The sequence below is a fragment of the Periplaneta americana genome, chromosome 10 (genome assembly GCF_040183065.1).
Source record: "Periplaneta americana isolate PAMFEO1 chromosome 10, P.americana_PAMFEO1_priV1, whole genome shotgun sequence".
In the NCBI taxonomy this organism is placed as follows: domain Eukaryota; kingdom Metazoa; phylum Arthropoda; class Insecta; order Blattodea; family Blattidae; genus Periplaneta; species Periplaneta americana.
In genome coordinates this window covers 139,996,115-140,572,830 of record NC_091126.1, presented here as the reverse complement: position 1 = coordinate 140,572,830, position 576,716 = coordinate 139,996,115, and the positions used below count along the sequence as shown (strand labels likewise).

Genomic DNA, 576,716 nt, shown 5'->3' with positions numbered 1-576,716 from the left:
TCGATTCGCCTCCCCTTTTTAGTTGCAAAGATGGCTCCTAAGCCATTGTACTGCCCGATATTTACCGATGCTCCGTCGTACGTTTGCGCTATTAATTTCGTGCTACAGTTAAATTCTTCTAAATGATCAAATACAACTTCAGATATTCTTTCGGCTGTCCTGTCATCTGAAAGTCCTGTTAAATCTTATATGTTTTATATTATATCATTTTAAATTATTTATTATTTCGTTTGTTCCATTCTTTTAAAATGACCAATGAACTGAATTTAAGAAGGCTACAAGGGTACTTGAAAATTCTTATTGTAGTCTCTGAGAGAATCTCCATCACTCAGAAAGAATGGTCGTAGTATTAGGATAGGCGGTCATATCCTCAAACACTGTTAAACTCAAGCCATACCCCTTCCACCGCACTCTCCCCTGTCCACTAACTCACTGCTAGAAAAAACCGTTTGCTGAAAGATATTTGAATGATTCAATGATTCCTCGGAAATTATTTCTGAGCTGTGCAGTGGCGACAACTCACGACAGAAAATGAAAGCTTAAAGGAAATTATTACGTCGGTACGCAATGAAAATCAAAATCTGTAATTAAAATGTTTTCTATCCTCAGAGGCACGAAATTAAACTGTAGGATCATCCTCATATCCTTAATGGCTTCGCCACTGAATAGAACTGAGTTACAATTCAGCTCACTAACAAATTCTAAACCAGACGCACATTGATAACAATTTTAACATAGAATTGAGTAACACGTCAACTATCAAACTCTGATGCCCGTGTGCACCATTCTTGATTAAAATTTGACCATGGTTAAGTCGGCACTTGACCATCTTCAACGCCAATTTGCGGAGTATCAATCTCGATCAAAGTTAAACAAGCGAGTTGATGATGATCAACTTTGATCACGGGTGTGGGACCGATTGTCTTGAATTGAACATGGTCAAGCCAAGAAAACCAAAATGGCGGCACGATTTGACGTACTTGATGGAATTGAAGATGAAATTATGTATCTTGAACACGCAAATCACTGCGGAAATAACAGAGTTGGTGTTATTGTAGAAAGAGTAAGTTTGTAGATGAATAATAAAAATGTTTTTTTTTTCTCAAAATAGACTAATGTTTTATGTTTCTGCTTTGGAAGATCGGGACTTTACTTGAGGACAAAATATTATGTAGGCTTAATTGTCCAATTTTGTTAACATAATGATAAAGTAGTTATTCTATCCCGGTAATAATATAGTAAAACTAAATGACCATTTTGTAGAATGCGAGATTATCACTTATTAGCCGTTTGAAACTATTAGGACCTACATGACGTTTTGGACAATTATGCTATTTACGCTTGAATTAAGAGAAATTATACGGATACCTTCCTTTCCCTCTTACTGTAAAATTCCAACCTTGTGAACACAAAATAAATGGATACATTTCAGAACAAGGATACTTTCCTTTCCCTCTTACTCCAAAATTCCAACCTTGTGCACACAAAATAAATTGGCACTAGAAACTTACTTTTCGTATGCATGATGATGTGTATTCGACATACACAGACGAATTGTTTTTTTTTATTTTAAAATAATTGTTAGCGAGGTATCCGTATACTGAAATTTTCCCAAATAAATTATTGGCACAGAAATGTGTCTTTTCGTAAGCAAGATGATGAGCATTCGACAAACACATACAAATCTGCTCTTTTTAGTAGCCTATTTCAAGATAATTGTCAGTGAGGTATCCGTATACTGAAATTTTCCCAATTATTATCAATAATATGAAATAACCGCTGTATAAATTACGTTACAAATTATGTGGAATTATGTAAACACGTATAACTCATGTTGAATTGTCAGGTTAAATCCAACCAGGTAGCCTTCTTTTCTCTTAGAGAACTTCCGTCATTACTTTTATTCTCTAATATGGATGCTGAATTGCTGACGAGTTCTAAAAGAATTGCCACTTCGAACTGTGAGAAGTTCGGTGCTCTTTTCTTTTTTTCTTCCATGATTATTGAAACTTGTTATTTGAAAACTGCGAGGATGTTTGAAACAGTCCGACAAACAAAAACGAAGCGATAATTGACAGAGTGCGTTCGTTCGCTGTTTTATACGCGGTAACCTAGCGCTCAGATGACCCTTCTCAAGCGAGCGTACCGTCAGCTGACGATACTGAGTTGATCGAGGGAAAATGTCGGTGCACCGCATCTGTAACTTGATCATTGTCAAGAATTAGCCATGTTTCCGTGATTGCTGATAATCGGGCTAGATGATCGAGAATGGTGCACACGGCCATGACTGACGTGTTTCAGCGTCTCTCGGTGTCTGTGTTACTCAGCGATTACGCCTGAACTCTCACAGTAAGGAGCCGAGCTCTGACGGCCCCGAACGCTACTAACCGCTACAAATAAAAGGACATTTTTACCATAACGTTATTCAACTATAAGACCAAGTTTTTATTTTATTCCTTTCTTCTCGAAGTCTGGCCCGGGATCTGTTAAAAGAGAAAGATGATTGCTGAGTGTCGGTGGAATAATGATGATGAGAAACAGAACCACGAAAAGAACCCCTCACCATCCGCCTTTACCATCACATATTCCATCTTGATCTAAACGGGAATCAAACACGATGGGAAGCAATCGCAGTTTCTGCCCTGGTTGCACTTTTCCGCAGCCACCACTTTCATTCTTTCTGAGCAGCGCTTCGTTTAAACCACTCCGAAATCAAGACAAACACTGATTCATTTGTATTCAGTCCAGCGAGGAGTGGCAATTGCTCTGCCACTAAGCACAAGATCAATATTGTCACTCATTTCTCGTGCATGCCCTCTTCTTTCACGATTGGAATTATTACGCTCTGTATATTCCAAATTCTTGTGGCAACCGGTCTGCAACCGTGGCAAGTGAATAATGTTGTTGCTGTTAATGTTGTACAGGGACATCATTTTATTTTTACTTCAATTTTTATTGTACCTGAGTTTGTGAATGTACTTCACTCCCACCCCTTCTACTAATGAAGTTCAACCGTCCTCCACACAGATCCAAGACCGCATATACAGTCATAGTAGCCTTACGGTCATGGTAAACAGTACGTTCCAAAAATATGTTCGCGTTTTCCAGTGACGAAAGAGCTTTCAATATTGAATCATTTTCGCACAGGTATTGTCGTCCAATTGCCTACGTCGTATCCCGGTTTCCCCCCACCAGCTTTTATTCGCCAACTAGTGGCTGGGCTGTCGTCTTAGCTCTTTTGTGAGAACATTAATTTCTGTTAGGAATTGGACGTTTACGTAATATTATACAACTGTTTAAAATAACTTAAATAAAAGGGCCTCGTTAAGTAATTAACTGTCCCTTTCTACGATCCTACGACATAACCACTTGGATGGACAGTAGATAGTATGTCTGAGTAATTTTATCTTTTCGGATCCGGCAGAAATGAAGATTGAATTTACAGTACGTAAGGTACTCTTTTATAGAATAGGTACAGAATTATTTCAACATGAGTTACTAGTTACGAAGGACGAAACTGGTAATTGGGATTAGATCTATAGTGCGATAATATGCACATTAGAACTGAAGCCTGTATCGAAATGAATGACCACCATTTTCAAAAAAGTGTTTAAATATCCATATTATGATTATTTTTCAATTGAACTTCATTCTCTATATTGTACGCTAATGTGCTGTAGACAGTATAATATGCACTGCATAATGAATACGTCCACATGGACAGCTCAGTTCGTGAGTAAAAACACTCATTGTTAATACTATACTGTCTTTTGATTAAACAAAAACCTAATGAAAATGATCAATCTCAAAAGCGCGATATTTCCTAGTTTACGTAAATGGATGAACTACTTTTCTTCCCTCCTATACCCGGCAAAGTGATTTGTTTGTATATTACGCCAGTATCATCGAACTCCAGTCGTGGAAGGAGGTAGCAAACGGTGTTGATCCAAAGGTATAGCCAGGTTAATATTAAAAATGTTAGTAAAAATAAAATGATGTGCCTGTATTTTTAAACTTGATAGTGACTCAGCTAAAGCATTTTCAACATGAATTCAGTGTCCAGTTTGCCGTTAAATCTCTTCAGTTTCTATTCTGCGGAAGAGAAGTTTAAAATTAAAACTTTAGGACGATCCGTTCCAGCGCTTTAACATAGATCAGGCTATAAAAAGTACCGTGAGACAAGAGAGGCTTTCGGCATTAGCAATGATTTAAGGGGGGGAAAAATAATTTGTATCATGAACATTTCCAATTTCAACCTAGAAAATTAATCGATAAATATGCTCATGGCAAACGAAATATGATAGCAACGTTTAAGTGGTTGGTTGTTGTATGAATTCAAGTAGTCGTATGTCACTGCTTAATGATTATCATCTTAACATAACCACAAAACAAAGAACTTTAACATTTGAAGAAATTTGTAACCTGTATAAGAAAATAAATACAGCATTCGCTTCACAAGCCACAACTAATATCTCGATACTAGTATCTCGAATGTAATACATATAATATGACATTGAAACTTTATTTATTCTTTCAATAATTACATGTTCCGAGTTGCATCGACTCACTGCCGCTAAGGAGCAAAGATATGTTGCGGAATGCATCGGCACACTTCCGCTATGGAGCAAGATGCGCTTGGAGTATTACATAAATTATTAAGAACATTTTTTCCGAATATATGCCCACTTAAACTTTACACGTTCTTTTCTTTTCAAATAGTGCTTTAGTGCTTCCAAGGAAAAATTGTAATATATGTATAGTATTATTTGGTATTTCCATTGTTTCTGCGACTGTAATAACAACTGATCTCGCACATAGTTATGTTTTATTCGCTGGGGAGAAAGTGCTAAGTCATATCTTATACTGTTGTCTTTGATTCAATAAAGGATAATTAAAATTTGTTAAACCTGTTGATTACCGAACACATTTGACTCTTTTTTTTTTTCGGAATTTTGTGTTCATTTAACTCTGTTGACATTTATTTATTTATTTATTTATTTATTTATTTATTTATTTATTTATTTACTTGCTTGTTTGTTTGTTTGTTTGTTTGTTTACAAAACCGTTGTAAGTATATTAGGGGAGAGTCGGGTAGTATCGGACATCGGGTAATATCGGATAGTGAGTTTCTTTCATCTACCACACGATGATAGTACCTGATTTACATGGTTACGTTTCTGTGATGTCGCATAGAGAAACGTAACCATGTCATTCAGGTACTACTATATGGTGGTAGATGAAAGAAACGCACTGTCCGATATTACCCGATGTCCGATACTACCCGACTCTCCCCTAATGACATAGAAACATTTTAATAATACCAGGTGAAATATTCTACTTCTTTTATTTGAACCAAAATACAATACAAAATCTGAGAAAATTCATTCTTTATATTGTGAACCAAGATTACACAATTAATTTATTAAAATTAATCCAGAACGAAGTAACTTAAATAAAATTTTCATTAAGATAATTAAATATTATATTTCTTTAAATTTAAACTGTCCGATTTTTAACTTTTTCCATATTAATATTATTTTTATTATTATTATTATTATTATTATTATTATTATTATTATTAATTATTAATGTTTTTATTAGTTGTGTTCATCATTAATTGTCATTATTGAGTGTAATTAATTACCACTGCCACCGGATATATACCCATTTGCAGTGTGAATAAATACACACACATACATATAGATACTTTTTATTTTCTTTTATCAACACATTTTTTCTCTCAATTTCTACTAAAAATTTGTATTATATAACTTAACTTCCGGCATTATATTACGTAACTTGAACTGTTCCAAGCACGAGCATTTGCTCTTTTGGGTGCAAACTATATAGTTTGTTGTCCTATGTAATTTGTTCTTTCAATAATTGTTTAATAATTTAATTTTCTCATACTTTTGACTTATTTTTTTCTATTGAGATTAATCTATGTTTCATAGTTTGAAGGCCGATTTAAGAATGTAAAATTTAAAGGTAAGTTAATTGCAATCACTTATAAATTATATCACGGATCATCATGATGGGAAGGCAGAGGAGCTTACCAGTTGGCCACGGGTGAACTTGTGAGCAAATAATTAATTAGCTCCTAGTTAATTATGTCTTAATTTATTTTCCTCAAAGCCAAAAATATTAAAAATTGAGGACCATTTCGCACAGACTTAATGACTCCCTTGAATAAAAGTTAAATTTCAGTTACTATTCTAATATTACTAATAAAGTTCTCTAAATATATTAACCCTATAAATGAACTGTGTTGCCTTGAATGGTGAATTCCATGTTGATTCTATGGCAGTTGCATGCCATGTTTGTTTTGCGTGAAGTTAATTTCCAAGAACCTAAATTCGGACAAAGCTAAGTTAAAGGTCAACAACTAACATACTTTAATTTCCTATTCAGTTCGTATTTTTCTGGTGTGTTTCTTTGTTCCACTAACCTCGAAATAGTTTCAGTCTGGAAATGTACTCAATTTGATGAGACCTTCGTCTCTAATATACGGCTATTATTTATATTAATATTCATGTAGAGCTCGTGATGGTTGACATGGATGAAAATAGTCTTTCAAAAACCGATAAACTTCAGTTGATTCAGAATGAGAGGGATACCGTTGTGTCCATAAACATTGTCTTATGCAGAATTACTGCGCGCTTCTCCGTATGTCTGTCTGTCTGTCTCTCTATACCTCCAGTATATCAAAGCTGAGTACGACCAAATGCGTAATATACCTAATGGCGGAGCTAAAATTTTCGCACCCCGTGACATAATTATAAAATGCGCCGCAAAACGAGAAGAAAAAATATGGAAGTAGACCTACATTTTGCAAAATGATTTTGATTAACTTCAGAATATGCTATTAGTAGGTAATACTTAAGACACAAATTGAGAGTAGGCTGGCGGGAACGTGAAAACATTACCTGCTTTCCACGTGCACTCAAATGTTGTTAGAGTAATAATAATAATAATAATAATAATAATAATAATAATAATAAAATGTAAATGTTCAATAGAAAAGTTCATTATAATATACCGTTACGAATCGCAACAGTGGCACAGTTCCAGAGCGCTGAGCTTATAAGCCAGGTATAGTGAGGATCATGTAAGAGCAGTTCCTAAAAGACTAATTTGACAGTCTCTTCAGTGTTGCCAACTAATACTAGATATCACCAAAAGGGGGGTAAAATCACAATGTCATGTACTATAATAATAATAATAATAATAATAATAATAATAATAATAATAATAATAATAATAATAATAATAATAATAATGTATTAACAATAACGATGTCTTGTTTATTCACCACATCTCATCTTTATGTTGGGGAGGTGTTCTCTAAATGGTTCAATAATTTGTGAAACATTATAGTTTCCTTCTGGACCCCTCGCACATTATATTAGTAGTTAGTAGATTAGTGTGTGATCTAATATTAAAATGTATTTTGTCTGACAACATGAAATTCATTGTTTTGATTAAACAGTTTACGATTCACGAGACCTAACATAAAAATGTATTTTGTATGATCACGTGAACTGATTAGTATGAATTCTGAAAACGAATGCCACTTTGAAATGTATGCTTAAGAATACTTACTCCATTATTGTAATAAAAGTCTAAACACGAAAGAAATTAATTAAGATGCGAAATGGTATTTCTATCGATTACCCAAGGGTATGGATCACACGAAATATGTTATATTTATTTACACTTAGCCTTGAATCGTAACCATAACACAAAGCAACATATAAAATAACTATCATGTATTGATATTAATAGTGATATTAATTAATTATTAGTATATTCAAATTTCATTAGTTTCCAGTAATGGGCTCAGAAATCTAGAACAATTTGAATTTTCAGAATTTAAACTACCGTCAACTTGTGTCACTGCTGCCAACATAAGAGTTATAAAATCACTACCAGTTGTAGTATTTCTCAGTACCGAAATTGGAAACGAATTTGGCGAAAGAAAATTCAGCCTGAAAACTAGAAAATCACCATAATCCACTAGCTTATGTAGTAATGGGGGAAAATGGTTAGGTTTCACCCCTACGGTATTAAGTAAGCTGACCCGGACTATAGCACGGGCATGGTCGACCGTGGCACGGGTTCAAATCCCGGTCTATTCACCCTGAAATTCTAACTTGCATTGAGCAAGGCCGTGGTCCAGGCAACACAGGAATTTTTCCATGAATTCAGGTTCCCCTGCGACATTCCAACAATTCTCCATCCTAATTATTCATTCATTACGAGTACCGGTAGTCATTAAATTTTTCAGAAACAATGGTTTTGAGAACATTTTACTTTCGAAAACTAAATTCCCTGGAAATGACTTTGCTGTATAAAACATCCTTCCCTGTGACAGCGATTTCAAAGAAATTCTGTTCTTTCGCAGTCATTGAATGGTGTATAATTTTATTATTAGGACACAATAATAATTTTTATCGTATTCTTTCATCGTCTCACTATCATTCCTACAGACTGCGCTCCAGCTCGTTGCTGCTCTCATTACCAGCATCTATTGGTCTGCCTCTGCCATCTAGTTAGAACTGAATGCACTGTGCGAAATGTTCTGTGGTTCAGATTCATATCCAGCCAGTGTCGCCAATTCAGCGGTTTTCCCGCTACATTTGGCGATTTCCAGTGCTAGTTTAGCGGGTAAAATTTATGAAATGTATACTGTTGATATAGGGATTTAGCAGTTTTTCTAACACTCACAGCAGTAAAATAATCTTATTTCACACTGACAATGTAGCAATTTAGCGGTTTCTGCACTGTTTCGTAGCGGATTTTTAAGAATCGAGTTAGCAACACTGTTTCCAGCAATGTATGAAAAACAAAGGATACCAAAACATATTTTAATATAATAGTACAGCAGTAACTTATAGCCTATTTGAATTGCTGTTCGTGATTAATGACACTATTATGTTCTGAAAAAGAGGAATTGTCAGAGCTTATATGAAGCCGAAACAATAACAATACAACAAAGTCGCCGTCAGATCCACCTGGAAGTCTATTAATCAAACTTGTACCAGTATAAAAGTTGTACAACGTAGCCTATGGTTCAAGGTTGAGTCGTACACGTGTTCGTACAGCTATTTTCAAATTTCCTGAGTATTTAAAAACTAAGACCGGAAAAACTCCTATATAAATTTCCACATTTACTGATATGCAGTGGCTATAAAGGGATATAGGTATGCATTATTCGTAGCACCAATAGAAACTTGCACATGCTAGATTAGAAATCAACAAAATAATCAAATAGACTATATTTTACACAAAAAGAAAATTGCCACACACCTGCGACCTGAAAGCAAGAAACTCGGCGGTGTGGCAGTGTCTGTTTTTAATATAATGTAAAGTAATCTGCCCCATCGGCAAAAGATACGTGCCTTGCTATAAGTAATTAATCATATTAAACCTGGAAATATCAATTAAGTGGTAATATTATGGTTTGCAGTTGCTTTGAAAAATCCCAGTCCTTATTACTGAAAATCATGTTCACGTTACATTTTAATGGATTGGTTATTTGAAACGGCGGTACTGCTTGCAATATTTGACTTTATTACTAAAACAACACGACTTTTATTTTTACCTGCTTCTTGGTATATTTAGTTTACTATACAAACAACACAGTGTTTAATAACGAGCAAATATAATACCCTACTATATGTGGATTCAAATTTATGACAATTATATTGATGCCAGTATTTATTCAGACTTTTCTTTTATAAAATGTGTGTAATTCTAATTATTCACTGGGATTTTAACCAATTTTATTTTCTAACGGACTAATTATTTTTATTTTCTGTGTTCATACTTAAGGAATGTATATTTTTCATTGTACTCTTCCTAACACCTTACTTATGGCTTTTAAAGAATCCGGAGGTTCATTGCGGCCCTCACATAAGCCCTCCCGCTATCCCGAGCAAGATTAGTCTAGTCTCTACAATCATATCCCACGTCCCTCAAATCCATTGTAATATTATCCTTCCATCTACGTCTCGGCCTCCCCACAGGTCTTTTTCCCTCCGGCCTCCCGACTACTGTTAAATGTATTGAAATTTCAAAATATAGTTATGTAAAACACAGTAGATATAGAAAAAGACATATTAATCATGATTTAGGTTTTTTTGTTCTTAAGGTCCAATTTAGGTTTTTTTTAGGTCCAACAGAATTTACATATATGACTCTTACGACCATGCTTCGGAAAATATCTAAGAAATTGTGAGTTTATAAGGAAGGAAAAAATAGGTAAAACCCTATAAATCCGATCCCTAATTTTATTATTATGTTTAATTGGCAAAGAATACGATTATTTTCTTCATTGAACGACTATTTGCAAATGTTGGTATAATACTTCTCACTCAGCTGCAGTAATGTGGCAACCCTGACACTGTTTGTCTCTGGTTGCAAAAATGGCGTCGAGAATTTGTATGAAAGTGCAGCCGCTTCTTAAATCATCTAATTGTTTGCCACAGTTCGGTATAATATCCCGAAAGGTATGTTATTAGTTATTTTCCTATTAAAGGGACATATCAGAAGAAGGGTAGTGGTTTTCATATCTTTTGTGAAATAATAAGACCTATTTTGTCTCCTCTGATTACTGTGGCGTAGTTAGCAGAAGAAGTGTAAGTAAAATATAAATAATTACCGTTCCCCTAAAATGACAGAAATGTTGAAACGTCTGTAGTGATCCGCGGTAAAGTGTACTTCAACCGTTTTACTACATAATTGGTTTACGATAATATATTAATTTGTACTCCATTTATGTTGTATTTTTGGTCCAGGGAAAATGTAAGGCAAATGATCACAGTTTGTTACTGAACTGTTTCGTCGTTAATTTAGGTTAGGTTAGATTATATTATGATAAATTTGCAATTTTTTTTATCTGAAAACCAAAATGAATTGTAAAATAGATTATATTACCCTAGGAATGTTAAGTTGATCGTTATTACAAATTGAAGTTGTTTGTATATAAAGTTTTTTTTTGTTTTTGTGAATTTTTTTGTACCGTACTTTGAATTTACTTGCGAAAATACGGAGTTTCCAGATTTTTCTCTTGAACTTTTCCGTAATTTTAACGCTTTCTGCTCATTTTTCTAAGTGTTTAAATTTTTGGTGCAAAAATAGGGGGTTTTGGAATGTTTTTTTTTCTTTTGGAAAAAAACCAGAACCACTACCTATAGAGATGAAAATACTCGTCTTGTTATTTGCAGATTTACAGTAGGCCCTACTACCATGGATCACTGTAGCTTAGCCGAGATGTCATATTCCGTTTATCAGTCCAACAAGCTGAAATAAACATCACACAAATTAATTCGAAAATAATTAGTGTCTTAATTATTGTTGTCAGAGCCCTGATTTTGCATAATGTATGGAAAATTACTGAAGACCACTTTGTTAATAATATATGCAATAATAAGCAAATATTTTGTTAAATGCTGAATTCAGTAGTTTTTAATTAAAAACTAGTTAAATTATTCTTTTTTCTATCAGGACATTGATTATAACTGAACTCTAGTACTAGTATTGCAAAATTTTGTTTGCGTAAGAAGTTTAAAAAATCATCTTGTAAGACATCATAACATATTCACATTAAGTTTTCCTTTTTTAGTTTACTTTTATATTAGAAGCTGTTTCATTTTACGTGTTAATGAAAAACAATCCTCTATGTTTTATATTTTCGATGGTAGATATTAAACATTTAGGGATTATTTTGTAGTGTATGGGATAATTCCTTCCCTCTTTTTTATTATTATTTAGATATTTGTTTACTTTAGCGGCACTATGTAGGATTTTAAGTTAAGAAACAAACATTGCTTTTATGGACCTTGCCTAGTACACTGTAGAAACTCTGTGGTAGGTGAGAGTTTCTATTCCAACTGGTCTTTTCATGGAATAGCCTCACATCCTCATTGCATTTTTCTTCATCTCTATAATTATGGCCAGGTTTGGGAAGACAGTAGTGAAATCTGTGATTAACCTTGTCTTATACCTCAGGTTCATGTCACTCAAGTATCCCCTCATCTAACCCATTCTAACCTTGTGGCATTCCTCGGACTTACGCCATCTAGCTATCCCCTCATCTAATCTAACCTAACATTCAACTCGCAATATTTATGGAAATACATGCCAGCGAGAGTATAGCAATGAGCAACACTATCCCTGGAATCAGATGCTACCACAACCATTCTTTTCTAACAGATGTGTGAGATACACAGTTTTGCAAGCTAATTAAAAAAGATGTAATTCGTTTTTTTTTATGTTTAATTCTCACCTCGTCACCTTGCTGTCTTTCTTAGATTTATGTGAATTTTCATCATTATTGCACTGAAGATTTTCTTTTTATGGTCGTTGTTTGCGCCATAACAGTTGTAACAAAAATGGCATCCATCTCAACACATTTTATATTAGCTTAAAAATCTGTTAATCTTTTTGAATAGTTAGGCCCTATATCTTTAATTATTTTCTGATACTCAAAGGATGATATTAACTGTTGTTCACTACTGTGGAGTAATGGTTAGTACGTCTGACCGTGAAACTAGCGGGACTGGGTTCAAATCCTGACTGGGACAAGTTATCTGATTGAGGGTTTTTCCGAGGTTTTCTTTCAACCAATGAAGAACAAATGTCGGGTAACTTATGGTGCTTGACCCTGGACTCCTCTCACTATTAGCATTATCACAATCTCATGCAGATCCTAGACAACTATAGCAGTTGATAAAGCATTGTAAAATAACCAACTAAAAAGAAAACCATAACTACCTGTGTTGATGAGTTCCATAATTACCTGATTAAAAAAAAATGTTATTTTCTGTAACGGATGTGACAGTTATAAAGAAACACATAGGCTATTTTTTTATTTTATTTCAGACAGAAAATTAATGCTTCACAAATATTGTCTGAATACATTAAGTCAGGTGTGGGCAGAAAAAAATTTGCGCTGAATCCATGGTGAACACAACCCAGATAACATTCAGTTCTTTAATTCCAAAACTGAAGTCCTGACTGTTTCTTATGTGCAGTGATGGATTAGTATTATATTGAACATCTGAGAGAGTAGAACGATAATTTCTCGCTCTACTACACTGGTGAGCAAAATTAAAGCAACGAACATATAAGGTACAGAAAAACAGATACAACTCATTCGAAGTAAATTAATATAGGCAATGTAACATTGCACACTAGCGAACTGTCATTTATTACATACAATGGGAACTATCATTTATTACATACAAACAGAAGTTTACTGTGGTTTGTTGAATTGGTATGTGAATTTCCCATGCGCAAACATAAATAATATAAAACAGAAATAGGAAAATTAATAGTCTCTTGATCTGAACCTTTGGTTATACGTTCAAAATGTGCAGTAATGTCTGTAACAGCTATACACAGCTGTGCCGAAAAATATTCATCTGATAAGAGAGGTTCTTGCTTTCGATTTAGCAGCATTCATTCTAGAAAAGAATTGTTCACAAACGTATGTGGAGCTAAATATTTCTGTAAGAGGGGCAGCAAAATCTCTCATATGCTTATATTTCACTTTACACAATTGTGCAAATAAATTCCCACCCACTAAATCTTTGCACTTGATTTTCATCACTAAGTCTGTTTGTAGTTCAAAAAGTTCACATTGCGAGTTAATTCTTGCACTGGTTACATCTACAGAAAAAGGGTTGACAAACACCACAAGATCATTTTTTAGTAGGTTATTTTACAACGCTTTATCAACAGCTTAGGTTATTTAGCATCTGAATGGGATGAAGATGATAATGCCGGTGAAATGAGTCCGGGGTCCAACACCGAAAGTTACCCAGCATTTGCTCATATTGGGTTGAGGGAAAACCCCGGAAAAAACCTCAACCAGGTAACTTGCCCCGACCAGGAATCGAACCCGGGCCACCTGGTTTCACGGCTAGACGCGCTAACCGTTATTCCACAGGTGTGGACCCGCAAGATCATTTTCCATGTCCCTGAAATCACAGAATCTGCTACTGAATTAATTTTAAATTTAATTTTTTTTTCTATTTTTAGAACAATATAATTATTTGTATAATAATACAGAACATGCAATACAGAATAATACATCAGACTACAGAATATAATTACAACAATAGAAATAGAAATAAAATAATACATCAATATAAAAAATAGGATACAATATTATTAATAAATTTTGAGGGCCGAATGAGCAGTGCTCGTGTTTGGTCACAGTTCAGATACATATCATTAATAGACTATAAGAGGAATACTGTATATAAATAAAATAAAATAGGAACTAAAAGTAAAATTACAGCTACAATGAAATTATATATTATGTTTTTAACATAGAGAAGAATAATAGGACAATTTATGAAAAAAATTTATAATACCTTATTACAAACTAGGCATTTTACACTCTCATCATCTTTTTTACAATAAAATAACTCTTCCATTCCACCAGAAATCTCCGTTTCTTGGAAGTGGAAGGTTTAGATACAGTAGTGCGTTTTTTTTTTTAAAGCAAGATGTAAAGCGCTGCAGTAAGACCATTCTTTTATTACATTTGCTTCAATCAAAACACTGCTTTACGAGTTTGCTGCAAGATCCATCATGGCAGAATGCGTATTTTGGCCTTACCCAACGTTTATTATCGTTAAAATCTCCTAATAATAATAATTCCATGTCATTATCATGGAAGTCGAAACTATTTAACATGTTCAGTTCTTTTAATGTTAAATTTATTACTGCAGTAATAGAAGTCGATATTAATTGTCCACCATTTTGCAGTCAGTTGACCTAATTGCGTTTTTTTTCGACCCTCATTTTGCTGCAGGAAAGGCATGAAGCGTTTTACTGAAGCGCTTTAAAAAAACGCACGGCAGTTATTGCTCCACCACTGCTGCCGCTTGCTTGTACACACGGGAGGGAGGTATGCTCTGTGGATAGTATATCTAAACCGCTTGAAGGTCATGAATCATAGGGATTCACGAATTCTTCTTTGCCCAGCGATGCATTAAGCTATGAAATATTCAGACTTTTACTACACACCTTATTTTCACACCAGGGTAAAAAACTATACAGTATTTTTTTTTGTGTGAGATATCTGTTATAAAAGAATGGCTGACGACTAATTTGTGCTAAATACAGTAAACCCGTGGTGCCGTTAAAGTAAATAATTACTATTAGTCTATTTACATTTATTATAAATTCTTAGTTTTTGTGATGTCTGGGGTTTGACTTCCAAGACAAACCATCATGACTATATTTTTATATAATTTTCTCTAAGAAATAGATAGTAGTCTTACATTAAACCAAATAGTTACGAGTTGAACAAAGTTTCCTAAGACATTGCATTATTGGAGGCGATTCATCATACCGTCTTTTCTAGACATTCTTTTCAGGTAATGTTTGTGATGCCGAATATTCGCCAAGAAAATGCTTGTTATACGAGATATTTTCAAACCATTTCTTATCCAAATTTAACCTTCATAAGTGTAACTAATACTTCAATTTTCAGCATTTCAGTTGTTAATATAAGTTAAATATACTATTGCAGTTGCTGTAGGCCTCGTATTAATGTTGGCTGCTATTGTTTCAGAACTCAAATTATTAACACTACATTTTGACGTGAAGAGAGGATTTTCTTTCGAAGATGTCAAATTTTGTGTCGCTGTTGCATGTACTGTATTACGTACCATTAGGGTGAATGAAAGTATATTTTTGTGTTGTTCAAGTAATGTAGTAAGTAGTAGTTCGTTTGTGGTTAATATGAATGCCTGAACTTTGGGAGTAAGACTGTTGTAGGAAATGTGTACTTACGTGTATGTGAGTGTTCATTGTTGTGTTACTTGCAGAGAGACAAAATCTGATGTCTAGATAATATTCATTAAAATGTATAATCAGAGGTTCTCAAAACTTTTTACTCTAGATTTACTTTCCAGAATAAAAAATATTACAATATTCGTAGAGATATTCTTAAGCAATATATGAAGAGTGAAAATGGCAAAAGTTCTAAGTGCCATTCAGAAAATTTCACAGAAGACATTAAAAACTTCTCAATTTCTGAACTTGATGTCTTATGTTCAAAATAGACACATATTTGTACAGGATACATACAGGGTTGTTTCTGATCTCTAACGAATTTGAATGACATGTGCGTCAGAGTCACAAGGCAGCTGAACTGTGGTGCAATGTGACAGACCAGTAGTGAGTGATATAGTCAGAGCCGGTTGAGGTGGGTTCCTCCAAGTGGTGACCGGGGGGTGCAATGGTGGCTCTCGTGCTCTTCTTTTCGGCCATTTTTCGTCCTATCACCAACCACTCCTCTTCGTTCTCTCTTCTTTTTCATCACTATTTCTCTCCGCCGGCCGCCATTGCATGCAGAACGCCCACCACTTCATCACAGCCATTTTCACCTCTCCATCCCCGCTGTTTTTGTTCTTGCCACGTCCGCCACCATGACGGCATTTGTTAACAATGCCTGATGAGGCTTTATTCTTCTTCCCCTTCTAATTCTTATATCTATTATTAGGTTAAGTTTCTTAGGTTTATAACTCCCGTCTCACCAGCGGGGATCTTTCCTATCTCCGTGGTCCTGTCCCACGGTTTCGAGCGCGACTTCCGACTTGTGTGGCCCGACAGGGCGCCCAGCAACGAAGCAATAGTGGACCCTTCATACTGCCCCTATATGCAAGTCTAGGTGCAGAGCCCGGACCAGTAGTCATGTACACTCACGTGGAGCCCCAATGGGGGCCCGGAGCGACTTAAACGTCCCGGTGACCGATTCTGCTCGCCGGGGCGGATATATCGCTCCGACGTGTTACCGCTGACATATGGGTGTCGCAGTGTAATCAACCACAAGTCCCCTGAAGCTGCGTGCGGTCTCGGATTGCTCCGGCTTTGGGAGGGTCGGTCGGAGTTAGCCGCAGTAGTCTGGCATTTGTATTCAGTGTAGAGTGGGGAGCAACGGGCGGTTATTCCCGTGGTAGGGGCATAAAACTGCGACACGCCTCTGGTGTAAGACTTGCCATTAGGTGTGTAATGACCAGTTTGAAGGGTAACTTGCGTGAAGTGGGTTGCTTGGGATCGGGCTGTGGGGGGGTCCCCACGGCCGGCACAGACCGAGAAGACTTTTTTGGTGTCTTTTTCTTCCGCCCCCCCGGTGGCAGGCTGACGCCGACGGTTCCGTAGGGGGGGCCAGTTTCAAAATGGCTTCTACGCGCTCTTCTTCTCCTCCTTCAGAAAAAACTAATAAGAAACATAAGACAGGAGAAAGTACGACTGGTGGTCATATGACGAAAATTGCTATGGAATTGGACCCTGAGAAAGTTACTGTAAAAGTGCCGCCTCTAAAGTTTATCAGTATCACATTGGACGGAACGGAAAAAACTATGAAAGACATTAGTCCATTCTACGTGAGACGTGCGCTCGATGGACTCGTTGGAAAGGTCAGAAATGCAACTCGACTCCGCAACGGTAGTCTCCTCGTTGAGACTGCATCTGCAAAACAGAGTGAGACGCTGTTGAAAGCAAAGTTGCTGGGGTCATACCCCATCAGAGTTGAACGACACTCCTCGCTTAACACCACGCGAGGAGTTGTGCATACAAATTCTCTAGATGGTCTATCAGATGAAGAGATCCAATTAGAGCTGGCGGAACAGTCCGTGTCCAAGGCTTACCGTTTAATACGGGGAAGCGGGACGGACGGGCTGAACCCCTGAGCACAGTCTTTCTGACCTTTGAAACGTCTCTCTTGCCAGAATATATCTTTGTTGGGTACGAGCGTGTCCCTGTGCGTGCGTATGTGCCGAACCCAATGCGGTGCTTTAGGTGCCAACGGTTCGGACATACGCAAAAACGTTGCACAAACAATATCATCTGTGCAAAGTGCGGCGGTGCAGACCATGGGGATTCCCCATGTACTGGCGCCGAGCACTGTGTGAATTGTCCTGGGGACCATGCTTCAAATTCTAAAAACTGCCCAAAGTGTATGCCGGAAAAGACGATTCAAGAGCTTCGAGTCCGGGAAAATATTAGCTTCTTTGAGGCACGTAAGCGTATTTTAGATAAAGAAAAGAAGGCAACTGAAAAGTCCTATGCGTCTGTACTGCAGAGAGCAACAGAGGGAATCGATGCCACCACACAAACGCCACCTCTTACAAACATACCTGGGAAGCGAATTGAGATCGCAACCCAGACATATGTAGACGCCGCTACTCAGACTGCTGAGTCAGACGACACTTGTGGACTAGACATCAGGCCTTACGTCCCTAAGAAAATTATTGCTATGACAGCAGAGAAGGATTGTAGGCCTAGTAGAACACCAGAACGTCGCACTCCTAGTTCGGGTGGCAGGTCGAGATCACGTTCTCGATCACGTCCTCGATCAAGATCGCGATCAGGAGTGCGACGAACTGCAAGTGAGTCGCCGGAGTCGAAGACAAAGCAGTCGCAGGCAAAAGCATCTTCCCATAGAAAGGAAAAGAAGAGAAGATCCCCTGTTCAGCCACCAACATGATATAGCTCCTCTTGATGACTGATATTGTACAGTGGAATGTGAACGGTGTACGCAGCAGATATACAGAACTACAGCAATTGATCTATCATGAAAACCCTGCTATTTTATGTCTCCAGGAGACACACCTTCGGCCCGAAAACTCCCTAAGTATCTCGGGATACTACGTTCACCGGTACGATCACCTTGCCGGTATTCGTGCCAACGGAGGTTGTGCTCTCCTATTCCGCCAAAGTATCTTTTCCTCTGTTATCAACATCAACAGCCCACATCAATGCATAGCCGCTCAAGTCACTCTACCTTCCATCCAATTCTCAATAGTCTCTGTATATATACCCCCAGACACACCTTTCACAGTGCATGACATTGAAGACATTTTCTCGCAGGTACCTGCTCCATATCTGGTAGTGGGGGATTTTAATGCATCCCACCACTCATGGGGCTCAAATTCCGATGATGACAGAGGAAATAAAATAGCAGAGGTATGTACCCGTCTAAATCTTGTTACCCTGAATTCAGGGGAAGCAACACATCTCTCCTTAGCTTACGGTACATACTCCATGATAGATATCTCCATTTGTAGCCCAGTTTTGTCCACGCATTTCGAATGGTCTGTGATTCACGACCTACATGGTAGTGACCACTATCCCATTCGAATGCGTATGTCCGCTTTACGTCCGGCGGAATCTCGATCTCCAAACTGGGTTCTTAAAAAGGCGGACTGGGTCGGATTTTCGGAGTCCATATCATTCGATGATAACGGACATGAAAATGTGGACTCCGTAGTAGACCATTTCTCAAATGTGGTTATAAAGTCAGCGGAATTATCTATCCCCCGGTCGTCCTGCAGGCCTAAACGCTTCTCTGTCCCCTGGTGGACGGATGCCTGCAGAGATGCAATCCGTGACCGCAAACGTGCTTTACGCCAATTTGAGCGCCATCCGACCCAAGAATATTTTGTCCAGTTTAAACGTCTTCGAGCCAAAGCTCGTCGCATTGTGTGCGATGCTAAGAAGACGTCCTGGACAAATTACGTCAGTTCATTGAAACACAACGTCCCAGCTAACACCATATGGGACAAAGTCCGTCGAATAATGGGGAAACGTAGTTCTGTAATTCCGGGCCTTCTAAACAATGGAGTAACGACCACCAGTCCAATAGACATTGCTGAAATATTTGCTACCACATTTTCACAATTAAGCAGCTCAAATAATTATGACCCGGAATTTCTGAAAATCAAAGATACTGCAGAAAAACGAAACCTAAATTTTCAATCTGACAACACTGAAGACTACAATGCACCGTTCACATCCGAGGAGCTGGAGGCGGCACTAGATACATCCCCTGACACCTCCCCTGGCCCTGATAACATCCATAACCGCATGCTTCGTCATCTTCCACCAGCTGGAAAATCCTTTCTTCTGTCTATGTACAATAGAATCTGGACTGAGGGTGTATTTCCATCTGCTTGGCGTGCTGCCATTGTAATTCCAGTCCAGAAACCGGGAAAGGACCCTTCTTTACCTGGCAATTACAGGCCAATCTGTCTCACCAGCTGTGTGTGCAAGGTTATGGAAAAGATGATAAGCAAACGCCTGATGTGGGTACTCGAATCAGGAAACCGATTATCTAACATCCAATGTGGTTTTCGCAAGCGCAGATCCGCCGCAGACCATCTTGTTCGGCTGGAGACCGCCATTAGAGATGCTTTCCTCAAGAAAGAACATCTTGTGGCGGTCTTCTTTGATCTAGAAAAGGCTTACGATACCACGTGGCGTTATGGAATTCTGCAAACCCTGCATGACTGGGGACTTCGTGGCAGTCTGCCAACGTTTATTGCGAAGTTCATGGCAGAGCGGTATTTCCGAGTTCTAGTAGGCACCACACTTTCTAACGAACATCTCCAAGAAAATGGCGTTCCGCAGGGGTCTGTATTAAGTGTTCTTTTCTGCATTGCGATCAATGGCATTGCCCACTGTGTAGGTAACCGAGTATCTTCTCTCTTGTACGTTGATGACTTCAGTCTATATTACAGTTCCCGATACCTCCCATCTATCGGTCGACAGTTGCAACTGGTCATCAATGTGCTATCGGAGTGGTCTCTTCGCAATGGCTTTAAATTCTCCACTCAAAAGACGCAGTGTGTCCACTTCTACAACCAACGTGGACTCCATCCACATCCTGAACTGCGTCTTAATGGAGTGGAGTTGCAATATACAGACACTGCGAGGTTTTTGGGCCTTATCTTTGATTATAAATTAACGTGGGAGGCGCATATCCGTGATTTGAGAAGGCGTTGTGAAAAATCTTTAAACATTTTACGCCTTTTGTCAGGGGTTCGCTGGTGTGCAGACCGCATAGTGCTTTTACGTCTATATCGTGCTCTTATCCGTTCAAAGCTGGATTATGGCTGTTTTATCTATGGCTCAGCAAATAAATCTAAGCTACGTTTCTTAGACACTATCCATCATCATGGGATACGACTCGCTACAGGTGCCTTCCGAACGAGTCGGATAGCGAGCCTGTATTGTGAAGCGGGGGAACCATCCCTGTATCGACGACGTAATGTCCTGTTGTGCTCATATGCGGTTAAACTCCGCTCGCAGCCTGAGCACAATTCTTTCGACTCTTTCCATCATTCGTCTCTTTACGGCTGATACAGTGAAAATCCACGGAGACCTCGTCCAGCAGGTGTGCGATTCCGTGAACTTCTCTCTGAGCTCGACGTCGATCTACCATCCGTTCGCACACTAGAATACACCACCACTCCACCGTGGATTATGCGACGCCCCATGTTTGATGTAAGCCTGAGCCAAAGTTTTAAGAATTTTACACCAGCTTTTGTTTATAGACTTCGTTTTAGTGAACTGTTATCCCGATATCCAAATTATTCTTTAGTTTATACTGACGGATCCCGAGTAAATGATTGTGTTGGTTGCTCCTTCGTTGCAAATGGACAGATATTTAAATATAAACTGAGCGAATATACCAGTGTTTTTACTGCAGAATTATATGCTTTTTACAGTTTTTTATTGTTTTTAATTCGAGAACCTGGGGGCAGATATCTAATCTGCTCCGACTCTTTAAGTGCCATTCAGTCTTTGCAGTCTCTCTATTCAGAGGATCCCCTTGTGTTAAGAACTCAGCAGCTGTTCCACACACTCCTAAGCTCTGATTGCGAGATTGGAGTAGTGTGGATTTCTGGCCATGTCGGAATTCGTGGGAATGAGGCCGCAGATGCTGCAGCCAAAGATGGTGCCACGAATGGCACTCTGGTATATTGGCGCGAGAGGTGGCAAGACTTACAAAATTATTTGAAATGTAGAATATGGTGGCAATGGGAAGGAGAATGGTCTGCACAAGAGGAAAACAAATTACGAAGAATAAAGAATACTGTTCGAGTTTGGGATTCGTCCACAAGAGCGTCACGACACGAAGAAGTTTTACTCACCCGGTTGAGGATTGGCCACTGTTATCTGACACATGGCCATCTGCTACGTGGCGAGCTTCAGCCGGAGTGTGATCTATGCCATGTTCCACTTACGGTGGAACATTTTTTATTACATTGTAGAAAATATGACCGTGTCCGTCGGCAATATGGAATTCGGCCGACTCTTCGTGACGCTCTTGGAAATGATTTTAATTGTTCAAATGCAGTCCTGAGATTTTTTATCGAGTACTGGACTTGACAGGGTAATTTAGTTTCTGACCCGTTTTAATTATCCTCCGGACCCTTTACATCCGGAGATTACACTTGTTATTTAGTATATAAGTTTTTTAACAAACTTGACATTCGGACATTTTACATCCGAGTATTTTAGAAATACGCCAGATAACTTATTTATGGTAGCATTTGTATTCTTATTTTTTCTCTTTTTAAATACTAGTTAAGGTCAGATTTTTATAATGTTTTATGCATCACCCTGTTGAAACTGCATTTGTATACCTCGTTTTAATCGTGACAGCGGTTTTTTTAGTTCTTTAAGCATTCTGATTATTGTATAGTCTCTGTTCTGTAAAGAATTTTAGATAAGGGCGCAAATAGCCATAGATGCTGACGCACCCTTTTTAAACCCCACTAACTAACTAACTAACTAACTAACTAACTATAGTCAGAGTGCACGGCGACTCACAGCAGAAATTCCCAAGAAAATCGGGTCTTTTTGGGAGGGGTACATAACACTTTCCGATGCCAAGTACAGTTAAGTGAAAATAAAAGAAGCCTGCAATAAACGAGGTTTCATCATTTCCAAGAAAGGCATCTTCTGTGTACTTAATAAGATTGGTAAAGCTTGAATGAAATTAATTTGTATCATCTCATGGGGTCCGGCGACTTGTGACAGGGGGTGGATTTGCTTGCTTTTTCCACTCTGGAATTAATCCCATCCGAGCTTTGCCAGTCTTATTAGGTACACACAAGGTGCCTTTCTTGGAAATAACGAAATCACGTTTTTGCAGGCTCCTATGATTTTCATGTAACTGTACTTGGCATCGGAAAGAGTTGTTATGTACCCCTCCCAAAAAAGGTTCGATTTTCTTGGGCATTGCTACTGTGATACACTGCGCACTCTGATTATGAAATCACTAACTGCTGGTCTGTCACTTCTCGCCGCTATTCAGCTGTCGGTGTGATTCCTGACGCACATTACATCATTAAAATTCGTTATCAGAGATTGGAAACAATCCTGTATTAATATGAGACTTAAACCACTTTCTTGATAATTGCAATGTAGTATAGAATATAAAAAAATCAAACTTATAGAAAGTTCTAAGTACTTTGTCCATCTCACTCATACTGTTCCAAGTGCCATTATTTATAGATAGGTAGAACAACATGTATGCCACAAAGGGATGGTAATATAAGGTCATGTAGACTAAAAAAACGAAATGTCTTATTTTAGATTCAGAATTACTGTTCTGATACTCAGTTTCTACAAGTTCTTAATAAAAAAACCTGTGCATAGTCTGCATCATGTTTTTTCAGATCTGCTATTTTAGCAACCAGTAGCATAGGTTGTGGGAGTCCACATCTGTGGAGTAACAGTTAGCGTGTCTGGCCGCGAAACCAAGTGGCCCGGGTTCGATTCCTGGTCAGGGAAAGTTACCTGGTTGAGGTTTTTTTCGGGGTTTTCCCTCAACCCAATATGAGCAAATGCTGGGTAACTATCGATATTGGACCCCAGACTCATTTCACCAGCATTATCACCTTCAGCTCATTCAGATGCTAAATAACCTAAGATGTTGAAAAAATCGTAAAACAACCTACCAAAAAAAAAAAAGCTTGTAGAAGTACGTGCAGAAAAGTAGGACATTTTCCTTTCCTCATACATAATGTTCATCACCTTCCACTCCTCTAGGTTACTCTGAGTTTTCTTAAGAAGCTTTCCTGGTAACTCTTTAGTTAAACGAATCATACTTAATTTTGAAATTTCACATTTTGATGTCATTATGACAGAATCTGCATCATATTTTAGGTCGAAGAAATCATCAGATTCCATCTCCATGATCTTGAAAAGGTTCAGATGTCGAGCAGTTTCCACAAAGTGATGCAAATCTTTTGGAATGTATGTCTTGCAGACCCTCTTTCTCTTCTCAATAATACCAAAATAACGGTCACAGCTTCTTAAGCTGGAAGTTGCAGGAGCTGTGATCAGCTGAGGTAGTACAAGTTAAAGATAACACATCTGGAGATGGCACATGGAACATAGCAAAGGAATCCAAAGTTAGAACATTCATTATCTTGCAGTGAATGTTTTAACTACGAGTAAAGGCCATAGGTTCATGAAACTTGGACAGGTTGTTTGTGATGACACAAGGAACACGAATAAAAAAACATGCAATACACAAAATGGCACTAGAACCTTTGCCATTTCCATTCTTCACATATACTGCATTTAATCTGTTACTGATAACATTGACCATGAAAACATAATACAGTAGAACCTGTATTATCCGTGGTAATGAAGGGGTGAGCTGAATGGTTAATCGAAAAAATCGGATAATCCGTACCATAGAAGAATTAAGTGTTGAATAATGCAGATTCGAAATTTTCTCCGTGGCCATGTGGTTTAACACATTAGGTAGTGGATCAGACGTTTTAAGTATAATAGCTCTGTTGGAAAGGGTGAGTGAAGAAAGAATAATGCTGAAACTGATCAGGAAGAGCAAAAGGAATTGGCTGGGTCACTGACTGAGAAAAAACTGCCTACTAAAGGATTCACTCGAAGGAATGGTGAACGGGAGACGATTTCGGGGCAGAAGAAGACGGCATTAAGATATATGGATCATATGCGAAGACTAAGAGGAAGGCAGAAAATAGGAAAGACTGGAGAATGCTGGGTTTGCAGTGACAGAACACTATGAATGAATGAATGAATGAATGTCAATGACTAATTTCTAAGGGTCAAGGAAACTTCCTGTGATGGATTTCTGTGGAAAGATAGGAAAACTATAGGTCTCATGTTATAGATTTAATTAATTTATACACTTTATCCTTGTTTTTTATTAAATATTGCACAGTTGTAACTCCAATCTCGTATTCCGATGTGAGATGAACCACAGTTCCTCTTTTCTAAAACCACTCAATTATATGCACTTATCTTCGATACTTTCTTAGCACAACATATTGTATTATTTTGGCACTTCTGGAAGACGTTTTGCAGAGAAATTAAACAGGTCACTCGAACAGTAGATCATAATGTGTAAGGACAAAGGCTTGTATTATAATATCACTCTCTATAAAAAAAATACGTACTAACGTATTGTGCAGTACTCAATATTTTTTCTGCAACAAAAAAGGAGAGAATGACAGATGGATAATCCAACAATCGGTTAATAGGGTGACGGATAATCGGGGTTCTACTGTAACGCAAATACAAAACATAGTTTCTCTCTTACAAAAATAAAACTCGTAATTACCAGTAAACATACTGGAATGAAATTGTGATGAAGTTTTATTCGTGACTAACTTTTGAATAGCCTATGTTTAGGGAATCTCAGAATTGCCAGGTTTTTCCGAGCGAAATCTGGGTGAGATATGAGAAGTGAACTTAGATTATCAAGATTTTACCAATGATTTCTATTCACTATCTGCAAAGCACAGTACAGTCAGCACTATATTCATTTTTTTCTTTCTTTTATTAACCCGAATATATTTTAACCATTCACTATAAAATTTACTTTGCAACTTTTCTTTTTGGTGGGTACTTGGCTATTTGTCCTTCACTCATATGAAACTAGCTGTGTAGATAAATTTACCAATAGAGCCATTGCCCCATGTGTGTCATAGGAGGCTGGTCTACGCTAATACACTCGCGATGAGATGGCAATGGAGATCTGTTGAGATGCCACAGGGGAGCAGAGCTCCTGGAGAAAACCCCTATGTTACCTGAACCATGGGGTTGCCCAACACATTATAAATCGGGAGTATACCGGGGATTGAACCCGACTCCACGAGATTATAACTTACTCTAGTCACTACACCATGTTGACAGTAATGTGTCTGTCATTAGTGTAGTCCACACCTGTGGAGTAACGGACAGCGCGTCTGGCTGCGAAACCAGGTGGCCCGGGTTCGAATCCTGGTCGGGGCAAGTTACCTGGTTGAGGTTTTTTCCGGGGTTTTCCCTCAACCCAATACGAGCAAATGCTAGGTAACTTTCGGTGCTGGACCCCGGACTCATTTCACCGGCATTATCACCTTCATTTCATTCAGATGCTAAATAACCTAGATGTTGACACAGCGCTGTAAAATAACCCAATAAAATAAAAATAAAGTCATTAGTGTAAAATAAGATATCAAAAATGCTATCATTTTGCCAATGAATGCACTCAAAATATACCCAGTTTACTAAATGCAAGATCTGCAACTGAGTACTGAAAAGCTGAGTAATGAACATTGTGATAGAACTTGGGGAAGAATCATCTTGCGAATAGAGTTTCCTTATCACCATCAGCTGAGTTACTCTTTTACAATGTTGCCATTTGAGTGAATGCAAAAAACAAATATTGGAGAATTGTAATGCGGGGTAATTTGTTTAAATGTGCTGTAATATCTGTAAAATCGGGATTTTTACCATTCCTGGTTGACTTTAATCGGGATTTGGGATTCCACCAGGCAAATCGGGATGTCTGGCAACCCTGGTCATTTACCAAAAATATTTTTTATGAGTACAACATGCTTCTCATGAAAATATTTCATGCTCTCTCTAGCAGCCTCACTACACAATTTGAGAACCTTTGGAAGTCTTTGTTTATAAATATTTTATATGGTATTCCTGAAACAGAATGGAAATTATGGTAGCTCAGGTGTGGTGCATGTGATGAATTGTGTTTATTAGTTTTACTTATAAAAACTAGAAAAGATGTTATTTTCATGTAGGAAGTAAATGTGCGTTTGTTTTTCTGTATGATTGTGTTATTTCATATTTAGAAAGGTTAGCATGATATGCCTGTTCAAAAGTGAAGTCTTCAATTGAGAGCCGCAGAAAATGGATTATTATCATTGTTGTTGTTGTTGAGAATAATTTCATGTTGTAGTCACATTGTTAGCAGTAGAAAGATAGGGAAACTTGCCTGTGTTTTACTAACGTTTATTTGAAGAGTGTAGAGATGGGATTACAGATTTTGGGCCCAGTAAATTTTTCGAATTTCCATAACGGTAAAAAGAAATTTATTAAACGTTGTTACAAGTATTTGCGTTTAATATCGTACTTTTTTTTTTTTTTGTGATTAATAAGGAATGTTGTCTTGATTTGACTTTCATAACTTTGCATAGTCCTTTTACATAATTTTCATTAGAAGAACTAAAAATAACTCCGAATCCACACCCACTTTTAATTATTTATGCTAGTAAAAATGGTTGCATAATTTTCAAGTTACTTGACATTTTACGAATAAATTATTGAAGGAACTATTACACGTAAGAAAAATTGATAGATTTCTTGTGTTGCAAGTTGTGTATTGAGAAAAATGGTTCCTGCAAAAAATAGATTTCTTATTTTGGAAGTAGGCCTATTATGTTGAGAGAAATTTCACTGCAGACACTTTGTTTTTAGACTTCATGTTTTCCTTATACATTTGAGTGATTGGCAAATAGTCTAAAATCACTTGGATTCACTTTGCGCCTAATCTACAGGGATTAAAGAGACAGAAACTTATATAGGTGTGAGATTTTTGTATTTTGCAATATATAGATTGAAAGATATCATTGGAGCTATTACATTATTAGCTCTATGATCAGGGAATGCAAGGGAAGGAAAATTTATCAGTTGAATTCGTTACCAAGAAACTGTTTAGGACTTGATGTCAAATACAGGATGAATAGATTGTAGAGAAAGAGCATCACAATGACCCTCTTCTCGGTCAAGTCACTTAGACTGTGTTCATGCAGAGAGCATGCTGTCGATGATTCGACACATCACAAATTATGTATATAAAATGTTATTGAAATAGGCAGATTTAAGTCACTGATATTCAGGAAGGAAATGCTGAAACTGCCTGTCTCTTTTTTTCAAATGAAGCATGAGCATTGTACAGTAGTGGCAAAAAAAACTGGACCGACCCTTGTAGCTTATTTCAGAGCCTTGTTCACTCCAGAGCATGATAGACTGGTAACTAAGACTTTCGTGGTTCGAATCCTGCCTGGGAAGGAAACTTTTTTTTTTTAGTAGAAAAGTTTTCCGGGCTATGAGGCCGTGGTCTGTTGGTTGTGAGACCAAACGTTTCGTTCACTGCTGCGGTGAACATCTTCAGTGGTGTCTATTGCTGGTGCGGCTGGTTCTACTGCGTGTGCTGATTACAGTCTGCGCTGGCTGCATCGTTGTATATATAGTGCGGGAGGGGGGGGGGCTTGCTGTTGTCGCCTCGGTCCGCGCTCGAATGTGCTTCGCGGGCGGGTTTGCTGTTTTCCACGCGCTCCGCATCCGAGGTTGTGTTGTTTAATTGTGCTACGCGGGCGGGTTTGATGTTGGTTTTCCTTAATGCCGGATACCAGGCCTTGTTAACCTTGAGGCCTTCTTCTTTTCGATTGAAATTGTTCTTATGTTTATATATTTCAATCGCCTCTCGGTGTAGCCTCGCGTAGAAATATATAAACATAAGAACAATTTCAATCGAAAAGAAGAAGGCCTCAAGGTTAACAAGGCCTGGTATCCGGCATTAAGGAAAACCAACATCAAACCCACCCGCGTAGCACAATTAAACAACACAACCTTGGACGCGGAGCGCGTGGAAAACAGCAAACCCGCCCGCGAAACACATTCGAGCGCAGACCGAGGCGACAACAGCAAGCCCCCCCCCCCTCCCGCACTATATATACAACGATGCAGTCAGCGCAGACTGTAATCGGCACACGCAGTAGAACCAGCCGCACCAGCAATAGACACCACTGAAGATGTTCACCGCAGCAGTGAATGAAACGTTTGGTCTCACAACCAACAGACCACGGCCTCATAGCCCGGAAAACTTTTCTACTATTGACGCCGGCCGTGAAAGCCTACACTCCAATATTTTTTTTTTTTTTTTTTGTTCCTTATTCAAATTTATTCCCAATACTTTTCGATTGCTGGTAAAATTCATATTCTAGGAGTAATAAGTTAATTAAGTAGTAAAATATCAGTGCAATCGAAAAGTATTGGGAATAAATTTGAATAAGGAACAAAAAAAAAGTTTCCTTCCAAGCCAGGATTCGAACCACGAAAGTCTTAGTTACCAGTCTATCGTGCTCTGGAGTGAACAGGGCTCTGAAATCAGCTACAGGGGTCGATCCGGTTTTTTTTTTTTTTTTTTTTTTTTTTGCCACTAATGTAGAAACTGAATTGTAACTACATGTATATTTGTCGGTTTTTCACTGAATGGTTATCATTGCATGTTCGGTGTACATAATTATACGAGGATGCTTTCTCCTATGGAAATGTTTCAGGTTTGGTGAGATATACTAGCACGTTTGGTATACATAATTATACAAGGATTCTTTCTCCTATGGAAATGTTTCAGGTTTGGTGAGATATACTAGCCTACATTTTACACTGTATTACAAAAAATAGCACATCACTCGCATAGCTGAGTCGGCTAAAGTGCTTGTCTGGTGATCCGGAGTTGCTCTCGGGCGCGGGTTCGATCCCCACTTGGGCTGATTACCTGGTTTGGTTTTTCCCTAGGTTTTCCCCAACTATAAGGCGAATGTCAGGTAATCTGAGTTGAATCCTCGGCCTCATCTCGCTATCGCCAATACCATCAATGCTAAATAACCTAATACGAGGGCTATTCAGAAATCAACTTCCGATTGTGGATTGCTAGATCATTGCAGAAAGATAGCACTTGCGCATTAGCCACAAGTAAAGATGTAATAATGCTCCCATGCATCGCTCACTCATTTCCGTTCAGTAGTCTGTGAGAAACAGCTGCTGATAATGGACGCGATTATTACTCATCCCGCCATTTGAGGTCCGTTCGGTTATTTGATTTCTTCACGCTGAAGGCGATAACACTGCTGAGATTATAGTGAAAATAAGTTCCTTATCGTTTTCAACTTACAGTTTTTATATTCATTTTTTTTTCTGTTAATAATTTAATTGTTAAAAAGGAAGCATACGGAAATCTAGAAATAATCACCGTCGATTGTGTCGTGTTTATGGCAACATTATGAGTGTTAATGCTCTACGGGACTGGTGCAGAAAATTTAAGAATGGGCGTGAAAATGTGCACAATGAGGAAGGTCAAGGACGACATTCAATTGTGACTGATGAACTTGTTCAACAAATTGTACAAACTGTGTGTGAAAGACGTCGTTTCACAATTTCTGAACTCTCTGAAAATTTCCCACAAATTTCAATGACAAGTCTCTATGAAATTGTTACTGCAAAGTTAAGTTTTCACAAATTTTGTGCTCAATGGGGGCCGAAAAATCTCACTGACTAAAGCTCAGAGAATGACCTCAGCCTTAATGTTCCTTCAGCATTACCACAATGATTGTGATCAGTTTCTGGAGAGATTTGTGACAGGAGATGAGACATGGGTACAATTCGTGAATTCTGAGACTAAAGAACAGTCAAAGCAGCACACTTAATCCCCGAACAAGCCAAAAAAATTCAAATAAACATTCTCGAACCGAAAGGTGATGGCTACAGTTTTTTGGGATCACAAGGGAGTATTGTTGACAAGCAATCATTATAAATTAGGGCAAATTGCAAGAGATCCTGGGATGTATGAAAGTTGACAACCCTCGCATGGTGTACTTTGCCCTTTTCTAGCCCACTTAAAAGTCACATTCTGTCAGAATACACAGACACTACACTCTTCTATGTTTATAATTACTTAAAGCAACATGTAGCTTTGTTGATAGTATGGCTTACCAGGAGCTGGAAGGCAGGAATTTGATATTACAATCTGTGCAGTCTTGCTTTACATAAGAGTGGTGAGATTTCCTCTGTTATGCTGTACAGTGTGACTACTTCCAGTTTTGCATGTTGAAATGTGTGGTGGTTCTGTTTGCGAGTCAGACTTTGATGTATAGTTAAGGTAAAATTAATAATTACTTTTTTACTTCTAGGCAGCAACCCTATCAGATTTTGATATTCAACATAAAACTCCACTGGCTAAACGTGTTGTGAGTATGATCTTGCAATTGCTCTCAAAAGTGGATGGCCTATGTAACACTCTTCTCATGACTTAACAATAGAGTTTTGCGTGAAATTTAACTTCGAACCTCAATATAACAAGTGAACCTTATTTAACACAATGCACACAGAATATGTGTTTGTTTCAACACATGTTCTGCTTTATTTTTCATATTACATTAAGATTTCCAGGTTTTCCTTATATTTTGTGCTAATACATTGGATTTTATCTTAACATTTTTTAGTTAGTCTTTAATGGAGCATGCATAATTCCTTAGTGTAGTTGTGAATAATTGTAATGTACAGTAGTCGTGGAAGTGTAGCACCATCTCTTCAGTCCTTCAGAGACAGTGTTTAAATTCCCAAGAAATGTTTTGTCACATAAATCATCCCTTTATCAGTAACCTAATTTATCTTTTGTGATATTTCATGCCAAATGAATTCATGGTATATTGTAGATAACACATTATTTGCACATGCATGCTCTGCTATCCCAACAATTATTAACGATTTTCTTATATCAATTGTTTATAAGTAGTGTATATAAACTTGTGATATAAAACAGCATTGAAATTGTAATACATAATATAAGAAATTGATAGAAGAACAAGAAATATTTTTGTCTACAATTATTACTACGTGTGGTTATATAAGTACAGTTGAGATTATAACAACATTTTGAACGTCATATAGAAATATTTGTATTTACATATATATGAAATTAGTTTCTAATATGTAAAAAAAATTAACAGTGAGTTATTGCTACTCTCCCAGTAGTTAACAGTTCTAGTAATTTTGGGTTTAATTTGTATAGCACTTGTAGAGTGGAGCAATTTTGTAAATAACTACATAAAGAAATCCAATTTTTTGGCCAGCAGGCTGAGAAATTAATGTAGAACATGATGCTGTACTGCACCCGAAATTAGGTAAAATTTAATAACTTACAATTTTACACATTTCGAAATGACATTTTTATTTCCTCCGTCTGTATAGTTTTTAATCACATCAGTATAAATTTATACAGTAAAAGCCTGATATAACACCGTTTTTGGGAACGTATTTGACACATTATAATTCTCTGCAGTATATCAGATAATGGCAATTATAGAGTGACCAAAGATGGTACAGGAGGATTAGATGGTATACCTTAGATTAATTTACTCTAAGTGAGGATTTTTAATGGGATTCCATATGCTAGTTCTATAAGGTGCACTACTAGAGCATCAGCTTCCCACGATGGTAATTCAGGTTCGAATACCAGGAGGTTCAGTGGAATCTGTTGTGGACGAAGACAGTGCTTGCTGGTAGGTTTTTGCTGGATAGTCCCACTTTTCATACTGGCATTCCATAATTCCTCCAATAATCATTGAGTCATCATCTATGATGCACTGAAAGCAATATGTACAGTGGCACAAAGAACTACAGCTTTGACATGTGGCTCATAGATGAGGATGCTGGGATGGATAACACAGTCATTGGTAAAAAAATTCAAATGCTACATTGTGTAAACTTTTGAGTATGATACAAAAAAATTCTTACTGAAGAAACAAAATGCTGAATAAAATTGATGTTTACTGATAAATGATGACTTGGAAATAATATTCTCTGCTGTTACCATAACAGGCCTAAGGGTTAATAGGCCTGTAGTAAAATGCCAATATGACTAGTTTCTAGGGTCGTGTTTCAAAGCTCAAGTCCATACTACACACTAGTGACTAGCAACTAGGTGGCTTGTAAACTACACACTAGGGAGCTTTGGAAATGTATGCTTGAAACATGGCCTTCTTCATAGATTATTTTTCTAAAAACCATGACGACACAGTGCAGCACTAAATTAAGAAGGCAATGTCCTAATGCAGTTTCATTACGAATTATGTGAAAAAGATAAGGAATTAATATATTATAATAATGTTTAAAACATTGTACAGAAGGTACTAACAATGCCAGTGTTCAAAGTTAACGTGTTATTCTACATTATATTTACATTATTTCACTTCCAAAGCATTTTCAGATTTAATAACCCCAATTTCTGATGAGGTATCCATGTTTGTTTAGTGAACAAGTCAGCAATCAAGCAAGCATTTTCGTTTACTAACTACTATGGACTTGATTGCTATGCACTATGTAGCTTTGGATCATAACTTCCGACGTCACATCCGGCTATTTAGTCAACAATCCAATCTAATTCACTTCAACTGAAAATGTAGCTTTGAGACACGGCCTAGGTACCTGTGAAATTTCCTCATATCTAAGTACGCTTGTTTTGACATCTACATACGATGTAAATTCTGCATATATTGCATGTAGGTCTGCAAAATATCTTTATGTAAAAGAAGTTCAACTTATATTGCATTTTAAAGGCAAAAGCTTATTAAACAAAGGCATACGAAAAGGACAAAATTCAAATTTTAAGAAGCACTTTGCAGGACAAGAGGTGCCGTGTTGTTTGGGAAGCCATGTTGTGAGATTAGTCAGCTGTGACTGGAGGCGCCATGTTGCGAGATTAGTGACCTGTGGTTGGTAGAAGGAAACTAAATGGGGAAAACAAGGGAACAATTGCATGAAAAAACTAACACAGAATTCAAAGTGCTCTCCATCATAGTAGTGATTACATTAGCCAAATATTTAATGACCACGTGGTCACTATGCAATTGCATTATTATTATTATTATTATTATTATTATTATTATTATTATTATTATTATTATTATTATTATTATAAAATATGTCTCTACTTGCTAACAAATTCTATCCTATATTTAAAATAATTTTTCGTTAAAAAGGTACTTTTTTTTTGGTAAGGAAGTGAATTATTTTTATTTCGTTATACTGATTTTTATTCGTAAAAACGGAATTTGTTGAATTGAAATATTTTTAAATTTTGTTAGAAAAAGGTAGAGGACAGAAAATAATTTCGTTATGCTGAATATTTCGTCATATTGGCGTTCATTATAACGACGTTTTACTATATTTGAAAGTATGATTTTTTTTTTTCCATCACATTCTGAATTCGCATTAAATCTGTTGAAACTCTGTTGGGCTTTTACTGTATTAACAGTGATGTGGGAAATGTAATGCTTCAACATAGCCTTTTTTAAGTTATTTCATTTAAAAATATATACAATGTAGTTAAATGTATAAATTACAGGAAGTATTGTATCACGTATTAATTTCATAAATAGGCTAAAACCATTCATACAAAGTGAGAATTTTTTCTGAGACTTTAATCTGTTTTCTTTTTTTCAAGTCAGGATTTGAATTTGTGTGTATACACTGACAAGTATAATTAATGGATCCAATTCTCTTATGTGGTCGTTCTTGTCTCCATATTTGTAGTTTCTGTTAGTAATATTACCTTTCTGTAAGTAGTAATTTTATTCTCAAAAGAGATTGGAGAATACGAGCTTTTTCAGTTACTAGATGGGAACGCAATGGCAGTAGTTGTATCAGAAACTGCTTTTGTATTGGTTTGATATATTATGGATTTAACTGCATGGGTCATAGTGTATAAAATGTCTTCAGTTTTTCAGTTTTAGTTTCAAAATTTGACATAATGCAGTTAGTTTTTTTTTTTATATCTCTTATATCTCTGGTAGAGGGGCAGAGAAGGCCTGACGGCCTTATCTCTACCAGGTTAAATAAATAAATATTACTACTAATACTACTATATTTGATGTTCTAGAATGTTTAATTTTATCCTCTATTCATAGATGTTATACAATGTAAAATATACGAGAGTGATAACATTAACAGCTTGTGTGTTGGTATAGGCTGCAATCCCAAAAGCTCAGTATGGAGGTCGCCACACTGTTACCATGCTACCTGGAAGCGGAATTGGTCCAGAACTCATGAACTATGTGAAGGAAGTATTCAGGTATGTACATAACATGATGGCAGACATACTTGCATGTGGATGATGCTTTCTAAAGAGGTTAGTTTCTTTGTATTAAGAAATATCCTTTTTTTTTAATTAGGTAAGGCAGTGTAATAATGTTGCAGTTTCTTTACGAGATGTAGACTAGCATATGTGAACCCTAGTTTCAGAACTCCCCCTAGACCATTTTTTTTTCACAATTAAATTATACGCACCAATAGATTACAAAAAATGAGTTATATTGTTTTATATGTCTTTTAGTTCAAGGCACTAAATTTCATGCAATTGTCTTGATAAAAATTACTGTTACGTTGAAAATCCCCCTCTATCCACCACCAGTTACTTTTAAAATCCTCATACATTAACCAATGAGAACGTCGAGATTTAGTGGAAAAACGAGATGGTCGTTCATTGTTAACAGTGTCAGTAATTCTTAACATCTTCTCTTAACCTGCCACATTCATGATGGTGCAGTACAAGGAGGAAATAATAATCGATGGTGTTTGGGTAAAGGGAGATCAAGTTATAGAATGAGTTTTGAGATAAATGGAAATTAAACTTCGGACTCTTTTTCTACATAAATAAAACACATCAAATGCCAATATTCTTTTGTTTTTTTTGCACACTCACTTCTAGAATTTAACTTGTGTATTCACTGGGGAACAAAACTCCATTTGCACAAAAAATGATTTGACTACCTTTACCCAACACCATCAATATGTAAGGTCAATTTGAACATTTTTCTGAAGGTTTTGCTCATTAGAGACTTACTCAAGGGATAAAAGAGAAATATTCGAGTGTAGGCTTTCACAGCTGGTGTCAATAGGAGAAAAGTTTTCTGGGCTATCAGGCCGTGGTCCGTTGATTGTGTGACCAAACGTCACCAGCACGCACATTAGAATCAGCCGCACCAGTACTCTACACCACTGAAGATGTTCACCGCAGCAGTAAACGAAACATTTGGTCTCACAACCAACAGACCGCAGTCTGATAGCCCAGAAAACTTTTCTCCTATAAAAGATAAATGTTGCATTTGTTTTACATAATCTAGGCAAAGTTCAAAGCAGGAAATGTTTCCATATTTGCTACTGTTATGGTGACCAACATTAATTTAAAAATAAGTGACGAAATTTCTTTTGTTGCTAAAGCAATCCCAGGAAGAAGATGGAAAGGAATGAGGCAGTCGGAAACTTGGAAAAGATTTCATGAAAAGCAACAAAGTGAAGTTATTTTGGTGATTTGAGAGCGTACATTAAATCGTAATTTTTGTCATTCTTTCCATAACTAGCATTTTGTTCTAAGTTGTCTCGATAAAATGCAGACTTATTCAAAATCTGGCTCATATTATGCCAGGGAATTATTATTAAAGAGAAGCAGACATTCTTTATACAGTAGCTCTTTATTAAAAAAAGTGTTTGAGCCATTTTTTTTTATTTGTTCTGGAGGCCTGGCTCGGGACCTCATGGAGTGTGGGTCATTGTGAAGTATTGGTGAAATGATGATAATGGTGAAAGAAATTGGAGAACACTGAGAAAAACACCTCTTGCCCACTTTGTCCACCAAACATTCCTTCATAACTCAGACGGGGATCGAACCCTGGCTGCCATAGTATAAGGCACAGTGGCTAACCACACGATCACGGCAATTTTGAACTGATTTTGCTATATGTAGAAGTGCACACATCAACTTTCAAGATAAAATGGTGTAAAATTATTTTGGTAAATATGGTGAGAAAAATATAGGAGTGGATCGTAAGAAGAAAGACAGTATTAAAAGAAAATGTGCCAAAAATGATCAGATAGAAGAGAAGGGAGTTTTGTTTTTATTAATCTACCAGTTTGTGATTAGCTGTTCATTGTCAGGCAGGTGCATTGTAATTTTTTTACTCTTTAAACTTAAAAAATGGCAGTTAAATGATTATATAAGTAGGCCACTGTTTACTGATATTTCAAACTCGTATTTAGTTATTTTATTTTGTAATTTAGAATTATTTCATATCATTTCATTTATTATTGGCTATATTAGTAATAGTAATCAGGGTCCACACCTGAGGAGTAATGGTTAGCACGTCTGGCCGTGAAACTAGGTGGCCTGGGTTCGATTCCTGGTTGGGGTAAGTTACCTGGTTGCAGTTTTTTCCGGGGGTTTTCCTCAAGCCAATATGAGCAAATGCTGAGTAACTTTCGGTGCTGGACGCCAGACTCATTTCACCTGCATTATCACCTTCATCTCATTCAGAAGCTAATAACCTAAGATGTTGATAATGCATTGTAAAATAACCTACTAAAAAATAGTAATCTGTGTGCTAGGTTTCTGAGGACCAAAATCCAAGAAGTTTATTACTAATTACAATTTATAGGTAAAATAAAGCAATTAACACAATAGTAATCTTCATTTGAAATAATAAATACCACATTTCATATCATTTTGGTATAGTGTCTAGGAAGGAGAACATTTAGAAAAAGTGGAACCTTCATATCACCATATCTCAAAATGGAGATTTTGAACTTACTTCCTTCCGGCTTCTGAGATAGACTAAGTCCTCTGGCAATAACAATGCGTCAGAAAGAGGTGTAACAATTGGCACAAACTACTTTTCAGTTGTATTTGCTCTAAGGTGGGAAGATGACATATAACTTTACTTATAATCTTTAAAATTTGATGAAATGCAATTGGCAGGGTCCTTGAACCTCTCAGTGTTTGTTTCTGTGACTGTATTTTGGGTATGCAGTGCATGTATTTTTTTTTTGTATTGCACTGTGTAAATATAATAATTGTAATAATTATATTAACCATTATTATAATTATAATATCCAATTATTTTGCAGGTATGCAGGTGTTCCTGTGGATTTTGAAGAAGTTCAGATGGATCCAAAGAGCGAGACCAATGTAGATTTGGAATATGCGATTACATCCATCCAGAGAAATGGTGTTGCAATTAAAGGTTAGTATGTCTGTTTTAAAGGTTAATATGTCTGTTATTCATTGAAATTCTTTTTACATAACTTCATTTATTTCTGAATGGATAAAAAACAATTCTGCATGTCATTAGCAGTAAAAGAATTAAACCTTTCCAAACACCACAAAGTAGCTTGATATGCTTTCTATGGGAAATGGTTATTGATGTTAGAAGTCTACTTGCATGGTCTTGTGAGAGACTGCCACATCTGTCATGGAACATCTCAGGCATTTATTTTTAATATAGTGATAATTCTCAATAAATGACATGCAAGAAGATTTCAGTATATTTGTTCAAACTATGGAATGTCAAAAAAGAACATTTGGATGAATTTCATTTGAAAAAATAGAATAGTCGTCATTAGAATGTTGAAAATCCACATCAAATATTTGAATTGGGGTGTGTATTGCGATCAGTATACACAGGATTATTGGCCCACATTTTTTAGGATACAGCATGATAAACTCTGAAAGATGTGTAAATTCAATAACGATTCTATTTTTTTCCTAAACTAACACAGGAAGAAAAAAAATAACGCAAATAACACATATTTCATACAGAACAATGCTACTGCATGTCCAAACTTTCAGTGACTTCAATTTGTGAAGTCTTTGGTGATCAAATAGTGAGTCATGCTGTGTAGCCTCCAAGATCACCAGATTTGAATTCTTTTGATTTTTATGTCTGGGGAAAGCTTGAAGATGCAGTGATAACAATAATCCCCATACCTGAACGTAAAATGTCAGAAGAGAAATTCGTAACTTGCGTGAGGAGCTACGTAGAGTTTCTATGAATATACTGTATTCCAAAGATGTGGACATGCTTAGTAACAGATGATCGTTATTTTGTGAATGTATGTACACTTTTCTATGTTCAGTGTAAATGCAAGGTAAAATTAACCTTGATGGCACTAACACTGTAATGGGAAAAGGCCATGAAACTTGCTGAGGTCAGGAACATTGCCAGACTTTTCACTAGTAACGAAAGTAACTAATTTAAGCAGTTGGTAACGAAGGTAACGAAATGTAATAAATTTAAAAGACTAGAATGTTCATGATGTCATCCAGTCTGCTCTAAAATAGCTGAAAGTTAAAATATATAAAATAGTTATATTACTAGTTCTGTATGGTTGTGAAACTTGGACACTCACTTTGAGAGGGGAACAGAGGTTAAGGGTATTCGAGAATAAGGTGCTTAGGAAAATATTTGGGGCTAAGCAGGATGAAGTTGTAGGAGAATGGAGAAAGTTACGCAGTACAGAACTGCACTGATTGTATTCTTCACCTAACATCATTTGGAATATTAAATCCAGACGTTTTAGATGGGCAGGGCATGTAGCATGTATGGGTGAATCCATAAATGCATATAGAGTGTTAGTTGGAAGGCCAGAGGGAAAAAGATCTTTGGGGAGGCTGAGACATCTGGGAGGATAATATTAAAATGGATTTAACTGGGATATGATGCTAGGAATTGGATCAGTCTTGCTCAGGATAGGGACCAATGGCGGGCTTATGTGATGGCAGTGAACCTCCGGTTTTGTAAAGGCCATTTGTAAGTAAGTAAGAATGTTCGAGGGTAACGAAATTACTCATATTACTCTGCTTCTCTTGACTTGCTGCCGCTGCCTGATCTGTGATGATCAGTAGTCAGTGATTACATATATGCGAGTTGAATACAGTCTAGAAAGCTGGGGGAGAAGTTGGGTCCATGTCCTTTGAAGATCAGAGAACTTAAGTAACAAGTCTGATGACAAATTGTCAAATGACTGAAATGTGATTGTTCTTTCATTGTACTTATGAGTAGTTATTAAATTGTGGTAACTAGAAAGTAACCAATTTTTGTTTCACATTTTCGGTAGACACCCTGCATTGCAAAACATCCAGCGTGTATGTCACAAATACAGAGGTACCAACTATTATGGATTTTATGTCATTACTGATTTATATAATACCACTACAGCATGAAGCAAAGCTATTGCAGAAAACAATTTGAATTTTTTCTTTCTCAAATTTTGATATGTCTCACAACTGCTTGAGAGCTTTTGATAATTTTGTGATTAAGATGTTAAAGCAAATGATATAGTGATGAGAACTTGGTACTTGATTTCTTTGTACACTGTCAAGAAAAAAAAAAAACAAAACAAAAAACATTTGAATAAATTTGAAATATCAAAACATAATACAAATTATAACATTACTGTGTGCTTCTATGGACTGTTCATGGTAGACAAGTGTTAATTCATGTTTTGGGAAGATAAATATACACATTGGGTAATTTGCGACACCCTCTTTGCCACTTCTTGTCCCTCAACCTATATTTATTTCTGTGCCATTAAAATTTACAACCATATTATACACACGCAGCTAAAACAAAGTTACAACACTCTTGTTTTCTTTTTTGTGTTTTATGGAATCCTTTGATATTGAACTCTGTTTTAAACAACATGTAAGAGAGTTAAGATGCCGTTAAGCCCAGAGAACACCGCTAGAGCAGTCATCTTGGAAAAGGTTACATTATGGGCTCAGGTGTTGCATACATGGCCCCGTAGCTCTTGAAGAGTACCTGGAGCATGTTGACGGACATTCCTTCCTAAAATGTCCCACAGATGATCAATTGGATTAAGATCAAAACTGCGTGACAGTCATTGCATGAGTTGGATCCCTATTTCATTGAGGTACTAGAGGACATATCGCGCCACATGAGGACGTGTGTTGTCCTGCATGAGCACGAAATTGTCACCAATAAATGATGCAAAGGAAAGAACATGTTTCCCAAGAATTTATTCAATGTAGCGATGGGCAGTAAGGGACTCACCCTCCACAAAACAAGGTTTGTTCATGCAGTCAAACTTATGTCTGTCCACACCATCAATGAACCACCATGAAATGCTGTCCTTGATGAAAAGTTGCATGGAGAATACCTTTTTCCAGTCCTCCTCCACACTCTTTCTCTTCCATCTTGGGATCTGAGACACAATCAGGACTCATTTGAGGACAAAACTGTTCCCAACTGTTTGTCAGCCCATTCCTGATGTTCCCTTGCAAACTGTAAGCGAGCTTGACGATGTTGTCTTGTAAGTTCTGGGCCAGGAGCAGGTCATCTGGAGATCAGGCCAGCGTCATGTAACCTCCTTCACAGTCCACTCACTGACATTCACACCTCGCACTTGGTCTAGTCGATTTCTGGCTTCAACCACAATGGTGTGGCAATTATGCAGCACTTGAAGGCGCAAGAACTGGTCATCTATAGCAAGAAGTTGACCTTTTCCTACCATTCCCGGTCTTCGAGAATATGAACGAAGTTCCTTGTACCTTTGCACTGTACATGAAACGTCAGCGGAGTTGTATGCAACACCTGAGCCACATAACGTAAACTGTGGTCATCCTTTACCAACACAACTGCTCTAGTGGCATTCATGGGCTTTAACGGCATCTTAACTCTCTTAAATGCTGTTTTAAACTGAGTTCAATATCACAGAATTCCATTATAGGCAAAAAAAGGAAAACTATAGTGTTGTAACTTTGTTTTAGCTGCTTGTGTTTAGGGTTGTAAATTTTAATGGCATAGCAATAAATATACAGTATGGGACAGGAAGTGGCGAAAAGGGTGTCACAAACGACCCAATGGGTACACTTTCCTTCCCAAAACATGAATTAACACTTGTCTAACACAGACAGGTCCCTAGAGGCACACAAAATTGTTATAATTTGTATTATGGTTTGATATTTCAAATTTATTCAAGTGTTGCGTTTTTTTTTTTTTGCTCGGCAGTGTATTTGTATGTCCAATGTCCACACTTTTGTTGGATTCATGTGTTAAATTATGAGGAGTGGTTATAATTGAGAGACTGAAGTTTAATACACACTGAGGGATTTCCAGAACTGAGATTACTGACAACCTATTAAAATCTGAGAAATTATTACCAAACAAAATAACAGTTGAGACTTTCCCCTTCAGTTATGTCAAATTCCCATTCCTCTATTTACAGCAGTTATTTTATGGCATTGTAGGAAACATCGAGACTGGAAGCATGAGCCGAGGAGTGCAGTCAAGGAATGTTGCCCTTCGCAATGAGCTGGACCTTTACATAAACGTGCTGCACTGCAAATCTTACCCTGGGGTGCATGCGAGGCACAAGGACATCGACATCATCATTGTCAGGCAGAACACAGAAGGAGAGTACGCCATGTTGGAGCATGAGGTTTGTGCTTCTAGGTCTCTCTATTTTCACTGACAAGTGGTGCATCTTAAAGGTACGGTCATACGTCACTACTTCTGCAGTGCTGTAGTACAAAATATTATGTGACTCTCATACTGTGATATGTGAATGACAGTGTAACCTGGAAAGTAGAAACGTTTGAACAGGATTCTCAGGGTTACAGCCACAGCATTTCTGATAATGACTTTGTTGAAATTTTTTTGGAGCAGTTGCGAGCAGTATTGCCACACAAATATGCCAATAATACTTTATATTCTTTATTATATTTTAGGATGAAAATAAACGGATTGTGGCATTTGTTGCTAAGTAGAGACGAGAATTTCATGCAATATAAAATTCCAAAATATGCATGCATTCATGCAGTATCAAACTATGAAACATGCACAATCAAGCGAAAAATACATTAAAATATGCACTGTCTTTTTTGTTTCAAATTTCTTATTTCATTTTACTTTTTTTGCACAGTTGACAACAACATTTTTAAATTGATTTGGGTGCAAACTTAAATGAACATATTTGTAACACTGTCAGGTCAAATTCTTAATTGAAGTTTTCGCCACAAATAACCTAATTCACTGAACAAAAGAATCCATAGTCCGGGCTTGCATTTATGCATTTATGACCCTGTCCAATTTATTTTAAAGAAGTTTTGTAATGTTTTGCAAAGAACAACTGTCGTAGAAAATATTCGGAAACAGAATAGCAGTGCTTATCTCTTTACTGTAACAATCGCAAAATACAACATCCCCATATGATCTAATAAAATCTTTTCCTATAATCCACTGTGCAAAGCAAAGAGTATGCTTTTGGAACATTTAATTGGAGGTATATTAGAACCACATTAACACACGCAAACAGAATAAACAAACACATTAACTACTTACGAGGTTCACATACTAGACAGTTTAGCGAATGATTCCAATTTTAGAAGAATCTAAATTGCTACTCTTACTGGAAAAGGAAAAAGAGAGTATTTACAACCTCCCTGAAAGAGAGTGCTTTTGACCTAAATTATATGTCGGCAGTTTCCATGAACCCTCTATATTTCCTCTCTACTATTATCAAAATGTCCAACGTAATAAATCCATTTATGACACACAGTCTGTAGAGGGTCGTTGGTAAAGTGTTGTAAAAGTGAACTTCTGTTCAGGGAAAAGTCTTCTAACATTGTATTGTGAAAATCTTAACATTTTATTTAATTTTTCTGTTATTTAGTTTTTTTTTTTTTTTTTCCTTTTTCAATCCTGATTCATGAGGCTAAAATAAGGGACATAAAAATCGAGAAACTATGGTGTCCACAGAACATTAAAACGTGCATTTATACTGAATATTTTATATATATATATATATATATATATATATATATATTATATGCATGATTAAGCTAATAATTGCTTAAATATGCATTATGCATATTTTTATCCCAAAAAAGGCCAAAACTTGCAAATACGCACAGAAAAAGTACACATATTTGGAACCGGAAAGTAATGAAATGGATAAGTACTAAGTTTGAGCTATGTCTTATGTTGCTATAAAAACATGCATTTGCATGGAATTCTCGTCTCTACTGATAAGCTTTCAGTTCTGTCTTTGTCTGAGCATTTGGAATATCTGTCTTTTTGCTATATTTCTCTCACAAATCATCACTGTTCTAATACAGCATTTCGACAGACATAAACCGCCACCATTTTCAATAGCTCTGAGATTCTTATATTAATCTATTGCACATGTTAGTTCAGTATTGATATAGTCTCAATGAAGTGCTTGATATTGCGGTAGACGAACATGTTACTAATTTCAGATTTTAGAGTATTAAAAATACCAGAAGCTGTTTTTCCAACCTTATGCCATGCTATCATTGGCACATAGTTTTCATAATCTCTTAGAAGATCAAGCTGAATATCAGTTTCTAGTATTAGAAATAAGACAGTAGAACATTTCTCATGGAGCATGGGTAGGCCTATATTTTTGCAGCTGGAATAAAGTTTCTCAGGACTCCACACAATTTGAGGGACAGTGGTGACACAGGACCTACATTTTATATCGATGAAATGTGAGTCAATCAAAATCATATTAAAAAATATATTGGGCAAGTTCCTACAGGTAGAGAACAACTTAAAATTTCCTATTGCAAAGGAAGCAATCTTACTATTTGGATTGGCTCAAGATTTTTCTGGTACAACAACGAAATTAATGCAACATATTTCACAGACTGGTTTGTACACAGATTCATGTATAATTTAGAGGAAGCTTCCATTATCGTAATGGATAATGTAAGCTATTACTCTATAGCAGAGCTGGGCAGTATTTGAAATATATATTTTAAATACATTTGTATTTTGTAATTTGTAAGGATTTTCGAAAGTATTTTGTATTTTAATACATAAAACTGATGTATTTTGTATTTCAAAGACTCCAGATACTTTCTTCTTCTTCTTCTTCTTCTTCTTCTTGTCCTTCAAGTTTTGGATTTGAATTTGAAAAATGAACTTTTGTCTTATTTGCGTACCCATTTCAGATGTGCCTAGCCATACACTTACTTTTCTTGCCACAACTGATTTCCTTAATGCCATAAATCTCCAACAGCATCAAGGATCCATCACCCAACACTTGCTAAATTTTCAGCATTATGGAATGTATTTAGGAGACTCAAATCCTCAGAAATTATATCAGACATCTTGAAATATTCATTAAAATTTCCTTGCCCAACTCGATGGAATTCTCTTTATGACTCAATCTCTCAAATATTGCAATTCAAACATGATATAAACAGTACTGTATATGTGAAAAACTGGGATTGCCAACCTTCAAAGATGTTGAGTTTCAGTCCTTGAAGAATATTGTGCAGTTCTGAAACCCACTGTCATAGCCCTTGATTTAATGCAAAATGAGAAGACGTGCTATTACTGCCAACTTTTGCCCACATTAATTTCCCTCAAAAACAGATTACATATTCTGTTATCTAGTAATCTACGCCATCTATTCCAAGTAACTCTAATCCTAATAAGTTCGCTTTCATCAAGATTTAAAGTGATGTTTGATCTGACCCCAAAAGCAAATTGAGCTATTTTGGCAGCTTGCTTCCACCCATCATTCAAGATGGGATGGCTACCTGACACTACCTCACCAAATGATGAGAAGAGGATACAGAATATGTGTCTGAAATCAGCTGAGCAGTTCACTACTACACCTTTGGTCAGTTCAGATGATGAAAACAATTTTTGTGTTTTCAACTCAAGTACAACAGAATTTGAAAAGCAAAAAGAAAAGAACTTGTCTACTGCAGAGTATGAGCTCATAAAATTATTCAATGGCAAAGGGACAACCCTGTGCACTCTAGAGAATTACCCAACAGCGAAACAAATTTTATAAAGTATAATACAACTTTGTGTTCCTCTGTGCCTGTAGAAAGACTGTTCTGTTTTGCAGGATTTATTCATTCACAAGCAAGGGGATCCTTATCTGATAATCTTCTTGAGAAACTGTTTTTTTTTTAAAGGGAGCAGTAATTATTCAGATGTAGCATAATTTCATTGCTGGCTGGGAAAAGGAAGAAGGTTCAGTTACAATGTTTATATAAAACTTCAAGATAAAAATACTTACTTTTAATGTTAATATAATATTTTAGATTTTCAGTAATATTCTTATTTCTTTAGGTCTATATATTGTATTGAGTATTTGAAATACAAATGTATTTTGAGTATTTGAAATACAAATGTATTTTGGTTAATTTTTTAAAAGTATTTTGTATTTGAAATACTTGGATGTCAGTATTTTGCCCAAGTGCCAAACACATTCACAAAAATAGAAGAAATAAGGAATTCATTGTGTGTGCGCTGTGTCTGAATTGGTTGCTTGTGAAATGTTTTGAGACATGGCACTGACTATAATAATTCTGTTGTTGCCAAATATATAAAGTTATATCACACCATTTAATGTTACTAAATTGAACAATTGTTCTCTGGTTTTTAGAGTGTGAATGGTGTAGTGGAAAGCATGAAAGTGGTAACATCAGAGAATTCAGAACGTGTAGCTCGGTATGCTTTTGAGTATGCTAAGAAACATGGACGCAAGAAGGTGACAACCATTCACAAAGCCAATATCATGTAAGTAATTCAATTTATTGCATTAATAATTTTTTGAGCTTAGTTTCTTTTTAGTAGGGGAACTTTCAGTTAATTGGTGTAAAAGTATGGAGTTCGCCACAATTTTTCTTTTGAACAGGTGTAATAAATATGTCTTAATTTAAGTTAAATGTTAATAGGTACGAGATAGATGAGTTATGATGCTACAGATATTTGATATAAAATATTATGTGATAATATTCACTTAAAATATGATTATGATCAAGTACCAGTTATGTAATTTCCCATGTGTAGCTGCTTGATCTGAGGCGCCGTACTTTGAACTAGTATTACATAGAGATGTGAAATTATAGCATAATTGTTTTTTTAGCAAGAATGTTTTTAAAAATAGCATTTGTTGGGATTATTTATTTGAAAAAAATAAGAGTTTGTTAGTTTACCTGTTTTGCTATTTTATGTACTTTGAGAGGGGTATAAGTCACTCATTGTCTCATGGAATCAAATGAATGCGTGTGCCATAGCTCAGAGTAACAACTTTATGGTGAGGATAAGTGAGCTAGCTAGCTGAAAGTGGAAGCATAGTCTCAGTCCACGTTCTTCTTCACCTTACACTCAAGTAGGTTTCACAAGATAACGAACAGCCTATAAATGAAAATAAGATGTATAAATGGTAGTGGACATACCTGATCAGTGTTGCTATGTTCAGTAAATCAACTATGGTTTCAATTATTTTTTTTAATATATGGAAGTTGGCTCGAAGTCCTTTGGTTCTAGAGATATTTTTCCCAAAGATATCTTCTGCCAGTTAAAGCATCACAGTATCATATAATGTGATGAGCTATTTGTCTCCTTCCTGTATAATCTACAGTCGAGGTTGCCCTCAAATAGATCCGTTCAATTATGTTGCCTAAAAAGACAAAAAACAAGAACCATGAAACAGCACTATTTAAGTTATTTAATAGAGCAGAAATCTGAAAATGGATAAATATGTCCCATAGGAGATATTGCCGGAACGACTGTATGCCAAACTCCACAAAATGAAAATAAAATAAAGGTCCTGGCCTAGTTCTGAAGAACGAAACAAAATCTGAAAAAGTTATTCAAAAAGTGAAAAAAAGGAGCAAAAAGTAGGTTTCTTATTTTTATCTGCTGTATTTTCATGTCTTTATCAATAGAATTGAACCCTAGCACTTGATCCATTTCATTCAATTTATGAACAACTCTTGTCTTATGAGGCTTTAGTTCCAACAATTTTGTTGCTTTACAAGCTGATGTCTTGGATACACCTGCCTATTGAACTAACTTAACGGATTCCTGGGAAGATATGGCCTATATTATTTCTTCAAATAGAATGTCTAGTTAGTATGATTGTCATACAACTCCACTCACCACATCGCCTCTTCACCACTTACAGGACGATTATTATGTATGCTATAACTAGGGATTGAAAGTTAAGACACTAAAAAATGGTGTTTTAGCCTCCTAAAAAGGCACTAAAAATTGTATTCCAGGCATCTAAAAGGCACTAAAAATAAAAATTTAGAGAAAATTACCCATTGAAAATTTATTCCACACACAATAATTAATTTGGGCTATTTTCTTACACGATGTTTTAATTAAATGTAAGTATTTGCTTTTTTGTTCATTATGTATAGGCCTACAGAGCAAATTAACATAACACTGCATGACCACTTAAAAATTAGGCAAGTGGTATTTGTCCTACAGAATGCTTAATTTAGTGTGCACTTATTCATCTTCATGTTCATAATTTGAATGACAGTACACAACAAGCAACTTTTCAAGATTAAAACACTCGCTCTTGTGACGTCTATTGGACAAAATCTGTTTATATGCCGAAAAGGATCTTTGAACATGCACTAACGTGACTGGAACGTGCTTATACAGTACCATCCTGGCTACATTAAACCCCTCAGGAAGCTCACCACTGGTCCCACTTAGAACTTTATACCCAGAATTAATGGTTTCATATCCAGGATTTCTTTAAATAATACTTTTTAGCTTCTCATATATTTGAACAGCATACTTGCCTGGAGCTACACACAATCTGTTCTTTGCATTCAAAAACAGGGACTTGTATTCACAAAATGATAGACTGCTGGATTCCAGTTGTTGAATGGTATCTGCTACAAAAGTGAAATGCACATCGATGTATGCTAAGTCTTCTTTAAGTCCTTTTTCTTGAAACACACACTGAGCTCCTTTGATTGACAGAGAATCATTCTCTGAAAATTCTTTAACAATTAGTGCTATTTGTTGAAAGTTATTCGCGTAGTATTTCACTGCTCTGAACATGTCCCCCACCTCGTAACAATAGGCTCAGGTGTTAGGGGAGTGTCAGGTAACTTTTCTCTAAATACAAAGATAATCCTAGACTGTGTGCTTCAAGCAGATACGTCGTCTATGTTATGCAGGAGAAGGGTAGATAATAAAGTAAACTGTTATCTGAACTTGAGGCTGTGACTGGTCGGTGTGAATGATGGGACTAGTTAGGTAGAGGGTCTTAAGAATTCCATCACAATAGGGTGTCCGAAATTAACTATAGGATGACTATACAGAAAAGGGAAAAAAGAACAAATAAAAACAAAAAAGGCACAAACTGTAAAAAAGTAAAATATAGCCAATATAAAACTTCACCACAACATTTGATTTTTCGTGATTCATGTACATAAATTAACAACCTTAAAATACGTACATTCAAACAAAATATGCATTTTCCTAAACTTCCGATTCCTAGCTATAATGGATCAGCATGCTGAAATGGCATTTTCTACATATTTTATTGTTAATTAATTCTGTGTTCTTGGCAATAAAAGCAATTAACTCTTTTGCTCTCCAATGTAGGAGAGTGGTGTATCAAAAAGTATATAACTGTTTTAATGTAAGCACCATATTTTTTATGTTCTGGCTGTTATACACCTACATGCAACCCCCAAACTGTTCAGAGGACACACCTGGTTATTGGGTAGTGGGTCCATATGAACTTGCTGGGAGGATTGTCAGACAATTCCTATGACGATATCCCCTCTTCACCACTTAGGGGACACTTATGCATTTCATGGCAGATCAACCTGCTGAAATGGCAATTCCTCCATTTTTTGTGGAACAATTATACCATTGTTATTTGGTCCTCAGAGCCTCATTTGTTAAAAACAGATTGCATCATGGACAGGTGAGATGTGATTTGAGTAGGAGAGGTTATGGAATGCCCTTCACTACTTCTTACAACCCTTATACAAAATAATACAAAATAAATAACACTATAACGTCTATTTTATCTGCCAAGACTAAAAAAAGTTCACATCAGAAAAGTTTTCACCTTATTCATTTTCTGTCTTGCACAAGTTTTATTGTACTTGTTTTTGGTATGTCTGACTACAGATTAATTTCACGTCCATTGAGAAGTTTGGATCAGTGTTGATTCATTGCTGCAATAAATGTGATTGTGCATTGGAACATCTGCAGATTTATTGATTTAACTAAACCACAAAATATGTACTAGTGAAACAGTATTCCATTTTATAGCATATTTGAACCTAAAAGTTTCCATTGTTTTCAGGAAACTGTCTGATGGCCTGTTCTTGGAAACTTCACGCAAGATTGCTAAAGATTATCCAGATATTGAGCACAATGACATGATCATCGACAACTGCTGCATGCAGCTGGTATCAAAGCCACATCAGTTCGACGTAATGATCATGACCAATCTGTATGGCACCATTGTATCAAATGTTGTGTGCGGTCTTGTGGGTGGAGCTGGACTATTGTCTGGCAAGAACTATGGAGATCACGTGAGTTAATCAGTATACAGGGTGGAAGTGAAATAGCTTGCAGATTTGCAGAGCGAATAGCTCCTGTTATATGTAACAAAAAACTATAATATCATATTGGTGGAAAGTTCATAGTGACAGTGTTGTGACATCGAGTGCGAACATTCAAGGGAGGAGATTATTTTCGCCATTTCTTAGCTTTATCTCGACCTATATAAAATGAATCAGAATTATCTTTCTCGTTCACATCAATCTCACCATCTGTTTCCTGATCACTTTTGTGCTGACTTTAACTAATATGATCATTTTCGCCTTCAATTTCTGATCCAGAATCATTTAGATCAGGTTTGTTCAGAATCCCATCGAGAAGACTGGTAGTTCTCCCATTATATTTCTCATAAGATATATCTCTAGAAAATTATGTTAACGGAAAGGTTATAAGAAGTCATATAACTAAAGTTCATCATTCTTTTAAGAAACCAACAATATTAAAATCTTACCTTCAAAAAGTCAAGTTGTTACAACAGTGGTCCAATGGAGTTTCAGACACCCTAACTGAGTTTAAACGTGCACTGCTAACAACCCATCGCTGTAAAAAAACAGCTTGTTACGAAACCTAACAATAAGCCTCGGAATGGGACTGATTCTCCGGCACGACCACGCATTGTATTCTTCACCTGATATAATTAGGAACATTAAATCCAGACATTTGAGATGGGCAGGGCATGTAGCACGTATGGGCGAATCCAGAAATGCATATAGAGTGTTAGTTGGGAGGCCAGAGGAGAAGAGACCTTTGGGTAGGCCGAGACGTAGATGGGAAGATAATATTAAAATGAATTTGAGGGAGGTGGGATATGATGATAGAGACTGGATTAATCTTGCTCAGGATAGGGACCAATGGCGGGCTTATGTGAGGGCGGCAATGAACCTCCAGGTTCCTTAAAAGGCAGTAAGTAAGTACTACTAACAAGCTTCCAAAGCAAACTGAATCAGGACACAACAATCGCAAGTAGAAGCTTAACTTGAAAGGTATCCAGAACACTAAGTTTGTAACTTGTGCCATCGCTTGGAAAATCGTAAAAAACATATTCTACCGGGTGTGTCAAACCCCACTGGATCACTGATGGGACTTAGATTCAAATTCCAATAGAAAAATTGCTAATGTCTGCACTAACTCGTCAGTATTTTCATTGAAAAGAGAATACTCAAGCACCTTTGTTAACTTTCGAAAATGAGAAGTATTAAGGCTGGTTCACAATAAACCGGAAACGAGAATCGGAACGAAAACAAAAATGGTAAAATTGTTAAAATGTGCACATTTAAATGTGAGCATTCACAATTAACGAAAGCTCCCCGGAGCCCGGGATTGGGAACGGAGAGTTGGCCAAGTTTCAACTTTGGCGTTCACGTTCCCGATCACAACCCACTAGATTCATTCTATTGCCATCTAAAAGCTATTTTGTCGTCGTATATTTTGTAGCAAGAAGACCGTGACATAACCTATGCATTATTTTGTTCTGTGCTGTGTATCATGGAGCAAGTTTTATTTGATGAGATTCTAATATTGAGTGTTGAGGAAAATCCTCACGTTTACGATAAGCGGCGCACCTCGTATAAAGATGAGAAAATGAAGGAGAATACGTGGCTTTCAATAACTGCATCTTTGAACACCGATCGGAAGCAAATCATATTTTATTACTGTATTGGTTGTAATTACACACTACATATTCACGCTTCAATTCAATAACTACTGTTGTATTCATTTTTGTTCTATTACAAACGTTTCTTCTCTAATTATTTTACGTTATGGTAGACTTAAAATAGGTTGTGATAATAAAGATGCATGATAGTATTGTATCTAATGAAATGTTTCAGTTGAAATTTCTAAGTTGGTTAACCTGTGTTTATGTTGGCTGCCTTGTACTCATGAGAGAACGCCATAGGTCAATTATACACAAATAACATTAGAATGCGTAATATCGACTTTACATATCGTTATTGACATACATATCGATATGCATAGTCGTCTGTGTTCTCAGTTTATTGTGAATCAAAAATTTTCATATTCGCGTCCTCTGCTTCTCGTTTTCATTCTGGTTCTTGTTTCCAGTTTATTGTGAACCAGCCTTAACTTGTGCCATCGCTTGGAAAATCGTAAAAACATTTTCTACCGGGTGTGGCAAACCCCACTGGACCACTGACAGGACTTAGATTTAAATTCCAATAGAAAAATTGCTAATGTCTGCACTAACTCGTCAGTATTTTCAGTGAAAAGAGAATACTCAAGCACCTTTGTTAACTTTCGAAAATGAGAAGTATTAATCTTGAACATATATAGTTTTTGTTTTAATGCTATAATTTTGTAATGTGTTTTACTAATTATCATCACTTTACCCTAAAGGGATATAGCCAAGCCATTTAAATGATCTATTACATCTGTCTATTAGTTACTGTAATCCACCACAGTCATCACTCTCTTACAGCCCCCACACAAATCACCATGTCTGTTCATGTTCTCAGTCGAACTTGGAGTGCTCTTACATTACACATTTTTAAGGGAGTCTGGAAAGATCCTCTCTTACCAATGTTAAAAATGCATATATATAATTTTCTTTTTCTCGGAGACTGTTAGGATTATAATCTTGAAAAAAGTATGAGTTGTATAATGTACCTTTCTGGTTGCTTTAACAGAGGGACATTTAAAAATATTAATTATTTAAAAAAATTAATTTTTAAGTGGAAATTTTACAACATTTTTCAATGCTTGTAAGACCCTAACTTGTTCTAAATACAAAGAATAAAAAAAATTCCCATGTTAAAATATGCTAAAGGCCTCAATAATTCTAACCTGTAAATTTGAACCAATTCAGACAAATAGATCCTGAGAAAAAGAAAATTTTATATGAAAAATCTACAACTTAAGGGAAACGGACTTCAAAATTTGTCAATGCATTCCAGCACCATATGATGGGTTGTCAGCATCCCCCTCATCTTCATCTTGAAGTTCTTTTTTTGCTGCCCTTCTATGTTTTCTTGCTCTTGATTCAGTGTCTCTTACAGATTTTTCTGAAGCTCTCATACATTGGCTAGTTGGAAATCATTGCCTTAGGGTAGTGATTGGCAGGATTAGTGCTCTGTGATGTCATCCCTCAGAGCCTTCGTGCTCTCTTTTAAGAACATTGACATTCAGAGCTCTTGAGTGCCGAAGAATAGCTTATAAGCTTGAATTGAACTCTATAGTGACGTTCTATACAACTGATTTCGTGCATATGATATGTATATTATACATTCCCAATAGTACTGATAGCATGGTAAATTAAAATATTAATTAGATTCTTCAAAATTATTACCTATTGACAGTAGAACTCCTATGGACACCAAATGAAATTACTGTAGCAAATTCAAAGCAAAGAAACATTTAACAATTTTTTCTTGAAAAAATTGTTCCGGAGCCGGGTATCGATCCCAGGACCCTTTGCTTAGCGCGCGAACGCTCTACCGACTGAACTACCCCAGGAACTATAAACGACACCGTCACAATTTTTCCTTTTATATCCACACAACTCAAATGAGCTGACAAGACGCCAGAACTCGACTATGAGTGCACACAATACTGTGTTACTTAATTTGTGGCTTTCTGTTAACTTACCTCCAGTAACGAATGTATTATACAAATCTGGCTTTCAGGTAGTTGAGTTCTGGTGTCTTGTCAGCTCATTTGAGTTGTGTGGTTATAAAAGGAAAAATAGTGACTGTGTCGTGTATAGTTCCTGGGGTAGCTCAGTCGGTAGAGCGTTCGCGCTCTAAGCGAAGGGTCCCGGGATCGATACCCGGCTCCGGAACAATTTTTCCTTGAAATTATTCAAACCTGCTTTACAGGGAGCTACTACCTGAAAGCCAGATTTGTATAAACATTTAACAGTTTGTCTTTCAGTTGTATTACACCCACCAATCATCTCACTCACATTTGTCGTAATCATTGGAGCGCAAATAGCCATAGAAGCTGACACGCCCTTTAAACCCCATTAACAACAACATAATCATTGGCATGACATTCTGAATAATGATGCTTTCAGTGTAACTATTTTTGCATGCTCGAGTATCTTAAAACAAATTAAATAATTTGTCATTGCCCCCATACTCCATAAATATAAAATGTTTCCAAACCGATAATAATGTTTATATGTAATGATCTTTCACTAGTACTTTCTCTGCCAAATCGTTTACACCGACTTCAATATAATATACAGGGTGGAAGGTAACCTTTTACAATCCTTCACACACATAACAGATCATGTCATTTGGGAATGTTTTATCAAATATTTTTTCATACAACCAATAGTTTTTTTAATATTTCGAGAAAACGAATGTTGCAACATTGTACACAGTAGCAGTGTTTACTTCGCGAGATCATTTCATCCCAGCATACTGAATGTCGCTCCAATCATCTACTTGGCAGGGGTTTTGAGAGGATGTACACACATACTGTTTTGTAAACAAAAACATCTGTTGAGAATACAGACAAATCAAAATTTATGTAATCGTAACATGTTAATTCCATGAACTATGTTATTCATTATCTATGATGAAATGTTCGTTATTGTATCGTTTCAGCACTAAATTTAGTACGAACAAACACGTAGTTTCTGTTACATTTTAAGGCAGTTTCATCAATAATACAGTAGAATGAAAAATTATGCATAAAACAAAATTAATCCTTTAAATATAATATTATTTTACATTGAAGATCACACAGTTGATGTCACTCCAACTCAATTACATACAATATTTGGAAGAAATAAACAACTTTGAAACTAAATGAAAATGATACACATTAATGTGAGATACACTGTTAAATTTTGTACACCATTCTCCACAGTGTCTTTTAAAGTTATTGTTCAAAGTGTCCACCAGTTGCGTGTCTACACTCCTGATCCAGTTATCTGTCACAGTATAAGTGAGCAGCTGCAGCAGCATTGTGACCAGTTTCGCCATAAATTAATAACATGTCCAGATACTCACTATTAGAAAACTGTGGCATCTCATTGTGTTCCAACTGCTTCGAACTGCATGTAGCCTGCAACTAATGACGAAGTGAATGTAAGCGTATCACCTGCTCTGTACACCTAGCTTGGCCACATGGTTTGCGTATGTAAGAAATAGTGTTGCCAGTTTGTCACAGCCCTGTACCCATGCAATGTGTACACGATTGTTAACGCGATTTATTTGAAATCTGTGTTATTTTCCATGCAAATACTACTGTAACATGGCCATACATGACCTATTCTATCATCCTACGTGAGATGAAAATCCAATTTTGAGTAGTTTCATGAAAAACTTAATCATAATTTCAAGTTACAAAAGACCATTTTTTTTCGAAAACAGTTCTTCTGGGAACAAAAATATATTATTAGTCTTTCTTGTTTGTTATAATTCGAGGTATCATATCCCAGAAAGATTGTAAAATGTTACCTTCCACCCTGTATAGACAAATTACCATGTATAAATAAAATCAGAACTTGATTTTCCCGAACTACCTATTTATACAATTCTGTATACCGGAGGTAACCGGCACTATGTCACAAATATTGAATTTTACAGGAGAGCTAAATGAAAGTGCTCTTTATCTCGATACCATATGGCACATAGTACCATTTCCAACAGGCTAAATCACTTATTGTTACGCATAGGAGTTGTGTGCTTTGTACCACTGAAAAGAAGGCGAAAAATAAAACAAGAATATTGTGACTTTTAATTCAAAACAATAATGTTACTTTTATTTACAACAATAATGGCTTTCTATTTCTGAATTTAAACACTCCCGTCAACAATGGGTATTCCACTCCACACAGCAACATAGTATTCGTTATTGCACTCCACAGACGACAATGACAATTCTCTTGGATTATTGAGAACAACAATGTACTCCTAATCTCAACTAATGTTCACAAAGCACTATTTACAAAACAAAACTCTCAGTTCTCAGTTCGTTCGTCTTGGCTAGTTCTTCTAGCTCATTCACTCAAGTTCACAATGTATCGAACCCAAGACTTCCAGAGACAGTCCACTGAACTTCGAACTCAAGACTTTCAGATAAAGTTCACTACACGCCGAACCCAAGACTCCTGGATGCGTTGCTTCTGCCTGGGGGCTGCTACAGTTACTCAAGTTCACTCACGTGTCAAACCCAAGTCTCGAAGGCTGGCTTCCTTGTTCGCTCACGGCTGCTTCACAAAAAACTGACCTACTCGAAGGCTGCTCGCTTTTTATGTGTTAAGTCACACGTTCTCGTACCTTCGATCTTCGAGAACAATCTGTTTCTACAACAATCATTCGCTTGGCTTGCGAACTTTCTGGGCCTTCCCATCACTCAGACTCCATAAGTTCCCATTACATCCATCCCCTCTAATCCGTGCGGGCCGCAGTCCTCTTTCCCTTCGCCGCGCTCAGCGTCTGCCGACTTATGTCTCCCCTCTCTGCCGCCTCCCTTCTGTGCGCGCCCTCCCTTCTGCCAGACGTGTGCTCGACTCCCGAGGCAGCGAGAACATTCCAGCATGGTTGCCACAATATGCAGACACTTCAGTTTCGTAAAAAATGAAGATAGTGCCCTTTACCTCCGATGTACAGAATTGTGCTAGCTTGCTGCTGCGTGATTGTTGTGCTCCTCTTCAGGTGCTCATCTATCCTGATCTTGCTCTGACATCACAAAATATGTGCAACTTGCTGACCACTGCCTTAGGGCATTACAGATAACACATATTAGGCACCAATCCATTTCACATTGCCAGCTTGCTTTATTCACAGTTAGGGGGAGCTCAATACTACTCTCTTTCCAGCTAAAGATTGAAGTAAATGTAAATAAATGCACGTGGCATGATGGTTCCTGATTGGCTATTGAACGCACAACGCCTCCAAGCTCATGCTTGTTATCTTCTTCATCACATTAAAATAGTTCCTTTTAAAATAATAAAATGTATAATATACATAGAATATGGGTAAATTAAACATGCTTATAAGAACACTTTGTTACGATTTAAACAATATGTTTATATTAGTAGTTTCAGGCATTGCATGCACGTGTATTATGGTAACACGCATGCGTAATAGGCAGGCAGTTCCTCCCAAGGTGACCTGCAGCTTCACAGAGCACATCAGCACAGCTGTTAACACAGTGCGAGATTCAGTGTTGCCAACCTCAAATTTCTGTAGAATTAAAGAAATTCTCCAAAGAATAACATTTATTTAATTGAACTAGTGGATTTACTCGTGTTATATATGTAATATTTGTCTAGCTTACAGTTGTTTCAGTGCTTCACGCACCATCATCAGAGCCTACTCAGAGCCATGAGATGATGGTGTTGAGATTCATTGTTGCCAACCTCAAATTTCTGTAGAATTAAAGAAATTCTCCAAAGAATAACATTTATTTAATTGATGAACTAGTGGATTTACTCGTGTTAAATATGTAATATTTGTCCGGCTTACAGCTGTTTCAGTGCTTCACGCACCATCATCAGAGCCTACTCAGAGCCATCAGATGATGGTGTGTGAAGCACTGAAACAGCTGTAAGCCGGACAAATATTACATATTTGACACGAGTAAGTCCACTAGTTCATCAATTAAATATATTCAAGTGTTAAAAGTGGTGTACACAAGATTGAAAATGGAATAACATTTAATCACGAATCTAGAGAAAAAGAAAATCCACTATTCCCTGTAGAGAAGTAATGAACTCTCCGATACCAATGCTCATATATCTAACTAATGAAAATTCTTCGATATCCCTGTATCCCTATGTTATTGAATCACCATGTATGTCAGCACAAAATTCGTCTCTCGTCTGCTTCTAGCGCGTGTGCATTCCGAGAACAATCATGTGAGAGATGCATGCCTTGATCACGTGGAAGATGCCTTTGTGAATCCCTGACTTTGTCTTTCTCACACCGAGGTCGAGGCCAATGTCTCAGTTGCAACAGTTTGTTCGTGGCAGATCTCAGTGATTTTTGCATTGTACATTATTGTATTGTATTGTTAAAGCAGTCAGTACACAAAGCGTGTGTTATAGTGATGTGGTTGTGTCAGATATGGAGGAGATAGAGCCGCTGTCAAGTTCCGATTAATCTATAAGAGTTCACACACTGATGCAAGTAGAATCTAATTATTATATTAATAACATTTTAACTTTATTAAAATCATGTAACTCTTGTTATTAATTCTCTTTGAGCATTTTACGGGTAAGTTTAATGATTGTGTTGAAATATTGTCTGCAATATATCAGATGATGGCTGCCCTGCATGCTCACCTGCTGAAAATAATGTGCCCTGGTGGCTGCTTTGGTAACTAGCTTGCGATTGCGGAGTAATACATTTCGGTTTTGTTTGTCTACTTCAATCTTTAGTTGGAAATAGTTTAGTAGTGTTGCCACTAATTTTTGAATGACTCTAATAGAACTTACAACATTTATTGTACTATAACTTGATAAAGCAGTCAAATTGCAGTGATTAACAGTGCTTATAATGCATGGTTTTGTTTGCAGTATGCAATCTTCGAGCCAGGCACTCGTAATACCGGAACAGCCATTGCAGGGAAGAATATTGCTAACCCCATCGCCATGCTGAATGCATCTGTTGACATGTTGGAGCACTTGGGTCATCGCTACCATGCCAACTTGATTGATAAGGCGATACACAGAACTGTGAGTGAAGATCGTATACACACACCAGGTAAGTACTTTACAAACACAACATCATGTAAATGGAAGCTACAATTTGATTAAAAAAATAAGTAGAGTATATACAATTTTGCTGATGCTTGTTTTATTGGTTATGTGCATGCTCATATGGTTAAACAGCTGTTTCATTACATGAAAAATGACTATACCCGACTTTTATATAATCTAATCTTATATCCTCATAAATGTGTACTTTGATGTAAATCCTCAAATCATAATAGAATATAAAGAAACATCGTCTTCGTACTATAGTACAGAGACATTATTTTGACGTGAACCAAGAAAATGGCGAGTTACTGCGGCCTGCTCCCTGCGCAGTCTGCGTTGTGTGGGCTCTTAGAGGTGCTGTGTAGTAGATCCTCAGTCACCATATGGCATTCGTTGTAGTCACAAGTCGTTTTACAAAAACAAAGTTTTGATTCAAGTATACAAAGTTAGTGTATAAAGTTCAGTGATTATTGTGTATTTAGATAATGTCTATCAACAAATTCGCATTGTGTGAATGTGTGTATGTCATCGGCATGCAAGCAAAACTCACCAAGTCCAATTTTGGTGATTTTGAGTTATTTATACCACTATATGGTATTTTTTCTGCTCTATCGATTGATGAAATCCATTAAGTCCTCAAATAATAAATAAATGTGCTACCGAGGAATTCTCATTTGTACTAAGTCACAAATCACAAAATGTTTGACAAGAAAAATCCATTATTGGACTTAGTTGTAAGCTCCTGTATATTATGCAAATCTGGCTTTCAGGTAGAAGCTCCCTGTGAAACAGGCTTGAATAATTTCAAGGGAAAAATTGTTTGGGGGCCGGGTATCGATCCCAGGAACCTTCACTTGGTGCACGAATGCTCTACCGACTGAGCTACTCCAGGAACTATACACGACACAGTCACAATTCTTCCCTTCATATCCACACAACCCAAATGGGCTGACAAGACGCCAGAAACCTGACTTTGAGTGCACACAATACTGTGTGACTTAAATTGTGGCTTTCTGTTAACGTACCTCCAGTAACAAATATATTATGCAAACCTGGCTTTCAGGTAGAAGCTCCGTGTGAAGCAGTCTTGAATAATTTCAAGGGAAAAATTGTTCCGGAAAATTCCTGTATGATGCACTGGAACTATGCAAACAATCTGTAGTAGGTTCTCGAATATAGATTACTACACCGTAAAAAAAACTGTTCATAAACAGAAAAGGGCAAAAATGCAACAAAAAGTTGAACATTTCCTAACAAAATGTCCAATAGATACAGATGACAGAATTCATTTCCGCATTTATTTGGAAAATTTGTATGATATTTATGCAACTTCTGTTTCAAGCTACAAATATTCCTGAATTAATTAATCAAAATTAAATAAAAGATTTGACAACTTAAATCTCTGTTTGCATGTGAATAACGAAAATGTTAATATGTATAAATTTTCGTATGTCTGATAGATGTATGGAAAGCAAATTTATCAGGAAAAAGCTTATCGTTTTCCTTGTGTGCAGTCACTCTTTCGTCTTCTTGAATGGACTGAAAGTAGATTTTAATAAAAACGATTTAATGATTTTTAAAAACATGGACATTGATTTTCAATTGTATGCAAATCCATTTGCTATGGCTATAATGAAGGTGATGCCATATCTACAAGCAGAAGTCTCAGATCTATTAAACTACAGTAGAGCATTGATTATCCGAAACAGTTGGGGATGGGGGGTATCCGGATTACTGATTTTTCGGATAACCGATCATTTACGAGAACAAATATACTGGTGTCACAGGAGCAGTATGAAATAAACAAACAATGATATTAAACACGAAACTGTACATGCAGTATATATTTTGTATCACACGTCTTACAAATAACACAGAAAACTGACGAGCCTAGTTTGACAAGTTCAAAAATAGCATTGAAGTAGGCCTACAGTTTAGGAAAAGAAGACCAAACTTTTCTTTTTTTGCTTCATAGCTGAGACTCGTTTTTTTGCCGCTAAATCTCGCAAACAGCGCTAGTGAAACTTCTACACGACATGTGCACAAATTCAAATTTGTCGACTGGAACACTTTCGGTTAACCGATGTTTCGGTTGATCGGTTTTCGGATGATCAATGCTCTACTGTAAACTTATGTGAAAAATCAGTGTAGAGAGCTGGCAGGAGTAGACATTTTCAAAATTCATAAAAAATCGAAATGACCCATTCTTAGGTCATTTGTAGCCAGTATCACAGCTGTTTTTCTGCATAATATACATACATTTGAACAATTCCCCCCCCCCCCCCCGAAATTAAAGTTCTAAATTCAAAAAGAATTTCGCGTCTTGCAGACAAACATCTCATTGCTCAGTTAAAATTGGCTACATGCTACGTGCAGCTTGGCTTCTGATTTTAACGAGTTAATTACACATTCATCGTAATGTTTAAATTATGTATGAAATTAAGAAAGGAATAAAATTAAAGAAAACGAAAAAGAAATGAACAGATATACACTGACACGAACTTAATTGAACTTCTTCTTAGTTTGAGTATGTTGACTGTCCGTCTCTGCGCACTGAAAGCTTGCAATAGTGAAGATGTTCCCCTCTTTCTCCTCTTATACCTCCCTCCTCCTACTTTCCCATTTGCTATGTTTTGTGGATTGTATTTTGTATGACGTTATCTTTGCCAACCACTTGTCTACTGTATGGGGAAATTCCTATAAAAATATTTCAGCAAGTGTGATAAAATTAAGTACATTCAAAATATCATTTGAAAACACACCTTGATTCCACGGACCATAGGTTGGGAACAGCTGGTGTAAAATATTTTAAAAAGTTGTACTGTAGGCCTATATAGAATTACAAATTAAATTACAGTAGTACCTGTATACAAAATACGTAACACTGAAAATAATTCTTCTTTGAATTTTATTTACTGTACTTATTTTTTCTTATAGCGACATTTGTTCATTGTGACATTTTTAGTCCTTTCTATGATGCAATAACCAAGTTCAACTGTATATGTATTATCATTTTACAGATTTGGGAGGACAGGCAACAAGCATTGACGTGGTGCAAAACATCGTGAAATACCTTCAAGAGACTACCAAATCTTCCAACTGGTAATTCAACAGCACAATGTTATTCCCCTAATTTTTCTTGCTTCGAACTTTTCATTTCGTATATATGCAGAAAAACTGATTCAATTTATTCGGATCGAGTTTTTAGTTTTGCTATATTGTGTGTTGAAAGTAGTTGAATTCTCGACTATTAATATGCATGTGTATATAAGTATTACAGCGAGGTTACCAAGATGCATAAAGGAGCTTATGTCAAGAGTAATGCAACATACAGCGAACTTTCCATTTAATTTGCCTGTGTAGGATACTTCACAGGCTAGGCAATGAAATGAAATGAGACAGTTCATTGTTGAAAAACATTACTTTGAAATTGAATCTCAAGAAACTGAAGATTATCTTCAGTCTTTGTGTAAGTGTAACAAGCAGCTATCAGAGCAGCTAATGAAAAATTATAAATTTCAGAATTCCATAGTTACGTAGTACCGAGTATAAAATTATACAGAGTGTTTCAGGAGGAGTAGTAAATATTTTAGGGGGTGATAGTATGAACTGTTCTGAGTAAAAAAAAGTTCGTATAAACACGTGTTCAATTTTTATTGGGTACAGAGATACAGTTGTTAGAATGGAACTCAAGAAGATGTTAAGCAAAGGCAAATGATTATGTTCAATGTACTTTCGTTTCGTGTGTTGCTACTCTGGTTGCTATGGGCTTATTTATCGATTGTCATTTTTTTGTTTTGAAGGTCAAGTTGTGAAGTTGTGCTTTAGTTTACATAATTGATACATTATCTAAACCTAACATTGCCCGGAAGGTGGATCGGCAGATATAGCAAATACTGTAGAGAGCTAATACCGGAAAGCAACGCGATTAACATGGTGTCGGGCGGCGACACGAGAACACTAGCGCTGTCTAGCGGCTTGGTTTGAACAATGCTTCCAATATGTATTGCTTCAAATAACGTACGAAGCTCTCTACTGTATTTGATTACGTACATATCTAGGAGGGGTTGGAAGGAATTGTGGTAGGCCTATTACTATATAGGCCTACCACAATTCCTTCCAACCCCTCCTAGATATTACATGAGAGCTAAAGAAATCAGTACAGAACGGTCAGATTTACATTCTCGTTAATTTAATTGTCATAACTATTGAACGAACATTATGATGCTAATAATAATATTATAAGATGTTTTAAAAGAGATATCACATTGGTGAAAAACATCATTAAAGCTACAGTATAGCTACTGCAAATACTTTTTAATTGTCCCATTAACTCTCTATTCTCCAGGTTACTGATGCATTACTATTTTAGCCTTTCTGTTCTTTTTTCCAGTCACTGTTCTACAACTTACTCTGTCACATTCATTTTTTACAAAACAATTGATCATTACGTTAAGGAACTTATTAACGAAAACATGTTTATAATCTTTACATACTGAATTAGTTTGATCTATTTGTTTAAAAGTAAGGGCCATTAACTTGGTTTTTACACCTTGTCTGCTTGATGAAAGAATTTTTCTAAAGTGCGTGTGAAATGTTGATCGAATAATTTTAGATAAAGAAACTAATAACTTGTGGGAATTAGAAAATTAGCACTGTCATACTTTTTATTTGCAATATGCTGATAAATGCCTGTCAAGTTTTCAGATTTGAAACTAGCTAGTTCCAGTTTGAAAATCTCATGTGGTATTCTGCTACAAGCCCACCCTGTCACATATGTTAATGCATTATCTGGAATCATACATTGATCATGATTGTCCTCTTCAAGTTCAGCGATTTCTACAAAACTGTTTTCTGTTGCTGGATAATCACTGCAGATTCTAAATGAACTTTCTTCAATCTCCTTCTTCGTAACTAAAAAATCACTAACTTCAATTTCACAGTTGCCTTTCTCTGAAGGTGTTAAGAGCTGGCAGCTCATAATTCCTCTGACGGCAGACTTGAATTTACAGCTGTCAGGGATAATGTTATAACTACCCTTAGAACGCACGACAGAGAAAATATTTTCAATACAGTCTTGTGTTATACGTCTTGTAAGCAGGAACCGAAAGTTAAAATTTTGTTCCAGATCTCTCCACAAGTGACGTAGAGCTATTATATTTTGTATCCAACCCTTAAAGCAAGGTGGGTTTGTCTTTTTTTCGCTCAGAATTTTTAATTTTGAAAACAGACTTTCCAGTTTTTGTAGAGTCGTTCAATGACAAGAAGTAGTTTGTAAAGCCCTGCGTGAGGATTTAGCATCGTTCATGGTCGATGAATTAAAACAGTCAAATCCACGATCCACTAGCTCTATAAACTCTGTTGTTTGAAGAGCTTCTTCAGGTTGTGACTGAAACGACACATGAGTTTTTATGGCCTTGCTGACTGAATGACTTAGCACCTGTGCAGCCAGACAAACCCTCATGGGCGAGAAAGGTGGAAGTTCTATATGTTTTTGTCTCAAATTTGGGCATAATCGTGGATTCATATCTTTATCCTTATTATACAGTTCAACAACATGTTGCCACTTGTATACTTCATCTTTGTACGAAAGGTCGTGCCGCTTAAAGTTGTTTCGTACTGACTTTAGGAGATGTGGTGTGTCATGCAAGAAGTACACAATTTCTCCATCTATTTCAATAAATGGTTTATCAACCTCGCATCCCAATAAATTCCTCATTCTAATATTACTGGCTGGCTGGCTGGTCACTAACGACTACTTTAGGAAACTAGCCACATATTTACTAACCTCGCGGATGGCTTCGGAAAGAAGATCTTTTAGAACATCACCGGGCGTGGAATTATTAGGTAGGAAATATCCTATTATCTGCTTGTAGTTGGTTTGCAAGCCCCTAATCATAAATACTAAAGCCTGATTTGTGGGTTTCAATTCTCCACTTTCTGTTTGATTTTGACTCTCGTACGGTCCAAATTCTACAAAGCCATCGAATAAATCTGATTTTGCATCATACGAGAAACTTTGTTTCAAAGATATCTCGTCAAGTACAATGGAAACAACTCTCTGAGCTGGTGTCAGACTTCTCGATTTTATCTTAAGCAGTTGCATTATTGCCCATTGAAACCTGGACCCACACCCAATTGTTGCAGCCAATTACGTAAGGAGCGAATAGTCGCCAGACAGAAAGTCTTCCTCAAGTATCGATATGCATTTGGTGAATAATAATGCAATGCCAGTGCGAAATTTTTTTCATACTCGCTGTATCGCCTTCCCATAGGTTTTCTTTTTCTTAGCTTCAACTGAGATTTAAGAAATGAATCTTCTACCAGCGATTGATCACATTCTAAAGATGAATGAGATTTTTTCAATTTTTGTACGTCAGCTCTTAGGGTTTGAATGAGTTTCCTTTGTCTTGACATAATTTTCTGCGCATTCCTTAGTTTGTTAGTAAGAAATTGTATTTTTTTCTCAGACGAATTTTTTTCTCATTTTGGAGTTCTAACATTCTCCAAGTTATCTGTAACAAGATAAATTTTGTGCTTTATAAGGCTTACAATATTATATTTCGAAACATTTTATATTGTAATCATATTTGCTAGTAAATAACAATTACGATATTAGGGCCAGGAATATAAAAATACAACAATCAGGGCTTACTTAAAAGTTTGTGACTTTGTAGAATGCATAGGTTATATTAGAACAGGTAGTACTGTATCTTACTTTTGTCACAGTCTATGTAGACTGTGCTTCTTTCTCGCTGCAGGCAACACAAGAAATGTTTCGATCTCCTCTCGCACGGCTGACCCTCTCGTCAACTTATTCAAACCTTTCCGCTTGGAGCGCTGTTAGTCGATGTCGCACATATGACAGCCAGCTTTCCGGTATTAGTATCTACAGTATTTGGTATAGTCACGTTTCTTGGCCACCAAGATCCCCGGACCTTACCCCTTTAGATTTTTGCCTGTGGGGATGGTTGAAAGGCGAAGTCTACAAAGAAAAAGTAAACACGAGCTGATTTAATTGTTCGGATTATGAATAATACTGCCCTCATAAAAGAATGCCAAGATAACCTCAGAAAAGCTACATGTGGTGTTGTCAAGAGAATTCGAAAGTGCAATGAAGTCGGTGGTGGAATTTATGAAAATCAGCTTTGAACATAATCATTTGCCTTTGGTTAACACTTTCTTGGGTTATATTATAACAGCTGTATCTCTGTACCCAATAAAAATTGGACACATGTTTATACAAACACTCTGTAAATTATGTGGCAATTAAGTTATTTGATGTATTGCATCACAATATTTCTTTCATTAATGTTGCTGGTTTCTAGAGCTTTTCAGGGGCTGTTACATGCTGCATTAATTTCTTCTGATTTCTTAAAAAACACAGTTTGTGCTCTGAAATCTTTACAATCTATATACATGTTACTGTACAACAGTGATAAGCTTAAAATTCTATTTCCACAACAGCTCATTTTCTGGGTTCATTTCGAATGAAATGTGGATAATGTAGAATTTGATTTTATTTAGTTTCCTGCATTGTTAGTGTTTAAGTTTTTTCTTCGCATCCTGTCTCTCTTTCTCTCCAGATTTTAAATTTATCTTACTTTTACTGATACTTAGATTATTTCTATCTCTGGTGCTGAATTTTACCAATAGCATTTCGGGCTCCAAAAAATCCATTTGAACATATGTGAAATCATTCACATGAGTGGTCGGCCTTGGTAGCATACTCAGTATAGCCCTGGCCTTCTGTGCTCGAGGTTGCTGGTTCTATCTCAGCCCAGGTCGATGGCATTTAAGTGTGCTTAAATGCGACAGGACCATGTCAGTAGACAGGACATGTAAAAGAATTCCTGCAGGACAAAATTCTGGCACACCAGCGACGCTGATATAAACTCGACAGTTGCGAGCATCATTAAATAAACCATAATTTTTTTTTCACATGAGTGAATATAAAGTATATGTCTAGGAATATGGTTGCCACAGAAAATTGGTTGTAGTTCCGGTAACAAAAGTTATATCTAGACATCCCTCAGTAGTATTATTTACTTCAATTACATTACAAATATTAATTGCTTTTCTTATTAATAATACTGCGACTGAGATGGCTTTGTATATGTAAGCTATCTTAAGGTTCTTTAGTTAAAAAACCTTGCACCTGACAGCCATGTTACTATATAAAATGTCTGCAAATAAAAGCAACTACAGTAGAACTTGGTTATAGCGACCTCGTTTTGTGCGACACCTTGCTTATAACGTCAAATATTCTGTGGTCCCAACTAATTCCCCATAAGACATATGCTTTCCTACCTTGCTTAATACGACAAACGCATATGGGTCTACCTTGCATATAACGTAATTTTCAACCTCAGTTTGGAATAAGATTTTCTAAGAACCAAAGTATCTTAAGAAATATTTTGTTGAAATCTGACCCTGATAAATTCTTTACAGTCTCCTTCTGCCATAGACTTCTGGAATGCAGGCGGATTCCCCACCCCATTGTAACCTGCCCGAATTCATGCGGCATTAGACCAGTTTCGACAGGAAGTTTTCACTAAGTGCACGCATTTTAACGCGTATGTCCACTAAAAGAAGTGAGTGACGCTATAGAAGTCATTATAATAATTATGAACATGTTCTATGAAGCTAGGGAAGGGAGCAGTGAAATTGCAACTGAAATTATGAATGTAATTTAGCCCTTGAAAGTGTGTATTGGATAAGTAGAAGACAACAGAGTAAAATGACTGATTACTTCACTTCTAAGTAAAGTAGTTTGGTGAGTACTGAACAAACAGTTTTAATACAGAATACTGTATTTATAATTGTAGGCCTACGTGTATTTTATTATGTTCATTGTAGGCTTAAAAGTCAATACATAAATCTAAAATAAGTCTAATTAAGTTTGTTGTTTTTCATTTTCCACCTCACTAGATTGATAATGTGAATCTCGGTTACTATGACACTCGTTTATAACATAATTTTTAAGGTCCCTTGGTTGTCGTTATAACCAAGTTCTACTGTATAACTAAAAAATTCATTAACACATTTGTGGAGACATCTGTGGATGATGAGAGATATCAATCAATTACAACCATTGAAACCAGAGGCAGTTTTTGACCTCATTCACTAGAGACTCCTGTCTTCAGCTGTCTTTTGATGACCTCGTACTAAGTGGAGATTACTGTGCAATTGGTCCTTTCATCGGAGTAGAGAGATAGTTGCAAGTGCTGATAAATCGACATTTAACTTTCTGGAAACTCCATAAAAATGTGACTTACCATTCTGCTCCAGCACCACTTTCAGTATAGAGAGAGCTGTTAGTATTCATTGGAGCTAGTCTTGTATTAGAAATTTTGTAGTCTTTATGTAGAAAAGACGTCCTTACACTGTATAACTTTTCTGAAAGTCTGTGCCATTTTCTTCAGTGCAGTGACATGTTATATAATGGTTGTGTTCATTCCTATGTTCCTTCTGTGCAGTGACATTCACTTCAAATACCGTACTCTGGCAGCTGTAGATAGTAGTAGCAATTAGGCCTATTTCGTGATATTTCTGATTGACAGGATTGTTGATATTCATTTCATTGTCTAGCCAATGGCTTTGAAGCTTTATATTCTGATGCATGTAATAATGTAGCAAAACAAAACTTTCATTCTGTTAGTTCTCCCAAATCATCGAATTAAATGGAAATGTACAAAGAATATGCATTTATTACACATTTTTGTCAAGCATTAAATGTTTGCAAGAATGTAGTTTCAGTTTCAAGTGTAGACAAGTGATGTTTCACTTTGCTGTAACTTCTAAAACTCCTTGGAGTGACACTCAGCTTTCTATTGGATTGATATTTACTTGCATAATTGACGCCACTGCATAATGTACGCACTTGAGTTTTTCCTGGTTAAAGTAAGGAAAAGAAAAATCCACATAATATACATATCCCGTTTCCCACAGATGTTGTATGTAATATAAAGTCATATTGTTACATTTGTTTAAAAATTTTAAAACAGCTACGATTTAATATATTGATTGCTTATTTTTTAAATTACATTATCATGATTGGTTCTTTTTAACAGAGAAAACATACTTTTCGAATATTACAGTATTGTTGCATCATTGTTTCTTGGATTGTTGACTGTCACAGTCGATATTATTTGTGTCCCAGGTGTGTATTACTTTTTTTACATAGAAGAAAGATAACTAAATATTCAAGTTATATAGTAAGTGATTAAATTTGCAGAAGTTCATAAAAATAGAGCCACTGTTCGAGAGTTTAAAGTTTTGGGATGTAATGTGCATAACTAGCAAAAACAAAGACAAGCATGTTTTCAGTATTATTCGAATGTCTAAACCAGCTCAGATTACAATGTAGAATGTCTGGTAGCTATGAATTTTTTTTCCAAAATTTATTATTATTTTTTTTTTTTTGCATAAATATAGTATTTACCCGAATATAAACCACAACCTCAATTTTTAGGTTAATTTTACTTACATAGGCCTGCATTTATTGCTTGAACACTCATACAGAATTGAAGGGTTGGCAGGAAGAATGATGAAGTTCCATAAAATGAAATTTTTTAGTTAGAGATGCCGTCTATTGGATTACGTTGAGAACTAATAGAGACTTACATGGTTATTACAAAATCTACAGGTGCAATAAAAAAATTAAAAGTAATGACATTACGCATACGAATTAAAGCAGCGTGTTTTAAAGTTTAAAATTCATTTTTCTCTAAAGTTTGTTATTTGGAACCTCATCGTTCTTCCTGCTAACCCTTCAATTTTAAGTTGCAGGCATTTATCATCTGTCTTAATTTAGTGAAAATAGTGCAGTTTATATGCAGATATTATGTACACACTCTAGCTTTTTGTTCCAAACATTAAGGAAAATACAGTGTCTATTATACAAGTGAATACAATTCTGTCTGGGTTCTTTCCCTATAGTAAAGTCAGTTGGTGTGTAATGTGAATGAATACATTGCTTCCTCGTCATGTCGAGGTTATGAAGGAACTGAACTTGTCTCCCTGCCCCTATATCCCTTCATGTCGAGTACATGAACTTTGCTGTTACTTTGACATCTCACTTCATGTTATCTTGGTAACCTGATCAGTATTTGTACCAGTATTGAGATCTGGCATGTTTTCAACTTTGTAACATTTTAAGCTGCTTGTATGCATGTCTTGAGATCACTCTTTTCCAGATTTTATTCTCTTTTATCTGAAGTACAATATGTACTCTTTTTTTCCTGCAATGTCTTTTTCTTACTTTCTCATTATATGAATTATAAAGGGGAATTATTGTGATGCTTAAAATGTTTTTCAGCATCTTTGATACAACTTATGGGTGATTTTCAGCATGCCATATGTCTGTCCATTTCTGTACAGTGATTTCTTCGAAATAAATGGATTTTGTTCATGTATACTGTATACAAATCACTTTGATTGGGGATGTTGCACATGAAGTGGTGCTTTTTCTTTACGACCTGTGTGTGACTTTCTGACATAAGATCATGCAATAATTGAAACGTCTCCAAAGTAGTTTCTGTATAATGCTTTTCAGTACAGAATTAGAGAGAGTCTTTATCAGAAAAAATTGAAAAAGAATGGCGATTTTCTTAATCAGCAATAACATTTTTTTTATTTAATTTTTTTTGGCCTGTGACTAACTTACATAAGATCATAAAATAATTGAAACGTCTCTGAAGTAGTTTTTGTAGAGATATTATTATTATTTGCATAAATATAGCTCCAATCTAAATCAATTTGAAAACAATTTTATAGCTTAAAAATCTACGTAAATTAATTTGTACAATTAATGTAACAATTTCCATTATGGAAATAGGGGAAAATAAATAGACTATGGTTTATTTAGAACAGTTACTTTCCTTCAGATTAATAAGGGTGGTCGCAAAGGAAAATGTGTTATATTAATGAAATATTTTAAGAGTAGACTGTAAGGCACTTAGATTATAGATTTAGTCGACTTAAAAAAGATGGTAGAGTTTTTTTGTAAGACTGAGACATGGTGCTGTTTTAGGTTTTCTGACTGTACATCAGTTACAAATTTTATATGAAGATCGAGGATAGCCGAATGGAAAGTAATCTAGGTTTCTGTGCTTGAAGTGCTGGGTTTAAGTTCCCAGACATTACTTTTTTACTTTTTTGTTTATATTTTTTTTCTGTTAAATTGTTTCAGATATGTATTATATCAATAATATGTTCAAATTTCACTTTTCTCTAATGTACCGATCTAGTCCGGTAGGTAGGTGTTTGCAGGAAATGTGTATGATTGAAATAAAAGAGTTTAAGTACAAAAATTTAAACATGGTACTTCACATGTACCAGTCTAGTTCATTCATGACTTTCCTGTCCCATAATTTAGCATAAAACCTATGATTGATAGTTCAGAAATCTGTCAGCAGCACTCTTTCTGATCAGTAAGTGTTTTACAAAAAAAAGAAATGGTTGACCATATTGACATTTTTGGGGTTACAAAAAGTTCCCCCCCCCCCCCCCAGAAAACTAAGGTGTATCATCCTTGGATAAATGGTTTCATTTATGAATATGTTTTGTCTACTACTGTAGTCTAAGGAAATAAATTATTAATGGGAATGACATTGGTACTATGATAAAGGGGCTGTATTGTTGCAAAACTATGTCCAAAACTAAGGTCATCATCCTTGCATAAATGGTTTCATTTAAGAATATGTTTTGTCTACTACTGTAGTCTAAGAAAATAAATGATTAATAGGAATGGCATTGGTACCATGATAAAGGGCCTGTATTGTTGCAAAACCAGTGAAACATATAATGAGAAAGTATGTGTCATCATCTTGATACTGAATGTTAATGTATCACCAGTTTGCTCTTGTAGTGAACAGCCTTATCATGTTAACTGGAAAATGATTACCATGTTGACTCCTTATTTATATTTATTATGGAAGGTAAAATTATAAGAACTGTAAATATGTGTTGAATATAGTGCATAAAATGAGAGACAATTTGACTTCATAATGAAACACATGCCCCTGATGTAAGCACTGCAATAATAATAGCAGCAAGAAGACCCAGATTTTAATGACATATCTTTTATTTGGTGTTGTACAACCAGTGTTAATTTTATGATAAATTTTTGTGTTGATACACAGACTGCAAAAATTGCATAATTAATTAATAGGTGTAATAGGTGATATCCCGCGCCATGGCATTGCAGTATAAGGCATCCTGCCTAGGACTCGCGATACGGAATGTGCGCTGGTTCGAGTCCTCATGGGGGAAGAAATTTTCTCATTAAATTTCGACCAGTGTATGGGACCGGTGCCCACCCAGCATCGTGATGCACTTGGGGAGCTGCAATAGGTAGCGAAATCCGGTTGCAAATGCCAGCTATAACGGCTGGGGGGATCATCGTGCTAATCACACGATACCTCATTCTGGTTGGATGATTGTCCACCTCTGCTTCGGCATGTGGACGTGAGGCCAGCAGCCGGCTGGTCGGTCTAGGCCCTTCATGGGTTGTAGCACCACGCATTATTATAATAGGTGATATTTCAATAATTGTTTCAAAATTATAAATCTTTCAGTTTTTAGTCATTGTCCCCTCCCAGTTTTTCAAATGTTGTTATAGATACTTCACTTCTCTCTTGTATGGAGGAGGGACAAGAAGGCTTGCACTGCACCCTGAGGTTTATTGTGCTTACCACGCCTATTCCGTGAATGATTGGGTAGCCGAATGGTTGCACTCTTTAGATACTTTACTCACTCACTTACAAATGGCTTTTAAGGAAGCCACAGGTTCATTGCCGCCCTCACATAAGCCCTCCATCGGTCCCTATCCTGTGCAAGATTAATCCACTCTCTATCATCATATCCCACCTCCCTCAAACCCATTTTAATATTATCCTCCCATCTATGTCTCGGCCTCCCCAAAGGTCTTTTTTCCTCCAGTCTCCCAACTAACACACTATATGCATTTCTGGATTTGGCCATATGTGCTACATGTCCTGCCCATCTCAAACGTCTGGACTTAATGTTCCTAATTATGTCAGGTGAAGAATACAATGCGTGCAGTTCTGTGTTGTGTAACTTTCTCCAATCTCCTGTAACTTCATCCCTCTTAGCCCCAAATATTTTCCTAAGAAACTTTTCTCAAACACCCTTAATCTCTGTTCCTCTCTCAAAGTGAGAGTCCAAGTTTCACAACCATACAGAACAACCGGTAATATAACTGTTTTATAAATTCTAACTTTCAGATTTTTTGACAGCAGACTAGATGAAAAAACTTCTCAACCGAATAATAACAGACATTTCCCATATTTATTCTCAATTTAATTTCCTCCTGAGTGTCATTTATGTTCGTTACTGTTGCTCCAAGATATTTCAATTTTTTCACCTCTTCGAAGGATAAATCTCCAATTTTTATGTTTCCATTTTGTAAAATATTCTGGTCACGAAACATAATCATATACTTCGTCTTTTTGGGATTTACTTCCAAACCTATTACTTTGCTTGCTTCAAGTAAAATTTCCGTGTTTTCCCTAATCGTTTGTGGATTTTCTCCTAACATATTCACGTCATCCGCATAGACAAGAAGTTGATGTAACCCCAAAGTAATGCCATCATTGCCATAAAGTGAGATAATCTGATATGGAAATAAGCTGATGATTGTGTACTTTGTTTGGCAATGTATAATAGTGTTCTGTTTTTCATTTTTCTCTACTTTACTTTTTTCTATTGGTTTTAGATCATTTGTAATTTCTAATGGTCGTTTTGTAGATAATATTTTGGGAAATTCTATGCCATCAAATTTTCGGTCCTGATAATCTATATACTGTATAATGAAAGAAAAATTTGTTATGTAAATGCAGTCTGATTTTTGCTTGACAGAAAATTGCACTGTCCTTTCAACTCTGACTCGACTTCAATTATTATTCAGTTTAAAAGTCATGTATCATAATTATGTCCTCTTTTTTTTTTTTTTCTTTCATAATATGAAATTGCAGCAAAGTAGGATATAATAGGATTAATAGTATTTTATGTTGTGACATTACTCAATTATTGATTGCAGAAATAAACATGACCTCCTAACTTTCAGGAGACAAGCTACATTTTTCTCTTTTATGCACTATATTGAAGTGACTGATTTTTGAGGTCTTCATAATTTGGTGATATGGAATTACACATCATCAGCACTATGTACTGCTGGGTGAACAATTTATCTCCTGCTTGGAAAGTGATAACTTAGGCTATCAGTGAGCATGTGACCACAAGCTGGTTATGTAGACAGCACAGTATGGATTATTCAACAAATCACACAAACTATTAAACATAACATAGGCTACTACTATATTAAGCAGTTAAAATATAATGTACTTATTAAAAATAAGAAAGAAGATTCTGAAATTGTCTGCCTTCTTCCAAACACTTCTGGCACCTCTTTCAGGCATGATACATCACTCACTTTTGTTTCATTTTGAGAAAATGGAGACAGTATCTACGCGAATGCTATTTTTCAGTTCTTCCAGAGTATGTAGATTATTTTTTACATATTTTTACGCTTTAAAAATCTCCAGATATTAAAATCAGTGGGTATAGGTTGAGAATAATAATAATAATAATAAATACATACATACAGTTCACACCTGTGGAGTAGTGGCTAGCGCGTCTGGCCACAAAATCAGGTGGCCCGGGTTCGATTCCCAGTCAGGGCAAGTTACCTGGTTGAGGTTTTTCCCGGGGTTTTCTCTCAACCCAAAATGAGCAAATGCTGGATAACTTTCGGTGCTGGACCCTGGACTCATTTCGCTGTCAATATCACTTTCATCTCATTCAGAAGCGCAAATAACCTAAGATGTTGATAAAGTGTCGTAAAATAACCTATTAAAATAAAATATATATACACACAGTGTATTCTGCCCAAGGGCAGGTCTTTCACTGCAAACCCAGTATTCTATAATCTTTCTTATTTTCTGCCTTTTTGTCTCCACATATCCATATATCTTAATGTCGTCTATCATCTGATATCTTCTTCTGCCCCAAACTCTTCTCCCATTCACCATTCCTTCCAGTGCATCCTTCAGTAGGCAATTTCTTCTCAGCCACTGACCCAACCAATTCCTTTTTCTTTTCCTGATCAGTTTCAGTGGCATTCTTTCTTCACCCACTCTTTCCAGCACAGCTTCATTTCTTATTTTGTCTGTCCATTTCACACGCTCCATTCTTCTCCATATCCACATTTCAAATGCTTGTAGTCGTAATGTCCATGTTTCTGACCCATATAATGCCACACTCCACACAAAGCACTTCATTAGTCTCTTCCTTAGTTCTTTTTGTATAGGTCCGCAGAAGGTGCTCCTTTTTCTAATAAAAGCTTCCTTTGCCATTGCTATCCTCGTTTTGACTTCCTGGCAGCAGCTCATGTTATTGCTTATAATACATCCCAGTTAATATTAATAACGTATGATATAATTTTATATATATATATATATATATATATATTTCGTCACAGCATTTTTTAGATGTAATGGTGGACCTCACATTTTCACGTATATGGTGCCATCATTAACAATTATTACAAAAAACACTTCTTTGCAGTACACTTTTTTTAAAACTACCCTATTCCCACTAGCTATCTCCACTTTTATTGCTCAGTCTATCGCCTATTTAATACTTATCCTACCTTTCTTTTGCTATTCATTATTTTTTCACTAGTTCACCTATATCTTACTGTTTATATCAGTTCACTTCTATCTCCGATTTGTTATTCAGTTCGTTATTTGCTATAACAACTATTTCGACCATCAAATAATTCCTATTCATACCTTCGTTACTCTGATGCCTTGATACTAATATAATTCAGTAGCACTAAACAGTTTCTACTACTCTTATCTTGATCCTTTACTAATTCACTAATATTAATCACTCATTACTCTAAAAATACTATTCGCTAGTCATTTTCTTTTCGTAGTAAAACAGGTCAATAATAATATTAATGATAATAATAACAATAATAACAACAATATTCACGGCTTTGGAGTAGTGGTTAGCATGTCTGACAACGAAACCAGTGAGCCTGGGATCAAATCCTGGTTGGAAGAAGTTGGCCAATTAAGGTTTTCTCTCAACCCAATATGAGCAAATGCTGGGTAACTTTTGGCACTGGACCCTGGATTCATTTCGCCATCACTTTCATCTTCAATCATTCTGCCTACATCCTATCATACAGGGCGATCATAATGTGACCTAATGGGTGCCCCAAAAGTAGGCAGCAGCGCAAATGGATACATGTCAGTATGCGCGACATAATATAATAATAATATAATTATATCCTCGAACACAATATGAGGTTCGTGCATAGAATAGTCAATAGTCTGTGCTGTCACAGACTCCTGCTGGAAAAAAACAGAAGTATGCTGCCTTGTCATTAACTCACCGAGAAAAGGGGACAAAATCATTTTCGATATACCTTTGAGTATGAACAATTTAAAAAACTGGGGCCTGCCATACCCTCTATTGTCTCGTCTCTTGATCAATGAACGTGTTTGGGTTTGTCAGAGCTTCCAAATAACTGTTGCTTTAGTTATTTGCCAACCCATGGAGATGAAACCAAGCCTCATCCAAAAACAGAAGGGGATTAGAGCCAATTTCTCAGTCATGCACTCTATTTAAAACCCAACAGAATCACTTTGTAGTATTTCTTGCACCACTCTAAATTTGTATGGTTTTCAGTAGTCATGTAGCATTTTCCACAAAACTGTAAGATACACCCATTTCCTGTGAAATGTGCCAAGCAATTTTTAATGGAATTTTCCAAGCCATGTCCATGTCATCCAGTGTTCCCCTGAAATTTATTCACATTGAAAGATTTGGAACATTGACACCTGGGAATATTTTTTGCTAATACTTTAGCTTCACAGAACGAATTTGGTAACAATTGAAGGGTGCTCTGCAATAACAAGGTATGTGTAAGAAGTGGGTGTTTGGCAGTAAGTAAAAGTAACATTGTTTTCATTAAAGAAAGGGCTTTGCAAATCTGCGTTTTTAATGAGTGTTATTGATAGTTTATTTGTATAACTTTCATGTATTCATCAAAATCTCGTTATTAAATTTGTTATTTTGATACATTAATTGTGGTGACTATACCAAGATATGTGTGCATACTTATTATTGCAGAGTACCGCTCATTTATCAAATATAGAAACTCACTGTGCAGTACTATATTTGCATACTTTCACATGAGCATAAAGCTGCTCTGTATTATCATATTGCCCTCAACATTTGTTCTGATCTTGTCTCCCACTCACTCTAATGTGATGTGATCTGGGCCAAGACTGTGACGTATGCTACAGAATCACTTGCTAATAGCAATTTTGCTACTTTCTGGCCAGAAGTTGATTTGCTCACCCAGTAGAATAGTGTATCGGTCCTATTGATATATGGTAGAGGAATGTAATCCTAATATGAATCAGGATTATGGCTTCCTGTTCCTTTATATCAGCTTTCATTAGTAGTGCCTCTCAAATTTCTTATATTTCTGGAAGGTAATTTGTACAAAATAGTTTTTAAGGCTATTAAGTTTAACATTGCGTTAAACCACAACTGAAATATCAGTAAACAGTCTGTGTTTGATGAAATAAAACATTCATAGAGACTGTAAATTTACAAATTTTAATCTAGTTGCAATAAATATTATAACTACATATATCTCGAAACGCAAACATGTATACTGTACAAAAATACAGATAAGTATGTGCGTTAGAGAATTTAGAAGCATATTCAAGCTGCTCCATCAGATGTGACTGCACTCATTTTAAGATCGTAATGTTCAAGCTGTGAAATGAGGTAATTGAGAAAATTTATGAGAGAAGAGTTGGAAGGGGAACTCTTTTGAAGATGCATTTTATAACAAAGCACATGCAGAATAAATTAATATGGCCAATCTAAATGGATATGGTATGAGAGAGATTCGTAATTTAAATTCATGCATTATATTTTATGACATGGATCTATATTTGTATATTACAGCGAAGTTCTCAACAAACTCCACTAGTAGCACTGGCCTTCTGTGCTCGAGGTTGCGGGTTCAATCCCAGCCCAGGTCGATGGCATTTAGGTGTGCTTAAATGCGACAGGCTCATGTCAGTTGATTTACTGGCATGTAAAAACTCCTGCAGGACAAAATTCTGGCACACTGGCGACGCTGATATAACCTCTGCAGTTGCGAGCGTCGTTAAGTAATTTAAGTTTTTAAAAACTCCACAAGTTGCTGCCTCCCTTATGGCCACTATATTTTGTAACAATGGCACAGCTGACAATCAATTTCAATCGGTGCTATGCCCTGTGCATTCAAAAGCTTTATCACTGACCGCACTTCACATGTGGCAGGAGCTGGAATAGGAAGATCCATTTTCAACCAATGCAACGAAGCTACTGAGAGCACTCGGGAAGTTCTGCTAGCGCATGCACCATGTCAGGACATTACTCTATCACGTACACGCTTCACGCAACATATGGTTTGCTAGCTGTGGGACAAGTGGGAAAGTTACTTTATGGATGTGCCTCGTATCATTTTCACCGAGATTGGTTGAGAACTTGTGACCCAGCCAAGTCATTAGTAACAAATCGATAGCTGATTTATTTCAGAACAATTGTAGCCAGTCCATTCAATTTCCTTAGAAACACATATTACAAATTGCAGTAAAATCGCATTTGCAATGCATTTGCTGACCAACTCCCTCTAGTGTCAAGGACTTGAAATGTATAGAGCTTTGCATTTTGGCATCCATTAAGTTTTCATGGCGAGCATAGAAGAACTTTCCTGTATCATACTTCATACTAATACTGATGATATTACCTATGATGACAGTGTAATCTGCAACTGACAGAACAGAATTGCGCAGACACATCTGGTGTTACAAATGAGATAATCTCACTGTATTGAAAATCTGATCTGTGACTTGTCGCTAATTGAGGGTTTTGCTGGAAGAAGAGGATATGTATACCAATGATAGACTGACCTATGTGCTCTTTTTCCGGCAAAACTCTCAAATGTACATTGTAGCTTGAGTTTGCTTCCATAACTTGGTTTACTGAAAAAATTAAGTAATTTGAATTGCCTGTAGTGTTGCTGTGATTGTCACGAGGTATGATTGTAACATTCAGAACACTACAAGGACTAGTCTGCTTGTGTTTCAGAATATATGCATTCTTTGAAGCACTGTAAACTAATTATGAAGAGTTATATTTTTTTTTTTATTATTTAGTGAAGAGAATGATAATTAATATGTTGTAATAAAGCACTTTTTGTATTTTTTGTGCTGTTACCTCTAGCTTAATATTTTTTAGTTCTTTCCCCCTAGCAAGTCCTTTCATCAAAGCCGTTTTTGTGTTGGCATGTTGTTATTGATATTCAGTTTGTGCTTAAATGAGTTTTTGCCTTCCTGCGTTGCAAGCAGTAATAATGTGGAATAGCAGTTTAACCTTGTTAATCAGAAGAGTTGACCAGATGTAATGAATATTTACAACTTTGTGGTCTGTTGCTGTATAGCATTTCTTTTTCCCTTAAAACAGTAACTTAAGCTCAAAATGGCGGTAAATTTTTCAGTCCAGCATTGGGTAGTTAACTAGCCATATTGACCCAAAAATTCATCTCCAGGAATAATGCATAGAAGTTAATCTGTAGTCTATCATAGGGATTGGATCTATGTTAAATCAGTGCTGCTGCTATCTGTTACAATTGAGACGTCACCCGAATAAGGGCATACAGAGCAAAATGTAGTTCTAGTATAAACTGATTTTAGTGTTTGTCAGCTGTGAGGTTCATCACAGTTGTGTCCAAAAAGTTTTTCTTCACTGTTAAATTATACTTTTTCGACACAACTATGATGAATCTGACAGCCGACAACATTGAAATTGGTTTATATCAGAACTACATTTTGCTCTCTACGCCCTTATTTGGGTGACGTCCTCAATTATTATTATTAATGCCCAGAAGTTCATGCATTTGCATACTTTTACCTGGAATGTATAACTGTATGCTTATATATTTTACGAATGATCAATTTTCGAATTATTTATTAAATGTCCATCAAAGAGTTCAGTTATTTACATCAATATTAGGTAATATTCCACTTCCTCCTCCACTAGTGTTAACCCAATGGGTAACATGACATAAATGTTGTGGGAAAATGTGTCTCTATAAATTTTTTTATTATACTCTGCATCTCCATGTATTGTGGGTCCCTATCACCACGGCATGGCATGTCCTCAGGTTGCGGATCAAGGAGACTGCCTCCAGATATGGAGGGTAGCTGTGAATATATTGAATAAGCAGTTGCGGACAGCCGATGAGGGGTGGTTCTCCAGCTTGGGAGTTGGGTGAAGGGCTAACAACCCATCACCGTAAAAAACAGCTTGTTACGAATCCTTCAAATAAGCCTCGGAATGGGACTGATTCTCTGGCACGACCACAGCAAAGGAATAAGGTTTTGAGATTTGGTACTTGGAATGTTACAAGTCTATATAGAACAGGAGGGGTAACATTAGTAGCAAAAGAACTAGCTAGATATAGAATAGACTTTGTGGGAGTACAGGAGGTTAGGTTAGATGGGAATGGCATAACACAAATAGGAGATTATTTGTTGTATTATGGGGAAGGAAACGATAATCACCAATTAGGAACAGGATTCTTTATTCATAAAAGAATAAAATCAGCAGTAAAAAAGGTCGAATTTATCAGTGATAGGTTATCGTATTTAGTACTTAAGGGTAGATGGTGCGATATCGTAGTTATAAACGCTCATATCCCTACAGAAGAGATGTAGCACATATGGGCGAATCCAGAAATGCATATAGAGTGTTAGTTGGGAGGCCGGAGGGAAAAAGACCTTTAGGGAGACCGAGACGTAGGTGGGAGGTTTATAATTAAAATGGATTTGAGGGAGGTGGGATATGATGATAGAGAATGGATTAATCTTGCTCAGGATAGGGACCAATGGCGGGCTTTATGTGAGGGCGGCAATGAACCTCCGGGTTCCTTAAAAGCCAGTAAGTAAGTATACTCTGCATCTATAAGCAGTTAAAGGGGGTGATAAATGTGTTGGACTCAAGTAAATGCTGCGTCTGTTGAGACAGCTCAAAGTTTATTAGCAAACAATGAGTTGGAAGTGAATCTTATATTTATATCTGCTCATTTTTGCAGTTTACCACACAAGCAATCATGTCACTGAAAACTGTTGGCTCTCCCTTACATATGTCACTAGCTGTTTTTTAAGCAACAAAATCTAATTTGAGTTTTGTTCCTGGCAGTGTAAGGCAAAAAGTAAAGGAAAAAGTGACTAACATTATTTTAAAAACCTTGATCCCAACAGTTGTGTGATATTCGAGTCATTCTTGAATGAAAATCCTTCATTGCACTAAAGATTTATCTTTGTCAGAAGAATACAGCATTTAAATACTTCTCAATAACCTAGTGAGACGTGAAAAAAGTTACAAAAGCATCTTCAGTTTCTCAAATTAAAACCTCATTCACGTGTTGGTCATGAACTGCAACTGATGGCTGATTTTAAATGCTGGAACCACCTCTGCTTCAACCTTTAAGGAATAAATTAAATTCATACTTATTAACAGTCATACCAATACAAGACATTAAATTTCTCTTCATTTATTAATGCAGGTTTATTCACATGTTTTGCACATTTAAGGGCATATTTTCATGCATATTTAGCAGTTTTTAGGCCATGAACTTCCAGGTCTTAATAATTACAGATATAAACTTGTACTGTATTAGCTTGCCCTCAGTTGTTTAGTAGTTACTGTTCTACCTTCGGACCCAAGAATCATGCCTTGAAACCCAGAAGAGAGTGAAGGTTCTTTAATTGTAAGTACGACTTCACAAGAGAAGTAGAACTAGGAGATACGCAGTTCTCTATATAGATTTATGACAAAATTAATAGACAACTCAGTGATTGATATGAGATTACATAGGCCTCTTGTGGACAAGAATAGGGTGACCAGATGTCCTATTTTGTCCGCACATGTCCTCCTTTTCAGACCTTTGTCCGGGGTTTGGGCAGATTTTTTAAAATTCAAGAAATGTCTTCGTTTTCGTAACTTGTATGTCTGATATTTTGAAATTATCTGATTTGATGCCTTTTTCAAGTAATTTTCCTATAGGTGGCAGGAGCATCGACAGAATATACTCTTTGCCAACAATCATAACAGTTGCATACAAAGTAATATAAAATTCGCATTTTGTGCAATCTTTTTATGCATTTTGATAATAATTATAGTTTCCATGGGTTTCATATGTAGTTAACTGTAAAATCATTTTACATTATTAAGTTTTATCATAAGTATATTGTAATAAAATAGATATTGACATAATTTTAAGTATAATTCAGGCCTAAGCCTAAATCCAAATAGGGTAGATATTTTCTGTCCTCTTTAATAATTATAGTTCCCTTGACTTTCATATGTAGCTAATTGTAAAAGCATTATTACAGTGAAACCTGTTCAAGACGGAAGTGACATGGTCCTAATTTTTTTTCCTTTGTGGACAGGTTTCTGTATTATTCAGGTCTTATATTAAAATGGTATATTTTATCATTTGTATACATGAAAAACAAAATGGCATTCCAGAAACTGCAAACTTTAATAACTTTAATAATTATAGTTCCCTTGACTTTCATATGTAGCTAATTGTAAAAGCATTATTACAGTGAAACCTGTTCAAGACGGAAGTGACATGGTGCTAATTTTTTTTTCCTTTGTGGACAGGTTTCTGTATTATTCAGGTCTTATATTAAAATGGAATATTTTATCATTTGTATACATGAAAAACAAAATGGCATTCCGGAAACTGCAAGAAGTACAAAATATTCCATTTAACACTACTCACTTTAAATCAGCTTTCTGTCGCTTATTCCGTTTGTGAATCATCTTGATTAAAATCTCATTTCCTATACATATGTTATCGTAACTCACTCATTAGTCATTAAACACTACTAAAGTTTACTAATCTCATTCAATTTAATATCTAACACTATACTATAATACTGTACTGTATATCACTGCACATTATTAACTAATTGGACTACGAGCCATCCATTAGAAGCCTTGAATTCTGGTTTATCTAATTTCTTTGCCAGTTCAATGGCTTGCTTTGCAGAATAGATCCAGAAATTGGCATGTTCTTTGAAAGGTCAACAGTTAATTTATTTCCACATAAACAGTTGTTTTTTGGTTTCTTTTACAGTATGTCACCAATATTGGCCGCAAGCCACTCACTCGTTATGATTTTTATCTTTAAAGTGTCACACCTGAGGTTTCCATAACTGAACTTCAACATTATTTCATATACACTTTGTTTCTAATTTTCCTTTAACTCCATAACTTTTACTTTATCACTTAATGTTAATGCCATATTTTACGCAACTTTTTTTTTTTTACTAGGAAATCACTACACTTACGCTCTGTCTAGCTACGACAGTTTACGGGTGTGAAGCATTGAAAATCTTTGAAGGGACTGGTCTGCCTAGTCAACAGGGTAATAAAATTTATGACCGACAGGCCAACACACCCTCGTACCCTCTAAAATTTTGCAAAGAAAACTTGTTTTTATCATAGTGACCTACATATTTCGTATATTCCTTGAAATTACATGCTGTTTCAAAATATAGTTACAAAATATAGTGTGTGCAAAATATTATTTCCGTTTTGAACAGTAGCAGGCAGTTTCCGTTTCCACGTTGGGCAGTTTCCGTTTTATTCAGGGAAAATTACACATAATACATACGAATTTCGCCAGGACCAATAAATTGTTCCAAAATAGACAGGATTCCGGATTATTCAGGTTCCGGTTTGAACGGGTTTCACTGTATTAAGTTTTATCATAATTATTTTTGTAATATTAACATACTTTTAAGTATGATATAAGCCTAAATCTGTACTGAAAATATTTTGTAAGAAAATATATATTGACGTAATTTATAGTATAACATAGACCTAAACCTAAATCTAAGTACATATTTTCTGCCCTCATTTTTCGAACAATGTCCTCCTTTTTGAAGCTTTGTGTCCTCTTTTCTATTGATGTGAATCTGGTCACTCTAGACAAGAAGGAAATATATGGTAGAAAAGTCGGATGATGTAATAATCCTAGCGTTCAAAGAACTTAAATAGGAGACGATCTCTATAAATGTTTCAGATTCTTACACTCGTCCTGTCAGGAAGAACATCCTAAAAATTAATGTTTGGGTTATTCTGAGTTCTAGCCTATGCAGTTTATCCTGTTAGTGTCTAAAAGTTAATGTTGTATTGTGCAAGGACTGTTGTTTCATATATCGTTATCGTAATCATTGCATCTTTCGGCTGTCTCATTGCTTCTGATTAGCATGGTTGCACTGCATTCAATCAAAATTGATACACATAAGAATTTAATTTTTAAAATATTTTTATAATTACAGTAGAACTTCGATTATCTAACCCTAAATTAACTCTTTTGCAGATTATTCAGCTTACACTGCTCTTTTCTACTATGTGAATCATGCCTACCATGAACAGTGTAACTTAGCTGAATGCTGAATTCGTAACTTTTGTTCATTTCTGTGTCTAGTTTAAATAAATACAGTCACTCCCTTTGGATTATCATTAAAGTTTCAGTTCGCACTTCCTTGCCCGAATATTTTTGTTAGTAATTGGCAAACTTCCAAGGAACTTTGAGTGAACTCATATCGAAAGCTGCCTTGAAATTTTACTGACAGAAAGGATGTCTTGTAAGTATGCCACACACAAAAATCAGCTGCGAGTTTCAACTGCAAGATCCTGAGATTGAAGCTGCAATGTTGCCTGATAAGCAGGCATGCAGCAGCAATTGAATCGCTTATTTCAGAAACCAATCAAGCGCCAAGTTAGCCAATTATGGGGGGGGGGGGGGGAGGGGAGAAACACTCTAACATTAGACTAAATGGTTTGGTAGTGGTTTTGATATTTTTGCTGAAAGTAGTACATACATCAATACTTTTTATCTAAGGAAAATTTTTTTGTGTGTTTTAACTTAGCTGTAAAAAAATACGAGAAAGTTTTTCACTTAACAGGTTTCTGCAATAAACGAGTGGTGCAAACATATTTTTATGGCATAATTCTCGAATTGTTTAGGATTTTGTTATAAAACTCATATTTTTTAAAGGAAATTTGTAATGTCTTTAGGGGTAGTATTTTCAAGCAATAATTTACAAATTCTCCCTAATCTGTTATGTGAAATACCATGAATTTTCATAAACACATTCTTGCAAACGTGTTTCAGTACACCACCAATTCTTAAATTATAATTGTAAGAATGAGATCTTTTAAAAGTGCCTTCATGAACATTTTCATTGCCAACTCTTCCTCTGTACCTTGTTTTTTTTATGTATACGCGTAACTTCAGTAACCTCAACCAAAGTCTGAATATAGGTAGGCCTATCTTGAGAGTTTTTATTTTCAAGAGAATGAAAATACCTTCATGTTTCATTTATCATTTCTTCATTAATGTTTAAATCACATTTCGCATTGCACTTGCAAGTGAGAATGTCGGGCTTGGTTTTCTGAGGTACTTCCCTGCCAAAATAAGAAACATAGCCTTCTCCTTTTACCCTTGCATTTCGAATAGTATTGCGTTTATAAGCACTTTTGTTTACCACTCCTCTTTTTCTTTTAGGTATAGGTTCGTCTTCTGAACTTCGAGACATTTCACTATGATATAGGTCTATTGTTACTATTAAAAAACCACTACACTAATCACAAAACACTCTTTCAATCAGTTTGTCACAAAACTATGAACTCAAAATGTATCCGAAGTTTACTGCAGAAACCAACCAAGTGCTGTCACTTGACTGGTTTCTGACCTAAACACGAAATTCAACATAATGCCTGACCATTACAGGAGGACTGCATTTGACAGTTTTCAGCACTGAAATATACATATATCCTCATAGAACATTGTGCCACCTTTAACTCATTTTTTCTTGTTTTGACGTTTGACTGGTTTCTGAAATAAGCGATTCAAGTGGCATGCTGTGACAGTGATGGCTGGTGACCAAATTATTCAGCGGGGCACAACTTAAAACACTAATATTGTATTAATTGAACCCATAAGTTCCTCACTACACGAACATAGGCTTGCCACACTGAATAATTGCTGAAAATTTCAATAGCAAAATGTAAATATAAAGAATGCAATATACACTAACCTTTCTATTTATAGATGAAGTCCATTCTTCGATCCTTAGTTTGAACAAATATTTCGATAACTCGCTGGTTGAAGTTAGGAATCAAACACACCATTTTACTCTTAATTGAAAGCATTGCTAATGCTGTCAGTCTTTCTTGGTGCGAACTCTGTTGTCGAAATCTAATTGCCTTCCAATTAGTTCACTAACTTTATTCATATTGAAATGATCAAATACACAAGCACTCAACAAACACTAGTATAACTAACTTCACACTTCAAATAAAAAAGAAGAGAATTTTTAATAACACTCAGAATTTTATTATTGTCGCTACAAATACAAACACAGGAACCGATAACATGTCTTTCGTACGGTTATCAATGTTGCCAACACTCTTAATAAAAAAAAAGCAGCCTACCATAATTTTGAATATAGCTAAACTTCTATATGAACATTGTTAAACGGTTTAATTTTAATAGCTAAATTAATCGGAAAACATAGTAAAGCATTACCTCTTATATGAAATACAGCAATTATAGTAACTAATCTAAAAAAAAACTAGATCTAACTACAGAATAGCTAAGCTGGCAACTCAGTTGGTTCTTCGAGCCATGACAGTGTTACCATCATACTTCTATACGTAACGCCTTCCTCATCCGCGTTCTACATTTTAAAACCATTTGCGCATGTGCACAGGATGGCCACGCAAATCACTGAGCCCTGGCAAATGCTTCCCCTCTCATCTTCTCGATCCCCGCATCCATCACCTCACACCGCTCTCTTGCACTTGAAACTCTGAGTAGTTGTGCACATGTGCAAAGGATGGACACTACAACTACGGTGCCCGAGACATGTTTCCACGATTTCACTCGCTCGATGTAACGGTAGCTGAAGGCATTCACATTTCACAGTATGTTTATACCTGAATGGAAGCTCTTAAATCATTAAGTTTTGAGTGGATAATTTTAATCAAAAATTGCTTTATTTATTTATTTAATTTTTTTTGTGGGAAAATAAAATGAATGGGAGGGCACGTGCCCATGTGCCCCTTAACGCGAGCCGCCACTATGCTGTGATACTCTTGGACATCCATATAGGGATGCAAAAACCCAGCGATTAAACTCCATGATTTTCTTTTAGTGTTTAATAGAGATTTCTATCTTGATATCGGAAAACTGCAGTTTGACCTCCTAGCTAATTTTTATTGTATATGCTATCTGTAAGGTGAAATAAGGTGTAGATTCTGTCAGCGAAATTTCAAGGTAGTTTTTGACATGAGCTCACTGATAATTCCCTTCTTAGAATGGATACGAGAAGGAAATTGTCTATGATAAAGTGCATAAAAAGTAGACCAATTGTATTGCGTCTTCATTTGGCTCAGATTTAAGTCCATTAAAATTGACAGTATGGATTACCTGTTTTCTTTGATTAACCTTTCACTATGTCCCCTTTAAAATGGATAATCGAGGCTGTACTGTAATGTATACAGGAGGGGTTTGGTTTACTATAGTTCCTTGTATATGTTTTTTATTTTTCTGGTTCTTTGGCTTCTTATTTTGTTGGAAAAGTATGCAAACTAAAGCAGAAAATAAGCTATGCTTCTGAAGCAATAGAACCAGAATGAAACCTCTGATAACTCTATTTTCTTTAGTAGGCCTCCTACTATAATTTGTTCAATACACCCATTTCTCTTTATTTCTGTTTTTCTCAATTTCTTACACTGTTTCTTTTCTTTTCAGATTTCCATCATTATGTATTATTACTTCATAATTAGTTACCTACTCTCTTGAGGGAACTGCTGTGGTTGTTTCGCGCTAGTCTTGCTTAGATACTCGAACTGTTGAACTCTGTACTGTAGAGTTCTTGGTGTAGTATTTGTGGTGGTGGTGAATGTCCTCATATTTTGTGCTGCAGTGCTGTTAAACCTGTTTTGATAATTGCAATTGTACATATACTGTGTCAATTGTCGAAAAGTATTGTATTATAGAATATTATTTTTGTGCTTTTTTGTTGCTTTATGTATATAACTAGAAGGGAAATTTTTGCCATAATGCACGAATGCTTGAATTCGTAATTTTCTTTATATACGTACTTTCAGCTTCCTAAAATACTGACATCTTATTTGCTGTTATGTTCCAAAATAGCGGTGCGTTCTTCAGACTTATTTATGACAAGAGACACTAGTTAATTATGGGGCTTGCAAGTGATTACAGGGTGCTTAACTTTGTCTGAAATTTTTGCATACACTTATTTATTCTTAGTGTACCGTATAAATCTATTTAATATCTTTAACAATTGCATCCACATTTGTCCTGTCACATGTTCATGCATCATTCGTTTTTTTTTTTTCTTTTGTAATTGCAGCTGTGAACTGTAACATAGTTTTGTACTTGTCTTTACTTGTGAACTATTTACCAAACAGGTTAACAGAAGAAATGCCACATTGTTCAATTAAGGCCTGAAGGTGCTTAAATAGTAAAAGTTTGTATCATGATTACATTTTTAGAAATTACATAATTGAAAGTTCTTATTTTTTCATTGGTGCTAAACTATATAATAAATACATAATCCGTGACAAACATAAAATCCCAAGTTTGAGTGACAAAAAATGTCTTATGTTCTAAAGTGTATAGAAATTGGGGAATCACAAGTGATTAGGCGGAATAATAATACAAGTTAAATGGAAAGTGAAAGATTTAATGTCAATTGTGCATTGTTTTCAGCACTGCTGCCTCAGTTACATTCTTCATACCTGTAGTTCTTTCACTCATATTCTCGGAAAGGAAATAATAATAATCACTGATATTTATGCTTAAATAGTAATAAAGTGACTGGATTCGTAGGATAAGGAAGTTCTAGAGTTCTTTGCAAGATGTTCTCTGTGAAATCTAACAATTTGAAGGTTGAATTTACTTTAATCATTGTCGCAGAAAGAGAGTTTTACTGGTAGCTGTATCATTTCAAACATAGATCGACTTCTAAAACACATTTTTCAGATGACAACCGTTCAAAGAAAGCTCCTTTTAGAGAACAAGTGAGCATTGCTTTATATCTTGATAAAATTCTTCTGTTTAAACATAACACCTGTATGTCTTGCAGTCTTTATTAATTTTAATCATTTAAATATTATTGGTAATGAACTTAATGTGTTCTGAAATTAAATTCATCTCGCTAAATTCTTATTCACAAGAAAATATGGGCGTTTTTACACAATTATAATTATTTTCTCTACACGCGGATCTTGTTTACTATTGTGTTCTCTAAATTATTTCACTTTAGAGCATTAGTGAGGACTGTTACTGATAGGGTTGCCAACCCTCCCATATTTCCCAGAATCTCCCATATTTGCCCCTAATTTTTAACAGTCTCCCGGCTCCCATATTAATCTTCTCTTTGAGCATTTTTCTCCCTTATTTTTGCATAATGTAAAAATGTTTATCCAAAACATTTGATTTTGCCATGAAAGATGATTGTATTATGGATATTGTTGTTCAAGAAATGCATTAAAATGTGCAATCTTCATAGAAAGTAATGCTTGCCAGAAATGGGTTTTAGTTCTCATCTATTTAAAATCAAACCGTGTTAATGTCATAAATTTGGAATGCATACCAAGTAGTAATACTCATAATGCTCATACAAAGAGGGTGTTTCATCTCATGAACAATAATCGGATAGATGTTCGAAACATGAGTACGACACATTTAATCAAATCAGAGCTAAAAACTGCAGCCAACTTCAACTATTACACAAGACAAAATCTGTCTCGAAATACTTTTAATTTAAGCCTAGCTCCAAAAGTGTAAAGTTGTTCTTAGTAATGAACCGAATAATTTGTTTATTTTATATTATGTGAAATTTTGTCGATTCCTTAGTCTCCCATATTTTCTTAAAAAAAAAAAAAGTTGGCAACCCTAGTTACTGATAAACTGCTTTTCTACTAGCAATAATGTTGTCTGGATTTAAAAAGCATAGGCATAAAACATTGCATTCTACTCCAGTGAATTTGATTGTATGGAGGAGAACATGCAGCTATGATTTGTGAGTTTTTTGTGCTACCAATTTGTTCCCATCTGAGAAGAAAAAGCTTTCTAGTGTAGAAAAACTTGGTAATGTTGTTTTAACACAAATTGCAGAATCTTTCTAATATTTACACAAATTCTTACGATTCAGTTTGATCCAAGTCTTTGTCTTAATTCGTTTTTATTGTGTAAAAGCCTGTGAAATAATTATTTGTTCTCACTGTTTAACAGATATCATGCAAAACTGTATTAATGATGTTAGAAGTGTCTTAAGGGTAACAAAAGCATAGTTATTTTGTCAGAAAACAGAACGTGATTACATATTTTTAAGCTAAATTCGAGACGGGTATCAGAGGCCAATTGGCCCCACTGCCTCCAAAGAAAAAGTTCTTAAAAGTTAAATGTCAAAATGTTGAAAATATGCATTAAGTGACACATATCTACAATAATGATGCAATATCACTCTGCTTTCCCATAGTGCAATGTTTGAAATAAGAGAAATTTTTCTCCATTTTCTGCAAATGTTGTAAATAGAATAAAAGAAGGTAAATATGTACTTAAAGAACTTTATAATAATAATAATAATAATAATAATAATAATAATAAATGTTGTAAATAGAGAATGAAAGGTAAATATGTACTTAAAGAACTTTATTATTATAATAATAATAATAATAATAATAATAATAATAATGGTTTATTTATCCTGGCAGAGTTGAGGACATACGGCCTTCTGTAACACTCAACCAGGAGTAAAACTGCGATACAAAAAAACTTTAAATTTACAAAATACAGCACACAAAAAAACTGAAGTAGATAATCATAATACAAGGTAAACAATCAGTAGAAATGAGACATAATATCATCATCATCATCATCATCATCATCATCATCATCATCATCATGAACAGGTTAGTTTTAGGTCAAAATGGCCTGTGACGGTGAACCTAGTGAAGATGGTCTTCGTCTTTCCACCGATGTTTTGGTCGTCCTTGATCTCAATGTCCTGTTGAAGCGTACTGGAATGCTAATTTTGGGAGTCTAGTTTTTTCCATTCCCAGCAGATGCTGTTTCCATTCTTGTTGGTATCTTGTTATCTCCTCGGTTAAATTGAGTACTCCAAGTTTTTCTCTGATGGCACTATTCCTTTGGTGGTATAATCTAGTGACTCCCAACAATGATGGCAAGAAACGCATTTGGGCTACTTCAAGTTTATGAGATTTTCTATTATTTAAAATCCAAATTTCACTTCCGTATTTGAGAGCAGATTTTGATGTAATGTTATGTAATCTTAATTTAGTGTCTGTCATCATCTGTTTACTAAAATGTCTTTGTATTATACCTTTCAATTTATTATATTTTTGTAATTTAATATCAATATCACTCTTATGTTCTGCAAATACACGTCCTAAATATGAAAAGTCAGACACTTGTTCTGTAATTTTGCCATCAATTTCAATTTTCACACGTTGTATATTTTTTCCACACATTGCCATTGTTTTGGATTTTGATGCAGAGATTTTCATATCATATTTGCTAGCGATTTTAAATAGTTGGTACGCTGCTATTTGTAGGTTGTCTTCAGAATCTGATAGTAACACTTGATCATCGGCATACAATATAATTTGGACTACTTTATTCTTTGTTATCGGAATTCCACTGTTTACTGTTTGTTTCCATTTTTGAACGATTCTATTAAGATATATATTGAATAGAAGTGGAGATAATCCACACTCTTGTCGAACACCTTTGGTTGTGTTTATAGGCTCTATTATTTGTCCATCTGGTAATATAATTTGGATTTTAGAGTTCTGATATAAACTTTGTATAGCTCTATTACATGTGGTTGTACATGTTCTGTCTGTAATATATAACATATAGAAAGAAGGGAAAATGCATAATAAAACGTGAACAGTAAGTCAAAATAAATTAGACATACAAAGTATAAAAATATGAGATAATAATAATAATAATAATAATAAAAATAGTTAAGTACAAAGTGTACAATGAACACAATATTTATTAGGTACACACAGGAAGGAAAATTATGATTTTAAGTAGCATAAGTTATCACATGATAGACATACCATTATCGGAAAATATGATGAAACAAAAACAGATAAAATAAAATAAATATCACTAGAATAAAAAAAAAAATTAACGAGTACGTGGAAACATGCAATATAACACTTGTCTTCATATTTTTCTCTTTATTATAATTCCACTAAATCTGAACTCTGTGAATGAGCAAATGCTGGTTTAAGGGTCGTAAAAAACAGAAGATTAAGAAGAAAGCCATTTTGGAACATGCCAGCACCTTAAAAGTACAATGTAGTTAGGCCTCCTCTCTGAGTGACAAATGTTTGATGGCTATTTCTTCACAGGCCTGGCTCCAGGTTGATGTCACAGTCTGGAGGTAAGGACGTGCGGCCTTAGAACATTCAGATCACTTCTCTTGTATTCTTATTTATGAACATTTAAAGAGCTTCAAGATTTTAAACTTCACAGTTACAATTTAATTATCTTAATATGCGAAAATGAGGAAATTTAATGAAAACTTCTGTCCTTGCTCTGGGATTTAACGCTTCCATATAAAATTTAGTGCGAATTGGTGTGTTGAATATTGTGATTTATCTGGCATTCGTACACAACTGCTTCAAGAATGCGTTCAGATTCATGTGGAGCTGCAGTACTGCTGCTGGACACATGTGAGTATCTGCCAAGTACTTGGACAAGTTTCAGAAGGTATTGACCTATGCATAAAGATTCGCAGAAAGATTATATATCACAAGTCTTCATTATCATTTCTGCTTTTAGTCTATTTCAATAGCAATTTATTACTTCTTGTGGTTGTTGCCAGGTTTTAAATATTATAGTGAAGTAATTTACCCATAAATCATTGCATTACTGTTTAAATATCTCCTCTTAATATTTCATTATGGGAAGGACCATTAATTCAATTGCTGGTAATGACCAGTCTGGTTCGTTTCACATAGATTTCTTCATCCTAGATTGCCTACCAGTTTCTTATGCTTGCTGTTGGATCTGAGGTTTACGAATTCAAACCTTGACAAGGGCAATGGCTTTTAATGGGGAAGGTATATCTCCCACTAGTATTATTAGCTCACTATTTTTCCTCAGAATTTATGTCATTTGGAAATAAAAATTGGCATGCTTGATTTACACTACCTGAACATCACTAAGCAATTGTAATATTTTTAAAACCTAATGGCTATTTTTTTTTTTCAATTAAATTTGTGGAGTATTAAATTTTGCTCAGCCAGAGAGCGTTTACCTGATAACTCAAAAGGTACTTAAGATATTTTAATTAAATTTTACATGTGAAAAACATTATGTATCTAAAATCTTTATTGTAGAATGTGTAGTTCATTTAAGAAAACAATATTGATTTCATATTACTGTGTATTTCCACAGATATGACGACAGTTTAATCATAAAAATGCCCACAAAACCAGGAGTTGCCTTATATGGCAGATAAAAGAAGACCTTAAAACTCTGCACTGAAACCATTATAAAATACGACTTGTGTATTTAAAATCCTGTGAAATCATCATCACATTTGTCATCCGAGGCAGAGAGTGAATGTGGCGAGTCAGTTTCAACTTCATCAGTATTCCATAACAAATCATCCTCTGTGCCATCCTATTGTTATAAATTCCCAATTTTTAAAAATAATTTTATAATTGTTTTCATTTTCACCTTTTCCCATGATGGTTGATACAGTGCGTTCATAGCTCCGGACCACTAAAACATTCAAATTTGAAAATTGTACTTTCAATAATTGTTCCTTTTAAAATTATTCATGTTTATTTTTTTTTCATCATCCACAATTAAAAATTTTCTTGTTTATTTCATCATCCCTAATTAAAACTTTTCTAACACTTGTTTATATTATTTAGGTTATGTTATAATAGTCCAGCCGAGCTACGAATGCACTGTATAGTTTGGGGGTCGTCTTAAAGGCCAGATATAAGCAAAAGCCATAATATTGTACTCGAAATGTATGCCTCTCATGTCTGAAGGTCGTTTTATCTGTGGAAATGTATATCAATTTTTTTTTTTATAAATATACTATACATTCTACATTACAGATTTTAGAGTATGTTGTTCATATAAGAGAACTATAAAGGCATGCAGAGTTTCATTAACCTATCTTATCATGTAAATGCTCTCCAGCTGAACGAAGTAATTCACAAATTTTCATAATTCAAATCAAAATCTATTAAGTTTTCAAGAACATTAAAATTGAATAATTTCGAGGGAAAAATTGTTCCGGGGCCGGGTATCGAACCCGGGACCTTTGGTTAAACGTACCAATGCTCTCCCAACTGAGCTACCTGGGAACTCTACCCAACACCAATCCAATTTTTCCCTCTATATCCACAGATCTCAAAGTGGGCTGACAACCATCAAGCAACCAACATTGAGTGCACACTAACTCTGTGTGACTTAAATTGTGGTTTTCTGTTACATACAGTGACGTGTATTATGCAAATCAAGCTTTCAGGTATAACTCCCTGTAAAGTTAATTTGAATAATTTCGAGGGAAAAATTGTTCCGGGGCCGGGTATCGAACCCGGGACCTTTGGTTAAACGTACCAATGCTCTCCCAACTGAGCTACCTGGGAACTCTACCCGACACTGATCCAATTTTTCCCTCATTAAAATTACTTAGTGAGGTGCAGATAGTGAAGCATGCCTTTGTATTTTTGAAGGACATACAGATTCTGAGAAAAAAAAATTAAAATACTAGTGAAATTATAACTAGCGATAGATGTACTGTACCTCTCCTCTTAAATGGTGGTAAAATCCTTAGCATTGCTTCTGGGAATGAAGTAAAACTCTTGGTTTTGTGTCTTATATTTATGGCATCTGAAAGAACCTTTTTCTTAACATAGCGTTCCAGGCAAAATTAATCAGCCATTTTCAAGCCCACATTGAGTTTTGATGCTGAATAATCTCTTCGGTTGAAAGTGTAATTCAATAAAATACCATTACTACAAAATTCACGCTGGTGAATATTACTCTGTAACATATTTGTCTCATCTGAATTTATACATGACATCATCACTCATCTTTGGAACATTGTTCAGTGTTTCTTAAACCCTGTACTGTTGATTACAAAAGACCAAGCATTTTCATATGTTCAGCCCTTAAAATATTACTGTTATTTATTCTCTCTTCAACTCTAACTGGCCTGACAGCGTTGAGGTTAGGCTCGGCAATGAAATGGGTAATATTAATGCCGGAAGTAAAAGATGTTGGCTGATTCAGATTCAGTTTCTGACAATCATATTGGTAGGTTTTTTATGTTGGCATCAGCAACCACCATTCATACAAAATGTTCCTTTACATTATGTACAGAATTTCTGTATCACTCTTTTCATTTCTGAAACCTGTCCATTACGTACATATCAATTTTTTTAAATGACTATGGCTTTAAAAACATGATAAATATATTAATGCCATATGAGAACAATTTTCATTGTAGTCATATTATTATTTCTAATTCACTCCCCCATTTTTCATCGTCTGTCAGAGTTGGGCACATTAATGTGTGTCCATTGAAGAAGGTGAATGGAAATACAGTAGAGAGAGTCAGAATTTGACTAATTTCACTTTGACTTGAGTTTGTAAATGCATTTGACACCAAGTAACATATGGCAGTGTGTTAAAGCTGATAAAAGTTTTCAATATATTGCCTGCAATTTCACAGAATTGTGGCAAATGGAATAAGTATATTCAGGAAGAAGTCTTCTCAAATGATACCTGAATGTATACATATATAACATCTTTGTCTTTTTTTATATGTATTAAATTTCATAATCATCTATATTGGATTAAACTACTATTGTATTCTTAATATAAAGCCCTTGTTCTATTAATGCAAATGAAATTTAAGTGTATTTCATAAAAGTATTACAAAAATTGGAGCTGTACCAGCTTGGTGCAACTGGCTTTGGACTGGAAGAACATAGCTTTGATTCCACGCATTGAAAGAAAGACGTTCTTTAATCATGACAAGATTCTTTCAAATCAGTATGAGATCATTTATATGAGGGGCAGGGGTTGGTAATGTTGATAGTGTTTACACAATTTGGAGTACCCTAAACGTGACACCATGTGAGTTGCTACTGCAGCACTCCACATACCTGCGTGGTGGGTACAGAAACTTATTTAACGAAAAGGATGTTCCTTTAACATTATGTGGTACCTAAGAGGTTACGTCCATTTTCGGTTTTTTCCTCTTCTAAATTTTCTAGAACTCCTTCAGTGGAGCAGCGTAATCCGGAGTGAGACTAGTGGCCAACAAGCTTGGAGCTCACATATTTAGTTTCTTACAGCCCCAAACCCCTTGCAAGGACGCGTTTTGCGTACCTTTTAAATTTGTCCTCCAAATTCTCCTTTTTCTATTCTATTCTTTAACATTAACTGAATTACAACGTAATGCTTTCATCATATGCCTTTGATGCTTGGGTCTTTAGATTTACAGATCAGATTAAATATTTACAAGTAAATTAATTTCCTGGTTGTATAGTGAGTATGTTGCAAGGCTACTGCTTAAAACAAAGAATATGCCCTGTCCCTGTCAGAGGAAAATAACTGGAATTGAACCTGTATCCACTAGCCAGAAGCACTATTACTTTAGTCACAGAGTGAAGGACAAGTGTACAGTTTACTTTGCAATACATTAATTTGTTTATCATTAGTAATTTTTTTAATAAAGGATCCTTCAGTATTCTGTTGGAAAATGAAAATGAAGCTTATATCAGTGATTTATTTGAATTTTTGATGCTTGAAACAAAGGCATTATATTAAGAAATGCAATAGTAGTAATGTTGTTTCCTAATTGAAACTTGTCTGCTTTCAGGAACTTGTACTCTGGATATGAATGGAAGCCCAAGAAGAAGTGGTACTGAAACAGTATAACAGTATTATTGCAATAATCTTCAGATCAGGGAGATGCTTCATGGTCTAGCTGTGATCAGTATTAATTAGCTTGTGGAAAGGAATAAACATCGCCATTTACCTGTTCTCTGTGGCAAGATACTTAAGAGTAATACATTGTTTAATCCTCATTCTTTTTTGTATGGAACCAAAAGTATGTTAATTCCTTTCCATATACAGAATCCATTACAATATGATAAGTAATTATGTTGCTACATTAAATGTATTTTGCTATTTAACATTCAGAATCTCTTTGTCTAACGTGAGGGGTTGCCTTAGTTTTGTATGTTCTAAGTGAACAGAAATGGGAAGCACATATTGAGATTAGATAAGTACAAAGAGTTCCTTAAGTTACATAAACAGTATTCTTGTGTTGTAGTCAATGGAAATACCGGTAGTCAGAAATCAAAATGTTCGTAAGATAGTTTCTTGTTCCTGTTGAATTTATACAAAGTTTGAGTTCCTTTCATTTGAAATAAAAGTGATATTTATACTGATTGATGTCTTCCATTCTCTGGACCATTCCTGGGACTACCTCCAAAAAATGTTATAACAAATACAAATAAAAGGAATAATGTTGTATTATTCACTTCAATTATATTGTATAGTATTATTCAGAAGGCAGGACACTTAAAATTGCTGAAAATGTGTTAAATTAAGGTATGCACACATAAAAACATCACTTCATACACAAAGAAATGGGGATTTAGTGACTTGAATCTTTCTTTTAAGTCCGGAAGATTCCACTAGATGGCATATGGAAAACAGGGCCACTAGAAGGTGATATTGGTACCACCAAAATTTGCAACAATCGCTGGTTTTTTTTAACAGTTTTCTTTTTTAGGTTAGGATTCGAAAGTGGTAAAAGGATTCGAGTGTCGAATATCCCATCCCGTGTAAAACTCTTCTGGTACTAGGAACACGTTGTTAATGGTATAGACATGGATAAAAGGAACTAGTGCATTTGTTCTTTAAGGGGTTAGATACAGCTTACAGCAGTAAAATTTTTGGAAATATTCAACATTTTTGCCTCCATTATTGTATCTTGTACAATCATGAAAATTGGTGTGTGTCAAACACTGTCCTTCTGCTATATGAAAAAAAATTTTTACGATTCAAAAAAATTACTTGTGTGTTTTTTTTGTTTGTTTGTTTGTTTTTTTTTTTTTCAAAATTCAAATTGTGTAGTGATGAAGCATTTCCCTCATAACTCATAAACTTGTTTACTTTTTCATGTTCTCTCTCTTTTATTTTATTGCTGAAACTCATGTTTACAATATCATGCTCTTTCAGCTACATTCCTTAATAAATAATATTTTTTTTTATTTTGTGCTAGAAGAAAATACTGATATTTGACCATTTTGTAAAATGAATTTATTTTTTATCAGACAATCTATCAAAGATAGAAAGTGAGCTTGCATCATATTGTAGATATGACACGCATTAATACACACAAGAAATTTCATCACAGAATGTTGGATAGTCTTTGAGTTATGTGTGAAATGCTTCATCACTGCACAGTGAAATGAATTTTGAAAAAGAAAAAAAAAAAAATGTAAATAATTTTTTTAAATCGTAAAAATATTTTTGTGCGAGATCGTGTGTATTTGCTTGGTTTCCACACAAAACAAACCCACGGTAAGTCTAAAATTCCACATTCAGTATTCCCAACCGAACACACAACAATTTCCCTCTTCTTACCACTTAAGTGACATATTCATTTTACTGCTTTAGGCTTTTAACATATTATTTTTAGAGACGTTCAATATAGTAATAATTATAATTTGGAAACTTACCACTGCAATTTCACCTAAATTGCACTGTTAATTATTGTTTTTAAATATTTGCAAAAATTAAGTAAACTCTACAACTCCACTAAAGTTACTGCATTTCGTGATGCATGTAACATTAAGGAAGCCGTTTGTTTTAAGTTCGCATTTATAGACTGGGGGAAAAAAAAGACAGACGTATATCATGGCCTGCTGGAGTATAGTAAACACAGACAACATTTTAAAGCAACAATGTTGAAGATAGATATTTTTGTTTTCCAAAATTGCCGTCATTGAACAGAAACAAAGATGGAGATTTCATTGCAACTAATTAGAAATTCCTCTTTAGGTATGTAATAAACGATCTTCGCACAAAATAATGTACGATACACGAGCGGTATGTTTTCTTTCAATTCTCGGAAATTAAAAAAGCTCAACTACGTTTCGCTTTTTCAAACTTTTCCTCAAACATGAAAACTTCAACATACTGCTCTTGTAACGCATATTACTATTTTCATATAGCAGAAGGACAATGTTTTACACATACTAATTTTCGTTATTGTACAAGATACAGTAATGGAGGAAAAAATGTTGAATATTTCCAAAATTTTACTGCTGTAAACTGCACCTAACCCCTCAAGTAAGATTACCTGGTTTATGGCAGTAACATAAATTACTAGTTGATGAATGCACTTCTATTGAATCGAACATGATGCTTCTCAATGGAGACTTTTTATTGACTCAAACTAAAGAAGCCTCAGTGGTGTGTTGCTGCTGTACATTATATTCTTTTAATGCCGTCACATTTTGAAGTTGTGTTTATAGTCAATCCCCTTCCCACTGTTGTGCTAGTAAGTTGTATATAACAGATACACAGATAGCCATTCCTATGAGCAGTGACATGCTGCTGTACCTCTGAAATGTTGGCATACATCACAAAAAAGTTCTAATTGTGTAGCTACTACTATAGCATATAGCATAAATACCACTGAAAACCAGAATACACAATAGAGGTGAGTCTAAGTTGCACATGCACAGTAGGGGTGTGGTGGAAGAAGTAGTTTCATTGTCAGTAAAAGTAAGGAGTGAGACGACATTAATGGAATGCAATAACAAGAGGAACATTCATGGATCTATTCTTGTGTCCCACTCAGTTCATCTAAACAAGTGTTTCTCAACCATTATGCTCTGGCATCAATTATACTGGGCCATGAGATATTCTCCTGGAATTTGTCATTTTAATTTTCTAAACATTTTTCACGCATAAATATTTTATAGCAGAAATATTCTTAGGAGAAAAATATTTCGTGATTGTGTCGAAAAGCATAGATTCTAAATTCTAAAATCTAACTAAATAACATCTTTGTAGCATATGTCAGTGACCAAGCCACTTATTCTTTAATTATCGGGAATTTTTCAATTAATATTAGAGGAGAAAAATTCGTTCCGGCACCGGGAATTGAACCCAGATCCTTTTTTCTATATTCCAAGTGCTCTCACCATTGAGCTATGCCAAAGTTCAATCCACAGCACTGGATCGAACTCCTCTCCGCCAGTGTTTTTCCCTTTGTGACCTGACTCCAAGTTAGGGCATGTATGTTGACATTTTATATTAAGTCAACTGCCATTATACAAGGAGCGCACTCAGTTGAGTGACTTGGTGGCCAGGATTGTACAGTAATATGCACAGTAATCTGTACAGTAATGTGCACTGTTGCTCAAAGAATCTACGTAAAGATTTTTTTTGTCCTACAGGATACATCTGTTATGGTAACAATTAATATTAAAGGAGAAAAATTTTCTCCGGTGCCAGGGATCGAACCCGGGTCCTTGGTTCTATGTACCAAGTGCTCTCACCATTGAGCTACGCTGAACTTCAATCCACAGCACCAGATCAAACTCCTCTCCTCCAGTGTTTTTCCCTTTGTGGCCTGACTCCAAGTTAGGGCATGTATGTTGACATTTTATATTAAGTCAACTGCCATTATACAAGGAGCGCACTCAGTTGAGTGACTTGGTGGCCGGGATTCCACAGTAATATACACTATTGCTCGAAGAATCTACGTAAAGATTATTATCTTTTGGTCCTACGGAATATATCTGTTATGGTAACAATTAATAATAATAGCATAGCTCAATTGTGAGAGCGCTTGGTACGTAGAACTAAAGACCCGCGTTCGATCCCCGGTGCCAGAACGAATTTTTCTCATCTAATATTAATTGTTACCATAACAGATGTATTCTGTAGGACCAAAAATAATCTTTACGGGAATTTTTCAGACTTAGAAATATTTCAACATTAGGGAAAGGATGACCAGTCATAAAAATAGCCAGCAAGTCAATTACAACAATGGGCGGCGAATCCTCTGTTCTCAAAACTGAACGAAATATCTGAGACGTATTTTTTAAACTTAAATTGAAGATTAAGGCAGTCTCTATCCAGTTCTCAATACTGAATTGTCACCGCAAATACATCTCTTCACAAGTTTGTATTGCAGTGTGTAAGTGCTTATTTCAAAACCCGAGTGTCATGATTTTTTTTAAAGTAATACATATACAAATTTAAATATTAATATGAATAAAAGACAAGGAACTTTGCTTAATTTTGGTATTAGGAAATTTTGTACTGAAGGTGTTTGTGATGCCACAACTAGTGATGCATCCATCTCAAGTCCACAGAGTTATCTCCAGGATAAGCAAAAGGAGGGAAAACTACTGGCACACAGAAGAAAAGGTCTGCATTCGCTATTAAGTACATGGACACTTAAAATTTGATTTCATACATGCCATGACATTGACAAATTACCACGACCTCAATGTGTTATTTGTGCTGCTGTTCTGGGAAATTAAGCCATCACGACTTTTTCGACATATCAACACAAAACATATCGATTTAGTCACCAAACCCATTGAATTATTCATGCGTAAAGGAGATTTGTTTAAAAAAAGAAAAGAAAATTATTTCCAAAATTTTAAACACTGATACTTCACTTCTGATGGCATCTTATTTAATATTATTAGAGATAATCAAATGTAAAAAAACGTATTCCATAGACGAAGAACTAGTGCTTAGAATTCAGAGATTCATACATTTTTAAACATAAAATTACATACATACTTACAAATGGCTTTCAAGGAACCTGGAGGTTCATTCCCGCCATCGGTCCCTGTCCTGAGCAAGATTAATACAGTCCCTAGCATCATTTCCCACTTCCCTCAAATCAATTTTTATATTATCCTCTTCGGCCTCCCCAAAGGTCTTTTTCCCTCCGCCCTCCCAACTAACACTCTAGATGCATTTCTGGATTCGCCCATATATGCTAAATGCCTTGCCCATCTCAAACTTCTGAATTTAACGTTCCTAATTATGTCAGGTGAAGAATACAATAATGCATGCAGTTCTGCATTGTGTAACTTTCTCCATTCTCCTGTAACTTCATCTCTCTTAGCCCCAAATATTTTCCTAACAACCTTATTCTCAAACACCCTTAATCTCTGTTCCTTTTTCAAAATCAGAGTCCAAGTCTCTCAACCATACAGAACAACCGGTGATATAACTGTTTTATAAATACTAATTTTCAGATTTTTTGACAGCAGACTAGATGACAAAAGCTTCTCAACCGAATAATAACACGCATTTCCCATATTTATTCTTCATTTAATTTGATCGCAAGTGTCATTTATATTTGTTACTGTTGCTCCAAGATATTTGAATTTTTTCACCTCTTCGAAGGATAAATCTCCAATTTTTGTGTTTCCATTTCATACAATATTCTGGTCACGAGACATAATCATATACTTTGTCTTTTCAGGATTTACTTCCAAACCTGTCTCTTTACTTGCTTCAAGAAAATTACCGTATTTTCCTTAATAGCTGTGGATTTTCTCCTAACATATTCACGTCATCTGCATATACAAAATTATAATTGCATATAAAAGCATATGTGTAGTGTTCGCTGATATGTTGAGATTATTCTGATGCTTTTCTCGATCACTTCAGTTAATTAAATTATAAAGTCTTAAGATTACGTCATTCTTAATTATTAATATGTTAGCTAAATGTATGAAATTTACAATTCATGTTTTCATTTTCAAATAAGTCAGTTATTAAATATAATAACTAATGTTAAAATGTTCAATCTTACGAATTATCAGTTTAATATTAACATTTGTTAATACATGTTAAATATAAATAATGTATAAACTATCAGGGGCTGAGGCAAGATGGCCCACCTGTCAGCTTGAGCTGATTTCGAAGGGCTTGGGGCCCCGGGCCACTGGGACTCATTAGACTAATCAGCGAAATGAGACCTGACTTTGTCAGAGGCTGAAACAGGATGGCCCACCTGTCAGCGTCTGATGTCACCAAGGCCACCTGTCGGGCTTGGAGTCATTGCATAATATAAGGTGCACAATGGGTTAAAGCTTCCCTCAGTTTACGGACTCGTTGCGGATCCAGCCCTTGTGAAGTCAAGCCAAGGGTTAATATGGAAGCCGCCTATTCCTTCTGATTTTATTATTACCTATTTATTTTATTCATTTACTTATTTTATTTAATTATATATATTTTATTTGTTTGTTTACTAGCTCACTCCCTCACTCATTTGTTTATTTCTTTCTCTTTATTTATTTATTTATTTATTTCCCTTTCTTTCTTTCTTTCTTTCTTTCTTTCCTTCCTTCCTTCCTTCCTTCCTTCCTTCCTTCCTTCCTAAGTGCAAAGACAAAAGCAGTTGCGGTTTCTGGCTTGCTTGCATGTTTGTGCAACCACAACTTTCTTACTTGGTTATTTAACGACGCTGTATCAGCTACTAGGTTATTTAGCGTCGATGGGATTGGTGATAGCGAAATGGTATTTGGCGAGGTGAGGCCAAGGATTCGCCATAGATTACCTGACATTCGCCTTACGGTTGGGGAAACCTCGAAAAAAACCAACAGGTAATCAGCCCAAGCGGGAATCGAACCCGCGCCCGAGCGCAACTCTGGATCAGCAGGCAAGCACCTTAGCTGATTGACAAGCAAACATTCTGATGGAGGCAGATAAAAAAAGTTGAATTTTTTTCTTGCACCATGTTAATAATGTCAAATGAAGTGCTTATACAAATTTTGGGCACTCTACGGCAATTACGAGGTCGTTAAAAAATAAATTCGCCAGCGGCCGTCAACAGAAAGAAAACACAATTTCATTGGACAAATTTATTGGAACAGACACAGTAATTGTTGAGCTATTTTTTAACATATTCCTCACCGGAATTGAGACATTTGTCATCGTGGGATCGACATAGAGGTGCAGACGGCTGTTAAACGCTGGTTCCGATCCCAGGTGGCTGACTTCTACGACACAAGGATACAAATATTGATCCCACGGTATGACAAATGTCTCCATTCCGGTGGGGGATATAATGGAAATAACGCAAAAATTGCTGTATCTGTTTCAATAAATCTTACCATGCAATTGTGCTTTTTTTCTGTAAACGGGACCAGGGAAAATCACTTTCTGGACAGCCTCGTAATTGTGGTCGAGTGGCCAAAATTTATATAAGCCCTTCTTTTGACATTATTAACATGGTGGAAGGAAAATATTTCACTTTTTTATCTGCCCCCATCAGAATATTTGCTTGTGAGCTGCGCCGGCGAATACCACTACTTTTACCTCCACCTTTATTATATCTCTTTAATTTAATCGAGATTGAATTGCGACTCCTCCCAGTTGCATTTAAGTTAATTATTTCTGAGCAGCGATTCGTTTAAAGCTCTGCGTTAGAGCGACACAACTCATTTGCATTTAGTCTAGCGAGATGTGGTAATTGCTCTACCATCCTTCAGATGATCTTGTGCGCTCGCATCAAGCGTATACAGGGTGTAACAAGGCCTCATCAACAAACTTTGAGAAATGATAGGTTACAAAGACAGGATCATTTTTTGTTACGGGACATATGCTCAATGACACGTTCTTAAGAAGCTATACATCCGAAAATTCAAATCTCTGGTAAATATTTTAGTACAAACGAAATTTAATTTTTCATGAATGTTCTGACAATTTCCAATAGTTGGTATTTTTATTTCCTGTACCTCATTATATTTTTGACATCTTTGCGGCATTGATTGGATCGTAAGACGAGCTGAAGACGCACTACACAGAACAAACCTCCGTAGGCCTACGTAGTGCATTGTCACAGGCATAATAATAACGGACTGAAGGTGCACTATACAGACAAAGAACACACTACAACAATGTAAGAGAGATGATACGGACTTGAAACGCACACTTGTACAACATTCGCGATGCGGAATGCGCTTGTAGAAACGACTCAACTCACGACCTACGTGTCATCGAGCATATGTTTCGTAATAAAAAGTGACCACCTATGTTGTTGTTTAATCAACTGTCCGAAGACAGATTTGAACCTCATAAGTGACACCAATAAGGATCACTTATGAGGTAACTAAGCCAGGAGATAATGGGGTAGGGTGGCTAGTTCTTTTCCCTCTCCATTGCATACATCGCTGACTACTTACATATTACATTAATCAGAGTAGATGTATTACATAGTCTAATTTGTCAACGTTTGTAGGTGAGGTTCTGTTACACCCTGTGTATTCCACAAGCAGAGGCTATAGTCCGGTCGTCCAACGTTCCAAATTATGTTCCCCAGAAATCTGAAGGAGAAAGTTCGTAAGATTTCGCATATGTCGCATCGTACACTAAGGGAGATATTAGATACGAATCGACCACTCAAGAATACATTTAATTTCAGGAAACAATAATGAGACGAAGTTATTTTTCTGAAAAACACATATTTCGTTAGAAGTTTATTGAATATGAAAATAAGAAATTGTGGGCCTAATGATGCAGCGAGAATGAATTAACTGGAAGAACTCAGTAATTTATTTTATCGTTTAAAAGTTACAAAAAAAAAAAAAAAAAAAAAAAAAAAAAAAAAAAGAAAGAAAGTAAAAGAGAGAAAGAAGAAGGAGCTTTCGATTACTGTTGATTGAATCAAGGTACTTTTGAATACGGTATTTTCAAAATAACAGTAGCCCTTCAATAAAAATATATCCAATTTTCGTGAAACTATTTCACCAGAAGAACGCCTAAGGTATGTTATAAAATAGCCTTATTCTTGATGTCCCACACACAATTTTTTTTTCATTAGTAATAAAAATTATTATTTTCTGAGCATTCATTCTGACATAATTATGTTCCGCTCTATAATATTCTACCTCTGAATTATCTTCTGGCCTAGTTGCCTCATGAATGATGCGTTGTTGATATTACTTGTGAGGTCCATACCTGTCTTCGGACAGTTGATTTAACAACAACTATAATACTCTTCAGAATAACTTACAATCCCTTTGGAATCGGAAAGTTCGTACACCAGATGTTTTCATACGAAGGCGCATGAATTACTTCGGATGCAGTGTACGACCTTTATACGTATATACCTCTGACTTTCATGAAATCATTCCTAGCTATTAGCACAGTCTAGTACATAGTCATGAAGCTCAATACGTAGAGAATATGCATACAATAACAGTTGAACTTTAGTTGCTAGCCATTAGGATCGCACAGTCTATTGTTCCTAGTACTCTCAGTTGCTAACCGCTTGGAGCATTGTATCGCGGGAAATGCAAAAAATCACCCTAAGCTTCGTGACTATGTACTAGACTGTGTTATTAGTTCGAATCCTGACGAATGTAATGCGGGAGGAATCTCAGCCAATGGGCGACTAACCTTAAACTGTGAACGTCGTTTGTTGTCGGCTTGCAACTTCTGTGGGTGTATGAATTGAGTGTTTTTATTACTGTTAGTGTTGTGTATTTAAACTCGACAGTGACTCAATGGTTTCAACATGAATTCAGTGACCAGTTTACTGCTAAAATCCATCAGTTTGTATTCGGCGGAAACTAAACTTCAGGACAACTCACTCCAGCTCTAAGTATACAGAGACTGCAAAAAAAAAAAAAAAATACCGTGGGACAAGAGAGACTTTCGACATAGCAGCAGTGCAATGGAAGAAGTTTTTCGTGAACATTTCCAATTTCAGGTAGGAGTAAATGTTTTCAAGGAATATATTAAATATGTGTACAGTATTATTTGATGGGTAGTTTTAATTGTTAATATAAATTTAATAACTGCTGAGCCTATAATGTATAGTACGGTAGTCAGAAGTAACGTTTCATTCGTGGTTGCATTGTGAAAGTGTACCACCTTCCTCATATTTTGTTATCTGTTCCTTTCTGTCGGGTTAAATCTATGTTGCATGATTTGTAGGCCCTTTGGAAAGTAAGTTACAATTTATAGATATGAGTTAACCTCAACCAGCTGTAAATTATACCGCGAACCGTCACTAGACAAAAGATTAATTCCAAATGACAATTTACACGCGACAGATATAATCTATCTAATATTTAGATGCTATTAATTAAAACCCTAATAATACCTCTTGGTAGAATAGGATTCAATTTAAAAACTGACAGATGAATTTTATCCCTACTTGTATTTTAATGTTATATTCCTTCAATAAATTTACTCGCCTGTGATATAACATATTATAATCATAGATTGAAGTTAGCTTCACTTTCTTGCAAACAAAGACCTTGTCACTAATTTAAAACTATTGATACTAGCCTGTTACAGTACTATTCATTTTTTATGAAAGGTAGTTACATATGTAGGTAAGTAGTTGCGTAGGTAAAAGTTTTCCCTTTGGACAAAACCCTGCGGCGGCTGAGTGGTCAGACCTTTAGTCTCTTACGCAGGCGGTCCGGGTTTGAGTCCCGGTCAGACCTGAAAATTCATAGTGACACTTGTGGCAGACAGGATCGCAATTGGAGTTTGGTGAAGGTTACTTATGTTCCGGCCACTATAGGAACTTGCTAAAATACCTTGGAAATACCTTGGATTTATAGTAGGCCTATTACTGGAAATTGATGTGAATACTGGGAGAGCTGTATGCCCACCCAACCCATCGTAAATACGTACATAAATGTTGAAATTGGTTATTGCGCCATATTCGCAGTGACAAAAGTGTGCAATATTTCTTCAGTGGTCGGTCAATACTCTACTCTGTTCTGGGTGGGGTTTTTCTCGGGTTCTCTCGTTTCACCATATTAGGCAACTATATCATTCCGTCAAAATTTTTCCATTTCATCATTCCATAGCATTCCCTCAACGCCGGCTGGCGACGCACGAAGGGGGCTGGCCTAGGGACGAGGGGGGGTTACCTGTTCGAAACCTGGATGCGCAGCGAATACTGTACTCAGCCGATGCAAGTTTGGCAATGCGCCTAGCTTGAGGGTTATCGCAATAGATCGTGAAAGGTCGCAGTGCTGGGTCATAATGCCTCTCTCCTGAAATTCAATTTCCCTTTAGGCGTTACGGAGGCACATGTAGGCCTAGGTGGAGTTCCAAACTTTTGTGATCTCGTCACTAGAAAGAGGTAGGGTAGTCAGTGCTAAGCTTCAATGGCTGCTTTACCTCCGGAAAGGATCAAGTACTCAATTTGATGGGAGGCTGAGTGGAATCGTGGACCATTTTGGAAGTCTAACAACAAGAAATTTCCCGTCACCACTCGGGATGTCCAGTCCGTAACCAGTTGCTCTACCAACAGACCTACTCGGTCGTCATTTTTCATAAAAGTTACAATAAATATTGTTTACGAATACAGTTTTAACATTGTAACAATCTCTGGTCCTGATAGGAACCTCAATGTATAATCTCATACTTGTACACTTTACCCACGAAATGAATAATTATGCATATATATAAATACAATTTTTTGTGTACAAGTCAATTATATGAAATTTAAATTATTTGGTTTCAAAAAGATTTGAATTGTAGCAAAATTCTCTTTCCCTTGTTACTAGTCCGCATGCTGCAAGCAACTGCAAAAATTATTGGTATTTCTTTTACAATTGCGTTACCACGTTAAGGTACAAATGTAATTACTGTACATAGTTGGCTTCTAGTGAAGTCATATGTACCGTAAATGAAAGAAAAATTGAGTACCAACCCTATATTTGGCACCGAAATAAGGATAGAAATTTGCTGTGAAATTTTTGGTCGGCGGAGAGTTGTGGGAAGGGGGGATCGCTCCGTCGAGGTGGAAGGGGTAGGCGGTAAGAGGGGTAGCACATACATCTCATTTCCGTCCGTTTTCTTACTGATCACATAGAAAGGGCGAGTTTTCGTAAAGTCGAATCAGTGACAGGTTAGGTTAGGTTAGTTTAGGTTAGGTTAGGTTAGGTTAGGTTAGGCTTTCGGTATGCGTTGCATACTGTATAGGCCTACTCACAATTGACTAAAAGTGTCACTACCACACCCAAACCCCTCTCTCCCACGCTATCCCGTAGTCTTTGCTAAGGGTCCTTGCTAACCGCCTTCCTTTGATAATGATATTGTATAGGTTTACCCATTACTTGTATGATAGCAGGTTTATTAATTTATGAAGTCTCATTTCTTGGTTCTCGATAGCACATGCACTTCCCATCCTAGCGGTCCGTGGTTTGATTCCCGGAATGAGCAATGGAAGAAATTTATCTTCCGTTCACGGGACTGAGTGTTTGTCAGTTATGTGTCGTCCTGTGTTGTGTTGTCTCAGCGGTGGCCTTGTTCTGTGTTGACCACACGAACAGGAAGTCCCGCGATATGTGATAATTGTTGGTCAAATGATACATTTGTATATTTTTCCATACAACATATCGGATTCTAAGTCTGCAAGAAAAGTGAGGTAAAACATGACAACGGAAAAAATCCCACAACCACCGACGTAGCTCAGTCGGCTAAGGCGCTTGCCTGCCGATCCGGAGTTGCGCTTGGGCGCGGATTCGATTCCCGCTTGGGCTGATTACCTGGTTGGGTTTTTTCCGAGGTTTTCCCCAACCGTAAGGCAAATGTTAGGTAAACCATGGCGAATTCTCGGACTCATTTCGCCAAATATCATCTTGCTGTCACCAATTCCATCGACGCTATATAATCTCGTAGTTGATACAGCGTCATTAAATAACCAAGTAAAAAATATCCCAAAAAATACGTCAAAGGTAGGCGTCATAAAGACGTATGGGGCGTGTAGGTAGATACTCATTCTTTCATGACCATGGCATTAGCACGAGTCGGTGTGGTCTGCGCCACGCTCCGGTCGTCTTTTACCTCCAAGGAGGACTCGGTACCAATTTTGACAGGATCCTGTTTAGACCCCAGCGCTCATCTGGTAGTTTCTGTAATCAACAAGAGAAATTCCTCCATCACCTGGTAATTATTATTCTTTCGTTGAAAACAGCGTATATTTTCCATCCACTTCATAAATTCGAACGCTGTTAAGCTTTAGAGTTGTTTAAACCAGACGTGCTCACGGTGGACAGGGATAGGGCGTGCCCTGGGCGAGGTGGGTATGTATTGGGCAGACGAGGAGTTCAGTGGCGGCCACTCAGTCGCTAATCTGCTAGTTAAAGGGTTCTTAAGCTGGGGTTCATGGACCACTTGGAGGTCCTTGGATGGGCTTCAGGGGGTCCGTGATAGTCACATAAAGATTAACATGTTGTATATTCAATATATTATTTAAACGTAAAAAGCAGAAGCGTATCTAAAATTGTTTTTCACTTTTTTTACATTTTTCTAGAGAGGTGTCTATAGCTTTCACCAGATTTTCGAAGGGTTCCGTGTCTCAAAAAAGTTTAAGAACCACTGTCCTAGGGGGATTGACAAGAATATTTTATCGTTTTATTTCAATATTATGTCTTTTAAAATTAGAGAGTTATATTTATAATAGCAATATACGTATTTATATTATCTACACAACGAAGTGCTATTGTGATTTTACTTATGTACTTTGTTTTCTGTGTTTTGCAATAAGCAGGGAAATGTCTCAAACAATAATTTACTTTCCCAAAAACAACTGAGGCGCTGACATGGGAAAGGTAGTAACTGCCAAAAACAAAATTTTTCAGGGGAAGCAAAAAACAAATTTATGAACACTTTCTCACTTACATTATTACAGAAACTGCTTTAAATGAAAGGCATACACTCATGTTTGTGTTTCATATGAAATTTGAAAAGTCTGGCACAGATTTATCTGTGAAATCCTATTTTATGAAAATACAACATTGAAATCACTCCTAAGCCAAACTGAGAATTAACGTTATTTATACATTATGCACAAATTTTTCGGTAAAATGTATGATACTTTTCATCGAGGAAGTCTAACATAGATAACAAGTCTCTCTTTTTGGCATCAGGGACGACTGGTCTTCTTTAAAGGTGTTGCAAGCACTGCAAGTTAGTGATTGACGTTAATGACTGTCCTTTCTTAAAAACCCTGTGCTCTGTCCACATTTCAAGGTCATTAAATGACTGTCTTGTTTTTATTAGAGGAAAATCAGCTCTTCAGAGTCTAATCCAGTTGAGGGTGCTGATTTTGATAGGAGTTGTATTCAAAAACTTGTCACATCCTGCAGAAAAGTCGAAGAAATCCTCATCCTTCATCATTATTACATTATTAGGCCTTACCTCTTCTGGAACCATGGTCTTGCATCTTTTTTTTTCTTTTCTCTATGATGCCAAATTCCCTATCACATGGCATGTAGGAATGTTCTGAAACCAGGAATTTCAAGTCCACTGAATCAAAATGTTTCTTGGCAATAATGTAAATCAGGACCATTAGAATCATCCGATTTTTATTCTGCCCTGCACAGTTATCAGCCCATATTTGTCTAGACACACTCTGATGTTGTAAAAGGAGTTACTACCTTCTCCGCGCCATCAGCTGTGCACATACAACTTACAACATCTAGTGACTACTTTTCCAACTTCGTTTCATTACATACGGACATACTACTTCTCTGTGCCATTGGCATGGCCATTTACTACCTTCTCAATGAAAAACCTAAAAATTCGAATTTTTGGCAGTTACGACCTTTCCCATGTCAATGCCTCAACTTACCTCATTGACGACGAATTGATTTAAAATTTCTATTAGTTGCATTCGCTCATCTCCAACAGTATTGTTATACGAGGTTCACTTTGAAATAATCCACAACATTTAATTAAAGATTACAGTTTTATTCTACAGCTTTGCTATTTTCACAGAATGTAGATACATCCTTTCGGAACAAAATGTCACTTCTTCACATAATCCCCATCCCTTTCAACTGCCTTACGCCACCTTGGAACGAGGACCTGTAGTGTATTCCTGCACGGTAAAAGTCTGGACCAACACGTCTGAGCCACTCTTTAGCAGCGTACACGAGGGAGTCGTCATCTTAAAACCTCGTTCTGCGAAGGGATTCTTCAGTTTACCGAAGAGATGGTAATCGCATGGTGCTAGATCAGGACTGTAAGGCGCATGTTTCAGTATTGTCCATCCAAGTTTTCTGATCTGGTCTGTGGTCTTGTGGCTGACATGTGGCCGTGCGTTTTCGTGCAATAGCAGAACACCCTGCTTCTCCCGATGTGGTCGAACACGACTGAATCGAGCGTGAAGTTTCTTGAGTGTTGCCACATACGCGTCAGAATTAATGGTGCCGTGTGGCATGATGTCCACAAGCAAGAATCCTTTTGAATCTAAAAGCACAGAAGCCATAACTTTTCCTGCCGAAGGCACAGTTTTGAATTTATTTTTCTTTGGTGAATTTGCATGATGTCACGCCATTGTCAGCCTCTTTGTGTCCGGTTCAAAATGGTGGAGCCATATTTCATCCCCTGTCACAGTTCTTGCGAGAAAGTCATCTCCACCATTCTCATACTGGTCCAAAAGTTCGCTGAACACTGTTTTTCGGGTTCTTTTGTGGGCTTCTGTCAACATCCTCGGAACCCACTTGGTATAAACCATTTTTAACCCCAACTGTTTCAATATACTGCACACACTTGCTTCCCCTATTCCAAATTGGAGTAACAATTCTTTCACTGTTACGCGTTTGTCAGCCACAACCATGTCGTTAACGCGCTGTACATTGTCAGGACTTCGTGCAGTGCAGTGTGTGCCGCTGCGAGGTGTATCCCGTATATTGGCGCTCCCTCTTTCACCAGATAATCTGCTTGCCCACCAACTAACCGTACTGCGAACGACAGCTACAACTCCATACACCTTTTTTTCAAACTCTTGTGAATGTTTCTCACTGTCTCATTCTCACAGCACAGGAACTCTACAACAGTACGTTGCTTCTGACGAATGTCAAGTACAGCTGCCATCTTGAATGAGTGCTATCATGGCGCCACTCAAGGAAACGACTTAAATTAAATTTGAATACAAGCGGGAAGGATGTATTTATGACCTCCATAAATTGCAAAGGTGTAGAATAAAAAATAAATTTAAAAAATGTACATTACTTTTGGAGTGACCCTCGTATGTTTGAATTAGCCTCAACAGATGCATGTATAAATTGGGATACTTTTATGTTAAGGGTACAATTCGCACATTTTTCTGTAGTAGTACAATTTTTTTTTAACTTGAGGGAGTAATTGCCCTACTTTCACCACTATAAGTGACATCTTTGGCATGGATGTTTGATCGCTTCCTGTATGTTGTCCTGTATTGTATTTAAATGGGGCCTGGAGTCGTGTTGACCCCACGCTAAGGGAGTCCTACCATATGTCGATGTAATATGTCTTAGGTCAAATTAAGTATGAAAATCTCGACACCGGGCAGTAGAAGGAAACAGACTACAAACAAAATAAATATAATATATTATAAATTATGACGTCAGGATGGTGATTAATAATTATGCATTATAATGCATACGAAGGTTATAAAAGCTGTGAAAAGAAAATTTGTACAACGGATTCGGTCTCGTTTCGTGTTAAATGTTAAAGAAGTTAATGTTGTACAATTTCAAAGTTAAGAATCCTGTCTAATGGTTTACAGAACGCTGAGGAATTCCGCTTTCCCACCAATCAATTCCAAGCATATACCTTGCTACTTAAGCAATTGTTTGGCCAAAATAGCGTTACATGACCTAGAGTATTAGATATCGCCAATTAAGTCACTGTGGGTTTGAGTGACAAGTCGTTGTGGGAGTGCTGCTGCTACTCCTGCCAGATGTGCGGGACAGCGGCTGGTAAAAGAGCCGCCAGCAAGACAGTTAAGGGATTAACATTCCATATACGTGTGGGCATCGTCAAGGGCACCATGTAGCAAGTGTTGTGATAAAGAAGCCGCTATATATACGCGTTTAAGCAGACTTCCCCAAGATGGGACTCATCTCAGCCGACAAGTTTTGATAGATAAATATGACAGAGACATCAGTCGAATGTGTAGTTTCAGAAAGCATTTGTCGGAAGTTCCATTTAAGCTAATGATCATCAGTGATGAATTCAGGGGGTGGCTCAGGGGAGAAATTTCCCCTCGGATTCGAGGATGGTCCCCCGAAGATTTTAGAAATGTTTTAACTAAGGAATATAATTTATACAATATTATATTTCAATTTGATATAGCTTTTCAGTAGCTAAAATAAATCTGTTACGTAGATTTTCATGTTTACTTTAAGGTTGGTGGCCTGCCGGCCGAGCTTGATTGGTTGAAATTTAAACCGTCCGAATTTTCAGTCTTGATCGTTACAATTAAGAATTCAGGTGTGCTTTCTTTCTATTTCTGTAGTTTTCAGTGTTAATTTTATGTAGCAAATGAAATAACTTTGTTTAATAAAATATATAGACTATTTCCCTATTACACCATATACATACTTATGATTTTTAAGGAACCCGGAAGTTCGTTGCCGCCCTCACATAAGCCCGCCATCGATTCCTATCCTGAGCAAGATTAATCCAGTCTCTACAATCATATCCCACCTCCCTCAAATCCATTTTAATATTATTCTTACGTCTCGGCCTCTTCAAAGGTCTTTTTCTCTCCAGCCTCCCAACTAACATTCTATATGCATTTCTGGATTCGCCCATACGTGCTACATGCCCTGCCATCTCAAACGCCTGGATTTAATATTCCTAATTATATCGGGTGAAGAATAAAATATGTGCAGTTCTACGTTGTGTAACTTTCTCCATTCTCCTGTAACTTCATCCCTCTTAGCCCCAAATATTTTCCTAAGCACCTTATTCTTAAACACCCTTAATCTCTGTTCCTCTCTCAAAATGAGAGTCCAAGTTTCACAACCATACAGAACAACCGGTAATATATTACATATTACACTATTACGTATGTTAAACCATATGTACAGCAAATATAATTTTTAGTGTACGTTGGAAAAAGAGGAGACATTGTTTCCTTTTCTTAAAAAGAAAAGACATATTGAGAAATCAATGGAAATTGCATCCGCTGCATTTAATGAAGATAGTTATCAATTAATTGGCTTTAAGTAAACATGAAAACTTTTAACGGTCATTTCATGTCATGAACATAACAGTTGGACGCGAAATCAAATATAAAAAGATAGGAAACTGAATGTGATTGGTTGTATTTCGATCATACTCGGAATGATGCATTTTATAAACTGTGTGAAACGCATTTAAAAATGCCCTCGAAGCTCTCCAGAAAACAAGTGGGGTATTCATATCAGTGCACTTTTAAAACTTTAGAAAAGTTACTGAAAGACACATTCGTCTAATTTAATCAGCGAATAACTGTAGTTGAAGGACTACTAAATTTAACAGTTTACGTAAAAGGATATTCAACACTGTTTTTATGGGACAATTTCACACAGAATAATAGTTCAAAATGTTTAAATGTTATGTTTTATTTAACGTCGCTCGCAACTGCCGAGGTTAGATCATTGTCGCCCGTGTGCCGGAATTTTGTCCCGCAGGAGTTCTTTTACTTGCCAGTAAATCTACTGACTTGAACCTGTCGCATTTAAACACACTTAAATGCCATCGCCCTGGCTCGGGATCGAACCTGCAACCTCGGGCATAGAAGGCCAGCGCTATACCAACTACGCCAACCAGGCCAATAATAGTTCATATTCACCATGTTTTACGTAGACTAACTATATTAACATTTTTAGGTTAATAGCTATATTAAAATTAGTAATAATATGTATTTGGAACAAATTTGAACAGAATGAAAGCTCTGTTTCTTTAATGAATTCCACTCTTCTATGTTCCCTTTCACATAGACTGCCTTTGGTGTTAGGTATAATCTGAATTATTGTTCCTTTTGGTGTCGTTGCCAACTCTCCCCTACCTTCTTTGCAATGTTTTAAACATTATTTTAATACAGAGCTACTACAGTAGTATCATTCGTTTTCAAACTGCTATATTCTCCAAAGTATTACTCGTATAACAATGAGTGATACATCAAAAGAATCGGAAACGCACCTGGTTTGCATTATATACACCAGTTGGCAGCACGAGTGTAGTGCCTGCACAAAATGGTGACAGAACAAGAAAAGAGTTTTTATGTGTTGAAATATGCGAGATGTATGTCTGTTATAACAGTACAACGCGCATTCAGACGAGAATATGAACACGAACCGTCATGTAAACAGAGCATTTTGTGGTGGTATAGGCAATTCAAGGGCGTGCTGGTGCAGATGACCAAGCTCTGTTCCCTTGGCCCTCCAGGTCACCAGACCTAACGCCATGTGACTTCTACCTTTGGAGGTACATTAAGGAGCGCGTTTACGTACCTCCACTGCCACAAACACTGGTACAGCTGAGGGAGCGCATCAATAATGCAGTAATGGTCATTTACAGGACAACGCTATACAACGTGTGGAACGAACTAAACTACCGCCCGGACGTATGTCATGTCACCCGAGGGGCACACATAGAACATTTGTAGAGTGTGGGAATAAATGGTTGCGTGTACGGTTCTTTTGATCTATCACTCATTGTTGTACGAGTAATACTTTGGAAAATATAGCAGTTTGAAAACGAATGATTATTTTGTAATAGCACTGTATATTAGGCCCTTATCTTTTCCACGTAACTCGTAATGAAACTGCATTAGGACACTGCCTTCTTAATTCAGTGCTGCACTGTGATGTCATGGTTTTTAGAAAAATAGTCTATGAAGAAGGCTGTGTTTCAAGCATACATGTCCAAAGCTCCCTAGTGTGTAGTTCACAAGTCACCTAGTTGCTAGTCACTAGTGTCTAGTATGGACTTGAGCTTTGAGACAGCTTTACACTCACGCCCACTGAAGCTGAAATTTCGCATATTTTGCCGCTCGAAGATTATAAAATTCTATTTAGATCTTCAGTTCATTATTACTATTATTATTATTATTATTATTATTATTATTATTATTATTATTATTATTGTCATCATCATCATCATCATCATCATCATTTGTCAATCGGGTTTTGCTGTCGCTGAATTTTGTGGTCGTTCCGACAGCTGCCGACAGATTACAGAGATTAGATTAGATTTTTATTAGTATTAGTTTTTTTTTATAATTACAGTATATTAATGGCATAGTAAATTTAAGGAAAATATGGAATTTTTAACTTATGTAGTCCAGGCATATTTTTTTACAGTCAGTTGGATGACGAATTTGTGGATTACCAAATTTTAAAACAAAGTGATATTCTTGAGAATTGTATGGGGAAGTGCTAAATCTAAGACGAGGTGAAGACAAGAAGTAAGTCAATATTACCGAATGGATGTATTTTAAGCATTCTTCTCCCTGATGAAAATAGTAAATTGAGAATTAAGGTATAAAGAACCCCATTCACGTAAAGATTTACCTAGAGCAGGCCTGCAGAACTGTAGCTCTTGAGAGCGACTGCTTTCCTCCCCTTTCTTACCCCACCCACCTTTTATACCTGTGCGGTCACGGCGTTCTAGTTACGCTCGGCTACATCAACATTCATTCTCGGGGCTGAAGTCGATCATCCCCAATAGAAGTGGAGTGAGGCTGACGTCATAGTTCCCCTACTTTGCGAGTTCTGCAGGCCTGACCTAGAGGTAACAGTGGCGGCGCCAGAACTTTCAAATTTGGGAGAGGGGGGGTTGGGGTAGTAGTGGTGGTGGTGGTGGAGGTAGTTCCTTTCACTCCCTGGTGGAGCATAGGGCATCAATGAGAGATCTCCATCGGACACGATTGGCAGCGATAGTCTTAACCTCATTCCACACTCTTCCAGTGCTCTCAACCTCTTCTCTCACAGATCTCCTCCAGGTACATCTTGGGCGTCCCACTGTTCGGGCTCCTTGGGGATTCCACTCTAATGCTTGTCTTTCAATAGCCTCCCTCGGTTTCCTTAACGAATGTCCTATCCACCTCCACTTGCGCCTTCTAATTTGTAGTTCAATTGGATCTTCATCTGCCAGTCTTCATATATTTTTATTACTTATTATTATTGGCCAAAAATGTTCAAAATTCTTCGCAGGCATCTATTGACAGAGGTTTGCAATTTTACATTGATGGCTTTATTTGAGAACCAAGTCTGATCCATAAAGAAGAACAGCTTTGACATTACTTCTAAAATTTTTTAATTTTGTGTTTCTGGAGGGGGTTGGGGTGGGCGCACCAAAACATAGGGGGACAGCGTGAAAAAATACGAATTACCTACAAATAAATATTCGCACGAAGACATGACCGATAGAGTCCCATTTGGAACAAGTGTCACAGCAGTGTATTATCATAACAACACAAATGCTGCGCGAATACGGATGGGAAGTTTTACCTCATGCTCCCTACAGTCCTGACATGAGTCCACCAGACTTTGACTTGTTCCCAAAGTTAAAAGAATCTTTGCGTGGACGTCGTTTTGCTTCTTCTGCCATCGTTATCCGAACCATTCGACAGATAAACAGAAGTGATGCCTTGGATGAAATATTAAAGCTTCCCAGACGTTGGGATTCAGTCATTCAGAACTAGGGAGATTGAAGGATTGTAAAGCGATACAATAAAAAAATAAACGTGTAAGTAAAAAGAAAATTGTGTGCATTATTTATAAAATCATCGACGTATTTAACTCGCATATCAAAGCAAGCTATTTCAGTTATTGTGCAAAAAATATGTGACGCTTTGTACGGGAACCTCAGAGAATCAGTAAGGTTAAGAAAACGCTCATTTAATTAATAAAACCTACCTTAGGTTTACAATAATATAGGCTAATTACATGCATCTGAAATTGGCGCATATAAGCTTACATCTACGAGTACAACATTTATGTCGATAAATTCGAAATGCGTGTTTCATCCATATTTCTGCATATGCGCAGTGACAAATGTTAATAAACACAAAAATAGTTAATGACAAATTTCATTCACGAAAGTTAATGAAATTTTGCTGACCAACACAGCAAAAATGTTCATCAAGAGTGTGTATTAGCCACGTGTATAACGCTACTGTTTCTATTAACATGGCGGCTTAAACATGCGCAGAACTGTTTCAATTTTGGACAGAACACCAGCGCTCCATGTGAGTCTAGGTAATATTATATAACGTCTTTGGAGAGCACTTTTAACTTACCAGAATGTGTTCAATCAGTTAAAAGTGACTAGAAATTTAATGTTGAATATAAATTTACTGCCGTACATATATTCACTATGAATTTGTTTCTTCATTCATGAACTCAGACTTAAAGATACCTTAATTATTAATTTTTGACGTGAATACGTCTTTAAAATCAAACCGATATATGGTGTACAAGGACGGAAACGGCGATGTAACGTTTGCAGGGTGATAAATTCCGACACCATAACTACGTGACTAATAACACGATTGAAATAAATGTGGTTTCGTTTGATTGGGTATACTACTACGATGAGAGCATGAACTTGGTGGGAATCCACGGCGACTAGCGGCCATTTTGGGCGTGAGCGAAAATTTCCGGACAGTTGTAGGCTACATCTCACCACTTCGAAGTGTGCTAGTGCCCTGATTTTGATGCCAAACGAATAATCTCGTCGAGATCATTCGATATGTATTCACGTAAACCCACGGCTCCCGACATAGCCACACCTCGATTTTTTTATATTATACAAACCTCTTGCAATTTAAATTTCTGTTTTGTTGGGATTTGCCTCAATTTCTTTTATAAGTCTACAGTGACTTTATCTTCTAGCGAAGAGCTCTTCTTTACTGCCATATGTTATCCTTTATATTCCCTTTATCCCGCTGCTGACCTTGAGGATTGGGAGACATTAAAATATATTCAAAATAATAAGACAAGTTTAGTTATGTGAAGTTAAAGTGAAACTTTATTACGTATCGAAAATAACAAAAATGCGTACAATTCAAAGTCGATTTCTTTAAATTTTCTACTTACGAAATTAAATTACGTACAAATCAATTACGTACAATTCAGAATTGATTTATGTGTAACTAAAAAATTATCAGAATCTGTGTGTAATTATGTACAAAACAAGAACTACGCATAACTTGGTCATGTAATATAGTAATTCAGGTTCCACTGTATTTTCCATAGATTTGCTAATAGTTATACAAAAACTGAACTGAATTATAAAATAAAATTATTGTACTTCGCTAATGGCTATATCACAAATGAATGGATATATGCGGGAAAATACTCCGCTTTTGAGTAATGTTAGCATGTCCGACCGTGTAACGAGCGGCCCCGGGTTCAAATCCTGGTTGATGTTTTCCAGGGTTTTTCCCGAACCCATTAGAACAAATGCTGGGTCATTTTCGGTGCTAGACCCAAGACTCATTTCGCTGGCATTATCACCCTCATTTGACTCAGACGCTAGATAACCATCGCAGTTGATAAAGCGTCGTAAAATAAACCAATTTTAATATTACATATACGGGAAGATTATTGTCACCCTCATTTTGCATTTATATCACTCTTTCTGATTAGGGTTGGGACTTCACGCTTAAAAATGTTATTTAGATTACATTAAAATACGCGTAAATAATGCGTAATTAACGTAATAAATGTAAAATACGTAACAAACCTCCAAGAACTTTTATTTCTAGTCTTCTTTTCTTCAATTTGTGATGAAAATTTACCGTTTGAACTGCCAACAAACCTAGCATATAACTCGAGTCTATCAATTAATGTTTAAAAAAATGGAGACCTTACAAAGATTTTGCAATTCATACCGAATGAAGTGAATGGTTTCTACACAGAACTGTACACATGGCCTACGACCAACAAAGACAGTAATGCCAGTGGAAGCGAAGATTGAAAAAATAAGTTTATTAATGTTCTGACATACAAAAAGTATATTCAGCCATACTTCCCAACTCTTTGATGATTAATCATTTACCACATAAAATTTGGAAAATTATTGCATTTAATGAGTTATTATGTTCATATCATAACATTTACTTTAAACTGTTATAGGCCTACTATAAAAAGCCTTTATCACTAGAATCGTTTATTTTTAAAACCCCACAAGTAATAAAAAAAAACTTTCGAGAAATCAATAAAAACAGTTTAGTCTAATTTTATTTTAATTGTCAAAATGTATTTAACAAGTTATATTAGTTGCTAATGTTAGCTTTATTTACTATTAGTTGTGTTTTATAATACATATGAAGTCCCCAAAAAATAAATTAGGATGCTATGGTTTTTTTTTTCCAACAAACGAAAGTAAGCAAAGCATTGCTATTTTTCTAAGCATTAGAGTGAATGAAAGTAAGTATGAACAAATGTTATAATCTGTGTAAAAAGTACAGTATAAAATCGGGAAAAAAAAATATATTTTTCTTTCTGCTGGAACATACATTTGTCTTATCAGGACTTAAAAGGAATGAAGTAATTGATGTTTAGATTGTCAAAATCAATAAATGTTAGTTTTTTACTCCGTGTATAAAACAATTTTCTACATTACGTATTTTACATGTTAATTACACGTAAAATACGTACAGGTAATTTACTCGCCCAACCCTGTTTCTGAGTAGTGGCCTCATTCATCATGAGGACACTTTACAGTTTTGTAGTTGTGAATATTATAAAGACAGGTGATGAGAAGCAATCTTCACTTCGTAAGAAAAGGCGAAAATCGAGCCAAAATTTTGAATTCATGAGGGGAAATAGCTATCATAGTGATTCGTAACCTCTATCCCAGGGCGCCCAAACTATGGCCCTTGGACTACATCCGGTCCGCCATAGCTTTTTATATGGCCTGCCTTTGTTCTTGTAAAAACTGAAAGTTACATATTATATTACTTTTCAGTTTAAGGTTTCATTTCATGAACACGACTGTTTTAGCGTGTCTCGATAGTGAAACCTTGTCTGGCTACGCACTGGACGATTAGCTATAATTAGCAGGGCGCGAATTGAATATTTTCTCCAAGGGAGACATTAAAATATTCATTACAGATAAAAAATACTGTCCATAATAATTTGCAGTGTTAGCCGACTCGCAGTATTGTCACTCTCAACTTAAATTAAAGAAGAAATGAAAATAATTGAAGGGTTCAGAGCCATAGTGGGCCAAGCGCCATTTATTAAAAACGGAGAAAGCAAGAGTTAAAAGTTAAGTGAATAGTGAATACTATAGTTTAATGAAGATTGACTTATCATTTAATTTGAACGTGTATACTTCATCTTGCTATATGTTTCCATTGAATTATGGTGATAACTTCATTTTAACTCTTGTTTTCTACGGTTTTAGTAAATGGCGCTTCGCCCACTATGGTTCTGAACCCTTGAATTGTTATCTACTGTATTAATAGACTAATAATTAAAAGTTATGCAGCTGAAAGAGATAAATGTCCCTGGCAGAGAAAAATTAGTGCATTTTAAGCAGGGGACATCAGATTCTCCAGGGGTGGACGGTCCCTGGCACTCCTCGTCAATTCTCACCATACATATTAGCGAATATGGTAATGTAATTTACCACGAAGAAGTAAGGTGGTTGAACTGCGGTCACACATTGACAAAGAATTTCCTTTAACCCTTTGATGCACGCATTTAGGAAAGAAATAAAAAATTCTGTTTGCAATGAAATTAAACTTTTATTTCTCTAAGAGAAGTGGTTGACATTTTAAAATTTTGAAAAACTTCCATTTTTGACACAGAAAATGGGTGGTTTCAAGGTAAAACCATTATGCAATACTCCAGAACACAATGACTTCAGACTTATTGTGAGTGATACAAAAGAAAACACTTTCTGGTCTCATTAAGGCAAAGTGCCACTTCACATGTGTTGCAGGTCCATTTACTCCTGTGTGGTTGAACTTCAGTGCTACAATAAGCACAGCGTCCTGAAGATCCACGTACTGGCATATGTGTCATCTTGTCGAATCTTTTCTTATATGGGTCCGTTGACTTCAAGTGGTGGCCAGGTTTTAGTACTGTCTTTCTCCCTCTAAGTTTTGGAATATTAGCTGCGACCAAACCATCTACAACAGCCAACCTGACATTCTTCAGAGTCAGTTCTCCACCTTACCTCTCAACGAATACACCAGGAAGGCATTAGTCACAGTGACATCAACAAAATTCCAAAAAATGCTGTGCCACAATTTTCTGCACTTTCTATCAAACTCGTAGGACTTCAACATATCAGCTTTGTCAACATAACCCGTATGTTTGTTGTAGTCCTTCACGAGTTGTGCACAAGCAATTTCAGTGGTTGTTTTATTTCCTTGAAATGGTGGCGACAATAGATGGATCGTGCTAATTAGAAAGGAAAAAATGGACCTTGTATCCTTCCACTTGAGCCAGGACACTCCAGCATATGACGTAGGCCTACTGCTATCACTCTCACCACGTTTCATGTCGCGGTCTCTTCTTTCGTCGTCTGGTAAACCAATACGTCCATGTCTATCTGTACCACATGCATAGTTATTTTGCTGCCTTAGAGAGATCATCAGATTCAAACTTGTGAAAAAGTTGTCAAAAAACATTCTGTGATTGTCAACAACGATCTCTTCCTTGTAGCTATGAAGAATAAGCTGAACCAAAAATGGAACATTTTGTTGGATATGGTAAGCATAACTACTCTGTTTGCATGGTGGTTACGTTTTGAAACCACCACATTATTTCTGTATTGACATCACATGTGTCGAAGAAATTACAATCTTGTTACTGAAATATTTTCTAAAAGTCCTAAAGACAAATAATACTACATAAAAACTTACCTAATTGTGAAATTTAACATACAACTGAAATAAAAATACGGAGCGAGTCTTTCACATCCCAACTATACACAACAACATCGGCCATCTTAGTGAATTGGCTGGACAGCACAAATATAGGGAAAATAAAATTCTTCTAAAGTTACTAGGGATCAGTGAACGCAGCACAGTACTTTTGAAATGAAACCACCATGTAAGTAGGCAGGAAATTCAAATTAAAAAGGTGGTTACGTACTTTAACCACTGCGCTTCAAAGGGTTAAGAGAGGACATGTGAGTTCGATCCCGGCCCAGGTCGATGGCATTTAAGCGTCCTTAAATGCGACAGGTTCATGACAGTAGATTTACTGACATATAAAAGAACTCCTGCTGGACAAAATTCCGGCACACTGGCGACGCTGATATAACCTCGGCAGTTGCGAGCGTTGAATAAATCATAATTTAAAACGAAGAGAGGACATCCGCAAATTTCTTGAAGAAAATGTTCGCCTGTGTGAATTTTTATGTGACCTCGATTGGTTATCATTTCTTGTTGATTTAACAAAACATTGCAATAATTTAAACACCCTATCATAAGGCAAAGATAATCTAATCAGTGATGCTTACAATGCAGTGGAGTGAAATAATTTCAGTTAAATTATTCGAGGAACAAATTATTTTTGCGAAAAATTGTGGAATTTTTCTTACAGCGAATGACACAGAAAGCCAATACAGTATCCTGAAACATTTTAGTGGAAATTATTGAAGGCATTGAAAAACAGTTTGTTAAAAAATTTCTATATTTTGTAAAAATGGTTTTTGAAATTTGTTTTCATTTCCATTTTCCAGTGTTTTGTTGATAGTGCACCAGAACAATTGCAAATGAAACTTTTCTAAATTGAGGGGCTCAGTGCAAGAACGGGATTTTATAGGATGTGCCCTTTTTAGTAAAACGTTTTATTGTATTCTCTGATCTGTTATGCATATGATCACCAAGTTGTAGTTCAATACTGTGATCATAGAGGTCAGGAGTGACCGAAATGTAAAGGCGTGCATAGGTAACATCATTACGGTTTGAATTTTCAACATCAATTTTGTCAAAACTTGCATTTGAGAGAAGTACCTTTCGTGCACCCAACCCCTCAATTGCTTTTCTACGAGGCTTTATCAACTATATTTATCTAGCATCTGTGCGAGATGAAGGTAATAATGCCAGCGAAATGAGCTCAGGGCCCAGCGCCGAAATGTACCTAGCATTTGCTCTTATTGGGTTAAGAGAAATCCCCGGAAGAAACCTCACTCAGGCACTTTGTCCAAAATAGGGTTTGAATGTGTGTGCTTTCGTGCGTGCGTGTGTTTTTTGCTTTGTGTAAATGTGTGAGTGTGTGCATTTCCAAAAAGGAAAAATCAAAAATAAAAATTGAGATGAGCTTGAGCGACGAACTTATTCAAGACTTTATTTATTTATTTATTTATTTATTTATTTATTTATTTATATATTCATTCATTCTTTCATTCATTCATTCATTCATTCATTCTTTCTTTCTTTCTTTCTTTCTTTCTTTCTTTCTTTCTTTCTTTCTTTCTTTCTTTCTTTCGCTTTGCTTTGCTTTCATTTATTTAATGTCCCCCTGCAGAAAATGCTCTACCCTGTGAGTATAGGTCATTTTTCAGACGCAGCCTCTGTTTTGTTGACCATTGTGACAAGCAACATTCATGTCGTCAGAACACAACTATCGTGTAACTCAATCTCTGCTTTGTTAGGATAGGTGAAAGTTGCACACAGTCTCTACCTCGCTATGAGAACAGGTGACTGTGTCGGCCGCAATATCCACCCCGTTATACAGGTACAGTGAATTTTGAGCACTCGGTAGCGCCGGATCCGCTCCCAATGAGGCAGGCGCGCTGTAACTCATCCATCTTCATGAGCAGATGATTGTCCTCCCCACCTCCCCCCCGCGCCCCTCTCGCCGCCCACGCCTCCTGCCCTTGCCCGCATAAGAATTCGTGTTCTGTTCGTCACGCCGGACGGCCACTGTAGTGGTGACCCAATGAACACACAGTCGCCCCACACTGCGATGGAGTCGTCCCGGTGGCCCAGAATAAGCAGATGACGAGCGAACGGTAAGGTCACTCTGAAAACGCACAACTCGCTAATTGCATGAGAGTCTGTGCACAAAACGCTCGTGAAGTGGTCGTTTCTTTGTTTAAAAATAGACCTAATGAAGTTCATTGTAGTGAGGCAGCGAATCTTTAGAGTCTGTGTTTAACATTTTAATTTAACGATGTTTTCAACTGCTGAAGTTATTGAGTGTCGGTGGTTGTGAGATGATTATGAATGGGCAAATCGTTTGGGACAGTAAGGTTTTGCATTATGGTATTGTCCCGGCATTTGCCTGCAGAGACTAAATAAACCACAAACATTTACTTACGTTTATTTCATAAAGTAGAACGAAAAAACACATAGTGCTTGAAGTGTAAACTGTTGAACCAATTAAATAAGAGTTCTTAATCACAAAGCTTAGGCTACTACTTTGGGAAATATATACATTATTTCTATGTTACGAAGTGTTTTACATCTTTCTAGTAACTGTGAAACCTGCTTAAGAGTTTAAGACTAAATATTGATGTGTCTTGTACCAGTGGCGAAAAAGTCGCACGGGATAAATATAATGCTATAAAAGAAAATAGTGCTGATAAAGTGACCACAATATTATACCAGATTCCGTTATTTCGACGTACAAGATTCATTTTTCAGTTACATCGGTTGTAATTAGTAGGGCTGGGATTTTTGTGTACTACCATATGGCAAAATGTAAATGTGAAATATGTGGTTAAATATGTAAATTTATAAAATATATTATCAAATCTTCGATCTTGCTTCATTATAAAAAATTATATGTATACACTTCAATATTTTCTGTGATCATTGTTTACCGCTTTTCAGAGTACAACATGCCATGAAACTCGATACACACTCACACCAGACACGGGAGAAGAAAAGTACTTTAAAAATTGAAAATAACCTCAAAATTGTAACACACCGCTCTAGAGACACGATGTGATCACTGCGAAAGCAACCTTACACTTTTAGAAAAAATCTTTGAGTATATATTGACCATGTCTATAGTTTATTGCACTTTCTCTTTAACTGTAATATTCACCCAAGTTATGTTTAATAATTCAAGAAATATGTAATTAGTATACAAACAAAGTAGAAAATTTCAGTATAATGAAACTTTTCTTAATATAGGGGATAAACCTGCTAAGTCACATTTTACTGTTTTTACAGGAAAGCAAGTTAAAAGTTTCAAGGTCCATTACATTCTATTGTCTCTGAGGTATCATTCTTCAAATATTTCTGGCTTAATCAAGTTTTTACTTTGCACAATTAAACCACAGAAATCTCTACTGCCTGAGGTATTACATGGCATCCAAAACAAAAAATTGATAATTTTGGACTTAACAGGTTTTTCCCCTGGACCCTTCATTTATTATTTACAGTAGGAAAATATTAGTATATAAATACTGAATAGAAATGATAGAAAGTAGTAGGAAAATTGTAGTAAATAGTATCAAATAGTACTACAGCAAGGACTAAAGTAGAGTAGAATGTAGATGAGGTTTAAAGGTTAAAGGGTATGAGTATAAAAGTTGAGATGGTAGTACGACTTAAAGTAGGGAAATAATAAGAGAAGAGGATATAAAAGTAATAGCAAGTAAAGCGATAGGTTTGGTAGTAAATCCTGAAAAGACAATTGGACAATTATCCTTCGAAGAGCTGGAAAACTTTAAATATCTTGGAGCAACAGCAACAAATATAAATGACACTCGGGATGAAATTAAACGCAGAAAAAATATGGGAAATGTCTGTTATTATTCGGATGGGAAGCTTTTGTCATCTAGTCTGCTGTCAAAACATCTGAAATTAGAATTTATAAAGCAGTTATATTACCGGTTGTTCTGTATGGTTGTGAGACTTGGACTCTCACTTTGAGAGAAGAACAGAGATTAAGGGTGTTTGAGAAAAAATTTGGGGCTAAGAGGGCTGAAGTTACAGGAGAATGGAGAAAGTTACACAACGCAGAACTGCACGCATTGTATTCTTCACCTGACATAATTAGGAACATTAAATCCAGACGTTTGAGATGGGCAGGGCATGTAGTACGTATGAGCGAATCCAGAAATGCATATAGAGTGTTAATTGGAAGGCCGGAGGGAAAAAGGCCTTTGGGGAGGCCGAGACGTAGATAGGAGGATAATATTCAAATGGATTTGAGGAAGGTGGGCTATGATGATAGAGACTGGATTAATCTAGCGCAGGATAGGGACTGATGGCGGACTTATGTGAGGGCGGCATCTCCGGATCGGCAGGCAAGTGCCTCAGCCAATTGAGCTAAACCGGTGGCTATCAGTGGTGCCTTAAAATCGACCAATGTCGTTGCCTGTCGAGCGAGGTAACGAAGATGGAATATAAGGTATAATATATGAATGCATTTATATATAAACAAGATATATAAAGACAAGATCGTAACTGGTATCACTGAGAAACGAAATAGTTTCGAAATGCACGAAACATGCAGGGTGAACCATAATTAATGTCATTAATTTCAAAGCGTTATTCTTCGAGATATTTCAAACAAAAGGTTTAATAAAATTTTGCTTCTTTTTCGAGAAAAAAATATTTTATATGAAACATTTCATTGAGTATTTTCGGAAAGCTACAGAATTAATTCCCAATATTGACAAAATTTAGGAAAGCAGTGTATTATGATAACAAATGATTGAAAGAATTTTAGTTTTGTCCTTTAAATGTGCAGAAAATTGGTCTGAACCTATGTAACATTTCATTCCGAAAGGAATTTGAAAATGTTACATTTGTTCGGATCAAATTTCTGCACTTTTAAGACTAGAACGACCGCGGGACTTTTTTTTATCCCATTCCAAAATTTAAACACGTCTCTCTCTTCTAATTATTTTAGAGGGATGTTGGGGGTTTTTGACTTTTAATATTTTTTGGTGTATTCCATTTTGAAATAAAGTTGTCCCTCTCGAACTCATAGTTTCTGAAAAAATGTTAGAAATACGATCGACGGGACATTTTTATCCCACATAGAAATTAAGCGCTTTGGTCTTTATACATTATTAGACTTCGTTGAATTGCCACACGCAGCATGCTATCAGGTTGCTGATGTACGGTAGTATAGAGGAGGTGAGCGACCGCCCGGTCTCGTAGTATAAGCAGTTCATGTTAAGAGTTGTGACCGGTCCAAATAGATAGAGCAGCTACAGCTAATGTATACCTATGTAAGCACTTTTGCATTACTGTGGTTGGAATAGTCAAAGCTTAACATTTGTTCAGTGCAAACAAGAATTATGCAGAACATTACAGTAAAATAATGGAGGTAATTGATGCATTGGATAGCATAGACAGTTCCGCAGTTGCAGCTGTAAAATCATTGCCTTCTGAATATTGGAAGATATTGTGTTCACTGACTCTAATTTTAAAATCGTGTGCAAAAGCATCGCCCTGTTAGAATCGTCTAAACTACAACTCTCAGAAGCCCTTACTATAGTGGATAAAGTATCACAAACCGTTATCCAAAATAACAATTCACTAATTTCAGAAAAACTGAAATGTAAGTTGAGAAGCATTATTGCTAAAAATTCTGCTTATTCACAACTTCGTATTATAAATGATGTGGTATCAGGTCATGACAAGACGTCTGAAGTTGGTGTACTAAAAAGTAGTGACTTTCCGTTCTTCAAATATGCACGTATTACATCGTGTGATGTTGAACGTACATTTCCCAATATAAAAAGTGTTTAAGTGACCATCGGAGGAGATTACTTTGCAGTCGCTCAAAATTTACGTAACTCTTCACTGCAATGCAAGGTCCGTGGACGGTCTTTCGCTGCGACAGCGACCGACCGTCCACGGACCTTGACTGCAATGCACATATTCAAGGATGATGTGAGTATCTTACATTAAATTTTAAGAGTAAATATATCTCACTATAAAATAATTGTGTATTTACATATTTAGACATTTCCTACTTCAATGATCATTCATTATATTTCTTGAATGCAGGATACAGGTTTTATTGTAACCGCAGTATACTGCTCAGTGTTTACATCAGAGGCATATTCCATCCTTTGCACGCCCCTTTCTCATACAGTCTATACCGCGTGCGCAGTAAACCTTGCAATTCTCGTGGCAATTCCACGAAGTCTATACATCATTATCGGACTTCAGTTTTGTCGAGTACTCATTGAACATGATTGTTGAGTTGTATGTAAAGAATATGACCGTAACATAGCAAAGCGTGTCGTGTCGTGTCATGGAGCTGTGTTCAGAGACAGCGAAGGAGTCGTTTTGGCACGTCGCGGGAGTCTTGTAACAATCAATTTAGAGTAAAAACCAAGCGTTTACAATGAGCTTCAGCAGAAGACGTTGTAGCCTTATAACAAAGAAGCAAATTCACTGTCGGGACAAAGTGAGAAGTAATCTCCACTAATATTGTAACAGCTTGAAGGTGCAGATAGCAGAATGTTTTTCGGGACAATACTGATACTTCTTCATAAGAAAAAATGCGTGTTATCACTGTACTTGTCTCATGTGCTTAGAAGACCTCGATGCATTTTTGGGTATTCTGTATGTAAGCAGTGCCATCGAATTCAAAGAAATAGAAGTGAATCTTATCTGGTCAGGAAAATGGGGTATTCCAAACTGCAATCGGTTGAAAGTAATCACGAGGTTTTTTAGATTTGATTTGAGGTCAACTTGCTCGGAACAATCGAAAGAAGATACAGTGAATGTAAAAAGTATTCGCACTATAGGTAATAAAAATATATACAGTAGCAATAATAAATGTGCTTCAAATACTATACTCTCAACTTTTTAGACATGAACTCAAGTTACGTACAAGTATACACATTCTTTGTTATTTGTTTACATATAAGCACAAAATTAATTGCACAGTTCTCAAAATAAACCATTTCATTTGATTAAAATACAATGATACCAAACAAAAATAGGAACAAAAATTATTCGCACACTGGTCATACTTTAATAATAATAATAATAATAATAATAATAATAATAATAATAATAATAATACTTACTTACTTACTTACTTACAAATGGCTTTTAAGGAACCCGAAGGTTCATTGCCGCCCTCACATAAGCCCGCCAGCGGTCCCTATCCTGTGCAAGATTAATCCAGTCTCTATCATCATACCCCACCTCCCTCAAATCCATTTTAATATTATCCTCCCATCTACGTCTCGGCCTCCCTAAAAGTCTTTTTCCCTCCGGTCTCCCAACTAACACCCTATATGCATTTCTGGATTCGCCCATACGTGCTACATGCCCTGCCCATCTCAAACGTCTGGATTTAATGTTCCTACTTATGTCAGGTGAAGAATACAATGCGAAGGGCTAACAACCCATCACCGTAAAAAACAGCTTGTTACGTATCCCTATAATAAGCCTCGGAATAATAATAATAATAATAATAATAATAATAATAATAATAATAATTTATTTTAACTGGCAGAGTTAAGGCCATTCGGCCTTCTCTTCCACTCAACCAGTATGATAGAAAATTACTACATTGCTATGAATATAACATAATACAGTACAATACAAAGCAACACAATACTACAACACAATACAATATAATACGTAATTAATATAATACAATGACAATTCTTTTTATCTTCATGACAACAATACAATAATTATGTAATAATAATAATAATAATAATAATAATAATAATAATAATAGTCATACCTAAATTAAATTAAATTATTAAACTCGATCACAATTATAACTTCAATTTGACTGCGCCCGTAAGAAATCGTTTAGCCTTTTCTTGAAAGTAGTTATTGTCTGGCAGCCCCTAATCTTCTGAGGTAGAGAATTCCATTCACGGGGGACTGAGACAGTAAAAGAGGATGAATAGTGGGATGTTCTATGGGCTGGAATTGCTAGGGTTTGGCTCTCCTGTGACCTGGTGTTTAGATTGTGATCGGAGGATAAGTAGTTAAACCGGGAACGAAGATAATTTGGAGTAGAAGTATGGACAACTCGAAACAGAAGAGACAGCGAATGAAGTGTTCTACGGCTATTAAGTTGCAGCCAGGATAAAGATTTTAACGAGGGTGTAATATGGTCAAATTTGTGAGAATTGCTGATGAATCTGACATACACATTCTGCACACGCTGTAACTTGTTCGAAAGTTCAGTTGTCAAGTCTGTATTACGTCACAATAGTCAAACAGTGGTAGTACGAAGGTTTGCACTAGAGTCTGTTTTAATTCTGGCGGGAGGAAGTTTCTGAATGGGTTAAAAGAATGCATGGTATAGCACACTCTCTTGGATATTTCCTTCATTTCTTGGATATTTTCTTTAGGAGTTCCTTTTCAGTTTCAATATTTGGTAGGGTAGCCCTTGCATTTTACAATAGCCTCTAACCTTCTGGCCATAGAATTAACTAAATTTGAAGTAATACTTGCTAGAATGTTGTTCCACTCTTCTATGATTGCAGACTTTAGAGACTCTTTGCTGGTAATATGCTTGGTTCTAAGTCTTTCTAAATAATGCCAAAGGTGATAGATTGATGTCTGATGACTGGGGAGGTATCTGAAGGTATGAAGGGATGTTATAGAGAATCCAAGTCGAGTATTGTGGGCCGTATGTTTGGGTCGTTGTCTTGCCTGAATATGAAATTGTCTCTGAAGCCCAAATTTTTGGCACTAGGCACCAGTAGCGGCCGGTGATCGAAATCCTCGGTGAGGCCAGATGCAACTAGTTTGTGCTTCCGATAGGAAATGTTTGTTTATGATATTAATTATTATTGTTGTTATATTATTAATATCATTATTACTGTATTATTATTAGTATTATTATTAGTCTATTATTATTACTATTAATGAAAAATAATAATTTCACTCACCAAATAAGCTGTTATGCTGTGAGTTTCAGTGATTGTTTCAGTGTGATGAAGCAACCCATGTTATGTGTTGAAAATCCCCTTTCTTTCTTTTCTTTTTATTTTTTCCCCTTGACAGCAAGGTCAATAGAGAAGTTTATTTTGCACCATATTACCACTTAACCATTTATGTTGCCCATACCAGGAAGCCAGAGAAATTCGCGTTTTAAGATTATTTGTCAGAAAAATTGTCAGCGATGTCGTAGGTATCTCGATAGACTCTCTCTTTATTTAAAACTTCCATTCTTTCAATATTATTTCTTCTCGAAGAACGACACTCTAACAATGAATTAACTACACCAGCATTATTTCTCGCATTTGTTTCTGTTTATATTTTCCCGAAATACATAACATTGGCCCAGATTCACTACTGTACCACGAAGTACAACAGTACAAACCCTCGCTTAAGTCATAAACTAAGACATAAGGGAAGAGAATAGTGTGGATCTCTGCCTGCCAAAGAGCTGGAATTTTTGTTATTTATGGCCTATTTAGGAAGAAAAGTCGCCATTGCTGTTCCCACCCCACTCTACCCTTGAGGCCGGCCCATGGATGGGAGGAGTGAAACCTGACCAGGTCACGAGGCCAGACGAATTGTGCCTCAGCTACAACGTTTTAAGCGCAAGCTCAAAGCCCGCGAAAATACAGGAAATGCAGAAACCAGACCCGGCACGAGCGATCCTGGCCTCAGGAGCAAATTTTACTACAAAACAGGTCTATATACATCACAAAGTTTTCAAATGCTTCTACAGCGATATATGCTTGATTCAAATAATTAATACATTATATAAAAACACAAAATTTGATTTCAGTTAAGCTAAGTGACTGAGTCCCGGCCTCACTTGCCTCAGTCAATCAGCCGCCACTGCTAGGCACTACATGACCCTTCATAATATTGATGTAGCATTGGTGATCCATATTGCCCTCTATAAAAGCAAACGACCCCACTCCTGCTGAACTCCTGCACCGCCATAATAGTATTCCACCTTCACCGTGTTTCACTTTGAGACCAAGATTTTTTTTCTCCATACAAAACTTCTCCAATTAGACTGAAATACAGGGTATTTCCGAGGTGATGTTACAAACTTTCAGGGATGATGGGAAAGGGCACATGTATCAATTTGAGATATGGAACCATGGTCCGGAAATGACTGAGTCGAAAGTTATAAGCAAAAATTGTTGTGTGGAAATGGAATTGTAATTTGGCACCACGTGCCCTCCTTCCCTTAACTTTTGGAACAGTCGTGGAAAAATGGTATGGGCCGAATGTCTCTTACGTGGGTACTTAGGGCGATACAATCCGTGAGCTTGTATACTGTTCCCATTGGCTCATCCGTATTCGAAAATCAGGTCTGCTTATTCCGCTCTCGTGTACTCCTCCATTTCACTAGGACTGATCGACTGGACACTGCAACTTGTACAGTCGAACAGTCCTAGTAGAATACTCATTGCTTCCATAAAAATAGCAGTTTCTGGCCCAAGACACATCTGATTAGGCCCCGGGAAAAGTATTGCTATCAGCTTAGAATGCAACATAGCATACCTCCTTTGAGAGGGATGGGGTAAATAACGATAGACAGCGTGACGCTGTCAGTAGTATAGTTTGATTCATGAGAAATGAAGTAATACATGAAAGTCTCATTATTTGTGCGTCCTTTTGACTAGTTTCCAGTGATTAGCTATGAAGCTTACAAAGTGCAATTCTAATTTATTCTCATTAAGAGATCTAAATATTTCATTGCACTTGACATACTGGTAATAATATTATTTACATATTGAAGCGCTGCAATGAACTACAAATATCATTTTCAAATTTCTGAAAGAAAATCCCTTTCTGTTATCTGACAGCAATGTTCTATACGTAGAAAATGTACGCTCCACATCTGCAGATACAACCGGAGCATATTAAAAATATTTCATATCACTACAGCTTATATTAACACTACTAGAAGAACATTTATTTGACAGAACATCAGAAATTTTACTAAGGGCCTGGTATCCATCATTTGCGTCCAACATTGTTTTCATCTTTGGAGATACACGTTTCCCAACATCATTTTCAAGGCGATTCAAGTTACTAATATTTGTTACCAAGTGTATTTGAGTCAAGAGTTCTGCACCAGATTCTTCTAAAGCTTCAATAGCAGCTGGCAAAAACGCAAAAGTTGACGTAATATACTTTAGATCATGTTCAATGTCTGTATTATTAAAGAGTTCTTGAGAAACCTTGATTGCTGCGGCATCACTTGAAGGAAATGACTGAATCACGTTCTTTACAGATTCAAAATTGTCATACAAAACAGTTCATTACCATGGATGGAAAACACATTTTCTCCATATTGAGGAACATATTTCCTTAGTGCTTCTAGCTTGCGTATTTTTGGTCTAGGTATCCTGAAGACACGTGTCGACTGCATTTGACTGCGTTGTACTAAGCTACCCCGGCACAACTCCTACCTGCACAGTGATGCGTGCAAGAGTCCTCTGTTCATAAATATTAGCTATACTACATCGCGCGTTTCCCTGTAAGCAATACTTTCCCCGGGGTCTACCGATTACGAACGGGACATTTTTGTCTCGGCGGCCGTATTAGGGTGTTCGCAGAGTCCGGTCTTCCTAGAGTTAAAAGACAAAAATGAAATCCAATCATTTATTATAATACCATGCTCTCTTAAATTGACAGCATGTTGGGAAATAAATCAATGGCTTTCTCAAAACACGCTATGAAATTTTTTATATAAAAGTGTTTATCTCGAAAAGAAAGCAAAAACGAGCAAAACTGTATTAACTTTATTGTTTGTAGTATTTAAAAGAATAACCCCCTGAAATTAATGACCAGGGCAAGGCATGGGGAGCTGTAATAAATATATTGCGACTTGGTATAGATACAGCGCATAGCGCTGGATGCAGGTATTGCACGAGAATTAATGCAGTCTGCCCATCGCAACTGGCAGATACTGAAAGTGTTCAGAACAACACTTTTGTTACTTCACATAAGTTATACAAATCAAGAAACTATATTCTGGACTGAAATACAAGGAATATGTTAATCCTTCTGCGAATTATTATAGTACACAACAAATACTTAATTACAAATGGCTTTTAAGGAACCCGCAGGTTCATTGCCGCCCTCACATAAGCCCGCCATCAGTCCCTATCCTGTTCAAGATTAATCCACTCTCTATTATCATATCCCACCTCCCTCAAATTAATTTTAATATTATCTTACCATCTACGTCTCGGCCTCCCCAAAGGTCTTTTTCCATCCGGCTTCCCAACTAACACTCTATATGCATTTCTGGATTCGCGCATACATGCTACATACCCTGCCCATCTCAAACGTCTGGATTTAATGTTCCTAGTTACGCCAGGTGAAGAACAATGCGTGCAGTTCTGCGTTGTATTACTTTCTCCATTCTCCTGTAACTTCATCCCTCTTATACCCAAATATTTTTCTAAGAACCTTATTCTCAAACACCCTTAATATCTGTCCCTCTCTCAAAGTGAGAGTCTAAGTTTCACAACCATACAGAACACCCGCTAATATGACTGTTTTATAAATTCTAACTTTCGGATTTTTTGACAGCAGACTAGATGACAAAAGCTTCTCAGCCGAATAATAACAGGCATTTCCCATATTTGTTCTGCGTTTAATTTCCTCCCAAGTGTCATTTATATTTGTTACTGTTGCTCCAAGATATTTTAATTTTTCCACCTCTTCGAAGGATAAATCTCCAATTTTTATGTTTCCATTTGTTGTTTCGTCTATAGATATCCATACTCTCTCATTTTCTAGTTCATTTCTGATTTCTTCTATAGTTTTGTCGTAATTTTTTTTTACGCAATGTTGATTCGTCTGGAATCTGTCGACCTGTGTATTTCTGTAAGAATGTACGGAGTGTGTTATTTTGTAATTTGAAGAGTGGAATGTTGGAGAAAATAAATGCATTGCATAAATATGTTAAAGTCATGCACTGTATTACATGAACCACTGTGCTCTTGCTGTAAATATTGAACTCTTGTTTTTTTTCACGTCCTTTTCTATGTTTATCCGAGTGAATATGACGATCACCATGGAAATTCTTACAGCCTAAAATTTCGATATTGCAAAGTTTGCAGAACAGTTTATTATTCGCAATAGCAAACACATTGTCACCATAATTTGAAACACATGCTTTCACTTTATTATATGTATTTAGTTTATGTTTCGGCATTGTAATGTACAACGTCTCGTAATATAACTGTGCTAATTGGGAAACTTCAAACCTGTGTAACAGAAAAAAAACTAAATTACAAAAGTAGTAAGAAATAATGATATATTGAATGATAAATTTATTCCACGTACCTTTAATAATCTTTGTATAATATAGAAATGATACAGGGACATCATTTTATTTTTACTTCAATTTTTATTGTACTGAGTTTTTGAATGTACTTCACTCCCACCCCTTCTACTAATGAAGTTCAATCGTCCTCCACACAGATCCAAGACCGCATATACAGTCATAGTAGCCTTACGGTCATAGTAAACAGTACGTTCCAAAAATATGTTCGCATTTTCCAGTGACGAAAGAGCTTTCAATATTGCATCATTTTTCATTTGCCTACGTCGAATCCCGGTTTCGTCCACCTGCTTCTATTCGCTTCTCTGTAAATGCTAGTGGCTGGGCTGTCTTAGCTCTTTTCTGAGAACATTAATTTCTGTTAGGAATTGGACGTCTACGCAATATTATACCCATACAATTCTTTAAAATAACTTAAATAAAAGGGCCTCGTTAAGTAATTAACTGTCACGTGATTTCCTCCCTTTCCACGATGCTGCGACGTAACCACTTGGACGGACAGTAGATAGCATGTCTGAGTAATTTTATCTTTTCGGATCGGGCAGAAGTGAAGATTGAATTTACAGTACGTAAGGTATTCTTTTATATAATAGATACAGAATTATTTCAACACGAGTTACTGATACGAAGTACGAACCTGGTAATTGGAATTACGTACAATAGTCTATAGTGCGATAATATGCACATTAGAAGTGAAGCCTGTATCGAAATAAACGGCCACACATTTTCAAAAATGTGTTTAAATATCCATATTATGATTATTTTTCATGTAACTTCATTCTCTATAGTGTAGACCTACGCTAATATGCTGTAGACAGTATAATATACACTGCATAATGAATACGTCCGCATGGAAAGCTCAGTTCGTGAGTAAAAACACTCATTGTTAACACTGTACTGTATTTTAATTAAACAAAATCCTAATGAAAATTATCAGACTCAAAATCGCGTTATTTCCTGGTTTACGTAAATGGATGAACTACTTTTCTTCCCTCTATACCTAGTAAAGTGATTTGTTTGTATATTACGCCAGTATCATCGAACTCCAGTCGTGGAAGGGGGTAGCAAACAGTGTTTCCGGTTCTTAATCGTTGATCCAAAGGTATAGCCAGGTTAATATTAGCAATGTTAGTAAAAATAAAATGATGTCTCTGTATAATCGTAATGTATTTAACGTGAAAGTAAAATAAATAACTTGTATGTTGCTATTTCCTTCACACAACTGTACGCTTCAGAGTTTGGTTACTAAGTAAGGGTGGCCTCTGTGTACAAAGTACAGGGACATCATTTTATTTTTACTAACATTGCTAATATTAACCTGTCTATACCTTTAGAGAACCGGAAACACCGCTTGCTCCCCCCTCCAAGACTGGAGTTCGATGATACTGGCGTAAAACACAAATCACTCTACTAGGTATAGGATGGAAGAAAAGTAGTTCATCCATTTACGTAAACTAGGAAATATCGCGATTTTGAGTTTGATAATTTTCATTAGGTTTTTCTTTAATCAAAGTACAGTACTTTATTAAGAATAAGTGTTTTTACTCACGAAGTGAGTTATCCATGCGAACGTATTCATTATCCAGTGTATATTATACTGTCTACAGCACATTAGCGTACAATATAGAGAATGAAGTTAAATTGAAAACTAATCATAATATGAATATTTAAACATAATTTTGAAAATGGTGGCCGTTCATTTCGATACAGGCTTCAGTCTTTTTGTGCATATTATCGCACTATAGACTATTGCATCTAATTTCAATTGCCAGTTTCGTCCTTCGTACTAGTAACTCATGTTGAAATAATTCTGTACCTACTCTACGTACTGTGAATTCAATCTTCACTTCTGCCCGACCCGAAAATATAAAATTACTCAGACATGCTATCTACTGTCCGTCCAAGTGGTTATCCCGCAGGATTGTAGAAAGGGAGGAAATCACGTGACAGTTAATTACTTAACCAGGCCCTTTTATTTAATTTAAATTAAACAGCTGTATAATATTACGTAAACGTCCACTTCCTAAGAGAAATTAATGTTTTCAGAAAAGAGCTAAGACAGCCCAGCTTTTACAGAGGGGCGAGCAGAAGCAGGTGGGGGAAATCAGGTTGCGACATAGGCAAACGGACAGTACCTGTGCGAAAATATGATTCAATATTGAAAGCTCTTTCGTCACTGGAAAACGCAAACATATTTCTGGAACATACTATACCCAGTAACTCAGTACTGCTTACTATCTGCGGTCTTGGTTCTGTGTGGAGTTGGAACTTCCTTAGTAGAAGGGGTGGGAGTGAAGTACATTCAAAAACTCAGGTACAATAAAAATTGAAGTAAAAATAAAATGATGTCCCTGTACATGCTATCCACTCGCGGAACCTGTACATGCCCTGCGACGGATCAAAACATTGGCTGTGTACATGCCAATTTCAGCGTTAAGAGTTCTCTGTGCCTTCCCTATTAATGACGTTACTTACGGTTCGCTCTGTATAATGTGAAAGTATGTGCCGCTGTGCAATTATCATTTTCCCAGTACAGTTGCTTATTGAGCGTTACTGTGATGTTGTTGTATTTGGAAATTTTAAATAATGAAGATATAAGCTACTGCTAGAGATTTAGCCACACGCCGCGCTCGTTTGGAGGAAGGATAATGATTAGAAATGTTTCTGAGCATCCAAAAAAACAACATAATAACCTAATGAATCTTATCCCGGGAGGAAATAACAGTCGTTTCCTGTTAAATATTTGTCATAGTCTCATAAATCCCAAATAAAATCCATACTTCGAAAAATGTAATGAAGAAGTCGTTCTTTCTTTCTTTCTTTCTTTCTTTCTTTCTTTCTTTTCTTCTTTATTTCCTTCTTTCTTTGCTTATTTTCTTCTTTCTTTCTTTCTTTCTTTCTTTCTTTGAAATCTCATGTCTTTGGTGTAGTTAGTATCATTTGGTAAGAATCCCTTGAGGCGAAGACGAAAAAACTTTCTCATGTTATTTTCGTAGTTGTAGATAAATTTTGTTCAGACAATAATAATTTTTTGCCTTATTTCCCATTATTTTAATTCTGTTAAGCGGGTGACCAGATGATACTTGCTAACTCTGAGAATGATCTTCAAAGGGTCTTCCAGCTATTATGTGATGATTAGAGCCAGAATATTTAGGCATTTATTTTAGTTAAAATAGGCAGGCATATATGCACTAAAAATAGTAAATGTGGGCAGTGAAATAGCCATTTATTTTTCATGAAAACAGACAAAAAATAGACAAATACTTAATAAACTATCCCATACGGTAATCACTTTCCTTGGTTACATGTCACAACAAGATGCTTTTTTAAGTTGTCAACTGTCATAGTGAGCCGCCTGTCAGAGAGAATGTTTTTCATGGTGGAAAAAGATCTTTCTACTTCTACTGAAGTGATTGGAGCAAACTTAAAACAACTTACTTCAGAAGGACTGTCTCTACTTTCTTTCAGAGATCGGGAAAAACCGTCTGTGTATTGTCTAAAAAAAGAGGTGTGAGAAGGGATTAGAGACTTTAAAGTACGCGTGATTTGTGCGTACAAGCGACAACAGTAACGGGACCTGGAGACTTGCTTTTAATACTTCCCTCATCCCCTTTCTTTCGCTGGTAAACCTCGAAGTGACCTGAGCACTGAGGTTTATACTGTTCAAACATTTTTGTTAAGTGACATAAGAGATGGAATCGGTAGGAAGAAAAGTTTACGACTTCTTGGAAACATATGTTTTGCTGGAGAATAAGATTCTCAGCAAATATTTTGTATGAGGTGAGAATATATTTTTAATTTGTACAACCGTTCTTTTTTGTTTTTTTTTATATAATTTATGTGCGGTTTATTTTATATGCATTAAAAATATGTAAAATGTGCAATAATGACGTAAAAAGGCTAAAAAAAGGCATTTAACCTTAAAATAGGCAACGGGAGCTAAAATAGGCAAAAAAGGCAAAATAAAAATTGGACCTATCGTTCCCAAATGTGTCGAAACGTGTTTATCTCTAATAGGTCTTTCATACATACACTCAGTTTAAAAAAGGCAGTTTGTCTAACGTCTGGGCTCTAGTGATGATATTTCAACTTACAGTTTAGAAATTTCAACAAAAGAGACTAAAGTAATGGCATTTGTTGTAAAATATTCTAAAAGATAAAAAAAATAATGTTAAGAGATAAGATTATAGAATAAATAAATTATTTTATTTACTTGGGTTGAGATATTACTAGGCTCCGTATTCCAGCTACCTATCAACTGGATTGAAGTTGCCTGAATCGAACTATATGTGACGTCACAACGCAGATATAGGTACGTTCGTATACAAAATAGTTACGCATCCTCTGCCCTCTTCCTCTAGATCTAGAAAATCAAAATCGGGACGCAATCATAGTGAGTAGTCTTATCGATCACTGCTCTTACTAGTCGTATTATTGAAATAACTACATCTTTGTGGCTGATTGAAGGTTCATTGCAGAGGTAAAATGCCATAGATAAGACACTCAAGCGTGTAGTATTGTAGGGCATAGTTGAGGATATTTGAGCTAATATTTTCACTGCCAATAATATAGAAAACATTACATATAAATTCTGTAAAATAAACGTAAATGTGACAAAAACAGTACACTGAAAGACACTGCAATACCACAAGGCACAGAAAATGTGTTGTACAGAATCCAAATGAACCAGTACCATCAAAATCTGAAAATTATGAAGAATATTAACTCGACATTTAGCATGGATAAGCTTATGTGTAGCATACTATGATGCTCAGTGCCAACATCCCAATTACTAAATTAAATAATCTACATTTTAGTTAATTTCTAGAAAAGTGCATAGAAAATTAGTGGGTTTTCAGTGATGAGCGACATGCAATATCCTAATGAAACACGAAAAAATATCAGACAATAGGAATATCTTGTACTACATCATGCACCAATAACGTCATGTTCTATTGAAAGAATTTCTTGCAATATAAAATCGTTTCAAATGACATCCGCATACGTTCAAGTTCTATAACATACGAATGCAAGTTATTATTCGCTGTAAAGATCACGAGGAAAATGAACATCACGGCTCAAGCATGTGTTTACTAATATAGCTTCAGAATATCGGGAGTTGACTGTACTCCACGAACACGCAGCGAAGACGTGTTTGTTTATATCCTTATCGTTGCAGTACCTGTGTTCGGCGTACTATATACCTAATGTGTCTTTAAATTAAATTTTTAGGTAGCTGGAATACGGAGCCTAGATATTACAGTAGTGGCAAAAAAACCGGACCGACCCTTGTAGCTGATTTCAGAGCCTTGTTCACTCCAGAGCACGATAGACTGGTAACTAAGATTTTCGTGGTTCGAATCCTGCATGGGAAGGAAACTTTTTTTGTTCCTTATTCAAATTTATTCCCAATACTTTTCGATTGCTGGTAAAATTCATGTTCTGGGAATAATAAGTTAATTAAGTAGTAAAATATCGCTGCAATCGAAAAGTATTGGGAATAAATTTTGAATAAGTTTCCTTCCCAGGCAGGATTCGAACCACGACAGTCTTATTTACCAGTCTGTCGTGCTCTGGAGTGAACAAGGCTCTGAAATCAGCTACAAGGGTCGGTCCGATTTTTTTTGTGGCTACTGTACTTATGAAAAGGATGAAGATTTACAGAAAAAATTAAACAGATTTACTCAGATGTGCGGAACAATAACGGACTTTGACAAGAAAAGCACGAAAAGACACACAAATTAAGTTTTATAAGATCACGGCAGTGCCAATGCTGACTTACGGGTTAGAGAATGGGCATTAAGTAGATGAGGAAGGAGAAACATAGAGTTGACAAATGAGATTTATAAGAGCTTTAGTAGTCAGTAATCTCGCAATAAGGGAAGAATTAAACATTTTTAATTTAGAAGAATTGATTTGTGACAGAAAGAAAAATGGGAAGATAATATTTCACGAATGGGTCCAGAACGATTGACAAAGCACGTGATGTTGTGCAGCTGTCAAAAAAAAAAAAAAAGTGGCCGCACTCGTGAACAGCGAATACTTTCAAAGTCCACTTCGGGTCGCGGCGATGTTACACGATGCATGTGCTTGTACAAGCAGTTCCGGAACTATGAAAGTGTTCCATATCTGCTCCTCGCAGACCAGCGGTAGAGTGCTTGTTTAATGATTCAAAGGTTCTGGGTTCGCGCCTTCTTCAAGTTTTCATTTTATTTTTTAATCGTTCTTTAGCGATGTAAATGATATTCAAATTATCATTTATATCCAGTCATCGTTCTTGATGGATATCACGTTATTTATATTTTGTTATCGTTCTTTAGAGATATGAATAAAATTCAAGTCATCATTTGTATTCTGTTATCGTTTTTATAACGATATGAATAATAATTATTACTATTGTAGCTACAGTATCTCCAATGGGGGTTAGCCCTATTTTACATATGTATGTTAAAGCTATAGTTTTATACACAAAAAAGATAAGCATAAAGAGAAATGGAAAAGGAAATTAAATTAGCTTACGCGATGTAAACAAAACACAAACAATCCGTAAATTAGGCATTGCGATTGAAAAACAAATATCAGTTATCAATTTGAAACATACAAAAATATTAACAACACACATACGTAACACTTCTATAACACAAATATGCAGCTTTCCGTACCATACATAATAAATTAATACACAATAGTCACACAAACACAATCAAACTATAATTACGACATTGCGACGACATCAAGCATCCCATAACTGACTCACATACATAACAAATCAAGCATCCGTTGCAACACATACACTTCAACATAGTAACCACACTTTTAAAAGTTACAAATTTGGCTCCAAGAAGAATAAATAGGACACTGTTACTAATTACTATTCTTCTACAATTTCTTAAATACATCTGTAATAAATCTGTGAAATTCCGATATGAATAATATTCACGTTTTTTATATTGTTATCGTTCTTTAGCGATATAAATAATATTCAAGTTATCATTTATATTGTTTTCCTTCATTAGCATTATAAAATAATATTCAAGTTATCATTTATATTGTTATTGTTCTTTCGCAATATAAATAATCTGCATTTTATGTAGGTAATTATTATAACACAAACATCTTTCTTTGTAAAATAGGTTATTTTATTTAGATAATTAAATACGTATTATATAATATCTTATATTAATTAAACAAACCGATATTTATCATTTGTATTGTGTTATCGTTCTTTCGTGATACTGTATAAATAATATTCAAGTTATTTATATTGTAATCGTTCTTTAGCGATATAAATGACATAAATTTAATATTAGGTTTGGAAGAATCCAGTTGCATAATACTGCTATTAGTTTTTTTTTTTGTATTATTGCATTATACTACCTTGAACCACAATAAAATGAAAAGGAGTAACGAGGAATTGAACCTCTGACGTTGACATCTAAATTCCGACGTTCGTCCGCTGAGCTACGAGGGCAAAAGTGTGGAAACATTTTCGGAAAAATTGGCCCAATCACACTCTAAGATTTTCTGATGATTCGTAGAAGCTAGTCCAGGATGCGGGGGGCAAAGGCTAATTGAGAGTTCCCGATCTCTGATAGGGTCAAACATCCTGATAGAATTAATATTTAACCCTTGCCGTGACTTTCGGTGAAGTCCGGAGGGCCCAATTAGTCAAATCCACTCTCCTCATCTCCACGCTTGGGCCCCCTGGAATTTAATAAGATGCGAAAGAGATAATGGTGTGCGGAAAGCAACGGGATGTTACCGCATTTAGGCCTATCCTTTCCCAAGAAAAACTGCAAACATGAACAAAGGAAGCTTTAAATAGAAGAAGAAGGATCTTCTGCGGACCTCTGGAAAAATAACTAAGGAAGAGACTAGTGAAGTGCTTTGTGTGGAGTGTGGCATTGTATGGGGAAGGAACATGGACATTACGACGAAATGAAGAGAAACGAATTGAAGCATTTGAAATGTGGATGTGGAGAAGAACGGTGCGTGTGAAGTGGACAGATAGAATAAGAAATAAAATTGTGTTTGAAAAAGTGAGTGAAGAAAGAATGATGCTGAAACTGATTAGAAAGATAAAAAGTAACTGGTTGGGTCACTGGTTGAAAAGAATAATAGACGACATTAGGATATGTGGATCATATGCGGAGACTAAGAGGAAGGCAGAAAATAGGAAAGATTGGAGATTGCTGAGTTTGCAATGAAAGACCTGCCCATGGACAGAACACTTATGTATGTGGGTATGTTCAGAATGCCTGGAATATCGTGTCTAAAAACAGTCGCTATTTGCAAAGACTAGTCAATTCCATGCCCACTCGACTGCAAGATGATCGAGATAAGAGGAAGATAGACTAAATATTGAATTGTGGCTTTTTGTTTTGTTTTTTGAACGCTTAATTGTTTGAATGTTTTAAGGCCGACGCCAGTAAATTTGTTTTGTTTATGCCACGAAAGATATGTTTATTGAGAATAAAATCTTTTTTCTTTCCATTTGCAGCCACAATATCATAATGATAGTCATGGCATAATATATTAATGAACCTGATGTTAATTACTAAAATAATCGTAAAAGAGAAAGGAGCCATTATATATAGTTTGTCTCTCTCAAAAACAGAACAAAAAAGAACATAAAAAGCACGTGGTTGTAGTCGAACGCAGGACCTCATGAATAAGAGGCCTGAACGCTACCATTATGCTATCGATAACACACAGAATACTTCAATTATAACTGTAGATATCAGGCAACGTGGTCCAACAACATGTAACATCGCCTGTCTCCGAATTGTAGCGAAGATACCCGAAGGGAACTTTGTTTCAGGAGAACGGCCACTTTTTCTTTTGACAGCTGTACAGGCCATATGGGAAGCTGATGTGGGGCGTCCTAGAAGAAGATGGATGTTTAATCTTGTGTGATCGAAACGGACCTCTGGTTCACCTTGTTGTGGATGATTTAGATAGCATTTTCTAAATTATAACAAAAATTTTCTTTTCTATAACATTGATCTGAAATAAATGTTTCTTTGGAGGTTCATAAAAATTTCAATTTTAATTTACTGAAATATATAGTAATTGCACCCCTATCCTCATTCGTTCGCCTGTTTCGTCACATATCTGTCCGAAGCTATAAGTTGTAGAGACCAACACAAATCAAAGAAATTTTGCCGAAATACGAAAAATTTTTGGCACAATATGGAAATAATAAATAAATATTTCAGTGCTGAAATAAATTCGTTCCTAAACCATCTGGGCCAGGTTTACATCACTATTTGCAAAATAAGCTTCAGTGATTAATACTTATGTCTATATTTAATGTAGTTCCAAAGCAAATACAATAAATCTGCAAAATTAAACATTTTGTCAGCACCACCATATCCTCTCCCGAATGAAAGAACGAGTAACTCAATTTGTGACACTGAAGAGAAGGGAAAAAGTTATTACATCACTTACAATACAACACAAGTAACTTTTCTACATTTTCTGGCAAAAGATTACACTTTCTGTCAGTTAATATCAGAGTTGGGCGAGTAAATTACCTGTAGAAAAATGTTTTATACGAGGAGTAATAAAATTACATTTATTGATTTCGACAATCTAAACATCAATTACTTCATTCCTTTTAAGTCCTGATAAAAATATCTGTTGTAGCAGAATTTTATTTTGTGATTTTATACTGTAGTTTTTACATATATTATAAAATTTCTTCATATTTACTTTCATTCACTCGAATACTTAGAAAAAATAACAATACTTTGCTTACTTTCAGTTTGTTTGTTGGAAAAACCCTATAACATTCTAACTAATTTTTTGGGGGACTTTTTATATATATTATAAAATACAACTAATAGTAAATAAACCTAACATTCAGCAATTAATAACACTTGTTAAATACATTTTGACAACAGAAATAAAATTAATTGAACTAAACAGTTTTTATTGATCTCCCGAAAATTTTGTTTTTGTTACTTGTGGGATTCTAGTGATAAATTACTTTTTATAGTATAACAGTTTAAGGTAAATATTATGATTCAAAATAATAACTCATTAAATGTAATAATTTTCCAAATTTTATGTAGTAAATGACTAATCATAAAAAGTCGGGAAACATGGCTGAATAGAGTTTCTGTATATCAGAACATTGATAAACTTATTTTTTCAATCTTCGCTTCCACTGGCATTACTATCTTTGTTGGTCGTAGGCCATGTGCACAGTTCTGTGTAGAATCCGTTTACTTCATTCAATATGAATTGCAAAATTAGTTAGTGGGATTTAAAAAGGGAACGTCAGCTAATATCGCTATTTGCGCCTTTATGTATTGCAAAATTTTTTAAGATGCCGAAAAGACAGAGTATATGATATGTCTCGTAACCAGAATATTGTACGAAATGGAAACATAAAAATTGGAGATTTATCCGACGAACAGGTGGAAAAATTCAAATGTCTCGGAGCAACAGTAACAAATATGAATGACACTCAGGAGGAAATTAAACGCAGAAGAAATATGGGAAATGCCTGTTATTATTCGGTTGAGAAGTTTTTGTCATCTAGTTTGTCAAAAAATCAGAAAGTTACAATTTATAAAAACAGTTATATTACCGGTTGTTCTGTATGGTTGTGAAACTTGGACTCTCTCATTGAGAGAAGAACAGAGATTAAGGGTGTTTGAGAATAAGGTTCTTAGGAAAATATTTGGGGCTATAAGGGATGAAGTTACAGGAGAATGGAGAGTTACACAACGCAGAACTGCACGCATTGTTTACTTCACCTGACTATAATTAGGAACATTAAATCCAGACGTTTGAGATGGGTAGGGCATGTAACACGTATGGGCGAATCCAGAAATGCATATAGAGTGTTAGTTTGGAGACCTTTGGAAAAAGACCTTTGGGGAGGCCGAGACGTAGATGGATAGATAATATTAAAATGAATTTGAGGGAGGTGGGATATGATGATAGAGAGTGGATTAATCTTGCACAGGATAGGGACCGATGGCGGGCGTATGTGAGGGCGGCAATGAACCTGCGGGTTCCTGCAGAGCCGCTTGTAAGTAAGTAATGAGAGGGAGGTGGTGTACGATCATCCTCTCCTCCTCTACTACTTCTTATAGTGGCTGTTATTCGCCAGGTGGATGGTACATTGGAAGATTAGATGTGCGCAGTGGAACAATTTTAGAAGTAAATAGTGTGAATTTGTATAACAGATATAATTAACAATAATAGATAACAATATACATGAATGATAAATGAAATAACATATAAGTATGAAATAAAATGAATGTGAATATAACAAGTTAATCTGAATAAGTACCAAAGCAGTGACTAAATCGTGGAGAGTTCAACTACACTGGGCAAACATACTTATAGGTCGTAATAGAATCTAATACGCCCATCTCTCAATAATCAATTACTGACCCATTAATCATTTAGTCATTAAAACATTCCCTCAATATATATATGTATATCCAACTAGATATAAACCTCAACATGAACGCCCAGTTAGTACACTAACTCATAACACATGGCCCATTCAATCATATATAACAAAACATCTGATTAACCAAGCTCAACGTACACATAAACTCAGTATAACACAAAGAATTTACCCAGTACGAACCGTCACATGACTGATCACTATATAAATTATCAATTCCACATACGTCTCACATAAGCTGTGCAGATAGCACTAACAACAATCTCTGTACTTTACGATAAAACAATGCCCAAGAGAGAGAGAGAGAGATACGATATGTAATAAGTAACCGACCATAATTTCAAATACCAATAATCATTTGAATAGCAACGGAAAGTCAATGCACTCGATTCCTGAATACCGGCGTGGAAACCAATAATAACCAAAATGGAGTATGAAGTACTAGAATAGGAAAATGAGGCCCATACTATTCTAGTTCATTACAGCGTCAAACACGACGTAAACCAAGAGATCGTGATCACTACGCTATTACCCAAACTGTCTTGGAACATCAAAACCTCACATATCAAATTATATTTCCTCACGTAATCGCCTAACATCAAACCTCACATATCAAATTATACTTCATCACGTAATCCCCTAATAAAATACAACCTCATATACCACAATACATCACTTCACGTAATCGCAATTACTTAACCCAAGACGTATCATCAGCGAGTGATTTCCATACAAAATTCCAACCTCAATATCTCAAAGACATACAACCAAAAATGAGAATATCACAACCCAAATTTGCCTACTCCAATGATTACACATCTGATACAACTTAATGCCGCGCTAAATCCCAAAATATATTCATTTCAAACAAGGTTCCATATATCCGTAAATACTCAAGTGAAATATAATGAGACATACTATTCTCGAACAATCTACCAGGATGAACTTAAGTTACCAAAGTAGAATACAGTACGAGCTCCATGTCCCGAGTGCACGTCGATTGCCTTAATGAAACTGTCGATACGGGCTCCGACACCTGAGTGATGTTACCCCTACGGCGTCCGGCTCCAGAGTGTTGTTATCGCTACAGCCTCCAGCTCCTGAATGTTGTTATCGCTACGGCCTCCAGCTCCTGAGTAAAGTAACATATGACTGCACGTACCCAAGTAAACTCGCTTTCCCTCTCTTCTCGTCTGACGTAATCAACCGGCCCATAGGATAATTTGGATAAGAAAATGAAGGGATTGATAGCGCTATCTATAATATGACGTCTGAGAGCACTCTATCGGACGAAGTGACGCACTAGATGAACAGCTACGATGTCGGCCACGGCTCAGTAAGTAAGTAAGTAAGTCTCCATTTTTTTAACATTAATTGATACCTTCGAGTTATAAGCTAGGTTTGTTGACAATTCAAACTGTAAATTTTCATCACAAAGAAAGACTAAAAATAACAGTTTCTTGGAGGTTTTTTTTACGTACTTTACATTTATTACGTTAATTAGACATTATTTACGCGTATTTTATCGTAATGTAAATGACCTTTTTACGCGTAAAGTCTCAACCCTGGTTAATGTTGTTTTATACATTGAAAAACCCGTGAAGTTGCAAAAAGAGGAGAAATTAAGTAGAAAGAAAAATGTATGGTTGAAACCCGTTAGAACATTGGTTTACACGTGCATAAGTGGACACTGAAAAGACTTTCACTGGATTCAAAAGAATAAGCAAAGGTGGAATAGGAACCATTTACTCTGTTTTGGCTTCTCGAATACATTGATGCTACGAGTTCAATGACTGTAAAGGAAAATTTGGACATTTCATTGCCCTTTGTGTCGGCCTAGGTAGCGTAGTCGGTAGAGCGCTGGCCTTCTGTGCTCGAGGTTGCGGGTTCGATCCCGGCCGAGGTCCAAGGCATTTAAGTGTGTTTAAATGCAACAGGCTGATGTCAGTAGATTTACTGGCATGTAAAAGAACTCCTGCGGGACAAAATTCCGGCACACCGACGACGCTGATATAACCTCTGCAGTTGCGAGCGTCGTTAAATAAGCCATTATTTATTTATTTATTTATTTATTTATTTATTTATTTATTTATTTATTTATTTTTGCGTGCAAACCTGTGGAGTAGCGTCTAGTCGCGAAACCGGGTGGCCCGGGTTCGATTCCCGGTCGGAGCAAGTTACCTGGTTGAGGTTTTTCTGGAGTTTTTCCTCAACCCAATATGAGCAAATGCTGGGTAACTTTCGGTGTTGGACCCCGGACTCATTTCACCGCCATTATCACCTTCATCTCATTCAGACGCTAAATAACCGAAGATGTTGATAAAGCGTCGTAAGATAACCTACTAATTTTTTTCCCCTTTGGAATACCGGAACATTGGTGGAATGTGTGGCTCGGGTTTTCCAAGTGTTTCCTGGAAAACATCTCTACTGTCTCCTTATAAAATCTGATTTAGTGGCAGTCCTATAAATATTAACAAAGATGGAAAACATCTTGCAAATTATGAAAAAAATATGAACATTTTTACCAAGAAAACTAAAAGATATGAAAAATGACGTTAATTGCATTCTTCCCATCATGAATCGTGAAGATACTTGTTTCCATACCGCTAGCAGGAATTTTTAGAATATGAAATTTCATATTTTACCTGTCAGTGTGTGTCGAGAACGTAGGCAACATGCATCACGCTTTTGACGTGAGCACACTTTGCACAGGCAAAATTAATCGTACGCCGCGCGTTGTACACCACAACACGCCGGATCAGTCTTGAGTCGGCAGCCATTGCGTTTGTGTCCAAATAACAGTCGGTCTTGTTGACAATTTTAAATCACTTAACTTGTTGCTCACAAGAAAGAGATACATCAGTGAAGTTGTCTTAAATTCGTCTGATTTCATTTAAGGAGATGGAGTCACTTTAGATGGTAAGCATCGAACATCTTACTGAAACCTATGCACTATTTAGCCATGTACGTTCCATTTTTAAAGAAGCTGACCATATTTCCTGAGGTTTATTTCTTGTTTTTGACTCGTTACTAGTAAATACCGAAATGGTGCTTCGGAATGTAACATAACCGTTTCTTTCCCTACAAGCTTCTCTGTCGTAAATTCATAATGATGGAATTAGAATCTGGCTGGGCGGAAGAGAAAGCCTACCGGCTTTAGTTCTGTCAGATTAAGGGTATATGTACGTGAAAAACCAGAAGTATTTTCAGAAAATGCAGGCTCTAAACTTCTAAAATTTTGTAAGGAAATGAACTCACAATTGGACAAAAATTACAAAATACCACAACAAGGCTTAATAGAACTTAGATATCTGATAAGAGTATAAAAACGGTTACTAATAATATTTTCTAGAATTCACTTTTTACTTTGAATCAAATTTTCGAATATTTGAAAAGTTTCACACATATTATTTCATAACTCCACAACCATTAGAGACAGAATTCTGAAATTTTGTACACTGATTTAACATGCATTTGTGCAAAAGGTAGACTACAATAATGCCCATTTCTTTGAAATATAAAAATTAGGTCACAAAACGTTATGTAAATTTTAATATATTTTGTATAGGACAAATAAAAAAATTAATTGTATTAAAATAAACAACTCTACATGTCTGAGAGTAGTCTAATTTTCAGAAATAAGTGTTTATTACATGCAGGAAAAATACTAAAGATGCCAGAGAGACCACAACAATGTTATGGTTACCAACTGATGAAACTGCAGAATTTTTTTTGTTTTTTTTTTTCATAATTTGATAAAACTGGTTTGAAAAAAAATGTATTTAGTAGGTTATTTTACGACGCTTTGTCAACATCTTAGGGTAATTAGCGTCTGAATGAGATGAAGGTGATAATGCTGGTGAAATGAATCCGGGGTCCAGCACCGAAAGTTACTCACCATTTGCTCATATTGGGTTGAGGGAAAACTCCGGAAAAAAACCTCAACCAGGTAACTTGCCTCAACCGGGAATCGAACCCGGGCCACCTGGTTTCGCGGCCAGACGTGCTAACCGTTACTCCACAGGTGTGGACGGTTTGAAAAAAATTATTTGTAACCTTTTTTTATACTTTTACCAGATATTTAAGTTCTAATAAGTCTTGTTGTGGTACCTTGTAAGTTTTGTCCAATTGTGAGTACATTTTCTTATAAAATTTTAGAAATTTAGAGCCTGCACTTTCTGATAATATTTGTGGTCGTTCACGTAGACTACATATACCCTTAAATAAATAAATAAATTATTATTATTAATTATTATGAATTATTTATTGTTTACGGTGAATGTAAGAAAAACCTTAACGCTCGCAACATTTTCTGACCCCATACTTTTTACATACGTTTGTAAGTTGGCAGAACGTAATTCTCTTCATTCAGTATTCTAGATGTGCTTCTATTACACTCTCTAAATTAGTTCGAATATGTATTTGTTTTTTTAGATATTCAATTGTAATTGAATTTCGAATATTTGGACCTGGGGTCACAAAAGACCGCAGCTAGGTTGTGCGCTACTTCTCATTTTATTTCGTTGTGTTCATCTGAAGTTATTCAATTTATTCATTCATTCATTCATTCATTCATTCATTCATTTATTTTATTCCATAGATCTTACATGAGCAATGAAGCTTTAAGATGTGGAACATGTCAACATTTTACAATATTACAATTACAATTTTTACAAATTTTTATAGTTTTACAATTTAGTAATTTTCTACAATTTTTACAATTTTGTACAATTTTTTTACATTTTTTTACATTTTTTTACATTTTTTTACATTTTGGCGAGATGTAGTGAGATGAGATGAGGTCCGAGGATTCGCCAAAATATTACCCGGCATTTGCCTTTTCGGTGGGGGAAACCTCGGAAAAACCCAACCAGGTAATCAAATCAAAGGGGTTGATGTCAAGGACTCGCCATAGACCATCCGGCTTCAGTCCCACGGCTGGGGAAAACCTCCGAAGAAACCAAAGTCCAAAGGGGGGTCCAACCCAAGCCCGAATGCAGCTCCGGATCAGCAGCCCAGCGAGTCTGTCGACTGACCAACATCGATGGCTCTACTAAAAGTATACAATACATAGCCAATCAGGTTATTAAATTTACAAACGCAAACGATCATTCATAAGTTGAGCTGTATTATAATACAAAACAATTTAATTAAATTTAAGGCATAAACAATTCAACCAGTTGTGATATACAGAAATTGATAATACATATCATGCAAACTACTTCAAATTACAAACAAACAATTTATCAGTAGAGCTATATAGATTACTATTCAATTTAAAGCATATACAATTCATCGGCCAAATCTATACAAATATATACAATACAAAGTAGCATACTTTCATTAAGCTATACAAATTTGTGCAATTAATATCAAGTAGATTAATTCAATTTATAATCACAAACAATTCATCAGTTGAGCTATACATATTACCATTCAATTTACAGTAGGTCTGTATACAATTCATCAGTAGAGCTACACTGACTAGTAATCATTTAAGAACATATACAATTCATCAGCCAAACTATACAAACATATACAATCAAATTAGTTCAATTTACAAACTTATTTTCGTTAAGCTATACAATTCATATGAAGTAGATTAATTCAATTTATAAGCTTAAACAATTCATCAGTTGACCTATACAGTATACTATTCAATTTACAGTACATACAATTCATCAGTTATGCTAAACAAAAAATACAATACATAGTAAACAGATTAAGTCAATATAAAAACATATTTTAGTTGAGCTATATAAAATTGTACATGTCATTTAAGTAGAATAATTCAATTCACAAGCATAAACAATTCATCAATTGTGTAGAAGGTATGAGTATGTAGAAATTTGGTTAATTCTTTTCTGAACCTTTTCTCGCTGTTCTTCAAATCTTTAAGATAATTAGGCAGTGCATTGAAGACTGTTATACATGAATAGCGAACTCCTTTTTTAAAACAGCTTAGACTAACAGAGGGTAAATGCTGTTATGGCTGTACTAGCTCCAGGTGTCGCTACAATATGCAGCTGGTAGGGTAAAGTTACCTAATTCTGTGATACCTCTGATTCCGTGATAGGAGTATCACGGAATTAGGCAACTTTACTTACTTACTTACTTACTTACTTACTTACTTACTTACTTACTGGCTTTTAAGGAACCCGGAGGTTCATTGCTGCCCTCACATAAGCCCGCCATTGGTCCCTATCCTGAGCAAAATTAATCCATTCTCTATCATCATATCCCACCTCCCGCAAATCCATTTTAATATTATCCTCCCATCTACATCTCGGCCTCCCTAAAGGTCTTTTTCCCTCCGGCCTCCCAACTAACACTCTACTGGGTGTTCACTTCAAAGTGTGTCATGACGTCACTGTTGATGAGTCAGCGATTTGAAGCGAGTTTCAGCTTTTGTGTCAGAGAAGTTGCCTATTAATCAAGGCGTTCAATCTGAACTTGAGAAAGTGTACGGTATAACTTGAACATCGTAGCAACAGATGGCGGTCTGTACGGTCTGTGTGCTACCATAACCTCTTTCGAACTGTATTTTGCGCGGTCAAGTCGTACGCAAGGTATTTGTTATCATCGGTTGCGTACGGCAACATTCCACAATACAAATCAAATGCTCCGTGTCCATGTTGACCGTCGAAGTTAATGTCAACAAATACGTACCGGTAAGTAATCGTCTTAACCCTCTCCCCATATCCCGACTGTAAGAAAAAACTCACCTCAGTACATGTTTCGAAACAGTTCACATTCCTGCCACTACCGGCGTTACCGTACGTATCGGTAAGTACTCTTCTGTATGAACGCCGTACTTGCTAGGCAACTTCTCTGGCAGATAATACACCTCTGCGGAAGTGTAGGAAGATTGAATTCTCTAGGGTCATCGACTAGCCACGTGACGGCATGCAGCGAGCCATGACACACTTTGAACTGAACACCCAGTATATGCATTCCTGGATTCGCCCATACGTGCTACATTCCCTCCCCATCTCAAACGTCTGGATTTAATGTTACTAGTTATGTCAGGTGAAGAATACAATGCGTGCAGTTCTGTGTTGTGTAACTTTCTCCATTCTCCTGTAACTTCATCCCTCTTAGCCCCAAATATTTTCCTAAGCACTTCATTCTCAAATACCCTTAATCTCTGTTCCTCTCTCAAAGTGAGAGTCCAAGTTTCACAACCATACAGAACGACCGGTAATATAACTGTTTTATAAATTCTAATTTTCAGATTTTTCGACAGCAGACTTGATGATAAAAGTTTCTCAACCGAATAATAACAGGCATTTCCCATATTTATTCTGTGTTTAATTTCCTCCCGAGTATCATTTATATTTGTTACTGTTGCTCCCAGATATTTGAACTTCTCCACCTCTTCAAAAGATAAATTTCCAATTTTTATATTTCCATTTCGTACAATATTCTGGTCACGAGACATAATCATATAGGCCTACTTTGTCTTTTCGGGATTTACTTCCAAACCTATCTCTTTACTTGCTTCCAGTAAAATTTCCGTGTTTTCCCTAATCGTTTCTGGATTTTCTCCTAACATATTCACGTCATCCGCATAGACAAGCAGCTGATATACCCCGTTCAATTCCAAACCCTCTCTGTTATATTAGGCAACTTTACCTTACTTAAATCCATTGTTGTAACGAACGCTGCTTTAATAACTTTCTGTACTGGATACAGTTTCAGACGAGCAAATGCTGGGTAACTTTCTATGTTGGACCCCGGACCCATTTCACTGTTATTATCACCTTCATCTCATTCAGACGCTAAATAACCTGAGATGTTGATAAACCGCCGTAAAATAACCTACAAAAATAAATAAAATAAAAAATACAGTTTCAGTCATAATGGATACCTGATTGTATTCGATAAAATATAAAAGCAACACGACATTAATATAAATATAATATAATTATAATAAATTATATAACAGTCATATGGCATATGTGTATATATAAAATAATAAGAAGACAACAGAAATTTAATTAAAAATAAAAAAAAATGTCCAGGGCCACAAAAGACCCCAGGTAGGTTGTACGTAATTTTAGACCTGATATGTTACGAGGTTTAATCGAACACCGAACCTTCCGAATACTGAGAACGTTGTCACTTAGCTAGTCCGTTGATTGATAAGCATATACACATTCCATTAATTTATTTCTTTGCTCTTATATTTATATTCGACTAGTCTTCGCCATTTAAATTGCAAGTCTTACTTTAATCACAGATTTGTATCAAAATCGCAAACCAATTGCCAAAATACACTTCATTATTTGCTACAGAGGGTGAAAAGTGTTCAGTGACAATCCTTTTAAGGCACGAATTCATAGCATAATATGAATTGGAAACTCCTCTACTATTTTGTTCTTTCTGCTTAGATTTCAGAGAAATAATTAATTTACATGACTATTCTAACTTACAGGATGAATTTGCGATATTGGCCAATAACGTTTCAGAACCGCCTTAAAATTAACCAATCACATTTGTGTTTGTTGGTAAGACGCTTTGTAAGGAAGCGTCTTATATGATAAGATGCCTCGTACAATACTTCAGTGTAAATAAAAAATCAAGAAATTCCAACAAAATTTAACTCTGAAAATTTCGTTTTCGATAACTGTAACTTCAAATAATAAATAAATGTCTGTAGAAACCTTTCATGTTTTTATTCTGTGAATGTAAAATTTCAACTCCTCTTACCTTCGAGGTTAAGTATTGTTGTTTAGTATTTCCCCTCTGAGTAGTTGGCAATAGTATTTAGTAGTGTTCTGAAATTTAATCGATTAATCGAACAATTTCTGTTGTAAGATTAATCGATCAAAATATTTAATCGAATAATCGAGTCGATTAAAATTAATCGGTTCTAGTTGATATTAATTATTATTTTGTTAATACAAACTCATATTAAAAATTCCGATAATATTTCTCTCTCGGAAATTGCTTACTTATTAGGGGAAGGTTGCCTATATCGTACCACTTTTCAGTTTTTCTTCAGTTATTTAGAAACGGGAAGGAATTTTAATTGCATATACTGTTAGACATTGAGACAGTACCTTGGGACACAAAATATATATATTTTTTTCACAATTTTTAAATAATTGTAAATTGTTTTAAAAGACATTATTTAAAACTTTTGCAAATGGTACGATTTATGCGCCTAGTTTCCTAAATCGTAGGCTACCTATAGGTTGCTTAAATCGTACCCATTTATAAAAGACATAATTTTCACAATAAGAACTTCATAAAAAAATAACATATTTCATTACATTATTATCATTTAATATGGAATTTTATTAATACAAATGAGAAACAGAGATGTTTTAAGATATAAAGATTTTTGTAATATATAAATCTTAAATATTATCAAGATCTAGTAAAACGAAAACACGAAGGATCACTTAAGATTCAATCTTATTTAACACATATGAAAGATACCTACTTGTCAGATTCTGTCGTTACACGTCACATACAACATGAGAACGTTTTCTTGAGCCGTAGAAACTCCTTCACATGTCTCATGCACCCATTGATAGCACAGAGAGCAAGGAATCATAATGACAGCTTCTTCACAGATAAAATAAAACCAGTCCTCTTCTTTTTCATGAACATCAATAATTTTATATGCCTTTTTCTTTCTTTTTGATAGGTGATTTGTTGTTTCCCCCCCCCCTTGAAGTTCTTCCTTTCGATTACTTCTGCTGCAATTGATTCTTACAGGGACTTTAAGTTAGCACAACAGCTTACTGAACACTTTTTCTCGTTCTCGTTTGAACTGAAAACTTTGGTTTAGGGAGAAACCCGTTTCGTCAACGTTAAATTTGTACAATCAGTTAACGGATCCATTTGCAGGACGATCCAGACCTCTCTTTACCTTGCCCATCAAATCTCGCTTGAAAATCGATTTTGAGATTTCGTACTTACGGCAATATTCATTCAATCCCACTGCTCCGGATCGAAATTCATCCAGTGCCTTAAGTACAGCACTTGGTTCCGATTTTACGTATTCTTGTTTGATCATTACCTATTCTGAAATTTTAAAATATTATGCACCTAACGTTACTTGTTCACGTTGCCAAAATCGTACTGGTACGATATGAGCAACTTTTTAAAGGTACGATTTAGGAAACTAGTACTCCAAACAAACTATTCAGATTATAACCTAAACAAAACTGTTACAGTGATTATTTTTACCGTTTAAATAATGCAATCTAATATACTAGGTGTAATAAAACACATTCATTAAACCAACTCAATGTTTTAATAAAAGCTTACAAAAGAGTAAGAATATCTTATATGAGATATCAGAACTTACTATTAAACACGATTTAATACAGCTGTTGTCTTGGGTGAAAGGCGGGAAACTGAATGAGTATCAGTTTCTATTTTTATTTCATGTAAAATTCCTCAGATGGTTCCTGCATGCAATACTTTCCTCAATATTAATATTGGTACGATTTCGGTGCCGGTACGATATAGGCTACTTTCCCCTACTGTTATTTTCTAACTGTAAACCAGGTAGCGTAGGAGAAATCTTTGCACAAACACTTCAGGAAGAGATAGAGATATGAGGACAGTGACCTAGTCTACCTCTATTCAAAGTTGAAACACAATGCGAAATCCTTATTAAGTTTTATGGTTTCCCAAGAAAATTTCCACCTTGTCAGCTCATCTTCTTAGCATATGAAATACATACTTTTCTGGGATTCGTCCCACTCATCCCTTATAAAATAGCCATGTCTACACTGTGTGCAAGTGAGAGCGCAACTACCTTCTTCTCTTTCTAAAATCTGGTAATTCGATTACAATAGGAGCCAGTCTTCTGTTTCGACTGCTGTAGTTTTGCAGTTGCAGTTTCTGTACTGAGTTTGTATATGAAGGTTGTGTGTTTAGTTTGATAAAGAAAAAAAATCAGTTTCTGTGGTTTGTGAAAAGTGTAAACTCCATTATGTCATATAAGAATTTGAGAGGTAAACTCGGTGAAACGTTTGGATTTAAATTGAACGATCGTGGAGAAGTGTTTGACAGAATAAAAGTTTTTTTGTGTTAAGTGATGCAGGAAACATTGTTACTAAACGTAGAGCGACATTTAATTCAGAGCATGTGAATGCACTCACATGTTTAAAATCATGGATGAAGCAGTATTAACTAGGTGAGTCTTCATACCTTTTGTTATTTATGTTCGTCTCAAAAATTTCCGGAGAAATTGACACAATAAATTATAAGCCTCATAATAAATATGTTAGTAAGCAATTAAAATAGTTGTTTTGTACTATAATAATACAATCAGACATACAACATTTAATACTTATACTTATCACTGAACACAAGTTAAATTTAACAATAATTGTGTATTACAGTTTATTAAAACATTTTTTTCAAGTCGATCAAAACTCGATTAATCGATTAAATTCAAATAGTTAATCGATTAAATATTTTGATCTATCAACAGCACTAGTATTTAGTATGCAGTGATAGGTAGCAATTTGTTTTTGAAGTTCATTACAAGGAAACATAGACTAACAATGTCTTATTGCCGTGTTTTGTAATAATTATTATTATTGACGTAAGTAATTCGGTTTTGCAACTTATTTAATTTTATTCGTTGAATAATCTTATTAAATTGCACTCATGGTTTCATTTTATTAGCATAATTTCACTCGCCCTATGAATCAGCACTCGTGCAATTACTACAGATGATTATTTATCCCACTATCTTCTAAACATATTTCGAAATACACATTCTGTAAACGTTTTCACGTTAGAGTTCTCAGTTCCAACAAACACCTTCACTTGCCATTTAATTCGTGTATTCACATAGTGAATATGCATACATGCTTTTTGTTTATGGATTTTATGATGGCAATGCATTGGCGGCTGTTGAATACAGACGATGAGCTACGTTTTCCCAATCCAAGAGTTCCATCTAGCTGTATGTTTCCCCTTGTTTACCGGATGTTTGCCTGAAACTGGCAAGCTACGAAGTGTTTCATTGAGGTCTGAAAGAGAATCCTTACCGGTACCTGATATGAATTTGCAATACATGGAATCCGTAAGAAGAGCAACCTTAGTAATTTGTCTTGTGTAATTATTTTATTTTTTTTACTGAGTTATGCTTGATTAAGAAATAAACTTCTTTAAACACAATATGCAGTATTTTTTATTCATTTATCGTATCGCAATGTCCTAAAACGTAGACATACGTCTATAAAGCTTCTCTCCATTTAAAAGTTCGCCCAACAAAAACTTTCCAACCGTTGCATTTCGGACATACAGTGAATAACAGAATTATTCGGACACTTAATATTCCAAATGTTTATGTGTATGTTACTAAACGTGTTTGCAAAAACGCAGAAATTATGCTCGCGGTTACGTCAAATAAACCAATTTGCATAAAATGAACATAAAAAGAGCTTGCTAATGAAAAGGTATGTTAATATATTTATATAAAAATAAACAAATATACAATTTACTGCGTAACAGAAATATTCAGACAGTCCTGTTGGTCCTACTCTATACACCCCTGTTGATCACTTACATTACACAGTAGGTGGAGGTACCGAGTTTCAGTAATTTGCGAGAGTACTTAGTCTTACTTGTGCTGTCGTTTCAGCAAGACGGAACAGAAAATGGGGCGTAAAGATAAGCAAACAACATTTAATCAGAGGCAGTTAGTGATATTCCATCACGAAAAGGGAAACCCATTCGAAAAATTGCAGATTTACTTCAGATGACGAGAAGTACAGTGTCTGACATAATTCTCAGATATAAAAACGAGGACAGAATAGAGCTGAGAAAGCAAACAGGTCGCCGAAAAGTCCCCACAGACAGAGAAGAATCTCTTATTATCAGACAGATTAAAAAGAATCCTCGTATAAGTGCCCCGAAGTTAGCTTCTGAAATTGAATCGGCTACGGGTAAAAAAAAATGCATGCCCAAACAATTAAGAGGGCAATACATAAACGGGGCTATAACGGAAGAATAGCACGAAAAAAGCCTTATGTTTGTGAAAGGAACAGCCGTAAACGACTTCAGTTTGCTAAGGAATATGAAAATAAAGGCGAAGATAGGAGGGAAAAGGTCTTTTTTCTGATGAGGGCAAATTCAATGTTTTTGGCAGCGATGGTAGACAAATGGTCTGGAGAAAGCCTAAGGAGGAAATGAAAACCAAGAATTTGCGAGCTACTGTTAAACACAGTAGAGGAAATGTGATGATATGGGGGTGCATGCCAGCTTCTGGGGTTGCTGAATTGGTGTTCATCGAGGATATCACGAAGAAGGAAGACTATCTACACCTCCTGCAACATAATTTAGTGAAAAGTGCAGAAAAGCTTGGAATTGAAAAGGAATTTATGTTTTACCAGAACAACGATCCCAAGCATAACTCCTATATTGTACAAAAATTTCTGCTCTACAAATGCCCTAAAGTGCTTCATCCTCCTCCACAATCGCCGGATTTGAACCCTATTGAACATTTATGGGAAGAACTTGACAGGAGGGTTGGATCAAGGCCTATTTCTTCTAAATAAGAGCTAAAAGCAAGACTTCAAGAACAATGGGTGAAAATTCCTATAGACATAACAAAAATTTAGTACATAGCATTCCACGCCGACTGAAAGGGCTTATTAAACAGAAGAGTGGTCCTACAATGTACTAATAATGAGCTGGAATAGTATTCTTTGTTTTCAAAAAGTGTCCGAATATTTTTTTAGTATTAGAAATCAAATGTTTTCCTTTATGTTTTAATAATTAGAAGAACATTAAGTTAATTGGAATTGTTGTGTTGAAAATGTTTGTATGAAATGGGGTACTTTTAGGGAAAAAATAAGAAAAGCTTATTTTTATATATTTATATGTAAATATATGTCATTGAATTGTTAGTTCACGGATGTCCGAATATTTTTGTTATTCACTGTAGGTATATCAGTTGAAATCGATGTAGATGAACCCAAACTACATCATCCTCAAGTATTTTGCATTCCTCCTGAGACTCTCTGTATACAGAGTGTGAAAAATAAAAGTATCCAATATTTTAGGAAGTGCTAGTATGCATCAAAACAAGAAAAAAAATTAAATAATTATGGGTCCTACAACACATACTTTCTGAGATCTGAACACTTGTTCATAGGAGGTGCTAAAACTTGATGTGTTCTGCTATCAAGTGACATTAAAACCAATTATGTAAGTCTTCTCAATAAATTGTCGTAAGCTTTCAAATTAGTAAAGTCGTTGAATCAACCTGTACAACACAGAATACGCTGAGTTCTGGATAAGGAGCAATTATGCACAATCTTTGAAAATGAACTGATAGTTTAAACTAAAGCCACCGAAATTTGAGTTTTGAGAGTTTCATAAACAACTAAAGGACGAAGTCAAGTGCATGTGGACGAAACAGTGTATTCAATTCGAACAAACATCAATACTCGGATCATTATCTCTCTTCCAATTGCAAACTTCCAGCTACCTTCGAATGGTTATTTTGACAAAGGAAAACATTTCTGCAAATAAAGTACAATATAATAATTTTTAAAAGGAAATTGTCACCTAGCAGCGATTTCAAAGGAAGAAAACTATTAAGGATGAATTTTTGCGTAATTGTAGGCCTACTAACGGTATTATTATTTTTAGCTTCCTTAAATAAGAAGACAAGAAAATTAGTTTACAATAATGACCTGTCAATCATAGCTTAAGAGTTCACCTTACCAAATGATACGTAGATTTCTGGTTAGCGGACATTTCGTCCAACAGTTTTCGACCAATGGTACATTTCGTCCAGACTCACTTTGTCCATGTCACTTTGTCCCCACTATTTCGGTCAAGAAATTTGTCCAATTGTACATTTCGTTCAGACCATTTCAGCCAAGAATTTTCGTCCACACATTATTAGGCCTATATTGGTCACCTTATTATATAATATAATGTAATAAATAAGTCATGTAATATAACAAAAATGTTGACAAAATATGACTAATGTTCATCATCTGATTCAGGGTCATGCTCAGCTGGATTAATAACATCTCTGTAACCAAATCCACTTAGGCGTTCCTCCACACGATCGTGCTCTTTGTAATCTTGGTAATTGCGTACCATTTGTTCAATGCGTCCCTGATTTTGAAAGTACAGGGTGATCCGTTTGGGTATGGATATAAGAAAAACACCGTAAAACATTTACTACTGAATTTTATTTGTTGAAACTTTGTGCATACAATACTGAAAGATGGGAGATTCCTCAGAGCTCAATATGATCCCCATTGCGCACTCTGCACAACTCATAACGGTGATGAAATTTAGGCCATGTCCGTTGTAATATAAGAGGGATGATTTGTTGAAAAGCTTGAGTAATTTTTACTTTCAGATCATCAATATTCCTGGGTTTCTGTGAATAGACAATGTCTCTAACAAAACCCTACACGAAGAAGTCAGGAGGGTTTAGATCTGGAGAGGTTAGCCAAGAGGTAGCTGCTTCACGTACTAGCTTTCGCCTGCGACATCCTGCATGTGTTTTTTTAACATAGAACCTGTTTCTACAAATGTTCGATACCACAATATTATGGAATCTTATTTAGGTACATTACGCACACCATACTCACGTCGAAATTCCCTTTGAACTCTTTTAACACTCTCAAATTTAGCATACCAAAGAACACATTGTGCCCGCTGTTGATTTTTAGTAGCCATTCTAATCATCTACGATTTTCATTTGCTCTTTCAGATTATGCGTTGTTGATTGTCATATATGGAAACTCTCATATTTTAATCATAATATAACCACAGTCTATATATGCAGTCACGAAGCTCAATACGTAGTAAATATGCATCCATAGATAGTTGCTAACCACCAGGATCGCCAATATCGCCTCATCACAGACAATGCAAAATAGTACCGGCACAGTCTATTGTTCCTAGCACCCTCTCAACTCAAGCTTCGTGACTGTATATACTAGACTGTGATATAACCAGCAAGAAATTTTCCTAATATCATAATTGCTTTATAATAATAAATTTATAGTATCCATACCCAGACTGTACTTTTTATTAGGAGGTGGACGCACCTGCATGTAGCCTCCAAGAAGTTGAACAATTGTTTGTTCATTAATGTGCTGTTCATCCTTTAATACTTCAATGAAATTTCATACCGACGGGTGAGTGAAAGTGGTAACAAATTGAATGTAACAGAAGCATTGGCTTTCCTTTACTCGTGTAGATAATTTCTGCCATTTCCCAAAGTGTTCAAATGAACTTAAATTTAGAAAATATACAATATGAAAGAGTAACGTTACTAGACGCCACATTCAACAAAGTAGAAAAATGGAATAATACCGTTACTAGGCAACTAGAAACGTCTCGTTGGACGATATGTGCTATGGACGAAGCTTGTTGGACGAAAAGTCCTGTAAGGAGATTTTATGTTACACAGACTTCACAAGGCAGTTATGTTTCCTTCAACACACCATAAATCGGTTCTACTGGGTGTTCAGTTCAAAATGTGTCATGGCTCGCTGTATGCCGTCATGTGGCTAGCTGATGAGCCTAGAGAATTCAATCTTCCTACACTTCCGCAGAGGTGTATAACCTAAGAGGCAGAGAAGTTGCCTAGCAAGTACGGCGTTCATTCTGAAGAGTACGTACCGATACGTACGGTAACGCCGGTAGTGGCAGGAATGTGAACTGTTTGGAAATACGTACTGTCGGGATATGGGGAGAGGGTTAAGACGATTACTTACGTATTTGTTGACATTAACTTCGACGGTCAACATGGATACGGAGCATTTGATTTGTATTGTGGAATGTTACCGTACGCAACCGATGATAACAAATACCCTGCGTACGACTTGCCGGCGCAAAACACAGTTCGAAAGAGGTTATGGTAGCACACAGACCGTACAGACCGCCATCTGTTGCTACGACGTTCAAGTTATACCGTACACGTTCTCAAGTTCAGATTGAAGAACGCCTTAAATAATAGGAAACTTCTCTAACATATAAGCTGAAACTCGCTTCAAATCGGTGACCCAACAACAGTGACGTCATGACACACTTTGAAATGAACACCCAGTATTAATCGATTAAAACACGTTCGATCGGTTAATAGGGTTTTAAAATTAATTAGTTAATTGGTTTGATTAATTCATTAAACCAACAGCTCTAATACTATCCAGATATGTGAAAATTAAGTTTTCCCACTTCTACAATTTCAACAGTACGAATACCGCTACAATTCTTTGAGGTAGAATGAACGACGTCCATTGCACTCTTTGTTTCGTACAGTAAGTATCAGTCTATGAAAAGATCATGAAGGCCTGATGTAGGAGTCACTTGAGTGAAGCCATTTGCGGCGCTCTGAGTGCAATTTCCATTAGAAACCTCTCGGACTCACTTCTCGCGTTGTCGTCCACTTTCGAGCCGTCTGCCGCCCCGTGACCTCACATCTCGTTTGACTCCGATTAACCGCTGTCAATAAATAACCTAATAATCAGATGAATTGGCGCTCTGGCTGGCTCGTCGTCGAGTTTGGCATCATGGGAGCCTTTTCGAGTGACGTACTCGCACAGTCGGACGACCGTGACGATCGTTCTGTCTTAAGAAAGTAATAATGTTGGGCAGAATCGAATGCTTTCAAGAATCGAATACTCTGTACTCGAAATTGTGAATCGAAAATTTCATTCGGTTACGAGAACTCCACGAATACTCGAGTAAACAATTTCATATCTGCATTCGAATGTATGATGCACTGAAATACCAGTATCACGGCTGTATTTAACATTTTTGCCGCCCTGAGCCATTAAAAATGCTGCCCCCTGAACATAAATAACGATCTACGAAAATTTAATTGAAACAAAGGCAAATAATTGAATAATAAAATAATTATTCAAATGGCGGTACTAAATAACAGGACAGTACCTCCAGCGATCAACATCCTGCTTTTTGCTGGATCTGAAATTTTACATATTTTCATCCGTTGGCTGGTGAAATAGTCTTTCATTGTTTCGTTTATTGCCCAGAATACTGCATTATCTTTAGTGTTACTTATTTAATTTCCACACTCATCGCTGTCATTACTTTCACTACGTGGAGACCAACTCTGGACATAAGAGGGTAAGTGCAGGAATACAGAAACCCCTGCTCATGTTCTTTTCACTCACACCGCCTTGTAAACAAACGCAGAGTAAGGCTATGTACATGTCCACCGCTGTGGAGTAGCGGTCAGCGCGTCTGGCCGTGAAACGAGCGGGCCCGGCTTCGAAACCTGGTTGGGACAAGTTACCTGGTTGGGGATTTTTTTCCGGAGTTTTCCCTCGACGAATTGAAGCAGAATTGCTGTGTAACTTTCGGCGTTGAACCTCGGACTCTAGATCGAGAAAGCAAGACTAACAGCGCCCTCAAAGCCGAAAATTCCCACGACAATGTTGTATACGTCACGTCTTTGAAGTAAAGAGTGCTCGCGAGTGTTTCAAGATTCCGAGAGTTGATCCCGAAGTCCCGAAAGTCAAGAAACCTTGAATCGCCACAGTTGTTTATAGCTGACTGAACTTTTATCTACTTTGACAACTGTCATATATGTATAAGCAATCAAGTAACCTATTTGAAACATCATCTCTACCTCTCAGTGTATAATAATCCGTTCCCCAATCTTTATTTAATTACTAGGCCCTTATTAAAGGCAAGGAATATTATTTTTGTATTTTGAGAACAAGTGTACAATCTCAAGTAAAAAAATATATATTAATTTATGTTTTATGTTTCTTAGAAATGAAAATTTATTTGAGAATTGTTTTTTTTTTCTATTTATAAAACCATAGGAAATATCATATAATAGAACCATAACATTTTGATAACTAAGCTACTGTTCTGTTTTGTCTCATTTAAACATTTATAATGCTATTTATTTCAATAATGTATGTTACTCAAAGTTACGAAATCTTTCCACGCCGACCAAATGCTGTTTCGAGAATGATGAGCGAGACTGGAAGCGCACGAGAGTTACGAGACGAGACTCGAAAGAGAAATGCAACGAACACAGCGAGCGAGAGCGGCAGTTACTTTTGTTCTTCTCTATCGGACTCATTTCGCCATCATTAATTCACATATCATCATCCATACCATAGCCCGGGTTCAGTTCACGATGCAGCATGCTGTACTTGTACAAGAGCGAGGCTGTTCGGCTACCCGATCATTCACAGAATATGAGTGGTAAACACAAAAAGCCTCAGGCTGAAGTGTAAGCCTTCGGATCCCCCCTCCGTACAAGATAAGAAGAAGAAGAAGAAGAAGAAGAAGAAGAAGAAAAGGGCTCTGTGCATCAGTGGTGCATTTTAGGCGAACAGCGAGAGCCGAAAATTAGAAAAAGTATGATACAATCCGTCACTAACCTTCTTGTCCGCTAGTACTGCTCCAAAACATAACTGTCTGAGCCCGGGGAAGCTGGAGTGAGGTGTTAAGAGGTGATCTGGAATGACTCAATCGAGCTAATAGCACCCAGACCTGATGGAGGCTTACCGATATTGCCATTAATTTAACTTTCACTATCGCAATTTTAATTTTAATTTGTTGTAATAAATTTCGTATCACATAACATTGAAGATGTACTCGCATCGGTTTCATTTTTAGCGACCTAGTAAACATGCACAACTTTTGTGTCGCATACCTAAGCAATTTCTATTCCTTTTCTAATCTAAGTTTTGTCTGTTTTCTATCTTCAGCCCCACTTATACCTAAACTTTTCGCTTCCTAATTTAATAACTAATAACTTGATATTTGTAACCTAGCAGTCATAGCCGCCCGTATTCAAACATATCATAACTTGTGTATTAATTCATTCCAATTTCCAAAATTAATAATATTTATTTTTACATCAATGGAAAAAAAACATATGTTTGGAACTACTGGAAATTATCATATTTAATTAATAATGGAATGGTTTTAAAATTATTGAAAAGAATACGATATCAACAAAAGAAAAAGAAAAATACTAAGTGAATTTAAAGTCGAATAACGATTTTCTTTCTAAGCGAACGGACTATTTGAATTTCAAATATTTGATCAATAAAATCGTAATACAGTGCGATCGAAAAGTCCCTCCGCAGCTCTATTAGTTTTAGTAACCCTTGAATACAACCCTGTAGAAAGTTGACACTCCTCCATTCATTCCTGTTTGACCACCTCACACTCCCAGTTCATCATATGCTTCGTGGCCAGTGCTGCCACTTGCATTCTCTACCAAATACACTTGAATTCTCTGCCTAGTGGATTCTCGGCTACACAAGCACTGCGGAGAGACTTCTCGATCGCACTGTATTTGCATGCAAAAGGTATTGTTTTGCTTTGAAAGAACATGAGCTGTCTTATAACAATTAAGCAACTTACAAGCTTTAATCTTCAATGCACGTGCGGTAGTCTTGATGGTATATTATAATCAGATAACCACACTTTCCGTTATGAATTTGTTAATTGTTCCATTTTTTATGTATATAAATGTAAAGTCTACACCTGTGGAGTAACGGCTAGCGCGTCTGGGCGCGAAACCAGGTGACCGGGTTCGGTTCCAGGTCGGGACAAGTTACCTGGTTGAGGTTTTTTCCGGTGTTTTCCCTCAACCCAATATGAGCAAATGCTGAGTAACTATCGGTGCTGGATCCCGGACTCATTTCATCGGCATTATCACCTTCATCTCATTCAGCCGCTAAATAACCCAAGGTGTTGATAAAGCGTCGTAAAATAACGTACTTAAACAAATGTAAAACGCTTGTGCAATATGCTCGCGTGTATTAAATTTCCTCAAATTTACACAGTTTCAATACGGTAAAAAATAATGCTAGCCCCAAAAGATTTCTGCCCCAATCATAGCCCATGTTGAACCATATGTAAATACGATCCTGATCAGAACAATGAAATCGTTGCGACCTCTGAAATTACTTCGTTACAGTAAAATTCCTTTATATCGACATATGTTATTTTTCTAAAGGAAAATGCATGCTTGTTCACTTACCTAGACTCATACTTTTAAATTCCGCATATGTTGCATGTATTTTTGTAAAATATCATTAAATAAAATAAAAAGCTGAATTTACATTGCATTTGAAAAGAAAAAGGTTAAAGAATGACATAGAAAAACATATATAAAATTCAAGTTTTATAAAATACTTTGTAGGACAACAGAAACCATGTTGTGAGATGTGATTGAAGACGCCATGTTGCGAGATTGGTGAGCTATGCTTATAAGAAGGAAACTATATCGGGAGAACAGATGACCAGTTCATGAAACTAACAGAACTCAGAGACGACATAGTATACCTACTACATCTATTCATAGTGTTCTGGCCAAGGATAGGTCTTTCACTGCAAACTCAGTATTTTGCAATCTTTCCTATTTTCCATCTTCCTCTTAGTCACCGCATATGAGCCACATAATCTTAATGTTGTCTGTCATCTGATTTCATCTGTCCCCAAATTTTTCTTCCGTTCACCATTCCTTCCAGTGCATCCTTGAGTAATCAGTTTATTTTTACCCCGTCATCCAATCAATTCCTTTTTCTCTTCCTAATCAATTTTAGCGTTGTTCTGTCTTCATCTACTCTTTCTAGCACAGTTTCGTTTCTTATTCTGTCTGTCCATTTCATACTCTCCATTCTTCTACAGACCCATATTTCAATTAATGTTGCTAATCGTTTCCATTCAACTGCCACAGACAATGTCACACTCCACACAAACCTCTATACTAGTATCTTCCTTAGTTCTTTTCTAAGAGGTCCGCAGAAGATGCTCATTTCCTTATTAAAAGCTTCCTTTGTCATTGCTGTCGTTCTTTTGACTTCCTGGTAGCAGCTCATGTTACTACTTACAGTACACTTCAAGTATTTGAAGTTATTCAGTTGTTCTATTGTCTCATTTAGGACTCGAACATTTATCTTCTTTATTTTTTTCCGATAGCCATGGTTTTCGACTTGGTTGCAATTATCTTCAACCCATACTGCTCACAGCTGTCATTTAGCTCCAGCAGCATATTCACCAGTATTATCTGCTCTTTTGCTAACAAAGCTATATAATCAGCAAATATTATGCACCTTATTCTTCTTCCTCCTATTATCACCTCTCCCATGTCCTGAAAACAGTTCTTCACTAAATTCTTCAAGTAGATGTTGAATAGAGTCGGTGATAAAGGGCATTCTTGTACTCCTCGCCCTATTCGACTTCCCTCCGATATTCCTTCTCCTATCCTGAATTTGACTCGTTGTTTCATAAAAGTATTACTGAACAGCCTGCTTCCTTTCCAACCCACACAAGTTTTCTTCAGGATCCACATAAGTTTATTCCAATCCACTCTGCCAAAATCCTTTTCCAAGTCCACATACACTTTATTCTTTTCCAGGTACCTTTTACTAAATGTTCGCAACAGTCTATTTGCATTTATCTTATCTTTTCCCTTCCTGAAGCCAAATTCCTGTTTTTCCACCTCTCCTTTCATCTTAGAATATAAAAGTTGTTTCAGTATTTACATTAGTGTCGTGCAATGTTCGAATATGAGACAGGTAACCAAGACATCACAAATTTCGTCTATTTCCATATGAAAAACTAATAGTAAGATCTGTGCTAAAATACTTAAGCGGTTAAAACATGAATAGATGAGAGTGGAGGGCAGCGAATGAAGGTGCAACAAACACGACAGGCTTCCTCCTGCAAAGCAAACTTCGACGAATATCGAACTTCGTCATGCTCGACAAAATTGAACCGAACATACCGCCTATATTTTACGACACTAATTCACATACTACATTAGCTACATATTTAAAGACCACTTGGCCACTATGCAGTTGCAGTATTTTTGTAATACAAAATATGTCTCCATTTGCTAACGAATTGTACCATAATTTATAATATTTTTCGGCAAGGGGGCGAATTTTTTTGTTTCGTTATTGGTCTCATGATTTTTTATTTAAACCTAAATATTTTAACATTAAATTGTATGGGAATAAGATAGTGACAGAAAATAATTTCGTAATATTGAATATTTCGTTATAGCCTACTGGCGCTTGTTATAACGACACTTTACTGCACTCGAATATAATATGTCGATGTCCTATTGTGTGGCCTACTTTATCAAGGATCTATTTTTATTCACGTGATGCTGTTCTGAATTACTAATGCTATTATTTAATTGCACTAATTAAAATTAAGCTTACCAAATTTTCACCAATACAGAACGTACTACAGTATCCGCCGTTGTGACCATGTGAATATCAAGTGCGCTTCCCGACCAAGCGGCTCGACGTTCAATTATCAGAATGGAAATCGGACGGAGTAGGCCTAACATTGGTGCCTAATGTAGTGAAATTCGAGAACCCTTAGAAAATCACACATGCGAACTTTTCCGGCACAATTGTGGCAATGAATTTCAACGATAAATTTCCGGAAATAGAGGTGGAATTACACGATAATACAGTATACAGAATTGTTTCCGATCTCATACAACGAATTTGAATGACGTCATGTGCGTCAGGAGTCACACGACAGCTGAACTGTGGCGCGAGGTGACAGACCAGTAGTGAGTGATCTCATAGTCAGAGTGCACAGCTACTCACAGCAGAAATTCCCAAGAAAATCGAGCCTACTTGGGAGAGATACATTACGACCCTTTCCAATGACAAGTACAGTTAAATTAAAATAAAATAAGCCTGCAATAAACGAGGTTTCGTTATTTCCAAGAAAGGCATCTTCTGTGTACTGTACTTAATAAGATTGGTAAAGCTCGAATGGAATTAATTTGTATCATCTCGTGGGGTGCGGCGACTTGTGACGGGGGGGGGGTGGATTTGCTTGCTTTTTCCACTCTGGAATTAATGCCATCCGAGATTTGACAGTCTTAGTAGCTACACACAAGATGCCTTTCTTGGAAATAACATGTTTTCCAGGCCCCTATGATTTTCAAGTAACTGTACTTGACATCGGAAAGAGTTGTTATGTATCCCTCCCAAAAAGGCTCGATTTTCCTGGGCATTGCTTCTGTGATACACCGTGCACTCTGATTATGAAATCACTCACTACTGGTCTGTCACCTCTCGCCGCAATTCAGCTGTAGGTGTGATTCCTGACGCATATGACGTCATTTAAATTCGTTATCAGAGATCGGAAACAACCCTGTATATCAGGAAGAATGTCATTGTATGATTTAAAACATGCATATCTTCCTCTTTTTTAGGTTGATTATTAACGACGCTGTATCGACTACTAGGTTATTTAGCGTTGATGGGATTGGGGACAGCGAGATGAGGCCGAGGATTCGCCATAGAATACCTTACATTTGTCTTACGGTTGGGAAAACCTCGGAAAATCCCCAACCAAGTAATCAGACCAAGTGGGAGTCGAACCAGCGCCCGAGAGCAACTTGACATTGGCAGTCAGGCAAGCGCCTTAGCCGACCGAGCCACGCCGTTGGCCTCATGTGTTCCTCTTAGCTGATGATGATGATTGTGCACAGGAGTAGTGCAATTCGTTGACTTCAGTCAAATTAATCTTTAAATTGATATGAGGAATTTAAATAATTGCTAATGAAAAGAGAGAACAGAAACTTTCTTGAGATTATTAATGCAAATACAAGCCGTACCAGAAGTTAACATTGTATTAATCGTAGGCACACACGCTCGCAACAATTTGCTTAACACATGTTTTCACTTGGCATATTGCCCGCATCATGGCGATGGGCGATTTCAAATTTGTACAGCACACCATCACCAGGTTTGAAACTCATGACACCAATAAGGCATCACTCATGAAGCAACTAAGCCAGGAAATAATGGGGTAGTATGGCCATTTCCTTTCCTCTTTCACTGCATACATCGTTGACTAGTGATATATTTTACTAATCAGACTTGAGATGTACACAAACAATTATTTTTCCTCTGACACATATCGTCAAGTGAGATGTAATATCTGATAATCGATGTACATGTCAGCCAGAACCTCAATATGAGGTAAATGCATTGTAAGTCCGGCTCCTTGGTCTCGAGCGTGCTAGACTCCCGATCAAGGTGACCCGGGTTCGATTCCCGTTCGTGAATTTAAGTCATGGTTTTTCTGAACCGACGCATGCGACGCGCGAGGTGCGAGGCCCGCATCGCACAAATCCGTACTAAACGAGAGATAGAGAGTGGTTTCTATAACTGCGAGATGCGAGGTCTGCGCACCTCGCAGCATAGAAACCACTCACTATCTCTCGTGTAGTCCAGATTTGTGCGAGGCGGGCCTCGCACGTCGCATGCGTCGGTTCAGAAAAACCAAGGCTGTAAGGGGAATTTAATTCGGAACTCTTCACGGGGACTGGTTGTCTGTCCATTGTCCAAGTGTGTGTGGTGTCTCGCATTGGCCCCCGTGTACCCTGACCTAGTAAACAGGGGAGTCCTGCAGTGTATGTGTTGAATACCGTAGAGTTGTGGGTCTAGGTACAATAAGCCTCAGGCTGCGGTGTCGAAATTAGAGCAACCAAACTAATGCACTGTAAAGGTGTTAATTATTTACACCTGAATTAAACAAATAATGAATGACCACATTTTTAGTAATTAAATTGTATCAGCCAAGGTATCAAGCATTACAAATGAACAGATAAAGTAATAAGGACCTTAGGTACATATTTTTGGAAAGTACAAGAAAAGGGAACGAAGGAAATAAGAAATATAAAACAAAATCTAAGTAGACCTAACTATGTACTGTATGTAGAAAATTTCATGTTGATAAGGGAATTACAGTTAGGCCTAAATCGCTATCATTCAGCTTTTTAATTCACTGCAACAGAATAATGAAAAACAATCAAGTCAGACAAATATAGGTATAGACCACAAGCAAGCCTTTCTGGGTCCAGCCTTCGAAAAGCCAAGTCAATGTGATCACAAGACGTGCGTGCAGTATAAACTGACAGGCGTTTGATAGTACGAGTATATATAACCCCAGACCGTAAAATACATGACACATTTATGGGAAAGCTACCAACGCAGAGGAAAAGTAAATAGACGTTATTCGATATGCATTTTGCTTAAGGGGAGAAAGTAATGAAATTGATTTTTCTTCTAATTAATGCACAATTTTCATTTGTTGTATGTAGAAATATAATTGCTGCAACAATTTAAATTCTAAATTAGTTTTAGGGTAAAACGATTTGGGCCCAAATTTTGAAAAAAAAAAAATACCATACCAGGAAATAATTCACTAAAGTGCATATATATCTCAGTCATTTTTTATGATAAAACTCAAAATTTCTACGACACTTTACTTTAAAAGCACGTTCTTTAAAATGTCCTGAGCACAATTTTGGTATTGGTTTTCAAAATTTTAAGATAAACAATTACATCTTAAGAATGAATTTTAGACGTTCTTTTATAAGATATGGAGGCTTAATTTTCGACTGGAACAAAATAACAAATTTATACTCCAGACAAAAGTTTCCCAATAACCTAATATGTATACCTAATAGCATGGATGTAGCGTTAATATTTCCGAAGATAAATAAATTTTTGTATGGAATAAAGCAAAAGAAGTTGAAGTTATAGAAAATTACAATCAAAGTTTAGCGTAATTTAAGAATTCTGTGCAGCAGAGCTTTAAAAATATCGTCACAGCACCTGAGAGGCCAAAAATGCGTATCCAATTTTATATACATAAAAAGTATTTTGAAGTGAAGAAAAATAAAGTTACGGAAAATTGCACTAAAAGTCTGGTGTCATTTAGAAATCCTGTGCAACAGAACTTTAAAAATGGCGCCACAGCGGCTGACATGGCCAAAAAGGCGTATCAGATTTTATGTGATATGTTTTTCACAGCCGCCCTCGGTAGCGTAGTTGGTATAGGACTGGCCTTCTATGCTCGAGGTAGCGGGTTCGATCCCGGCCGTGGTCGTTGGCATTTGAGTGTGTTTAAATGCGACAGGCAATCGTCAGTAGATTTACTGGCAAGTAAAAGAACTCCTGCGTGACAAAATTTCGGCACACCGGCGACGCTGCTATAACCTCTGCAGTTGCGAGCGTCGTTAAATAAACCATAATTTCTTTCTGTTTTTTCATATTTCAAAGAATACTTTCTTTAAATTCACTGTTTTTTCACCATATTGCACCACCTTCTACCCTCAAACAAATTTTAAAATCTTTGCAGGTATGTATGATCAGATATTTACGATTGAACTCCAGTGGAACTGTCGTAGTTTCGAAACCTGCCTACTACATAGCATCCGTTGCTTATAATACGATGTCACACTTCGGGGTGACACCAGGTCGAAGTTTTCACACCTCGTGTTGTGTAGTTCACGTATACAAAAATCGAAAATATAAATCTCAGGAAGATTGCGGAAAAAGCTTGATAAACGTTGTCATAAAATATGGACACTTTGGTTCAAGGTCGTGCGTGGCACAGCAACCACTTCGCTCTTGGGGTGGTTGTGCGTTGGACCCTAGGCCTAGGTCTGTCTACTAGAGCGTATCGAAAAAAAAATCCGAAATTCGAAACGTAAGGGTGTACAAAAGTTGTCTTGTAGTCTCTACTATAAGCAGTAAAATAAAATTTGTCTCTGATTATATTTTTCACCGCGCCGCAGGAAGTCTAAAGACTGTCATATAAAGTAAAATTTTTATTTTTATTTTCATAATTCTTCGGTGCATGCTCAATGGGGCTTAAGTCACTTCTTTTTTTACAACTTCTGGTTTCTGAAAAGCTATTAAAAAGAAAAAACTTGAAGTTTTCATTTGTTATTACGGACTTGTGTCTGGGTGGAATAGCTACAAGTCGCAATATAGTAAAATGGTCAATTTGCCTTAAGCCTTATTTCCTAATATTTTGTCGGTATTAACGGCTTATGTCAACATATGCCCTTAGTATCATCCCTATATGACGTACTGGAAGAATTTTATGTTGACCACTTCAGATTTTTATGCCTCTGTACTTAAATTAACAGGTGCCAACACTGTATAAATATGAAAGAATAGCATTAATGAGTTACTGAAAGTGCTGTTAAATACTCTATAGTAGAAAGAAAATTGTTCTTCTTGTACAAAAGAAAGTTCACATTGATAAAAGGTAAAGGTACCTAGGGTTACATGTCATGAAGGCACATGGGGTGCATGGAGGTAGAGCTCCATACTTTCTTGACCACGGCACTAGAAGGAGGTGGTGTGGTCGGCACCACGCTCCGACCGCGCTCACATTGATAAAGGCAGGTAAATGTTTTTAATAGGAGTATTTTCTTTAGGTATTTCTATTTTTAACATAAAATAGGCAAAATGACTCGCTCTATAGATTAGAATCAAATTAAAATCATGATTTTAGTGACTGATATTCATTTACTATATACAATTGGTTCCGTAGTGATTATTTTTTGTTTACTGCAATAAACTTTTCTTCGAATTTTACGTCTCACAAAATAATAATAACAATACATGCATGAAGGATGTTGAATGCACTGAACTCCTACAACACTTTCTCGTTAATGCTATTCTTTCATATTCTAGACTTTAACAACAGGGAAATATAAATCTTACAAGCTTCCTCATTAATAGAGTGTTGGCACCTGTTAGTTTAAATCTTACAAGCTTCCTCATTAATAGAGTGTTGGCACCTGTTAGTTTAATTCTTACAAGCTTCCTCATTAATAGAGTCTTGGCATTTGTTACTTTAAATCTTACAAGCTTCCTCATTAATAGAGTGTTGGCACCTGTTAGTTTAAATCTTATAAGCTTTCTCATTAATAGTGTTGGCAACTGTTAGTTTAATTCTTACAAGCTTCCTCATTAATAGAGTCTTGGCATTTGTTACTTTAAATCTTACAAGCTTCCTCATTAATAGAGTGTTGGCAACTGTTAGTTTAATTCTTACAAGCTTCCTCGTTAATAGAGTCTTGGCATTTGTTACTTTAAATCTTACAAGCTTCCTCATTAATAGAGTGTTGGCACCTGTTAGTATAAATCTTACAAGCTTCCTCATTAATAGAGTGTTGGCACTTGTTAGTTTAAATCTTACAAGCTTCCTCATTAATAGAGTGTTGGCAAATGTTAGTTTAATTCTTACAAGCTTTCTCATTAATAGAGTCTTGGCATTTGTTACTTTAAATCTTACAAGCTTCCTCATTAATAGAGTGTTGGCACCTGCTAGTTTAAATCTTACGAGCTTCCTCATTAATAGAGTGTTGGCACCTATTAGTTTAAATCTTACGAGCTTCCTCATTAATAGAGTGTTGGCACCTGTTAGTTTAAATCTTACAAGCTTCCTCATTAATAGAGTGTTGGCACCTATTAGTTTAAATCTTACAAGCTTCCTCATTAATAGTGTTGGCACCTGTTAGTTTAAATCTTACGAGCTTTCTCATTAATAGAGTGTTGGCACCTGTCAGTTTAAATCTTACAAGCTTCCTCATTAATAGAGTGTTGGCACCTGTTAGTTTAAATCTTACAAGCTTTCTCATTAATAGAACGTTGGAACCTGTTAGTTTAAGTACAGAGAGCGTAAAATTCTTAAGTGGTCGGCATAATATTTCTTCAGTACACCATATTATAGTGATGATACCAAGGACATATGTCGATATCAGCCGTTAATACCGACAAAATGTTAGAAAATAAGACTGAAAGCAAATTGATCATTTTACTATATTATGACTTTTATTCCACCGAGACACAAGTACGTAATACCGAATGAAAACTTAAGTTTTTCTATTTTATAGATTTTCAGAAAATGAAAGTTTTAAAAACGACCATGCACCGAAGAATGATGAAAATAAAAAATAACGCTAATCTTTCGACCTGCGGCTTGGTTAAATGTGCTTCCACAGTAGGAGGTCCAAATTTTTTGCGCGAAAAGTTGACGCCATAATGCAACTTTTGCGAATCCTTACTTTTTATTTCGAAAAAAAAATTCTGGCCTTTTTCGATATTCCCTACTGTCTATATTCCCTTTTTCTACGTGGGTGCTAGCGGCCTCATTATTTCTTTTCATACTGAAGTTTCGTTGCGTTGCAAAGCAGTGGTTGTTAATATTCAGTCTTCCCTCTTTGTGAAATTTCACAATACCCTAGAGAGTAGATTAGCATCTACATCTGCAGCATCTCTGCCAGGAAACCCGAGTTCGATTCCCGACCAGGTCGTGATAGAATTTATGGAGGACAAAGCAGACTTTGCAGAGTTCTTCTCGAGGTACTCTCGTTTCCCTCCTTCATTCCATTACAAAGTTGACTTCTTCATTTCATTTATCATCTTCAATAGTAAAAATTGGCTAGGAGTAGTAGGCCTACGGGTTTCCGATGGTGTTATAAGAAGGGCTTCGGGCTCTGGGTCTTATCAGGTTACTCGTGTGCGAATGGTAACTGGCTCTATCAGGGACTGAGGCAGGATAGGTCACTTGCCTGCATCGAAATCACTAATGCCACTCAGACCACCTGTCGAACTTGGACAATCATCGCATATATACAGGGTGTTTCAAAAATACGGAGCATAATTTCAGGTATGTATTTCCCACATGTAGACAATCAAAATAGTTCATTACAACATGTGTCCGGAAATGCTTCATTTCCAAGTTATGGCCTTCACAACATTGAAATTCACCGGGACGTTTTTCTTTCCGCAGGTCGTTGTCATTACAGAAGATGTTCAAAATGTCCATCTCCTGCTTGAATACAGACCTCACATCGATGTCTCATTGACCTGCGAACACGATCCCAAACTCCAGGAGTATTGCGCATGTCCTCAAAACATGCCACAGTTCGATTCCGAAGGGATTCCAAATCAGGCACCGGAGACGAATAAACCAATGATTTTAAATGGCCCCACAAGTAGAAATCGAGAGGGTTCAGATCAGGTGAGCGTGGAGGCCAAGCAATTGGGCCACCTCTACCTATCCATCGATCAGGAAACCTTCGATCCAAGTACCGGCGAGCCGTACGACTGAAGTGTGCAGGAGCGCCATCATGCAAGAAGTGAATGTGTTGACGATTGATCAGTGGAGTGTCTTCTAAAACATGAGGTAGGCCTATGGTTTTTCCAGGAAGTTTGTGTACGCCTGTCCCGTAAGTCTGTTTACAAGTACATGGGGTCCAACTAATCGATCACCAATGATACCGGCCCACATGTTGAGGGAGAACCGCACCTGGTTATGAGATGGAACAGCAGTTGCACGTGGGTTTTCATACGCCCATACATGCTGATTGTGGAAATTTGTTATGCCATCTCGTGTGAAGTGTGCTTCATCTGTAAATAATACTAAGGCAGGAAAGTTTGGATTTACACCACACTGCTGCAAGAACCACTGACAGAAGCTAACTCGTGCAGGGTAATCTGCTGGTGACAGGGCCTGTACTGTACACGTTGCAAATGATAAGGATACAATTGATACTCTTTCAACAGTCTCCAGACAGTCGTATGAGGAACATTGACTTGCAACGCTACCCTTCGTGTGCTGATAGGAGGAGTCATGTTCACAGCCTCCAGAATCTCCTCCTGTACTTCTGGAGTTGTAGATCTTGGTCGTCCCCTTCCCAAACAAACCAGGAGAGTTAAATTTTCCATACTGGCACAGACGGTAATGGAGACGTACAAATGTCTTCCTATCTGGACATTGTCGCTGTGGGTACCCCTCCTGGTACAAACGACGAGCCAGCGCAGCATTGCCGTACGCCTTACCGTACATGAAGTGTATCTCTGCCAGCTCTTGATTTGAATACATGTCGCACAGTCTAACGCCTACACAACACTGAATGTAACCTTCGCCTCGGAATGAACTGTCAGAGTGCCCTCTTAATGTCTCCTTTGACGGTAACGACCTGCGGAAAGAAAAACGTTCCGGTGAATTTCAATGTTGTGAAGGCCATAACTCGGAAATAAAGCATTTCCGGACACATGTTGTAATGAACTATTTTGATTGTCTACATGTGGGAAATACATACCTGAAATTATGCCCCGTATTTTTAAACACCCTCTATATATATATATATATATATATATATATATATATATATATATATATATATATATATATATATATATATATATATATATATATATAAGGCGCATAATGCGCCAAAGCATGCCTAAGTATACTGACCCGTTCCGAGTCTAGCCTTCGGTAAGTCAAGCTAAGTGACATCTACACATCTTGTTGCGGCGGGCGCCGTGTTGTAGGACGACCTATTTATTTTCCGACGGGGTTTTATCTTTGCCCAAGCGGCAACTGTTACAGTGTTCATGCAAGATATTCAGGAATTGTGGTACAATAACAGCATTCTCTTTCTTGCAGGGTTCTTTCAGAACGTGTTGCAGGGAAGGCAATTGTTCCTTTTTTGTCTCTGTAATGACATTCTTAGTAGCATTCCTCCTCCAACCTGTTCCTTCTCGCCATTCGCGATGCAATGTAACTTTCAATCCCTCTTTTCACGGTGTTTTTATTATTATTATTATTATTATTATTATTATTATTATTATTATTATTATTATTATTTAAGGAGAGCAGTACGTCAAGGATGCTCTTTATCACCTACCCTGTTCAACATCTACTTGGAGGATTTAGTGAAGAACTATTTTCAGAACATGGGAGGAGTGATATTACGAGGAAGAAGAATAAAGTGCATTAGATTTTCCGATGGTATGGCGTTGATAGCAGAAGAGGAATTGATACAAAGGGATATATTATGCTCTTGGACCTAATGCCAGCTGTGAGCAGTATGGAATGAAGATGAATGCCAACAAGACGAAGAACATGGTCATAGCAAGAAAAGTAAAGAAGGTAAACTTGCGAATTCTAAATGAGGCAGTAAAGCAAGTGGACAGCTTCAAATACTTGGGGTGTACTATAAGCAGTAACATGAGCTGCTGCCAAGAAGTCAAAAGAAGAATAGCAATAGCAAAGGAAGCTTTTAATACAAAAAGGAGCATCTCTGCGGACCCCTGGAGAAAGAACTAAGGAAGAGACTAGTAAAGTGCTTGGGATGGAGTGTAGTATTTTATGGGTCAGAAACATGGACATTATGACGAGGTGAATGAATATACGCGATTAGAAGCATTTGAAATGTAAATATGGAGAAGAATAGAGCGTGTGAAATGGACAGACAAAATAAAAAACGAAACTGTGTTGGATAGAGTGGGTGAAGAAATAATGATGCTGAAACTGATCAGGAAGTGGAAAGGGAATTGGCTGGGTCACGGGTTGAGAAGAAATTGCCTTCTGAAGGGTGTACTGGAAGGAATGGTGAACGGGATAAGAGTTCGGGGCAGAAGAAGGTATCAGATGATAGACGACATTAAGATATATGGATCATGTGCGGAGACAAAAAGGAAGACAGAAAAAAAAAATAAAAAAATCTGGTGAGTGCTGGATTTTCAGTGAAAGACCTGCCCTTGGGCAGAACACTATGAATGAGTGAATACATTATTATTATTATTATTATTATTATTATTATTATTATTATTATTATTATTATTACCTTCGAAGAGGTGGAAAAATTCATATATCTTGGAGCAACAGTAACAAATATAAATTACGCTCGGGAGGAAATTAAACGCAGAATAAATATTGGAAATGCCTCTTGTTATTCGGTTAAGAAGCTTTTGTCATCTAGTCTGCTTTCAAAAAATCTGAAAGTTAGAATTTATAAAACAGTTATATTACCGGTTGCTCTGTATGGTTGTAAAACTTGAACACTCACTTTGAGAGAGGAACAGAGATTAAGGGTGTTTGAGAATAAGGTTCTTAGGAAAATATTTGGGGCTAAGAGGGATGAAGTTACAGGAGAATGGAGAAAGTTACACAACGCAGAACTGCACGCAATGTATTCTTCATCTGACATAATTAGGAACATGAAATCCAGACGTTTGAGATGGGCAGGGCATGTAGCACGTACGGGCGAATCCAGAAATGCATATAGCGTGTTAGGTGGGAGACCGGAAGGTGGTACAGTGCGTTCTTAACTCGGCTGGACCACTAAAACATTCAAATTTGAAAATTGTACTTTCAATAATTGTTCCTTTTAAAATTATTCATGTTTATTTTTTATTTCATCATCCTTAATTAAAAGTTTTCTTGTTTATTTCATCAACCCTAATTAAAAATTTTCTAACACTTGTTTATATTATTTAGGTTATGTTATAACGGTCCGGTCGAGCTACGGACGCACTGTAGAAGACCTTTGGGGAAACCGAGACGTACCCTAGTTGAGAGGATAATATTAAAATGAATTTGAGGGAGGTGGGATGTGATGATAGAGACTGGATTAATCTTGCACAGGATAGGGAACTAAGACGGGCTTATGTGAGGGCGGCAATGAAACTGCGGGTTCCTTAAAAGCCATTTGTAAGTAAGTTGTAAGTAATATCGTTATTATTTTAGATGTTCTGTATTTTTGCGTAAAATAGCTTGGCGAGTCACCTGACCAATTACTCCAGAGCCGAGCCTGGTTGAAGTAATGATGTAGATACCTACAGTATATAACATGCTTGTTCCTACAACCCTTATTTTTTGTGATAATGTACGTTTTAACTGTCAATAAGATAAAAATTTTGGTTTTCCTCTTCACGTATATAATTGTTTGCAGTTTATTCATAATATTCGCCATTAGATTTAATTACAATGTATCTTTAAAACATTTGTTGCAATTTTAAAAAGAAATCTTCATTATTCGTTATTCGTTGTGTTCGATATGCAACTTTTCTGTTCGTACACTTACAAGTCTTGCCCTATCTCACCGTTTCAAAATACGCTAACCGGTTCGTGCTTGCTATTGCTGAGTGGTGGCTTCCCTTGTTTACATTTTTACCTTGCAAGCATGACAGTACTGTACGAGATGGCGAAGCGAAATCAGCTTTCAGAAGATCTGAAGAAAGTTATTGTTCAACTTGTCCTTAAAGGCAAGTCTTTAAGGGAAATAAGTAAAATTGTTGGAAATACACATTCAATAGTTCAGCATATTGTAAACAAATTTAATTATGAAGGGTCTTGGAAGACTTTTAGGCGAAAACCAAGAGAAAGAAAATTAAATGAAAGGGACGAAAGATACATTGTACAACAAATTCGTCGTGACCCTAGATTAGACTGTGTTGAAAAATTGCGTTCACAAGTACAAGACACTACAGGAAAAGTAATGTCTAACCAGACCATTCGTAGTGTATTGTGAAAACACGGATATCATGACAGGGTTCCATGTAAGAAACCTTTTATTAGTGAGTCAGATAGAATAAAAAGACTTCTATTTGAAAACGAACACGTTCCCAAAGAGGAGGACTATTGGGATTGTGTAATATGGTCCGACGAGACGAAGATAAATCTTTGGGCTCAGATGGTTGCAATAGAGTGTGGAGGAAGGCAAACTCTGCCTTCAAGAAAGAAAATACTATTCCTATTGTAAAACACCGAGGTGGTTCCATCATGATATTGGCCTGCATGTCTTCCTCTGGAGTCGGAAACTTACACTTCATTGATGGAATTATGTATAAAATGACGTGCAAGAGTATTCTTGTGACAAATTTGAAAGAAAGCGCTAAAAAATCGGCTTCCAGGGTAATTATATATTTCAACATAATAACGACCCTAAACACACTGCTGAAATCGTCAAGACCTGGCTCTTTGGAACGTTCCCCATCAATTCAAAATGCCACTTCAATCAGGGGCTTTAAATTCTATCAAACATTTGTGGCCAATTTTGAAAAGGAGGGTACGAAATAGCAAGGTAACATCCATTCTGGAGCTTAAAAGAATAGTGGCAGAAGAATGGCAGAATATCACCCCAGAGGATTTCAAGAAACTTGTTTCTTCAATGGAAAGAAGAAGTGAGGAGATTATTAAAGCAAAGAATATGTTACAAGATATTAATTTTGTGTAATAGTTGGCAATTAAGACTTTGAAAAGTACAAAATGATTAGATGTACGAAGAGAAAAGTTGCATAAAGTGTGCACATTTTTTTATTTTGTATGTTTATGTATACTGATTTGAAAAATTTGATGACGCTTATTTTATATCCTGAAAAGAAGATATTATTTTTTCATATTTTAATTTAACCAATTAAAATAAATTATATTTTCGTTAACGAAATTATATATTTTTAGTAACAATATTACTGTACGAACAAGATTGTTACATACTATATATTGGGGAACGAGAGAGCCCCAAGAAAGACCCCAACTGCGATGTTTTGACCAACAGTTGTTACAGTGGCTTTTCAGTAAAAATATCCACTGGCCGGGATTTGATCCCGGATCATCTGCGTGTCAGACTGATTTAGTCCACGCAGAGGTGTTCAGGCGATATGAATACTGATGAATCCGCGGCAAGTGGGATTGATCTTTGCACTGGTCGAGCGACCCCGCTGCTGAATTGGCCGTATTTGTGCCGTGGATGCAACATGGACCGACGCACGTGACGCGCCGCGTCAGCGTGTGCGATGACCTCGGATCTGCTCTTGCCTCTCACTCCGCGACTGGAAGTCAAAATTGCTGCCGAGAAGAAGGATGTTCAGGAAGAAGATCATTAGGAGGTCAGTTATATAGCGGCTACCTTCGCACGAATGTGTCATAAAATAAATTTGTTGATTGCATTTGGGAACCTGGAACAGGCCCAAATGTCATCACGAACGGTAAAGTCGGTTTTCTATGAAGTTTTATTGTGCGCGAGTTCTGTATCCGGAGCGACTCCGTTTCGACGAAAAGGCAGCGTGACGTGACGTCGACGAGAATGCGGCAACGCCTGTCTTCTTATGGATGCAGTAAATTGCTTAACGGCACAAATGGTTAGCTATAAAATTTTTTACTCTTTCTTTAATCACTTTAATTACCACATCAGTAATTTGTATCTTTTCCTCCTTGAACTACTTCCGCTTTTCATAATCACTAGGGCCCGGATTTTGATGACCTAAAGAATACTAAAAAATGACCTTAAAATGATGACTTTATGACTTTAAAATCAATTAAAAATGACCTAAAAATAAAAAAGAATGACTTAAAAATTACCTTCATTTGTCGACCTCCTTGCGCAATATGGCAATATCACTTACACTTTATCACTCAACACTGCATTACAATAACTTACAATAGTAATATGCGTTACAAGAGCGGTATGTTGAAGTTTTCATGTTCGAGGAAAAGTTTGAAAAAGCGAAACGTAGTTGAGCTTTTTTAATTTCCGAGAATTGAAAGAAAACATACCGCTCGTGTATCGTACATTATTTTGTGCGAAGATCGTTTATTACATACCTGAAAGAGGAATTTCTAATTAGTTGCAATGAAATCTCCATCTTGGTTTCTGTTCAATGACGGCAATTTTGGAAAACGAAAATATCTATCTTCAACATTGTTGCTTTAAAATGTTTTCTGTGTTTACTATACTCCAGCAGGCCGTGATATACGTCTGTCTTCCCCCCCCCCCCAGTCTATAAATGCGAACTTAAAACAAACGGCTTCCTTAATGTTACATGCATCACGAAATGCAGTAACTTGAGTGGAGCTGTAGAGTTTACTTACTTTTTGCAAACATTTAATAACAATAATTAACAGTGCAATTTAGGTGAAATTGCAGTGGTAAGTTTCCAATTTATAATTATTACTATATTGAACGTCTCTAAAAATAATATGTTAAAAGCCTAAAGCAGTAAAATGAATATGTCACTTAAGCGGTAAGAAGAGGGAAATTGTTATGTGTGTTCGGTTGGGAATACTGAATGTGGAATTTTAGACTTACCGCGGGTTGATTTTGTGCGGAAACCAAGCAAATACGCACGATCTCGCACAAACACCTTTTGCAAGTTTTCAAATTTGAAGGAACGTCGATTATCAACTAATAAGGACTTATAAATGGAAAACATCAACTGAGAACCAGATTTTTTTCCCGTCCAGTTTTGCTCGTATGGCATCAATAGTTTTGTTGTAACATGATTCAATATATTTTTTTCTAATTGTCGACTCATCTGGGATGGATTTTCCAGTGTATTTTTGCAGGAAATCTCGGAAGACATTATTATTATTGAGTTTGTGGAATGGGATGTTTGCCGAGACAAAAGCTTGACATAGCTCTTCGTAAAACACTGAATTCGCTGAGTTTGCACTAGTGCACTGCCCGAAAAGCATCTGTTGTTTTTTCTTTCTCCTGCTTGAAGACCGCGTTTATGTTTCTCTCTGTTCACATGTTGGTCCACGGTGAATCTCTTCTCTGCTGAAACCTTCACTTCACAAATTTTACAGTACAATATAGTACCATCACTAGAAAATACAGTGTCGCCATACTCCGATACAAACTGTGTTAATTTCGCGGAATTGCTTGTTTTCAATTTCGACATGGCAAAATAGAAATATTACTTCAGTACCTCTAAACGACTACCTTCCGCTCTGCGAATGACTGAATTGTAACCAGTACACAAGAACCCGTGACGGTGCGAACCTCAAGCAGGTAATTTCACCCCCACATTCCTTTAGAGGACAAAGTCTGTCTTAAAATAGACATGACCGGTTAGTTGGACGAGTCCAAATGTTTAACAGAACATGAATAGGGGAGGCCACAATGTAACAGATTTCCAAGAATTCATAGATTTCGTGCTTCAGAAACATAATTTTACTAATATTAACAATAATGCAATCAAAATCGCTAAAAATGACAAAAACCCCGGATTTGTTCTTAAAATATGACTAATAGAAAGTAATAATCCGTAAAAAATGCCATATCAGAGAAAAGTGTCCAAAAATGCATACAAATGACCCATTAAATTGGTTTAATTTCACTGAAGATGATATGAGCTACATTTATCTTCCATAGAGCATTATCCTAGCATCATCAGAAAAAAGATGCAAAGTCATAGAAATCCGGGCCCTAATAATCACCTTCATACAAAACCAGGTCTTTTGGAGAATTTTTTTCAAAAATGTAATAAATGAATTATCGTACTTTTTACTTTACCTGGTTTAACCTTCTTTCTGGGTCTTACAAGCTAGCGCCAGCAGTGGAGGGATAATTCTTTTGGATCACATATCACACATTTTCAATGGAGAGACTTTCCTTGTAAGGGACCACCTCCTGAAGACAACACGAATGCATATATAGGCAACGGACAGAACGTTCAGAGTAAATGAAAAGCAAATTCCAATTCGGCATTCGCCTTTACGAGTGGGAAAAATCTCTGGAAAACGCACACTCAGATTGATCGAACTCGGGATTTGAACACTGGCCTCCTGAATGCAAGTCCACCAACACGCTCGGTTGAAGTATCGTAATTACTGATAAAAAAAAGTGATAGTTATTTAAAGAAAATTGGGTGATATACATTTTTTCACCATTTAATATCCTACGCCAATACACAATTTAATTAGCATTGATTTTATGCCCGGCATTTTACTTCTATTTTCAACAATCATGGCGAAATAAAGATGTTAATAAATAATAATAATAATAATAATAATAATAATAATAATAATAATATGTGCTTTTTCTAAATCAGCCTTATTTACTACCGGGTCATCATTTTATTTTTACTAACATTTCTAATATTAACCTGGCTATATCTTTGGATTAACGGTTGAGAACCTCAAACATTATGTTACCCTCTTCCATGACCGGAGTTTGATGATACTAGTGTAAAATACAAACAAATCACTTTATTAAGTATAGGAGGGAAGAAAAGTATTGCATCCATTTACGTAAACTAGAAACTATTACGATTTTCAGTTTGATAATTTTCGTTAGGTTTTTATTTACTTAAAATACAGTACAGTATTAATAACTGTTTTTACTCACTAACTGAACTATCCAGGCGGACGTATTCATTATGCAATGTACAGGGACATCATTTTATTTTTATTAACATTTTTAATATTAACCTGGCTACACCTTTGGATTAATGGTTCAGAGCCGGAAACACCGTTTGCTACCCCCTTCCACAATTGAAGTTCGATGATTCTGGCGTAAAATACAAACAAATCACTTTACTAAGTATAGGAGGGAAGAAGAGTAGTTCATCCATTTACGTAAACTAGGAGATATCGTAATTTTGAGCTTGATAATTTTCATTAGGTTTTTGTTTCATCAAAATACAGTACAGTATTAACAATAAGTGTTTTTACTCACGAACTGAGTTATCCATGCGAATGTATTCATTATGCAGTGTATATTATACTGTCTACAGCACATTAGCGTACAATATAGAGAATGAAGTTAAATTGAAAAATAATCATAATATGGATATTTAAACACATTTTTGAAAATGGTGGCCGTTCATTTAGATACAGGCTTCAGTTCTTTTGTGCATATTATCGCACTATAGACTCGTGCATCTAATTCCAATTACCAGTTTCGTCCTTCGTACTAGTAACTCATGTTGAAATAATTCTATACCTAATATATAAGAGAGTACCTTACATACTGTAAATTCAATCTTCACCTCTGTGCAACCCGCACAGATAACATTACTCAGACATGCTATCTACTGTCCGTCCAAGTGGTTATGTCGCAGGATCGTAGAAAGGGGGGAAATCACGTGACAGTTAATTACTTTTATTTAAGTTATTTTAAACAGTTGCGGGTGAGGGAAATCGGGATGCAAACGGACGTAGGCAAACGGACGACAGTACCTGTGCGAAAATATGATTCAATATTGAAAGCTCTTGCATCACTGTAAAACGCGAACATATTTCTGGGACGTACTATACTCACTAACTCAATACTCTTTGTGTTTACTACGACCTTAAGGCGACTTTGTATACGCTTGGTTCTGTGAGGAGAACAATCGGAAGTTTACAGGTAGAGGGGGTGGGAGTGAAGTACATTCAAAAACTCAGGTACAATAAAAATTGAAGTAAAAATAAAATGATGACCCTGTGTAATATACTGTCTACAGCACATTAGCATACAATATGGAGAGTGCATTTGAATTGAAAAATAATCAAAATCTGGATATTTACAAAAGTTGTTGAAAATGATGTACGTTCATTTCTATACGGGCTTTAATTATTTTGTGTGCATATTATCGAAAAGTTTTTAAGCATACCTTCTGAAATTGAATGTATTGTTTCTGAAATGTAATTTTTTAATTCTTCTATTGTTGTAGGATGTTTAACAAACACAACTGTTTTACAGCAACCCCAAAAGAAATAATGCAAAGCATCAGTCGACGTGGGCGGACTATAATCCTGTGCCTCTTGAAATAATAATTCTGTACCTACTCTATAACAGACTACCTTACTTACGTATTGTAATTACTTCACTTCTGCCCGATTCGCACAGATAAGTTTACTCAGATTGCTGCCTACTGACCGTCCAAGTAGTTATGTCGCAGGGTCGTAGAAAGGGGTGGATCACGTGACAGTTACTTAACGAGGCCCTTTTGTTTAAATTATTTTAAACAGTAACATAATATTACGTAGACGTCCAATTACGGACAGCAAATGTTTTCAGAAAAGAGCTGGAAGTTCAGCCACTAGCCTTTACAGAGGGACCAGCAGAAACGTGTGGGGAAGACCGGGAAGCGACGTAATCTAACGGACACTACCTGTGCGAAAATATGGTTTAATAATGAATTCACTTTATTCACTGAAAAATACGATGATATTTCTGGAACGTACTATATTCACTCACTCAGTACTGTATACTGTGACCGTAAGACGACTTTGACTGCTTATGCGGCCTTGGATGGAAGTTTACTAGTAGAAGGGATAGGAGTGAAGTACATTCAGAAACTCAGGTAGGCCTACAATAAAAATTGAAGTAAAAATAAAATGATGTCCCTGTATATACAAACCCAATCAGTGGTTTTGTGGTCTTGTAGGCCATTAAATAGAAAAATATCATTCCCAAATAACTTGTCTCCATATTCTTTTGTAGCTTTTATTTTTGAAATTAATATACTGCATTTCTTTCGAATAATTGTAAAAGAAATATCATTTTTCCTTTTTATCACAAAAAATGAAGATTTTTTAGCACAAACAGATAATTTTCGTGAAAATTCGTGATAGATTTGTAGGCTATTCGTTATATCTTGAAACCAAATTCATGCGTGCGTTTTAGCTTACAGTAAGAACCTTATTCTGGGGTTAAGTGAGCTAGCTAGCTGCTTGTGGAAGGACAGCGAGGGAGGGAATATTTCCAGTCAATTTTCTGCTTTTCCTGGCGCGCAGGTAGGTATCACGAGATAACGAATGGTCTATACAGTCAAAAATCATTCACATTTATGATAAAACCTGCATATTCTTCCTGATGCATCTCTATCACATTTAGTATTCATCGCTAATTAATAACAAAACAACCCGGCCATGATCATAATCAGGTTCTCTTCATTCTTCGGCATGATATTCAGCCTATTTGTACAGCTGCGTCTGTGGCACAAGCGCCATCGCGCTGGTTTTCTCTCCGAGCGGTCTGGGTTCGATCCACAGCCAGGTCGTGATAGAATTTATGGTAGACAAAGCAGAAGTTGCGAAGGGTTCTCCTCGGGGTATCTTGTTTCGCTCTATCATTCCACCAACACTCTCCACTTTCCCCTCATTTCAACTTATCACGTGCAATAGTTGAAAAGAGGTTGCGGTAAAGTATTTTGGGTCCACAGCTGTGGAGTAAGGTCGACAGCATACTGCATCGGACATTCTATTTCAGACTGGACGGACATTCGTCCGATTCAGTGTACTGCAGCCTCATAAGAATGCGTGTAATCGCCGTCACATCGGACGGTCCGAGACAGAATGCGCGATGCAGTGTGCTGCTGGCGTAACGGTTAGCATATTTGACCCGGGTTCAAGTAATGCTTGGGACAAGTTTCCTGGTTGAAGTTCTTCCGAGGTTTTCTCTCATTGATTGAATTGGAATTACTGGCTAACATTCGGTGTTAGACCTTGGACTTATTTCGCCATAATTTATTCACATGTCATTGTCATAATTACCAAAGTTCGGCTAAGTTCATGGTGCACCTTGCTTTATTCGCACTAGAGTGCGACCGTTCGGCGACAAATACTGGGTGAACAGTATAGAGCAGAACAGGTTTCACGGCTATACGGCCGGCTGGCCGGCTATGCGCGTGGAGGTGGGGGACTCAAGGCTGCGCGAGTTCTGGTCTATACTGTTCACCCAGTACAATTCACAAGCATTTCCCGAACGCCTGCTGGCGACTCACGGAGAGTGCTGGTCAATTTCTTCGAGTACAATTTCATGGAAAAACTGGCGACTGACGCTCTACCGCCACCTATTACTTGATTATTATAAGTAAATGAGACACTCGACCGAGGCTGGGACATGACTTGTCAGAGATTAGACAGGATGGTCCACAAGTCATCATCGGATACACGCATGAAACCCGGGCACCTGTCGGACTTGGATAGTGGTCGTTTATAGTCCTATAGGGCCCAAAATGAGCCAAAGCAAGTTAGAATCCGTTCCGGTTTCGGCTCTCGTAAAGCCAAGTAAATGCTATAGGCCTATTTGTATTCGACCCCAATTGACGCGTAGAATTTTGTCAGCAGTATTTTGTTTTAGCGTCGTGTTGTCTTCTGAATTTTGAGTTGTAATTTATTGCAAGTTATAATATGTTCGTTGTCTTTTTTTTTTTCGTAAATATGCTGTTCCCTTCTAATAATTGCTGTTGTGATTTGATGTAGATACTGTATTTCTACAAATATTCAATTTTGGATACGCTCTATTGACAAGACTACTGGCTACGGACTGAAAGGAAAGAGGTTTGAATCCGGATGGAATCAAGATCTGTTACTTTTCGCCATAAGTTTGACATCAATGAGATAATACTGATTATGTAGTTGTTTTGCCAGATACTTTTACTTTTTAACTTCAATCTAGAATGTGCCATTAGGAAAGTTCAGGATAACACAGAGGGTTTGGAATTGAACGGCTTACATCAGTTTCTTGTCTTTGCGGATAACGTGAATCTGTTAGGAGAAAATCCACTAAAGATTAGGGAAAATACAGAAATTTTACTTGAAGCAAGTAAAGCGACAGGTTTGAAAGTAAATCCCGAAAAGACAAAGTATATGATTATGTCTCGTGACCAGAATATTGTACGAAATGGAAATATAAAAATTGAAGATTTATCCTTCGAAGAGGTGCATCAAATCACTTTGAGCAACAGTAACAAATATAAATGACACTCGGGAGGAAATTAAACGCAGAATAAATATGGGAAATTGCTGTTATTATTCGGTTGAGACGTTTTTGTCATCTAATCTGCTGTCAAAAAATCTGAAAGTTAGAATTTAAAAAACAGTTATATTACCGGTTGTTCTGTATGGTTGTGAAACTTCGACTCCCACTTTGAGAGAGAGGAACAGAGATTAAGGTATGTATTAACGTTTGAAATGGCGTTTTTATGACTAAAATTTTCTTTGTAATAATGTTAGCTGCAAAATCCTAGTACAGAGCATTGTACGCATAAACAGCAATAACTCAGTGAGAGAAATTTCAAAATTGAGTAATTTTTAGAAAATATATGGCATTTTGAAGAAATAGAATAATTTTTAATTAACCATTTTTTTAAGGAATCAAAAAGTGAAATTGAAGTTTCTGATATATGGTTATGTTAGTCTACTTTCATATGTTGTCTGATAAATATCTTAAAAAGGTTGGTTAAAAAATGTAGATTTTCCTCCAAAACGTTAATACATACCTTAAGGATGTTTGAGAATAAGGTTCTTAGAAAAATATTTGGGGCTAAGAGAGATGAAATTACAGGAGAATGGAAAAGTTACACAACGCAGAACTGCACGCTTTGTATTCTTCACCTGACATAATTAGGAACATTAAATCCAGACGTTTGAGATGACCAGGGCATGTGGTACATATGGGCGAATCCAGAAATGCTTATAGAGTGTTAGTTGGGAGGCTGGAGGGAAAAAGACCTTTGGGGAAGCCGAGACGTAGATGGGAGGATAATATTAAGATGGATTTGAGGGAGGTGGGATATGATGATAGAGACTGGATTAATCTTGCACAGTGAAGGGACCAATGACGGGCTAATTTGAGGCGGCAATGAACCTCCGGGTTCCTTAAAAGCCATAAGTAAGTAAACTGAGGTTAACCGTAGAGGTAAACACTCTCTCTTTTAAGGAGAGATTTAAAGATCCTAACTGACAAGTACTAACATTCTGATTTTTTAAAGTACCGATATCTGAATATATGGAGCTTTCTGCTCAAATTGTTGTTTATTTTATTTAAAAAATGTCAATATTTACTATACCAGTGTTTAACCTTTTACACGCCGAATTGTCTTTCGGTTTAGAAATAAGTGACTTATCAGCAGGGAACGGATTTATATGGACTAAAAATATATGAAATATGTAAATATATATGTAGTTATTTTTACCAAAATATGGAATTAAATATGGATTTTTACCAAAATATGGAATTAAATATGGACTTAAAATTATAAAAAAATGACTATGTACGTTAAATATTGGTACATTTTAATCAAACTAAACAAAAAATATAATGGACGTACCTTATCTTCCAATGTAGTTTCAACAAAACACAATTTTTATTGTCTGTTACCATAACAATAGGTTACAAACATTTCTTTCAAGTGCTGAAAAGTGAATCTTCTTCTATTGTCTCTGAGGATAGATTTATACTGACTAAAAGAGCGTTCGACGTCACAAGAAGTAACTGGTACATAATTCAATTTCACAATGTCTGCTGGGGATAAGTCCAAGTTAATCTTCACTGTTGATTCACCACTCATCACAGCAACAACCTTTTGTAGTTCTTCATATCCAGGGTTTTTTGAAAGTACAGTGTCCACCTTAGCTCTTACTGCATCTGCAACTTTACCTCTACCACGATTCAGTTGTTCCACAGTACTATTTATAATTTCAAAACTTTCAGATAGTGAAAGGTGCCTATTTTGGAGACTTTTGAGCGTTTTTATGATGCATGAAAATGTATGCTGAATGTGAGCTAAGTCATTCTTCACACTTATGTCACAGGTAACTGTTTTCGCAGTATCAATTGAGACTGCATCTTCAGAGTCCAATGCAAGGAGAACATTGTTAATAGAGTCTATATGTTCGGCATAATATTCAACTGCTTCTAGCCATGTACCCCATCTAGTTAAAATTGGCTTTGGTGGCAATGGAATTTCAGGGTACATTTCTTTCAACACGTTAACTCTACTGGGAGCTTTGAGAAATACTTTTTTCACTGATGAAATCAACAAATCTACTTTAGGGAAATTGTCTCTGACCACTTCTGCCACACGATGAAATGCATGCGCCACACAAGTAAAATGAGTCAATTTAGGATATACAACAGATAATGCTTGTCCAGCTTTGACCATATAAGGGGCAGCATCGCTAATAAAGAATAACACATTATCGTACATAATACCCTTTGGCCACAGGATACCCATAGCTTCGTTGAACAGTTTAACTATAGTTTTGTTATTGCACTTTTCTAGAACATCACAATGTAAAAGAATTCGTTCAGAATATTGTTCACTTAACAAACCGATAACTACATTACCAACAAGTCTACCTTCTTTGTCGGGAGTCTCATCAATGGAAACCCAAATTGAACTATCTTTAATTTCATCTCTTATCTTCTGTATTGTCTCATCGTAGATGGATGGAGCATACGTCTTCCTAAGTGTTGACTCATCCGGGATTGTATGTTGAGTATATTTTTCAAGGAATTCCCTGAAGACCTTATTCTTTAGTTTGTAGAGAGGAATATCAGCAGAGATGAGAGAACGGCACAGGTCGATGTTAAACTCAGATCTTACATTCGATGTTGTTGGTTGTGTTAAAAACAATTGTCTCTGCTTGGAATTTAGTTGTTTGTTGGCCTGATGTTTACTAGTTGTAATGTGTTGTTGCACCAGGAACTTTTGTGTAGATGATACTGCACACTGACACAAATTACAAAATAATATTTTATTGTCAGTTGATAAACCATCTTCTTTAAATTCTGAAATGTAACTTGTTAGTTTTGATTTTAAATTGACTGAATGACGTACTTTTGGCATATTTACCGTCTTTATAGTATGATTTACAAAACTGAACCTATGTGTACTCTGACTGGCATTTAACTGTTGAGCTGCACAACTGAAGTCTGTTAAAAATTTTAAATTAAATTAATACAGTTTTGTAACTTACTTTCCCATTGTTGATAGGACTGCTAATTTTCAAATAACTCTGATGTTAAAGGGATTACTGAACATGTGTTTAAATCTCTATTGTTGAAATGTATTTTTAAAAGTTAATGGAATTTTGTTTTGTTTTATTGTTAAACCTAATATAATATGGACTGTTTTATATGAAATATGGAAAATATATGGAAATTAACGAAAATATGTACTAAACTCTAAAATATGGAAAAATATGGAAAATAAAAGTAGGATTTTTCAACCCTACACATTGTGAAACATAAAGATAATGCAAAATATAAATTATATTAGCGTTATAAGTAAATATGTATTTACATATAAATCCTTTCCCTGCTTATCAGTAATTTTAGTTTCTTTGATGTATATTCAAGGGGATTACGTAAAAGGATTATTTGTTGTATTTCTTTTGTATGTAAACTGAAGCGGGTTTTACCAATTAGGAACATCGGTGTTTCACGTGAAGTTTTATTATAAAGTCCTATAATTATGATATTTAAATTCAAGCATTTCTTTACTCATCACACCTGAAGTCAAATTCTTCTCTCTTTCTCTTCTTATTCATTCCGTTTGAGTAACTAAAAAGATTCTACCAGTTCTACCGCCTCGTACTGCGCAGATTGGTTTGAGCTCTTTCATTTTTAGTTCTCTCAGAAATGTATGTAGGGGAGACTGTACCTTTAAACACTTTTCACATTTTGTTTTTTTGATTTTGGGAAATGAAATTTTTTAAATGAAAAAATGCTTGAAATAATTATTGAAGATTCCTTTACAACTTTCTGTATGTATTTTCCTGTTTTACAGATCTATTAAAGATGGGAAAAATAAAATGAAGGGTACAACAGGTTCATGTACCTTGGAACATATCCTTTTCTAAGTTGTAACACATGGAATATAGGTGGGAGCAGGTTTCTCTGATTGAGATTTTATTTCCTGGAGGAGCAATAACTGCTTCAGCAGCTTTCTTCAAGGCATCCGGATCAATTAGGGGCCTCTTAACTCCAGACTTCATCACATGATCTTAAAATAAAGGAAAAACAAAAGCCGATAGTATCGTGTACCTTGGAACATGTTTCATGGTACAATATGTTTTGTGTTCAAAGGTACAAGAGGGTGCACGTTTAAAGAAATATGGCTCCCAAAACTAGAGATTCGAATAAATCATGGAAATTAAAATATGTTTATTACTCAACAGATGATAGGTAACACACTGTACTTGATTGATAGTCACAAATACAATTTGCTTTTGTGTTAGAAAACGTATATTAATGAACAAAATGTTTACTTTTTGTACTAAAAAAATTATTTTGTCCACAGAACTCACACTTTACAATAAATCAAACTGAAACTACGACGAGAGCTACCTAGCGTCTTTGTCTACAATATACTTCAGTTTGAGTCCTCTAGGTAGCAGCAAAAGTTAAAAAAAAAAAAGACAAAAAATGTCCAAAGGTACACTATGATACAGGTACAACAGTCTCCCCTAATAAAATTGTCAAAAGAAATCTCGACTTGCAGAGGATTAGGCACAACACTCAATGAGATGGTTACCATAGACAAATAGAGATAGTTACCACTCTAGTTCCAAGTGGATATATTCATGAGCTTCCTTTCCTTGATAGATTTTCATAGCATAAGAGTATCCATCATTTGAACAGTGTCCAGATTTTGCCGCCACGATGGTCTAGTGGCTAGAGCACTGGACTTGTAATCATATGGACCCGGGTTCGATACACGACGTGTCCCCTATTTATAGCTTGTGTTGGGCAAGCCCGTGGTCCAGGTAACAATGAGATTTTCTCCGGGAGCTCCGGTTTCCCTGTGGCATCCCAACAAATTTCCATCATCTCATCTCATCGTGGGTGTAGGGTAGACCTGACGCCTATGGCGCACTCTGGGCAACGATTCCATCGGTAAATTGGTTTACACAACTAGCTTCATATGCGTGAATGCTGAACAATTGAGTCTCGCTATTAGAACAACAAAAAAGGAACTTTACATGAACGATAGCCATAGTGGGAACCATCGATTCGTTCGAGCTGGCCTTCTATGCCCAAGGTTGCGGGTTCGATCCCGGGCCAGGTCGATGGCATTTAAGTGTGCTTAAATGTGACAGGCTTATGTCAGTAGATTTACTGGCATGTAAAAGAACTCCTGCGGGACAAAATTCCGGCACATCCGGCGACGCTGATATAACCACTGCAGTTGCGAGCGTCGTTAAATAAAACATAACATAACCATCGATTCGTCAATATTTTACTCTTATGAAAAATTGCAGTAGACCAGCCATGTCAATTGAATCGGTCATTTGTAAAACCACATGAGTCCATGAGTTATCGGTACTATAGGAAACACTATGGGTAGACGCATTATTTCCAGTCAAAACAACATGAGTCCGATCATTACTAAGCATTATATAAAATTTTAAAATATTAATTTCTTTCAAAACCACACCAGTCGCGGACTCATTTGGCTTTAACGCTTAACGCCATGATGCAGCCATGACACATTTGCTATGATGCACTTCTTTGTCAAGGTGTTGGACAGTCAGTGTAGTTCCGAGAGTTCTGTAGAAGAAAAAGCAATCAACAGTGTTCTGTGAAAGTACCTGTATCAGATAGAATAGACATTTTTAATAAAACTACGTCATTTAAAAGTAAAAATTAACAAGATGTGCACCTGTGTACCTTCAAGGGCTTGTAGAAGTGCATGATATAAAGAAAAAAGTTATCGAAGAGAGATCCCAAAGCAAGAAACACAGTCTTTTTTGGAGGGATAATATGCAATTTATGCTATTCCTTATTGTGAACTAAAGATATGTCTGTACTCATACATTGCCATTAAACATGTGACACACTGGTATGAAAATTAATTACTCGCGAATAACATTTTTTTAAGTCGGCAATGAAATTTTGAATTTAAATTGTGAATGATATGAATCATTTTGGATATTTAATAAAAATAACAATATAAATTGATTTAAAACTGTATAATAATTTATTTCACACTACAACAAACAATACATTCCATATATTGTCAGGATACTGGCATTGTTATTATTGGTACTTGTTAAAACAACATTAGTCCAAGAAATTAAAAAAATATATATTTTAAGGCGATATGAAACGAGATAATTAAGATACAATGCTTTTGTAATCAGACATACTAATGTATGGACCTTCTGTAAAAATTTCACAGACATAACAGAAAATCCATTAATTATAGGTAGTTTTTTTTCCATTTTTCTCTAAACTTATTTTCTGTGACTCATAGGTTTTTACAAATGACCGATTCAATTGATGTCCATAGGCGCAAGCGCGTGCTTTAGAGCGTCTCTCTTCGGGAGATTAGACAAGAATATACTGGCGCTGGCCTTCTGTGCTCGAGGTTGCGGGTTCGATCCCGGCCCAGGACGATTGCATTTAATTGTGCTTAAATGCGACAGGCTCATGTCAATAGATTTACTGGCATGTAAAAGAACTCCTGCGGGACAAAATTCCGGCCCACCGGTGACGCTGATATAACCTCGGCAGTTGCGAGCGTCGTTAAATAAACCACATTTTTTAAGAACGTACTAAACGACGACCACTAATAGTGGTTAGTGGAAGCAGTATGCCAGGGGTGTGCAACGCGTATGTAGGTTACATGACATAGAACATACAGTTAATTTAACCCAGAATGGAGACTTATTTTGAGTAAAGAAGAAAGTTGTGGGGACAGTGTTTAATATGCAAAAAAAAAAAAACACCAAAAAATGTAATTTGGAAAGACAGTGCCATAAATACAACGAAGAAAATTATAAAAAAATATTGAATGTGACCAGTGGTCACTGGACGCAAACTGTAACTTAACAAAGAATTTACTTCTGATGTAAGTATAGGCCTATGCAGTTAATATTATTACACATTGTATTTTCATTTCTAATTTTTAAATATCAATAATCTCGTAACAGTTTATTATGCACTTTCCTTATTTTGCAGCTGCAATATCTGATGAAATCTGTGCGGCATTAACAGTTAGCTATGATATGTCCCTCAAAATTTCAAAGACTTGTCATTCTTTCTCTGTTGTACCTTTTATTAAGAGTTATATTCTAGACGCTGCGGCCAAAATATCTCCCAATGATGAAAGTACGAAGAAATATATTTTAACTGTATGGATTTGTTTACATTGCAAGTGGGCAAGCACCCGGTGGCAGTGATACAAACAATATAAACAATACACAATAAAATTACAATACACAATACAATTACATACACAATACGATAAGAATACACAATACAATTATAAACAATAATTACAATTAATAATAATACTACATAAAATAACCTAATTAATAAGTGAACCTAATTTTACATTACAACCTACATATGTATAGGCCCTACATAAGTTTCACATTGGTACGGATAATAACCTTTCACTTTCCTGTCATCTTACTCACTGCACTGGCCCTATGACACATTTCACTGACACATTAAAACACATTTCACTGATTTCTATCCAGAAATATAGTAGCCAAGAGGATAGAAGAATTTTCAGGGGATACTGAAGAAAAAAGTAAATAACTTATGTGAAGAATCTATTTTTTTGTTTCTCATTATTTCTGCAGTGCCTGGGAAAAGTGACATAAGTCAGTTTCCACAAACCTTTTTTGATAATTTATTGACAACTTACACTGGTTTATGTCGATTTGATTTTTCCCTGTATGAATTATTGTAATGGGAGAAATACTTGTCTCTTTTTCCAAGCGAGCAGATGTTCCGTAAGTTGTCAATAAATTATCAAAAACGGTTTGTGGAAACTGACATGTCATTTTTCCCAGGCAGATTTATTGATGAAAAAAGCACAGACGTGTCTAACAACTCGCAGCGTCTCCTGACCGTGTCCTAGCGCCTGGCGCCCGCGAGTGACTTCAAGGTCATAAATGCGCTTGCTTTGACATCGCTGCAGTAGACTGTGATACAGTTCATCATATAATGGTGAAATTTTCCCAAGTTCATCCCCTTTTAACTTAATATTGTCCATAAATTGGAAATATTTCTTTATATCCCGAAACTTAAGCACTGCGGTTGGGACAGTTGATACAGTCACGTGTTCTACTGGTGACAAGACGTACAATGTATTTTCCCACCGGAACGTTGTGATAGCTGCTGATTAGAAGCAAACAAAAGACTGAGTTATGCCATATTTGCTGTGTGACTATTTGACCTTTTCAGCTTCATACAGACAATTCATTTAAATAATCGAGGTACTTGTGTCTGGCAAACAGCTCTGTAGATTTTAGTGTGAATAATGCCGGGTGTTTGACAGATAAACACTAAAATGAATCGTCGCCTTGGAGAGCAATATTTTCTCTAACTGTACACTTCTTCCACGAAAGATGTCCTACTTACTTGATGTTCCTTTAGCTGTTGCACCCCTGCGGTGGCTGAGTGGTCAGTTCTCCAATCTGTCACGCAGGCGGCCCGAGTTCGAGTCCTGGTCAGGTTTGGAATTTTTTATTGACTATTGCACTTTTACTACGTCATACTACTTTTGGCCAATAAAACGGTACGAAAGGACGTCTTTCAAGCAATCATGGCTGCTTATCGCACAATTTTATCGCGTCCCTAGCATTTGTTTAATTTTATCGCGTCCCTACCATTTGTTTAATTTTATCGCGTCCCTAGCATTCGTTTCTTTATTTGCCAACATTTCAAACTGCATTGGTCTGGACGTCAAAAAAACACAGAACATTACAAACCACTCCAGTCGATACACAGCACTTTCAAATATGACTCGCATTGGCATTCAAGAACAAGAATTCATAAAGCTCACTGGCTATAGCTATGCATCTTCCCTGAAACCCTATTTACAAATAAATGAAGAGCACCATTCGGAAATCCTCAATAAGTTGAGGAACACATCATGTACATCAACGAGTTCCACTGCTTTCACGCACACGTCCAATATATCATCAACTCAACAACCAATCACTAAAACATTCAAATTTGAAAATTGTACATTCAATAATTGTTCCTTTTAAAATTATTCATGTTTATTTTTTATTTCATCATCGTTAATTAAAACTTTTCTTGTTTATTTCATCATCCCTAATTAAAACTTTTCTAACACTTATTTATATTATTTAGGTTATGTTATAGCTTCTGCTATATGATATTATGAATAGTCACGTATTAGAGATTGTTTAATATACTAAGATTTATTGAAAATCAACTGTCAAGTGACGTTGATTACTGGGATCCGGATAACTGAACCGGAATGCAACTGCTTTAATAAAAATGAAACTGAATCAACAAAGCCTTCTTGACTAGTAACCGTCCACAGAGTTCAATGAAGATTCCATAGTCGGCACAACTGATAACAAGAAAACAGCTAATCATAACACACTACCGCCATCTAGCGTAATGTTGAGATGGTACAATAATACATTTGAAGACAGTTGTATTTTCGTAAGTCAATTAATATTTTATTGTATTGGAGTACTTCGTTACTTCTAATCTTTATATACTTTCTTCTAATCGTGTAATAGTCAATTAAATCCCACTCGAGTTTTGATTTTCTCTAGATAAATCGAAACCTCTAATGAGATTATTGTTGAAAAATCCATAGTGATACTTGTGGCGGACAAGATCGCAGTTGGGGTTTTTCTCGGAGATCTCCCGTTTTCCCCATATTAGGCATCTACATCATTCCATCACCATTTCTCCATTTCGTCATCATTCCATAGCATTCCTCGATTACCGGCTGGCGACGCACGGAGTGGACTGCCCTGGGGACGAGTTGAGTGTCTTGCTCGAAACCTGGTTACGCAGCGAACCTTTGTGTTAAAGATGAACGATCGAGAAAGCAGGACTAACAGCGCCCGTAAAGCCGAAACCCCGCACGACAAAGTTCTATACGTCGCGTCGTTGACGTAAAGACTGCTTGTGAGTGTTTCGAGACGCCGAGATTGATCACTCCCGAAGTCCCGAACGTCAAGCAGCCTTGCATCGCCACAGTTGTTTATATCTGACTACACTTTTATCTACTTTGGCAACTGTTATATATGTATAAACAATCAAGTAGCCTATTTGAAATATCATCTCTACTTTTCCTCGTGTATAATAATCCGTTCCCCAATGTTTATTTAATTACCAGAGCCTTATTAAAAGGCTAGGAATTTTGTTTTCAAATGTTTGAGATCAATTGTGCAAACTCAAGTAAAACGATATTAACGTTATGTTTTATGTTTCTTAGAAATGCAAACTTATTTGAGAATTGTTTTTTTTTTCTATTTATATAACCATGGGTAAATGCATATAATAGAACCAGAACATTTTAATAACTAAGATGCCGTTCTGTTTTGTCTTTTTGTCTAATTTAAACATTTATAATGTTATTTATTTGTTACGAAATCTTTCCACGCCGACCAAATGCTATTTCGAGAATGATGAGCGAGACTCGAAGCGCACGACAATGAGGAGACGAGACGAGACTCGAAAGACAAATGCAACGAACACAGCGAGCGACAGCGGCAGTTTGTTTTGTTCATCTCTACTTAGTGTAGTCAGCCGATGTGGGTTTGGGAATGCGCCCAGCTTGAGGGTTAGCGCAATAGATCGTAACATGTCCCAGTGCTGGGCTATAGTGCCCCCTCCTGTAAATTCCATTTCATTCTTTTAGCTGTTTCTTAGGTAGTTGACTGAGAAGATTATGTAGTAGCTTTTTCTACGTTTGTTGTGGCAACCAATTCACGGCAAACAGTATATCTGAAGGGAGAACATCTTCCAAAATATTGTCATCAATTTTTCTTCATCTGTAAGATCTGCTGTTTCTTCTGGAGATAACTGACAAATATCTCAAATATTCTAAATGTCATCATCTAAAATTTCATTCTAAAACACAATAGCTTCTTTCAATCTTCAGAAAGAATTATTCGGCACGCCCTCAGTACAAAGGTTCTTGAAATATTGCATCTCATTTCAGTTTCAATGCTTTAAAAATTATAATTGTAAATATATGTGGTTTAGAGGCGAACAAAATTAACTGCCGCTCTCGTTCGCTGTGTTCGTTGCACTTGTTTTTCAAGTCTCGTCTCACAACTCTTGTCCGCTTCGAGTCTCGCTCATCATTCTCGAAATAGCATTTGGTCGACGTGGAAAGATTTCGTAACTTTGAATAACATACATAATTGAAATAAATAACATTAGAGATGTTTAATTGGTACAAGAAAACAAAATAAAACAGTATCGCAGTTATGAAAATGTTCTGGTTCTACTATCAGATATTATCTATGGTTATACAGAGTTTTTCCGGGCTAGTGTTACAAACTTTCAGGGATGATGGGGAAGGGCACATGTATCAATTTGAGATAAGGAACCGTGATCCGGAAATGACCGAGTCGAAAGTTACAAGCAAAAATATTTGTGTGGAAATCAAATAATTTTATTCCTCTGTACACCTTACTTATGTGTATTTATCTGTACATCTGACCTTGTTTACGTTGTCTACCTACAGTATTCCATTCTGTGCGCTGTCTGAGAGGTGGGAACAGGAAACTACACTAAAGCAATGCAGATAGTGTAATGTGTAACGGACATGGTAAGTCCTGATATGCACGTCTGTAGACAGCAGTGTATGTGTACAAGTTGCAGTGTCCAGTCGATCAGTCCTACTGAAATGTAGAAGTACACGAGAGCGGAATATCCAGACCTGATTTTCGAATACGGATGAGCCAATGGGAACAGTAGACAAGCTCACAGATTGTATCGGGACAAGTACCCACGTAGGAGACATCCGATCCATACCATCTTTACACGACTGTTCCAAAGGTTAAGGGAAGGAGGGCGCGTGGAGCGAAATTACAATTCCATTTCCACATAACTATTTTTGCTTATAATTTTCGACTCAGTCATTTCCGGACCATGGTTCCTTATCTCAAATTGATACATGAGCCCTTCCGTATCATTCCTGAAAGTTTGTAACACCAGCCCGGAACACCCTTTATAAATAAAGAAAATCTCATAAATTGGAATTTCCAAGAAACATAAAACATAGCTTTAAATAAAGCGGTTTTTTTTACTTGAGATTGTACACTTGATTTCAAACATACGAAAAAAAATCCTAGCCTTTTAATGAGGGCGTAATAATTAAATAAAGATTGGGGAACGGGTTATTATACACTGAAAGGTAGAGATGATGTTTCAAATAGGCCACTTGATTGTTTATACATATATAACAATTGCCAAAAGAGATAAAAGTTCAGTCTTGTATAAACAACTGTGACGATTCAAGGCGGCTTGACGTTCGAGAGTTGATCACTCCCGAAGTCCCGATGTTTTGAACGTTTGCTAACGAGGAGTTAACGACAGGCAATAATGTCGTGAGGGTTTTCGGCTTTGCGGGCGCCGTCAGTCTTGCATTATCGCTCGTTGTTCATCTCTAATATGGTTACAGCCAAAAATAAGCATTGGATTTGTTTCCATTCTTGACTTAGTTGCAAGAAATGCTGCGTCTTAACAGTGAGGAATGGAAGTTTCTGTACAGTTGGTGTGTGCGTTTAATTTTTATTAACGCGAACATGGGAACACGATAATAAACTTTGGTCCACATTGCCAGAAATCAATTAAAACCAATTTGAACGCAATTCATGTAATACTGTTACTGTGTAATGTTTTATCATATAGGAAGACAAAATTATTAAAAGATTTATGTTTTATGAATGTGATTTCGGCCAATTTAGCATAATTTCATTTGTTTCTATCCAAAATATGATGATAAAAAATAAGACATGAATGTTATTAAAACTAAATATACGTACACATTTATTTAATAGAGTGAAGAAAAATAATGAAAATTCTGTTGGGACATAGATGAGAATGGGAAATTATTTTATATTCCCAATTTGAAATATTGGCAGATCAAAGATTAATCTACTTTTTAAAAATATTAGTGAATTTATGTTCTTAAGGAAAATTTATACCAGTAAAAAGGGCATACCTGACAAATTTTGAATTTTTATTTATATTGCCTGAATATAGCATGCTTAATTCGGTTTTTGACTTATTTAAATATTTGAATATTTATTGTTTTAAATTATTTTTAAAATGTTTATTATTTCTGTTGTGTAGTAAATGTTTATATTGTAGATCATTCGGTATCTCGTGAAACTTACCTGTGCGACAGGGAAAGAATAATGTGGACTGGGAAGCTTCCCTCCCTCGCTACACCCCTACTTGTAGCTAGCGAACTCACTTACACCCACCATAAGTTACATGCTACGGCGCACACAATCACTTGGTTTCACGAGATAACGAATGGTATATACCACTGGCCGTCAACATGCGCTGAAATGGAAAAAGGGTAAGGAGTGTCTCGGAATATGCACCGTCGTGCAGAAGGGAGAGAGAAAGCATACCCGCCAGCAGCCACGGATGCACGATAGTGCAATGTCTTATTCGCCGGTAAGAGACGCTAGCCCGAGGGTGCACTGTGCTGATGACAGCTGATCTATACAGTACTTTAAACGCGATTCTCTCAAAAGTGATTTTTTAAAACATACATGCTGCTTTTCTAAAACATATATTATGTACATTTACATGGAATTTTAACGACATATTTCAGGTGGTACTCTGATATTATTGATCCGCTTTTGTTAAATTTTCTTAAAATATTAATCTTTAAACAAGCAAAATATCTATAAAAATCATATATTTAAAATTATTGATTATCAGTGTATTCAGCAAGAATGAATAAACGTTCTGAAAAAAACCTTTTTTAAACGCAATAATTTCTTTGATAATGGCACATTTATATGGCCATTTTAGGTAGGGTTTTGAACTTCTCCTTAATGCCGTAGTCAAAGCAGACGTCTCTGTTTATGTTTAGCCAGGGATGCTTCCATTTGGATGATTTCCAAATTAAATTCATATCTGCTGGGAACAGTGAAGTTACTTGTTAATCCATACCAACATTTGAATACATAATTTTTCCTTCCATATCAACTCTTCCATTTTTTTTATTGGGTTATTTTACGACGCTGTATCAACATCTAGATTATTTAGCGTCTGAATGATATGAAGGTGATAATGCCGGTGAAATGAGTCCGGGGTCCAGGACCGAAAGTTACCCAGCATTTGCTCGTATTGGGTTGAGGGAAAACCCCGGAAAAAACCTCAACCAGGTAACTTGCCCCGACCGGGATTCGAACCCGGGCCACCTGGTTTCGCAGCCAGACGCGCTGACCGTTACTCCACAGGTGTGGACTCTTCCATTTGATATCTGTACCTCAAAGGTAATATATGAAGAGTCCACTGCAAGAATGATGGATGTCATTTGGAATACATTTTGCAGGAGAAGCAATTGAAAGTTTGAAATGCTTAGCGCTCAAAGCTTAACTGTGATTTGCCGATCATTACTGGACAATGACTATCAGTGTTAATGCAATATAACTCTCTATGTACATTCTATATGTCTTAAGCTATACATTGACAGTCTAGGTTCATTTTCGACAAGAAAGTGACATCCATCATTCTTGCAGTGGACTCTTCATATGTTAAGTCCAAGTTTTGCGATTTTGAGATTATAGCACTACTGAATTCTTTAGGGTGAGACCTACATATTTAATGATTTAATCTGTTATATCCTGGGGCAAATGATTTCGTACTTAGTGATTTTTCCAAAAGAAGATGAAACTATATTAGGGATATATTACGATAAGTCCCACATAACTACTTACTTCTATTTGCGTCTTACACTTTTCAAGCTATACTATGGTTTCTCTATACAAAAGTAAAAGCTTAAGTTTGTAACTTTACCAGGGATGAAAGAAAAATACGCGAAATTTGTTTTTTGCCTGAATCCTAAAGATCAAAATGGAATTATCATACAATTCCTATGGGGTATAGTTATATAAGTTTATTCTACGTGACACAAAAAGTAGCGAAGAAAATTGTCTAAATTGATTTGGAGTTAAACTTTATTGCGTAGGCCTATATCTTTTATTTAAAATGAATGCAGATACTCATTAATGTTTAACTAAAATTATTAAATAATTTGTGTGCATAATTCCCGGATAAATTGACTTGTAGGTACTGAATATGAACAGTCTGTCCAGTAATCTAAGTGCAGTTACTGTCCACTTGTTCAAAATAAAACTGGCCGGCCTCTTGAGCGCACAGTTCACTACCGTAAACCTCCGTGCGCCGCTTTACTTAACTCCATAATACAAGGCGCTGATTTGGGCTACCTCCACAGTATGTATGCTTCTAATCTTCGTAGATAATTTTTTGTTCTCTCCTTTCTTTTATTTTTTACAACTCGTTTTAGTGTTATATAGTCAAATAATTTTACTTATGTTACTACATGTTACTTAAAGATAATTACAAAATTTGTGGTTATAATTCCAGGTAATCAGGATATATTTTGTCATCAGAATTGTGGTTTTTCTCCTGTTTACAATAACTACGTTTAGGCCCTGATGATCACGTATTTAGGTTAGTAGAGGGCTTGGAATTGAACGGGTTACATCAGCTGCTTGTCTATGCGGATTACGTGAATATGTTAGGAGAAAATCCACAAACGATTAGGGAAAACACGGGAATTTTACTGGAAGCAAGTAAAGAGATAGGTTTGGAAGTAAATCCCGAAAAGACAAAGTATATGATTATGTCTCGTGACGAGAATATTGTACGAAATGGAAACATAAAAATCGGAAATTGATATTTTGAAGAGGTGGAGAAGTTCAAATATCTTGGAGCAACAGTAACAAATATAAATGATACTCGGGAGGAAATTAAACACAGAATAAATATGGGAAACGCCTGTTATTATTCGGTTGAGAAGCATTTGTCATCCAGTCTGCTGTCAACAAATTTGAAAGTTAGAATTTATAAAACAGTTATATTACCGGTTGTTCTGTATGGTTGTGAAACTTGGACTCTCACTTTGAGAGAGGGACATAGGTTAAGGGTGTTTGAGAATAAGGTTTTTAGGAAAATATTTGGGGCTAAGAGGGATGAAGTTACAGGAGAATGGAGAAAGTTACACAACACAGAACTGCACGCATTGTATTCTTCACCTGACATAATTAGGAACATTAAATCCAGACGTTTGAGATGGACAGGGCATGTAGCACGTATGGGCGAATCCAGAAATGCGTATAGAGTGTTAGTTGGGAGACCGGAGGGAAAAAGACCTTTAGGGAGGCCGAGACGTAGATGGGAAGATAATATTAAAATGGATTTGAGGGAGGTGGGATATGATGATAGAGAATGGATTAATCTTACTCAGGATAGGGACCAATGGCGGACTTATGTGAGGGCGGCAATGAACCTCCGGGTTCCTTAAAAGCCAGTAAGTAAGTAAGTAGTATAATAATGATATTCCCTGTAGCATAACTTGCAAATTAATTATTGCCATTTATTTAACCATCAACATATTTACTGAATTTTCCTTAGGCAGGAGAGTGTAAAGCAGCAGGGGTTAATAAAATAATTAACGTAGCATTTTAATATGAAAGCCCCTAATTGTCGTATTGAGTGTTACTTCCATATAGCGTCAAAACTTTCTATTAGGCCTAACGCGAAAAAAATAATGAAGCGAAAAGTATTCTAAGGATTAAAAAATGACGAAATCCTGTTATATTTTTACTGATGCATTTAAAAGACAAAACAAATAAGTTTAGTAGCTCCACGAAGATCTGAACTTGCAACTTCACGAACATTTAGCTAACGCTCTACCATTATGCTAAGAGTAGGCCTACCACTGCAGTAAGAACGGCATTGTAACGAGCAATGGTCGTACTCCACTTGAGAACCTGTTATACAGTATATAGTGTTTGTGTTACAATATTCACTGTTTAAACACTCCGAACGATCTGTTTGTTTTAAATCTCGTATATCAATTATTTTCTCGGAAGTTTTTAATGATTAATAGCTGTGTTTCCCATTGTAACTACTAGAAGAATATACGCAATCTTTTGAACAAAGCCTGGCTGTTTCGAGCGCTCACGGAAATACCCCATTCGAACTTATGGCGAAGTGCATCAGCATCGGTTAAAAACGCAGTAACCATAAATTACGAAACGACGGTTAAACAGTAACAGTGGTTAAAATGTAATTTCTGTGCACCATTCATAATCAATGAATACTTAAACATGGTTAGCTGACACCTCATTTAACCAGAGTAAAGTCTATGATGGTACACTGTTTCTACAAAATGACTAAAGGAAAGAATCCATACCGTTGCAAAGACTGCGCTCACTAAAAACGACTGCGCTCACTCCGTTCTACATCGAAATGAACGTGTCCTACATTTTCACTTTCCATTTGTTTGCCTTTGGGCGCTGTTATATTTGCGAGTTGCATTTCTTTGTTTTTCAGTGCTGTTAGGTTAAAATCGTACAAAATAGAAAATTGAATGCAAAAATGATTATATCCCAATGTGAGGTTGAAGTATCGATAGACTTAATTACTAGATTTAAATATATTATATAAAACGATGGAATATCTATAAAGGAAAGGGATGCAGAAGATTAGTAGCAATGTGTATACGATCCAGGACCCCATTTACACGAGGGAACTGTTCATTATCCTAAGATCCATCCATAACCTCTCTTTGTTCAGCCAGTGGCATAGACAGAGAGATATTCGAGTATTCTAGAGCTGGGGACGGAGAGAGTAGAACTGTTGAGTTACTCGGTTCTATCGGTTTATGTGCTTGGCAGCGGAGAACCGAAGTTACTCGGTTAACCGTAGCCGTTACCGCTCAGTTCAAACGTTCAAACAGAGTTCACGTGTTCCACTTAGTTCTACCAGACAACAGTGTAGGTACTGTTGTATTTAAATATTTTCTGCTGCAGGACAAATTATTTCCTTATCCCCAAGGCGGGCTTAAAGGCCTTTAGTATTGAAGAGGAGTTCATCCTATTATATGACCTGTCAAGTGGGCCTAATGAACACAGATAGTCTGAACATATTACTGTACATAATAATAATAATAATAATAATAATAATAATAATAATAATAATAATAATGGGTTAATCTTGCTCAGGATTGGGACCGATGGTGAGGGCGGCAAAGAACTTCCGGGTTCCTTAAGAGCCATAACTATTATTATTATTATTATTATTATTATTATTATTATTATCGTCATCATCATATTAGAGTCTTTGATTAATATTAAAATATGTTAAAAAGGAAGTGCATTATATTTTTCTTCTATTTGTGTTTATTGGATTTGTGTTACCTCATCAGTCATCATTTTATTTGTATTTATTTCTATGAATTATGCTAACTAATTACTTTAATTTATCAATAATATTATCCTTCACCAAAGAGAACGTGGTTATATTGAAGGCTAGTAATGTTATAATATAAATAAACATTATGTTCTTCAGTTTAAGATTCCACGTTTTATTGATTATTTATTCACTTTCCGTAATAGTAAATAATTCTGTGTTATTTTTAAGTGTTTCAGGCAGCGCTTCATGGAGCCCGTTTCTTTCTATCTTCTTTTTTACTTAGCTGGAGCGTTTAACGTTTATCTCATGTGTTAATTTATTAGCTGTTAGTATTATAAATTATTTTATCAATTTTATTTCGTCTGTCATATATAACAACACTGAAAGTTAAATAGGTCTTTCATATAAAATAACTCCTCAAACAGTTGTTATCACGCAAATCAGATTTGCAACCGCCATTTTGCAATGAAGAGAAGCTCTTTTTTTCTCGTCAATTGGCGAAGCGAAAGCGCTTTACTACAACGCTTTTAAAACACGTTCTAAAATCGACTCAATCTATCTAAATTTTAAATCTGCCGCACAAATTTGTACTCGGTACTGTACTCGGATCAACCGAGTAATGACGTCACAGTAACTGCTCCGAACCGAACCGCTCCATCCCCAGCCCTAGAGTATTCTCTCTTATAGTACAGAAAATAACAGTTACATAGAATCGTAATATAAGCAGCCGATCCATAGGAGAAATATGACTTTTTGTGCTATTTCAAGTGATCCATTTGTAGATTTTGATAAACGAAATCTCTCCTGAAATTTTCTGTCACCTAATTCCTCGTAAGAATTCTCTTTCCACTAAAGAAACTTCACGCTCACCATCACCTCTATCCAAGTAATTCAAGTACTGTACAATAATAATCGTCTTCGAAATAAACATATGTGGCTCTGGCCGCCATTTTGCTTTACTTGCTCTACTAATCACTGGTTATCTCTTTTAACCGCTCGAATATGGCCGGTTAGAGATTACTGTGGTTAACCTCCTATTTAAGTCGTAACCGAGGTCGAACCACTGTAAAAATGCTTATCCAGGGATTAGGTGACAATTTTAACCGGTGATTACACTAACCGACGTTGATGCACGTGGGCATTAATCTCTTAGATGCCGGCCACTTTAATTTTGACCAAGTGTTCATAAACAGATGGGCGAAGGCATGAAAAATAATAGCACATTATGCAACGAGCCTATAATGATAGTAATTAAGACGCGAGTATGTTTGTTTATGAAACGAGCGCAAGCGAGTTTCATAATTTTCATACGAACGTCTTAATTACCATTATAGGCAAGTTTCATACGACTTTTTATGCTCAACCATATTTCTAACTTGAAATTATTCAGAAGTATTCATTTTATTTGTACCTGACTGAAGATCGGAAGTGACCTTGTGCGTAGCTCGTGAATTGTGAGATGTGCGCAGACGCGAAAGTATTGATTTTTTCCGAGGAACAATAATGTCATTGACCTTGATGTAATGTAGAGAATGTATTACCTGGAAATTGATTGAAAAAAGAGATGACAAATTGAATTTATTTGAATATTATTTACAATTAACGCTAATTATTATAGTAACAGAACATAACCTTCTGCGACAGTATTGGATTTCCAGTCTCCGTGACGTTTCCCTCGTTCTCTTTCGATTGCATATCCGAGAATAATCGAAAACCTGAACTTTAATGAATAGGTGTACTTAATTGACATGCATTAAAGGACTGCTACCAGGTGTGTAATTACTACATTTCGGCATGGTCGAGCATAAACACTTTTTCGGTGTCTTTTTAAATTGGCTATTTAACGTGTTTTCGGTATCATGGATGCCGAAAAGTGTTTCTACAAAAATCGCGAAATTGATCCTTTGTTACATGACACTTCGTACTCGAAAGTAAAAGTGACTCGGGATCTAAATCTGGTCCCCACGAGGGAAAAAGCATCACGCACCGAACCAATTAAAGCACTATTAATACAACCGAGATGTGCTAGCTCGGATAAAATGCTCGACATATTGTTGCTCTGAGCGCAGAGCGTACCTAGACAATAGAAATGGAGTTAATTGTCTAATTGCTGTTGCTCATTAGACACTTGTTCACGCAGAGCGCGGACATGAGCAATTAGAAGTGCAGCGCTCTGCGCAGGGCCGCACAGCTCAAGGTCCGCGCCAATTTAGTAAACTCTGAAATTGACTGTAAATTTTATTGCATTAAATAGCCCCGCTCGCTCATTTACATGCGCTCCCTCTTGGAGAGCACTGCTTTCTTCTGACGAGATTTCTTGCATGCTCTTATGCTCTTCTTTCTGTACGTTAAAATATACAGTAAAACCTAGATTATACCTAGAGGGCGGATTTTGGCATATTTGCATGTTTTATTCCTTTAAGGTTAAAGATATTAGAGGAATGTATTTCATGCTATGCGGAATCAACGGGGGAAGTTTTATAATGCATATAAATGTATATTCGGGGGATTAGTGCATATTTTTCAAATATTTGCATATGGGCTATTTCATCTCAAATCGACCGAAATATAGAGAAAATTGACCTTGCAATTTTTAAATACAATGAAACTTTTTCTGTCCGTAGACAACTGTGATATAATGCTTTGTGCAAAGTTTGAGGCATCAGAACTTTATAGTGTTTAAATTAATAATATTTAAATTTATCGTATTTTCATAAAATTAGCATCTTTAAACTGTTGTGGCTCCGAAACCTTTTCACCCAATGATCAAAATCATGCTTTATTTTTATGCTGAGAAGTTAAAGTTTATATTGACATGTAAACAGTTTTTCTTACTTTTTATGTAAATGGAGAAATTTAGATTTTTCTTCATTAAGACGTCTTTGGCCACGAAAAAATATTTTAAAAATATATGGTTAGATTCCGCATTGAAAGTACAAATAAACACATAATTTTTACTGGTGGTACGTTGATAAGAAAGTTTTGAAAATATCAAATAAAGAAAATAAATAGTACGCGCGTGAACTAACCAGCTGACTGTAGGTAGTCGAGACAAGCAAGGTCAGGAGACAAACCCAGGATGTGTCGTCTAGCAGTCATGGCTGTGCTAGCTTTATCACAGGTTTTCATAAACACAGGAGTAAAATGACGCCCAACGCTCGCTTATCTTCAGCTCTCGGCCAGTGCGTGCGGTACTGCGCCGTTCAAGTCTAGGCGTGTGAAAATAATCCATTTAATATCTTCGAAACTTATTGCCGGGCCACTAAGCAAACAATGCCGAATCCCTCTTAATAATGCAAGGTTTTTTCTCAATATTTTTTACATTTTTACAAATGGCCAAAAAGCCTAAAAGCAAGTAAAATCAGATTATCTGTCTCTCTGTGTACAATAAAAGTAAGGATTACTTCTTAACATAACCTACCAAATGTGAGCTTCAAAATAAGCTCTCGTTCAATGTTCTGCAGTAAATGGTTCCAGAGTTCTGAGCGCTGAAAGAGGCTTGTTTTTATAAAATACGTTAAATTTGTCGCTCAATAATACGAAAACCGTTTGACTTTCGATAGTATATTTTTGAAAATGCACTCCTCTCAGCATCTTGTATAAGTAGGGAAAAAATTAGAGTATAAAAAATGCGAGGTTTTTTACTGATCGATTTCATATGGAATAGCCCATATGGATGCATATATTACACTTTTTCCCCGAGGATCGTACTAATGATGACTTCTCAAAGCTACATTTAAATATTAACTGTTCATTGTTTGAAACCCTCTACACCAACGCAATCACAGTTGCCAGATGTGGCTACTTGTCGCCATTCTGGCGCCTTTTGAGTTCCTTGTGGCGACAAAAATTTCCACTTGGCGTCTGTGCTACTTTTCTGGCGTCTTTAATGTTAAAATTATAAAAACAATTTAATTAAAACACTTTTTTCACAAGGCTGACTGTGATCCCTTTTTGCGTAATATTCTTCAGAACGTAAATATTCATCAGTTATTGTATTCCCTTAATTTTCAAAAGATGGCAGACTAACGTTCAAGATTGCGTAGAAAACTTCCCAGGCACGAGGATCTGTGATTTACAACGATGTATTTAATAACATAATTAAGTGGAATTAATGCTTATAAATATATTACATTAATGGATTAAATAGGTGGATTTTATTACCAATTAAACTTTTAGTTTAAAATACATGTAATCCATTTCTATGCTTTATTTCTAAATCTTGATAATTAATAGAAACAATGTTGAGCAGTAAGCCATTAATTGTTAATAGCGGTACATCAGCGATTTACCGGCCCTATTGGCGGTTTCTTTCACTTGGTTGCGTTCTTTAAATGTGATAACCAAACCTCGGAAGTTGGGGACTTGTGTCTTTGAACGTGGCTAAGCGACCTGACTTCAATGTCAACAAACTCCCGCTTCCAGCACGGAGGTACTGTCAGGTCTGCTATAAAAGTGGTTCCTGGCTGGAACAACATAATGATAATATTATGATAGGTTGAAACATCTAATTTTATAGCATATATATAAATAAACATGCAAAATACATCAAATTTACAGTTCTGCTCTGTACATTTCATTACAGTGTATGACTACATGCATTCGAAGATTTTCGAACCCATAAATTCTTCGTCTGTTAGTTACACATGATTTGAAACGAAGGAAACTTATTTCCACGTCACATGAAGTGACGGGAGCAAACTTTAATTTTTTTATTTTATTTATTTTAACTAGCTACCTAGTGAGTACAAATTGCATTTATAAAATAAAAATGTTTCTAGCCACTACCGTAAGAGTCAGGCTCGTGTACGGTGTGGTCTTAGTGAATAATATAACATAAAATTTACAAGGACAGTTTACTAAATACAGTAACTTAATTCAAACCAATAAATACAACACAAGAGCAAGAATAAAGAAGAAAGGGAAAACGAGAGAAAAATACACATTTAATATAAATTGACAATCCGACAGAAGCCAGTGATATTCGATAAAAACATGAATATAGTCGATAGAAATAAAAGGTAAAAAAAGTACATTTGTTACTATTATATATCATGGATAATTTTACAAAATTCTTTTTTAAAAGTTTCAATTTTAAAAAATTTCAAATTTGGAAAATGGTTTGAAATTTTATTATAAAGTCTTGGGCCTAAATAAAATACTGAATATTTCACTGTCACTGTTTCCTGTTCGATTTTCAGCAGATCTCGTATCTGAGAAAGATAAGTATATCCTAAATTTTTCTCGCAAATAGTTTTCAATTAGTGTATCACTACTAGGGAAGGTCCCTCTACGACTTGATCCATGGCTATGGACAAATTCTCCATCAATTTAAAGGATTGCAATGTCTTTCAATGAATGCCCGTTTCCAGCTCTAGTTTATGTGTGGTACAACTTACAAGATATAAACTCTGCATTAGAAGAAAATAATGTATCTCCTCAGAATTCCTCCACGAAATTCTGTACCTAAAATTTAAGAAATGCATTTTCAAACTTCCATAACACCCATTCGAATAACACGTATTTTCTATTTCCTCAAACAGACCGTTTACTTGTAATTCTCTTAATGTCATTAGCTTCGACGTGACACAGTTTATTCTTTCGTCTTCTTGCCATTCGATGTGACCACTTTCTTAGTACAAACGACTGTCCCTGAGCACTTGCAGCGTGAGCTTTGTGTACGTTATGCCTGTAACCTTACTCAAGCACACGACACACAAGTCCCCAAGATCCGAGCTTTGGTGATAACGTTTATGTAGATGATGTCGAAATATGAGAGGTGCAGAAAGTACAACAAGGAGTGGGAGAAGTGGCCCTGGACTAAAGATAATTGTAATTTAATTAAAATTATATATTCAAGCCTCAAAATTCGGTACAGGTATTTAGGCATAATTCAAAATCACTACCATTTTTAAAAATTCACTATTAGACTACAGACACACCTAATGCAGAAAATTAAATATTTTTAGGCTGGCTTCAAGAAGCTGCAGATTTTAAGAAAAATTCGAATGAAGCAATTTGTAAAGTATGTAATACCTGTAAAGAAACAGCAAAATGCAAGTATCATAGCTGAATAATGCCACTTAATGATCCTGAATCTTTGTATTAAATAATATTAACAATAAAATTATTACGAATTTACTAAAGAGTATGAATGTTTATGTTCATAATTACACTGTAGGTTTTTTAAGTTTATTAATTCTTTCACTATCACCTTCAGAGATAATTGGTTACTTTCTGGCGTCTTGTAGGTGTATAGTTGGCGGCATTGGTCTGGAATCATCTGGCAACCCTGAACGCAACGACAACCATTCATGATCGCTGAAATTTTAAAATTGTTCCATAATGTGAGAATAACGGATTCAAGTTTATATGCGTTTCTTATGGCAGACTCTGAGCCGAATTCAATTTGACTCAGTAGTTAACATTCCGGCCGCTAGAGCGCAGTAATGCAGAAATTTCGCAGATGTCAGGGTTGTTCGAGACGTTAGGCAGGAACCATCAAGCGCAGGCTTTCAGGAAAACACAAGTTACAGTTCCGCGCCAAATCTTAATGTAATGTTACCAATTCAAAACTAATGCACACAACTTAGATTTGAATATGTAAATTATTATCCATTTAACTATACTGAATGCAGAGATAGTCATTGTTCTTTTTAGAAAGATAAATATATATTTTTTTTTTCATATTATGTAACACTATTTGTTAATTTTGTGTAATATTTGTTTTATTTTGCGGCAACTAAATATCGCTACACTGTTGCTAGTATCGATGCTTTTGTTAACAATACATGACATCTGTGCAGGACATGAACATGTGTTATTCAGGCTGCTGCCTTGGATTCATCGGCATGTTTAAATAAAGTGCAAACGTGTTCATGTATTATCTATATCATTGTTATTCTCGTGTGTGTTTTGCCAGTAATTTTACTAGTTATAAATAATAATATTTGACTTAACAATACTGAGAAAGTTTTGCATTACCTCTATATTTTGTAAATTTCGTTATTAGTTTCGGAAATGTTATTTTATGCTCGACCATGCCGAAATGTAGTAATTGTACACCTGGTAGCAGTCCTTTAATGCATGTCATTAAAGTACACCTATTCGTTAAAGTTCAGGTTTTCGATTATTCTCGGATATGCAATCGAAAGACAACTAGCAAAACGTCACGCACGCTGGGAATCCAATACTGTCGCAGAAGGTTATGTTCTGTTACTATAATAATTAGCGTTAATTGTAAATAATATTCAAATAAATTCAATTTGTCATCTCGTTTTTCAATGTCGAATTCAATTTCAAGGTTATATCAAGTTTAACGAGATTACATCAAGGTCGTCGACATTCGTTTCGGAGAAAAAAATCAATACTTTCGCGTCTGCGCACATCTCACAATTCACGAGATTGCACAAGGTCAGTTCCCTTCCCATTCACATAAGATAACGTGAAAGTTATGAATAATTTCAAGTTAGAAATATGGTCGAGCATGAAACTTGCCTATAATGGTAATTAAGACGCTCGTATGAAAATTATGAAACTCGCTTGCGCTCGTTTCATAAACATCCTCGCGTCTTAATTACTATCATTATAGGCTCGTTGCATAATGTACTATTAACTGTTACTAGATGCATTATTAACTGCACATCTGGTAAAATAGCTGATTTCATTAATATGTTTTATTTAACATAATGTAAACGTGAGCTGTGATTATCACCTTTCACTAGGGTGATTTGCGTGCAACTTTTTCTTTCTTTTTCTTTTTTTTTTTTTTTTTTTAATTTTTGGCACCACCACCAGAATGCCTCACCGGCCGCCACTGTGAATAATAATAATAATAATAATAATAATAATCATCATCATAATCATGATAATCAAATACAACAGAAGCAATAGATATTTTGTATCTTTGGCGTAATTTCCGGACAGAATTCTAAATTTTCCTCAGCCTTAAGTTACTACAGTGTTTCATTGTGAGGAAAAATGTGCACGAATATAAAATTGTGCACTTATTTTGTGCATTCGTCAACAAGATTGGAGAATTTCCTTCTTGCATCTGTCAACGCCTTCATGGAGTGCTTTATCTTTACTTGGTCATCAGGTCAGCAAGACAACTGTTTGAGAAAATCTAGGACAGCGTAAAGTAATTTACGCACGCACAACGTTCTGAGATGCAGAAAATCTTTCATTCCCTCAACAGTACTCAAGCCATCAAATGTATTATTGTTATTATCATCACAGTTTTCTTCATCAGAGTCACGTTGGTTGGAATAACGCGGATGTTGACCTAGTCCACTCTTCCCACAAGCGCTGTCTGTTATGCGATATTATGAATGGATGTACGCTATCCGCTATCGGCGACCTTTGTATTGTAGTTGAACAACCTTGACCCTGAAGTAGTAATCTTACCAGCTATTATTCCACATGTTATTGTATTTCCTTCAACTCTTGTTATTATATGAAGCGGGTATTGTAAAAAGGGATCTAAGTCACCATTTCGGTAATTTTGAGTTAATTACATTTTCGTAATCCTTGAGGATAGCTCTATGTTTCGGTGTTAAAAGGGACTTCTGTCGACACTTCTGTAGTAGTGAAATGTATGCTACGTGTATCACGTTGTGTGTAAGAAGGGATCTGAGTCAATGATTTAGGTACTGTTTTACACTCCATGGTGACCTCACTGTAAATTTCCATACATTGACAGCACTAAAAATTAGCTGTTTCATTCTTTATTTGCGGAGTGTGAAGATACAGTGGAAAGTATTGGGGTTACATAAGAACAGCGGTGACTAAAGCGGGTGTCGTGATTACATCGTGTAATCACGACATTCAAACGGGTACGAGGAGTTTCCTGTACACTGGTGTGTTTCATTCATGTACCCAAGGCAAGCAGTGGCGGTATCATGTCCCTCTACAATACAAACTCTGTCTCTACAAGCAGTAAGGGGTGGTTTCGTAAAGAATGAGAACTTTTTGGTTGTTCTGTCGAACAAAATGTAATATGTTTACTTCGCTCAACGGTTCAATTAGTAATATATAGAAACATAAATTGCCATGCGGCATAATGTATTTTTATTATTTTTATTATTATTATTATCATTATTATTATTATTATTATTATTATTATTATTATTATTATTATTATTATTATTATCAGGGAAAGCGATTTGGAGTATTATAAAGAATGGTGAAACGTAGTATAGATATTTGTAGCTCAGTGACTGTCAAGCTAGCTGCGTCACAGAGCATGGACGAGTACAGTTCACTTCATACAAACTTACACGCAACGTGCTGTAAACGTATCGCAGAATAAACAAATGTTACAGTTTAATGATATATAGTGGCCTAAATAATGTACATAATCTGCATTTCATTTTGAACTACGTGTGTTTTTCTTGGCAACGCACAAGACACCAATAAACAACAATACAAATATACATAATTAAATATCAATCTCTGCGTCCTCGCGTGTCAGTGGAAACATTGATGGCTGATAGACAGTTGTCTTCTATGTGGAACTCGCCTCTGAATATGTATGTTTTTTTTTCTGTCAGGAGCGTGTTAAATTAAAACCTTTATTTACAATATTATGAAATATGATAATATGTATACAACGTATACTACAGAATTTACAATACATGCAATATACTACAATGTTTACAACATAACCTAATGTAGTATCATTAAAAGTTGAACAAAATATAGAACCAAACGAAATGGCATTTTCAATTAATGCTATGTTTTGTTCATGAAACAATTATTCCTACTGTGCCTTGTAATCAATTGTAAATATCATGTTGAATGACGTCATTGGGACACGTCTTTGTTAGTACATCTGAAATCCGACTAAGAATATCGTATCCATCATTTTTAATCAAACCCTGTTCATTTTTTCACCAACACGGTTTCCTACTTCACCTTCTACTGCACTCAATTTATTTAAAATAGTCCTCATAATATTTATTTGCTCAACTAGTTCTACTCCTGACTTTTCTAATCGAATAATGGCATCCGGTAAATATAAAAAAAAATTACTTAATATCCACGACTTCTTTCTCGATTGTTTATCCTTTAGCAGTTCCTGGCGTATTTGAATCGCAGCCGCGTCATCGGGATTGAAAGACTGGACCACTTTCTTCACAGATTGGAGGTGATGTGCGTAATAATTGCAAGCTTCTAACCATGACCCCCAGCTCTTAAGAACTGGAAATGGGGGGAGCGACAATTTTGGGAATTGTTTCCTGAATTTTGATACTCGATCTGGAGCTTTTACAAATATAGGCTAGTCTTTCAATTTTGTATTGTTAGTTGGTTTCACTTTCGGCATTGTACCTGCACTTCATACTCTGAACTGCAAACCTGCATGTTGAAGTTCTTAAGCGGCAACTGTCCCGTTCACCTGCTGTTGACGTGCAGAGAGCTGCGAGTATGTCATGGAGGGGAGGACTTGGTATAAAGGGTTGTAAACAAATGAATGTGTAGATGCCAATACTAGCTTTTACTGCTCCAAATTCCGTTCCCTAATTATTATTATTATTATTATTATTATTATTATTATTATTATTATTATTACTATTATTATTACTGGCCACTAAGTTAGCGTTTCTATAATTCTTCTGTATATCGTATCTAAAGGCGAAGTTAGTGACACAAATGTGGTGAGTGTACGCGAGAAAAATGCAAACGTGTCGAACTCGGCGAAAAGTTCCGGAAAGCAGGTAGTGACGTCAACTGAAGAAGAAACAGGAGTGACGCGAACTGGTATTCAGCAAGCTCAGCAGAACAAGACCTCAATGCAAGCGAATGGAAATAGTGGAAATCAGATGGGAGCAATTCCGAAGCGGGTGAAGGAACTAAGATCTAAATCGAGGCTGACTAGAAGTAGAGTAACGCAAGTAGGAAATAGTTGAGGGAGCAGTGATGAAGGAAGTGGGGAAAACAAGGTGAAAAAACAGTATGACTTAAGGAAATGGTGTGGAGGGGAAATAAATCGTGAGAAAAGAAAACTGAAACCTAAAAAGTAGCAATGTGGAAAAGGGAGTAGTGAAAAGTGTAAATAATTAGAGATGTAGAGTGAGGGGGGGGGTTACAGTATTTTTGGTATAATGATGGGTTAGGAGTAAAGTAGAGGAAGAATTGATGAAAGACGAGAAAAGACTAGTGGAAGAATTGCAATAATAAATTAAAAATAAGTAATGTCCCAATTGACTTGTACGAGAGGCGTGTAAAACGGTGAGACGACACTGTATACTAATAATGTGAAGTGCCGCCTCACCGAAAGGTATATTGCTTAAACATACATACATACATACATACATACATACATACATACATACATACATACATACATACATACATACATACATACATACATACATACATACACAATTCTTCTGTACGTGCATGAATATTGATATTTTTAGATCTTCTCCCTAGAAGGATAAAATTATTAGGTTTTATCTCAGTTTTAATCTTCTTAATCTTTAGATGAGGAAAACATTTATTAGTTATTAATGTAATAATAATATTGTAGAAAAACGAATTCAATGTTATGTGCCAACAAACTGTTAAACGCCGGGAATTGACATGAGTCTTAAATCATAGCCAAGAAGAAAAAGATGACATAAATAAATGTAAAGAAGAAATGAGGTTTGAAATATCTCGTGCTCTAAAGCCTTTTAATGAAACAGAATTTCTCAGAAGAGTAATTATTAAAATAGCTTAAATAACTTGCCCATAAGAAGTTTTAATTTTGAAAAACTACGAATTTCTCGACCAAGTATCGAGAGAAGAATTTAGAATATTCTTGATTAAAATATTAAAATGAAAAGTAAATCATTACATAACCTTACCGTTTGTTTTAAGTTCGCATTTATAGACTGGTGGGGGGGGGGGGAAGACAGACGTATATCACGGCCTGCTGGAGTATAGTAAACATATAAAACATTTTAAAGCAACAGTGTTTAAGATAGATATTTTTGTTTTGCAAATTTGCCATCATTGAACAGAAACCAAGATAGAGATTTCATTGCAACTAATTAGAAATTCCTCTTTCAGGTATGTAATAAACGATCTTCGCACAAAATAATGTACGATACACGAGCGGTATGTTTTCTTTCAATTCTCGGAAATTAAAAAAGCTCAACTACGTTTCGCTTTTTCAGACTTTTCCTCGAACATGAAAACTTCAACATACCGCTCTTGTAACGCATATTACTATTGTAGGATGACAATTTCGAAACTATATGGGCATGAAAGGATTCAAAAGATTTTCTCCACTGTTGCACTGTAAAGCATATATTTCTCTTACAAGTAACACTAATGTATAGATAATGTGATGAAAACTGATGTAAACAAGAATTATTTTTCGAATGAAAAAAGCTCAAATGTATTTTGTAACTTTGAAATGAACTGAATATGAATAAATGCTTCTGTTTTAGAGAAAAATAACTTAATATTTTGTAGCATAGCCTCTTGCTTTGTTGACAGCACTACATCTTCTTGGCATAGAATCCACTAAATTTTCCAGACGCTCCTTTAAAATGTTCATCCACTTTTTCCTTAAAATCTCCAAAAATTGATGTTTATTGAAGTACTGCCTGTAACGAATAACGAACACGTCGATCCAACTCCTCCCATAGATGTTGTATTGGATTTAAGTCGGAGATTTGACTTGGTCATTCCAAAATCATATTTTTTTCTCTGTAAACATATTTTTGACATAGGCTGATACATGTTTCGGATCGTTGTTCTGTTGGAAAATCCATTGTCGTGGCATGCATCTCCTTCCATGTGGCACCATATATTCTTCCAGAATATTCCGGTACATGAAACGATCCATTTTGCCCTCGACTTCAGTCAGAGGTCCAATACCACTTCTGGAGAAACAACCCCAGATCATGACGCTACCACCAGTGCTTTATTGTAGGAACCTGATACCTCTTGTTTCTTTCATTTATAGGATGTCGTACATACATAATACTATCAGAGGATAATAGATTAAATTTATTCTCGTTACTCCATAAGATGCGAGACCAGTCTTGAGAGGTCCACTTGGAATATGTTTCTGCCAACTTCAGTCTGGCCTTTCAGATATCAGTGGCTTTCGGCTAGGCCTCCTAGCATATAAACCTTGAATACTTAGGTGAAGTTTTACTGTTGAAACATGAAGTTTTAATCCATAATTTGATTCCAAATCGTTCCGTATTGTCATTGCCAACTTCAGTGCGTTAGCAGAAAATTCGTTTTTATGATTCTATCTACTCTATTTGAAGTTTTCCGAGGACGACCTGATCGGGGCTTATTATTTACAGTGCCTGTTCGTTTATAACGCCGATACCACACACTTACTAGTCGTTGTGGTATACAAAAATCCTTGGCAACAGAAGACTGTGTTTTGCCTTGTCGAAGGGCATTTAATGCAGCTTCCCTTAATTCCACTGGATATTCCTTTTGTTTCGGCATACCTTCAATCTATAAGAACAAGCAGTTACATGCAGGGCACTAAAAATGTTACATTTATGTCTGTAGAATGTAGTACTAAATACTTATGAGCCAGAGAAATTGGAAGTGTTATTGATGTAAACAAAACTTAGAAGTATTCAGACATCGTAACCATAGCAACATGATGCACCTTAGTAGCTGACACAGCAGTAGGACTCACTTTGTTAATGCAGTAGATAAACAGCGCGGCAACCAAAAATTCTTATTACAAAATACTTTTGAGCGCTACTGTAGATTGTACTTGGCGAGATGAGACCGAGAATTCTCTATGGGACTACCTTACATTTGTGAAAAACCTCGAAAAAAACTGGTAATTAGCTCAAGCGGGGTTCAAACCTACGCTCGAGCGCAGCCTAGAATCAGCAGGAATGTGCGCTTTAAGATAATGCATTGTTAATGATGTTGAATAATGTATATACGGTTAATGTAAATTAAGTTCCCAGTTTGAAATGGCTGTATTTTCTGTACATGTTAACAGTTTGGGTCCATATACAGTGAATCACTGAATTATTCGGACATGAAGGGCATAAGTGCACTAAGGACATCTGTCTCTTTACACATAATTTTTGAAAGGAAAAATATAATTCTTTACTCTTGTCACATATATACAATCATATCATAATGGAACATATGCGTTAATAGTTATAAACAGAAATAAAATTCACAATCAATTAAAACTTAAGTCATTCTTTGGTTAACAAAATTATTCGGACACAGGACATCTTTCTAAATAAAATTAGTTCTGTACCTCTTTAAAAAAATATTCAATACCTGGCAGGCCTCCCTTTCATTTTTATAACTTCTGCTAATCATTCAGACATACTTTGCACCAATTTTCTTGTGTAAACCTTGCACACGTTTCGCCATTCTTTCGGAAGCCTCTCCTTAAGATGTCGTTGTGATTTTATTGGGGGTTTCCTCACTTGTTTTTCCATCCTGTCCCATAAATGTTCAGCCACATTCATGTGTGGACTCTGCGAAGGAGGATGGAGTACCTTGGGGCAGTGTTACAGCGACCAGAGTTGTACAATATAGGACGTATGCCTGGAGTCACAATCTTGGTAGAATGCGAACCAGTCATGAATCCCCATTTTTCCGCACTTTGCTGTAGATTATACTTCAGGAGTCGAAAGTATGAATACTTGCCCATTTTTCCGTCAATGAACACTAGATTGCCAACTCCGCTTGCGGACATGCACCCCAATACCATTACACTGCCGACACCATGCTTAACTGTTGCTTGCATATTTTTCTCGCTAAACTCTTAATTGGGTTTCGCCATACTGTAATCTTTCAATCTGTTTCGCTGATATTAAATTTACTCTCGTCTGAAAAGATAATTCGATTCCACCAATCCTGATCCTTTTCTAGGTACTCTTTTGCGAATAGTAGTCCTTTACTCTTGTTTCTTTTGTTGAAGTAGGGCTTGTTTCTTGCCACCAGGCCATGAAAATTGTTCCTCCTGAGAACTTTTCTGATAGTCTCGGGATGGATTTCTTTCCCCAATTCTTCATTGACCTCAGATGCAATTCTCCGAGCACTTAATCTAGGATTTTTTTTTACCTTCCGTACTATTATCGCTTCTTCTCGCATGGAAAATGTCCGTGGTCGTCCTGAGTGAGGATACGATTCAAGTCTGTCTTCATCTCTGAACCGTTTAACAATATTCGCCACTGTGCTCTTCTTCATCTCTAGTATATCGGCTATGTGTCGGTAGGATTTTTCCCTTGGATGGTGGAAGACCACTAACTGACTCTGCTCGAACGTACTGTCCTTTCCTCCACGCCCCATTTGTTTCTATCCACTACACAATACTGAGCTACTAAAGGCACACATTGTTACTAACTGTTCGTGTATCTTACTACATTACTCTATAGCAGTTATGTCAACTGATGCCCATAGGAGCAAGCGCGTGCTTTAGAGCCCAGGAGAGCCTGAGCGCTTTACAGCGCCGCTTTGTCGAGCTATATACAGGGATGGCCAGCACTGATTCAATGGATAAAGGGAAGAGAACTTATTAAAACTGTATCCATGTTAATTTTTAGATTTGTCTGAGAAGTATAAGTGCATTATAAGAATGTAAGTTTTAATTTTAATGTTCATTTTTCACAAGTTTGCTTTTTTATTCAAAGGGAATATTTTCTCAACTTTTTTTTAACAGAAAAGTGAAATTTTCAGATATGTTTGTTTAGTAGCCTTACAGGTACTAAAACAATGTTTTCGTAAATCTAATATATCGTAAATACGTATTACTGAAGATAGTACAGTATATTAAAATGTTTGAAAATATTCGCATGAAAGATGTTTGTAAGGAAATGAATTAACAAAGCAAATACTGTTACATCACAAACAAAAGATATGTGCCTATGTGTTGGTAAAACGTCAGCTCTATAGCTTCAGCAGATTTCGAAATAATTTAATATTCTGATAACAGAAAGTTGCGCACCAATATCACCTAAAAGCATAATGCGATAAGAGTTTTATTATGCAATATTAGTTACAATTAAAACATATACCTAGACAACTTTACTTTGTACTATAATATTGTTTTGATTACTTTTATAATGCTAAAGATACTATCAATATCAATTTCAACTTATCCTGTCATATTCAGTGTCTTTCTTTGGGATAAAACTTTCTTTATGAATGATGAGTTTAATTCACTTAGTACAGTATAGTTGTAGTATAGTTATTCTGGAATTTGTGTGAATATTCCTTCTTTACTCTTTATTATGTTATTAACGTTTAAAACACAACTGCAATATTAGGCTAAGAAATAGGTGTTAGTACTTTTGTTTTACAGACAATATAGAAAATAAACAGAAAGAAGCCGTATAAAAATAACGACATAAAATTTCACGTTCCGTTTGAAGTTTGTGCACCCCTGGTTTCTTAATCCAACAGGCTGCTTATTCCTCCTAGCATACTTAGCGCTTAATGCCCGCGCACGACGTCAAGGTCAGAAAAATGCGCTTGCTTTGACATCACTGCTCTATAGCAGTGATGTCAAAGCAAGCGCATTTTTATGACCGTGACGTCGTGCGCGGGCATTAAGCGCTAGGTATGCTAGGGAAAATAAGCAGCCTGTTGGATTAAGAAAACAGTGGTGCACAAACTTCAAACGGAACGTGAAATTTTATGTCGTTATTTTTATATGGCTTCTTTCTGTTTGTTATTTTCTATATTGTCTGTAAAACAAAAGTACTAACACCTATTTCTTAGCCTAATATTGCAGCTGTGTTTTAAACGTTAATAACATAATAAAGAGTAAGGAAGGAAGTCACACAAATTCCACAACTACAACTATACTGTACTAAGTGAATTAAACACATCATTAATAAAGAAAGTGTTATCCCAAAGAAAGACACTGAATGTGACATAAGTTGAAATTGATATTGATAGTATCTTTAGCCCTATAAAAGTAATAAAAAACAATATTATAGTACAAAGCAAAGTTGTCTAGGTATATGTTTAACTGTAACTAATATTACATAATAAAACTCTTATCGCATTAAGTTTTTAGGTGATATTGGTGCTCAACTTTCTGTTATCAGGATATTAAATTATCTCGAAATGTGCTGAAGCTATAGAGCTGACGTTTTACCAACACATAGGCATATATCGTTTGTTCGTGATGTAACAGTATTTGCTTTGTTAATTCATTTCCTTACAAACATTTTCCATGCGAATATTTTCAAACATTTTAGTACACTATCTTCAGTAATACGTATTTACGATATATTCATCATCATCATCTGTGGTCATACAGCCCTTTTACTTTAGCCTTGACCTCCTTAAGAATTGCCGCCCAATCTTCCCTCTCTAGGGCTCTCCGCCTCCATCTCTTAATTCCCGCTCTAACTAGATCATCCTGAACATCATCCAACCATCGTAGTTTAGGTCTTCCTGCTCTTCTTTTACCACTTAGCGTGGCATCTAGTAATCTTTTAGGAATATTATTATTGTCCATTCTGATAACGTGGCCCAGCCACTCCAGCCGTCTAACCTTTATATCAGTGACAATACTTGAATCTTTATATAGTTTTTGTAGTTCAGAATTGGTCCTAATTCTCCACTCTCCCTTATCATAAATAGGGCCATAAATTTTTCTTAAAATTTTCCTTTCCCACGTATTTAAGATGATTATTGCTCGTTCAGGTAGAGTCCAGGTTTCGCTTCCAAAAGTCACTGTAGGTTTAATAATTGTTTTATAAATCCTCATTTACGATATATTACATTTACGAAAACATTGTTTTAGTACCTGTAAGGCCTACTAAACAAACATATCTGAAAATTTCACTTTTCTGTAAGAAAGAGTTGAGAAAATATTCCTTTTGAATAAAAAATCAAACTAAATACTTGTGAAAAATGAGCATTAAAATTAAAACTTACATTCTTGTAATGCACTTATACTTCTCAGACAAATCTAAAAATTAGCATGGATACAATTTTAATAAGTTCTCTTCCCTTTATCCATTGAATCAGTGCTGGCCATCCCTGTATGTAGCTCGACCAAGCAGCATATACTACCTCTTTCGTCTGTCTCTTTCCTTTCCTCTGTAAAGCGCTCAGGCTCTCCTGGGCTCTAAAGCGCGCGCTTGCTCCTATGGACATCAGTTGACATCGCTGCTCTATAGACTGCAGACAACCTACCTGTAGTCTCTGATTGGTGTCAGAAAGTTGATGTCATATTATGACTTATATGGGTTCGAACCCCACTACTGCTTCCTAATAAAAGTAAAAATATACATTAAACTCACTGTGTATGATCTTTGAAAAGTAAACTTTCCAAAAGTTCACCTAAAATTCTTTATTAATATTTTTTACACGTGACTGCATTATTTAGTAATATATGGGCATTGTCCGAATAGTTTGGTGATTGACTAGATATCATTATGCTTTAAAATAGAGAGACTGTATTTTTATATGAATTTCTTTGATATGGTGACTGTGTTACGCTTGTACAGGGACATCATTTTATTTTTACTAACATTTTTAATATTAACCTGGCTATATCTTCGGATTAAAGGTCTAGAACCGGAAACACCGCTTGCTCCCCCTTCCAAGACTGGAATTCGATGATACTGGCTAAAATACGAATCACTTTACTGCGTATAGGAGGGAAGAAAAGTAGTTCATCCATTTATGTAAACTAGGAAATATCGCAATTTTGAGTTTGATAATTTTCATTAGGTTTTTGTTTAATCAAAATACAATAGTAACTGTATTAACACTTAAGTGTCTTTACTCACGAATTGAGCTATCCATTCGGACGTATTAATTATGCAGTGTATATTGTACTGTTACAGCACATTAGCGTACAATATAGAGAATGAAGTTAAATTGAAAAATAATCATAATATGGATATTTAAACACATTTTTGAAAATGGTGGCCGTTCATTTCGATACAGGCTTCAGTTATTTTGTGCATATTATCGCACTATAGACTATTGTACCTAATTCTAATTACCAGTTTCGTCCTTCGTACGAGTAACTCATGTTGAAATAATTCTATACCTACTCTATAAAAGAGTACCTTACGTACTGTAAATTGAATCTTCACTTCTGCCCGATCCGAAAAGATAAAATTACTCAGAAATGCTATCTACTGTCCATCCAAGTGGTTTTGTCGTAGAAAAGGAGGGGGATCACGTGACAGTTAATTACTTAACAAGGCCCTTTCATTTAAGTTACACAGTTGTACAATATTACGTAGACGTCCAATTCCTAACAGAAATGAATGTTTTCAGGAAGGAGCTAACACTGCCCAGCTACTAGACTTTACAGAGGGGCGAACAGAAGCTGGTGGGAGAAACCGGATGCGACGTAGGCAAACGGACGACAGTAGGCCTACCTGTGCGAAAATATGATTCAATATTGAAAGCTCTTTCGTCACTGGAAAACGCGAACATATTTCTGGAACGTACTATACTCACTACCTCAGTACTGCATACGCGGCCTTGGTTGTGTGTGGAGAACGGTTGGAAGTTTACTAGTAGAGGGGGTGGGAGTGAAGTACAGTTTCCCTAGAAAAGGATGAGACGATTGAATATTCCTAAGTCTGAGATGTAAGACACTGCGCATGATCAGAGACCAGAGCACTGATACACAAGATAACGAATATTGAGTTACTTAAATGCAGGCTATTTGGTTTGTTACTAGCATCGTTCCGAAATTCAATTCAAAAACTGCAAAAACTATGATAATATTGCGTAAATAAAAGATAAATATATACATAAATCGTGTAGTTAAATCGACAATGGACCTTCATGACTAGATTGACACTCCGCACAGAAAGGAAAGCTTTCGTGTCGTTTCAATAGCTCAGACGCTAAGACTTCTGCGTGTTGTGTAGAAGAGTGCGAGTTCGATTCCTCGTCTACACAACTATTTTTTTTTTGTCTAAATAACTTTGAAATAGCTAAATAACGTTGAAATAGAGTTTTAAAAAGTCCTCAGATTAAGTGTTAATGATCACAGACAATATAAAATTACAAGTTATAATATTATAAACGTTAATCTAATGAATGCATTTATACATACACACATACAATGTAAATGCATATATATTAAAAACTAACAATTAAAATGAAATTAAAAAAAATATTCCTAAGCCACACAGACACACTTTTATAAAGGTTTAGAGTCCTTAGGCTATGTCATTTGTTGAGTAATTATTACAATATTTTATTAGTAGCTTTCCCATATATGTAAGAAATGTACTCGCACAAAAACAATTTTTGTTAAAAGCGTGGCTTTGGATTATTTCATTCTCACCCCTTCAGTTGATTTGAACTATTTTATCTACGTGTTTGCAATAGTGTTTAATTTAATGTGAATTCAATTTTATTCATGTTATGATTGAACGAAAAAGCACTTTTGCAGTTATTGACTAATTACATATATTAATACTAATTATTAAATGCATCTGTGAAGTTACCAATTGCAGTATCTTTTGCAAAATCTTGAATGTTTAATTTGTCAATAATATTTCTTTACTATATACTATAAGACGTTAAAAGAATTTGCAATAGATTTGGGATCCTCTACTTTATAATCACTGGTTTTAATGAAAAAATATTTTCTTTCTTAGGATATCTACAAGTTTAACTTTAATAATATTCCGAATAGCTTTAATTGCATTATCTGAATTTTGTACTTTTCTATTCAAATGTAGCCTATTTCCCTCTTTCATAATTTTTAATAAATTACACTGTACTTCTTGTAGTATTTAAGAACATGAGGATCATTACATTGCAACTCATTACATATAGATTCTTCTTTTTAATACATGAGATTTTTAAGTCTCTGCGTTATCTACATGTTTTTACTTTTGAATTTTTTTACAACATTGAGTGGAGAACATCCACTGAAGTGATTCTGAAATTAAGTGAAAAATACAATACATTTACTCTTAATATCAGTAGTATCAGTATCATATACGTTTTCCCAAGATTCATTTCGTAGACATAAATGTAAATAATCACTAGATAGGCTACAGCATTTACGACCCTTTTTTAATTTTTAAATTAATATTTTGAAATTGTTCAGTGACATTGGAAACACTTAGGATTTGTTTATCATGTTCAGACAAGCCATTGATTATAGGTTCTGTCGAATAGGTTCTGTCAGCCTAATTCTGTGTACAAAACTTTTATCAATGGCTGTGCAACTTCAGCTTGTATGCAGGTGGGAAAATGACTCTACGACTATGGTTTCCAGTTTCAAGGAGTGAATTTAATTTACTTTTACGGAAAAGTTCAGAGAGATAATCTATGTTTATGTCACTACAGATCACAAATTCCATATGAGCTTTCTAAAGTCTTTTCTTTACAAATTCAATGTTGGCTATAAATATTAATAAATGTAAGAAATATAAATGTAGTTAGAAGTCTGATTTACATTATACAAAGCAAGAAGTTATATTCCTCGGCAAGATTCGAAATTTCGATGTTTGGTTTTGTCATCCAACGCATAAGCAGGGACCTATTCAATGCTTATGTTAATAACCTACGATTTAGCTGTAGCACTGTGGTGTCATAACTTGGGATTTGTTTACTTAATGTAATTAGATTTAATTTGATTAGTTTCGCAACAATTGAACTTCCTGTTATATCCTGTTATTTAAATATTTAGTTTAGGGTTGATTTATGAACTCTTACTGTGCAAGATGCCCCTTATTTCAATAATTCTATATCACGTTAAATAGTCATTGTCTACACTAAAGTATTATCGTCATACCTCATTTCTCATCTTAATGGCGAACCGACGTGACATGAGACAGCGATTTATAGCTCTAGTTGAGACTGGATATGGGGCTAGATCTGCTGGCCGTTTGGTCGGTGTTCCTGGAAGTGCAGCCGCGAGGGGGTTCATCGTTACCAAAATTCAGGGGAGGTCAAAAATCGCCCTATTCCTGGGCGTCCGCGGATTTCTTCATTGAAAGAGGATGCTCTCTCATTCGAGACAGTTCGACTGGACCCCTTTCAGACTGCTAACGAAATAAGAGCAGCATCTAACTTTCCCGGTTCTTCACAGACTGTGATCAGCAGGTTGAGGAACCGCGGTATTAGGAGCCGGAGGGCTGCGCAAATGGAAATATTGGGGGAAGCACAAGCTGTCAACCGTCTTGCCTTCGCTACCAATCGAGTGGATTTCGATTGGAGAAATGTAATTTTCTCCGAAGAAACAACCATCTCGAGTGACTACGAAGGTCCTGTTCGTGTCTATCGTGAGGATGGTCTCCGACATGATCAGCGCTATGTGCACCGACGTGAAAGATCGGGGCACTTTAGCATATCGTGTTGGGGGTGGACCTGGCGTTATAGAACGCATCGATGGCCGGTTTAATGCGGGAACTTACGAGCACATTCTGGAAAATATTTTCCTTCCTTCCGTCCGAGAACGTTTTTCCGAAGGAACATTGCTGTTCCAGCAGGGTAACCATCCCCTGCACTATGCCGCAAGCATTCAAAGATGGTTGCAAAGGAGACCCGAGATCGAAATCATTAATTGGCCTCCGAAGTCACCTGATTTAAATGTCATCGAAAATTTATGGGCGGAATTGAAAAAGAGAAGGATAGTCACCTATGCCCACCGACGCCCTCGAAATCGAGACGAATTGTGGGATCAAGTTGTTGACACCTGGGAAGATCTCGCCGGGGATCAGAACTTATTCCGCAATCTCGTGACATTCATGCCGGATCGACTTAGAGCTGTAATAGAAGCTGATGGTATGTGGACAAGATTTTAAGTTACCAGGTCTCTTTTAGTTTTTTATGATTTTTGTTTGAGGAAGAATACTTTTAACTTCCAAGTAAGATTTGTTTTTTTTTTTGACGAGGTTCAGCCCACTTGTAAGACCCAAAAATTGGACATAAATTATTCCATATTTTTCAACAAATTAGATAATAGAGGAACTCTGAACAAATTAATTACAACTCAATAAAAAAAAAGTTTCACCTGGGATCGAACACGAGATGTGTCGGTTATACGGAGGAACCGACACGCTACTATATGAGCTACCGAGACAAGACAGTGACAGCAGCAGTCCAGAATGTAGATCCGATAGCACGCATTTGCCATTCGGTACAGAGAAGCAATGATATTTTGTTACCCGAGCTAAGTTGTGAAATCGTGGCCTTAAATGGCTGTCTTCTTCGTGATCCTTATTCTGGTCCTTGTCCTTGTGGTCCTTGTAACAATTCTTGTTCTATTTTTCATGGTACTTATCGTTACGTCGATATCGAGTGAACCGCGCTGTAGAACTTTAACTTCCGACGACCAAGAATCGTCTCATTCTTTTTAAGGGTAACTGTACATTAAAAAACTCAGGTACAACAAAAATGTAAGTAAAAATAAAATGATGTCCCTGTATAAACTATCTTGCTTAAGAATACGGACAGCAATAATTTTTACAATGGATTTGCCTCGTTCAGTGCTAACATTTGCAAAGTGAAAGTAACACGAATCTGCTTATCTTGTTCTTTGAGTTCAAGATATTTCCATTTTATAGGGATACAGCCGAAGTTGTCTTCTCAAAATTTGCCAAACTGTTGAGTAACTCATCTCTAAATGCTTTGCAGATTTATTAACACTAGAAATAGTTTGTGCAGAATTTTAAGTGACTTCCTGGACTACTTGTAACACTAGAGATACACTCACTTCACTTTCTACTAATTTCGGTCTACCAGATCGCATTTTATCGGTAACTGCACCAGTTCCCCCAGACTTGTTTACCAGCTTACGAAATTATTTTACAGAGCAGGGTCCATTTCTCAATCAATTTAACGTTCGAAATCTTCTCAATGCTTTGGGATATTGTTTATTGTAGTCGTACTCACAGAGGGCAACCTGCATTCAGTGCATATACGTGGAGCTAGGGCAGGGCGAGGTGCATTAGGCTTGGATGACGTAACAGCGCGCTAGCTGATCGGCGCTTCTTGGCTTGTTGACTTGGCTTTCCTGACAGATGTGAAAAATTTTTAATGGCCTAAATATTTCCTTGCAAGGTAAAGATCTCCTGATTATTGATTTGTTAAATAAAATTAAAGCATATCGAATAAAACTTAATTTGTGGACACAACAAATTCAAGAACGCAATTTGCCTCATCTTCCAAACCTAAGCAAATTTGTGTCTGATGTTACGGATTCACAATGTGCTGCATTTCTGGAGTCTTTGACAAACTTAAATAAGGCATTTGAGGAATGATTCAGTGAAACAGAATCCCTCCAGTTGGATTTTCAGTTATTCATGTTCCCATTTTCCGTTGATATAGCCACAATTCTCAGCCACCGGCGTGGCTTAGTCGGTTAAGGTGCTTGCCTGTCGGTCTGAAGTTGCGCTCGGGCGCGGGTTCGATCCCCGCTTGGGCTGATTACCTGGTTGTGTTTTTCCGAGGTTTTCCCCAACTGTAAGGTGAATGCCAAGTAATCTATGGCGAATCCTTGGCCTCATCTCGCCAAATACCATCTCGCTATCATCTATCTCATCGACGCTAAATAACCTCGTAGTTGATACAGCGTCGTTAAATAACCAACTAAAAAATCCACAGTTCTCTTCACGCTTGAAATGGAATATCTGCCTAGTGTTGCGCTTTCGCAACATTCTGCATTAATAATTGTTCTGCAAATTGCAATGAAATGAATTACAAAATTAACTTTTATTTTATTGTTGTGTATACTAGAAGAATCAAAGGAGCCTGCAGCAAAATAAGTGACTTCCATTTCAGTTTCATGTGGTGGTGAGAAAATTATGAAGATATTCAACAACAAAAAAGTTATGGGCATAAATGTGTTAATAGATCTCAAGTGGGACATCTTTCTCGAGGTGAAGATCAAAATAACTGAAGATAGTATAACTATATTCTATCATTATATCTCATCTGATTGTTTTCCACGTCTGCACAACCTTGCAACAAAAATAATGAGTAGGGAGAGGATTTTATGTGCTAAAAATTGAAATATATTTATTTTTATGTGCTAAAAAGTACGAAAATATTTGCTAAAATTAAAAAAAAAATATTTATTTTCAATATGACAAAATACCTTACTCAGCTTCGAAAAAAAATGTTACTAGGTACTCACCCACCATACTTGAGTGCTAGTAGTTGGCCGAGAATTCCAGTGAACAACAAAGGTCATCTCCAAATTCTCCATTACAAATGCATGCCGATTATCTCTGAGTAACGACTTATACTGTGAAAACGATCTTTCCACATCACAGGACGTCACATGTGCATATTTAAAGAGAGAAATGGCACAAACACAAACACCGTCAATTTCACCTACAGGCACACCCTCCAATACTTGAGCAACTCTACACATTTTTTTATATCCACTGTTTTTCCCAAACACATTCTGGAATTTGTCCCTTAGTACTTGTACTTCTGAACCTGGTAGCGAGTCTAGTTTAATTTTTACGGCACGCACCTCCCTGTTTCAGACAACAGGTTTTTTATGTTTCGAGGGTTTTTTATGGTGTCACACAAAAAGCTTAGATTTGCTAATAGGAAAGCCAAATCCAGTGGCGTATACTGGTTTAAGGGTCTGGGCTACCACTGACCCTATTATTACACAAAACATATTTTAAAAACCCTATAATAAAATTCCTTACCTATTTATATGTGAATTCCAGACGTCTTGATTGGGACGAAAATACTTTGATGACTTCGTCATTGAAATTACAGTTGGGCCGCTTGCGAAGTTTCTGTAGAAATGACTTTTCAAATGACATTAGTGCCAAACCGGATAAACGTTCTTGTGTATGAGTTGATCTACAGTAGGATTTTATTCTCTTCAACGCAGAAAATGTTCTTTCTACCGATGCTGACGTAGCTGGTATTGTCACAATTAATGTTGCCAATTTAAGGACTTCAGGAATAACTTGGTTCAGCTGGTTTTCATATATGGCAGATAATATTTCATGGATAGGTTTGTTCGAAAAATCAAAGACTTCTGCTGAATATATTACACTTAATTCATTTTTCAAACGTACTTGATCAAAGAGACTTTTATAGGACTGAAATAATTTGTTTAGTGCCTCATTCGGGAAGTTTTCTCTATAAGCAGAAAATTTTTGAGAATCTAGAAGATGTGTGAACTGAAGCTTTCCATAATCAGAAAATCTGTCAGTAATTTCCATGTGCATACGATCTAGTATGCTGTAGTACAGCTGCCTGTATTTCAATTCATCATCTCCTTTTCTTCGCTTTAATGGTGGTTCCATTGTATTGTCTGAAGAATTTTCATTTTCCATATTACTCCATATGGACGGAAACCCACTACGTCTGAACTCGGATATAGTATGTTTTAACTTTGATACCTCTTGCAAGCAGTATGCTATGTCTAGACTTTTTGTCTGAAGAATATTGTAGAGCACATCTGTATGTGCGAACACTCTAGCATAGACTTCAAGAAGAAATATATTCTGAAACTGTGTGAAAAAATACAAATATCCTTGAGCCTGCACAATTACATCATCATCCCAGTTTTCTTCAGAGTCATTACAAATGATATTTTCAAAGAAAGCAGTCAGTTGTTCTCTGTATTACTTTATTGTATTTACAAGCCGAGATGTAAAATTCCATCTAGTTGGTGCTACTTTTGGGAGTTTCTTTTTCATAAATTCCTTGAGTTTTTCTGATCTTTTAGGAGATGATGAGAAAAATGCAGCTAAACCCGACAGTGTTTTGAAAAAAAATGCGGTATTCTGAAATGGATAAAGTAGTTTGTTGCAAAACTAAATTGAGAACATGGCTGTAACAATGGACAAATAGTGCTTGAGGATACTTTTCTTGAACTTTTGTTTTTAAGCCATTAATATTTCCCGCCATAACTGAAGCACCATCGTATGCCTGTGCAATTAACTTATTGCCGACATTGTATTCTGCTATAACACCTTCCACATGCTCAAACAAAGCAGCAGCAGTTTTGCCCGAACTGACATTTTGCCCGAACCGTTCTTGAACATTGGCAGTACTGTCGAAGTATCTTAAAACAGTGGACAATTGACTCTGATTAGAGCAGTCACTTGTTTCATCAACAACAATGGCCACAAAAGGTGCTTCTTCTATTTCAGATTTTATGTTCTTTACCATAACCCCACTTATAGCAAATATTAAGTCATTCTGAATTGCGGGAGAAGTACCAAGGAATACTGTTGAACTCTCAAGATGATTGGCCAGTAAATGGTCAAATTCACTTAAGGAACTTAAATATTCAATATAATTTCCTCTATTGTCTGATTCCACACTCTCATTATGACCCCGAAAAGCCAATTCTTGTTTTCCTAGAAAGCAGACTGCGTTAATAAGACGCAGTAAAATCTCCCGATTTTTTTTCACAAGAGCATTGTGTTGGTTGATGTGTAGAACTTTTTGCTTATCTAGCTGTAAATCAATTCTTGTCTTCCCAAAGGTTGCAAAGTTCATGCTACTATAAATATGAGCTTTTGATTTGTTGTGTTTTAGGACTGCCGTTCGAAGGGAGTTCATATTAGAAAACCCCTCTTTTGACCACACATTAGTTTCGCGGCTAAATAACAAACATGGCCAGCAAAATAGTTTAGACAGTTTAGAACTACCACACAACCAATTCCACTTACCATATGATGTTGAAGTGAAATGGCGTGTGTACTCACGCTGTTTTTCTTTTACGTCCATGGACAAATTTAACTCAGGAGTTGGTCTTTCTATTTTCACAATTTCAACTTTCTCGTTGTATGTACGACGGTTAAAAGGCACTTTTAATAAACCTTCTATTACAGTCATTTTCAACACAAACCTCTCCAGAAACTTGTTCTGCCATATTTTTCACAATATCACTTAATTGGGAAATTAAAAACTTAATAATTCACAATTAATATAACTCTTAGACACTCGAGCAAATCACAGATTTAAAATACTGCACTGCAAGAACACAATCACATTAATGAGCTAGCGTACTAAGCATATTGTTGCTTCGCGCCTTCCAAGAAACCGATCACGAGAGCGGCAACTCACCCACCTACAGTGCACGATGGAAACAGTAGGGAGGGGGGGACGGGGAGTTGTGCGACGTGAGCGGAACGGTCACAGGCTACCTCACGTAGCAGCGGTTTCTCCAGTGATGCCGCCTTGACAACTAGTTTCTTTCGAGAGCAGAGAGCGCATATAAATCTAACAATTACTTTAATTTTAATTACTGTGGTAAAACTAATACGGTAATACAAAATTATTACATTATGTTATATTATAAACTTTTTCTTTTGTAATTTCCTTGGGCTACCGCCGGTAGCCCCAGTAGTCCGCAAAATACGCCCCTGGCCGAATTGTTTTTTAAATAACCACTTTTCAGTATATCTTGAAGGATATCGATTGACGAAACCCGGTAACAGGGAATCACAACAAGACGGATTGCTTTACTTGATGGACATGTGCGAGAGGCGAGAGATTTGTTTAAATTAAATAATGTTCATATCCGAGCTCTTATCTGTTGTGTTTCACAAACAAAGCGTGGAATGAAATTATCTTCGGCAACAATAAACATTCCTAATTATGTGTTGCAAGAGCTCTCCTCCTTATCCATGTTAATTTATTCTCTAATAATAACACTGATATGCTGCCTAGCAGTTCTCAGAACTTGAGGCGATACTATTACGAAAATGGATCACAGATACACCACAGAGCGCTTAAAAACACGAAGCAACCAAGAATTCCTTAAAAAAAAAAAAAAAGATAACGTACTTCTGAGTGATATAATTTATTTAGTTTTAAAACATTTAAAAGTTCTTGTAAAAATTATTTAAGTAAAAAAACTCTAAGATTTATGTGTTTATAATAGATTTCCTGAAAATATGTATTTACATATTTTTTTGTGAAAATATGTGTTTTTATGTGAAATAAAATTCGGGTTTTAAACTTGAAACTTCATGTTCGGAATTTTTAACTTTGTTAATTGTGTTTTATCACACGCAAAAATAATATTTAATTACATAGGAATCCGCTCCTTAATAATGAGTTTGTTTGGTACGACGTACTTATGTGAGTAGGTTTTCTCTGTTCTAAAAATGTGTGAATCCAGCCACAGATCACAGCTAAGCGACAAGCATTTGACATCTATGATTCGGCCGCATTCGAGTAGATCGATTGTTCCAGATATTAGCCTATTCGTCTGGTGACACAAACACACATGTAATCTGTGGCGGGCAATATAACTCGTTGGTGGCGGCAGAGGGAAGTCTAACGAATATTCCAGTACCAGTTGCATGCCAGTGCTGCCATCTGTTGCCGAGTTATGAAGGTGGAGGCATTACTTTTCATTCATCCCTCATTATGCAAAAAGAAGCAATGAAGTATATATTGCAAAATACAGGATATCTTATTATTCATAGTCTCCCGTTGTTTGTGTTAGTCGGATTGTAAACAAATTACCATCTGACATTACAAATTATAATATATAGAAACTTAAATTGGTGATGGACTACAGTGCATGAGGGTTAAGTTGGCGTGATTTCTACTATCCTTGTCTGCGGTCCTTGTCTATCGACTGTCAACAGATGTAAGGGGGGAAAGGTTTTCTTTTGTAGAATTCTTGGAATTCCCTTCCCTCCTTCTCCCTTGGCCCTTCTAGAACACACTTTTGCAAACCCAATTAGTGGGTCTCTCAGTGGCGTCTTGGCGTTGTTCGAGTTCATTTATTCAGTAGTGTTTTGTGAATAGTGAATAGTGAAGTAAGTGTGTGTCTCGTTGTGTCAATTTAATATAATATAATATAATATAATATACAATAATTCACAATTTAAACAAAATGTTTTCGGAATTGCATGGTTTCCCTGTTATCTTAAACATTGTAATGTGTGTTGTGCTCTTGTTTTTAATAATCATGGTAGGCAATATGGGAAAACGCGGGAAAGCCTTGAAGTCGGACAGTATGAACATGGTTATTAATGTACACAAATTCTTTACTGAAGAATATGAGGCACTGAAACGCGGAAAGCAAACAATATCTGTGTCGAGTGTTATCGAAAGAACTGCTGCAGCGACAGGTATATCGTCTCGTAGTGTTAGCAGGATTTAAAAAAAACAAAGGGAGGCACTAGAAAGTGGAAGTGTTCTGCGAACTCCAGGAAAGAAACGCCCAAACAGGACCCCTCAGAAAACTGCAATTGACTCATTTTCTGCCGCCGCTATAAGACGAGTAATTTATTCTTGGTATCGGACTGATTTTTTGCCTAGTTTGAAGGATATAAATGACGCATTAATTAAGGAAAGCTTATTCACTGGAAGCATATGGAGTTTGAGAGAAATTCTTAAAAAAATGAAATTTAGGTATGTTAAAAATACTCAAGGCAGAAAATTTTTAATGGAAAGGTCAGATGTTATTTTAAAGAGATTTAAATTCTTAAGAAAAATGAAAGAATTACGCGCCACTGGACGCGCCGTTGTTTATCTAGACGAAACTTGGGTTAATGTGAACCATACGAAAAGCAAAGTTTGGAAAAGCGATGATCACGAAATTGACTTCCCACTTCAAACCCCAATAGGAAAAGGTCAACGGTTTATTATTTTACACGCCGGATGTTCGACAGGTTTCATTCCAAACGCGCTTCTAACTTTCAAATCTAAATCAACTAAAGACTACCACGAGGAGATGGACAGCACTGTATTTAAGAACTGGTTCATTAATCAATTATTACCAAACATTCCTCTCAATAGCATCATTGTAATGGACAATGCCCCCTATCGTTCAACAGAACTCAATAAGGCACCAATTTCATCAACACCGAAATCTGAAATGCAGTCCTGGCTTCGTAACAATAACATTGAATTTGATTTACGATCCACGAAACCTGTATTATATGAACTTGTAAAAACTAAAAAAGATAATTTCAAAACATACGAAATCGACCAAATTGCGACAATGCACTCCCATACTGTAGTGAGACAGCCACCATACCATTGTGATTTAAACGCGATCGAATTAATATGGGGGCAGGTTAAAAATGACGTTGCGAAGCGTAATATTTCGTTCAAAAGTAAAGATGTGAAATTGTTGTTTGAGAGCGCTCTTGCAAAAGTGACGGAAGATAATTGGAGAAAGGCCTGTGAACACGTGGAAAAAGTCGAACAATTTTATTGGGAGAAGGACGGACTAGTAGACGAAATTAGCGATCGATTCGTAATAAATTTGGACGACACGGACACGGACGAGGAACTTTCTGGCGGAGAGGAGTCAGAATTTGAAGAGGAAGAGAGTGCCGCCGCTGCTAACTCCTGGTCGCTGGAAGGAGTGTCGACCATACCGCCGTCACCATAAATGAGGGTAGAGAGAGATGGTGAGTATTCTTTCTCTTTCTAAAAGGGACTAGACAAGTAAATCCTCATGGACTGTATTTTTATACACGATGTTTCTACCCTTTTCAATAATTCTATTGTAATTACATTTATTGATGTGTCCATGTGAACAATTTATGACATGACGTGACATATGATAGGATATGATGTGATATATTGTTTTTTATTGTTCACATTGACACTTGATTAAAAATATAAAACGTTCTACGCCAAAAGTGTTTGTTACAATTGTTGTACATTACTTTTCCTTTTTTTCGTTGTTGGTAACTCTATAGCATCTATTAGATGCTTTATGGTTGTGCTAACAGATGGAGTTACTTGTCAACAATGTGACGCTGAAACGTGTGTTCAGGTTACTGCCCAGCGACAGTCCTGATGTATTTTTATATTTGTGATGATTGGTTAATATTAACCCGCCACACTCACACACATTCACACTCACATTCATACAAATTTCCAGACTCTAGACACCCAGGGAATTCTTCTTCTTCAAGAAAAATTCATCGAGAGCCCAGCCCAGGAATCGAACCCGGGACCTCCTGATCTCCCAGCATGCTGACCAACAGTCCACGGAGGCAGTCATTACTTTTTTTTTAAATGCCATAATATTATCTTACGATACAAGGTTGGGAAGTGCTTTTTACAAAATCGAGGAAAAGTTTGAAAAACGAGCAGAGCGATTTTTTCAATTTTCGAGATTTTGTAACGTCATTCACAAACGCGTATTGTACAGTATTTTTTGCACGATAGTATATTTTGAAAATAATATATATATTTTTTTTTATCTTAATGCACAGTACGTACATTACCCTATGAAGAGCTAACTAAAGGTTAGCATTTGGCCAACTTCAATGTGAAGGAGTAAAAATGATTCAGATTAGGGTTACCATGAGAAGAAATTCTATAGGAGGACATGAAATCTAAAATAAGAGGACATTGCTGAAAAAAGGAGAACTTTTTAAAAATTGGTATGATCAAAATTAAAGATAAAACCTTAGTTAGTTCTCTCACTAGTTAGTGGATCAGTATTACATCTGTACCCTACTTATCGGTGGAGCCCACTTTGTGCACAAGAGCCTGAAGCGACAAACATATCTTGTAACCAATAACTAGGGAACCGTTCACAGGACATGTCCTTGAAATTATTTTCACCATGATGATACCTCTGACTGTCTCCGTTATCATGCGATTTTGTTCTTTTGTCCATTGAGCAGATATTAGAGAAAATACCCTCTCAACACTTCCATTGTAACTTGGGATAAATAAATAGAATTGACATATTTTTAAGATGAAGGATCAGTGGAGCGGAGAAAAATTCTCTCCAGCACCGGGATTCGAACCCGATTTTTCAGCTCTACGTGCAGACGCTCTATAAACTAAGTCACACCGGATTCCAGTTCCGATGCCGGTTTGAATCCTCTCAGTTTAAGCTTCACCTCTTAGTTTCCCTTTAGTGGCCAAACCTCATGCACTGTGTCACAGATGCGTGACAGTGGCACACACTAATGTGCAGAGGTGCACTCATTACGAGTGACTAAGTGAACAGGATCCGACGGCATTAGCGTCGTCTTAAGTCACTGATTATATACGCATATCATATTATAGCGATGTACCGAAGTACAGTACATATATTTCCATGCAGGAATTCTGCGTTATCATATGATGAAGGATCGGCGGAGCGGAGAAAAATTCTCTCCGGCACGTGAGCACCTAGAGCTGAAAACCCGGGTTCGAATCCCGGTGCCGGAGAGAATTTTTCTCCGCTCCGCCGATCCTTCATCATATGATAACGCAGTATTCCTGCATGGAAATATCATGTGTACTTCGGTACACCGCTATAATATTTTTAAGAGTTCTGAGAAAGTTTCAATGCTCGCAGTACTATTGGAATTGAAGAATTTGCACCATTGTTTATCTAAACTTAAATCTTTTTCCAAATTAACTTGATTAGCATATCTTTGTACATTGCAGAATAAAATTCATAAAATAGCTTAGAATCATGAATAGTGACGTTTTAGAGTGTAAGAATTCAATACATGTCAATAAGTCATCATATTTTATGATTTTATGTGCTTCAGCTTCAACCATTGAAAGCAGTTAAATTCTTTCACAGGTTTTCACAATTTCTTGTGATATTCTATGCATAATATCGCACATTATTCTATATTCATGTTAATTCTAGTTGAAATGCGAAATGCTGGACATTTCAATTTCTTAAATACCTACCGGACAGGATAAATTATTAAAAAAAGAAGACATGTCCTCCTTTTGCCAGACGGATGGTAACCCTAATTCAGGTAGCCTACTTGTAATGTTTCATGTTCAATTGGAATATTTTTTTTTTACTTGTTAAGTGAAGTTTGAATTGTTTAAATAAAGTTCAGTACATTTCAAATGAAGTGATTTGTATCTTACAATGTATATTAATTAACACTGTCTTTTGCGCATGAATTTTGCATGCGTTATAGCATATATAGAAGGCAGTGGTTTACATTACGAATCTAGAGCAGTTATTTATAATATTTCAACATACTTACCTAGGTTGGCAACTCTGAATTCAGTAAAATCAACTTTGAATCGTGGCTGTAACGACGAGAAAAAACACATCGTGCAAAAAGGTACATTACCTTTTCTAAAAATTGTAACACTTTTAACGTTTTAACTGTAAAAAGTTTTATATTAATATATGATATGATATGATATATGATATGATATATGATATGATATGATATGATATATGATATGATATGATATGATATATGATATATGATATATGATATGATATGATATGATATGATATGATATGATATGATATGATATGATATGATATGATATGATATGATATGATATGATATCATATATACAGGATGGAAGGAAATCTATTACATAGAGTCACAGAGGTAATCGATCAAGTCATTGCGAACAAGTTTTGTCAAATAAGTTTTTTGATACGTTCAATAGTGTTGAGAATACGAAATGTAATATGTTGCAACACTGCAATGCTCCTTGAAGTCATTGCTCCGTAGTGGAGGTGAGTGTAACTGCAATCATCCACTCCGCAAGACTTGAGAGGGGAGAATGTAAACTAAAACATCTCATCAGATACGTTTCGATCAAATTACTGTACAGTGTGTCCGCAGAAACATTCCTGGATTATGAACTGCTATAGCGTCGCTGTCAGTTGCCGGATTTATACGAAACTGGTATAATTAAAAAGAGAAACTCAAAAATTTTTGTACCTATCTCAAAGACACTAGATGTGTCACGCTGCAGACATCAAGGCGATATTCCCACTTACGCCACACACGTTCCATCATCATCCGCCATTAATGTCAATAAATTTTCACAGAAAACACGTCGTTTTGCATTGTCATCACGTTTCAACTTATGCACTAATTACAGTTTGTAGAGGTGAAATCACAGACGAGAACGTAGGATCTTGGAAACGGTGGATTAAGGGTCGTATTCATAGACGAGACTTTGGACCAAAGTTGACTTTGGAAAATACAAAGTCACCATTTTCCTATTCACAGTCGACACTTTGAGGAAAGTAAACTTCAATCGTGACTTTACTTCGAAGTGGCCGAAAATCTAAGCTTTGACTTTGACTTTCGTTCGTGGACATAAGGAAAATGACTGATATTTTGGAAATTGTTGAATTTGCCGAGAATATTGAAGATATCTAGGAGATTATTAAAGCTGCTCATGTTCCTTAGCGTATTATTATAGATTATAAATTCAAATCATGGTACAGATTTGATAAAAAGACAATATTAAATACCCTCATCATGTTTCAACTTTATTGATGAATAATCAAAGAGGATTATCTGTTCCACCAATAAATAATACAACTTATTTCATCGCGATTTTACGCTATAGGTAAGGATTAATAGCTTAATATTGATTCTTACTATTTAATTCTATAGAAGATAGGTTATATAGTTGGAAATGCAGTTAATTTATAATCCTTGCGGTCATCATAATAATGTTTTCTGCATATTGATTTCAGATAATTTTTAAGTAGTTTCTGTAAACATGCAGGGAATAACTCTGCCAACTGTCAGTAGGATAATATGTCTCTTTCATAGTCTGTCATTGGTGGAATCCCATCTTCCATATCTTCACAACAAAATTATTTACAATGAAATAATTTGAGGGCTTAATGTGAAACTAACGTAACTATAATAGATGTTTTATTCACAACAAAATTCTTAACAGGTAATACTCGTACTATTTCAGATAAACTATACCATCATGTTTTGCAGTTACGAATTGCGTTATATACAAGACTGTTCGAACTGAGTTATGAATTTTGTGGCCAGATAGAAGAACAAATAATTATGGATTGGTGTAAAGACTTCACAATGTAAATTTTTATACGGTACTTACGTTACTTTCACAATAAACCCTCGAATAATATTATTCTTATGTAAAGCTGCAATAACTATTAACAACTGCATAACATGTACCGATGTTCAATTGTTTAATTGATTTGTGACACAAAAGATGGCTTTGATTTTGGCAATGCCTCCTCTATTTCAACTATCTATTAATTTAATTCGTTTAGAAGGCAGTGATTTTGATTGCCAACATTAGAACAAGATCGTCAAATCTCGACTTCCCAAAGTCAAAGTCTCGGAAGTATTGTCTATGAATAAGACTTGTAACAAAGTTAAACTTTACTACGAAAGTCGACTTTGAGAAGTCTTCCTCCAAAGTCTCGTTTATGAATACGACCCTTAGAAATGTTTAATTGCAGGCTAGCTCTACGCACAGACTTCCGAGGACTATGTACAAACGCCTCCCGCACCTGTTCTACAGTTTCCGCACTGATGGCCATTTCCCTGAATGGCCTTTCCTTTTATCACATACGCATCTATACTCTACAAAATATCTTTACCACTTCAGAGTCGTTTTGTCGGTAGGTGCCTCATGATGAAAATTCCGTCTGAAAGCACGCTGTACACTTACTACACTCCGAGTACTATGATATTCCAATACACAACAACTACGTTCCTGTGGATTCGCCATAACCTAAAACCCTCTAAATGCTGCAGAATTCACACAGACTTGACAATTTAACATTCAGATCATTTAACACAATTTGCTTATATCCAACAATGCCATAATGACAAGCGAAATAGCGGAAACGGCGTTTTTTCTTTCTTCTTGTGCTGCCATCTGTTGTTTCGGTCAACTGAATACCCCCCCCCGGAATAGGGAAACCATGAACCATGTACCCTTATTCCAGGGGGGTATTCAAATATTAATTACGCATTTCCTGAAATTGTTTGAGCTGTTCTTTCTAAAGATACCGGTGTGAATTTCGTAAAACACATAGTGACAGAATTATAGCAGTTTATGTGGGAGGATACTATTAAAATGTATTTGAGGGAGGTGGGATATGATGGTACAGACTGGATTAATCTTGCTCAGGATAGGGACCGATGGCGGGCTTATGTGAGGGCGGCAATGAACCTCTGGGTTCCTTAAAAGCCAGTAAGTATTATAGCAGTTTATAACCCCGGAATGTTTCTGCGAACACACTGTAGATCAAAACGGAACGTATTCCATGTATTAATTACGCATATTGTTTGGTTTTAACATTCTTTATTACGCTATAACCTCTTTAACTCTAAATTTAAAACCATGAAACTTATTTAACATTCACAATATTTCTTGATTTCTTCGCGTTTCACGTGATTACAGAATGGTAGAGAATGTTTATTCTTATGAAACAAAACTATTTCCATTAAAGATTCCTTTAGAATTCATGTAAAGACAAAATAACATTATTACGAATACACATTCTGTAACTCAATCTCAAATTATGTTATCTTTGAATAAATCAGAAATAAATTAAATTAGAAAAAATTAAGTTCACAGTAATTTTAACTAATGTGTTAAGTGTTACGTGTGTAGCCTACAGTAATTTAATCGAAAAGTACGGTATCTGATCAGACGTATTTGCTTACATTCTCCTCTTGCAAGTCATGCGGAGTGGATGATTGGAGTTACAGTCACTCCTACTGCGGGGCAATGACCTCAAGGAGCACTGCAGTGTTGCAACACGTTACATTTCGTATTCTCAAAGCTATTGAAAGTATCAAAAAACTTATTTGACAAAACTTGTTCGCATTGACCTGATCTATTACCTCTGTGAATTAATGTAATAGGTTAAAAAATTTAAATTAAGATTTATTTAACGACGCTCGCAACTGCAGTGGCTATATCAGCGTCGCCGGTGTGCCAGAATTTTGTTCCGCAGGAGTTATTTTACATGCCAGTAAATCTACTTCCTGAGATGTGAACACTTGTTCATAAGAGGTGGTCAATGTGACGCCCATTCATGGCAATGCATTCCTCTGTCCTTCGACGTAAGGAAGCACGCACTCTTTGAAATTGGCCTGGTTGTTCTTGATAACCAAAAGTCTAGGGGATATAGATTTGAGGAACGAGCAGGCCAAGGTGTGGGGCCTCCCCAATCAATCCATCGGTCCTGAAATGTCAGCATCAGGTGTTCACGCTCATTACGGAAAAAATGTGCTGGTGTGTCATCATGCATGAACCACATCTGTAGTCTTTTCTGACAAGGCACATACTCCAGCAAGGTAGGCAATACGTTAATAAGAAAGTCCTGATAACGAACCCCAGTTAATCTCTGGTAGCACGTATGGCCCTTAATCTATCGCCAAGAACGCCTGCCCAAACGTTGATTGAGAATCAGTGTTCATGCCTTGTTTCTTCAAGTGTGTGGGAATTTTCACCAGCCCACACATGCTGATTACGAAAATTCACAACACCATCTCTGCTGAACCCCGCTCATATCCGCAACCAAACTTTTCTTTTCATTATTCCTTGCGACGTATCAATATTCCATGAGAGGGGTGTCAACTACGGTATGATTATCAGGTAGCCTGCTGCATTGTAGGGCAGGAAAATGCATTGTCATAAATGGACGTCACATTGAGCACCTCCTATGAATAAGTGTTCAGATCTCAGAAAGTATGTGTTGTAGGTCCCATGTTTATTATACTTTTTTATTGTTTTGATGCATACTATCACCTCCTAAAATATTGGATACATTTTTTACACGCTGTATATATACTGTATATATGTGATAAAATATTTTGTTGAATATAAATCAGGTGGTAGGCCTGTTTGCCTTCTGATCCTTAGTTGCGTTCGTGCGTGGATTCGATTCGCAATTATTTTTTCGAGGTTCTCCTACTGTAAAGCGAATGTCATGTAATTCATGGCGATTCCTCGGTCTCATCTCGTCAAATACCACCTCGCTATCACCAATTCCATCAATGCTAATTAACCTAGTAGTTGATACAACGTCGTATATGCCTCGAGAATGACTGGAATAATGCAGAACAGCCCAGATCACATATAGATTGCTCATTCCTATGTTAAAATCGGTTTGCACTTTGAAGAGAACAACCGCCAGGATCGCCCCCCGTCTGCCGTAAACGAACACGAGATGGAAGTACAGTCGCTAATGCAATTCAAATGTAACAACTAGATGGCAGCATAGTAAACCTGACAAAAGTTGTTACCATCAAAACCTATAACGCCGATCAATCTGGGTATAATCTAGGAGAACAGTGAAAATTATATATGAGCAATACACGGACGTAGTGCTGCTGCCTAGCGGTGAAAAGAGAGATCACGTGACCCACGAGAAAAGGAGGGGTGGGGGTGTTACATTCCTGTACTTCCTCCGTGGCTCTGTTGTTAGTTGTGCAACATCGTTCTGTACGTTAGGTGCGCATAAATCGGAAAGGTCGTCTAAGAACAGTTCGTGTTAGCAGAAGACCTCAAGCTCGTGAAATTGTGACATAAATATCTACTTGACCTCCACTTTAAAGGCTGGTTCACAATAAATCGGAAACGGAAACGACTATGAGAACGAGAACGGAAATAATGTTAAAATAAGTGTATTTAAATGTGAGCATTCACAATAATTAATTATGAATGCTCACACTTGAATACATTTATTTTAACAATATTTCCGTTCTCGTTCTCCTTGTTATTATTATTATTATTATTATTATTATTATTCATAATTTTCTGCCCAAGGGCAGGTCTTTCACTGCAAACCCAGCAGTCTCCACTCTTTCCTATTTTCTGCCTTCCTCTTAGTTTCCGCATACGATCCATATATCTTAATATCGTCTATCATCTGACATTTTCTTCTGCCCCGAACTTCTCTTCCATTCACCATTCCTTCCAGTGCACCTTTCAGTAAGCAGTTTCTTCTTAGCCATTGACTCAACCAATTCCTTTTCCTCTTCTTGATCAGTTTCAACACCATTCTTTCTCCACCCACTCTTTTCAACACAGCTTAATTTCTTATTTTGTCTATACATTTCATACGTTCCACTCTCCTTCATAACCGCATTTCAAATGCTTCTAGTCGCTTCTCTTCACCTCGTCATGACGTCCACGTATCTGCCCCATACAACGCCACACTTCACACAAAGAACTTCATTAGTCTCTTCCTTAGTTCATTTTCTAGTGTCCGTAGAAAAAGCTATTAAAAGCATCATTTTTATTGCTATCCACGTTTGCCTTTATTATTACTACTATTACTGCTACTACTTACTATTTACTACTTACTACTACTAACTACTTACTATTTAGGTACTACTTACTACTACTTACTACTTACCAGTACTTACTACTACTACTACTACTACTACTACTACTACTACTTCTTAGTACTGCTACTACTACTTACAACTTACCAGTACTTACTACTTACTACTGCTTACTGCTACTTACTACTTACCAGTACTTACTACTACTACTACTACTACTACTACTTAGTACTGCTACTACTACTTACAACTTACCAGTACTTACTACTTACTACTGCTTACTGCTACTTACTACTTACCAGTACTTACTACTACTACTACTACTTAGTACTGCTACTACTACTTACAACTTACCAGTACTTACTACTGCTTACTGCTACTTACTATTTACCAGTACTTACTACTACTACTACTACTACTAATACTACTACTACTACTACTACTTAGTACTGCTACTACTACTTACAACTTACCAGTACTTACTACTTACTACTGCTTACTGCTTACCATTACTTACTACTACTACTACTACTAACACTAACTACTACTACTTACTACTACTACTATTACTTACTACTGACTATTTACTACTCACTACTACTTACCAGTACTTACTACTTACTACTACCCAGTACTTACTACTACTAACTACTACTACTTACTACTACTACTAACTACTACTACTACTACTAACTACTACTACTACGACGACCACCATTGGTCATTTTGTTATTATCGAATAGGCCTAATATTTTCGTTATTATTGTATTCATTTTATAGAATATTATGGGTGTAATACAACGTTTAAAACCATTTGGGACTCGCGGAACCCAAGGATTTGCTCGTGGAACCCTTTGGGCTCCGTGGAACGCATTTTGATAGACGCTGCCCTAGAAAGCCGGACTGATTTATTATTAGAGTATTCGTACTTAACAGTGACAATACTATCATGAGTCGTGACATTTATTTAAAGTAATTAAGGTTTAAACTGACATTATTATTATTATTATTATTATTATTATTATTATTATTATTATTATTATTATTATAGATGTATTGATTACAAAAATTTTAATCCTCGCCAGCAGACGTGAATATAAATTTTACACATCATTCTTGTGTCAAGGCACAAGGACATGGTTACGAACACGCAGGGGCAAAACTCAATTCTGATGATAATATATACTAGATGTGTAATTAATAGGGCAAGGCAATTAATGATTTTGCATCTTTTTCTTATGAAAGTTTAAACATTGCTAGCATATATGGAAATGTATGACATTAAAAACCGGGTTAATTAAAAGCAATTCGTTAGGGCATTTTTTTTGCATTTTCTTAACTATCTTACGGATATGTCATTTTTTTTAGCAATTTTCAGGTCATTTTGAGCATTTTTTACACTTTTCAGGAAGGCTGTGACATTATTTGTATTTGATTTGAGATTTTTATTATAATTCAGTATTTTCCTTGTCGATACAATTTCTTGGAATTAAGTAGATGTTTGCTAGCTTCTACCCCTATTTTTCAAGGTATGTGCATAATGAAATTGCCCACTTCTAGGAATTTTATTCAAACTCTTAGAGCGTATGCTAGCTTGTACCCCTATTTTTCAAGGCATAATGAACTTGCCCACTTCTAGGAATTTACCCACACTCCCACAGAGATTCCTTTCTCCAGGTAAACTGGCATTGTTATGCTGTTAATTGAGGTGGTCAGTTGTTTCTAGTCGTCTGTGTGAACAGGTCAAGAACAAAATACCTAAAGTAAAGGAAAGTGCTAGTGTTAAATTAAAGGCATTTGTTTCAAAATATGGAGAAAATAATTTTTTCAACGGACGGTCGTATTTTATTCTGCAAGATCTGCGATGTGAGAGTGGCTGCTGAAAAAAAGTTTACGATAGAACAACACATGTCACGGGAGAAACATAAACGTGGCCTGCAGAGACTTGAAAATAAATCCAGTGTAAACTTATAGCAAATGCTTCTGGGGGATACGTGTTCAACGTTTTCGCCATTTTGTGAGAAACTATGTGAAGCTTTTCTATCGGCTGATATTTCACTTCACAAACTGAATCATCCTAAGCTGCGAACTTTCTTAGAAGAGGAGACCGGAAAATTAATTCCAGATCCCAGAACCTTGAGAAGAACATACATAGCTCGGTGCTATGACAGAACTTTGAAAAAAATAAGAGAAATGATTGGAGAAAGAAATGTATTCGTATCCATTGACGAGACAACAGACTCTATGGGCCGTTATGTAGCTAATGTTATTGTTGGAGTTTTAGAAGCACACAGCCCTGGAGAACAATTTCTACTACATTGTGAGCAGCTGGACAAAGTCAACTACTCAACGATCAGCTTAGTATTTGACCATGCATTGAGAATACTTTGGCCTGATGAGATTCGAAATTCCAATGTATTGCTTTTTATAACAGATGCAGCAACCTACATGATGAAAGCAGCTGCTTCCTTAAGTGCACTGTACCCAAAAATGGTACGTGTTTAGCGCATGCATTACACCGGGTCGCGGAAGAAGTACGTGCAAATTTTCCTGAAGTGGATAAATTAATTGGATGCGTGAAGAAAGTATTCTTGAAAGCCCCGTCTCGAATTTCAGCATTCAAAACAGAAGCTCCAGAAATCCAATTGCCATTTTCACCTGTTTTGACTAGATGGGGAACATGGCTCCAAGCTTGCAGTTATTATTGCAAGAATTTCGATGTTGTGAAGAAAGTGGTTGATTCTTTTGATAATGGTGAGTCAGTGTCAATAAAAAAAGGCGCAAGAACTGTTAGCTGATAAAGAAATTGCTGGTAAACTTTCTTACATAAATACTAATTTTGGATTCCTTCCTGATGTCATAACTGCACTGGAAAAATCCCAAGTGACATTAGTGAAACAGCTACAAATAGTGGATAAAGTGGTGAATGATTTGAGCCGTGCATGTGGTAAAGTGGGTGATGCAGTTTCAATGAAAATAAAAAAACTGCCTAAGCAAGAACAGGGGGTACACAACATTGTGTTCAATTGGCAGAGCTTTGTCTGGTGAAAATTCTTCTTTTCCTGACTGTGAGTTAAATCCAGGAGATATTGCTTGCTTTCAGTTTGCTCCAATTGTTTCCGTTGAAGTAGAGAGAAGCTTTTCCATTTATAAGTCGGTACTAGCAGACAATAGACAATCATTTTTGTTTGAAAATCTCCGCCAAGTTTTGATTGTTAACTGCAATTCAAAATTGTTGTAAAAGTGCACTTGAAATGAATTTTCTGCAATACAAGGTACTGTAACATATTTTTTTAAATTTTATGTAGTTCAGTAATCAAGTGAGTACTTAACGTAATTAAAAGTATTTTCATTGGCAATGCTTTACTTTTTATTGGTCAGTTTTTTGTTTTTTAGGTCATTTTTGTATTTTTTAGGTCATAAATGCATTTTTTATTTTTCATTTTTTACCAATTTATAGGTCATTAAATGCCTTACCCTAGTAATTAAGTTTGGTAGTCGAAACACAAATTTACACGCACACCACCTCATTCTAGTGCCGAGGTCATGGAAAGCATGGGGCTCTACCTCCATGCCCCCAAGTGCCTTCATGGCATGTGACGGGGATACCTTTACCTTTTTATCAACAGTAATCTCACAAGACGTTTTGATTTATCTAGAGAAAATCAAAACTCGAGTGGGATTTAATTGACTATTACACGATTAGAAGAAAGTATATAAAGATTAGAAGTAACGAAGTACTCCAATACAATAAAATATTAATTGACTTACGAAAATACAACTTTCTTCAAATGTATTATTGTACCATCTCAACATTACAAATATTACGCTAGATGCATGCTAGATGGCAGTAGTGAGCAATGCCTTCTCGTCGAGAAGTTCTCGATCTATTATACACGATGGCAATGTTACTAGTCAAGAGGGCTTTGTTGATTCAATTTCATTTTTATTAAAATGCAACATTCCACTTCAATTATCCGAATCCCAGTAATCAACTTCACTTGACAGATGATTTTCAATAAATCTTAAAATTAAACAATCTCTGATACGTGACTATCCATAATATCATATAGCAGAAGCTATAACATAACCTAACTAATATACACAAGTGTTAGAAAAGTTTTAATTAACGACGATGACATAAAAAATAAATATGAATAATTTTAAAAGGAATAATTATTGAATGTACAATTTTCAAATTTGAATGTGGTTGGTGGTTCAATTGATGTTATATTGGACGTGTGCGTAATAGAAGTGGAACTCGTTGATTTAGGCCTACATGGTGTATTCAACTTATTCAGGATTTCCGAATGGTGCTCTTCATTTATTTGTAAATCGGATTTCAAAAGATGCATAGGTATGATCAGTGATTTTTATTAATTTTTGTTCTTGAATGCCAATGCGAGTCATATTTGAAACTGCTGTGCATCGACTGGAGTGGTTTGTAATTATATATATATATTTTTTTTTTGACGTCCAGACCAGCGCAGTTTCAAATGTTGGCAAACAAAGAAACAAATGCTAGGGACGCGATAAAATTAAACAAATGCTAGGGACGCGATAAAATTGTGCGATAAGCAGCCATGACTGGTTGAAATAGTCCTTTCGTACAGTTTTATTGGTTAAAAGTAGTATGACGTAGTAAGAGTGTAATAGTCATAATAATAGACTTAATAGGCCTAATAATAATAAATCTACTACTGCCGCTGCTGCCACTGCCACTGCCACTGCTACTGCTACTGCTACTGCTGCTGCTTTTGTCGTTGTTTAGTCCCCTAATAAAAAGATATAATCCGCGCCTGCTGACGTGAATATAAGTTTGACACATCATTCTTCAGATGTCAAGGGTATACAGCATGGATGGTAACCTCTGCACCAAAATTTAAGAGGTGATTCTACATGTTAAGTATAACAAAACATTTATTACACTTTTCCTTCGATGAAGCACCGTTAAGCAGGGAAAAAGAAATAGTCTCAGAGAGGACGCCCCTCCTGCAAGCGAACGAAGATATGCGTTATGACCTGAATATGCCTATGGAGTGAAAGGATGAAGATGAATGATATGATATGAAATCAAAATTCTTTTCCTACAGGGAAGAGGAAAGAAAATGGACCGTGGCAATGAAATTTCCAACTCGGCATTTGCCTAAGTAATTGTAGAAAACCACAGAAAAACTACAGGTTGGTTGATCCGAGTATTTGAACTGCGGACCTCACGAATGCGAGTCCCGTGCTTAACGCATGAGCTACCTTTACCATTTTAAAACAGATACCGTAAACTGGGGTAAAGAGGATCACATGTGGTAAAGTGGATCATATGTGTATTGCTTAGATAAGTCAGCGCCACATGGATCACACATGCAAAGAAAACCTTTCTTCTATAAATGCCACTAAAAATAGTTTTCTTTGCATGTGTGATCCATGTGGCGCTGACTTTTCTAACAATACACATATGATCCACTTTACCACATGTGATCCTCTTTACCCCAGTTTACGGTAATGCGTAATATACATGTTCGGAGTTGGCCGTGTCATAACCTTTGCCTAGAAATCCGACATAGAAAACCCATATAAACATACTTGGCTATTAAAGCTTCTTTAATTAGGTATATACGTAACATTTTAATTTTTGGTCCTACAGAATATATCTATTATGGTAACAATGATTACGAATGTTTCTCCTCCAATAAGCCTAATCATTGTTACCATAAGAGATATATTCTGTAGGACCAAAAATTAACCTTACGTAGATTCTTCGCTTAACAGTGCATGTTACTGTGGAATCCCCGCCACCAAGTCACTCAATTGAGTGTGCTCCTTGTATAATGGCAATTGACTTAATATATGTCAACATGTATGTCGAACTTGGAGTCAGCCACAAAGGGAAAAACACTAGAGGAGAGGGATTCGAACCGGTGCTGTGGATTACCTTAGGCGTAGTTCAGTGGCTACAGTATTTGGTACGTAGAACCAAGGACCTGGGTTCGATCCCCGGCCCCGGAGCGAATTTTTCTCCTTTAATAATCAATAATCATTCTTTAATTAGGCCTATTCATTCGCACACATATTCCATATCAATATTTCGTGAGTCCATTTGCCTCCAGTAGATCACTCAATATTTCAAGATAGGAGCGTAATAGCACAGTCTAGTATATACAATCACGAAGCTTTGAGTTGTGAGGGTGCTAGGAACAATAGACTGTCCCGGTACTATTTCGCACTGTCTGTAATGAGGCGATATTAGCGATCCTAGTGGTTAGCAACTATCTATGGATGCATATTTACTACGTATTGAGCTTCGTGACTATAGACTGTGGTAATAGTGTGACAAAAAGATTTATATCCCATTCCATGTCGTTTAGAATGCAGAGAGTTGTGACATCAGTTCCGAGAATACCTATGATGTCCTCGTTCATGCATCATCACTCATCAGTCTCTGTAACACTTCCTTCAATATTTCCCCGAAATGCTCAACCACCAGGGTTAGAAAATTTCTCGTAAAGAATTAATTTCTACACTACCAATAAAATACGCTTAAGAAAGGTAATCTATGTCATAAATATAAAAAATGAAAACAATTCAAAACTTGTAGTAATACGTTAAATAGTCCACACCTGTGGAGTAACGGTTAGTGCGTCTGGCCGCGAAACCAGGTGGCCCGGATTCGATTCCTGGTTGGGGCAAGTTACCTGGTTGAGGTTTTTCCAGGGTTTTCCCTCAACCCAATATAAGCAAATGCTGGGTAACAAACGGTGCTGGACCCCGGATTCATTTCACCGGCATTATCACCTTGATCTCATTCAGACGCTAAATAACCTAAGATATTATTATTATTATTATTATTATTATTATTATTATTATTATTATTATTATTAACAGTTATCATTGTCATCATTGCTATCTCTGTTTTTCTTTCTTTTTTTCCTTGTATTAGCTAGATGAAGCTCTATAGTGTTCTTTGTTCTATAGATGAAGCTCTATAGTGTTCTATAGGGCTTTAATTTAATTTCTATTATTTTCATCAGTGTTTGTATTTCTTTTTTGTATTTATGTGTGCTATCTGGTAGGATGGAAGAGAAGGCCTTATGGCCTTAATCCTGTCAGATTAAATAAATAAATAAATAATAACAAGTAATGTTGATAAAGCGTCGTAAAATAACATACTAAAAATACGTTAAATAAACAAAGGGTTCAGTTGTTACTCGAGTTCCCAAGCTACCAGTATGCATTACTTAAGGTAATTCATTCCAATTCTTCATTTTAAGTCTTCACTTCTTCTAACCTTTGAAACGGTAAGTCGACACCACACAGTTCTTCTGCATGTTGCTTAGCTATTCGTCACGCCGATACAGATTCCAGGTTATTACCACAGTCTACTACATACAGTTACGAAGCTCAATACGTAGTAAATATGCATCCATAGATAGTTGCTAACCACTACGATCGCTAATATCGCCTCATTACAGACAATGCGAAATAATACCGGCACAGTCTATTGTTCCAAGCACCCTCACAACTGACCATTCGTGACTGTATATACTAGACTGTGTTATTACTAGACTTCGTTGAATTGCCACACGCAGCATGCAATCAGGTTGCCGATGTACGGTAGTATAGAAGAGGTGAGCGACCGCCCGGTCTCGTAGTATAAGCAGTTCATGTTAAGAGTTGTGACCTGTCCAAATAGATAGAGCAGCTACAGCTAATGTACGGTATACCTATGTAAGCACTTGTTTTTGCATTACTGTGGTTGGAATAGTCAAAGTTTAACATTTGTTCAGTGCAGACAAGAATTCAATCAAACATACTACAGAGAGAGTGTTGCTGTTCCAAACAATTACTCCTGGAATAAACTTACCCCGACAGCCAGACTTGACCCGTTGGGGAACGTGGTTGAATTCTGTTAATTATTATGCAGAACAGTATGGAAAAATAATGGAGGTAATTCATGCATTGGATAGCACAGACAGTTCCGCTGTTGCAGCTGTAAAATCATTGCTTTCTGAACACCCATTGAAAGATATTCTGTCATTGATTCAAATTTTAAAATCGTGTCCAAAAGCATCATCCTGTTAGAATCGTCTAAACTACAACTCTCAGAAGCCCTTCATATAGTGGATTAAAAGTATCACAAACCATTATCCAAAATAACAATTCACTAATTTCAGAAAAAGTGAAATGTAAGTTGAGAAACATTATTGCTAAAAATTCTGCCTATTCACAACTTCATATTATAAATGATGTACTATCAGGTTACGACAAGACGTCTGAAGTTGGTGTACTAAAAAGTAGTGACTTTCCGTTCTTCAAATATGCACGTATTACATCGTGTGATGTTGAACGTACATTTTCCCAATCTAAAAACTGTTTAAGTGACCATCGGAAGAGGTTACTTTGCAGTTGCTCAAAATGTACATAACTCTTTACTGTAATGTACATATTCAAGGATGATGTATCTTACATTAAATTTTAAGAGTTAATATATCTCACTATAAAATAATTGTGTATTTACATGTTTAGACATTTCCTACTTCAATGATCATTCATTATATTTCTTGAATGCAGGATACAGGTTTTATTGTAACCGCAGTATACTACTCAGTGTTTACATCAGAGACACGCCCCCTTCTCATATAGTCTATACCGCGTGCACAGTAAACCTTGCGAATCTCGTGGCAATTCCACGAAGTCTAGTTATTACCAACTTTTTCAAAGTTATCTTTGTTTCATAGTTCTCCTTCTTCTGTTTCACTTTTCTTAAACTAACACAAACACAACACCCATGCCTGAGACAGAACTCGAAAGCACGACCCTTCGGACCAAGGGATAGAGACATTCTGTACGTCTACCGCTTGCACCTTTCAGGCCGGCACGCAGTCCTGAAAGGCCGCCGAAAGTTTTAATCATTTTGTCATTGTGTTTCCCATGGCTCTCACTGACATATTTTGTCCTTCTATATTTTATTACGATGTACCGAAGTACATATGATATTTCCATGCAGAAATTCTGCGTCATCATATGATGAAGAAAGAGTGGAACGGAGAAAAATCCTCTCCGGCACCGGGATTTGAACCCGGGTTTTCAGCTCTACGTGCTGACGCTCTATCCACTAAACCACACCGGATTCCCATTTCGATGCCGGACAGAATCCTCTCAGTTTAAGTTCCACCTCTTAGTTTCCCTCAAGTGGCCAACCCTCATGCACTGCGTCACAGATGTGTGACAGTGGTACAATGTACACACAGTGTGCAGAGGTGCACTCTTACGAATGACTAAGCGGCCGGGATCCGTTCTACTCTCTCTCTCTCTCTTCATCATATGATGAAGCAGAATTTCTGCATGGAAATATCGTATGTACTTCGATACATCATAATATATGATATGCCAAAGATAATCACTTAGTGTGATTTAAGACTGTTTATTCCGTCGGATCCCGGCCGCTTAGTCTATCCATAAATTTGACAGTTACAGAAAAACATTGTTTAACATTTTATTCAGTTATTTATGCTCTACACCCAGTATTTTCTTTTGACAGTTCATATCCTTTACACCCTGTATATGTTTGCTATCTAACGACATTGTTTCAACTACTGGGTTATTTATCATTGATGGAATTGGTGACGTCTAATAGTATTTGGCGAGATGAAGCCAAGAATTCTTCATGACATTTTCTGGCATTTGCCACACAGTTGTGGAAAACTTCAGAACACTCTAACCAGTTAATCAGCCCAAGCAGATATTAAATCCACGCTCAAACGCATCTCAGGTTCAGTAGGAAAACGAGTCTACCGCGTAACCTACGCCTGTGGCTTAAAAATTTTTTTACATAAAAATCAATAGTTGAAATGCAGTATTATTATTATTATTATTATTATTATTTATATAGTCTATACATGTACACAGTCATCGGTACATATGTAAGACAATCAGCTCAGTCTGTAAGAATAAAGAACTTTATGATTTAAATAAAGAAGTGAGAAAAAATTAGGATTTGGCTGTGTCGGAGAGACGACCGTGGGTTTTACGTGAATACGTCTGGCTTGAATCGATAGATCCAGACGAGATATTTCGTTTGGCACCAAAATCAGAGCGCTAGCACATCGGCGTCGCGAGATATACTGTACGGAAATTTTCGTCCACGCCCAAATTGACCGTCAAACGTCCCACCAGCGCCTCACACATATGCGGCGCCAATTCAAAATCATACTCGCATCGTAATCGCATACCCGATCTAACGAGACCACATTTATTTCATTCGTGTTATTAATCACGAAATTGTAGTGTCGGGATGGATCACCCTGCAAACGTTACATTGCCGTTTCCGTCCTGGTACCCCATGTTTCGGTCTGAGTTTAAAGACGCATTCACGTCAAAAAGTCAACAGGTTCATAGTTTTTGCTTGACTTTGCGAGTATCTTGACTTGACTCGAGATGTATCTGGACACTTAGGCATGCTTTGGTTCATTGTGTGCTCGATGACTGTCCACATCCGACAGATGGAATGGGTGGTTTCATAATACGAGGCGTGTTCTTAAAGTAATTTTCGTTTTCAATTATAGCCGTCGCATCACTGCAATTGTTATTTTGCGCATGCGTGTTTTCTTCTTCAGTCCTCAGGCAAGCTATGCATGCAGTTTCAGAGCTTCAGTCCGTGTGTGTGATTAGTTGTGATCAGTTGAAATGTTTAAGTGATCGAGCACCCCGTCGACTGTGAGATGCGGTCTGTTATCCGCTTCTTCAATGCGAGAAACATCAAACCAGCTGACATTCATCGTCAACTATGTGAGGTAGAATGGTCAGGAGATGGGTTAGGAATTTCAACAAGGGCCGCGTCTCTGTGCATGACGAGCAGCGTACCGGTCGTCCATCTTTGATCAATGACGATTTGGTGCGTGCTGTCGATCAAAAATTCATGAGGACAGGAACAAATTGACCATCCCCCTACAGCCCGGATTTGGCTCCGAGTGACTTTCATCTCTTCCTGCACCTCAAGAAGTTCTTCGGTGGTCAACGTTTTGATGGCAACGATGAAGTGAAAACAGCAGTGTGGGAGTGGTTCGCATCGCAGGCGGGCGAATTCTACAATGAGGAGATAGAAAGACTTGTGCCACAACACGATAAATGCCTCAATAATGGTGGAGATCATGTTGAGAAGTAATTGAAGTGTGGGGAATACAATGCAACAAAAATGGTTTGTAAATATCTTCCCGTTTACTTACTACATCATTTTGGAACTTACTTTAAGAACACACCTCGTACATTTTTAAATGTAAATAAGTATTTGTAGAACTTGACCTTCATGAAGTTCCACTTCCACGCATGAATAACGATTTTACGAAAATAATGAAGTGACTGTATATAAATAATGTTTCTAAGTGTTTTTCAGTTATAAGAGTATAGATTTAACGAGTAGCTTTTACTGTTCATACATATTGTATGGAAAACAAAACATGAAACATTAAGATAAGCAAAGGTGGAAAATAAAATTGCTATAGTTAAATGAAATATGAAGTTATACCACAGGCTCGTATATACAGGAACGAAGCTCAATACGTAGGAAATATGCATCCATAAATAGTTGCTAACCACTAGGATCGCTACTACCACCTCATCACAGACTATGAGAAATAGTACCGGCACAGTCTATTGCTCCTAGTACTCTCACAACTCAAGCTTCGTGACTGTATATACTAGACTGTGGTTATACTTTGTTCAATTTCAGCTTTCAATGCAACAGCAGCAAGTACAGGTACATGTTTCATCGAATTTTGAAATATTAAATTTACTGGGCTATCGTCACAGTGATTTATTAGATATATATATTTAATTTTTCTGAGGATAAATCTCTTAAACAAAATCGCAAACATCCCCACTATAACCCATTGCTGATATACCGGTAATTAATGTATGCAATTTATTCCATTTCATAGACTTCGTATTATCAAATGCGTGAGGAAAATTCTGTATGCAAACGTCGAGGTATCATAAACGACATCAAATTAATTAAATATATTTTATTACATGATATGATCACAAAGGTGTTCTTAGACGCTACTGGCCACAAAAATTCGTTATAGCGAAAGTACGCGTATATTACATTAGCTATGGATAAGCGTAAGATCGAGAATAAGCTAAAAAACAAAGAACAAAGATCAGTATTAACATTTATTTAACTTATTAGTAGACTTCGTTGAATTGCCACACGCAGCATGCCATCAGGTTGCCGATGTACGGTAGTATAGAGGAGGTGAGCGACCGCCCGGTCTCGTAGTATAAGCAGTTCGTGTTACTGTAAGAGATGTGACCGGTCCAAATAGATGAAGCAGCTACAGCTAATATATACCTATGTAAGCACTTGTTTTTGCATTACTGTGGTTGGTATAGTCAAAGCTTAACATTTGTTCAGTGCAGACAAGAATTCAATCAAACATACTAAAATGAGAGTGTTGCTGTTCCAAACAATTGCCCCGGGAATACCCATACCCCCACAGCCAGTCTTGACCTGTTGGGGAACGTGGTTGGGTTCTGTTAATTATTACGCAGAACATTACGGAAAAATAATGGAGGTAATTGATACATTGGATAGCACAGACAGTTCCGCTGTTGCAGCTGTAAAATCTTTGCTTTCTGAACAGCTATTAGAAGAAATTCTGTTCATTGAATCTAATTTTAAAATCGTGTCCGAAAGCATCATCCTGTTAGAATCGTCTAAACTACAACTCTCAGAAGCCCTTAATATAGTGGATAAAGTATTACAAACCGTTATCCAAAATAACAATTCACTAATTTCAGGAAAAGTGAAATATAAGAAGAGAAATATTATTGCTAAAAATTCTGCCTACTCACAACTTCGTATTATACTGTAAATTATGTACTATCAGGTCATGACAAGATGTCTGAAGTTGGTGTACTAAAAAGTAGTGACTTTTCGTTCTTAAAATATGCACGTATTACATCGTGTGATGTTGAACGTACATTTTCCGAATATAAAAAGTGTTTAAGTGACCATCGGAGGAGGTTCACTTCGCAGTCGCTCAAAATGTACGTAACTCTTCACTGCAATACACATATTCAAGGATGGTGCGAGAATCTTACATTAAATTTTAACAGTTAATATATCTCACTACAAAATAATTGTGTATTTACATGTTTAGACATTTCCTACTTCAATGATCATTCATTATATTTCTTGAATGTAGGATACAGGTTTTATTGTAACCGCAGTATACTGCTAAGTGTTTACATCAGAGGCATACTCCATCCGTTGCACGCCCTTTCTCATACAGTCTATACCGCGTGCTCAGTAAAACTTGCGATTCTCGTGGCAATTCCACGAAGTCTACTTATTAGTTATTACTAAGGCCAGCGTTTGGTCATCGAGTGAAGAAAACAAAGATTAACTGTGCTGTGGGTATAGATGATAGCATACGCTCACGGCACGTTCAGTATAGTCAGTGCAGAAGATAATAGAAAAAGAGTACAGGTACTAACACTGTTAGTTGTCGATTATAAGTCTGATTGAAACTGTTTTGACCAGCCTATATTTACATACAACCACATCATAAACACACAACTTCCCCCACCTCACCTCACTCGATTATTGTTGGTAAAGTTTCGCATGTTTTGATGACTACAGTCATGGCAGTACATACATCGATGTACTGTATCCCATTTTGTGTGTCCAGTAGTAATTTCTTGTGAAATTGAAAGAAACAATTATATGTGTTTTTCTTATGTTACAAACAATCATTATTTCCTAATATATTATTACAGATGATTACATTAATTTCTTTCGTGAGCTAACTATACAACTTTATAATGCCCAGTATCAGTAGTTGAGTCATTGTCTCATCTTTCTTTGCTCAGAACAGTGGAGAGCGTACGTATGTATTCATTAAACTTATGGCTTAATGTGATCAAACACTGGACTGTACTTATTACATACAGCTGTCAAAAAAAAGTGGCCGCACTCGTGAACAGCCAATATTTTCAAAGTCCACTTCGGGTCGCGGCGATGTCACACGATGCATGTCCTTGTACAAGCAGTTCCGGAACTATGAAAGTGTTCCATATCTGCTTCTTGCAGACCAGCGGTAGAGTGCTTGTTTAATGATTCAAAGGTTCTGGGTTCGCGCCTTCTTCAAGAGTTCATTTTATTTTTTAATCGTTCTTTAGCGATGTAAATGATATTCAAATTATCATTTATATCTAGTTATCGTTATTGATGGATATCACGTTATTTATATTTTGTTATCGTTCTTCAGAGATATGAATAAAATTCAAGTCATCATTTGTATTCTGTTATCGTTTTATAACGATATGAATAATAATTATTACTATTGTAGCTACAGTATCTCCAATGGGGGTTAGCCCTATTTTACATATGTATGTTAGGGCTATAGTTTTATACACAAACAAGATAAGCATAAAGAGAAATGGAAAAGAAAATTAAATTAGCTTACGCGATGTAAACAAAACATAAACAATCCGTAAATTAGGCATTGCGATTGCAAAACAAATATCAGTTATCAATTTGAAACATACAAAAACATTAACAACACACATACGTAACACTTCTATAACACAAATATGCAGTTTTCCGTACCATACATCATAAATTAATACACAATAGTCACACAAACACAATCAAACTATAATTACGACATTGCGACGACATCAAGCATCCCATAACTGACTCACATACATAACAAATCAAGCATCCGTTGCAACACATACACTTCAACATAGTAACCACACTTTTAAAAGTTACAAATTTGGCTCCAAGAAGAATAAATAGGACACTGTTACTAATTACTATTCTTCTACAATTTCTTAAATACATCTGTAATAAATCTGTGAAATTCCGATATGAATAATATTCACGTTTTTTATATTGTTATCGTTCTTTAACGATATAAATAATATTCAGGTTATCATTTATAATGTTTTCCTTCATTAGCATTATAAAATAATATTCAAGTTATTTATATTGTTATTGTTCTTTCGCAATATAAATAATCTGTATTTTATGTAGGTAATTATTATAACACAAACATCTTTATTTGTAAAATAGGTTATTTTATTTAGATAATTAAATACGTATTATATAATATATTATATTAATTAAACAAACCGATATTTATCATTTATATTGTGTTATCGTTCTTTAGTGATACAGTATAAATAATATTCAAGATATTTATATTGTAATCGTTCTTTAGCCATATAAATAACATAAATTTAATATTAGGTTTGGAAAAATCCAGTTGCATAATACTGCTATTAGTTTTTCTTTTGGATTATTACATTATACTATCTTGAACCGCAATAAAATGAAAAGGAGTAACGAGGAATTGAACCTGAGACGTTGACATCTAAATTCCAACGTTCGTCCGCTGAGCTACGAGGGCAAAAGTGTGGAAACATTTTCGGAAAAATTGGCCCAATCACACTCTAAGATTTTCTGATGATTCGTAGAAGCTAGTCCAGGATGCGGGGGGCAAAGGCTAATTGAGATTTCCCGATCTCTGATAGGGTCAAACATCCTGATAGAATTAATATTTAACCCTTGCCGTGACTTTCGGTGAAGTCCGGAGGGCCCAATTAGTCAAATCCACCCTCCTCATCTCCACGCTTGGGCCCCCTGGAATTTAATAAGATGCGAAAGAGATAGTGGTGTGCGGAAAGCAACGGGATGTTACCGCATTTAGGCCTATCCTTCCCAAGAAAAACTGCAAACATGTACAAAGGAAGCTTTAAATAGAAGAAGAAGGATCTTCTGCGGACCTCTGAAAAAAGAACTAAGGAAGAGACTAGTGAAGTGCTTTGTGTGGAGTGTGGCATTGTATGGGGAAGGAACATGGACATTACGACGAAATGAAGAGAAACGAATTGAAGCATTTGAAATGTGGATGTGGAGAAGAACGGTGCGTGTGAAGTGGACAGATAGAATAAGAAATAAAATTGTGTTTGAAAAAGTGAGTGAAGAAAGAATGATGCTGAAACTGATTAGAAAGATAAAAAGTAACTGGCTGGGTCTCTGGTTGAAAAGAATAATAGACGACATTAGGATATGTGGATCATATGCGGAGACTAAGAGGAAGGCAGAAAATAGGAAAGATTGGAGATTGTTGGGTTTGCAATGAAAGACCTGCCCATGGACAGAACACTTATGTATGTATGTTCAGAATGCCTGGAATATCGTGTCTAAAAACAGTCGCTATTTGCATAGACTAGTCAATTCCATGCCCACTCGACTGCAAGATGATCGAGATAAGAGGAAGATAGACTAAATATTGAATTGTGGCTTTTTGTTTTGTTTTTTGAACGCTTAATTGTTTGAATGTTTTAAGGCCGACGCCAGTAAATTTGTTTTGTTTATGCCATGAAAGATATTTTTATTGAGAATAAAATCTTTTTTCTTTCCATTTGCAGCCACAATATCATAATGATAAAGTCATGGCATAATATATTAATGAACCTGATGTTAATTACTAAAATAATCTTAAAAAAGAAAGCTATTATGTATAGTTTGTCTCTCTCAAAAACAGAACAAAAAAGAACATAAAAAGCACGTGGTTGTAGTCGAACGCAGGACCTCATGAATAAGAGGCCTGAACGCTACCATTATGCTATCGATAACACACAGAATACTTCAATTATAACTGTAGATATCAGGCAACGTGGTCCAACAACATGTAACATCGCCTGTCTCCGAATTGTAGCGAAGATACCCGAAGGGAACTTTGTTTCAGGAGAGCGGCCACTTTTTCTTTTGACAGCTGTACATCCTAAAGGGTATTGAATGATCGGGCGGAGGGAATCACTAACATAGCCTACACGACCACCAGATCTCTGACTGCTGGATTTTTCCCCACAGGGCCACATGAAAAGGCTGATTCATGCCACTATAACGTGGAGTCTACGATGCAACTTGTTGCGCTGTAACGGTTTTTTGGTAGCCAGTAACACCAAAAGGACACATTTCCGATCCACGTTTCTGACGCATCTTTGTTTAGGGTCAAATTCTTCAGAAATGTGTATAATATGTAGGATACAAAAATGTCTTTTTGACTCACTTCATGTCATTATTTCAATCTCACTGATGCATACTCGCAACACATGGAGCAGTAGCTATTTGCGGGACACGCCTTTGATTCCCAGTTACACAATTTAAATGTTAATGATGCCATTTTGTACAGACACTGTGAAGGAACTTAGTGCCTGAAGGCGGCCTAATCTGTTTGGCATTCGATGTAATCTCTGTAACACTTGAGTTTGACTGACAGTATATCCGCAGCATGTCAATTCCTGACGCGACCGTATTAGAACAGATAAACATATAAGATGATAAACCAATAGAGAAGTAAACATTTTCCTCAGTATAATGTGGTAACTGTGTATACGTGAGGGCGTTATTCTTTTAAAAAGTGGTGATTCCAGCGTGAATGAAATGCTACTCCGGCGCATTTTTCCAAGACACACGCACCCAGGATACAGGTGAGTAACTCATTTATTCGTCTTCTTCTACTGCAAACCCAGCATTCTGCATTTTTTGTCTATTTTCTCATTCCTCTTCGTCTCCGCACACAATCCATATATTTTATTGTCGTCTTTCATCTCATACCTTCTTCTGCCCCGAACCTTTCACCCATTCACCATTCCTTCCACTGCATCCTTCATTAGGCAGTAATTTCTTACGTCTCGACAAATATTGTCTTTTTCTTTTACTTGGTTACTTAACGACGCTGTATCAACTACTGGGTTATTTAGCGTTGATGGAACTGATGATGGCAAGATGAGGCCAAGGATTCGCCGTACATTACATGACATTCGCATTACTGTTGGGAAAAACCTCTGAGACTCCAACCAGGTAATCAGCCCAAGCAAGAATCGAACCCATGCCCGAGCGCAAGTCCGGATCAACAAGCGAAATATAAGTGCTACTCTTGAAAATGCTATTCCAGTATTTCATACGCTCCATTCTTCTCCATATCAATATTGTAGTCGTTTCTCTTCACTTGGTCGTAATGTCCATGTTTCTGCCGCATACAATGCCACACTCCACACTAAGCACTTCACTAGTCCCTTCCTTTGTTTTTTTTTTTTTCAGAATTTCGTAGAAGATTCTTCATTTTCTATTAAAAGCTTTCTTTGCCTTTTGACTTCCTGGAAGCAGCTCAAGTCACTACTTACAACAGTACGCACCAAATATTTGGAGCTGTCCACTTGTTGTACTGCCTCATCTCGGATTCGCAGCTTTACCTTCTTCATTTTTCTTCGGATTATCATCATTTAACTCCAGTAGTATATCTTTTCGTATAATCTCTTCTACTTACAACGCCATATCATCAGCAAATCTTCTACACTTTATTCTTCTTCCTCCTACCATCACTCACATATTCTGAAAGCAGTTCTTCACTCTATCCTTCAAGTAGATGTTGATCAGTAAGTCAGTGATATATAATATATTATATTATATTATATTATATTATATTATATTATATTATATTATATTATATTATATTATATTATATTATATTATATTATATTATATTATATTATATTATATCATATTATATTATTGTATTGTATTGTATTATATTATACCTGTCCGAAGACAGGTCTATATGAGGCAACTAGGGCAGGAGATAATGGGATAGGGTGGGCAGTTCCTGTCTCCCTCCATTGCATACATCAACCGATTAGTTACATATTACACTAATAGAGCTTAGATGTTAGGCAAAATGCCTTTTTTAAACTGAGTGTATGTATGAAAGACCTATTAGAGATAAACACGTTTCCACACATTTGGGAACGATAGGCCCAATTTTTATTTTGTTTTTTTTTTTTGTCTATTTTAGCTCCCGTTGCCTATTTTAAGATTAAATGCTTTTTTAGCCTTTTTACGTCGTTATTGTACATTTTCTATATTTTTAATGCATTTAAAATAAACTGCACATAAATTATATCAAAATACAAAAAAGAACGGTTGTACAAATTAAAAATATATATTCACCTCAGACAAATATTTGCTGAGAATCTTATTATCCAGCAATACATACGTTTCCAAGAAGTCGTAAACGTTTCTCCCCTACCGATTCCATCTTTTATGTCACTTAACAAAGATGTTTGAACAGTATAACCCTCAGTGCTCAGGTCAGTTCGGGGTTTACCAGCGAAAGAAAGGGGATGAGGGAAGTATTAAAAGCAAGTCTCCAGGTCCCGTTACTGTTGTCGCTTACACGCACAAGTCACGCGTACTCTGAAGTTCCTAATCCCTTCTCACATCCCTCTTTTTGAGACAATACACAGTCAGTTTTTCCCGATCTCTGAAAGAAAGTAGAGACAGTCCTTCTGAAAAATGTTGTTTAAGTTTGCTTCAATCTCTTCAGTAGAAGTAGAAAGATCTTTTTCCACCATGAAAAACATTCTCTCTGACAGGCGGCTCACTATGACAGTTGACAACTTAAAAAAGCATCTTGTTGTGACATGTAACCAAGAAAAGTGAGTACCATATGGGATAGTTTATTAAGTATTTGTCTTTTTTTTTTTTGTCTGTTTCCATGAATAATAAATGCCTATCTCACTGCCAGTTTTACTATTTTAGTGCCTATATGCCTGCCTATTTTAACCAAAATAAATGCCTAAATATCCGGGCTCTGTAATCAGACTTCAGATGTACACAAACAATTTGTTCTTCCTCTGACACATATCGTCAAGTGAGATATAGGCCTACTGCCTAATAATAATAGATGTACACATACGGAATTGAAATTTGGAGCGAGTCTTGATGAGAGTCCACCTATATGTAGACAACAGTTTCACACGACTGTCCACAAGTAGCATATATACAGGGGCTCTTGTTTGTTGCACATGCGAAGTGTGTTGTAAACGAAACTTGTACAATAAGGAAGCTCCAAATTTTATTGCCGTATCTGTACATACCAGCCAGAGCTACAATCAGAGGTGATATGTATTATATTATATTATATTATATTATATTATATTATATTATATTATATTATATTATATTATATTATATTATATTATATTATATACTTCAATTTTTATTGTACCTGAGTTTTTGAACGTAATTCACTCCCACCCCTTCTACTAATGAAGTTCAACCGTCCTCCACAAAGATCCAAGACTGCGTATACAGTCATAGTAGCCTTACGGTCATAGTGAACAGTACGTTCCAAAAATATGTTTGTGTTTTCCAGTGACGAAAGAGCTTTCAATACTGAATCATTTTCGCACAGGTACTGTCGTCCATTTGCCTACGTCGTATCCCGGTTTCCTTCACCAGCTTTTAATCGCCAGCTAGTGGCTGGGCTGTCTTAGCTCTTTTCTGAAAACATTAATTTCTGTTAGGAGTCAATTGGACGTCTACGTAATATTATACTACTATTTAAAATAACTTAAATAAAAGGGCCTCGTTAAGTAATTAACTGTCACATGATTTCCTCCCTTTCTGCGACCCTACGACATAACCACTTGGATGGACAGTAGTATGTCTGAGTAATTTTATCTTTTCGGAACGGGCAGAAGTGAAGATTGAATTTACAGTACGTAAGGTACTCTTTTATAGAGTAGGTACAGAATCATTTCAACATGAGTTACTTAGTACGAAGGACGAAACTGATAATTGGGATTAGGTACAATAGTCTATAGTACGATAATATGCACAAAAGAACTGAAGCTTGTATCGAAATGAGTGGTCCCATTTTAAAAAAATGTGTTTAAATATCCATATTATGATTATTTTTCAATTTAACTTCATTCTCTATATTGCACGCTAATGTGCTGTAGGCAGTATAATATACACTGCATAATGAATACGTCCACATGGATAGTTCAGTTCGTGAGTAAAAACACTCATTGTTAATACTGTACTGTATTTTGATTAAACAAAAACCTAATGAAAATGATCAAACTCAAAATCGAGATATTTCCTAGTTTACGTAAATGGATTAACTATTTTTCTTCCCTCCTATACCTAGTAAAGTGATTTGTTTGTACATTACGCCAGTATCCTCGAACTCCAGTCGTGGAAAGGGGTAGCAAACGGCGTTGATCCAAAGGTATAGCCAGGTTAATATTAAAAATGTCAGTAAAAATAAAATGATGTCCCTGTATTATATTATTACATTATATTAAGCCCATTTCACTTCCACTTCCTTGTTCTTACTGCTTTACTGGTCGATTCGCACACGAATCTCGCGTGACTGTGCTGTTACCTCAATTTGCCTACGTTCACACGAACTTTCAGGCGAAGATTGCGAATTCTTTGTCACGCTCACCGATCATTTGTTTTCCTTCAACCCATTAAGAGCAAATGCTGGGTAACTTTTCAGCGCTGAACCCTGGACTCATTTCGCTGGCATTATCACCCTCATTTCAGTCCGACGCTAGATAAGCATAGCAGTTGATAAAGCGTCGTAAAATAAACCAATTAAAAATAACGTAAAGAATTCATTTAAAGAAGGACTCCACGCTACAGAACAAAATTTATTTTTGAAGAAGGAACTTAAAAAAAAAACCTTCTGCGGTCTCTTGCAAAGAAGTAGAAGAAACGAGAAGGGGTAAAAAAAAATGGCAGGCAGCATATTTTTAAGTATAGCTAAATGGAGTTTTTGGCGTTCCATCCTACACTGATTTCTTTACATGACATGGTCATTCAGTATAATTATAAGCAACAGACGTTCTTTATTGAAATATATATAATTATTAGGTGGCACCATAACTTTTGAAAAATTAAAAAAGAATCGGAGTCTAAGAAAATTAGTGATTTATAGACTACCTTTGTCACAGACAGCGATGATTGAAGATTTGTCATTTTACAATATTTCATATCATAATTCGCTATGTCAGCTAAGCATAATGAGGAGCATCGTTTCAAATCATATTATGTCAAAAAAAAAAAAGAATTTTACAGGAATAACGAAAAACTGATTACTCCTAACCCGGGTAATTTTTCACAAAATGAAAAAAGTGAAGTTATTATGCTTGAGGCGTGCTTCAAGGAACTTGAAAAAATGAAATCACTTTTCAATTGTGTTCTTCAAATTGAAGGAAAATGTGTTGGACATAATACGTTTTGATCCAATAATTGTACAAATGCTCGTAATTAAAACTTATTAATGCGGCAAATACATAAAATAACCAATCATTATTGTTATTATTAAAGAATAATATTATTTGTTAATATAAAATTACAACTTCCACATTAAACATTTTGATATACAGAGTGTTCATAACTTCTTCCTGCTGTCAAATGGCTTTAACGAGATAAATGAATACATAAAAACCATTATTATTGTTATTATTAAATAAAACCATTATTATTGTTATTATTAAATAAAACATTATTTTATTAATAAAAAAATAAATATATACACTAAACAAATTTTATGTAGGCCTACAGGGTGTTCATAACATCCATCCAGCTTGATTCATGGTGTTTGATTCTTTTTCACATTTTTTCGAATCATCCTTCTTCTTCTAAGCAGCCACAAGTAGCCATACTACCATCATCCTCATTGCCAGTTACCATAGTAACTGCATCGATAATGATACCATAGAAATCTAAAGCTTCACACAATTGAAATAAGCAGCATTTTTTAACTATTCCTTTCTGCCATAAGTTACTATAGGTCATAGAACAAAATGAAACAGTAATTTTAGATTTTAAAAATTCGAGGCTAGATTTCAGCCCATTTCCCTTCTCCGACATCAACCCCATGCCTATGAATTGGTAAATACCCTGATGCGTAAGAATGAGGTGAAGACCTGAAGATTTTAATGTTTACTTAGTATTGTATTAAATTAAATGAAAATTATAGGATATCTACATTTATTAAAATATTTCCGGGGTGTGATAAATGTTTGTAGTGGTTCTCATAATCCCTGCATTCTTCATTAAAATCTATTCTTTACGTACCTTGCCTCAGATTTCAGTTTATGTGTATGGTTTGGTTGCTTTCGCTTCTTTCGACGTCGTCCTGAACTGTCACCTACAATAGTTTCTTGTTCCAAACTGGAAACAACTTCCATTACACACAGCTCACGAGAAAAAGACTGTGCTGTCCGTATTGAATGTGTAGCATTGTCGAAAAAAGTGGGCCAGATTGTAAGTATAACTAACATAAGAAATTAATTAATTAATTTCATTTATACCAATTCTATAACATGAATATTGGACGTAATATGATATGAAACAGACACTATAAAGGGCTGAATACGATTTGAAACAACCGCTAGTTTTAAGCAGTCATTTATAACATAATAAAATCTCTGTTAGGTGTAGTCATAAATGTTATCACATTATAAACCTATGGACGTATCTTTTTCATTGCGTATCACATATAGGCTAATGCAATAACGAAACAAATTATAGATTCTTAACCATAGGCGCCGACTTCGGGGGGATATAAGAAACTTTGTCCCCACAACTTATAGAGCCAGGGGCGTCGCACTCCAATAAATTTATTAGGGGGACCTCGACTCACAAATAATTAGAACAAATTTTCCTCGCGTTAAAAATTATTAATTTGTTTGAAAGATAAACTGGGACAGAAGTATAAATAGTTATTTCAAATCCATAGAGATGGCCAGCTGTCGCGATGAACATGTTAGTGACGCAACTCACAATGCCCCTTCCCTTTGTTTCTTCCTGAATTTGAGATAGTTGAAACAAGATGCAACAATAACACCACTTCTTTGTCTTTGATCCACATTTTTTAGTTCAGTTCAAATTTTTCAACTATGCAATCGAACAGAAATGGTCTTAACTAGGCCTATTACCAAGCGAAAATAATAATACGAAAATAAAAGTTAAAATTAATCGTATATTAGACTGTATTTTTGCCTAATATCAGTCAAGAAATCATTAAATATTCAACATTTTTGGTAAACAATTAAATTTGTTTCGAAATTTAAAAGTAACCATTATCAACATTCAGTTTGAGTGATCTTTTTGTGATGATCGTCGTAATGGGTGTGAGCTTTTTTAAGTGATCAGCGATTACGGTGTAATTATGTTGATAATGAATAAATTCTTAATAAATAAAATTGTCCAAAATAAAACGGCAATGAACGGAAACAGAATGATAAATTGGGCTGTATTAGTGGCAATAAAACTAATAGCTCATGTTCAACATTGCTGCAAAGATCAACCAAGAGTGAGCAAAGCAATGAAAGGGAAAAGGTAGTAATCAGGGCCGTAGTTTTCAACAATATTGGGTTAAACACTTTCCATTCATACTGTATGAAAAATCAGACGATGTTATACGTAACGACATTTTGGAGAAATGACAATAAAATTAATTGGCTTATTTTACGACACTTTATCAACTACAATATTTATCTAGCGTCTGAGTGAAATGAAGCGAAATGAGTCCAGGATCCAGTGCCGAATATTACGCAGCATCTGCTCTTAAATGGATGAGGGGAAATCCCGAAAAAAACCTCAACCAGAATTTGAATCCTGACCCGCTTGTGTCATTGTCAGACAGTTAGCCGTTATTTCGCAGCAGTGAGGTCTCAGACTTATGTGCAGATTCTTCCACCCCAATATTTCAGATAAGTCGCCATCCATGTTTTTAAGAGTATTTATTTAAATGAAGTGCAATATCTCATACTTACATTTTATACGAAAAAAGATTATGGTTTATTTAATGACCTCGCAACTGCAGAGGTTATATCAGCGTCGCCGGTGTGCCGGAATTTTGTCCCGCAGAAGTTCTTTTACATGCCAGTAAATCTACTGACATGAGTCTGTCGCATTTAAACACACACTACCGGTCAAAAGTTTTCGATAACCTATCACAACTATGGATTTGTGGTTAAAACAGGAATTTCATTTTGAATAATCTGTCATATCATAAGGCTAGAGAGAGAAAATATTTATTTTGTTGGTCTATTTAGTTTTTCCGATGTGTTTGTACATTGAAATAAAGTATATAGTTGTTTTCAAAGCTGATCGAAAACTTTTGACCGGTAGTGTAAATGCTATCGACCTGGGGCGGGATCGAACCCGCAACTTTGAGCATAGAAGGCCAGCGCTATATCAACTATGCTACCTAGACCGACTTTTATAATTTTTCATACAGTTTTGTTATAATATCCGAGAAGCAAGGACTCGATACTTTGTAATTAGATATATACATTTTCTCGTGTGTGGTTTTCACACTCAATTTAAAGTGGAAATTGAACTTTCGATTTGAAATTCGCGGTTAAGAACTCTGTTATTTGAAACTGATGTAACTTCTTCCTATTGTGTTGTCAGTTCATTGGCTAGGCATGACGAGAATTCGACTGTGCCACCCTATCGATATGTTGTAACAAATCGAATTATCCGCACCCTCGTTGCCTTCCAACGGCTGCTACCGCAGCTGATGTGGTTAAATTCTGTGAGGTGAAATGTGATCGACGGAAGAAAAAAGCGTGCCCTAGGCAACGCTACTAAATTAGTGGTGGGAATACAATTTTAAGAATTAAATATTAGATAAAATATAGCTACATTCTCCTTATTTTATTGTATCTCTTGTGTAGGGGGTTGCAGATGGTAATGAAGGGTTAGAACATTGTTCATAAAACTGTGGTTCGTGACCCACTTGGGCGAAAGGTTGTTATGAATGGACATATTTGTGTCTGGTTTATTGTTTCAATAGTGCTTTCAAGATAAGAAAAGTAAAGTTTAGTCACGTTTCACACTTTCTTTGATTTTTATCAATGGGATAGCCATTCAACAGTGCACAGTGTACTGCAAATGAAAAATATTCCCACGTGCTTTTTACGACATTTTACGACATATTATTCATTCCATTGAACACTTTCGAAACTTCTAGTAATACACGTTGTATTAAAGATTATAAGTTACGATATGCGTTCATACTTTTGCTCTATGTGGAAAAATATTTAAAAAAAGATTGCATAGGCCTGTATTGCAACCTCATTCATAACAGTGAAAGCATTATTTTGATGAATTTAATAAATATAACAAATGTAAGCAAACTTCCATAGCATGCATGTTAGGTGCAGTGTGTATGTGTGGTTTTTAGTGTTTGGATATTATATAAAACAAAATAATGACGATTCTTCCAGCTCTTTTAAGTATATTACTAATGCAACACATGTGAAAGTTGTTTTTGTGTTTAATGGCAATTTTTTTTTCAGTTAATTATATGTATTTTAGACATCCACGTTTACTAATTTTTATGTTGTCTCTTGCATTGTGTCATGTAGGCCCTAATTACAGGGTGTTCACAAAGGTGGTAGATAGAACATAAACTACTATTGACATAACTACAATTCTTACATGATTTAGGCTATAGCTAATGTAGATTGGAATGTAGATTTCTAAACTAAGCCATCAGTATTCTCTTTTGATTCATAATATTGAATAGTTAATCTTATAATATATCATTATTTCTTAATATTAGCCTTAAACATTTAAATCTCATGGATTTGTTTCATACGTAGGTTTAGACTGCATGGAATAAGAAAATTATATCCATCTCTAAAATTTAATGTCATTACTGCTACTGCAATGCTACCACCACCACCGATTCAAACTACAATACAGTGATCCATATCTCTTCGTGTTGATGTTCGATACATCAATACATTTTTCGGTTACACAAGAATTTAGACTATACGTTGTTGTTCATATATATCAAGTTTTTTTTTTTTTTTCTTTTTACGATAACCGAAGCGTTTCATATTACATTGTTTGCAATGGAGGAGGAGAAGTAATGGCGGCTTATTTAAGAAGAGTTTGTGTTGCACTTTTTCCACTTCCAATGGATTGTAGAGTAAACACTGTTTCAAAGACTATCTGCTTTCGTCTTCAGGTACAAGAGGGTAGAGAGTAGGCATTTCACTTAGAGATGTTTAGAAATGGCTGAATGCGCTACAATGACCCGTCTTAGATCAGAAGAGGAAATTAGATTAACTTCGGTATGATGTGTATGTTATAATTAATACAATATTAAATAACTCCATTCCAAATCCCGTTCAATATTTCTGTTATTGAACTTATATAAACTTCCACCTCGCCTTGAATATTTATAGAACATATGTAGTTGGTAAACTAGTAGCATTATTGTACCATGCCCAGGCCTATCAAGTCATATAGTAAAAGCTTTCATTACATCAACGCGTTTCCCTGCGTTAATAGTACTGAAGTAGAAATTGGTTCCCTCGTTCTCACGTCATGAAGAAAAAAGGGAGGAATAAACTCACTTTCTTAACTTCAGCTTAGGAAAGAAAGAAGGGTTGACATCCTTCAGTGGCATTTATCCTCTGAATGTTGCAACATTATTCGTTTCATATTAGCTATTCTATAAGCTGTTAGTAATGAGAAAAATGCATTGTCTCTGCATAGAATAAAATTAAAGTCTAATTGTTAAATAAGCCAAAAAAAATTGTATCTGCTTGCAAAAATGACATAAGGCCTACTTGATTTCTGGAGAGCATACATTCTCAAAAATATAATATTTGCTATTGGAGTTAGGCCAACGTGTTCTAAATCAAAGTAGAAAGATAGAAAACAATTTCCCTTATATTCTGTGGAGGTGAATAACTTAAAAAAAAAAAAAAAAAAAAAAAACTTTTGGATGCTCATGAAATTAAAGATCTTTACTTAAAAGAAATATGTGTTTCGTAATTATTGTTTTAAATTTAAATTTATATATATATATATATATATATATATATATATATATCTTCTCACCATTCGTGAGCTGCCACAAGGGACAAAGAGTATTTAACCACAGAAATTTTTACAAGTTCATGAAAAACCATTGATTTTCTTTTAACAATGAAATTCCTACAAGTACAGAACAGCAAATAATTTTTTTGAGATTAGTGAAAATATACCTATTTTTAGAAAGGTAACTTACAAAAAAAAGTAAAGAATGCTACTGAACTTAGTTTAATTTCGAATGTAGGTGATTCTTCAGGAGAGCAATTGATCCTTTCAATGCAGCTAGGGTTACAATCGGAATAATAGATGTAGGTATTCCAAGCCTCTTAAACACATCTTTCATGAAGAGAGTAGCGGTACCTCTTGCTCCAACCAGAAGTATATTTGGTGCATTTCATTAACATCTGCTTTTAAATTCTGCACCTACTAAAATTTAATGAAAATGAGAACCGTTTTATTCTAACGTAATGAATAGTTCTGAGCATTGATGTTATTCTTTATGATACATATTTATGACACATTCCTATATCTATTTTGTGAATGTGTCGTATTCATTTTTAGATTGTGATCTTACAAAAATTTTCTGGATGTGATCACATTTATATCCAGCTTAATGTGGCTTGAATATACGTTCTGAGTTCAAGCCCCTTACAAAAGCTGTGAATATATATTATATTTCACATTATTGAAATAATTTATCAACCAGTAATGACTGCAGTAACGCCTTTGTGGTAATTACAAATTCGGTGTTACTGTGGTTGAATAAAACTATGTAGTGTTGTGTACAATTTTACATTTGACCTGTAACTAAGTACATTTTTTCAATATCACAATATTATTAAACTTAAAAAATGCACATTCTCAATGTCAACATCTATATAAAGACTTGCACATTCTTAGAAGGTAGTCTTAATTAAATGATAAAGTTGCCACTTATATAGTTTGTCATTTAAATCCTGCGCGCATTATTTTTTATTGTGGAAGGAACCAAAAGAATACACGTCACAGATTTTGAATTGTGTGAAGCTGAGAATGTATATCTCCAGAACGATGCATAATTATACAGGGTGAACCGTAAATAATGTTATTTATTTTAGGAGGTTATTATTTGAATTAAGATTTCAAACAAAAAGGTTCAGTACAATATTGCTTGTTTTTGCTTCCTTTCCGAGAGAAACGATGTTCTATATGAAATATTTCATAGCGTATTTTGAGAAAGCTATTAATTTAATTAACAATATGCGTAGCCAATTTAAGAAAGGAATTTATTATTTTAATAAATGACTGAAAGAATTTTACTTTTGTCCTTTAAATATGCATAAATTTGATATGAGCGAATGTAACATTGTAAAATTTCTTTGCAGAACGAAAAGTTAAATTTATTAGAATCAGATTTCTGCACATTTAAAGGACAAAACTAAAATTCTTTCAATCATGTATTGTCATAAAATACTGATCTCGTAAATTGACTAAGCATATTGGGAATTAAATCAATGGCTTTCCAAAACACGGTATGAAATATTTTCTACATAACAATTTTTATCTCAAAAAGGAAGCAAAAACGAACAAAACTGTATTAAATATTTTTGTTTGAAATATCTCAAAGAATAACCCCATGAATCTAATGACGTTACCCATGGTTCACTCTGTAACCTATATGCCTACAGAAATGGAAATGCTGTCTGTGTTGCTTACATACCATACTCTTAGTGATGGCGGAGATAAAAGGAAATACATTTCAATATTCGTGCTTATATACTGGCATATTGCAAGAATGTACCCACCATATTAAATAGGGTAGAATTAACACTGATCTAAGCTCAAAATAACCTAACGTACCAAAGTCATGAAATAAAATGTAATGGACTGTACTCTACGTGGTTAGCGTAAGAAAGACCTAAGTGACTACCGACTAATATTGAAAACTATTTAAATGCCTCTATTTGTAGTAATTTTTCATGCTCTTGTCAACTTAATTATTTTGAGGTCTGATGGCAAGACTTTCCTATTAATCTGTAATCACTTATGTCTTTTTCTATTAATTACGCAGTTTGTACCCAATAATCCTTGCACTTTTCAGCCTTGGTGGCTTGTTACGGTTTTCCCCAATCTTCTACAGTTTGGCTGATAATTCAAGATCTATTCAATTAGACGCACACTGTGCATATGTACGAGTTATTGTCAATTGATAATGTGTTTATCGATGTGAAATGTTGATAGTTTGTACCGATAATTCATGGTCGAAACGCTATATTTCATTTTATTGCATGTTAACTTGTGAAAAAGGTTGTAGAACCTTGTATTGAAGTTTTAGATAATTTCATAGAAACAGTATATTAAATTCCTTTTACAGTGGAAATGCATATAAACGGGTGGTTTTGTGTAGGACGACATCACGTAACTGATGTCATAATAATATATATAGTAGAAATGGGAATAAATATTGTAATTTTTCATATCATAGTATAAGGGTATTAATGACTGTTTTCTGCAAGAAAGACGTAACAGTCTACTAACTAGTATTAATACTTTATTATTTGGTTATATCATGGTGGTGCAATAATTGTATTTATGAGGTCCCTGCTAGAATATTGGCTAGGCATTTTTCTTGCCTGTTATATTTGATAGTTTCAGTCTTCTGGTGTGAATTTTGTGTCACTCTCTTAGACGTCTGTCTTCTTTCTGTATTTTACCACAGTCTAATATACACAGTCACGAAGCTCAATACGTAGTAAATATGCATCCATAGATAGTTGCTGACCACTAGGATCACTAATATCGCCTCATTACAGACAATGCGAAATAGTACCGGCACAGTCTATTATTCCTAGCACCCTCACAACTCAAGCTTCGTGACTGTATATACTAGACTGTGATTTTACTCTGATTGCCGTTAAATTCAATTGCGTTAGTGTTTATCTATGACAACATAATCATAAGTTGAGTAAGCTTCTCAGCACTGAAGCTATTATATAAGTCTGATTAAATGGCCACGAAGCTCAGGGAGCAAAATCACCTAGTCAGAAACTTAACTGTTTGAGTCATATGAAAATGTAATGAAGTGTTCATGCTTTAAGATTCATGGCTAGACACACGAATGTGTTCATTTCTGTTTCTCTTTCATAGTAAAACTTTTAGAGATTGTTAATTTCTCTTTACAATTGCTTTTACTGTTATGGTGTTCCATTTTTTAAACGTGTGTTTCTTTCTAAATTATTTATGGTTTGTTTTATAGTTTAAATGTTCTCGAAATAAACTGCCCTATTTACAGTATATAGAAATTAATTGAAAGTTTGCATTTAAATAGTTATGTATTCTACGAACATGAACCATGTAAGGGCAAATTAAATACTGAGTAGCAATCTATATCCGTATCTCTTATCTTCTAAATTGATCTCATGATGTATAACAATTCTTGCTTCATCCCCGAAAGGATTATGTTACATTTTTTAAGTAATTCGTGAGGATATCGTCACACTTGAAAATTTTTTTTCCTGAAACAATTTTTCGATTAGAGGCATGATAGTGTAGGTAATTCATTTTTGTAACAAAATTGGTTGAAGACTTCGATTTATATAATTTCAGTTGCTATATTCCCTTACGTAAATGAAGTCAAGTAGAAAATTGTTAGGATCGATTTTTATTAAATCGCCATTTTATAGTATTCTGTAATTAAAATATCAGTGCTGTCTTCTTTCTAAAATGGAATGTATTTCATCTACATAGCTCCAAGGTGAATTGAATTCTAGATCCATAATAGGAACAAAAATAGTAAAATAATTCAGGATAAATCATTTTAGATAGATAAATGGATCCACAGGTTGCACGCCAAAAACCGATTGATTAGTGTCAGGGGTGCTGAAATGTAGTATTTTCGTGAAAATCTCGAAAAAAGTTTCCATAATATTTATGTGAAAATAGTGCATGTGTATACAGGATGGAAGTGAAATTGCTTTGGAGATTTTCAGAGCAAATAGCTCATGTTGTATGTAACAAAAACAGTAATATATTGGTGGAAAGTTAATAGTTTTTCAGAAATTTTTTTTCTCAAATGTTTAACAACCTCTTATTCGATAACTATTGTGAGTAGGATCGTGATTTTTGTCCATATCGATAGGAAAATTAATAAAGAATAATTTATCCTTCTGACGTATATCAATAGTATGGACAGTTTTCGTGTAAATTTAATTTTAAAAACCTCTAATTTAAAGTCACTGCTCGATATGAGTTGGTTGCAACACAGCGTCAGAGAACAGTTCATCTAGCAAGACTCACCGAGTTTGTTGACTTCTTATATCTGTATCATAAGTGTGTTAGTGGTGATGTTGCTGGACTGCTGAAACTTCGAACTTAATTTTATAATTAACCATGCATTTAATCACAAAATGTAATATGGGTTTTCTATTCATTTCAGAGTACCCTATCATCCCTTTCAATCTGAAAGGTTATTTCACTTCCACCCTGTATAAAATTTAAGTACGTTATTTTTATATAACAAAAGCTAATAGAGCTATGCAATGTACTAAAATGTCTTGTTTGTCTAGTGCAGAGTTTAAAGAAATGAAGTCTTTTATGAATTCCTATAGACTTTCAGAATGATATACGAATGAAGATTAATAATTACCCCTTCATTTTGTTCCTTGCAGTAATGTTTTTCACTTGAAGCTAAATTAGTGTTAAATAAATTAAACTAGACCCCCTTCGAGTGTTGTGTGGGAAGACTAACGTCACAACTCATATAACCATAATATCTCAAAAGTGATAGTAAGTAGCCCAGCCCATGTTTTACATGGAGTTGCGGGACTCTTATCATGTGGCATAATTTGCTAGCCTTGCGGAAAGCAAAGTATAGTTTTACTGAAATTTTCAGACAGTGAACATTATAACGCAAAGTAGCAAAGTATATTTGTTTACTTAACAGTGAGTTCGCTGATGATATTCATAACTGTTTTGAAAGTATTTTGTTCTATTATCTGGGAACAGAGCATTCTTTAGTCAGAGTACCTCGTCTAGATTGGCTGTGAAGTAGTGTGTGAATCTGGCAATGAAATTGATATCGAAGAATTTTTATCAAATAACTAGTCATGGTTCTAAATGTGAAGCAACAAAATACTGACAACTTTTAGTGTGGTGTTAGTAATGCAGTATAACAGTGAAAATTCCAGAAGAAGGTTACAATTTTTTTTTAATATTGGCCATTATTTCATTATTCAAGAATGATAGTTTGTGTGCACAGTGAAAAGTGTTGCTTGTATTATATGCATTATAACAGTAATGTTTATATATCTCCAAATGAATATAGATTTTGTATAAATTTACTCTTACCTCGCCATGACTGAGTGGTAGCCTCTCTGTGTGGCAATCCACTTTCGATCCCCATCTGGCTCATGGAGCAATTTGTGGTGGACAAAATGGGCTCTAGAGGTTTTTTGTGGGGTTCTTCCATTTCCCCTCATCATTATCATTCCACCAGTACTCCACAATCACTCTCACTCTCTGAGATTCTGAGCCAGGACTTCTTAACGAATACAAAATTGCTGAAAGTTGTACACATTCTTGTTTAATAAAGACTATTTTCAATTCCATTTCGTTTGAGACTGAATTTTTACACATAAAAAATCTTAAGTGCATGTGGCCTTGAATAAGAAAGTAGTTTTTGGCCTATTAGTAAATTTATTTGAAATCTGTTAAGTGCATTACTCTTAGTAATAGATGTCACTGCGATAACAATTGTGGTGGCCTGTTGTGGACAAGAGCGGAAACATGTCAATTCAAAATTTCGCTGATTGATAGCCTTCTGTTCGCAACAGTATCCATTGTAATTGTAGTACGAGCTGTACAAAAGTGAGAATGGGTATCAGATAAGCTCGAACCAATTAAGAAGAACCAGTGGCTAAATGGTCAAGCACATGACACTGTGAGAAGAGGGGTATATGATGGACACTGTTAATATTAAACTTCTTTCTAAGTAATTATTTCCCCTGCAATTCTGATTACACTAACTTATAATTTCATTATTGTCAAATCCATCACGAATACTGAATAGTTCTTATAGCTTTAAGAGCTGTTTACATTTGCTTGAATAGCTCTGACAGAGCCTGTGAAAGTGAGGAAAAGTACTAGTAAGTTCCAGAACTTGACAGGTCTATTCTGTTACTGGTTCTTGTTTAGTTTAACAAGACAACCCAAACACCTCACCAGCCCATCAGCATTGTCGTATTTCTGTGGTACAGAAACTCATGCTTGGAGATAGATTTTAGAACTTAAAATAAAAAAATTAGTATATAAAAAATAAAATCTAGCATTTTATAGTATTCTTAATATTAGAATTTAGCATTTCATAGGGTTTTGGGATAGGACTATTTTATGGAGTGTTGGTGATAGAAATTCAATGTCGTCAATGCATTAACAGGTGGTTTTTATTATATTTTCTGATTTAAATTCTTGAAAATAAGTAAACGAACATATAAAATTGCAGTAAATTGCGAACATTAAGAAACATTCCAAAGATAAAATGTGATTTTATCCCGACCCATCTTGTTCCTCCATTACAATCACCCACTATCACATACAACTTGTTTGTGAGTGAACACTGGACCTATGAGATCGCGTAGATAGCAGATAAAAGCAAAGAAGGAATCCAGTCACATTTCTGTGCTATTCATACTGTAAAAGCTAACATGGTAGAGTGACCGAACTATATTTTGAAAGAAAAAAAGTAAGAACCTATATGTGGTGAGGTCTTTAAATAGATTTTGATTTTTTTTTATAAAACACAAAAATTGTCTCATAAAATGTAATTACGCTCTTGTTTCGCAGAAACACATACATTTTGCATTTTATCGATGACTAAAATACTACAATAATATACTTAATATGTTTCAAACTTAATTTACTTACTTTGACAGCATTGGCACACATTTTGCATTTATTGTGATTGTTGAAACTACAATTTCTACTCATGCACAATTATCTATCAAAGAGTGAGTTACTCTTCAAAGCATGGCTGTGATGTGCTGTTGTCTCGGCTGTTGAGGACTTTAATTTTGGTGTGAGATGTTTTACATAAAACATTCATATATTGTAGCCTAGTTCATAAAAGTGCATTTTTGGCATAAGACTAGATAATTATAAGTTTCTGACACATGCACATTACTCTTGCTATATTAAAAGCCAGGTTATGAACCGACTAAACCGGAAGCAACTTTCTGTTGCTCTCCTTCTAAGCTCTGTTGCCACATAGTGGCGCGAGATTCAAAGCATATTCAGCGTTTGTCACCGATATGTTTAAAATAATTACTGTATATAGTTCTCGATAACACTATAAACAATATTAGTAATTAAAATTACTGTTTTTAAGAGAGCACGAGCTAATGACGCTGGTATGAAATGCGACTCGTAATGCACGTGGTCCTGCAAATGAACTGGGAAGTTTGGCTACACTGTCTCCGTGATTCCTTTGCCAGATTTTCGTTAGCAGACGATATTTTCACGTGAGGTCCAATGAAAAGCTCCGTACTCTTTTTTCCCTCCCACCCCCACACTCAACGTGTCATCACTGCAGAGGCTACCCCTCTAACCCGCACTTTCCTCTCGCCCTGCCAACTACTTCCTGTTTAGTCGGTTCATAACCTGGCTTTTAGTATAGTGTTTTTGGTAACACTGCAGAGAACTGTCAGAGTCATTCTCCTGGCAATCGCACAATAACCACTATTTGAATAGCAGTCTGAAATGGACGTGTGTTGCAGGGTGTGCTCTGGCAGCGGGCATGCATTGCTGCTGCCCACTCCCGCTCTGAAGTGCCACCGCTATACGCACCTGAGCATGCTGACGCTGGAGGATGGAGCCGGGGCAGCACTGCCCCAAGGAGGGGCAGAGCTTGCTCTGGTAGAAGATGTTGACAAAGGTCGCCTTCCAGATGTTGTCGTCGAGACCAAAATGCTGGCTTCTCCTGATGCACACCATTCTGAGACTTACCTGTCCATTGCAATTCAAGTTTTTATTCCCTTCCTCATCGCTGGCTTCGGTATGGTCGGAGCAGGTCTAGTTCTAGATGTAGTCCAGGTAAGAGGACGTGGGTCTTGAAGCTTGAGCACTTAAAATATTGGGTGAAACGAGCGTTGAGTGACTTCTGCCAATTTTGGAACAGACACCGACGCACTTGAACTGCCAACATAGAAAACAAAAAATCGCTATCTGTTCAAGAGCGCCACATTGTCGCTTTCACCTTCATCTTAACGAGGATAATAAAAGCCTAAACTAACCTAACCTGTCACTAAAATCCAAACTAACCTAACTAACTTGTCACAAATTCGCCTATACAAGGCATAACAAAAGCCGAAACTATTGTAACCTAACCTGTCACAGTTTCGTATATGCAGAGCATAATAAAAGCCTAAACTAACCTAACCTGTCACTAAAATCCTAAACTAACCTAACCTAACCTGTCACAGATTTGCCTATACAAGGCATAACAAAACCCTAAACTACCGTAACCTTACCTGTCACAGGTAAGTATGTAAGACATATAAAAGTCTAAATTAACTTAACCTGTCATAACACTCCATTTTCTTACCTCTACACACTTCCCTGAGGTATGAAAATGACCGAATTTCTCTCTCGCTGGAACATTGCAAACTAGCATGAAACGTTCGTAATGTCTCGTAAGTTATGTTGGTACGACATGTAAGATGGTTGAAGATGCATATTCGCAATATGAAAAGAAGTCACTCAATGCTTGTTTAACCAAATATTGTAGCAAAGTAAGAATTCAACATTGCAGAGATTAGTTATAATACAGCCTGCACCTCTGCCTCCTTTCCCTTACTCTCTCTCTTAGGATGGTCCAGAAATGAGGAGCATTGTTTCAAAACGTATTAAGTCTCCCAGTGGAAGAAATTAAATTTGTTACTTTCTATTTATTTATCTTTCATGCTGTGAAGTCTGATGGTTCTAAGTCGTCATATTTGTAAACTGTGAAACCAGTACTTAAAAATGGTTTTGTGTAGTGTTTTGAAAACTTCTCCAGTTTACGAGTAATCCAGTTTTTCGTCGTTTGTGTAAAAAAATTGTAAGTTGCACGTAATACGTTTCGAAATGATGCTCCTCAAATAGTCTTAAAACTATTGTGCACATTAGCTTGGCCCATTGCACACCCATGGAACTAGAGGAAAATACGAACTTGCGTAGATTGTATGGGCTTCACTTTAAGCTTCTCTGAATTTTGGAAGATTTTTCAACACTGTGAATGCAGAAATTACATGATGATCATTAAGAGGCTCTAGGTTCAGTACAGAACTTTGAAGCTTCAGGTTGACTGAACTATCACTCTGTCTTGTATTAGATAGCATTCCATTTGAGAACATTTCCATGCATATGGTCACTTATATTATTCAAACAAATTAATTGCAGTCTCTTGCCAGCTTCTTTATTGTGTATGTTACAGATGAAATTGTTATCTTTGTGTGCTGAGTTGTGTTTATAGGGTATTCTTATTTTGTTAAAACTTTTACATACATACATACATACATACATACACACACATACATACACACATACATACATACATACATACTTGTCACCCTGAGTGACGTAGTTGGTATAGCCTTTTGTGCCCGAGTGTGCGGGTTCGATCCTGGCCCAGGTCGATGGCATTTAAGTGTGCTTAAATGCGACAGGCTCATGTCACTAGATTTAGCGGCATGTAAAAGAAATGCATAAAAAAATTCCGGCACACCGCCGACGTTGATATAACCTCGGCAGTTGCGATCTCGTAAAATAAACCATAATTTAATTTTTTTAAATACTATATATATATATATATATATATATATATATATATATATATATATATATTCATACGTACATAGCGTTTTGCCAAATGGCAGGTCTTTCACGTGTTCAGACTCAGCAGCATTCTTCAATCTAATCTATTTTCTGCCTTCCTCTTAGTCTCCACATATGATCCATATATCTTAATGTCATCTAACATCTCATATCTTCTTCTGCTCCGAACTCGTCTCCCTTTCACCATTCCTTCCAGTGCATCCTTCAGTATGCAGTTTCTTTCAGCCAGTGACCCAACCAATTTCTTTTTCTCTTCCTGATCAGTTTCAGCATCATTCTTTCTTCACCCACTCTTTCCAACACAGCTTCATTTCTTATTCTGTCCATTTCACACGCTCATTTTTCTCCATATCCACATTTCAAATGCTTCTAGATGATTTTCTTCACTTTCTCGTAATGTTCATGTTTCCGCTCCATACAATTGCCACACTCCACACGAAGCACTTCACTAGTCTCTTCCTCAGGTCCTTTTCCAGAGGTTTGCAGCTCATTTTGTTATTGCTATCCTCCTTTTGATTTCCTGGCAGCAGCTCATGTTACTTCTTATAGTATACTCAAAGTATTTGAAGCTGTCCACTTGCTTTACTGCCTCATTTAGTATTCACATGTTTACTTTGTTAAAATGTAATAGTAGGTTATAATAAATTATTAAATGTCGCTATGGAAAGTCGTTATTTTTCTGAAACCTCTTGTCACCTGCAGCTGTGAAAGCTGGTTCTAACAAATATGGAAGAAAATAAACCCAAGATATTTGAAAGGAAAATATTAAGGAGAATTTTTGGTCCAATATGTGTAAATGCTAAGTGACGAACTAGATACGATGAGCTATATGAAGCTTATGATTGCACTGATATAATTAGAATAGTTAAAGCATCAAGAATTAGGTGGCTGGGACAGCTGTATAGAGAAAAGGAAACAGAACTATGCCGTAAAGTGTCATTAGTAAAAAATGGATGGTAAAAGAAGAGTTGAATGTCGAAACATCAGATGATTGAACAGGATTTTAAAACACTGGGAATATAAGGGTGAAAGAGGAATGCAGAAGATACGAACAAATGGAGGTCCATTGTAAGGGCAGTTGTTTAATATATTTCCGTAAATGTATAATTATCTCAGCTCGAATCAATAGTTTCCTCTGTGCTTCTGTGGGAAAAATGTATTGACTCCTGAAAAAGAAAGATGTTGGCTCCTGAAAGAAAAAGGCTTTGGCTACTGAAAATTTTAGGTTTAATCTATCCTTTCCTTTTTAAGCTATATGGATTGTATGTGGAGACTAAGAGGAAGGCGGAAAATTGGAAAGATTGTAGAATGCTGGGTTTGCAGTGAAAGACCTATGCTTGTTTAATATATTTCCGTAAATGTATATTTGTCTCAGCTGGAATGAATGGTTTTCTCTGTGCTTCTGTGAGAAAAATGTAATGACTCCTGAAAAAAAAAGGGTTCACTCCTGGGGGGGGGGGGGAAAGGCTTTGGCTCCGAGAAAATTTTGGGTTTTATCTATCTTTTCCTTTTAAGATATATGGATTATATGTGGAGACTAAGAGGAAGGCGGAAAATGGGAAATATTGGAGAATGCTGGGTTTGCAGTGAAAGACCTATGCTTGAGCAGAACACTGTGACATGTAGATTATATTATATTAGATTATATTACATTACATTATATTATATTATATTACATTACATTACATTATACAGTGCGCCAGGGAAGTCTCTCCACACTGGAGACAGCAGAGTGTATGCGTTCGCAACTGCAATTATGTTGATAGCATCAGCCGAGCAGGGTCATTGCCACATCCTTGAGTGTGGGTTGCTTAGATAACGGTATCAGTAAAATGAAACAAAACAATATTTATATATGGTTCCGTCTAATTACATTACAGTGCATACATTCCGCTGTCTCCAGTGCAGAGAGACTTCCCTGGTGCACTGTATTATACTATACTATACTATAACATACCATACCACATTACATTATATTATATTATATTATATTATATTATATTATATTATATTATATTATATTATATTATCAGGCAGTACATCTTACTTGATGATGTGTCAGAGGAAGAACAAATGTTTGTATACATCTGAAGTCTGATTAGTGTAATATGTAGCTAGTCGGCGATGTATGCAATGGAGGGGGAAAGGAACTGGCCACCCTACACTGTTTTCTCCTGGCTAGTTGCCTCATAAGTGGTGCCTTGTTAGTATCACTTGTGAGGTTCAGACCTGTCTTCGGACAGTTGACTAAACCAATAGTTTGCAGTTTTTAATGCACGAACTTTGCAATATATCGAAAATAGCTAATTATCCGCAAAATTGTTTATTATTGTTATTTAAAATGCAGTAAAAGTTACTCTGACACCTTCTGTTAGTAAAATACACTTCAAAATCTAGTGGAAAATGTGAAACAGTGAAAAACATTTTGAAGCATTATAATGTTATACGACAGTGGAATAGAATCTTAAAACAAGAAACACAAATTTTGCAAAATATCATAAAATGCTAGTTTAACAAAAGTAATGTAATCCTTTTTTTTTTTCCTTAGAAGATTGTTAATTTTTTATGATTTTAGGTCTCACATCCAGAAATAGGCCGGATTGAAATCTGGAGATCGCGGAGGCCACATTGTTAGAAAGTGACTACTGATGACACGATCGCAAAAGATCTGCTTAATTAATTGTTTTGTAGGGATAAAGATGTGGGGTGGAGCGCCATCTTGCGTGAAGATTCTTTTCCATATCGTGATTCCTCAGTCTAAGGATGACGAAGTTCTGTAACATGCTGTAGTAGCGCTCCCCGTTTACTGTAACAGTCTAGCTTGTTCCATTATTGTCCACACCTGTGGAGTAACAGTTAGCGCCTCTGGCTGGGAAACCAGGTGGCCTGGGTTCGATTCCCGGTCGGGGCAAGTTACCTGGTTAAGGTTTTATCCGGGGTTTTCCCTTAACCCAATATGAGCAAATGCTGGGTAACTTTCGGTGCTGGACCCCAGACTCATTTCACCGGCATTATCACCTTCATCTCATTCAGACACTAAATAACCTAAGATGTTGAAAAAACGTCGTGAAATAACCTACTAAAAATATTAATGATGGAGTTAACACGCGTAATTGAGGTTCGTTGTCCGACCAAAGTCATCAACAGGCACTTTCCAACAGTGTGGCCTCCGCGATCTCCAGATTTCAATCCGGCTGATTTTTGGTTGTGGGGTTACTTTAAAGAACGAGTTTTCCTGACACACCCAACAACCCTACTGCAACTGAAAGATGCCATCTCGCAAGAAATTGTCAATATTTCAAGACATTATCTGCAAAATGCTGTGCATGGTTTCGCAGGGAGAATGCTGTACATTGAACAAGAGAACGGCGGACATTTTCCCAATGTTTTGTAAACCCCGTTGTTTGCCCAATGCTGTGATGTTTTTGTTTTTTCCCTGTCTCAAATATTATAATATTTATAGCGATTTAGTATTTCAACTGACTTTTGAAATACCCTATATATTTCATTATATTCGGTCTCACTGACCCTTCACATTTCTGTATTCGGACTATGTCTTTCATGGCCTATGACTTATCCCTCCTAATTTATCATACTTTATTAAATTACTTCATTTCTCTTATTCTCAGCTACGATTCCCTACATTTGATACAATATATTGTTACTATCTGTAGAATTCCCGCAGAATATTATTCCAAAACTCATTACCGAATGGAAATATGCAAAGTATATTGTTTTTAGGTATTGTTCCGGGATTTTCGAAGTACCCGTACTGTGTTTTTGTCTTGCCCAATAAATAAATAAATGAATGAATAAATAATTTTTCTACTCTTTACTTCAACTCACAGGGTCATGTGTGGAAACTTTCATACTTGATGATAAATAAAGAAATAAAATAAATTCGTTGCGTAATAGCTCTTAAAAACTCAAGTCCTACCAGCCAACTGCTGACCTTATGTTCACATGCCTCAATAGAAGTGAATAACCATCCAACTAGAGCTGGGGATGGAGTGAGTAGAACTGTTGAGTAACTCGGTTCTAGCAGTTTAATGTGCTTGGCAGTGGAGCACTGGAATTACTCGGTTAACCGTAGCCATTACTGGTCAGTTCAAACAGAGTTCACGTGTTTCAGGCAACGACGTAGGTACTATTGTATTTAAATGTTTTCTGCTGCAGGACAAATTATTTCCGACAGGAGATCATCCTTATCCCTGAGGCGGGCTGTTTTGAAGAGGAATTCATCCTATATATACCTGTCAAGTGGACCTAATGAACACTGACAGACTTTACATATTACTGTTAATAATACTAATAATAATAATAATAATAATAATAATAATAATAATAAATATTGATTAATGATTAATATTTAAATATGTTTAAAAAAAAGCAAGTACATTATATTTTTCTATTTGTGTTTATTGGATTTATGTTACCTCATCAGTCATCATTTTATTTGTGTTTATTTCTGTGATTTATGTTACCTAATTACTTTGATTTATTAATAATATTACTCTTCACCGAAGCGAACATGATTATAATTATGAAAGGCTAGTCAAGTTGTAAAATAATAAGCATTATGTTCTTTAGTTCAAGGTTCCACGTTTTATTGATTATTTTATCCACTTTCCGTAATAATAAATAATTCTCTGTGTTATTTTTAAATGCTTTAGACAGCGCTTCATGGCGCCCATTTCTTTGTATCTTCCTTTTTACTTAGCTGCAGCGTTTAACATTTACCTTACATGTTAATTCGTTGTTGGATTAGATTATTTATTAGTCATTAATATTATAAATTAATTCATCAATTTTATATATAACAACACTGAAGGTTAAATAGGCCCTTCATATAAAATGACTCCGAAAATAGCTGTATTCATGCAAATAAAATTTGCAACTGCCATTTTCCAATAAAGCGAAGCACTTTTTTGCTGTCAATTGGGAAAGCAAAAGTGCTCTACTACAACACTTTTAAAACACGTTTGGTGTCACTTTCAAAGTACATATTCAATCTATACAAATTTTAAATCTGTTGCCACAAATTTGTACTTGGATCAACTAAGTAATGATGTCACAGTACCCAAACCGAACCGCTCTGTCCCCAGCTCTACATCCAACCAGTACGAGGATAATGTGTGTTAACATGCTTTATGTTGTGAAACATATTTCTATATGTTTTTACGAAGTTATGTCTGTGTTATATCAAATGTATAACATTTGCAGCATTGGGTAGTGTTCGAGCAGATCACCGAAATTGTTATCTTGGTTCCTGCTCTTCTGGGACTCAAGGGTAATCTTGAAATGACCCTCGCATCTCGCCTGTCTACTCAAGCCAACCTGGGCCACATGGACACTCCAAAACAGCAGTGGAGCATGATTGTGGGCAATCTCACCTTGATACAGGTACATGAACTTCAGTTTGTTGCTGAGTAGCCATGAGGCACATCCCAGGAATGCAATTCTCAATATAGTAATTATGATATTTACAGTAAGAGCCATGTTAGATAAGTTCGTACATGACTAGTTACACTGATACAGTATTATTCGAAATGGAGGCAAGGAATTTTCTTCTGTACAAGAACTTGAAAAATGTTTCTGTAAAATGCTTAAACTTTATAAAATGATTACTATGAATAAAATTCTTTTACTGGGACCGCCGAAAGTGTTGGAGAAAATTATTCTTCCTCTTTAAAGCTGTAGTGAAAAAATAGAGAACTGTAACTTTCTTCGTAACTTAGTTACACCTTTTCATTATGTGTAGAAAGGTGCTTTGAAATGCTTTCGTGTAATATTTAAAGCCTAAGCTTATAATGATAATTTTATTGCATTTACGAGGGTTATTCAGAAATCAACTTCCTATTGGCTATAAAAAAAACAGAAACAATGTTACAAACTATTTATTGCCTGATGAAAGAGTAATGGAACGGAGAAAAGTTCTCTCCGGCACCGGGATTTGAACCCGGGTTTTCAGCTCTACGTGCTGATGCTTTATCCACTAAGCCACACTGGATACCCGCCTAGAGCTGAAAACCCGGGTTCAAATCCCGGCGCTGGAGAGAATTTTTCTCCGTTCCATTACTCTTTCATCGTATGATGCAGAGTATCTGCATGGAAATATCATATGTACTTCGGTACATTAAAATAATATATTTATTGCCTGGAAAACGTTCCTGGATAGTGACAATATTTTTCAACATAGTCGCCATATAAATTTAAGCACTTGTCATAGTGTGGGACGAGCTTGTGTATTCCTTCTTCATAAAAGAACGTCGCCTGTGTACTCAGCCAGGTTTTCACTCTGTCCATGAGCTTCTTGTTGTCATTGAAACGCTGAGTGGTTAACCAGTTATTCATCTTGCGAAAGAGGTGGTAGTCGCTCGGCGCCAAGTCTGGACTGTAGGGGGATATTCGAAAGTTTCCCATCTGTACTTGTCCAATAAAGCCTTTGTGCTAGCAGCAGTATGGGGCCTCGCATTGTCATGGAGAAGAATGGCACCCTTGGAGAGCAATCCACGTCGTTTGTTTTGGATTGCTGTCCGAAGCTTCTTTAGCATTTCACAATAAACATCTGCTGTTATCGTGGTCCCAGACACCATAAACTCTGTCAACAATACTCCTTTGTGATCCCAAAAAACTGAGCCATCATCTTCCGGTTCGAGAATGTTTGAATTTTTTTGGCTTGTTCAGGGATTGGGTGTGCATCCACTGTTTTCACTGTTCTTGGTCTCAGCTTTCACGAACTATACCCATGTCTCATCTCCTGTCACGAATCTGTCCAGAAATTGATCACTATCATTGTGGTAATGCTGAAGAAACATTAAGGCCAAGGTCATTCTTTGAGTTTTATGCTGGTGAGTGAGATTTTTCGGCACCCATCTTGCACAAAATTTGTGGAAATCTAACCTTGCCGTAACAGTTTCATAGAGACTTGTCCTTGAAATTTGTGGGAAATTTTCAGAGAGTTCAGAAATTGTGAAACGACGTCTTTCACGCACAGTTTGTTCAATTTGTTGAACGAGTTCATCAGTCACAATTGAATGTCGTCCTTGACCACCCTCATTGTGTACATCTTCACGCCCATTCTTAAATTTTCTGCACCACTCTCTTACAGCACTATCACTCATAATGTTGCCATAAATACAACACAATCAACAGTGAATCTCAGCAGCGTTAACTCCTCCTCCGTGAAAAATCGAATAACCGAACAGACCTCACAACTCGCGGGATGAGTAATAATCGCGTCCATTATCAACAGCTGTTTCTCACAGACTACTGAACGGAAATGAGTGCGTTATGCGTGGAAGCATTATTGCATCTTTACCCGTGGCTACTGCGCAAGCACCATCTTCCTGCAACGATCTAGCAATCCACAATCGACAATCTGAAGTTGATTTCTGAATAGCCCTCGTATAAACAGTCAGTGACAAAGTTGCTGGCTGTGAATATCTTCCATATTTGTTGTGAATTGTGAATGAGCCAAGAAATTGATGTGACTTAAATACCTTTATAAAATCTTAGTACCGTATTTGTTTTGTGTTTTCCATTCAGTTACTAGAATATACTTACAGTTTTATAGATGTGCAGTGAAGCTTCGATTATTATCGTCGTATTCGACTGTAATCATTTCTATTAAATGTCCTCTGTTAATTCTGTTATAATTGAAATTATACTAATCTCCCTTTTTTGCTGGATTATGTAAATTTCTTCTGGATGACTAACATTTGCACAGTCTCAAATATCATTCATCTGTTAAAAGAATGAAGGCATGAACAAGCCAATATACTGACCAAACATAACCTGTCGTCCAATGCTATGGTACAGAACCTTTTGTTGAAATTCCTAAGTGTGTAATGAAACAGACTGCAGAGGACAATGTAATGAGGGATCTACTGGAAGCCTGGAGAGACAGCCAAATTCATCATTGGAGAACCAATACCTGACTTGACCAAACAAATCCTCGCCTTAGAAAGGAGAAGCTTAAGATAGATAACCAGGCTCCTGACTAGATATCGTCATATCAAGAAATATCTACAGAGTGGGCCAAGAAATTATAACATTTCATTGTGAGTTTTAGAAAGAAATTCTACTGTAACTTTCTAATTGAAATTACATTAAGACAACTTGAACTTTGCAAAATATTCAGACATGAATATGTTAGATGTGACAATCATTACTCTACTGCACAGCTTCTAGATGGCGAACCAAATTGGAAAAAAACTCTTCGGCATAAGTCCTCATCAATAGAGTAGCAGATTTCCAATATTCTTTGTAGAAGTTCTTACATATCCTAACTAGAATGAGTGAAAATTTTACCTTTAAGTAACCCCCATAGGAAATAGTCACAAGGGTTCAAATCTACGAGCAGGCTGCATGGTGGCCAGTAATGTCCACTAGAGACCAGCGAATCCTCATTCAAACCTGCCCATGACTGTTTTATTTCGTGAGTGGCTGCCTTCAACCTTCCCTCACAAGCAGACAGGCAGTGTGGTTGGTTGCACGTGATGTCAAACAGTCCTAATAGTGACCCGAAAGGACTGTTGTGTTTCGCCGACCTGCGCAAGACTGCTGCTTTCAGATGCATGATAAATGTCAGTCAAGTCATTCAAACCTGACAGAAAGCATACAGATATAGACAAACTACTGAAAACTTAATTTGTCGTCTTCTAAAATGTACCGTTAATAAATACAAAGAAAACTATGTCTCGCAAACATAATATCCATTAAATGCCAACAGTTATTATAAATTACTTACACTTTCCTTTTAATCATAGTAATATAAATTTACGGCAAACCCTTCAAACGTTCAGCTTCATAAATAAAAAGAAATCTGTCCTCAGAAGTTAAATAGCAAATTAATATTCTGAAGAACGGAAAACTACTTTACATTTTAAAGGTCTCCATGAGGGTTTTAATTGTTGATAAGAAAAAAAGTTAAAGTGGAATATTTTCCTATAATAGTTGTTGATTTTCATAATAATTGTTATAAATCTCTCCTCTCCTCTCTGCCATGTTGGACCAGAAAATAAAGATTTTTTGGAGTGACTAAATAGCCAACGAACTTAGATTTCAAACTAATACTGTTTCATCTTAACCAGCATAGACTGGCTTTCGTGATTGCAAGTCACTATACAGTACGAGCATACAGGCAGGCTTTCTGGGGTCCTGCTTGGACTGGACTTGACTTATAAAACCTGGGCTGAATGGGCCAGTCTCAACTTTTAACCTGCTGTGCAGCTGCGCCGGAACCCAAGCCTGACGGCAGGCAGGTATGGGCACGAGTCTTGTCTGATTTGCCGGTCTCTAGTGTCCACAATGATGTACTGCAGGAAATTTGCTGCATATAACCCAGTGATGTAATATTCCATGGGGAAAGTGTAAAACATTTATGGAAGTGTGGAATGTTGCTCCATCTTGCCTGAACCATTGAGTTTCCATATTCTGACTCTTTAACAATAACTGAGGCAAAAAGTTACTTCTCAAATTGTTTAGACAACGTGTAGAATTTAGGTACACTCTCTTCAAAAAAACATTGGGCCAATCAGCCCATGGCTAGAGAGAACACACCAAATTGTAACTCTTTCGCCATTTCTTGCAATTTATATGGGTTTTCTCTAGACCACAATCTGTAATTTTCTTCGTTTACTATATTATTCAGATGAACATGTTCTTCATCTGAAAACCAGGTGTTGTGCAATATTTCTGGACGGTCCATCAGACATCTTTCTTGAGCAAACTCCATGCGAATATCTTCGCCTTCCTATTAGATTCTGTGCTGTCTGAATTTTGTAAGGGTACAAATGGAGATCCAACTTCAACATTAGCCAATCAATTGTTCTTGAGATTTGCAGCTGCTGACCTGCTCTCCTTGTCATTGCAGCACTGAGTGCTTCATTATTCTCAGGGGTGCGAATTCTATACTGATGTGGGCACTTTGGTTCCAACATAATTCTTCCACCTCCAAATCCTTTGCAATGTTCAGAATGGTTTTTCTGCATGGTATCCACCTTGTGTCACAGTGAACTCTAAAACACCTCTGAACTAAAGAATCACTCTTCAGCTCACCATAGAGAAAAACGTTTGTAGTTCGTTGTTCAACAATCAAATGGCCTTTATCTGCCATTCCTTTTTACTGAATAGTGTTCTTGACTTAAGATATTCGAAAGCCTTGTAATAAAGAAATGAAATGTGTCATCATTTCATAGCCCACTCTGTACATATAATGGGCCTTACAGGGGACCAGACTTGCACGAAATGTGGGATGGATGTTGAGTCATCACCACATATTCTGCTGGTTTGCCTCAGGAAAAACTTGTTTTCTCCTGAGGAGGTCCATGAAATCACACCCAGCAACATCATGAAGCTGGACACTGACTGAAGTTTTCTGGGTTGATTTATAGTTTATGGAAAGAGAGGAAGCTATTCAGTAACCTTTATATGAAACAACTAGTCTGAGTCAGAATAGGAGAAGAAATGTCAGAGGGAAGTCGAATAGGGAGAGACAAGGGATGCCCTTTATCAACTACCCTGTTCAATATCTACGTAGCCACCATCATAGCTCAGTCGGCTAAGGCCCTTGCCTGCCGATCTGGAGTTGTGTTCAGGCGCGGGTTCGATTCCCGTTTGGACTGATTACCTGGTTGGGTTTTTCCGAGGTTTTCCCCAACCATAAGGCAAATGTCAGATAATCTATGGCGAATCCTCGGCCTCATCTCACCAAATATCATCCCACTATCACCAATCCCATCGACGCTAAATAACCTCGTAGCTGATACAGGATCGTTAAATAACCAAGTAAAAAAATATCTACGTGGCCACCAGTGTAGCTCAGTCGGTTGAGGCGCTTACCTGCCAATCTGAAGTTGTGCTCAGGCATGGGTGCGATTCCCGCTTGGGCTGATTACCTAGTTGGATTTTTTCAGAGGTTTTCCCAACTGTAAGGCGAATGTCAGATAATCTATGGCGAGTCCTCGGCCTCATCTCGACATTACCATTTCACCATCACTAATCTCATCGACACTAAATAATCTAGTAGTTGATACAGCGTCGTTAAATAACCAACTTAAAAAATCTACTTAGAGGATTTAGTGAACTATTTTTGGAATATGGGAGGATTGAGAGTAAGAGGACGAAAAGTAAAGTGCATAAGATTTGTTAATGAAATGCTGTTGCTAGCAGAAGAAGAGTCGATACTAAAGGACGTGCTACTGGAGCTAAATGACAGCTGTGAGCAGTATGGGATGAAGATAAATACAAACAAGATGAAGACCATGGCTATCAGAAGAAAACTAATCGAGGTAAACTTACCAATTTGAAATGAAGCAATGGAAGACGTGGACAGCTTCGAATACTTGTGGTGTGCTATAAGCTGCTGCCAAGAAGTCAAAAGGGAAGATAGCAATGGCAAAGGAAGCTTTTAACCCATTGTTGATTACGGGATGAGTGAAGTGCTCGCTTCTATTTTAAAAAGCCCGCAAAATATAAATAAGATACAGATTGGTTGCAAGATTCTTGTTCCTTCCTTTCTGATTGTTAAGATTGTGCAGGCATGGGCGGTGGGAATTAACTGAAACTCAGTTACTTGTTAGAAGTTAATTGTTGCAGATGTGTTCTTTTTCCGAGTGCCATGTTGCACATCTTTCTGTGTGCGATCTGTATGCAAGACGGTACAGAAACATTCTTCTTGTATCTAGTATGCATGATGATGTAATTGACAATGACACTGGTGAGAAGATGAAGCCGGAGGTTGGGACATTCTACAGTTTAACAAAAGGTGGCATTGTTGTGGTCGACGAACATAAAACACAGTATATTAGTACCAGGATAATTTTCAGGTGGTCACTTCGTGTGTTTTACATTATGATGACTTTGTTGTAATAAAGTCTCAAATAATTTTTCGAGCAAACATAGCTGATAACTTTAAACGTAGCAGTTATATTAAGATTTTGGCCTTGGAGTTAACAAAGCCTCGTCTTTCGCTAAGAACCACAGCATCGAGGATTAACAGAAATCTTAGGTTGAGACTGAAGAGAAAGGTAGATCTTGATGAGAAAATGTCCGTATTTGCAGATGAACTGGGTATGGCAGGGGACAGAATCAAATGTGGTTTCTGTCTCAAGAAGAACAGGAAGACAAAGCTACGAAGTGAAGACAACGTATTTATGGAGAACACAGTCACACTATGTAGTGGATGCCTTGGAAGCACAGAGGATCCATTCAGTGGCAGTGAATAAAGGACTATTACTTGTTGTCAATTACTATACTTTTCTACTGAAGGTATTTTTTTTTTTTTTTAGTTTGGCTTGTGTCAATCAAACTAAGTCAAAAGACAATAAACCTAAGTCAAAGTAACACATTCTTAAGCATACCATGAAAATCACTTATTTTATAATATGGATGAATAGTAAAATGTTTTTTTAACAGAATCTTAAAATGTCTTGTATCCAAAATTTTAACATCATTAGACATGTTCTAAAACTTTATACTTTGTTTCATAAATGAAGAATTGGTTTTTTCTAGTGTAATCAATGGTAACTGAATATCATTACAATATCTGATAGCGTGCCCATGATAGTCTTTATGTAAAGGAAGCTGAGATTAATTTCTTTTAACGTACAAGAAACATGCATAAATATACAAAGATCTAAGTGTCATAATTTGAAATCTAATAAACAGTGGTTTACAATGTGCTGCATTATTACTGCCAGATAAAATTCTAACAGTCTTCTTTTGTAACAGAAAAATGTCATTAGTACGTGAACAGCTTCCCCAGAGTTTAATACCATAATTAGATTCTTATTGTAATTTATTAAAACCAATATTATGTTTTCACGTTAATGTTGTTTCACTTAACCCTATAGTGAAGATACAAAAACAATGATTAAAAGAGCTTGAAATAATTAATGAAAATGTTAAAAAATTAAGAAAATGTTGTTTAAATTTTTGTAAGCTAAAGTCACAAATTTTTGTGTGCTTTGTAACTCATTGTAAAATTATAGTAAACGGCTATGTAGTGGATGAAAACAAGCCTAACAAATAAAAAAAAGACATTACGGTATAAATTACTCAATACAGTGAGCACTGCGTTCACCCACGGCCAACCATGTTACAAAATGTAGCATGACCAATGAAGGGTTAATAGAAAAATTAGCATGTCCTATGGATTTCTGGAAAAAGAACTAAGAAAGAGATAGTGAAGTGCTTTGTGTGGAGTGCAGCATTGCATGGTGCAAAAAAATGGACATTATGACAAAGTGAAGAGAAACGACTAGAAGCATTTGAAATGTGCATATGGAGGAGAATGGAGAGTGAGAAATGGACAGACAAAATTAAAAATGAATCTGTGCTAGAAAGAATGGGTGAAGAAAGAATAATGCTGAAAATGATCAGGAAGAGAAAAAGAAATTGGCTGGGCCACTGGCTAATAGAAACTGCCTACTGAAAGATGCACTGGAAGGAATGGTGAATGGAAGATAAGTTCGGGGCATAAGATATCAGATAGACAACATTGAAATAGGGACTAAGAGGAAGGTGGAAAATAGGAATGATTTGAGAATGATGGGTTTGCAGTTAAAGACCTGCCCTTGTGCAGAACACAATGAATTAATCTGCTGGATTTAGTCTGGTAAGTTGACAGCCCAGCCAGGTCAGGACCCTACTAAGCTGGGTCTGTATCCAATCGGGTAAGCACCTGCCTGAACCAGTTTGAATTCTGTCAGACACCCGAGTTGAAATTCACTCAAATAGTGCTGCATTCTGCAAGCAATGGTAGTGCGGGACTGTTGAATAATTATTTCACAATGCTGCATTATGAATGTATTAATTTAATAATCTTTCCCCCAAATGTAATGTTTTAAATGTTGTATTAACACTTCTAAAAAGAAAAGTGTTATACAGGGTGGAAGGGAACGTATTACATTAACTTACAGAGGTTTGTATTCTTCACCTGACATAATTAGGAACATCAAATCCAGACCTTTGAGATGGGCAGGGCATGTAGCACGTATGGGTGAATCCAGAAATGCATATAGAGTGTTAGTTGGGAGGCTGGAGGGAAAAGACCTTTGGGGAGTGAGTATGGCCCCACTGCATTGATTGAAGCTTTGTTTCTGCATTCACATACAGCACCAAAGTCTCCATCTCCTGTCACAGTCTGATCGAGAAAGTATACACTCTAGTTTATTTTTCCACATAGTTTCCAGTCACATTGAGACACTTGTCGTAGCATTTGACGAGCTTTGAAATTCCGCAATCGTAGAATCTCTTTTGTAACGCTCAAGAAAAGACAGTGCTGCTCCCGAAGATTTGGGCTACCGGAAACTTTCTGCCAGATGGGTGCCTAAACTCCTTTCTGAGGAACAAAAGGCTCAGCGGATGGGAGCAGCACTGCCCTTTCTTGAGCATTACGGAAGAGAAGGTGATGCTTTTCTCGATCAGATTGTGACAGATGAGACGAGATTTGGGTGCGCTATGTGAATGCAGAAACAAAGCTTCAATCAATGCAGTGGGCCCATACTCACTTCCTGAAAAAACCCACAAAGTGTCGTCAAACACTTTCCACGAGGAAACTCATGGCAACTGTCTTCTGTGACAGAAAAGGAATTTTGTTAGTGGAGTTCTTGGAGAGGAATGCCACAGTTAACGCTGAGCATTACTGTAACACACTAACAAACTGAAAAGGGCCATTCAAAACAAACGTCGTGGCATGTTGAGCTCTGGGTTGAGTTTCCTGCATGACAATGCCTGGCCGCTTACAGCGTGTCGTACTGCGACCAAACTGCAAGAATTCAACTGGGAAGTATTGGATCATGCTCTCTATAGCCCAGATTTGGCACCTAGCGATTACCATCTCTTTATGCACATGAAGATGTGGCTTGGCTCGAAGCGCTTTGATGATGACGAAGAGTTGAAAACCAGTTTCAGAGGTTGGCTTCAGTTGCAGGCGGCCGAATTCTACGATTGCGGAATTTCAAAGCTCGTCAAACGCTACGACAAGTGTCTCAATGTGACTGGAAACTATGTGGAAAAATAAACTAGACTGTATACTTTCAAACTTATTGTAACCCAATTCTGTAACGTCATTCACAAGTTTGTACAAAATAAACGGAAGTTACTTTATGAATAGCCCTCGTAACTGCCTAGCTCTAAGTGGATAGGGCCACGGTGGAGTCCTGAACCTAGACCCAGTAGACCTGGCAGGTCCCTACAGATCCGAGACCTTACTGCAATATGAACATATGTGATGTCAAAGCCTGTCTGTACTCTCATGCTGCTTGCGTCATTCCTTTGCTATAACACAAAGTCAGATCTGACTGCACCCCACCAATGCAGACCTCTGCTTCCATTTAGTGGTGTAGTAAATATATGTAGAGCAGAATGTACTTAGTAGTTAAAAGTAATTATGCTTAAATTAAAGATTGTGTGGTGTGTTTCAGTGCCAGGCTATCGTTGTTGGTTTTCTTGGCTCTGTTGTGGCTATTGTGATGGGGGGAATCACAACCAACAAGTTCGAATTGGACCATGCTTTCCTCTTGTGTGCAAGCAGCCTCGTTACAGCCTCTCTTGCAAGCTTTGTTCTTGGTAAGTCTTATCTATGATAAGTTGTGGATGAGTCTTTACTGTTGTGGTATTTTGAGATGTAATTGTTGTATAAAGTTTTTTAGAAATATCTCCAACTAAAACACTGGTACTTGCATAAATTCATCATTATTGAGCAGTCATTTGATGTGATGTCTTTATTTGTTACATTCTTATTGAATTTGGTATTTCCAAGAAACTAGTTCCATTAATTAAAAAGTGTCTCAGTGAAACTTACAGCAGAGTCCGTATAGGCCAGTTTCTACCTGATGTTTTTCCAATTCACTGCGGGCTAAAGCAAGGAGATGCACTATCACCTTTACTTCTTAACTTCGCTCTAGAATATGCTATTAGGAAAGTTCAGGATAACAGACAGGGTTTGAAACTGAACAGGTTACATCAGCTTCTTGTCTATGCAGATGACGTGAATATATTAGGAAAAAATCCAAAAACGATTAGGGAAAACATGGAAATTTTACTTGAAGCAAGTAGAGAGATAGGTTTGGAAGTACATCCCGAAAAGACAAAGTATATGATTATCTCTCGTGAAGAGAATATTGTACAAAATGGAAATATAAAAATGGAAGATTTATTCTTCGAAGAGGTGGAAAAATTCAAATATCTTGGAGCAACAGTAACAAATATAAACGACACTCAGGAAGAAATTAAACGCAGAATAAATATGGGAAATGTCTGTTATTATTCAGTTGAGAAGCTTTTGTCATCTAGTTTGCTGTCAAAAAATCTGAAAGTTAGAATTTATAAAACAGCTATATTACCGGTTTTTCTATATGTTTGTGAAACTTGGACTCTCACTTTGAGAGAGGAACAGAGGGTAAGGGTGTTTGAGAATAAGGATCTTAGGAAAATATTTGGAGCTAAGAGGGATGAAGTTACAGGAGAATGGAGAAAGTTACACAATGCAGAACTGCACGCATTATATTCTTCACCTGACATAATTAGGAACATTAAATCCAGACGTTTGAGGTGGGCAGGGCATGTAGCACGTATGGGCGAATCCAGAAATGTATATAGAGTGTTGATTGGGAGACCGGAGGGAAAAAGACCTTTGGGGAGGCTGAGACATAGATGGGAGGATAATATTAAAATGGATTTGAGGGAGGTGGGATATGATGATAGAGAGTGGATTAATCTTGTACAGGATAGGGACCGATGGCAGGCTTATGTGAGGGCGGTAATGAACCTGTGGGTTTTTTAAAAGCCATTTGTAAGTAAGATCATCTCATAAATAATGTCCGTTTTTAACTTTGGTGTTTTGTAAGATTTTAATGATTTTCTTTATCTGAGCAATGTAATTTACAGGATGTTAGGGTTATTAATTATTGCATATTATGAGGGAAGCCCAATAAATTGTACCAGGAAATGTGTACCACGACAATTTGTCCCTAGAATATAATTTGTACCACGACGATTCATCCCAAGAATAATAATAATTCGTCCCACGAGAAATTGATCCAAGAATATTTCGTCTCGAATTTATGACGTACCACGATATAATGTCCCATTATCCCAAGGCGAAAATTTAAACCAGGATCAAAATTCGTTGTATAAACTAGTTAAACATCATAGAATGTCCACATCTCACCATATCTCAGAAAGGCAAAACCAAATTAATTTGGAAAGGATATTTGTACACCAAGCATAGGGAAGAAAGGGAGAAAACAGGATGGAAATGTGAAAGAAGAGGAGAATGTTCTGCTAGAGTTCATTTAGAAGTAGAGTCACATCAAGCTCTAAAAAAAAGTGATCATATGCATGCTCCTGATTGGGGCAAGTGCAGAACAATCAAAGTTTTAGCAGAGATCAAATAGTGAGTGCAGTCATCCAATGGAGCAACATCTTCAATAGTGAATCGTCATGTCAGTGCAGTGTTAAGTGAGACGTACTTAAAACTTCCAGAAAAATCAACCATAAATCGTTTAGTGCAAAGGGTTCGTAAAGAAAATTTACCTCCTGATCCTAAATCCCTGGATGATTTGGAATCATACCAAAACGTTTCCAAATTGATAAGGACGGCAGACGGTAGCTCCTCTCTTTCAATACTGACAGTAAACTGGCAATATTTATGACTTATTTGGCACAAACGAGTGACTAAAACATGTTGACACAAATACTTTGGCATGATTTGTGATGGAACAAATCTTATAGCAGTATCAAAATGTGTTGTGACAAATAGTTTGAGACGAATTATCGCGGTATGTTTTTTCTGGGACGAATAGTCATAGATTCTATTGTGAGCATGCAACAGTCATCAGTTGCTGATGTAAAAAATATAAAATGGAGATGATAAAGTTTGAGATTATAGTCCTAAAACACTACTGGAAATAAGAAACTGGCTCGAAAAATATGTGAAGTCAAGTGGGAAGGTGTTGTTAGTAAACGTGTAGCACAGCAATGGTTTCAGCGTTTCAATAATGGAGGAGACATTAAAGAGAAGAACTGGATGCTTCAAGAGATACAGATACAAAAGATTGCAGATCTCCATGCTCCTAGTAATCCTTTCATAAAGTTCGTCTTTAGAGCCTGTTTGATTATACACTTAGGACGCCAACACAATGTTCTGGGCCATAGCATTGGATTAAGGCTCCATGCTTGCCAATAGGTCGGCTTGTTCATTACTCTACACTCCACTGTGACCAGGGACCCATGAGTTGTACTTCATTTCTTCTGAATAGAGTTTCCAGGGTAATCTCAACAGAGCTACCCATGACCAGTTCTTTCCTGAACATTTTTTGGTTCCATGCTGGACCCCGGACTCATTTCACCAGCATTATCACCTTCATCTCATTCAGACACTAAATAACCTAAGATGTTGATAAAGCGTCGTAAAATAACCTACATGCCTTCTGAAGTGTTTAAGTAGCAAAATAAATGTTATCTTAAAATATTAACAATACAGAAAACACAGGTGTTTACAAAATGGATGACTTCAAATATGAGATCTTGTACATTTAATAGAAATTATGTACCGTACTTGAATTTTCATGAAGCAAAATGTTTACCCTTATTTCAGGTCTAATCACTGCTGCAGTGATAGTATTCTCCCGTCACTGTAACATCAATCCTGATAATGTGGCAACACCAATCGCAGCAAGTCTGGGAGATATCACTTCATTGGCTCTGCTTGCTTGGATTTCTACAGTACTTTATGATGCAATTGGTGAGTCATTATTATACCTCTTATTCTTCCATTATGTTTACATCTTTCTACAACATATGAGACAGCTGCCAGTTTTGCAGCCTCTTTCTACTAAGATGTGTGGTATGATATGATATGATTAGAGGTTGGAACCAGGATACTTTAGCAATCAATGTACGCAAGCATTGACTATAATTTTTACACACTTGGTACTGGGCACACACTGCGTATATAAACAAAGGTAGTACAATCTAGTTATGATTGAAAATAAAGTACATGAATACATACTTTATACATGCAAGGTTCCGTCTTCTTTGGTTTCATTACCGGCATTACAAGGAACAACAAAATACATCCGAAGATTTGCGAACTGAAACGTCCTGTGGCTATCACTCAAACAGTTTTTATATTTTGAGAACGACCATTCAACATCACAGGATGTCAATGGTGAATGCAAATAATACAACTGGTGTTTCGACATTGCACTTGTAGACGTTACCAAATACAGTAGAGAATCTTGTTTAGGCACAGTGAAAACGTAAAGAAAGTGCAGGTAACGTGTGGGAGAGGATGAGTCGTACGATAAACACGAGAGATGCACAAGGTTTTAGTTACAACATTTATGGCGAAGCATTAATTGGAATTATATTTTCCAAAAACGCACAAAACAAAAGAACACAAATTGCGTAACTTTATCATACACACATTTTAACAAACAAGCAATTGTAATGTTGAAATAATTCAATATAACAAATCAAATTTTGCTACTTACAGTATATGATGTTGCTTTCAAGCAGCATTTTTTACAGTCATAAATTTCATTCTCTGTAAGACTAACATAATATCACCGTCTTCTGTGGCCAAATTAACAAAACTACAGTATATTGGTCTGAAGTGACAGCACTATTTCCTAAACATAATAATTATCCCTTCTCAAAGTTCAATTTATTCAGGTATAGTACAGAAGACGGTGATATTATGTTAGTCATACAGAGAATGAAATTCATTACCGTAAAAATGCTGCTTGAAAACAATATCATATAGACTAAGTAGCAAAATTTGATTTGTTATATTGAATTATTTCAACATTACAATTTCTTGTTCGTTAAAATGTGTATATGTTAATGTTATGCAATTTGTGTTCTTTTATTTTGTGTGTTTTTGGAAAATATGTCAATTAATGTTAATTAATATAATTAATTACAACTGAAACCTTGTGCATCCCTCGTGTTTATCATACGGCTTGACCTCCCCCACACGTTACCTGTACTTTGTTTACATTTTCACTGTGCCTAAACGAGACACTCTACTGTACACGTAAACACTGTGACAAATAACATCAACACTGTCAGACACTGTTCACTATGACTGCACACAGTACTCTGCTGGCTTAGGTTCGGTTCGTACAGCCTGCAACGGGACGGCTGACAGGTCATTTTGCATTCTTAACAAAATGTACGTACGAGAGTAATGTCACATGTCTAAGCTCCGTTGTGCATCAACCTATTACCGCCATAAAGGTATCCCAAGCCCGCCGTCTAGATATGATATTTATTTCTACAGCTCTTATTTAGTAAAGGGTCACCACCACATCTCTGTATTCGTGCTCCCCATCACATTCTAATTACAATAACACATACAAACTTTCATCGACATGTGCAGTCATCTTATTTTTACCTTTACTACTCCTATTACAATTTACTATCTAACCTCTCACCTTGAAAACTTTCCCTTCTATCTAGTGATCACCTCACCACTTCTCTTGTTTCCTTATATTGAAGTACTTCCTATAGTTTAAAATTTCCCTAATTTGTATGCTATCTTTTACTAACACTACATAATGATAACCTTTCACTTTCATCTCCAATTTACACTCATTTCTACCTCTCTTCTCTTCTGTCACCTCTCTTATCCCCGATTACTTCACTAGTCACTAAGTCACATGTTTATTTGTTCACTTTCACCTCCGATAAATGTTTCGTTAGACACTATTATTGTAAGTCAATGCTCAACTCAGCCTTCATTTGTAAACTTACATTGAAATACTTCTTCTCTTCCTGTCATTAAATATCCCTGATTGAACACAACTTAGCAGTCACTTCCTGTATTAGTAATACTTCACTACCATTTTCTATTAAAAAATACTTCCAATTTCCTCTTGTCACCTCCCATATCATCTATTGCTTCTCTGGACACTAATTCACTTACTTATTCATACATTTTATCCTCCAGTTATTTTGACAATTACTATTATGATTGAACCCTCTGTGTCTTCTGTCACACTTTCATCACTTCCCCCCCCCCTTAAGCACCAACTTCGTAGGCTGCAGTTCTGCTGTCCTTTATTTCCTCCTTTCTTCCCTTCACAAGTAGATGGATTACCCAAATCTTCTTTACTTTCCCTCCTTGTCGACTAAGGACGTCTTTCTTGATTCTCCTTCTTTCCCTCCTTCCTGAGCTTCATCTGATGACCTACTCTTCCCTCTGTCAGCTGACTCGTAATCTTACCTCTTCAGCTTTTGTCAGCAGTCTTCAGTGCTTGTTGCTTACATGTACCAAGATGTAAAAAGATATTATGAATCTGTCGTATTGCACCATTGTAGAAATAAAACTTGTTACTATTTTAACATTTCGACAAATCTACAGTGTTAAAAGAAAATTTTTGTCTTTCTGCATATTTCTGTAATGAAAATGATTTGTCATGAAAAACTGCAGATGAAATTTTGCAGCTAGAGGCATGAATATATCGCAGTTGCGATAAACACGTTAAAATAAACATTTGCTAATTTTTTTCAGTTTTCTTTAAATTTTTTTATAGTTGCAACCCTTTGAAGCCAGTTCCATTATAGTGAATTAATGTTGTAATGAATATGACCGCAATAAATTATTTTTCAGCGAAATACGAGTGAATTTCAATTTTTCTACTTCCTCTGTGGTCTGGTGGCCAGCATGCTGGCTACCAGATCTGGAGTTACCAAGTTCGACTTCTGACTCAGCTGTCAGGGAGGATTTTTAACCCTCAGCCAGCTGGGCGAGGTCCATTTTGTACTCCATACCCACTTAGCTTACAGCGTGTGCATTTCAGGTCAGCTTGCAGAGGGTTAATTAATCAATCTCCAGAATATAAAATAAAATATATATATATATATATATATATATATATATATATATATATATCAGGACTAATAGATGCTAGAAAGTTAACAATGAATTAAAAAAAAAAAAAGAAATAAAATATAAGTAAATATTTCAGATTTTGTTCTTCAGGACACAGCTGTGAACTTTGTTTTTGTGGTCTGACATGGGCTTGGAGATCGTTCGTGGACAGGGGTGAAAGAAGACACCAGTTTATAATATTTCAATTGTTGATTTTTAAATTACAATAATTCACCGATCGGTTAACAGGGTAATGGATAATCAGGGTTCTTCTGTATATAGAAAGGCATTTTTGTTGTTCTCTAATGGCCGTAATTTGGGATCATTTAACCCATTTTGCTTCTTGCTTCCCAATAAAGTTGAGAGAAGTTTTTATTTTGTTGTGCTTCCTTGTTCAGTGCAGTGCATGTGAATAGGTGTTCTCTTCTCATAGATGAACCTGGTAAGTTGCATAAGGGGCATTCTTCAGTATTAAGGATTCCAATTTTGCAGAGATGTGCTGCAAGGCAGTCATGACCGGTGTTCAATCTGAAGGTGGCAACAGCTTCTTGTCTTGGTTTTAACCTATATGTTTTCCAAAGTTTGTTGATATCTGCCCATTTTTTCCCTTGTGATTGTTGATAAATTTTATGGAGTATTTCTGCTTCTGATTTGGTTTTAATTTTGATGCCTAATGTGTGTGTACTCAAAACTTTGTTTTGTCTATGCAGTTTTGTGCCTTTTTTTTCATCAGCAGTTTCATTCCCACTTATGCCAACGTGTGATGGTATCCATCTGAAGTGTATTTTCTTCTGTAAGTTTTCTAGTAGTACTAGAAAGGTATTGTAGCATAACATTATTGGTTAATGGAAGCCCGCCTAATGTAAGTAATACCAGAGCGGGTAGAAGAGGAAGTGACGATACTTCCACTAGTCCAGCGGTTCGTCGTAGAGTGGCGCTCGCTCTGCATTCTGTTCTCAGTTGTAGGAGCGCTATTCGAGTCAATGCAGATGGTTTTAAAATACCCACTAGATAAAAGTATATTATAGTTTATCACAATATTTTACTTATTTAAAAAATGTAATACTACTACATTAACTACTCTTGAGTTACATCATTCACTCCTGAATCGTAAATACGAGTATAATAATCAACAGTAAACTGGAACATTCTGTCAGCTTCAGAGAGAAGAACGCAAAAAAAAAGTACAGCTTTGCAAAACTGAACATTTTTGTGTTGTTGTAAGTACATTTTGACACAAAATTATAGTTTTCGATGTACAAGAAAGTATAATATAATATATCAAATGGGACATTATATTTTCACCAATACTTTTTTACTACTGCCAGAGCGGGTAGAAGACGTTACTTCCTCTAGTTCAGTGGATCGTAGCCGAGTGGCGCTAGCCCTATTTTCATTGCCCAATTTGAAGATAGCTATTCAAGTGAATGAAAAAGGTTTTTAAAAATAACCCATTAGATAAGAATGTATTGTAAAGTACTTAGTTACAATATTTTAGTTCTTTAAAAATGTAATATTACTATATTAACAAATTGTGAGTTATATAACACAACCCTGAATAGTAAATATAATAATTAACCGAAAAATGGAACATTGTGCCGGCTTCAGCCAGAAATACGCAAAAAAATACAGCATCGCAAAACTGAAAATTTTTATGGCATTATAAAGTACACATTGACATGAAATTATAGTTTTTATACACAAGAAATATTGTAATATAATAAAGGAGACACTTTATTTTCACCAATAGTTTTTATCTACTATTTAGTCATTAGTTGCAGTTGTATCTGGTTTAGGCTATACGTAATTCAGGGGAACAAAAAATATTACGTGCAACTTAGACTCATAAATTAAGGTTCGATATTATGTCTATGCTAATGTAAGTTTTGATCTTTTGAAATACCTAGGTTATTTTGTGTTTTGTAAAATTAAAACAATTTGGTAGCACTATATTAAGTAGTTGTATGCTACTTATTGGAGAATATTAAATTAACGACTTTTCCATGAGATCTATTACTTTCTCATATGCTCGATTAGAAATCTCTTATGATGTGGAAACGTAATAAACAACTGTAATAAAATTGTAAACCAGATTAAGTTCTAGCCTAGATGCAAAGTAGAATTATACTGTACTTTTGTTACTGAAATAACTTTTACGTTAATTACGACTAAAGTGCTATTATTAAAAATAAAATAATTAATAATTAAACATGCATATTTAATGAAGTAGAAGCTAGGTGCTTGGATTCAATTAGGAGTTCACAATTAGCACTTTAATACAGCACATTTTTTAACCGGCACATAAATTGAAAAATCTTCACATGTAGAAAGTCTATGGTAATCATCCAAGATAATCATTTTCTAATTCCAAAATATCGCTCTAGAGGATCCTAGTTAATTTTTTTCTGTCTGAATATATTTAAATCTGCTATCCCACAAGAATTAATATATTTCGCTAATGCTCTGAATTGTCACTCTAAATAATTCAAGGGTTCTTTCTTAGGCAAACGTGTTCTTTATATTGTCAATTATGTGTCATATATTTTCTAAAATCGTGTAATGCTAGAATTCTTTGTACAGGGCAGACGAGGGAGTCTTTGAGTTCAACGTATCTGCATGGTCGTTCATTCACCTTTGAATTCTTTTGTATTTTCACTTTCCTCGAACCCATCACAGTTTATGACTCTAAAAAATGTATCGATTTTGAAAACTCACACTAAACAGCTGAAATGCTGGTCTGGGGTTCATTCACTGGAAGGAATTATGGTCTACAGTATTTGTTACGGTCAATGTAACTAGACATAATTTTGGGCATTCAGGTGTGGAGTAATGGTACATAAATGCATACAAGCGCATGATCAACTAAGGTGTTCTTCTGATTTTCGAGTGTCACATCCAATTATTTTTTACTCGGATATTTAACGATGCTGTATCAACTGCTGGATTATTTAGCGTCAATGGAATTGGTCATAGCCAGATGGTACTTGGTAAGGGTACATTGTTATGAGAACGGATTTATGTCCTCTTTGTTGGATATTTTCTCTTCTTTTCTTTTTTAAAGATATCGAGGCAAGTTTGGGAAAATATGTGTTATAGCATACGGTTTTGGTCGCCAGTTCTTGCGTGGAAGTCCTACCTCTTTACTGGCAATAATAAATTTATCGGCTCTTACAATCAAAATTCGCCCTCGGTAGCGCAGTTGACATAGCGCTGGCTTTCAATGCTCGAGGTTGCGGGTTCGATCCTGGCCGAGATCGATGGCATTTAAGTGTGTTTAAATGCGACAGGCTCATGTCAGTAGATTTAATGGCATGTAAAAAAACCTCCTGTGGGACAAAATTCCGACACACCGGCGAAGCTGATATAACCTCTGCAGTTGCGAGCGTCGTTAAATAAATCATAATTTTAAAAAATCACAATCAAAACCGCAGAAAAATGGATATCACAGTTATAAGAACGAGCATACAGTTTTCTGTGTTTGTGGAATTGCTCTACACCACTTCTGAAAAATAGTCTAGTCTATGGATGGATAAAAGAAAGTCTCTTCCTTACAGATTATAGAGTATCTATAATTGGATTTACATCAAGAACAAAACAATTAGGCATTACTACTCGCTCACATAAACGGCACAATAAAAATCACCCGAACACCACAAGAAATATCTTCTTAATTCCATAGCAGAACGAGTTCTACATGCTCTGTCCACAGTATTAAGAGGAAAACTGCAATCTTAGAACAATCGCCACGCCAATGTTTCGCTCAGTTGCCGCGGCGACACTAGGAGATTTAAAAGTCCCATTAGACCCTTGCCGAGTTACCACACTTACTATTCTAAACGCTCTGGTAATACTATTAATTTTATGAAAATGAATTTGTGGCGACTGATGTCGCTTTTGTATGTATCACTAATCACTAACATACTTTCTACTGTTCTTTTTTTAAGATATCTCATTTAATCCTAACTTTCATCAATTCAGATTAGTCTGGATTCACGAATTTCTACTATAAGTTGTTTGTTGTCCATGCTGATTCTGAGGATGGCTTCATAGATGGTGCCCTATTAATTTATAATGCAGGTACGGTAACAGGAGACTACCATGGACAGTTGAACAGTACCAATACTGAGGTGACTGACACAAAAGTCAATTCCCAAACTTCTTTAAAGTCCATGGTAATTTTCGATAATGTGTCCTCAGCATACCAAGTTATGCTGATGAGATCACTTCACCACTGAAAATGTCTGCTGCAGCAGTAGACGAAACGTCTGGTAGCAACACCACCAGCAGACCACGGCCCCTCAGCTTGGAAAATCCTTGTTCCAGTAATCATATTAACAGTTTTCTAACAATTAACTTTTAGAAGTCCCTGCTCATGGCTTCATTACCAGATGCAAGGCACTAGACAACAACTTTTAGAAGTCCCAGCATACTAAGTTTCGAATTAAGTGACACCTTTCCTGCCTGTACTTACGGTATTTTACACGCACACAAGCAGACGATAATATATACTGTATATAAAGAAATGGGGCGCACAGTAGTGTTGCGTTATAGCATAACACAGCAAAGTTGGAAGGTCGGGGGTTCGATTCCCGATGGAGTTATGGATTTTCTTCCTCGATTTATTTTTTTCAGCCTCACTATGGCCCTGGGATTTATTCAGCCTGTAACAGGAAGTGCCCCTGGTACTATAGTCCCGTCGCTCTAATTTCTGGCAGCCAATCGCGTTGCAGGTCTGCTACATTTAAACGTGTGCATCTTGTGATTCACTGATTCATTTCTTAAGGCTCGATAAATACTTAATATAATCGCCCGCCATTTTAGCTCTTTCGTAGGCGTTGGCAGAAAGCACACGAAGACGTTATTTGGCGCTCAATTATTTGCTGAATTACAGTGCGTTTGATTTATTATCGTAGGAGCTACGACATGATAATGTTTAACGGTGTGGCAAATAGATTCCTCGTATGGTAGCTCGGCAACGTAAGAACAAAAATGGCGAAGGATACTACCTACCTAAACTTTATAGAGCCTTCACTTCCTAAGACGTAAGCAAAGAGGCGGAGTCACGCCGGAAATAACAGCGTCGGAACTACAACATCTCTACTGCCATTCATGCTGATTTGTACAAGGAAGCCTTAATCTTCCGCTATCTGTGGGCTGATTTGGTCTGCATTGGGATTGACTTTACCTTTATATAAAAAAATAAACATAAAGAAGGAACATTTTTACTTTATTATTAATATTTCAACTAAACTGACGAGTACAGTACAGATAATCATCTGTTGTCTGTCTCTACACACCCCTTCCCATTTACCATGAAGATTTGCATCAGAGGTCGTTGCACTTGGCCACCTTACCAATGATTTAAATTCACTGTAGCCAAATGTTCACTATAACCGACTTCACTAAATCCAGAGTTGACTGTGTGGAAATATAAATATTTGTTAAGGCGATGTCATATTTTAAAACAATAGATGTGTGCAAATTATTAGATTCAAACGATAATTATATGATTCAAGTAACATTTATTCTACAAAACTTATTTATTACACACTGTTTGCAACAATTAATATTTAGTATGAAATCCTTTGTTCTTTATCATCAATTTTTTGGCATGCTGTTCATGAGATTTTCACATTGTTTCTTGATGTCTTCATCCCTGTGCCATATTTGGATAAGTGCTTCTATGAGGTCCACCTTTGTGGTAATCGTCGTGTTTTTTAGTTTTCTCTTTATGATAGACAAAGATTTTCAATTGGATTTGCGTCTAAGCTGTTACCTAGCCAGGGAAAAACGTCTACATTATTTTCAGCAGAAAATTAGTTAGTGACAGGGTGCTCCAGCCTGCATGAAGACCATTCACCATCAGGAAACCATTCCCTCATTTGTGAAAAAATTCGGGTTTCTACGACTTTTTTGTACTGATCCTGTCGTATAGAGTCCTTCAGAATTATTTTGTGGCCAGTAATTTATGATAATTAGAGATGAGAATTTCATGCACTATAAAATCCCAAAATATGCATGCATTCATGCACTATCAAACTATGAAACATGCACGATCAAGCGAAAAATACATTAAAATATGCACTTTCATTTTTGTTCCAAATGTCTTATTTCACTTAACATTTCTTTTTTCACAGTTAACAACCTAACATCATTTCTAAATTGGTTTCCGTGAGATTCTCTACATCGCAAAAAGTTATGGGTGCAAACTTGAATGAAACTTTTTCTGTTATTTAGGTTTCTTCTTCTTCTTCTCCCCCTCTTCTTCTTCTTCTTCCTCCTCTTCTTCCTCTTCTTCTTCTTCTTCTTCTTCTTCTTCTTCTTCTAACCTGATTCCTGAAGCTAAAATAAGGGACATAAAAATCTAGAAACTGAGGTGCCCACTCAAAATCATTAAAACATGCATTTAAACTGAATATAATGTATATTATATGCATTATTAATCTAAAAATTGCTTAAATATGCATTATGCATGTTTTTATCCACAAAAAGGCCAAAACATGCAAATATGCACGGAAAAAGTACATATATTTGAAACCAGAAAGTAATGAAATGGATAAGTACTAAGTTTGAGCTACGTCCTATGTTCCTATAGAAACATGCATTTGCATGGAATTCTCGTCTCTAATGATAATTATGAAAGTGTAAAAAATGTGGTGCTGAGTCTTAATAATTTGCAGACGTCTGTACTTCATACACCGGCACAAATTTTTGCAACAAAAAAGTAAAATTGGTAAAAATATTATCCAACATAAATTTAGGTTTTTTAACCAATATCGTTAATGTATTTTCATAACTCGTGTATATATGCAAATTTATTTTCATGTATTACATGAGGAACAAAATAGGTTTTTACCTAAAATCTGAGGTGTAGTTATTACTGATCTGCTGGTAAAGCACCATATGCAGTAGGCAACGTAAAATGTTCGTGTGCAAGAGGTTTTGTCTGGCTTTCTGGTACATTGACAAATATTATGTTGACAAATGTGTTCTCCTGATGTTTCTTGATCCTCTGCCATATAAGCACTACTCTGAAAACTCCTTGATATTTATCAATAAAGAATATGTACAGAACCACTGAGCATCTGATCTGCATTTTCCAGATCTAAATGAAACTTCTATATGTTTTCAGGAAAACAAGACTGGCTTGCTCCCCTCATTATCTCGGGCTACATAATGGTGACACCACTGTGGGTATGGATTGCCAAAAAGAACAAACACACGCGAGAGGTGCTGTATTCTGGCTGGACACCTGTTATGGCCGCTATGTTAATCAGCAGGTAACATAAATCATGTAACATTAACTATTTTAAGTGCATTTATTTTGAACACCACCGAAGAATAGATTAGCTACAATAGGTATATGGTTATGTATGGTGATGGGCAACAATGTTCAGTTTATATATATTCACATATTAGGACCTCGCCATTTTCATTGAATAATCAATGACTATATATGTAGTCATACATGTAGATACCTATTACTGAAGAAAAATTCGTTCCTGCACTGGGGATCGAACCCAGGACACTCAGCTTTGCGCGCTGAGTGCTCTTTCCATTTGAGCTATGCCAAGACCCGATTCACAGTTCCGGCCGAACTCTCCTCCTTTGTATCATCAGTGGAACTACTACCGGTACCCGCATTTTAGACATAAGTCATGTATGAAGGAGCACATAATAGTTAAATGATTCTATGGTCGTTTTCGACAACAGTTTTTGAATCATTGTTAACATTAATATATTGATTTATTGGTTACTGTGGAAAGAAATCTTATTATGTCATAATTAGGGACTGGATTTTTCGAAAATGCATATGCAAATGCATATTTTGAGGGTTAGTGCATGTTTCGGCATTTATTTAGTTTGTGTATGATCAATAGGCCCTGGGAAAAGTATTACTATCGCAACATAGCCTACCTGCTTTGAGGGATGAGGTAAATAACGATAGACAGCGTGACGCTGGCAGTAGTGCAGTTTGGTTTATGAGAAATGAAGTAATACATGAAAGTCTCATTATTTGTGCGTCCTTTTGACTAGTTTCCAGTGATTAGCTATGAAACTTACAAAGTGCAATTCTAATTTATTCTCATTAAGAGACCTAAATATTTCATTGTACTTGACATACTGGTAATAATATTATTTACATATTGATGCGTTGCAATGAACTATGATATGCATGTGCAAGACATGTAACGTGTATCATATTCGGACAACGTGTTTCAAGAAACTTAGCAGATTTCTTCATATAGATTGCAGCATCTGTAACATATAGTAACACATTTTCGAATTGCACACATGATGGCCATAGCAACTCCATAGCACTATAAAAAAATTCACATGTGGTGGAATAATTAACCCTCTCTAACACTTCACTCATTAAGAGATAGGGTCTACAGCAACACTCCGCACTAAGGGCACCCACAACCACATTTGCAACATGACGTCCAAAGGAGTCCATGCTTTCATCTATAGAAACCCATATCTTCTCATTTTGTAATTTACACTTCACTTCACGTAGATATTTCTCATATGCATGTTGCACATACTTCTTCCGCAGTGTTGCTTCTTTAGGAATTTGTCTTCCAGTGTACGGAGTTTTGCGTTTTCTAATTTGTTTAACGGAATATGTGAAGCAATAAATGCGTCACATATCTTCGTAAAATGTTCGTTCAAGTGTAGTTGTGAAGGAGATTCCTGCTGTACCTTGCTTAAATTCTGTTGTCTGTTACATGCGTGTTTATGCTTATTGCTATTTATATGCTTCTTAACGTTGCATGCCATGTCGGCTGCCAATTTCACGTGACACAATTTACAAAACAGTTCATTACCATGGATGGAAAACACACTTTATTGACGAACATATTTCCTTAGTGCTTCTATCTTGCGTACTTTTGGTCTCGGCATTCTGAAGACCGGTGAAGATTGCTTTTGACTGCGTTGTACTAAGCTATGCTGGCACTACTCCTACCTGCACAGTGATGCATGCGAGAGCCCTCGGTTCATAAACATTACCTATACTACATCGCACGTTTCCCTGTAAGCAATACTTTCTCCGAGGTCTGATGATCAATTATCTGACATTTCTGAACGAACTGTAAATCTAGTAATGAATTTGTATGTTGGACATCCCTTGGCACCACATTAGCCTTCCTATTTCAAGTGAAATGTTAACAGACCATACTTCCAGTCTCACAATACATGCAGGTGGATGGACGTTGCAGACCTTTTTCACAAAAGGAATTTCTTACATTCCTTTCTCAATGCAGAACCATCTCAAAGTTTGTGTCAACAGGATGGCAGGTGTTCATCTGTTGACTTGTTTTCCATCTACTAATAGTTTATGCGGTGTTCTGTCAGATTAAACTAAAAATTCTTAAAGATAAGTCCACTAAATCCCTTTTAATTAAACAGTGGATTTCAGGCAATAGTGACTATTCAAGTGATGGCGATGTAGTGTATTGTCAAGTGTGTGAGAAGACTGTGAAATGCGAGAAGAAGTTTCAACTAGAACAGCATTCGAAAACAATTGCATATCTAAGGCAAAAAAAAAAAAAAAAAAAAAAAAAAGGATAAGAACACTCAAAAGGTACTTCTAACTCAGGCGAAATCGTGTCTGAAATTAGTACATTTTCCGTTGACCTTTGTAAAGCTTTTGTATACAGCAACATTCTGTTGTATGAATTAAAAAATCTACATCTATGATCATTTCTTCAAAAATATTGTCTTAATCAGAGGATACCGGATGAATCCACTCTTAGGAAAAATTATTTCCTTTCACTACATGCTTCTGTCCTGGATTCAATATGGTCTGACATAAGAGGGAACTGCATATGGATTTCGGTTGATGAATCCACAGATTAGTGTGGCAGGTACATAGCGAAATTCATAGTCCAGAAGAACCCAACAAACTTCATTTACTTTCATGCAAAGTGTTGGAAAAAACCAATCACAGTACAGTTTCAAGATTTATTAACGATTCCCTGCGGCTTCTGTGGCCTACTGAATCTAAGAGTCATTGTTACAAGGTGCATGTCTTAATCACAGATGCAGCTTCATATATGTTAAAAGCTGGTCAGTTCCTTCGAGTATTTTTTCCGAATTTAATACATGTGACATGCTTAGCACATGGGTTACATCGCATTGCTGAAGAGATACGTACTCTGTTTCCATCAGTTAACAAAGTGATTTCAAGTGGGAAAAAAGTCTTCCTAAAAGCACCAGCTCGTGTACAGTTGTACAAAATCGTCTGCTTGACGTTTCTCTTGCGCCGGAACCTATTCTCACAAGATGAGGAACTTGGTTGTCTGCAGTGTTGTTCTACCAGGATAAAGGTATGGTCACACATCGCTACTTTTGCAGTGCAACTTTTGTACTGCAGCTGCAAAAGTTGCGTGTCGTGTTCACACGTAAGCCAAAAGTAGCGCTCTGCAAAAGTTGCAACTGGAGGTTGCGAGTCTGTTCACACACAAGGCGCTACTTTTGCAGCTGCAGTCATGCTGCAGGTTTCCATCTCCGTGTTGAATTCTCAATACACATTTTGTGGTTATGTTCGCATTATTAAGAAACTCATGCTTAAGCTTCCTTATCTATTATTTGCTTTTCTGTCGTATCTAGTATTCAGAAAGTGACATTATTTTTACTATAAAGCTTTTAAAAACGCCTATATACTTAAATGATAACCAATAGTATATTCACGTAATCAATGTTGGCAACCCTCCTGTTTGGAACTACGCTACAGAAAATTTAAAAAATGAATTATATCGTCAACAATTATCCTCAGACTCTGTTGTGTATTTAATACCTGTTACAAATAATTTATTTTCACCACATTTAACATTAAAATATATCCAAACAATAAAAGTATCATTGGCACATTTGAGTGGTAACACTGGTTGCAACTGCAGCAAAAGTTTCAACAAAACCAATATCAAAATGCTGCGGCTGCAACCCTGAGAATCCTGTTCACACATCGCTACTTTTAAGCTGCGCGCACCATGGAAGAGTAGTGGGCAGCAGGTTCTGCAGCCGCTACTTTTCGGGTTGCACCGTTGTTCACACGTCGCAGTACAAGAGTTGCGCAGTTTTTTGTACTGCAGCGCTGCAAAAGTAGCAACGTGTGACCATACCTTAACTTTAATCGAGTGAAAGATGTAGTTACAAGTATTGATGATAATCGTACTGCATGTGTTCGTGAAGCAAAGTGCGAATTTGAATGTGAAACTATATCAAGATAGAAATTTCATCCATGTACATTATTCGTCACTTTAAAAGGCTATTAAGGAATACACGAGTCTTTTCAGTTGATTGACAACACAATTTCTTCTTTAAATGCTGTCTCCAGTGAAACTGGGAAAAAAATTGTAAGTAAACTAAGTGTGGTGTTGGACTCAAATCCAAGACTGAAAAAGATCCACTCAATTAACAAGTACATAAGTGGAATCAGACAATCTTTGCCAGAGGAGTGTTCAGAGCAGTCACTACCGGTGTATAAGTATTGTCCTAGCACATCCGTTGACATGGAATGATCATTTTCAGCTTATAAACTAATTTTGTCCGATAATAGGAAATCAACTCCTGAAAACATTGCGAAACTCATGGTAACATACTGTGATTCGTCATTTTGCAAGGAAAAAAACATATATATCATTCAGTTAAAATTAAATAATTCCATTGGTTATTGCATATTGTCTTGTTTTATTGCATGTTTTCAACATATTTAGTGCATATTTGCATGCATATTTTAGGTATTTTCAGTGCATATATATCCGGGCCCTATTCATAATACAAATCGTGTATTGGATTTTAATGGTGTTTTCATTTGTGATGTACTGATGAGTAATGGCAATATGGTGTAGGGGCTGGGGATATTGGAAGGAGATTTTACAGTGAACATAAGACAAGGAAGAAATGGGAGAACATTCTTCATTCAGTATCTTGTAAGGATGATAACACTTTGTAAGATTATGCAGGTAAATATCATTCCATTCTTATGTTGTAATATTTCCAAGCAGAGGAACATACCACATGTTTATCAGTGTGTAGACTTAAAAAATGAAAAATTGAGTCTTCATTGGTTCACGTGTTCAGGAGACCTACCCGTATTGAATATTAAATTCGGGTACACTAGCACAACATGAAAAATTATTGAATTCACTTATGACCTATCAGTTGAGAGGGATCACTTTTCTTAAATCACTGTGTCCAATTGTGTCCTACAGCTGGTTCATCCCAACTGCTTGCTGAATTTGTCTCAGTTCGTAGAACGAGTAGCTAAAAGTTATAAGTTTCAAGAATTAACATATTTAGCAGAAGAAAAAACATTGATACCTATATTACGAAACTAAATAAGTATCTCTTTAATATTGCAGTTAACATAACGCGAAAGTTAACGACAACATAGTGTGAAGCAAACATGTGTATTGTTATATGGCTGTTTGCTGCCCAAATATTTAGGCAATCAGGACGAGTGCAATATGCCCAAATCCTTGAAACACATCTGCAATTACTTATGCAGTAGCCTAGTCTCTCCCCTTTCAATGTTAATAGCGCAAACACAACAATGAAACATGTTATCAAAAAGAATTAAAAAATATAAAAGATACAATTTTAAGCACATCAGTTTTTCATTGACAGTCTTGTCAATATTGAATCCATCATTGGTCATTAGGTAAGTATTGTCGCACCATCGGATCTGTGCCCCTTCAGTGCTGTCGTCGTTCTTGGAAAAGTTAACACCTCTACTCACCCCATTCCACCCGTTTCTCTCCCACTACGTCAAACAGCAGGCCACGAACCTTGCCGAATAGGGATGTTGCCAAACTTCCATCAAACAGTGTCATGTCTCTTGAATATTGCTTATAATAATGTAAGGTTAATTATTACTTATTCATAATTTAATTTAAGTAGGTTTAATGACGCTGATTGACTTAAGATTGTTTGCAGATAATTATATTATTACAGTGGATATTTATTGGTTAAATAGCAATTACATCAGAAACATCGTCGCTTTGCCAGCATTTTTTAACAGTATAATGTGGATGTAGCCATGTTTCGTCTAAATACACAATATACTTTCCTTCTCTGCGAAATTTCGCAATTTTTTTTTAAATAACTGGCCCTCCATGCTACAATATCATTTTTTTCAATCAAAATACATTTTGTATTACTACATTTTTTAAATCTAAATCCCATGTCTCGAATCACTTTCCTTAGCGTTTCTCTCCCTCCTAGGAAATTTATTGCTTCTCTCGCAACCTTCAATAATTTCTCCAATGTCGGAACTTCTTTCTGCATTGTATAAAATTCTTGTATCTTTCTTCTTGAAATACATCTGTCCATATCATCTACAAGAATTAAAGGCTCCCTTGGTCTGTTCTTCCCTGGTGACTCTAGCTTTTCATCTCCTGCACAGACTCCCTCTCTCCTGATTTTCTTTATTAGGAGCTCTGACCTGTCTATATAAATTACATAAAAAAGTTGTATTATATTAGTATTAGTTAAGTAATTTTAATATGTAATCAATTGAAATAAAATAAGCCTCACATGTGATCGCAGTTGCTCTTTTCGTTGCCTGATTTATAGGAAACAAATATTGACCTGTTTGTTTCTCTTCATCGCAAAATGCTATTACTTGCTTAATAATATTTCTTTCACCACTCCGTGCTGCAGTATTCATGTTGAGTTGACAACACTGGACTGCAAGTGCAAATAAACTGTCCCGCAAGAAGGCTCAAAATTGTGAGTAGTGGGGGAGTGAAAGAGAGAGGGATAGAAAAGAGAGAAATAGGAATACAGGGGGAGAAATGAATTGCCGAGGCTGAAAAGGAATTAAGGTTCAGTTCGCATATCTTACGAGGGCACAGATCTGATGGACGGACTATAGCATTAGACATCATTGAAGTTGTGCTTACATTTAAATCGAATTTGCAGAGAGCAATCAGTGTAGTGCAATAAAGCTTTAAAACTTCTATTGAAGTTCTTCTAGCAGCAGTACAACAGTGCCACCTCATACCATCGACATATTTCCTTGAAATCAACATTTTCTTTGCAATTCAGAATATATTTCACAATTATCTCTTGAAACAATTGAGATTCATTAAAGTTTGATGTGGTCGCAGATTGCTTAATGTTATGAACTGACTCAATATTTTCACAGCTACCCTCCATAACTGGAGGCTGTCTCCTCTATCCGCAACTTCAGGATGCACCGTGCCGTGGTGATAGGGACCCACAATACATGGAATCTTTTACTTCTGACATTTTAACATCCAAAATCTTGTCTGTAACAGAGTCTTCAACGTCAAGTGAAAAATTTTTCCTTCCTGACGTCTGATGCAAGTGCAATGTGACACTTCATCAGTGCCAAAGTGAGACACATAATGCTGATTACTGTGGAAATAAATCCTATTATGTCATAACATAATTCGTGTATTTGATTTTAATATTGATGTTTTCATTCATCATGTACCGGTACCGATATGAAAATGGAAAAAAAGGTATAGGGACTGGGGAATTGAAGGGAGATTTTACAGTGAACATGAGAGAGGACAAATGGGAGAACAGTTTTCATTCTGTATCTTGTAAGTATGATAATGGTTAATAAGATTATGCATTTAAATATCGTTCCATTCTTTAGTTGTAATATTGTGAAGTGGAGACTCAAACTACACATTTATCAGTGTGTAGACTTAAAAAAGTGAAAATTTGAGACTCCATTGGTTCTCGTGTTGAGGGGACCTACCAGCCTTGAATATTAAGTTCGGCTACACAGACAAACACGAAAAATTATTGGATTCTCTTATGACCTATAAAGTGAAAGGAATCGTTTGTCATAAAACACTGTGTTGTATTGTGTCCTACAGCTGGTTCATCCCAACTGCTTGCTGAATTTATCTCAGTTCATAAAACGAGTTGCTAAATATTGTAAGTTTCAAGAATTAACATATTTAGAAGAGGAAAAAACATTGATATCTATATTACGAAACCAAATAAGTACTTCTTTAATATTGCAGTTAATATTACATAAAAATTAACGACAAAGTAGCCCGAAGCAAACATGTATACTGTTATGTGGCTGTTTGCTGCGCAAATGTTTAGGCAGTCAGAACAAGAGTGCGATATTTCCAAAACCTTGAAACACATCTGCAATTACTTATGCAGTCCTCTGGTCTCTCTCTTTTCAATGTTAATCAGCTTCATCACATGCAGCTAGATAAACACAGCAGTTGATAAGTCGTTGTAAAGTAACAAGTTTGAAAACACGAAGTCAAGAGAAACTTCCAACATAAAAGCCATGTGGCAGCAGAGGATAACCGAGGCTTTTGAATTTTAAACCCACTTATTTCGAATTTTTATAGAAAGCACTACGAGTATATAATTTTTTAAACAGCCGATAATTTTATTTTATTACCGCTTTCTCTTGTGATCTGCCTCAAAATTAATAAAATATTACATGGGCCTCCAGATCACTAACAGATGAAGTGCAACACAGTTGATCATAGATGGCTGTGTCTTCTTTATTACATATAACGATATAGAATAGTTGGTGCTTACTTACCACAAATGTGAAGTATTTGTCTTTTGCACACAACATAAGGTAGAGAATAATTCTGGAAAGGGAAGCAACTACGGTTTCTGAGTCTCTTTATTCCATTTCACTTGCCATTGGTGCAGTAATTTCAAGTTCCTGCATGTGAAATGCGATGAATACTTTTTGACTACCCAGGTGTAATAGCCATTATACTTAAGAAATCCTCCTGACCTTATCTTGTTTCTTGAAAATTATCCCGATAAAATCCAACCCTGATTAATAAATATTTCTGATAAATACAGAACAAAAAAGTAATTATTCCTTTTAGTTGTTCCTTGATCGAGAAATAGGTCTTAAAACTATACAACTTTTGATACGCGTTTGATTCCACTCATGAATTTGTCATGGTGGAAGCAGGTGTGAGGCATTTTTCATTGTGTTTTCCCATTTATCCCCAGCATTTTTATGATATCGCCAGTACTCTGCAATCACCCTAACTGTGCGAAATCTTAGCTAGACTGCCTCCATAGCAATTAAAATGGTTGAATGTTGTACTCATTCCTGTTTAACACTTGTTTTATTGATCTAATTTTTATTCAAGTTATTCTGACTGGGTACTTTTTGGATCCATTACTTTTTAAGGCATGTTGAATGAATTTTTTTTCATTTAATCAAGTTTTATTTAAAGACGTCAATGTTGTTTGAACACTTTTTACACATGACATTAAATATATATTTAGTTTCAGACATATTCACTTTTATTCAAAAAGCAAATTTTATATCGAAACAACCAAGCTATTTTGAACAGTTCTTCCACATTACATGGATGAGTTTTTCTGAGTGAGCCTCGCAAACCCATTCATATTTCATTACATTGATTTGATTTCCAGTGTTTTTTCCTATTAGTAAAAGTAACAATTTTTTTTTAAATAATAAATATACTCAGCTGTTACTAACAAGTGGATTTTATTTGTAGTCATTGGTATTTCTTTACTATAGCATCAGCAAGTAATGGTACAAATGGATTTATATGCTTGGGTGCTAAACGACACTCAAAATAATAAAAATAAATTGAGTACTTACTTACTTACTTACAAATGGCTTTTAAGGAACCCGAAGGTTCATTACCGCCCTCACATAAGCGCACCATCGGTCCCTATCCTATGCAAGATCAATCCAGTCTCTATCATCACACCCCACCTCCCTCAAATCCATTTTAATATTATCCTCCCATCTACGTCTCGGCCTCCCTAAAGGTCTTTTTCCCTCCGGCCTCCCAACTAACACTCTATATGCATTTCTGGATTCACCCATACGTGCTACATGCCCTGCCCATCTCAAACGTCTGGATTTTAAGTTCCTAATTATGTTAGGTGAAGAATACAATGCGTGAAGTTCTGTGATGTGTAACTTTCTCCATTCTCCTGTAACTTCATCCCGCTTAGCCCCAAATATTTTCCTAAGCACCTTATTCTCAAACACCCTTAACCTATGTTCCTCTCTCAGAGTGAGAGTCCAAGTCTCTATGAAAGTGGTATCTGTGGAAAGAAGAGGTTAGGCGAGGTAGGCGGTAGTGAGGGTCACCATATGAATCTTACTTCCGTCCTTTCCTTTGCTTACAGAAATAAGCTAGTTTTGTAACTTCTATTCAATGACAGGTTGGGTTAGGCTGGTATAGAATTTTTCTATGCCTTCCATATACTCAGAATTGTCCAAAATTGTGCCCTTTCTTCCAAGGCATACCAAATTCGTAACCTAACCTAACCTAACCTAACCTAACCTAACCTAACGCTCAATCAACCTTATGAAAACTCGCTTTATTCAAATCAGTGACATGTTAGGTTATGTTATTTTAGGCTTTTTATGCCTTGCATATATCTGTAATTGTCTAAGAATGTGCCATTTCATACAAGACCAATCGAAATCCTTAACCAACATAACATCACACTCACTCAACGTACATAAAGTGGCTTTGGTCGAATCAGTGACAGGTTAGGTTAGGTTGGTGTAGGCTTTTGCTATACCTTGCATATATTAGAAATTGTCTAAGAGTATGTACTTTCTTCCAATGCATACCAATAGCCTAAACTATACTAACCTAGCTTAACCTGTCATTGATTCCACTTTAGGAAAACTCGCCTTTTCTCTACGAATCAGTAATGAAGGGCACGGAATTGTGATTGCCTGCTGCCTACCCCTTCCACATCGTAATTTAACACCAATTTTCTACCTCATTTTCGGTGTGAAATTGGCCTTCACCTATCATCAATGTTGTCCTTTATGTTCACCATATTCACCAACGTTTTCTATCGAATTACTTCATATTCTTATATAGGCCCATTGATTTTTAATTAATATTCTCTTGCTCATGATTAATTATGTTGTATACTGCCACATTCCAAGGTTCTTAAAACCAGTGACGATTTGTACCTTAACCTGGTAACCCTATTGTAAAGAAGTGACAAGTAATTTAACGAAGTAGTCTATGTATGGGGAAAACAAGTTGCTATATATATACATACTAACAAGAGCTTAAAGATCAAATATTACATGTCCTGACAAAACCTAATGTACACAGCATCAATAAATATATAATTAAAAGAATATGTAGCCAGGACACATATTCTACCCACTTGGTAAGAAAAGATTTAAAATACAATTGTATTTTCCTTCGTGGATCCTAGAGGAGTGACAGATATTATAATGAAAAAAATTTAAGTGCGAACGCATATTTCATACCGAAAATAATGGTCGAAAGTTGCTGTAAATGGGGATCGGTGGAGAGATAAGGTGAAGAGGCATCACTCCATCAAGGTGAAAGGAGTAGACGGCAGTGAGGGACAGCACATACATCTAATTTCCGTGAATTTCTTTACTTAAGGCGAAAAGGCGTTTATTAAAGTCGAATCCATGACTATTTGGATTAGGTTGGTTTTTCTACCCCTTCCATATACTCGCAGTTGTCTAAGAATGTGATCTTTCTTTCAAGACATACCAAAAGCCTAAATTGACCGAACCAAATACTGATTCAAACATGCGGAAACTCGCTTTTGTGGAACCAGTTACAAGTTAGGTTAAGTTAGATTATGCATATATTTTCAATTGTCTAAGAATGTGCGCTTTCTTCCGAGACATAGCAAAAACGTGAACTAGCTTAATCTATCACCGCTTCAACTATAAGAATTTTCCCCTCAGTCCAATCAGTGACAGGGTAGGTTAGGTTAAATTGGGCTAAATCTCTTGCAATGCCACACATATATTCGCATTTGACTAAGAATGTGCTCTTTCTTCCAAGACATAACTAAATCCTCAACTAACCTAACCTTACACTGATTCAAGTTTACGCAAATTCGGTTCTGTCGAATCAGTTACAGTTTAGGTTAGGTTATTTTAGGCTTTGGTATGCCTTGCATGTAGTATATTCGTGATTATCTAAGAATGTGTCTTCTTTTTCAATGCATACCATAAGCCTAAACTAACCTAACCAAACCGAATACTAATTCCATTTTACGAAAACTCGTCGTTTCTCTATGAATCAGTAAGGAAAGGCACGGAAATGTGGTGCATGTGCTTCCATTACCTGTCGCCGCACCCTTCTACCTCGCACTTTCACAGAAATTATCGAGTCATATTTTCGTTCTGAAATCTGCATCGGCCTTTTAATATATGTATAATATTGTATAAGATAATACTTTTTTGTTGTTATATGATACATATGACTTGACTCACAACACAAGGATGTGAATGTATTTGTACCTTAATGTGGTAATGGTATAGTAAAGAATTGTAACGTCATTTAACAAATTTTTCTGTATGTATGTGATAACAATTTGCTAAATGTTACATGTGTATCAGCACTCAGAAGAGCTTAAAGAACAAGTACATGGGCTGGGTACATATTGTACCCGTGTAATAAACAAGGTTTATTAAATATTATTATGTTCATCCATGATGCACAACCAGTGTAAACACGACACTTTCAATAGTTTTAATGTCCTACTTGTGACATTTTAGTATTCAGAACTCTGTTACATACTGGATTTTGAACTTTTGAATTGAAAAATTTTTCCTTCGTGACATCTGATGCAAGTGCATTGGGACACTTATCAATGCCAAAGTGAGACACTTCAGGCTGATTATTGTAGAAATAAATCTTATTTTGCCATAATATACAGTAGCGTGCAAATTAATCCGAACAACGTAATTACTTATGCAAAAACACTCAAACGGGATAAAAAAAGGATCTAAGACATACCTCAGTAATCTATGTGGCCTGCCTCCCTTGTTCCTAATAACAGCTCTGAGACGATTTGGCATGGATTCCACTAATTTCCCACAAATATTCTTCATTTCTTCATCGCGAAACCATACACCAATGAGGGCAGAAATCATCTTCTCCTTTGTAGAACAATCCATTTTTTGCATTTTTCTTTTGCAAGTTGACCACAAGTTCTCAATGGGGTTGATGTCGGGTGAGTTGCCTGGCCAGGGGAGTACCTGAATATTCTTCTTGTTGAAGAATTCTGTAGTTTTTCGAGACGTATGGCATGGTGCCAGGTCTTGTTGGAACACACCTCTGCCATCCGGAAATGATTTTTGCAGCTGGGGTACGATTCTGGTATCCAATAAGTCAAAATATTTGTCAGAATTCATCATTCCCTTGATAGGCATTAATGCTCCAGGCCCTTCATGTGTAAAACAACCCTAAAACATTACTTTAGGGGGGTATTTGGGTGCTTGTTGGAGGTGAGCTGCTGTTACTTTTTCGGATCCTTTCCGTACGTAAGAAACACAGTGGCCGTGGACCTCGAAATGAGACTCATCAGAAAAAAGCACATTCTTCCAGTCATTCACTGTCCAGTGTTGATGTAATTTTGCCCACATTAAGCGTTTTTTGCACATAACAGGGGTTAGCAGTTGCCATTCGTCCAGCTTCCAAAAGCCTATGCCGCACTGTTGTGACGTGAATATTCGCCCCAGTGGTAGCCATTAACTCGCGGGTTAAGTCGACAGCATTTAGTCTAGGATTTAATTTACTTCTCCTGACAAATGATCATCTGCAGGTGAAGTCTTCCTTTTCGGCCACAGTTTCCTTTCTTCTGGGGTGTGATGGATCCAGTCTCCCTGTATCGTTTTATGATCGAATTAACAGTAGCCAAACCGATGTGACATTCTGCAGCAATTTGCCTCTGTGTCATATGTAGAAGAATGCTCTGCTAATGTTATAACTTTAGACTGTTTTCGTGGAGTTGTATCCATTTGTGAAGACGACAGAATGTACACAGGATTGCAGTATTAAGTCTTCAACAGAACTGAAATGCTTATAAGTACAGAACGACAGGCAAAATATCACATATTATATAAAAAAAAATAATGACAGACCTTCAACAATGGAATTACACGTACTACAGATGTCAATTAAAGCGGTATGAGCAGCTGTGAGGCCAACAATGACAGAAAATGTAAAAATATGTCGTGTTCGGATTAATTTGCACGCTACTGTAAATCATGTATTTAATTTTAATGTGTTTTCACTGTTTTATGTACCGATATAAAAATGGCAAAATGGTATAGGGACTAGGAAATTGGAAGAAAATTTTACTGTGAACAAAGAGAGAGGGGAAATGGAAGGACATTTTTCATTCAGTATCTTGTAAGTACAATAACGCTTGATAACATTGTGCATTTAAATATCGTTCCATTCTTATGTTGTAATATTTCCAAGTGGGGAATCAAACCAGACATTTATCATTGTTTAGACTTAAAACAATGAAAATTTGATGCTCCATTGGTCCTAGTGTTCAGGTGACCTACTCGCATTTAATATTAAGTTTGCATACACCATCACAACATGAAAAATTATTGAATTCACTTACGACCTATAAAGTGAAAGGGATCGCATTTATTAAATCACTGTGTCCAATTGTGTCCTACAGCTAGTTCATCCCAATTTCTTGCTGAATTTGTCTCAATTCATAGAACGAGTTTCTAAATGTTGTAAGTTTCAAGAATTAACATAATTAGAAGAAGGAAAAACATTGATGATACCTATATTACAATACTAAATAAGTACTTCTTTAATATTGCGGTTAACATAATGGAAAAATTAACAACAATATAGCCCGAAGCAAACATGTGTATTGTTATATGGCTGTTTGCTGTGGAAATGTTTAGGCAATCAGAACAAGAGTGCGATATTTCCAAAACCTTGAAACACATCTGCAATTACTTATGCAGTCCCCTGCTCTCTCTCTCCCCTTTGAATGTTAATGAGCTTCATCACATGCAGCTAGATAAACACAGCAGTTGATAAGTCGTCGTAAGTAACAAGTTTGAAAACACGAAGTCAAAAGAAACTTCCCACATACAAGCTGTGTGGCAGCAGAGGATAACTAAGGCTTTTGAATTTTAAAGCCACTTATTTCGAATTTTTATAGAAAGCACTACGAGTATATAATTTTTTAAATTGCTGATAATTTTATTTTATTACCGTTTTCTCTTGTGACCTGCCTCAAAATGAATAAAATATTACATGGGCCTCCAAATCACTAACAGATGAAGTGCAACACAGTTGATCATAGATGGCTGTGTCTTCATTATTACATATAATGATATAGAATAATTGGTGCTTATTTACTATAAAAATGTGAAGTATTTGTCTCCTGCCCACAACGTAAGGTAGAGAATAATTCTGAAAATGGAAACAACTCTGTGTTTCTGAGTCTCTTTATTCCGTATTACTTGCCAGTGGTGTAGTGGTGTAAAGTTCCTGTATGTGAAAAGCGATGACTCCTTTTTGACTACCCAGGTCTAATAGCCATTATACTTAAGAAATCCTCCTGACCTTATCTTGTTTCTTGAAAATTATCCCGATAAAATCCAACCCTTATTAATAAATATTTCTGATAAATACAAAACAAAAAAGTGATTATTCCTTTTAGTTGTTCCTTGATCGAGAAATAGGTCTTAAAGCTATACAACTTTTGATACGCGTTTGATTCCACTCATGAATTTGTCATGGTGGAAGCAGGCATGAGGTATTTTTCATTGTGTTTTCCCATTTATCCCCAGCATTTTTATGATTTCGCCAGTACTCCGCAATCACCCTAACTGTGCGAAATCTTAGCTAGACTGCCTCCACAACAGTTAAAATTGCTGGAGGTTGTACTAATCCGTGTTTAACACTTGTTTTATTGATCTAATTTTTATTCAAGTTTCTCTGACTGGGTACATTTTGCACCCATTACTTTTTTTTTTTTTTTTCTTTCATTTAATCAAGTTTTATTTAAAGACATCAATGTTATTTGTACATTTTTTACACTTGCCACATTAAATATATGTTTAATTTCACCCATATTCACTTTTCTTCAAAACCAAATTTTGTATCGAAACAGCAAAGCTATTTTGAACAATTCTTGCATATTACATGAATGACTTTTTCTAATTGATGCTAGCAAACCCATTCATATTTCATTACATTGATTATATTTCCAGTCTGTTATCCTATTAGTAAAAGTAACAAAATATTTTAAAATTGCAAATAGATTCAGCTGTTAGTAACAAGTGGATTTTATTTTAAAATCATTGTTACAGTAAAACCCCGATAAGATGCTGTTCAAGAGATCGGGTGTAAAACGCATATTAACCGGACCACGTATTGGGCAGGTATACTAATTTTGACTTATATACAGTATCTATTAGCATTTTTCTTTGTTGAATTACATGATTCATGAAAGCTAATACAGTATTAGGCCTACTCCATTATGTAATTACTGTACTGTACGTTAAAGACATTTCAGTATGTACTGTACTTAATTCTTTCGGAAAAAAAAAGCCATTTATAGTTGTTTGCCGTGTGCCTGTTCGCCAAGTCCTCATGTTTACCACACTTCAGTTTCTGCGATTACATCCTCCTGACGTCACAGCTGTAGTGATTGAGTCGCGATTTTTTATAATCGTTCTCAATGTCGATGATGGGATTCCTAATGAATCAGAGAGTTGTTTCTGAGTAAGAGTACTGTTCTCATCGTACTTTCGTAAGATTTCCTATTTTTCTGGCACAGAAAGGACTTTTCGTTTAACATTCATTGTAATCACATTCAAAGACACTTCAATACACAAAAGGACAACAAACTGCCCAGCAAAATTTCCAGAATTTTTTTATGGCCAAGTGAGGAATGTTGTTTGAGAGAGAGGGTTAGCAAGAGGGTGAGGTATTGTAACTGTATGTAGGCTTTAACCGCGCAGATACCTAAGGAGTCGAATAAGAGAGCGTAACAAGAGGGTGGGGTATATTACTGTATGAAGTATGAAGGTTTAAATGCGCAGGTAAAGGGTCGAATACCATTACTTTTCAGGTTAATGGCACCAGTGAGTTCAATGTTTCATTGTGAAAATTACATTGAAAATATTCCACAAAAGCAGCGTATTATGCGGGACTTGAGCACAACAAACAGGGTATTTTATAAAGGCGTTATATATGAAATGTGCAAGGACTGGACAAAAAAAAAGTGTATTACACGGGATAGCGTAATAAGTGGGCACGTCTTATGGAGGTTTTACTGGATTTCTATACTATAGCATTAGCAGTTTATGGTACAAATGGATTATACGGTTGGGTTCTAGACGACTCGCAAAGTAATGAAAAAAATTGAGTGCGTCCGCAAATTTCACAGCAGAAATAATGGTCGAAAGTCGCTATGAATGTGGAGTCTGTGGAAAAATGTGGTTAGGTGAGGTAGGTGGCAATGAGGGGCACCATATGCATCCCATTTCTGTGCTTTACCTTACAGAAAAGAGCTAGTTTTGTAACTTCTCATGAATGTCAGGTTAGTTTAAGTTGGTTTATAATTTTTCTATGCCTTCCATATACCCAGAATTGCCCAAGATTGTGCTTTTCCTCCAAGGCATACCAAAATCGTAACGTAACCTAACACTCAACCTTATGAAAACTGGGTTTATTCAAATCATTGACATGTTACTTTAGGCTTTTTATGCCTTGTATATATCTGCATTTGTCTAAGAGTGTGCCATTTCTTCCAAGACAAATCAAAATCCTTAACTAACATAACCCCACACTCACTCAGTTGTACGAAATGTAGCTTTTGTCGAATCAGTGAGAGGTTAGGTTGGTGTAGGCATTTGCTGTGCCTTGCATATATTCGCACATGTCTAAGAGTATGTACTTTCTTCCAATGCATACCAATAACCTAAACTAAACTAACCTAACATAACCTGCCATTGGTTCCACTTTAGGTAAACTCGCCTTTTATCTATTAATCAGTAATGATAGGCACGGAAATGTGATGCATGTCCTGCCATTGCCTATTGCCTACCCCTTCCATGTCGCAATTTGACATCAAATTTCTGTCTAATTTTCGGTGTGAAATCGGCCTACACTGGTCATCGATGATGTCCTTTATATTCACCACATTCACCAAAGTTTTCTACCGAATTACTTCATATCCTTATGTAGGCCCATTCACATAGAACGTTTCATAAAAAGACTATTTGTACCTTAACATGGTAACGCTATTGTAAAGAAGTGATGAGTAATTTAAAAAGTCTATGTATGAGGAAAAGAAGTTGCTACGATTTATATATATTCTCAGAACAGCTTAAAAATCAAATACTAAATGTCCTGACAAAACCTATATATATATATATTTTCAGTAGGTTATTTTACGACGCTCTATGAACATCTCAGGTTATTTAGCGTCCGAATGATATGAAGGTGATAATGATGGTGAAATGAGTCCGTGGTCCAACACCGAAAGTTACCCAGCATTGCTTATATTGGGTTGAGGGAAAACCCCAGAAAAAACCTCAACTAGGTAACTTGCCCCAAGATCAGGAATCAAACCCGGGCCACCTGGTTTCGCGGCCAGACGTGCTAGCCGTTACTCCACAGGTGTGGACTGACAAAACCTTATCTACACAGCATCAATACATATATAATTAAAAGAATATTTAGCCAGGGTACATATTCTACCCATTTAGTAAACAAGGATTTAAATTACAGGTGTATTTTCGTTCTTGGGTCCTAGACGAGAGAGAGAAATCATAAAGAAAAAAAATTTAAGTGCGGATGCATATTTCATACCGAAACTAATGGTCGAAATTTTTGTAAATTGAGGATCGTTGGAGAGAAGGTGCAGAGGGATCACTCCATCAAGGTGGAAGGAGTAGACGGCAGTGTGGAGCAGCACATACATCTAACTTCCGTGGTTTTCCTTGCTTATAGAGAAAAAACTAATTTATTACAGTCGAATTAATGACTGGTTTGATTAGATTTTTTTCTCAGCCCCTTCCATATACTCGCAGTTGTCTAAGAATGTGACCTTTCTTTGAAGACATTCCAAAAGCATAAACTGACCTAACCAAATACTGATTCAACCATACAAAAACTCGCGTTCGTGGAATCAGTTACAAATTAGGTTAGGTTAGATTATATATTAGTCTTGCATATATTCGCAATTGTCTAAGAATGTGCGTTTTCTTCTGATGCACAGAAAGCCTGAACTAAGTAAACTTATCACTGCATCAATTTGAAATATACTCGCCATTGTCCTATCAGTGGCAGGGTAGTTAGGTTAGGTTGAAATGGGCTAAACCTTTTGCTATGCCACGCATTTATTCGCATTTATCTAAGAATGTACCCTTTCTTCCAAGACATAACTATATGCTCACCCAACCTAACCTTACACTGATTCAATTTTACTGAAATTCGCTTCATTCGAATCAGTTACAATTTAGGTTAGGATATTTTATCCTTTGGTATGCCTTGCATATGGTATATTCGTGATTAACTAAGAATGTGTATTTTCTTCTAATGCATAACAAAAGCCTAAACTAACCTAACCTAACCGAACACTGATTCCATCTTAGGAAAACTCGCCTTTTCTCTATGAATCAGTAAGGAAAGGCAGTGAAATGTGATGCATGTGCTTCCATTACATGTCGCCTCCCCCTTCTACATCGCACTTTCACAGAAATTATAGACTCATATTTTCGTTGATTAAAGTTCACGTTAACGTAATATGTTCGTTCTGAAATCGGCGTCAGCCTTTTAATATACATACATACATTTTTTCTTATATGGTACATATGACTTGACTCACAACTCAAGGATGTAAAAGCAGTTGTACCTTAACATGGTAACGCTATAGTAAAGAATCATGTCATTTAACACAGTTTGCTACATATGCGAAAACAAGTTGCTAGATATTATATGTGTATCGGCACTCAGAAGGGCTTAAAGTACAAGTACATGGCCTGGGTATATATTGTACCCACTTAGTAAACAAGGTTTAATAAATTTTATTATGTTTATCGATGATGCACAACCAGTGTAAACATGACACATTCATTAGTTTTAATCTTTTACTTCTGACATTTTAGTTTCCAAGTCTAGTATGTAACAGAGTCTTCAATTTGGATTGAAAAATTTCCCTTTCGTGACGTCTCATGCATGAGCATTGTAACAAACAGTGCCAAAGTGAGAGACATAATGCCAATTTGTATAAAAATAAACCTCATTATGCCATAATATAGGCATAAATTGTGTATTGGATTTTATTGTTGATGTTAATGTTCATGATGTACCATTGCCGATATAAAAATGGCAAAATGGTATATGGACTGGGGAATTGGAAGGAGATTTTACAGTGATCATAAGAGAGAGGAGAAATGGGAGGACATTTTTCATTCTGTATCTTGTACGTACAATAATGGTTGACAAGATTATGCATTTAATTATCATTCCATTCTTATCTTGTAATAATTGAATCTGTCAGTGGAATAAGGACTGAAGTCCAGAGAATTAAATTTTTCAGGACGTGAAGAAAACTTGACACCTCCTAAATTATTAGACCAACACTAACAAAAACTTGTACAGCTGTAGGTCATGGTGGACCACTCTGACTGATAATGAACACTTGCGTGTGAGTTTAATAGTATGGGTAATAAATAGGATGATATGTGGTGGACTTCTGTCCTTATTACATTGTTTTACTACACAAGTGTAAAAGACAAGCACAGTAATCTAAAATAGTGAATATTATTTATTGAATAAGTTGTATTTTTAGAATGCCTACATTGCTTAAGCTATCTAGAAAAAAACAGGATCTGACACCAGTATGATTAATAATAATACTTACAACAAAGAACCTATTTCAATGTAATGTGAAACTGCCTTCTATCCTTAGTCACAGCCATCATTCTGAGATCTGCTACCTTCGTCACTCTTAATACACTACAAGTACTGTTGTGCATTCTCTCATAAATATTTCAGGAGAATAGATAAATCAATGGGGGAAGTGATAGTGGGAGGAAAAATAAATTGTACAGTACAACTTGGTTATAGCGACCTCGTTTTGTGCGACACCTCGCTTATAATGTCAAATATTCTGTGGTCCCAACTAATTCCTCATAAGACATATGCTTTTCTACCTTGCTTAATGTGACAAACGCATATGCGTCTACTTTGCATATAACGTCATTTTCAACCTCAGTTTGGAATACAATTTTTTAAGAACCAAGGTATTTTAAGAAATATTTTGTTGAAACCTGACAAATCCTTTACTGTCCCTTCTATCATAGACCTGTGGAATGCAGGCAGATTCCCCATCCCATTGTAACCTGCCCGAATTCATGCGGTATTAATGGTACCTGCATGCGGTGAGTTTCGACAGGAAGTTTTCACTACATGCACGTATTTTAACGCAGTATGGCCACTAAAAGAAGTGAGTGACTTTTAGAAGCCATTAGAATTGTGAACATGTTCTATGAAGCTAGGGGAGGGAGCAGTGAAATTGCAACTGAAATAATGAACATAGAATGTAATTAGAAAGTGTGAATTGGGCAAATAGGAGTTAACAGAGTAAAATGACTGATTACTTCACTCGTAAGTAAAGAAGTTTGGTGAGTAATGAACAAACTGTTTTAATACAGAATACTGTATTTATAATTGTACGTGTATTTTATTATGTTCATGGTATGCTTAAAAGTGAATACATAAATCTAAAATAAGCCTAATTACTTTTATTCTTTTTCTTTTTCCACCTCACTAGACTGATAATATGAATCTCGGTTACTAAGACACTCATTTATAACAACATAATTTTTAAGGTCCCTTGGCTGTCGCTATAACCAAGTTATAATGTATAAGATTTGCTGATGATCTGGTGTTGTTAGCAGAAGAGGAGATGATACTAAGGGATATGCTGTTGGAGCTAAATGACAGCTGTGAGCAGTATGGAATGAAGATAAATGCTAACAAGACGAAGACCATGGTCATAGGAAAAAAGTAAAGAAGGTAAACTTGCGAATTCTAAATGAGGCAGTAGAACAAGTGGACAGCTTCAAATATTTGGGGTGTACTATAAGCAATGACATGAGCCTCTGCCAAGAAATCCAAAGGAGATTAGTAATGGCAGAGGAAGCTTTTAATAGAAAAAGGAGCATCATCTGCGACCTCTGGCGAAAGAATTAAGAGACTAGTGAAGTGCTTTGTGTGGAGTGTAGCATTGGATGGGGCAGAAACATGGACATTACTACGAAGTGAAGAGAAGCGACCAGAAGCATTTGAAATGTGGATATGGAGAAGGTTGGAGCATGTGAAATAGACAAACAGAACAAGAAACGAAGCTGTGTTGGAAGGAGTGGATGAAGAAAGAATGATGCTGAAACTGATCAGAAAGAGAAATAGGAATTGATTGGGCCACTGGTTGAGAAGAAACAGCCTTCTGAAGGATGCACTGGAAGGAATGGTGAATGGTAGAAGCATTCGAGGCAGAAGAAGATATCAGATGATAGACTACATTAAGATACAATAGTGTGCAAATTAATCCGAACACGACATATTTTTACATTTTCTGTCATTGTTGGCCTCACAGCTGCTCATACCGCTTTAATTGACATCTGTAGTACGTGTAATTCCATTGTTGAAGGTCTGTCATTATTTTTTTTTATATAATATGTGACATTTTGCCTGTCGTTCTGTACCTATAAGCATTTCAGTTCTGTTGAAGACTTAATACTGCAGTCCTGTGTACATTCTGTCGTCTTCACAAATGGATACAACTCCACGAAAACAGTCTAAATTTATAACATTAGCAGAGCATTCTTCTACATATGACACAGAGGCAAATTGCTGCAGAATGTCACATCGGTTTGGCTACTGTTAATTCGATCATAAAACGATACAGGGAGACTGGATCCATCACACCCCAGAAGAAAGGAAACTGTGGCCGAAAAGGAAGACTTCACCTGCAGATGATCGTTTGTCAGGAGAAGTAAATTAAATCCTAGACTAAATGCTGTCGACTTAACCCGCGAGTTAATGGCTACCACTGGGGCGAATATTCACGTCACAACAGTGCGGCATAGGCTTTTGGAAGCTGGACGAATGGCAACTGCTAACCCCTGTTATGTGCAAAAAACGCTTAATGTGGGCAAAATTACATCAACACTGGACAGTGAATGACTGGAAGAATGTGCTTTTTTCTGATGAGTCTCATTTCGAGGTCCACGGCCACTGTGTTTCTTACGTACGGAAAGGATCCGAAAAAGTAACAGCAGCTCACCTCCAACAAGCACCCAAATACCCCCCTAAAGTAATGTTTTAGGGTTGTTTTACACATGAAGGGCCTGGAGCATTAATGCCTATCAAGGGAATGATGAATTCTGACAAATATTTTGACTTATTGGATACCAGAATCGTACCCCAGCTGCAAAAATCATTTCCGGATGGCAGAGGTGTGTTCCAACAAGACCTGGCACCATGCCATACGTCTCGAAAAACTACAGAATTCTTCAACAAGAAGAATATTCAGGTACTCCCCTGGCCAGGCAACTCACCCGACATCAACCCCATTGAGAACTTGTGGTCAACTTGCAAAAGAAAAATGCAAAAAATGGATTGTTCTACAAAGGAGAAGATGATTTCTGCCCTCATTGGTGTATGGTTTCGCGATGAAGAAATGAAGAATATTTGTGGGAAATTAGTGGAATCCATGCCAAATCGTCTCAGAGCTGTTATTAGGAACAAGGGAGGCAGGCCACATAGATTACTGAGGTATGTCTTAGATCCTTTTTTTATCCCGTTTGAGTGTTTTTGCATAAGTAATTACGTTGTTCGGATTAATTTGCATGCTACTGTATATGGATCATATGAAGAGACAAAGAGGAAGGCAGAAAATAAGAAAGACTGGATAATGCTGGGTTTGCAGTGAAAGACCTGCCCTTGGGCAGAACACTATAAATGAATGAATGAACAAACGAACAGATACATCACATACGTTTGCACTTTTAAGGGTAACTGCCTGTGATACAGCTGTGGTACATATAGGTTGAAAGTCACGTTATTCTTAAGGAGGTGGAAGCTGCTCATGAGCATTCCACTCATTAATTTAATGACCTCTACCTGGTGTTTGTGCAAATGATGGTATTGGAAAATCTTGCATTTTGTTTCCTGAAACACTTCACCATTTTGAGATTCGCTCTACTTGAAAAACTGTGTGAAATACCCATAAAAGTTTTTGAAATCAGTGTGTGTCATTTCAACAACTTGGAAGTGACGTTTAACAAGTTCATCTATTCACTTGAAATCTCCACTTATCACACCTGCAGAGCCTCTATGAGACACTAACCGAATCATACTTGTACCTTGGCCAATAAAATAGTCCCGGACTTTGGATCTTGTCCCATGGATTCAAATATTTAAGCTGCTGTAATATAATAACGCACATGGATATTGGTCAGTTTAATAGTGCATGATATACATCTTGCTTGTTAGAGTAAATTGCACTCAAAAAAACATTTTCAGAAAAATTTGGACTTCTGCCCTTATTCCACTGACCGCTTCAATTCAAAGTGGAGAATCAAACCACACATTTATCAGTGTGTTGACTTAAAAAAAAAAAAAAAAGGAAAATTTGAGACTCCATTGGTTCTCGAGTTCACAGGACCTGCCCACATTGAATATTATGTTCCGGTACACCAGCACAACACGAAAAGTTATTGAATTTTTTTTTATTGGGTTATTTTACGATGCTGTATCAACATCTAGGTTATTTAGCGTCTGAATGATATGAAGGTGATAATGCCAGTGAAATGAGTCGGGGCTCCAGCACCGAATGTTACCCAGCATTTGCTCGAGTTGTGTTGAGGGAAAACCCTGGAAAAAAACCTCAACCAGGTAACTTGCCCCAACAGGGATTCGAACCCGGGCCACCTGCTTTCGCGGCCAGATGCGCTGACCATTACTCCACAGGTGTGGACAAGTTAGTTATTGAATTCACTTATGATGTATAAAGTGAAATGGATCGCTTTTATTAAATCACTGTGTCCAATTGTGTCCTACAGCTGTTTCATCCTAACTGCTTGTTGAATTTATCTCAGTTCGTAGAACGAGTTGCTAAATGTTGTAATTTTCAAGAATGAATATATTTAGAAGAAGAAAAAAACTTTGATACATATATCACGAAACTAAATAAGAACCTCTTTAATATTCTGGTTAGCATAATGCAAAAATTAACGACAAAATAGCCCGAAACAAACATGTGTATTGTTATATTGCTATTTGCTGCCCAAAGGTTTAGGCAGTCAGAACAAGAGTGCGATTTGGCTGAAACCTTGAAACACATCTGCAATTCCTTGTGCAGTCCCCTAGTCTCTCTCCTTTCAATGTTAATCAGCTTCATCACACGCAACTAGATAAACACACCGTGGATAAGTCATCGTAAAGTAACCAGTTTGAAAGCAAAAAAATCAGAAGAAACTTCCCACATACAAGCTGTGTGGCAGCAGAGAATAACTGAGCCGTTTGGATTTTAAAGTCTCTTATTTCGAATTTTTATAGAAAGAATTACAAGTATATAATTTTTTAAATGTCCGATAATTCTGTTTTATTACCGTTTTCTCGTGTCACCAGCTTCAAAATTAATAAAATATGACATAGACCTCGAGATCACTACCAGATGAAGTGCATCGCTGTTCATCATAGATGGCTCTGTCTTCGTTATTACATATAACTATATAGAATATTTGGTGCTTGCTTACCACAAATGTGAAGTATTTGCCTCCTCCCACAACGTAAGGTAGAGAAAAATTCTGCAAACGGGAACAACTATGTGTTTCTGAGTTATTTTATTCCATTTCACTTGCCAGTGGTGTAGTAATGTCAAGTTCCTGCATGTGAAAAGCGATGATTACCTTTTGACTACCCAGGTCGAATAGCCAATATGCTTAAGAAATCCTCCTCACTTCATCTTGTTTCTTGAAAAATATCCCGATAAAATCCACCTCTGACTTATAAATATTTCTGATAAATACAAAATAAAAAGTGATTATACTTTGTACTTGGTCCTTGATCGAGAAATTAGTTCTTACGACTATACTACTTTTGATACAGATGTGATTTCTTTGCTCATGATTTTGTCATGGAGAAAGGGGGCGCAAGGTATTTTTCATGGTGTTCTCTCATTTCTTCCCAGCATGTTTATGATTTCGCCAATATTCCGCAATCGCACTAACTGTGCCAAATCTTACCTAAACTGCGTCCATGACAATTAAAATGGCTGAAAGTTGTAGTGATTCGTTTTGAATATTTGTTTTATTGATCTAATTTTTATTCAGTTTTGTGACTGGGCACATTTTGGTCACATTACATTTTAAGGCATATTGAATGAGTATTTTTTTTTTATTTAGTCAAGTTTTATTTAAAAACATCAATGTTATTTGAACATTTTTTATACATGACACATTATATATATAATTTCAGCCATATTCACTTTTATTCAAAAACCAAATTTTATATCAAAATAACCAAGCTATCTTGAACAATTCTTGCACATTACATGGATGAGATTTTCTGAGTGATCCTCGCTAACCCATTCATATTTCATTACATTGATTATATTTCCAGTCTGTTTTCCTAGTAGTAAAAGTAACAAAATATATTGAAATAATAAAGAGACTCAGCTCTTACCAACAAGTGGATTTTATTTTAAAATAATTCGTATTCCTTTACTATAGCATTAGCAGGTTACACTAAAATGGATTTATATGCTTGGGTAATACACGACTCGCAAAATAATAAAAAGAAAATTGAGTGCGGCAGCAAATTTCTAATCAGAAATAATGGTTGAATATCGCTATGAATGTGTGGTCTGTGGAAAGATGAGTTTAGGTGAGGTAGGAGTCAGTGAGGGGCACCATATGCATTTAATTTCTCTGCTCTCCCTTGCTTACAGATAAAAAGCCAGTTTTGTAACTTCTAATCAAGGACAGGTTAGGTTAGATTGGGTTGGTTCAGAATTTTTCTATGCCTTCCATATAGTCAGAATTGTCCAGGATTGTGTCCTTTTTTCCAAGGCATACTAAATTGCACCCTAACCTATCAATGAGTCATTTGAAAACTCGCTTTATTGAAATCAGTGACATGTTAGCTTAGGTTAGTTTAGGCATTTTTATTACACAATTGTCTAAGAATGTGACCTTTCTTCAAAGACATATCAAAATCCGTAACTAATATAATGTCACGCTTAACCATATGAAAAGTAGCTTTGGTCGAATCAGTGACAGGTTTGGTTAGGTTGGTGTAGGCTTTTGCTATGCCTTATATATTCGCAATTGTCTAAAAGTGTATACTTTCTTCCAATGCATACCAATAAGCTACACTGTACTAACTTAACATAACCTGTCACTGGTTTCACCTTCGGAAAACTAACCTTTTCTCTCTGAAACAGTAAGGATAGGCACGGATATGTGATGCATGTGCTTCCATTGCATGCTGCCTACACCATTCAAGTCGCAATTTAACATCAACTTTCTATCTCATTTTCGGTGTGAAATCGGCCTACACTTATCATCGATGGTGTCCTTTCTGTTCACCATATTCACCAATATTTTCTACCGAATTACTTCATATTCATATGTGGGTTCATCGATTTTTAATAAATATTCTCATCCTCCTGTATTATTATGTTGTGTACTGCCACATAGGATGTTTCATAAAATCAATGATGATTTGTACCTTAACCTGGTAACGCTATTGTAAAGAAGTAATTAGTAATTTAACGAAGTCTATGTATCAGGAAAACAAGTTGTTGGATATTATATATGTACTCAGATGAGCTTAAAGATCAAATACTACATGTCCTGTCAAAATCTTATCTACACGGCATCAATAAATATAAAATTAAAAGAATATGTAGCCAGGGTACATATTCTACCAACTCACTAAACAAAGATTTAAAATATAAGTTTAGTTTCCTTCTTGGGGCCTAGACGAGTGACAAATATCATAAAGAAAAAAATTGAAGTGCGGACCCATGTTTCATAGTGAAAATAATGATCGAAAGTTCCTGTAAATTGGTTATCGGTGGAGAGATAAGGTGAAGAGGGATCACTCCATCAGGGTTGAAGGGGTTGGTGGCTATGAAGTACAGCATATACATCTAATTTCCGTGATTTTTCTTACTTACTTCCTTACTTGTTTATTAAAGTCAAATCAATGGCTGGTTGGATTACATTGGTTTTTCTGTGCCTTCCGTATACTGGCAGCTGTCTAAGAATTTGCCCTCTCGTCCAAGACATAACAAAAGCCTAAACTGACCTAACCAAATACTGATTCAACCATACGAAAACTCACTTTCGTTGAACCAGTTACAAGTTAGGTTAGGTTAGGTTATAAATTAGTCTTGCATAATTTCGCAGTTGTCTAAGAATGTGCGGTTTCTACCGAGGCATAGCAAAAGTCTGAACGAACTTAACCTATCACTGCTTCAATGTTACAAATAGTCGCCTCGGTCCAATTAGTGACAGGGTAGGTTAGGTTAGGTTAATTTGGGCTAAAGCTTTTACTATGTTACACATATGCTCGCATTTGTCTAAGATTGTGCCCCTGCTTTCCAAGACATACCTAAATCCTCAGATTAGTGAACATAAGATTGAGGGGATATGGGAGGACATTTTTCATTATGTATCTTGTAATTACAATAATGCTTGATAAGATTATGTATTTAACTGTCGTTTCGTTGTTACGTTATAATATTTCCAAGTGGAGAATCAAACTACACATTTATGATTACTTAAAAAATGAAAATTTGAGTCTCTAGTAGATCTGATGTTCCAGAGGCGTCCCTGCATTGAATATTAAGATCGGGTACACCAGCACAACATGAAAAAATTCTGAATTTGCTTATGACTTATAAAGTGAATGGGATCGCTTTTCTTAAATCACTGTGTCCAATTAATTGTGTCCTACTGCTGGTTCATCCCAACTGCTTGCAGAATTTCTCTCCGTTCATAGGACGAGTTGCTAACTATTCTAAGTTTCAAGAATTAACATATTTAGAAGAGGGAAGAAGAAACATTGGTAGCTATATTACGAAGCTAAATAAGTACCTCTTTAATATTGCGGTTAACATAATGCAAAACTTAACGGCGAAATAACCTGAAGCATACATGCGTATTGTTATATCTCTGTTTTCTACCCAAATGTTTAGGCCAGTGTTGTCAGACACAGCCTAAACGGAGCGGAGCGCTCCACTATAACTCGTTGCGAGCTCCGGTGCTTCCACAGACATAAGCAAGTTCATGCTCCGACTGGACGTCTCTAGCACCACAACCGGTTTCAGAGCTTACAACTCTGACACTACTGGTTTAGGCAGTCAGAACGATAGTGTGATACAGCCAAATCCTTGAAGCATATCTGCAATTACTTATGCAGTCGCCTAGTCTCTCCCCTTGAAATGTCAATCAGCTTCATCCCTCGCATCTAGATAAACACAGCAGTTGATAAGACGTCGTAAAATGACCAGTTTTATAACAAAAAGACTAGAGACACTTCCAACATACAAGCTGTGTGGCAGCAGAGAATAATTGAGACATTTGAATTTTAAAGGCCACTCATTTCGAATTTTTATAGAAAGCACTACAAGTATACATGTTTTAAATGGCCAATAATCTTATTTTATTACTGTTTTCTTATGTCATCCTCCTCAAAATCAGTGAAGTATGACATGGGCCTCCATATCACTATCAGCTGAAGTTCAATACAGTTCATCATAGATGGCTGTTTCTTCTTTATTAAATATAACAATATAGAATAATTGGTGCTTATTTACCACAAATGTGAAGTATTTGTCTCTTGCCCACAACATAAGGTAGAGAAAAATACTGCAAACGGAAACATATTTGCATATTTGTGTTTCTGAGTCCTTCATGCTGCTTCACTTGCCATTGGTGTAATAATGTCAGGTTCCTGCATGTGAAAAACGATGAATACTTATTGACTACCTAGGTCGACTAGCCACTACACTTAACAAATCCTCTTGACTTTATGTTGAAAATTAAACCTAAAACAAATAACCATGACTTATACATGTTCCAGATAAAAAAAAAAAAAGTTAATGTACTTTGTACTTAGTCGTTGATCGAGAAATTAGGTGTGACGACTGTAATATTTTTCATACGCGTTTGATTCCACTCATGATTTTGTCCTGGACAAAGCAGGCACGAGGGATTTTTAATGTTGTTCTCCCATTCCTCTCCAGAATTTTTATGATTTTGCCAGCATTTTTCAATCACCCTAACTATGCGAAGTCCTAGTCAGATGGTCTCTATATATTTTGAACTGAATGCATTTTTCGATTTCATGAAATTTTATTTAAATACGACAAAGTTATTTGAATACTATTTCCAAGTGTCACATTTAACATATTTCATTTCACCCATATTCACTTCTCTTTAAAAGCCATATTTAATTTTAAAACATACAAGTTATTTTGAACTATTCTTGGACATTAGATCGATGAGGGATCCTCGCAAAGCCATTCATATTTAATTATATTTATTACATTTTCTATTTGGTTTACTATTAGAAACAGTAACAAAATATTTTAAAATAATAAATACGTTCAGATGTTACTAACAAGGAGAGGACACGCTCTGTATATCACCGAATGAAATAAGATTGTGTGAGATAAAAATACAAGACGTAGCCTACTGTTTAAAGTCATACCTGGTATGGGTGGCCAATGACCCATCGTTTTGGAAATATTGAGTATTGTTTGTGACATACTTCCGTTAGGTGCCTAATAGGGAAGCATTAGACTGTGTAAAAGCGTAGCTCATATGGTTGGGCGCTGAGTTGTTATCCAGGCAACCTGAGTTCGAATCTTAATTGGTCCTATATTTTTTTCTTTTAATAATTTTTAATAGTGTGATCACAGTAATCTATTTACATATATCACATTTCTCAATGTATTGAACGCTTCATCATTTTTTAAACAAATTACTAAATAACTAACATTGTACTGTAAAGGATAAACAAGGAAATATTGCTCACATAGGCAGGTTACTGGTGTCTGTTCTGTTTCTATTCCACTTCATTTCGTACGTGATTCATTATGATAAATGTCATAAAAACACATAAAACATATATATTTCCTGCACCATGCACAGCAAATGAAAGAAGGTTGTCCACAGTCACACATATTTTTCCGCACTTCTGCTGCAAAACAGACATCTTTCACATTCACAAACACTTCTCGTTCGTTTATTAATTTTGATGCATACCACGCATATTTCAACATGGCTTTGAATATAGAAGCTGACAACTGAAAGTGAATTAAGGAGTGAATTTTGAGGGCATCCTCCCTTGAAGCAATTTGTCGTCCAGTTTGTAAAACGAAAGAGCTATTTTGCAAATACAGTGAAACCTGTTCAAGACGGAAGTGACATGGTCCTAATTTTTTTTCCGTTGTGGACAGGTTTCCGTATTATTCAGGTGTGACATTAAAATGGAATATATTATCATTCATATACATGCAAAACAAAATGGCATGCCGCAAATTGCAAGAAATACAAAATATTCCATTTAACACTAATCACATTAAATCAGCTTTCTGTCGCTTATTCTGTTGGTGAATCATCTTGATTAAAATCCCATTTTCTGTATAAATATTATCGTAACTCACTCATTAGTCATTAAACATTACTAAAGTTTACTAATCTCATTCTATTTAATATCTAACACTATACTCTAATACTGTACTGCATATCACTGCACATTATTAATTAATTGAACTAAGAGCCATCTATTAGAAGCCTAGAATTATGGTTTATTTAATTTCTTTCCCAGTTCAATAGCTTGCTTTGCAGAATAGATCCAGAAATTGGCTTGTTCTTTGAAAGGTCATGAAGAACTCACTCTCACAACAGTTCATTTATTTCACATAAACAGTTGCTTTCTTGTTTCTTTTTTGTCACCAATATCACTGCAAGCCACCCACTCATTATGATCTTTAATTTTTAAAGTGTCACACCTGAGTTTTACACTGAACTTCAACATTAATTCACATTGACTTTGTTTCTAATTTTCCTTTATCTCAATAACTTTTACTTAATCACTTAATGTTAATGCCTCATTTTATGCAACTTTTTTTTTTACCTGGAAATCACTACACTTGCACTCTATTTAGCTACGAAAGTACACGGGTGTGAAGCATTGAAAATCTTTGAAGGGACTCGTCTGCCTAGTCAACAGGGTAATAAAATTTATGACCGACAGGCCAACACACCCTCGTACCCTCTAAAATTTTGCAAAGAAAACTTGTTTTTATCTTAGTGACCTACATATTTCGTATATTCCTTGAAATTACACACTGTTTCAAAATATAGTTACAAAATATAGTGTGTCCAAAATATTGTTTCCGTTTTGAACAGTAGCAGACAGTTTCCATTTCCGCGTTGAACAGTTTCCGTTTTATTCAGGAAAAATTACACATAATACATACAAATTTTGCCGGGACCAATAAATTGTTCCGAAATAGACAGGATTCCGGATTATTCAGGTTCTGATTTGAACAGGTTTCACTGTATTTGATTAAAATCTTCACCTGTCTAAAAAAATAAACATTGCAGGACTGGCATAATCCAGTACATTTGGGTGAAATCACTTTAAGGTTGCACGTTACTTCATTTTCTTCATTTGTAAATATTTCATCATGCAAAGAAGGATTTACTTGCCCTTCCGACGAGTCCAGAAATAGAAGAAATGGCTGCTCTTTCACATATGTCTTTATTACTTTCTCCAGGTATTGCTTATGGAGTTGAGATGTCAGAGGCATTAGGTTTCGAACTAGGGTTGCCTGGATGATAACTCAGCATCCAACCATATGAGCTACGCTGTTACATAGTCTAATGCTTCCCTATTAGGCACATAACAGAAGTATGTCACAAACAATAGGCAATATTTCCAAAACGAGGGTTCATTGGCCACCCATACCAGGTACGACTTTAAACAGTACGTCTTGTACTTTCATCTCACACAATCTTATTTAATTCGGTGATATACAGAGCATGTCTTTCCTTGTAAGTGGAGTTTATTTGGAAGTCATTAGAATTTCTTTACTATAGCTTTACCAGGTTATAGAAGAAATGTATTTACATTCTTGGGTCTGAGACGACTCGCAAAGAAAAAGAAATTGAGTGCAGCCGCAAATTTCACAACAAAAATAATGGTTGATAGTCGCTATGAATGTGGGGTCGGTGGAGAGATTACGAATTGTGGGGATAGGTGGCAATAAGAGGCACCAAATGCATTTTCTTTTCTTGCTTTCCCTTGCTTACAGAGAAAAAGTTAGTTTCGTAACTTCGATTAAATGACAGGTAAGGTTAGGTTAGGTTGGTTTAGAATTTTTCTGTGCCTTCCATCTACTCAGAATTGGCCAAGATTGTGCCATTTCTTCCAAGGCATACGAAAATCGCAACGTAACCTGACATAACCTAACACTGAATCAATCTTATGAAAACTCGCTTTGTTGAAATCAGTCACATGTTAGGTTAGCCTTTTTTTTTTTTTTTTTTTTTTTTTGCCTTACATATATTCGCAACCATCTAACAATGTGCCCTTTCTTCCAAGACATATCAAAATTCTTAACTTACATAACCTCACACTGATTCAACCTTACGAAAAATAGCTTTGGTCGAATCAGTGACAAGTTAGGTTAAGTTGGCATAGGCTTTTGCTATGCCTTGGTTATATTCGGAATTGTCTAAGATTCTGCACCTTCTTCCAATGCATACCAAAAGCCTGAACTAAACAAACCTAACAAACTGTGACTGATTTCACCTTAGGAAAATTCCCCTTTTCTCTATGAATCGGTAAACAAATGCACAGGAATGTGATGCGTGTGCTTCCATTGCCTGCTGCGTACACCTCCATGTCGCACTTCTAACAGCAACTTCAGACGTCATTTTGAATGTGAAACTGGCCTACACTGATCATTGATGATTTCTTTTATGTTCTCCATATTCACCAACGTTTTCTATTGAATTACTTCATATTCTTAATTAGATTAATTGATTTTTGATTAATATTTTCTTGCTCCTGAATTATTATATGTATACTTCCATATAGGAGGCTTCATAAAACCAACAACGATTTGTACTTTAACCTGGTAACGCAAATGTAAAGAAGTAATAAGTAATTTAACATAATGGTATAACAATTGTAAATCATGGTTTATTTAACGATGCTTTCAACTGCAGAGGTTACATGCAAGTAAATCTACTGACATAAGTCGCATTTAAACACACTTAAATGCAATCGACCTTGGCTGGGATTGAGCCCGCAACCTCGAGCATAGAAGGCTTTCGCTATCTCAACTACACTACCGAAGGCGACGAGTAGTGTGTGTGTGTGTGTGTGTGTGTGTGTGTGTGCGCGCGTGTGCGTGCGCATGCGCGCACACACTGAGTAAAAAATGTCATCATACAGCAGGCTCACATTGTAAAATTTGTGAAATAATCTGATTTAATATATAGTAAAAAATAAATTTTATTATTATCTAAAATATATAGTCTGTTTACAGTTAATACTTACAGAAAACATTGCAGTTACCTCTGTACATGTTCTTGTAAACACGACACAATACAACTCAAAACAAAGGGAGGGTACATAAAATCTTCATACAGACAGCACTGGTGGAAGAGTACCTGTGTTTTCTGTTGTTCAGAAAGGTACAGAGTCAGTATAGAATTGCCTGTGAGCGTTGTAAGGTAAGACACAGCAAAACTTGTGAGTACAATGGAGATACCAATACCAATTGGAGAGTTAATTGTTAATAATTGATTAAATGGCGATCTTACTCGCGTTAATTATGTAAGCATGTGCGGCTTACAGCTGTGAGGCTCTGAGGATGGTGTCGAATAGCACCAAAACAGCTGTAAGCTGCACATGCTTACATAATTAACACGAGTAAGATCGCCATTTAATCAGTTATTTATATTCAAGTGTTAAAAGTAGTGTACGAAAGATTCAACATGGATTAATTGTTAAATTGAGAAAGGAGAGACAGCAGATAAGAAAAATAGCAGAAAATGTAAAAAAAAAATCCTTTTCTCTACCATATGTGTTGGAAAGGTACAATGACACAAAATCACGGTTAGTAAAAGTCGATAGGGACGACTCAATAAACTGGAATCCAACCATAGGCAGGCAATTTTGTGATTCATCAGAGAAAATCCAAAGATAAGTGCACCAAGACTGGTGGCCATGGATAAAGAAGATTATCGGGTAGAGGTGGAACCTCAGACCATACGAAATGTCATAAAAGAAGAAGGTTACCATGGCCGAGTTGCCCAAAAGAGAAGCCCTTTGTTAGCAATGTCAACAAACAGACGAGATTGGCATTCACCAAGGAGAGCATGTCAACAAACAGCAGTAGTTCGGATGGTAGGACAATGGTATGGAAAAGGTCAAGTGAACAAGTACAGAGCAAGAATTTGTGCTCTACTGTAAAACATGGAGGAGGTAATGTTCTTGTTTGGGGCTGCATGAGTGCTGCAGGTGTGGGGAAATTTGGTTTTTGTGGACGGGACTGTGGACTGGTTTCAATATTTGAATATCCTGAAGAGAGTGCTGAAAAATTCAACATCAGTGAGACATTTATCTTTCAGCAAGACAATGACCCTAAACACACTGCCTCAAATGTGAATCTCTGGCTGTTGTACAATACAAAAAAAACATGACCATATTCCTCCCCACTCCCCTGACATGAACGCCATAGGACATTTATGGGATGAAATGAAACGAAGGCTGAAAAAAACACAAGAACCAAGCAACAATTGAGGGAAAAAATTATAGAACAATGGGGTAACATTGAGCCAGAGTTAACAAGAAAACTAGTACAGACAATGCCTAAATGCATGAGGGATGGTATAAAAACAAAAGGAGGTCTAGCTGATCATTGAATGAAGAGGGATTGGTGATTTGATTGCATGTAAACTGTAGTGTACGGAGACTTTTTTTTATTGTTATTATTATTTTTTTTTTGTTTTCAATTTCATCTCATGTAGTTTACAAGTTTGTTTGCTTATTTTTCAAACTATGGTATGTCATTCCATAAGTATATATCAGGATAATCTATACAAATGGAGCAGCATGTTTTTGTTTATTTATGTATATATTATTATATGAAAGCGGCGAATAAGGTATGAATGGTGACATTTTTTACTGACATATATATATATATGAGGAAAACAAGTTCTAGATGTTATATATGCACTTAGAAGAGCTTAAAGTTTAAATACTACATGTCCTGCCAAAATGTTATCTACACAAGACGAATAAATATATAATTTAAAGAATATATGGCCAGGGTACATATTCTACACACTTATTAAACAGAAATATAAAGTACAATTGCATTTTCCTTGTAGGGTCGTAGATGAGTGACAGTCATAAAGAAAATAGATTTAAGTGCGGGCACAAGATACACACCAAAATTAATGGTGGAAAGTCACTATGAAATTGGGGTCGGTGGAAAGACGAGGTTACGTGAGGTAGGTGGCAGTGAGGGGCACCATATGCATCTCATTTCCGTGATTTCCCATGCTTACAGATAAAACGGTTGTTTCATAACTTCATATAAATTACAGGTTGCGTTAGGTTCATTTAAAATTTTTCTATGCCTTCCATATACTCAGAATCGCACAGGATTGTGCCCTTTCTTCCAAGGCATACCAAAATCGTACTGTTATACTGAATAAATATCATTCACAATCGCTTTGTTGATATCAGTGACATGTTAGGTTAGATTAGGTTAGTTAAGGCGTTTTAGGCCTTGCATATATTCGCAATTTTCTCTGAAAATGCCCTTTCTTCCAAAATCCTTAACTAACGAACCTCACACTCTCCCAACCTTGCGAAATGTGGTTTTGCTCGAATCAGTGACAGGTTAGGTTAGGTTGATGTTGACTTTTGCTATGCCTTGCATATATACGCAATTGTCTAAGAATGTGCCCATTCTTCCAAGGCATGGCTATATCCGAAACTGACCTAACCTAACACTGATTCATCTTTACGAAAATTCGCCTCTGTAGAATCAATGACAGTTTAAGGTAGGTTAGTTTAGGCTTTGGTAGGCTTTTCATATGGTATAATCGTAATTAACTAAGATTGTGTATTTTCTTGCAACGCTTTTCAAAAGCCTAAACTAACCTATTGTAACCTAACCTTACCTTGATTCTACCTTACCGAAAACTCGACTTTACGAATCAGTAAGAAAAGGCACGGAAATGTGATGCACGTGATTCCATTACCTACAGCATTCCCCTTCTACCTCGCACTTTCACAGAAATTTTTTACTCTTATTTTGTTCTGAAATCAGTGTCGGCCTTGTTTATAGACATTTTTTACTCTTACAAAACATTTGACTTGACTACAACTCTAGGATGTAAATTCATTTATACCTTATCGTGGTAACGCTATACTAAAGAAGTATTTCGTCAATTAACAAATTTTTCTATACACATGAAAAGAAGTTGCTACATATTAGATATGGATCGGCACTCAGAAGAGCTCACATGGTTCGGGCACAAAATGTACCCACTTAGTAAAGAAAGGATTAAGAAATATTATTATGTATATCTATGGCGCACAGCAGTATAAATGTGACACTTTCTTTAGATTTAATCTTTTACTTCTGACAGTTTAGTATTCAAAATCCACTAACATGTAACACACTCTTGAACTTGATTTGAAAAATGTTCCCTTTGTGACTCTTAATCAATACGAAAGTAAGACACATTGATTACTATGGAAATAAATCTTATTATGTCATAATATATATCATGTATTGGATTTTAATGTTGATCTTGTCATTCATGGTGTATCGGTACCAATACAAAAATGGCAAATTTGTGTAGGCACTGGGGAACTGGAAGCAGATTTTACAGTGAACATAAGAGAGAGAGAGGAGAAATGGGAGTACAATTTTCATTCTCTACCTTGTAAATACAATAATGCTTGATAAGATTATGCATTTAAATATCATTCCATTCTTATGTTGTAATATTTCCAAAAATGATGAACATTGGAGTCTCCATTTGTCCTCTTGTTCAGGGGACCTACCTGCATTGAATATTAAGTTCGGGTACACCAGCAAAACATGAAAATTTATTGAATTCACTTACGTCCTACAAAGTGAAAGGGGTCGCTTTTCATAAATCACTATGTCCAATTGTGTCCTACAGCTGGTTCATCCCAGCTGCTTGCTGAATTTGTCTCAGTTCATAGAACTAGTTGCAAAATGTTGTGTCAGGAATTAACATATTTAGAAGAAGAAAAAAACATTGTGACCTACATTACGAAACAAAATAAGTACCTCTTTATTATTGCGGTTAACATAATGCAAAAATTAATGGCAAAATAGCTCAAAGCAAACGTCTGTATTGTTATATGGCTGTTTGCTTCCCAAATGTTTCAGCAGTGAGTACATGAGTGCGATATGGCCAAAACCTTGAAACAGATCTGCAGTTACATATGCAGTCCCCTGGTCTTTCCCCTTTCAATGTTAATCAGCTTTATCGCACGGAACTCGATAAATACAGCAGCTGATAAGTCGTTTGTAAAGTAACCAGTTTCAAAAGAAAAAGTCGAGATAAACTTCCAATATACAAGCTGTTTAGCAGCAGAGAAAAACTGAGCCATTCGAAATTTAAAGCCACTTTTTCGAATTTTTATAGGAAGAACTACAAGTATATAATTTTTTCAAAGGCCAATAATTTTATTTTATTACCATTTGCTCTTGTGACCTGCCTCAGAATTAATAAAATATGACATAGGTCTCCAGATCACTAACAGATGAAGTGCTGCACAGTTCATCATAGATGGCCGTGTCATCTTTGTTAAATATAACGATATAGAATAGTTGGCGCTTATTTACCACAGATGTGAAGAATTTGTCTCGTGCCCATAATGTAAGGTAGAGAAAAATTCTGCAAAAAGAAGCAACTCTGTGTTTTGGGACCTTTTATTCCGTTTCACTTGCCAGTAGTGTAGAATTGTCAAGTTCCTGCATGTGAAAAGCGATGACTACTCTTTGACTACCCAGCCATAATAGCCACTATACTTAAGAAATTCTCCTGACCTTATCTTGTTCCTTGAAAATTATCCCGATAAAATACAATACTGTCTTATAAATATTTCTGATAAATATAAAAGAAAAGTGATTATACCACAGTCTAGTATACACTATCACGAGCTTGAGTTGTTGAGGGTCCAATTTCGCATTGTCTGTGATGAAACAATAGTAGCGATGCTAGTGGTTAGCGACTATCTATGGATGCATGTTTACTACATATTGAGCTCTATGACTGTATATACTAGACTGTAATTATGCTTTGCACTTGTTCCTTGATCGAGAAATTAGGTCTTACGACTATACTACTTTTGATACGGGTTTAATTTCTCTCATGATTTTGTCATGGAGTATATGGGTGCGAGGGATTTTTCATGGTGTTCTCACAATTCACCAATAGTACACACTCACCCTAACTAAGCGAAATGTTAGTTAGCCTGCCTCCATAACAATTGAAATGGCTGAAAGTTGTACTCGTTCGTTTTTAACAATTGTTTTATTGATCTAATTTTTAATCAAGATTTTCTGACAGGGCACATTTTGGACCCATTACTTTTTAAGTCATATTGAATGCATTTTTTTTTTTTTTTTGTCATTTCGTCAAGTTTTAATTAAAGACACGAATGTTATTTGAACATTTTTTACACATGACACATTAAGTATATTTTTAATTTCAGCCAATTTCACTTTTCCTCAATAACCAAATTTTATATTGAAATAACCCCGCTGAGTTAGCTGTGTGGTACCGTGTCTGCCTCCAGTCTAGTCGGTCCAGGTTCGATCCCTGGTAGGGTCAAAAATTTTCATGTAAAATTTCTACCTCGGGATTAGGAGAGATAGCAGTGCACAATTTCTAAACACTAGATTGTGCACAGATATGCCTGTGTTAAATTCCAAATCTCTCCGCAGTGCATGTCACTGTTGATAGTGATTTGTCTGTCAGACAGGTGTTTAGACTTGTGGCCCCCTTGCTGCTATTTGACAGGAGTTGGCTACGTGCCTGCACCGGGTTTACCTTCTCCCATACTCACCATCACCACTCATTCCATACATACATTCCATGGGGTTCCATATGCATCTCATTTCCGTTGCTTCCCTTGCTTACAGAATAAAAGCTTGTTTTGTAACTTCTAATGAATGACAGATTAGGTTAAGTTGGTTTAGAATTTTTCTGTGCCTTCCATATACTCGGAATTGTCCAAGATTGTGCCCTTTCTTCCAAGGCATACCAAAATCGTAACCGAATCTAACACTCAACCTCATGAAAACTCGCTTCATTCAAATCATTGACATGTCAGGTTAGGTTAGTTTAGGCTTTTTATGTCCTGCATATATCCTCAATTGTCTAAAAATGTGCCCTTTCTCCCAAGCCATTTCAAAATGCTTAAGTAACATAACCCTACACTCACTCAACCATATGAAACCTAGCTTTCGTCTAATCAGTGACAGGTTAGGTTAGGTTAGGTTGTTGTAGGATTTTGCTATTCCTTGCATATATTCGCAATTGTCTAGGAGTGTGTCCTTTCTTTCACTGCATACCAATAGCCTAAACTGTACTAATCTGACATAACCTGTCATTGATTCCACCTTAGGAAAACTCGCCTTATCTATGTGAATTAGTAAGGAAAGGCACGAAAATGTGATACATGTGCTTGTATTGCCTTCCGCCTACATCTTCTATGTTGCAATTTAATATCAGATTTCTGCCTCCTTTTCGGTGTGAAATCGGCCTACACTTACCATCGATGACATCCTTTATGTTCACCATATTCACCAAGGGTTATTACCGAATTATTTCATGTTCTTATGTAGCTCCGTTGATTTTTAATTAATATTCTCTTCCTCCTGAATAATTATGTTGTATACTGTCACATAGAAGGTTTCATAAAACCAAAGACCATTTGTTTCTTAAATCGGTAACGCAATTGTAAAGAAGTAATTAGTAATTTAACAAAGTAGTGTATGAGAAAAACAAGTTGGTAGATTATAGATATCTACTCAGAAGAGCTTAAAGATCAAGTACTACATGTCCTGACAAAATCTTATCTACACGGCATCAATAAATATGTAATTAAAAGGATATATAGCCAGGGTACATTTTCTATCCACTTAGAAACAAAGATTTGAAATACAAGTATATTTTCCTTCTTGGGTCCTGGACGACTGATAGATATCATATAGAGAAAAATTTAAGTGTGCACACATATTTCATAACGAAAATAATGGTTGAAAGTTGCTGTAAATTGGAATCGGTGGAGAGATAACGTGAAGAGGGATCACTTCAGCAAGGTGGAAGGGGTAGGCGATAGTGAGAGAAATCACATACATCTAATTTCCGTGATTTTCCTTACTTACAGAGAAATAGCTAGTTTATTAAAGTCGTATTAATGCCTGGTTTGATTAAGTTGGTTTTTCTGTGACTTTCATATACTCACAGTTGTATAAGAATGTGCCCTTTCTTCCAACACATACGAAAAGCCTAAACTGACCTGACAAACTACTGATTCAACCCTACGAAATCTCGCTTTCATGGAATCAGTTACAAGTTAGGTATGGTTAGATTATATATTAGTTTTGCATATATTTGCATTTGTCTAAGAATGTGTGCTTTGCTCTGAGGCATAACATAAGCCTGAACTTACTGAACCTATGACTGCTTCAACTTTAAGTATATTCGGCTCGGTCCTTCAGTGACAGGGTAGGTTAGATTAGGTTAAATTGGGCTAAAGCTTTTGCTATGCCATGCATATATTCTTATTTGTCGAAGAATGTGCCCTTTCTTCCAAGACATAACTAAATCCTCAACTAACATAACATTACACTGATTCAACATTACGTACATTTACTTCGGTGAAATGAGTTACAGTTTAGGTTAGGTTATTTTAGGCTTTGGTAAGCCTTGCACATGGTATATTTGTGATTATCTAAGAATATGTCTTTTCTTCCAGTGCATACCAAAAAGCCTGAACTAACCTAACCTAAAGAAACATTGATTCCATCTTACAAAAACTCACATTTACCCTATGAACCAGTAAGGAAAAGCATGAATATGTGATGCATGTGCTACCACTTCCTGTCAGCTTCCCCTTCTATCTCGCACTGTCACAGAAATTATCTACTCATATATTCATTCTGAAATCGGCATCGGACTTTTAATATGTTTATATATATATATATATATATATATATATATATATATATATATATATTTCTTGTATGGTATATATGACTTGACTCACAACTCAAGGATGTAAATACATTTGTACCTTTACCTGGTAACGCTACACTAAAGAAGTTTTATACGCCATTTAACAGTTTTCTATATATGTGAAAACAAGTTTCTAGATATAATATTTGTATTGGCACTCAGAACAGCTTAAAGAACAAGTATCTGCCCAGGGTATATATTGTACCCGCTTAGTAAACAAGGTTTAATAAATTTTATTATATATATATATATCCATGATTCACAACCAATTAAACACGACACTTTCATTAGTTTTAATCTTTTACTTGTGAACTTTTAGTATTCAAGACTCTGTTACATACTGGAATTTGAGCTTGAATTGAAAAATTTTCCCTTCGTGAAATCTGATGCAGGGAAATCTGATGCAAGTGCATTGTGACGTTTAATCAGTGCGAAAGTGAGACACATAACACAGATTACTGTGGAAATAAATGGTATTATATTATAATATAAATCAGGTATTGGATTTTAATGTTGAAGTTTTCATTCATAATCTACCAGTACAGATATAAAAGTATCAAAATGGTATAGTGACTGTGGAGTTGGAAAGAGATTTTATAGTGTACATAAGAGAGGAGTGATGGGAGGACATTTTCATTTTGTATCTTGTAACAAGTGAAAAGATTATACAATTAAATATCGTACCATTCTTATGTTGTAATATTTCCAAGTGAGAATCAAACCACACATTTATTAGTGTGTAGACATGAAAAAATGACAACTTGAGTCTCGTTGGTTCTGGTGTTCAGGGGACATACCCACAGTACAACATGAAAAAGTATTGAATTCACTTATGACCTGTAAAGTGAAAAGGATCACTTTTCTTAAATCACTGTGTCCAATTGTATCCTACAGCTGGTTCATTCAAACTGGTTGCAGAAACTGTCTCAGTTCATGGAACGAGTTGCTAAATGTTGTAAGTTTCAAGAATTAACATATTTGGAAGTGCAAAAAACATTGATACCTAAATTACGAAATTGAATTTGTTCCTCTTTAATATTCCGGTTAACATAATGCAGAAATTAACGACAAAACACCACAAACATGTCCATTGTTCTGTGGCTGTTTGCTGCCCAAATCGTTAGGCAGTCAGAAGAAGAGTGTGATATGGCCAAAACCTTGAAACAATCTGCAATTACTTATGCAGTCCCCTGGTCTTATCCCTTTCAATGTCAGGCAGCTTCATCACACGCAGCTAGACACACACAGCAGTTAATAAGTCGTCATAAACTAACCAGTTTGAAAACAAAAAGTCAAGAGGAACTTCCAACATGCAAGATGTGTGGCATCAGAGAATAAATAAGCCGTCTGTATTTTAAAGTCGCATTTTTCGAATTGTTATACAAAGCACTACAAGTATATAATATTTTAAAAGGCCGATAATTTTATTTGATTACAGTATTCCCATGTCATTTGCCTCAAAATTAATAAAATATGACATGGGCCTCCAGATCACTAACAGATGAAGTACAACACACTTCATCATAGATGGCTGTCTTCTTTAACACATATAACGATACAGAATAGTTGGTGCTTATTACCACAAATGTGAAGTATTTGTCTGTTGCCCACAATGTAAGATAGAGAAAAATTCTGCAAACTGAAACAACTCTCTGTTTCTGAATCGTTTTATTCCTTTTGACTTGCCATTGGTGTAGTAACATCAAGTTCCTGCATGTGAAAAGCCATGATAACTTTTTGACTAGCCAGGTTGAATAGCCACTATACTTAAGAAAACCTCCTGACCTTTATTTCTCTACAAAAATGGATTGATAAAATCCAAATCTGACTTATAAATATTTCTGATAAATACAAAACAAAAAAAGTGATTATACTTTGTACTTGTTCCTTAATCGAGAGGTTGGGTCCTACGAGTATACTACTTTCGATAGTGGTATGATTTCACTGATGTTTTTGTCATGGATAAAGCGTGTGTGAGGGATTTTTCATAGTGTTCTTGCATTTCTCCCCAGCATTTTTATGATTTCGCCAACACTCTGCAGTCACCCTAAGTGTGTGAAATCTTAGCTAGACTGCCTCCATAACAGTTAAAATATCTGAAAGTTGTCCTCATTCGTGCTTGACATTTGTTTTATTGATCTCAATTTTATTCACGTATTTCTGACTGGGCGCATTTTGGAGCCATTACATTTTAAAGCATATTGAATGCAATTTTTTTTCATTAGTCAAGTTTTTTTTAAACACATCAATGTTATGAGAACATTTTTCACACATGGCCAGTTATATATATATTTAATTTAAGCCATATTTACTTTTCTTCAAAAACAAAATTTTATTTCAAAACAACCAAGCTATTTTGAACAATACTTGCACATTACACAGATGAGTTTTTCTGGGTGATCGTCGCAATTCCATTCATATTTCATTACATTGACTACATTTCTAGCCTGTTTTCCTAGTAGTAAAAGTAACAAAATATTTTAAAATAATAAATAGTTTATGCTGTTACTAAGTGCAGTTTGTTTTAAAATGATTGGTATTTCTTTACTATAGCATTATGAGGTTATGATAAAAATATATTTATATTATAGGGTCCCAGACGACTCGCAAAGTAGTAAAATAATTGAGTGCGACTGCAAATTTCACATGAAAAGTGATGGTAGAATGTCGCTATGAGAGTGGGGTCGGTGGAAAGATGAGGTTAGATGAGGTAGGCTGCATTGAGAGACGCCATATGCATCTCATTTCTGTGCTTTCCCTTGTTTAAAGAAAAGAGGCTAGTTTCGTAATGTCGAATAAAATAATGACATGTTAGGTTAGGTTGGTTTAGAATTTTTCTATGCCTTCGATATACTTAGGATTGTACAAGATTGCGCCCTTTCTTCCAAGGCATACCAAAATCATAACCTAACCCAACACTGAATCAAATTTATTAAAACTCGCTATGTTCAAGTCAGTGACATGTTAAGTTAGGTAAGTTTAGGCTTTTTTATGCTTTGCATATACTTTAAGAGCCATAGTAAGCAAAATAATATTTGACACAGAGTTAGGAACCAGGTTGTGAGAGAGGAATGCAATATTACATATGTTGAGACATTTATTACAAAGAGAAAAAGGGAATGGAGCTCGCATGTGGTTATAGCTTATGACACGAGACTTATTGAAGCAGCAAAGAACCTATGTCCTTGAGGAAAAAGAGAAGTGGGCAGACCTCTCAAGAGATGGAATGAGACATAATCATCATTGACTTAGTGCGTGTAAATAAACAGGCTTATGCCTATAGAAAAGTAGAAGAAGAAGAAGCATATATCCGCTATTGTCTAAGAATGTGCCCTTTTTCCAAGACATCAAATTTCTTAACTAACGTAACCTCACACTCATTCAACCATAGGAAAAATACCTTTGGTTGAATCAGGGACAGGTTTGGTTAGGTCGGTGTAGCTTTTGCTATGCCTTGCATATATTCGAAATTGTCTGAGAGTGTATTCTCTTCCAATGCATGCCAATAGCCTAAAGTATACTGACCTAACATAACCTGTCATTGATTCCACCGCAGGAAACCTTGCCTTTTCGCCATGAATCACTAAGGAAGGGCACGGAAATGTGGTACTTGTGCTTCCATTGTCTGCCGCCTACGCCTACCACATCACAATATAACATCAAATTTCTTCCTCATTTTCAGTGTGAAATCGGCCTACACTTATCATCGATGATATCCGTCATGTTCACCATATTCACCTACATTTTGTACCGAATTACTTCATATTCTTATGTGGGCCCCTTGGTTTGTAATAAATATTCCCTTCCTACTGAATAATTATGTTGTATACTGCCACATAGGAGGTTTCATAAAACCAACGATGATTTGTACCTTACCCTGGTTACGCTATTGTAAAGAAGTATTTAGTAATTTAACAAAGTAATCTATGTAAGAGGATAACAATTTGCTAGATATTATATATGTGCACAGTAGAGCTTAAACATAAAAAACTACATGTCGTGACCAAATCTTATCTACACAGCATCAATAAGTATATACCTAATTAAAAGAATATATAACCAGAGTACGTATTCTACCCACTTAGTAAACAAACATTTGAATAGAAGTCTATTTTCCTTCTTGTATCCTAGACGATTGACAGATATCATAAAGAAAGAAAAGTGTGGACGCATATTTCATACCAGAAATGATGGTGGAATATTGCTGTAAATAGGTGATCGGTGGAGAGATAAGGTGGTGAGGGATCACTCTATCAAGGCGGAAGTGTTAGGGGACAGTGAGGGACAGCACATACATCTAATTTCCATGATTTTCCTTATTTACAGAAAAAAAGCTAGTTTATTAAAGTCGAATCAATGACTGGTTGGATTAGGTGGTTAAGGTGCCTTTCATATACTCGCAGTTGTCAAAGTATGTGCCCTTTCTTCCAAGACATACCAAAAGCCGAAATTGACCAAATCAAAAACTGATTCAACTGTACGTAAACACGCTTTCGTCGAATCAGTTACAAGTTATGTTAGGTTAGTTTATATATATAATAGTGAAAGCCTCAACTAACTTAGCCTATTACTGCTTCTACTTAAGAATACTCGCCTCGGTCCAATGAGTGGCAGGGTATGTTAGATTAAATTGGGCTAAATCTTTTGCCTTGCCTTGCATATAATCGCAGTTATCTAAGAATGTGCCTTTTCTTTCAAGACATACCTAAATTCTCAACTAACCTAAACCTATACTGATTCAACTTTACGAAAACTCGCTTCATTCGAAACAGTTGCAGTTTAGATTGGATTATTTTAGGTTTTGGTATGTCTTACATGTGGTGTATTCGTGATTATCTTTGAATGTGTCTTTCTTACAGTGCATACAAAAAGCCTAAACTAACCTAACCTATCCGAACACTGATTCCATCTTTGAAAACTCGCCTTTTCTCTATGAATCAGTAAGGAGGGGCACAGACATGTTATGCACGTGCTTACATTACACGCTGCCTTCCCTTTCTACTTTGCACTTTCACAGAAATTGTGGATTCATATTTTCGTTCTGAAATTGGCTTCGTGTTTTTAATATACATACTTATTTTCTGATGTAGCATATATGATTTGACTCACAACTCATGGATGTAAATGCATTTGTGCCTTAACCTGGTAACGCTGTAATAAAGAAGTATAACGTCTTTTAACAACGTTTTCTATATATGTATGTGAAAACAAGATGCTAGATATTATATGTGTATTGGCACTGAGAAGATCTTAGAGAAGATGTACATTACCTGAGTGCATATTGTATCCACTTAGTAAACAAGGTTAAATAAATATTATTATTATTATTATATATATATATATATATATATATATATATATATATATATATATATATATCTATGATGTAGAACCAGTGTAAACTTGACACATTCATTAGATTTAATCTTTTACTTCTGACGTTTTATTGTTCAAAATCCAGTATGTAACAGACTCCTAAACTTGAATTGAAAAATTTTCCTTTCGTGACGTCTGATGAAAGTGTATTGTGACACTTAATCAGTGCCAAAGTTTGACACATAACTCTGATTACTGTGAAAATAAATCTTATTATGCCATAATATAGATCGTGTATTGGATTTCAGTGTTGATGTTTTCATTCATGATATATCGCTATGGATATAAAAATGGCAAAATGTTGTAGGGTATGGGGAATTGGAAGAAGATTTTACAGTGAACATAAGAGGAAGGAGAAATAGGACTTTATTCATTCTGTATCTTGTAAATACAATATCGCTTGATAAGATTATGCATTTAAATATTGTTCCATTTATATGTTGTAATATTTCCAAGCAGACAATCAAAGCACACATTTATCGGTGTGTAGACTTAAAGAAATAAAAATTTGAGTCTCCAATGTTTCTCGTGTTCAAGGGACCGACCCACATTGAATATTAAGCTCGGTTACACCAGCACAACATGAAAAATATTGAATTCACTCATGACATGTAAAGTGAAAAGAACCTTTTTTCTTAAATCACTGTGTCTAATTGTGTCTTACAGCTGGTTCATCGAAATTGCTTGCTGAATTTGTCCCAGTTCATAGAACAAGTTGAAAATTTCAAGAATTAACATATTTGTAAGAACAAAAAAAAACATTGATACTTATATACGAAACTAAATAAGTACATCCATAATATTGCGGTTAACATAATGGAAAAATTAGCGACAAAATAGCCCAAAGCAAGCATGAGTATTGTTTTATGCTGTTTGCTGCCCAAATGTTTAGGCAGTGAGAACAAGAGTGTGATATGGCCAAAACCTTGAAACACATCTCCAATTACTTATGCAGTCCTCTTGTCTCTCCCCTTTCAATGTTAATGAGCTTCTTCGCACGCAGCTATATAAACACAGCAATTGATAATTCGTCACAAAGTAACAAGATTGAAAACAAATAGCCAAGAGAAACTTCCAACATACGAGGGGGATCCAGGAAATAACGACCGTTCGTGCATACCCGCTCGCAGCTGACTCCCCTTCCTTGTTTGAAGGTCAACTGGCTTCCTTAACATGTGTTCTCATAATGTTGTGAGTACTGGTTGCAATAAGTCGCCATTGTGGATTTTGTGTTACTTCAAAATGAACGACGTGATTGATAATCCCGCCGACTTTGAGGTGAGGAGTGTGATTCGATTTTTGAATGCCCGACATTTGAAACGTGCAGAAATTTACCGGCAATTGAAAGAAGTGTATGGTGATACTGTAATGAATGAAAGAAATGTGAGAAAATGGTGCAAATGTTCAACAATGGGCGAACAAATGTCCACGATGAAACTCGACCCGGACGCCCATCACTCATCACAGAGGACCTGAAGACTAAAGTGAACGACAGAATCTTGCAATACAGGTGCACATCACTCGACGAATTGCATATTGCCTTTCCTGACATTTCTCTTTCTTTGCTTGGTGAAATTGTGTCGCAACATCTTGGCTACCACAAAATCTGTGCACGATGGGTTCCACGGCAACTGACCAACACAAAACTCAGAGAATGGCCTCAGCATTGACATTCTTGATGCGATATCACACAGATGGAGACGCCTATCTTGATCAAATTGTGACTGGTGATGAGACCCGTGTGTCTCACAACACCCCAGAGACCAAGCTCCAATCACGTCAGTGGCATCATCCCTCATCACCCAAGAAACCGAGAAAATTCAAACAGACTCTCTCAACACAAAAAGTCATGGCCACTGTCTTTTGGGATCACAAAGATGTTCTTTTGTTGGATTTCATGCCAAAAGGCACTACGATCAATGCAAATCGTTATTGTGAGACTTTACGAAAACTACGGCGAGCCATCCAAAACAAGAGGCGAGGAATGCTTTTGAGAGGAGTTGTTCTTCTTCACGACAACGCCCGCCTGCACACTGCTGCTTCAACTCGAGAATTGCTGGATCAATTCGGTTGGGAAATCTTTGATCATCCGCCCTATAGTCCAGACCTTGCTCCTAGCAATTTTCACCTTTTCACTAAGCTGAAAGACTTTCTGGGTGGTACGCATTTTGGAAGTGATCAAGAGTTGAAGAAGACAGTTAACACCTGGCTTAATGAACTGGCGGCAGAGGAATATAACACGTGAATTCTAAATCTAGTGAACAGATACGACAAATGTTTAAATGTAGGAGGTGACTATGTAGAGAAGTAAAGGAAGCTTCAGTTATGTAACAGACTTTGTTTTTTCAAATAAATATTTTTTTTTTAATTATTACAACAAAACTGTCGTTATATCCTGGATCCCCCTCGTACAAGGTATGTGCCTGCAGGGGGTAAGAGAGCCATTTGTATTTTGAAGCCAGTTATTTTGAATCTTTAGAGAAAGCACTACAATATATAATTTTTTAAAAAGCAGGTAATTTAATTTTAATACCGTTTTCTCCTGTTAACTTCCTCAAAAAAATATATTTATTACACGGGCCTCCAGATCACTACCAGGTGAAGTGCAACAAAGTTGATCATAGATGGCGTGTCTTCTTTGTCACATATAACGATATAGAATAGTGGGTGGTTATTTGCCACAAATGTGAAGTATTTGCCTCCTGACCACAACATATGGTGGAGAAAAATTTTGCAAACACAAACAACTCTGTGTTTCTGAGTCTTTTTATTCCCTTTCATTAGCCAGTGGTGTAATATTTTCAAGTTCCTGCATGTGAAAAGCGATGGGTACTCTTTGAATACCCAGGTCGAATAGCCACTATACTTAAGAAATCCTCCTGACCTCCATCTTGTTTCTTGAAAGTTATCCCGATAAAATCCAATTCCGACTTATAAATATTTCTGATAAATACAAAACAAAGAAGTAATTATTCCTTTTAGTTGTTCCTTTATCGAGAGATAGGTCTGAAGACTATACTATACAACTTTTGATACGCGTTCGATTCCGATCATGATTTTTTCATGGTGGAAGCGATTTTTCATTGTGTTCTCCCATTTCTCCCCAGCATTTTTATGATTTTGCCAGTACTCCGCAGTCACCCTACCTGTGCGAAATCTTAACTAGATTGCATCCATAACAGTTAAAATGCCTCATAGTTGTAATCTGTTGTGTTCAACATTTGTTTTATTGATCTAATTTTTATTCACGTTTTTCTGACTGGGTACATTTTGGACCATTTACATTTTAATGCAATTGATTGCATTATTTTTCATTTAGTCAAATTTTATTTAAAGGCATCAATGTTAATTGAACATTTTTTATACATGACACATTAAATATATATTTAATTTCAGCCATATTCACTTTTCATCACAAAGCAAATTTTATATCGAAACAACCAAGCTATTTTGAACAATTTTTGCACATTACATGAATGAGTTTTTGTGAGTGATTCCCGCAAACCCAATCATATTTCATCATATTGATTATATTTCCGGTCTGTTTTCCTAGTAGTAAAAGGAACAGAATGTTTTAAAATAGCAAATAGATTGAACTGTTACTAACCAGTGGATTTTATTTCAAAATCATTGGTATTTCTTCACTATAGCATTAGCAGTTATGGTATAAATGGATTATATGTTTGGGTCCTGGACTACTCGCAAAATAATAAAAGAATTGACTGTAGCCGCAGATTTCACATCAAAAATATGGTCAAAAGTCGCTATGAAAAATGAGTTTAGGTGAGGTAGGCGGCAGTGAGGCACACCTTATGCATCTCAATCTGTGCTTTCCCTTGCTTACATATAAAAAGCTACTTTTGTAACTTCTAATCATGACAGGTTAGGTTAGGCTGGTATAAAATTATTCTGTCCCTTCCATATACTCAGAACCTAGCACTCAACCTTATGAAAACTAGATTTATTGAAATCAATGACAGGTTAGGTTATATTAGGCTTTTTTATGCCTTGCATATATCTGCAATTGTCTAAGAATGTTCCCTTTGTTCCAAGACATATCAAAATCCTTAACCAACATGGCCTCACACTCAACCGTACAAAAAGTAGATTTCGTCGAATCAGTGACAGGTTAGGTTAGGTTGGTGCAGGCTTTTGCTATGCCTTGCGTATATTCACAATTATCTAACAGTGTATACTTTCTTCCAATGCATACCTATAGGCTAAACTATACAAACTTACCATAACCTGTCATTGATTCCACCTTAGGAAAACTCACATTTTCTCTATGGTTCAGTAAGGAAAGGCACGGAAATGTGACGCATGTGCTTCCATTGCATGCTGCCTACCCCGTCCTCGTCTCAATTTAGCATCAAGTTACTACCACTTTTTTGGTATAAAATCGGCCTACACTGATCATTGATGATTTCCTTTATATTCACCATATTTGCCTATGTTTTCTACCAAATTATTTCATATTTTTAAGTAGGTCCATTGATTTTTAATAAATATTTTCTTCCTCCAGAATAATTATGTTTTATACAGCCACATAAAAGGTTTCATAAACCCAACGACGATTTGTACCTTAACCTGGTAACGCCATTGTGAAGAAGTAGTAAGTAATTTTACAAAGTAGCTTATGTATGAGGAAAACATATTGTTGGATATAATATATGTACTCATAAGAGGTTAAAGATCAAATATTATGTGCCCTACCAAATTCTTATCTACACCGTATCGATAAATATATAGTTAAATGAATATATATGGCCGGGGTACATACTTAGTAAACAAAGATTTAAAATAAAAGTGTATTTGCCTTCTTGGGTCCTAGATAAGTGACAGTTATCATAAAGAAAAACAATTAAGTGCGGACGCATATTTAATACCAAAAATAATGATCGTAAGATGCTGTAAATTGGGGATCGGTTGAGAGAAAAGGTGAAGAGGGTTCACTCCATCAAGGTGAACAGGGTAGGCGGCAATGTGGGACAGCACATGCATCTAACTTCTTTGATTTTGCTTACTTACAGAGAAAAAGCTGGTTTATTAAAGTCAAACAAATGGCTGGTTCGATAATGTTGGTTTTTCTGAGCCTTCCATATACTCACAGTTGTCTAAGAATGTGGCCTTTCTTCAAAGATATACCAAAAGCCTATACTGACCTAACCAAATGCTGATTCAATCGTACGAAAACTCGCTTTCGTGGAATCAGTCACAGGTTAGGTTAGGTTAGGTTAGATTATATATATTAGTCTTGCATATATTCACAGTTGTCTAAGAATGTGTGCTTTCTTCCGAGGCATAGCAAAAACGTGAATGAACCTAACCTATCACTGCTTCAACTTTACGAATACTTGCCTTGGTCCAATCAGTGACAGTTTAGGTTAGATTAATTTGGACTAAAGCTTTTGCTATGCAACATATATTCGATTTTGTCTAGGAATGTGCGGTTTTTTTTCCAAGCAATACCTAAATCCACAACTAACCTAACCTTGCAGTGATTCATCTTTACAGAGATGAGCTTCTGTCGAATGAGTGACAGTTTGGGTTAGGGTATTTTAGGCTTTGGTTTGCTTCGCATATGTTATATTCGTGATTATCTAAGAATGTGTCTTTTCTTCCAATGCATACCAAAAGCCTAAACTAACCTATCCTAACTGAACACTGATTCCATCTTAGGAAGACTCACGTTTTCTCTATGAATCAGTAAGGAAAGACACAGAAATGTGATTCATCAGCTTCCATTACCTGTTGCCTCACCCTTCTACCTCGCATTTTCACAGAAAGTATCTACTTATATTGTCGTTCTGAAATCAACTTCGGCCTTTTAATATACATTTTTTTTTTTCTTACACTGTACATATGACTTGACTTACAACTCAAGGATATAAATGCATTTGTATCTTAACGTGGTAATGCTGTAGTAAAGAAGTATAACGTCATTTAACAAAGTTTTCTATATATATGTGTAAACATATTGCTAGATATTAAATGGCCTGGGTTCAAATCCCGGTCGGGGCAAGTTACCTGGTTGAGGTTTTTTTCCGGGGTTTTCCCTCAACCCAATACGAGCAGATGCTGGGTAACTTTCGGTGCTGGACCCCGGACTCATTTCACCGGCATTATCACTTTCATTTCATTCAGACGCTAAATAACCTAGATGTTGATATAGCGTCGTAAAATGACCCAATAAAATACAAAAAAATAAAAAATAAAAAAGATATTAAATGTGTATCAGCACTCAGAAGAGCATAAGAACAAGTACATGGCCTCAGTACATATTGTACCTATTTAGTAAACAAGGTTTAATAAATATTATTATGTTTGTGCATGATGCACAACAAGTGTAAATATGACACCTTCATTAGATTTAATCTCTTACTTCTGACATTTTAGTATTCAAAATCAGGTATGTAACAAGAGTCTTGAACTTGAATTGAAACATTTTCCCTTCATGACGTGTGATGCAAGTGCATAGTGATGCTTAATCTTTGCCAAAATGAGACCCATAATGCTGATTACTGTGGAAATAAATCTCATTACCTCATAGTATAAATCGTGTATTGGCTTTTAATAAAATGCTATGTTTTATTTAACGACACACGCAACTGCAGAAGTTATATCAGCGTCGCCGGATGTGCCAGAATTTTGTGCCACAGGAGTTCTTTTACACGCCAATAAATCTACTGACATGAGCCTGTCGCATTAAGCACATTTAAGTCTCATCGACATGGCCCAGGATCAAACCCGCAACCTTGTGCATAGAAGGACAGCGCTATACCAATTCGCCAAACAGGTCGACGGCTTTTAATATTGATATTTTTATTCATAATGTACTGGTACCAACATAAATATGGTAAAATTGTATATGGAATGGGATAGTGGAAGGAGATTTTCCAGTGAACTTAAGAGAGGAGAAATGGGAGTACACTTTTCATTCTGTATCTTGTAAATACAATAACGCTTGATAACATTATGCATTTAAATATCTTTCCAATCTTATGTTGTAATATCTGCAAGTGGAGAATCAAACCACACATTTATCAGTGTGTAGACTTAAAAAAAATGAAAATTTAAGTCTCTATTGGGTATGTTCAGGTGGCCTACCCGCTTTGAATATTAAGTTTGGGTACACCAGCACAAAATGAAAAATTATTCATTTCTCCCACAACCTCTGAAGTGCAAGCGATTGTTTTTCATAAATAACTGTATCCAGTTGTGTCCTGCAGCTGGTTCATCCCGACTGCTTGTTAAATTTGTCTCAGTTCATAGAACGAGTTGCTAAATGTTGTAAGTTTCAAGTCTTAACATATTTAGAAGAAGAAAAAAGACATTGATACCTATATTACGAAACTAAATAAGTACCTCTTTAATTTTGCGGTTAAAATAATGCAAAAATTAACGACAAAATAGACCAAACCAAACACGTGTATTGTTATATTACTGTTCGCTGCCCAAATGTTTAGGCAGTCAGAACAAGAGTGTGATATGGTCGAAACCTTGAACCACATCTGCGATTATTTATGCAGTCTCCTGGCCTCTTCCCTTTCAGTGTTAATCAGCTTCATCACAAGCAGCTAGATAAACACAGCAGTTGATAAGTCGTGGTATAGTAATCAGTTTGGAAACAAAGAAACAAGATCAACTTCCAACATACAAGCTGTGTGGCAGCAGAGAATAACTGAGCCATTTGAATTTTAAAGCTACTTATTTCGAAATTTTATAGTAAGCACTACAAGTATATAATTTTTTTAACATCCAATAATTTTATTTTATTACAGTTTTATCGTGTGTCTTGCTTCAAAATTAATTAAATATGACATGGGTCTCCAGATCACTAACAGATAAAGTGCAACATAGTTCATCATAGATGGCTGTGTCTTCTTTAGTACATGTAACGATATCGAATAGTTGGTGCTTATTTACCACAAATGTGAAGTATTTGTGTTCTGCCCACAACATAAGGTAGAGAAAAATTCTGCAAAACAGAGCAACTGTGCTGTCTGAGTCTTTTTATTCCGTTTCACTTGCCAGTGGTGTAGTAATGTCAAGTTCCTGCATGTGGAAAGTGATGATTGCTTATTGACTACCCAGGTCGAATAACCACTATACTTAAGAAATCCTCCTTACCTTATCTTGAAAACTATCCCAATAAGATCCACCTCTGACTTATAAATATTTCTGATAAATACAACACAAAAAAAGTGATTACACTTTGTATTTGTTCCTTGATTGAGAATTTAGGTCGTACGACTATACTACTTTTGATATGGATTTGATTTCTTCATTCGTGATTTCGTCATGGAGAAGGTGGGTGCAAGGGGATTTTCATAATGTTCTGCCATTACCTCCCCATCATTTTTATGATTTCGGCAATTCTCTGCAATCACCCTAGTTGTGCGAAATCCTAACTAGATTGCCTCCATTACACTTAAAATGTCTGAAAGTTGTACTCATTCGTGTTTAACACACGCTTTAGTGATCTAATTTTTATTCAAGTTTTTCTGACTGGGTACATCTTAGACCCATTACCTTTTAACGCATATTGAGTGGATTTTTTTTCCGTTTAGTCGTGTTTCATCTAAAGACAAATGTTATTTGAACATTTTTTGCACATGACAGATTAAACATATATTTAATTACCACCATATTCACTTTTATTGAAAAACCAAATTTTATATCGAAACAACCAAGCTATTTTGAGCAATTCTTGCACATTACATGGATAAGATTTTCTGTGTTATCCCTGGAAACTCATTCATATTTGATTAGGTTGATTTTATTTTCAGTCTGTTTTCCTACTAGTGAAAGTAACAGAATATTTTAACATAATAAATAGAGCCAGCTGTTACTAACAAATGGATTTATTTTTAAATCATTGGTAATTCTTTACTATATCATCAGCAGGTTATTGTACTTAATACTTGTTCGAGAAATTAGGTCTTATGACTATATAATTTTTGATACGGATTTGATCCCACTCATGATTTTGTCGTGGAAAAAGTTGGCGCTAGGCATTTTTAGTGTTGTTCTCCCATTTCTCTCCAGCGTTTTTATGATTTCGCCAATTCTTTGTGATCACCCTAACTGTGCGAAATCTTAGCTAGAATGCCTCCGAACACTTTGGACCCATTATTTTTTAAGGCATATTGAATGCAATCTTCTATTTACTCTCGTTTTATTTAAAGACAACAATATTATTTGAACTTTTTTTTTACACATGACACATTAAATATATATTTAATTTCAGCCATATTCACTTCTCTTCAAAAACCAAAATTTATTTTAGAACAACCAAGCTATTCTTGCACATTACATGGATGAGGATCCTCCTGAACCCATTCATATTTCATTACATTCATTACATTTCCTGTTTTCCTAGTGGGAACAATAAAAAAATATTTTAAATAATTAATAGATTCAGCTGTTAGTAAGTGGGAATTATTTCTAAATCATTAGTATTTCTTTACTATAGCGTTACCGGGTTATAGTACAAATGTATTTGTACTCTTGAGTCCGAGATGACTCGCAAAATAAAACAATTGAGTGCAACTGCAAATTTCACACCAAGAATAATGGTAGATATTCGCTAGGAATATGGGTATCTGTGGAGAGATGAGGTTGGGTGGGGTAGGCGGCAGTGAGAGACATCATATGCATTTCATTTCCGTGCTTTCCCTTGCTTAAACAGAAAAGCCAGTTTCGTAAATTCGAATAAATGACAGGTAAGGTCAGGGTGGTTTGGAGTTTTTCTATGCAATCCATATACTCCGAATTGTCAATTATTGTGCCTTGTCTTCCAAGGCATACCAAAATCATAACCTAACACTGAATCAACCTTATGAAAACTCGCTTTGTTGAAATCAGTGACAGGTTAGGTTAGTTTAGAATTTTTTATACCTTGCATCTATCCGCAACTGTCTAAGAATGTACCCTTTCTTCCAAGACATACCAAAATTCTTAACTAACCTAAACTCACACTGATTCAACCTTACGAAAAGTAGTTTTGGTTGAATCAGTGACAGGTTAGGTTAGGTTAGGTTAGTTTGGTGTAGGGTTGTGCTGTGCCTTGGATATATTCGCAATTGTCAAGGTTGTGCAGCTTCTTCCAGCACACAAGAACATAAACTAAACTAACCTAACATAAACTGTTACTGATTTCACCCAAGAAAACACCCCCCTTTCTCTATGAATCAGTAAGGAAACGCACGGAAATGTGATGCATGTGCTTGCACTGCCTGCCGCCTACCCCTTCACGTCATACTTTAACAGCATCTTTCGACCTCATTTTCGGTGTGAAATCGGTCTACACTGATCATCGATTATGTCGTTTATGTCCATCATATTCACCAACGTTTTCTACTGAATTACTTCTTATTATTATTTGAGCCATAGATTTTTAATTAATATTTACTTCCTTCTGAATAATTATGTTGTATACTGCCACATAGGAGGTTTCATAAAAACAACGATTTGTAATTTAACCCGGAAACATTATTGTAAAGAACTAATAATTTAACAAAATAGCGTATGTATGAGGAAAAGTAGTTGCTAGATGTTTCAAATATCATTGATTTCTAAATTTTATTTTCTTCCTTCTGAATAATTATGTTGTATACTGCCACATACGAGGTTTCTAAAAACCAACAATGATTTGTACTTTAACCTGGTAACGTTATTGTAAATAAGTAATAAGTAACTTAACAAAGTAGTGCATGTATGAAGAAAACAAGTTCCTTGATGTTATATATGTACTCAGAGGAGCTTAAAGTTCAAATACTACATGTCGTGCCAAAATTTTGTCTACACAGCATCAATAAATATATAATTAAAAAATATATGACTGGGTTTTATTTTCCATCCACTTAGTAAACAGAGATTTAAAGTACAAAGTATTTTTCTTCTTGGGTCCTAGAGGGATGACAGATATCATAAAGAAAATAAATTTAAGTGTGACCACAAGTTTCACACCAGAAATAATGGTCGAAATGTGCTATGAAAGTGGGGTCACTGGAAAGATGAGGTTAGGTGGGGTAGGCGGCAGTGAGGGACACCATATGCACCTCATTTCCGTGCTTTTCATTGATTACACAGAAAAAGCTACTTTCGTAACAACGAATAAATGACAGGTTAGATAGTTTTAGAAGTTTTCTATGCATTCCATATAATCAGAATTGCCCAAATTCTGTCTTTTTTTTTTTTTCAAGGCGTACCGAAATCGTGACCTAACCTAACCTAACGAAACACTGAATCAACATTATGAAAAGTGGATTTATTCAAATCGGTGACATTTTTGGTTATGTTAGTTTAGGCTTATTTATGCCTTGCATATATTCACAATTATCTAAGAATGTGCTCTTTTTTCCCATACCTACCAAAATCCTTAACAAACGTATTCTCACACTCAAACTTACGAAAAGTAGCTTTGGTCGATTCAGTGACAGGTTAGGTAAGGTTGGTGTAGGATTTTGCTATGTCTTGCATATATTCGCAATTGTCTAAGAATATGCCCCTTCTTCCAAGGCATAGCTATTTCCTAAACTTAGCTAACCCAACACTGATTCAACTGTAAGAAAATTCGCTTGGGACAAATCAGTGACAGTTTAGGTTAGGTTAGTTTAGGCTTTGGTATGTCTTGCATATGGTATATTCGTAATTATCCAACGCATTGCAAAAGCCTAACCTAGCCCAACACTGATTCCACCTTTCACCTTTTCTCTATGAATCAGTAAGGAAAGGCACAGAAATGTGATGCATGTGCTTCCATTACCTGCCATCGCCTTCCCCTTCTACATCTCAATTTCACAAAATTTTTTTTTTTTACTTATTTTGGTTCTGAAATCAGCGTCGGCCTTCTTCTTATATATTTTTTTCTTATATGAAACATATGACTTGACTACAACTCAAGGATGTAAATGCATTTTTAACTTAACTCCGTAATGCTATAGTAAAGAAGTATCACGTCATTTAACAAATTTTTCTATACATGTGAAAACAAGTTGCTAGATATTATATGTGTATCGCCACTCAGAAGAGCTTAAAGAACAAGTACATGGTCTGGGAACAATATTGTACCAACTTAGTAAACAAAGGGTTAATAAATATTGTTAAGTATATTCAAGGCTGATAACCAGTGCGAATATGACACTTTCATTAGATTTAATCTTTTACTTCTGACATTTTAGTACTATTCAAAATCCAGTGTGTAACAGAGTCTTGAACATGAATTGAAAAATGTTTCCTTTGTGACATCTTTTGGAAGTGCAATGTGAAATTTAATCAGTGCGAAAATAAGACACATAACGCTGATTATTATGCATAGAAATCTTATTATGTCATATAAATTGTGTATTTGATTTTAATGTTGCCGTTTTCATTCATAATGTACCAGTACCGATATGAAATGGCAAAATGGTGTAGGGGCTGGGGTATTGGCAGGAGATTTTACAGTGAACAAAAGAGAGAGGAGAAATGGGAGGACGTTTTTTGTTCAGTATCTTGTAAGTACAATAATGCTTGATAAGTTTATGCATTTAAATATCATTCCATTCTTATGTTGTAATATTTCCAAGTGAAGAATCACACCACGTACTTACCAGTGTGTATACTTAAATATTGATAAATTTGAGTCTCCATTGGTTCTTGTGTTCAGGAGACTTATCCACATTGAATAATAATTTTGGGTACACAAGCACTACATGAAAAATTATTGCATTCACTCATGACCTATAAAGTGAAAGGAATTGCATTTCTTAAATCACTGTGTCCAATTGTGTCCTACAGCTGGTTCATCCCAACTGCTTGCTGAATTTGTCTCATTTGATAGAACAAGTTGCTAAATGTTGTATGTTTCAAGAATTAAAAATTTTTAGAAGAAGGAGAAACATGGATACTTATATTATGAAACTAAATAAGTATGTCTTTAATATTGCGGTTAACATAATGCAAAATTTAACGACAAAATAGCCCAAAGGAAACATTGGATTGTTATATGGCTGTTTGGTGCCCAAATGCTTATACAGTAAGAACAAGGGTGCGATATGGCCAAAACTTTGAAACACATCTGCAATTACTTATGCAGTCACCTGGCCTCTCCCCTTTCAATGTTGATCAGCCTCATTCTACACATCTAGATAAACTCATCAGTTGATAAGTTGTCGTAAAATAACCAGTTTGAAAACAAAAACACAAAAAAAACTTCCAACATACAACGTGTGTGGCAGCAGAGCATAACAGAACTGAGCCATTTGAATTTTAAAGGGCACTTTTTCGAATCTTTATGGAAAGCACTACATATTTATTTCTTTTAAACAGCCAATAATTTTATTTCATTACTGTTTTGTCCTGTGACCCACCTCAAAATTAATAAAATATGACATGGGTCTCCAGATCACTAACAGATGAAGTCCAAAACATTTCATCATAGATGGCTGTTTCTTCTTTATTACATATAATGATATAGAATAGTTGGTGCTTATTTACCACAAATGTGAAGTATTTGTCTCCTGCCCACAACATAAGGTAGAGAAAAATTTTGCAAACGGATACAACTCTATGTTTCTGAATCTCTTTAGTCCATTTCACTTGCCAGTGGTGTAGTAATGTCAAGATCCAGCATGTGAAAAGCGATGTTTAATTTTTGATTACCCAGGTCACTAGCCACTATACTTCAGAAATCCTCCTGACCTTATCTTGTTTCTTGAAAATTATCCCGATAAAATCCAACTCTGACTTATAATTCTGATAAACACAAAACAAAAAAAAAAGGGATTATACTTTGTACTTGTTCCTCGATCGCGAAATTAGATGTTACGACTATAGGAATTTTGATACGGATTTGATTCCACTCATGATTCACGTTTTTCTGACTAGGTACATTTTGGACTCATTACTTTTTTAGGCATAGTGAATGCATTTTTTTTTCAATTAAGTTAGTTCACTTTTCAAATGTAATCTTCATCTTACGATGTTTGGGTGACGTATATACGTCCGTTGATAGTATTTAATTCATTAGTTCACTTTTATTTAAAGACATCAATGTTATTTAAACATTTTTTGCACATGTCACATTATATTTAATTTCAGCCATATTCACTTTTCTTCAAAAACCAAATTTTATATAGAAATAACCAAGCAATTTTGAACAATTCTTGCACATATTACATCGATGAGTTTTTCTGAGTAATCCCCACAAACCCATTTATATAATCATATTTCATTATATTGATTACATTTCCAGTCTGTTTTCGTAGTCGAAAAAGTAACAAAATATTTTAAAATAATAACTAGATTCAGCTGTTCCTAACAAGTGGATTTTTTTTTAATATCATTGGTATTTCTTTACTATAGCATTAGCAGGTTATGGTACAAATGGATTTATGTGCTAGGGTCCTAGACGACTCGCAAAATAAGAAAATAAATTGAGTGCAGCCACAAATTTCACACCAAAAATCATTTTCGAAAGTCGCTATGAAAGAGGGGTCTGTGGAAAGATGAGGTAGGTGAAGTAGGCAGCAGTGAGGGGCAGCATCATTTCCGTACTTCCCTTGCTTACAGAAAAAAAGGTAGTTTTGTAACTTCTAATCAATGGCAGGTTAGGTTAGATTGGTATAGGATTTTTCTATGCCTTCCATATACTCAGAATTGACCAAGACTGTGCCCTTTCTTCGAAGGCATACCAAAATCGTAACCTAACCTAACCTAACACTCAACCTTATGAAAGCTCTCTTTATTAAAATCAGTGACATGTTACGTTATGTTATTTTAGGTTTTTTATACCTTGCATTATCTGCAAATGTCTAGGTTAATGTCCTTTCTGTCAAGAGATTTCAAAATCATTAAGTAACATAACCTCACACTCACTCAGCCGTATGAAAAGTAGGTTTGGTCGAATCAGTGACACGTTTGATTAGGTTATATTGGTGTAGGTTTTTGCTACGCCTTGCATATATTGGCAATTGTCAAAGAGTGTGCACTTTCTTCCAATGCATAGCAATAACCAAAATTATACTAACCTAACATAACCTGTCATTGATTCCACTGCAGGAAAACTCTATAAATCAATAAGGAACAGCATGGAAATGTGATGCGTGTGCTTCCAATGCCTGCCGTCTACTCCTTCCACGTCGCTAATTAATATAAATTTCTACCTCATTTTCGGTGTGAAATCAGCCCACACTGGTCATTGATGATGTCCTTTATGTTCACCATATTCACCAACGCTTTCTACCGAATTACTTCATATTCTGATACAGGCCCGTTGATTTTTAACTAATATTCTCTTCCTCGTGAATAATTATGTTGTATACTGCCACACATGGTGTTTCATAAAACCAAAGATGATTTGTACCTTAACCTGGTAACCCTATTGTAAAGAAGTACTCCCTCTGTCCCATAATAATTGTCCGGTACGCCGAAATGGTATTACAGTAATCACAGACGACGGGGCAAATGAGCAGAAGTGCAGTAGATCAATGCACAAGGTTAAGCAGAGAAATAACGTAATCTTATTGAGACAAGCAACACACATCACCCAGAAGATTACCGAAAGTGGATATTGGTTTTCAACTCACCGGTATGACACTATATACAAACCAGAGTAGCAAAACAAGCTGGAAATCGTTAGTAGAGCATACTCCTGCAGTGAGTACGTACGTTTGAACAGACATGGACATCCTGGGAACACAACTTGCGGTAGTGAGTGAGAGGGGTAGCAAGAACCTTACAGACATTGAACGGCAGGCGGTAGAGAAGTTTTTGTTGAAAAACACTACGGCTGACATAGTGAAGAAAGATGCATAACAGGTGCAGCCGAGAAATTTCATGCCAGTAAAAGAACAGCATGCTGCATTTGGCAACGGGGGCGGCAATCTTTGGAAAGTGGATTCATGCTCATCACCAAATTAATCCCAGCAATAAATGCAAAATGGTCTCCTGGACCGCGCACAGGGAGTATTCAGGTGTCAGTTCAGCAGGACAATGCGCGTCCGCATATCATTCCCAATGACCACACCTGGATGGATGCTGCAGCAGCCAGTGGAATCACTTTGGAACTCGTGTGCCAACCGCCAAACAGTCTGGATATGAATGTTTTAGATCTGGGTTACTTCTGGGCAATTCAGTCTCTCCAGCATCAGTCAGCTCCACAAACTATTGATGAGTTGATCGCTGCCATTGAAATAGCTTTCTCTCAGCTGACACGCGACAAGCTCAACAACGTCTTCCTCACTTTGCAGTCTAATCTCATTGAAATAATGAAAGTCAATGACGGGAACAACAGCAATATTCCCCTATATGCAAAAGGGGCACCTGGACCACCTCAACATCCTGCCATCTCGCTTGGAGTGTCCTCAGAACATTTATGACGAGGCTACAGTAGCACTGCAGCAATAGGTCTGTGGTTCTAGGCAAACTGTTGGAATGACAACCTTCCCAGTCTAACAGGAAGTTTTTTCGTCTTTATTCATAGGAGAATGTTTTTCTTTGTTTCACTTCTTGGTCAATTTGTACTACTCCTGGAGTTTATAAAGTTGTACTGCTAGGAGTATTTATTTTCGGCTCAATGACTAGTCAATTTGTACTGACCCTGGAGTCATGAAGTTGTACAAGTAGTATTCATGTCCTTTTTTTGGCTCAATGATTGGCCAATTTATACAGATCCCGGACTAATTATTTTTTTCTTTTGCTAATTGAGTGACAGTTTTGTACTGATTCTGGAGTAATACAGTTGTATTACTCATTCATGTGTTTCATTTTGCTCCTATGTAAACGCCAGTGTAAAATTATGGACATCGGACAATTATTATGGGACAAGAAATAAAAGCATACCGGACAATTATTATGGGACAGAGGGAGTAATAAATAATTTAACAAAGTAGTCTCTGCATGAGGGACACATTTGCTAGATATTATATATGTACTCAGAAGAGCTTCAGGTCAAATATTACATGTCCAGACAAAATCTTATCTACACAGCATCAATAAGTATATAGTTAAAATAATAAATAGCCAGGCTACATATTCTACCCACTTAGTAAACAAAGATTTAAAATACAAATGTATTTCCTTTCTCGGGTCAATGATTAGTGACAGATATCGTAAAGAAACAAATTTTAAGTGTGGACATATATTTCATATTGAAAATAATGGTCGAAATTTGCTGTAAATTGGGTATCGGTGGAGAGATAAGGTGAAGAGGGATCACTCCATCAAGGTGGAAGGAGTAGGCGGCAGTGAGGGACAGCACATGCATCTAATTTCCGTGATTTTCCTTACTTACAGAGAAAAACCTAGTTTATTAAAGTCGAATCAATTACTGGTTGGATTAGGTTGGTTTTTCTGTCCCTTCCATATTCTCGCAGTTATCTAAGAATGTGACCTTTCTTCCAAGACATACCAAAAACCTAAACTGATCTAACCAAATACTGATTCAACCATACGAAAACTCGCGTTCGTGGAATCAGTTACAAGTTAGGTTAGATTAGATTATATATTAGTCTTGCATATATTCGCAATTGTCTAAGAATGTGCATTTTCTTCCGAGGCATAGCAAAAGCCTGAACTAACTTAACCTATCACTGATTCAACTTTAAGAATACTCGCCACAGTCCAATCTGTGACAGGTTAGGTTAGGTTATATTGGGCTAAATATTTTGCTATGCCGCGCATATGCCTATCTTCAGATTTTTCTAAGAATGTGCCCTTTTTTCCAAGACATAACCAAAACCTCAACTAACCTATCATTAAACTGATTCAACTTTACGGGAATTTGCTTCGGCCGAATCTGTTACAGCTTAGATTAGGTTATTTTAGGCTTTGGTATGCCTTGCTTATGGTATATTCGTGATTATGTAAGAATGTGTCTTTTCTTCCAAAGCATATATGAAGCCTAAAGTAACCTAACCTAACCGGACCCTGATTCCATCTTATGAAGACTCGCCTTTCCACTATGAATCAGTAAGAAAAGTCACAGAGATGTGATGCATGTGCTTGCATTACCCGCCGCCTCCCCCTTCTACCTCGCACTTTCACTGAATTTATTGGCTGATATTTTTGTTTTGAAATCAGCTTCGGCCTTTATCATACATATTTTTTTTTAATGCGGTACATATGACTTGACTCACAACTCAGTGATGTAAATGCATTAATTGTATCTTAACGTGGTAACGCTATAGTAAAGAATTATAACGTCATTTAGCAAAGTGTTCTGTATATGTGAAAAGTTGCTACATATTACAGGTGTATCGGCACACAGAACAGGTTAAGAACAAGTACATGGCATGGGTACATATTGTACCCACTTTGTAATCCATGGTTAATAAATATTATTATGTATATCCATGATGCACAACCAGTATAAACATAACACTTTCATTTGATTTAATTTTTTTACTTGTGACATTTTAGTATTCACGAATCTGTTACATGTACTGGATTTTGAACTTGAATTGAAAAATTTTCCGTTCGTCACGTCTGATGCAAGTGCATTGTGACATTTAATTTGTGCCAAAGTGAGACACTTAACGCTGATTACTGTGGAAATAGATCTTATTATGTCATAATATAAATAGTGTATTGGATTTTAATCTTGATGTTTTCATTCATAATGTGCCAGTACCGATATAAAAATAGCAAAATGGTATAGTGACTGATGAATTGGAAGGAGATTTTACAATTAATAAAGAGAGAGGGGAAAAATGTGAGGACATTTATCATTCTGTATCTTGTAAGTAGAATAATGATTGATAAGATTATGTATTTAAATTTCGTTCCATTCTTATGTTGTAATATTTCCGAATGGAGAATCAAACCACACATTTATCAGTCTGTAGACAAAAATGAAAATTTGAGTCTCTATTTGTTCTCGTATTCAGGGAACATACTCGCATTGAATATTAAGTTCGGGTACACCAGCACAACTTGAAAAATTATTGAGTTCACTTATGACCTATAAAATGAAAGAAATCACTTTTCTTCAATCATTCTGTCCAATTGTGTCCTACAACTGGTTCATTTCAACTGCTTGCTGAATTTGTCTCAGCTCATAGAATAAGTTGCTAAATGTTGTAAGATTCAAGAATTAACATATTTAGAAGAAAAAAAAAACATTGATACCTATATTATGAAACTAAATAAGATCTTCTTTATTATTGCGGTTAACATAGTGCAAAAATATTAACGACAAAATAGCCCGAAGCAAACATGTGTATTGTTATATGGCCGTTTGCTGCCCATATGTTTAGGCAGTCAGAACAAGAGTGCGATATGTCCAGAACCTTGAAACATATCTGCAATTACTTATGCAGTCCCCTGGTCTCTCCCCTTTCAATGTTAATCAGCTTCTTCGCACGCAGCTAGATAAACATAGCAGTTGATAAGTCATTGTAAAGTATCCAGTCTGAAAACAAAACGACAGGACAAACTTCCATTATACACCCTGTGTGGCTGCAGAATATAACTAAGTCATTTGAATTTTAAAAGTCAATTATTTCGAATTTTTATAGAAAGCACTACAAGTATATAATTTTTTAAACAGCCGATAATTTTATTTTATTACCATTTTCTCATGTGACCTGCCTCGAAATTAATAAAATATGTCATGAGTCTCCAGATCACTAACAGATGAAGTGCAACACAGTTCATCATAGATGGCTGTTTCTTCTTTATTAGGTATATATAATGATATGGAATAGTTGGTGCTTATTTACCACAAATGTGAAGTATTTGTCTCCTGCCAACAACATAAGGTGGAGAAAAATTTTGCAAATGGATAGAACTCTATGTTTCTGAGTCTGTTTATTCCATTTCACTTGCCAGTGGTGTAGTAATGTCAAGATCCATGTGAAAAGCAATGATTACTTTTTGACTACCCAGGTCACTAGCCACTATACTTCAGAAATCCTCCTGACCTTATCTTGTTTCTTGAAAATTATCCCGATAAAATCCAACTCTGACTTATATTTCCGATAAATACAAAGCAAAAATGTGATTATACTTGGACTTCTTCCTTGATCGAGAAACTAGGTCTTACGGCTATATTATTCTTGATATGGGCTTGATTTCACTCATGATTTTGACATGGAGATAGCTGGCATAAAAGATTATTCATTGTGTTCTCCCATATCTCCCCAACATTTTTATGATTTCGCCAGAACTCCGCAATCACCCTAACTATGCGAAATCTTAGCTAGACTGCATCCATAACAATTAAAATTGCTGAAAGTTGGACTCATTCGTGTTTAACACTTGCTTTATTGATCTAATTTTTATTCAGATTTTTGTGACTGGGTACATTTGGACCCATTACTTTGTAAGGTATATTGAATGCATTTTTTTCTCATTTATTCAAGTTTTATTTAAAGACATCATTGTTATTTGAACATTTTTTACACATTACACATTAAATATATAATTTCAGATCACTTTTCTTCAAAAAACAAATTTTATATCAAACTACAATGCTATTTTTAACAATTCGTTCACATACATGGATGAGTATTTCTGAGTGATCCTCGCAAACCCATTCATATTTCATGACACTAATTATACTTCCAGTCTGTTTTCCTAGTACCGGTACTAAAAGTAACAAAATATTTTAAATAGTAAATAGATACAGCTATTACTAAGAAGTGGATTTTATTTTAAAATCATTGGTATTTCTCTACTACAGCATTAGCAGGTTATGGTACAAATAGATTATATGCTTGCTAGAGGACTCGCAAAATAATAAAAAAAATTGAGTGCCGCCGCTAATTTAACACCAAAAATAATGGTTGAAAGTCGCTATGGTTATGAAAGTGTGGTGTGTGGAAAGATGAGGTTAGGTGAGGTAGGCAGCAGTGAGGCACACCTTATGCATCTCATTTCCGTGCATTCCCTTCCTTAGAGAAAATAAAAACTAGTTTTGTAACTTCTAATGAATGACAGGTTAGGTTAGGTTAGGTTGGTTTAGAATTTTGCTATGTCTTCCATATACTCAGAATTGTCCAAGATTGTGCCCTTTTGTTCCAAGGCATATCAAAATCGTAAGCTAACACTAAATAAACCTTACGAAAACTCGCTTTGTTCAAATCAGTGACATGTTAGGTTAGGTTAGTTTAGAGTTTTCTTTGCCTTGCGTATATTCGCAATTTTGTATGAATGTGCGGTTTCTTCCTAGACCTACCAAAATCCTTAACTAACGTAACCTTACACTCTCTCAACCTTAAGAAAACTAGGTTTGTTCGAAGGAGTGACTGGTTAGGGTAGGTTAGGTTGTTGTAGCTTTTGCTATGCCTTGCTTATATTCGCAATCATCTAAGAATGTGTACTTTCTTCCAATGCATACTAATAGGCTAAAATAAACTAAACTGGCATAACCTGTCATTGATTCCACCTTAGGAAAACCTGGCTTTTCTATATGAATCAGTAAGGAAAGGCACGAAAATGTAATGCATGTGCTACCATTGCCTCCCGCTTACCCCTTCCACGTCGCAATTTAACATCAACTTTCTACCTCATTTTCGGTGTGAAATCTGTCTACACTGATCATCGATGATGTCCTTAATGTCACCATGTTCACCGTTTTCTACTGAATTACTTCATATTTTTGTGCAGGCCGTTTGATTTTTAATTAATAATCTCTTCCTCCTGAATAATTTTGTTGTATATTGCCACATATGGTCTTTCATAAAACTTTGGACGATTTGTACCTTAACCTGGTAACGCTATTGTAAAGAAGTAATAAGTAATTTAACAAAGTCGTCTATGTATGAGGAAAACAAGTTGCTAGATATTATACATGTACTCAGAAGGGCTTAAACATCAAATACTACATGTCCTGACAAAATCTTATCTACAGAGCATCAACGAATATATAATTAAGAGAATATATTATAGCCATGGAACATATTATACCCACCTAGTAAATAAAGACTTAGAATACAAATTTATTTTCCTTCTTGGGTCCTAGACAAGTGACAGATATTATAAAGAGAAAAAATTTAAGCGTGGACGCATATTTCATATCGAAAATATTGATGGAAAGTTGCTGTAAATTCGGGATCGGTGGAGATAATAAGGTGAAGAGAGATCAATCCATCAAGGTGTAAGGGATTGGAAGGAGTGAGGGACAACACATCTAATTTCTCTGATTTTTCTTACTTACAGAGGAAAAGCTAGTTTATTAAAGTGGAATCAATGACGGGTTGGATTGGGTTGGTTTTTGTGTGCCTTCCATATACTCGCAGTTTTCTAAGAATGTGCCTTTTCTTCTAAGACATACCAAAAGCCTAAACTGACCTAACCAAATACTGATTGAACCATAAGAAAACTCGCTTTCATGGAATCAGTTACAAGTTTGGTTAGGTTAAATTATATAGTATTAGACTTGCATATATTCGCATTCGTCTAAGAATGTGCGCTTTCTTCCGAGACATAACAAAAGTCTGAACTAACTTAACTTAGCACTGCTTAAATTTTGAGAATATCCGCCTTGGTCCAATCTGTGACAGGGTAGGTTAGGTTAGGTTATATCGGGCTAAATCTTTTGCTATACCACGCATATTTTCGTATTTGTTTAAGAATGTGCCCTTTCTTCCAAGATATAACTAAATCCTCAACTAACCTAAACTTACACTGATTCAACTTTACGGAAATTTGCTTCGTGTCGAATCAGTTACAGTTTAGGTTAGGTTAATTTAGGCTTTGGTATGCCTTGCATGTGGTATATTCGAGATTATCTAAGAATGTCTCTTTTCTTCCAATACATACCAAAAGCCTAAACTAAGCTAACCGAACACTGATTCATCTTACGAAAACTCGCCTTTTCTCTGTGAATCAGTAAGGAAAGGCACGGAAATGTGATGCATGTGCTTTCATTACCTGTCGCTTCCCCCTTCTACCTCACACTTTCACAGAAATTATCGGCTCGTATTTTTGTTCTGAAATCGTCATCGGCCTTTCAAAATAGATACATTTTTTTCTTATATGGTACATATGAATTGACCCACAACTCAAGGATGTAAACTTAACGTGGTAACGCTATAGTAAAGAAGTATAATGTCATCTAACAAAGTTTTCTATATATGTGAAATCAAGTTTCTGCATATTAGATATGGATCGGCACTCAGAAGAGCTTAAAGAACAAGTACTTTACATGGCCTGGGTACATATTGTACCCACTTATTAAGCAGGGTTTAATAAATATTATTATTATTTCAATGTACCGAAGTACATATGATATTTCCATGCAGATATTCTGTGTCATCATACGATGAAAGAGTAATGGAATGGCGCCGGAGAGAATTTTTCTCCGTTCCATTACTCTTTCATCATAAAATATTATTATGTTTATCCATGATGCACAACCAGTGTAAACATGACACTTTCATCAGATGTAATCTTTTACTTCTGACATTTTAATATTCAAAATCCAGTATGTAACACAGTCTTGAACTTCAATTGAAAAATTTTCCATTCATGACGTCTGATGCAAGTGCATTGTAACACTTAATCAGGGCCAAAGTGAGACATAATGCTGATTACTGTGGAAATAAATCTCATAATGCCATAATACAAATAGTGTATTGGGTTTTTTTTTTTTTGTTGAGGTTTTCATTAATGATGTACCGGTACTGATATAAAAATGGAAAAATGGTAGAGGAACTGGGGAATTGGAAGGAGATTTTACAGTGAACATAAGAGAAAGGAGAAGAGGGAGGAAATTTTTCATTCTGTATCTTGTAAGTACAATAATGGTTCATAAGATTATGCGTTTAAATATGTTTCCATTCTTATGTTGTAATAATTCCGAGTGGAGAACCAAACCACACATTTATCAGGGGGTAGACTTAAAAAATGAAGATTCCAGTCTCCATTGGTTCTCGTGTTCTGGAGACTTACCTGCATTGAATAATATGTTCGAGTACACTAGCACTATATGAAAAATTATTGAATTCACTTATGACGTATAAAGTGAAAGGGATCGCTTTTGTTGAATCACTGTGTCCAATTGTGTCCTACAGCTGGTTCATCCCAACTGCTTACTGAATTTGTCTCAGTTCATAGAACGAGTTGCTAAATGTTGTAAGTTTCAAGAATTAACATATTTAGAAAAAGAAAAAAATACATTATTACCTATATTACAAAACTAAACAAGAACCTCTTTAATATTACGGTTAACATAATGCAAAAATTAACGACAAAATAGCCTGGAGCAAACATGTGTTGTTATATGGTTGTTTGGTGCTCACATATTTAGGCAATTAGAACAAGAGTGCGATATGATGAAAACCTTGAAATACATCGGCAGTTACTTATGCAGTCACGTGGTCTCTCCCCTTTCAATATTAATCAGATTCATCGTCCAGAGCTAGATAAACACAGCAGTTGATAAGTAACCAGTTTGAAAACAAAAAGACAAGAGAAACTTCCAACATACAAGTTGTGTGGCAGCAGAGAATAACTGAGTCATTTGAATTTTAAAGTCACTTATTTCGAATTTTTATAGAAAGTAAAAGCATATAATTTTTTAAACAGCCGCTAATTTTATTTTATTACCGTTTTGTCATGTGACCTGCCTCAAAATTAATAAAATTTGACATAGGCCTCCAGATCACTAACAGATGAAGTGCAATACACTTCATCATAGATGGCTGTGTCTTCCTTATTGCATATAACGATATAGAATAGTTGGTGCTTATTTGCCACAAATGTGATATATTTGTCTCCTGCGCACAACATAAGGTAGAGAAAAATTCTGCAAACGGGAGCAACTCTGTGTTTCTGAGTCTCTTTATTTTATTTCACTTGCCAGTGGTGCAGTGATGTCAAGTTCCCGCATGTGAAAAGCGATGATTACATTTTGACTACCCAGGTCACTAGCCACTATACTTCAGAAATCCTCCTCACCTCATCTTGTTTCTTGAAAAATATCCCGATAAAATCCTCTTCTAACTTATAAATATTTCTATTATATATACAAAAAAAAAAAAAAAGTGATTATACTTTGTACTTGTTCCTTGATCGAGAAATTAGGTCTTACGACTGTACTACTTTTGATATGGATTTGATTTCTTCGATTACGTTTTTGTCGTGGAGAAAGCAAGGGATTTTTCACGGTGTTCTCCTATTTCCTTCCCATTATTTTTATGATTTTGCCAATTCTTCGCAATCACCCTAACTCGTGTTTAACATTTGTTTTATTGATCTAAGTTTTATTCAAGTTTTTGTGACTGGGTACATTACTTTGTAAGGCATATTGAATGTATTTTTTTTTTTTTTTTTTCCTTTCGTCAAGTTTTATTTAAGGACATCAATGTTATTTGAACACTTTTTACACATGACACATTAAATATATAATTTTAGATATATTCACTCTTCTTCAAAAAACAAATTTTATTTCAAACAACAAAGCTATTTTGAACAATACTTGCACATTATACAGATGAGTTTTTCTAGGTTATCGTCGCAATTCCATTCATATTTCATTACATTGACTATATTTCGTCCGTTTTCCTAGTAGTAAAAGTCACAAAATAATTTAAAATAATATATAGTTTAAGCTGTTACTAAGTGCAGTTTGTTTTAAAATGATTGGCTTTACTTTACTTTAGCATTATGAGGTTATGATAAAAATATATTTATATTCTTGGGTCCCAGACGACTCAGAATGTAGTAGAATAATTGAGTGTGACTGCAAATGTCACATGAAAAATGATGGTAGAATGTCACTGTGAGAGTGGGGTCAGTGGAAGGATGAGGTTAGATGAGGTAAGGCGGCATTGAGGGAGTCCATATGCGTCTCATTTTTGTGCTTCCCCTTGCTTAAAGAGAAGAAGCTGGTTTTGTAACGTCGAATAAATGACATGTTAGGTTAGGTTGGTTTAGAATTTTTCTATGCCATATACTTAGGATTGTACAAGATTGCGCCCTTTCTTCCAAGGCATACCAAAATCATAACCTAACCCAACACTGAATCAAATTTATTAAAACTCGCTATGTTCAAGTCAGTGACATGTTAAGTTAGGTAAGTATAGGCTTTTTTATGCCTTGCATATACTTTGAGCCATAGTAAGCAAAACAAGATTTGACAGATTTAGGAACCAGGATGTGAGGGAGGAATGCAATATTACATATGTTGAGACATTTATTACAAAGAGAAAAAGGGAATGGAGCTCGCATGTGGATTTAGCTTACGACACGAGACTTATTGAAGCAGCAAAGAACCTATGCCCTTGAGGAAAAAGAGACGTGGGCAGACTTCTCAAGAGATGGAATGAGACGTAATCATCATTGACTTTGTGTGTGTAAATAAACAGGCTTATGCCTATAGAGAAGGAGGAGGAGGAGAAGAAGAAGAAGAAGAAGCATATATCCGCTATTGTCTAAGAATGTGCCCTTTCTTCCAAGACATCAAATTTCTTAACTAACGTAACCTCACACTCATTCAACCATAGGAAAAATACCTTTGGTTGAATCAGGGACAGGTTTGGTTAGGTCAGTGTAGCTTTTGCTATGTCTTGCATATATTCGAAATTGTCTGAGAATGTATTCTCTTCCAATGCATGCCAATAGCCTAAAGTATACTGACCTAACATAACCTGTCATTGATTCCACCGCAGGAAAACTTGCCTTTTCGCCATGAATCACTAAGGAAAGGCACGGAAATGTGATAAATGTGCTTCCATTGTCTGCCGCCTATGCCTTCCTCATCACAATGTAACATCAAATTTCTTCCTCATTTTCAGTGTGAAATCGGCCTACACTTATCATCAATGATATCCTTCATGGTCACCATATTCACCTACATTTTGTACCAAATTACTTCATATTCTTATGTGGGCCCATTGGTTTGTAATAAATATTCCCTTCCTACTGAATAATTATGTTGTATTCTGCCATATAGGAGGTTTCATAAAACCAATGATGATTTGTACCTTAACTTGTTTACGCTATTGTAAAGAAGTATTTATTAATTTAAGAAAGTAATCTATGTAAGAGGAAAACAATTTGCTAGATATTATATATGTACACAGTAGAGCTTAAACATCAAAAACTACATTCCGTGACCAAATCTTATCTACACAGCATCAATAAGTATATACCTAATTAAAAGAATATATAACTAGAGTACATATTCTAACCACTTACTAAACAAACATTTGAATAGAAGTCTATTTTCCTTCTTGGATCCTAGATGAGTGACAGATATCATAAAGAAAGAAAAGTGTGGATGCATAATTCATACCAAAAATGATGGTGGAATATTGCTGGAAATGGGGATTGGTAGAGAGATAAGGAGGTGAGGGATCACTCTATCAAGGTGGAAGTGTTAGTGGATAGTGAGGGACAGCACATACATCTAATTTCCATGATTTTCCTGATTTACAGGAAAAAAGCTAGTTTATTAATATCGACTCAATGACTGGTTGGATTAGGTGGTTAAGGTGCCTTTCATATACTCGCAGTTGTCAAAGAATGTGCCCTTTCTTCCAAGACATACCAAAAGCCGAAATTGACCAAATCAAAAACTGATTCAATTGTGCGTAAACACGCTTTAGTGAAAGCCTCAACTAACTTAGCCTATTACTGCTTCAACTTAAGAATACTCGCCTCGGTCCAATGAGTGACAGGGTAGGTTAGATTAAATTGGGCTAAATCTTTTGCCTTGCCTTGCATATAATCGAAGCTGTCTAAGAATGTGCCTTTTCTTTCAAGACATACCTAAATTCTCAACTAACATAAACCTACACTGATTCAACTTTACGAAAACTCACTTCATTCGAATCAGTTGCAGTTTAGATTGGATTATTTTAGGTTTTGGTATGTCTTGCATATGGTGTATTCATGATTATCTTAGAATGTGTCTTTCTTACAATGCATATCAAAAGCCTAAACTAACCTAACCTAACCTATCCGAACACTGATTCCATCTTATGAAAACTCGCCTTTTCTCTAAGAATCAGTAAGGAGGGGCACAGACATGTTATGCATGTGCTTACATTACACGCCTCCTCCCCTTTTTACTTTGCACTTTCACAGACATTATGAACTCATATTTTCGTTCTGAAATTGGCTTCGTCTTTTTAATATACATAACTATTTTCTGATATAGTATATATGACTTGACTCACACCTCAAGGATGTAAATGCATTTGTGCCTTAACCTGGTAACGCTATAATAAAGAAGTATAACGTCTTTTAACAAAGTTTTCTATATACGTATGTTAAAACAAGATCCTAGATATTATATGTGTATTGGCACTGAGAAGATCTTAGAGAACAAGTACATTATCTGAGTACATATTGTACCCACTTAGTATACAAGGTTAAATAATTATTATTATATATATCTATGATTTAGAACCAGTGTAAACTTAACACATTCATTAGATTTAATCTTTTACTTCTGACATTTTATTATTCAAAATCCAGTATGTAACAGACTCCTAAACTTGAATTGAAAAATTTTCCTTTCGTGACATCTGATGAAAGTATATTGTGACACTTAATCAGTGCCAAAGTTTGACACATAACTCTGATTACTGAGAGAATAAATCTTATTATGCCATAATATAAATCGTGTATTGGATTTCAATGTTGATGTTTTCATTCATGATATATCGCTACGGAAGTAAAAATGGCAAAATGGTGTAGGGTATGGGGAATTGGAAGGAGATTTTACAGTGAACATAAGAGGAAGGAAAAATAGGAGGACATTTTTCATTCTGTATCTTGTAAATACAATATCGCTTGATAAGATTATGCATTTAAATATTGTTCCATTCATATGTTGTAATATTTCCAAGTAGACAATCAAAGCACACATTTATCGGTGTGTAGACTTAAAGAAATCAAAATTTGAGTCCCCAATGTTTCTCGTGTTCAGGGGACCGACTCACGTTGAATATTAAGCTCGGTTACACCAGCACAGCATGAAAAATATTGAAGTCACTCATGACATGTAAAGTGAAAAGAACCTTTTTTCTTAAATCACTGTGTCTAATTGTGTCTTACAGCTGGTTCATCGAAATTGCTTGCTGAATTTGTATATGTATATGTGTATATGTATTTATTCACACTGCAATGGGTATATACCCGCTGGCAGTGGTAACTAATTACACTCAATAATGACAATAATAAACTTATTAATTAAAAATACAATTAACGATAATACTAATAATTAATACTAATAATAATAATAATAATAATAATAACAACAACAGGGAATATACTAAATTAAATGAAACGATCACTTAAAATAACATTTGAAATATTCTAATTTGTATCTTAAAACTAAGATCGAACTAAAACCCACGAATATATGTTCATATCTGCACAAGTACCTTTCAACATTACACTCATTTCGCTGTCAACTCACTCACTGCACTGGAACTACGACACATTTCACTGATTCTATCCTGATTTCACTAACACTTCAAAAACATTTCACTGTTCAAATACTTTGCACTGACACGACATACTTCTTCAGTGATACAACACACTTCACTGACACAACATAATTCTTCACTGATACAACACTTCAATAACAACATATCATTTACACCCTTTAAGTACTGTGTATAATTACCGTCTATTAGTAAGGTCCTTAAGCCTATTTTTAAATACATTTTTGGTTGTTGGTAAAGCCTTTAGTAAGTCTGCAGGTAAAGCATTCCAGTCCCTGATAGTACGATTGAGAAAAGAAAACTTTCCAGTGTCCGTCCTCTGCCTTCTTTCCCTCAATTTATATGAATGGTCGTTCCTTGAAGAGTAATTTGGCGGCTGCAACCTATTTTTTATTTCTTTCCAGGCAGGCTCACCTCTGTATGTTTTGAACAGTGCGCATAATCGAATTCGCGTTCTCCTGTCAGTGAGTGTGTCCCATTTTAATGGTGAATTTTTCCGACAACACTTAAGAGCCCGTTTTTGAATCTTTTCCAGTGTCTTAATATGTTCTAATCTGTAAGGATCCCAACATGCAGCACCATATTCCATTACTGGAGCACCATAGGTCGTAGGTTCCAGTAATGGAATATGGTGCTCAGTTCATAGAACAAGTTGAAAGTTTCAAGAATTAACATATTTGTAAGAACAAAAAAACATTGATACGTACGTATATTACGAAACTACGTATGTACATCCATAATATTGCGGTTACATAATGGAAAAATTAGCGACAAAATAGCCCAAAGCAAACATGAGTATTTGGTGTGTGGATAAGCTTCAGGGCTTCTACCGCGTTGTCTTGGTGTTGGTGGCTGATGTTTCGACCGCTGTGTTGTGGTCATCTTCAGAGCAGTTGTTGGATAAGGAAATAGTCTGCGATCTGGTGTGTGTGTGTATATATATATATATATATATATATATATATATATATATATATATATATATATATAGTAGTCTCGATGGTGGGGGGAGTACTTGCGGTGATAGGTCATAGGTTTTCCTTCTGGCATCTGATTGGTCCTACGTTATCCAATCCGGTTGAGGTCTGTATGAAGGGGAGTATTCATATTAAATACTGGTCCCCATAAGGTCCGAAAGAGTGACCTTGATACTGTGCCTGATGTCTGGATGAAGGGGGCGCCGCGTACAATTGGAAACCTGGTTTCTCATTCCTAAGTATAGGTCGTAGGTTCTCCTTCTGGCATCTGATTGGTCCTACGTACGCATGTACGTACAGACCTCAATCGGATTGGATGACGTAGAACCAATCAGATGCCAGAAGGAGAACCTACGATCTATCACCAGAAGTACTCCCCCCATCGAGATGACTATATATATACCAGCTCGCAGACTATTTCCTTATCCAACAACTGCTCTCAAGATGACCACAATGCAGCGGTCGAAACGTCAGCCACCAACACCAAGACAACGCAGTAGAAGTCCTGAAGCTTATCCACACACCATGTACACCAGCCGCGGAAGCCTACGTGAACACTTAAACATGAGTATTGTTTTATGGCTGTTTGCTGCCCAAATGTTTAGGCAGTGAGAACAAGAGTGCGATATGGCCAAACCTTGAAACACATCTGCAATTCCTTTCGCAGTCCTTTTGTGTCTCCCCTTTCAATGTTAATCAGCTTCTTTGCCCACAGCTAGATAAACACAGCAGTTGATAAGTCGTCACAAAGTAACAGGATTGAAAAAAAAAATAGCCACGAGAAACTTCCAACATACAAGGTATGTGCCAGCAGAGGGTAAGAGAGCCATTTGTATTTTGAAGCCAGTTATTTTGAATCTTTAGAGAAAGCACTACAATATATAATTTTTCAAAAAGCATATAATTTCATTTTAATACCGTTTTCTCGTGCGAACTGCCTCAAAAAAATATATATGTTACATGGGTGTACAGATCACTACCAGGTGAAATGCAACACAGTTCATCACAGATGGCTGTGTCTTCTTTGTCACATATAACGATATAGAATAGTGGGTGGTTATTTGCCACAGATGTGAAGTATTTCTTCTCCTGACTACAACATATGGTAGAGAAAAATTCTGCAAACAGAAACCACTCTGTGTTTCTGAGTCTTTTTATTCCGTTTCATTAGCCAGTGGTGTAATATTTTCAAGTTCCTGCATGTGAAAAGCGATGGGTACTCTTTGACTACCCAGGTCGAATAGCCACTATACTTAAGAAATCCTCTTGACCTCCATCTTGTTTCTTGAAAGATATCCCGATAAAATCCAACTCCGACTTGTAAATATTTCTGATAAATACAAAACAAAAAAGTAATTATTCCTTATAGTTGTTCCTTGATCGAGAGAGAGAGGTCTGGAGACTATACTATACAACTTTTGATACGCGTTTGATTCCAATCATGATTTGTTCGTGGTGGAAGCAGGTGTTGGCGATTTTTCATTGAGTTCTCCCATTTCTCCCCAGCATTTTTATGATTTCGCCAGTACTCCGCAATCACCCTAACTGTGCGAAATCTTAACTAGACTGCATCCATAACAGTAAAAATGCCTCAAAGTTGTACTCATTTGTGTTTAACATTTGTTTTATTGATCTAATTTTTATTCACGCTTTTGTGACTGGGTACATTTTGGACCCTTTACTTTTTAATGCATATTGATTGCATTATCTTTCATTTAGTAAAGTTTTATTTAAAGAAATCAATGTTATTTGAACATTTTTTTATACATGACACATTAAATATATATTTAATTTCAGCCATATTCATTTTTCATCAAAGGAAATTTTATATCGAAACAACCAAGCTATTTTGATCATTTTTTGCACATTACAGGGATGAGTTTTTGTGAGTGATACCTGCAAAAACCGTTCATATTTCATTACATTGACTATATTTCCAGTCTGTTTTCCTAGTAGTAAAAGTAACAAAATATTTTAAAATAGTAAATAGATTCAACTGTTACTAACCAGTGTTTTTTTTTTTTTTTTCAAAATCATTGGTATTTCTTTACTGTAGCATTAGCAGTTATGGTACAAATGGAGTACATGCGCAGATCCTGGACGACTCGCAAAATAATAAAAAAAAATCGAGTCCAGCCACAAATTTCACATAAAAAATACTGGTCAAAAGTCGCTATGAAAGTGGGGTCTCTGGAAAAATGAGTTTAAGTGAGGTTGCCTGCAATTAGCGGCACAGTATGCATCTTATTCTGTGTTTTCCCTTGCTTACATATAAAAAGCTAGTTTTGTAACTTGTAATCAATGACAGGTTAGTTTAGGCTGGTATAGAATTATTCTGTGCCTTCCATATTCTCAGAATTGCCAAAGATTGTGCCCTTTTTTCCAAGGGGTACCAAAACCGTAAGCTAACCTACCACTCAACTTTATGAAAACTAAATTTATTCAAATCAATGACAGGTTAGGTTATATTAGGCTTTTTTATGCCTTGCATATATACGCAATTGTCTAAGAATGTGCCCTTTGTTCCAAGACATCGAAATCCTTAACCAACTTGAACTCACATTCAACCGTACGAAAAGTAGCTTTTGGTCGAATCAATGTCAGGTTAGGTTAGGTAAGTGCAGGCTTTTGCTATGCCTTGCGCGTATTCACAAATATCTAAGAGTGTATACTTTCTTCCAATGCATACCTATAGGCTAAACTACACTAACTTAACATAACCTGTCATTGATTCCACCTTAGGAAAACTCACATTTTCTCTATGATTCAGTAAGAAAAGGCACGGAAATGTGATGCATGTGCTTCCATTGCATGCCGCCTACCCGTTCCACTTCGCAATTTAACATCAACTTACTATCACTTTTTCAGTATGAAATCGGCCTACACTGATCATCGATGATATCCTTTATATTCACCATATTCACCAATGTTTTCTACCGAATTATTTCATATTTTTAATTGGGTCCATTGATTTTTAATAAATATTTTCTTTCTCCAGAATAATTATGTTTTATACTGGCACATAGAAGGTTTCATAAGCCCAACGACGATTTGTACCTTAACCTGGTAACGCCATTGTGAAGAAGTAGTAAGTAATTTAACAAAGTAGCTTATGTATGAGGAAAACATATTGTTGGATATAATATATGTACTCAGAAGAGCTTAAAGATCAAATATTATGTCTCCTGCCAAATTCTTATCTACACAGCATCAATAAATATATAGTTAAATGAATATATATATATAGCCAGGTTACATACTCTATCCACTTAGTAATCGAAGATTTGAAATAAAAGTGTATTTCCCTTCTTCTGTCCTAGATGAGTGACAGTTATGATAAAGAAAAAAAAAAATAAGTGCAGACGCATATTTAATACCGAAAATAATGATCGTAAGATGCTGCAAATTGGGGAACGGTTGAGAGAAAAGGTGAAGAGGGATCACTCCATCAAGGTGAACGGGGTAGGCGGCAATGTGGGACAGCACATGCATCTAACTTCTGTGACTTTTCTTACTTACAGAGAAAAAGCTGGTTTATTAAAGTTAAATCATTGGCTGGTTGGATAACGTTGGTTTTTCTGAGCCTTCCATATACTCAAAGTTGTCTAAGAATGTGGCCTTTCTTCAAAGATATACCAAAAGCCTAAACTGACCTAACCAAATACTGATTCAACCGTACGAAAACTCGCTTTCGTGGAATCAGTTACAGGTTAGGTTAGGTTAGATTATATATATTAGTCTTGCATATATTTGCAATTGTCTAAGAATGTGCGCTTTCTTCCGAGGCATAGCAAAAACCTGAATGAACTAAACCTATCACTGCTTCAACTTTACGAATACTCGCCTCGGTCCAATCAGTGACAGTTTAGGTTAGATTAGGTTAGGTTAATTTGGACTAAAGCTTTTGCTATGCAACACATATATTCGCTTTTGTCTAAGAATGTGCCCTTTTTTCCAAGCAATACCTAAATCCACAACTAACCTAACCTTGCAGTGATTCATCTTTACAGAGATGAGCTTCTGTCGAATGAGTGACAGTTTGGGTTAGGGTATTTTAGGCTTTGGTTTGCTTCGCTTATGTTATATTCATAATTATCTAAGATTGTGTCTTGTCTTCCAACGCATACCAAAAAGCTAAACTCACCTTTCCTCCATGAATCAGTAAGGAAAATCACAGAAATGTGGTGCATGTGCTTCCATTACCTGCCGCCTCCCCCTTCTACCTCTCACTTTAACAGAAATTATCGACTCACATTTTAGTTCTGAAATCTGTGTCGGGCTTTTAATATATAAAGTATATATCTTTTCTTATAAGGTAGGTATGACTTGACTCAGAACGCAAGGATGTAAATGCATTTGTACCTTAACTTAGTAACGCTATAGTAAAGGGGTGTAACGTTATTTAACAAGTTTTCTATATAATGTGATAACAAGTTGATAGATATTATATGTGTATCAGCAATCAGAAGCGCTTAAAGAACAAGTACATGGTCTGGGTACATATTGTACTCACTAATTAAACAAGTTTTATTAAATATTATGTTTATCCATGATGGACAACCAGTGTAAACCTGACACTTTCATTAGGTTTAATCTCTTACTTATGACATTTCAGTATTCAAAATCCAGTATGTAACAGAGTCTTGAACTTCAATTCAAAAATTTTTCCTTCATGATATTTGATGCAAGCGCATTGTGACATTCAGTCAAAGCCAAAGTGAGACACATAACACAGATTACTGTGGATACAAATGTTATTATGTCATAATATAAATCGTGTATTGGATTTTAATGTTGATGTTTTCATTCATAATGTATCATTACCGATATAAAGATATCAAAATGGTATAGCGACTTGGGAATTGGAAGGAGATTTTACTTTGAACATGAGAGAGGAGAAATGGAGGATATATTTCATTCTGTATCTGGTAAGGAGGCTTGATAAGATTATGCAATTAAATATCGTACCATTCTTATGTTGTAATATTTCCAAGTGGAAAATCAAACCACACATTTATCAGTGTGTAGACTTAAAAAAAGTAATATTTGAGTCTCCATTTGTTATCGTGTTCAGGGAACTTACCTGCATTGTATATTAAGTTCAGGTACACCAGAAGAACATGAGAAAATATTGAATTCATTTATGATGTATTTTGTGAAAGGGATCGTTTTCTTAAATCACTGTGTCCAGTTGTGTCCTACAGCTGGTTCATTCCAACTGCTTGCAGAAATTGTCTCAGTTCATGGAAGCAGTTGCTAAATGTTGTAAGTTTCAAGAATTAACATCTTTAGAGGAGGAAAAGAACATTGATAACTATATTACGAAACTAAATAAGTACCTCTTTAATATTGCAGTTAACATAATGCAAAAATTAACAACAAAATAGACCGAAGCAAACGTGTTTATTGTTATATGGCTGTTTGCTGCCCAAATGTTTAGGCACTCGGAACAAGAGTGTGATATGACCAAAACCTTGAAACACATCTGCAATTACTTATGCAGTCCTCTGGTCTCTCCTCTTTCAATATTAATCAGCTTTATCGCAAGCAGCTATATAAACACAGCAGTTGATAAGTCGTCATAAAGTAACAAATATGAAAACAAAGAGCCAAGAGAGACTTCAACATACGAGCTGTGTGCCAGCAGAATTTAAATGAGCCATTTGAATTTCAAAGTCATTTATTTCGAATTTTTATAGAAAGTACTGAGTTGCAAGTATATAATCTTTTAAATGGCCGATAATTTTAATTTATTACCATATTCTCGTGTGACCTGCCTCAAAATTAATAAAATGTGATATGGGACTCCAGATCACTATTAGATAAAGTGCAACACAGTTCATCATAGATGGCTGTACTTCTTTATTACATATACAATAATATAGAATAGTTGGTCCTTATTTACCACAAATGTGAAGATTTTGTCTCCTGCCCACAATGTAAGGTAGAGAAAAATTCTGCAAACGGAAACAGCTCTGTGTTTCTGAGTTTTTTTTATTCCATTTCACTTGCCAGTGGTGTAATATTGTCAAGTTCCTGCATGTGAAAAGCGATGACTACTCTTTGACTACCCAGGTCGAATAGCCACTATACTTAAAAAATCGTCCTGACTCAATCTTGTTTCTTGAAAATTATCCTGATCAAATCCAACTCTAACTTATAAATATTTCTGATAGATACAAAACAAAGAATAGATTATGTTTTGTACTGATTCCTTGATTGAGAAATTAGGTCTTACGACTATACTACTTCTGATACTGGTTTCATTTCAAACATGATTTTGTCATGGTGAAAGTGGGGGCGAGGGATTTTTCATGGTGTTCTCCCATTTCTCCCCAGCATTTTTATGATTTCGCTCATAGCTACTCTGCAATCACTCTAACTGTGCGAAATCTTATCTACACTGCCTCCATAACAATTGAAATGGCTAAAATTTGTACGCATTCGTGTTTAACTCTTGTTTTATTTATCTAATTTTTATTAAAGTTTTTCTGACTGGGTACATTTTGGACCCATTACTTTTTAATGCATATTTATCGCATTTTTTTCGTTTAGTCAAGTTTTATTTAAAGACATCAATGTTATGTGAATATTATTTACACATGACTCATTAAATATAGGTTTAATTTCAGTCATATTCAGTTTTATTCAAAAACCAAATTTTATATCGCCCATACAAGCTTTTTTTAACAATTCTTTCACATTACATGGATGAGTTTTCTGAGTGATGCTTTCAAACCCATTCATATTTCATTACACAAAATTGAAAAATTGTTACCTAACCGAATCTAATAATCAATCTTATGTAAACTTGCTTTATTCAATTCAGTGACAGGTTAGGTTACGTTAGTTTAGGTTTTTTTTTGTGCCTTCCATATATCTGCAAATGTCTAATAATGTGCTCTTTCTTCCAAGACTAATCAAAATCCTTAACTAACATAACGTCACACTCACTCAACTGTACGAAAAGTACATTTGGTCGAATGAGTGACGGGTTAGGTAAGGCTGGTGTAGGTGTTTGCTATGCCTTGCATATATTCGCAATTGTCCAAGAGTGTGTACTTTCTTCGAATGCATACCAATAGTCTACACTAAACTAACCTAACATTGATTGTGATTGATTCCACCCTAGGAAAACACGCCTTTTCTCTATGAATCAGTATCGGTAACGAAAAAGCACGGAAAAATTATGCATGTGCTTCCATTGCCTGCCATCTACCCCATCCATGTAGCAATTTAACACCAACTTTCTCCCTCATTTTCAGTGTGAAATCGGCCTACACTGATCATCGATGATGTCCTTTATGTTCACCATATTCACCAACGTTTTCAACCGAATTACTTCAGATTTTAATGTAGGCCCATTGATTTTTAGTTAATATTCTCTTCCTCAGTAATTATGTTGTATACTGCTACATATGAGGTTTCATAAAAACAATGACAATTTGTACCTTAACCTGGTAACGCTGTTGTAAAGAAGTAATAAGTAATTTAGTAATGTAGTCTATGAGGAAAATAAGTTGCTAGATATTATACAGTATATTTACTCAGAGGAGTTTAAATTTCAAATACTTCATGTCCTGACAAAATCTTATCTACAGAGCATAAATAAATAGGTATATATTTAAAAGAATATAGATCCAGGATACATATTCTACCCACTTAGGAAACAAAGATTAAGAAATACAACAGTATTTTTCTGCTTGGGTCCTAGACGAGTCACAGATATCATAAAGAAAATAAATTTAAGTGCTGACGCATATTACATACCGCAAATAATGTTCGAAAGTTGCTGTAAATTGGGGAACGGAGGAGAGATAAGGTGAAGGGGGTTCACTCCATCAAGGTGGAAGCGGTAGGCAGCAGTGAGGGATGGCAAATACATGTAATTTCCATGATTTTCCTTACAGAGAAAAAGCTAATTTATTAAAGTCGAATCAATGACTTGTGGGATTAGGTTGGTTTTTCTATGCCTTCCATATACTCGCAGTTGTCTAAGAATGTGCCCTTTCTTACAAGACATACCAAAAGCCTAAATTGACCTAACGAAATACTGATTCAACCATACGAAAACTCGCTTTTGCTAGAATCACTTACAGGTTGGGTTAGGTTAGATTATATATTAGTCTTCCATATATTCGCAATTGTCTAAGAATATGCACTTTATTCCGAGGCATAGCAAAAATCTTAACCAACGTAATCTACCACTGCTTCAACTTTAAGGATACTTGCCTTGGCCGAATCAGTGACAAGTTAGGTTAGGTTAGGCCAAATCTTTCTCTATGCCACGTATATATTCGCATTTGTCTAAGAATGGTACCAAGACATAACTAAATCTTCAACTAACATAACCTTACATTGGTTTAACTTTACGAAAATTAGGTTCGGTCGAATGAGTTACAGTTTAGGTTAGGTTATTTTTGGGTTTGGTATACCTTGCATATCATATATTCGTGATTATCTAAGAATGTGTCTTTTCTTCTAATGTGTACCGAAAGCCTAACCTAACCTAATCTAACCGAATACTCATTCCATCTTACGAAATCTCATCTTTTCTCTAGGAATCAGTAAGGAAACACACGAAAATGTGATGCATGTGCTCCATTACTTGCCGCCTCACCCTTCAAGCTCGCACATTCACAGAAATTATCGCCTCACTTTCATTCTGAAATTGGCTTCGGCCTTTTAATATACATATTTTTTTCTCACACGGTACATACGACTTGACTCACAACTCAAGCATGTGAATCAATTTGTATCTTAACGTGGTAATGCTATAGTAAAGAAGTATAATGTCATTTAACAAAGTTTTCTATTATCGTGAAAAGAAGATGCTACATATTATATGTGTATCAGCAGGTGGTGTGGGTACATATTGTACCTACTTATTAAGTAAGGTTTAATAAATATTATTATGTTTATTCATGATGCGGAACCAGTGTAAACATGACACTTTCATTAGATTTAATTTTCTACTTCTGACATTTTAGTATTCAACATGCTGTATGTAACAGTCTTGAATTCAATTAAAAAATTTTCTCTTCATGACGTCTGATGCAAATGCATTGTGACACTTAATCAGTGCCAATGTGAGACACATAATGCTCATCACTGTGTTAATAATAAATCTTATTATGTCATAATATAAATCGTGTTTTGGATTTTAATGTTTGTTTTCATGATGTACTATTACCGATATAAAAATGGCAAAATGGTATAGGGACTGGGGAATTGGAAGGAGATTTTACAGTGAACATAAGGGAGAGGAGAAATGGGAGGACATCTTTCATTCCGTGTCTTTTAAGTCCAATAACTGTTGAGATGATAATTCATTTAAATATCATTGCTTTCTTGTTTTGTAATATTTCCAAGTGGAGAATCAAACCACACATTTACCAATGTGTAGACTTAAAAAAAATTTAAACTTGAGTCTCCATTGGCCCTCATGTTCAGGGGACCTACTCGCATTGTTTATTAAGTTCTGGTACACCAGCACAAAATGAAAAATTATTCTTTTCTTCCACAACCTCTCAAGTGCAAGGGATTGTTTTTCATAAATCACTGTATCCAGTTGTCTCCTGTAGCTAGTTCATCCCGACTGCTTGTTAAATTTGTCTCAGTTCATAGAACGAGTTGCTAAGAAAAGACATTGATACCTATATTACGAAACTAAATAAGTACCTCATTAGTTTTGCGGTTAACATAATGCAAAAATTAACGACAAAATAGACCGAACCAAACACATGTATTGTTATATGACTGTTTGCTGCCCAAATGTTTAGGCAGTCAGAACGAGAGTGCAATATGGCCAAAACCTTGAAACACATCTGCAATTAATTATGCAGTCCCCTGGTCTCTCCCTTTTCAGTGTTAATCAGCTTCATCACAAGCAGCTAGATAAACACAGCAGTTGATAAGTCGTGGTATAGTAATCAGTTTGGTAACAAACAGACAAGATAAACTTCCAACATACATGCTGTGTGGCAGCAGAGAATAACTGAGCCATTTGAATTTTAAAGCTACTTATTTCGAAATTTTATAGTAAGCACTACAAATATATAATTTTTTAAACATCCAATAATTTTATTTTATTACAGTTTTGTCGTGTGTCTTGCCTCAAAATTAATGAAATATGACATGGGCCTCCAGATCACTAACAGATGAAGTGCAACACAGTTCATCATAGATGGCTGTGTCTTCTTTAGTACATGTAACGATATCGAATAGTTGGTGCTTATTTACCACAAATGTGAAGTATTTGTGTTCTGCCCACAACATAAGGTAGAGAAAAATTCTGCAAAACAGAGCAACTGTGCTGTCTGAGTCTTTTTATTCCGTTTCACTTGCCAGTGGTGTAGTAATGTCAAGTTCCTGCATGTGGAAAGTGATGATTGCTTATTGACTACCCAGGTCGAATAACCACTATACTTAAGAAATCCTCCTTACCTTATCTTGAAAACTATCCCAATAAGATCCACCTCTGACTTATAAATATTTGTGATAAATACAACACAAAAAAAGTGATTACACTTTGTATTTGTTCCTTGATCGAGAAATTAGGTCTTACGATTATACGACTTTTGATACCATGCTGGTTTGATTTCTTCTCTCATGATTTTGTCATGGAGAAAGCAGGCGTAAGAGACTTTTCATAATGTTCTCCCATTACCTCCTCATCATTTTTAGGATTTCGACAATTCTCCGCAATCACCTTAACTGTGCGAAATCTTAACTAGACTGCCTTCACAACAATTAAAATGGCTAAAAGTTGTACTCATTCGTGTTTAACACTTGTTTTATTTATCTAATTTATTCACGTTTTTGTGACTGGGTACATTTTGGACCCATTACTTTGTAAAGCATATTGAATGCATTTTTTTTTTTTTTTCGTTTAGCCAAGTTTCATTTGAAGACATCTGTGTTATTTGAATATTTTTTGCACATCACTCATTAAATTTATATTTAATTTCAACCATATTCACTTTTATTTAAAACTGAATTTTATAACGATACAACCAAGCTATTTTGAGCAATTCTTGCATCGTAAGATGAAGATTACGATTCTAGCACATTACATGCATGACATTTTCTGAGTAATTCTCTCAAACCCATTCATATTTCATTACGTTGATTTTATTGCCAGGCTATTTTCCTAGTAAAAAAAGGTAAAGGTATCCCCGTAACATGCCATGAAGGCACTTGGGAGGCATGGAGGTAGAGCCCCATGCTTTCCATGACCTCGGCACTAGAATGAGGTGGTGTGGTTGGCACCAAGCTCTGGCCGCCTTTTACCCCCGGGAAAGACCCGGTACTCAATTTTATATGAGGCTGAGTGAACCTCGGGGCCTTTCTGAAAGTTTGGCAACGAGAAAAATTCCTGTCGCCACCTGGGAGTATTTTAAAATAATAAATAAACTCATCTGTTACTAACAAGTGGATTTTATTTTAAAATCATTAATATTCTTTACTATAGCATCAGCAGGTTATGGTAAAATGGATTGATATCATTGGATCCTAGACGACTCTCAAAATTATAAAAAAAGATTGAGTGCGGCCACAAATTTCGCATCAAAAATAATGATCGAAAGTCGCTATGAATGTCGGGTCTGTGGAAAGATGAGGTTAGGTGATGTAGGCAATGGCTAGGGGTACCATATGCATCTCATTTCCGTGCTTTTCCTTGCTTACAGAAAAAGCTAATCAATGACAGATTAGTATAGGTTGGTTTAGAATATTTCTATGCCTTCCATATGCTCAGATTTGTCCAAGATTGTGCCCTTTCTTGCAAGGCATTCCAAAATCTTAACCTAACAATCAAGGGTATGAAAACTCGCTTTATTCAAATCTGTGACATGTTAGATTAGGTTGCTTTAGGCTTTTTTATGTCTTGCGTATATCCGTAATTGTTTAAGAATGTGCCCTTTCTTCCAAGACATATCAAAATCCTTAAATGACATAACCTCACACTCACTCAACCATACGAAATGTAGCTTTGGTCGAATCTGTGACGGGTTTGCTTAGGTTAGGTTGGTGTAGGCTTTTAGTATGCCTTGCATATATTCGCAATTGTCTAAGAATGTTCCTTTCTTCGAAGGCATAGCTATATCCTCAACTAATCTAACACTGACTCAACTTTACGAAAATTCCTTTTGATCGCATCAGTGACAGTTTAGGTTAGGTTACTTTAGGCTTTGGTTTGCCGTGCATGTGGTGTATTCGAAATTATATAAAAATGTGATTCTTCCAATGCATTCCAAAAGCCTAACCTAACCTAACACTGATTCCGTGTTACGAAAACTCGCGTTTTCTCTATGAATCAATAAGGAAAGGCACGGAAATGTGATGCATATGCTTCCATTAACTGCCACTGCCTCTCTGTTTTATTTTGGAATTTTACATAAATTATCAACTCTTATTTCGTTCTGAAATTGGCATCGGCCTTCTTTAGATAAATTTTTATTCTTATGTGGTACATATAACTTGACTACAACACAAGGAATAAAATGCATTTGTTCCTTAACATGGTAGCGCTATAGTGAAGAAGGTACCTTCATATAACAAAGTGTTCTATATATGTGAAAACATGTTATTTATTATATGAGTATCGATATTCAGAAGAGCTTAAAGAACAAGTACATATCCTGTGGACTTACTGTACCAAATTACAGTGTCCGTCACGTAAATTGGCGGTTCAGGCAGGATGCACCATGGCATCGACCATGACGTCATGTCGTATTAACCAACTTCTTGTATTCACATCCTATTTCAACATTATGACCTTTGTCGTTCTGAAATTGGCTTCGTCTTTTTAATATACATACTTATTTTCTGATACAGTATATATGACTTGACTCACAACTCAAGGATGTAAATACATTTTTGTGCCTTAAACTGGTAACGCTATAATAAAGAAGTATAACGTCTTTTAGCAAAGTTTTCTATATACGTATGTTAAAACAAGATGCTAGATATTATATGTGTATTGGCACTGAAAAGATCTGTACCTGAGTACATATTGTACCCACTTAGTATACAAGGTTAAATGAATATTATTACATATATATATATCTATGATGTAGAACCAGTGTAAACTTGACACATTCATTAGATTTAATTTTTTACTTTTGACATTTTATTATTCAAAGTCCAGTATGTAACAGACTCCTAAACTTGAATTGAAAAATTTTCTTTTCGTGACATCTGATGAAAGTGTATTGTGACACTTAATCAGTGCCAAAGTTTGACACATAAGTCTGATTACTGTGAAAATAAATCTTATTATGCCATAATATAAATCGTGTATTGGATTTCAATGTTGATGTTTTCATTCATGATATATCTCTACGGATATAAAAATGGCAAAATAGTGTAGGGTATGGGGAGTTGGAAGGAAAATTTTACAGTGAACATAAGAGGAAGGAAAAATAGGAGGACATTTTTCATTCTGTATCTTGTAAATACAATATCGCTTGATAAGATTATGCATTTAAATATTGTTCCATTCATATGTTGTAATATTTCCAAGTAGACAACCAAAGCACACATTTATCGGTGTGTAGACTTAAAGAAATCAAAATTTGAGTCTCCAATGTTTCTCGTGTTCAGGGGACCGACTAACATTGAATATTAAGCTCGGGCACACCAGCACAACATGAAAAATTTTTGAATTCACTCATGACATGTAAAGGGAAAAGAACCTTTTTTCTTAAATCACTGTGTCTAATTGTGTCTTACAGTTGGTTCATCGAAATTGCTTGCTGAATTTGTCTCAGTTCATAGAACAAGTTGAAAGTTTCAAGAATTAACATATTTTTAAGAACAAAAAATAATTTTAAATGTATATTACGAAACTAAATAAGTACATCCTTAATATAACATAATGGAAAAATTAGCGACAAAATAGCCCAAAGCAAACACGAGTATTGTTTTATGGCTGTTTGCTGCCCAAATGTTTAGGCAGAGAGAACAAGAGTGCGATATGGCCAAAACCTTGAAACACATCTGCAATTACTTACGCAGGCCTCTTGTCTCTCCCCTTTCAATGTTAATCAGCTTCTTCGCACGCAGCTAGATAAACACAGCAGTTGATAAGTCGTCACAAAGTAACGAGATTGAAAACAAATAGCCAAGAGAAAAGTCCAACATACAAGATATGTGCCAGCAGAGTGTAAGAGAGCCATTTGTATTTTGAAGCCAGTTATTTTGAATCTTTAGAGAAAGCACTACAATATATAATTTTTTAAAAAGCAGATAATTTCATTTTAATACCGTTTCCTTGTGTGAACTGCCTCAAAAAATATATATATATTACATGGTCCTCCAGATCACTACCAGGTGAAGTGCAACACAGTTCATCATAGATGGCTGTGTCTTCTTTGTCACATATAACGTTATAGAATGGTGGGTGGTTATTTGCCACAAATGTGAAGTATTGGTGTCCTGACCACAACATATGGTAGAGAAAAATTCTGCAAACACAAACAACTCTGTGTTTCTGGATCTTTTTATTCCGTTTTATTAGCCAGTGGTGTAATATTTTCAAGTTCCTGCATGTGAAAAGCGATGGGTACTCTTTGACTACCCAGGTAGAAAAGCCGCTATACTTAAGAAATCCTCATGACCTCCATCTTGTTCCTTGAAAGATATCCCGATAAAATCCAACTCCGACTTGTAAATATTTCTGATAAATACAAAACAAAGAAGTAATTATTCCTTATAGTTGTTCCTTTATCGGGTTAGAGGTCTGAATACTATACTATACAACTTTTGATACGCGTTTGATTCCAATTTTGATTTTTTTCACGGTGGAAGCAGGTGTTAGTGATTTTTCATTGTGTTCTCCCATTTCTCCCCAGCATTTTTATGATTTTGCCAGTACTCCGCAGTCACCCTACCTGTGCGAAATCTTAACTAGATTGCATCCATAACAGTTAAAATGCCTCATAGTTGTAATCTGTTGTGTTCAACATTTGTTTTATTGATCTAATTTTTATTCACGTTTTTCTGACTGGGTACATTTTGGACCATTTACATTTTAATGCAATTGATTGCATTATTTTTCATTTAGTCAAATTTTATTTAAAGGCATCAATGTTAATTGAACATTTTTTATACATGACACATTAAATATATATTTAATTTCAGCCATATTCACTTTTCATCACAAAGCAAATTTTATATCGAAACAACCAAGCTATTTTGAACAATTTTTGCACATTACATGAATGAGTTTTTGTGAGTGATTCCCGCAAACCCAATCATATTTCATCATATTGATTATATTTCCGGTCTGTTTTCCTAGTAGTAAAAGGAACAGAATGTTTTAAAATAGCAAATAGATTGAACTGTTACTAACCAGTGGATTTTATTTCAAAATCATTGGTATTTCTTCACTATAGCATTAGCAGTTATGGTATAAATGGATTATATGTTTGGGTCCTGGACTACTCGCAAAATAATAAAAGAATTGACTGTAGCCGCAGATTTCACATCAAAAATATGGTCAAAAGTCGCTATGAAAAATGAGTTTAGGTGAGGTAGGCGGCAGTGAGGCACACCTTATGCATCTCAATCTGTGCTTTCCCTTGCTTACATATAAAAAGCTACTTTTGTAACTTCTAATCATGACAGGTTAGGTTAGGCTGGTATAAAATTATTCTGTCCCTTCCATATACTCAGAACCTAGCACTCAACCTTATGAAAACTAGATTTATTGAAATCAATGACAGGTTAGGTTATATTAGGCTTTTTTATGCCTTGCATATATCTGCAATTGTCTAAGAATGTTCCCTTTGTTCCAAGACATATCAAAATCCTTAACCAACATGGCCTCACACTCAACCGTACAAAAAGTAGATTTCGTCGAATCAGTGACAGGTTAGGTTAGGTTGGTGCAGGCTTTTGCTATGCCTTGCGTATATTCACAATTATCTAACAGTGTATACTTTCTTCCAATGCATACCTATAGGCTAAACTATACAAACTTACCATAACCTGTCATTGATTCCACCTTAGGAAAACTCACATTTTCTCTATGGTTCAGTAAGGAAAGGCACGGAAATGTGACGCATGTGCTTCCATTGCATGCTGCCTACCCCGTCCACGTCGCAATTTAGCATCAAGTTACTACCACTTTTTTGGTATAAAATCGGCCTACACTGATCATTGATGATTTCCTTTATATTCACCATATTTGCCTATGTTTTCTACCAAATTATTTCATATTTTTAAGTGGGTCCATTGATTTTTAATAAATATTTTCTTCCTCCAGAATAATTATGTTTTATACAGCCACATAAAAGGTTTCATAAACCCAACGACGATTTGTACCTTAACCTGGTAACGCCATTGTGAAGAAGTAGTAAGTAATTTTACAAAGTAGCTTATGTATGAGGAAAACATGTTGCTGGATATAATATATGTACTCATAAGAGCTTAAAGATCAAATATTATGTGCCCTACCAAATTCTTATCTACACAGTATCAATAAATATATAGTTAAATGAATATATATGGCCGGGGTACATACTTAGTAAACAAAGATTTAAAATAAAAGTGTATTTCCCTTCTTGGGTCCTAGATAAGTGACAGTTATCATAAAGAAAAACAATTAAGTGCAGACGCATATTTAATACCAAAAATAATGATCGTAAGATGCTGTAAATTGGGGATCGGTTGAGAGAAAAGGTGAAGAGGGATCACTCCATCAAGGTGAACAGGGTAGGCGGCAATGTGGGACAGCACATGCATCTAACTTCTTTGATTTTGCTTACTTACAGAGAAAAAGCTGGTTTATTAAAGTCAAACAAATGGCTGGTTCGATAACGTTGGTTTTTCTGAGCCTTCCATATACTCACAGTTGTCTAAGAATGTGGCCTTTCTTCAAAGATATACCAAAAGCCTAAACTGACCTAACCAAATGCTGATTCAATCGTACGAAAACTCGCTTTCGTGGAATCAGTCACAGGTTAGGTTAGGTTAGATTATATATATTAGTCTTGCATATATTCACAGTTGTCTAAGAATGTGTGCTTTCTTCAGAGGCATAGCAAAAACGTGAATGAACCTAACCTATCACTGCTTCAACTTTACGAATACTTGCCTTGGTCCAATCAGTGACAGTTTAGGTTAGATTAGGTTAGTTTAATTTGGACTAAAGCTTTTGCTATGCAACATATATTCGATTTTGTCTAGGAATGTGCGGTTTTTTTTCCAAGCAATACCTAAATCCACAACTAACCTAACCTTGCAGTGATTCATCTTTACAGAGATGAGTTTCTGTCGAATGAGTGACAGTTTGGGTTAGGGTATTTTAGACTTTGGTTTGCTTCGCATATGTTATATTCGTGATTATCTAAGAATGTGTCTTTTCTTCCAATGCATACCAAAAGCCTAAACTAACCTATCCTAACTGAACACTGATTCCATCTTAGGAAGACTCACGTTTTCTCTATGAATCAGTAAGGAAAGACACAGAAATGTGATTCATCTGCTTCCATTACCTGTTGCCTCACCCTTCTACCTCGCATTTTCACAGAAAGTATCTACTTATATTGTCGTTCTGAAATCAACTTCGGCCTTTTAATATACATTTTTTTTTTCTTACACTGTACATATGACTTGACTTACAACTCAAGGATATAAATGCATTTGTATCTTAACGTGGTAATGCTGTAGTAAAGAAGTATAACGTCATTTAACAAAGTTTTGTATATATATGTGTAAACATATGGCTAGATATTAAATGGCCTGGGTTCAAATCCCGGTCGGGGCAAGTTACCTGGTTGAGGTTTTTTCCGGGGTTTTCCCTCAACCCAATACGAGCAGATGCTGGGTAACTTTCGGTGCTGGACCCCGGACTCATTTCACCGGCATTATCACTTTCATTTCATTCAGACGCTAAATAACCTAGATGTTGATATAGCGTCGTAAAATGACCCAATAAAATACAAAAAATAAAAAAGATATTAAATGTGTATCAGCACTCAGAAGAGCATAAGAACAAGTACATGGCCTCAGTACATATTGTACCTACTTAGTAAACAAGGTTTAATAAATATTATTATGTTTGTGCATGATGCACAACAAGTGTAAATATGACACCTTCATTAGATTTAATCTCTTACTTCTGACATTTTAGTATTCAAAATCAGGTATGTAACAAGAGTCTTGAACTTGAATTGAAACATTTTCCCTTCATGACGTGTGATGCAAGTGCATAGTGATGCTTAATCTTTGCCAAAATGAGACCCATAATGCTGATTACTGTGGAAATAAATCTCATTACCTCATAGTATAAATCGTGTATTGGCTTTTAATAAAATGTTATGTTTTATTTAACGACACACGCAACTGCAGAAGTTATATCAGCGTCGCCGGATGTGCCGGAATTTTGTCCCACAGGAGTTCTTTTACACGCCAATAAATCTACTGACATGAGCCTGTCGCATTTAAGCACATTTAAGTCCCATCGACATGGCCCAGGATCGAACCCGCAACCTTGTGCATAGAAGGACAGCGCTATACCAATTCGCCAAACAGGTCGACGGCTTTTAATATTGATATTTTTATTCATAATGTACTGGTACCAACATAAATATGGTAAAATTGTATTGGAATGGGGGAGTGGAAGGAGATTTTCCAGTGAACATAAGGGAGAGGAGAAATGGGAGGACATCTTTCATTCTGTATCTTGTAAATACAATAACGCTTGATAACATTATGCATTTAAATATCTTTCCAATCTTATGTTGTAATATCTGCAAGTGGAGAATCAAACCACACATTTATCAGTGTGTAGACTTGAAAAAAATGAAAATTTAAGTCTCTATTGGTTATGTTCAGGTGGCCTACCCGCTTTGAATATTAAGTTTGGGTACACCAGCACAAAATGAAAAATTATTCATTTCTCCCACAACCTCTGAAGTGCAAGCGATTGTTTTTCATAAATCACTGTATCCAGTTGTGTCCTGCAGCTGGTTCATCCCGACTGCTTGTTAAATTTGTCTCAGTTCATAGAACGAGTTGCTAAATGTTGTAAGTTTCAAGTCTTAACATATTTAGAAGAAGAAAAAAGACATTGATACCTATATTACGAAACTAAATAAGTACCTCTTTAATTTTGCAGTTAAAATAATGCAAAAATTAACGACAAAATAGACCAAACCAAACACGTGTATTGTTATATTACTGTTCGCTGCCCAAATGTTTAGGCAGTCAGAACAAGAGTGTGATATGGTCGAAACCTTGAACCACATCTGCGATTATTTATGCAGTCTCCTGGCCTCTCCCCTTTCAGTGTTAATCAGCTTCATCACAAGCAGCTAGATAAACACAGCAGTTGATAAGTCGTGGTATAGTAATCAGTTTAGAAACAAGATCAACTTCCAACATACTAGCTGTGTGGCAGCAGAGAATAACTGAGCCATTTGAATTTTAAAGCTACTTATTTCGAAATTTTATAGTAAGCACTACAAGTATATAATTTTTTAAACATCCAATTATTTTATTTTATTACAGTTTTATCGTGTGTCTTGCTTCAAAATTAATGAAATATGACATGGGTCTCCAGATCACTAACAGATAAAGTGCAACACAGTTCATCATAGATGGCTGTGTCTTCTTTAGTACATGTAACGATATCGAATAGTTGGTGCTTATTTACCACAAATGTGAAGTATTTGTGTTCTGCCCACAACATAAGGTAGAGAAAAATTCTGCAAAACAGAGCAACTGTGCTGTCTGAGTCTTTTTATTCCGTTTCACTTGCCAGTGGTGTAGTAATGTCAAGTTCCTGCATGTGGAAAGTGATGATTGCTTATTGACTACCCAGGTCGAATAACCACTATACTTAAGAAATCCTCCTTACCTTATCTTGAAAACTATCCCAATAAGATCCACCTCTGACTTATAAATATTTCTGATAAATACAACACAAAAAAAGTGATTACACTTTGTATTTGTTCCTTGATTGAGAATTTAGGTCGTACGACTATACTACTTTTGATATGGATTTGATTTCTTCATTCGTGATTTCGTCATGGAGAAGGTGGGTGCAAGGGGATTTTCATAATGTTCTGCCATTACCTCCCCATCATTTTTATGATTTCGGCAATTCTCTGCAATCACCCTAATTGTGCGAAATCCTAACTAGATTGCCTCCATTACACTTAAAATGTCTGAAAGTTGTACTCATTCGTGTTTAATACATGCTTTAGTGATCTAATTTTTATTCAAGTTTTTCTGACTGGGTACATTTTGGACCCATTACTTTTTAACGCATATTGAGTGGATTTTTTTTCCGTTTAGTCGTGTTTCATCTAAAGACATAAATGTTATTTGAACATTTTTTGCACATGACAGATTAAACATATATTTAATTTCCACCATATTCACTTTTATTGAAAAACCAAATTTTATATCCAAACAACCAAGCTATTTTGAGCAATTCTTGCACATTACATGGATAAGATTTTCTGTGTTATCCCTGGAAACTCATTCATATTTGATTACGTTGATTTTATTTTCAGTCTGTTTTCCTACTAGTGAAAGTAACAGAATATTTTAACATAATAAATAGAGCCAGTAACAAATGGATTTATTTTTAAATCATTGGTAATTCTTTACTATATCATCAGCAGGTTATTGTACTTAATACTTGTTCGAGAAATTAGGTCTTATGACTATATAATTTTTGATACGGATTTGATCCCACTCATGATTTTGTCGTGGAAAAAGTTGGCGCTAGGCATTTTTAGTGTTGTTCTCCCATTTCTCTCCAGCGTTTTTATGATGTCGCCAATTCTTTGTGATCACCCTAACTGTGCGATATCTTAGCTAGAATGCCTCCGAACACTTTGGACCCATTATTTTTTAAGGCATATTGAATGCAATCTTCTATTTACTCACGTTTTATTTAAAGACAACAATATTATTTGAACTTTTTTTTTACACATGACACATTAAATATATATTTAATTTCAGCCATATTCACTTCTCTTCAAAAACCAAAATTTATTTTAGAACAACCAAGCTATTCTTGCACATTACATGGATGAGGATCCTCCTGAACCCATTCATATTTCATTACATTCATTACATTTCCTGTTTTCCTAGTGGGAACAATAAAAAAATATTTTAAATAATTAATAGATTCAGCTGTTAGTAAGTGGGAATTATTTCTAAATCATTAGTATTTCTTTACTATAGCGTTACCGGGTTATAGTACAAATGTATTTGTACTCTTGAGTCCGAGATGACTCGCAAAATAAAACAATTGAGTGCAACTGCAAATTTCACACCAAGAATAATGGTAGATATTCGCTAGGAATATGGGTATCTGTGGAGAGATGAGGTTGGGTGGGGTAGGCGGCAGTGAGAGACATCATATGCATTTCATTTCCGTGCTTTCCCTTGCTTAAACAGAAAAGCCAGTTTCGTAAATTCGAATAAATGACAGGTAAGGTCAGGGTGGTTTGGAGTTTTTCTATGCAATCCATATACTCCGAATTGTCAATTATTGTGCCTTGTCTTCCAAGGCATACCAAAATCATAACCTAACACTGAATCAACCTTATGAAAACTCGCTTTGTTGAAATCAGTGACAGGTTAGGTTAGTTTAGAATTTTTTATACCTTGCATCTATCCGCAACTGTCTAAGAATGTACCCTTTCTTCCAAGACATACCAAAATTCTTAACTAACCTAAACTCACACTGATTCAACCTTACGAAAAGTAGTTTTGGTTGAATCAGTGACAGGTTAGGTTAGGTTAGTTTGGTGTAGGGTTGTGCTGTGCCTTGGATATATTCGCAATTGTCAAGGTTGTGCAGCTTCTTCCAGCACACAAGAACATAAACTAAACTAACCTAACATAAACTGTTACTGATTTCACCCAAGAAAACACCCCCCTTTCTCTATGAATCAGTAAGGAAACGCACGGAAATGTGATGCATGTGCTTGCACTGCCTGCCGCCTACCCCTTCACGTCATACTTTAACAGCATCTTTCGACCTCATTTTCGGTGTGAAATCGGTCTACACTGATCATCGATTATGTCGTTTATGTCCATCATATTCACCAACGTTTTCTACTGAATTACTTCTTATTATTATTTGAGCCATAGATTTTTTATTAATATTTACTTCCTTCTGAATAATTATGTTGTATACTGCCACATAGGAGGTTTTATAAAAACAACGATTTGTAATTTAACCCGGAAACATTACTTACTTACTTACTTACAAATGGCTTTTAAGGAACCCGAAGGTTCATTGCCGCCCTCACATAAGCCCGCCATCGGTCCCTATCCTGTGCAAGATTAAGCCAGTCTCTATCATCATACCCCACCTCCCTCAAATCCATTTTAATATTATCCTCCCATCTACGTCTCGGCCTCCCTAAAGGTCTTTTTCCCTCCGGTCTCCCAACTAACACTCTATATGCATTTCTGGATTCGCCCATACGTGCTACATGCCCTGCCCATCTCAAACGTCTGGATTTCAAGTTCCTAATTATGTCAGGTGAAGAATACAATGCGTGCAGTTCTGTGTTGTGTAACTTTCTCCATTCTCCTGTAACTTCATCCCGCTTAGCCCCAAATATTTTCCTAAGCACCTTATTCTCAAACACCCTTAACCTATGTTCCTCTCTCAGAGTGAGAGTCCAAGTTTCACAGCCATATAGAAGAACCGGTAATATAACTGTTTTATAAATTCTAACTTTCAGATTTTTGGACAGCAGACTGGATGATAAGAGCTTCTCAACCGAATAATAACACGCATTTCCCATATTTATTCTGCGTTTAATTTCCTCCCGAGTGTCATTTACATTTGTTACTGTTGCTCCAAGTTATTTGAATTTGTCCACCTCTTCGAAGGATAAATCTCCAATATTTATATTTCCATTTCGTACAATATTCCCGTCACGAGACATAATCATATACTTTGTCTTTTCGGGATTTACTTCCAAACCGATCGCTTTACTTGCTTCAAGTAAAATTTCCGTGTTTTCCCTAATCGTTTGTGTATATTCTCCTAACATATTCACGTCATCTGCATAGACAAGAAGCTGATGTAGCCCGTTCAATTCCAAACCCTGCCTGTTATCCTGAACTTTCCTAATGGCATATTCTAAAGCGAAGTTAAAAAGTAAAGGTGATAGTGCATCTCCCTGCTTTAGCCCGCAGTGAATTGGAAAAGGATCAGATAGAAACTGACCTATACGGACTCTGCTGTATGTTTCACTGAGACACATTTTAATTAATCGAACTAGTTTCTTGGTAATACCAAATTCGATAAGAATATCATATAATACTTCCCTCTTAACCGAGTCATATGCCTTTTTGAAATCTATGAATAACTGATGTACTGTACCCTTATACTCCCATTTTTTCTCCATTATCTGCCGAATACAAAAAATCTGATCAATAGTCGATCTATTACGCCGAAAACCGCACTGATGATCCCCAATAATTTCATCTACGTACGGAGTTAATCTCCTCAAAAGAATATTGGACAAAATTTTGTACGACGTCAACAAAAGTGATATTCCTCGAAAGTTACCACAGTTGGTTTTGTCCCCCTTTTTAAAAATAGGTACAATTATGGACTCCTTCCATTGTTCTGGTACAATTTCCTTTTCCCAAATAGCAAGTACAAGTTTATTAATTTCGCTATATAATGCACTTCCACCCTCTTGTATTAATTCTGCTGGAATTTGATCGATACCTGGAGACTTGTACTTTTTCAGATTTTCTATCGCAATTTCGACTTCTGAAATCGTGGGTTCGGGTATAAATGGCTCAGCAGTTTGTATTTCAATATCGTCCCGATCATTTCTATTTGGCCTATGTACATTTAGTAGTTGCGCAAAATAGTTTTTCCATCTGTTTAGGATTGATGAAGAGTCTGCAAGCAAGTCACCATTCTCATCCTTGATCACGTTTACCCTTGACTGATATCCGTTCTTAAATTCCTTTATACCCTTATATAAATCTCGAATGTTTTTATTCTTACTATTTGTTTCTACCTCATTCAGTTTTTCCTTCAAATAACCTCTCTTTTTATTCCTAAGTGTATGACTTGCTTCCCGTCTTTCATTGAAATAATTATCTCTATTCTCCTCAACTGGATCCTGTAAGAATTTCAATTTTGCCTGTTTCCTTCTTTCTACTACCATGCAACAATCTTCATCAAACCACGGTTTCTTTTTCTTAGTTTCATAATAACCTATGCTCTGCTCAGCTGCAATTTTGATACTATCTCTGATATTTTCCCACACGCTATTAACATCTAATTCTTTCTCAACTTCGTCGGAACTTTCTAAAGTGGCAAACCTATTCGAAATTTCGACCTGATAATTTTGCTTAGCTTCCTCGTCCTTTAATTTCAAAATATTGAATTTAGTAATATTAACTTGTTGCTCTACTCGCTTGGCTACTGATAATCTTTCTCTTAATTCTCCAATCACCAAATAATGGTCAGAATTAGTCTGCACCTCTGAAAGTTCGAATATCTACTATACTAGTATGTCTCCGTTTATCTATCAAGATGTGATCTATTTGGTTGTGTGTCAATCCATCTGGAGAAGTCCAAGTATATTTATGTATATAACCCGGAAACATTATTGTAAAGAACTAATAATTTAACAAAATAGCGTATGTATGAGGAAAAGTAGTTGCTAGATGTTTCAAATATCATTGATTTTTAAATTTTATTTTCTTCCTTCTGAATAATTATGTTGTATACTGCCACATACGAGGTTTCTAAAAGCCAACAATGATTTGTACTTTAACCTGGTAACGTTATTGTAAATAAGTAATAAGTAACTTAACAAAGTAGTGCATGTATGAAGAAAACAAGTTCCTTGATGTTATATATGTACTCAGAGGAGCTTAAAGTTCAAATACTACATGTCGTGCCAAAATTTGATCTACACAGCATCAATAAATATATAATTAAAAAATATATGACTGGGTTTTATTTTCCATCCACTTAGTAAACAGAGATTTAAAGTACAAAGTATTTTTCTTCTTGGGTCCTAGAGGGATGACAGATATCATAAAGAAAATAAATTTTAAGTGTGACCACAAGTTTCACACCAGAAATAATGGTCGAAATTTGCTATGAAAGTGGGGTCACTGGAAAGATGAGGTTAGGTGGGGTAGGCGGCAGTGAGGGACACCATATGCACCTCATTTCCGTGCTTTTCATTGATTACACAGAAAAAGCTACTTTCGTAACAACGAATAAATGACAGGTTAGATAGTTTTAGAAGTTTTCTATGCATTCCATATAATCAGAATTGCCCAAATTCTGTCTTTTTTTTTTTTTTCAAGGCGTACCAAAATCGTGACCTAACCTAACCTAACGAAACACTGAATCAACATTATGAAAAGTGGATTTATTCAAATCGGTGACATTTTTGGTTATGTTAGTTTAGGCTTATTTATGCCTTGCATATATTCACAATTATCTAAGAATGTGCTCTTTTTTCCCATACCTACCAAAATCCTTAACAAACGTATTCTCACACTCAAACTTACGAAAAGTAGCTTTGGTCGATTCAGTGACAGGTTAGGTAAGGTTGGTGTAGGATTTTGCTATGTCTTGCATATATTCGCAATTGTCTAAGAATATGCCCCTTCTTCCAAGGCATAGCTATTTCCTAAACTTAGCTAACCCAACACTGATTCAACTGTAAGAAAATTCGCTTGGGACAAATCAGTGACAGTTTAGGTTAGGTTAGTTTAGGCTTTGGTATGCCTTGCATATGGTATATTCGTAATTATCCAACGCATTGCAAAAGCCTAACCTAGCCTAACACTGATTCCACCTTTCGCCTTTTCTCTATGAATCAGTAAGGAAAGGCACAGAAATGTGATGCATGTGCTTCCATTACCTGCCATCGCCTTCCCCTTCTACATCTCAATTTCACAAATTTTTTTTTTTTTTTACTTATTTTTGTTCTAAAATCAGCGTCGGCCTTCTTCTTATATATTTTTTTCTTATATGAAACATATGACTTGACTACAACTCAAGGATGTAAATGCATTTTTAACTTAACTCCATAATGCTATAGTAAAGAAGTATCACGTCATTTAACAAATTTTTCTATACATGTGAAAACAAGTTGCTAGATATTATATGTGTATCGCCACTCAGAAGAGCTTAAAGAACAAGTACATGGTCTGGGAACAATATTGTACCAACTTAGTAAACAAAGGGTTAATAAATATTGTTAAGTATATTCAAGGCTGATAACCAGTGCGAATATGACACTTTCATTAGATTTAATCTTTTACTTCTGACATTTTAGTACTATTCAAAATCCAGTATGTAACAGAGTCTTGAACATGAATTGAAAAATGTTTCCTTTGTGACATCTTTTATAAGTGCAATGTGAAATTTAATCAGTGCGAAAATAAGACACATAACGCTGATTACTATGCATAGAAATCTTATTATGTCATATAAATTGTGTATTTGATTTTAATGTTGCCGTTTTCATTCATAATGTACCAGTACCGATATGAAATGGCAAAATGGTGTAGGGGCTGGGGTATTGGCAGGAGATTTTACAGTGAACAAAAGAGAGAGGAGAAATGGGAGGACGTTTTTTGTTCAGTATCTTGTAAGTACAATAATGCTTGATAAGTTTATGAATTTAAATATCGTTCCATTCTTATGTTGTAATATTTCCAAGTGAAGAATCACACCACGTACTTACCAGTGTGTATACTTAAATATTGATAAATTTGAGTCTCCATTGGTTCTTGTGTTCAGGAGACTTATCCACATTGAATAATAATTTTGGGTACACAAGCACTACATGAAAAATTATTGCATTCACTCATGACCTATAAAGTGAAAGGAATTGCATTTCTTAAATCACTGTGTCCAATTGTGTCCTACAGCTGGTTCATCCCAACTGCTTGCTGAATTTGTCTCATTTGATAGAACAAGTTGCTAAATGTTGTATGTTTCAAGAATTAAAAATTTTTAGATGAAGGAGAAACATGGATACTTATATTATGAAACTAAATAAGTATGTCTTTAATATTGCGGTTAACATAATGCAAAATTTAACGACAAAATAGCCCAAAGGAAACATTGGATTGTTATATGGCTGTTTGGTGCCCAAATGTTTATACAGTAAGAACAAGGGTGCGATATGGCCAAAACTTTGAAACACATCTGCAATTACTTATGCAGTCACCTGGCCTCTCCCCTTTCAATGTTGATCAGCCTCATTCTACACATCTAGATAAACTCATCAGTTGATAAGTTGTCGTAAAATAACCAGTTTGAAAACAAAAACACAAAAAAACTTCCAACATACAACGTGTGTGGCAGCAGAGCATAACAGAACTGAGCCATTTGAATTTTAAAGGGCACTTTTTCGAATCTTTATGGAAAGCACTACATATTTATTTCTTTTAAACAGCCAATAATTTTATTTCATTACTGTTTTGTCCTGTGACCCACCTCAAAATTAATAAAATATGACATGGGTCTCCAGATCACTAACAGATGAAGTCCAAAACATTTCATCATAGATGGCTGTTTCTTCTTTATTACATATAATGATATAGAATAGTTGGTGCTTATTTACCACAAATGTGAAGTATTTGTCTCCTGCCCACAACATAAGGTAGAGAAAAATTTTGCAAACGGATACAACTCTATGTTTCTGAATCTCTTTAGTCCATTTCACTTGCCAGTGGTGTAGTAATGTCAAGATCCAGCATGTGAAAAGCGATGTTTAATTTTTGATTACCCAGGTCACTAGCCACTATACTTCAGAAATCCTCCTGACCTTATCTTGTTTCTTGAAAATTATCCCGATAAAATCCAACTCTGACTTATAATTCTGATAAACACAAAACAAAAAAAAAGGGATTATACTTTGTACTTGTTCCTCGATCGCGAAATTAGATGTTACGACTATAGGAATTTTGATACGGATTTGATTCCACTCATGATTCACGTTTTTCTGACTAGGTACATTTTGGACCCATTACTTTTTTAGGCATAGTGAATGCATTTTTTTTTTTCAATTAAGTTAGTTCACTTTTCAAATGTAATCTTCATCTTACGATGTTTGGGTGACGTATATACGTCCGTTGATAGTATTTAATTCATTAGTTCACTTTTATTTAAAGACATCAATGTTATTTAAACATTTTTTTGCACATGTCACATTATATTTAATTTCAGCCATATTCACTTTTCTTCAAAAACCAAATTTTATATAGAAATAACCAAGCAATTTTGAACAATTCTTGCACATATTACATCGATAAGTTTTTCTGAGTAATCCCCACAAACCCATTTATATAATCATATTTCATTATATTGATTACATTTCCAGTCTGTTTTCGTAGTCGAAAAAGTAACAAAATATTTTAAAATAATAACTAGATTCAGCTGTTCCTAACAAGTGGATTTTTTTTTTAATATCATTGGTATTTCTTTACTATAGCATTAGCAGGTTATGGTACAAATGGATTTATGTGCTAGGGTCCTAGACGACTCGCAAAATAATAAAATAAATTGAGTGCAGCCACAAATTTCACACCAAAAATCATTTTCGAAAGTCGCTATGAAAGAGGGGTCTGTGGAAAGATGAGGTAGGTGAAGTAGGCAGGAGTGAGGGGCAGCATCATTTCCGTACTTCCCTTGCTTACAGAAAAAAAGGTAGTTTTGTAACTTCTAATCAATGGCAGGTTAGGTTAGATTAGTATAGGATTTTTCTATGCCTTCCATATACTCAGAATTGACCAAGACTGTGCCCTTTCTTCGAAGGCATACCAAAATCGTAACCTAACCTAACCTAACACTCAACCTTATGAAAGCTCTCTTTATTAAAATCAGTGACATGTTACGTTATGTTATTTTAGGTTTTTTATGCCTTGCATTATCTGCAAATGTCTAGGTTAATGTCCTTTCTGTCAAGAGATTTCAAAATCATTAAGTAACATAACCTCACACTCACTCAGCCGTATGAAAAGTAGGTTTGGTCGAATCAGTGACACGTTTGATTAGGTTATATTGGTGTAGGTTTTTGCTACGCCTTGCATATATTCGCAATTGTCAAAGAGTGTGCACTTTCTTCCAATGCATAGCAATAACCAAAATTATACTAACCTAACATAACCTGTCATTGATTCCATTGCAGGCAAACTCTATAAATCAATAAGGAACAGCATGGAAATGTGATGTGTGTGCTTCCAATGCCTGCCGTCTACTCCTTCCACGTCGCTAATTAATATAAATTTCTACCTCATTTTCGGTGTGAAATCAGCCCACACTGGTCATTGATGATGTCCTTTATGTTCACCATATTCACCAACGCTTTCTACCGAATTACTTCATATTCTGATACAGGCCTGTTGATTTTGAACTAATATTCTCTTCCTCGTGAATAATTATGTTGTATACTGCCACACATGGTGTTTCATAAAACCAAAGATGATTTCTACCTTAACCTGGTAACCCTATTGTAAACAAGTACTCCCTCTGTCCCATAATAATTGTCCGGTACGCCGAAATGGTATTACAGTAATCACAGACGACGGGGCAAATGAGCAGAAGTGCAGTAGATCAATGCACAAGGTTATGAAGAGAAATAACGTAATCTTATTGAGACAAGCAACACACATCACCCAGAAGATTACCGAAAGTGGATATTGGTTTTCAACTCACCGGTATGACACTATATACAAACCAGAGTAGCAAAGCAAGCTGGAAATCGTTAGTAGAGCATACTCCTGCAGTGAGTACGTACGTTTGAACAGACATGGACATCCTGGGAACACAACTTGCAGTAGTGAGTGAGAGGGGTAGCAAGAACCTTACAGACATTGAACGGCAGGCGGTAGAGGAGTTTTTGTTGAAAAACACTACGGCTGACATAGTGAAGAAAGATGCATAACAGGTGCAGCCGAGAAATTTCATGTCAGTAAAAGAACAGCATGCTGCATTTGGCAACGGGGGCGGCAATCTTTGGAAAGTGGATTCATGCTCATCACCAAATTAATCCCAGCAATAAATGCAAAATGGCCTCCTGGACCGCGCACAGGGAGTATTCAGGTGTCAGTTCAGCAGGACAATGCGCGTCCGCATATCACTCCCAATGACCACACCTGGATGGATGCTGCAGCAGCCAGTGGAATCACTTTGGAACTCGTGTGCCAACCGCCAAACAGTCTGGATATGAATGTTTTAGATCTGGGTTACTTCTGGGCAATTCAGTCTCTCCAGCATCAGTCAGCTCCACAAACTATTGATGAGTTGATCGCTGCCATTGAAATAGCTTTCTCCCAGCTGACACGCGACAAGCTCAACAACGTCTTCCTCACTTTGCAGTCTAATCTCATTGAAATAATGAAAGTCAATGACGGGAACAACAGCAATATTCCCCATATGCAAAAGGGGCACCTGGACCACCTCAACATCCTGCCATCTCGCTTGGAGTGTCCTCAGAACATTTATGACGAGGCTACAGTAGCACTGCAGCAATAGGTCTGTGGTTCTAGGCAAACTGTTGGAATGACAACCTTCCCAGTCTAACAGGAAGTTTTTTCGTCTTTATTCATAGGAGAATGTTTTTCTTTGTTTCACTTCTTGGTCAATTTGTACTACTCCTGGAGTTTATAAAGTTGTACTCCTAGGAGTATTTATTTTCGGCTCAATGACTAGCCAATTTGTACTGACCCTGGAGTCATGAAGTTGTACAAGTAGTATTCATGTCCTTTTTTTGGCTCAATGATTGGCCAATTTATACAGATCCCGGACTAATTATTTTTTTCTTTTGCTAATTGAGTGACAGTTTTGTACTGATTCTGGAGTAATACAGTTGTATTACTCATTCATGTGTTTCATTTTGCTCCTATGTAAACGCCAGTGTAAAATTATGGACATCGGACAATTATTATGGGACAAGAAATAAAAGCATACCGGACAATTATTATGGGACAGAGGGAGTAATAAATAATTTAACAAAGTAGTCTCTGCATGAGGGACACATTTGCTAGATATTATATATGTACTCAGAAGAGCTTCAGGTCAAATATTACATGTCCAGACAAAATCTTATCTACACAGCATCAATAAGTATATAGTTAAAATAATAAATAGCCAGGTTACATATTCTACCCACTTAGTAAACAAAGATTTAAAATACAAATGTATTTCCTTTCTCGGGTCAATGATTAGTGACAGATATCGTAAAGAAACAAATTTTAAGTGTGGACATATATTTCATATTGAAAATAATGGTCGAAATTTGCTGTAAATTGGGTATCGGTGGAGAGATAAGGTGAAGAGGGATCACTCCATCAAGGTGGAAGGAGTAGGCGGCAGTGAGGGACAGCACATGCATCTAATTTCCGTGATTTTCCTTACTTACAGAGAAAAACCTAGTTTATTAAAGTCGAATCAATTACTGGTTGGATTAGGTTGGTTTTTCTGTCCCTTCCATATTCTCGCAGTTATCTAAGAATGTGACCTTTCTTCCAAGACATACCAAAAACCTAAACTGATCTAACCAAATACTGATTCAACCATACGAAAACTCGCGTTCGTGGAATCAGTTACAAGTTAGGTTAGATTAGATTATATATTAGTCTTGCATATATTCGCAATTGTCTAAGAATGTGCATTTTCTTCCGAGGCATAGCAAAAGCCTGAACTAACTTAACCTATCACTGATTCAACTTTAAGAATACTCGCCACAGTCCAATCTGTGACAGGTTAGGTTAGGTTAGGTTATATTGGGCTAAATATTTTGCTATGCCGCGCATATGCCTATCTTCAGATTTTTCTAAGAATGTGCCCTTTTTTCCAAGACATAACCAAAACCTCAACTAACCTATCATTAAACTGATTCAACTTTACGGGAATTTGCTTTGGCCGAATCAGTTACAGCTTAGATTAGGTTATTTTAGGCTTTGGTATGCCTTGCTTATGGTATATTCGTGATTATGTAAGAATGTGTCTTTTCTTCCAAAGCATATATGAAGCCTAAAGTAACCTAACCTAACCGGACCCTGATTCCATCTTATGAAGACTCGCCTTTCCACTATGAATCAGTAAGAAAAGTCACAGAGATGTGATGCATGTGCTTGCATTACCTGCCGCCTCCCCCTTCTACCTCGCACTTTCACTGAATTTATTGGCTGATATTTTTTTTTGAAATCAGCTTCGGCCTTTATCATACATATTTTTTTTTAATGCGGTACATATGACTTGACTCACAACTCAGTGATGTAAATGCATTAATTGTATCTTAACGTGGTAACACTATAGTAAAGAATTATAACGTCATTTAGCAAAGTGTTCTGTATATGTGAAAAGTTGCTACATATTACAGGTGTATCGGCACACAGAACAGGTTAAGAACAAGTACATGGCATGGGTACATATTGTACCCACTTTGTAATCCATGGTTAATAAATATTATTATGTATATCCATGATGCACAACCAGTATAAACATAACACTTTCATTTGATTTAATTTTTTTACTTGTGACATTTTACTATTCACGAATCTGTTACATGTACTGGATTTTGAACTTGAATTGAAAAATTTTCCGTTCGTCACGTCTGATGCAAGTGCATTGTGACATTTAATTTGTGCCAAAGTGAGACACTTAACGCTGATTACTGTGGAAATAGATCTTATTATGTCATAATATAAATAGTGTATTGGATTTTAATCTTGATGTTTTCATTCATAATGTGCCAGTACCGATATAAAAATAGCAAAATGGTATAGTGACTGATGAATTGGAAGGAGATTTTACAATTAATAAAGAGAGAGGGAAAAATGTGAGGACATTTATCATTCTGTATCTTGTAAGTAGAATAATGATTGATAAGATTATGTATTAAAATTTTCTTTCCATTCTTATGTTGTAATATTTCCGAATGGAGAATCAAACCACACATTTATCAGTCTGTAGACAAAAATGAAAATTTGAGTCTCTATTTGTTCTCGTATTCAGGGAACATACTCGCATTGAATATTAAGTTCGGGTACACCAGCACAACTTGAAAAATTATTGAGTTCACTTATGACCTATAAAATGAAAGGAATCACTTTCCTTCAATCATTCTGTCCAATTGTGTCCTACAACTGGTTCATTTCAACTGCTTGCTGAATTTGTCTCAGTTCATAGAATAAGTTGCTAAATGTTGTAAGATTCAAGAATTAACATATTTAGAAGAAAAAAAAAACATTGATACCTATATTATGAAACTAAATAAGATCTTCTTTATTATTGCGGTTAACATAGTGCAAAAATATTAACGACAAAATAGCCCGAAGCAAACATGTGTATTGTTATATGGCCGTTTGCTGCCCATATGTTTAGGCAGTCAGAACAAGAGTGCGATATGTCCAGAACCTTGAAACATATCTGCAATTACTTATGCAGTCCCCTGGTCTCTCCCCTTTCAATGTTAATCAGCTTCTTCGCACGCAGCTAGATAAACACAGCAATTGATAAGTCATTGTAAAGTATCCAGTCTGAAAACAAAACGACAGGACAAACTTCCATTATACACCCTGTGTGGCTGCAGAATATAACTAAGTCATTTGAATTTTAAAAGTCAATTATTTCGAATTTTTATAGAAAGCACTACAAGTATATAATTTTTTAAACAGCCGATAATTTTATTTTATTACCATTTTCTCATGTGACCTGCCTCGAAATTAATAAAATATGTCATGAGTCTCCAGATCACTAACAGATGAAGTGCAACACAGTTCATCATAGATGGCTGTTTCTTCTTTATTAGGTATATATAATGATATGGAATAATTGGTGCTTATTTACCACAAATGTGAAGTATTTGTCTCCTGCCAACAACATAAGGTGGAGAAAAATTTTGCAAATGGATAGAACTCTATGTTTCTGAGTCTGTTTATTCCATTTCACTTGCCAGTGGTGTAGTAATGTCAAGATCCATGTGAAAAGCAATGATTACTTTTTGACTACCCAGGTCACTAGCCACTATACTTCAGAAATCCTCCTGACCTTATCTTGTTTCTTGAAAATTATCCCGATAAAATCCAACTCTGACTTATATTTCCGATAAATACAAAGCAAAAATGTGATTATACTTGGACTTCTTCCTTGATCGAGAAACTAGGTCTTACGGCTATATTACTCTTGATATGGGCTTGATTTCACTCATGATTTTGACATGGAGATAGCTGGCATAAAAGATTATTCATTGTGTTCTCCCACATCTCCCCAACATTTTTATGATTTCGCCAGTACTCCGCAATCACCCTAACTATGCGAAATCTTAGCTAGACTGCATCCATAACAATTAAAATTGCTGAAAGTTGGACTCATTCGTGTTTAACACTTGCTTCATTGATCTAATTTTTATTCAGATTTTTGTGAATGGGTACATTTGGACCCATTACTTTGTAAGGTATATTGAATGCATTTTTTTCTCATTTATTCAAGTTTTATTTAAAGACATTGTTATTTGAACATTTTTTACACATTACACATTAAATATATAATTTCAGATCACTTTTCTTCAAAAAACAAATTTTATATCAAACTACAATGCTATTTTTAACAATTCGTTCACATACATGGATGAGTATTTCTGAGTGATCCTCGCAAACCCATTCATATTTCATGACACTAATTATACTTCCAGTCTGTTTTCCTAGTACCGGTACTAAAAGTAACAAAATATTTTAAATAGTAAATAGATACAGCTATTACTAAGAAGTGGATTTTATTTTAAAATCATTGGTATTTCTCTACTACAGCATTAGCAGGTTATGGTACAAATAGATTATATGCTTGCTAGAGGACTCGCAAAATAATAAAAAAAATTGAGTGCCGCCGCTAATTTAACACCAAAAATAATGGTTGAAAGTCGCTACGGTTATGAAAGTGTGGTGTGTGGAAAGATGAGGTTAGGTGAGGTAGGCAGCAGTGAGGCACACCTTATGCATCTCATTTCCGTGCATTCCCTTCCTTAGAGAAAATAAAAACTAGTTTTGTAACTTCTAATGAATGACAGGTTAGGTTAGGTTAGGTTGGTTTAGAATTTTGCTATGTCTTCCATATACTCAGAATTGTCCAAGATTGTGCCCTTTTGTTCCAAGGCATATCAAAATCGTAAGCTAACACTAAATAAACCTTACGAAAACTCGCTTTGTTCAAATCAGTGACATGTTAGGTTAGGTTAGAGTTTTCTTTGCCTTGCGTATATTCGCAATTTTGTATGAATGTGCGGTTTCTTCCTAGACCTACCAAAATCCTTAACTAACGTAACCTTACACTCTCTCAACCTTAAGAAAACTAGGTTTGTTCGAAGGAGTGACTGGTTAGGGTAGGTTAGGTTGTTGTAACTTTTGCTATGCCTTGCTTATATTCGCAATCATCTAAGAATGTGTACTTTCTTCCAATGCATACTAATAGGCTAAAATAAACTAAACTGGCATAACCTGTCATTGATTCCATCTTAGGAAAACCTGGCTTTTCTATATGAATCAGTAAGGAAAGGCACGAAAATGTAATGCATGTGCTACCATTGCCTCCCGCCTACCCCTTCCACGTCGCAATTTAACATCAACTTTCTACCTCATTTTCGGTGTGAAATCTGTCTACACTGATCATCGATGATGTCCTTAATGTCACCATGTTCACCGTTTTCTACTGAATTACTTCATATTTTTATGCAGGCCGTTTGATTTTTAATTAATAATCTCTTCCTCCTGAATAATTTTGTTGTATATTGCCACATATGGTCTTTCATAAAACTTTGGACGATTTGTACCTTAACCTGGTAACGCTATTGTAAAGAAGTAATAAGTAATTTAACAAAGTCGTCTATGTATGAGGAAAATAAGTTGCTAGATATTATACATGTACTCAGAAGGGCTTAAACATCAAATACTACATGTCCTGACAAAATCTTATCTACAGAGCATCAACGAATATATAATTAAGAGAATATATTATAGCCATGGAACATATTGTACCCACCTAGTAAATAAAGACTTAGAATACAAATTTATTTTCCTTCTTGGGTCCTAGACAAGTGACAGATATTATAAAGAGAAAAAATTTAAGCGTGGACGCATATTTCATATCGAAAATATTAATGGAAAGTTGCTGTAAATTCGGGATTGGTGGAGATATAAGGTGAAGAGAGATCAATCCATCAAGGTGTAAGGGATTGGAAGGAGTGAGGGACAACACATCTAATTTCTCTGATTTTTCTTACTTATAGAGGAAAAGCTAGTTTATTAAAGTGGAATCAATGACGGGTTGGATTGGATTGGTTTTTGTGTGCCTTCCATATACTCGCAGTTTTCTAAGAATGTGCCTTTTCTTCTAAGACATACCAAAAGCCTAAACTGACCTAACCAAATACTGATTGAACCATAAGAAAACTCGCTTTCATGGAATCAGTTACAAGTTTGGTTAGGTTAAATTATATAGTATTAGACTTGCATATATTCGCATTCATCTAAGAATGTGCGCTTTCTTCCGAGACATAACAAAAGTCTGAACTAACTTAACTTAGCACTGCTTAAATTTTGAGAATATCCGCCTTGGTCCAATCTGTGACAGGGTAGGTTAGGTTAGGTTATATCGGGCTAAATCTTTTGCTATACCACGCATATTTTCGTATTTGTTTAAGAATGTGCCCTTTCTTCCAAGATATAACTAAATCCTCAACTAACCTAAACTTACACTGATTCAACTTTACGGAAATTTGCTTCGTGTCGAATCAGTTACAGTTTAGGTTAGGTTAATTTAGGCTTTGGTATGCCTTGCATGTGGTATATTCGAGATTATCTAAGAATGTCTCTTTTCTTCCAATACATACCAAAAGCCTAAACTAAGCTAACCGAACACTGATTCATCTTACGAAAACTCGCCTTTTCTCTGTGAATCAATAAGGAAAGGCACGGAAATGTGATGCATGTGCTTTCATTACCTGTCGCCTCCCCCTTCTACCTCGCACTTTCACAGAAATTATCGGCTCATATTTTTGTTCTGAAATCGTCATCGGCCTTTCAAAATAGATACATTTTTTCTTATATGGTACATATGAATTGACCCACAACTCAAGGATGTAAACTTAACGTGGTAACGCTATAGTAAAGAAGTATAATGTCATCTAACAAAGTTTTCTATATATGTGAAATCAAGTTTCTGCATATTAGATATGGATCGGCACTCAGAAGAGCTTAAAGAACAAGTACTTTACATGGCCTGGGTACATATTGTACCCACTTATTAAGCAGGGTTTAATAAATATTATTATTATTTCAATGTACCGAAGTACATATGATATTTCCATGCAGATATTCTGCGTCATCATACGACGAAAGAGTAATGGAACGGCGCCGGAGAGAATTTTTCTCCGTTCCATTACTCTTTCATCGTAAAATATTATTATGTTTATCCATGATGCACAACCAGTGTAAACATGACACTTTCATCAGATGTAATCTTTTACTTCTGACATTTTAATATTCAAAATCCAGTATGTAACACAGTCTTGAACTTCAATTGAAAAATTTTCCATTCATGACGTCTGATGCAAGTGCATTGTAACACTTAATCAGGGCCAAAGTGAGACATAATGCTGATTACTGTGGAAATAAATCTCATAATGCCATAATACAAATAGTGTATTGGGTTTTTTTTTTGTTGAGGTTTTCATTAATGATGTACCGGTACTGATATAAAAATGGAAAAATGGTATAGGAACTGGGGAATTGGAAGGAGATTTTACAGTGAACATAAGAGAAAGGAGAAGAGGGAGGAAATTTTTCATTCTGTATCTTGTAAGTACAATAATGGTTCATAAGATTATGCGTTTAAATATGTTTCCATTCTTATGTTGTAATAATTCCGAGTGGAGAACCAAACCACACATTTATCAGGGGGTAGACTTAAAAAATGAAGATTCCAGTCTCCATTGGTTCTCGTGTTCTGGAGACTTACCTGCATTGAATAATATGTTCGAGTACACCAGCACTATATGAAAAATTATTGAATTCACTTATGACGTATAAAGTGAAAGGGATCGCTTTTGTTGAATCACTGTGTCCAATTGTGTCCTACAGCTGGTTCATCCCAACTGCTTACTGAATTTGTCTCAGTTCATAGAACGAGTTGCTAAATGTTGTAAGTTTCAAGAATTAACATATTTAGAAAAAGAAAAAAATGCATTATTACCTATATTACAAAACTAAACAAGAACCTCTTTAATATTACGGTTAACATAATGCAAAAATTAACGACAAAATAGCCTGGAGCAAACATGTGTTGTTATATGGTTGTTTGGTGCTCACATATTTAGGCAATTAGAACAAGAGTGCGATATGATGAAAACCTTGAAATACATCTGCAGTTACTTATGCAGTCACGTGGTCTCTCCCCTTTCAATATTAATCAGATTCATCGTCCAGAGCTAGATAAACACAGCAGTTGATAAGTAACCAGTTTGAAAACAAAAAGACAAGAGAAACTTCCAACATACAAGTTGTGTGGCAGCAGAGAATAACTGAGTCATTTGAATTTTAAAGTCACTTATTTCGAATTTTTATAGAAAGTAAAAGTATATAATTTTTTAAACAGCCGCTAATTTTATTTTATTACCGTTTTGTCATGTGACCTGCCTCAAAATTAATAAAATTTGACATAGGCCTCCAGATCACTAACAGATGAAGTGCAATACACTTCATCATAGATGGCTGTGTCTTCCTTATTACATATAACGATATAGAATAGTTGGTGCTTATTTGCCACAAATGTGATATATTTGTCTCCTGCGCACAACATAAGGTAGAGAAAAATTCTGCAAACGGGAGCAACTCTGTGTTTCTGAGTCTCTTTATTTTATTTCACTTGCCAGTGGTGCAGTGATGTCAAGTTCCCGCATGTGAAAAGCGATGATTACATTTTGACTATCCAGGTCACTAGCCACTATACTTCAGAAATCCTCCTCACCTTATCTTGTTTCTTGAAAAATATCCCGATAAAATCCTCTTCTAACTTATAAACATTTCTATTATATATACAAAAAAAAAAAAAGTGATTATACTTTGTACTTGTTCCTTGATCGAGAAATTAGGTCTTACGACTATACTACTTTTGATATGGATTTGATTTCTTCGATTATGTTTTTGTCGTGGAGAAAGCGGGCGCAAGGGATTTTTCACGGTGTTCTCCTATTTCCTTCCCATTATTTTTATGATTTTGCCAATTCTTCGCAATCACCCTAACTCGTGTTTAACATTTGTTTTATTGATCTAAGTTTTATTCAAGTTTTTGTGACTGGGTACATTACTTTGTAAGGCATATTGAATGTATTTTTTTTTTTTTCCTTTCGTCAAGTTTTATTTAAAGACATCAATGTTATTTGAACACTTTTTACACATGACACATTAAATATATAATTTTAGATATATTCACTCTTCTTCAAAAAACAAATTTTATTTCAAACAACAAAGCTATTTTTAACAATTCTTGCACATTACACAGATTATTTTTCTGAGTGATCCTTGCAAACCCATTCATATTTCATTACATTGATTATATTTCCAGTCTGTGTCCCTAGTAGTAACAGCAATAAAATATTTTAAAATAATAAATAGATTCAGCTGTTACTAAGTGGAGTTTATTTTAAAATCATTAGTATTTTATTATAGCATTAGCAGGTTATATTATAAATGTATTTACATTCTTCGGCCCTAGACAACTTGCAAAGTAATAAAATAGCTTGAATGCTGCCACAAATGTCACACCAAAACTAATGGTCGAAAATCGCTATGAAAGTGGGGTCGGTGGAAAGGTGAGGTTAGGTGGATAGGCGGCAGTGAGGGGCACCATATGCATCTCATTTCCGTGCTTTCCCTTGCTTACAGAAAAAGCTAGTTTTGTAACTTTCAATCAATGACAGGTTAGGTTAGGTTGGTTTAGAATTGCTCTATGCCTTCCATATACTCAGAATTGGCCGAGATTATGCCCTTTCTTCCAAGGTGTTCGAAAATCTTAACCTAACCTAACCTAGCACTCATTCAACCTTATGAAAAATGACCTTAATCAAATCAGTGACATAATAGGTTATGTAGTTTAGGTTTTTTATGCCTTGCATATATCCGCAGTTGTCTAAGAAATTCCAAGTCATACCAAAATCCTTAACTAACATAACCTCACACTCACTCAACCTTACGAAAAGTAGCTTTGATCGAATCAGTGACAGGTTACGTTAAGTATGGTGTAGATTTTTGCAATGCCTTGGGTGTATTCGCATTTGTCCCAGAGTGTGTACTTTCTTCCAATTCATACCAAAAGCCTAAACTGAAATAACCGAACATAACCTGTCATTGATTCCATCTTACGAAATCTCGTCTTTTCTCTATGAATCACTAAGGAAAGGCACGAAAGTGTGATGCATGTGCTACCATTGCCTGCCGCCTACACCTTCCTCATCGCATTTTAACAGCAACTTTCGACCTCATTTTCGGTGTGAAATCGACCTACACTGATCATCGGTGATCTCCTTTATATTCACCAACGTTTTCTTCCGATTTACTTCATAATTTTATATAGGCCCATTGATTTTTAGTTAATATTGTCTTCGTCCGGAATAATTATGTTGTATACTGCCTCATGGGATGTTTCATAAAAATCAACGACGATTTGTACCTTAACTTGGTAACGCTATCGTAAAGAAGTAGTAAGTAATTTAACAAAGTAGGCTTTATGAGGAAAACAAGTTGCTAGATATTATATATGTACTCAGAAGAGCTTAAAGATGAAATACTATATGTACTGCCGAAATTTTATCTTCACAGCATCAATAAATATGTAATTAAAATAATTTATGGCCAGAGTAGATATTCTTCCCACTTAGTAAACAAAAGTTTAACATACAAATATATTTTCATTCTTGGGTCCTAGACGATTCACAGATATCATAAAGAAAAAAATCGGAGTGCAGTCGCAAATTTCATACCCAAATTAAAGGTCGAAAGTTGCTTTATATTGGTTGTCAGTGAAGAGCAAAATTCATGAAGCATCTCACTATTAAGCTGGAATGGGTATGCGGCAGTGAGGGGCGGCACTTCTCATTTCCGTGATTTTCCTTAATTACGGAGAAAAAGCTAGTTTCGTAAATTCGAATAAATGGCAGGTTGGTTTGAGGTTTTTCTGTGCCTTCCATATACTTGAAGTTGTCTAAGAATGTGCTCTTTCTTCCAAGACATATGAAAAGCATAAACTGAGCTAACCAAATGCTGATTGAACCTTACGAAAACTAGCATTCTTCTAATTACTTACATGTTAGTTTAGGTTAGATTATTCATTTGTTATGTCTTGTATAAATTCGCAATTGTCTAAGAATGTGCCCTTTCTTCCAAGACATAACAAAAGCCTGAACCAACTCAACTATCACTGCTTCAGCTTTACATAAACTCGCTATCAGTGACAGGTTCGGTTAGGTAATGTTAGTGTAGATTAGATTAAGCTTAAGCTTTTGCTATGCCTTGCATATATATGCAATATTCTGAGAATGTGCCCTTTCTTCCAGCTCATACCAAAATTCTAAACTAACCTAATCTAACCTTTCCTGATTCGACCTTATGAAAACTTTTTTTCTGTATGAATCAGTAAGGAAATGCACGGTAATATAATGCACGTGGTTCCATTACCTGCCGCCTATCCCTTCCATCTGTCACTATCACAGCAACTTTTGTCCCTTATTTTCGTTTTGATATCAGCCGCGGCACTACTTTATTTTTTTCGTTTATGGTGTGTTTGACTTGACTTTAACCCAAGGATGTAAATTTATTTGTACAATAACATGGTGATACTATAGTAAAGAAGTACATCATAATTTAACAAAATAGCCGATACATGTGAAAACAAGTTGCTAGAATATCAGAAAGGACTTCAATCTTGAACATGAGAGTAATTTTGGGACACATAAACTTTTAGGTAAGAGTTTAAATTAGGATTGTTAAAAATTATTTATGTTAATAAAATGGTTCTTGCATATGAAGCAATATATTACTTACTTACTTACAAATGGCTTTTAAGGAACCCGAAGGTTCATTGCCGCCCTCACATAAGGCCGCCAGCGGTTCCTATCCTGTGCAAGATTAATCCAGTCTCTATCATCATACCCCATCTCCCTCAAATCCATTTTAATATTATCCTCCCATCTACGTCTCGGCCTCCCTAAAGGTCTTTTTCCCTCCAGTCTCCCAACTAACACTCTATATGCATTTCTGGATTCGCCCATACGTGCTACATGCCCTGCCCATCTCAAACCGAGGCTTATTGTAGGGATTCGTAACAAGCTGTTTTTTTACAGTGATGGGTTGTTAGCCCTTCGCCCAACCCCCAAGCTGGAGGACCACCCCTTATCGGTTGTCCACGACTGCTTATTCAATATATTCGCAGCTACCCTCCATATCTGGAGGCCGTCTCCTCTATCCGCAATATATTATTTTTATTAAATTTGTTGTGCAGGGTAAAATAGAGAGAAAGGTTTCAAGGATCTATACTAAAAAAATTGTTAATGTTAAAGCTAACCCACAATCACTGCTAGTTGAAAATGTAGTGCAAAAAAGTTATCGAATTTCAAAACACATAGCAGACTCATAAGGAACAGTATCTTTTTAAAATGTCGGGTAAAGCCAGCAAGGAATGTATGAATTATTGCTCAATGACAAGTTTCCTAACTTAGGTAATTTCGCAGCTAAAGTGCTGGCAATCTTTGGTTCTATATGTCTGTGGACATTTATTTTCTAAAATGGACCTGCTTAAAAATACTGCGTGTATACGTCTAATAGACTGTTATCTCGAATCTGCTTTATGTTTATCTAGTAATAGTATTTATCTTAATATAGACAGACTCGCCCTGACCAATCAGTGTGGGCGATCTAAAGCACATAAGTGATTATATATGAATGCTAAGCCATAGTAACCATACAAAAGCCTATATTGTGTATTTGACTTGATTTTAAATGTTTAATGCAGTGCCATGTTGCATTAGTTTTGCACACCCCTAAGCAGAAGAGAAGACAGGGTCATGTAGTTATTCGTTGTTGTAAACTTAAGCAGCTACATCCGAAATATTGTGGTCTAATACATGCCCCCCCCCCTCGTCCTTGCACCCATGCCAACAGCTTGCTAGTTAGCTGGTCAGAACTGTAAGGAGAGTAGAATGACGATTATGTGTATTGGTGTTCTCTATTTACAGTTTGGGAGGACTCATCTTGGACTTCATGGTATCTCGGTTTGAGGGCATTGCAGTTTTTCAACCAGTGATAAATGGGGTGGGAGGAAATCTGGTTGCAGTTCAGGCAAGTCGCATATCCACAGCTTTGCATCGTGATGCAGAACTGGGCACTCTTGCAGATGATGATACTGTCATCTTCATCACTCCTGCAGCAGGTTTCTTCGGGAAGGGTAAGTCCTAACTCTTAAATCCTTATGTTCGAACTTCGTAACTTCATTGTCTTTCTGAATACTAGAGCCAACAACAATTCGGAAGGCAGTCGTCTGCTAGCATTTGCGTCGAGATAGATAGATAGAGAGAGCAAGGCAGTGTACAGCATTGGCACATCATATTTCATATGCACGTGCAATATTTATAGCACAGGAGAGAATTTAAATTATCAGAAGACAATAATGACATTAGCTGTTGATTACTGTAAGCATGACACCAAAGAAATCCTCTTTCCTTTACTAATAATATTCTTTGCACAGTTCTCAATCCCACACCACATGCTTCTGCAGTCGTTTATTGCGCATTGGCAATGTTGCAGCCAGCATCAAGATGGCCGGCAGCATTCTACTCGTCAACATTTTTAATACATCTTGATTACACAACTTTTAACACTATATCACTTCAGACTATGTATTATATGTCTTTCTCATGTTAAATTTTACCGTACCTGGTTAACATGTTTCGGCCTATTATAGATTTATTAATTTGTCCTAGAGAATAATATCTGTGATATTGACAATTAATATTTGAGGAGAAAAATTCGCTCCAGCGCCGGGGATCGAACCCGGGTCCTTGGTTCTACGTACCAAGCGCTCTAACCACTGAGCTACACCGAATTCAATCCACAGCACTGGACCGAACACTCCTCCTTCATTGTTTCCCTTTATGGCCTGACTCCAATTAATTAATAAATCTCATAGCTGCAGTGCATATATTTGTACAGATTCATGTGCACGTAACTGCGGAATCCCGGCTAAACAACTCAGCTGAGTGCGCTCCTAGTATAATGGCAGTTGACATTGGACATATATGTCAACATATACGCCTAACTTGGAGTCAGGCCACAAAGGGAAACATTGAAGGAGGAGGGTTCGGTCCGGTGCTTTGGATTGAATTTGGCGTAGCTCAATGGTCAGAGCGCTTGGTACATAGAACCAAGGACCCGGGTTCGATCCCCGGTGCCAGATCGAATTTTTCTCCTCAAATATTAAATGTTTCGGCCTGTTATTGGCCTTCTTCAAAACTCAACTGATCTGAAGAAGGCCAATAACAGGCCGAAACATGTAAACCAGGTACGGTAAAATTTAACACGAGAAAGACATATGCATATTCCGAAACATTTTAAAATAATTATACATCTTAAACACTATTTTCCATGCCTGCCTGTGTAATATTTGTCTTTTTACAGTCTCTTCTTCCATTTATTTATCTTACACACGCACGCACATACAAACACACACACACACGCACAGTAAATGTTAGTTTTACTTATTCAATGTATTGAAACACTTACACGTGAACAAACGAACTCGGGAAGTACTTGTTACAGACTGATTCCGATTGGTTCTACTGTACAAGCTTGTGATGTCACATACCAGAAATGCTACAGCGCATATAACAGCCGACCGCCTTCCGAAATTCCGCCAACTGTAGAATTGCTCAAGAAGCATGGTAATAATATTACATTAATTGAAGGGTTCAGAGCAATAGTGGGCTAAGCGTCATTTATTAAAAACTGAGAAAGCAAGGATTAAAGTTAAGTGAATACCATAGTTTTATGAAGATTGATGTATCACTTAGTTTTAATGTGTATACTTTATATTACTTGCTATATGTTTCCATTGAATTATGGTAATAACTTCATTGTAACCCTTGTTTTCTATGATTTTAGTAAATGGCACTATGGTTCTGAACCCTTCAATTAGTGAATATTTATTTAGTTTTGTGTCTCTAATAGTGGATAATAAAGCATATATCGAAATTCAGATACACATGTACTTCTTTTAATACAAGATGAAAGGAGACACAAGCCAAGAATGTTACATTACATGCCTGAACTCTAGTAAATAACAAACCCCCCTCTCTCAAGCAATACTCCTATCTGTAAATAAAACAATATGTCTTGGCATTAGTATTGAATATGACAGAATGTAACAAATCATTGCCCTCTTTCGTTTAGGTTATTGTGCATCAAGAGCAGCCAGAATGATTGAGTTCTGTTTCATAATCTTGTGGATTCCATGCTGCGCAGAATGAGAACAGTTGTTGACGCAGATGCTTTGTGGTTGAGATACTATTCCCTACCACAAGTCTTAAGTGAAACAATTATAATTTTTGTTTATACAGGCCAGTCTTGCCTATTAATATCCCACAAATGATGGGCAGGAATATATTCACAAGACAGGCATGACGAAGTTTATTAACAAGTCGATGGCTGAGAACCAGACTGTTCTAAGTCCAACTTTTTATAAGAAAGAAATCTGTGTTTAATTGTGTTCCAGTTTTTGTCTGCATATATGAATTGAACAAAATTGTAAATATTCCACTCCATAAGGTTGCTATCATTCGTCAAAAGATGTCTGAGACGTATTCTAAATATAAGATGGCCGGAAATAATAGCAAATGAAGAACTGTGGAGAAGAACTAACCAATCACAAATATGTTACCAAATAAAACAAAGAAAATGGAATTGGATAGGCCACACACTGAGAAAGCCAGATGGAGCTATTGAGAAGACTGCAATTGATTGGAATCCATAAGGAGTAAGGAAGAGAGGACAGCCTAGAAAAACATGGAAATGCTCAATAGAGGAGGAAGTAGAGAGATGTGGGAAAAGCTGGAAAGAGGTGAAACGGATGGCTGGCGACAGAGTACTCTGGAGGAACTTTACTGCTGCCCTATGTTCCACCAAGAAGAAGAAGAAGAAGAATTATTGGAACAGTCTGGTTCTGGGCCATTGATAGTGTCATTTAAAATAAATTAATTAAAAACTAATAATAATAATATAATAATAATAATAATAATAATTTTACTCTACCAAGAGGTGAATTCACAACCTATCGAAAAGCAGACAGTCCACTGCTGTGGAGTAACGGTTAGTTTGCCTGACCGTGAAACGATCAGGCCCAGGTTCAAGTTCCAGTTGGCACAAGTTAGCTGGTTGGGGTTTTTCCGAGGATTTTCCTCAACCACTTGAAACAGAATTGCTGGGTAACTTTCGGTGTTGGACCTCGGACCTCATTTCATCTTCATTGGTAACATTTCATTAATCATCTTTAATACAGTGTGTCTTCACCATCATGCCCGCTATGATTGACTGGCCACATGCCTGGTGGGAGGCCGTGCCTCTGCCACTGAGATGGCAAATGCGCTAGTGCAATTTAACTCATTAAAACTTATAGTGGAGCTTCATACACAATATCTGATTCTCTGATGATCAATATCTGTCATCCTGTGATGCCACGTGGCCATGCAGATGAAATCAAGCCTCATCATAAAAAAATCGATTGGGGATCAAGTTCTTTATTATTTACTCTTTCTAACACCTAATTACAAAAATTAAGCTTGCAGTTGTAATTGCATGCATATGAAAAGGGGCAAGTTCCCAGCACACCGTTTTCGAGATAATTTCAGCCACTGCTGCATAATCTTTTCTTCATTACTATAAAGCAAAAAGATAATTTTTACGTAATAAAAAAACTATTCTATAACTAATATATTGACTGACTAATCACCTTAAATCTCCATAAACCCTGTGTGTAGGTTCCTATTAATCTTTAGTCAAAAGAGAAGACGGAGTTTTACGAAATATGGACAATAAGGGATGGAAAATGGCAGATAGTAATGATCAAAATGATTAAAGACCTACTGATTTATTTTTTGAACCAGCAGACATTCAGCCTTTAAATTTGAAACAAAAGCTGCTTTATAAAATTGGGTTACTCTAATCGTTAGACTATTCATCTCATCTCTCAGAATTGTTTCTAAAACACATAAGGAACGTAAAAAAATTCAACTCCATTTATTCCCTTCAAATAACTTTTGAGGGGGTTTTTTTTATCCCCTAACGGAGCAGAGAGGAGAGAGAAAGGAGTTGATGGTTTTAAAAATTCACTCAATTATTTTGAACTAGCTGATGTAGAGACTTAAAATGTAAAATGAAGGTTACTCTCTACATGTCATCTGATCTCAACAAAAGTCGATATCTGGGGATCTTTGGGATCACAGAATAGGAACATGGTATTATTTTGTCCGAATTTATTCCTAAAGTAGTATAGTGGGACAAAAATAGGTTTTATTTATATTAAAAATAAATTAAAAATAAAATACAACAATAATAACAATGATAATGATAATAATAACTTGCATATTTTCGAAATGTTTCATCTCCCCCAAATTTTAAGCATCATGTCTGCTTGTTTAAATTTCTTTGCTATGTTCTCACATTTTTTTAGTTTTACCTTGTAAACGTAAGAGAAAAAAATAAAGCTGTTGCTATTCAAATTTTTATTTACAGAATGCAAACAAACATTTTATTTTTAATCAAAAATTATTTTCTTTTTTGAAAAAAATGCGAATATAACTTTGTTAAGTATACTCTAAAGAACATGCAGTAAAAATTTCAGCATGCTAGCATAAAATGTGTGGAATTCTTAGCAACATGAATGCAGAGAATTGGGCAAAAAAGTACGGGGAAATGTGTTTTAAAGTTTGTATGCATTTTAAACTTAATGAGCGCCATTTTTTTAAGATGGTGTAATTAAGAACACAACCGTCATAGGATTCTAAAATTTCGTCATAGTGTAAAGTAGGCATCATAGCTTCATTTGCTATAAAAAAAAAACTAAAAATCTGATTTTTTTACCAAATATTATCAATTTTTCACCCGTCCCCTTCCTAGTGGTGATGAAGTTCAGGAGACAAAAAACGAAAAGGGAACTTCAAATCCTGGTCCTTCATTTCAGAAGACAGCCACAAAGAAACAGGACCTTCTTTGGAAAAGAAGCGAAATTGCTGACACAGACTATGAAGATGGTGAAAAAGTTACACATTTTCTGTGTTCCATAGTTGATTATGGGGGCATCTTAATAAATAAGGATTTAAGCCACTTAACAGCAGGTGCGACAGACAGGTGTAGGAATTACCACGGAAAAAAAAAAAGTCATCCATCAAGCTCGACAACTATCAGACTCACACTAAACAACACAAGAATTGAGTCGACTACTTTATTCGTGAACTATTGCTTAGAGACTGCCTCATTGTCCAAGGATTACCATTCCTTGTAAACACATGTTACGCGTGAATTAAATAAAATAATTAATTAATTAATTACATTCCCATAAGTTATTCAGATATTTTCATTAATCCTTTTTGAACATGAGATTTCTTGTCTGGTGTGTCAAATGATCTTATTTCTCTGTCTCTTTCAGTTTAACATTGTTGAAATCAGACGTGTCGAAGATTCCTGTTACTTCCGCAACTCATTCTTGTACTTTCTGAGTGTTTGTTATGAATGTTTAGGCACACAATTCGACACAATTCATACCTATTTTTCGCCTCTCGCTCCATTGTCATAAATATTAGCATATTTTTTTGGTTCTGGCTATGCAATGTTCTTAATATTTTAATTTGAAAATTGTAGGAGATGCACTGTAAAATCATTGTGAATGAAAGTCGCTTGCAGCATGCTACAAATTATCCACTTGGACTGTACTGTGGTCCATTTTTATGTTTCATAACAATGATACTAGCGGAGGAAAATGTTATCGCCAACTCATTCATGAAGGACAACAAATAGCTCAACTGGCACAGTCAGCAAGGTCATTTGCCAGAATCAGTGGTTCCAACTGTACATTTAATCATGAATTGTACTCCTTGAGATGAATAAATAATCATGTCTAAGGTTCACGAAATTGAATAATTAAATAAATATGATACAGCGATGTTAAAAAGGGGGCTGTTACAAATATTCATGTGAATGCTGATGTTGATTCAATGTGTGCTGTCTTTTGCAGGCATTCATGCTCGGACAACTCGCGTTCTCATGCTCATGGTGATTCCAGGCCACATCATTTTTATCTACACCATTAGATGTATGAAAGCTGGACACACATCTTTAACACCACTCTTTGTGATAGTGTACCTCGTTGCTGCTATAGTACAGGTAATGATTTCTTTATTTTGAGTGTTGTCCTATTCTGAAGGTTTACCTTAAATAATGATATGACACAAACTTAAATTTCTGTATTAGTGTACAAAAATAGAAATATAAATTTTTCCTTCTTCTTGTAATGGCCAACATTAGGATAAGTCCATTTGTTGTGTAGCAGCCCAATTTTGTATGTGTTTCAGTGTGAGCAAGTTTGCAGAAAATTATTTTGTAATATCTATCTCTGATTGAGGTTCTGGCTGATACATACAGTACAGCAAATGACTTCAGAACTCAGTGAAGCATAAAACTTACCCCCTACCTTTCCCTACCCCCACTCCATGAAAATACTGCATATCTACATGGTGGATTATACTGGACTGTTGTACTTCGGAGCTTCATTAGTGATACAATGTCTTTCACAGAATCATATGAATTGAGTGGATATCACACTTACAAAAAAGGCGGTTCTTTCATTTCTCATGTTTAGGATTAGTTACAAATATTCAGGACGCGAACTTAAATATATACATTCTTAAAATAGATCACCTGTTATACGAGTTCAAAGAACACAGATTCAGTGATTTTCAAAGGATGGAGAAAGATTTCAATATTTTTGCCACTCCTTTTCATGTTTAAATTGAAAATGTTATCCCAGAATTGCAGTTAGAGGTACTGGATTTGCAGAATGATGGCTTCTTGAAAGCAGAATGTGAAGGTCTACTGGGGGCTACAATTTTTTAAAAGATGTTCTGTACTGCATATCCACTGCTTAAACAGTTTGCTTAAAAAATGAGTACCGTCATTTCCCATAAATATGGTCCTGGAACATAACTATTGTCCACGATACAACTATTCAAATGTTGTACTCCATAACGTAGTATCTCGTTTATCTATATTCTTGCTGTACTGTAGTTTGAATTCAAGTCACTGCAGCTATCTACGAACGGTCTATGTTACTTCTACAATGATCTTTGAATGGTTGTTTCGTGGACCATAGTTGTGTTCCAGGACCATAGTTATGGGAAATGACGGTATGTATTCATCAACCTACCAATGCGAACAGCTGTTTTCTAAAATGAAATTTATGAAGTCCAGCCGCAGGTCCCGCTTAAGTGATGCTCATCTCCTTGTACAACTGAAAATAACATGCACAGATATAAATCCCAATTGCGAAGAAATTGCTTTGAAAAATGATTAATTAAACATCACGTGAATGGACTATTCTAATTACATATGGTAGGTAGGAATGTAGTGGCGCAACTGTCTGTAAATCCGTCACTACACTGTACAGTGCAACCCCTCCCACAGTATGTAGTTGCCATTTAAATCCTGTCTTGTGGGTTGCGTTCATTTTGCCCACCACTGCAGTAGAGCATTGATTATCCGAAACAATTGGGGATGGGGGGGATTCGGATAACTGATTTTTTGAATAACTGATCATTTACAAAAGCAAATTTTACCAGTGTCATAGGAGCAAAGAAATACTGATATTATACACAAAACTGTACATACAGTATATATTTTGTATCACACGTCTTACAAATAACACAAAGAACTGACTAGCCTAGTTTGACAAATTCAAAATGATCATTAAAATAGGCCTACAGTTTAGGAAAAGAAGTCCAATTTTTTTTTTCTTCAGAACTAAATCTCTCAAATAGTGCTAGCGAAATTTCTACATGGTGCACGCACAAATTTAAATTTGCCTACTGGAACGCTTTCGGTTAACCGATGTTTTGGTTGATCGGTATTTTGATAATCGATGCTCTACTGTACATCTATTATCAGGCAGTACATCTCACTTGACGGTATGTATCAGAGGAAGAAGAATTGTTTGTATGCATCTGAAGTCTGATTAGTAACATGTGTCTAGTGAGTGAAATATGCAATGAAGGGAGGAAGAAACTGGCCGCTCTACCCCATTACTTCCTGACTTAGTTGTCTCATGAGTGATGTCTTATTGGTGTTACTTATTAGGTTCAAACATGTCTTCGGACAATTGACTAAACAACAACATATTTACTCTCAGCCACCTTGGAATCCATCACAGAAACAAGCATCGTCTGAACCGGGCTTAAGGCAGGAATTCTGAAACTAGAGGCTTGTATTGTACATATGTTGGAAGTGCATTACATGTGGATATATATATATATATATATAATATATACATACATATACATATACATATACATACACACACATATATACATTTTACATTTTGCTCTTAAAGTAGAGAAGGAGTCTAATAAGCGCGCAAATATGGTATATTTTTATGAAGATATGTATGTGATTGTAGTTTTCCATTTTTTTCAGGTGGCTGCCCTATTGTACATTGCCTACATATTGATACATTGGATGTGGAAACGCAAGATTGATCCAGACAATTCTGCGATCCCCTACCTGACCTCTCTTGGGGACTTGTTGGGGATTAGCTTGTTGGCGATTGCATTTCATTTTCTGTATTTAGTTGGGGACAGAGATGCAGACGTGGGAGACTAAATTCTATCATTGTGTAGGACGAGGTATGTGGCCTTACCAGGAGATCTATTTGTTTATATCTGAAAGTAGTTAGCAACTCTTTTCCACTATAATCTTACGTACTGTCACTTTTAATCTCTATAAATTTACTTCAGAAATAATTTTGACCATACTAGGAAATCTGGAGGTTTACCTCCCCTCCATATAGTCAGCACTGTTAACTTAAGAAGTCTATGCTCAGAGAAAAATTTAAATTGCCATTCTTAATAATATTCAAATGTTTCCCTCGACTTAGCTGAATGGTACGATTCCATTTTCAATCTAATGATTACTTCATTAATTTTATTCACTTAGGGCACTTCGGCCTTTTAGTCAAATGACACATAAATCTCAAACGCAGAGAGTCAGTTTCTTCTGACAAAACTACTAGTGCGTAAATTGAAGATCAAGTGAATTTTTATCAGTGAAAATGGCACCTTTTTAATTGGTGTGTTGTATAGTACATTAGTCTTCCACATCTGAAATGTCCCTTGTGAGTAAGTGAGAGTGTGAGAGTGTGTCAGTAAGTTCGATGTCCCATGAAAAATGATAGTTTTATTTTTTTATTTTGGGTCTTGCATAAAACTCTCGAGCCAGAGACGTCTCTGGTAGCGAACAAATTATTTGCCATAGTCTTTCACAATAGGATTTTAATTTGTAGGTGTTTATTTCGTTATTTTATAGGTTGTGTTCCAGTGCATGCAAATGGTAGCCCTCAGGGCATTGTAACCAGAGGAACCTGATACATAAATCTGTACAATGATATTCTTAAGAGCTGATTCAGAATTTTGATTGTGAATTAGTTTTTTACAGAGTGTGATTGGCAACTTTGTTTTAAGAAACATTTGAGATAGCAAGTAGAGACAAGTAATGTGAGCAGATAATTTCAAGATGTATCGTTTGTTCCTAGAGCCATAGCAGCATGCTACCATTTGTATTTCCATTGCATTAATGTGAAAGAAGGTTGTAAATTATTTGTTACTGTAAAGACGTACATGATGTGAGCATGAAACATAGGTACTAGTAACTTAAGAATCGTAAAGACCCCATTAATATAGATTTACATGGCATTTCTCTCATGTTCCTATAGTAGAAAGATGGAGCATCATTCCGAATGTGATGAGCTGAGTTGATTTATATAGGTGAAAATAGACATGTAGCAGTTTGCTGAGATGGTTACTTGATTAATTATTTTAGCATTTGATTGAATTCTGTATGTTTTGAAGTGTATATTTTTATTGGTGTTCAAATTATTGGTAGTCAGTTTTCTCAATTCCTTTTACCCAACATTTGTTATTCCCAACATAGCCTGAGTTCCAATGCTCATTTTCCCATTCCTCTTTTACCACTCCATTTCTCACTATCTTTTTTTCCCCACTTCGTTTGTCGCAACTTCTTTTCCCAAAATAACTTCCCCAAACTGTTTTTTCCAGTACATTCTTACAATGATAACCTACTTGACCCCCTGTTATGCATTTCCATGATAACAAACTGTGTTTTATTGAATTACCATAAATTTTGTTTAAACTTGCTACCAATATCGTGGCCAATATTGTACATTTTTGGGGTAGGGAAAAACCTTTCTTTACATAGCGATGGATATTTATGCTAAAACAAAATGGAAACCATAACCTTCGGCACACTCCTATAATTAGCAAGAAAGAGAACAAGAAAGCATTGAACATTTAATTTTAAACATTGTTGAGAAATATAAGAAAGAAGTGAAATTTTAACGTATTTACGATTAATTGCGCATAATATGAGTTCTTAAATATGATGTGGTACACAATTTGAAATTGGATAATTAAATTTTAAATGCATGTAATGTATAAACCTTATATAATATATAATATAATATAAAATACAATTAACAAATAGAGTCCACACCTGTGGAGTAACGGTTAGCGCATATGGCCACAAAACCAAGTGGCCCGGGTTCGAATCCTGATTGGGGCAAGTTACCTGGTTGAGGTTTTTTCCGGTGTTTTCCCTCAATTTGAGCAAATGCTGGGTAACTTTCGGTGCTGGACCCCGGACTCATTTCACCAGGATGATCACCTTTATCTCATTCAGATACTAAATAACCTGAGATATGATACAGTGTCGTAGAATAACCTACTTTAAAAAAGAAACAAACAAATGGATAATTAAACCTTCAAAGAAATTATGAATAGTTTGGAAAAATAAAAATTCGGAAAAAGTAAAATTGTTTATATTTTGAGTTTAGAAAATTAATAAGGTGGGGAAAAAACAATATTTGGTACTATTTCCTTCGGGAAATTATGTTCACTGCAACCACTGGGTTTGGAACTATCTGTTAGTCAGTTAGTGGGGAAAAAACGGGTTGAGAAAAGTGTCCACTAGCATTTGAAAAATGCAGAACGAAGTTTGAAATGCAAAACCTTTCTAAATTTGCTGTGTTTTAATTATGATCTAATGTGTAAAATGCAAAAACAGAAAGTTCCTGTTTCTGACAGAAAATCAACAATCTTGATTCCCTAATGCTGTGCGTTATATTTCCTTCCAATAGAGTGTAAATATTTCATACATATTATCGCTATGGCAAAGTGAAACATTGTCCTCCTCTCTGATACATGTTCTCCAAAACTAAATTTCCTCACATTCTGTCCCGATGTCCTGCACTGAGTTAGGTGTACAACTGCTCTTGAGTGTTGAGGATTTAGAGGTGCTTGAACCAATAAACTCACGCTAGTTTCATTTGCCTCTGTTATTTGTTTCATTCCTCTGAATGAGGCACCAAATGAACAAGCAGAACAATTTAGGCCGCCCTAAAGAAGAATTTTTAATGCATTGTAGGAATCATGATGAAGTTGATTTTTGTTTAGGAACCGTTGCTTCTATTGGTGGGGACTAATCTTACTACAGTACCAAATTCTTATTCCCTTCTTATGTAAGCTATGGCAGCAATCATTCAATGAACTTGGCAGGATAGGAATTAGTACCCATGATTTGTGTAGTAAGAAAGTCTGGTCATTTCATATTTCCTCTATTCCATAGTTCAAGGTTCTTCTACGAGGCCTGTCTAAAAAGTATCCGACCTTTAGCCAGGAAAAATATTTCAAATACCTGACGGGGTTGGGACCCTAATCCCCTTCAAAGTAGGCCCCTTGTGCTTGCACACACTTAGCCCACCGATCCTTCCACTGCCGGAAACACCTCTGGAAGTCTTCTTTTGGAATGGTGTTCAGCTCCGTCGTTGCGTTCCGCATTATCTCTTCTCTACTCTCAAAACGGGATCCTTTCAGTGGTGTCTTCAATTTTGGAAACAACCAGAAGTCGCAAGGAGCCAGGTCTGGAGAGTAGGGAGGTTGGCGAACGGTTGTAATTCCATGTTTGGCCAAGAAAGTGTGGATCAATTGGGATGAATGTGCGGGGGCGTTGTCGTGATGCAAGTGCCAGTTGTTCGCCGTCCACATGTCTGGTCTTTTGCGCTGAACTGCATCACGGAGTCGCCGGGGAACATCGTGATAGTACTCCTTTGTCACCGTTTGTCCTTCCGGTGCATATTCATGATGAACAATTCCACGGACATCAGAGAAAACAGTCAGCATCACCTTGATTTTGCTTCGCACCTGCCGCACTTTCTTCGGCCTTGGAGACTCGGGATGCTTCCATTGCGACGACTGTCTTTTTGTTTCTGGGTCGTACCCGTACACCCATGACTCATCTCCAGTTATCACGGTGTTCAGAAACCCAGGATCAGTGTTGGCGGTGTCCAGAAGGTACTGTGCAACGTCACGACGGAGGTCTTTTTGTTCCGGGGACAACAACTTGGGCACGAATTTCGCAGCCACTCGGTTCATGTTCAAATCATCACGCAAAATTGCATGTGCAGAATCTTTACTCACTCCAACCTCTTTGGCAAATCTCCCGCACGGTCAAACGACGATCTGCCATCACCAAATTTCGCACCCTGTCAACAACAGCTGCACTCCGAGCAGTTTGGGGCCTGCCACAACACTGCTCACTCTCCGCTGATGTGCGGCCATCTTTGAATCGGTTGAACCACTCCTTAATTTGTGTTACACCCATCACATCTTCCCCAAACACCTGCTGAATCTTACGAATTGTTTGACTTTGAGAATCACCAAGCTTTTGACAAAATTTGATGCAGTATCTTTGCTCAATTCGTTCAGTCATCTTGCGAGAAAACTAAATCCGACAAACACTTAGAACAGCACCTTACTTGGCGACCACCAGCCAGTGACTGGCACAAGCGAATGCGGTGAAAAAATTCAAGCATGCGCATTACGGTTCCTCCTTCCACCGTGCACAGTGGCGCCACCTTAGAATCACTACTTTGCGCGGGAAAATTTAAGGTCAGATACTTTTTAGACAGGCCTCGTATATGTACATTACTTGTATCTCTTTGCACCTGAGTTCCATTATGCAGATATAAATATTGGAACTTCAGTGAGGTATTGCTAGATGAGAAGACGCCTAACTGTTCATGGAATTTCCAACAGTGTCACACATTTCTTGAAAGTTACAACAAATCTTACTTCTTTACATTTTAGCAAAAATTCTGTAATTTGCATTGTACAGTAACTTTAATATCTATGCTGAGTACCATTTTCATCTCTCAAACAAAGGAGAAAGTCTAGTAACTTCAGATAATTTTGACTGTACTGACTGGTTTGCATTCTCAGACATGAAAATAATGATAGGAGGGCTGGGTAGTGATCCCTGTATGAATAAATCATTTCAGTACAAAAGTTTAATTCAATGCATCAAAGTTTTTAGTGTTCAGACTGGAATAAAAATTTACATGGTTATATAATAAATCATTCTGAATGCAGTGTAATAAAAGACAACTAATTAGTTTCTGATCCAAGTGCAAAGAAAAGGCTCTAACTGACAACCTGTTTTCCGACTTTGTTTAATGTACACTGATGTTCAAAGATATCTGACCTACGATTTTGTACGATCTTGTAAACGAACTTTCTAACCATAGGATAAATCAGAACCAAGGATATCAAAAATTGACAGACTTTGAAAGAGTTCCACTACTTTTCAATAGGTGGCACCATTATTGGGGCGGTTAAAAAAAGTGTCAGGAAAAATGATTATGTAGATTAAGCATAAATTTTTCTCATAATTGACAATATCATCGGCTTCCAACTAAACCCAGTCCTGTTTTACAATCAGTACAGTGGGATGAAAAATTGAATTCTATAATGCAGGTATATTTATGTAAATTGGCAACAGTCGCAATCTACTCATAGAAGTAAGAACTTACGAAGCCACACTCACACCAACAAATTATCGATCACAATCGATTAGTAGGGTCAGATACCTTTGAATGTCAGTGTACCTCAAACTTCAATAGTAAGTTCTGCATGAAGTATAACTGGAGTTGTCTTTAAAATGTAAAATACCGGTACTTTAGCAGCATATTGCCTAGAATTATTGAATCTGTTAAGCATATTTATGTGCTTGACTAATTTATATTCGGATTTTCGAGATTCCCTCTATGTAAGTGGCATCAAATTATTATCTAGGTCCTGTAGGTGCTTCATCTTCTCATCAGTTGTTCTACCGAATTTTGCTGTCATTGTAAAATTCATCATCTTATTTATTTATTTTTCAATTAATCATGTGGAGAGAACTTTTAGATGCAGAAAAATTAGGCAGCTTTTCTAAATACATTGTATTTGCTAACACATCTTCTGTGGTTTTTTTCATTACATCTTTACTAGAGGAAATAATTCAGTACTTTTTCTTTTAGTTTAAACATAACCTAGAATATGTTTAAGATTAATAGCCTATTGTCTAGATTTATGCCAGAACTGGCATCTAAGGATACCAGATTGTTACATACATACATACATACATACATATATACATACATACATACATACATACATACATACATACATACATACATGTTCTGCCCATGGACAGGTCTTTCACTGCAAACCCAGCATTCTCCAATCTTTCCTATTTTCTGCCTTCCTCTTAGTCTCCGCATATGATGCACATATCTTAATGTCTTCTATCATCTGATATCTTCTTCTGCCCCAAACTCTTCTCCCATTACCTTTCCTTCCAGTGTATCCTTCAGTAGGCAGTTTCTTCTCAGCCAGTGACCCAGCCATTTCCTTTTTCTCTACCAGATTTTTTATTATGAAAATTACCTTTAATACCTGGAAAGTACTTACACTCGTATTTTAAACATCCTGCATGTTCATAAATGTATTTCAAATAATGTTGCCTATGAAGTGGATATATTACCCTATCTTAATAAAACTTGCCACATAATAAAAAGTGAACGTCATTCCTTGAGCTTCGAAACATTATGTTACTACTTGTATTTTTGCAAACTTGCTAAAATGGAAATTTTTAAGACTTACAATCTAGTTGTTGAAAAAAATTCCAGGACTAGATATTTGTGATTTCTGGACTTTCCCCTATATTGTAGTTATAAAACTTTTGAAATTATCTATATCATATTAACTCTTTGAGTGTGCTTATTTACAAAGGCTATAAACTTTTTCTCTCTTATTGTTGTACCGTTTTGTGTAATTTTCTAAAGTTACAATCCTGCAGGAAGGCCATATTTAACAATTAATTGTTTGTTTACATATCATATGGTTTGAAACAGAATTTACTGCAGGAAAATGTGAATAGTCATTTGATTTGAAACAGGGTTTATTGCAGGAAAATGTGAACCTGAATTATCAGGAAGTCTTCCTTTAAGAAAATACTCCATTACTGTACTCAATATTTTACGCAAGACACTGCTTTCCTGTATGGGATAGAATATTGAAAAAATATAAATAAATATCTACAGTAACATAATTAATATATTAGCTTCTTCTTAGTTTCGAATTGATTTTAAAATAAGAAAAAAACTTGTAATGTCTTAAAATTCTTGTTTCGATATGCATCTTTAGTTTTCACTGTCGAAATACACAATGGATTGCTCTCATCATCATCATATTCAGTAATGATGCAACTCTCTTGATAAATTCTCAAGTGTATAAAGTATTTCCGTTATCTCCTCTTTGGTTTGGGAACCAAAACTGAACTTGCTACGTTTTGTGCACTGTGGTTGAATGGCCTAACAAATGTAGAGTTTGGTAAAAAGTGTTCACAAAAAATTAGATTAAGTTTTGTGATATTTTCAAATGCTGAGAAATACTTTATCAAATTGTTTCTTATGCTACAATTAACAAAGGAACAAGAAATGTCAAGTAACAGTTGCTCAACTTCACAGAAACAAAAGCCAAGCAATGTTATAACCATTGTCTCATTGTTCCTACAATCCTTGCTTAGGTATCCTGAGTTACTAAATATTTATGTGGTGGTAGTTAATTCTTTAATTTCAGTCTATAATTAATTATGAAATTTACATGCTTCCATATTATAAATCTAGGTAGATAGTTTTCTTCTGGCTAGAGTAGCTGTTTGGGATGTAAGATGATAACGAATTCATGCCATCAGGAAGGAAATAGAGCATCGGGAGGATGTTAATTGGAGAAACACAATTGACAGTACTTCCAAGGTTTGAGATGGACAATTGCTTTAAGTAGATTTTGTATCCTCTTTATTGTCCATACTCTGAACGTCCTCCAAGCCATTTAATTTGCTCATGTTGTGCTTTTAGTGGCTAATTTGAAGCTCGTGGCTTCTGTGTGACACTCGAAGTGAACCTAGTCAGAATGTTCGGGTGTCGTTCACTGCAGCTAGTGATATCGGTCTTAGTGCCTTGAAGATGGTGCTGTATTGGTTATGTGATTTCCACAAGGAAGTCATGTTTACATAATGTTAAAACGAATTCAAAATTTCTACAGGAATGAAGAAATGGCTGACAGCTGCAGAAATAAACGTGCTTGTTTGTAATTTGTCACTAGAAGCAAGGTCAACAAACCATGATCAGTTTCACGATGGCTTCAACTGAGGTTTCATTAGCAGTGAATGTTGCATTTCCTATATTGTTTTGAGAGATGTATTTATTTTTATGTGGTTTGTGTTTTCTGATAACTGTGTTTGAAAATAAGCCATTGTAGTGAATTTTAAGTTATCTCTCTAATTCTATACATCGACAGTAATGCTGGTAGAGCTGAATTTTAAGTTTTATTACTGTCTCTCTCTCTCTCTCCATAACCTCATTTAAATTTTGGGTGCGTGTTATTTTCATAATGTGACATTTGAATCATGTTGGCATTTCATTACTGTGAGTTAGCAATAAAATAAGCAATTGAAGATTATTGGTTATATTCCATACTAATTTTCTTCCAGAGAAGGTTCAGATATTTATTTCTAGTTTGTAAGTGCGTTATCTGTTGTATCGATTAGCGTAGTTCCTGTATTCGCAGTCTGTCTTGTTCACTAGCATTCCCCAGTATATATCCTTTTTATTTCAGTTTATTTCCGTGCATAGGTGAAATGTATTGTTTGTGAATTGTCAACATAAGGTAAAATGATTCGTAGTTGTGATTTAACTATTTTCTCGCGAGATAATGAATTGTTTTCGAGTTTTAAAATCATCATGCAGAAGAAACTGATATTTACACATTCATAGACAAAACTTAATATTCTTTGGTAGAGCACATAAAGGATTTTGTAAATATAACTATGATTTGATGCATGAAAATTACTTGTATTTTAAATATTTCTATTACAGTTTCTGCATTTCACATGTAGATACAGTTGCATCGAAAATTTAAATACGATAATATTGACATTCGTCTTGTGTATGTGTATCTTACAACCCCGAAAACTTAATATTCACTTGCGAGTTTGAGTCTTCGAAAACCAAAGATACTTCAGATTACCAGACACAATGAAATGCTGGGGTTTCATGATGCTTTAAATCTGTTTCCCGCCATGGAAACCGTGATTACTGAAAGGCATTCTTTCCTTAGTAGTGCCAAAAAATAGTGAGAGCGCATCGAGTTCACATCAGTATTAACATATTTTAAAATGCAAGCTATATTGGAACGTGCATATAAGTGATGTCTGGTGAGTGAGGTGAACATGGGTACCGTATGTCTTACAGTTTAAGTGTTGGTTTTTACATGAATTGTTTAGCATAAATTATTTTATTGTTGCAAATTTAAACATCACGATTGGCAAATAATATGTATATATTGGATTTACTATATTCTCGCACTGTCCTTAAATGAAGAAGTATATATGTGTATTTATATGATGATAGAAGTTTTAATCCGTCAACTTTTGCCGCACGGGCATAAAAAATTAATATATTGATATCTAAATTATTGATTTTGTATAATTTGTAATATTATTCCTGTTAGACACATTTATTGATTGTATGTATGACTGTTGGTCTGTTCTTTCATGATGTGAACCGTAACACAAGGGTTCGAATTAAATTCCTTGTGCAACGTACCGGTAATGAATGAATTCTTTCTGTCTCATATATGTTTAGTCATACATTTGTGATGGAAAAGATTGATTGTGTAGTGGAATGAAAGTCGACTTTGTGAATTGAATAATGGCAAGCATTTTATAATATGCAAAATGAATAGAATTTGCAACATCATATCTTTACTGTATGCTGGATTATTTGAGGAACTCATTATAAGAAGAGTTCGGTGCCATTGTCCAGCATCAGACATACCATTGACAAAGTCTAAGTTAGATATTCACACATTCCAGTTTTCTTGATTCGTAGTTACCATATTTACCTGAATATAATAAAATCTTAGGACATTTTCGTAAGGCTACATAACATCTGCTCAAAATTATTCACACTCTTATGTTGCAATCGTCAGCACAAGTAGTATGTCTTAAATAATAATTATGTGATATTTAAGTAATTGAGACTAAATTCAGAGCGGATGGAATATCTATCTGTTGTTCATTGTACTTTTTTAGTGGACTTGCAGGTACCATCAAAAACATTATGCACCAAATGGTCTTGCAGAATGAGTATTATATTAGAGGAAAATGTAGTCTCATTTCATAAATTTGAAACTGAATATTTCTGTAAATTCAAAAGTTTTGTTAATGGGAATATTTCAAACATAAATCGGGATTTTTATGCTTCATAGGGCTACTGCTGTAAATTTATTATTCCGAAATTGCTTTCTTTTTCGTCTTCATCATAGGCTTATAGCCTATTCCTTCAGTCTAGGTTACTGGGAACTATTAAACATTGAATCCCAGCTATTTTTGAGAACCTCCTCGCTACAGGATAATATTTTTTTTTCTTTATACAGAACTGTTTGATATTCTTTCTATATATCACCTACTTGACAATATCTTGTATATTATTTTCTTCTTCTGTCTCACAATTTGTACTTCATTGTATGAGGTTCTACTATGCATTTTTAGTAAAGTTTAAATCTCATATATTTGTAAAAGTTACTGGTATTTCATTTTAGAAAAATTTTCCTTTGGTAGTGAAGTATGAAAATGCTGAGTTTCTAAGGACGAACTTATCTTCATCTTCAGGAAAAGGTTCAAGCTACATCTCTTCAAAATAAATAGTTATTGCTTTAATTTCAATAATCTAGCCTTGATTTCTCACAAAAATATACAAGTCTTATGAGTGAAAATGGTAGAAAACCTGAAGATGGGCTGCCTGTATACATTCTTCCTTCCTTTTCTCTTTATATGTGATTTATTCTCCTGATCACTTCACTGTTGGCTTTAAGAGAGGTTTCTTAATTGTACGACATGTCTATCCATTTTAAACAGGTGGTGAAAGTATTACTGAAGCTCATAAATGCAGCAGTATAGATGTAATATAAGTAAAATTTGAGGTGTTTAATATGGTATAAATACTGTCGAACCTCGGTACAACAATTTTCTGGGGACAAGGAAAATTGTATTATTGTGTCAGGGCTATTGTTGTATTGAAGGGTTATGAAATTTTGCCCAAATTTATATTCTGAAAGAGAATATAGTAGAAATAAGTATAAAACAATATTACAGACGACGAAGTAACATTTACTCACCATTTGATTATCGGTACTTGAACAAATTCACTTAATATTTTCTGGTATTTTTTTTTTTAATCATTAATTATACTGTCTTTTGGTTTTGAGGTTTTCAGCAACACGTGTTTTTTATTGCTTCGAGCACAATCAGATGCTCTGGTGGTATACTAGAGACATTAAACCACTTCAAGGTAGCAATGTCAACGTCTTCTTCTGCTGCAGTTTTTAAATACTTAGGTTCAGAATTAATTTTACCACTTGTAATACTGTTGAATGTTGCGAGTGTTGACTGTGCAAACGCATACTTTTCAGCCACTTCAGTCTGTCTCAACCTCCTGTCTGTATCACTAAATACAGCTAATTTAGTCTCTAAACTGAATGGTTTTCGTGTTACACCTTCCATCATTAACAAGTAAAATTCGAATGTGAAAGACACCAGATGATCAGGAAGACAGTGGCACGAATGATACAGTCAAATTATGTTTAAGGTCACACACCCTTGAAACAGATATTGAAACAGATTCTATTGTAACACATTCCTTGCACAGAATTCTGAGATTGCTTAACAAAAGTATAAAAGGGAGTAGACAAAGTAACATGAAAACATCTTTAAAGATGCATCTACATGGTTCAACTTTTCTTTCAACTTTACGCATTCAAGCAATGCATGCAAGATTGATATTTAATATTAATTAATATATATATGGTCTAGACAAATTCTTGCCTATGTACCAAGAGGAAGGAGAAATTTGGGAGGACCATGAAAACACTGGCATGAGACCGTGATGGATTCACTAGGGTCTAACACGTGAAGGATAGGATGATGAATATTAATATATATATATTTTGTGTGTGTGTGTGTGTGTGTGTGTGTGTGTGCGCGCGTGCGCGTGTGTGTTTTTTTTCCCCAGTATATATTTCAACATGCCCCATTACATAGGTTGTAATATTATATGTTTTGACATTTCTAGATAATTACATTTTTAAAATTGTAAATTTACCAATTGCGTAATCAATAAATATTTGTGTGATAAGATATACGAGGAGAATAAATACCATTCCAAATTATGAATCCCTACACCTTACTACTTACAAATTTACGAATTACATAAGCAATATTAATTCAAGATTATAAAACCCTGTGTTTCCCTAGTTACAATTTTTCAATTACATTTGCAATAAAGACATATAAATGGTAGTATACCGATAGATAAAAAAAAAGTTACAAATTTTAAAATTACATTAGCAATAATAATTAAAATATATATATATATATATATCACTCCTACGTTTTCCTAGTTACAGATTTCAGTTCCATAAGAAATAAACATACAAAATGATAAAGATAATATACCAGTAAGTTACACAGATAGATCAAAAGACAATAAGAACATGGACATATTTCCATAGTAACAATTTTACGAATTACATAACCACCAACAATAGAGTGCGTGCGTGTGTGTTTTTTTTTTTTTGTATTTTTTTTTCAAAGCAGTGCACCATGTAGACACCTAGTCTTCATGCATCTCAATTGAGCATGCTTTTTAAACTTGATTCTTTCAATATTCTTCTCAGATAGCATGCATATGCACATGAAAAATTGAATCATGTAGATGCAGCTTTGGGAGATGATATCAAATGAAAAGTGAAATATTGAACATGAAAACCAAATAAATTAAAACATTTATATTATAATGTTTTTATAGTTCCTTTTGAGTTTCTTCAAGATTTGACCATCATTGTAAAAATGGATGAAAAATATCATTAAAAGTATGTTAAATAGGCCAAGATTGATCAAATTTAGCATTGCAACAGGGTTTATTATTATATTGGTTTTCGTTGTATGGAGGTTCAACGGTATTATCAGTATATTAGGAATATTATTGGGATGAAGTGTATATTTATTAAGGAACTAATAGCACATTCTTTCATACATCCTGCAGAGTGCTGGAGATGTGCACAACATAATGTTTTCGAGTCTGTGCGATGTTACAATAGTAATTTCGAATTAAATAATTCTACAGTTCTCTCTGAGTTAATTTATTTGTTTTTCATGCAAGGTAGCATAAATATTCAGTATTAATTTACAGTCACTCGCAATATTTTGAAGACATTGTATATTCAGGTAAATAAGGTTATACCTGTAAATATGTAAGGTGAATACTGTATTTGCTTCTCAGTAAAGCGATCGTTCTATAAATAAAAATTGCACAATTACGATTTATGATGATGACGTCTACCAGAATAATCTAACATTCTGATGTGTTTTACTTTGTCTTTTTTAAATATATCTCTTTAGGCACATGGTGTTCTGATGGTTTTTGTAATGCAGTATGTTAGTAGTATTGTGACTGTTGATTTTGTATTTGTGGTTTATGGCAGCACACGACACATGTGAAGATTGTTCAATACTAGTATACAGATGTGATTGAAATATCTGTGTGTTGCACAAATGACTTTTCTTCTTGCATTTTGATTATGGTACATGTTATAACAAATGATGATTTTGTATGCTAGCTTAATTTTGCAACATCTGACACACAAGGTAGCGTAATTTTCTGCTTCATATTGTGGCTGATTTCCCAAATGTTATCTGTTAAGTAATACTCTTAAGGTTATCTTAAGGCAACAGATTATTATGATGCCCTACACACAATTGTTATATTAGGTCAATGTCAAAGCAGTATATTCTTGGCATGGTCAGTTTGAAATGATGTTGAGTGTTGTCATCCTCCTCTTGGCAATGCATTCGCCACAGAAACTGGATTCTGTGGCAGAATTAGGAACCGTGTCTCATCTTCATGATGTGATTATTTACCGAACTTGTTAACATGTTTTATTTCTTCTCTGAATGAAATATAGGCGCAATTTACTGAAAACAGGTGTTCAGATAAGGCCAGTTTTCACATAAGGTACTGTACAATGACTGTGTCGTGTCCTCGTGGATGGGTAAGCAGAACTCTCCATTTGATTTATATTGACAAGCTGTTTTCGGTTTTCACATAGCAGACTGTACTGTCTAGAATCACTTGGCGAGACGATTTCGGTCCCGTGATCCCTGGTGGTTATGACACAGTAGGTACACAGTCTTCTATGTGGAAACGTTGTATGAGACTGCTCACAGACTGTCTTCAGGTAACTTCGAGTGTTTCTGCTTCCCATTCGGGTATAGCACCAGAATCTTGTGCATCCCTCGTACTTTTTCCCTTCCTGAAGCCAAACTGCTCTTCTTCCAACTGTTCTTCCATCTTAGAAAATAAACGTCGATTCAGTATTTGTAGGAGAATCTTCGCCAAGTGTAATATCAGGCTGATAGTCCTGAACTCGTTACATTTCTTGATATTATTTTTTTCTTTGGTATTGGAAGCAACACTGTCTCCGTAAAATCTTCAGGTCAGTCACTTTTCGCTATATATTTCATTGCATAATGGTAGAACCAATTTCCTTCTCGTCTTTACCCAAACATTTCACTAATTCAATGAGGATTCCAACAACACCTGTTGCTTTCCCAGTCTTCATTTCCCTAAGTGCTATTCAACTTCTTCCCTAAAAATATAAAATTCTTTTTCGTCTACTGATATGGCTGCATCGTCTTCTAAAGCTAACTCAACTGTACGATTTCCTGTTTTATATAACTCTTCTCTATATTTCGTCCATGTGTTCAGTATTCCTTCTTTGTCCGTTATTTCATTTTCCATTTCGTCCTCTAATCAACCACCTGAATTTCTTCTTATTTGTGAATTCCAAACATTTTACTTCGCGATATATTAAATCATATCTTCCTTTTCCTTCTAGATCCTCTATTTTTTTTACATTTCTATATCATGCAGTCTTTCTTGCCTCATCAGTTTCTCCTCTTATATCGTTGTTTGGTTTTTGTAGTTTCTTCTACCTTTTTCTGTGTTGATGTTCTTCCATTTTCTCTATTCATCCATGTTCTTATGAGTCCAGTACTCATTAGTGTGGATTATAATGTAGAAAATTTGATTCAAATTTTCTTCTTTCCTCTACATTCTTCACTTTTTTCATGTTCAATTTTTTCGTCACCTGTCTTCCTCTTGTCTTCTTCAGACAAATATCTACTTCGTCAATCATCAGGACATGATCTGAGTTAATATCTGCTCCTGGTAAAGTCTTTGCATTTTTAAGCAATTTCGGAACATGTAAATTGCAAAATATGATAAAAAAACTGCCCACATACAGTCATCGCCACGGTCCCTCATGTGAAAACCCACGACACAGTCCCTGAGTAGTCACTGCGCAGTACCCCATGTGAAAATCGACTTATAGGTATTCAACTTGTTCATGTATATGCTGAAACTTTTTTTTTTTTTTAATTTGTATGTGGTTCAATAAATCACGTTAGTGACGTGGTTAGCATACCTGCTTTGTATTCAGTGGATGCAGAGTTCAATCTCAAAGCTATACTCTGATTTTTTTTTTTTTATCATTCTGGGATAGTACCAATTACAAAATTCCACGATCAGCCTCCTCCCCAATCCTATAAACCTATATCATCACAATTCATATCTTCAGATATCATCTGCGAGAGACCGCTATCTGTCCAGTAATAGTGCACTGAATGGCCAAGTTACTGGTCTCTGTCAGAATACAAGTGAGGTAGTTCTAGCCAACTGTGAAATCCAGAAAATTGCCATGGAAGAAGAGATCTTCTCACAAACCAAAGTGAGTTGTCTCCCTCATGTCACTCTTTTGTTTATCAATCATAATTAGAGCTCGGATTTCTATGACCTAAAAACTCTGGAATATACATGGACTTATGCCCTAAAATACCAAAATTCGTTATAAAACTTTGAAATTTGACGCAAAACAATTAAATATTTTCAAAAAATTAGTTTGAAAACTTTATTGTTCACCATTCTACAAATTGTTTTTTTTTTTTTTTTTTTAATAATATTAACTCCATGTATTGGCCAAAGAAAAATAGAAGGTGTAAAAGAGGATTGAAAAATGTCCCAAGATCTGTCCTTTGCTTGAATAATTCTTTTACAGCTATGTTGACAGGGTCACTGACTGTTTTTTAATTACTACCTTGCAACAGCGAGGTTGGGAACTCTTTAGCATCACATGTTTGGGAGGGGTGGAGGGGGTGATGGCGAGACTGACCAGCAACAATCTGGCCATATTCCTAACATACTTTGTCCTTTGTGTTTTGATAACTTACTGCTGGCGAATCCAGTTACCTTCAAACTTATTTTAACCACAAAATACTACTAAGAAATGTAAATCAAAATAAATAACCAAACAAAATCTTTGTCATCTTTTATGGGAAACGTGTGAATAATATTTGGCGAAGTGTTAAAATGATTAACTGCAATATAAAAAACATCCTTTTATACCATTTTTGGTCAAATAAGACTTCATGCTAAAATATGCATTTATATGACTGTTAAAAAAATTGTAATGTTTTTAATTTACCCTGACCAGGATAAAAATATGACTGTAATAGAAGTCTGAGCCATAGTCATAATTCTCTTTATGACCGAATTATGTGGTGTTAAAATTTAAAAGTTTGCATTTCAATGAGTGTAATAGTCAGATTGTCCCATTTTCTTTTATCGTGTCAGCCTAATGAGTGGGTAACTTGCGTTTTTCTCTTAACATTTTTAGTAATACCAAAATCTGTATCACTGGCACAAGAAATGTATATGTTGATTTTCGTCGAAGTGCTTACAGTGAGTATTGTCTAGTACATTTCTTCAGCATGAAGTTTTATTTTACCCAACACACTAGTTGCTGTATACAATAATTTTCATTCCTCTTTTCGGCAATAATTGTCATTGTTTTCAATAGCCTACATGACTATTTCGTGAAGCCTGTGAGAGGCAATTTACTTGGACCACACACATGAGCATCTTTACCAGAGTTATAGGTTCACAGCTGGTGATATTAGAAGTGCTTTGTGCAAAACTGTAATGAAAACTAATATATTATTTGCTGTAGCCATTGCTAAAAAGTTTTATCTCTTTCCAGAAATGCGTAAGTAGTTTCTGCTCTTGGAAGATGCGTATATTAGTGAGAGGTATCGTGAAACCAATATTATATTTATATCATAAACGTTACACAAAATATTGTCATTAATTCTAAATTACCTTCTATTTTGCAATCCTCAATGTATGCGTTATACATTACCACTTTAAAATTAATGCGAGTTGTATAATATTTTTGGAGATATTATTTTCGGCTATATACAAACTGTTGGCCATCTTTGAAACTCGTGTTTGAATTTTCTCATATGCGCCTTCCTTGTTCCTTTTTGTGACAGAGAACTTTACGTTGTATCATAATAAATGAAAACCAGAAATAGAATCTGTTACATGGACACTCAGAGGATTTTCCCCAGAGAGAATCAACGTACACTTCTCAGTAGGTGAAATGCACATTCGTGGCCCCTTTATTATTATACGGATGCCACATTACTTCGCAAGTAAGAGTAACTGTTAGTGCAAAATTACAGACTAACAATGACAGTGAAAAGATTGAACATTTTTCATTGACTGGAAAGCCTGTTGATACATTTATTGAATTAAATGCCAAGAACTGAGACAAAATCTAAGATATACATTCTGAATTCATTAAACATTAATTTATATTTAAACGTATTTATTCCGTTAATAATAGTCACTCCAATATAAATCTCTGTGATATTTTGTGAAGTCTCACTATTTACTAAGTTTCCTAGTATTCTTTGCAAAAAAAAAAAATCCCATGTGACTACCTAATTTTGTTATAGTACTGAATTACTTACTCCTTTATAACACTATAAGATGTAAATAATTGCAGTTACACATATTTAACCTTCAGTCAGGTGCATTTCTTATTGTTACACGATCGGACGCAATGTATCTGAGAGATACTGTTCATATCAATGTCTGCGTTATGCCTGAAAATACTCTTTGCGGCAGCTGAATGGTCACACAGGCGGCCGGGGTTCGATTCTTGGTCAGGTCTGGGATTTTTCCCAGGGTTCTTCCATTTTTCCTCAAATTAGGCATTAACATCATTCCATCACTATTTCTCCATTTTGTTATCATTCCGTAGCATTCCCCGAATGCCGGCTGGTGACGCATGGAGGGTGCTGGCCTAGGGACGAGTGGGGTTGCCTGCTCGAAACCTGGGCACACAGAGAACCTTAGTGTGGTCAGCCGGTGTGGGTTTGGGTCACCAGAGGGTCAGTGGAATAGATCTTAACAGGTTGCAGTGCTGGGCCTTAGTGCTCCCCTCCATTAAATTCAATTCATGTCTGAAAATTATACCAGGAATAAAATCTGCATTTATTTTGTAACATTACACTTAATTCTGTATTTTAGATTAATTAAATTTTTATTTTGTTTTCAATATACATTCTAATGCTGAAATAATAATAAATATTCTAGAAATGCTTGACAACTATACATTTAAAAAAAAAATGAAAAATGTCCCACAGTATATTCACTACATCTTAGCATTTCACTTAGATTGTTTTATTTTTTTTTTTAACTGGTTAACGACATTGTATCAACTATTAGGTTATTTAGCATCGATGGGATTGGTGATCGCGAGATGAGGCCGAGGAATCGCCATAGATTACCTGACATTCGCTTTATGATTGGGGAAAACCTCGGGAAAAGAACCTAACCAGTAATCAGCCTCAGTGGGAATTGAACCCATGCCCGAGTGAAACTCCAGATCGGCAGGCAAGCACCTTAGCCAATTGAGCTATGCTGGTGGCCACGCCTGGGATCATCAAAATCATAAACTTTTATCTTTTATTTCTTTTTTCTGCGACATCCTGTTCACAGTAATAGAACATTCAGCACTGCAAGCTGCTAAAACAGTGAGTTAAATGAGCGTGCATAATGTGTCTCTCAGATACTTCTGATTAAAAATGATTTAAAGATTAACATATGGTCAGTAGAGAATCAAGTGTTGCAACAATGGATTCTAAGAAGCTACTATGAAGTACAGCTGTTTTGCTGTTACAACAATGACGTTTTTTAAAACCCCAGGAAGCAAATCTTTCAGATATATTGCACCCGACGGAAGGTTAAAGAATTCTGAATACGATACTTTTAATTTTAACCTGTGAACATTATAAAATTACATAGGCCTATGTACTGTCTAAAAAAGAACATGAAATCACAAAGTTAAGAGAGTATTTCATTATAACCGAACGATAAATTCATTGGTCCTGGTTATCATACACTTAAAATCTACAGTAAGATACTAGAGTATAATCTAAGTTTGGACATGTTACATATCATTTCAAGTTCAGCCAAGGAGGGAGGGAAGTGTAAAACTTTCTTGCTGTACGTCAATTTGTATCTAAGCTGCAGTCCACCTATGTGAACATTTGAGTCCCATAGCCTGTTGAGTGTTGTAAAACTGAATCTATTATCTTGAAGTGCAGTAATAGTTCAGTGTCTGTAATATCCCTACATTTACTAGATTAGGGCTTTCTATCATGATAAATACTTTCAAATTTAAAAAATTGTATGTAAACGTGATATATCGAAGCAGAAAACTTAATTGATGGGGTTATTCTAACATAATCCCATTGATCCATTGTCCGAATCTAGCCCACTTCGATATTTATTTATTTTTTTTAGAATAATGGAAATAATCCAAACAAAAAGAATCTCTTTTTTTTTTTTTTTATTTCATTTTTACATTGTTCTTAAAATGTACGATGTGATGGAGGATGCTTTGTACATCAGTGCATTGTCCAGTAGATGCAGATTAGTAATATTCGATGAGTTTCTATTTTAAAAAATGTATTCACCTCGTGTGTCATATGATGCTACAATTCTCTGTTTAGCAGGGTAATTTAACTCCAATTTTAGAAGATATTATACTCTGTGCCTTTAGCTTAGTGCCTGATGCACATGAGATAGTGTTCAGTTTGTTGTTTCACTGCCTTAGGTTGCAATGCTTTTCTCTCTTGCAGAGTATCCTGAAACGTACATAGTGAAATCTGTATTAGTTGGCCACTTCATGTTTCCACACTACTATTGATCAAATGGCTTTAGTACTAAAATGCTGAGAAAATATGAAGTGACAGATTGGAATTACGATCCTAAGAATAAAGTTACATTAACATCTATTTTAAAAAATTACCTAAATTCTTGAAGCTGTTAAAATAATTCTTTTCGTATTTTAATAGGACTGAATAATTCAGTTGAACGGAATTCGAGCATATTCGAGATTAATTTTTTCTACTAAACATAAGAAAAATCAAGTTGTGTGAAGGTGATTGCTATATGTAAAAATCATTGCATTTCAGAATATCTATGTTTTTTTAAGTTGGTTATTTAACGATGGTGTATCAACTATGAGGTTATTTAGCGTCAATGAGATTGGTGATAGCGAGATGGTATTTGGCGAGATGAGGCCGAGGATTCGCCATAGTTTACCTGGCATTCACCTTACTGTTGAGGAAAACCTCGGAAAAAAACCCAACCAGGTAATCAGCCCAAGCAGGGATCGAACCCACGCCCGAGCGCAACTTCAGACTGGCAGGCAAGTACCTTAACCGACTGAGCCACGCCGGTGACTGATATCTATGTTAGTTGTATGTCTTGATAGTCCGAAAATACGATTATTTAATCTCGTACTAAGCTTATGTAATAACTTCCTAAAACATGTTGATAATTTAATAACAGATTGAATTTTTTTCATTCATTATTAGACTTTTATAAATAAACATAAAAAATTCTGGAAGCTTCAAGCAAGTTCCAACAGTAATTAATTACAAACTTTATTTCAAGTGTAAGAGTTCGAATTTCGTGGTGATTAGATAAAAAAAAATTCTATGGTAATATAAAAAATGAGTTTGCATGCATTCCATGAGGAGCATGGGAGGCAGAGAAGTACAGCTGCAGTGTTTTCTTGACTTTGGCACCAATACATCAGCCTTCTTTTACCTTGAGTATGTAGAGATAACTTGTCTCCTGGAAGGCTCTATTACAGTCCAAAATAGTAGTTTCTAAACAACACAGAATACTAATAGATTCTAATTTTCAGTAATGTAATTTCAAGAAAAGATATACAAAATCTGAATTACACAATAATTTATAATTTAGGTATGTAAATTGCTATTAAGAGATATCACAAAACTTACCGTATGTGTTACTTTGACTACATATACAAAACTGCAGTTAACCCAACAATGATGTTTTTTTATTCGGTTATTTAACGCGCTGTATAAACTACGAGGTTATTTAGGGTCAGTGGGATTGGTGATTGCGAGATGAGACTGAGAATTCGCCATAGATTGCCTGACATTCACCTTACGATTGGGGGAAACCTCGGAAAAAACCCAACCAGGTAATCAGCCCAAGCGCAATCAACCCACGCCTGAACTTTGGATTGTCAGGCAAGCACCTTAACCAACTGAGCTATGCCTTTGGCTAAAGTGATGTTAAAGTTTTGCGAAAGAGACAAAATGAAAGCACAACAAATTTTACTGATACTGGGTTTCAGATAAACAGATAAAATTAAAAATAATTTATCTAAAGTAATTACAAACATGATTTCGAAAGTATATAACTTAGAACTAGTACACAAGTCCCAATAGAAGTAACATGGAGTATATTACTAGTAGATGTACAGTACTAAGGAAAGTCTGTTATAAACCCAATGGAAGATGTAGTGTAAGATCAGAGTGAAAATAGTGAGACTAGTTTCAATCTTGTGTCTCAAAATATGATCAGTCCATTCATATTTTCATGTACTGATACTAGCATTTCTAGGAAACATATGTCGAGTTAATAATATTAGCCTAGTCACTTCATGTCCATTAAAATATTACTCTTTTATGTTTAGAAATAGCTGAAAGACATAGGAAAACACAGAGCATACGTTTGGAGAATGTTAATGGGATTCCTATAAGTCACTTATGATTTTTTGTTCAAAATTTGAGAATTCACACCTACTAAAATAGGTCTTGCAGTATTCATACATGGAATAGATTACATGATTACAGAGCATGTTAATTTTTCCGTGATTCCACGTAGCAAGTGGTTGTTTATCTTCTTATTTTCATAAAAACATGTAATGGTAATTTTGAAGACATGGGGCGGGAGGCAAGCAGGTGGTCAACTTAACAGGTTTCACTGGAATGAATTTCGTTGCCCTCGGTAGTTCACAACAGTGAGATGCTATCATTCGCAGTTGTATCAGCCCTGTGCTCTTCTTAGAAACATGTGGTATTCTCAATATTAGTTGCTCCTCTATTTGTCTTATTTGTATAACAATGATGGGAGCAAAGGGTTGCTTTGCAACTTCTTGCACTTGTAATAATAATATTAGAAAAAAAAAACAAATTACATCCTCTATTGGACTAGCACATTAATGACATGCCTGTGACTTTCACAGTTCTCAATATTATACTAATAGTGCATATGCTTAGTCTGGATTAAGAACACTCCGACGAGATAACAACAGTTGGAAGTAGCTAGAAATCATAAAATTAACGAAGGAGATAGTCGCATCCAATGGTGTTAGTCGTATGTGATCTTAAGACAGTCTGACCGTACATATTTTGTGTACAGAATTTCAATTGTGGCTAAAGCAGATTTAATGTACTCGAATTGTTGCACTAATTAGTAGTAAATTTTAATTCACAATAGTACGCAGTACAGTGAAAATAATCTTTGAGCTAATTCAGCAACTGGGAAAAAAATGTTGTCTGATTTTGAAAGGTTCCTCTGGTACTTTGTAAGGGAATAATGGTATGCATTATAGATTGGATTTACCCTGAAAATAAAATTTATCATATATATATTTTATGCTATAAAAAACAGTGCATACTGTTATTTACCACAGTCTGCATCTTTAAGGGCAGTTTGGTGTCATTGTTTTCTTGGTTTTACAAATTTTAATAGAGCTGCAAGTGAAGTGACAAGATCTGGACTCAAAATATAAAGAGAAAATTACAGTACAGGGTCTCTTTAGAAAGACAGTTGCCATAAATTCCAATAGCGAGAGTGTTTTGAGGATTTATCGAGGACAGCACCTCTCTCTGAAGAGATTAAACTCTAGTTTCCCCAAGCTGCCATATGTGGAGATGTAGGCATTAACAGCATTTAGTTCCCTGTTTGCTAAATGGTGAATGCCATTTACATTTTCAGGATACCATGTTGACTTGTTTAGACTTACGAATTAGTGTAATCATTGCTACGCTGTTGTGCAATCACAGACGCAAGAATTGACCGTAAGGATGGATTGCATTGAAACCTTGTGCCTCTCTAAATGCGGCTCAGTTTGTGTCTGAGAATGTACCGAAAATTAAGTTATTAAAGCAATGACAGTTGTAAATTATTTAAATAAAATTTGAATCACACTGAACCATTCTTCTTCTGTGGTATCAGTCCGATTTTGGGCCTTGGCCTCCTTTATGAAGTCTGTCCTTGTCTATGTTGCGCTACTCTTTTCCAGTCCCTTACGATAACATTACCGGGTTTTGACCTGAAATCCTGGGACACCTCTATCTCCACATTACGATCACTACATTACTGTTATTATTAGAGACAGTATTTTAAAGGGAAAAATTTTCACCAAAATAGGACAAGAAAAGGGAAAGTTATAGCCAAAAAAAGGACTTAAAAAAAGACTATTGTCGGACCATCGGATCTGTGCCCCCGTAAGATATGCAAACTGAACCCTAATTCCTTTTCAGCCTAGGTAATTCATTTCTGTCCCTGCATTGCTGTCTCTCTCCCTTTCTCTCCCCCACCATTCACAATTTTGAGCCTTCTTGTGGGGCAGTTTATTTGCACTTGCAGTCCAGTGTTGTCAACTCAACATGAACACTGTAGCACGGAGTGGCAAAAGAAATATTATTAAGCAAGTACGTAATAACATTTTGCAATGAAGAGAAACAAACAAGTCAGTATCTGTTTCCTATAAATCAGGCAACGAAAAGAGCAGCTGCAATCACAGGTGAGGCTTATTTTATTTCAATTGATTATGTATTAAAATTATTTACTTAACTAATACTAATAATACAACATTTTATGTAAGATATAGGCAAGTCAAAGCACCTAATAAAGAAAATCAGGAGAGAAGGAGTCTGTGCAGATGAAAAGCTAGAATCACCAGGGAAGAACAGACCAAGGGAACCTTTAATTCTTGTACAGTGGACACTTTTTAATTCGAACTCAAAGAGGAATTTAAAAAACTTCGAATTAACAAAAAAAAAAAAAAAAACACTTTATTTTGCAAAATAGTGTGCCCTGAAATAAATTTATTTCATACAAATACTATAATTAACATGCAATGCAACTCACCCTTTTAATTTCCATATTTTATCCATAAAAAGTGTAGTCCTAGTAGCATGACACAGTGTTTAAAGCACTTTAGTACAAGACAATCAGTAGAAAATTAAAACATAAATCTATCACTAGAAAAAAACACACATCATTAGGCAACATAGCCTACAAGTTTTTACATAAAGAAATGCGTGATTTTAGTTTATTTAGTTTTGTTTAATTTTACATGTTAGATAAAGTCTTCAATTTCATTTATCGAGTGAAACAAATTATCCTTTACATTTGGTTGAGCCTCAATAAATCCTCTTAAACCTTCCACCATTTTGAATGCTTCAGAAGGTGACGGAACGGCTCTTCTGTTACGGCATTCTCGTCGTCATTACCATCATTCTCATCAGAAAAAATGTGATTTCTCGTCACTTCTTGCATAATCTCTTCCGTCAACTCTCCACATACAGCAACCCCATCATCAAAATTTACATATGTATCATAACTAACGTCAGGCGCTATTTCTTGCCACTGCTCGGAGATAGGCTCATCTGGTTCTTCTGTTGCGATTTCAGTACCGGTATTAACTTCTCGATTGTTGAAACCAGCCTTACGGAAACAGTTTGCAATTGTTTGTGCAGTAACCTGCTTCCAAGCTTTGTGTAGCATTCTACTGGCATCCAGTAGGTCAATTTTACACTTTCTAATGTCGTCGTTTATGATCTGTAGAACCACTTGCCGTCGGTACATGTGCTTTAGGTTATGTATAACCCCCTGGTCCATAGGCTGCACCACTGACGTCATGTTGGGTGGAAAGTACACTATTTTAACGTTCTTTAGTTTTGGAATCTTATTGTGGGCCGTGCAGTTATCAATAAACAATAAAATGTTTCTATTAGCCCTGTACATTTTTTTGTCTAGTGATATGAGCCAATTTTCAAAAAGTTCGCCAGTCATCCAGGCTTTTTTGTTAGCCTCATATTGAACAGGAAGACTTTTCAGATTTAAAACACCCTGGTTTTACAGCTTTCCCTATCATTAACAACGGCAACTTTTCAGATCCATCCATATTTGCACCAACTAGCACAGTTACTCTTTCTTTGCTATTTTTTCTGCTGCTGCACTGCTCCCCTTTAAATGTGAATGTTTTGTTAGGCATACACTTGAAAAAAAGTCCAGTTTCATCCACATTAAAGATGTCTTTTTGTTCGTAATTCCTTGTGAGTTCAGGTAATCCACTCATTAGCTGTTTCCATATTAACTGAAGCACTCTCACAGCACACATTTTTAAACAAAATGCCATTTCTTTCTTGAAATCCACTGAACCAACCCCAACTTGCTTTAAAGTTTTTAACGCCAAATTTTTCTGCGAATTCTTCTGCCTTGGTACGCACTAATGGGCCACTCAATGGTATGTTGCGATCACGCGATTGTTTGAACCATTTGAGCACACACTCATCAACTTCAGGAAATTCACCTCCTCTTATGCGCTTCCTATTTCCACCACTTTGTAAGTTCCAACTCTCCAATATTTTTTCTTTATTCTTTATGTAGGTGGATAAAGTGTTTGGCAATATTCCATATTCCTTGGCAATAACGTTCTTCTTTTTTATTCCCTTTTCTACTTCCCTGAGCACTTCAACTTTTTTTTGCCAGTGTTAAACTGGTGTACACTCCGCGTTTTGACATTGTAAGTAAAACGTGTCACTGAAACATTCCTATCAACTGAAGGTTTTAAGTTCACTGAATTTTGTACTGCACGTACTGTGAAAGTAAGGGAGGGTACTGTACTTCGTTATTTCCAGTTCTTGGGCGATGAGGGAGGGGTGAGTGTCTACCTGAAGACACAAAGCGCTGGACAATAAGGTAGAGTTCGTTTGCCAGTAGTCACAGTCTAATGGAAATTCAACAATAAGCAACTAGGAATGCGGAAACTAGAAGATGGATTCTTGGAAATTTTAACTGAGATGTACACGAACTATATTTCGACTTTTATAAAATTCAGAATACTTTTTTCATAATGAAAAAATTAAATTGTTCCTTCGAATTATCCAAATGGTGGCTTCAAAACGTCGAATTAAACGTAAATTTTTTACGTTATTTTAAATAGGAGTTTCAAGGGGATTGTACTTTTATTCGAATTGCCCAATAATTCGAATTATCGAATGTCGAATTAACCAGTGTCCACTGTATATGATGTGAACCAATATATTTTAAGAAGAAAGATACAAGAATTTTATACAGTGCAGAAACAATTTCCAACATTGAAGAAATTACTGAAGTTGCGAGAGAAACAATAATTTTCAAGGTTAGAGAGAAACGCTACGGAAAGTGATTCGAGACATGGGATTTAGATTTAAAAATGTAGAAATACAAGATGTATTTTTATTGAAAGAAATGATATTGTAGCATGGAGGACAGTTATTTATGACAACGTTTGACTGAAGTTTGACAACATCCCTGTCTGGCAAGGTTCTTGGCCTGCTGTTCAACATGGTGGGAGGAAAGCGGGTGGAATGGAGTGAGTACAGGCGTTAACTTTTCCAAGAATGACGACAGTGCTGAAGGGACACAGATCCGATGGTCCAATAATATATTACTTCCCAAAACACACTTCAGCACATTCATGGATATACAGGGCACACACAATCGTACATTTCTCTCTTCACAACACAAGGGAAGTGTTGTATTTGATATATTCAAAAAAAGGGACTATATTACTCCCTCAAAAGGGTGCTATTTTAATTGAAAACACACTTCAGCACATTCATGGATACGCATAGTACACAAAAGCTTATATTTATCGCTTCACAACATAAGGAAAGTGTTGTATTTGATCACATTCAACATTTCTATATGCTTCAATATGATTTTGCCTCTTTGAATGCAGAATGTCTTTATAAATAGAAAATGACTGCTCAACATCAACTGAAACCAGAGGTGAAAATTTTCTTTTTATCCTGAACTCTAAATCAGCACACTTTATTAGTTTTTCAATGTCTGTAATCAGAAGAAGAACGATATTTATTTTCGCTTGCTCAGGGAGTTATAGGCCTATCGGAAAAAATATATGAAAATTATCTGAATGTTTGCGATATTCTGTCAAAAAAGGACCAGAATAAGAGATGTTTTTAAAAAGAAAGGTGAAAAGGGGAATATGTACTAAAAAAGGGACGTCAAAACCATATAATTTGGTCGGTGGAAGATAGTTTTGACCATTGTAATTAATTATTTCATGTTTCGTGTTGAAATAAAGAAAAAGGGATTCCCTTTAAAATCTGATCTCTAGTTATTATCGTCACTCTCCAAACATTAACATTCAGCATCCATTTGATTGCTAGCTATGTAGAGAAAGTTTGTTTTGTTGAGCAGTGCCAGTCAGCACATCATTGTCACCAGTCAGAATCTGTTATTCTTCAGTGGTTGCGGTTAGTCCATGTGGAGTCATTTCCATGTTGCCAGATTGTATCTTAACTTCATATTTAATTGGTTAGTTATCACAAGTTCTTAGGTACTAGTAGTGTTCTGTGTATATATGTATAATTAGAGGCACATACAATTTTATTGTCTAAGAATGAAGAAGAAAGAAGTGACAACAGTGTATAGCTAGAAACTCCAATCCACGCGAATTGTATGTATTAAATTACTAAAAGAAACCTCAATTCCATTTCATCTGCCGATACTAACCTTTAGAAAACTTCAATAATACCATTGTTCTTGTGTCGTTCCTGCTGCTGCTATTGTTATTATTACACCCTATTATTATCATATTATTACTAAATTGCATTAAATTGCTACAATATTGAAATACAAAATTATAACTGTTACATAAAACCACACATTTTTCTGATAAAAGAATCTTTTGTAATATGCCATGTCTGGAAACAAGCTTTGTTGAAAATTCCGGACATGTAATGGGAAAGTTTGTGATAACAATCAACATGTATTGGACTGTATTCAACATAATCTTGAACACTGAGAAGTCCACATTATGTTCATAGCTGATGAAACCAATTGCTTCCATTTTCGTCCTGGAACACGTGAACTCTAGTTCACAGAATTTTTTACTAGGTGTACAGTCTTTGGACTTGAAACTCTGATGGTGTTATGGTTATTCATTCATTCGAAGCTTTCTACCCATGGTCAGGTCCTTCACTGCAAACCTAACATTCTCCAATCTTTCCTATTTTCTGCGTTCCTCTTTGTCTCCGCATATGATCATCTGATAGCTTCTTCTCCCCGGATTCTTCTCTCATTCACTATTCCTTCCAGTGCATCTTTCAGTAGGCAGTTTCTTCTCAGCCAGTGACTCAAACAATTCCTTATTCTCTTTCTAATCAGTTCCAGCATCATTTTTTCTTCACCCACACTTTTCAACACAACTTCATTTTTTATTCTGTCTGTCCACTTCACATGCTCCATTCTTCTCCATATCCACATTTCAAATGCTTCTCTTCACTTCGCCGTAATGTCCATGTTTCTTTCCCGTACATTCCACACAAATCACTTCACTAGTCTTTTCCTTAGTTCTTTTTCCAGAGGTCTGCAGAAGATGCTTCTTTTTCTGTTAAAAGCTTCCTTTGCCATTGTTATCCTGCTTTTGACTTCCTGGCAGCAGCTCATATTACTGCTTATAGTACACTCCAAGTATTTGAAGCTGTGCACTTCCTCTACTGTCTCATTTAGAATTCGCACCTTTAACTTCTTTATTTTTCTCCTGATAACCAATGGTCTTCGTCCTGTTTGGATTTATCTTCATCCCATAGTGATCACAGCTGTCAATTCGCTCCAGTAGCATATCCCTTAATATCTGCTCCTCTTCTGCTAAATTTCCATGTCATCAGCAAATTTTATGCACTTTATTCTTCTTCCTCCTACTATCACCCTTTCCATTTTCTGAAAACAGTTCTTCACTAAATTCTCCAAGTAGATGTTGAAGAGGGGAGGTGATAAAGGGCAGCCTTGTAGTACTCCTCTCCCTGTTTCACTTCCTTCTGACATTTGTTCTCCTGTCCTTTGACCCGTTGTTTCATGTAAAGGTTACAGAACAGCCTTCTCTCTTTCCAATCCACAATTTTCGGTATGGAACGCAAAAGTACCTTCTTGAAGTGCAATTACCAAATCAATCTTCTCCTGAGACAACACTTTCGAAATAAGTGGACAATTTAGGGCAATCATTATGAGGGACCACAGCACCTTTATGTATTTTTGATGCCGCATGTTCGGTAACAAAAGTTCTTCTGCCACTGATAATGGTGAAGGAAGTTTGGCACATTGAGCAGAAGGTGGTATGATCGTTAATTTCATGCTTAAAAAGAAAAACTCAACTTATCACATACAACACATTTACGTTTTTCAGCTTTCTGATCTGAAATTTTTCATATTACATATACAAAGACTACACTGTACAAAATTCGTCCTGTTTAGCATGTGCTATGGCTACCTACCCAACACGCTACAAACATTTCTGTTTCCGAATTTAAATTTCTTTCTTTAAATCGGAAGCATGCAGTGTGAGTTAAAAATGTAGAAGAACTACAATCATGATTTTCTCAGGGGCATCACCTATTTATGTGTAAAACACAATTTTATCTCGTTTTAATAATTAATTGTAGTTATTACCGGTACCAAATTTCTAAAATAAAAACAGCTTTTTTTTCAGTCTTATGAACAGTGTTTAGTTAATAAATAGTACCTGTAACCATCCGCTGAATAGTATAATGTCAACCGTTAAGAGTGCTGAGTGGTGTCTATTGAAACTTAAATACTGTAGAGGCCCTCCCATTCTCATCCAGCACTTCGTTTCCATGGTAACGCGACATCACGCACAGAAGAAAGATTGTATGGGTGAAGTGCGTTTCTGAGTCTTCAGTTACGGAGAGCTGTCAGATTTGTTGTAGGTGGAGTAACCAGTTTGCAGATCTAACGGTACTAATAATAAAGAAGCTCCAACAGCTGGTCTCCAAGCCGGGAACTATTGTTGAAGGGCTGTGAAATTCTACAGTGTGTACTACCTGACTCGAGAAAAGTATCCTCATTTCTTGTGTCCAAGCAGCCATCCCTGCAATGGTAGATTAGCTGGCTCCATGTTATTTTCTCAGGAATACACCTTGCATACATTCGCAAAGTTTAGAAGTTGTGTTTCCATGGCGTGTGTAATTTCTTCTCCTGACCTTGTCAGTTATGTTCCAGCTCTTGCATTTGAAAGTTTAACGTGTGCATAAATGTACACAACTTCTTATTTAATTTATTTAGGCCCTGTTTGTCAACCTTTGTTAAATTATAACAGTGTGTTATTCCATTTTAACTGTAAACTTAACAGTTGAAGCATTTATTCAACTACTGTTAGTACTAACAGGCTGTTAAAACCTAGTTAATTTAACTGCCCAATTTCATGCAGTTAAATCATTTAACTCTCTGTTAGCATAGAAGTATCCAATATGGCTGGTGCATTAGATGCTGAACTTATATATCTGGATTATTTAGAAAATGATATCCATGAATACATAAACAGAGGGGATGATTTCTGTGATTTGACAGACCAGAGTTCATACAAAGGTATAGGCTATTTTCTGCCAAGCCTCACTTTTCTCTTTCAACTTAGATCCGTTTGTTTGTTTATTCTCAACAATTGGTTTATACTGCGAAATAATTTCCAGCAGAAGATTTCTTTCAAATGAAGAGAAATTAGTCCCATGATTTCTTTTTGTTCCAGTGTTTTCCATTTCATAACACCAATACCAATACGCCGCTCCACGCTATTGTGATACAGACGAGGAAAGAAGCAGAAATCAAACCTGAGAGAATAGAAAGACTTTTATCCTCTCTGACTCAAACAACGGAAACAAACAAGACTCTCAATTGTCAGAGTTTAGAAAACAGAAGTGAGCCTATACTTGGTTATACGTTATGGTTAAACTCTAGAATCTCTGGTCCTAACAGAGAGTTAGCAAATAGAATGTTAAAATGTGAAATGTAAAGTTGAAGAATCGCAAACAGCAATTCATACTTTTAACTTACAGTTAATTAACGCTATGTTAGGTGCATTTTAACAAAGATTGAAGAAACCGGGCCTATAGAGTACTAGTGATAAGTGTATATAATGTATTAATCTTACGTTATAGTGTATATTAGATGTGTAATCATTATAGTGCTATTATACAAATACTCGGGTATCAGTACATAGAAAATGTTGATAAATGTGTGCGAAATATGTATCTGGAAAATGACATGGTTTGTAATTTATTAGAAATGCCGTTTTGTAGATTTAAATACGAGGATAAAAAAGATGTTTTAAATTTTGGACAATCTACAGTTACATTTGTTCTTTGTTTTTAAAAATTGCTAATAAAACAAAGAAGTATAAAATAACTTTAAAAAATTCTTCCTATGAAAGAAGCTTTTCTGTTTGAAAAGATTGAAAATTTCACTTGAAATGCTTCATCACAGGAGAGATTTTCATTATCAGTTCTACAGCTTTGCATAGAGATATCAATTGAATTGAATTTAAAAAGGGGAGGGCTATGACAGCTCTAGCACTGCGACCTGATAAAATCTATTGTGCATCCCCATCATAATATCCTGATAGTCCAGTAGTTTGATGTTCGTAATAACAAGACATCGGATTTTTAGGCACTAAAAATTGCAGTTTCAGGCGCCTAAAATAAGCTCAAAATTGTAAAATTAGGCTCTATTTTAATGAAAATAGGCATTTTAGGCACATCAAGGTATCATACTTATTTCTTTCACTGAAATGTTTAGTTATACACTAAAATACGCACAAAAAAGTATGTTTAAACATTAAAAAAGAATACTATATTATATTTATAAACAGAGCTGCACAAATTTAATATATTGAAACTAATGAAATAATGATTATTGATATCAAGATTACTCATTTTAAGTTATTGAAATTCAGTTCCATGCTCAGACTTTATTATAATTATCTGCACAGTACACCACCAGAATTTTTTCTAAATTCTCCACAGTTAACCTTTGCCTTTTGTCACTGAGAATCATTTTGAAAGCAGAAAAACTTCTTTCAACCGAAACTGATGTGAGAGGCGCAAATTTTAAATTAGGTACAATAGAAACATCAATACTTACTGGAACATTTAAACTTTCCCCCGATATCACTCTTGATACTTTTTCCAACAATGAAAATCCTACATTCTTATTTAATACGTTGTCCCACTTATTTTTAACTTTTTTCCCAGTTTCGCCCAAAGCAGAATGTATGTTCACTTGAGCTTCCTTTACTATTGCTATTTGGCTACAAAGAGATTATATATATTTTATATATTTTGATGTACCGAAGTACATATGATATTTCCATGCAGATATTCTGCGTCATCATATGATGAAAGAGTGATGGAACGGAGAAAAATTCTCTCCGGCGCCGGGATGTGAACCCGGGTTTTCAGCTCTACGTGCTGATGCTTTATCCACTAAGCCACGCCGGATACAACCCCGACGCCGGTTAGAATCGTCTCAGATTAAGCTCCATCTCTTGGGTTCCCTCTAGTGGCCGCCCTCTGCACTACGTCATAGATGTCTATGAACGCAGGACCGAAGTCCATACATGTGTTGAGGTACACTCGGATGAGTGACTGGTTGGCCGGGATCCGACGGTATAGGCGCCGTCTTAAATCACAAAGTGATTTATTACGCATATCATATATATTTTGATGTACCGAAGTACATATGATATTTCCATGCAGATATTCTGTGTCATCATATGATGAAAGAGTGATGGAACGGAGAAAAATTCTCTCCGGCGCCGGGATGTGAACCCGGGTTTTCAGCTCTACGTGCTGATGCTTTATCCACTAAGCCACGCCGGATACAACCCCGACGCCGGTTAGAATCGTCTCAGATTAAGCTCCATCTCTTGGGTTCCCTCTAGTGGCCGCCCTCTGCACTACGTCATAGATGTCTATGAACGCAGGACCGAAGTCCATACATGTGTTGAGGTGCACTTGGATGAGTGACTGGTTGGCCGGGATCCGACGGTATAGGCGCCGTCTTAAATCACAAAGTGATTTATTACGCATATCGTATATATTTTGATGTACCGAAGTACATATGATATTTCCATGCAGATATTCTGCGTCATCATATGATGAAAGAGTGATGGAACGGCGTGGCTTAGTGGATAAAGCATCAGCACGTAGAGCTGAAAACCCGGGTTCACATCCCGGCGCCGGAGAGAATTTTTCTCCGTTCCATCACTCTTTCATCATACAAAGAGATTGTTTTTCACGTTCTAATTGTTCAATGCTTGCAGGTATGAAAGAAAAGTTTGATGTTATGTAGGCAATATCGTTTTTCACTCGTGAGTCATTCAGACAATCTTTCACTGCTTTCACACACGCTGCACTATCAGTTTCAGGTAATTTATCAATAACTGTGACCACTTCTTTAAAATACTTAGAATAATACACCACTGACTGAATCCAGGTTCCCCATTGTGTAACAACCGGCTGAGGTGGGAGTGGGATATCTGGAAAGTTCTCTCTGAATATTGAAATCCTGGATGGGGCTTTACAAAAACATTTTTTTGTGTTAGAAATAAACGAATTGACAAGAGGAAATTCATTCCGGATTGTTTCAGAAACCCTGTGAAGGCCATGTGCTAGACAGGTTACATGCATGAGGTAAGGATAAAATGTTTTAAGAAGTGGAGCTGCAGCAACCATGTATGAGGCAGCATCAGTACAAAACAACAGAACTTTAGAATCGTCTATATTACCTGAGTATAAAGACTGTAGGCCTTTATTTACAAAATAAGCAATGGCTTGGCTATTCACTTTCGAAAGTTCCTTAACACATACGAGGTGTGGAATCGAAAGTCCCTCAGGACTAAGTTTTCCTACTACCATATTTGCTATATACCTATTCATAGGATCTGAGGTTTCATCCACAGAGACCCATATGTAAGAATCACCTATATCCTCCCGAATGGAAGCTAAAGTTTCATTGTATATTCTGTCTAAGTAATTTTTTCTTAGGGTCGACTCAGATGGGATATTTTGTTTGCAGTATTTTTGTAAAAACTGTCTTAAAACCGGATTTTCAATTGCATTCCAGGGAATGTTAGCAGCAACAAACGCTCTGGTTAAATCAGCATAGAAATTGCTGCTGAGATTGGATGAAGTAGGCTGTGTTAGTAAAGTTTGTTGCAGTTGATTTTTCTGCTGAGCTTTAGCCTTATGAGCCGCTCCTTGCACATGCTGCTTTAGGTGGCACTTCTTTTCTTGCGAAATCTAAAAATGTAAAGTAAACTGAATTAAAATAAAATCCTAATTGTTGTATTGCCGTATTTCTATCACAAAGTTAGTGGGTTCGAACAATCAAAATTTTAATGACCTTCAAATACTTTAACTATCGGAATTTAAAGGTTAAAGTGTAGTGGTCTTAAAAAGAATTATACCTCAGGATAGCTCAGTCAATGTATAAATATTATAGGCCTACTCATTAAAATTAATAGAATTTATATATTTCAACTATTGTTACATACCTGTTTGCTACAAATCTTGCAGAATATTATTTTTCCATCATAAGAGAATTCTGAATATTCTGTTAGCCATTGCCGGATCAATGTAGATTTTGCACTTATATTTTTCGGCATTATCGCGTTAAACTTCACAGGAAAACGTCCTACCGCTCAAAACTTCTCAACACAAATAAGGTGAGGGAAAGAGCAACTGTTAACGAGCATTCAAATGAACCGTTGTTATTGAGATTCAATTGGACAAAAATACAAAGTTCCACTTATTGTTGCATTTCCTGGTAGTGTTAACACTAGGAGGGCCATTCTTTTAAATATTTTGTAACGGTTTACCCTACTAATTCGCAGTTTTACGACTTTTCATAAATATTTCAAAAACACTCTTTCTCCAAAAATTGTGATTTTATGACACTCTGAAGGGCAGTACAGCTAATCGGTTTCAGACCGAAAACGGTCATTTTTATAGTATAGTATATCTCTGAATCGGTAGCAGCACATGTTGTGATTGTTGCCTGCTTCAAAACTAAGGTTGGTTCTTTGTCGGCATTTATGCCTCCAAACATGTTAAATTCGGTGAAATCTATTGCGAGTGTCGTGAGATTCAAAACATTTTGTTTCCTTTATCAATGGTTTCATGGCCGGTGTGAAGCAAACTTTCCACTTTTTAAATGCCTTAAATTTCGCAGTGAATGCATGTATAAATTATAAAAAGTAAGAGTAAAATGCGAAACTTTACAGTGAGTTAGGCATTTTTAGGCGAATATTAACAAATTAGGCTCTAATAACCGTTTTAGGGCACTATAAAACTCTTTGAATACCTTTCAATTTCCATGAAACACAAATATTAATAATTATTTTTACTTTTCTCCTAAAGAAACAAAATAGGCATTTGCCCTAGAATCCGATGTCTGGTAATAACTGAATCAAACTTTGGAATGGGATAGTTGATAGCTCTTCAAGCTTTGGAAAATGTTTTCCAAAGATGAGAGCTCTTTGATGGGCTACAGACTCATCTTCCTGTGAACAACGAGCACAGGCTGGGTTGATATTATGTCTCATCCTGCACAGGTTCTTGAGGGCACAGTGTGCTGTAAGGAATCCGACTGTCCAGCGGAGCTGTTTCTTGCTCAATTTTAAAGTCACTTGACCTGCTTTTATTAAAATCTCTTATGAGGGCCTTAGAGTGTCTGCAGCCCTCACTTGAATTTCAGTAGTTTTTGTGTTTCTTGAGAGCCCTGTCCCTGATAACCTGCTTTAGCTGGTCTTAGAGATAGTCCCAGCACAGGTTCAGGTCCTATGAATGGGATCTCGGTTCCCTTTTTGGCAGCCCCATCTGCTCTCTCATTACCCCAAATCCCTGCATGTTCCAGCACCCATTTCTGTTGAATTGTGTTATGTTCAGCCAGTATCATGAAGGACTCGTGGCATTCCAATACCAGTTTCGACTTAACCAAGGGGGCTTCAAGTCCTTGAGTGCCGCTTGGCTATCTGAAAGTATAAGAATATGTCTATGATTGTAGCCCTTCTTAATACTTTCCCTGACACTGGCTAAGATAGCAAAAATCTCAGCCTAAAGACTGTGGCATATTGATCCAAGCTAAAAGAAAGCTTGGTGCCATTTCCAAATAATCCAGCACCAGTTCTGACTTGGTTTTGGAACCATCAGTGTACCAGACTGGACTCTTATTGTTCTCAGGTTTAACCTGACTTTCCCATTTATTGTCAAATGAAACCCTTGGTTCTAAGATATCAGTGCTCATATTGAGAATCCGATAAGCATCTTTGTCCCAAGGGAGGCTGCTGAGATGAGCCAGGTTTCAGTATTGACCAACATTATGCAAATCTGGCTTTCAAGTAGTAGCTCCCTGTAAAGCAGGTTTGAATAATTTCAAGGAGCTACTACCTGAAAGCCAGATTTGCATAATATATATTTGTTACTGGAGGTACGTTAACAGAAAGCCACAATTTAAGTCACACAGTATTTGTGTACACTCAAAGTTGGGTTCTGGTGTCTTGTCAGCCCATTTGAGTTGTGTGGATATAAGGAGAAATTGTGAGGTGTCGTGTATAGTTCTTGGGGTAGCTCAGTTGGGAGAGCATTTGTGCTCTAAGCGAAGGATCCTGGGATCGATACCTGCCCCTGAACAATTTTTCCTTGAAATTATTGACCACCATTGTCTGGTGACAGATTCTATGGAATGCCATGAGGGCCTCAGTGCGTAGAGATATACTGTCCACCCTCAGCGAAACTCGGACATTTTATGAAGACCAACAGGTTTGCTGCTTTAAAATATAGAAGGGTTGACTTGATATGCAAAAAATTGGGCGAATCCTGAAATAAATTAACTTTTCTGTTTGCATGTGTTCTAGGACTAGTAAAACTGTATGTAGTTTACGAATAGTAGGCCTACTCATATACTGATAAAAATTGTTCATGCATTTGTGTATGTGAACATGACTTCACCTATTTTTTTTACGTTGAGCCACTACTGAATTTTCTTACCATCTGTTGGAGAAATGTTTAAACAATTAACAGTTTTGTTTGTCATCTGTTGGCACCAATCCTTTATTACAGTGTTGTAACTATATAACTTGTCATATAACTTTAAGTGTCTCTGATCTTATTGACTTAAAATAGTGTTTAAAAAGCTTGCCAATTTAGGAAGTTAAAAAAAAAAGACATGGCAAGAACAGATTTTTGCTGAGGGCAAAAGTATGAATTTGGAGACATCCACTGGGAAATGGGATGTCTGGTAATCTTATCTTATGCCAGAAATCTTATTTGTATCCTCCTCGACTGCATCAGTCCACCTACTTCTTGATTTACCTACATGTCTCTTGCCTACAATTGAGCTGTATAACACTTTGGAATACATTCATTTCCGTTCGTGTGTCCAGCCCACTGTAGCCTGTATAGATATCTGCTCCGACTAATCGAGTGTGTAAGTAGGTTATTTTACGATGCTTTTATCAACATCCTAGGTTATTTAGCGTCTGAGTGAGATGAAGGTGATAATGCAAGTGAAATGAGTCCAGGGTCCAGCACCGAAAGTTACCCAGCATTTGGTCCTATTGAGTTGTGGGAAAACCCCGGAAAAAACCTTGACCAGGTAACTTGCTCCCACCGGGAATCGAACCCTGGCCACCTGGTTTCGTGGCCAGACGCGCTAACCGTTACTCCACAGGTGTGGACCCGACTAATCGATAGCGATCGATGATTTGTTGGTGTAAATGTGGATTCTTTAGTTATTACTTCTACGAATAGATGGCGAAGATAATAGCCTAGATCACAATCTAGTATATACAGTCGCGAAGCTCAATACCTAGTAAATATGCAAACATTAGGTAGTTGCTCACCACTATGGTCGCTAATATCGCCTCATTACAGGCAATGCAAAATAGTACCGTCACAGTCTATTGTTTCTAGCACCCTCAAAACTCAAGCTTCGTGACTGTATATTGTAGGCTGTGGCCTAGATCATATATGTAACAGATCATCGCTGTGTTAAAATCGGTTTGCACTTTGAAGAGAACAACCGCCAGGATCGCCACCCGTCCGACGTAAACGAACACGAGATGACAGTACAGTCGCTAATGCAATTCAAATGGGAATTACGAACGAAAAGCGGGAAAATTGAGCACGTCAGGCGAATCCAGAGGAGTTGAAGGAGTTCATCTAGAATAATACGGTTTGTTGGACGGGACCAAATGTACGTATAGACAAGCAAGCATAGAAAGAGAGGTGAAAGTGTTAGCACCAACTAGAAACAAGTGGTAATTGTGATATTGAACTTTAGAATAGTGGAGCGTGGAAGGTTAAACCATAGACTTACTAAATAACCGCTAGACCGCTCACTGGCGCTAGTGTTATGTTCCCAAATTGAACAGTCTACGAGCGGCCATTTGCTTGGTAGAGCTGAATAAGTATGGTTTTTTCGTGTGCTGCTTTTTATTGCAGGAATGCACACGGATGTAACGGTAAAGAAGGAAGGAATGTTATATTTCACTGGTTAGTTAATCCTTAATTTCTACGACGATTTTTCTCCATATTATGTTACAGAAGACAAACTATTGTACTTGCCATGTGACTCTTTATGCTTCAAGTTTCCTCTGAGTAAAGATTCCCTTAACCGAAAGTGGATAGGTGCAATCCGCAGAGAGAATTTCTACCCTACATTGAATCATTCAGTGTGTTCAACTCATTTCTAAGATTAGTAATTACCTTTCAATCTACGTTATTATACACTGTTATTGTCCTTACTCTATATCATTCATTTTCTTCAAACAGCTGTTGTTTCAGTGCATACATGAATAATAAAATTATTCATCGAACTTAAACATACAGAAACTGCATAAATTATAAAAAAATATATTTCTTTTAATATAACTGATTGAAAGAATTCCTGTCTTAGTTACGGATTAATGAAACATTTTCTTCTGCTATTGCTACTGCTACTGCTATTATTACTACTACTATTCCTGCTACTGCTACTACTACTTTTATGACTTCATACAGTAGTTTAACCTACAGAATGAATTAAAAAGTTGACAATTATTTTATTAACCGTGGTTATGAATGTTCACATTCAGAGTTCCTATGAAAATGATGCAAGTCTGAACACAGTACCTATGTCTGACAGCCAGGGTTGTCGGGTATCCCAATTTAGGCGGGATTCTCCCAATTTCCTGGTTGAGTCCCGATTAAAGGGAGTCGGGATTGACAAAAATCCCGATTTTACAGATATTAGCCTTGAACATACTTAAACAAATTAGTCTGTATTTCCTATTATCCGATATTTTTATTTATATATTGACTCAAATGGTAACATTGTAAAGACAGAGATAACCTGCGGATATTTAGTAAGTCTATGAGGTAGCCCAGCTGATTGCCGTAAGGCAACTAAATTCGCAAAATAATACTTCTTCTAGTTCTACCGCATTGTTTATTATTCCGTTCCGGTCCCTAGTCGCTGTTCTCGCAATTTGTAAACATTGTGTATCTCACTCAAGTGCGTTGACTGGCAAGAAAGATAGGATTTTGATATCGTACTTTACACTAATAACAGAAACATACAATTTCTGCGTTTTATAGTTTAATGAACTATGTTTAAACATGGATTCATCGTCAGATAGTGAAACTGTTGCAGTACCGGTTCCAAAATGAATTTATTAGCAAATTGTTAAAACGTAGGCTATTCGCGGTTAGTAAAAGAAAAAATTATTGTAGTGTTCACTGTACTGTGTGTCCTTCGTATTTTAGTGTTTCTCACGAAGGCGAATAGGCCTATTACATTAAAAAGCACGCGAACACTGCAGAAAACTGCTATAAATCTTATGATAGGCTAAACTGTTGACAAGTCTAATGTCTTAGGTTAGCTTCTGATATCCCGACTTCCCTCGCAGAAAACCTAGCAACTCTGCTGACAGTAGAGACACGGTATTAAAGGTATCGCAAAAAAAGTATTGTTCCTTTAATCAAAACCATTTAGCTTTCGGATACGCAATACGTGTTGTATTGCGTAACCGAAAGCTAAATGTTTTTGTTTAAAGGAACAATACTTCCTTTGCGATATTTTTAATATCGTGTCTCTACTCTCAGCAGAGTTGCTAGGTTTTCTGCGAGGGAAGTCGGGATGTCAGAAGCTAACTTAAGACATTAGACTTGTCAACAATTTAGCCTATCATAAGATTTATAGCAGTTTTCTGCACGGTGTAATAGGCCACAGTAAAATACGATGGACACACAGTACAGTGAACACTACAATAATTTTTTTTCTGTTACTAACCGCGAATAGCTATGTTTTAACAATTTGCTAATAAATTAATTTTGGAACCGGTACTGCAACAGTTTCACTATCTGACGATGAATCCATGTTTAAACATAGTTCACTAAACTATAAAACGCAGCAATTGTATGTCTCTGTTATTAGTGTAAAGTACGATATCAAAACGCTATCTTTCTTGCCAGTCAACGCACTTGAAATACACAATGTTTACTAATTGCGAGAACAGCGACTAGGGACCGGAACGGAATAATCAACAATGCGGTAGAACTAGAAGAAGTATTATTTTGCGAGTTTAGTTGCCTTACGGTAATCAGCTGGGCTACCTCATAGACTTACTAAATATCCGCAGGTTATCTCTGTCTTTACAATGTTACCATTTGAGTCAATATATAAATAAAAATATCGGATAATAGGAAATGCAGACTAATTTGTTTAAATATGTTCAAGGCTAATATCTATAAAATCGGGATTTTTGTCAATCCCGACTCCCTTTAATCGGGACTCAACCAGGAAATTGGGAGAATCCCGCCTAAATTGGGATACCCGACAACCCTGGCTGTCAGACATAGGTACTGTGTTCAGACTTGCATCATTTTCATAGGAACTCTGAATGTGAACATTCATAACCACGGTTAATAAAATAATTAATGTCAACTTTTTAATTCAATCTGTAGATTAAACTACTGTATGAAGTCATAAATGTAGTAGTAGCAGTAGCAGGAATAGTAGTAGTAATAATAGCAGTAGCAGTAGCAATAGCATAAGAAACTGTTTCATTAATCCGTAACTAAGACAGGAATTCTTTCAATCAGTTATATTAAAAGAAATATATTTTTTATAATTTATGCAGTTTCTGTATGTTTAAGTTCGATGAATAATTTTATTATTCATGTATGCACTGAAACAACAGCTGTTTGAAGAAAATGAATGATATAGAGTAAGGACAATAACAGTGTATAATAACGTAGTTTGAAAGGTAATTACTATCTTCGAAATGAGTTGAACGCACTGAATGATTCAATGTAGGGTAGAAATTCTCTCTGCGGATTGAATCTATTCACTTTCGGTTAAGGGAATCTTTACTCAGAGGAAACTTGAAGCATAAAGAGTCACATGGCAAGTACAATAGTTTGTCTTCTGTAACATAATATGGAGAAAAAATCGTCGTAGAAATTAAGGATTAACTAACCAGTTAAATATAACATTCCTTCCTTCTTTATCGTTACATCCGTGTGCATTGCTGCAATAAAAAGCAGCACACGAAAGAACCATACTTATTCAGCTCTACCAAACAAATGGCCGCTCGTCGACTGTTCAATTTGGGAGCGTAACACTAGCGCCAGTGAGCGGTCTAGCGGTTATTTAGTAAGTCTATGGGTTACACCAACGAGTTAGATACTATAGAGAGGCTGAAGACCTCTGATAAGCGCTCCCTGCGTAGGCCAACAATACTATGGATCGTTCCCTAAAAAACATGGCGGTCTATAGCACCGCCAGCCTCCGCAATGAGTGCTTATCAATGGTACACTGCAACGAGTTTGTACCAAGCCCCTACAGTCTCGGCTGCGCGAAACGAGGAAACCGGGGCAAATTGAACGCTGCGCTTGCCGCCATGATGTTGGAGAGCAGAGGCATAATAGCAGAACGTAGATCACGCAATTTAACGCTGTGATGATCTAAAATTGACAGATTATGGCCATTTTCGACGTTTAACGTAAAATTAGGACGAAATAAACATATTCATAGTTTCGTTGATATGCGTTAGAACATTAAAGAAAAGAAAATACGTACGCAGCAATTTGTAGAAAACATGCTCATACATCCATAAATAGGCCTACACAATACACATTATAGATTGTATAATTTTACGTTAATCAGCATATTGTTAGGTTTCAGAGAATCGAAAATTATATTAACATACATTACTCTTAGGTCACAAGACATAAATGTATGCACCTTGATTACACAAGTTCTTATTATAATCAAATTCTTAAGTGAAATAAATATGTGATTATCAGTATAGACCTGTTGTTAAGATTTAGAGAATCGAAAATTATATTACCGGTACTTGTAGACCACAGGACATAGGTAATCTGGCAAAATATAATGTGCGAAGGTGGCCAAATTACATTGAATTCATTCTTCAATTTAATAAACGGAATGCTATCAATTATAAAACGTACTGGTACCTAATACATTGCAAACAATAGGTAACGTGAAGACCTAAAAACTAAACAATTACTTTATGCAAGATAAAAAAACCACATAGACCTACTTTTTTGTGTGTGGATTTTTTACATATTGTATTGTTATTTTAAATAAATAAAATAGATATATTATCATTGCTTGCGGAGTGATGGTACATAATTTTTACGCACATATGTAATATCAATAAGATGCCATTCCTTGCTTTCGTTAATAAAATATATCCGGCAAAATGTAAAAGAGTTATTTATAGGTGAACTCTGAATCATAAGTTCACAAAGAAGGCTTAGCTATTTATTTATTTATTAGCTGTATATTTATTTATCCATATATGGATCTTGAATGAAAGTTTATTATCTTGCAGATAAATTCATCTACATAATAAAAACAAAAAGTTATCTTTCCACTAATGTTTTAACATTTGATGTGTAAGTCTAAATACAGTAATTCACTCAGTAGGATTTCTCTACAGTCTGATATACCTGTACTATCAACTAAGTATTCTTTATTGTCGTAAACTACTGATTGATTTTTAATGATATTGATATTGTAACAACAGAGATAATATTATATCGTACCTATTGCAAATGACTTGGAAAATTAAACAGGGATGGTATTATCGCCGCGCTCTCATGGTTAACATTCGGCAGGTCTTTGAAATTTAATTGTATTATTGTTTTAAATTTCTTTGTCGCCGCTCCATTCACTCGCCTCAATTTCAATAATGCAACCAATAAGCTGCTTCCATTATTAAATGACACTTACTTGTCTAATCCACGTGGACTAAAAACGAGGATACAATGTCTTGTGCTGAGGACGAACATTAAGGTATGTGATTAAAAATTAATATTAAAGAGTTATTATTAAGAGTTAAAAAAGCCAACGTACTCGTATATGAAATAATAATAATAATAATAATAATAATTATAATAATAACCATTTAACAATATAACAAACTAGTGCTTATTCTTATCGAGGAAGTAGACGTGACAAATTGACGCTTAGAGTGAAACCTAGAGAGCAACAATCGGTCGGCAAAATTATGTTTTAAAAGCACACCGCACGTTATTGTAGATGCCGGCATGTTAAGCATGAGTCCGCGGCGATAATATGTCATCTTTCAAAATTATATTGCCATTACTTTCACACTGTTCACTAAAAACACCCGAGACAAAACAAAGGACAAGTATGACAATCGTGTTTACCGCTCTATTTCTACCAGTAGCATGGCGGCGTAAACATGCGCAGACTGGTTTCAATTTTGGACAGCACACCAGCGCTCTGTGTGAGTCTAGTATACTATATAACGTCTTTGGTTTGTACATGTATTATATTCTTTAGATACATGAATATTTAACTTAAACATTTCGCTATAGGTTTTGTAAAAAGCTGATTTATAAATGAAAAAGTAATAATTAAGACTTTAAAATTTCCAAAAATGTCTCATTCCCTCGGATTTAAATGAAATGTACCGTAAATCATAATATTCGTTGCTGGATAATTAAACCCTCTTAATACAGGTACCATTGCCGCAGAGAATTATAAGATAAGACGGACTGAGCATAAGCGAAATATCTGTATTAATAAGTTTGACCATCAAGAGTTTAGTATTTATTGTGTTTATAGGGCCTAATCCAATTTTCTTTTTATTAATGCGTAGGGCTCTTTTTGTTAACAAAGAGGAAAGTTAGCACTTGCATCACACACAATTTGTCATTATTGTTCAAAATAATGACAAATTGTGTGTGATGCAAAAGCTTCTGCCTAGTTGCGAGACACGTGTGAGAACAATGTTTGTTTCAAATTATATTAGACTACACAATGTCTCCATCACGCGACAATATTTGTTTCAAATTATATTAGACTACATGATGTCTCCATCACGCGAAAAGAAGTGTACCTAGCTGTGGCTCCTGTTGTTTCTGATAACAATGTTAATCGTAAGTATCTTATCGTTTCAATAAATGTGGTGAGTTATGATCATGAGTAACTTTCTATTATTGTCATTCTTTAATTATTATGTTGCATGCTAAGAGGTTATTTGTAGTTTTAATAATTGCAGTTTTCAAAAGTTCTCTGTGTTAATTCCAATTTCAAATGAATTTTTCTCAATAACTTCATTACTGGATATATTTTTTTTTTTTAATTTTCGCCACTACCTTTCCTCTATTTTACTCCTACTAGTTACATACGTCGTCTCTCTTGAAATCACCTGGTGAACACTGAATTACATAATTTCATATTAGGTTAGAAGAGCTGTAAGGTAATTAAATGTGTGACAAAATCAAAAAATTATGTATTTTTCTTCTGCCGATTAAATTTATCCGTCTTTAGGTGCTTTGCTTTGGTTGCATCGAGTATAGCTTGTCATTTAATATCTGGGCTATATTTAGTGAAACTAATAAAACATAGGTCTCCAGCTGTTATAAAACGTAAAGTTTTGTGTGTATTTTACTTTTTACTTATTAACATAGTCTTAATATGTAGCTCAGTTCACAATAATACTAACTTCATCACAGTCATTTCCTACAACTTCCGAGCCACGCCCCTTTTTCTTGACTAACCGAAACATGGCGGACCAATGTTCAATTGTCTTCAACTTTCTGAGGTCTTTGTCCTCTCCAACGAGTTAGATACTATAGAGAGGCTGAAGACCTCTGATAAGCGCTCCCTGCGGAGGCCAACAGTACTATGGATCGTTCCCTAAAAAACATGGCGGTCTATAGCACCGCCAGCCTCCGCAAGGAGTGCTTATCAAAGGTACACTGCAACGAGTTTGTACATGTATTATATTCTTCAGATACATGAATATTTAACTTAAACATTTCGCTATAGGTTTTGTAAAAAGCTGATTTATAAATGAAAAAGTAATAATTAAGACTTTAAAATTTCCAAAAATGTCTCATTCCCTCGGATTTAAATGAAATGTACCGTAAATCATAATATTCGTTGCTGGATAATTAAACCCTCTCAATACAGGTATCATTGCCGCAGAGAATTATAAGATAAGACGGATGAGTATAAGCGAAATATCTCTATTAATAAGTTTGACCATCAAGAGTTTAGTATTTATTGTGTTTATAGGGCCTACTCCAATTTTCTTTTTATTAATGCGTAGGGCTCTTTTTGTTAACAAAGAGGAAAGTTAGCACTTGCATCACACACAATTTGTCATTATTGTTCAAAATAATGACAAATTGTGTGTGATGAAAAAGCCTCTGCCTAGTTGCGAGACACGTGTGAGAACGTTTGTTTCAAATTATATTAGACTACACAATGTCTCCATCACGCGACAATATTTGTTTCAAATTATATTAGACTACATGATGTCTCCATCATGCGAAAAGAAGTGTACCTAGCTGTGGCTCCTGTTGTTTCTGATAACAATGTTAATCGTAAGTATCTTATCGTTTCAATAAATGTGGTGAGTTATGATCATGAGTAACTTTCTATTATTGTCATTCTTTAATTATTATGTTGCATGCTAAGAGGTTATTTGTAGTTTTAATAATTGCAGTGTTCAAAAGTTCTCTGTGTTAATTCCAATGTCAAATGAATTTTTCTCAATAACTTAATTACTGGATTTTTTTTTTTAATTTTCGCCACTACCTTTCCTCTATTTTACTCCTACTAGTTACATACGTCGTCTCTCTTGAAATCACCTGGTGAGCACTGAATTACATAATTTCATATTAGGTTAGAAGAGCTGTAAGGTAATTAAATTTGTGACGAAGTCAAAAAGTTATTTATTTTTCTTCTGCCGATTAAATTCATCCGTCTTTAGGTGCTTTGCTTTGGTTGCATCGAGTATAGCTTGTCATTTAATATCTGGGCTATATTTAGTGAAACTAATAAACATAGGTCTACAGCTGTTATAAAACGTAAAGTTTTGTGTGTATTTTACTTTTTACTTATTAACATAGTCTTAATATGTAGCTCAGTTCACAGTCATTTCCTACAACATCCGAGCCACGCCCCTTTGTTTTGACTAACCGAAACATGGCGGACCAATGTTCAATTGTCTTCAACTTTCTGAGGTCTTTGTCCTCTCTATAGTATCTAGCTCGTTGGTCCTCTCTATAGTATCTAGCTCGTTGGGTTAAACCCGACACACCGGAAACCGCCATTTTGAAGTAGCAGGTGACGGAGATCACGGCCTTATAGATACTGCTTTTAGAGAGTAGCTGCCGGAAGTAACTTTTCCAGCCAAAGAGAAGAGAACACAAGGAGCACCCTACAAGAAAGAGGACGTGACATAACCACATACAACAGAGCAAGACACATCAGCAATGGCTGCCAACACAAACAAGGATAGTTGTCCGAAATGCAAAAATGAAATACAGAGCAGTGACCAAACAGCTGTAGGATGTGATGGAAACTGCAAAGAACGGTTCCACAAAGAATGTATAGGGCTTTCAGAATTGGAGGCGAAAGCATTAAGAGGCAGAAAAGGAAACCTACTATGGATGTGTGGCAAGTGTCGCGCCCTCCTCGAAACATTCGGAGTGAGCACACAGCCTCCAGAGATTACAGAAATTAAAGACACAACAATACAAAATAAAGAAACTTGCAAGGAAATAAAGGAGAAACTGGAAGACATGGAAACAACAATACTACAAAAAATGTCCCTTATCCTAGAAGCTCAACTACAGCAAGGCGATCACATGTAAACGAAACGCAAAGAAGAGAAACCAAGAACAGCCGAAGTAACAGCGGAACAAAATCAAGGCCAAACGGCGACCCAGGACAAGCAAAACGAACAGATACCACCTCAGGAAGCAAAAAGACCGCCAATCATAATCAAACACGGACCAGCCGTACCTAAACCAAACCAACAAAGCCTTGAGGAAGGCCACGAAGTAAGGGAGAAGAGAGACGACACATATAGGAGAAACGCCCCAATAAGAGGAATAAGGAAAGCAAACGAGGGACCAATAAGAGCCGCTAAGAAAAAGACCGCATGGATCTTCATAGGCAGAGTGGACACCAGTGCAACTGAAGAACAGATAACTCAATACATAACGGACCTTGGAATAACAACTGTGACTGAATGCATCGCACTTAAAACTAGAGGAAACAGTAGAGCTTTCAAAGTAGGAGTACCCCTAGAAGAACGGCATGCCATCTTCCAACCAACGGCCTGGGAGGAAGGAATAATCGTGAAACCATTTCGATTTCGGTAGGAAAAAAAAAACACCAAAGAAACTACACAGGAACGACCGGAGATATACAATGGACTATGCTTCTATAGAATGTGGAAGGATTGAAAAGTATCCTAAACATAGCACCGGAAAATCTATTTGAAAACCACAGAATTATTATTCTAACAGAAACTCTCGCCACAGAACCAATACACATAACTGATTACTATGGAATCCACGCAATAGCAACGGAAGGGCTAGAAGGGAGACCATCAGGAGGCGTATCATGCTATTACAAACCAACCATAGGGAAAATAGTCAAAAGCCACACAGAAGAAAATATGATCTTCCTAGAAACCACAGGAATGTACATAGTAGGAATATACTGTAGGCCACAAGAAGACCCAGCAGATATCACAGGGAAGCTGATGTCTGCAATATCAAACATGCAACAAGACAAGCCTGCAATAATCGCAGGAGACCTAAATTGCAGAATCGACAAGCCAAACCAAAAATGCAGAGAAGTTCTGAATTGCTTAGCAGAAGAAGGGTTTGTGTTAATAAACAAACCAGAAATGAAAAACTACCTCGCCATAAACGGTTCCAGCGCAATTGACTTAGTATTATACAGGGGACACAATATCAAACACGGAAGACAAACAGGAGAATGGAAGTCAGGAACAACACCCCTCAGAAAACACGTATCATTCGTCACAGAAATGCACTTCATCAAAACAAATCAAGGCAAACACCAAAAGGAAAAACCTAAGAGAACAAGGAAACTCAACATTGAGTTACTATCAGAGGAAGAGATCACAATCAAAACCGCACACCAGTACATAACAGAGGAAGATCTAAACACAGCAGTAGATATACTAACAAATTTAATAGAAAAAGCAATAATGCCAGCAAAAAACAAGCAGGGAAAGCCGTGGTTCGACCGAGAATGCTACCAGAAGAGACAGCAAGTGCTATCACTGCTACACCAACTAAGAGAACAACGGACGGAGGAGCTCCTACATAGATACGCATCCACGCGCAAGGAATACAAAAACCTCATAAAGGACAGAAAAGAGAAACATGTAGAAATGGAAGGAAGAAAAATGGCGGAAAATGCAAGATCGGAGCCTTTCCTCGCACTACAACGAAACAAGACACAATTTTGCCTGACTCAGCTCCCCCAACTCGAGACAAATTCTATTTTACTGACGTCACTCCTATTGACGTAATGAAAGCCATCCGACGCATCAAGACGAAAGCTCAAGGGCCAGACAACATTAGCATATTACTCATACAGAAAATACAAGACATAGTAATACCTACAATTGCACACATATTCAATAGTTCCTTAATCACTTCAACTTTCCCTAAAATATGGAAGCAAGCTTTCGTTCTTCCTCTTCCAAAAGTCAAAGTTCCCACCGACCCGAACGACTATAGACCAATCAGTATCCTGCCAGCCATATCAAAAGCACTGGAAAGAATCGTACACAGACAAATTACTAACTACATGAACGAACACAAACTATTCGACAAGTATCAGTCAGGTTTCAGAGCTGGACACAACACAAACACTGCTCTACTTAAAGTGACAGAAGACATTCGTGAAGCAATCGACTCTAATAAAGTAACAATACTAACACTTCTTGACCTTAGCAAAGCTTTCAACTCTGTAAATTTCGACCTGCTCACCCATAAATTGAGAAATCTGCATTTGTCAGAGACTGCTGTGAGTTGGTTCGAATCCTACTTACGGGAAAGACAACAATGTGTTGTATCCGGGAATCGAAGCTCTTCCTGGCTTAACATAACATCAGGTATACCACAGGGTTCGGTACTCGGACCATTGTTGTTCACAATATATGTCAGTGATATTACATCTCATGTAAGGCATTGTAACTATCACTTGTATGCTGACGACCTTCAATGCTACATCTCTTCCCGCTTAGATCGAATAAATGACGCTATAGATAAATTGAACAAAGACATTGACTCGATTGTGACATGGACAAAGAAATTCCATCTTAATATCAATCCTGGAAAGACACAAGCAATCATATTAGGACACAAACGGCAAACCGACGCTGTAAAGCACCTCGACATTTCCCCCGTTAAAGTAAGTACAGCGCATATCCCTTTCAGTTCTTCGGTAAAAAATCTTGGCATTCACATGGATAATAATCTCAACTGGGATATGCAAATCACAGAAACCTGCAGAAAAGTATATTCTATTATTCATGTGCTAAAAAGGATAAATGTTCATCTTCCCTCTTGCTTAAAAAAGTCCCTTGTGCAGACCCTTGTATTTCCCTATTTTGACTATGCTGACATTTTACTGACTGACCTTTCCAGCGACAACAAAATGAAACTTCAACGTGCTCATAATTTGTGTGTACGTTTTGTAAGCAATGTTCGTAAATATGATCATATTACCCCATCCCTGGAAGCAATAGGTTGGCTTAAACTAGATAAGAAAAGAAATTTACATTCACTTCTCTTTCTCTTCGAAATCTTGAACTCTTCTATTCCTTCGTACCTGTCGTCTCGCTTCACTTACCTTTCTTCCCACCACAATCTGAACACACGCTCTCGCCATGAAACAATACTAACAATACCATCCCATCGCACCTCCTCATACTCATCCTCTTTCACAATAGCCCTGCCAAGACTCTGGAATTCGTTACCTGCTAGCATCAGGGACTGTCGAAATAAAATTCAATTCAAACGCAAACTTACTAGGCACTTGGTCAGTAATTGAGACTCGTTCAGACATGGTTTCTTGTAAATAGTTCTTTTAATCTACCACAAAATATCTCAATATCCGGTAATTTCATCACTATAGAATTTTGTTGTTGTAGGTTTAATTTGTAATTTAGTAAATACAAAAATATTCTTTGTTCTTAACTTCTATGATAAAATGTCTAGCTTTCATTAATCAGGTATTCTTGTCGTACTTTAATTTTTATTGTAATTGTAATTGTAAATTTAATATTAATTGTAATCTTATTGTTCATGTTATAGTTGTAATCCCCTGGTAGAGGGGCAGAGAAGGCCTGACGGCCTTATCTCTACCAGGTTAAATAAATAAATCTAAATCTAAATCTAAAACAAAGGAAAACGAAGTCACCAAACACAATTCACATAGAGAAATGGGAAGAGCACTTTGAATCTATCTTAAACAGAAACGGACAAAATGCAACTGTAACAAGAGCCAGGAACAGACCTAGTCAAGACTTCACCCCCATCTCAGAAGAAGAAGTGACAAATACAATAATAAGTCTCAGAAAAAACAAGGCAGCCGGTCCGGATAGCATATATAATGAGCACCTACAAAGCTCGAACGCGATACTCAGCAGCACCTGGACAAAGCTCTTCAACAAGTGTATGGAGACTGGAAATATCCCCGACCAATGGAGAGCGTCAAGAATGCGAGTTATGTACAAAGGAAAAGGACCCATAGGCAACGCAGACTCCTACAGGGGCATCGCACTTGAAAATAACATCTTCAAAGATCCTAACGGACAGGATATACTCGAAAGTTGACAACCAAATACCAGAATGCCAATTTGGCTTCCGGAAAGGAAGGTCCACACTACAAGCCATTGAAAACCTAATGAGAGATATAGTAGATGCCCAGAAGCCCCCGAAAGGAAAATTTTACGCCGTCTTTATAGACTATAAGAAATCTTTTGACCTCATCGACAGGGGAATCCTGGTCAAAAAACTAGAGAAAATGCTGGTAGAAAATGATCACATCACAATACTTATCAGAAGCATCCTTGCAGAAAATAAAATCACAATAAACGACACAGTGGCAACATCCAAAGAAATAACACAGACAAATGGAGTGCTGGAGACCCCCTAAGCCCTCTCCTTTTCAATATTGCCATATCAGACATTGTAGCTGCACTAAAATACAAACCCATCAGCCTCTACATGTATGCCGATGACATGATACTGGGGTCAAAGGACCCCCACAAACTTCAGAAAGCTTTAAACAAACTTTCAAACTGGGCAGGTATAAACAGCCTAGAAATAAACGAAAACAAAACTGTACAAATGATTTTCAGAAAAGGAGGCAAAATAGCAGAAAAAGAACACATCATGCTCGTCGGAAAGAAGTTACAGATTGTGAACCACTTCAAATATCTAGGAATGACTCTTCAAACCACCGGCACATCCTTCCATATGCACACAAGAGAAAGAGCAATTGTCGCGACAAAAGCAGTATATGACATCACACAACTACAGAGCTTATCCCTGGAAACTGCAATGGCCTTAGTCACAGCAAAAATCCTACCAATCCTGACTTATGGAATAGCAATAACCTGGACGCACCTCTCCAAAAAGGCCGTAGAAATCATAGAAGCAACAAAGGCGAGATTTAAAGAAAACTCTAGGCCTATCTATACAAACACCATCGCGCCTACTATACGAGCTTGCAAGGGAAACCTTTCTCATTGAGGATCTACGTTCGCAACTGCTACTGCCATCAACAGAAAAATCAGAAGAAGTTCTACACGATCGACGGAGAAAGAGAGACGAGATCTGGGAAGTCTTCTACTCCACAGATGCCATGGTCGATCGCAGCTGGACAAGACCAAACCAGGAATTACGCAGCGCCCTAACAAGACTGTCGGTACAGCTGTCAAAAGAAAAAGTGGCCGCTCTCCTGAAACAATGTTCCCTTCGGTTATCTTGGCTACAATTCGGAGACAGGCGATGTTACATGTTGTTGGACCACGTTGCCTGATATCTACAGTTATAATTGAAGTATACTGCGTGTTATTCGATAGCATAATGGTAGCGTTCAGGCCTCTTATTCATGAGGTCCTGCGTTCGACTACAACCTCGTGCTTTTTATGTCCTTTTTTGTTCTGTTTTTGAGAGAGACAAACTAGACATAATGGCTCCTTTCTCTTTTATGATTATTTTAGTAATTAACATCAGGTTCATTAATATATTATGCCATGACTTTATCATTATCATTAAGATATTGTGGCTGCAAATGGAAAGAAAAAAGATTTTACTCTCAATAAAATATCTTTCGTGGCATAAACATAACAAATTTACTGGCGTCGGCCTTAAAACATTCAAACAATTAAGCGTTCAAAAACAAAACAAAAAGCCACAATTCAATATTTAGTCTATCTTCCTCTTATCTCGATCATCTTGCAGTCGAGTGGGCATGGAATTGACTAGTCTTTGCAAATAGCGACTGTTCTTAGACACGATATTCCAGGCATTCTGATCATACACACATAAATGTTCTGTCCATGGGCAGGTCTTTCATTGCAAACCCAGCAATCTCCAATCTTTCCTATTTTCTGCCTTCCTCTTAGTCTCCGCATATGATTCACATATCCTAATGTCGTCTATTATTCTTTTCAACCAGAGACCCAACCAATTACTTTTTATCTTTCTAATCAGTTTCAGCATCATTCTTTCTTCACTCACTTTTTCAAACACAATTCTATTTCTTATTCTGTCTGTCCACTTTACACGCACCGTTCTTCTCCACATCCACATTTCAAATGCTTCAATTCGTTTCTCTTCATTTCGTCGTAATGTCCATGTTCTTTCCCCATACAATGCCACACTCCACACAAAGCACTTCACTAGTCTCTTCCTTAGTTCTTTTTCCAAAGGTCCGCAGAAGATCCTTCTACTTTTATTAAAAGCTTCCTTTGTTCATGTTTGCAGTTTTCTTGGGAAGGATAGGCCTAAATGCGGTAACATCCCATTGCTTTCCGCACACCACTATCTCTTTCGCATCTTATTAAATTCCAGGGGGCCCAAGCGTGGAGATGAGGAGAGTGGATTTGACTAATTGGCCCTCCGGACTTCACCCAAAGTCACGGCCAGGGTTAAATATTAATTCTATCAGGATGTTTGACCCGGTCAGAGACCAGGAAATCTCAATTAGCCTTTGCCCCCCGCATCCTGGACTAGCTTCAACGAATCATCAGAAAATCTTAGAGTGTGATTGGGCCAATTTTTCCGAAAATGTTTCCACACTTTTGCTCTCGTAGCTCAGCGGACGAACGTCGGAATTTAGATGTCAACGTCTCAGGTTCAATTCCTCGTTACTCCTTTTCATTTTATTGTGGTTCAAGATAGTATAATGTAATAATACAAAAAGAAAACCTAATACCAGTATTATGCAACTGGATTTTTCCAACCCTAATATTAAATTTATGTTATTTATATCGCTAAAGAACGATTACAATATAAATAACTTGAATATTATTTATACAGTATCACTAAAGAACGATAACAGAATATAAATTATAAATATCGGTTTGTTTAATTAATATATTGCGAAAGAACAATAACAATATAAATAACTTGAATATTGTTTTATAATGCTAATGAGGAAAACAGAATATAAATGATAACTTGAATATTATTTAAATCGCTAAAGAACGATAACAATATAAAAAACGTGAATATTATTCATATCGGAATTTCACAGATTTATTACAGTTGTATTTAAGAAATTGTAGAAGAATAGTAATTAGTAACAGTGTCCTATTTATTCTTCTTGGAGCCAAATTTGTAACTTTTAAAAGTGTGGTTACTATGTTGAAGTGTATGTGTTGTAACGGATGCTTGATTTGTTATGTTTGTGTGTCAGTTATGGGATGCTTGATGTCGTCGCAATGTCGTAATTATAGTTTGATTGTGTTTGTGTGACTATTTTGTATTAATTTATGATGTATGGTACGGAAAGCTGCATATTTGTGTTATAGAAGTGTTACGTATGTGTGTTGTTAATGTTTTTGTATGTTTCAAATTGGTACCTGATATTTGTTTTGCAATCGCAATGCCTAATTTACGGATTGTTTATGTTTTGTTTACATCGCGTAAGCTAATTTAATTTTCTTTTCCATTTCTCTTTATGCATATCTTTTTAGTGTATAAAACTATAGCCCTAACATACATGTGTAAAATAGGGCTAACCCCCATTGGAGATACAATAATAATTATTATTCATATCGTTATAATACGATAACAGAATGCAAATGATGACCTGAATTTTATTCATATCTCTAAAGAACGATAACAAAATATAAATAACGTGATATCCATAAAGAACGATAACTGAATATAAATGATAATTTGAATATCATTTACATCGCTAAAAAACGATTAAAAAATAAAATGAAAACTTGAAGAAGGCCCGAACAAACGACCTTTGAATCATTAAACAAGCACTCTACCGCTGGTCTACGAGGCGCAGATATGGAACACTTTCATAGTTCCGGAACTGCTTCTACAAGCACATGCATCGTGTAACATCGCCGCGACCCGAAGTGGACTTTGAAAATATTCGCTGTTCACGAGTGCGGCCACTTTTTTTTTTTTTTGACTGCTGTACATGGTTTCCACCACAAGCTGTGTATCAAACAAGGATACCACGAGCCAGCGGACAATTGTGTGTGCAACCTGTGCGGGAAACAATGTGAACGATACCACTTCTCGATTTGCACCAAAAGAACACGATCCCTGACAGAGTATAGCAGGGAACAGTAGATAACCACCACATCAATGCACATTAGTGCGCTTTCATTTATTTATTTATAATGGGAATTATGACGCGACTCCTTATGTAATAATAAGATGGCAGCGTAGTAAACCTGACGAAAGTTAACGTCAAAGACGCTCAGTGGTAGAGCGCTGGTACGTTCAACCAGAGGTCCCGTGATCGATACCCGGCCACGGAACAATTTTTCCCTTAAAATTATTCAAATCTGCTTTACAGGGAGCTTCACCTGAAAGACTAGATTTGCATAATATATACGTTACTGTGTACGTTAACAGAAAACCACAATTCCAAGTCACACAGAGATTGTGTGCACTCGTTGTGGGTCTCTGGCGTTTCGTCAGCCCACGCGAGTTGTGTGGATATAAAGGGAAAACTTGAGACGGTGTAGGGTTGAGTTCCCGGGTAGCTCAGTGGTAGAGCGCTGGTACGTTCAACCAGAGTTCCCGGGATCGATACCCGGCCCCGGAGCAATTTTTCCCTTAAAATTATTCAAATCTGCTTTACAGGGAGCTTCACCTGAAAGACTAGATTTGCAAAGACGTTTTATGTATGTATGTATGTATGTATGTATGTATGTATGTGTATGTATTTATTCACACTGCAGTGGGTATATACCCGGTGGCAGTGGTAACTAATTACACTCAATAATGACAATAATAAACTTATTAATTAAAAATACAATTAATAATAATACTAATATTTAATACTAACAATAATTAATAATAATAATAACAACAACAACAGGGAATATACTAAATGAAATGAAACGATCACTTAAAATAACATTTGAAATAAATCTAATTTGTATCTTAAAACTAAGATCGAACCCACGAGTATGATATGTTCATATCTGTACAAGTACCTTTCAAATTACACTCATTTCGCTGTCAACTCACTCACTGCAATGGAACTAGGACACATTTCACTGATTCTGTCCTGATTTCACTAACACTTCAAAAACATTTCACTGTTCAAATACTATGCACTGCCACTATAAACTATAAAGCTTCACTGACAGGAACACGTTTCACTTACACAGCACACTTCACTGACACGACATACTTCTTCACTGATACAATACACTTCACTGACACAACATAATTCTTCACTGATACAACACTTCAATAACAACATATTATTTACACCCTTTAAATACTGTGTATAATGACCGTCTATTAATAAGGTCTTTAAGCCTATTTTTAAATACTTTTTGGTTGTTGGTAAAGCCTTTAGTAAGTCTGCAGGTAAAGCATTCCAGTCCCTGATAGTACGATTGAGAAAAGAAAACTTTCCAGTGTCCGTCCTCTGCCTTCTTTCCCTCAATTTATATGAGTGGTCGTTCCTTGAAGAGTATTTTGGCGGCTGCAACCTATTTTTTATTTCTCTCCAGGCAGGCTCACCTCTGTATGTTTTGAACAGTGCGCATAATCGAATTCGCGTTCTCCTGTCCGTGAGTGTGTCCCACTTTAATGGTGAATTTTTCAGACAACACTTAAGAGCCCGTTTTTGAATCTTTTCCAGTGTCTTAATATGTTCTAATCTGTAGGGATCCCAACATGCAGCACCATATACCATTACTGGACGTACTAGTGATTTATATGCAATCTCTTTGGATTTATCAGAACCTTTTTTCAGTACCCTCATCACAAAGTGTAACGCTCTCCATGCTTTTCCCGATGTGTCTGTAACGTGTCCCCCCCCCCCAGTCGAGATCGCTGCTAAATGTTATTCCGAGGTATTTACATTTGTTAACTCCCGGAATGATTTCACCCCCTAACGTGTACGATGCGACTATTTTATTTCTTTTCCTTGCAAAGCTGATGGCTTTGCTCTTTAGAGAATTTATTTTCATTTTGTTGGCTATTGCCCAATCGTTTATTCTATTGAGGTCATTCTGGAGAAGAGTAGTATCTTCATGGCTTTTTATTTCCCTGTATACCATACAATCATCCGCGAATAAGCGGTCCCTAGACAAGATATTAACTGGCAGATCATTTACAAAAGCCAAGAATAGAAGAGGCCCCAAGACACTCCCCTGCGGGACCCCGGAAGTAATTTCAATTGGGTTCGATAATTCCTCCCCTGCCCGTACTCTCTGAGTGCGACAAGTTAAAAATTCCTTGATCCACTGAAGTCAATCCTCGTTGATTGTAGTTTGACCAACAATATATCGTGTGGGACTACATCGAATGCGCGTGAAAAGTCAATAATCACTGCATCTACTTGGCTATTGGAATCTATTCCGTCTTCTAAATCCTGACATACCGTTACTAATGGACTCTCACATGAATAGCCCCCCCCCCGAAATCCATGCTGACAGTTATGTAACCAATTTGAGTCATCCCAATGCTGCCTTAGATAAGCTGAAATCAAGTGTTCCATCTGTTTGCAAACCACAGAGGTAAGGCTGACCGGTCTGTAATTTTTTGTATCTGAGGGAGACCCTGACTTATAAATTGGCACCACTATTGTATCTTTCCAATCTCGCGGGACAGTACCATTGTTAATTGATATTTCAAATATACGCACTAGATAGGGAATCATGGCTTCCCCTCCCAATTTTAGTACGTCTCCGGCGATACCATCAGGTCCTACTGATTTATGAGTTTTCGATTTAGAGATCCTTCTCCTTATGTCCCTAGGCTTGATAGAAAACTGACCCGTATTTTCCACAGAAGCTAAGTGTGGTACTATTGTCGTCATCCCAAAAACAGTGTCATAATAGGAATTTAATTTTTCTGCTTTTTCGCTGTCCTGTTCGATAAATTGATTGCGGTCATTTTTTAGGGAGAGGCTCGAATAGTTTTCCTTGCGTCGTCTCTTCACATATTTATAAAATTCCTCCCACCCGTTTTGTTCACCTTTGAAAAGATTATTTAGGTAATTTAGGTAATATAGTTTAACGTCAAAGCCTATAAGGCCGACCTATCTGGGATATGTATGATCTAGGATAATAGTCACTGTTGCCAATTGTAGATAAATATTCCCGCATCATGGAATTCAATTTTTCATCCCATTTAACTGATTGTAAAACAACACTGTTTAGCTGGAAACCGCTAATATTGTCAATTGTGATAATAATTAATGCTCAATCTACATAATCATTTTCTCTGATACTTTTTTTAACTGTCCCAACAATGGGAGAACCAGGGGATCTGTTTTAAAGTTTGTCAATTTTTTTTTATATCTTTGGTTCTGACTTATCCGAGCCCCTACCACGCTGTAGCGGAGAACTGAGAAATATGTTCCCAAATTGAAGCAGCAGAAAGCCGCCATTTGTTTGTTAGAAAACGCGCGGGATTTCGAAACCGCTATTTGAATACGTGTTGTATTGCATATCCGAAAGCTAAATGTTTTGTTTAAAGGAACAATACTTCCTTTGCGATATATCTTTAATAACGTGTCTCCTGTCAGCAGAGTTGCTAGGTTTTCTGCGAGGGAAATCGGGATATCAGAAGCTAACTTAAGACATTATATTTTATCATCACTTTATCAAAGAGATTTATAGTTGTTTTCTGCAAAGTAGTATTCGCGTGCTTTTAATGTAATATTCGCCTCGCTGACAAACACTAAAATACGATAGACACGCAGTAGGCTGCAGTGAATACTACAGGCTAATCGTTTTTTTTTCTTTTATTAACCATGAATATGTTTTATCCATTCGCTACTAAATTAACTTTACAACTTTTCTTTTTCGGAACCGGTACTGCAACAGTACATCGACGATAAGTCCATGTTTAAACATAGTTCACTGCACTGCAAAACGCAGCAATTGTATGTATCTGTTATTAGTGTAAAATACAATATCAAAACACTCTTTTTTTTTTTTTTTTTTTTGGCATTCAACGCACCTAAAATACACAATGTTGATTACTTGCGAGAACAGCAACTAGGTACCGAAACGGATTAGCAACAATGTGGTAGAACTAGGGGAACTATTATCTTGCGAGTAGAGTTGCCTTACGGCAATCAGCTGGGTTACCTCACAGACTTACTAAATTTCCGCGGGTTACCTCTATGTTTACATTGTAACCATCTGAGTCAATATATAAATAAAAATATCGGATAATAGGAAATGCAGACTAACTTGTTTAAATTGCGTTCTAGGCTATTATCCCTCAAATTGGGATTTTTATCAATCTCGATCCGCTTTATCGGGATTCAACCAGGCTGTCAGACTTGCATCATTTTCGTAGGAACTCCAAATGTGAATATTCATAACCAAGGTTAATAATGTCTACTTTTTAATTTAATCTGTAGGTTAAACTGTTGTATAAAATCAAAAAGCATTATTATTTATTATTATTATTATTATTAATATTATTATTATTATTATTATTATTATTATTATTATTATTAGTTGTAGTAGTAGTAGTAGTAGAAAGTAGTAGTAGTAGTAGTAGTAGTCGTAATAGTAGTAGTAGCAAGTAGCAGGAGCAGCAGCAGCAGCAGTAGCAGTAGTATAAAAACTGTTTCATTAATCCGTAACTAAGACAAGAGTTACTTTCAATCAGGGATATTAAAAAAATAACTTTTTGTAGTTTATACAGTTTCTGTTGAGTTGTCCAAAGGAACGATGGTGTGAAAATTCCTTCCTCTAACAGGCTATGTGACCTAATACTTGTTCTGGGAGATGAATTTGAAATGTGTTATGCCATTACTTAATGAGTGGTTAGTACATGCAGTATTAATGAACATGTTTCAGCTTTTAGGCTCTGAAATTTGTTTATATATATTTTTTAAACAGGATCTATTTCTACCGTCCCGCGCCGTGGCGTGGTGGTCTAAGGCATACTGCCTAGGACTCGCATTACGGAATGCGCGCTGGTTCGAGTCCTCATGGGGAAGAAATTTTGTCATCAAATTTCGGCCAGTGTATGGGACCGGTGCCCATCCAGAATCGTGATGCACTTGGGGAGCTACGATAGGTAGCAAAATCCGGTTGCGAAAGCCAGCTGTAAAGGCTGGGGGGATCATCGTGCTAACCACACGATACCTCTATTCTGGTTGGATGATCGTCCACCTCTGCTTCGGCATGTGGGCGTGAGGCCAGCAGCCGGCTGGTCGGTCTGGGGCCTTCACGGACTGTAGCGCCACGGATTATTATTATTATTATTATTATTATTATTATTATTATTATTATTAATTCTTTATCTTGGAATTCGGCGAATAATTTTATTATTCATGTATGCACTGAAGCAACAGCTGTTTGAAGAAAGGGAAGGATATGGAGTGGATGAAGGACAATAACAATGTATACGGTAATAACGTAGTTTGAGAGGTAACAACTATCTTCGAAATGAGTTGAAACACTGAATGATTCATTGTAGGGTAGAATTTCTCTCTGCGGATTGCACCTATCCATTTTCGGTTAAGGGAATCTTTACTCAGAGGAAATCTGAAGCACAAACAGCCGTATAAGTACAATAGTTTGTCTTCTGTAACATAATACGAGCCCAAAAAAAATTGTAGAAATTAAAGATTAACTAATCAGTGAAATGTAACATTCCTTCCTTCTTTATCTTTACATCTGTGTGCATTGCTGCAATTAAAAATAGCACATGAACTAAACCTGTACTTATTCATCTCAACCAAGCAAATGGCCGCCCGTCGGCTGTTCAATTTGGGAGCATAACACTAGCGCCAGTGAGCGGTCTAGCGGTTATTTAGTAAGTCTTAAGCCCGGTTCAGACGGTGCGTGTTTCTGTTATGGATTCCAAGGTGGCTGCGCGGATGGGTCGCCTGCGTGGTCACTCACCGTTAATAATGCGCTCTGGTGGTTCCGTGGATGGCTAGCTTGCTGGATTTCGAGGGTAGGTTCCTTGCTACTTTGCTTGCGTGCTTCTGTGCTGGTTCAGTGTTACCAAAATAGTTGTTCTCCAACTAAAGTTTTTTTTATATATTTCTTAGTTTCTAAGGATAGAATAATCAAATATAGAACTTTAGTTGTTTTAAACTTCTTGTTTAATTGCTTCGTTGCAACATTTACTATTGTTAATGAGAATTTTAGTTGTTTTCCACTTATTTATCATGAGTGTTATCTAGACTGTTCTGGGACCTTGGGAGCGAGAAAACAACAGTGTGGATCAACCTCGGGATGGTTGCAGAAGCTACTATTTTAAGGGGAGAGGTTGGCATTTTTGATGAAAAATTACTAAATTAAAAAAAAAAAAGTTCTTTAAAATACTCTGTGATATGTGTGGATCGCCATTTTTAAACTTCCTGCATTATGGATTTTTAAATCACTCGCCCACTTTTATTGTTGTTTCCGGTAAATTAAATTTTCAAAAAATTGTTTTTTTTTTTTAATATTTAAAATACCCTTTGAGATGTGTGGAATGCATTGCATAACATTTTGTGGGTATTTGTGCCCTTGTCGGATGTTGAGACGTTATTTTTAAACTTCCTGCGCTATGGATTTTTAAATCACACGCCCGCTTTTATTGGTTTCCAGTAACTTCATTTTTTTTTGCTACGTTGCCAGACAAAATGAATATAATATCTGAACTATTAAAGATACATGCATGATATTTAGAACACATTCTTTAGACTATTAGGAAACTTTTCTCTGTAACAGAATTTTGTTAATTGATTTCATTTTAAAAATACGTGCGTTTATTTGCAAGAAAGGAAATCAGAAAATTGTTATTAAATTTTAATTGTTTATTTTACCAACGTAGGGACTAAAATCAAAATTCTGTTACAGACAGTTTGTATAGAACATACTTTTGCAAATACATTGCAAAAACTGTTTGAATCTATCTTTAAAAACGGTTTAGATATATCGGTTTTAGTATAATCCTGCATTGGGTATATATATATATTTTTTTTTTCAAATTTGGGCCCCCAAATAATTCCTTTTTTTTTTTTTTTTTTCAAAATATTTTTATTTGGTTGAGTTGCCACAGCTATGAGCTCTCTACATACAAAAAATTAATAATTTACACCGAATAGGAAAAAAGTTTTGAAAAATACCATCCTCTCCCCTTAAGAGAGCAAGTCAAAAATTTTGATTATGAATTCCTACGGTTGGACCAAAGATCAAGTCAGAACTTTAATTGAGGCGTACAGAGAAGAAACATGTTTATATGCTATACAAACAGCATTGTTAAGACATCTTAGCCCGTATTTCTACGCAGTAACCATTTTCGGCTCCACATTCTACTCTTTTTAATTTGATCCGTCTCCTCAGCGTTCAGAGCTAGCAAAAGAGCAAAGGCTGCTAAATGTCTTCTTCGTACAGCTTCACATACAGCTTCCATATTTGATGTTTATAAATCGTACCGCGCCAGCATCTCCAACCAAAGACGTTTTATTCTCCAACTTCCAAACTGGGATCCAGCCAAAGAGTTTTGTAATACTTCAAACTCTTTGGATCCAGCATGCAAGGCAGCTTGCTCCGTGTGAACGAAAACCATCACCGCAGCCACCACGGAACCCAGCACCGTAGCCATCACGGCACCCAGCCTGCTAGCCACCTTGGAATCCATCACAGAAACACGCACCGTCTGAACCAGGCTTTAGTAAGTATATGGACTTATCCCGTGGTTGGAAAGTTCGCTTACACGATCAGAAAATCGTAGGTCGGATAACTTTGAACGTCAGTGTTCATATGATAGCACAGCAGAGAAATGATACGGTGTAGTTTGATATTTTTATGCCATACAGTATCTGTCGTTATTGTGTACGATAGCAGTCACTGCAAGAGAGGCAAGGACAACACTAGGTTAGAAAGAGATAGCAATACGCTCAGGCGCTCAGGATTCGCTTGACGCTTTTAAAGCATTGACATGGATATATATATATATATATATATATATATATATATATATATATATATATATATATATATGTCCACAATCTAGTATATACAGTCACGAAGCTTGAGTTGTGAGGGTGCTGGAACAATAGACTGTGCCGTACTATTTCGCATTGTCTGTAATGAGGCGATATTAGCGATCCTATTGGTTGGCGACTATCTATGGGTGCATATTTACTACGTATTGAGCTTCGTGACTGTATATACTAGACTGTGATATATCCACAGTCTACTATATACAGTCACGAAGTTTGAGTTTTGAGGGTGCTAGAAACAATAGACTGTGACGGTACTATTTTGCATTGCCTATAATGAGGCGATATTAGCGATCCTAGTGGTGAGCAACTATCTAATGTTTGCATATTTACTACGTATTGAGTTTCGCGACTGTATATACTAGACTGTGATATATCCATGGCATTGAGTTATGCCTCCTGTTTAGTATAGATCTCACTGGCTAAGTGAGAGCGAATGTTTTGGTAGCATCATGATGGCGACTGTCCGCAGGCGCGGCTTCATCCCCAAGCTGTTTTCGTCTACTCTATGTCTTCTGTGCTCGTTGGATTCACCAGTTTAGGTACCACAAGAAATCGCTAATAACCTTTTTCGTGTAGAATTTAGGTTAGTTATTGTCATATGGGAGAAAAAGAAGTTAATTAAATTATCAGTATTAAATTAATATATATTATAGAATTCGAAACTTAAGATTTGTTTTTGAAATGAATGACTACAATAGCCAACTTGAGATAAAATGAAGGAAATGTACAGATAACTTAAATTTCGATATGGAACTTAACTGTCGCATTTGTACAAAGACGTTAGCATGTTTATCTTTAACCATAAAACTCATTATGTTTCTTAAGTTTATTATGAAATTCTCGTTTGCATTTCATGCGGGAATGTGTGTGTAGTTTTGTTGGCAGCAGTAATAAAAGTTTTTGCACTTTACTACCAACGTGTAAAATTGACGGAATCTTGTCCATTCTCTGATTTTTAATTGACTCAAGAATTCCTTGCGCACTTATGGCGTTATAAATTGTTGGTACATAATGTAATTGTACAATTTTATGTTTTGACGGTCATTGTTAATAAAATTAAATATTCATTTAGCTACGTTACAATATTCATCTAATACGTAGTGTGGTAACAATGTCGTGACGAAACCCTGGTTGAATGTGCGTCTAGCTTTTCTCTGCTGAAAAGGAATTGTTTATAGATGACTGTGGAGATAGTAAGAAGGACTTTATCATCCCAGAATAATCTGTGTGGACCGTAATTATCAATTAAAAAAAACAGTTTTCATATACAGTGAATTGAGTAACGAATTAGCCATATTACAACAAGAATTTCCGGTGTAAATTTATACTATTTCTCCGCTGGTTGGCAACCGGGTGGAGTCTACCAAAGCAACAAGTGCCAAACTTCGAAATGGGTTGTGCTGTAAGCACGGCGGTTGAGAAAGAAGCCGCAGAAAGATCTAAAAAAATAGATAAAGATCTACGAGCTGATGGAGAACGTGCTGCGAGAGAAGTTAAATTGTTATTACTAGGTAAGCAGTGAGATGTCAAATGTGCAAGTGAGTAGAAATTTCACAAATAGTGACAACACCCACAAATATTAAGTGCACTTAAATAAATCAAGATAACGTACAATAATTGCATCTCGAACTGAACATTTGCGTATAACATCTACATTTTATAAATAGAATACTGTTTTAATAAGAAGCACTTATTTCTCATATTAGATGAGGTACAAGGCAGGGGCGATCTACGAGGCGCAGAATCACAGTTGTCTTATTCATATAAAACAAATTCCGACAGACATCGAATACTATAGAAATAGTACTGTTTATAAATTAACATTAAGACAAAGCTTCAGTATTTATTCGATTTTGTTTGCAATGAGTTTAATTTCCCAGAAACAAATGTGACATAAGCATCAAGAAGGCCATGATCAATTCGTAATTCATTAATCATTCTTTTTCGAAATTGTTGCAGTTAAACTAGCCTTGAGGTAGTTCTGGTGATTTCGGAAGTGAAAATCTTTGAATTTATAATGGATTTTTTTTTGTGGAGTTGCAGTTGATAGTATATGCAAGGTATAACAAAAGTCTAAACTACCCAAACCTAACCTAACCTGTCACAGATTTGTTTATGCAATTTGTATAAGCGGAGTACGAAAGGAACTACCTCAGCGCTAGTTAAACTGTTGTTACTATAACCTGTGTTACATATCATCATACTCAGAAATAACATAATATTATAGAATTTAATCTATTCTTACTCATATTTTGTGTGTACGTGTGTAAATGTGTGCATGTATCTATTCCTTATTTTTTGCGTGAATGTTTGTATGTAATTCTTGTTTTGTATATGTACATATCTTTCATTCATTTACAAATACACAGAGAACGTTTATCGTAATTCATTTATGTATATAGGAGCAGGAGAATCTGGGAAGAGCACGATAGTGAAGCAGATGAAAATAATTCATGAGACCGGTTATTCCAAAGAAGAATGTGAGCAGTATCGTCCAGTAGTTTATAGCAACACCATCCAGAGTTTGATGGCAATTATCAGAGCAATGGGTCAGTTGAGGATTGATTTTGCTGATCCTGGAAGAGCAGTAAGTTATTTCGTGAGATCTGTGTGGTACAAATTATGTCACAATTTGTTAGTAATAGCCTAATCTGTTAAAATCTTAGTATTTTAGAAAGAACTTACAAAATTAATGAGGTTGTTCTTAACTTCTGGACAATTTTACCGAGACCAAGAAGTGCCAACCCCAGTTTGCAAGTTATCTGGATCTCCTTGGACCGGAGTGTTTCGGATATGCACAGATCTGGATATCTCGCTAAAGTAGAACAATTTTGGAAATAGTTTAGGGCCTCGATATGTTGCACAATAGTATAGATACCTAAGGTGATTTTTCAGAAAAATGAAAATAAGAGAAGAGATTTTTGTGCTTAGATTTTGCTTCAATGCATGCTTTTAATAAAAATAACTATGAAAGATGATTGGCATAATAGGATAACAGTCTCCAGAAAGGAAGCAATCTATAGAGTTGAGATAAGACATCAAACAATAGAACTTCGTTTCTCAATATTCTTTTCATATCTTGAATGCATTTGTTTTAGGTTAGTCTAATGAAGACTGATTTTGTGAAGTTGCTTGATAAGAAAATTGTGCATGTTTTGTAGTGTCCCTAGTGTTCCTTTCTAGTTGTTGGCAAGTACTCATCGCGATTTGTTTGGGGGTGGGAGGTGTTCAGTGACAGTAACTTTACAGAGTAAATCCTTAAGACAAAAGAAACAGAATTTTCTTTTGCCATTTTGCGTTATTTGTTTCAGTTTCGAGGAAATTGACTTTGTGTCTAGAAGTTTCAACAACAAAGTAAATAAAACTTGGCATTTGTCATCGCTTGGAAACACACCTTCTCTGAAGCAATGAGGGCAGTTAGGCAGAAAATATCAACTTCAGATCTTTTTCATGGGGTGGCTGACATTACATCCTACAGTAGTCATGCTTAGGTTGAAGCACACGTCTGGGAACAATGTTGTCGAACATCCATTACTTAAAGTAATTTCTTAATAATATTAATAATGTTTATACTAAATACAGTGAAACCTGCCTTTGCGGTCACTTCATTTGAACGGCCACCTGGCCAAAAGGCCAATTTTCTTTGGAACCAATTGGATTTTCCATAAGGACAATACAATTTCTCTCTTTATTTAGCGGCCACCTCATGCGCCGGCCAGCGGTCTGGGTCTATTTGGATTGGAACCTGACTATAACAGTCACTGTCCAACAAGAAATCTTTTCACTGATACTGTTTGACCTATTTTTTCGATGGTTAGAGGACAGGAAGCAACATCACGAGGACAATACCTAAGTGTACAACAGTACACCCTCCATATCTTGGGGTTAGTTGGTTACTGTTTTATGACTCTTTTGTCACTTTCCACTTCGACCCTGCACAGCTATAAATTCTTACTCGTTTTTAAAGGATTGAAACACGGACGTTTTCTATCGAAAATGTCACAGTATGCTTCAGGTCAGTAGTTAACCATTCGAATTTTTTCTCCTCTTTCTATCTTTCTCTATTTGGACCCAGCTTTTACGAATTTTTCTTCTATTCATTCAGTTGATTCAGAACTGTGAAGTTAGTTTGAAAGAGAAATCATGTCTAACAATAAATCTAGAATGGTGTTAAGTTTAGAGGTGAGACGAAAAATGATTGAAGAAAGTGAGAAGGGAACATCTGCGAGAGAAATTGCAGAAATATTCAAATGTGGAAGGACACAAATAAACGGTATAATTAAGAATAAAGATGAAATATAAACAGAATTTGAGAAAAATATTCCAAAAAAAGAAGAGAGAATCTATGTTTAGTAATGTGAATGATTTCGTTTACGAATTATTCAAGTGTGCGAGGGCAAAGAAATTGCCAGTAAGTGGGCCTATAATTCAAGAGAAAGCTCTTGAAATTGCCAAAGAACTCAATGTAAGCAATTTTCTTACTAGTAATGGGAGGTTAGAGTAGAGTGCTTTAGAAAACGGCATAACATTGCATTTCGTTCTGTGTCTGGTGAAGGAAGTGACATTGCAACCAATGTTATTGCAGAATAGAAAAAATAGACTGCCTTCAATTCTTGCGGAATATGAACTAAGAGACATTTACAATGTTGGGGGTGAAGTTGTTCTGCCAGCAGTAAAGCTTGGATGACATCATCATTGTTTGACAATTAGCTATGCGATTTCAATTCCAAGATTAAATGACAAAATCGCAATGTGATCCGTGAAATTGGTGTTTCCTCCCCCAAATACATCACACCTCCAGCCCCTTGATTAAGGTATTATCCAGTCATTTAAATTGAGGTACCGCAAGCGAGTTTTGAAAAGGCTAGTTGCAAGAATGGAAGAGACTGACATTAATATGCACGATTATTGTACACGCACAGTACTAACAAGTCAATGAAATTCAGTATTTTCATAAAAAACCTCAACCTTAATCAAGCGGCCACCTGATGAAACGGCCATTTTACAAGGCAACTTCAGATGGCCACTTTAGACAGGTTTCACTGTACTCTTAAACCATAAACGTGACAAAAACATTGTTCAAAATTTTGTTGGAACCAAGGACTCTAATGTAAAGACATTCATAAGATGTATAAACGTGCTTTAAAGATAATGGAATCAAAATTTATTATGTAAAATAATTATTTCTGTTAAATCAATGTGCAAAGAAATAAAATGGTGGGAAACCTTTCTATTGATACTACGCGCACTGGATTCGTCCCTTAAAAGAATTGTGATAATCTGCTTGTGTTAAGAACTCAGGAGCTGTTCCACACTCTCCTTAGCTCTGATTATGAGATTGGAGTAATGTGGATTCCTGGTCATGTAGGAATTCCAGGAAATGAGGCCGCGGATGCTGCAGCCAGGGCTGACGCATTGAATGGCTCTCTGGTATATTGGTGCGAGAGGTGGCAGGACATTCGAAACTACTTGAAATATAAAATATGGTGGCAGTGGGAAGGAGAATGGTCTGTACAAGAGGGAAACAAATTACGAAATATAAAGAACATTGTTCGAGTTTGGGATTTGTCCACAAGAGCGTCATGACACGAGGAGGTTTTACTCACCCGGTTGAGGATTGGCCACTGTCGTCTGACACATGGCCATCTCCTACGTGACGAGCCTCAGCCGGAGTGTGATATGTGCCGTGTTCCACTTACGGTGGAACATTTTTTATTGCATTGCAGAAAATATGACCGTGTCCGCCGGCAATATGGAATTCGGCCGACACTACGTGACTCTCTTTGAAATGATTTTAATTGTACAAATGCAGTTCTGAGATTTTTATCGAATACAGGACTGGATAAGATGATTTAGTATTTTATTGACCCGTTTTACTTATCCTCCGGACCCTTTACATCCAGAGGTTACATTTGTTGTTTTATATTTGATTTTACATTGTTGACATTTTGGACTTTATACATCCGAATATTTTAATATATTTTTTTGTTTTTGAAAGGTGATACACAATTTATCTCTGGTGGCCTTAGTTTTATTATTTTATTTGTTCCTTTTGAATACCACCTAGGGTCGTAGAATTGCTCACTTTTATGATTCTGTACAAATCTCCTTGTGTATACTGCATTTGTGTACTTCATTTTACCGTGACAACGCTTTTTTAGTTCTTTTAGCACTCTGAGTATTATATTATTTATGTCTTTGTTTTATTAAGAATTTTAGATAAGGGCGCAAATAGCCATAGTAGCTGACACGCCCTTTTTAAACCCTACTACTACTACTCCCTTAAAAGGACTGCCATTGAACATAATTCACCTTGTGTGTGTATTTCGTGAACCCAGTAATTAAGTATATGTTAAAAGTGTTTTGTAGGAGGAGAAGGAGGTAATGACGTTTGGGATATACCTTATATAATATTTTAATTATTTTTCTATCATAAAAGATGTAAGAAACTGCCTGAATGAAATTTTGTTTGATTCAGTTGGTTTCTTACATCTTTTATGATTATCACATTCCTTACAGAAACAAAGAAAGACAAGACCACTTATTGAGAATGCCTGTAGATAGAATTTCAAAGAAAGTGTAGAAATGTGGACTGAGGGGTTGAGGAAACATCCAGTCTATGAGGAGGTGAAGGGATCATCTGTCATATGGAGACGAAACAGGCTTATGTTGTAACTTATATTGTTTTTGTATTTGTTATTGCTGTTCATGATGATGATAATCATGAACTAAATCTTATTGATTTTGTATTGAATTTGTACCCAGGCAGGAGTCCTTTAATATACCGAGTGATTTAGTAAAAGCATGCAAAAATTACACAAGAAGTAGGGGTGCTCTACTGAATGCTTTGAGATAGAAAATTTGGGGTCTATGAAGCAAGATTAATAGATTTTTTCACTAATGTCTGGTACTTTGCTTCATTCACCGAAGACCCTCAGCAAAAGCAGTACACATAGAATGAACACTTCTTTCAAATATTGAGCAGTCAAATGGCAGTGTTAATGGAAAGACTGTACATGCAAGGAAAATGAAAGCACTTAATGTTTTCTGGTTCTGGAAAATATCAGAATTTTTTTTTTTCAGAAAAGTGGGGGGGCTTGGTACTCATGATAAAATGGTTGCACTTATTGCAAAACATGTCACCAGTAAAGAAGTAAAAATCATCAGACCTAGAAAGGGAAATGGTTTATAAATCAATGTTACCCATGGTTACAGTTTTGAGATCAATTGTCAGAGGATACTTGTATGTAAACACCTGTTTTCTCAGCACATGTCACCCTTGGTAACGTAGTTGCTATAGCACTGGCCTTCTATGCTCGAGGTTGTGGGTTCGATCCCGGCCGAGGTTGATGGCAGTTTAAGTGTGTTTAAATGCGACAGGCTCATGTCATTACATTTACTGGCATGTAAAAGAACTCCTGCAGGACAAAAATTCCGGCACACCAGTGATGCTGATATAACCTCTGCAGTTGTGTCATTAAATAAACCATAATTTAAATTTCTCAGCACATTGGATAAACATGAGAAATTTGTTAGTTGTCGTTCAGCATTAATGAAATACTGGGGGAGGGGGCAGTTGGACATGGCCAACGTACCTTGAAACATAAGAAGAGTGAGGAAGAATTAAATGAAATGCAGTTCTGCAATTTATTTACTGAAGAGAAGCAGGCTAAATTAATACAATTAATGCCAATAAATAAATAAACACAGACAAATACAAAATACAAATCGAATAAAGTAATACATATAGGCTAAGGAAAAAGTGAGTGTATAAAATGTTTAATAAATTTGAGGACCTAATGAGCAGTAAGAACTTCCTTTATTTAAGTACTGAAGATTTGAAGAGTATGGTGTATGATTAAGAATTTGCTGGAGAAAAAAAATCATTGTTTGTTTCCCATGTTACAAACAATTGATTGAGAAACTGGTGAAGACAATCAGCGATGCTTGGGCTTCAGTTTGTGGAGAAAAGAAGAGATATTTTTATCAGGTCCACACTGGATACAAGAAAGCTGCTGCAATCGTTTGAGAAGAAGGAAGATTATTTTTCCAGAGAGCAAACTGAAAATAAAAACATAATAAACAAATAGTAGTCAGTGGGTGGGTGCATGGAATTCGTTAGCAGCCATCTCCCCATGTGTGTTTTGGGTTGATGCAGCCTGTAACATATTTGTACCTTTTATTTTGCATTCCTGCCATCTCTTGGAAATTAAAAATAATACTCATTTTATTTTATGTCTCAATAAAAAAAATCATAGTAGTTTGCATCAAGCAAAGACCTGCAAACATGCTAATGTTAGAAAAAAATAAGATAATCCAAAAGAACCCCTCTGCAGCTCAGTTAAAAGTGCTTCTAGGAGGTCCAAATTTATTGTGTGTAACGTTGGCACCATTATGAAACTTTTGCGAACCCTTAAATTTTTAATTTGGAAAAAAACCATTTTCGGCCTTTTTCGATACGTCTAATTCATAATCCAAGTGTGTAGTAAAAAAAAATGTTTTATTTAACAACGCTGGCAACTGCTGAGGTTATATCAGCATTGCCGGTGTGCAAGAATTTTGTCCTGCAGGAGTTCTTGTACATGCTGGTAAATCTACTGACATGAGCCTGTTACGTTTAACACAGTTAAATGCCATCGACCTGGGCCAGTATCGAACCCGCAACCTCGGGCACCCTACCAACTGCGCCACATAGGCCGACAAGTGCATAGTTGATGACAAATTAAAAACATTCATTATCAGTGCAGAAATACTATATACTTTTAACAAGAACTAATTCTACACACATGCATTTTCTAACTTTTTGAAAGTTGAAAATTATAATTATGCAAAAGAATAACCAGCATGGAGTTATGTATAATATGCAAATGCAGACTGTACCCTTGAAATATACTGTACATTCAATATTAACACATGCAGTATTAACATGTTTTTTAATTATTCAACAATACTGCAAGGTTTGCATAATAATAATAATAAAAATAATAATAATACTTCTTAATTTGAAGTAACTTAAAGCTATTTCTAAAACTACATATATGTATGTATATATATGATATAACAGGACAAAGCCCCAATTACAATAGCCAGCACAGATATTTGCTTAAAACATAAAATTGGAGATAACATGAAAATAGTACATTATGCATTATGCAACGAGCCTATAATGATAGTATTAAGACGCGAGTATGTTTGTTTATGAAACGAGCGCTTGCACTCGTTTAATACTTTTCATATGAGCGTCTTAATTACCATTATAGGCAAGTTTCATACGACTTTTTATGCTCGAACATATTTCTAACTTGAAATTATTCAGAATTATTCATTTTATTTGTATCTGACTGAAGATCGGAAGTGACCTCGTAAATTGTGAGATGTGCGCAGACGCGAAAGTATTGATTTTTTCCGAGGAACAATAATGTCATTGACCTTGATGTAATCTAGAGAATAAAATGAACTAATTTTGATATAACCTGGAAATTGATTTAGAATTGAAAAACGAGATGACAAATTGAATTTATTTTAATATTATTTACAATTAACGTTAATTATTATAGTAACAGAACATAACCTTCTGCGACAGTATTGGATTTCCAGCCTCCGTGACGTTTACCTCGTCTTTCGATTGCATATCCGAGAATAATCGAAAACCTGAACTTTAATGAACAGGTGTACTTTAATGACACGCATTAAAGGACTGCTACCAGGTGTATAATTACTACATTTCGGCATGGTCGAGCATAAAAGAGATAAAACAAATACAAATGCAGGATACAAATTTAAATACAAATTAAAAATGAAAAAAAGATCAGACAAATAGATACTACCTAAATAAAAGACACAGATATGGATATAAATGAAAAATACAAAATAAAAATAAATGAAAAAGAGATAAGTATAGATATCATTACCAAAAGATGTAAAATGTAGCTATAAATGGCAAATTACAGAGTAACAAATAGACAGCAATATTATTTAAAATCAACTACCTTCATTATATTAATAAGAAAATGCTTATATTTCATGTAAGAAATGCTGAAATCTAGATCCCATGTTTTACATATTTCATTGAAATTTGAATACATTTTTAACACTGGTGAATTTTTATGTGCTGAAGTGTTTGGTTTTTTATAATATAACAATTGACGATTTCTTAAATGTGATGTTCTAATGTTAAACTGGATTTGTGATAATATTTTGCTATTATCCAATAGACTGTTGAATATTTTATATAATAAAAGTTGCTCAGCAAGTAATCTACGACTTCAAAGAGCCATTAAATTAAATTCAGCAAGTAGATTGTTGTACGAAATTTTGTTATGGAGGGGCCGAATAATGATATTTTCTAAAATACAGACATCTTGAGAATCCAAATCAAGATTTTCAGGTATAACTCCCTGTAAAGTTGATTTGAATAATTTCGAGGGAAAAATTGTTCCGGAGCCGGGTATCGAACCCGGGACCTTTGGTTTAACGTACCAACGCTCTACCACTGAGCTACTCGGGAACTCTAACCGACACCGATCCAATTTTTCCTCTATATCCACAGACCTCAAAGTGGGCTGACAACCGTCAAGCAACCAACTTCGAGTGCACACTAACTCCGTGTGACTTAAATTGTGGTTTTCTGTTAACGAACAGTGACGTGTATTATGCAAATCAAGATTTTCAGGTATATTGATTTGCATAATACACGTCACTGTTCGTTAACAGAAAACCACAATTTAAGTCACACGGAGTTAGTGTGCACTCGAAGTTGGTTGCTTGACGGTTGTCAGCCCACTTTGAGGTCTGTGGATATAGAGGAAAAATTGGATCGGTGTCGGTTAGAGTTCCCGAGTAGCTCAGTGGTAGAGCGTTGGTACGTTAAACCAAAGGTCCCGGGTTCGATACCCGGCTCCGGAACAATTTTTCCCTCGAAATTATTCAAATCAACTTTACAGGGAGTTATACCTGAAAATCTTGATTTGCATAATACACGTCACTGTTCGTTAACAGAAAACCACAATTTAAGTCACACGTAGTTAGTGTGCACTCGAAGTTGGTTGCTTGACGGTTGTCAGCCCACTTTGAGGTCTGTGGATATAGAGGAAAAATTGGATCGGTGTCGGTTAGAGTTCCCGAGTAGCTCAGTGGTAGAGCGTTGGTACGTTAAACCAAAGGTCCCGGGTTCGATACCCGGCTCCAGAACAATTTTTCCCTCGAAATTATTCAAATCTTGAGAATCATTTTGAATTTTTTTCAATTTGATTACTGTATGATTTGCAAGTGGGTGACCAAATTACTGAGACATATTCCAATTTAACATGAACACGACAATTGAAAAGGAGTGTCAAAGTTGAAGTGTTTTGTAAAGTTTTTGAATTTCTAATAATAAGACCCAGATTTTTAAAAGCATTATTTGTTATATTAAATATGTGATTATGAAAAGTTAAATTATGATTAATAGTTACACCGAGATCTTTTATACAATATATTCGTTGTAATGGTTTATCATTCATTGTATAATTGCCTCTTAAATTAGATGTATTCCTTGTATAAGTCATATAACAACATTTTTTTATATTAAATTTTAACATATTATTTAAAAGCCATTGTTGATATCAATTGCTTTATTTTGTGCATTCAAGATGATTTTTATGCTCTTGTTCTGAATGTCTCTCAATATTTGGTGTGATGTTCTCTGCATAATTGAGTTAAAGGACCGATTTTAGATTAACACATTCAATGACTTTCGTCAGTGAAAATAATACCTCACGCAACTAAGTAGAGCGAACATAAACAATATTCTTGCAACATGTGTGTGCAATCAGGAAACTTTTCTCTCAGGAAGTGTGATAATGGTGTGATAGAAAAAATCTCCTGAAGTGATCCCATAATTCAGTCTCATTCTGCAATCACTTCTAACTAGTTCATTATGAACATTGTTATAAACCACTGAAAATGGTGTTTCGAACACTTGAAACTCTTTTTTCCAATTTAAGTTAACCGTGTCTTGAAATCGTACTTCAAACTCCTAATTGTCGCAATAATGTGATGAAGATTAAATTTCCTTACTATATTTAGAACCTTGGGACATACTAAGCATTTTGCCGCATTAATAAACTTTGTAAATAGGAAGGTTTCCTCTCAGTCTGAATTGAATTTTGTTTTATTGAGTTGCAGGACCCCAGCATTCTGCAAAGTTTGTATTACGTTACACCGCAGAAATGAAAGAAGTAACTTTGTCTGTAGCATGACTCCTAGAGACGAGAATTCCATGCAAATGCATGTTTTTATAGGAACATAGGACATAGCTCAAACTTACTACTTATCCATTTAATTTATTTCCGGTTCCAAATATGTGTACTTTTTCTGTGCATATTTGCATGTTTTAGCCTTTTTGGGAATAAAAACATGCATAATGCACATTTAAACAATTTTTAGCTTAATCATGCATATAATATACATTATGTTCAGTTTAAATGTATGTTTTAATGGTTTTGAGTGGACACCTCAGTTTCTCGATTTTTATGTTCCTTATTTTAGCTTCAGGAATCAGGATTGACGAAGGAAAAGAAAAGAAAAGAAAACTAAATAACTTAAAAATGAAATTTTCACAATAAGATGTTAGAGGACCTTTCCCTGGATGGAAGTTCACTTTAACAACACTTTACCGATGACCCTCTACAGACCGTGTGTCATAAATGGATTTATTACTTTGAATATTTTGACAATAAGAGAAGAAATATGGTGTGTTCAAGAAAACTGCCGACAAATAATTCAGGTCACAAGCACTCTTTTTCAGGAAGGTTGTAAATACTCTCCCTCTCTCCCTTTTCCAGTACTAGTAGCAATTTAGATTCTTCTGAAATTGGAATCATTTGCAAAACTGTCTTTGCAGTGTGTGAACCTCGTAAATTTTTAATGTGTTTGTTTTTTCTGTTTGCGTGTGTTAATGTGGTTCTAATATGCCTCCAACTAAGGTTCCAAAAGTGTACTCTTTGCACAGTGTATTAAAGAAAAGGATTTTGTTATATCAGTTGGAGATGTCGTATTCTGCGATTGTTGCAGTAAAGAGGTAAGCACTGCTATTCTGTTTCCGAATATTGTCTATGACAGTTTTTCTTCGTAAAACATTACAACACGTATAAAACAAACTGGACAGGATCATAAACGCGAACCTGGACTACGGATTCTTTTGTTCAGTGAAGAAGGTTTTGTGGTGAAATCTTGAATGAAGAATTTGACCTGCCACTGTCACAAATATGTTCATTTAAGTTTACACTCTTATGAATGCTATATATGGAGTCATTCTCTGCCTACAAAAACATATTGACTGACAAACACAGGAACCTCCCAGAAACCAATAGAAATGTGTGTTAGTTGTTAAGCTGTGCATAAAAAGTGAAGTGAAATAAGAAATTTGGAACAAATTGAAAGTGCATATTTTAATGTATTTTTCACTTGATCGTGCATGTTTCATAGTTTGATAGTGCATGAATGAATGCATATTTTGGGATTTTATAGTGCATGAAATTCTCGTCTCTAATGATTACTCTGCGCTGAATGTAACACTGTAATCGTCACAGCAGTGTACTGGCACGCAAAACCTTGAGTTGGTGATATCTGCACTAGAGCATTTTACCTACCCCACCTGACTCCATACACTGGTCAGAACACTACAGCTGCACCATTTTAGTAGATACTATTGAAATAATGGTGATGAATAGAGGCTGGATGTTTAGGCATTTATGACAGTTAAAATAGGCAAGCAAAAAAGGCAATAAAAATGTAAAAAAAAAGGCACAGTAATCTTTGAAAAAGGCATAATATAGTTTAGCAATAAATTTAAATTATATCAACATAACTCACATATTTACTTCGTAGGTGACATGTTGACTTATAAAATACTTTTTTTTGTGGTTCACTGTCTTTTCTTAAACCTTGCATAACAAAACTGTTCCATCGGTTGAAAACACATGGGCACCAAATTCACTAACGTAAGCATGAAGTTTACTTTTCAGTGGTTTACTGAATTTAGGCATTCTAGCTAACCGATCTTATACCTTCTGTCACCCGACAATAACTAACTGTTCCTCACTCAAATTTTTTTCTCTTACAATAATAAAAATGTGTAGCACAGAATTGTAACAGTAAGATTTGAAAATATGAAAGCAAACAATTGGAAATACTACGTGACAACTTCTATGAGAACGAGCTTAATATTTAAAATTGTAAAGCTGATTGTTGGTATTGTGAAGACATGACAATATTATCCCTCAACTGGTATTGTTTTTTAAATGTACGTTAACGATATCTATCCATATGGGTTTATATTGACCCATAGATACCAGTTGAGGATTATATTTGTAACTGTGGATTGTCGATTATTATTCATATTACACCAATAGTATTAAAGCACGATTATTAGCAGATTAAGCATCGAAATAAATTACTTTAAGCCACCGGCATGGCTATGTCGGCTAAGGCGCTTGCCATCCGATCCGGAGTTGTGCTCGGGCGCGAGTTCGATTCCCACTTGGGCTAATTACTTGGTTGGGTTTTTTCCGAGGTTTTTCCCAACCGTAAGGCAAATGTCAGGTAATCTGTGGTGAATCCTCTGCATCATCTCGCCAAATATCATCTCACTATCACCAATCTCATTGACGCTAATAACCTCGTAGTTGATACAATGTCTTTAAATAACAAAGTAAAAAAAAATTGCTGTATTTACTATTGTTAGTAAAGTTAGTTATTGTTTCAAATATTTAAATTTAATGCACATTACATTACAGTTAATTAGAAAATTGCAAATAAACAAATATTGCTTTAAAATTACAAAAAATTTCATTTATTATTAAGAAACACCTTAAAAAGGCAAAATGGGCAAATTAAAAATTGGCCCTGTCACTTTGATTTACTCTGAATCACATTTATATCTATGCAAATAATGATTTACTTCCACCCAGTAAAGAAAGGCATTTTGCCAAACATTCGGGCTCTATTGATGAATCTTGAAACTGAAAGTGATGGTAATCAATGGAATGAAACAGGATAAATCAGATAAAAAACCCTTAGGAATTTTGGCTTTGTACACCACAAATACAAGTGTGCCATTAATGCAAGTTAAACCTGAGTCTGCTGTCGTCATAAGCTAGTGTTCTGCCATCTCAACTACCGACGCGTCTGTTACTGTGTGTTACAATGAAATGTAAAATTATATAAAAGAACTTCACATTAACAGACTTTTCAATGTTGTACCAGGACCACGCTAGGCAGTTCTTCACACTAGCGAGTGCTGCTGAAGAAGGGGAGCTGACCCCCGAGCTCGTGATGCTGATGAAGAGGCTCTGGCAGGATCCTGGAGTGCAGCTGTGCTTCACCCGTTCCCGCGAATTCCAGCTGAATGACTCGGCTGCTTATTACCTAAATGCCTTGGACAGAATCTCACTGCCATCGTACATCCCTACCCAGCAGGACGTTCTGAGGACGCGAGTGAAGACAACAGGCATTGTTGAAACGCACTTCACGTTTAAAGGACTTCATTTCAAGTAAGCATTATTTTTTATCTCATGTCAGCTGCTGTTCTTGTGCATTTGAGTGTTGAATCAGTGTGTGATAATACTCCTATGCTTGGGAAATGTTGATTAGTTGTAGATGCACTAGAATTTTCTATTATGTGATGTATTTTGCACCCAGATAGAAACAGTGAAACATTTTGTAACACACTATGATTCGACTTCCCTGTTTTAATATAATTTTCAATTGTATTGAAAACGATCTGAACACAGAAGTTGAAGTTTCAAAAGTAGTTTATGTTGGTTAACATGTCATCGACGACATGTTAGCATGTTGGTCACTCTGTAGGCCTTAGCTATAAACATTGTCTAGTTTTCTTAATAAGGCACATGAAAACTAAATATTCTGGCTGTTAATGGAGAATGGTAATAGGGGCTTTCAGGAAAATGCGAAATATTGTGTTACAACACGTTTTTTCAACATATGTAATTGAGCTCGCTAATTGTAAAACAGCCGACACATCAAGCAAATGAAGTTTGATCACACGCTTAGCGTATATTGAGATTGTTTTAAATACAATGTGTTTTCATGCAAATCTGAATATGATCCAGTCGATACAATCTCATTTCATTCACTCTGTTTGCTGTATCAGATTTTAAATAATTCCACACCTATTTACCTAGTTCCTCGCTTCACACTTTTAGCATCCCACCACAACCGTGATACACGTTCACAGCATAACCTTGTTCTATCAATTCCATTCCATCAAACATCTCTCTACTCTGCTTCCTTCACAATGCACACAGCTCGTTCCTGGAATTCCTTGTCACAGGAAATCAGGAGCAGTCGGAGTCTAAAATCTTTTAAGTACACTCTACTTAGAAATGTTTTTAATGAACAGAACTAGACTCTTGCGGAAGTTTCTATATAGTCTTAAATGACCAAGTTGTTATTTTTTCTCCTCTCTTTTCTTCTTTTCTTTCTTTTTTTTTTTATTATCTTGATATATTACTTAATCATTTGTATTTGTATGCCAATTAGTACGACTTTGCTAATCAACATTTTATGTCTTGTAACCCACATGTATTCTCCTATTAGTATATTAACTGTATAATATATCTCAAGTGAATTAATCGTCGAATTTATCTCGAGCATTTTAGGTCTTATAAATTGTATGTTTGTGTGTGTGTGAGTGTGTGTGTGTGTGTGTATATTCCCCTTATGTTATGTAACTGATTTTGATTATGTGTAATTTTCTACTTTATTTTATATATTATGTAACCGATCTTGACTATTTGTAATTTTATATTATGTAACTGATCTTGACTATTGTAATTTTCTACTATATTTTATGTCATTTCTAAGGTATTTTCTTTTGTGTTGTTTTATAATCTAATTTTGTATTTCATGTATATTATTGAAACCTGGTTGAGTGGAAGAGAAGGCCTCATGGCCTTAACTCTGCCAGGCAAAATAAACCTACTGCTACTACTATTTAGGTGTATCGACCTTGAGATTCAGATCATTTTGAATCCTCATTTTCATGGAATTTTCAATATTGTAATCGTATTCAGATGGATATGAATACTCCATGAAAATGTAGTAAGTGTGTCTTGACGAGGAAAGTGAGGAAGAAATAGAAAAAATAACTTTGATAGAAGTGGTGAACATGACACGAAAGCTACGACGCTTCGTCATGAGCAAGAAAGATGTGCCGGACCAAAGCTGTGAAATTCTCCAGGATTATACTGAAAAGACAATAATCCAGCAATCAACACAGAAGAAAATTACAGATTTCTTTACTACAAAGGGCAAATCAAACTGTTAAAATAATATATCAATCTCAAAGCTAATATTTTGAGTGATCGATTCAGAACCCAATCTCGTAGATTAGGGATGTCAAGATCAGAGCACGTGAAAGACTGTACGTGCTATCAAGCGCGCATGGGTTGCAATTAATCTATTCTGCAGGCAATAGCGATGAAAACGAAGGGGTGAGCAAAATGAATTCTATTGTCCTGCCACTGCAAGATGAATTAAGCTGCTCTTCAGTAATAGATAATGTGTTACGTTCATACAAGAAAATAAGAAATAAAAGCATGTTTTGCAGCATGTACCTCTCTAATAAATGCAATTAATTATAAAATAGTAGGATGTAACAAATAATAAACATAGCTTCTCTTTAACTTAAGCAGGTTTACATAATGAAGCTCGCCAATAGAAGTTACGGATCTTAATGCATATATAAGATTCTTATAATTAATAAGTTAAATGCGACATCTTTTCACATTTCTATAGCAATTTCTGTCCATTTTTTGAGCCTCTAACTCTCTAATATGGCAGCGGTCATATGCCACCTTTCATAATACAGAATACAGTTTTTAAATTGTTATAATTTGTTGCAGAATGTTTGATGTTGGTGGTCAACGTTCAGAGAGGAAGAAATGGATTCATTGCTTTGAGGGTGTAACTGCAATTATATTCTGCGTGGCACTTTCAGGTGAGTAATGAGTAAACATGATGAAATGGACCAGAAGGGGGAAAAAACTTTCCTTTCACTCATAAGAAACGAGGACTGCTCTCATATTACATGGGAGTAATTAAGAATTAATATCTAAACTTTGACTGCAATTTGAACATTTAAGATTGTACTGAGAGAATGAAGTCAAGTTGGTGTGTGATGTATAATGCCAAGTATAGAGGACTCTGTCGATGATTGAACAGTGATAAAACCATTTTCTCTCTCTTTATGGCTCCATCTGCCATATGCATTACAGCACATTTTGCTTGGTCTCGAATGCAGGTTTGGCTGAGTACTTGATTGGGTGTCTCCCAACTGCATTTGAATGTCTGGTAATCCCATTGCGAATCATCAGATTCATGTCACCATGTACCATTTGGCTATCATCAATTCCACCAACAAGCACAATAAGTAGGGAGTGTTTATGTACTAAAAGCTAATATTCCAAATCACTATAGCTATAAAATAGCAAGCAATATCCCCTCTTTGATAAAATAATACAGTAGAGCATCGATTATCCGAATACTGATCACCGAAACATTGGTTAACCAAAAGCGTTCTAGTCGGCAAATTCAAATTTGCACCCGCGCCATGTAGAAGTTCTGCTTGCACTGTTTGTGAGATTTGGCGGCAAAAAGAAAAGAATCTCAGCTCTGAAGCAAAAAAAAAAAAAAAAGATTGGACTCCTTTTCCTAAACTGTTGGCCTACTTTAATGGTCTTTTTGAACTTGTTAAACTAGGCTAGTCAGTTCTCTATTTTATTTGTAACACGTGTGGTACAAAATATATATATATGTACAGTTTTGTGTTTAATATCAGTGTTTTTTTGTTTCATACTATTCCTAAGACATTGGTATAATTTATTTTCGTAAATGATTGGTTATCCGAAAAATCAGTTATCCAAACACCCCCCGCCCCCCCCCCCCCCCCATTCCCAATTGTTTCGAATAATCGATGCTCTACTGTATTCTGATTCGAGAAAATTCAGGATTCATCCCACCACTAAATTTTTTTATCCAAATTTTTTAAATGCTTTTTAGGAAAAGAGATGGTAATGCAATCTTGGAAGTGAGGAATCAGTTGCATTTTGTATATTTACATAAGGTCTCGTTTATTCTGTTTAAAATATGATGCTGCTGCCCCTACTGTTGTCGTATATTGCGTCTATTATATATTCATTCCCAATGTTGCAGTGTAAATTGAAAAAAATTGTAAATGTTATATTTATTAGTGGAAACTGATATATTTCAAAAGATGCATATTTCTTTATATTTTGGAGTCAGTTTCAGTGGTGAGCTGGACACCATGGATCTAAGGAAGATTTGTGGGTTCAAACATGGCTGAAGGCATTGAATTTTAAAAGACTATAAAATCCTTTGCATGGCTTTTTTTAGGACGGAAGTAAATCTCTCTCCTGTGTCATAGATTTACAGTACATAAAAGAATACTCTCTGATATCTGCAGACAAAAATTTGTCGTCCATTTCTTGCCCACATTAAGTTTTGGTGCTGTATAATCTCTGTAATAGGAAACATTACTCATATTTTGAATATAGTTATTTATTTGTTCAAACATATTCTGAAAACCTGCCGGGCAGTTGAGTTGGTTGAGGAATGAGCTACAGACTGGAATGTTCCAGGTTCGAATCCTGGTGGTGGCGAGATTTTTCTCGTCAAAACTTCCAGAATGACCCCAGGGTCTACTCAGCCTCCTTTAAAATTGAGTACCCGGTCTTTCTTCAGGGGTAAAAGACTGTCGGAGTGTGGTGCTGACAACACCACCTCATTCTAATGCCAAGTTCAAGAAAGCATGGAGCTCCACCTCCATATCCCCCATTCATGTTCATAATGTGTAAGGCAGTGGTTCCCAACCTTTTTTGACTGACGACACACTTTACTGAATGCCCACGATATTGTGACACACTTATTTGTTTTTATTAAATATAATGATATAATAATAACAACCAGTGCGTTTCTTCTGGAGAAAAAGGTGGTGGAACTCTGTTTAGAATATTTTATAGCAGACAGGGAGATGATTACTGTTCACTGCACGGGAATTTTGTCGTTTTTAACCTCCTTTTCATTCAACAAGAGTTTCGTCGAAGGTCTAAGTGGAATTCAGAGAAAAATAGCTAATATTAAAAACATAATTATTCACACATATTTCGGTTCTGTGATGAAAAAGTAACAAAAAGGTACCAGAATACCGTTCCAGAGCGTTCCATCAGAAAAGAGCACTAATAATTTCTATGTAGTGTCGGACATGTCAAAAATCTTAACCTGCCTATTCTGGATGTTCGATAAAATATTTTTATTATCGTTTTTGGAAACTCACCTATTTAAATTAATGTGAAGTCTGTGCTTAGTGAGTTGGATAAAATTTCTCTATACGTGGCCTTATGATTGACAGGCCAACACGTAAACCATCTTCAAGATGCAGCAGTCTGTTACTTTGTTTAGAGTTCACTATTTTCATGGTAGAAAATGCTGATTGACATAAGTATGACATTGAAAATGGCAGTTCTAAATGTCTTTTTAGTTTATTGACATAAGTATGACATTGAAAATGGCAGTTCTAAATGTCTTTTTAGTTTATTCGGCACCATCGACTGATTTGACAAAATATTTCCGCATATAAGCACTCGAGATTTTGTTTATATTCATCTCTACGCCACGTAAAACCATATTGCAAGTATTGATCACTATAATATTTACGAAATGCAGTACATTTTTGCGAACCCTGAAGGGAACTTTTGCTCACATTATTTGAATTAGTACTGCTGTCATCTGACCCAGAACTGAATTCAGATTGAGTTTTTTTAATTAAAAATTTGTCCATAAAATCTAAATAAAGCACTTTTGATAAAATCGCACTATCACCCGCTCACACATATATCTGAAACTGACCAATATGTTCTAACGATTCTAAACTCTGTTTATTACTAAGTGGGAAGAGTAAATGAATTACTAAGCATTTTTGAAGGTGTTCACTTTCATTCGAATTATTGCCACGCAGAAAAATTAAACTGGGCATTGTTGCAGGTGTTCACGTTTCATTGGTAAAGTCTGTCTCAAAATAAAATGTACCGTATCAAAGACTTCGTTGTAAATAAAAAATGCGTTGTAAAGAGATTTCCTGGAAGGCATAACATTTATTTTTAAATTCCAAAATTTCTTGACACACTCCATGGTGCTGTGCGACACACCGGTTGGGAAGCACTGGTGTAAGGAGATACTTTTACATCAAATTCTGAAAGTAAACATTTTTACCTGATCTAGCTTCCTAACATAATGCATGTGTGTGCAAGCCATAAAGAATATGAATTATGTGTCTGAAATGAGTCTAATGATGATTTTCTTTACAGGTTATGATCTAGTTCTTGCAGAAGACGAGGAAATGAATCGCATGATTGAATCTTTGAAACTCTTTGATTCCATTTGTAATAGCAAGTGGTTTGTTGAGACATCTATCATATTATTTTTAAACAAGAAAGATCTATTTGAGGAGAAAATTTCGAAGAGTCCACTTACTATTTGCTTCCCAGAGTATACAGGTATGTGGATGCTGTGGTTGATGTATAATAACGGTTTATACAGAAGATTGTAGCCAAGGTATGTCTTTGATCCTGTATGTAGCCAGTCATTTCTTTCTAGTTCATAATCATATTGCTCTGGTCTTTCTGGTTTTGAATGTAAATACCTGTAGTCATGTTCTCATATTAACCAAAATCACAAGAGATTGCAATATTCTTCTAATGTATGTTGTAAACTTAAACTTATTTATTGCATATTTAGAAAGTCAAATACTGCCACTTGTGCTACAAATAGCAGGTGAGCCCCATTTAAATGTAATATTTAGTTATTTACTTCAACATTTTGGAAGTACAGTCATGGCAGATTAAATGCAAATCTAGCTTTCATTTGTGAAGCTGATTTGAATAATTTCAAGGGAAAAATTGTTCTGGGGCTGGTTATCGAACCCGGGACCTTTGGCTAAACGCACCAATGCCCTCCTGACTGAGCTACCTAGGAACTCTACCTGACACTGACTCAATTTTTCCCCTTTATCTCCACATACCTCAAAGTGGGCTGACAAACCATCAAGCATCCAACAGTGAGTCCACACAAACTCTGTGTGACTTAAATTGTGGTTTTCTGTTAACGAACAGTGACGTGAATTATGCAAATATAGCTTTGAGGTGTAGCTTTCTGTGAAGCTGATTTGAATAGTTTCAAGGGAAAAAATTTTCCGGAGCCGGGTATCGAACCCGGGACATTTGGCTAAATGCACCAATGCCCTCCCAACTGAGCTATCTAGGAACTCTACCTGACACCAACTCAATTTTCCCCTTTATCTCCACATACCTCAAAGTGGGCTGACAAACCATCTAGCATCCAAGAGTGAGAGAATTTGTAGTTTTTGTATGTTTTATTTATCTAATAATTTCCCAGTACTTTAAGTCTTTTTAAACTCTTCCACATTGTATTCATTCTGATTGTATTATATCCTTTTTCAAAATCGGTAAATGTTACTATAATATTTTCAAAATTCCCAATGCTTTTCGTCTACTTAACTTTCTCATTGTAAATTCTGTAGGTGAATATTGAATGGATATTTCGTTTGTGCCTCATTAATAAATAAATTTGAAATATTTTGATAATTATAATAACTTTTAAATTAGGAAATGAAATACTAATATTTTTTGAGTAGTTTTATCAACAGGAAGTGTTTTAGATTAGGACTATTCAGTTGGGTCACGTACAACTCAACTGTTCCTGTTTTCTTCTTCTTTTCTTCTTCTTTTCTTCTTCTGGTGGGTCTTTCATGGTCTACGCTTGCCCTTTCTATTGCAGCATTTTTGAAGATCTTCAGTCTTGCTGTTAATTAGTACATCATTATTAATAATACTAGAAGAACAGGTCCGTCATTTTGATGTGTATTATTTGTTAAAATTATAATTTTGCCAATGTTAAATTTACTCAACGACCTCTATAGTAATGTATTAATACTCGACACATCTTGAAAATTTTAGTTAAACCTCCCTCTGAAGGATGCTACAAAGCATTTCTACCATTAAGTGTGACCACCCATCATTTTAATAGGTACATTCATTTTTGTTAGACGTGTCTCCAAGCAATAGCGGATTCAACATGCAATGTAACTGTGTTATTACTCATTGTTGGTATAAAATACGTGTTATTAAGTTAAGTGTTCTTTCAACTCAGCTAGTGAGTTATCTATAGTAATAACAAGCCACCATCGGCCTGGTTGGCAGAGTTGGTGTAGCGCTGTCCTTCTATGCCTGAGGTTGCGGGTTCAATCCTGGGCCAGGTCGATGGCATTTAAGGTATATGTACACCTTTACATACAAAAAATTTTGTTTTGCATAATTTTGCTCTGTAAAATTTTTATACAATTGAGAATGGTACCAGAAAGAGGATGAAGTGAACAGATCCCTTGAAATTAAGTCTAAACTGTTTATAAAAATTATTTTGTTCATAATTTTGACATACCACTTGAAACATGATAGCTCATGCAGTTTTTAAGATAGAGCCACAGTTTCTTCACTCTTTTATAGCTAAAACTATTCTTTAGTACCTGACATATAGCTATTTTTTATTTTCATTTACATTAATTAAATATTACCATATATGTAACTTATACTAATATTTTATGTTGCATAAATCAAGTAAAAATCCATAGATAATTATTTAACTATATTAATGTTATTTTACTCGTTGTCAGGCACTAGGGGACATTTCAAGCTTCAAAATGGCACCAATATTTTCTTGGTATCACCATATTTGGCTGAGATATCATGTTTAAAAGAATTATTCTTCTAGGCTCGAACACATACGAAGAAGCTGCAGCCTACATCCAGATGAAGTTCGAGAATCTCAACAAACGACAGGAAGAAAAAGAAATCTACACGCACTTCACATGTGCCACAGACACCAACAACATCCAGTTCGTGTTCGATGCAGTAACAGACGTCATCATCAAGAACAACCTGAAGGACTGCGGCCTCTTCTGATGCAACAATAATGCTATGCTTGTGCTGTTGCTGTGTCCGTGTTTGCAGGTTCTGATGAGTATACCTTATAAACATTGGTAGCAATAAGATTTGCGTTGTTGGATGTGTGGAGCCTGCTCTTGTCTGCTTTGAAGCTTACAGGCAGTGCGATCTGCATCTGGAATGGGGGGAAAGCGATGACAGGTTTAGTAGTCGCGCTCTTTGCCTTATGTACTGGAGCTATCGAAATAAACAGGGTATGCACACCCGTCACTGTCTGCAAAGGCCAAATTCATGTATTTACTAATCAATATTGCTATTCGTGTTATGACGTTATTCCAGTTGGAAGTTCTTCTGCAGTCCACTCTCTGAAATTGTAGTATGTAGAGATCTGCAGATAATTTCAGTTTCAGAAAGAATTGATTTGCATTCGCGACTTAATGTGTTAAAAGCAAATATTGTGGCAGAGTATTTAATAATAATTGGGACTGGTGGGTCGTGTGCATGATTTAGAGAGCTTGCAGGTTATTAGCCGTTTCGCTTACGAAATGTTCAGAGAATATTTATGAAGTGGTGAATCACCACACTGTGTATAGACTGAATGTGTATGTTCTTCAGGGTAAACTTTGTTAAAATTTTCGTTAATTTTGAATTTATAAGTCCAGTTCGAGACATGCTCTATACTCATCAGAATCTTTATATATAGCAACAGATGAGAATGAACATGAAGGAGTGGCTCTCATTGTCATACTTATAGCAAGTGTTTGGGAATGATATATATTTTGTACAACTGTATTTTCTATTAAGAATAATTTATACTAATGCTTATAGAAAGCCATCCTGAGTTGCTTATTCTTTTGTAAGTTTAGTGTAAATCAGTTTTTTTATTAGTAGAAGTTACATTTATTTAGGTTAACATATTTTGACCTATACTGAACCAAGAATTCGCAAGACATATCCATCAGAGTGGAGACTAAGTAGATACATAATTTTTTTCACCTCATACTTTACCCTTTCGCTGTATGACATTTTCATATTTTAAAAACCAGTTGAATTTAACTTCTTTTTTTTTTAACTCTTGCAAATTAATTTCTTTCACACATTTCCTCAAATTGCCTTACTTATTACTCAGAATAATTTTAGGGAGAATATAAATAGCTGTCATATTACCTGAAACGTGAAATGCTTATTTGTAAACTGCATTTAATTTCCTTGCAAAATTATAGTTACTGTGTCTTCAAGTGCCAGAATAAACAGATAGTGTTGTAGCTGCATACTTGTTCTGGACACAGTAATAGCTGTTAATACAGTGTGATGGTTGTCACCCCTGTTTCATGCTATTTGAACATGTTGTCTACATAAAAACAGTAAATACGGGGTTCCTCATTTGTAGTCGGCCTATCCTACATGGTTACCACTGGTATTGCATTGCCTTCCGTCTGTCTCAATGATCTGTATGTCTCATCATATCAAATAGCTCTTGAATTAATGCTATACATGATACTTAATGTCCAGAAAACTTACTTTTGACAATTTTATTTTTATAACTTCTGTGCTTGATTTAACATTTATTTTAAAAGTATGCTCAGGTAAGTTGTAATAGACTATAATTAGAGATTAGAATTTTTCGTTGGGATATCCAAATGAAAAAATTGATGTTTAAACTTAATTTTTTGTTATTTTCAAAGTACGCAGCTTCAGTAGCAAGATAAATATCCTATTTTTCAAACTACATTTCAGAAAAAAGATTGGTGTTTATCAGACAAAACATCAATGTATTATAAGCATTCCAGCTTACATTTGCACATGATGTATGGGAACAAAGACTGTATTCAATGAACTAACAGTGCTTACCATATGACTCTTGCTACATATGCACAAATCAAGGCTGGATATGATGTCAGGAATATGTTCATACCAGATAATTTGAATCGAATGTGCAGACCATAGATACTGACCTTATCTACACTGTGACTATGGATCGTAATACAAAAATAAAAAGATTGAGAATTTGCGCACATTAATAACTTCTTTCTAAAAAAAATCGCTTGCTTTTTGCAAAAGCTTGGGAAATTCGCGGCATGACATGGATATCGCCATGTCTCGTAGGTTCAAATCAGGCATAAAAGGATTGACAAATATATATTTACTGTAATTAGATGTTGAGAATTATTTTTATAAAAAATCGCGAAATTCGTGGTCGTGAAATATTCCATTCCTTAACTATAATGAAAAGGAAGACAGATTCCTTGCATTTATCAAACCCTCTTTGACCAATCATTCATTGTTGAAGAATATAAGCAGCTGATAAAGATAGGCATACTAATTATAAATGAGGAACTCTGTATGAAGCCTCCTTCTTTAACCTGCCTTATTATTTTCTCTAATATGGTGCTAAATTATGATCTAAGTTTGTATAATAATCGCAAGAAGCACTTGATACTGACTTTGCTGTGACTTGTTACATTTTCAGAATAGTTATTATGGAGTATGCCATGCTAAACATGACTTTTTTTTAATCACCTCCACTATACTTAACGAATTTGGTAATGTCTTGCATTTTAAAGCAGGATATAGCATATTAATTAGTGGTATAATATCCAATTCTGTGTTACTTAAATTCATTACATTGATGTTTGAAGTCTGGATATTGAAATGGAGCTTTCAGTGAAAGTTGGTATGGTCTTGAATGGAATGCTTGAGGCATTGAAACTAGGTTAGATGCACAGAAAGCCTTTAAAAAGTTTCTCCTTGTCCAGTCCAAGAAGTGAGACTTTGTTCAGGCAGTGGATTGACATTCACATGGCAGCTGCTTGGTCAAGAAATTACTGTTACAAATACTGCACATTTCATATGAAATTACAGAAGTTATTGATATTGTTTCTGCTCAAACGCACACCATAGATCATGTTACGAAATTAGTACACACACTTCGTAACTCATCTGATACGGTGAGATGCACAATTATTCGGATTTCTGTTGGATATTGTTTGTATACAGTTAGGTTTCAGTTTCTGAGGTAACCTGAAAGCTGAATGGACAGGAAACTGAGGTAAAGAGCACTGTCAGTTGTTTATTGCAAAGCACGTGGAATATAAATTTAAATATAATTTATCTTCGAAATATTAATTCAGAAGTGAACTGTTACTTATACATTACTTCAATGTCATAATGGATCCAGAAGTCATCAGAATAGGCTGTTGTGTCTTGTACGTCGTAGCTGAATTTGTGTAATTGAAATAGTAATTGTTCATGTAAATTCCCCTGGCATTGTGGTTGTGGCAGACAAAGTGCTGTGGAAGAAAATTCAGAGAAGCTGAAGAAAATTCTTAGCCAAGAGAAATTGGTTACTTGCACATATGAGACTAGGCAATTTTCTGTCCGGTAGTGTAGTCTGCCTTGAAGTGATGCCATCTGGATAAGACTGATGACAACAATTTTCTGTCCCGCTTACTAGGAAACTTTACCTACTCAACATTAAGTTATGAGTAGGGGGCAGATGTTGATGACCTAAAAATCTACTTAAAATGATCAATAAAATGCCCTTAAGATAATGGAAAAATGACATAATATTAAAAGAAAGTGATATTTAAGTATTATTCACCATACTCGCACCACAACTTCTTAAAAATTAGTCACTTTGTTTCAATGACTGCCCTGCAAATGTCGGAGAGAGGAGACAACTTTCTGGAACTTGACTAAGATAAAGGAAAAGAACATGCACTGAAATGAAAGTTTTAAGGGAAAAATATAGATTTTAATGAGGGTTTACAATGTGTTTCAATCAGGGGTGATCCATGTCGGTGCCTTCATTCTCCATCTCCTCCTCCTCCTGCTCTTCACTCTTGTTACCAAACCTTCCAGATCGGGTGTGTAAATGACAAAACAAATTGTGGGCGCAGCTTGCATTCTTGCAATCTTTGTGTTAAAAATACTGTCTACTGTAGTACATCCTTTCCGAACCATATTGGGAACACAACGTCCTATTGCCCAGGAAACGGTGAAAGTTTCCCCCCTTCCAAACATAAATTCTAAAGACACCCTCGTACCAAAAAAAAGGACAGTAGCAGTCAAAGCCCTCACTTAAACTAAGCTGTTGTCAAGCATTTTATATTACTTCTGTTGTGTTTGGTGAAGCCTTCAGTGAAATGAGGGCTGGACTTTAGAGTTTGTTCCAAACTATAGTGAGGGTCACATAAGAACAGTTCCTAAACAGCAAATATTGCCATCTTGTCAGTGTTGCCAACTGTTACCAGTTATCACACGATCCTGCGTACTAAATGACTTATTTACTTACCGTACTTTATGTTGGAAGGTTATTCCAAAAAATTCAATAATTTGTAACATATTTTTGTAGGCAAACTATACGAGAAAGAGATCAACTTGTCAAGTATTTTGTCTGGTAATACGAAATTCATTGGTTTGACTAAACAACTGACTCACGAGACCTAACCTAAAAATGTATTTTGTTTGACCACATGAAATTGTTAGTAGTAACTCCGAAAACTTACCAGACTATAGTCTTCAATTATAACCACAACGCAACACATAAAATAATTATTATGTATTAATATTAATACTGATATTAATTAATTATTAGTATTTTAAAATTTCACTAGCTTCCAGTAACTGGCTCAGAAATCTAGTACAATTTTAATTTCATAGAACTCCAGTACCGACAAATATTATCGATATTAGTCTCAGCTGCCAACATATCAGTTACAAAATCACTACCATTTGTAGTATTTGTCAGTATCGAAATTAGAAACGAAGTTGGCAAAAGAAAATTCAACCTGCAAACTAGAAAATCACCACAATCCACTAGCATATGTAGTAATGGGGGGGAAAATGGTTAGGTTTCACCCTTAGGGTATTAAGTAAGCTGACCCGGACTATATAAAACTTAAACTTCACTGTTATTCACTTATTCAGTAGGTAATTACTAGTAGGGCTTACTACTAATCTGTTTGCTTAGAAAAAGATTTAACAGGCCTGTAAGTAAAGAAGGAAGTAAAATGCATTCAGAATGATCTGAAAGTTCTTCAAAATATTAAAAATGACCAGAAAATGCCGAAAAAATATAAAAATGATCTATTAGTTCAAAAACGTCAAAAATGTAATATAAGAAATCAATTTTTTACGTTGATATTAACATAGAAAGGATTTCTATATTAATAGACTTCGTCCTAATGTGAAAAATAAGAAGATAACTTTTCATCAACATCCGCCTCCTAGTTATGAGACTTCATGTAACAGTGGACTGAAGTTCTTGAGTAATGTAAACTTACTTGCCTTATGTTCAGCTGATTATTACAGAATTATATTAAAAAGAAAATAGATCTTGAAAATAAGTTAGCTGACTTTTTGAAAAATCTCGAATATTAAAATATATAACACTTTGTTGTTCTATCTATTCATTGAATCTCAAATTTTCTTGAACTTGTCTCCAAAAGCAACAGTTAATATAAAAAATAGACTCTTGGCACACATTTCAGAAGTATGTTTAGCAGTTGGTATGTGCTGAGTTCTCTCTCTCAAGTTTTACGCACAACATGAACCAAGAAATTTCATGACATTTGTTAAAACATAAGTTTACAGATAAATATGGAACTCCCTGCAGTTTCATTGTACCAAGTTAAGTGGTTTTCTCCTGAAAGCTTCATTCCGTATCTATACACTCTTAGAATGTTCTCAAAGACTTCTGTATTGGCACAGATAAAGTGTCTCTCTGGATCTATGAAAATAAGTCAACCCAGTTTTGATTACTGAATGAACCTTATATCACTACCGGTCACCTACAATGTTTCAGGTTTGAGTAGCACTTTCTTCAGTCTGGCCAAGAATTATTACAATAATAATAATAATAATAATAATATATTTTTGCACAAAATTGTACGCATGGTCCTGAGAATCTCGTTATATCTCTGTTCTTTCATAATGTATAATGGAGTTTTCCTTCAGAAGTGCACAGCTGTCCACTGGGCTGTTATTATGTCAAATTAAGCTGAAAAGTGACTGCTTTATTACGTCTGATACTGATGAACGACTGAACTTTGAATTATTTAAGTCAGTAATTGAAACTTGGTTGACTGTACTGAGAGCCATTGTATTACTTATGGCTACTGCAATAAAATAATCGACTTCTGATGCTTTGAGTGATGCATGTTCAAGGTAAAGGGCTAAAGCGTAATTCTGCAGCTAGCAGTATTGCCTTCCCCCCAGAGATATAACAGGCGGCCACAGATTTTGCGTTTATTACTGATGAGCGTGAAAGAAATTGCTTACAATATGATGACTAGAGTTGGTAGATTTTAGCACATGTAATGTCAAAATTGAGCATTTTGTAGCATTTTTGGATGGAATATTTTTTATGGTAAGATTGGTGGTGAAAATTCAATGTTATCACTGTTTTTACAGGTACATTTTCCAGTTAAAATTCTTGAAAATGATAAATAAGAAAGGGAAGATATGATATGATATATTTATTTGTCAGTCAACTTTACAATTCACAGTTATGTTGGACCTTCACATTTCTGCTTTTCGATCCACCATCCCTTTAATACATACAACCCTTCTCTATTAGACTAATATATTCATTTGCCGAGTATTTCTTGATTACTTTCTAATGTTCTGTTTTAACTGAATTTCTACATATCCTTCCCTCTCTATCCTCTTCTTTTCTCTCTCATACCTAGATTGTCTTCTGTATCCCTTCTGTTTCTTGCTTATCTATTAAATATAGCATATTCCTTCCTTAATAATTTGCATTATTTATTTATTTTCTTCTCTACTCTCAAATCTATCTACTCGTAATCATTACTTTCCAGCTATTTTCTCCTACATTAATTGTTGACTTTTCCCTTTTCTCTATTTTAAAACACTTACATCACTTAATTTTTTTCTATCCTCTGTTTGTTTACATATTGATCTCTTTCTCTTCGCTTCACTCCTAAATTTCCTATTTTATTACCTCTTTCCATATATTTATTTCTATAATACTCCTACAGTTATAGTACCCCCATTCAACAACATTGAAAAACATGAAATATCACGACATAAAAAAGATCCGTCTAATGTCAATCGACATGGCCATAAAACTGTTTATGGCCAAAGTACTCCCCGTAATAACATACGGGCTAGAAAACTGATAGCGGAATACCTAACAAAGAAGCAGTGGGCAGACATAGAGAACATCAAAGCGAGGTACCTGAAAAGAGTACTTGGGCTCTCAAAATACACCGCCTCGAGATTAGTATACGTCATGACAAAGGAAACCTTTCTACTTGAGGAAATCAGGCTACAACTAGTGATACAAATGACAGCCCAGCTGAAGGCAGCCATCGACGAGAGGAAAGAAAAAGAGAAGGAGATATGGGAAGAATTCTTCACCACAGATGTAGTAACCAACGATGACTGGAAGGGACCAAACTTTGAGCTCCGCCATCTAGTGACGAGACTAGCGGTACACGGCTTCCACAACAAGATCTGCAGCAACAATCGATACCATGACCCTGGCGACAACTGTGTGTGTTCGTTATGTGCAAAAATGTGTGAACGATACCATATCCTTCGATGCGAGAAAAGGAAGAAGACTTTGACACAATATAGCAAAGACTAAATAACTAAATACCCATTGGGTGCTCTTTCTCTTTATTATTATTATTAAAACATGAAATATCTAATTCACTTAATTTCACTTCCAATTTCTCTCTCTTCACTTCACATTTGTTCAGATGTTTTTTCACTTTAATTCTCTTTTATTCATTGTTTATTAGTCTATCTTATTACATTCTTACACTATCTTCTTACACTTAACACTTTCTTCTCTGTTCCTACTCTATCACTTTTGCCACCCCTCACTTTCTTCCACTCACTTTTTAGCACTTTTCTTCTTCTTCGCTAATAACCTCTCCAAAGCCCTATCTATTCTATCCTTACAATCACTAATATCTGGTAGTCGCTTCGTTCCTTCGCTCGTTCTTATCATGTCTTCTCTTGCATTTCCTCCATTAGTCTTGTCTATGCTCCTGATCTCAGGCACTTCCAGCTGTTTCCTTAATCCTTCGTCCGCAGTATTTTGTATCTGCCTCACGTTTTGTTTTTCTCCTTGGTTTATTCTGGTCAGGTGTTTCGTACTCGAAGTAGACATCAGATACCGACATTGTACAAAAAGCGAAGATATAAAATCACAGTGAAATTTTGAACACTAATAAACATGCCAAAAGGTATAGTATGATTTTATCCCACCCATCTTACTACTCAGTCACAATCACCTGCTACCACATACAACTTGTTTATGAGTGAACACTGAATCTAAAGATGTTGCTTAGGCAGCCAAAATTCTACACCAACACCTTACTGATCAGTTGAAAACTCGAGATAATGGTAGAGATAACAACAGAGAGGGTTTCAGATAGGTCACATTTCTGTGCTATTCATACTGTAAAAGCTAACATGGAGGTGTGACCAACTATTTGCATGTGATGGGGTCTATAAATAAATTATGATTTTTTTCCCCCAAAAACCACAAAAATATTCCATAAAATATAATTTCGCTTTTATTTCGCAGAAACACGTATATTCGCATTCTGTATTCAGTTTCACATTTTATTGCGAATTAAAACAATTCAGCCACTGGTGTGGCTCAGTTGGTTAAGGCACTTGCCTGCCGGTCTGAAGTTGCGTTCGGGCACGGGTTCGATCCCCGCTTGGGTCTTTTCCGAGGTTTTCCCCAACCGTAATGTGAATGCAAGGTAATCTATGGTGAATCCTCAGCCTCATCTCGCCAAATATCATCTCGCTATCACCAATCTCATCGATGCTAAATAACCTAGTAGTTGATACAGCGTCGTTAAATAACCAACTAAAATAAAAAAAAAAGATTCACTACTCTACTTAACATGCTTTTAAACATACAATTACCTATACAGCATTTGAACGCATTTTACATTTATCGTGATTGTGAAAATCTACCATCTCTTATAATGACATCTAAGCTGAGGCTTTATGTGGCAATACAGTCTTCACTTACCTTGTATTGTTGGAAGGGGAAGTGATATATTAAATTTCTTTTGGCTGGCTTATGCAGGTGAAAGGAATTTCAACATTGATGCTATGGCGCTGTCAGAAGTAGATTCTTTCCTTGCGAGAGCTTTAGATCAATATTGATACTTGTATGTTTGTTGAAGGCTACCAATTTGTGTAACACTTGGAACAGTAGAACAAATTCACTTGTCTAGGTTCAGACTTGCAGAATTTACACTTCCATTGACCTCAGGGAGTATCATTTGATAATAATGAGTTACATTCATTACTTCAAGTACTTCGCCAATGATGGGGTTCATTCCGTCTGGTGAACAGTGCATTGAGAAATGTCGCTTCTGTTCCATGGTGTAATTGAACAGTTAAAATTGTTCTCAGGGACACCTTGTCATTTCAGAGATCAGAAACTGACCTACCACCTCCACACTCTGACCAGTAACAGAAAGTTTTCTGTGTCTCTTAACCCAGTATGTGTGTTGTTAACTGCATTTCTCAAGTTACAATGAACAGAATCTTGATGCATTTATTTGAAGGTGGCCCTAATTCTCTTTCAAGTGTAATGTTCCTGAAGGTGACCAACTACAAGGGTTAAATTTATTTTTATGGTATTGGCATGACATTAATTTCAATTGCAAAGGAGACAGCTGTTTACTTCTTTAATTATAATGGAAGGATAATAACTCAGTTCAAACAGTAGCACTTTGTATTGCAGCATAAAATTATTGAAAATGTAAGGTTGAGCTTACTATCAACATTTGTATTACATTATGTTCCTTTCATCTGTATGTTGAACGTCTACCAAACGTATTATGAGCAATGTTCGTGGCAACCATTCTCTGCTGGATATAATGAGTATTGAAATGTGCACATCGGACAGTCAGCTATTGATTTTAACCATGGAATTTTATTGTAACTTTGTTAGAGACGTCATAAATAATATATTAGAAAAACGTATTACGACGGAATAATATAGAATGACGATGAAAATTATAAAGTAATAATAACAATATAACCATAAGGACTAGTGCGAATTGTGGATAGGTATATTATTTCCATAGTAAAAACCCTTTACTCCGAGTTTAAATAAAATAACGTATCTCCAATGATATAAATAAATTATCAACAGTAATTTCACTAGAGGTTTTGATTTATCTAGAGAAAATCAAAACTCGAGTGGGATTTAATCGACTATTACATGATTAGAAGAAAGTACATATAAAGATTAGAAGTAACAAAGTACTCCAATACAATAAAATATTAATTGACTTACGAAAATACAACTGTCTTCAAATGTATTATTGTACCATCTCAACATTACGCTAGATGGCAGTAGCTGTTTTCTTGTTATCAGTTGTGCCAACTATGGAATCTTCATTGAACTCTGTGGACGGTTACTAGTCAAGAAGGCTTCGTTGATTCAGTTTCATTTTTATTAAAACATTTGCATTCCACTTCAATCATCCTGATCCCAGTAATCAATGTCACTTGACAGATGATTTTCAATAAATCTTAGTATTAAACAATCTCTGATACATGACTATCCATAATATCATATAGCAGAAGCTATAACAAACACTCTAAATAATATAAACAAGTGTTAGAAAAGTTTTAATTAGGAATGGTGAAATAAACGAGAAACGTTTTAATTAACGATGATGAAATAAAAAATAAACATGAATAATTTTAAAAGAAACAATTATTGAAAGTACAATTTTCAAATTTGAATGTTTTAGTGATTGCTGGTTCAGTTGATGTTCTATTGGACGTGTGCGTAAAAGAAGTGAACTCGTTGATGTACATGGTGTATCCCTCAACTTATTCAGGATTTCCGAATGGTGCTCTTCATTTATTTGTAAATAGGGTTTCAGGGAAGATGCATAGCTATGACCAGTGATCTTTATTAATTCTTGTTCTTTAATGCCAATGCCAGTCATATTTGTAAGTGCTGTGCATCGACTGGAGTGGTTTGTAATTTTCTGTTTTTTGACGTCCAGATCAGTGCAGTTTGAAATGTTGGCAAACAAAGAAACAAATGCTAGGGTAGTGATAAAAATAAACAAATGCTAGGGACACGATAAAATTAAACAAATGCTAGGGACGTGATAAAATTGTGAGATAAGCAGCCATGATTAGTTGAAAGACGTCCTTTCGTACTGTTTTATTGGTCAAAAGTAGTGTAACGTAGTAAAAGTGTAATAGTCAAAGAGATAAAATTATATGAATAAATTACCAAATGATAAAAGAGAATAAATTAATCCCAAGGTCGAACCAGAGTCTATTTACATTACTTCCTTTCATTTTACCACTGCACTACAGAGACTGATGTAATCTGGAGGTTGAATTAGATCATTATAAAAATGCTTTCATTTTTGTTGCCTGTTCTCATATTTAATTTTGAATTCTTAAATATTATACAAAAAGGTGTTTTATGCAATATAATTATATCAATGAGTGCTCAATGAGAATACATTTATAACGACAAAATATAAGAGAGTATAAATAATAAAAGTTATTTTCAGAAATACTTTGCAAAACATGTGATAGTTCTTTCCAGGCATCTTCTTTTTTGCTTGCTTTCTTATTATCAGGTGATTTTTATGGAAAATATATATTCATGAGACTTGACATATTCAATCAAAAGATCGTCCCTCGTATTATTACATAATTTGAAATTAATATTATTTAATAGATTTAAGTAACAATATGGCCACATTTCTTTCATTCTAACAATAATATTGACTGTAATTAAATACATCAAGCTTGTATTTGTCGAACTTCCATGAACTTCACCATAACGAAATGTAATGCAAACGAACATTGATTGTAATCCTGGCCTAATACATATCACTTTCGATAATATTGCTTTTGAATCGCCTTATTGAGTGCAGCTGGAATACAAATACTGTTTTTTTTCCGTAAGAATTTCACATTTTTACTATGCTGTGGATGAATTTCTCTCCATAACACAGTGTCTAAACCAACAAGTTCACCATTTCCCAACAACCAAGATAATTAGGAAATGTGCATTTCGGTTGTTTGAAGTTTGTTATGTTGTTGAAACAGTGGGAATTAATCAACTGAGGCTACTTCGTAAATATGTAGTATTCACAATTCATCACTGAGATTTGTTTATACTTCGAACATATTACTTCTTCTGGGTGTGATTATAAGTTGAAAATTTAGAGTATAATGTATAGTTTTTAACTATATCTCATTGGGAAAAGAAAATTAGTTTTTATTTAAAGTTTAATAAGAAAACATCACAGTCATTTAACTTCTAATGATTTTACGTAATTCTTTCGTGTGCCTTGACGGAAAGATGGTCCAATAATGAAATACTTATACTTGTGACCATGAAATTTCGTGGAAGTAGATAATTTGTATAGTAATGCTACGGTCTTTTGTTACATCATTAAATAACCTAGTAAAAAAAAAATCAGAGGTTCATTTACAGGACAGTGGATTTTATTTTGAACAGTACTTTGAATGATTTTGTTATGAGTATTTGTCTCCAAATCTAAAACCTTAGCTTTTTGAGATCAACCCGTAACAGTTAAATTTATTGTACCGTAATAGAAAATACAATGTTGGAACAAGTATTTAAGTATCTAGGATGTCAAGTAACATATGAAGGCGGAAAAGATTTCCAAAGGAAAATAATTAAATGCCAAGAAATATTTGTAATTTTATATCAAATTTACAAACATATTCAGATTTGAAAAATAATGAGACTTAAAGTATACAATTCAACAGTGCCGATGAAATTGAGGCACTATGAATACAAAGTTTTAAAAGATACAAGGAAATTTGAATACACTCTATAATAAGAGTTGAGTTAATACTCCAATTCCAAAATAATTGTATTTTCTAAAATTTCCATTAATCTCCACCAAGAGTACAAATCAACCTCCAACAATCTCCACCACACCAATATTAAAAAACGCAAATGATAAACTTAATCTCCATAAATACCTGTCTCTGGTCATCGTACTAACCATATGATACCTCCATTCTGATTGGATGATCGTTCACCTCTGCTTAGACATATGGACGAGAGGCCAACAGTCAATTTGTCAGTGTTAACCTCCTAAAACTTTCTTGGTTTAAAGTACTTCTGTGTACTTCTCGATGTGTACATATTATCTGGTTTGTGTGTTATCCATGCACCATTGAAGTTTATTGTGCTTTATTTTTGTCTCGAAATTTTGACTACTTGTGAACCATGCATAGAATTCGTATGTGCTTGTCTCAACGTGAACTTGATGTCAAAATAATCGGTCTGTGACAAGCCACCTCTTTCCAGTTCATTACCTGAAGCAAATCTGATTATAACATGTTTATAAGTCTTACAAGTATAGAGTAGATGCAAGAAGAGCTTGCCACGGAAAGCTGCGCGAACTTTCGGAAACATTTGGGTGCACTCGACCTCACTTCGATTCGATTGATAAACTGTCGACAGTTCTCAGTCGTCTGCTGATTTGATGTTTCGAGTGAGATTTATCACAGTGCCTGTAACGTAACGTAAACCTTATTGGAGAGTAACTAATAACATAACATTGTTGAAAATACAGAAGCACGAATTTTTTTACACATAAAATCACTGAATGAAATGACAAAGATGTTATAAGAAATATGTAATCTTTGAAAATACAGAAGCACGAATTTTTTACATATAAAAATCACTGAATGAAATGACAAAGATGTTATAAGAAATATGTAATTGTGTAATAATAATTGATATTTGACGTTATATTAAAACACTAATACTATGTGATGTTCCGATAACTAGGGTACTATGTTCGGTTTATTTTAATCTGTATATATTTCTTATGTTATGAGCGAAGCCTGTTTCGTTTTTCATACATTTATAAACATTATAAATAATTCCCTAGTTTGACTGTGTATCGTTTCATTAGCACTTCCTAATTTAGAGCGAAACGAGGGCATTTTTAAGTGCATAGAATGTTATACAGAACTCTGTTATTTAACAAAAACACTTTGAACTATATAGAACTCCTGATATCAGGGATAAAACACAGAATATGTAACGCACATGCTGGCTTCTACCCTCTCTGCACAGTACACTCCACGATACGAACCACTCAAGACCACGCTTTCGAATGCGCCCTGTAATCAGCATTAGGTGATTCATAGCAGCCCTGTAACGAGCATGGTGGCACGAAGATCAAATATCGTTCTCTGTGCATCAGTCAAATGGGCAAGCTTTCTTTGCGCTTCCTCTACTTCTCACCTGATGACTAGATGAAACTATTATTGATTCATTGAACACTTGTTGTAATTAGTCAAAGGATTCCGAGTTATCCTCATCTTTCTCTCCAGTGTATGTACAGTAAAGAGTAGTGGAGAGATACATCGAAAGTTGAAATTATGTTTGTTTCTACAAAATCCCTTCTGAAAAACCGTTGTAGTTGGCACTTGAATATTAACCAATCTAAGAAAGAAAACTGACATTACTGCATTTGAAATTTGTATTCTGCTGAACTGTATGCTTTATGTTTGTGATAACCAACATTCCTCAGACGAGGTAGACAGTAAAAATTAAGGGACCTCTTCCATATTTCGTATTACATTTTCTTATTTAAATGAATATATATATATATAGCTTATTTTTAGAGGACTCATTGTAACAATGTATCAATATTTTCTTGGGTTGAGTGTTACTGTACATGGGTGCTGTTTCATACCAGGAACATTAGTATATTTTTTTATACGTAATAGGATTATGTGTGTGCATGTAAAAGATTAAGATTTCAAAAGAAAATGTTATTTTTCAATCAAGAAATGACTTTCTCCCTAGATGTTTCTGTTCTTTGCTCTGTGTGTTTTTCAGGGGTATTTAACCCTTTGTAGTCCTATTTCTGTTCAGTAAATTCGAGTAATTCTGTCTACATATATTAAAATCAAATATTTATCTGTGATATCCATTCATACACAGTTAATGTGAATACAAAAGATAGATTTTTATTAAAGCTACATTTATTTATATATATATATATATATATATATATATATTTTTTTTTAAACAAACAATCCAGAAAAAATAAGTCTTGTCAGTAATAAACAAGATTAAAAATCACAGTTCTCCAACAGTGATGTTAGCATGGGACTGCAAAGGTTTAAATGGTTCAAATTTTGAGCTGGGTTAGTTGACTCTTTTGCAGATTAGAATTTGGCTGAAATTATACATTGATATTTTTATGACAAAAGTTTGTATGTGAAATGCATTTTAAAATATTTTGAGTGTATGCCTTTGCCCATGTAATTTTGAGAAAAACTGGGAAACTTTTACACTGGAAATGCACTGAAAAAGAGCGTGCAAATAGCTGAATTAAATGTGCTCTTGTCAATAGGAGTTTTGTTTTGGCTGAGCTCTAAAAAAGTATAGTCAGTTCAAATCATATTTCTCAGGAACATTGATCCAAGCTGCTTCCTGCAAAATTGATCCTGTATCTGTCTTCCATGACATGTAGTCCATGACATCTATTTGGGCTCTTCCTTGTGGGGCTGTTGCTGACATTTCTATATGCTGATGCAAAATGTTCTTGAGCAGATTTTATAACTTAAGTATACATATTCTTTGTGAACTCCATTACGTGATCATTGTTTATCAAATAATGAAATGAAGAGCGAGTGAAATTTTACTTAATATACATGGGCCCGGTTTCTTCAACCTTTGTTAAATTATAACAGTGTATTATTCCATTTTAACTGTAAACTTAACAGTTGAAACATTTCTTCAACTACTGTTAGTACTAACAGGCTGTTAAAACCCATGTTAATTTAACTACTCAATTTCATGCAGTTAAATCATTTAACTCTCTGTTAGCATATAAGTATTCAGTATGGCTGGTGCGTTAGACGCTGAACTTTTATATCTTGATTATTTAGAAAATGACATCCATGAATACATAAACAGAGCGGATGATTTTAGTGATTTAATAGAACAGGAGTTCATACAAAAGCATAGACTATTTTCTGCCAAGCCTCACTTTTCGCTTTCAACATAGATCCGTTTATTTATTTATTCTCAATAATTGGTTTATACTGTGAAATTATTTCCAGCAGAAGGTTTCTCTCTAAGGAAGAGAAATTAGTCCTATGATTTCTTTTTGTTCCAGTGTTTTCCATTTCACAACAGCAATACCAACACGGCAATATGCCGTTCCATGCTACTGTGATACAGACTGTAGAAAGAAGCATAAGTCAAACCTGAGAGAATAAAAAGACTTCTATGCTCTCTGAATCAAACAACGGAAACAAGCGAGAATCGCAACTGTCAGAGTTCAGAAAACAGAATTGAGCCTATACTTGGTTATAGGTTATGGTTAAATTATAGAATCTCTGGTCCTAACACAGTGTTAACAAACAGAATGTTAAAATGTGAAGTATAAAGTTGAAGAAACGCAATATTTTTAACAGCAATTTATACTTTTAACTTATAGTTAATTAACGGTATGTTAGGTGCATTTTAACAAAGGTTGAAGAAACTGGGCCATAAAGTCATTTGTTATCAAGTGTTACCAGTAGAACAAAAAAAAATACATATGGCAGTATTGTAAGATTCAAACAGAAACATACTATATACATGAGCAAATTGGTAGGTATATGAAATGTTTATTGCTCGAGTGAAGGAAATTCCTCAACTGAGACAATTTACCTGAGTCTTTGAGAGAACAGTGCCTCAATATTAGACCACGGAACTTTATGCCCTAAGATGAAGAGATGTAAGATGTAAGAGATGAAGTAGGTTTACTGTGATCAAATTTTTCCTAAATATATATTTTTTTACATCCTCAAATCTAGGCTTTTGTGTGGCAGAAAAAAAAAACAGGAACTTCCATAAACATCATCTGCAAAACAGTCCAGGAGGTGGAATCCGTTGATGAAAACTTGAACTCAGTGCCAGGTTCAAAAATATAGGTCCTAAAAACAAATATTAAACCATAAATAAAAAAGTAGTGGTAATGAAATGTGTAAAACTACTTCAGTTTTGCAGAGTGCATCTATAATTGAAATTGATGGTGGATAGAGGAGGAATAGGAACTTCGGGATTTTCCTGTTTAAAGAGATCAGTTCTTGAAGGAGCTTTAACAAATACTTTTTTCGCATTTGATACTAACCTCTCTATGTCGGGAAACAAAATTTGTATATTTTCGTATATTCTGTGTAGAGCATGAACCACATGCGTGATATGTATAATTTTTGGAAGCTTATTAATAGACTTACAAGTGATTGTTTTTTTCTCATATATGTGCGGCACACGTATTATGTTCTCTCACATAAGTATATATAGTCGAAACTGCAGCATTGTTTACTAAACATTTTTAAATGGAATTAAATATGCAGGGGACTTCATCCTTTATTTCCAATTTACATAATATTTTGAAAAATATTTAAAAATTAATTTTTGGCATATAATAGAAAAATATACACAATGAATGTGTGAATTTTGTGTTTAGGATTATTTAGTTTCATATATTTATTTAAATATAAAAAATTAGAAAATGTGTATATTTATGTGAAGTAAAATTCGGTTTAAGCAGTCAGGGAAACTTGTGTCCAGAGTTTTGAACTAATTCAGAAACCCCTTTATTCATACAAAAAAATATATTTATTTACATAAAAGTCTGCTCCCTTATGGGGACAGTACCTTCTTTGGCTCCCATAGTGACAGGTGATTTCAGTGGAGTTTTATTGTTGTTATAGACATTTGACTGCGAGGTCAATACTTTTATACACTTGTGTAGTGTAAAGTGATTTCAGTTGTTTCAGGAGCATAATGGGATATGTGACCAGAAAAACAATTTTACTTTCCTTTATTGAGAATATTTCTGTGTAGTAGGAGATAAAATATGTTAATTAAAAATAATTATTTGCTAGGGTTGAAATGATATGCTTTACAGTTGCTCATAAGATGGATTGTTTTTCAATAACATTAATAATTGATCCCATTAAACCTTTTTGTATTAATTGCGAATCATGTGATGGATATACACTGCCGGTCAAAAGTTTTTGGACAAAGAAATTATGTTTCATTTATCATGACAACAATGGGAATTACATAATCTGGAAACATGTAAACATTGTTTTAACCATTTATACATAATGTTTTAACTCAGAGAAACAAATCACTCCACATTTGATGCATTAATCTTATGAATAATTAAAGTTTCTTTTCATCGAAGAAGCCACCCTTTGCAGCTATCACTTTTCTCACTATTCTCGGCATGCGCTGAATGAGTTTTTCCAACACATTTGGTGGTAATCAGCCCAGGCTGCTTCTAAAATGCTCCACAGTCTCTCCTGTGATGTTGGACACTCTTTCCGCGCCCTTCGATCAAGCTCTTCCCACAGCAACTCTATAGGATTCAAATCTGGAGATTGCGGTGGCTACTCCATATTTTTCAACTCTCCAGCTTCTTCCTTTCCCTTCAGGTAGTCCGAGCATAATTTTGATGTGTGTTTAGGATCATTATCTTGCTGCATAATGAATCCCCGTCCAATGAGATGCTTTTCAGAAGGAACTGCATATCTGGATAAAATGGTGTAATAGCCATTTTTGTCCAGAATTCCCTTTAATTATTCTGTAGAGTTTACCGGCTCCACTGAAAGAAAAACAACCCCATACCATTACGGAACCTCCCCCGTGTTTTACTGTTGGAGTTATACGATCCAGATGTATCTTTTCAGATGATGACCGGTGAACATAAGTACGTCGTCTATGTCCAAAAACTTCCAATTTTGACTTGTCAGACCACAGGACGTGCTTCGAGTCATCAACTGTCCAATTTTTCTGATATTTTGCCCATTTTAGCCTCTTCTATATGTTTATTTTCTTGAGGAATGGTTTCTTGACTGCCACCCTTCCCCAAAGATTCGCTCCTCGAAGACGTCTCTGCACAGTGCCGACAGATACTTCTTTGTTATGGGCAATATTAAAAGATAATTGAATTTCCGGTGCTGTCAGATTTCTGTTTCTTTTACTCGTCAATACAGTAGACTGGACCTCAGCTTTGGAAGTTGCCCTAGGTCTGCCACTTCTTATTTTATCTTTATTTGATTGGGTTGTATTGTATCTTTGGATCGTGTAGTTCACAGTTGACCTCGCAATTTTTAGTTTTTTAGAAATTTCTCGTATTGTGTAGCCTTCATCACGAAGTGTGTTGACTGCTGTATGTTTATCTCTGCTCAGAGTGTGACCACAGCCCATACCTTAAATCAATTTTGAAAACAAAATTAGTTTAACCAAAAGTTATCTAATTATTTAATAAATTTTATTCCTTTTCACTGAAAGAATAATTCAGGGTATAAAATTGTGAATATTCTAAAATACTTACTATTGCTATGTGCTGAGATGACAAGAATAATTTCCAGCATGACACTGTTACGTTTGGATGATCTTGCACAGAACTGAACTCAAGACAGCACAAGAAATGCCACTACACAAGCAGAACAGAAGCAACAGACTGAGCTAAGATTTTAAATTTTCCCTTGCTCTGCGAAATCCTGTAGACCCAATAGTGCAATATAACATCCCCGTAATGTATATCTCAAGTCTGGATCTGTTTTGGTTGTGCAAAGGCAGGAAACTATAGGGTATCAAGGAATAAATGTAACTCTTTTCATATGTCCAGAAACTTTTGACCGGCAGTGTACCTATCAAAGTTTCAATTTCAATAGTAAAGCAGGAAATTTATTGGAATTTTTTGCGCCACTTCGTACGACCATAAAATTATGTAACGTTATTTCAGTGATTTTATGTATATTGAATAGTGTAAATTGAACAACATTGTAGCCACTCTCGCTCTTTTTGTACAGCATGTGATGGAGTAGCCATAAAGAAAGAATCATACTTCGTAATACTGTTGAAAAACTTCATCTTTTATGGGTGAGGGAAGTAACAAATATCTCTGTTATTCATTTCCATTGACGTTACTTCCAATATGATGAGCAGTCCAATGGATTATCCAGGAACAATAGCACACACTACTTTGAACCTTGCCTTAACAACGAAATATTACAGAAGTAATTACTTGTTATGAAATCATGAAATGTTCAGAAACTCCACATTGCACAGGATGAGCCCAAAATGGCGTAATTATGACTTGTGGCCTAAGTTTTGAGAAATGTGTAACATTTTGCTTTTGTTATACACATTCCGAGTTTATGCATGAATAACTATATCACTTTGCCTTTATATTGTCTTTTTTTATTATTGTACTTTCACAAAAGAAACATATTTTTTGTACTATTTGTCTATTTTCTAATGTTAGATATAGCTTTGTAATATAACCATGTAAAATATTTGTATCGAAGATGCTGATTACATAGAGGTCATATTTTAATCACAGCTACTTACATAAATGATGACTATTGAGTCGCCTTCTTTACAAAGATACATTTACAATTGCAGGTGCAAGTATTTGTTTGGAATTTGAAATATTTTATACGAGTTCTTAAATTAAATGAAATGATATGGCCACTTACATAGATGTATGTTATATCCTCTAAGTTTAGTTAATATTGTAAGCAATTAATAATGGATCAAGATAGTACAGTAAAACCTGTCTAAACTGGAAGCTCTTGGGACCAGAAATAATTTCCATTTTAGGGAGGTTTCCATTTTATTAATGATTGACTGAATTTTTTATGCCTTTGTGCTGCTATTTCAGTATAGACATTGAAAATTTAAATTTGAATAATCTTTAATGAAAAGTGAACAGGTAATTATGATATACAACACATTACAGTATGTAAAGTCTAAGGTGCTCCAGTGCTATAAAACAGTACAGTATTCTTTTTCCAAAAGTTCTCCATTATTTTTAACTTCATAACTTTTTCAGATACTAAATCCTTCTCAATTACACATTTTGTTGATGAAAGGCAAAGTAGTAATTCTGAATATTGCTTCTTACTAGAAGCTTAATTTTTTATGTAGGGTTAGAGTTTTATGTTTCTCCCCTACCATTGTCACTAAGAAACTGAAGGACAATGCTTGCAGCACAACCACACTAATGGACTGAAGTAGGTTTGGGACTCGTACAGTACTAACACCACAGAACAAGCATTGCATCACACTCAACCTATTCAGGGAACAACAAATTTTTAATTTTTGTCTTGCTCCGAAATAAAAATAGGTGAATAATACTAATATGTGTGCCCTAAATCTGAATTTAAAATCCAAATTGCCCCATCATGTACCATTTTCCAGGGAAAATGAATTGAATTTTTTATGAAAAAACTTCTTTTCTTTTTAATTTTACATTGCTACTAGTACAATTACAACACACTAAGGATTCAGAATGCCTCATAATACTTGAAAAATGTGTACTGGATACAAAAATGGTGTTACGTTGTTTAAAACACAACAAAAATACATGCGTATAATGAGAAAAATCTCGGAATTTGAACTTACATTTAAAAGAATTTTCTGGATGACTTCTGTTTATAACTAGACCCAGGACTGTCTATTACAAGAAACCAACAATAGTCTGCAAGCATGCTGGATGATGATCTTCCTTTATATTGCCTATCCATTTCAGATATTTCTTGATGAAATCTTTTCCCAAGCTCGTCGCTTGCCATTCCAAGGTGAGGAGGAAAGAAATCCAAATGAGAATATCAAAAGTGTATTTTGAGAGACAATTTACACCCCATTTTCCCAAATGCACTTGGCATGGTTTTTTCCACAAGTTCTATGTAGTCGTCTGCCCCAGAATTTCCAAGAAAATTTAAGCAAACATCTTCGAAAGTGCCATGCCATTTTTTCTGTAACAGAAAGTTTTTCCTCAGACAAAGAGTCAGCCATAAGTTTGTGAATTTGTGGACCGATCAAAGTGCCCTCTTTTAATTTATCTTCACTCAAAATGGTAAATTTTTCTTTTAAATACTGAAAAACGCACCCTTGTTTGTTCATTGGGTAGACCTCAGTTAAGAAATTTACTGAATAGAAGGGACCAATATCTTTTTATTTATTAGAAGTACAAAAGAAAATGCCAACAACCATAAGAAATCGGAAATAAGTAATAAACTCTTAAAATGCATTAGCTTTTGTGTTGGTTTACAACTCCCAACCTGCGCCAGATGTTTCCTGGGGAAGAGCTTATCGAAAAGTGAAATCGTAGTATATCTTAAAACCTTACATAATACGAAGAAAAGAGATTCATTTTCGGATTCAGCGCACACCAAACCATAAGAGACACATTGTTTTAAGTCGGAGCAAAATTCTTGTTGTTCACTGAAGCTAGTGAGTGGCACAATTTCGTGCCTGCAATTCCTACAGCATTCTGTTTGAATTTTATTACATTACACTGGTAGCAATTTCATTTTATTCTCTCTCGTGGGACTGGCATTATTATTCTTTTCCACGTTAGATAGGTTTTCATTTTAAACTATATAAAATTCATTAAAACTTCAGGGGATCATAAAAAAAATTACGTTTAAGGCAGTTTCCACTTTAGGAAGGTTTTAGTATATATGTAAAGAAAAAAGCACATGAGATAAGAAATTAGAAAATATTGTCTTTATTTCCTAAATAAAAGATCTTCATAAGTAAGTCTATCAATTTAATCTCATTGCACTGGGAGACCCTGTAGTGAATTGTAGTTATTGTCCATGTTAAATATATTTTAGAGTAAATTTAGGCTGCTGTTATTTCCTGGCAAACTATGATAAAAATGTCTAAGCACTAATTTCTGTTCACTTCTTATATTACTGTTTACGTATTAAGGAAAAATAATTACCTTAATTTTATCAGGAAAAAAAAAAAAGCACGCCTTTCAGACCACAAAGCACCAAGAAAATGTGTGACTTTGTTTATAGGTCTGGGACTCTTTTATGTTTTGTGTATTTGATGAATATGCATATAACATACAAGCATGATTTAATTGAAACTATAAATGTTTTTCTCGAATTACAAAGACAATATTTATAGTACACAAGTTAGTGCTTTTCTTACTCTGAAGTACTGAAATATAACTTGAACTTAACTTTTGATGTAGGACATCTGCTTTGAAATTCCCGAATTTTATCATGTTCTCAGAAAATAATAATGTTATGAATATTTTGATACACATTAGTTCTGCAAAATCCATGTTTTAATAATATTAATAGAAAAAGACAGTAAACTTCAGTGTGTGCTCGTTTGATGCTGTGAGGAATATTTCACGGGTGCTTGTATAAAGGGGGTTAAGTCAAATTGTAAGATATGTAAACTTCTCTCCTTTGGTACTGAACTTAACCCTTTTGTCATAAAATACAGAGAGCACTGTAACTGCATCATCAATGGAAGAATTACTTAACACCTTTAAGAAAGAAGTAATCGTGGAGAGTTCAAATCTGTACTTATCCTATTTTAGCCAATTCATACTTAACCTCTTCTACACGAGCACCTGCGATTTATTCTGTACTGTTATTTCTGTTGAGTTTCTTCTGTAACATCTCCATATTAAATGCGCTATCTGGGTATGAAATTTATTAAAGTTCCACTGTTAGTGATTTGAACTTTGTCCTTGAAATAACCCTAATAGAAGAAATACAGAAATGATGTTAGGAGATCATGGGGACCAGTCATTCAAGTCAAACATATTACCAATCAGCATCAAACAAGCAATGTGGAAGCCTGTTGGCTGTTTTTATTGAAATTTAATGTACTGCACAACTCTTGTCCCAATATAGTTTTCGTACATTTTGTCTGGTTCCTGACGAAAAGATAAAATTTCAGCAATTCTTTGTAAATTTTCAGTTTAGAATAACTTGGATGTGTTTGTTTCCAGTATATTAGAGCTTATTAGAATCTCAGTTTGAGGATTTTATTCAGAGGATATTTCATACTAATATTGAAGGTCTGTGGCGTCCATGATATCTAATATTGCAATTCCATCCACCTAGCAAATGTACCTGCAGTTGCTTTCATAATTGTGTGTTCACAGTGAGGATTTAAACATTCAGATTTTGCTCTGAAGATGTAGTGCCATAATTATCATCTTGAGCTTTAAAAGTATTTCCAATAAGACCTTGCTATAGGGAAATGTCTGTGTGAGATGCCAGTTCCGACATGTTTGTGAACTCGGTTGCTGGAAAACTGCGAGTGCTAACTATAGCTCTCTTGGCTGCCATGTGACATGCCTAATGTAATTTTCTATCCTTCAGTTTGTCTTGTCTAATGAGCTTATGAAGTTTTGCTATTATATACGTACGATGCATTCATGTTGCACATATGGTTCCATTTTGAGCAGTCTACAGGTAACATTGTCTGTGTTATATAAAATATTTGTACAAGTGTTTGCCTTTATAAGAATGGCTAATTTTTGTGAATACAGTTTTAAGTAAATGTGTAGAATTTTATTGCATTATCCTATCTTATCATTCAAACATGTTAGATCCTAGAAGATTTCCGTTTTTCTTTTCCTGTACATGATTGTTTTATCACACTTTGTTTTTTCGTTACATCAAATACTGGGTGTTCATTTCAAAGTGTGTCATGACGTCACTGTTGTTGAGTCACCGATTTGAAGCGAGTTTCAGCTTATATGTCAGAGAAGTTGCCTATTATTCAAGGCATTCAATCTGAACTTGAGAACGTGTATGGTATAACTTGAACGTCATAGCAACAGATGGCGGTCTGTACGGTCTGTGTGCTACCATAACCTCTTTCGAACTGTGTTTTGCGATGGCAAGTCGTACGCAGGGTATTTGTTATCATCGGTTGCGTACGGTAACATTCCACAACACAAATCAAATGCTCGGTGTCCATGTTGACTGTCGAAGTTAATGTCAACAAATACGTAAGTAATCGTCTTAACCCTCTCCCCATATCCCGACAGTACGTATTTCCAAACAGTTCACATTCCTGCCACTACCAGCGTTACCGTACGTATCGATACATACTCTTCAGAATGAACGCCGTACTTGCTAGGCAACTTCTCTGCCTCATAGGTAACACACCTCTGCGGAAGTGTAGGAAGATTGAATTCTCTAGGCTCGTCAGCTAGCCACATGACGGCATACAGATAGCCATGACACACTTTGAACTGAACACCTAGTAGAGTGTTTCAGACTATCTCACAGTATCACATAAATTAGTCCACCATTGTGGCTGAGGGGTTAGCGAGTATAACTCCGAACCCAGCGGTCCTGGGTTCGATTCCTGGTCAGGACGAGTTGCCTGGGTGAGGTTTTCTCGCAGTTTTTCACTCACTCCTATGGTTGAATAGCAAATAACTTTATCAGGTGATTGGAACCCCACTCATCTTCGCCACTTCCTTTCCTCCCCAATCATCCTGTTTCTGGTTTTTCAGATCACTCTACCGGCAGCCTCCTGAAGCTGCTGACTCTCGCGACCGGCCTCCATGGAATGTAGTTCAGCAATGTTGGATGGCTTCTGCAATGGCACCCGAAGTGGATCTACTCGGGGCAGGAGTTTCGCCTCGGACCAACAGGGGGGCCTTGGGGGAATTTGCTGAAGCAGGAATGGTGTATGGATTCTGTTGGCTGTATGGACTGGTCGTTAACGGGAATCATGTGGTTAGAGCGGTGCGCATAGGCGATCTGTGGCATGCAACTCATTCCATATTGACGGTTAGTGCAATAGATCTCAATAGGTCGCAGTGCTGGGCCATCCATGCCCCCTCAGTTAAATTCCATTCCATCACATAAATTGTTTCTTTCCTTTGTCACACCTACGTATCTTATTCTATCATGTGAGTAATCATGAATAACGTTTTCCTGAACTGCTGAAGTTTGCAATTGTGAGATTAGTGCGGGTTTACACAGTGCGTGAATTATAGGTGTGAGCCACACTTTCCAATAATGCATCTTGTATAAATGCGGAATCGTAGACATTGATGTCATTGGCTGCACAATCATGTTGTGATGAAATCAAACCTGTTTGATTTTGTTTTTATTTTTGGTCGTGATGTAGCCAGTCATGAGGTAAAATGTTGCAGTGAACGCTGAAACTCAGTGACAACAATACCTTAAATTTCCTAGAATTTTACGAAATGGAGTCTGTTTTGTACAATCCAACTTTAGAAGAATACCGCAAATGAGATTTGAGACCGGCAGCAAAGAGAATAAGCAGTGCTTTAAATATACCAGGATTTCAGGTCCCAGTCAGGAATCTGCTGAGCCAAGTGGAACAGTAGACAGAGTAGGAAATCGCAGTAACATATGGTCTAGCCTACATGAGTCAGCGAGAAGAAGAAAAGAAGCAGAATCAAGAAAGCTTTACGGGAGATCAAGTTCAGAGAAGACATTGGGATGCGAAAAGTATGATGGGTGAAGAGATAGTGATTTCATCACCACAAGGCAGTATTTTATTATTGACGGGTAGATTTAAGGGCCAAAAAAGTTACAATCTTAGAAGTTGGTGCATGAGCGGTAAGAAATAAATAAAAGGTCTGAATGGAATTACAACACAAAATTTGGTGATTTAATGTCGTAAATCGTGTTTAGTGTGGTGAAAGTGTGTTTAGGGGTTCATAGATATAGAGATCAGTTAGGAAGTTATAAAATTGAAAATAGATGTTGGGAAATTAAAAAGTGGCTAGTTAATAAATATAGTTACCGATTGAAGTTTATTGTAAAGAAGTAAATCTTAAAAAGTGATGTAGTGATGTTTACGAAAGATGATCTTAGTGATAGTATTTACAATTTTCTATAGTTTATAGAATGATCAAACTAAAGTGAACTAGATACTCATTCAAGATTTAATAAGATTATTATAATGACGTGTATTAGATAGAAAAAGATCCCAATGAGTATAACCATGTGAAGTGTTACAAGTTAGATGTAATGTAGAAAGACGGAATTATATATAAATTTAGTTAGCAAGATTAGAATGCTGAAAGGAACATAAGTGTGGAACGAACAGATGGTGGACATTTAAGATCAATAAGAAGAAATTGACTGTTTGGAGTTAAGTTAATAGCGAGAGTATAAGAGTTATTAGTTTAACAGGCTGTTGGGATTGCATGCTAATTGTAGGTGTATGTAATAGAAAGTTATGGTGAAATCCATATACATAAGTTCTGGTACACCATAACTAATATAGATGTTGATCACAAATAAATATCTATCTATCTAAAAAAATATATACCAGGATTTTGACCTAAAGAAATCATAAATTTCAAAAACCTTGAAAGTTCACTGCCAGGAACTAAAGAAAGTAGCATATTTGCCCCCAAAAAATTGTACAGTGAACTGTTTTGAAATATGTCTCCTTCCGATCCCCGATCCACTCCATTGTTGATATATTGAAAGCAGTAGTCATTGTCAACTAAAGCCAGTAAACACGATATTATAACTTTTAGAAATTATAGTAGTTTGAGCCAATTACAAGGAGGCTTTTATGATGCCATGTTTGCTGTCGAGAGCCTCAATGCATCCTGGAAAGTTCCAATGAGTCATAAATCCATATTCAATGGTTTTTTCCAGTCTTCTTGTGTCATTGGTGCTTCAAACAAATTGTTTTCGTTTGAAGTGAACCAATATTTCTGAAAGAGATGCAGAATCAGGAATGGGTGAAGTCTGTGAGGAGACCCTCTCATCAATGCCCCAATATCAGACAACACCCGCATCAACAGCTCCTGATAACCCAGAAGGCAGAGCATAGAAGTGGGAAAGACAGTGCAAGAGAGCAGTGAAATAAGCTTTATGACAAATCAACGAGCTAGAACACTAGCTCGTTGTGACAAATGCTTCCGGGAATGTGCAAGACATTTTACAAGCTGCACAAGCCACAGCAACAAAAGACGATTGCTGCGACTATTTTGGAAGGGGTATTGCATCGATGTTCGGAATAATTGGACCTTCACACACTATATCATTGTAACAACAGATTATGACAATCATTAGACTTTGTTGAATTGCCACATGCAGCATGCAATCAGGTTGCCGATGTACGGTAGTATAGAAGAGGTGAGCGACCTCCCGGTCTTGTAGTAGCAGCAGTTCATGTTGAGAGTTGTGACTGGTCCAAATAGATAGAGCAGCTACAGCTAAAGTACATCTATGTAAGCACTTGTTTTTGCATTACTGTGGTTGGAATAGTCAAAGCTTAACATTTGTTCAGTGCAGACAAGAATTCAATCAAACATACTACAATGAGAGTGTTGCTGTTCTAAACAATTGCCCCTGGAATACCCTTACCCCTGCAGCGAGTCTTGACCCGTTGGAAAACGTGGTTGGATGCTGTCAATTATTATGCAGAACATTACGGCAAAATAATGGAGGAATTGATGCATTGGATAGCACAGACAGTTCCGCTGTTGCAGCTGTAAAATCATTGCCTTCTGAACAGCTATTGGAAGATATTCTGTTCATTGATTCTAATTTTAAAATCGTGTCCAAAAGCATCACCCTGTTAGAATCGTCTAAACTACAACTCTCAGAAGTCCTTAATATAGTGGATAAAGTATCACAAACCGTTATCTGAAATAACAATTCACTATTTTCAGAAAAAGTGAAATGTAAGTTGAGAAACATTATTGCTAAAAATTCTGCCTCTTCACAACTTCGTATTATAAATGATGTACTATCAGGTCACGACAAGACGTCTGAAGTTGGTGTACTAAAAAGTAGTGACTTTCCGTTCTTCAAACATGCACCTATTACATCGTGTGATGTTGAACGTACATTTTCCCAATATAGAAACTGTTTGAGTGACCATCGGAGGAGGTTCACTTTGCAGTAGCTCAAAATGTATGTAACTCTTCACTGCAATGCACATTTTCAAGGATGATGTGAGTATATTACATTAAATTTTAAGAGTTAATATGTCTCACTACAAAATAATTGCGTATTTAAGTTACATGTTGAGACATTTGCTACTTCAATGATCATTCATTATATTTCTTGAATGCAGGATACAGGTTTTATTGTAACCGCAGTATACTGCTCAGTGTTTACATTAGAGGCAGACTCCATCCGTTGCACGTCCCCTTCTCATACAGTCTATACCGCGTGCATAGTAAACCTTATGGTTCTCATGGCAATTCCACGAAGTCTAACAATCACAAACAGAATGTGCGTACCAGGTGTAAACCAACCTGGTCCTTCAACAGCCATCGGTGAAATAAACCGATCCACATCAACAGCAGGCTCTTTGAGCATAGAAAGCTGACTGAGATTACTGTACAGGTAGCCCCCAGCGAAGAAATTGGAAAATTTAAAATACGGTTTATTTAACGATGCTCGCAACTGCAGAGGTTATATCAGCATTGCTGGTGTGCTGGAATTTTGTCCCGCAGGAGTTCTTTACATGCAAGTAAATCTACTGACATAAGCCTGTCGCATTTAAGCACACTTAAATGACATCTACCTGGGTCGGGGTCGAACCTGCAACCTCGAGCACAGAAGGGCAGTGCCCAGACTGACACCAGTGAAGAAGATACAAATACATCACACAGTATTTTTTCTCCTTCGTACAAAGAAGACGACACTTGTCTAACCATTTCATTGAACTGATAATTTCGCTAACTTCAATGAAGTTTGTAGAACTTATGAACATAGAATTACTGGTTCAAAGTGTTGGAAACTTCTTGAGTATTAGTATACTCAACATTCATTCCTAAAGTTCAATTCATAAAACTGTTTGTTGAAATTCTTTGGGGCAGCTATATTGCAAGATCTTACTAAGAATCATCATTATAGGTATAAATCTCATTACATCTTTATTAATTAATAAACGATGAATTTAAATACTATTATAGTCACAATCATGCCATAGCATGAAAGAAAAATTTCACAACCTCGAGCGGGAATCGAACCTGCGACTTCCTGTTCTCCGGTCAGGTGCTCTACCACTGAGCTATCGAGTTCGCCTCATGCCAAAGGCTTGGAATTATCCTTTCATACTGGCTACCTCAACACTCATAAGTAATATTAGCTAAACGAAATCAATTCTTCTAGAGTTGGATTGTACAAAACAGATTCCATTTCGTAAAATTCTAGGAAATTAAGGTATTGTTGTCACTAAGCTTCAGCCTTCACTGCAATATTTTATCTCATGACTGGCTACATCATGATCAAAAATAAAAACAAAATCAAACAGGTTTGATCTCATCACAACATGATTGTGCAGCCAATGTCATCACATCAATGTCTACGATTCCGCATTTATACAAGTTGCATTACTGGAAAGCATGGCTTATACCTATAATTCTGTAGTGCTCGGGAAAAGTGGCACAAGTCAAAAATATTAATTTTACAGGTGAACAAAAAAACTGGCTTTACAGTGGTTTATGTCGATTTGATTTTCTTCTGTATGAATTATTGTAATGGGAGAAATACTTATGTCTATTTTCCCAAGTGAGTGGATGTTCCATAAGTTACCAATAAATTAATAAAAAATGTTTGTGAAAACTGACTTATGCCACTTTTCCTAAGCATTGCAGAATTCACACCCTGTGTAAACCCGTCACTAATCTCATAATTGTAAACTTCTGCAGTTCAGGAAACAGTTATTCATGCTTACCACATGATAGAATAAGATATGTAGGTGTCACAAAGAAAATAAACTTAATTTATGTGATACTGTGACCAAATGTCTTGTAAGTTACTGTATTTCTAATTTAATATTACGAGTATTGTTAAATTTGATTCAATATTTTATTTGTGACTTTCTATATTTTCATTTAGTTATTTGTTTCCTGTTCGAGCTTCTTATAATATTGATGCTTTAATCGTTTTTTTCCTGCCCACAATAATTTTTTTTAAGTTTGTTACTTAACAACGCTGTATCAATTATGAGGTTATTTAGTGTTGATGAGATTGGTGATAGCGAGATGGTATTTGGCGAGATGAGGCCGAGGATTCACCATAGATGACCTGGCATTCACCTTACGATTGGGAAAAACCTCGGAAGAAACTCAACCAGGTAATCAGCCCAAGCGGGGATCGAACCCATGCCCGAGCGAAACTTCAGAACGGGAGGTAAGTGCCTTAACTGACTGAGCCACGCTGGTGGCCCCCCCAGTCATAATTACAGTGAAAAAATGTTTATAATTTTAATGTACAGCTGTCAAAAAAAAAGTGGCCGCACTCGTGAACAGCGAATATTTTCAAAGTCCACTTCGGGTCGTGGCGATGTTACACGATGCATGTGCTTGTACAAGCAGTTCCCGAACTATGGAAGTGTTCCATGTCTGCGCCTCGTAGGCCAGCGGTAGAGTGCTTGTTTAATGATTCAAAGGTTGTGGGTTCGGGCCTTCTTCAAGTTTTCATTTTATTTTTTAATCGTTCTTTAGCGATGTAAATGATATTCAAATTATCATTTATATCCAGTTATCGTTCTTTATGGATATCACGTTATTTATATTTTGTTATCGTTCTTTAGAGATATGAATAAAATTCAAGTCATCATTTGTATTCTGTTATCGTTTTATAACGATATGAATAACAATTATTATTATTGCATCTCCAATGGGGGTTAGTCCTATTTTACATATGTATGTTAGGGCTATAGTTTCATACACAAAAAAGATAAGCATAAAGAGAAATAGAAAAGAAAATTAAATTAGCTTACGCGATGTAAACAAAACATAAACAAACCGTAAATTAGGCATTACGATTGCAAAATAAATATCAGGTATCAATTTGAAACATACAAAAACATTAACAACACACATACGTAACACTTCTATAACACAAATACGCAGCTTTCCGTACCATACATCATAAATTAATACACAATAGTCACACAAACACAATCAAACTATAATTACGACATTGCGACAACATCAAGCATCACATAACTGACTCACATACGTAACAAATCAAGCATCCGTTACAACACATACACTTCAACATAGTAACCACACTTTCAAAAGTTACAAATTTGGCTCCAAGAAGAATAAATAGGACACTGTTACTAATTACTATTCTTCTACAATTTCTTAAATACATCTGTAATAAATCTGTGAAATTCCGATAAGAATAATATTCACGTTTTTTATATTGTTATCGTTCTTTAGAGATATAGATAATATTCAAGTTATCGTTTATATTCTGTTTTCCTTCATTAGCATTATAAAATAATATTCAAGTTATTTATATTGTTATTGTTCTTTCGCGATACAAATAATCTGTATTTTATGTAAGTAATTATTATAACACAAATAACCATCTTTCTTTGTAAAATAGGTTAATTTATTTAGATAATTAAATAAGTATTATATAATATCTTATATTAATTAAACAAACCGATATTTATCATTTATATTTTGTTATCGTTCTTTAGTGATACTGTATAAATAATATTCAAGTTATTTATATTGTAATCGTTCTTTAGCGATATAAATAACATAAATTTAATATTAGGTTTGGAAAAATCCAGTTGCATAATACTGGTATTAGTTTTTCTTTTTGTATTATTACATTATACTATCTTGAACCACAATAAAATGAAAAGGAGTAACGAGGAATTGAACCTGAGACGTTGACATCTAAATTTCGACGTTCGTCCGCTGAGCTACGAGGGCAAGAGTGTGGAAACATTTTCGGAAAAATTGGCCCAATCACACTCTAAGATTTTCTGATGATTCGTAGAAGCTAGTCCAGGATGCGGGGGGCAAAGGCTAACTGAGATTTCCCGGTCTCTGATCGGGTCAAACATCCTGATAGAATTAATATTTAACCCTTGCCGTGACTTTCGGTGAAGTCCGGAGGGCCCAATTAGTCAAATCCACTCTCCTCATCTCCACGCTTGGGTCCCCTGGAATTTAATAAGATGCGAAAGAGATAGTGGTGTGCGGAAAGCAACGGGATGTTACCACATTTAGGCCTATCCTTCCCAAGAAAAACTGCAAACATGAACAAAGGAAGCTTTTAATAGAAGAAGAAGGATCTTCTGCGGACCTCTGGAAAAAGAACTAAGGAAGAGACTAGTGAAGTGCTTTGTGTGGATTGTGGCATTGTATGGGGAAGGAACATGGACATTACGACGAAATGAAGAGAAACGAATTGAAGCATTTGAAATGTGGATGTGGTGAAGAACAGTGCGTGTGAAGTGGACAGACAGAATAAGAAATAAAATTGTGTTTGAAAAAGTGAGTGAAGAAAGAGTGATGCTGAAACTGATTAGAAAGAGAAAAAGGAATTTGTTGGGTCTCTGGTTGAAAAGAATAATAGACGACATTAGGATATGTGGATCATATGCGGAGACTAAGAGGAAGGCAGAAAATAGGAAAGATTGGAGATTGCTGGGTTTGCAATGAAAGACCTGCCCATGGACAGAACACTTATGTATGTATGTTCAGAATGCCTGGAATATCGTGTCTAAGAACAGTCGCTATTTGCAAAGACTAGTCGATTCCATGCCCACTCGACTGCAAGATGATCGAGATAAGAGGAAGATAGACTAAATATTGAATTGTGGCTTTTTGTTTTGTTTTTTGAACGCTTAATTGTTTGAATGTTTTAAGGCCAACGCCAGTAAATTTGTTTTGTTTATGCCACGAAAGATATTTTTATTGAGAATAAAATCTTTTTTTCTTTCCATTTGCAGGCACAATATCATAATGATAAAGTCATGGCATAATATATTAATGAACCTGATGTTAATTACTAAAATAATCGTAAAAGAGAAAGGAGCCATTATGTTTAGTTTGTCTCTCTCAAAAACATAACAAAAAAGAATATAAAAAGCACGAGGTTGTAGTCGAACGCAGGACCTCATGAATAAGAGGCCTGAACGCTACCATTACGCTATCGAATCACAGAGAGAATACTTCAATTATAACTGTAGATATCAGGCAACGTGGTCCAACAACATGTAACATCGCCTGTCTCCGAATTATAGCGAAGATACCCGAAGGGAACTTTGCTTCAGGAGAGCGGCCACTTTTTCTTTTGACAGCTGTACATTTCCAGATGTAATTTAGACTTTGGTTTTTAGCACATAACAGCCCTCCTTTTTATTAATGTTGGTGAGAGAAGAAGGAATTGGCAGGGTCACTGGTTAAGAAGAAACTGCCTACTGAAGGATGCACTGGAAGTATTGGTGAACTGGAGAAAAGTTCGGGGTAGAAGATATCTGATGATGATGATGATCATCATCATCATTGGCTCAACAACCCATTGAGGGTCCTAGCCTTCCTCAGTATTTTATTCCAGCCGTCTCTACTTCTGGCCTTGACTGTCCACATTCGTGCACCAATAAAGTTGGCATCTTCGTATACATTATCCTCCCATCTGCTCCTTAGTCTTCTTTGGATCTGCTTCCTCCAGGATTGGATGTAAAGGCTCTTTTAGCAGGTCTAGTATCGTCCATTCTTACCAGGTGTCCAGCCCACTGCAATCGACCAATTTTAATAACTGTTATAGTATCTGGCTCCTTAAACAGATCGTGTATTTCTTTATTATATCTAATTCTCCATTCATTATTTATTTTGACGGGTCCATAAATTGCTCTCAGAATTTTCCTCTTGAAGATACTAAGTCTTCTGATGTCCTCTTTGTTCATAGTCCAAGTTTCTGAGACATACGTCAACACCGGCCTAATAAGCGTCTTATATATTCTTATTTTTGTTGAGACGGTTAAGAATTTCGATTTCATATATTTCAGTAAGCCAAAGTAACATTTATTTGTTATAGATATTCTTCTCTTAATTTCAAGACTGGTGTCGTTGTCATTATTGATCATGGAGCCAAGATATATAACATTTTTTACATATTCAAATTTGTAATTTTCAATTGTAAGATAAGTTGGTGCTTTATTAATAATGTTTCCTTTGCGGCTGGAGATCATGTATGTAGTCTTGCTCTCATTAACTCTCAATCCCATTATCTTTGCTGCCTTTTCCAGGGAGATAAATGCCTTTTCTAGTGCTTTCTGTGACCTAGCAATAATATCTAGGTTGTCTGCAAATGCCAAAACTTGAACAGACTTCTACTTTTTTAGGTTAAACCTCCCACCAGTAAGGTGTTTGAAACAAGTTCAACTAAATTGTAAATGCTCTGATGTTTCTAGTAATGAACACAGTAACTTCACTATTTTTCATCAAAATATTAGGGGATTAAAACAAAAAACTGATGAATTGATCACTTCTTTAGCAACTCAAAAGCATAAACCTCAGATATTATGTATAACTGAACATCATATGAAGCAACAGGAAATACTACAACTGTCTTTACATGGATATGTATTAGGTTCTCATTTCTGTAGACATGTCTTCCAAAAAGGGGGTGCCTGTATTCTTATCAGAGAGGATCTATTATTTAGTAAAATTGATATATCTGATTTTTGCCTTGAACAAGATATTGAAATCTGTGGAATACAAATTGGTTATGAGATATCAAATTTAATTATCTTATGTGTTTATAGGGCGCCAATGGGAGATTATAAGAAATTTACAACTAACTTAGATTCATTATTGAAAAGACTTTATAAACCACATACCGAATTTGTAATCTGTGGTGACATAAACATAGATTATCTATCAGAAAGCTCACGTAAAAGAAAATTAAACTCACTTCTTGAAACTTATAATCTTAGTCACACAGTAAGTTTTCCAACCAGAACACAAGCTGGAAGTAGTACTGCCATTGATAATATATTTATAGATAAAAGTAGATTGAATTCCTATTCAACAGTACCATTAGTCAATGGCCTGTCTGATCACGATGCACAAATTCTAAGTGTTTTCAATATGAGTGAAAAATTCCAAAGTGTTAATCTAAAAATAAAAAAAAAGGATTATAAATGCTGAATCTCTTCATCATTTAAATACATGTCTACAAAATGAATCTTGGGAAAATGTATATTGTACCGATACCATTGATATTAATACTAAATTTAATGCATTTTTCACTGCATTTACGAATTATTTCAATGAATGTTTTCCAGTCAAGGTGGTGAAAAAATGTAAAAGTAAAAACATGTGGATAACTCAGGGAATTAAAATATCATGTGCTAGGAAAAGGAATCTATATTTAATGAGTAGGAATAGTGATGATCCTCATGTTCTTAATTACTACAAGAATTACTGTAAAACTTTGACAAAAGTTATAAAAGATGCAAAGAAAATGTATCTGAATGAAAAAATACAAAATTCAGATAATAAGATTAAAACTATTTGGGATATTATTAAAAATGAAATTAATCGATATTCAAAGAGTGAAAATATCACTTGCATTAAAATCAATGATAGTAAAATAGATAACCCAAAATCAATTGCAAATCATTTTAACGACTTCTATATAAATATTATTCAGAACTTAAACATTCAAGATTGTGCAGAAGATGCTGCACTTGGTTACCTAACTGATGCATTTAACACTGAGTTTTTAGGTCTCAAATTTATTCCCACTACCGCAGCAGAAATCATGCATGTGATAAAACAACTAAAAACAAAATATTCCTCTGGATATGATGAAATTCCAAGTAAAGTTCTGAAAGCTTGTTCTGAAATATTATCCCCTCCGTTAAGCTATCTATGCAATCTGTCAATGCAATGTGGTATTTTTCCAGAAAGACTCAAATATTCAATAGTAAAACCAATATACAAAAAGGGAGATAAATGTACTATTGCTAATTACAGACCCATATCATTATTAACAACATTTTCAAAAGTGTTTGAGAAAGTTATGTATAATACATTATATCATTACCTGGAGTCCAACAATATATTAGTTTTAGAACAGTTTGGATTTAGAAAACAAAAATCGACAGAGAATGCTGCTTTTAGTTTGGTGGATGAAATACTAAATTCATTAAATTCGAAACTACATGTAGGTGGGATTTTTTGTGACTTGGCTAAAGCATTTGATTGTGTAGACCATAGTATATTAGTAAAAAAATTGAAGTTTTATGGAATTAAAGATGAGATGTTGGGTTGGTTTACATCGTACTTATCAAATAGAAAATAAAAAGTAGAAGTAAATGTACCAAATAGTCATAAAGTTACTTATTCAGAATTTAGAAATATTAAACATGGTGTTCCGCAGGGGTCAATTTTAGGTCCATTGTTGTTTCTAGTTTATATTAATGATTTAGCCTTGACCATAAACAATTCATCCCATGTAATTTTATTTGCAGATGATACAAGTGTAATTATTTCAAGCAAACAATACGATCATTTTATAAACACTTCTAATACAGTGCTGAATCTAATGAATGAATGGTTCCATGCAAATAAACTAGCACTTAATGTTGATAAAACCAGTGCAGTCAAATTTAGTACACACAATAGTGCTCAGGTTTCCTACAGTATTCGATTAAATGGAACTCATCTCAAAGAATCTATAAGCACAAAGTTTCTTGGTTTAGAATTGGATAATCACTTGAACTGGAAAACGCATATAGAATGTATTACTCGTAAATTGAGCTCTGCCTGTTATGCATTAAGATCCTTATCTACTATTGGTGATATAAACTTACTTAAAATGTCATACTTTGCATATTTTCACTCTGTAATGAAATATGGATTAATATTCTGGGGTAACTCGTCTGAAGCTAAACACGTTTTTGTTTTACAAAAGAAAGCTATAAGAATAATGGCCGGTGTGCATAAAAGGACCTCATGTAAAAATATTTTCCGAAACTTAGAAATCTTGACTTTACCTTGTGAATACATTCTTTCCCTAATGATGCTGTATATTAAGAACCAAGATAAATTCAGTACTAATCAAGACATTCATCATTTTAATACAAGACATAAATCAGATCTTCATCTACCCTCTGTTAGTCTAAGCTTTTTTAAAAAAGGAGTTCGCTATTCATGTATAACAGTCTTCAATGCACTGCCTAATTATCTTAAAGATTTGAAGAACAACGAGAAAAGGTTCAGAAAAGAATTAACCAAATTTCTACATACTCATACCTTCTACACAATTGATGAATTGTTTATGCTTGTGAATTGAATTATTCTACTTAAATGACATGTACAATTTTATATAGCTCAACTAAAATATGTTTTTATATTGACTTAATCTGTTTACTATGTATTGTATTTTTTGTTTAGCATAACTGATGAATTGTATGTACTGTAAATTGAATAGTATACTGTATAGGTCAACTGATGAATTGTTTAAGCTTATAAATTGGATAAATCTACTTCATATGAATTGTATAGCTTAACGAAAATAAGTTTGTAAATTGAACTAATTTGATTGTATATGTTTGTATAGTTTGGCTGATGAATTGTATATGTTCTTAAAATGATTACTAGTCTGTGTAGCTCTACTGATGAATTGTATATAGACCTACTGTAAATTGAATGGTAATATGTATAGCTCAACTGATGAATTGTTTATGATTATAAATTGAATTAATCTACTTGATATTAATTGCACAAATTTGTATAGCTTAATGAAAGTATGCTACTTTGTATTGTATATATTTGTATAGTTTTGGCCGATGAATTGTATATGCTTTAAATTGAATAGTAATCTATATAGCTCTACTGATAAATTGTTTGTGTTTGTAATTTGAAGTAGTTTGCATGATATGTATTATCAATCTCTGTATATCACAACTGGTTGAATTGTTTATGCCTTAAATTTAATTAAATTGTTGTGTATTATACATATAGCTCAACTTATGAATGATCGTTTGCGTTTGTAAATTTAATAATCTGATTGGCTATGTATTGTATACTTTTAGTAGAGCCATCGATGTAGCTCAGTCTGCAGACTCGCCGGGCCGCTGATCCAGAGCTGCGTTCGGGCTTGGGTTGGATCCCCCTTTGGACTTTGGTTTCTTCGGAGGTTTTCCCCAGCCGTGGGACTGAAGCCGGATGGTCTATGGCGAGTCCTTGGCATCAACCCCTTTGATTTGATTACCCCCTTTGATTTGATTACCTGGTTGGGTTTTTCCGAGGTTTCCCCCACCGAAAAGGCAAATGCCGGGTAATATTTTGGCGAATCCTCGGACCTCATCTCATCTCACTACATCTCGCCAAAATGTAAAAAAATTGTACAAAATTGTAAAAATTGTAGAAAATTACTAAATTGTAAAACTATAAAAATTTGTAAAAATTGTAATTGTAATATTGTAAAATGTTGACATGTTCCACATCTTAAAGCTTCATTGCTCATGTAAGATCTATGGAATAAAATAAATGAATGAATGAATGAATATATTGATATCTGATGATATATACAACATTAAGAATGGATCATATGCAGAGACTAAGAGGAAGGTGGAAAATAGGGGAGATGAAGAATGCTGGGTTTGCTGTTAAAGACCAGGCTTTGGCCAGAAAACTATGAATGAATGAGTACTGTTAATTTACCCAGAGTTTGCGAATATGGTTTTGCATTTTACTTCTTTTATTAATGTACAATTTTGATTTCCTCATTTACATAATTTATCATTTTAAGTGCAAGTGAATTTACAGCATTAGATTTGCCTTCAAATGTGATAGATGAGACATGTATTTTGTAGGCTATAGCATTGCAGGTATATGGAATAAATCTACTTATTGTGCATTATGGTACACTGAAAATAATTCCAAGCTTCTGAAAGAATTTCCCATGGAACCAGACGAATTGATAAATGAAGGAAATTGAGCTAGAGATTGAATTTGATATTCTGGAATTTTCATGACACAGACTACCAAGATTGGTAACAAGATCATCCCTCATGAATAAAGCGAATTACTTCTTAAAGTAGATGAATTATTTATGTTATTCTTATTTCAAAATGTTAGTAGACATATAACAGACAAATACAAGGAATTTAAAAAATAAATATGAACAAAAATGGTAATAGTACTCCAAAATTATCAGTGGGGTAATCCTATTACCCTCCTTGATAGCAGGAGGGTTAAATTATTAAACAATATTTTATATCCGTTTCTTTTGTGGAATATTTACATAATTAATTACAAATTCCTCCTTCACTAGTGTTAGTGTCTTAGATTGTCTGTTATTTATCTCACTCATAATGGCAGGCTTATTAACTAACTGAGCGCTTGTTTGGAGGCTGTTGTGCCGAAGATAATGAGAGATCAGTGACTAGGCAGAATGTTTTTATAACAAGAGCGCACTGAACTGGCAAGTTGCTGCTTCATATTCAGGATATCGTTATTCGATCCGCGAAATGCTGTCATTACTCTGATCATCTTTGCAATCTTATCATATCCTTCACAATAAAATTATCATTCACAATACCTTATGGCAGTGATGTCAAAGCAAGCGCATTTTTCTGACCTTGATGTCGTGCGCGGGCATTAAGCGCTATGTATGCTAGGAGGAATAAGCAGCCTGTTGGATTAAAAAATCAGTGGTACACACACTTCAAACGGAACGTTAAATTTTATGTCGTTATTTTTATATGACTTCTTTCTGTTTGTTATCTTCTATATTGTCTGTAAAACAAAAGTACTAACACCTATTTCTTAGCCTAATATTGCAGTAGTGTTTTAAACGTTAATAACATGATAAAGAGTAAAGAAGGAATATTCACACAAATTCCATAATTACAACTATACTGTACTAAACACATCATTCATAAAGTGTTACCCCAAAGAAAGACACTGAATATGACATGATAAGTTGAAATTGATATTGATGGTATCTTTAGCCTTATAAATGTAATCAAAACAATATTATAGTACAAAGCAAAGTTGTCTAGGTATATGTTTTTACTGTAATTAATATTACATAATAAAACTCTTATCGCATTATGCTTTTAGGTGATATTGGTGCGCAACTTTCTATTATCAGAATATTAAATTATCTCGAAATCTGCTAAAGCTATAGAGCTGACGTTGTACCAACACATAGGCACATATCTTTTGTTTGTGATGTAACAGTATTTGCTTTGTTAATTCATTTCCTTACAAACATTTTCCATGGGTATATTTTCAAACATTTTAATACACTATCTCCAGTAATATGTATTTACGATATATTGGATTTACGAAAACTTCGTTTCAGTACCTGTAAGGCTACTAAACAAACATATCTGAAAATTTCACTTTTCTGTAAAAAATTTGAGAAAATATTCCTTTTGAATAAAAAAGCAAACTAAATACTTGTGAAAAATGAACATTAAAATTAAAACTTACATTCTTATAATGCACTTATACTTCTCAGACAAATCTAAAAATTAACATGGATACAGTTTTAATAAGTTCTCTTCCCATTATCCATTGAATCAGTGCTGGCCATCCCTGTATATAGCTCGACCAAGCGGCATATACAACCTCTTTCGTCTTTCTCTTTCCTTTCCGCTGTAAAGCACTCAGGCTCTCCTGGGCTCTAGAACGTGCGCTTGCTCCTATGGGCATCAATTGACATCACTGCCTTATGGCTTCATCTCACTGCAACGTATCCAATAAATCGTGCGCTGGAGGCCTATAGATATCCCTGCGGTTATTTGATGTGCGTATAATTGATCTTCTGAAATGTGATGGGGCAGTAGAATTTTCAGTTGTTTCGCGACCGGTGATGCATGGTTGTGTCTCTAGTATCATGATTGATGCATGGTATAATAAAATGAATTTTGAAAAAAAAAATAAATAAAATAAATAAATCAGTATAACTTAAGGAAATGGCGTGGAGTGGAAATAAATCTAGAGGAAAGAAATTTAAGACCTAGAATAAAATAGAAATGTGAAAAAGTTAGCAGTGAGGTCTAGAAGTGCAACTAGATAGAGATGTGAAGTGAGGGGAAATGTGTCATAGAGGAGTGGGGTACAGAGTTATAAGTATAATATTTTGGGGTAGTAATGGGAGAGGAATAAGTTAGTGAAAGAAATTATGAGGGACAAGAAAAGACAGAGTGGAAAAAAAGTAATAGTAAATTAAAACAATTATGACTTGTACGAGAGGCGCTGTAAAACAGGGAGACGGCACTGTATAGGCTACATACTAATTGTAAAGTGCCGCCTCACCAAAAATATATTGCTTAAATACAGGGACATCATTTTGTTTTTACTAACATTTCCAATATTAATCTGACTATACCTTTAGATTAAAGATTGAGAACCGAAAACAGTGTTTGCTACCACCTTCCACGAACGAAGTTTGTCGACACTAGTGTAAAATACAGGGACATCATTTTATTTTTACTAACATTTTTAATATTAACCTGGCTATAACTTTCTATTAACGATTGAAACAGGAAACACCGTTTGCTACCCTTTCCACGACGGAGTTCGATGATACTGGCGTAAAATACAAATCACTTTACTAGGTATAGGAGGGAAGAAAAGTAGTTAATCCATTTATGTAAACTAGGAAATATCGCAATTTTGAGTTTGATAATTTTCATTAGGTTTTTGTTTAATCAAAATACAGTACTGTATTAACACTTAGTGTTTTACACACGAATTGAGCTATCCATTCGGAAGTATTAATTATGCAGTGTATATTGTACTGTTACAGCACATTAGCGTACTATATAGAGAATGAAGTTAAATTGAA

The 576,716-nt window shown here is 35.8% G+C and overlaps 3 protein-coding genes and 1 non-coding gene across 8 annotated transcripts; all 4 read left to right on the top strand.

The window, feature by feature from the left end:
• The first annotated feature begins 10,375 nt into the window (after positions 1-10,375).
• On the top strand, positions 10,376-97,461 carry LOC138708047 (isocitrate dehydrogenase [NAD] subunit gamma, mitochondrial-like). Of its 4 annotated transcripts, XM_069838160.1 has the most exons (11): positions 10,376-10,511; positions 31,059-31,115; positions 34,896-34,999; positions 37,828-37,943; positions 41,969-42,159; positions 46,150-46,283; positions 49,840-50,071; positions 58,591-58,777; positions 61,794-61,875; positions 92,380-92,411; positions 96,888-97,461. In XM_069838160.1, the coding sequence occupies exons 1-11, from the start codon at positions 10,428-10,430 to the stop codon at positions 96,944-96,946; spliced, it is 1,278 nt and encodes a 425-aa protein (XP_069694261.1). In that variant the 5' UTR covers positions 10,376-10,427; the 3' UTR covers positions 96,947-97,461. The 4 variants fall into 4 exon arrangements, with proteins under 4 accessions (XP_069694261.1, XP_069694262.1, XP_069694264.1 ...); XM_069838161.1 differs by lacking the exon at positions 92,380-92,411; XM_069838163.1 differs by lacking the exons at positions 92,380-92,411; positions 96,888-97,461 and adding an exon at positions 87,716-88,050.
• Positions 53,822-53,895, top strand: TRNAR-UCU (transfer RNA arginine (anticodon UCU)). Its single transcript has one exon. It is a non-coding gene; the product is annotated as a tRNA-Arg (tRNA).
• Positions 97,462-125,723: 28,262 nt separating the features above from the next.
• Positions 125,724-470,287, top strand: LOC138708046 (solute carrier family 41 member 1-like). 2 transcript variants are annotated; one of them, XM_069838158.1, is made up of 9 exons: positions 125,724-125,785; positions 286,139-286,454; positions 293,460-293,639; positions 303,668-303,812; positions 306,844-306,990; positions 317,258-317,405; positions 438,308-438,516; positions 444,352-444,500; positions 446,802-470,287. In XM_069838158.1, exons 1-9 carry the CDS (start codon positions 125,772-125,774, stop codon positions 446,985-446,987), a joined length of 1,494 nt encoding a protein of 497 aa, XP_069694259.1. In that variant the 5' UTR covers positions 125,724-125,771; the 3' UTR covers positions 446,988-470,287. The 2 variants fall into 2 exon arrangements, with proteins under 2 accessions (XP_069694259.1, XP_069694260.1); XM_069838159.1 differs by lacking the exon at positions 125,724-125,785 and adding an exon at positions 276,046-276,156.
• Positions 470,288-511,336: 41,049 nt separating this feature from the next.
• Positions 511,337-535,447, top strand: Galphai (G protein alpha i subunit). Its single transcript, XM_069838157.1, has 6 exons — positions 511,337-511,757; positions 512,649-512,833; positions 525,493-525,779; positions 528,153-528,247; positions 531,633-531,821; positions 534,112-535,447. Exons 1-6 carry the CDS (start codon positions 511,637-511,639, stop codon positions 534,300-534,302), a joined length of 1,068 nt encoding a protein of 355 aa, XP_069694258.1. The 5' UTR covers positions 511,337-511,636; the 3' UTR covers positions 534,303-535,447.
• Positions 535,448-576,716: the final 41,269 nt, after the last annotated feature.

Excerpts from the sequence above, each read along its gene's own strand:
- LOC138708047 (XM_069838160.1), top strand. The coding sequence starts at position 10,428 with ATGGCGTCGAGAATTTGTATGAAAGTGCAGCCGCTTCTTAAATCATCT. Across the intron at positions 10,512-31,058 it reads TCGGTATAATATCCCGAAAG|GCAGCAACCCTATCAGATTT; the intron begins GTATGTTATTAG and ends TTTTACTTCTAG. Across the intron at positions 42,160-46,149 it reads ACGCCATGTTGGAGCATGAG|AGTGTGAATGGTGTAGTGGA; the intron begins GTTTGTGCTTCT and ends TCTGGTTTTTAG.
- LOC138708046 (XM_069838158.1), top strand. Across the intron at positions 293,640-303,667 it reads GCAATCTCACCTTGATACAG|TGCCAGGCTATCGTTGTTGG; the intron begins GTACATGAACTT and ends GGTGTGTTTCAG. Across the intron at positions 306,991-317,257 it reads AGTACTTTATGATGCAATTG|GAAAACAAGACTGGCTTGCT; the intron begins GTGAGTCATTAT and ends ATATGTTTTCAG.
- Galphai (XM_069838157.1), top strand. The coding sequence starts at position 511,637 with ATGGGTTGTGCTGTAAGCACGGCGGTTGAGAAAGAAGCCGCAGAAAGA. Across the intron at positions 511,758-512,648 it reads AGTTAAATTGTTATTACTAG|GAGCAGGAGAATCTGGGAAG; the intron begins GTAAGCAGTGAG and ends TTATGTATATAG. Across the intron at positions 531,822-534,111 it reads TTGCTTCCCAGAGTATACAG|GCTCGAACACATACGAAGAA; the intron begins GTATGTGGATGC and ends TTATTCTTCTAG.